This window comes from Copidosoma floridanum, unplaced genomic scaffold, assembly GCF_036245765.1.
Source record: "Copidosoma floridanum isolate Cflo_tuat_1 unplaced genomic scaffold, Cflo_Japanese_pri ptg000009l, whole genome shotgun sequence".
NCBI classification, from domain to species: Eukaryota; Metazoa; Arthropoda; class Insecta; order Hymenoptera; family Encyrtidae; genus Copidosoma; species Copidosoma floridanum.
Window position 1 is genome coordinate 370,143 of NW_028321886.1, and position 561,058 is coordinate 931,200.

General features: G+C 38.6%; 14 protein-coding genes across 20 annotated transcripts in view; 8 read left to right on the top strand and 6 right to left on the bottom strand.

Annotated features, from left to right (window-relative positions):
* LOC106643334 (Jumonji domain containing 7) overlaps window positions 1-1,066 on the bottom strand; it is a 1,423-nt gene extending 357 nt beyond the window's left edge. Inside the window, exons 1-3 of one of the 2 annotated variants that reach the window (XM_014358428.2) lie at window positions 930-1,066; window positions 333-824; window positions 1-173 (exon numbers count right to left, since the gene is read on the bottom strand). The exon at window positions 1-173 is cut by the window's left edge and continues 95 nt beyond it. In XM_014358428.2, the coding sequence (XP_014213914.2) occupies window positions 1-173; window positions 333-824; window positions 930-984 (720 nt within the window). In that variant the 5' untranslated portion in view covers window positions 985-1,066. Of the gene's footprint in view, window positions 174-332; window positions 825-914 lie in introns of both variants that reach the window. The other variant, XM_089589796.1, reaches the window with a different exon arrangement.
* Window positions 1,067-8,512: 7,446 nt separating this feature from the next.
* LOC106643348 (Dihydrouridine synthase 4) lies at window positions 8,513-10,224 on the top strand. Its single transcript, XM_014358443.2, has 3 exons — window positions 8,513-8,998; window positions 9,082-9,279; window positions 9,356-10,224. The coding sequence occupies exons 1-3, from the start codon at window positions 8,922-8,924 to the stop codon at window positions 10,116-10,118; spliced, it is 1,038 nt and encodes a 345-aa protein (XP_014213929.2). The 5' UTR covers window positions 8,513-8,921; the 3' UTR covers window positions 10,119-10,224.
* A 3,513-nt stretch (window positions 10,225-13,737) lies between these two features.
* On the bottom strand, window positions 13,738-361,864 carry stet (stem cell tumor). The gene is made up of 9 exons (XM_014358450.2): window positions 361,660-361,864; window positions 361,002-361,025; window positions 360,696-360,860; window positions 111,546-111,658; window positions 79,649-79,766; window positions 40,916-41,058; window positions 27,755-27,867; window positions 18,971-19,126; window positions 13,738-15,021 (listed from the first exon to the last, which is right to left on the bottom strand). Exons 1-9 carry the CDS (start codon window positions 361,828-361,830, stop codon window positions 14,714-14,716), a joined length of 1,311 nt encoding a protein of 436 aa, XP_014213936.1. The 5' UTR covers window positions 361,831-361,864; the 3' UTR covers window positions 13,738-14,713.
* LOC106643354 (hemolymph lipopolysaccharide-binding protein-like) lies at window positions 271,398-272,682 on the top strand. The gene is made up of 2 exons (XM_014358451.2): window positions 271,398-271,820; window positions 272,129-272,682. The coding sequence occupies exons 1-2, from the start codon at window positions 271,425-271,427 to the stop codon at window positions 272,396-272,398; spliced, it is 666 nt and encodes a 221-aa protein (XP_014213937.2). The 5' UTR covers window positions 271,398-271,424; the 3' UTR covers window positions 272,399-272,682.
* Window positions 361,865-371,945: 10,081 nt separating the features above from the next.
* LOC106643297 (soluble calcium-activated nucleotidase 1-like) lies at window positions 371,946-373,367 on the bottom strand. Its single transcript, XM_014358382.2, has 4 exons — window positions 372,820-373,367; window positions 372,531-372,734; window positions 372,300-372,457; window positions 371,946-372,199 (listed from the first exon to the last, which is right to left on the bottom strand). The coding sequence occupies exons 1-4, from the start codon at window positions 373,334-373,336 to the stop codon at window positions 371,987-371,989; spliced, it is 1,092 nt and encodes a 363-aa protein (XP_014213868.2). The 5' UTR covers window positions 373,337-373,367; the 3' UTR covers window positions 371,946-371,986.
* A 4,387-nt stretch (window positions 373,368-377,754) lies between these two features.
* Window positions 377,755-380,305, top strand: LOC106643337 (apyrase). 3 transcript variants are annotated; one of them, XM_089589424.1, is made up of 6 exons: window positions 377,755-377,821; window positions 377,891-377,960; window positions 378,344-379,104; window positions 379,190-379,393; window positions 379,467-379,624; window positions 379,725-380,305. In XM_089589424.1, exons 2-6 carry the CDS (start codon window positions 377,956-377,958, stop codon window positions 379,935-379,937), a joined length of 1,341 nt encoding a protein of 446 aa, XP_089445550.1. In that variant the 5' UTR covers window positions 377,755-377,821; window positions 377,891-377,955; the 3' UTR covers window positions 379,938-380,305. The 3 variants fall into 3 exon arrangements, with proteins under 3 accessions (XP_089445550.1, XP_014213918.2, XP_014213917.2); XM_014358432.2 differs by lacking the exon at window positions 377,755-377,821 and having other exon boundaries at window positions 377,832-377,960; window positions 378,029-379,104; XM_014358431.2 differs by lacking the exon at window positions 377,755-377,821 and having other exon boundaries at window positions 377,832-377,960.
* A 2,773-nt stretch (window positions 380,306-383,078) lies between these two features.
* On the top strand, window positions 383,079-394,070 carry LOC106643345 (tetratricopeptide repeat protein 39C). The gene is made up of 12 exons (XM_089589579.1): window positions 383,079-383,191; window positions 384,337-385,038; window positions 386,369-386,538; window positions 386,719-386,856; window positions 388,258-388,459; window positions 389,793-390,027; window positions 390,921-391,121; window positions 391,193-391,361; window positions 391,448-391,646; window positions 392,578-392,829; window positions 393,189-393,397; window positions 393,877-394,070. The coding sequence occupies exons 3-12, from the start codon at window positions 386,386-386,388 to the stop codon at window positions 393,991-393,993; spliced, it is 1,875 nt and encodes a 624-aa protein (XP_089445705.1). The 5' UTR covers window positions 383,079-383,191; window positions 384,337-385,038; window positions 386,369-386,385; the 3' UTR covers window positions 393,994-394,070.
* Window positions 394,071-400,798: 6,728 nt separating this feature from the next.
* Window positions 400,799-483,640, bottom strand: Ca-alpha1T (Ca[2+]-channel protein alpha[[1]] subunit T). The gene is made up of 37 exons (XM_089589419.1): window positions 483,164-483,640; window positions 450,733-450,844; window positions 447,173-447,306; window positions 445,764-445,861; window positions 444,423-444,594; window positions 442,052-442,090; window positions 432,330-432,433; window positions 431,539-431,714; window positions 431,058-431,150; window positions 430,581-430,759; window positions 430,096-430,250; window positions 429,647-429,936; window positions 428,267-428,479; window positions 426,114-426,237; window positions 424,688-425,010; window positions 424,006-424,157; window positions 423,720-423,923; window positions 414,507-414,663; window positions 413,025-413,180; window positions 412,547-412,681; window positions 411,754-412,044; window positions 411,529-411,680; window positions 410,955-411,101; window positions 410,382-410,568; window positions 408,402-408,754; window positions 408,056-408,248; window positions 407,422-407,571; window positions 406,563-406,943; window positions 405,794-405,986; window positions 405,264-405,525; window positions 405,042-405,172; window positions 404,812-404,961; window positions 404,452-404,744; window positions 403,350-403,677; window positions 403,006-403,092; window positions 401,548-402,064; window positions 400,799-401,459 (listed from the first exon to the last, which is right to left on the bottom strand). Exons 1-37 carry the CDS (start codon window positions 483,445-483,447, stop codon window positions 400,988-400,990), a joined length of 7,587 nt encoding a protein of 2,528 aa, XP_089445545.1. The 5' UTR covers window positions 483,448-483,640; the 3' UTR covers window positions 400,799-400,987.
* A 14,329-nt stretch (window positions 483,641-497,969) lies between these two features.
* LOC106643300 (spermatogenesis-associated protein 20) lies at window positions 497,970-502,474 on the bottom strand. 3 transcript variants are annotated; one of them, XM_089589724.1, is made up of 12 exons: window positions 502,335-502,474; window positions 501,514-501,676; window positions 501,009-501,372; window positions 500,796-500,939; window positions 500,615-500,704; window positions 500,304-500,540; window positions 500,049-500,228; window positions 499,773-499,982; window positions 499,469-499,661; window positions 499,018-499,392; window positions 498,735-498,934; window positions 497,970-498,657 (listed from the first exon to the last, which is right to left on the bottom strand). In XM_089589724.1, exons 2-12 carry the CDS (start codon window positions 501,621-501,623, stop codon window positions 498,376-498,378), a joined length of 2,385 nt encoding a protein of 794 aa, XP_089445850.1. In that variant the 5' UTR covers window positions 501,624-501,676; window positions 502,335-502,474; the 3' UTR covers window positions 497,970-498,375. The 3 variants fall into 3 exon arrangements, with proteins under 3 accessions (XP_089445850.1, XP_089445851.1, XP_089445849.1); XM_089589725.1 differs by lacking the exon at window positions 502,335-502,474 and adding an exon at window positions 501,948-502,286 and having other exon boundaries at window positions 501,009-501,369; XM_089589723.1 differs by lacking the exon at window positions 502,335-502,474 and adding an exon at window positions 501,948-502,286.
* Window positions 502,475-505,990: 3,516 nt separating this feature from the next.
* HSPC300 (hematopoietic stem/progenitor cell protein 300) lies at window positions 505,991-506,641 on the top strand. The gene is made up of 3 exons (XM_089589335.1): window positions 505,991-506,213; window positions 506,314-506,396; window positions 506,469-506,641. The coding sequence occupies exons 1-3, from the start codon at window positions 506,096-506,098 to the stop codon at window positions 506,493-506,495; spliced, it is 228 nt and encodes a 75-aa protein (XP_089445461.1). The 5' UTR covers window positions 505,991-506,095; the 3' UTR covers window positions 506,496-506,641.
* LOC106643318 (NADH dehydrogenase (ubiquinone) B14.7 subunit) lies at window positions 506,633-507,945 on the bottom strand. Of its 2 annotated transcripts, none has more exons than XM_014358403.2 (3): window positions 507,842-507,945; window positions 507,210-507,509; window positions 506,633-506,971 (listed from the first exon to the last, which is right to left on the bottom strand). In XM_014358403.2, the coding sequence occupies exons 2-3, from the start codon at window positions 507,499-507,501 to the stop codon at window positions 506,727-506,729; spliced, it is 537 nt and encodes a 178-aa protein (XP_014213889.2). In that variant the 5' UTR covers window positions 507,502-507,509; window positions 507,842-507,945; the 3' UTR covers window positions 506,633-506,726. The 2 variants fall into 2 exon arrangements, with proteins under 2 accessions (XP_014213889.2, XP_089445459.1); XM_089589333.1 differs by having other exon boundaries at window positions 507,770-507,856.
* Window positions 507,946-508,031: 86 nt separating this feature from the next.
* NdufV3 (NADH:ubiquinone oxidoreductase subunit V3) lies at window positions 508,032-508,946 on the top strand. The gene is made up of 3 exons (XM_014358404.2): window positions 508,032-508,190; window positions 508,338-508,470; window positions 508,652-508,946. The coding sequence occupies exons 1-3, from the start codon at window positions 508,155-508,157 to the stop codon at window positions 508,795-508,797; spliced, it is 315 nt and encodes a 104-aa protein (XP_014213890.2). The 5' UTR covers window positions 508,032-508,154; the 3' UTR covers window positions 508,798-508,946.
* A 775-nt stretch (window positions 508,947-509,721) lies between these two features.
* On the top strand, window positions 509,722-518,433 carry LOC106643317 (Farnesyl pyrophosphate synthase). The gene is made up of 7 exons (XM_089589400.1): window positions 509,722-510,195; window positions 515,718-515,880; window positions 516,426-516,566; window positions 516,644-516,847; window positions 516,990-517,154; window positions 517,698-517,910; window positions 517,973-518,433. Exons 1-7 carry the CDS (start codon window positions 510,080-510,082, stop codon window positions 518,171-518,173), a joined length of 1,203 nt encoding a protein of 400 aa, XP_089445526.1. The 5' UTR covers window positions 509,722-510,079; the 3' UTR covers window positions 518,174-518,433.
* Window positions 518,434-521,029: 2,596 nt separating this feature from the next.
* On the top strand, window positions 521,030-545,311 carry Ggamma30A (guanine nucleotide-binding protein subunit gamma-e). The gene is made up of 3 exons (XM_014358417.3): window positions 521,030-521,238; window positions 524,461-524,938; window positions 544,593-545,311. The coding sequence occupies exons 2-3, from the start codon at window positions 524,826-524,828 to the stop codon at window positions 544,696-544,698; spliced, it is 219 nt and encodes a 72-aa protein (XP_014213903.1). The 5' UTR covers window positions 521,030-521,238; window positions 524,461-524,825; the 3' UTR covers window positions 544,699-545,311.
* The last annotated feature ends 15,747 nt before the right edge of the window (window positions 545,312-561,058 follow it).

A 561,058-nucleotide genomic window follows, 5' to 3' on the forward strand; every position in this document is an offset into this window, starting at 1 on the left:
ATCTAAATCCGAGCTCGTCGGTTCTGTTATCCACTTTCCTTTTTCAATTTCTTTGTAATAAGCAGAAGGATACCCTTTGTATGGGATCCATGGCTGATCCGTTGGTGGGTGTAATGTAAACTCTTTTTCTCCAGAAATCACGCAATATATATTTTCATATGGATCCTTGTGCACTGTTGAAAAGTTGAGAATCAAACGGAATTACGTAGAGGATAGTGCTTACTACTTACTATTCAAGTAATCAAAGGGTCTAAAAAACATTGGTCAATCAACCACTGAGAAGTTTCAAAGATAACATATTTACTCATATTTTCATTGTGCGAGGAACTAACTTGAAGTTACAGCTCTTTGGTCACCCATCCAAAAGTTAACAGCATCTGGCTTTGTACCAAAAGCCTCGGATGCCCAGGACAAGTCACTCTCGACATCCTTCCAAAGTTCATGAAACTCTTCAAAATTGGAATCTTGTTTTTGTATGTAATAAATACTGTTATCGCATGGATTTTCTAATTTTTCCAAAAATGAGTTCATAGTCATGTAACGTTCTTCTGGCATTACAAAATATTCTTTGTCTCCAAAACCATTCAAGATCCTTTCCTTAGATACAGCATCTGCATAACCATTAGGTGTCACGGCCACGTTAACTACTTTGTTGCCTATCTTTTGTTTAAAGTATGATATACCCCACTTTTCTATGGCACTCCAGTGCTTTATTCCACCTTTTATCACAACTGGTATATTTTTTGATACGTAATTTTTGTAAAATTCTAAAGGTGATAAATTATTCTCTTGTATTTCGGCAACTTGGGTTGGCAAGTAGAGTTCTAAAATATTTAAAATATAATTTCCACTACGCTTTTTAATTTTTTAAACAAATAGGATCATTAATAAATAATAGTCAAATAACACTGTAGTTACTAAGTACAAACCCTGGGCTTCCTTAGAAAGAATTTGAAAAGCTTTTTCTAAATTGGATGCGCACATTTTTTCAAAGTTGTTGGATGAAAGACATTAATATACGAAATCGCTGTCTAAACAAGATTTTGACACAACTGCTTATGTGTAAATAGACTCGTTTACTTTTATATACGCATGCGCAAGTAACAAAAACAAACTAGCAGTGGATAAATAAAAGGTATAATCCTCATGTCAATACATAACATAACATAACACAACAGACCATAATATATATAAGTAGAACATCTATACTTTTAGAGATCAATTTTCGGGTAAAAGATACATTGCACACTTGCCGCAAATAGCACAGAAAATGTCAACTTATTATTTTCTATCTCCAAGATTAGTTGCGGCTGGTTTATAATCAACTAAATGGCTCTACCATAAGTGTTAGTAATAATTTTTTGGATTAGCGCCATCTAGCGTTGCGGATTTTTGAACCAAAAAGTGGCCCTAGAATTCTCAAGGAGAGCTTTAGCACTTAGAGACATTTAACCTATTATAAACCAGCCGCAACTCATCTTGTAGCTAGGAAATACAAAAATAATCATACATGTGTTTTTGGCGGCAAGTTACCAATCTATTTTCTACCAAATAATTGACCTCCTGTGTATTTATACTTTTGAAGATGAATTTTCGAGTAAAAGATAGATTGTTAACTTGCCGTTTAAAACACACGTATGATTATTTTTTCATTTTATAGCTACTTTATGAGTTGCGGCTGGTTTATAATAGGCTAAGTGTCTCTAAGCGCTAGAGCTCTCCTTGAGAATTCTAGGGCCACTTTTTAGTTAAAAAATTCGCAACGCTAGATGGCGCTGATCCAAAAAATTATTACTACTTATTACAGTAGTGTCATTTAATTGATTATAAACCAGCCGCAATTAATTTTGATTGTGTAAAATAAAAAGTTAACGCCACTTGTGCTGTTTGCGGCAAGTTTGCAATTTATCTTATATCTGAATGGTGACCTCCTATATATTTATAATTTTGGGTAAAAAATGTATTGCAAACTTGCCGCAAATAGCACAAATGGCGTTAACTTTTCATTTTACACAATCGAAATTAATTGCGGCTGGTTTATAATCAATTAAATGACACTACTGTAATAAGTAGTAATAATTTTTTGGATTAGCGCCATCTAGCGTTGCGAATTTTTTAACTAAAAAGTGGCCCTAGAATTCTCAAGGAGAGCTTTAGCGCTTAGAGACACTTAACCTATTATAAACCAGCCGCAACTCATAAAGTAGCTATAAAATGAAAAAATAATCATACGTGTGTTTTAGGCGGCAAGTTAACAATCTATTTTCTACCGAAAATTTATCTTTAAAAGTATAAATACACAGGAGGTCAATTATTTGGTAGAAAATAGATTGGTAACTTGCCGCCAAAAACACATGTATGATTATTTTTGTATTTCCTAGCTACAAGATGAGTTGCGGCTGGATTATAATAGGCTAAGTGTCTCTAAGCGCTAAAGCTCTCCTTGAGAATTTTAGGGCCACTTTTTAGTTCAAAAATTTGCAACGCTAGATGGCGCTGATTCAAAAAATTATCACTACTTATAGTAGAGCCATTTAGTTTATCATAAACCAGCCGCAACTAAACTTGGAGATAGAAAATAATAAGTTGACATTTTCTGTGCTATTTGCGGCAAGTGTGCAATGTATCTTTTACCCGAAAATTGTCACTACTACACATAACTACACGTACACTCGCAGTATCTTAATTCGAAAACCGCGAAATTCAAAAATGTTTCAAGAGTTTTCAATCTAATTAGAGAACCACTGTAACTTCGTCCGACTGTCGGTAGGGTAGATTGCGGATTATCATAGCAGTTTTTTTATAGGAATCTTTTGATTTTTAAAAGGTTGGCACGATACTTCCTCTTCAAATCAAAACACACATTTAACGTCAAGTGTCAATCAGGTTGAAAGTTAAGTAATAATTTGATGAGAATATATTATAACGCCCAGAGTATTGGAAAAAAAGTATTCGAAGAAAGTTGCAGAAAAAAACGAATGGAAAGTAATGCTCTGGATTCTTTTATTACATCATAATCAAGTTGACATGTGAAATTGAATAAGCAAGTAAATGTATATTATTTTGAAATATGATGATTATTTAACCATTGTAACTGCTTTGTTTATGTTTTCCTTTGTTTATAAATCATGAAAAGCAAGGTGAAATTGGAATTTAAAGCCTAAATTATTCAATCATCATTTTCAAAAGTGAAACTTAAGAGCACTTGTCACCTTTGTTTCATTTCAACCAAGTTTCACTTGCTCCTCGACAATTAAGTTTTTTTGAAACTTTTACCACGATACATTGTTATACTTTTGTTATTTACTTTTAGGTTATAAAAATATAATTTTTGTCTTTTTACTGTAACTGCCTCAACTTGGTCAATGAAAGCATCGCTGAAGATTCCTGCTATCGACTCCAATAAACGTTGTAACAGTTTCGAGTTTTCATAAGGTCCATGTAAATCATATACTTACAAAAAATTTTATGCAAGACTCAGTAGTGTATTATTTAACAGGTTTGATTCCAGTGAAAGTGGTGACTGACATAAGCTGTGATATTTGTGGTGGCGTTAAATCCTGGTATACTGCTGTATCACTCAAGAATCAAGAGTGTGCGTTCAGAGTCGACGGAGTGATCACCTGAAAATAGTCTTTTCAAAGTAGTAAATTTTCTGAATAAGTATTTAAAATCAATGATTTTGACGATTTCATCTTTTTAAAAGAGTAATTTTTTGATTATTCTCTTATTTACAATTTACAATTCAAAATTCATGCAATTGGTCTTTACCATACAAATCAAACTATTTTTATGAAAATCATAGTCAGTTGTACAATAATTCTTTTGGAATTAATACATGTATATTCCAAGTAATTCCTTACCCTTGTCATTTCATTCTACTTGGCTCAGAAAATCAGCTAAATACATAATAATTTGTTTGCTCATACTTTTCAAGTTCGACAGACAGCACTCATGCAATAAATTTACCACTTTTAAAGCAGGAAGTAGTTGTATGTACAATTTCACTAATTATAAATACTAAAATTCACTAAATCAATTTTTACTATTTTAAATACTATTTACTAATTTAAAATTTAAGAAAATTTACTATTTTAAAAAGAATTTTTTCAATTCTTCCCAAACTTATATTTATAAAATCACCAACTTTGATAGACTGTCGCTAAAATCAAACCGGAACCTGAATCTATAAGGCCGCATTCGCCGGGTCTCGTAACTCTTATATTCTATTTCACTATGTATAGTATTGAATTGAAAAATTTTTTTTTCTTTAATAAAATTGCTCATTTTATTCGTGTTATAAAAAATTGTTTTACACCATACTTTTTCTTTAATTTGTTTGACAAATTTTATTTTTTTTAATACTTATTTTAAAAAATAGCACAATTTTGATTGCCTGGCAATGTTATGTGCTAGGCCTTACTTAATATAGCTTTATAGAATTTAGTATTTAGTGTAACTTACTTGAACATCTATAACGGCTTGCAATCTATTATTCATAGAATTAGTCAATGCAAGGAAGTACTCTCTTCGAAGAGCCAAGTTTAACCAAGCATCTGTAATTCTGTCAGTTAACTGCTGATCATTGAGTGCACGTTGGGGGCGCCATTCTTTAACCATTGCAGACCACACATTTTCGATGCAATTCAAATCAGGCGACTTTGGTGGGTGAGGTAAGTCTAACAATGTTGGGGTGAGCAGCATACCACTCTCTGACGACAGCAGAAGTATGAACTGCGCTGTTGTCCTCTACGACATATATAAGTTCTTCATGAGGATACCGATTAAGTATTCCTGGCAATAGGTATCGTTCTAAAATGTTTACATAGCCCTCTCCATTCAATTTTCGATTTATTACCACCAAGTCACCAGGTCCATTACCTGAGATCCATGCCCACACAGCTTTGGTACGCCTGCCACTGTGATGGCATGGGATCACATTCTGAAAACTGTAACGTGAGTTTGGTACTCTCCAAACCCCAGTTCTCCTTATAAACATATATGTTAATGTAAAAGAGTAACTGAAATGTATTGGAATATAATTTTTCAAGATCTATTGAGTACTTATGTACATCAATTTAATCGACTACTGTAATTTCTTTAGAATATTAACTGTTTTACAGCCCAACGTCATAATCAGCATACTTTAATCATGGAGTGACGATATTTATACATAATTTTCGATATCAAAAGTTATAAAAAGTATTTTTTATTACAAAAATATTACCATCTTTTGAAGACGAGAACACCTTCTCATCAAGAAATATAGTTTTTTGCCATTCTTGGGCATTTCGATTTTGATCCATCATGGCATATTCCAGTCTCAACTCTCGATGCCTATGATTTAAATAAGTTTTAACTGCTGGCCTGCGATATCTCATGTTGCTTTTTTTTTTTAGTGATGTAAGAATTGTGCGTTCGTGAACGTCAAGTTGCATTCTAGCAGGTAGACTATTGACAGGCTGAAAAGGATCATCTTGAATTGTAGCAACAATTTGTTCGAGATCATCATCAGGAATCTTCCACGGGCGACGATTGTATTTCCGTAAATCTTCAGCCAAAACACCCGTTTCCTCCTCTTCTCGGAATCTGTTTCTCCATTTCCATACGCAAGGTTCCAGACATTCAAAATATTCACAAATCTGGATATTTGTTTGTCCTAATGCTATAAGAGCGCGCATTTGATTCAGATTTTCAACTGTAGGTCGAAACGGCATTTTGGGCTTAACGTTTTTAAATAATAAATCAATAAGAATTGCTGGTGACATCCATGCATGCATACATATATCGTAAGTGATGAGAAGAAAACTAAGTGTTACGTCTTTGTTTTAGGTAAGTATACCTAAGTAAACGCGAGGGAGGGGAAGGGGGTTGATTGTTTCTATATATAACAATCCTTCCCGCGTTTAATCCTAGTGTATCGTTTCTTATGTTTCGACATTTCTATCCAGATTCTATCAACATCTTGCAATTAAAAATGAATAGAAAGGAATTAGAAGTGGTGCATCAAGTCAGTTTGAAGCCCATGTTGTACAATCCTTCAGATTCCTTTGTATCGGTGTAATGAAACGAAAGCAGTCATCTGGATTGAGATTGAGCATGAGGTCAACCAAGTTTTGCCAGAAAACGATCAGAGTAAGACATCCATCAAATTTCAGACGCCTACCGTGAGCATCAACGACATTTTTTTTTTTTTACATTAAAAAATTATTTGTTTCAGTGAACCCACGTGACGCAAAAATTATTTATAACAGATTGCGCAACCAGTACAATAGGATCCAAAATAAAATACATCGTGGTGAGTGGTTCAGGGATGTTATTTCAAGAAGAAATGATGATATCCTGGCAAACCTTGATTTTTTGCGTTTCTTTACCAGACATCAACATGGATGGCCTAGCACTCCATGAGGTAAATAGCCGACGGGAAAAACATCTCCCTTCTAAGACACCCATTTACTCCAATAATTATGTAAACAGCAATGGCATAACAATTTTTTTTTTTTCAGATTGCAAAATTTTTTTCAGTGATATTACATTCCCAGGCAATCAAAATTGTGCTATTTTTTAAAATAAGTATAAAAAAAAAAAAAAATTGTCAAACAAATTAAAGGAGAAGTAGGGTGTAAAACAATTTTTTATAACACGAATAAAATGAGTAACTTTATTGAAGAAAAAAAAATTTTTTAATTCAATACTATACATAGTGAAATAGAATATAAGAGTTACGAGACCCGGGAAGGCGGCCTTATAGATTCAGGTTCCGGTTCGATTTTATCGACAGTCTATCAAAGTTGGTGATTTTATAAATATAAGTTTGGGAAGAATTAAAAAAATTCTTTTTAAAATAGTAAATTTTCTTAAATTTTAAATTAGTAAATAGTATTTACAATAGTAAAAATTGATTTAGTAAATTTTAGTATTTAAAATTAGTGAAATTGTACATATAACTACTTCCTGCTTTAAAAGTGGTAAATTTATTGCATGAGTGCTGTCTGTCGAACTTGAAAAGTATGAGCAAACAAATTATTATGTATTTAGCTGATTTTCTGAGCCAAGTAGAATGAAATAACAAGGGTAAGAAATTACTTGGAATATACATGTATTAATTCCAAAAGAATTATTGTACAACTGACTATGATTTTCATAAAAATAGTTTGATTTGTGTGGTAAAGACCAATTGCATGAATTTTGAATTGTAAATTGTAAATAAGAGAATAATCAAAAAATTACTCTTTTAAAAAGATGAAATCGTCAAAATCATTGATTTTAAATAATAATTCAGAAAATTTACTACTTTGAAAAGACTATTTTTAGGTGATCACTCCGTCGACTCTGAACGCACACTCTTGATTCTTGAGTGATACAGCAGTATACCAGGATTTAACGCCACCACAAATATCACAGCTTATGTCAGTCACCACTTTCACTGGAATCAAACCTGTTAAATAATACACTACTGAGTCTTGCATAAAATTTTTTGTAAGTATATGATTTACATGGACCTTATGAAAACTCGAAACTGTTACAACGTTTATTGGAGTCGATAGCAGGAATCATCAGCGATGCTTTCATTGACCAAGTTGAGGCAGTTACAGTAGAAAGACAAAAATTATATTTTTATAACCTAAAAGTAAATAACAAAAGTATAACAATGTATAGTGGTAAAAGTTTCAAAAAAACTTACTTGTCAAGGAGCAAGTGAAACTTGGTTGAAATGAAACAAAGGTGACAAGTGCTCTTAAGTTTCACTTTTGAAAATGATGATTGAATAATTTAGGCTTTAAATTCCAATTTCACCTTGCTTTTCATGATTTGTAAACAAAGGAAAACATAAACAAAGCAGTTACAATGGTTAAATAATCATCATATTTCAAAATAATATACATTTACTTGCTTATTCAATTTCACATGTCAACTTGATTATGATGTAATAAAAGAATCCAGAGCATTACTTTCCATTCGTTTTTTTCTGCAACTTTCTTCGAATACTTTTTTTCCAATACTCTGGGCGTTATAATATATTCTCATCAAATTATTACTTAACTTTCAACCTGACTGACACTTGACGTTAAATGTGTGTTTTGATTTGAAGAGGAAGTATCGTGCCAACCTTATAAAAATCAAAAGATTCCTATAAAAAAACTGCTATGATAGTCCGCAATCTACCCTACTGACAGTCGGACGAAGTTACAGTGGTTCTCTAATTAGATTGAAAACTCTTGAAACATTTTTGAATTTCGCGGTTTTCGAATTAAGGTACTGCGAGTGTACATCTTAGGCTGCGTATACATGGAGTCTTGAACTTTCAGGACCAGCCCATATGCCCGTGTGAGTGCGAGAAAGAGAGTAATATGTTCTTGCTTTTCACTCGCACTCACACGGGCTTATGGCTGGTCCTGAAAGTTCAAGACTCCATGTATACGCAGCCTTACACCGTGCTCTCTTTACCAGAATCCGTAATCTGACGATTTTCCGCAGAAATATTTTTTGCTGGCTCCGACCATGTGCGGAATACGATTGCAGAATAAGATTAGCTTATGAGCCACGGGAGGAGTGAGGGATACGGGAGGTTATTTCTCGTTGCTGAAAAGAAATCATATTGTGTACTTATTTGATTGAGCTTCTTAATTGTTAAGCAATTCTATTTGTATCACGACAGCCTTAACTCATCAGCCTATACGCATGACAGCGTTGGGGAAGATGCGGAACGCTGACAAAAACCACCCAATAACCCCGCAACCCACAACCACTGCGGAAAATGTAGTCTGCTAACTAATTAATGTGCGCGCGTGTTGACTGTCGACTCAATTTTTTAAATTAGAACCGCAGCTAATGGCTATAAATTTGTGTTTAAAAATTGTGTTATAAGTTGAGTGTTGGATCAATAACATTCATAACTCATTGCTTAGGTAATTATAGGTATGTCACGCGACATATTGGACATGTTGACGGAGCCACAGATGACCAAAGTGTGTGCTCCAATGGTGAGGTACAGCAAGTAAGCAAACAAATAATTTCTTGAATGAAAAATCCCTTGGCTATCGTTCATTTGTTTTGTATTAAATAAAAATTTTCTTACAGACTACCGTTTCGTACTTTGATGAGAAAGTACGACTGTGACCTCTGCTTCACCCCGATGATCCTTGCCGACGCGTTCGTTCAGTCGTCAAAGGCACGGGACAGCGAATTTTCAACGAGCAAAGACGACAGGCCGCTTGTCGTGCAGTTCGCTGCCAACGAGGTGGATGATTATGTTGGAGCTGCAGAACTCATTGCACCGTATGTATATTATTATGTACTCAACATTAAAAAACACGTTTTGGGCTTACCAAAAAATTGTTTCAACTTCCAACAGCTACGCCGATGGTGTTGATTTGAACTGTGGCTGTCCTCAACGATGGGCCATGAAAGATGGCTATGGGGCTGATTTATTGACCAAACCACAGCTTGTCAAAGACATGGTTTACCAAGTTCGAAATAGGATACCACAGCCCTTTACCGTTTCTGTAAAAATTCGTCTATTAAAAGATTTACAGAAAACGATAGATCTCTGCCGAATTGTGGAAAAAACTGGCGTGTCCTTTGTCACGGTTCATGCAAGGACTCCAGACATGAGGAATGAACCTATTGATTTGGAAAGTTTGAAACTTGTTAGGAGTTCTGTACAGTTACCAGTTATAGCTAATGGAAATGTTAGGAGTCTTAAGGATGCCGTGAATCTGTATAAAGACTCCAAATGCAATGGTGTTATGGTTGCCAGTGCACTGTTGGCAAATCCTGCCTTGTTTTCAGGGTTCGCGAGCACTCCTGTTGAGTGTGTACAAGACTGGCTTGATATAACATCAAGCATGGGTACCCCTTTTATGTGTATGCATCATCATTTAGTTTTTATGCTGGACAAAGTATTGACAAAACAAGAAAAACAAGTGTTTAATGTTCTCAAGACAAGGAGTGACGTTTATGGTTTTCTTGAAAAACGTTTTAACACTGTTCCCAAGGCATTTTGTGAAAAGTATAAGATGACTGACTGTAAATTTGAAGTTTTGCCAAAAAAAATTGTTAAAAAAACCAACGAACATGATGTATGCAATATAAGCTTGGAAAACCTTTTCATTTGACTTACCCAATGGTAAACATGTACATAGACTGTTTAATTTTTGTATAGTTATTTTTTTACTGAAGAAATATTGTTAGGTGGGTAAGTTAGGTGCCGAGATGTTGTTTGAACCGTCTAATTCTATGAATAAATAAACAAAATTTTATAATAATTAAATGAATTTATTTTGAATTAGGTGCAATGATACCAATGTGATGTTTAAAAGCTTTCTTGTCACTTTTCACTCATTTTTTTTTTTTTTTATATTACACAAACTCTCAAGCGATTTAAAGATACAATAAATACAAGTCTTTTCGACATTACCTTTTTTTGTTTTTATTTTTTTTTGTTTTTTTTTTTGTTTTTTTTTTTTTTTTTTGTCATTTATTACAATAACGAATTTATACTTGTTATATTCAAGAAAAAGTACATTCTCGCTGGCAGTACGGAGCTTTCCGATCAAAAAACTTTGTCTCAAGTTATCATATGAACGACATCAATTATAATAAATCGCTAAAAGGGAACGTACCGTTACTTAAATAGTGTATTTGGTAAATGCGACTCTTAACACGCACGCCATTCGTTTACTCTTTTTTTTTATTTTTATTATTTTTTTGTGTTCTCACCACTTTGTTCACAAATGGAAAACGCAAGGCAATTTGGCGCATTATTTTATTTAAGTGATCTGGAATCATATCTCACTTTTTGTTAATAAGAATAATGGAGTCATTTCTGTTTGGTGCATCGCTCGATTTTATTTTGCTCATCTGTTTCACAAAAAATCTCTGTTGCTCATACATTTTCGGAACAAGTTGTATCGGTTGTTTGACATTTTTTATTTCCTTAATTATGTTTTTTTTTTTTTTTTTTTTTTTTTTTTTTTTTTTTCTCACAAACTCATCACGCAAAATTTGACAACAAAGTATTCGCACCAGAGATAAACATACGCCATCCTATAACGCTTTATTTTCGCTTGAGAAATTTTTTACAAGTACAGTACTAAATTAATACTCGAGGAGATTTGAAAAAATACTGACATCTCGTTCGTTTATTCTTGATTTACAGTAAATTTGTAAGTTAAGTATGTATACTATGTATATATGTATATAAGCACTTGGCGTCTGTGCCAAAACGAAACAAATAGTATAGGCTTCCATTACTCTCCATTTCGAGAACCAATGTGACATCGAAGTACAAAGACTCTTTCCCCGCGTCCGCGCTCCTCTCTCCCATCAGCTGCCGCTGAATTTTCGTCCAGCGATACTCGAGCTTTCGTTTTGCAACTGTACACGCGAATTAAGCCTAGCGAGGAATTATCGTTGAGTTTAACACGATAAACTATGGAAACGTTTTTGTTTCGTCTTTTTCTTTTACTAGCTCCACTTCTTTGGCTTGTGGACTCGTGACTGACCGTAAATATATGTATATATATTATGCGTATTTATTTATTTATATATGTATACATCTATACATTTCTTTCTTTCTTTTTTTTCTTCGTTTAATTTGTTGGTTTTTCTCATATATTTTATATACTTAAATGGTAAGATAATCGCACCCATTAAAATCTTCTGTTGGACTTGAAAAAAAATATCGATAAAACTATCGACCAATTGAGACAAAAGTTGAACAAAATATCGATTCTACACATTAAACTTATTGACAATAATTTAGATTAAAACTTTCGTCGAAGATCCTAATGCATGCGATGCGCAGTAATCGATCACTCGCTCGTGTACACATTTATACGCTCTCGATCCGGAATTGTTTGTAAATATTTTCTGAGAAATATCCAAATTTTTTTTTTGTCTTTATATATTTTATAATTGTTCTCCTTACATGTCTATACATAAGCACTAGCGGAATACATTTATTTCGCAGCATGATTGTTCGAGTAGTGGATTTTTTTTTCTCCAAGTATTAAATAAATACATCTCACCAGGAACTGTTTGGACTCTCTTTTTCTTTTTTTTCAATTTTTTCTTTTTTTACTTTTTATTGATCCCTATAGATAATGCAAACACATTTTTGTGATTGAAACCAAACGACCAAACTAACAGTTAACGCAAACAGAAAAGTAAATAAATCATCAAACGCACTTTTCACATGACAGATATAAATATACAAACAATGTTTCACAGATCTTTCAACCAAGACGAGCTTTCGTATTGTTATTTTTTCTTCTCTTACTTCACTTATTCCTTAAACTTAAACATAAATAGTAGATAAACGTAATACAGAGTTTCAGCCTTAAAACAGACGTACTTACGATTTAATCATCAATTCAAGACTTTGACTGGGGTTTTCGGTCTATTTGTTTCATTGCCCCGTACTTATAATAGGTACAGACACATCACTCGCGCAAAAGAGAACGACGAAAGCAAAGCGAGATAGCGAGACCATTTTGTACAATATATTATATGCTTACTCCCTCTTGAAGTAACTTTGCGCGATTGGACAAAAACAACAGAGTGTATATACACAAGCAGTCGCTCGTCATTGCATTAGAGGAAAATCGCGCCCAAGTATACTTGCTTCTTCCCGTAACCGAGAAGCAGAGGGAATAATAATAATAATAATAATAGTATATCGCATTTAATTATTCACGCATAATTACGCCTCTTGATGTTACACCCACGTTAAGGCGCGACCTCCTCCTCGGCGGGGTATTATGCTGTACATGGTGGTGTTTTCTCAAAAAGGTACAGCGGAGGGAAAGAGGGAGACAGGGACAAGGACGCTTCCGTCTCTTTTGCTGCCCGCAGCGAGTGCCTTTCCGAGAGACCCACCCCTTGCAGGGTGCACTAATTGACTAGCATCGTTCATAAATGTGGGGGTACATTTATATGTGTGTACACGTCTCTCTCCGCATCGGTGTCCTCTCACATTCTTCGTTCCTTCTCCCCCCCCCCTCCTATCGCCCAATCACGCGTTTTCTTTTTTAATATCTTGTGCGTGGGTCGCTGTATCCCAGCTTTATTTTGTCTTCTCTTTTTTCCCTTTTTTTTTTTTGTTTTTTATCTACGAGTGCGTTCGAAAAAGCTCGGGCCTGATCGCGATTACTTTTTTCAAAGGCTCTTTCTTCTGAGAAAGGAAACAAAAAAATTGTGAAAAAATGTCATCGAGTATCGTATTGTCTTTTTTCAGAAGCCCGTAGAACAGTTGTATTCAAGAAAAGAAGAAGAAAAAAAATTGTCGCCCAAGAATGAACCTTTTAATTTGCCATGAATTAACGCCGATGCACGAAAAAGAAGAAAAAGAATAGCCACGGAGAAAAAGCGCAATTACAAACGACAACAAAGAGGTCGAGCTTTCAGCCGCGCCACAAGAGCGCCCGAGCTTTTTTCCGGAGCCCCTTCCCTTCAAAGCTTTCACTTGAATAAATACACACGGACACTGGGACAATCAAACGACACAACATAACTTAAGAACACAGTAGAGGTATTTTTTCTTGCCCTCGTACAATACAAAACAGAACAGAAAAAAACACACACACACACACACAACTCGCACGTTACAATGGAGTTAATTGTGTCCGGGTAGGGTGGCATATACATACAGGCTGTTCTGGAGGACGAGCAAAGAGCTACTGCTCCTGAAAAGTCGATTCTTTGTTTCGCGAAAAAAAAAAAAAAAAAAAAAAAAAAAAAAAAAAAAAAAAAACAATCTCGAGTCACGGTACGAGCATCGGCGAAATCAAATTTCTACCGTATACCTTGAAATGGACTCCAATTACTCGTCTTTGAGTATTTATGTGTTTCGTTTGTTTGCCATGTACAACGGGTGATGGGGAGGAACCGAAGCGAAATTCAACGGAGCGCGCTGATGGATATTTTTCGAGCGAAAAAACGCGTTTTTTGCTCGGCGCTTTGAAAAATCGCGCGACGGTCCCGACGAGGCAAGAAAAACCAAGAGCGACGATTAAGCTCAGATTAAATTTCACCTCGTCGTACCTTCTTTTGCACGTTAATGATAAGCGTTGAACAAAGCAAACGACGCGCCCTTCGCAGGGTTACACAAACGACCAAAACACAACTTACGCACACTCCAATCGGATCGCTCGCAACTGTACAATATTTACAACAGGGCCGTACAGAAAAATATGTTTTTATTTTCGGATCTATCGTATTTTTTTTTTCTTTTTTTTTTTTTTTTTCTTTTTAATTTTTCCCCCCTTTCACGCACGCAACCTTCTCCGGTACCAATAGTCAGTCTTGTGGGCTCGCCTGCCCTTCCTTCCCCCGGTCGAAGCCGCTGCATGGCCACGCTGCTCTTCTCGCATCCCCTTTGCACGTGACGCGCAGCAAGTATTTATACAATCGGACTCGAGCAAAAGGAAAATAAATAAACAATATTGCGCAGCAAGTGAAAAAGCTCCATGCCCATCGGAACGCGAATAATCTTTGGCATACGTGTGAAGAAACAAAAAGCTCGCGAGGGGGCGGAGCAGAGCGCGACACCCTAGGAACACTACCCGGCGGCTACAGCAACCCTCTCGTGGTCTCGCTGCCGCGTAACGGGGACATCAGCGCCGTCGTTGTCGACGTCTTGCCCCTCCGCGCGGCGAGTGCAGGCGTCAGCGAAGGAGAAGCAAAAGCGCGTGGCTCCGGCTTCGGTCTGTTACGTGGCCGCCCTCTGCAGGGCTTGGTGTCCGTAGGCAAAGGCCCCGGGGCCCTCGCGTCGCGGGTAGTCCGGGTGCATGAGGTTGTACATGATGGCGAATATCGTGCAGGCCGCGTAGACACCCAGGGCCACCCACCAGAGCAGCTGCTCGTGCAAGCGTTGCTCAAAGTTCTTGAGTACCAGCAGGCCGATCGTCAATCCGGCCAGTGCCCCCGTCAAGTGGGCCACGTACGAGACCGGCAGGCCCAGCTGCATGTGCTCCGCCGCGTACCTGTCGTAGATCGCAAAGCCAACGTCGAAGCTCGCTGAAAAACACAACGTTTATCATTCTTTTTTTTTTTTTTTTTTTTTTTTTTTATTATTATTTTTTTTTTCTTATTGTCATTGGAATATTATTGCAACTCCCCTCCCCCATATAAATATATACACAGGTGGTCTAATGAGAAGCAACTCCTTGAAAATTACAAGGTGCACAAAGAAACGCCGAGGGAAAGGTGACGGGGGGGGGGCAGAGAAAGTAGTATATATTTATCTTATACATCTGTAGGGCACAAAGAAACACACGTATACATAAATATGTGTGTAGGAAGATGCCTCAAGTTGGTGCAGTACACACGTGTATGTATGCAAAATAATATGTGGGACGTAATAATGACAAGGAGAGGGAGAGATACGACATTTCTGTATGAGTACAATAACATGGATATAGGTGAATGCTTGGATTTGCAAAGTGAGATTCACGAGGATATGAAAAGCAGCGAGTAGTTGTATACAGTTTTTGGTTGAAAGGAAAGAAATTTTTTTTTTTTTTTTTTTTTTTTTTTTTTTTCGTAGCGACGCGTTATTAATGAGATTTTGCGCGACGAAGAGGAAACAACCAAGTGCAGAAGTACAAATCTTATAGATACACTAATTAATCCATCAGAGTGCAATGGTTCTACCAGTCTAGAATATTTTTTAAGGTACAATTGTAATAGCTAGTAAGAAAAAAATGGCCCCTTCAGAGAAAATCACCCCTTAAAGTATAAATACAGTCGGTACAGATTTAAAAACACAAACATCGAATCTAGTTTCTTATACGAGTACCCATTGCAAACTAAATAAAAAAAAAGAAGAAGAAACAGTGAAACAAAGTGTATAAAGTAGTCGGTATATATAGTATAGCAGCGCCACGAGGTGTCGAAAAAGAGAAAACCGAAAAAAACCGAGGGACCTTTTGGTCGTCGGATAAGTTAGTGGAGGAGGTACGACTACTACTATCGCAATGTATACTATACGAACGCACGTAAGTACATATACGGGATACGAGGGAAAGAGAGTGAATCGCTCGGAAATAAATCAGGTGCGGAGAGAAAGGGTGTATTTTTAAAGCAAACGCGGAAAGATTCTTCTGCCACCCTTGACTTTTTTTTTTTTTTTTGTTTATTTTTCCTACTCACTCTCTCTCTCTGCTCGTCTCTGCTGCTGGCTTTTTATCCCGGCCTTCGATTGCAGCTGTTTTACAAATGGATCGAGGTGTCGGGGTACTGCTGCGCTGTTGTAAAAACGTTTCCTCCCTCCCTTCCGCTATCTTCTCTTTTAATTCGTCCTGCGAGTGACAGTTGTACAATTTTCTTTTTTCTCTCCCCCCCCTCCCCAATGGAAAACCATTCTCCGGTAAACGCGTGAAAGTGCGGAACCCGATACGGTGTAAGTGAATAAAAAAAAGTCACGAGGACTCGCAAGGACACAACGTTTTTAGCTTCAAAAGCTCCATAGGCCATTTTTTTGTCACCCTCAATTTGAATGGATATTTTATTAAACTGTTATTATTGTCCTTCCTATACGTGTGAAAGAGACACTTTGAAAGAAGGAGGTACGGACATTTTGTTCTTTTAGTAATTGGGATAATTAAAATCGCAACTTTTTTCAACAAAAAGTGCGTAAGTAGGTACACGATACTTGTTAGAACAGCATCCCCGAGCTGTAGGTTCGCAAACTTTGACTCGCAGTTGCGTCCGATCGTCAGCTGTACTGTTTTTCTCGGACTCAACGGAAAAGTTAATGAGCAACCCTTATGCATCTTCCTCTGCACAGCGAAGGGTGGCTCAAAGTTTCGCGCAAGTCAGTGCCAAGTGTTTCAGCCCCACAAAAGTTTTTTAATTATTCTCTCCAGCAAACGATTCCGCGAAACGGACACCGCTTTATATACACACATACCCGCAATGGGAAAATACGTTTTACACCGGTCTAGTGATGCTTTAAACTCGGGGAAGGGTGGGGCAGGGGGGCATTATTCCGCGAAAAATGTTCAAAAAAGCGAAAGAGGGTCACTTATTACCAAAGCGGGCGAGCAAACACGCGCGCGCTGGCCATCATTAACGGGGGATGGAAAATTGCGCGTCGGTGGACGTGGGCTTTGGGATAATTCAAGTAGAAACGCGCGTGATGAGCGATCGAAAAAATCGGAGTGGCTCATAAATATAGATTTATGTATAATTACGTTCTCATTCACGATGGCACGGTGCACGTGTCGAACGAGAGGGTCTTATTGATTTGGTTAGAGAATGTTAATGGCTCGACCTGGTTTGGCTCTTGTCTCTCTCTTTTTGTCAGCGCGGTAACGATGGTGTTTATTTTGCGCAGCTGCCAACCGCGAATAACGCACATCGACGAGTTTATCGTAACAATCTCACGGTCACGTAAAATCGGAAAAACTCGTAAATGGTTTAATTTTCGAGGAAAAGAAGAAAAAAAAAATTCCATTTCAGAGCAAAGAGATATAGAGGCGCGCGCACAAGAGCACCCGTAAAGTTAACTTCAAAGAGTTTCGCTTTGAAGCGTGCCCCTACAGCGCGTTGAAACATAAAAATAAAAAAAATAAAAAATGGAGTAAAAAAAATTATTCGAGCGCCGACTAGGAGTGTTGAATAATTAAAAAAAGGAGAAATGTTTAATAGAACCGTCAACGCGCGCGCGTTCTGAAAAACAAGAAAAAGTCCGCAGTTGGAAGGATTGAATGAAAAAAAGAAAGCACACGAGCGAGTGTTGAGTGGAAACGTTTCTTCGTTAAAGCCTCGACTCGATAAAAAATACGCATTTTCTTTCCGTTTTAAAACCGATGCCATCCATCCTTTTCTCACCGGCGCAGCGTCAGCAGAGAGCCAAAGTAAGCGCTCGATGCTCGCCAGTTGGAAGAATCGGAAAAGCGGCGCTTCTCCTTTATCTTTTAATTAAAAGTTTCGGGGGATGGAACAAAAAAAATATACATAGCCCGCGATAGCGCGCATCAAAAATCGAGGGAAAGATGATTGATATATATATATACGCGATCTTATTTTCGATGGGCAAAGTGTTTTTTCGTTTCCCCGAGCGACGAGTGCCTTTTTTTGTCAAAGACGCACCCTTTCGCGGAGGACATAGTTTTTTTCAAAAGCAAAGTTTCGAGGTTCAATTTCCCCGCGCTATTAATCAACGATGTGGGTGTGGGAAAAAACGAAATTATTTTTCGCTATATTTTCCGGGAGAGTTCAGGTGGAAACGCAATTCCTCTTTCTCTCTTTTTTTTCTAGCGGCCAGCGTAGGAAGTGCACCGTGCGAGCGTGAAAAATGTAAAAAGCCGCGCGAGCACGGTAACGGAGAGGTATATAAATATATGCAAGGATAGCTTTGACGATCACGTTATATGCGTGTTGAAAAGTTAACGTTTACGGGGACTCTCTTCTATGTATATGTGTGTAACGACTCGTGTTGAGTCAAACGAGTTTCATGGCTACTTATTGTAATTGTAGAAGAGGGGAAAAAGGTATTTTTGAGTATATAATTATGAAGTAAGTATGTACAATTAAATATTAAGCTTACAATTAATTAATTTTAATGACCCAAGGTCTCAACGCTTTCTGTACTAAAGATTTGGAATGGAGTAAAAGTACGACTGGTAGGTATGACGTGTTCTATGTAACACATAGCTCTAAGGATTTAGTATCTTTATTGTTGCACCGAAATCGTGTGTACAAATTGCTATGAATCATCGAACTATACGTATCTGATAGATTAATATATAAAAAAGTAAATGGAAAAAAACTTCCCGAGTTGAAAGATTCAAACGAAAACCACGTAAATCACAAAACCCCTTGAACTGCAGCTTCGAACCACTCGAAAGCAATCAGTAGCATCATTATCGGGGAACAGCACTCGAAGAAGCGCCGTATATATATGGCACACTCGCAGGGTAGAGGGGATACAGATATGTACAGATGCAGAGAGTAAACCAACCGATAATGAAGATGCCGATGAGCCTGACGATGCCAAACTCCATGTTGTTGTAGTTGAGCAGCACATTGGCAAGGTGGGCGGCCAAAAGGGCGTACACGCCGCCACTCGCGCCCACGAGGTACACATCCGTGTCGAAGACCGACGTGCCCAGGGAACCTGAAACAATAACAACCGAACGCGTTTCCTCGTTACTATGTGGTATCATCATTATTATTTTTATCATCATTATTAATTTATTGTACGTATATATAAGTATGCAATTATCGATACATTTTGTGCTTCATAAGTATTATGTTATGCGCTAATGAGGGGTGCTCTGTCGAGGCGGATTGGACGCTAAAGGGTTGCCAAGTTAGACCGAAGGGCGTAAAAAGAGGCAGTTTCATGGACGGGTTGATGGTATTGTTTGAATATACTGTATGATGGTGCGAAATTTTAAATTCCCATATATCGCTGTATTGTACGCTAAGGAAAAAGAGGCTATTACGTCGTTTAGGTAAAATTTCATTAAATTACATTTTTTTCAAGCAGTAAAAATTTAACCATTTGCGTATAGGTATAGGCGTAGTAAATTTTTGCCGATAAACACCGTAAGTATCTTTTCGCTCAGCCAACGGCGCATCAATGATTTACAAGGAAACTAGGTACTTAAATAACAGCCTCAAAGAGTTTCGAAACGCAATTAATCTCGCAATTAATTACCCTCTTCAATTAGATTAAATTATCAGGGCGGAAAACCCTGTTGCACTCTTTTTTTTTTTTTCATTTCATTTTTCGATCCTCCAAAGAGAAAGAAGCTCGTTAAAACCTTGTCCGCCTCGAGGCAAACGAATAAAGGGAACGAGCTCTCTCGCGGTCGCTCCGAATGCGTTTATACATGTGCGCGCAAAGCGCCCACGATGGACATCCTCCCTCTAGTTGCCCCCAAACAGAGAAGTAAGACACCGTACTCCTCTGACCGAGCGTTTAATTAAATGCACTTTTCCACGGACTAAGAAAAACTCGAGAAAAATTACGTTCAAATTGAAAAACAAAAGTCAAGAAAAGAGAGTTCTGGGCAAGAAGAAAAAAACGCGGCCACTCGAGAGGTTATTCGCATTAGGCGATAGAAAAAACAAGGGAGCACGGCAGCTGTACGCGCCCCCTCTCCCACCCCGTAGCTTATTAACGCTCGTGCATTTCTTCTCGCGAGGCCGCAGGGCATATTATTATTTTTTTTTTTTCATCATTCGCCAAGAGTGAACTGCTGCAGGAAAATTCGCTCGTTGTTTGTCGCGAGGATTGTTCGGTGTGGGTTTTACACGCTCAAGATTTTCCAAGTATTTTCCATCGCATGAAATGGAAAAACCACCCACCTGTTCAGAATTCAATTATAATGTATACATCTAATAGTTATGCGTATGTGTAGTCATGCGTTTACTAGAGCCATCCTCTATATCGATGAACGTACGATACACGCGAAGCACAAATTACCGATTGTCGCGATCATATCTCTTCCTCGCGCGGAAATGAAATGCACAAAGATGCAATTGAGCGGAGCGTGATGCACAGGTGAGAAAACCGAGCTCCGACAAAGATGTCCGTCATTATAGAGTCCTACGGACACTGACGGACCGTCGCTCACGCGGCCGGGCTCGGCTTACCGATCGCCGATCCGCACAGAGGCTTTGTACAATAATTATACATACGTACCGCACAATAACTATACATCCCTTTCGCTTCTTTTGCTATTCCCACGAAATGACAAGCGTCCCAAATAACAGACAGCGCAAGTACTTTGCACGAGGAGGAGGGGGGGGGGGGAGGAGTTGTCGCGCGCACCTCCGAGCTGGTGCGTTAGATAATTAATATACGGAGCATATAAGTGTATATCTCTCCTTTGCTGTTCCTCAGATTCTTATACGTATATATACACATTGGCATCGATTTCTCCGCTTCCGTCTCCTCTGTGTTGTTGGATCGTTGGGCTTTGGAGCCGATGACTCGCAGATAATACATAATAGGTAGTAGTGCAGGTGTGCTGGCCGAGGTGGTGTAATCTTAACATATATATAGCAAATGGTATGTCACGTCTTTTTCGATGATTGCTCATTTGCCTGATTGACATCGCAAACAAAGGTGATGGTCCCCCTTCCGTATTTTCGGCCCTTGCCTAGATTATATTACATGTTATATACCTATACCCGTGATACTTTAGCCCCGTGCAAAAGCACAAAACACACACATATGCTACACATAGCGCTGCAGATGAGTAATTGACTCGCCGGTCAATCGATACGCACTACCGGTAGTACTTGTACTTGTGATCGAGATGTATACTCTTCTTGCGATCCAGAGTGGAGCCGAATGGAAAAAAAAAATCGAGTGCTAACAATGGACGTTCACCTATTCTCCTGTAAAGATCGCAATCGCTAGCTGTGCCGATGAATTTAATCGGGTGTCATAGCCATACATATATACTCCGCAAAGCGGGCCTTCAATTACAAAAATAATCTCCGGCAAAAAACTCGAGAGAGAGAGAGAGAGAGAGAGAGAGAGAGAGAGAGAGAGAGACGGTGAATCCTCGGGGGGAGGAAGAGAGAAAAATCATCGAGGCTCGAGTGGGTAGGTATATTTCGAGCACTTGCGATATTCAAGAGCAGGGCCATGAGTGGCTCCATTTGTATTACATGCGTACGCGAACTTTGCCGTGGCTCCGAAGTAAGAGGCTTTATTACACTCGCCCGCTTCCTCCTCCTCCGCTGACGCGAGTTCCTTGCACGCGGGCTTACTCTAAATGTTTTCTTCGGCTCTGCACTTGTGCGTTTCTCCTCTCTTTTGACCCTCCTGGGGAGCTTGTTTTTTGCTTTTTTTCTCCCTCTCCAGCTGCATGACACCTTGTAGCTTATATACCCGATGCATCAACGCAGGGGCGAATTTTGCATATTAGATTCCCCGTTTTCCCGTCGCCTAGCCAGGCTGACGGTACCGAAATATATTTATTAGAGGGACAGCCCAACCACCGTAACATTTAAGATCCATGTTTCAATGAGCGTAAATAGTTGTATCTTTCCTTTGGTGACTCCGAGTGATCAGCAGCATTTGAAAATTGACGTTTGTTTTGCATACGTTGGATCTTCATATTCTCATTTGTCGAGTATAAGTGTACATTGTAAACATGGCATTATTATGCTGTCGAACAAACGAGTGAACAAAGGAGCACGAAACACGAGAGAGGCGCGGAAAAATAGAGAAAGCGAGAACACGACGAGAGGAAGCTCGCCTCGGAAACTCTCTCTCTCAAGCGATGAAAAAAAAAAAAAAAGGACAAAGAGGCTCTTCCCGAAACTCCGACGACAACTACGGCAATTTCGGGGGAGGAAGAGAGGAAAAAAATTATCCTTGTGCACTGTTATGGCAGTTGTCAATTGCGTGCTTACCGGCGAAAAAAAAGATACAGCGCCGCAATGGGTTTAGGTATACAAAGGTAGCAGCTTATACCGTTGCACTTGCAGACGCGGAAAATTCGACTGATGGAGCAACCATATACTTGTACTGACAATCTGTAATTTACCGTGATAGCATAAAGGAGGAAAAGGAGGCGCCGTTCGCGAAAGACACAATGAGATGTGAAAATCATGCCTCGCTCCTTATTCTTCGCTGCAAATTGAGCGTACAGTTATATAACAATACAGTCGCATACATTTCAATGGAAAGACGAGGAGGACGTACATTCATTTTGCATGGCTGACGGTAACGATTTGACATATAATGTCCTGGTTTTGCAGGTGATCTGCACTCAGCTTTCACGTGCAGTGATAATTGGATACATCCACCCAGTGCGAGGTGAATCAAATGACGAAACAATTTATTGGAAAGTGCATAGTATACACAGAGTTTAGAAAATAATATCCACGTCAATGTGAAAAAAAAACCCGTAATTTTTTCATCAAGAGAGAGAGAGAGAGAGAGAGAGAGTGTTATCTCTGGAATCTCTCGTAGTTGGTTGTTTAACGATCGTTAATGTGCAACAATTGCAGAAAAGCTTTTGCAATTGACGAGGGCACTTTGTATTATGTACAGAGTACAGAGCCGGAAAAAAAGAATCCATTCAACAACATCGCACGCGTTTGCGATTAAACGAGCCTTTTTTTCTGTTCAGAACATTTTTCGGCGATCGCCATATCCGTGGCTCTACAGCAGCTCCGACGGGCTTTTCATACACCTGCACGTATCATCAAAAAAAAAGCGCTGTTCATCACACGCGTCAGGGGTCCACGCGCGTATAAAGAATGGATTGGCTATCGGCTTTTCCACCCCCTCCCCCTCGCCATCCTGTCACGAAAAAGAGAAAACATTTATGTTTGCCGAAGCGATTCGCGGTTGTTGCTGAAGAATGAGTTCTCTCTTTGGGCAAGCGCGGGGAGCAAGTGACACATAAAAAAAAAAAAAAATAAAAAAAAAAAAAAAAATAGAAAAACTCCCCCTTTCAGCGCACGCGAGTTTGTAGATGTGCACGCGCGCGGAGCGTATGCGCGAACGGGAAAAGCGAGAGCTCTATTATTTTCCCCGACCACTCCGCCCTTTTTTCCCGTGACACGCTCTCTCTCTCTCTCTCTCTCTCTCTCTCGCTTTTGTTTCTATTTCACGGAAAACTCCCCGTTATTATATGCACCTCTCTCCCGTTCATGACAATGGTAGCAGTAGAATTTTTTTTTTTTTTCGTCTCGGGCTCTTGTGTTTCGTTACTTTCATTGTAATTAAATAGAGCGCACTTTTACCCGTAGAAAACGGCTTTGGGATTTCGTTGCTAAATACACGGGGATTTTTGCAATTTTCAGCGATTTAGTTCGGCCAGAGTTGGAATTTTTGTACGCCTAAGGAGTTTGTTCTCGAGGGGGTCCAGTGACAGTTTTTTTTTCATTGAATGTACCAATGAAAAAGGTATATTTTACTCATACAAAGATTCGTTGAAATAATAATTTGTTTCAGCTTGATCAATTGTACGTACGTGGGAAAAAAAAGAAAAAAAAAAAATTCACGGCGACGAATGTTGATAGAGCACTTGCCTTTTTTTTCCTGAAAGCTAGGTAGATTAAAAACACTATCCACATACCAACTAGTCATAGTGGCACGAATGAGCGCGAGCGTGTGATGTGTACACGTATATAGGATACGGCATATAAAAGGAGAGTAAAAGGCCGCTTCACTGCGGCGGAAGTGATCCGATGCGGTTGAATGCAGGATGCAAAACTCTTTTTATTGCACCTATACTTACGCGTTATACGTGAGTGGGTGTGTATGTAAAGGCGCGCGTGCAACACCGTTGCCAAAAAAAAAAGAAGAAAAAAAAATTCTCACACCCTTTTCATTTGATCTTTTGAGCGCGCCTGGATTTTTTTGTCACTCTTCACAATACCCTGAACGTGCTTGCGTTTGTTTAGTTTAAAAGAATCGCGGGACGAGCTGCGAGTATATTATTTTCGCGACTCGATTTCACTGGTGAAAGATAAATAATACGGTGGGCTTGCAAATTGGGTCGTGATCTAGAAAAAAAGAAGAAGAAAAAACTTTCAAGGTCGGGAGAAATTAAGATCAAGCCTATATACTTACTTCCCGTCGACTTGGTTTCGAAGAACAATGGACACAATAATTGTAATTGGACGAAGAATGGAAAGTAACTATACGCTCATCGCGGAGGAGAGATGGCGATAAATATCGGCTGTGCGAACGCGCAAGGAAAAAAAAAAATTGTGTAGTATGTGGCTCTTGGTTTTATATTGGTATCCAGGTGTTGTAATTCTTATCAATATTAATATTTTTCTTGTTCCGCCTTACACGGTCCCTGCGTCTACATCATACTCCGATTTCAATGTTTCAGCACTCGATTTGAAATACGATTGTTCCTTGGTAAGATAAATTTAGCAAAGTACAGTCAACACCTCTAGAGTAGGGATATTGAAAACCACAGGTACTTATCGCGTTAGTGAAACAAGACGTGAAGGTATCATTTTATCGTCTCTCTATTGATTCGCTAAACCAAATGATGGCTTTATGCAATCGCATTTGAATCCATGTAAACAGCAGCCCTCTGTAATAATCACACTTCTGCTCCTTTAGAATTCATTTGCACAGCCACTAGACTCCAGTGAACACCCATACCTACTTTTTACTCGCTTTTTACAATACCGACCCATGCTACCACCGGATCCCGCGTAGATATAGAGGTAAAACGCCATAAGGACTGGCTCAGTCAACGTTTTCCCGAGCCCGTGGCACGCACACAATATAAATATATTGTACCTATAGACTCATCAAGTACGCAGCGAGTTTATAAAAGGGTGCTCCACACTCTTCCTCCTCCTCCTCGACATTAGCACTTTCCCGCGCGCTGTGGGTTTATATGCATATACATGTATAAACGAACAGAGAAAAATCTATCCCATGCCTGCCCTAGACTCCATACCTACATACCACTCTCTTCCAGGCTTAATTACCCCGATGAGTGATAAGATAAAAGCGCACTGCGCTCAGTTGTACGTTTATGTATTTATGTACCTATGTAACCCATACGTATATACGTATATATATATATATATATCTTCGCCTATAGGAATGAAAGAGACGACGACGAAGAAGCAGCCAGCCACAGGTTCGGCGTGCATGCACGTATATATACGCGCGATAGGCTGGCATATGTATGTAACATATACGTACACTCGTATTGGTGCTGTTGGCGCGGCTTCGCGGGCGAGCACATTAAATTGAATGCGAGGCAGAGGAGAGAGAGAGAGATAGAAGAGCACCGGAAGCGCGTGTGAAAAAGACGAGGCACAACGTAGGTACACGTATGCATACCTAAATACGCGAGGGAAGCGCGTTAGGTGTGCGTGTACCTACATATACGTATAGGTATACGGCTGTGCGGCCACTGCAGGAATTATTTACGTTTAGCTGATGAGGGGGGAAGATTGTAAGTACTCAACTGCAGTGATCCCCGCTCATTTGATCCCCCACCCTTTCTTTTTTTTTTTTTTTTTTTTTTTTTCAATCTTCTTGCAATGGGTCGATTTAGATTTTGAGCTGTACATTTGTAGGTGTACGCTGTTGATGCAAGTGAAATAGAGCAGAGTACAGGTACTTATTTTGATTCGTATGAGGGGCCGAGAGGAAGAGAAAACACAGAAAAAAAATTGTACGCCAAGCAATTAGTCCCATCGCCAGTGATAGTATTAATATGTGCGCGGGTATACGCGTATACATCATCAAACGAGCAATAACCAGGAACATCCTTTCCCGACGTCCTACGATCGTTGACCCCACACCAAAACTTTGTACACACAACGGAGGCTCTCACATCAAACGAACAAAAGCTAATGTACAAAGGGGCTCGTTGCTGATGACAACTGTGCGGCACACATATAATATACCTCCCTCGCCAAAGTACGGGCACCATATACCTACGATCTAACGTGTAATTTTCGTATATTAAAAAAGGATAAAGGGAAATCCTCTGCTATACATGGATGTCTCCTCTTTCAGGAGCCAACGCCGCCCACTTTGTTCACGAAAAACGCGAAATTCACGAATTTCGCATACATACTTATACTTATGCACGCCACCAGATGTGACACAGCCGGAGAGAAGATTGTTATTACCTTTGCTTCCCTTCCGGTGTCACCCGCCGCGACTTACGAAGCACGTAGGTATACATACCGTCTTGTCCCCCCCCCCCTTTTTTTTTCTTCAGACCAATCAAGCGCGTGTCTTGTTTTTTTTTTTTTTTTTTGTTCACGTATGTACATCTTTAATATCGCAGTGGCCCATATGTTGGAAGAAACGCGGGATGACGCGAATTACGATTATTACACGCGAGGGCGGTACTGACTGGGGATCTGTTGGTAACGTAAGTCCTTCGCGGTTCGTTTTCGGTTCGCAATGGTGTCGAATGTACTTTATGCGCTGGTGCATCGTTTGTTCTTCCCGGTCGTGTATGAAAAGGGTACTTTGAGCAAAGTAAAAAAAACGGATATTAAGAATTTCTATTTGCTACCTGTTGGGTCCCACCAAGGAGCCAAGAAATACTTCCCACGCAATTTAAAAGTAATTAGGCATCAGCTTGATCTTGAATCTTCTTTTTTTTTTTTTTTCTAATAGATGCCTGAAAAACTTACTCGCGGGCAGCAAGAACATTTGAATTTTAAAAGCGTAAGGAAGTACTTTCAATTATGAAGGCATGAATATTTATGCGCAAAGTCCCACGATGGTTTTGTTTCGGGGCTTCGTAAGAGCCCGTGAGTACATTATCATAGCTTTTCTCGGCAACTTGAAGTGATATTTCTAAGTGTGCGAAGAAGGAGCAGTCGAAAGATACAAGAGTAGTGGAGAAATTTAAGATATTTAAAAAAATAATCGAATAAAAAGTGTTTCCCGCTACGAACCGACTTGGCGTTATGAACTACATATTTATAATCGCAGAGGGGAGGTTATTGGTAACATCACCAGCAATGTTTTAATAACAGAGAGTACCTTTGTAACAATAAAATACGAAATAGAGGAAACGAGAGAGAAAAAAACACCAACGAGTCGGAGACATTTAAAAATCCATCAAGCTGATTCCTATCGCGCTAATTATCATCTCGAGAAAAAAAGTAAGAAAAAACCGAGCTGTCCCGGCAACGTCTCCATCAGCATCGGCGCGCATCAACCATATGACAGCGGAAGCGAGACACGCTCAATTACGGCAACAGCCCAAAATTTTGCGTGCGAGTTCTCTCAAGCAAGGAAAACAAAAAAAAAACTCACCAGCCAAGACTCCGGCCATGTAGACCGCGGCGATCCTGAAGCTCCCGTGTACCATTTCGAGAGGCAGACCGACGACCACCTGTACGCCGAGGTTGAAGAGCAGGTGAAGCCATCTGTAAAACAGGTAGAAAAGTGAAATTAATTTTCATCGCAATACGTTTATACAATGAATACATTATTTCGTCAATTATCTCTTATTTGTCTCGGAAAACTTTACTGCTTTTAAATTTACAACTTTGATCGTTTGAATGACTCCAAAAAGCTATGCAAGTCTCGATCGTTGCGGCTGACAGTGAATGATCGGCTTTTGTCTAAAATGTCAACGAGGTATTTACGCTTATAGTGCTTGTTGTCTGCTTCCTTGTAGGCGAGTCGAGTGGAAATTGAGCCCCTGCATCGGTGAAAAGGACACTACTTATACGCAAGAAAGAAAAAAAGACGGTTTATACTTCAGGGAGCTCGGGGCACGAGAGCTTCGCCGATTTTTCGTGTGTGTACACACATACGTGTAGAGTTGCTCTTGTGCTTGTTCCGGGGATATATGTGAGGCTGTACTGTACTCGTGGCTCGACTTTCCCGATGCTTATTTCATTCGTTTCGGGGCGCGCTCGCGGCCCCCGGCTTTTTGACGATGCCGCCGGGGCTGAATTTTGCATTTTCACCGCTGCGGCGCTATCTCGTCCCGGCAATTTGTACGTATTGTATACTGCGAGGTCGCACTGCTGCGTCAAGGGGAGGGAGAGGAAGGCGGACGTAAAGTTGGGATATTATTGCATTTATGCTGTTTGAATTTTGCGGAAAGGAGTACTGCGAGCTACGTGAACCATTTTTTTATTTATTTTTTCGTGAAAGTTTAGTTGCGAGTTGAAATCGCTAGGGAGACGAGAGCGAGAGAGAGAGAGCCAGTCCCGTAATCGTCATTGTACATTTTGAAGATTCACACTCAAGACTCTGACGTGAAATTTTAAATTATCAAGCAATAGAAGAAAAAGAAAAAGAAGAGAGAAAAGAAATCATTCGATAGTGTACATAATAACATACCTAGTAGTGTTGCAAAGTTGAAAACAAACCCCCCCCCCCCAACTTTGTAACAGGGAGCAGCGTGCACGAGATGATGCATTGCTCACAAAGTAAGAGGGAAGAGAGCTAAAGCACACAAACATATAACACTCCACCTGAATTTTAAACAATAAGTACATATTAAAATTCGTTGTTTTTTTTTGTTAACACTTACGGTTGAGCCTTGAGGTACAGTCACCATGTGCATTGCAATAAGATAGAAGGGATATTGTTTTTGACTCATCCAAAGTGACTTTGCCTGCGAATGAGTTGAGCCAAATTTAAGCAAACACCAATAAGTACATACATTTCAGAGTAACGACCCGATTTTTCGGTCAACTGATGAACCATTTTGATAAACGAGCTCTTGTTTATTGTTCCAAGGAAAGAGGCTTTGGAAGGAAGAGGAGATGGGGAGGGGAAAAAAGTTTTGCTCAATTAATCTCCCCCCTTCCATCTGTATAAAATATATACACGTACATTATACCTGTGGCCGCCTACAACTTGCACGCGCCTCCCGCGATTTCGCGGCCGTCCGAAACAAAAGGCGCACAAGTAAGTATATATATAGCTACAGCGAGCTGCGAGAGTCCGAGAAAGCGAGTTTTTGGAAAAGCCTTATCTGTCGCGTGCCCCACCGACTCTCTTCTTTTGCGAGGTTATACGGGGTGCGGATATTGAGGTGGAAAAAATACACCGAGCTCCTTTGCGATACGTTATACGGTACGGAGGGGGCGTGCACTGCAGTCGCGGCCGCGTGAAATTTGAAGTTTTAACCTCGGGAGGGAAAGCCGAGAGCCGCTGGAAACTTTTTTCGCGCGCCCGCTGCCTTTGTTCTTCTTCTTTTTGTTTTCGTATATCTGCGCTTGCACTGCATGTCACGGACGCGTATGGAAAGTCCGATGGGATTTTTGGACTGAGTTCTTTAATTTTTTTTGTTTGTTTTTTTAGTTAATACGAGTGAATGTCAAATACAAAATACAATGCAAAATAACACAGCAGTTACCTTTATACCGTTCGAGCGAAATTCGATGCAACTTTTAATTGCGAAATTTTTGTTCACCATCGCATCGCGTTAATGTTGTTAACCATTAGCGAGTGTTTGTTGAAAAATTTCCCTTTGGTTAGCGCAATTTCGCGAATGTTTGGAAAGTTTGTAATTTTTATCTCACGAGGTATACGTAAAAACAAATATGAAGCAAGTACAATATGTAGTATAGGTATACAATGGAGGTGGCCCAGAAAATTACGGAGCACGAATTGAATTACACGAGGTAATTAACTCTCTCAGTTGTATTAGCTCGGCGACGGTTTATTTCCGGCAATGGCTAAGTTTACTGTTAGGTCGTTAGCGCGATAATCTGTTATTTTTGATGTACGGGCACCTTACAGAAAAATATGAAAAAATTATCATCAATAATCATCCCGTGGGCTTAAATGAAGAATTGAATCAAAAAACTTTGAAGACAAACCGCATATGGTTAATTTTGTTTTCAAATCACTGCTGCAGCTGTACCAATGAGCTATTTGCAATTGAAACAAAATAACCATCGTTTATAAATGCGTTTGAATAAAACGATGGGGAAATGTTTCTAGAAACAACGATGATAATTAAACTATGCAGTTCAACAATCATGGTGAATTGTCTTTATTAAAGTTTGAATTGCAATTTATACAGTTGCAGATAAAAAATTGTTTGAATCAACAGTGAAATTAACTCGTTGATTGGGGTACCAAAAAACTGAATAACTTGCGACCCTGGTACGTATATGCTGCAATCACACGCGAAGGGAGCAAAGACAAAAAACATAAACCAAAGTATATATTCGTCGCGAAATTCGCAGACTAACCAGAAAAGCATCCGACATTTTTCGGTTATATTTCTGTACCTTCGTTGGAGCAAAGTCTAAATTGCAAAGCGCTTTTTATTTTTCAAAAATAGCCAAACGAACGGACGGGCGTACGGGAACGTACAAAAGAGAGAGAGAGAGAGAGAGAGAGAGTAGGAGAAAAAAATGTTAAAAGCATTCGTCGAATCGCCTGGGGTGACGGGGAACTCTTTTCGGCAAACGCGTTTTCCAGAAGTGAAATAGATCAATCCGGGGCGGAGGTGCACGCGGGAAAACATGACTTTGGACGTCTCGACGAGCGAAAAAGTGAAACACCAAGCTGGAGGGGGAAAATAATGAAAAAAAAGCGCCAGGGAACAAAATGACAGGAAAAAAGAAAGGAGCAGGAGAGTCCGTCGCACCACCGATGCCGCTAAGCTGCAGCGCAATTTCCATTTATCACTGGCGCCAGGCTATAGCGAGAGAAAGAGTGAGGGGGGAGGGGTGGCTGTGACTCGATTCCTGACTTTGATTCCACAGTGCATGACGACAAGCGCGAATGGCTCGTTCGGATGACCGATGATGATGATGATTGCCGATAGGTACGTGTTTCTGAAAAATACAGCGAGCTCGTGCAAGTTATTGAAAGGAAGTGCGGAAAGCTTTTATGGTCGGGAACACTTTTGATGCGGGAAAATTACCGATAAATTACCGTTCCCAGCCATTTTAACCATCGCATTTCCAATAGCGGCATCAGATAAGTTTTTTCCAAATTTTCCACCGATCCTATTAAAAGCAAAGACACGATAAAAGATCGACCAAATGAATGACCTACCAACGCAATCAATAGCCATATCAAGGCAATCGCAAACAACTCGTCAAAAAAATGAGTGTCGGTGGGCAACATCGCATCAATTAAGCTCCTCTCTCGGCTGTAGGTATACACACTCCTGGCTGCTCCTGTTCCTTCATTAATTTAATTAAACTCGCGCCCCGGAGGCGAAAGCGCTCGAGCTAAGCAAGAGAGCAGAGAGAGAGAGAGAGCTGACGGTGTAAGTGGAGAAAAACGAGCCCACGGTGCGTGAGAGACCACCACCACCACCATCAACTAAGTAGGTGTGTATATATATATGCCTAGATGCAAATATCAGCGAGAGCACGAGTAAGTATATGTGTGTATATATACACGTGCAACGAGAGTCGTGTACAACAACCTGCGCGGGAGCTAATAAAGCTCGCCAGTTTGCCCTAGGAAACGGGTTATTAGCATCGCCTATCAATAAGCGTCACCCAACAGTGCACAGCAGCAGGTATATGTATGTGTATATATCTATACTTGCAGCAGTGCAACGGTGAAAGAGTACGGCAACACGGGCCATTAGACTCTTTTGCCATTGTTTCCGGCTGCAAAGCCATTGGATGTTATGGAGGATAGAGAGAGAAAGAGAGAGCGCGTGAGTTATATTCGCGTTTTCTCATTAAGCCGCCGCAATTACTTCGACCCTCTCCCCCGCCCCCTGCACGTATACGGTGTTCCGAGCGCAGGACGGACACGCGGCTTTTCGAGTTTGCCAACTTGGGGCGTTTTCACTTCTGTAATTGTTAACTTGTATACTTGTAAGTATACCGTCTACCGTGTGCACTGATGCCGTGCCCTTTCGATGCACTTGCTCAGCACTTGTAGGTGGCTTATAGGTGCTTAAACGGGTTTCTTTGGTGGTACAGTGATAAGCTGAAAATATTGGCGTTTTGTCGGCTGTTCGATAGTAATTTAAGTATGTTTTTGTGGGAAATTTTTTTTTTTGTAAATTCATAGATTTTAATTATATGTAATCTACGGACACCTTTGATTTCGTTGCAAGGGGTGCTTCTTACTGATAATAATAATACTGATTTATCGAATGTCAAAAAATGTACACTATATATTATTATGCTCGGAATTTTCACCACATAAATGTGTGACCTCAATTGAAATAAATAAATCATAAATAATGTAAATTCTGGTGTAAATCAAATGTGTCACCCAATGAGCTGATAGCAATAAGGGTATAAAAACATCGTAGTGACACAGTTTTGTTCGAAATCCCGAATGGACTTTTGTATCGCCATGTGTATATGGATGACCATGCTCTCCGCAATCATAAAACACGGGACGGTGATTCCAATAAAATGTCCCAACACCCCGAACCCGAGGGGAGGAGGGCTGGGTAAAATACTCTGTTGCAAAAAGGATAAGAAAAAAAAAAAAAAAAAAAAAAAAGCCCCAAAACCTAATCCGTATCAACTACATATTGCGCAACAAATGAATTTCCATCAGGCAGCTCGTACCGCGGTAGTATTAGTATAGGTACACACGCACGCATCCCTCGTACATCTCGATAAGCGAGAAAGAGCGAACGGAAAAAATCCCCCTAAACCCCGAGCTATAACCAACTCTATTACAACATAAATCTCGGAGCAGCCGTGTATAGCTTGCGCCCGAGAGCGAGGGCGCACGCACGGCCGAAATCATACTCTCTCTGTGTGGGTGTTTGTGTTGGTGTGCGGTAGGTACAAGACACACACACGGAGCCCCCATATCCAAAGAAGGGCGATTATATAGGACCGCGGAAAATAAGAGTCGCGTGGCCGGAGGAGGAAAAAATGCGGTTGGGGGTGGTGACTGCTGACTGAAAATTGCTTTCGTGCACCGACTCCTCCTCCTTCTCCTCCTCTGATATGGAAAAAAGTAGATCGCAGGAGGAGAGAAGGAGATTCCGATTTCCTCGGCGGTAGCATGGCATATAAGAAACGGCGATAAAGAGAATAGATAATGGAAAGTAGTGGTAGGGAAAGTGCACTGTGTAACTATGTATGTATGTACGTGTACACCGACCCACCCTCCGAGCGCGTGCTCCGTGAATTTCGTATGAGCACGGCTTAATACACTTCCCCCCACGTGTGTTTGCGTGTAATAAACGTGGATTGGAGTCTCCAATGATTGGGGGACAAAATATCGTACGAGAGCATCGGGTATGTATTATACGATCGAGGACAGCCGACGTCGATATTTTTGGGTCGACGGAGGGGAGATATGTTTGCGATTGAAAGAAAAAAAAAAAAAAAAAAAAAAAAGAGCTGCTAAAGCGCTTGTGTGATGTAGTTAGTGACCGCACGTGTGTGTACAGTGAGTGGACGGATTTTTCGTTGATTCGAGCGGGCACTTTGGTACTCGATCAAAAACGCATTTTACATAAATGCGACGAAGTGTCCATTAGCAGCTGCGCCAATCATTCAATTTGTGCCTGTTTGTTTATCTGTCTCCTATTTTTTTTTTTTTTTTTTTTTTTTTTTTTTAGAATTTGTCTTTTCGTTAACACGTTTGCTGTTTTGATTTTGCGACGCGTGGGTTTTTATTTGCTTTTTTTCGAGGGCATTGGGAGTGCTTTCGTAAGTGATTAAAAAAAAAAAAATCAGCTCAATTCACCGATGAGTTTGCATTTACGTTTTGCAAACAAAAAATTGCGTAGCGATGGTTGCATGAATTTATCCGTTAAAAAACGAGCTTTCGGATAGGTACTGGTGTGTATTTCTCGTCAGCAAAAGTTGAAATACGAAATAAAAGTAAAAAAAACTATGCAAACTAATGAAAAATGTCAAGTAAAATTGAAAAAAAAGCGTCACAATTTTTATGCTTATCGCAATGAATCACGTCTCCGTTTTACAAACAAAAATCACCGCTGGTCCTCCTGCAAGCGCACCATGTAGGTCCATAGTAAATCAATGCCCCTTGAATAATACACATTCAAGAGCTACCAAGAACCGGCCGGGTAACTAACGTACCCAACAACCACCCCCTAATTACTCGGTCCTCGAACATGTGTCCCTCCCCCAGTCGTTGTCGTATGCCTCGTAAACCCATACCATTTCCTCCCTCGTATCCCCTTATGTATTATTTCTTGCGCTGCTTTTTCAACTCCGCAAAATACCTAGTACGCTATTGGTTACCTATACAGTGCCGATTGGATCGATATCCCATCTACGTGCATGTACGTCGCTTTACAGACACACACCTCCGTGTCTGCGTTTACTATACAGCAATCATCGAAATGGAGAGCCCCGGTCCTTTGTCTCGGGCTCTTCTGCTCGCTCGGCTGAACCCTTTTTTTTTTTTTTTTTTTTTTTTTCACGCGAACAACGTAGCAGTGTCGAAGGCCACGGGTTTTCTTCTGTCCCGAAGAGCGGAAGGAGATCGACGGAAGCGCGGAAAGCTGTGCTGGAGAACCTCGTTTTCATTCGTAGGTATAAAGGTTTTTCATGAATTTCACCCACGTCTCTTGGACTTTGGAAACAAAAAAAAAAAAAAAAAAAGAAAAACTGCTCTAGGGTGGTAAGTGGGGGAAAAAAGGGCTACGGTATGCGCAGCAATAAAACCCGTTTTCTCGATTTATTCCGATTGTTTCGTCCTTTTCTGTGTCTGTATGGACGTACGTCTCCTGCGGGCGGCGCAAGTCTATACCACCCATTGTACAGACGCGCAACGAGTCTCCTATACCGCGAGCCTGTAATAAAGACAAATCGAAAATCGATGCCGCTTAATGTCCGTTCATTACTAGCTAAAATCTAACGAGAGAGAGAGAGAGACCCTTTCCCTACCCCCGTCCCGCTATCTCACTTTTTTTCAACCATTTTATACGTATAAAGAGGTTTTATACGCGGGTGGAAGAAAAAAAAGAGCTCGCGAAATATTACGCGTCACGGTATTGCGCTCCATTTTTTTTCTTCTTATTCTTTATTCCTTTCGATGCAGTAACTGGAAAACTTTTACCAGCTCGTGAATTAATCGTTTCGTCGGGCAGGGATATGATATTGTTTTTCCTTTTCGTCATTTTCACCGTAGCCTCTCGAAAGCTCCACATTGTAATTCAATCGAATTGATCTTTTCTTTTGGTAAAAAAAAAAAAAAAAAAAAAAACCAGCTTCACCTTCCTGACCAATGGTTGGGATTAAAAAAAAAAAAAAAAAAAAGCACCACTCTAATGGATCGCAAATAGAGAGAGCCCCCAGGAGTCGCGTATGGACCGCAAATCGGTACATCCCGGCTATGGAGCTTTCCACAAGCGCCAATTGCTAACGAATTGCGATTGTTTTTCAATCGAATGAGAGCTGCCCTGAATATTTTGCTCTTATGAGGCGACGTTTTGGTTTTCCGACGGTTTGATAACGAAAATTTCGTCGATGGAATAAATTACCTCGGCAATTTTTTGCGCCACGCAGTTTCTACCAAACTAGAGTAAACATTTTATGTTTTTACGCTCCGTGATAAAAACTATTTTTACTAGAATACACTTTACAAGTATATATGAGTAAAAAAAACCCCCAGAGGTAAACTAGGCACCAAAAGTAACAACAAACCTATCGAACAAAACACAAACACACCCACCTGAGCCCAGAATGCATAATCCGTATAATATGCAATAGCTGCGTCATTGGAGGGGGGTGGTGGAAAAATTGGACATCTCGCGCTTGGGCCATTCAATTTCCCTCCTCCACCTCCACGTCGGATTAAAAGCAATTTGTCAAGAAAAGCTCCTCCCGCGTCCCGAAAGCCGATCGCATTTTCATAATTGCGGAATATAAAGCAGGAATAAAGTAGAAGCAGTAGTTTCAGCCTCGGAGGAAAATGTAGATGAGGAAGGGCTCGATTTTTACGCGGTGGTCCTTTCCTTTTCGGCCGTCCTGTGCTCAACACTTGCGCGTATATATACCTGTATACATGGACGAGCGCATAATGGGCTCTTGCCAGGCGCGTGCATAATCGGCACCGCGTATCGGAAAAGCGTGCGCATAGCGTGTCATTATTCAAATCCAGGGGCCCAAGAGTTACCCAGGAAAGTCTACACGTACCTGAATACGGAGTTTTTTTTCCCAGCCTCTGATTTCTTTCGTCATACGGCAGGACTCTGTAACGCGTGCTTATATTCGGGCGGAGCAGGTGCCACGAATTTTAAAAGCTTGCATAATGCGCTTGTGCAAGCAAAAGTTTTTTTACAGTCGATTGTACGCGTGTGGGCGCCCTCATCGGTTCGTGCAATCGTTAGGGCATAAAACTGTGGAGGAAGCCCCGATGTATATGTATATACATGTACCCCCGCGAGTTTGGCTCCGTTCCTCCCGGGTGGATATAAATCTCCCGCTCAACACCTACAGGCTCTCTCCCTTCCGCGGTGGGTACGTTTTTTTCGGGGCTATAAATAAATTTAGATCCAAACTCCCCTCTCTCTCGTTCCTCTCGGGGAGGGATTACGCGCGGAAAATCGTCGCCGAAATCTACCGGCTCCGAAAGACGCGAAACTACGAGTATACTATATCTCGCCCTCTTTTACCCTGCCGCGGAGAGAGTCTTTGTCTCCGAGTTCTTTTCTCTTCGCGGCCGAATATCTCGCTCGAGCGGAAACTATACTCTCCTCTGTGCGATACCCACCGCCGTTCTTCCGTGTGTAAGTCGTGCCATTATCATCCCAGATTTTAGAGCTTGCGGGCCAAGGGAGTGGAAGAAGAAGGAGGAGGTGGTGTGATCGATGAGCTGTCGCGCGGCTCTTTTGAGCGTCCAATCAAAGTTTTTTCGGGGCTCCGATTAATCAAACCTGTTTGCCCCGTGTGGTGATGTATCGCGGAGTCTTTATCATTTTAAATTCATGAATTTTCTTTTTTTTTTTTTTTTTTTTGCTCGATACTACAATACGACGTGCCGGAAACGAGGGATGAAAAATTGTGCTTTCGGCGCGTCGTGAGATCGACTGCATACACAGTGTGTTTTCGGGGCGTCTTTGCTCACGGAATTGCAGAGTTACACGATGTAAAGACAAGTACTTGTATGGTTACGATGAGTTGGCGCATTACAGTACATATATATTGGGTATATACACTCGCGTGTAATTGTGCGTGTGCCGAGCAACAAAGTGTATAATATAATGGTAGCGGTACGACACACGCCTATTAATCGCAAAGCCTCGCGCCATCGATCATTAAAAACACATCACCTACAACGGCTTGAATAATACACAGGTAGCACATTACTCGCTGCGCGAGCCCTTTTGAATATTTCATCAATCGTTTTATCGTGTACAGTGTGGCGAATGGAAAAAAAAAAAAAAAAAAAAGTACTTTCCATCGATCGAGTATCCAATTTTGATGCGACATGGTTATTGTGCGCGTAAACGCGTTAAAAAATTGCCTAACTTGCCGTCCCGGTACCGCGGTGTGTAACTTCAAGTGCGCAATTTGTTACAGGTTCACCGATCGAAGAACGCCTCTCTTTTCGATCTCTTTGTAGACAAAGCAAACAAAAAAAAAAAAAAAAAGACCGCCAACATTGCTCAAAAATCTTCTTTTTCACTTTCCCACAACACGAGCCGTGACACACAGAGTCCCGAACGTGTGAAAAATCAGTAAAAAGCAACCGCGTCGTGTCTCGAGCCGGGACTCGCTTTTCAAAGGGAGAAATCATTACGCGCAAACAAAATCGCGAAAGCGCCTCATCCATTCAGTCGCGCGGACAAAGTACAGCCGCATTACAAGCTACACAGGTATTTATATAATGTGTACACAAAGGTAATAAGTGTACACGAAAAAGGAGAAGAGGAGGGGGAGAGGCCTACTCGGCTTTTCGCAGCATCACGCGTCAGTCAGTCGGCAGAGGAGCCATAGGGAGAATATAAATATATATATGTATCTCTCTCGTCCTTGGCGTGTTCCACACAAGTATATAATGGGCGCACAACAGTAGCACCGGCGGTGGCTCTCTCGCGTCGACTTCCGCTAATTAAAGCTATACGTGTACGTGTGAGAGAACGAGAGACGCTTACAGACCATACGGGCGATTGAAGCGCGTTAACCGCGCTCGCTTGTGTGTTTGTGTACATTTATGCGTATACTGTCTTTTCCCACGGAGAGTATATACCCGAAAACTAGCGTGTGACGCGGATTTCGTTGTATATCCTTCGCGTGGTTACATATTATAATATTATCATGCCGTATGCATGCACGGGGATGCTGGGAGTCTCTCTCTCTCTCTTTGGTCCTGTTATTGATACATTCTCCTTCCATTGTGCTCTCCGTGCGAAAGTTTGTTGACGAGCTTGTACACCGCCAAGATGCGTATATATGGATGGACCTCGGATGGACCTATCACTCTCTCTCTCTCTCTCGTTTTTTTTTTTTTTTTTTCAACGACAAGAAGAGGACATCAAAATTATTCAATGCTGGGATTTAAAAAGGTGCATATGTACCTACAAAACAATGAAATTGATTTATAGTCGTTCAGTTGATATGTGCCCACTTTTTTTATATAAAACAAACAGCAGAGGTTGGTAGTAGATATTGTTGCTGCAGTAGATTGACGAACGCCGGTAATATCGCCCACGTGTATTTAATATTTAACCTCTGTTTTCCTCGGCAATTCAATGAAAAGATAATCAGAAAAAAAATATATCGTAGCACGGGTTGTGGGGTTCGGGGGACACAGTCTTGAGGGGGTTGTATAAAATACTCACGCAAGCCAAACGGCAAGCCCTACATGTCACCGTCCCCCCTCTTAATTACTCTCCAAACGACATTCCAAATTCACACCCCAACGACGACGACGGCAATATCCTTGGTCTCGCGACTCTTACTACCATTTATACCCACGGTATACATATACATAAATATCCATAAGGTCACTCGTATAAGTATGCGTAACAAGGCGTATGACTACATATTATACCGTATACCAACACGCGCTCGTCGTGGGAAAATCTCGTTTTCTCTCTTACCGGGCGAACTTGCTCCTCCTCGTGTGTACACATACAATAAGTATAAGTGCACGTGTTGAGTTGCGTGGGTATATATTTGTACGAGTGGTGTGGTATGGGACACCGTATTACTTAGCTGTATGTGCCCACGACTCTAACAAACGCTAGCCTCCTCCTCAATCTGCATAAAATTATCGGCTCGCGAGCAACTCTTGGCGCTCCCGTGCGATTGTATACGCGACCCGTGCTCTCCCTCGTCCCTGTTAAATTTTTATCTAGGGTGACGAGTGCACACCTAGTTAACTCGGTGTTTTTTATTTATCGCTGGTCAAAGCAAGCACTGCTCACTGGAGACACAGTATATACCTACGGTTCACGCGAGCTGTTCATGGAGAGGAGGTCCTCCTTCTTCGTATGGAGCCATATCGATTGGTTGCTGTGGCTTTTTTTCTTTCAGCATCGCGTATAGCCACTGGCATTGGCTAATAAGCGGTCCCTCGTTGTAACACCTTGCTTAGAGATACGTGCAACCGTATTTTCGACTCTCTATGTACGCGCACCCATTGTACCTCGCATCATCCTCGCTTGCATGTACGTACACCCCTTGCACACAATATCCCGACGGCACGTTCTCATGAATAATTTAAGGCGCCCGTCGCGGAAAACTTATCCTTCCCTCCTTTTCTTCTTCCTTTTCCTCTCCAACCATTCCTTTTTTTGCACTCTCGCCCGCCATTTTCGCACGAGCGCGCGATTTTTCTTTCTCTCTCTTGGTTCTTTTTTTTTGTCCGCTCACGCGCAGCTCTTCCTTTTCGTCGCTCCTCGATAGGGAAATACGAACGGGAGAATGGGGAGTTTTAATTTCATTGGCCCCGGAAATATTCAATCGACCGCGCGGATCGAGGGATTTTTGTTTCCGCATCGCGTGTATAGCTGGTTCCATCGATGGGATATTCATTCCGCCCAAAGGAGAAATTACCTCCTCCGTCTTGGGCGCGAAATCAGTCTTTTGTATTTGGCATGAAAACGCTATCACTTTGATATATATCATGTGCATATTTTAAGGAGTTTTCTCGTATGTACATAAAAGTAAGGGTTTAAGGTTCGTCGCGTCTCGTGGATTGTGTTATCCCGTTAAATGCCTTTATACGTATTTAATAAAAAGGAGCCCGGAAAAACTCGCGGAACGGAGGTATTTCCAAGGTAAAACATGATGATTTTTCGTTGAAAAATATGTTTGCAATATCCGGAATGTTCTAAAGTTTATTATAATTTTTTCCACTCAAATTTCATACAAATACCCGCGGAATTTATATTTAACGTGGTACAGCATCATGCTGCACAGTGGGGGTACATAGATTTATATCCCTTGTTATTTTAAAAAGAAATTCTAAAAACTCGGCAGTAAAAAGCTTATTGTACATGCATTGTTTTAATAGTAGAGTCGAAACAACAACAACAAATTATTTGTTTATTCATACATGGTAGTGTGTACTCACCCGGCGTGAAGGAACATGTAAAAGGCGAACCTCCAGAGCTCGAGTCGTTTGTCCGGCCGGTAGATGAAAACACTGTCGATGGGTATCGGCCCCGAAGGGTTCACCTCACCCTTGGCCGCTGTGTAGTACGTGAAAGAGCCCAACTGCAACAGAACACCAAACACAGGAGCGCGTTTTATTTCTTCATTTGCAATGCTGATTACGAAATTTTCATCACGCTTCATTTTCATTTTCATTCGCGTTGTTGCTTGTGAAAGCGGGTGCCTTCAATTTTACAACACGTGCATCGCGCGTTGCGCGTTGTCGCCTTGGGGATTAATTTTGTTTATGTCGATGCGTGCATATGTATACCTACAATTTTTTTTTTCCATATATTTTTTGTGATGGGTAAAAAAGTAAAAAAAAAAGGCAAAAGCGAATGGCGACTTTTCAATTTTAAAATACGCCAAAGAGCCAAATATTACTCTGCTGTAAAAGTATATAGGTATGACGGCTACGTCCATAAATAAATACAACATGTGTACATTCATGTATTTTCGGCGCACAGTGACACCAAACAAAAAGTCGATACTTATATAGAAAAAAAAAAAAAAAAAATCCTACGTGCCGCTAACCGTAAGGAAAATTCTAGACCTCCGCACACAACCTGTTGATATGCCCCAGTGTTTCACGCGAGACCCAAGCGCTCGTTGCGACAACTATAAGCGAAGACTGCCCCTCCCTACCCCTCCATAAACATAATCATCGCGCCATAATATATACGCGTAGTCGCTGCGAGAGATGCAAGAGAGGGCCATAACCATAACGTGACAGAGGGAGGGGTAAGGGGTGTAAGGAGCGCGCTGCGCATGTAAATCAGCCACGGCAACATCGCACGTCGGCTCTATATACTTTTTCTATGATAAAGTGTATACACGGGGAGAGAAACTCTTGTTTGTTGGGAGTTTATTGGGCGGCTTTTTTTGCTCTCTGGGCGGATGTTTTTTTGGTTCGTAAATAGAGTTCTGTTTTTAAAAAAATTCCCTTTGATTTCTAAAAGTGGGGTCAAACGAGGAACCCGCGGCATGCGCGGTTGAAAGAGCTATTTGTCCGTCCCAAGTTTGAAAGCGTTTTCATCGGTAAAAACTGAGCGGGATTCCAGTGCGCATATCACCGAGAGAGCAAATTCCCGAAGCGATGGTGAAAATACGCGTAGACGCATCGGTCACGTTTATTAAGAGATTTTTGCTCTCTGCGCCCGAATATAGCTCGTTTGACGGTTCGCCCGAGAGGACGAGTTTTTCAACAATGAAGAGCAACTATTTTTGACTGCTCTCTCTTGCCTGCAGCTTTTGTTTTAGGTTCACGCACGAATTTTGCTCGATAAGCGTTTTTTTTTTTTTTTTTTTTTTTTTCAATTTCCGATGCGTCTATTTCGATTCTTCGTCAGACGCATTTTCGCCATTTTTTTCTTCTTCTTTTTTACTCTTATTGCTCGTATTTAGTCGGAGCTTTCAATTTAAGGCTTTGTGTATTAATTTTACTCGTGATTACATAAAACGTTTTTTTTTTTTTATTAAAATCAATGTAATATCAAAATATTTGTTGGCATTTTTGGGAACATAATTGGTAATTTTACGATATTATTTTGTTCATATGAGTTTACTACATTTGAGTTAAAATTTCGCGAATAATATTCAAATGTTCATCATTAAATTATCTCTCGATAAGGGTTTGCTCATGGTAATAACGAGGATTTCGCTGCGAATATACATAGTATCAAATCACAGCTAATTGCAAAAATAAACCCGAAATTTCCACTGCACTGCCACCCTCGAAATGTACATACATAACGATGGGGGGGGGAGACGGAATTTGAAGCGCACCCCCTTTGCTCGGCACGGAGTAATAAATTTTCACGTGAAAAAACTGCCAATGTTGCATACCATTACAATACCGAGGGCAATAATTTGTTCATGCATTTCCGATCGGCCCGAGCGCAAAGGCGGAAACATGCAGCTGCATAGGGGTGGCTCTGGAAAAGTAAGTACATTGTACCAACATACATTTGTATCGTTTCGTATCGATTACCAATTTTACTAACATCTCTCTCACGCTGAGCCAGCCGTCAAATTTAGCGGATAAAATTTTTAATGCATTCACTAACTGCCCCGCACGTCTCAGCCAGGGTTTTTAATTTTTCACACCCCCTACATTGGATACCGGAGGTGGCAATATATCCTCTTTCTCGAGCTGCTGCCGCCACTTTCCTCCTATGCAAATATAAACAAGTGAGCGATACCCTAAATGTAATCAGCCAAATTAATACGGCGCCAATGCGAAACTCGAGTTTCCACACACACACAAACTCTAGAAACGGAGAAACAGCTCATGACACTCTGGCAATTTGAAATTCAAATTCTATAAGAGGAGGTAGCCGAGGAGGGCGCCAATGTATTATTGTGTTGTACCATTGCACCCCTGAAAATTTCATTAGCTTACAAAGCGCGCACCGACACACATACGAAGACTCGCGTCTTCCTTACCAACATTGCGAGTCGTCGATACGAATTTGGATCGCGAAGCTTGAAAAAAAGGCTTTTATTCTCTCATCGACATCTTCTTTTTCCACCAGTACCCATGCTCGTGGGTGGGCAAGAAAGTATCCCTATCTCCTGTTTTTGGCTCTACCACTCAAATAGTGCGTAACAAGAGGATGCCTGTGTGTGCCTCCAGGGTCGCGAGGGTGTACGCGTTTCTTTCAACACATAGCGGGGAAACGTTTGGAGGAGACAATAACACTCAGATGGACTCTGTTTTTTCTCTTGGTCACTCACTCGTGCCCGTGTGGCATATTTGTTTATTGTGTCACGTTTCAGAGCAGCTAATTGATTCTGTCCCTCAAAAAAGCAACGCGATAGCGAAGTCGGATGAATCTACAATTCGTTTATTGGGAATTATATAACATTTTCCGATCCGCAAGCAGCAGTGACAGCCGATATCCTTTGTATACTGTTATTTTAGATCTTGGGTCGTTCATCCCCTCTTTTCTCCCTAGCTCTGATGAGGCGAGTAATATTTATACTCCCTTCGCTAGCTGCACTGAGACTCGCTGCAATCATCAATGTTGCCTGTACAGTTATTCTGTAGAGAGGCAGAAGAAGACGAGGGTGCGAGCAATAATCAGCACCACGGCAGGAGTGCACGTGGTGCCCATTTCCCTGATTGCGCGATTAGGGGCGGTGCTTTTAGATCGATTACGACTTATTCTGCTCCAAAACGGAGATGCGAGCGTGTGGTATTTCGCGCGAGTCGTGCCGTAGCTTATGAATAATCACTGAACTCGTGCTTATACGTATATACCTGTTTTTTTTTTCCCCAGACATTTCATTCGTTGGCTAGGCTAGTGAGACAGAGACGGGCTTTTTAATTTGCCTTTGGATACGTAACTCTGTGTGTTGGACATTTACGTGAAATTGTAATTGAAGCGCGAACATGGATGTACGTAGTTTTTGAAATTTGATATTGAACATGGATTTTCTGCTACCGGCGCAAAGTGAATTTGGTTATTACGCTTCTGGTACATTCGTTGGTATACGGGACATGTGTATGGGCATCGTGGGGTGAATTATTACATTTATGAAAAATAAGAGTTTTCTGGTGTTTATCCGAAAAAAGAACTCAAAAAAACTCCTTTGATCGTGGATTCAGCAAAGATAAAATTTCGCAATTTCGGGAATTTTGGTTCATTTAAAAACAACGTTTGCTCTACAGAGCCCGCGCGCCGGATTTTGCAAACAATGCGAAAGAATATTTTTTATTCGTAATGTATTTGCAGCGATCGTTCTATATACCATCCCATGCGGGAGGAATAAAACAAACAACTGAATGTTTAACAGAGTACCGATAAGTGAATGCTTTTTGCTTTGGTTTTTTTGTTTGTTTGAATATTTTTTTTTTTTTTTATTGAAAAATGGAGCAGCGCTACCAATATAAAATAAAAGGAAAACCTAAAGAACTTTTGGGCTCACGAAAAATTTTCAATTTGTTAAATTTATCTGAATACATCAGCAACGCGATAAAGTTACAATCACCATCACTTGCATTCAATACATCACTTCTTCTGGTTTCAAAAGAAAATTTTAACGGGTTTGTGAACCCTTTTACGGTGTGTTACTAAAAACCTTTATTGCACTGTCAAATCTAGAGTGCTCCTTTGATCCAGAAAGCACCAACAAACTCTACTAAAAACAACCGACACGTATACACCCATCACGCGCGTTTTAATAACGCGGTAAGGGTTGATTCAATTTTCCCGTTGCTATGTCGCGACGCGATGTCGCTTGATCTGCCGCGTTGTATACGAACTTTATTTTCGCTGCTTTGGTCGTAAATTTCATTAAAAATTACACCCCTCACACACTCACGTGAGCGAGGGTGGATTAATGAGCGCCTCCTGCGCTCTAAATTCAGAGGGTTCGTGCATGCGCTTGGGAATTGAAAATCACGTCGCGTGGACTACCGAGTATACGTTTAACGGCCCTTGGGATCGTAAAGGGCAATTTCGCATGTCGATCGTAAATAGGGGGTAAGAGCTACGCGCGACGACGGGCTTTTCAGGCGAGCAAATCGCCGTCAGCGCTAACCGTGACTGTAACGTTTTTTTTCCCCCGCTGTAGCTTTTTTCATGAACTACGAAGAAAAAAAGTTCTGAAATTGGAGGGGTTACTTTAAAAAAACGGGGCTGTGCAAATGAAAACAGCTACGAAGCAGATGAGCCGAGTTTCCCGTGGTAAAAAGTTGGGAAAATTTGTCGAGCTGCGCTTGGGCGATAAGTCGGAGATTTCATCCGGCGCCTGGAGAATGGAAAGAAGAGGCTGAGAGTTTGATGTAGATTTTTTCCTTGTATATTTTTTGCGGGAGAAAAATGTTTGTCGAGAAATTTCGCGGATGACGAGCCGAATAGAGAGCCTTCCTCGAGAAAATAATGAAGTGCACCGGCACGCCGGAAATTTTTGACGGGCGATGAAATCTTCACGAGTTACTTTAAAATCCGATCGGAAGAAATAATCCGTCGTGCTATAAAGTGTATAGGTATGTATAGCGAAACAGGACAGTTTTTCATCATAAATTCCCGTAAAACATCGACGATCCCAATTTGCAACTCGGGGAAAAAAATTTCGAGCCGAGCGCGAAAACCTGGCAGGTGTTTTTCTTTTTTGTTCTTTTCGTCCATCGCGCACTTTCTGCAAAATTACGCTTGAGCTTTGGATAAAAAGTGCACAAAATGAAAGATTTGGCCGTCAAACGTACCTACTTACAGCCCCATGTGTCACAGAAAGCGCAAGACTTCACAAGAAGTCGACAAGTCTACTGGGCCGGGCCAAGTAGTACGAGTCAGCCTTTGGTCAGACACCCCAGTGATCGTTCAGCCACCGAGAGCTTTTAAATCGTGGCTCCAACAAAAACATCCGTCCCGTTAATTCACGAAAGGTAATATTTTTCGAAACATCACCACAGGAAAATAAAAATCGAGATAGCAGCTCGGAATTATTTATCGGCCTCGTGTACAGCAGCGGGGACATTAACAAATGTATGGGCAATTTCGCAAACACACAGCGCAGGTGAAAACAAAAGATGGCAATAAAGTAAACGAACGAACGATTTTGACGCGACGAGGACAATGGGCTCTTGAGTTGTTATTATAAATTTGCATCGATCGCTACGCGCGAAATCGGTAGTCTCGATTTTCCCCGCAAATCGTAAATTACATCGGCAATAACGGCCGTTTTAATCGGACGCGCCGCTTCCTTCCGCGTTACTGTTGCTGCTGTATACCAAGAGAATTTCGGAGTTGGTGGGAGAGGACGGTCCAATGATACTATTCGATGCTGTTGCGAGCAAAGCTTCCGATGTTTGGTGCGAGCGCGACTCGCTTCATTTGCTGTAATATTCGGAATTATGAGCTCGAGCCTTGCCGAATCGGCTCATGTTTATCCCACTCTCTCCTCCCCCTTTGTTGAACGCCACTTTGAGATAGCTATATGTACCAAAGCAAAAATAAACAAAGATATCAATAGCTGGTTTTGTCGATGTAATTTTACAAAAAATGGGGAGTTTCAAATTGTAGGTGAATCGTAACCATCTGTTATTCTATTATAACCACAACTCGACGGGAACAACGAAAGGGACACGCGCGAGAGAAGTTTCTCGGTTAATCGGAATTCCATAAACGAGGAGGGTGGGGGCGGGGAGAGGGAACGCTGCACCTCCATAATTTCGCGATGCGTGCTCTCTTCTGTATGTATACATATATACACGTGTTTCCTGCACGTAAAGATACCGCACGTTCCGCGCTCGCGAGTTTGAAATTTCAGCAACTAAGCGACGACGTTGCACAACAGGATCCCCCTCCGATTTTACACATTCGCGCGCGCGCACACAGACAGACAGAGGCCACGTGTATATAGTCCAACAACAATGCAACGGGTAATTGAATTCGCCGACGACGTCAAAACGATTAACGATTCGCAGTTGAACGGGCACAGTAGCCGAAAGGGACCGGGTGGGTGTGGGCGGGAGAGCTTCAAAGTCAGCAGGTTAGCCGCAACTGGGCCAAACAGCGAGGGGCCCAGGAAACCGAGCTGGTGTGCCCCCCCCCCTCCCCTGTAAATTCGAGCTCGTAGTGTTGCTGTATGGGCTATCTTTGCCGCGAAGGTGCTTTCCACCCCAACTATTGCCTATTTTTATGTTTTGTTATTGTACGTAAGGTACGTATAATTTCGGATCTAGATCATCTGTATAGCTTACAAAATGGGCATATTTTTTAAACCCTGATCATTTTCTATTTCTTGTCAATATTTTTAAATTAAAAGAAAAAAGGGCTAATCTTGGCAGAAAGACAGTCGGTAGCTGTCAGCCCAACAGAGTTACCACAGCGCAGTTGCGGGATTATTGGAGCATTACGGTATACTTCCGGATCATCTTCGCTTCCGCGACGGAGAGAAACTTTAAACCACGGCGCATTCGACGCCTGGGCCACTTGAGATATACATTGTGCATTTAGCGAATCGCAAGTTCGGAACTGTTTGCTTGTTTGCACGTGCATAGGTATAAATACTTACGTCTGTTGTTTCTAGTCGTTACACGTCCCGTGAGAGGTATCCCTTGATATTGCAAAATGTTGCAAATAGTTCAAACGAGTGTATGGCCTTTTCTTTTTTTTTCCAAATCAAGTGCAAAGAGCCTTTCTTTCTCCCTCCGCGACTTGTTTCACCGCAGCGATGAGAAAAAAGAAAATCGAGTCGAGTGAAACTAGTCGATGCAATCGATTTATACGAAACAATACAAGTGCACGGAGCCAGAAGAGGCGAGCCGAATTGAATTTTTGGCAAACCCGTGCAGCTCCGTCCTTCGAGCTGCGCAACAACTACGGGGGAGGGGCGTAAGCGGGATTAGGAGTCGCGTGAAAAGGAAAATTCGTGGGTGGGAGTTTTTGCGTTCGTAAAGTTGGGAAAATATTGTTTGACAAACGATGCAGGGGCCACCGATTTTTTGGGACTACACTGTACGGGTTTTTCCCCGTTTGCTTCCAACACAATGTTGGTATATGGTTTATCGAGGCGTATACTCGTCCAATTTTTGGAAAAGCTAAAAAAGTGTCCACTCCAGTCTCGAAAATGCCACTGTCACGCGGAAAGAAAAGAGTAGTTCCCACGACTCCGAGGTTGGGTCCAAATGTACATTAATAGCGCGGCTCTCGCGAAAAAACGTACCAAAAAAACATTGAAAGTGTGGGGGTGGGGGATAAAAGCATCATCCCCTACCAAAGGGAAGGGAGGAAATAAAAAACATAGACGCGTCGCGAGCTATCACCAGGCCACCCTCTTGATCTACATGCAACACTGTGTTCATTTAGCGAGTGCGTGTGCTCGCTCGTACACATGCACGGACGAAAATCCAATAGTTCCCCCATCATCATCCGATGGATCGAAGCCCATACCGTGCAATATACACATTATGCATGGATGGCATCGTCAGCGAAACGTCGTGGCGGGTAATGCCGTAATTTATCTTCTACCGAGATGGAATCGGTGCGACTATTGCGAGTGGATGAGATCGTGTGTCATCCACTCGCATCCACCTCCTTCTCTCGGTACATCGATGGTCACGTGTATAGACTACTCGTATGGAGGTGGTGTAGCCGATGCAGACCTGAGAGTGAGTTTGCTGCGTCGAGGTGGAAAAGTGACGATTGGAGACTCAAATTTTCCTCTTTAGCTTCTGTGGATAACATTTTTTTTCCTTCCTCTTGCAGAGCTTCACGTTGGATTTTTGTACGCGTTGAACATACTCCTTAGGAAATTGGTTTTCTTATCGCGCTACTTTCGAAATTCAACGATGAGTCAGGCATTTTGGGTTTTTAATTTCACGGAGTGACTGAGTCACGAGTCATCAAACAACAAAATAATGACAAAAGCACAGTGTTAAAATACAAAAGATCAAGCAAACAATGAATTTGCCTTGGAAAAAAAAACAAAAAACATATGTGTTTCCAGGAACTGAGCGAATAGACGGAGATACCACCCAAGACTGTTTTTCATCACGCGTGCGGGTGTGCACTTTCGATAATGAAAATTGCAGTACGCAAAAATTCGGTACTCCCGTATCCTTTGTACTCGAGGAGAAGAGAAGTAATTTTTATAAAATGTACCGCGGCACTCCTCGCTGTCGCGCGTGGCTTAGGATATTGTACTTGAGGAGCTTTCCCGGAATTTATATTTATGTTTTCTTCGAATGAAAAATATAGGGTGTATATACACTTTTGGAATGATGAAGATGGGAGCAATTTATTAAAATTTGAGAATTTTTTTCATCCCACCCAACCAATACCCAAGAGCTGACATTTTCTTCACAAATAAAAGTATTTGCTTCGTTCACTTTTCCCGCCACACCTGTACGCAAGTACAGACACACAGACGGACATCCCAAGTAGCAAACGACCATAGAGTCACGGCTCTAAAAAACTTTGTTTTTTCACATCCATCCCAGTCCCTCGTATAATATATCTTGGCAAAATCGACAAAACTGTTGCCGTCGTTGGATGCCAGCCAACTTACGCGTGTATAGGCAAGTAAGCAAGTTTGGATTTGCCCATCACCATCGAGCCATTAGGGATCAGGCTTCGTCGGACACGCAATATCCTCCCCCAGCGCTAAAAGGACAGCACCAGTGATCTCGCGGGGGAGAAAAAGTGAATACATATATCATATTGTATCGCAGAGTTCGCGGAGCAAGCGCGAAGGGTCCCACGCACGCGATTACACACGCGCAGTGTTACATTAGACACGGGAGAGGGGCTGAGCCCAACTTGGGTCTATCGTCGCGGAAATCGCGCCCTCCAAGCACTTTATATACCTGTACACCATACCCCTTCGCTGTGCGTAAACTAACAAACTCGCACGTGCACGTGAGGGTGTAACGACCTGACCTCCGCTTATCGCGCGCACGCACGCGTTTCCGTGTTTAGCAACCTTCCCCCCCTCCACTGGGCTGTCTTCGCTTCCTTTTTCTCTCTCTGCTGCTACTTCTGCTGCTGTTGCTGCCGTGATGGTACAAAGGTGTGTAAGTGAAAATAATGTATATATACGTGTATTATTAGGTATACGTATAGCGTTGCCGTAGCTCATGACACATCAGGTATGGAGCGGTGCCGGTGGCGCGGCAGAGTTGATGTAGCACGCCGGGGCTGAAAATGACATTCGGGCACGCGAGCTTGTATGTGTACCGTTGTGCTTGCTCTGCTGCTGAGGCGGGCGGAGGGCGGGGGTGAAGGAGATCGATTAGATTTCATTACCTCGAGGATACGACCGGTAGCAAGGGGAATCGTTGCTGTTGTACAAAGCGCGGGCCGGTTTATTGTTTTTAATAGGCGGTGATATGAGCACTGCCCCGGAAACACTATACTTGTCCTGGCGATACCAAGGGCCAAGTTGTTTTTTTTCCTTCCCCCTCATTCTTCGTTTAATCGGTGGTGATTGCTGAGAATCGACAAACTAGAAACAGTATAAGATTTCCCCGCTTTAGTGCTAGGAAAATCGGCTGGATGAAAAAGAAACGTCGGACATCGGATATAATCCTGGGATTCGGGAAATCGGGATGAAATCGAGCCAGACTCGGGGCCCCGCACGGTGTGGACCGATGCACCTACAATTCGAGATCCAAATAGGAAAGAACGAAATTGGGAAAAAGGGGTAGTAGGTGCTTCTGCTCGTCCTTGCCCGCGATTTATTTACACCAGGCCAGGGATTTGCTTATTCCACTTGCCCCCCCCCTTCCCCGTTTCTCGTATTCCCCTATCGCGAAAATCCTAGAATTAGTCGTCAGAGAATGTGAGGGGGTGGGGGGAGTGAAAAAACTCGCCGTAGAAAGGGAGGAAATTGCATTCGTTCGATTGCGACTTTGAGCGCGTGAATACCGAAGCTCCCCGTGTACGTACTACCTTTTACCTACCTACGTGCCTACTGTACAGGCATGTATAAGTGAAAAGGCGAAAAAGAGACGTACGGCAAATACGATTCTCTCCCCTCGCCCTCCTCCCTCCTCTTACGTAATTCTGCAGAGGAACACGCGCGTGAAAATGCATTGAACCAGCCTACATAGAGATGCTGTAAGCAGATATCCCCGCTTCGATCGCTTTATTTGAAAATGCTCCGTAGCTGCCTTTTTCGCGTACAACTCGCTCGTTTTTTGGCTGCTTTTCGCTTCGATAGATCGAACACGGAGATTACTCGCATAAAGACTTGGTGCTCGAGATTAGATCTTTTTTTTTCTTTCTCTCTCTCTTTGCCTCTGCGAGTGCACGGGTAAATGGAGAAATCTTGTGTTTACATCCGATCGCGTTACCGAGCCCTCGAATTGGATATTTTAGAAGCCTCTGTCAGCTACGTCAGTTTGGATGGTTAAAATAAACAAAAAACAAAAAATACACAATTAGCCAACCAAAACTCCTTGATATAAAAAAAGCACCATCAGAGATACTGAAAGACGAGATAACACACCCGGGGGGGCTCTCAATTATGTAACATTATCGCAAAACGCTCGCAGAGGCGCCCTTTCAAGCTCATCCTGCGGCGTCTCGAGTGCGACCATTTCCTCCTCCTCGCGGTCTAATTAGCAGACGCTCGCACGGGCGATCTGGTTGAAACGTCGCTCGTTATCGCACCGCGCGCAAATGCATTTGTACCCCACGTGGTGGTGTATATTAACGGGCGCGTTTGCTCTGTCTCGCTCTCTTTCTCTACCTTGACGACGCACCAATATCGTTAGCCACGGAAGTACACGGGTGGTCCCTATCGTCCCGGGACTGCAGGTGTTGAGAGCTCGGCGATGGGGTTTTTTTTTTTTTACGGCTCTTGATTTCCTCCAGACGGATGTGTTTATGCGTAATGTCGAGCGTTGTTTTGTACAGGGAAACGTTGGTTTTTGAGACGAGGTAAATAAAAAAAAAAAAAAAAAAAAATCCTCTGTTTCTCATTTTGGGACAAAAATAATTAACTCGAGGAAACGGGAACACACACATACTCGCAGCTATTCTTCAACTTCCGATTTGAGCACCAAGAGTCCGCGGAGAGATAAGAAACTTTTGCAGCTCTAGTCCTCGGAATGATCGGGCGAATAAAGACAGTAGAACAGCTTTCCTCCTCCGCATTCATGTTGCGAACCATCTTGCACAACGCGTGCCCATTGCCCCATGGCTATCCACAAAATTTTTGCGATTTACCCTTCCAAATGTTATTCCCTTGGAAAGTGACGCGACAAAAAAGCTTCTCATCGAGGGGGAAAAAAAAATAAAAAAGAGTAAGTAGTTGTATTACATGCACGATGTGTTCATCGCAAGGAAACATATTCCACGGTCGCATAATATATATACATACATACTTGAGCTCGTGCTGTGCATAAAATTCAAACAGCTTGCGATGATCCTAGGAATAAATCGCCGCGAAGCTGCAACGCGTACATAATGCATCTACGTTACACGTCCGCGTCGTAAAAATGCGTCCTCGTTTGCTCTACACACATCTCGTAGATGCGCTGTGTCGTGATTTTTTTTTTTTCAAGGGACATTTGGGTTTTACTGCAGGAGTCGATTTTTACGGGGCGCAACACAGAAATCCAAACTACGAAAGCTTAACGAAATGCTACAACGAGCAAGCTTAAATCGATCCTCTGAGCTGCCGTACGTATAACGTGGGGAGACCGAAGAAAGAGCGGGCATTAATAATTAAATGGAAACGCGAAAAAGATACGCAGGTGTGGGCGGGAGGGAGGCGCGTTTTAATCAGCGCCACCGTTATTTTTACCAATGTTATCGCGAGAGGGGAGAGATTATCTTCGGGTCCGATTAGCTTGATTAAAACAAAGAGGAAGGGAGTGAAAAACACACCCTTGCTCGAGCGGAAGGAAGCAGCGCCGTCTGTTTGGACTATTTTGCTGCGATTGGTCCGACTGTGTTTTCTTTCGATTTAACTCGCAGTGGTTCTTTTTTAACTCTTTCGGGGGAGGAACAAGAGGAAGAGAGAAAAACGAAAGATAGACACTGTATATCGTGGTCAGGGTTGTCGCGAGCTCTGGAAAACCGATTGCGAGTAGGATAAGAGGAGAGAGAGAGAAAGAGAGGAATAAGCTGGAGCCGAAAAACGGAGCAGCTCCCCTTTTTCCCCGGCGCTGTGCTCAAGAGCCGATAATCGTTGTTCTTCCCGGGCGCCAAAAACGATTCTCCGCCCCCTCCCTCCTACACATACATGCACCCTTTTCGCCCACCTCTCGACTTTTCCTCGCTCCGAGTCCTATCTCTCCGTGCGCGGTGCGCTGGAATTCCGGAAGATTTTCAAAGGGCTGCGCGATCGAAAAAGAAAGAAAGGAAGAAAAAAACAGTGAGTCGTCGTCGCTTCGTATGCCAGTATATATGTATATACAGCCACCTGCTCCTTCCACCCCCTTTAACTTCCAAAACCCTACATCTTTCGGTGCTCCTGTGGAGTCTTCTTCCTCCCCTCCTCCCCAGTGACTATATTTTCAACCCGATCCGCGCGTCTTTTTTTCTTTTCCTTCATACCACCCACCCGTACGTGAACACGTCGACTTTTTTTCTCCTCCGCCCCCGACCCGCAATTTTACAGCGTGCCGCTGCTCTCTATTTTTTTTTTTTTTTTTTTCATCTCAACCCCCCGCCCCAGCGTTATGTAACAGTGTCTCTGTTTACCTGGGCACACGTGCGTGTGTGTGTACAAGCGCGCGACGTACGCCGTAAAAACGGGTTGCGCTGAAAAGGGCCCCACGCGTGTGTGGCCTCCGGATTATCCGGGCGCGAGATCAAGTTTACGAAGGTAGCGCTGCTCGCGTGTCGGCGACGACAAAAGACGAGCACCACTCGTATTTTCGTCTAATCTGCTTCCGGGAAATTTTTGCGCGTCCGAGGATTGATTGTCGTTGTCAGCTGGGGCCATACGGATTGTATAAGCGAATCGGTGATACCACGTGTACGGGGTGCGAAGCTCTAAAGCATTGGAAAAAAAAGATCACCGAGAGCTCGTCCTGAACGTCTCGACATTGAGCTTCGGAAAATCCTCGTGGAGATGTTTCGACGTGGGGGGAGATTAAATGGTGCAATTTCAGCAACTCCATCACGTACACCCGCCTCCGTTGTATCATCCGTTTTTATCTCGAGCCAGTTTGCTTTTCTGATTTTTCCGTAGGTATATATGTAACGCAGCGCTCGTTGTGTATATAATGAAAGAGCCGCTCCTCTGCCATTGCCACGTGGCGTGGCTCGTTATATTATACATCATCAGCTCTTTTAATATACATCCATCTTCGGGTTAATCTTTTTGTACACGTATAAGAAGAAGCTTAACCAAGTAATCCTTTTTGACAAAAGTAGATTATTCATTTCGAAAATGCATCGACTGGTGCACGTGACAACCTACTGGTGTCTCCTCAGTGATGCAAAAATAAAGAGCATCCATCCGCAATCTTGTGAAACGCAATGCCGAATAGCGCGAATATCAAAGGAGTGCAAAGAAGAAAACGAAACAACGGAAGGGCGGGCATTACGTAGACGAGGCAAAAAAAGGGATGCGACAAGAGCGGAAAGTGTGAAAAAAAAAAAAAAAAAAAAAATGGATCGAGGAGCATGTAAATGCGCAAACGAAAGAAAGAAAGGAGAGCGTCAAAAGTCGCGGGCGCATCAGTGTCGAGGAGGTTTTATCGTCGTCGTCGCGAGGCGATACGAGACAACAGCTAGCTGAAGAAGCTTGCCATTCCCTCCTGCCGATGCACGCAGAGAGATAGGCGTACAGTCGACATGGAGAGAGAGAGAGAAAAAAAGCCACTCACAGCCCCCTCCCTCCTTCTGCAGTACCGTACACTATCTGTCTGCGAAAAAGGAGTGACTGACGCTTGTATTTGTGCTTCGCAGACGCTTGGCGTCCTTTTTTTCTCTTCATCTCTACTTTCTTCATGCAACTGCACGTTTTCTTCCCACTCGAGATATACAGGTGCACTGAGAGCCTCTAGATTCATACACGTTGTTTCCGGATCCTTGGCGCTGGTGTCGATCATGGAAAAGTTGAACCAAGCGCCGCACCACCGATAATTTGCGCCCGGTTGTACCATCAAGCGTGAATGGCCAGATAAGGCGGGTCGGGTCGCCTCCCCTTTGTACTTCCCACCTCGTCGTTTTTGACTGTATAACAGTATATAAACGGTAAGGGTTGTTTGAGGCCTATGGGACGAGCGAGGATTTTTCGGAGTACGATTGATGTTTCAATGGACGGCTTCCCACTGTTTCACCTCGACGGAAGCTAACAACTTGCAAGCTCGAAACTTCCCTCGTCAAATCATACAAAAGTTGGACCAACTACTTGTACGCGAGAAAGAAAACACACAAACCCTCAATTGTCGACCACCACGTCATCCTACGAAATACCAAAAGCGACTACGATCCTCTTCTAATCTCTATTTCAGGCGCGTGTGTAAGTGCTAATGCCCAACCATTAGACGTTACGACCCCAAGGGACCCTCGAATCCCCTGGTTTCGGCCTTACACGTCTGTACTCACGATTAATGTGCCAAGCCTATAGTTGTCACGTGTAACTCTCGCTTCCTCGGTTCAAGGGGTTGCTTTTTATTTTTCAGGAGTCGACGACACCGTTCCCACTCGGTGGAGGGGGTTGGAGATTAAAAGCGCGGAAGCAAACGTCAAGCAGCCGTCGGCGCGTGTCGGGGGGTCGTTTGGCGTGTTATTATACATATATACACAGCGAACGAGGAAACGACGGGATCGTGTGATAAGTGCCTATGTTTTTTCAATCGTGTACGAAGGATCGGGGCAAATTTAATCCCCGGACGGAAGAAAGCTGTCGCGATTTTTATTTTTTTTATTTTTTTATTTACAAAAAGTCAGTTGAAAAATAGGCTCTGGTAATTACGTACAGGGACTTAAAAAAATGGGTGCTCGCGGCTGGTTAGCACCGGTGTGGGCAGTATAATCGGAAATTTCGCGAGTCGTCATTGCCCCGAAAAAGGCCTTTGATCTCTGCAATTATCGTTGCTCTTTGGGTCACGTGGGAAAGGCAACGGTGAAATTACTTTTTTTAACGAAACTCGCTCATTACGAAGGGTGGGGAAGGGCCACAAAAAATGGAGATGTGGATTTGATTTGATTGAGGTTGATTTTATTGGAAAAGCAATCGTTTCACAAATCAAATGTTCGGACCGGACTGTGTAAAACAACATTTATTCTCTCAATTTAGAACTTGCGTGAAATTGAATACTCCACGAATAGTAACAATGAAAATCAATCAAAAGTAAATGAAAACGTGTATAAAACAAGCGTGAGCGGCAGAGATTGGGGGTACTCGGTTTAAATCACGAGTCGATAGAGAAATTCGCAGGAAAGGTAAAATCAGAGCGGAACTTTCAACAAGTGATCCAATTTACATCGAGCGAATTTTCCATTTTCGCTCGAGCGCGGTTAGGAAAGGCACCTATTACCGTCTCGTTTCGCGTTAAAAGCGAATTTTCGTGTTACTTTACAGTATATACCAATACACCGTGAGTCTCTTCCGTTACCCCGAAATACGACCCAAAATGAGTTTATTTTATTTACCCCGTTGACAAAAAGTGGGTATGTATATAAATGTATCCCAAATAATTTTATCGGGGCACATCCAAAGTAGGGAAAAAAAAAATACAGAGGCATTTGATAACGACGTACGAACACACAAGCGCAAAAAAAAAAGGAAAGAGGAATTAAAGTTTATCGCGTCATCACGCGAGCGGTCGCAAATTTTATGTACCGCTGTCACGAAATGCCTTCTTTGTACATTCGTACGAGCGGAAAGCAGTTCGCGTTTAAGGGAGGGAGGAAAAAAAAACGAAACAGTTTCCTTGCCGTATCTTGGCTCTTTTTCTCTTTTTTACGAGCATCAGAGAGACATTTAACGTTGTTAGATGATTTGGTCGACATGGTACGGTTAAAAAAACGAGTAAACAGGTAGCAGATCGATGAATAAAAGCTCAAATGTGTGCGCGAGAACAAAGGCAGTAATTGATCAAAGACAGGTAGAAAAGGAGGAGGAGGAGGAGTGACACTTTCGATCTTCCAGGCGCGTGCACAATCAAGCGTGTCCTTCTGGTGCATCGGTCCCTTCAGTCGAAGCACAAGGAGAGAGAGGTAACTAACCAACCATACATATAGTGTGTAATCTTCCCGTGTTCGGTACACTGCCTTCTCTAGTCAAGTTGCGACGGCGGCAGAACCGAGCAACGATGCGGTGTGAGTTGAGTGGACTCGTCGTCGCTGGCTGCTCACCTCCGTTGTTGTGGTTTTATTGGAAAATCCATAGTGCAAATCTTTAATTATAACGTATACGAAAGACAAAAAATGAGTCCATTTGATCAACCGAACGTGCCGGTTTAAAGACAACCGAGGGTAGTGCTAACAGAGGAGGAAAGACAGGACTGGGGACCTCACCGATGTCCGGTACGGTGGAAACAGAAGCTCATGACCGTCCAAGGGAGAGTTTTCTTCGTTTTCCGGTCTTTCGTCCTTCGGTGGGACCGCCTTTGTCTCATTCGCTCCTCGGAACAGTTTTTCACGAAGAAGAACAGTATTCTACCGTAGCTACGAATCGATATACCTCATCATCCGGGGAAAAAAATGAAAAATCCCGATATCGGACGTCCGGCTGATTAAGAGAATAAAGTACTCGAGCTACTTTTCCAAAGCAGCTGCAAGGAAAGCCCAAAGGACACGAGCTTCAGCCGCGGAAAGTGGCGTCATCGGTATTTCTTCGGTTCGCTCTACGCGGGAAGGAGGGGGGGGGCAGCTTTAGGTGAGTGTTCGCGGGCGGTGCAGTAAATTTCAGCAAGCTCAAGAGATGAAGCGTAGGTAGCTCTGAGATAAGAGGAATGCAGGCAACAGAATAAGAAGACGAGGAAGAAGCCCAGACTACTGCCACCACCCTTGCCCATATATAAACTCAAACTGTAATGTAGTGGTGCAGCGTAGGAAAAAAGGGGGGAGGCGATAGCTGCCTCTGCGGTAGCGCCAGTCACTAAGGGATTACGAGAGCGGTTGCAGCGGAGTGCATCACATCGTGTGTGTGTGTATTTTACGTTTACCTCCGAGTTTACCTCTACCAGGAGAGGTAGATATAGGTATGAGTGTGTGCAGCAGAGGAAAAGGGAGATGAAGTATATAGTATACGTCATCGTGTGAAGTACGATTGGCGCCCTGTAAGTGCTCTGTCTCTCGTCTACGTCGACTTTTTTCCCCTGTTTGCGCTCGAGAGGATAAAGTATAGGAGTAGATATTCGCGATGGATTCTGTACGTCGGGAGCTGGTGAAAGTTGGAAAAAGAGCCATGTTTCCCCCCCCCCCGAATACTTTTTTTTATTAAATTAACCGAATAGACAATTTTTGCATCTAAATTGAAGTGGTATCGCGAAGCAATATCAATATTTTTCTCCTTCTTCTCTCGCTCATGTGCATTCCCATTTCGCAAGCAGCTAATGGAAGAACGAGCAATCGAGCTTCCAAGTGGACCCGATAATACAGGGACATGAGAGTTTACCCGTATGTGTCGGGTGTGTTTGCACGACGCGCATATGTACATCTGACGTAGTATACATAAATATAACACATCAGCAGTGGACACAGTGAATGAGTTTTTCATTAATAAACGCAACGAAGGGTGTACATGGGTAAGGTAGACGAGGTGAGAGAAGGGGAGAGGGCACGAAGGTGCAGATCAGGCAAACAGTAAGTAGAGAGATGGGCGTGTTTGCTCTCGCGAAAGGGCACTCCCGAGGCGCGTGTAAAACAACGTAAATACCTTTTGGAGCCACGAGCACGAGCCAAACGATCGCCAATGATTAACCGAGCCAAGAAGCAAAAGTGAGCGTAGTTAAACTCACCTCCCGTATATTGTATACACGGCCGATCTTCTTTACATACCGATCCGGGGGCGCACAAACTCGCGAGCCAACAACTTTTTACAGCCAAATGAACCGCGAAACTTTCGGCTCCCATCAGCTTCTGTAAAACCACCTTCCTCGATTCTTCTTCTCTCGCGATCCACGGACGTGGTAACTTTTTCATAGGGGCTAATTGTTATTTGAAAAAGCGGCCAACTCTTCTAATGCCGGTGGTTGCTCTGCAGCGAGCAGTTTATAATTAATGCCGGCTCCAATTGAAACTCCGGGGAAAAGGGCATTCAAACTCACCTGCTGTGTGTAAATACCTCGGTACATGTACACAAACCCGCGTATACGTATACCGTGAGATCGAAAAAGTTGGCGGGAGAGTTAAAGAATCACTTTGGGCATCCTCGCAGAACTTCACTTTTATCTGCTAGTGTGTGTGGTCGAACTGAAATACACAGGCCGGCTGGAGGATAAATGGGCCTCAAAGTTGCTCCGTGCAAGGGGAGGGAAAAAAACTGAGTGCGCTTCGCTGGAGAGGAAAGTTTTTTGGAAAACAAAGTCAGCTAACGGAGGGGTATTTTTGAGATCATTGCTATGTATATATACATATACTTCTTTTTGCCGCTCTTTGCCATAGGTCGGGTGTTTAAAGTTCGATAACAATTTTTTCAATTAAGTACAGAAGAAAATAAGGTCGGATTTGTCGCTGTAATGGCTGGAAAATGGAAAACTAGGAATTTTTTTTTTTTATTTCTCTTGTTAAACTCCGTACGGGCACTTGATTCTTTTTACGCTCCTCCAAATTCTCTCAGTGAATATAAACTTTGATTTGGTGCTCGAGTCTGATTTTTCACTTCAACCTAATGATAGGTTATTTTTATCCCCGACCGCGGGAAGGGAGAACAAACAGAAACTTTTCACATTAGATCTGGTAAAAAAAATATTTCCAAAAAATGTTACTTGATGGCCTCAATTTTTTCGTCGATGAGGAACGTTCTCCAAGCAGACTGTGATCAATAAAATGAAAAATCATATGGTGGGGGAAAAAAATCGGAAATCAATCGCTTGTTTTTCGTACAATGGGGCATGAGACTTTTCGAGACTAAAATGCAAAGTATAAGAGTTTTTAGTGTACCTACTTACGCTCACATAGCCCTTTGTTAAGTTTGAAAAACAGCGCTTACCTCAAACAAAGAAAAAGATAAAATACAATTTAATTATATGCACAGAGTATAATCGAGAGTATAATTGTCTAATTTTCAAGCCACATTGTATAACTTATTATTCATTCGTTTCCGTTGCGACTTATTTTACAAGGGTTAATAATAGCAAGGGTTGCTGGAAACGGTTGGTACGTCGTACGACAATTAATAATTCAAGCTCTTGTAAAATATGCACGCCAATTACTCTGTTCCCTTCGATCGATATCTCATTTTATTTTCATTTAGAGAGGGTCAGCCGAGCCGGACATTATGAAAAATAAAAAAAAAAAAAAAAAAAAAAACCTTGATCGTTGCGCACACCTTTTGCAACATATGATAGGTAAAAATATATTTTAAATTTCTATCTTCAACTATAGTGAAAATTTACGACGTCCGCGGCTGAAATAATAAAGTGCCAATACGGGCGCTAATCGAAAGTCATAAAAGATTACAATAACGCCGCGGAGGGTATTTTATATACGCGCCCCTCAAATTTCATATATACACAACAAAAGACAACGCACACAATAATGCATTAATCCCCCAATGGCGATTTGGTTTTTCAGATAAGCGCGACGATTTATTGAATAAACAGAGCGTTCGGTCGCGCTAATTATCTCCATGCGCCATTGGGGAAAAGTTTCGAGTGCCACGGAGCTCCGTGGGTGGCAACAGAAAGAGAAAAAAATAAATATTGCTGGATAATTAATGGCCTTCCATGGAAACATGTTGTGTTAAATTTTGTGCAAAACGCGTTTGCATCTGTTGTGTTCGACGATGAGCGAGTTCACGTTCTCCGTAGCTTGTTTGAGAATTTTTTCTATTTTGATGGATTGGATATGGTTTGTTTGAAATGTGTGTTAAACCGATTGCTGCTACTAGATATGCACTCTTCTCGATTAAAAAAATTAACAAAAAAAAAAAAAAAAAAAAAAAAAAAAAAAAAAACACAGTATCGCTCATCTACCCCCTGACTAACCAAGCTCAATAAAAAAGGAAAAAAACTACACCACCCAAAAAGCCGAAAAAGCAAATCACGGCGTCACGCGGTGCACTGTGGAGCGAAGCACCTTTAGACGCAGGTAAACAGAGACTCGTGGTTGTAAAGGGAGGGAGGGAGAGCAACTGCAGCTGCTGTTCCGGACGCGGAAAGGCAACTATAGTTCCGTTGGTGCAGCAGTGCGCTCGTGCATATATGTACAAAGCGCGGAAACGTATACAACAACAACAAAAGCACTACCTGTCGTTCGACTCGGAGCAAATAGCGGTGCTATTCGCGCGCAGCCGCTTTCGCCTCTTTTTGTCACTTTATACGAGCGCACACACGTGTGTGTAGATATTGTGGCGCCGTACAAAGGCACTGGGTGTCCTGGGTGCTCTCCTTTTTCTCCCCCTCCCGACGAGCTGTATATCGCGTTTTTTTCGTTATTGCCTCCCCGTCCTTTTTTTTTTCATCACAGCACAGCTCTGTTGGTGAAAAAAAAAAAAATTGAAAAAGTTTGATGCCCCGCGATACACGCAGGGATGAGCCCCTTGACAAGGGACATTTGTTACGAGGTACTTTTAATTTTTAAGCGTTTTGAGGCTCTCCGAGCTTGTGGGGCGATTAATCGGAGGATATTGCATATTGGGATGGGTACACATGTGTATCTACAGATGAGACGAGTTTGGAAAAAAGAAAACATTGTTTCACGTTTACAACGGATGGGAGTGCGAAAGTCTGTGGATGCGTAAAAGAGCTTTTTTTTCAATGAAAAAGAAAAAAAAAATGTTTACCTATACAAACTGACTACAGTATCATCGAAGACGACATTGGCACGACCAAACTCATCTCTTTACCCACACAAGCAACGATTTATTACAGTTTCTGGCAAACGAGGGAGAAAATTAAATACCATTAAACAATGTAGCGAATCGCAGAGGGAAAACAAACGATTGAAAATCCTCGTTTAAACGTACAGCTCGAAGCAGTGTTAAAACCCCCACACCAAGCGCGGGAAAAAGAATCCCGACCGACGCACCAAAACAGACCCAGGAAAGCCAATGTTTATGCACGCGTGCTCTCGTTACCCCCCTCCTTTCTCTCAACGCGTCGATTAGCCGTACGAAGAAAAAGAAAACAAAAAGTCGCAAGTATACACATAACCCACGAAGCGAAGGACATAGTACAGGGCGAAGGGGTGAAGCGCAAACGAGAGGCCCGGGCGCGAAGGGAGCCGCGTAGTGGAAAAACACTCGAGTGCTCTCTCTTCTCCCATTACGTGTATTATACATACTTCTATTCCCTACGGATGAGGGGCGTTAATTTTGGCGCCTCGACAGACGCGTACTTACACGCCCTTTTTTTTTTTTAGGCATACGTCCATATGAAGAGTTTTAGCTGCGAGACCCATACTACGTTTGAAATACTCTTCGGGACCCTAACATGTATACCGAGCCTCTCCAAATGAAAAAGTGTGCCGACTCTCGAGTAACCATTACCAAACATTTTTCGTAAACACCGATCCAAATGGAAATACAATATAAATATAATACACACGATAATTGATAAGGACGCGAGACTGTCGAGCGTACACGTTCATACGATTTTGCAACTTTCATCGGGATGCGGTGTACAAGAGTGCTATGATAAATATCGACGGTTCCGGGGCAGTATGTCGCGTGTCACGATTTTACAGGGTGAGAGGAATAAAGAAGGGGGAAAAAAAACTCTCGGGCTCACCGAAAGTATCGATAACAGCCGAGGTAATGCGTATAAAATCGAAGCACCCTCGGCCGTACCGCGATGATGGTAGTATCAGCGCGGGTGCTAAAAACTGTCAAGGGACGCCGTCGTCGCCGCCGCCGTGAAGAAGCGTTTCTCCTTGCGGTGGGGATTTTTTTTACGCTACACGATTATAGGTACGTACAAGAGCCCAGTGGGAACGGGAGAGGAGGAGGGACTACACGAGACAAGCTATTCAAAGGCGTTGATCGTGATTTTCGAGTACACCAACGATGATGCGCGTTATTGCGTGAAAAGGATAATATATGAATATATCGTCGACTCGCGAGCTCATCCCTAGAGTGGGGCATTGAGATCGCGGGGTGGTTAACGAAGTGTAGCGACGGGAGTTGACGTTAAACCACGAAAAAAACCCATCCATTTATTTTTCTCGGCTCCGACACGACACACGTATATACGTAAACACACGTCGCGTCGCAGCGAGTGGAATCAATCTGCGTGCCGGCTCTGAGTTCCATTAGCCATCGTCTGCACTCTCATCCTTCCAGGATCGAACGTTCCCTCCACTGTCGTCGTCCTCGTTCTTCGAGGAAATAAAACGAAAGGGGAGGCACACTCGAGTCGGTATTATGGAAGCAAATCGAGAACGAGGCGAGGAAGGAAGGAAGGAAGGAAGGAGGGAGGGAAGGGAAGGCACAAAGGAGAAGAAATCCCCTCGATAAACGGCGTCGAGGGCAAACAGGCACACGTACGTACACATACGCGCGGGCAAAGGGGCATCGATTTCACCACTCGTTCGCTGCAGCAGCGGTACAGATAGAGGGAAATGAGAGAGACGCGAGGAGGACGCCTATAATGACGTAGCGCGCGTAAACACCGAAGTTTAAAAAATTGCGCGCTCCTCTCTCTCTCTCTCTCTCGATTGAGTTGCTTCGACAATGAACGCCGCGGTCGACGTGACCGGGGAGAAATTGCCTCCGCAGCCGTAATGAGTCGCAATTATGAGAACAGGGGAGAAGGGCTGCTCCCTCGGCGTGCGGTAGGTAGCGCGTGCATAATCATACCGACGTTTCGATGTTTGATGCTATACGCGTGCGTGTGCCGGCTATGGCCGATGATACAGCTGATCCCGCGTTGCTTATGCAGATGATCAACCGACTGGAGTATTCGTGAGACTTTCCCTTTGTTTATTTTACATAAAGCCGAGGCTAAAAGGGAGAAAGCACCTTTTTTCTCCCTAATCATAGGTAAGCAGGAGAATTACCGAGGGAATTTCAATCATTTCATAGAGTCGCCGCAATCACTTTCACGCTTCGTCCGAGGCTTCGTCGATGTGTATATACATTAGTTATTTTCACACTCGGGAGTGATCCTCCAAGAACATACAAACACAGCCGGGGAACGCGAAATGGGAGTAAGGATGAGAACATTCGAGACGCGAATAGAGTGAAACGAGAACCTCGTGAGACACACGCACTGCAACGGGATCGGCGAGTCGAGGTTGCAAACTTACTCTCGGGGGTGATGGTGGTCGTAGTCGCGATTAGAACAGTTCGGCGGCAGCTGTCCCACCAAATGTCTAATGAAAGCCCGCGCGTGGACGCTCTAATTGAAATTGCGAGCCTTGTTGCTGCCTCCCACCAAGCCGCTCCAATCGCTTTTCCCCCTCCTCCCCCCAGCCCGAAAAGGCCTTTGTGCCCGTAAGGGGGTGCCGTTCGAGGGGTGATGCTGGATTTTGATTCTTTTCTCCTGCTCTTTTATCTTAGTTTTCTCGGAGCTTTTAAGTACATACCCTGGTGTGGGCTTTTTCTTTGCCACACAGGTGGAAATAAGTGATAATAGTGATGACACATATAATGTTTCTGATTCGCTACATCTGCGTGAAAGGTCATCATGTTAATGCTGTCGAATAATTACAATTCCAGGGACTACAGATTTCCTTACAAAGGAAAATTTTTATCGTGCAATCGCACGGAAGGAAACAAAAACAAAAAGGAAAACAAATGGCCACGAAAACTCACACGTGTGTCGTTCATAGCTATATAATACACGATTTATTCCCGACCTACTAGTATGTAGCGTTTGATCATGAACTTTCGTCTATTTTGACCTCGATTTTGACCTATTTTTGTTTTTTCTTCTGTTCTCTTAAATGTATTTGGTAAATATGTACGACTTGTGGTCGTCGGATCTAAAATGTATAGAGTCACGAATGCGGATATCAATCATATAGAGTGTGGAGGACAAAGTGAGTAGACACGATGCGCATGTTTACTCATAAACACCAGCAACGACGACAGCAGGGAATTTCCCTATGTGGATCGTTAAAACCTAAATATGGGGCAGAGAGAGAGAGAGGAAAAAGGTCTAACCATATCCCTATAGCCGTGCTACCGGGGAACGATGAATTATCGATCAGCAATCACCGCCAACGGCGCCAACAACCGGCGGTAGCGTCACTGCCAACGAAGGAAGGAAGGAAAATTAACGAAACCCCCCCTCAACCCACCGCACCGGCGCGCAACATATTATCAAGACGGATGGGATGTGGTTTTCTCGAGGATATTCGGAGGCCACGGGGTAAATGATGGCAATAATGATCGCGAGAGATTATCGAAATTGGAGCCCGGCCAGGGACACACGGTACCTATGTGTTATACTACGTGTATACACGAAGCCGAGAGAAAACGTATGTACTACCTATACCTTATTATTGGACGCCTTATTTCGGCACTCGATGATGGTGCATGCACCGATGGATGGAGCGCGAGCGTACACCCACACCTAGCCCTTTCAGTTAGCGCAAGGTGCTGTTATTACCCGCACTTACCTCGAGTGAAGTTACTCACCCCCTAATGCTCGTCGTAACGTACTTTGCACCACCTCTCGAATTGCCTTTCGCTAAACATATCGTGGGTCGCTGATGGTGGAGCAGCAGCAGTTTGGCGTAAATACGCGGCAATTTTCAGTTCTCACCGGTAGTTGGAAAAAAAAAAAAAAAAAAAATACCCACATGTGAGCTTGGAGAATGAGATTACAGCGTTATATGTCTGTCAGAGCGCGTGAGCAGGCACTCGGAGAATTTTTTCTCCCAACAGAATGTGTAATGCGTTCGCTGCTCCTCGAAAGAATTTGGTGTGTCGTCACCAAATATTGTACACTGTACATAGCGCGAGGGGGGCAAAAAAAAAAAAAAAAAAAGAAAAAAGAAAAATCGTTGAAAAAGCTAAAAGGTAAACGCACTCGAGGGAATTAAAAGGCGCATCACAATTTGTGCGAGCAAGAAGCAGAGCAATCCCGTGTACTTTAATACCCGTGAGAGAGAGAGAGAGAGAGAGAGAGTCAATCGAATCGATGTTTACTCAAGTGCACTGCAGCGCCTATTTATCATACAACACAAGAGACACAGGAGGGAAAAAAAAAAAAAAGAAAAGGGTCACGCATCACAAGGTAGCTCCGGCATCCACGTACACACACACACACACACACACACGTCGCCCATTAGTCGCGCACCTAAACATAGCGTCGAGCGAGTGCAGCGTTACAACTGGACTCCCCCTCCCCCCATTATTTCTCAGCCCCTTATTCTTTCACGTAACATATCACGCATCAGGTGTGTATTATGTCATTAACACGTGTACACGGGCACACCGCGTGGAGTGTATTACAGACTGAAAGCTGTCCCTCCGGGTGTAGGGCGTACGCGTTACGAGAGAGTTGATATACTTACACGTGGAGAGCTTCGCGCGATAAGTGTATGATATTAATGTATACATGCACGCGCGCTCCTTTTCTTTTTTAGAGGCCACTGACTCGTAGACCCCCCCCCTCTCTCTTACTCTTGGAATTTTCGTGCAACACGTCGCATTGTAACGGTTCACCCATTGTTCTTTTTCTCCCTCTCCTTCTGCCGTTGGTTTGAAATTTTGGTGCGCACGAGTATAGGTATACAGATATGTACTTGGAGCGTGGCATTATTGTCTCGTTTGCGCGTCTGTAGTATTTTCAGAGAAAAGGAACAAAAAAAAAAAAAAACGGAGGCAATCGTGGACAAGAGAGCGGGTACTTTGACTATTAATGGTTAAATTGTTTTGTAAAAACAAGCGACGACACTTTTACATAATCATACAGTTTTACCGAGGCAAAACAACAATAATCCATAAACCACCACGCCCCAATCAATCTTCGATAAGAAGAAGTCCTTGTGCGTATCGAGCGGAGGAGGATGTCCAGACAATAGACGACGCATCGGATCAATGCAAACTTTGTAAATATTTAAACTCCCTGAGCAGCCAGTGATAATGTATCCAACCCCGTGTCTACATATGTGTATATATATTTTACACCCGTTCATACCCGACTTCCCACGACAACACCTTGTACGCAACGACGAGCCGAGGGGGCGAGAGACAAAGGGGTCGAGGGCCTTGCCCGCGCCGTTGGAGCGTCGCTGTGGTAGTATAGGTACAAATATATACATACGCTATACCATACAAGTACTAACCCTCGGGCGGACGGGAGGGTAGAGAGGTAGGCCGTGAAACGACGTTGCAATGAACTAAAAGGGAGGAATACATGTACACATACAGGAGGGAAGGGTGAGGGTCGGTCGGTGTCCGGTGCGAGTCAAGTCGATGGGGGGGCTGCCCGCGCCGCTAGGTTGGCGGGGGCCGATGACACCCCTTAAATAGGTATACCAACGGCTGTATTTGCCGGAGGAGTGTAACATACAGCGCTGGGCTATGCATGAACCGGCACGCCAGGGAAGCCAACAAACGAGGGAGGAGAGAGGGTGGGGGGCATGGCTGTTACACGTACAAGGTGTGGGGGGTAGGGAAGGGGCTGGAAACGCGAAGCGCGCAATTAGAAGCTATGCTAATTATCGGACCTTGGGGTGAGAGGGGGGGAGGGGAGGAAAGGCGATAGATCGATCGACCGAGGGGTAGTTTTTAACGAACCGTGCCAGCAGAGAGGTGCGGGACTTTTTTCATTTTTTTGTTGGTGTGAAAAAAACTTAATTTTTTTCTACTTCATGTATTATGTTTGTAATATATACATACGGAGACCCACCTACCAAGTAGGTGGATGATCTTTGCCACTTTGGACTATCAAAACAGCGCCCTCGTGATACAAAAGCAAATGGACGGGTGCCTACACCTATATGTACACCTATACTGGTGAGGCTGCTTCTCGTTTCTACGTCGTGTCCCGAGTTCGCGTAATGGAAAAAGCGTATACTTACCCCCACAGGGTACCGGCATGACCTATGCTTTCGAGAAGCGCACTCGTGGGCGCATCAAAAAATATTTACGGTAAGAACACACGCGGGAGCCAGAGCCCATCGGTAGCTCTTCCTTTTTCGAGTCAGAGACTGCGGCAAGAGAAAGAGAGAGGGCAGGGGAGAATCGATGCATCTTCGCTTCTTTGCGTGCAATACCATATACCCCCTCGAACTTTGAGAGTTTTTTCCCAAGGATCAGGTTTTTTTTTTATTTTTTATTTTTTCTTATGTGATGCACATAACATACACACGTGGCTCTAGACATTTTTCGCGTGGACGGTTCATCGTGCGATTTGCATAGGAGAACCGCGCAAAGTGAATTGTGTGTACACATGTGGGGCAGGGAGGCGAGTGCAAGTGGAAAAGGGCTTATGAACTTGATAAACGTGGAATTGAAATGCGCGGACTCGATTTTTCGGGCCTCGATTCCTTTTACGACGACGGAGATGAGTTACAGCTACTCCTCCTCCTCTCGTCCTTTTTTTTACTCTCTTCGTATGCATGCCGAACCAATACCTACCGATTGCTTATGCATTCTCGAGCTCAAGGCTTTTGTGCTTCGGTTCACGGTAGATGCGTACACAAGTTTTACATTTTAAAAACTTTCTGCATGACAGTCTCTCAAAAAAAGAAAAACACATCAATCAAAGATGAATGTGACTTTCCATTTTTGTGTCTATTATAAATTAATACACTTGTCCGAATGGAATCCATCCGTAACATTCAAGTGCACTGTTACTATAAAAAGCTTGTTCTCTACAATCCAACCCAAGTACATGTATAAGCAATTAAATTCAGTGAGAATTTGTAATTTGTATAGTTGAACTCATAACAACACTTTACATGTACAAAGTCGCAATTTCGACTAAACATCCAGTTTTTGGTAAAAAAAAAGAAAAAAAGAATACTTCATATTATGTCCAAGATACTTATCCAATGTTTTGATTAATTTTGCGTCGCTAATTTATACGAATTTAAAAGTTCTTTTACTCAATTTGTATGTGACAGGCTAGAGGTAATGGATCAAGACTCAAACGCACGGTACGTAGAGCCCAAGTCCGTCACTCTCTGCACAGGACCAATTATTGATAGGTTAGAGAGTACAAATTACCAGATCTTACGGATTCTTAACGAAACGATGGCTGCTATGATGAAACTGTACCTCTTTAAATGGTTGTATGAATTGTAAAAAAATACAATACAATAAAATAAATAAATAATTGAATAAAAAACAAAAACAAGAATAAAAATGAAAAAAAAAAGAGAAAGAAGAAATATTTCTACGGCCTCATTACTCACTCTCGTTTCTTCAGCAGCGTATAAAACAACTTTATGGTTATGAGGTCGAAACATCGACGGTAAACAGTATCACGAGGCTCTCTCAAGTAAGAAGAGGTAAAAGGAAAAAAAAGAGCCATAGCTGGAGCCGGCCAGCGTGCACCGACTTGGTTTATTTTGATACGATAATAAAGAAGCGATAAGAGGATCAGCCGTGTCTTCGAGGAGGAAGGGAGGAGGAAGAAGCCACTCAGGGATTCATCGCGAAAGTTTATCCTCTTCGAGGGGTAGGAAAGAGGGAAAGTTCAGTTTCGACCCTCGAATGGTATTAAACGCGGAAATTATGTTCCGTAAGAACAGTTTGTTTTGTAATTTTTTTTTCTCCCTCTCTCTTTTCTCTCCATCGCTCCTCTTTGAGAAAAACCTTACTGTTAGCGAAACCTCCTTCACTCGAGGGCTTTGTGCGGTGGTGTTGGGAGAACAGTCAGGAGTACTCGGTATACAGATTCCTTAAACTGCAGATATAGTTTACGACGGAGCGAGTCTCATTGTCGGGCATCAATTTTTTGTTGTCAAAATAGCGAAAATCACGACTCCCACAGCAAGATACGCAAAAACTTTTCGAAGCTTGAAAATTTCATGCCAACGCAGTTGCCATACCCCGAGCAGCAGAGAACGGCAACGAAAGAGGGAAGCGAGAAGAAATAAAAGTACAGCCACACGAACTCCACTACGAGGTCTCCGGGAGTCAATAAAGAAAGTATAAGGAACAAAAAAAATCGAATAAATAAAACATAAAAAAACCCACAAAGAGCGATGTCTTGTAAAGCAATAGAAGGGAAAAACGAGCGATCGAAAGTATAAAAAAAAAAAAAAAAAAAAAAGTTGGAGGGAAAAAAGGACACACGTGAAGAACAACAACCACCCGATGTGTGCCGTGCGTGCTCGTCACGCACCGCGATTCTCGCGCGCGCATAGATAAGCGCCGGGGACTCCCCTACTTGTACTTTCTTTTCGCTCCTAATGCAGCCGGTGCGTGTTTTTACTATACATATATACATACCTATATGTGTCTGTAGATACGTATATGTTGACGCGCGCAACTGTCGCTCTCACTGCGGGGGTTACCTGCACCTTTTTTCCTTCATTTTTTTATTGTTCCTTCCCTTCACTCCTCTATAACTGTACGTGTAGGTACAAGTGTGTATGAATATGTACGTATGAGTATGCTTCTGTTGTTTTCGTTAGGCACGGCTGGTGCTCTGGTGTTTGTATGTTTACGCCCTTTGTCAGTCCATCGAGTAGGCTCTGCAAATTTTTCAAACACAATCTTTTTTTCTTCTTTTTTTTTCGCGTTTGCCAAACACACTCAAGCCCATACGATTCGAGAGCTCGTTAAACAATGAAAAACGCGTTTCCGTGACTGTAAATAACATTTCATCGCGGTATTTGGGGAAAAAGGTGGGGGGGGGCTCTTGCTACGGTGGATGCATAAAATTTTAAGCGCGCGACGGCGGTTCTCGAGCCACGAGTGCACAGCGGAGCTCGTTAAATAATGAAGGACGCGTTCCGGAAAAAAGGACGCGACTGACGGCGGTCAGTTTTAATCGAAAATTTAATAATTCCTCGTTCATTCTCGTCCCGTCGACGCGACCGCTGGACTGTATTTTACGATTTATTGCGCTCACCGATAGATCCGACGTGGTGCACTCTGTGTGCACTGAGTTTTAGGGGGGGGGGGTAGTAAAAATTAAAATTAAAATTGGGCGGAGAAAACCAAGCCCCGCGAGCGTTTGGCAAATCGAAGCGCATCATCGAGAAGGAGTATATGTAAAAGTGTGTGTTTCATACACGATTTTTTGCCTTTTGATACAAATAGACATGTGCCTGATACATTTATAAAAATTAAAAAAAACTGATTCACGCTCCCCCGCAATGAGCGTGTTTGAAAAATGAACGTGCAAGCGATCGAGTTGCTGATGGAGTGATTTCGAACAAAAATTAAGGTTTTGCTCGGAATCGTCCTTTGCCAAGCGTAGATAAAGTTTTTCCATCGGATATCAGTTACTGCAGATTCCCATTTATTGTTTCATTTCTTAAAAAAAAGATCACGTATCCCCCCTCTACGGAGTGGTTTTTCAATCACCCCTTATACCTTTTACTTGGCTCATTCACAATTCACGCGATCACGTTTCTCGCAAAATTCACTCGGTTTTCCGAAAGCCCATGAAAATTTAACGAGCGTCCCTTTCCCCGTCATAACACATACCCACACGAACTATCGACCATCACGAAAATCAGTCTCGAAATGGGATCCAAGCTTTAATAATAAACACGAATCTCCCCCATCTCAGCATCTCCTCGACCGTACAGCGACATAAGTATACACACCACTCGGTTCGTCAAAGAATCGAAAGAGAGACCCTCGGCTGTGAATGAGTCACGGTATAAGCTTTCCCCTCCTACGCCATCAGCGTCACCCATGACGTGCACCGCATCCCGATAATACAGTACACCGGGACCTTTGCAAACCATATAAATACACACACACACACACACACACGTACATATGATTGCGTATGACAATAATAACGCCGGCCCCCCACTTCCTTGGCGAAACCCACGCGTCTCGAATACGAAATGTCACATCACTTTGCGTCAATGCAGGGATGCCATACATTACGTCGACCTGTACCTATACATTGCGAGTATAGAGATATACACACTTGAAAACTTGACGTGCACCGGAGTGAAGGAAGAGCCGACGAATCTCCTTACGTCCAATATTCACGACTCGCAAGATCCGCTACTTCTTCGCGGGCTGGTAAATTAATTGGATTCTACCACGTAAGCACCTTGATGCACGACTAGATTTGAGGTCACACTTCTACTCTCGATTAGCGAAATTGAAGAGGTTCACAGCAGGGACCGTATATATACAGTAGTTTGTAAGCATTTTTCCCTGGACCATCATGGTAATCATCACCATCATCCGAGATCTTGGGATCGCAGCGACAAAGAGTGCTCTCCTGTCGAGCATCAACGGCAGCCCTCAATGCCCCGACTCAAGTACCAAGTACGGTGCGATGCTCGCAAATATTTGCCTCCCTCCCATCCGTCCTCGACGTTGTTTGCTGGATACTCACCGGCTGAACTTTGAACGGGACGCGTATTATACCACGGGTGTCTATTTTTTTCCTCCGAGACCAGAAGTATCGACCGTAAAGAGCGTATAGTACTTTTATACATTTTAGTCGGGCGTGAGTGGTCAGGGTGCCTGGTAGAAGCAAACAAAAGCAGTGGAACAACGAGTTCGGGCCGATCAGTCATACGCCTAAATACTTACGCCTTCGAAAATGGAAAGTATACCCTCGGGAAACAGAGAGTGTCTAAGGCCGGGCGTTCACACGCCACGGACGCCAGGGCGAGGTATAGGGGGGATCGCGTGCTGCACGTACAGGCGCTCGTAAACAACCTGACGAGCTGGAATGTACACCCTTTCAGCCGTACCTGTGTGCACCATATACAAAAAGGGGCAGGGGAAATCGTCTTGGCGCTCATCTCGAACTCTTCAGGAATCGGGGAGCAAGCTTTACTGTACCAGTGAGACGTCAAAAAGTTATACATCATTTTAATTCCAAGTGTAGGAAAAAAAAAAAAATAAAAAAAAAAAAAAACAATTAGAGCATGGCGTAAAATTAGGTAGCGCTTCCCTGTGACAATCTAAAAAAGTCGCAACAACAAACCAGCCCCGAGTTTCATCGAATGACGCGAACTTGACTGCGTCTGACCAAAGCTTGACCTCGACTACTTGTACGCGTTTCGGGTCTTTTTTTCTTTCTGTTGAAGGATAAGTTCCTTTTTCCTTTGGTAAACTGATTTTGAGCACATGAAAAAGCAACCAATGAATAATTAACCAACATTGTATCGAAAAAAATACACACTACATGCGTACACACCCAAGACGAAGAAGCAACGACTCGTAAAGTGGCTCCTCCGAGCGATCGGTATCGCTTAAACTCTCTTGGGTGTGCGCGCCACCCCCTTGGCTCCCGCAAACACACCGGCTCGACGCGTTCAAATATAATATACCGTGGGTACACCCACACCCTCACACACATACACATGCGGCCAAGAGCGAGTAGGTGGGTGGATATGGCGTTAGCGCGGATTACGGGTAATCCTCGTGCGAGAGAGGAAGAAGCTGCAGGCGACGTCGCTCTCGAGTACGTGTATGTGTAGCCATGTATATATATATATATGTGTGTGCGTGTGTGTGTGTGTGTGCGTGTGTGTGTGTATGTACGAACTCCATCTCCTTCTCCTCACGCTACCGGTCGCGCTTAATATCGTTTCTTGCGAGATCATAACGAGGTTAATTTAGACTCGGCGAGTGCGCGTTTATATGTATGCATATCTATATAGTCGAGATGATGCTGAGGGGTTGGGTGGTCATCAGAGGGAGAGTGAGAGATACTGTAAGTACAACGACCCCATACACGAGAGATGGTTCTTCTCCTTCGTGTTCGCTAATTTATAGTATATACAGTACCTTCTCTGCGTGTTTTTTGCGTGTATGATGTATTATTGAATTGAAGCACCCGAGGATTGTATATGTAAAGGCTCGGGGCACAGTTGTGGTGCGCGTATGTATTTTCTTGAGGATTTTGGCAGCTGGAGGAGATTTCCCGACAAAAGGATGCCACGGTGGCTCGAGCGAGATACCAATTCGTTCGCATAACTCAGTAGTGGCACTGAGGTAGTTGTTATTGTTAATTTTAACTGGATTTTATCCGACGCAAACGAAAGTGCAATCAAACGAGGCTTAGGCGAATAAAGCCGAGTGGTGTAAAAACGAAGAGGGAAACTTTTTTTCAAGAAAAACACGGTCGCCACAAAGGCACGTAACGTACAGTTGAGAAGGTCGAAAGACGTCGAGTGAAAAGGAAAAAAAAATTCCAAGAGCGAGATATGAAGGATACGCGAGAGAGAGAAAGAGGAGAAGGAGCCGGTACCCGTGTAATATCCGGTGGGTAACGACCAGGTTCTTCTCATCCCTTATCTCTGTCGTGTGGGTGTTGTATACTCTCCTTCTTATCTGGAACAGATCTTTCTCTCCCTGCCGCCGCGGTTTATCTAGGCAAGGGTTCAGGGGGGAGAGAGAGGGATTGCCGAAACAGCTAGGCGTCTGTCCTCCACGAGAGACACGAGAGAGAGAGAGAGGGGAGATAACGAAGCGACGCTACTCGGAGGAGGGTGTCGCGCGCGCTCCTGCGGAACTAATTTCCCGCGACCCTCTGTAATTCCGGCTTGTTTGCGTCGTTGTTGTGTTTTCGAACTACAGAAGCCAAAGCGCAATGTTTTTCTCCACAACCCCTTAATGATAAGGATCGCATGCGATGTGATTCAGAGCCCGGTGGGGGTGTATTTTTTGAAAAATCCGTCAGCAGAGCTTCGTTAGCGGCATCATCGAGAAGGGCCCCTCGATCGTGTTCATGCCGGGAGAGCGAGAGAGAGAGATGGTCTCGCTCTATTTACACGAGGGGGAAGACTCCCTTCGTAGCAAACAGGCGATAATTCACAGCCTCCCTCTTTCTCCTCCGTTGGACGCAGTAAGTTATTCCTTGGCCGAAAAAGAGCCGGGCAGGGAGTCCATGAAGATGGGCACGGACGGAGGAAGGGGATCGGGATTATCGATTCGCGAGAATAAGGGCGAACGGGAAGGAAAGACGCGCCGACGAGACACTCGAGTGATGGAAAGAGGGGGTCGAGTTTTTAAAAAAAATGCTCTTTGTCACCCCCCCCCTCCATTCTTTTGGCACCGGAAGCGCCTTTGTCGAATCATGTGTAAAAAGGAGCGCTACGCGGCGCTTTATGTATTTTTCTCCGAGGCACTGGGTACTATGAGAACTCTCTCTCTCTCTCTCTTACAGAAGCAACGGTACAGGAAGGGGCACGATAAGCTCGGGGAAAATTAATTATCGGGCCATAAAAATGACGTATACCTACACGCTGTGTATACCATACTACAGCCTACTTTTCGCGTTTAGCCAATATCACCGGGGGATCGCGTAAAGAGAGCCCTCCTCGAGCCTCTCGTACATGCAAGCTCGCATGCCCAGCTCTGCCCCCTGTGCCAACGCAAATTTGAATAAAAAGGGCGTAAATATTTCGGTAATGAAATAAATTGTTACTAATTAATTTCCCTTCGAGATTCATTGCTTTATAAGTACATGTACGAGAACACGAAGGGCGGAGGAGCGTAATCATACATAAAGGAGGGTTCAGAGTTGCCCTTTTTTCTTCCGTGAGGGGGCGATTTTCACGTGATACGCGGTAGTTTAGCGAGGGAAATTTATTTGAAACGAAAAAGTTCGTGGTTGTACGAAAAAAAAAAAAAAAAAAAAAAAAATTGCGGGTCAACAAACGATCATGTGTACATGTACCACGCATGCATCGAAAAAGTTGGGCACTTTTGGAATTTCTTTGTCGAGAGCCAAAAAGGGGGACGAAGGAAAAAAAAATCAAGCTGGAAAATAAATACCGATTTCATACCGATGCAGCTACGCACGACCACCTCGAGGGGAAAGATCACCGGGGATCCGACCTCCCCCTGACCATGCAGGCGCGACATTGTATATCTCTTTCTTCTTCTCTCGCGCCTCACTTGGTCTCTTCTCTTCGGAGTTTAAGTCCTCCTCCATCTCATCCTGTCTAGCTTATTCTGCTTTCGGTCCGTCCTCCTCTGTACTGCATGCGGGTGTCCATGTGGGGGCTGATAAAATTTGGGGACTCGCGATCGTACGGAAGATCTGCCGGGATGCACTAGCGAAGAGAGCACAAGTCAAGCTGATGCAAGCTTTGTCGAGCTGAATCGTTTCTTTTGTGTGTGTCTCTGAGACCTTGTCTGGAAACAAGGTCACAGGAGTTTCGATGTCACGGCGAAAAATGCGACGAACGAAAATTACGATGTATTTTTCCACGCAGTGACATACGTATGCACCTGTTAATTGCCCAAGCGCGTCGTGAAGCAAGAAAAATATAGTACTACTCTGCGCTGAAATTATCGTTTCTGCCATGCGTATATACACATACGGCGCAAACGAAAAAACCGATGCACCAGCGTGTCGCGCGCAATTAACCCCCACAGCCTTGTTGTATACGCTGCGGAACAACTTGCGAATTGCGAGCGTTTCTATATATACATATGGGCACTTGTCGCTCGTAAAGTCTCTCATCGGGAATAATAAACAGCGGAATTAATTGTCCGTACAATGTAAATCCTTCCCCAAACGAGTGCGCACGTATACGGACTTTTTCTCTCTTTTCCAATTAATCACCCAGGCTGATGATGATGATATTTTCCCCAAACGATACCTCTCCCTCATTACCGCCTCTGTTCCTGTATCTCTCAACTCCCCACTTACGCTGTGTTGTTTTATTATTATTATTTTATTTTATTTTTTTTAACTAAAAGCAACGTAGTGTACGTACGAAAATTTGCGAGCACGGGGGGACAAACTTTTATGCAAATTGCGTGGGGCCGTTTGAAGCTGGTCCCTGGAAATTACAGACGACGGTGCAGCAGGCATTATCATTTAGTCGTTCTCTCTACTCGCAATAAAAGCATGAAAGGGCTGGGTGTACGTATGTGCGCGTACATAAAGGTGCACTCGTCGAGAGATACCTGGTATACTATTTTCTTTGGCGTACGTGAGCTATTTTTTTTTTTTTTTTTTTTTTCTCCGAAGAATAAAGTTTGCAGCTTCTGCTGACGCTTTTCTTTATTATTTCTGGGTGAGGAGAAAGAGAGGTGTAACTGTTAATTTTTACGGCTGAAGCCGGGTAAACTTTGGTTGTCCTTTATGAGTTGCAGTTTCGGCAATTTTTTGGTGTTTTTTTTTTTCCTCCCATGCATGATGCAGGACAGTTTTTACAAAAAATGTAATTTTCAATTTTACCATACGGAAACGCACTTTGTGTAATTTTTAAACGCCCTCATCGTATTCAAAACGCGCGTCACGTTGTGTCAAAACAGAGCATTTTAATGTATTTGCATATGTGCTTTTTTCGGCACAAAATGGAGATGAGCTCAATATACAGTATGATGTTGGTGAGCTGCAGACGAGGATAAACTTTTTTTTTTCAAGGTACGAGCAATAAATTGTCATTAGAATATCGATACGATGACTTACGACCCAGCACGTCTATAGGTACGGTTTGAGGGGCGTATCAGTGAGGGTATGCGCGCGTGATTAGATTAGCCGATGATACAGGTGTATAGCGTACGCGCAGTGAAGTCATCATCGCCCGTTTATCTTGCATGTGAAAAGGAAAGGTTTAAAGGGTCCTCACGTAGCACACCATTTTCTTTCGTCCATCACCTAGGGAGGAAAAAAAAAAAACAAAATATCAACACCGAAAACAAAACCACGAGAGCACTGGAGCGTGATTTATCACTACCTCGTGCCCTTTAACTCTCTAGCTGATACAGGTATTTTTACCTCGATTTTTACTATAGCAGTACATTTGCATGGAAGCCACTGCTGCCACTACACGTTGTTCCGCAGTGCACCTTGACTTTTTTTCGCACCCCTATCAAGCTTATATACATGAACATATCGCACACATTTTCCCTCCCCACCCTCGTTTGCCAAACCACTGGTATGTGTTGTGCAACACCTCGAAGACGAATCGCGGGTAATCTTCGTTCGACCTTGCCGAAATCGAGCTGCCGTGAATTTATACGCGCACGCGCTCTTGAAAGGCTACGAATTTCGTGCTTTTTTCCCTTGCTCGTAAGGATCACTTTTCTGTTAAATATTCGATCACCGAAACATATGAAACGAATAAATAAATAAAATAAATAAATAAAGTAATAACAATTACTTACTTCTTACGTTAAGTGTCTCAAGAGTCGTACAATTTTCGCCGAGCAAACGCGCCCTACTAACCCAGTGCGGTGATGTAGCGGGGGGGAGGCGGCCCGCATGGCCCATCCGTCTCCCTCAGTCAGCCCGACAAAGCCACACACACACACACACACACACACACACACACACACACGGAGACACACGGCTCGGGAGCGCTTTAATGATGAAAATCGAGTTGCGGCAGCTTGTACGAGAATATGAGATGCCAAGGGAGAGAAGGCAAACGAAACGAGGGTGCCACGCGTCAACTCGTACAAACGCGCAGTTATATGCCCCAGAGAAGGGAAAGGGAGGCCGGGGGTCAAAGGCCTCCGTTATACCGTTATATATATCTATTAGTAGGTATACACATGGGCACAGGAGCAAATTGTGCGCTCGTCCCTCCCCCCCCCACATTCCCTTCTTGCGTTAATAGGTAATAACCGAGAGCGACGTTGGAAATTACAGTCCGTGAGTGCATGCGTTTAAGAAAGGAAGGAAGGAATGATCTCTCTCTCTCTCTCTCTCTCTCTCTCTCTCTCGTAGAATCAAGTATAAAGAATGCGCGCGAAAGAAAGGGTTTTCCTGTTTGGCCGTACAATGAGTTTTTGGCGGAGCTCTGTAATTTTCACACTCGACAGCGTTATACGTGTAATATGCAGTTAAGGTACTTGGAGAATTTCATTAGTTCATCGCTGGGTTGTACGAGTCGCTGCCGCCGGATTTCTATTTACTTAAAAGTTGACGAGGCATAGTTTGTGCATTTGATGGAACCGTGTGTACGTACCGTCACGTGAATACCCGTGTTGTGTTACGGACTTTGATGCCTGAAAGAAGAAAAAAGAAAAAGTTTCGTGTCCTTACCTCGACGAGAGTGATGAGGATGATGAAGAGGGGCGGCGGACAGCACGTGTAGTGATCGGCGTAGTACTTTCGATCGCGCTCCTCCGTCAGGAACTCGTCGCCTATCATCCGGACCATCCTGTTGACATAGTACAGATATTATTATCATCATTGGGATTTTTTTATTTATTTTTACATCAAAAAATAATTTATAATCCACCTGAATCGCAATTCCTCGAGTAGTTCGAGTTTACTAAGATTACTAGCTCACTGATGTATACAAACAACAAGGGCCACAAAAGTGAAAAAAAAAAAAAAAGGGAATAACGGTTTTTCCGTGCGGCGACGGTACCAAAGAAAATTGCATTCCGCTTGGTTGTCTCACTTCCGTATAATTTTGGAACAGAAAGTAGGTGAGCTCACATGAGGAAGAAGAGAGGACGATGCCACGTTTGCCTTCTCTTCCTCGTATACCTTACGTGTGCGCACACCACCGACACACACGACGTTTGCTTAGCTTTGTAAGAAAAGGGGATTATGCGATGGAGCCAGCTTTATTGGATATGAAACTTATTATTGCGCACAGCTTTTGACGCTGCCTGCGAGCGGAGCTAGTTTTTTTTCCCATGTCTACTGCCGCTACTACTCGCTACTACGAATACTCCCGCTCTCTCTCTCTCTCTTGCTCTCGAGTGAAATTATAAATTAATAAAGGAGCGCCACTTTGAGCGAATTTATTGCTCGTGCGAACGCGAGTCAACAACAACGGCGTTTGGTTGTTGTTTCGTGCGAGCTCATTTTTCCGAGGTGCCGGTTGTAGTGTGCTGGGGGTGCTTTTGAAGTTTGCATGTTGCATTTTCGAGCGATCCATGGTAATTTCATTGTAGCATGTTTGTGATGTAAACTTATTAAATTGGGTTTTCAAAAGATTTTGATAGAGCGAACTTTTTAACTGGATGAAAGATATATCCAGCAGAGATTTTTTATCAATTTTATTCCAAATTCTATGTTTTTTACTGGAATCAGAAGGTATTTTTGAAAAGTTGGGTTTTTTCAACGAATAGTGGTATAACGGGTGAGCTGTACTAACAAAACGTACGGAAAAAAAAAATTTCAAAAGATAAAAATCACGCAACGAAAATAATAATCCTATCCTTTGATGGGAGCGGTATTGGCACATCCTACCTGTAACGCACACGCGATACAAAAATAAACCAGTCATGGGAGCCGATCGAGGTGCTGCCCTGTGACACGAGGCTTTGACGATTCATCGAGTCGTTGACGCGCGCGTGTACAGCGGCGCTTGTAAAATGTTATCTCTTTTTCGATTTTCCCCTCAGCCACCCCGGCGAGTTTGCTTTTTTTAGTTACACGTCCACTATTTATTCGAGACGCTATCGTTAGGGCTTGAATTTTTTATGCCTCGGGTGAATTTCTTTCGCGAAGCATACGTTTATGACAACTTGAGCTAGCTAGGCTAGTCGTTGTCGTTTAATCGGGAAAGTTAGTACAGGTGAATGTATATTCTTAGCTTCCGGCTTGCGCGATTGTGAACTGTAATTTTACGAGCCCCAAATAGGTGTACGGACGAGTTGTTGATTGGATCAGTCGTTTTTTCGCGACAGCAAGAATAATGTACGTGCTTATTTTAGATTTTGATCTCTCATCGTCTGGGGTTAAATGAAAATAAGCCCTCTACAACGGTGTTTTCCCCGTGTTGACATCCAGAAAACAAAATTACGACACAGTAATTTTTTTTTCTTTCTCGGGGAGGGAAAAAAACAGTAGACGAAAGTTTTTTTGCTAAGAGGAAAGGAAAAAAAAAAAAAAAAGAATTAAACGCTGATGAAAATAAGGGCCAAATTGCCTTTGGACTTTTCCGATCGGGATGAATCGTGCCCAATTTCGGCGCGTACGTGTAGGCGGCCACGAGTATACTCGAAGACGAATAAGACCTCGAGACGCTGCCTCAATCTCCGCGTAATAGGGCATCGACGGAGGAGGAAAAAGAAGAAGTACGCGATCGATTTTACGTGGAAGCCGACTTTCTTTCGGTGGTAGGGGAAAGCCTAAATGACAGCGGTTGAAAGATTTGTGAAAAATTGCCTTTTTAAAACAAAACTACGAAGGAGGGTAAACAATAAAAGATTACAAAAAACAGATGTACGTAGAGGAAGAGAAAAGAAAAAAAGAACGGATAAAAACCCCTGGAAGCGAAAACTTGGCAACACTTGTGCGGGCGTGCTTAAAAGAATGCACCATGAATTTTCCATGGTACCTGGATTTCCGGGACTTGAAGGAAGGTGCACGCGCGCGGCGTACGTACACAGTAGGAGAAAAAGAGACACGTGCACTTTTCGCGAGATCGAATTTTGCGCCCTAGATGGAGGAAGGTGTTTTTTTTGTGTACGAGGCAAGGGAAGAAATGGGACACATTCAAGGGAAAGCCGGAGCCAAGGGAAAAAGACGCCGGGAGATGAATAAAAGGGGAAAAATAGAATCCACACCCTCCTCGGTGCTCCGGAGCGTGTCTCGACTTTGTATCGCTGGCTCCGGACACTAGTTCGCAAAGGGATGGTTTGTTGCTTGCGTGAGGGGTGAGATTCAAGGGTTGAAATCTAGTTAAAATTACTGGCGAGTGGGTCGAGAGTTTGAATAAAATTCGGGACGAAAAATATTCCAAAAAATTCCAGCAATTCATTGTCGCCCAATTCTGGCAGAAGAAAAGCTGTTGAAAACAAAAATGAAAATCTCATCCCCCGAGGCTCGTCTAGACGCGAAAATTTTTCATCAATTTCCAAACCAATGGTTTTTATTTACGAACTTCGGGGCGTGTGTGAACAAAAAAAGAAAGAAAAAACGTGGCCCGAGAAAACGATTCCCCGGAGCTCTATCACGCCCGACGGGCAGCTGAAATTCGGGACGATGCCGGGGTGGCTGCGAGGGGTGGCGCGCGGACCAAGGAAATTTAGATTAGAAATATTCGCGCACGAGCGAGTCCCCCGATTCCGGACACGTTTTTCGCGCACGAGCAAAGATCTTTCCTCGGTCTCTGCGTCATCGATACGCGGTCATTGTCCTTCCTCTGCTGTAAAAAATAAAACCAGATGGAGTGACAAAGGGTAAAAGATCCAAGGAGCTTTCTTTCATCCTCAGTGCCAAAGTGCGGAGCTGCCGTTTAGGTAGTAATAGAAAATAGTTTTTTTTTTTTTTTTTTTTTTTCACGTTTCTTCGGCTGTTAATTTTTATCGAAACAGGTGCACCCTGTTTACAGCGACGAATAAAAATCGGCATTATTTCCAATCCAGTTTCCAAAGACGTTTTTTTGATTTTAACGTCGATTAATAATAATTTAAGCTTTATTTCTGTAAACATCAATTAGCAAACAACTCCCACTGGCAGGTATGATACTGCTCGAAGCTCAATTTATAAGTAATTTACACCCAATTGCATTATAATGGGAAAATGTCAAAAAGTACTTTCAAGCGCACTCAACAGTCAGTCGTGAATTTCATGTATTTAGTAATTCGGATGTTGACGTGATCCTACTTGGCCAGTCAAATTCATTAAATTACGAAAACATTGCAAGTCCAGCCAACAAATAAAGCACTAGAGTATTTATGGCTCACACGGTACACACTCCGAAAAAATATAATGGTACATTTAAGACTTTGACTACCTCGCAACAAAAAAAGTAAAGTCACTCCTTATCCATTTCCGCGTAAGCGACAGCCCCTTGCCTCATTCCCGCACTGTACGACTCGTACGAAAGAGAAACGCATCGGAAAGGCCATAGTTTTTACGAAGGGTACGGAAGGGTACCTACGTACAGTGACTCTCACCCTATTTAGAGCCACTTACCGCAGTGGCAGCGACGGCGGAAATTGACTTCTGCTAGTCAGGGCACGTGCTCAGAGTACGACCACCGCGACAACCAACCGACCAGAGCTCGCATGACGCCGCGAGTATTTTGCCCATAAGCTCGTAACCCTCCCTCTTTCGTCGAAGGTTTTTCTTGTCCGCGCTCAAGAGAAAAGACAGGAGAGAGAGCTTTTTTGCTGCTCTCTCCGGCTGATACGCTTCAGTTTTCCTAATCCCATCGCGATGAGCGCGTAGCTAATGGTACGGAGTAACTTTTCGAGTCCTCTCCCCTCCAAGGGTGCAACTTCCGAGAGAGAGAGGGAGAGAGCCCGGCAATCGGGAATTGATGGATCGACGAGTTGCTGGAGCTTCCCCGGAAAACCAACTACGACTGTAAACTTGGTCGGAACTCAAAAGCGCAAACCTATATATTCAGACGCACACTCGCGAGCGTCCTCGGTGATTTATTATTTATTTTCCGATCCCGGAAGTCGCTGCCACCACCGTGGTATTTGTTCGGACGCGACTCGTCGTATTTACGCGGACGTGGATAACTTTGCGATAGTACTTCCCTCCCAACCCTTATTTTTTTCCCCTAAAGTGTATACAGCCCTAGGTTTTTTTCCCCCCGAGAGTAACGAACGATAAGCAACGACAGAGATGTCCCTGATTGACTGGACGCAGTGACACGTGAATCGATAAGCATCGGGCTTTCGGTGTGCACACTCGATGGGACGGAAAAATCGAGGCTCTTGGAAAGGGGAGCCACGAGTGCCGATGAAGCAGCTCACAAGACGGATATCCTCTGATGAACATCGTTCGATCGCGGAGCAATTAATATCATTTTCTCTTGGGTTGATAAATAAAAATCACTGTGTCTCTTGATAACTCGGTTCTCATTGCTGGGGGTGGAACTTTGACCCACCGATTATTTACACACCTCAAAGGCCTCAAGAACCCCTGACCGATGAAAACCTACTCGTATCGCACGGCCTGCAAATCACCCTCATCGACAACAAATCTCTCTCTCGTTTTTTTTTTTTTTTCTTTTTTCTTCCCTTCCTCGTAGCTGCACTGGCCGACTAGCGTAGTAAAACAACAACAGCAGCAGCAGAAACCGCGCGCGGTAATTCCTGCATTAGGCAAGCCATTAATCGCACGGCCCGGAAAGCTTGTTTCTTGTCCTCCTCGTGCGCCCCGTAATTCCGCCTTAAAAGGCCAACCGAGGCAATGAATTTGTCGAGCAGCAGCTGAGCCACCGATACCAACCGCGAGGATGGAGCCGGCACCCGCTGGGGGTTGACAAAAAAAACCACCCACCCACACACACACACACATGGCAGGGCTTTCCGTTTGCTCGTTAAATCGAGATAAGGGAAAAGTAAAGGCCGCGCGAGCGATACCCGGGACTCTAGCACCTGAGAGCCAGCGTCGTGCGGTAGTTTTACGTGGGTTACATAGGGACACGAAGAGAGTTTTCGTTCGGAGGTTACATGAAAGGGAGTTCGGGGAAAGGGGGGGGGGAATCGCCCTCGATTGAGTCTCTGTACGTCTATGGCTGCGGGTGCGAGCACTAATTGCGAGGAAAATCGATGAATGGCGTCTCTGTATCTTCCCTTTGCGATTTGACCCCGCTTTTTGCGAAAAGTCCCTGGGAAATACCCCGGGAAAGGTCGAGCTTTGCGGGGAAAAATGACGTGTGTAGTGTTTTATTTGGGAAAAAATGCGCGGAAAAGATTAGCGAAAAGAGAGAGCAAAATTTCGTGGTTTGATTTTGTGCGTTCATCAAAAATTCATGAAATCGGCTTGAGCACCGGGAGAAAAAAACAATTCCTTAGAACCAAAATAAATGTTTGCTAGACTAGAACCAAGTAAATATTCTTAAGAAACAAGATCTTTCTTATCACCTAGAGTAATTTCTTCTTATTGGGAATACATACACATTCTTTTTTTTTTTTTTTTTTTTTTTTTTTTTTTTTTTTTTTTTTTTTTTTTTTTTTTTTTTTTTTTTTTTTTTTTTTTTTAAGAAAATACAATCTTACTTCGAGAGACTGTGTACTTGGAATTATTGTAGGAAATGTTTTCTTGCTTCAAATTTTCTTTCAATTCGGAAAATCACGGAAGATCAGGAGATGGGCGTGACTTTTTAATCTTATTCGTGATGGGCATTTTGCAGAAAAACTATAGAAGCACACAAGTGATAGGTACGCTTTATATTACCGAGAGCAGAGTTCTTACGAATTTGGATCGTGTAAAACAATTTTCACATTTCAATCGAGCTCCAATCTTATTTTTTTCTCTGGTAAAAAAGTTACAAGGCACATTTCTGGAGCCATCACGTCTACGAGAAAAACGTAATAAACGCTACATGTCCTGTGACCCGGAGGAAACTGATAGGTATATTGGAAAAAATGTAAAATTCACGGGCGCGCGTAACGCATGTAAAAACCCATAAGACGACGCAAATTAAAAATTTGAATCAAAAAGCCATTATAAACTAAATTTAAAATCCTTCATCTCGTTCAAAGAATTTATTTATCCCAAGCCAGCACTCTACGTGAATATTAACATTCCACGTTTCGTCTTGCAACTAAGTAAGGAAACATCGCGGGGCCGGGGGGAGGGTTGTTATATTTTCTGAAATTTCGTCGACGACGATGACTAGTATGCGTGTATAATATATTATACGCTGGCTCGTCTCTCCGCTCTACGTATATAATAAAATAATGAAATTCTGGACGCCGTCGTAAACACTAGCGTCATTCCCCGTACGCCCCCCTTCTATTTAGAGTACATAAAGTGACGAGAAAGAGAGGGGGTGGTGGTAAAAAATTTCAATAAAAACTAAATTAAAAACTACACCGGCATTCATGTGTACGGTTGACGGGGGGGTTTCGCTAAATGCTCGATAATACCGTCGGAGCGTCAAAAGGCTTGTGAAAAATGTTTAAAAAATATCAATCAGAGGGAGAGGATCTGTCCTCGATTACATGGCCTAGTGCCCGAAGAAAAGTGAACGAGCCTGTATCCGCGAACTGCATTACGACTGAGCCCTCAAAGACGCGCGAGTTTCTACACGAGCAGAAAAGAAGAAGGAAAAATGGATGCAGCAGAGCACTCGGAGAAGAAAAGGTTCTCCGATCAAAGAAGATTTCTTATCTGCAGGTACGTTTTTCCTGCCCCCTCTCCCCTCCCTTTTGAGATATCGATACATCTGCAGAGCGTCCTCTTCTTGATCAATATTCAGAAATTGCGCGCCAAGGATGAGGAAAGAGGCTCGTCTTCTTCTTCTTCGATGAGAAATAACTTTGGCCCGCTGACTCTGTGCCCCGAGGGAGAGGCAAAAAGACTCGCCAAGTTTTCGCTTTGCACCAGCTCCGAAGCTGATTAAGATTCTGCTCCGAGGGCCGACAACTAGAGAGGGGAGAAAAAAAAAGGGGGAACCGAGAAAAGTTCGATTAAAAGTATACCACCGGATTAATTACGAACTTTGTGTGTACATTTGAATAGTCTTTTTACAATCGAAGAATATTTTTGAGGAGCGAAGAAGGAGTGGTTTATATCTTGCCGCTGACGGACTTTAACGAGAAACGAGATTAAACCAAATGAAAAAAAAAAAAAAAAAATTCCACCGGAAAATTAATCAGAGCAACGATTGATCGATTTTCATCTCTCAATTAAATGCAAGAATATCTCACGGGTTACCGGTCGAAGCGTCACAGAGAGACAAATACTTTGCAAAACTGCGGAGCGAGATAAAAGCCACTCGCCAAACGAGGCCTTATTAAAACCCACTCGTGCGTCTGCTTTCCCAAGACGAGCCACCTATAAAGATGGAAAAAAAAAGAAAAAAAAAAAGAAAAAAGAGAAATCCTCTCGCAAATCCAAGCCTGGCTTGTAAAACGCACTTGTGCAGGTATACGCCATATACGTGTATGAGTAAGTACAGAGAACAACAGCACCACTTTGCCCTCGGCCCTTAATAGCTGCTCGCCCGACTACACCTGCGTCTCGTTCTATCGCGCCGCCGCGTCCTATTATAATATGTATGCACGCACGTGTATATATGCATAAGCGCCTATTACACGCGTGTGTATACACTTGCGCGATAAACTCGGCTTCGCCTTTGCCCACCAGCAGCAGCTGCGCGCACACAAATACACACACACACACGCCCCTCTTGCTTGTAGTACAGATAGGTATATACTCATGTGCACTCGGTTGCTTGGCAAAGGCACTTGCTGTTGCACAGTGGACCTATTATTATATTACCCGAAACGCGGGCATGCTGGTGTCATTTTCTCCTTGCTTTTCCCTTGCTTATTGTGCACAAATATACTTACATCCACATTTGTGTCTAGAAATTTCGACTTGCACCGGGATGGCCTTTTCGTACGAGGATCGTTTAATTTTAATTTTATATTCCATTATACTAATACATGGATATAATGAAAAGAAAAAAAAAAAAAAAAAAAAAATGAATACATCATATACCGAGGAAACGAGATAAATGAGGGAAAATCGTAAAGAATGCAAAGCTACGGGATGATAATGACGATGTTGGCGGTATTGAAAGGCCATTTATTATACGTAGGTCAAGTGGATGGAGAAGAGTGCAATTTTCAAACAAGTTGTTATCCCTGTGCGTATTATAAATTGTACACTGATCAGATGATGGCGTGCTTCGATTATTCGAATTAATGTTAAAAGGTTGTTGTCAGATATACTCCGTTATTCAACAAAGCATAAAATTAATAATCAATTTACCGAAAAAAAAAGTTGTCAAGTAAAAATTTTTTTTCCTTGTAGATATAACTACTAGCCCATCGTCTTCGCGAACCCTTAAAGTTATCCAACACAGAGTAGCATCAGTGGGCAATTAGTATGGATTACCTATCACGGGAAGAGAAAGCCGAGGAGGCGGTCGAAGGTACGCACAGCAGCACGTACATATTATGGGCCGGGAAGGAAGGAAGGAAGGAAGGGGTGAGATGTGACGGTGGTCGCGTGGTTTACCGTGGGCCGTGCATCATCGACGGAAGGAGGGGGGGGGGCTGTGCGCGTCCACGAAGCCCTGCTGCTCCCTCCGCGTTACAACACATTCCCACACCTGCTGGCTGGGCTGATTTAGACGCTTAACCCTCTCACGTGCAAATTGATAGGTTTAATTCGCACCGATGCTACGGGGGGTGATGTATCCATTGCAATGGATCGAGATGGCACGAGTGATGCATGTGTTATTGCTTTTGTCCATCGACCGGGGGTTCATACTTTTTTTGTCGTTTGGGAAGCGTCAATTAGTCGAAGAAGAAGCAAGGAGGAGGGGAGGAGATGCGCGATAAAGATTGAGGGAGAATTTCACGGACGCACAATCGGAGTCCTGCGAATTTTCCCAGCAAGCAAAAACACGCGCCGTCGTTTTGTCTCTTGTAAAAACGAAAATTCCCAGCGTGTGCTCGATCGCTTTGTCCTCCTATATGTTTACCGTGAAAAAGAGCGCCAGCTTTGTGCATTTTCCGATCCGGAGATAATATATATATATATACTCATATGGACGAAAAAATGCGCGAGCCGCACGGGATGTTTGCGACATTTTACGCGTTGCACACGGGCAAGTTGGGGCAATTGATAATGGCCTACTGGTGTTTTGTCGAACATAGAGTTGATCGAGTGTCGCCGCAAGGGAAAAACAGTGACGGTAGAGCGATTGAAATGTCACAAGCAAATATCGGCATGGCAAAATCAAATGGGGAAATAACGATCCAGAAGCTGGCTCCGACGCAACCGACTTGGTTGAGCGTACGTGCATTATTATAAACGCCAAGGTGGGGCCTACTCGCTCGGCAAGTTTCGCGTTTAATTAGGCAAGCGCACAAACTACAGCGAATCGTGCTGAGCCCATGGTTTTCCCCCGTCTCGCGACAATTTTCCGCTCAATTAGCAAAACGTTTCCCATCGGTTCCCCACGAAGCTCCTTGTACGAGCGAACTCGAGACTTCGCTTTCCCTGAGATCTTTCTCCTTCACTTTTCTCGCGAGCGGCAGAAGCGATTGTCTCGGCGTTGGGAGCTGATTATCATAAGATAGAACCATCGCGCGAAGCGTCGAGTGAAAGGCAAAGGAGAACCACTTGGATTACCGGGGGAAGAGAGAGCCCTCGCACTTGGAGTATAATTCCCTATATACTCCCAAGCGACAAAAGCCGAAACGCCAATCCTCCTCCTCCTCCTCCCACACATGTATGCGTCGCGCGGCCGGAGCACGGGGTAAAGGTATACTACTATTCTACCCGCAAGCTCGATGCGCACAGCAGCCGGATTAATTAGCCGGGCGTACCATACGTAATTTCGCGGCCAGAGGAGGAAGTTCCGGCTAGTGGGACACGTCGTCACGCGAGAGATGAGGACGAAAGGGTGGGTGGAGAGACGGAGATGACCCTGGAGGTCGAGTCGCGCGCGTTTGTACATATATATATATTTACGGATATTGGATTATACGTCATTGGTATGTCGTCGTCGGCGCGGCCCTGCTGCTGACTAACGAGCCCGCTCTCTGTCTCCCTTCCCGGCCATCCTATTGCTGCTGCTGCGGCAAACCGTTCCAGGAATTGTCGATTGTTCTCTCCCTCTCATACGTACGACGAAGAGAGCGCACATTGCAGAGCAAAAGCATCCGCAGAGTCCCGGCGTTTTGATCCAAGCGTCGGAGCTTGCAATAGTAGAAGTGGTGCAGGCACATGCATGGAGCTGGAGGGCTCAAGATTTATTCCTCTAATCGACGAAAGTGCTGCTGGATTGCGGCGTGTTTATGAGTAAGTCGACGATGTACGGGAGGGAGGGTGATTCTTGTTCTTCTTGCTTGGTTGGGGGAAAGGGTTCGAATGTATGATCGATGATTGCGGGGAGGGAGATCGAGACGAAAATAACATTGTTTTTATCGAGGTTTTTATGTAGTTGTAGGAAAAGAAAAAGAAAAAAAAAAGAAAAAAAGATTGACGCTTGTATGACAATAGCTTGTCGTAAAGAAACCATCATCATCATCTTTCACGTACATATGAACGCTGTATGTTCAATAATTCAAGCCCAATACTCGCAGCAATAGCACTTGGAAACTCATAAGCCCGAAAATCGGCCGATCAATCGTCCAGTGGGATATAGGATGAAAAAAAAAAGAGCAGCAGCAGCTCAAATCTCGAAATTCTACGGGGTAGTGTAGGCTCGGCCGGCAGTATCTCACTCGCGAGACCCAATACTTCCTACAGCGGTGCTATTCGCCCACCCACCCCATGATACCTCGGTCGAGGTGTGCATACAGAGATCTACTCTATGTACACTCCGACACGCGAGAGAACCAATCGAGCGCGCGATATTAGCCGGTTCCGCGGAAATATACGTGTCCAGCAGCTCCACCCGGCGGTTGGTTAGCAGGAAATTCGTACAGCGAGTCTCGATTAAAGGCTAAGGGGGGGGGGAGGTCGAGGGAAAACGTCGAGTAATCCCAGGGGCAGCTTAGCGCTCGAGCGCGCGAGCGCGTGTGTGTACACGGGTCCAGCGAGCTGCTGCTCCGGTGTTAAACAACGCGATCGAAATCCTCTTTGAGAATTATCCCACGCTGGTGCTGCTACGGGCTTATAGATAGGTGTATGCATGTGTGTGTGTGTGTATGCTCGGGTTTTGGCAAATCTCAAGAACATTACCACGGGACGATACGGCGCTGGGGGTGTGTGGTAATGGCCTTTTAGAGAAAGCTAACGGTAATGGTTGTCGATATCCGTCATGGAATTATTGCGAGGGATGTCCGTGGTTATGGCGGCCGGATTGTGCATTGCTGCTACTGATGTGATCGATTTGTTCATTGAGAGGGGGTGTTTATTGCTTCGTAAAAATACAAATGAACAAAAAAAATGGCACTTCTCATAAAGGCAAAAAAAATGTTAATATTTTACACAAGTAAGTAACTATTACAAATACTATAGTCATATCCTAGCCAAGGAAAGAAGGCCCAATTTATTCTGTAAATGAACGTCAATTAAAGTTAAAGGGGTGTAGGGTTGAAATTCAGATCGACACTCACTCGGGAAATTAATAAATTCATTTATTCGAATTGCAGAGAGAGGGAGAGAGAGATTGAGAAAGTTACGACTCAAGATTTTGCGAGCACGAGTGCTCGGTTGACAGTTAATGTATGCGCGAAATCTAGGTTGAGGAGAAAGAGGTGCTCCCGCGAAAATTGCCGACTTATCAGCGCGACTGCAAATCAAATTGAGGGTCTTCCCAAATTTGATTTGTCGTTTGTTTGAATTATTATTATTACTCCGAGAGATATGCGCAGCTCTTCTTCTTCTTTGCATCGAAGTAGATTGGGAGGGACGGTACCTACAAGTGCTTGTTTTTCTTTATTGAACAGTTTTGCAGAATTTATATAATTGAAATTACGGGCATATTACCATATGTAAACAACAGTTATTGAAAGTATAAAAGTGAAAATATCAAGCCGGACAGCGCACGTGAGAGCGCGGACCCGCAAGCTTGAAACACCTAGACGTCTGACTACACATTGACCTATACTACTTGCTCGTGATTTTTCCCTATTCGGCGCATGTAACACGCATCGTACTTTTGTAAATTGCATCTCCTGACGAAAAATAAACGTAAACTTGATTGATGCACTACAAAATTATCTAAAGAATAAAAAAAAGGGAGGGGGATGCACCTGGCAAAGAAACCTAAACAATTCCCATCGACCAGCCGTACACGGTATACCTCGCAAACGAGTAACACGATACGCGACGCACATGCACCACCCGCCACTCCCTGCGAGAAGAGAATGCGAAGCCCTGCAAAAGAGCAGATCGAATACGCATGCACATACACGTATATGTACATATTCATAACGAGCTGGGTGCGAGAGACACCCTCCCTTGCACAACCGCACGAGCTATCTTCTGCGATCTTCCTTCGACTCTTTTTATCCGTACACGTCAAGATTATCAACGGACGCTCATTAACACCGAAGATTGTCAACTGCTGTTGTTTCTCCTATCTTACTTTTCGCACAGTTCGTTAAATACAATTCGTTTCTCCACGAGCTCGATGTATCACGTCAATTAACGGCAAGCTTTTGACACACCCTTTTTCCACCGGTGCAATGCACACTTGCCTTGTACGGCCTCTTCTGTCGCTCAGTCGAGCTCAAAGAGCAAACAACCCTTGTATGATACGCAACGCAAAAAATTACGCGATTTTTTTCCCGGGATTACAATATTATACGTCCGATTTGTTATTTACGAGCCGCCAAGCTAGTCTAGATTATACAGGTAACCCGCGCGCGCACCCCTCTCAATAAAACCCCATCACCACCACCACCACCAACACCACATATACAAAGTCATGCATAATACACGTGGCGCGTCCAAACGGAAGATCAAAGCTCGAAGCATCATCGATTCGCGCACGATGTTTCGCCAGCCGGCCGCGAATAATATTGCGCGAGAGAGCGCGTTTTCGTCCGCGGCAGAGCAAGCTAATCGAGGCCAATGGTTCGCTACCCTCGTTTCGGCTTAGGTATTAATCACACACGGCTTCTACTCTTCTCGTCCACCCACGCGTTTCGTGGTATTTAATTATCCATTTCCATTTCGCTCGCGTTTACGCCGCTCATGAGTTCGCAAGCTCCATACATACAAGCAAAAGCTTCGGGCTACGGGTGTGTATACTTTCAAAAGTCAATTTTTTTTTTTTTGATTGATGAATTATAGTTGCCGTGTGGCTCGCATCCGAATGTTTATAAAACATTACTCGTAAATCTGAGACATAGGTGTGTGTGTGTGTAGAGCAATTATAAACGAAAGCTCTCCCTCTCCAAGTGCGGGACAACGAGTCGTTAAACTTGCAATAGTATATAGGATAGCAGCAGTGCACCAACACCCCCACGAGGCGAGAAAAGAAAATATAATCTATACACCCGACGAATTCAGAGAACAGATGTAGAGCCTCTAGCAGCAGCAGGTGCGCGACAAAGCTCGACTTTCGGCACTGGCAACGATGCGAAGAGACGATGATTTGGTTGGATTTCGAGCTGAAAGCTCGAGTGCAGTACTTATTATACACGAATGCTGATGCATTATTATTTCGAGTTCTACTGCTTTTCTTATTTCTATAGCTATGTTGTATCGATGCACGCCGTCGTTATTGATTCAAATTGGTTAAAAGGTTAATCCTTCGATACTGGTAGGTTGGAAGGAACGTAAATTGGTATGCTGAAAATGTATGGATGTTGAAGGATTCGTTTTGACAAGTTATATTATATAGACATGCTAATCGAGAATTCAACTGTCGCGATATTGTGATACACGTGTGCACACGAAAATGCGAATCTACAATATAAATGTCGAAATGTGAAAGTTTATTGAACGTCGGAATTGTCTTTTACGTGTGCATGGGTAGGTAGATGGCAGCGTATATGTACAATTGGATACGAAATCGAAGATACAGTGAGACCTATGCATTTCTATCATGTATAGTGCTCGAGTGAATAATAATTTTTTTAACACCGAAATATTTACAGCTGATTCCAAGACCACTCAGCTTTTTTTTTATTTTAAATAAACGTGCATGAATTTAATTAAATTTTCCAACTAAAATACTGAAGTATTTTATACTGTACGCGAACGTATGTGTAAACGAAACGAAAGCGAGACGTGAGAGCAAGTGGAGCTTTAATAATAACGGTATCAAAAGCGCACCACTTCAAAACCCAAAGCACACACAGGCCCCCCACGGACGTTTACAAAGCTGAGCTACGTTCATCTGCAGCGTGGCAGCGTCCTTTTGTTTCTCAAATCATATCTTTATGAACTATTTCCACGATGGGAGGGTTAACGAGTGCACCGCACGAAAACCGGAAATGCCAACGTTACGGATAAATATTACTTTGCTTCACCAGCTTGGAAGCTGGTACTAAGATAATAATCTCGAAGATAGTAATAACATAATGTAAATGTGCGAGGTAGTAATATATATTTTATCGATATGCAATCGGCGTTATGGTAATCAGGGAAAATTTTTTAATATTTACGTTTCACCTATGAATCAGCAGTAAAACGAGATATCGACGAGTCTACACTTCAATAAACATGTTGAGTATCAAGGCATGTAATATACATACATGTGCACGTGACATTTTCACGATATTTTGATTTTCCGATACTCCCAGTGTATTGTCAATAAATATGGCCTATTGCACGTGAATACGTGCATATTATGTCAGAGTACAAACACTGCCCATACTTTTTACCTCGCTTTTTACGTAAAACCTAAGATCAACACCAACCAACAGACGTGCACACATATAGGCACGAAACGATGCTCCAACACACGCACAATCATGGGGATGAAAAAGAGCGCGGGTAAATATTCCAGCGTTTCATATTGAATTTTCGAATGCACAACAAGAAGTCCCGGTAAAGTCCGTCCGTCCGTTCCCCCCCTGGTCCTTCAATATATACACATGCGCCCACCCCCAGCACCAGCGCAGCGTATATGTATACCATTACGAGAAGGGGACGCCGCGACGTCCCGGCGCCGGTGGCTCTCACCCCTCCGCGGAATTATTGCCAAAGTTTTTCGAGAGTAGAGGGGGTAGGGGGTCGGTTTGTCCGTCGCGTGCCATCGTGCGTATGCACACACAGGCACGACGTATCCCTGCGAAAAACGTGGAAACGCCTCTGATTCCGTATCGGCTTTTTTTGCTCTTCGTCTTTTGGCGGAGGAAAAGAGGTCGACGAACCGGCCAGGACAGTGCATAGTTTCGATTCGCCTTTTCTCCCTTTTCTCCCCCGCCAACCTTTGTATTGGTTAATTGAGCGAACAATATGTGCGGCAGTATCGACGATACATGCCATGCATGTAAAAAACTGATTCGATGGAGATCACGAATTAAAACTCGAATCACTTTATTATTATGAAGCTTTAAAATAGTAAGCTCCTATTGTATAAAGTATTGTAAGATAAAAACTGTTACCTCATGGATTCGTATCCGACAAACATATACTTATGTACCTACCTAGATGTAGTGCCGTTTTTGTAAATTTAACTTTTATTCTCGTGGTCCCGCGTAATCGAAAATTAGTTTCAAAGTACAATATTTGGGGAAAAACTTTTTTGTACCAAACTTGAAACTCATAGTATTGCTTTCACCGGAACGAGGCCAAGAACCTCCATTCGATCGTCCATCGAGACAACTCAATCTTGCCGACGCAACCCAATCAAATTAAAACATCCCTGAAATATCGTAACTCGAGAACTCTTTGACGAGACAATTCATTCTTTGCTCGATTCTTTGTACCCATATAGACACGTACCCCAATGAGGGGGGAATTCCGAGCTGTATTGCCCATACGATATTGGGGGGGGGGCTCATGCTATTTAATCGAGATAACAACAAAAATCGCTTACCCGGGAAATCGAAGACGATGAGAAACGAGAAGAGAAAAAAAAATGAGTAGGGAGAGAAAAGAAGAACCACCCAACAACAAAAGCAGCAGCATGGAAAAGAGGAATGTCGAACATGCTCAAGTAGGCGGCAAACAAAGCTGTTTGTGCGCTATATATATTTAATAAACGAACGCTCGAATTTTTTATGTTGACAATCGGTGTATGATGTCAGAAAAATTTTCACGTTACAGCGTCTCGACAGCCTTTCAATTTGTAGATCAGCTTTGAATAGCTCTTCCTCTTCTCAGCAATGTAATACAACGGAATAAGAAAAGCTCGAGGAGAATCTGATGTCGCTTATGACAAAAAATGATAATTCCCAGGTATTGTTGTTGTTGTAGTTGTTCTTGTTAATAACCTCTCTAGGCTAAGTTGACGCGTGCAAAATAAAGTGCCTACCGAGATGTTGTTTACATTTTGGAGAGTAATGTTTAATTTTAAAGTGCCATATTTACTTGAATGCTGCTAGGTGCAGAGACAAACGTGTGTTGGTAGGTGTTCGCAGACTGCAGTACGGAACCACGGGTTTTTCAATCGATTTTGCAATGAAGCCAAGTCAGATAAGTTGTCTTTGTACTCCAAATTTTCGAAATGTATTGTTATTTAAAAGATATTTGGTCTTTGTGGATTTTTTTCGTTTTTTTTTAGGATCCACGGATGTAATGCCTGAGTGACACGTTTTATTCATCGGGACACACGATCTCACAGCTGCACCCCTACAATGATCCAATCTAATTACGAGATTATACATTTTTAAACCTCTTGCGTAAAATCTTCCAATTGGACAGTAATATTTCTACAAGTTTTAGTACACAAATTATTGTTAATGATTATCTGTCACTTCGTGTTGAAGACATCCTGCATGTATGTTGCAGTTTTCATGTTGATAATATATATTACACAATCATTCCTTGTAATACTAACGAAATTGAATAAATATTATTAGTTTGATTATAAATAATAGTGAATATTTCATGTTTTTATGTTACCTTGAATAATCTTAACAATATTCAGTAACAATTATTATAAAACTTGGGCCAAACTAAAAAAGGTTTCTTCTAAACTTGCGCCAAACTTTAGCGCTGGAAAAGCCAAAGTTTGGGAAAGTCTCATTGGCAAAGTTTGGCAAACTTCGGCCAAACGCAAACTTTGACAAAGTTCGGCCACACTTGAAAATTTTTACGTGGGGGGAGCGTTAAAGCGTCAAAGTGAATCCTTATCGTGGCGCTAAATCAAATTGCGATCTTAACGCGGAGGGAAGAAAGAAGGAGAGGGGGTGGGGGGAGCTGCTCCGCGGATCGAGTGTCGCGCGCGCGCGACGGCCTTTTTTTTACCTCCTCTTTCTTGCAGGCGATAAAGCGCCTCGGCCCTAAACTATTGGGCCCCGTCCTCCCTTTCCTTCCTTTATTTCTCTTTTAGTATCATACGCATCGGGTACGAGGATGCTTGTGCGTGTGACCTTTTCGATTGTCGTCGTTGTCAGAGAGGATATAAGACAGGGGAGACATCGATATGCCTCGTAAATTCCGCTTCGGAGTCGTATAGCGTGCCCGGTGATGCTGGGCTGTTTGTTGAAAATTATGGTGCCAGACGGGGAAGAGTAACGACTCGTAACGACTCGTGGTGGTGCTCGGCCTTCGAGAAATCGGATTTTCAATAATGGAGATTTTTGCGCGTTGGCTGGAGATGGTTGGTTGTTTTTGTCACCCTGGCATTGCATGCGTGAGAAATTACGAGGTCCAGAATAAACTAAGCTGACTGTTACTTTTGAACTTTTTAAATGTACGAAAATAAAAAAAATATGAAAAATGCTTGCAGAAATTAAAAACGATTCAAAATAGTTGAAATAAAATCCATGGGTTTTCTTACGTGTCGTGGAGGTTTGCGCCAATCGCAGGCTATTTTGCATACACTTCGGTCAAAAGTTAACAAGAGATTTTTTTTTTCATTTTGTGTCCGGGCTCGATGTGTTTGCTCAATGTACGACTCGCCAATAGGTATGTTTTTTTCCAATTTATTCCGTGAATGTTTGTGTACCTATGCTTCAATGAAAAATAATCGGAGATCAAACGCGCAAAGTTCATTTTGAGCAAAATCTGTTCAAGGTATTATCATTAAATTTTTCTAATTGGTCTCGTTTTGTCTGAACAGAGCTACAATTAATAAAAGTGGTAATTATTAAAAACTTCAGTGAAAAAGCTGAATTGAGAAAGAAATTTTAATGTCAAGTATAACAGATTGTCTAGACACAGTAAAAGGAATGAACTTCTAAATAAGCCTTGTTAAGTTGAAAAATAATGTCTAAAATAAATATAAGTTCCAAGCAGTTGACTCGGCAGTTGATGTGTAATTTTCCTAATGTTAATAATTTTTTTGCCTCAGTAAGAATCATTTAAATACTCTTAAGGCACGCAATGTTTCTATACGTTTCTGATCTGACTAATCTTAGCTTCTTAAATTAAAAAAAAAAAGTAAACAAATAAATAAATAAAAATGACCAATAATGGCTAAACAATTATTGTCTCGGTAACTTTGAAGAGTTACAGTGTCTTTCACGCTACATCATACAGTTACTAGTACGAACAAAATAAGAATAGTATCTATGGTGCGTACAAAGCTCAATTTAAATTTTTTGTACAATCACATCTCAGACAATTTTTTTTTTTTTTTAGTATCGTAAGTATGACTGTCGCGTGGATTGCATAACACACATTTGCGCCATTAAGGAATGCTCATATTTCACGTCGAGGATTATTATAGAATGAATTACGGCGCTGCGTTTGACAAATATTTTTATCGATGAACCATGTACCGCCGTTCGAACTAAGGTATGTGCTGGTATTATTTGTGTGTAGATGGCATTTCACTGGGCCATTTTACGACAACGGTATATATTTTTTCTTAGCCGTCGTTATTGCTTGTGTCGAACAGAAAAAAAAAGGATCTTTGTTATCTTTTTTAATCACTTTGCCGGTGATTGATTCTTTAGTTTCACGATGATGATGGACATAAACGAAACAAAGATTAATTGAAAATTTAATTTGGGACGGCCTCTTATCTTATGCGAAATATAACGGATTAACCTACGTATCTTTTTGTTACAAAGTACCAAACTTTAACGGGGTAATAAATTCAGAATTCATTATTGTCATCAAATTTCTATATTGGATAATTAACTTGTAATTCTTGTTATAATTTTATCTCGATAAAAAAAGGATATTTTTTCGTGAGATTTAAATAATTGGTAAAGACAGAGATCAACCGAGTCATCCGAAGAATTTTGGAAGCAATAAAAAAAAATCTGCAGCAGCGAACCGAATAAAAATAAAAATACAAAATTGAAATAAATCGATGCATATAAAAATCTGGAGAAGGGTCGTGGGCAGCCCCGATACGTCTTCTCTCGGATTTTGTATTATGACCTACGCACACACTGTCATCTCGAGAATCTCAGAAAAACGAGAAAAAGATGTACTGAAAAAAAGCTCGAAAAAAAGTATGACAAAAACGGTGAATCTAAAGCAATAATAATGTGATTCCTGTGATTTTAATGTGCGCGTTGTGCTATTAATCACTTAGGTAATTAATTATTCTTTTCTGATTTATCAGTGAAGGTATAATTTGTACGAAATCAGTAAAAATAGTATCAGTATCAGTGTAATTCGTAAAAAAGAGAACCATAGAAAAAAAAAGTACTAGCCTCGGTTTTTACAACAAAAGGATGAGTATTTTCTTCGTAGGACTGGTGTAAATATTTATAGCCATAAATTAGGAATAAATACAAACCCATGGACTCGATATAATATGCATTGAATTTCTAATGATTATACCGATTGTTTATTTGACCAAATGATACAATATTTTAAGCTACCCTCATATTTCAGAAAACAAACGGGAAAAATATAAAATTCCTCCTCCTACTCAGTTAATAAGGCAATAAACCGCACGTAAAAAAAAATCAGCCGGAGATTAAGCTCTTTCACAGTGATACCGTCATCGTCGGCAGCGGTTGTCTGTATTTGTAGAAAATATACGCGTTAGCGACGCGACACGCGAGTTGCGGGCTCCTTTTATTTTGACCTCCTCCTCCTGCTCTGCAGCTCATTTTCGAGATGCTCTTTTAATTGCCAGGCCGAGCCGTGAAATTTCCCCGGCGCCGCCGCTCGTTGATTATGTTTCGGACGTGATGGGCATATTATATAGCGACGGGACGAAGGTACGGCGGTGGCGGTGTGCAGCGCGTTTTTAATTTACTGGGCGTAAAGCGAGTAACGATTCGGTGGCGCTTCGCGATTTTAGGGAGACGCGCGGGAGCGTTGAAAATGCGGATGATGCGTTTTTATGGGGCAGGGAGGAGGGCTTTTCATTTGTCAACTTGAGTGTATATGTTAATCTCTTTCGCCGTTGCTGGGGATGATGATGCGTGTATTGAAAAAAAAAAATTTTAGATGTTTTTTTTTGTTTTTTTCTTTTACATCCTAGGGCTGATGTGATTATTTTGTCAGTGGTGTGAATGATAAAAACTCTTTCAATCAACGCGTATCGAAAATATTGAAAAATCAACTATATTGCGAAGTATATTAATGGAAATTTTAGTTTGGGAGGCAAGGTAGTATTTTTTTTATCAAAGCTTTCCAGTACTTTTTTTTCATTTTTTTTAAAATTATGTACCAAAACAAATATTTTGCTCGGTGAAAGCATCTATCTGTTTGAAATTGAATTTTCATGGCACAGCTACTATTTTTTTCGTGTTTGCTACGATCTACTTAGTTGCAAAATCGGAATCGCCTGAATCTATGACATTTTAAGAATTAAAAAAAAAAAAAAAAATACGACCTCGACCATTATCTTTGAAAGTGGCCAAAGATACGTAACTGCGAAGAAATATAAACACCATTGGGTCAACTAGCGAGCTGCGAGGCAGGAGCTGCAATTTAACAACTCGCGGAGGGTACTTACATGGTATACTTAGTAGTACCTACAATAACTACGGTGAAAAAGATAACGAGGAGAAAGAGAAGAGGCAAGAATATCTCTATCTCTCCCCCTCTAGACACACTTATAAATAGTTGTACACGTTACACACATTAAGCGTACGCTGTAACGTCAATTTTTATTATTATTATTATCATTTTTTCAATTTTATAGGATATTACGTTTTATTTGCGAGAGGTGCGAGTGTAAGAACACATATCACACATACATACAAAGTCGCGTGGCGTCCGCTGTCGCGGCACGAGGCGCCTGCGTGTAACAGCGTAAACAAAACTTTTATATAGCAAGCCGGACACTTGAGACACTTGAGATGTGACAATCTGAGTACAGATTCATACATTCAGAGAAAACTTATCGAATATAAAACAACAAAAATCTGAAGATACAAACATATGATTCAGTCGATGACTTTGTACTCATAGGCACACATACAACAATAAAAATGTCAAGGGCACTGCAAAAAATTTTTCTCTCCCCTCGAGAACAATATAAGACACTCTCTTTTTGACGGTAAGTATATATACATGTGTTTTAGTTTTAAAAATAAGCCTTATTAAGACCTTAAAGGCTTTTGTAGCTATACCTATAGCTATATATACATGTGTAGGATGGTTGCAGACACCCGCTGATAAAGAAAATTCGTCTGCAAGAAAACAACAACAAACAGAGAGAGAGAGAGAGAGAGAGAGAGAGAGAGAGAGAAAACAACCGATGGCCGCACATGTATACAGCTGATGTGATGGCGAGATCGATGACTTATAAATCGAGCAATGCAACACATTCTTAGCAATAACAAAAAAAAAAAAAAAAAGAAAAAAAAAAGAAAAACTTATGATAATAATAATTGTAGTATTTACATGACGGAGGTGTGCTGTGGCCTCGAGGGATCCAGCGAGCCGGCAGCATTAGCCGGCAGCGTCGTGGTGGTCATCACCCTGCCGTTGTTGGCATTGTTGTTGTTAGTCGCCGTCGCGACCGCGGCTCTCGCCTCCTTGATGAGCATCTTGCTCGCGCTCAGCGGCGACTTGACGCACATGATGAGCGATTTCTTCCTCATCTAATCTATCGTTTGTCACTCACTCTCTCACTCAATCTTTGGCCAACCACGACTGTCAACGGATATTGACGGTCTCGAGTACGGCATGCGCATATGCACTGTGTGTGTATACACGCGCGTAGAGAGACACTCGCGAATTATATTCGTGTCAACGTCACTCTCGCCAACACACGTGGGTGGCCTGTCCCCGCGGTGACTGCAAGTACATTATGTTACATTACTGTTTTGTTCGCAAGGTCCGCGCCTCCGTCAGCGCGGAGGCGGCGAACTTAAACGAAGACACGTCGGTTGCGAGAACATGATGATTTCCGTACTTATTTACACACACTTGTATTGTTTCAAGAGATTGAGCACAGGTTACTCACAAAAATTAAAATCACCACTAGAGGACAAGAGCCACACGATACAATGAAACACGGAGATTTCGCGCGAGAGACGATCCAGCTGGTGTTCAGAGACGTCGTCCTCTCGCAATCGCCGCGGGCTTACTGACCGACTGGCTGCTAACAATCGCACGCTACACCACGGCAGGCAGTCTTCTCCCCTCGGCCCGCTGCAATCGTCCGTCTCTTTCTACTCGGCGCAGTGTATGTGTGTGGTGTAGGTGTGTCGGTGCAGCGCGTGCGAGAGAGACGGCCGAGTGGGGTCGCGTGGGTGGTACGCACGAGGGCGCACACTGGGAGAGTGGGGGGTGGCGAGCGGCAGGGCCACGGGGATTGGTGGCTGCCAGGGGCAAGGCCGCGTGGGGGGCGCCTCGGGACCAATGGCCGCGGGAGCGAGCTCGCCGCGTGTAGTTTGAGAGAGAGGAGAATAGTCGAACCAGCTGATGATGGGAAGAGCGGAGAAGTTGCGGGAGATTATTGCGCCGCCGGACGCGGCACTGTGCGGGTCTGGGGAGACGATTTTTGTGGTTGGCTATTGTTTCGGGGTCGTCGGTGTGTCTCCAAATATCGATGTACCTATTAATGTATATTTGATTATTCTTTATTTTATTCATCATCATCATTATTATTATTATTATTATTGTTTTTTTTTCTCATTGTGTTGGCGTTTCTTTTGTGTGAGATCGATGAATTGTTTTTTCTCTTTGTTGCGGGGACAGTTTTATAAGTATATAATATATTTGTCGACGAAACGAGTGCCTTCGGTAATCGCTGATGGTCTCGGTGGTGACGAAAGTGCCTTTTTAATTTTGTGTTCTTACCGTCGAGGTTATTGTGTGCTTAGCTTTGAATTCTTTTTCTTTTCTTTTTTTTTTTTTTTTGTTTCTAACCTTTGTATTGTTGACTCTTTGACTCAGACGTCTTTCGTGCAGTTATACAAATAAAAATGAGTGTAAAATAAAGCTCGCGCTTAATTATTCATATAAATTTAAGTACACGCGAGACACGATAATAGTCAAGCTTTTTTTCTGTGTTTTCTATCGTTTTTTTTAAGTATTTTATTTGTTACTTGCCATTTTTCGTCGGGATTTATAGTCAAAGTTTGGTGATTCAAGCATTAGCTACAATTTTTCGTACTCAATATATTTTTTTTTTATCAACGGTATACGTTTCAAATTTATTGAGCACGTATTGTTACGAGTCATAACTTACGTAAAGCTGATATTGCATATTTACAAGTTGCTGGACGCGTTTCGTAATTTTTAGTTGATCGTTTGAGTGACTATAAATAATAATAACAATAATAATAATAATATATCCGATCTGCCCTTGTAACATCAGCTGATACATAATTTTAATCAAACTAATTTAAGCTACCTGCTCTTATTTTTATACAATATTGATTTATTCTAACACCTGGAAATCGTTACGAAATTTAAGTACGTATACTTCATTTAACTTTCACGATGGTACAATACATGGATGATTTATTAATGAGTAATGAAAAAATCAATAATTATAACGCATGAGCACTTGTGCATTGGCATGTACGAAAAAAATCAATAAATCGATCTTGTAAACTAACCTTGTTTATTATCATTATTAGAATTTTTTAAAACGTAACAATTGACTCCTTTATTTCTGCTATATGCTTTTATTGTTTGAAATATTCCAATGAACCTAAATAATTGTTTTTATGGTTTATTAAAATCGCAATATTTGCTCTCAAAACTTATAAAATGCCGTCACTGCTACAATTATGTATTGTGAATATAACAAATTTTTTTTTTTAACAAAAGGTTATTGATAAAAATGGTCTGATCAAATTTTTTCGATTGTAGGTAAAAGTATTTTTGTAAAAAAAAAAAAAAAAATAAAAAAAATAAAATTAAATTCAACACAAAATTTTTTTTCTTATCAAAGTGATATACTTTAATTGTAAACCCAAACAATAAAAGAATAACATCAATGGGAAGAAATCGAGATCAATAAAATGAGAAGTGGAGAAAAACGTATGATGGTGCCATTTTTATTTTCCATGGAAAAATAAATTTTATGGCACATAAAAATATTTGATGGCAAGTCGGATGCACGTATACAATCTCCCGGTTTTACGCACGGTACAAATAAAATTCATATGTACCTATATACACGAGTCCCTAAAATCCAATTCTCTACTTAACTAATGTCCTTACGTTTTCCTCTTCTCCCCCTCTTCCCAAGGGTAGAAAAGAGGGTAAATTTGTTAAAATCTCGGTGGTTCGTGTATACACATACAGCACTCGAATTGAAAAGGGGCCCCCACGGACGGTAGTGGACTCAAGAATTCCGGGGGTAGGTATATTATGCGTGTATAATCCATATGGGTACACAAGCGCAAGAAAAAGGAAAAAAAAGAAAGAGAGAAGGGGCGACAGAGGATCCCCGTCTCGCTACCGATCAATCGACGGGAAGTAGCTCGTGATTCATGCCTGGAATTCCATGAAATCGCATCCGGAAACGGATTCGTGCTCATACCTGTCGAGACGATCTTTTCTCTATTCTTCTTCCTCCACCTCGCTTATACACCACGATGAGCTGCGAGCTGTACACCTATACGTATACCGTGCACGCACCCACGCTGCACACAATACCTATGTATATACCCTTTTTGAAACCCACTATAGCGAAAAAAGCAAAGTTGAAAGAAGACGGAGAGGAAGAAGATGAAGAAGAAGTGGGGGAAGGGGATATAAGATATAAGGTCTGCGAGTAGCGCCCAGGTGCGGCTCTCGTCACTTCCTCTATACGAGAGATTACACGAAAAATTTCAACCGAGCAGCCCGTCTCTTCTCAATAAAAAAATTCAGATGGATCGAGGAAAATTGTTTATAAACAATGCGTCCTAATAAAAAAATGCTTGTCCCTTCGTATGGGGTGTTTGTGTAAATATTTTTTGGTACTTGTAGATGTCGATGATCAATTTGAGCGAGACAGGGATTTTGCTATTTAATCCATGTAATTTTAGGACTTTGAAATTTCATTAAAAATTTTTATGTTTATTTTATGATAAAATGAGTCGTGTAGAACATAAAAGTGTCAAAATTTTATTTTTAAAACGATTTAAATCAGTTAACAACAGTCCCATTATTAAAGGACAGAGAGATACTGCTCATGGAACTTAGTTGTTGATTGTTGTGGAATCACTTGTATATAACATATATAACATCGTCATCGTGGGCGAGCTATACACCACTGCCCCCCCATATACACAAATATACCTGTGCATAATACGTGTGTACATATATACGAGCATCTCACGCAATGCAGAGTCTGTCCTCTTCCTTGGTGGCGTCTATACGAGATGAAGCCAAACGAGAAAGAAAGCATCGCACACGTACAGCTAAGTAGACAGAGAGAGAGACCAACACAAACCACCAACTCCTGTGCTACAGGCTCTTACCTATATACTTTTGTGTCTCGCGCGAGCAGTTTCTTTTTTCTCATGCCCCACGGTGGCGTTTTCATTTTATACACGCACACCCACCCGCACACGCAGAGGCGCTTGTACATAAGGAATCGCAGAGAGAAAAAGCGGAATGTTTTCCGGCCCAGAAGGGTCCGCATCGGAAATTAGTCGACACCGAGTAGGCCTCGCATTGTCCGATCACGTACAACGCCGGGGACTCTCCGTCGTCGGATACAAGGGCTGCCGATGATATTTATGACTCTGCCCTCACTGCTGGTTTTTTTTTTTTTTTTTTTTTTTTTTTTTTTTTTTTTTGTGTTGTGTCCGGCTCGCGTGGACGCGCGTCCGCCTCGGGGCCATTTTCCCATTCTGCCCGCGCGAGAGATCGTTAGGGGACCGTTAAGGTTTCCTTCCGTCGCTGTTTTGTACGACTGTCTAATTTTTCGGGCGATTTATTGGCCATTGCGTCCCCTTTTCGGTACATTTATATACAATCTGACAAATTGCGATGCTGTGTGTTAATGTTACACGTGTATACAATCATATACCGAGTATCGGCAAAATTTATTGGTCTTTTTTTGGTAGTTACTAATACAATGTTTGAACTGAATTTTTGTTTTATCGAACAGCGGTATTTAAAAAAATTACTAGACATGCCTCAGTTTGACTTTTTGTTATTTACAATAGTGCCATGATCAATTTAAAGATACACGATATTTGGCATTACCATAGCGTACTCAAATACCTGGAAATAACACTGTTGTATTTAACCTGCAGATACTTATGTACTTTTGATGTTTCCTTTCATAACCTGTAATAAATTCAATTTCATTCATTTCAAACTAAACGTTAAACTTGTTATCGATATTTCATACATAAATATAATATTCAATGAATTTTTTTGGTTTGCCGTACTCAATAAAAAGTATAAGCGACAGTATCTCCGCGAGCTCGTCAAAGCCAACAATAATGGCTTCACGCTTGTCTCATCGAGCGAAGCAGTCTTGAGTTCGTAATTATTTTCTATAAAAAAAATGAAACGACTAATTTTACCATTTTTGTGCAGCAAGCGTTGAAACTTTCTCTGATTTTTATCCGAAAATGGCTCGAGGGCCATCTACTCTAATGACGAACTGTGTAATGCTCGTGTTTGCCGAAAATCTGGCGTAATTCAATGATGATCGGAAAAGGAGAGAAGGTAAACAGTGAGTACACGTACAGTACCGTGTATACCTCGGTTTGATGCAGTGAACTTTAGCTAATATTGATTTATCGTTAGAGCAACGGCCCACGTCTCGTCCTCGATTCGTAGAGTGTACGTTTGCTCCCTTCGATTTATTTTTTGTTGTCATGACTTATTAATACAATGCTGCATTAGGGGAATTTTAAGTGTAGGCACCTAATAGGGGTAGAAACGGTTTTCCCCGGATCCGACGACCTGTAATGAATTGTTAATCCCCAACGACTGTAATTTATTTATAGTGGCTGAAGAAAAACCCGTTCATGGATCCACTTAGCGGAGCCGAGTTGGAAATTGTGGTTTAGACCTGAAATAAAAAAAAAACCATTATCATCAATATTAATTACGTAAGTAAGAAATCCAGTGCACGTATACGAGTGTTGACACCATTTTCGTGTCATCTCTGCAATTCTAAAAAGAGATGTCGAAAAAGAGTTAAGGCAGCAAGTACAGCCGCACCAAAGCCCCAATCCCGCAGTCACTCTGCATATGGAAAAAGCGCCCGCCGGCTCGAGGAGTGTGACTAACGAGACGCCTGCACGCGCGTATGAGGGTACATATACATGAAAGTATGCTCATCTCCACGCACCTGCGCCGGCGGGAGCGGTAGATCTCTCGGGCTGGGGATGCATCTTATTATTTATACTTCGCTGCGGAGGAAACGAGCGTGGTTTTATGGACTAAGTACTTATGGGTACGTACAGCCGAGAGAAGAGGCGTTGCACTCTCTTTCACCGCGAGTATACATAATGCTAAAGAGGTATGGGCAGAAGTTACCTCTTCCAAGGTGTGAAGAGTCGTGGGACACTGCCGTTGGATTTGAGTGTATGATATATGGTAGATATACGTTGGTTGGACGGTAGGCACGTCGAGTCTCGATGTGGCCCATGAAATTAAATGAACAATAGAAAAATAGCTCGATCAATGCAAACGGTAGGTGGGTACTTTTTTTTTCTTTTTTTCAATTTTAAGTACCCGTGTAAAGTCACAGGACACGATCATGTAGGTTGCCCCGATGTACGTCCCAATCGTAAAACGTTAGCTATTTAATTGAGTAAAGTACAGAGTGAGGGGAAGCTGCCATATTTTCCCTTGGCAAAAGAGAGATATTAGAAAAGCCCGGGACCCGAAGTCATTCGGACAGGGGGTGCCGAGGATCTCGAAGCGCCTGACCTGGATCCGAAAAATTCCACTCCGAGTAAGAATTTTCGATCATTCCCTGCTTACAAGGGGACGCACGAAGGATTTTCAATACCACGCGATTCCTCCACACAGGAGAGAAAAGCTCGACGATGGCACGAGTTACAAGATACATCCATGCACACCTACACCGAGTACGCCTTGGCTGTATATGGCCGATGATTATGCTCGCAGTGGTTTCCGTTGGCTCGCAAGCTCTCCCGTATAAAGGGTAAGAGGACGAGAGTGATATTTTATTTGCAAAGCCGACCAGCCTTATACTCCTCTGCGGCTCTATCCCTCTCTCTCTCTCTCTCTCTTATCTTGTGTGCTCAGGAATTTTGAGGAACGACGATGGCTCGGGCAAAGGGAGGAAAAAGCCCGAGCACGGAGATGGGTATGGGAGTGCAGGGGTTGAAAAAGCTCGAGCGAGAGAGGACCGGAGTCGAGAGGACTGGTGTCGGAGGAATCTCCGGCTGGGATGAATTATTTATGAAGCGGTGGTTGGCTTTCTCTCTTTCTTTGCCTCCCCATTAAAGTAGTCGGGGTGTGAGCTCGTGCGAAGGGCGATGGTGGAGCTTATTGTTTTAAAATCACTTTTAGTTTCTCTCTCTCTCTCTCTCTCTCTGTGCGTGTGCTTACGTTGGGGTGGTTTTTTTTTACTATCGTCTCGGCAAACGAAGAGTATGTGTGTGTAAAAGTGCAACGAAATGTGTGTACACGCGCGTTTGGGGGAAAAAGGACACATTTTTCACGTCTAATAAATAATGCAGCCACGCAGCTCTGAATTGTAAAAACTTTATGTAAAATTTTTCTTGAGCTAGTGTTTTTTCAAAAATACGATGTACTTTGGCAGTCTTGAATAATGCAGCATATGTTGGTGCTGCTGCATGTTCCCCGACTTCTGTGTAATGTAGAATCGCAATGGAGGACACCACGATTTTTAATATAAAATTCCACTGTTTGTGGTTAAAAAAATACATGTACGTGATTTTTTATCATAAGGTTGTTTTTTCTAAATACTTGATTAGTAACTACAGTTTTTCATTCTCAGAGCACGCAATCACTAGAAAGCTACGCTCAATTTTTCGAGACTAGTGAACTAGACATTAACCATGAATCCGAGGAGCTGCGACTTGGAAGGAGGTATTGATAAAAAGTCTAACGTCTTTTTCAGACTTTTGCAGTATTTGAAGTCTTTCGGTTGACCTGCAAAGTCTTTCATAAACCTGAGATACTTTCAGAGCCTCCATGTGTATACGCACGACTTATAATTCGGTATATTATTCAATGACTTAGAGGGTGCCCAGCCCCTTACACGAGTCTTTCGAGAAGAGTACTTTCGTATCGTAGCTATAAAAAATCTCAATATTTAAATTTTGTAAATTAAAAACAACTTCAGAGTTAAAAAAAAAAAAAAAAAAAAAAAAAAAAAACATGCGAGTACATAAATCGTCCAACGTCAACTGTGTAAACTACACGGAAAAATGAGTACTAAAAAAAAAGAGAACCCAAACTGTGCAACCTTCTGAAAATAAACCATCAGCACGTATACCAAACAACATCAGGCAGCATCAGCAGGAGTAAAACCTGCAAGTCACACACAAGCCGGGCGCGCATACCTACACAGGCACACACACGTGCGCGTTCTCGTATGAATAATAATTTAATCGCTTACTCTCTGGCATTACATCGAATTCTTCAGCAGCGGCGAGCATATACGTACAGAAGGGAACACGTCTCCCCTCGATGGCAGGGCGATTATCTCGATTTTGCATTCCCATGGTCCGGTTCTCCCGATAACCACCGGACCGAGCGCCTCGTAAACTATCCAACGACACTGTCACCGGAACGAGTTTTCTCTTCCCTCGCCTCCTTCTGTCTATACTCTTTTGCACTTGGACTTGATTCGGAACAGAAGCGCGTGCGAGTGCTCTGTTGAGTCGAGAGAAAAGTATAGAGAGTGGTGGGTATGAATAAAAAAAAGAAGGGGCACCTCGTAAAGGAGACAATCCGAGGGTATAAGGGCACACGTACATACACGTGTGGTGCTTTTTCTTTTTTCTCCTTTTCGTGATGGGCTAAGTAGAGATGCACCGACCGCTCGCGTCATGATGATTTTTATGCACATCACTGCTGGTGTGAATTTTTGTGGAAAGAATTAAAAAAAAGAAAAAAAAAAATTATTTTTAAATTATTTGTATTGGTCGTTTACTAGACCTGTACTAATAAAAGTTAAAAAGTATTATTTCAACTTAAATGAGCTTAATATATGTATAAAAAAAGTAGCCGTAGAAGACTCTTGTCGTTATTCGATGGAATAGAGCATTAAATGTTTGAGGATTTATTTAGTCATGGTCGTGGTACACTTTTGTCTTGAACCACAGTATACGTGCAGGACGTAAGATTTTTCGCTCAACCGTCTGGACTATACCGGCTTGGGACATAGACAGTGATTTGAGATTTAATAAATTACATAATATTTTTTGTGACCTAAATAGGTATAACAAAAAAGCGCAAATTTTAATTCCCTTCAACAAACGCTAACCAGTAAAATATACATAATTAGGCGTACCTACCAATGGAAGATACGAGAAAGGTACTGTGGCATCAGCAGTAGCATCGAAAGCCAGTAAGTATCAGAGGGTGGCACTTATCGTTCCGTAAAATGGTAAAACCAACTCTCTCTCTCCTCTGTAGCATCGACTGAATTATACCCGATACGGCGCACAACAGCGTCGGCCCTCCCCCGCACCTACAATACAAGTTGGAAATAAAAGATCCCTCCCTTCCCTCTGATAGTCTTCTTTCGAGCGGCAAAATTAGTAATGTAATCCAGAACCTCTCATTCGGAAGGAGGATTATATCGGGAGGAAGGGTATGACTGTAGCTACGCGCCAGATATCTCGGATAGCATCGACGATTTTATTTCAGATTAGGTCTGTACTGTGCACTTGTACGAGCCTCTCTTGCTCTCGCTCTCGGAAAAAGATATGGTTTGGTCGGGAAAGGCTTTTCCTTCCCTCCCTCTGCACGTGTATGTACTTAGGTGAGGGAGCAGTTAAGGCGATGGCACGAGAAAGGCTCGTGGTTATTGCTACGAGTTTTTTTAATTTAAAATTGATTTTGATGTCGATACCGTGGCTCTTTGTGCGTGAGGCGGGAAACTGAGAATTTTTCAACTGATGGTTGCCATAAATATTATTTTTTTGTTTTTTATTCGTACGATGTGTGATTTGTTGTATGTATGGATTTTTATTACCTTTGAAAAAGAGGTGGCTCATGTATTAGGAGGTGAAAGTCGTTTTCCGAGCAAACTTCCCGGTCTCGATGATGAACCGCACATTTGAAGCTCCTTGAACGCTTTCCGCTCATCTGCAACACAAAAACACAAAATATCGCAACTGGTCATAATTTGAATGCAAATTTTATTTTTCTTTCCCATTGAGTGTAGTTTCATGTATGTGTATAAAACGAAAGTTAAGTTATACAACTAATAAATATTATAAGATGTTGGCTATAATATTTAAAAAATTTTACATTTTTTTTCCATACAAAGGTTTACTGCTGCTTTCTTGCCTTTGTAACGATGCAAAATAAAACTCTAAAAATATGTACTTAAGATGTCAAAAGTTTTATCTTGTTCCTCTGTATTTTTCGCTGTGAATTTCAAAGGAGCGTTTCCGTGGCTCAAATCTGAAAGGGCTACAAATTAAAATTAGTAAAAATGTTTACTAAAAATAAAAAAAATATAATTTTTCAAAGTACAGTAAACGCTGTTGCAAAAAAATAAAGGTATCACCTTCAAATTTTTTCACATATTATATTACTTATACGTACGGCCACATCATACTTAAAGTTTTTCTTATAATTATAAAATGAAGTGTAAACACGTGCTCTCCTAATTTATGCAATTCAATAAGATACTTTTTTTCAGAGAAAAAAAACGCATGTCAATCTATATTAAACATAAAAAATAAAAAAATAAAAAGGGAAATCAAGCATCAAAAAGACGCAATAAGCATTAATTAGCCGTTATCATCGAGATTCTGGGTGAGATATGAGTTTCTTTGGTAGCAATATTGTTCATGAGTTGGAGCTCTGGAAAGAGAGTGCGAGAAAGATTAGGAGAACGGCCGAGAAAGGGTAATTCCGTGCAACCACTCCATCGGCATAAGGAGCATCGAGATAGCTTGTAACACCCGAGCGAGAGAACTCCTTGCTGCTGCTGCTGTATATTTGTATACACGGTATCTATAGATGTACAGGTACTTACACCCGCATATACGAGCGAGCCCGAGGAGATATTTGGATTGAGGTTCCGCTAACGCGGTTAAGCAAATGCGCCCGCGGGCGCGCAAATTCCCTCTCTATACACTTATACCACCACCCCCTTCCAGAAATGGTGTATGTGAGAGAGAGAGAGGCTTTACGTGTACAGATACACGCAGGCCCGAGGATATTGTGGAAAGCAGCAGCGACAACGAAGCGAAGTTTCCACCGTATGTGCAACGCATCCTCCAGCGTATATATGACCACCTATAGGTTTGCTTACATCAGCCGATCTATACATTTAGGGCCCTCCAGCTGGGCTAAGTTTCTCGCGCGAGGGGTTGGCGCGCTTGCGGTTTTTCGAGGGAGGGAAGCCCCTTTCATCCCTACGTTCTCACCCTGTATCGACCTGTACCTTTTACGATACATGGTCACGATATCGAATGAACGACTTTTGGGTGTACTGTAACTGTAATGTGCACCACCTTTAAAATAATTATGACAAAGATTTCGATATACTTAATTGTATTTCAAGTACTGTGTGACAATGTACACTTTTTATCAAGAGGAGTACCAGATTCAAATAGTATGTTCACTTTAAACACATGTGTTCACGCTCAGAAAGAAATTAAAAAGAAAAATTGCAGTGTTTTAAACTCTTTACAAGCTGATATTATTCAGTTGCTCAGGTAATTTTAACTGTTTGCGCATTATTATTCTGAAAATTTTTCAGAAGACAATATCATTAGTCATAGTTTTACATCATTCATTGCTTAAGATGATTTAATCAGAAAAATGATTTAAATTTTACTTTTCGTTCAAAATTATTCATCTTCTAAAATTACCTCGGAATTGTTACATTATTATTATTATTATTGTTGTTGTTGTTGTTGTTGCAAAGAAAATTATATTTTCAGAGAACGCCCAATTTCCTTAAATTTAAAACTTCCGAGTGAAACAGACAAGCCGGAAAATAAAACCAAATAAGCTCGAAATACCGTATTAAATTCAACGATTCAAACGTAAGCTCCTTCTCTCTTTTGCTACAAAAGTAAATTCAGAATAAACATACTAAATCTCCTGGGTTACTACAGACTGGCTCGGTAATCTGACATTCGAACAAAACTATACCGGCAAGCCAAGTATACGATGGAAAAAAGTGATCCTCTGGAAAAAATCGACTCGATTGAAGCGTTGTATTGATTTCGCGTAATTGGATATTTGAAAAATAAACAAAGCTTCTGAGTGAATTGAGCAGATTTCATTATTGTTGATTGATGATTAGTGATTTACTGAATTATAAATAAGTACAATAGATGAGAAAATAAATATTTATAATTAGAAATATAATCGATTTGGTTTTACTGTTTGATTTTTATTTCATTGAGAAAGGAAGTTTTTTTATCAAGACTGGAATCATTTAATGGAAGCGAAATGTTGTTAATTTGCTGTATGAATGGGTTATAAAAAGTTTTACTGATTTCAGCATTCGCATAAAATGCTACAGTTTTAAATTATAAAAAAATTTATGTTTAAATATTATAAACATTTGAGTAAGTTAATTTTCCATGTCTTTCATATTAGAGAAAACATATATACTATGTTTTAAAATTTTAATATTACGAAAATAACAATGTCATGCAATCAAATGAAATCGTTAAAGTAATTTACGTCATAGTGAAATAACACTATTCTCTAATGTTTGACTTAAGTATTTTCCATGACATTTAGTTTTCCTTCTTTTGTCGATAACTTTTGGCAACCAATTTGTTCTTTGTAAAGGTATATTTTAAGAAATGTAATCGCAAAAAATATTTTTTAGATCGCTATCGTTATTAACAAAAATTCTAATGCTTTATGCGATAATCAGATTAGAAAAATATTGGTTCTATGAGGAAGCACGACGGAGTTACTTGTGTATGAGTGTGTGTATGTATGGATCACTAAATAAACCGGCATAATGACTCGGTAAGTACTGATTGCGCCTTCAAAAGTTGATTATAGTCTCACGATGTCAAGTATCCCTGATAGTGTAGTGGTAAGCACGTCCATCTCTAAGAATTGATATATTTATAATAAAATTAATAAGAAACCATATAAAAGAAGCCATAACGAACAAAAATGGCCTTATAAGCCATCTATACTACCCTAGTGAACTATACCATCAAAATGCGATAAGGACAGGCTTTGTCCTGCCTACTTCCTTCTTATACTTAGATTTAAAAAATTATGTAATAAATAAAGACTATATACCTATCTTATATCATACACATAGACATAACAACAATAAAAAAATACTGTATGACCCAAATAATATTAATAAAAGAGATTTAAGTTACTCAACGAACATCTCTAAAATAGATATAGATATTTTGAAAAACTTTAATTATCATAAGAATAAAACAAACTAACATAATAAGCCATTCTGTATAAAATGTACACCTTTCGGCGTGCAAAGGTAAAGATGGGCGTTTTTCTAATATTTTTTCTACGCCATGTAAATAATTATGTAAAACTCTGAATAAAAACTATTTTCCAAAAAAAAAGCACGCCCATCTGTATGATTGATCTAGTGTGTTGGGTAGCCGAGGTTTGATTTCTCGTCAGGGAGAAAATGGAATTATTGTGTTTTTTTTTTTTTTTGTTCATTATTTACTTATCTTGGTTTGAAGTAAAATAAATGAATAAATAGAAAACTAATTGAAAAAAAATCCGATCTGAAAAAATAAATACATTTACACAAAAAAATTGTTTCTCAGAAGGTATAGTGATACAATACAACCGATTTTATTTTTTTGAGAATTTCCATGGTTAAATCAGCTTGAAAAATCGGATGGGAAAACCACCTGTGCTCGAGAATGCACCAGCCTACACATAAAAGAGGAGAACCAGGAAAATCCGGAAAGCTCGCTCTTGGATTATTAGGATTCAGACTTAGCTGGAAGTCTGCTGTGCTTACCGCACTTGTTTTGTGACATTTTTTTGCTACAAACGTTTTTTTTTACTGGGTTCGAGGGTGAGCAAGAAGAGTACGACTGTAAGGGTTTATACGAAAAGTCGATTCCTTTTGAAAAAAGTGCGTATTCATATACGTCTCTTCATTTTTTCATTCTCGAAATCTTAGTTGGTTTTAGGATAAAATGTACATAAGTTTTAGTGTATACTTTTACTTTTTATTTTTCTTTACACATTTTGATAGTAAAGCACATTGTGTATTCTCTAAAAAATTTTTAATTTTAAATTGATGATAAAAAATACTAGCAGCAATCTTACATAAGAAATGTTTATTACTTACATTTTTCCATACAGTATACTTTGACACTGTATTGTGTTAATTATTTATAAATCCAACAAAATGCCTAACATCAAATATCCCTTGAAATTTTTATTGGTAACCCTACATGAAACTCCAGGTACTTTTGAATAACTCAAATCAGATAATTCATCATGCAATGAGATTTTTTTATTGAAAAATTGATTTTCTCCCAACAAACTAAGAACTTATACTTTTACGTCATCTTGGAAAATTCGTTTCATAATAATTGTAATTGAATGTTTTGTCAAAGTGACTAATCCCTCAAGTGGTTAAGATACTTTTCTATTAAAGTTATGGCTGTATCTATTACACATATTTATAGATCAGCCGCACCAGTTTGTTATTCAGGTTTAAAAACTCAAACGAAAATAATAACAATACTCGTCTTAACGCTAGTTATAAGCATTATAGATGACAGTGTATGTCAACGAGCGTTTATGTGCGTGTAGGAGGTATGGGTACTAGCAATATCGAAAGTGTTTGCTTTCGGTAGGTGGCAACTAAAATATGGACTCGGGCATAATTCAATCCTCACGGCCATTAGACGAAGCACACAGTGGCGTTGCAAGAGATCAGAGTGGACTTTAGAAGAGCATGCCCGAGTGCTCCTCTCCTCCTCCTCTTGACTTTTAGGCATACTCAAACATACGTTTATCCACTTTGATACCTATGGGCTTACATCATGTATATATATGTATACCACCATTCATACAGGTACGTATATATACAGTGCTGTTTTGATAGGTCGAGTAGGCAAATCAATCCCAATAGACACGTTTACCGTACAAGTTATATTTTGCGTTGATTGTCAAGAGCGTATTATCACACTGATAGCAAGGTTCCACGACATTGCAAAACAAGGTGGAAAACTCGGTAAGAGCACCTAAAGGCCATAAATACGATATGCGTTCGTCGACAACCCATCAGTAGATTTATTTTGACTCTACACGATACATCAAAATCAATGCTCAACAGCTCACAAGTTTTTCGGAGAGGCGAATAGCAAAGGAGGGGAGTTGTACATCGGCTTTCCTGTAATCGAATCAAGCACTAGCGCACCTTCCGTCCGTGATGCGGTGCTTACGAGTTGCCTCCGTGGTGTCCTTGCTGCGATAATGGACGCGCGACAAGTACGCGAGGAACAGACAAACTCGGAGGGATTACAAGCGCGAAGTAAACCGAAGCGGCCCTCCTCGGGAGCCTTTTCACGGCGCGAACATTGCCATGGAGTTCCGTCAGCGCTGCTGTTGCGCCTTAACGGCACGATAAAGAAGATTAAGACCGGGAAGTCGGGGGAGGTCGTTAAGCCAGGATGGGCCCGAGATCGTCGTCCCTTACGGCCGCTGTAATCGCTAAATGGCCGAGTATACGGGAGTGGGGTGATGGTGAGCGCGTGTGCTTTTCACTTTACTGACCTGCTACCGCGTCGGTAAGTAGTTTTTGTTCGCGATAGCCTCTCCTGTTCCACTGTATTTTGAGTTTAGGGGCATAAATACATGTACGTACGTATATGCATGAGGGAAAACTTAAATCTCCGTCATTGCGTATCGATCGTTATTTTTGGTGCAGTTTTCTTGTATAGTTTTTAATGCTTATAAATACATATACACGTATATTTATGTGGTGTATATATTATTATGGTGGGGGAGTATTCCTTGCGCTTTTTGGTTGTTTGATCGGCAAGGATCGCAATCGCTTTGCACTCCCATTTACTTTTACGTGAGATTAAGTATTATTTATATATATTAGAAGCTATGTTCGCAAAACAATGAATTAACCTGAAAAGATTATTAAATATTACGAAATAATTTTACCTCTGCTTGAAATAGTTGGTAACATCAACGGTATCATCAATGTATTTTTCCGAGCTAGGTTGTATAATTTATTATAGTTTTTTAAAAAATAGCTGACTTTAACTTCTTTGATTTTCTCTTTGTTATTACAAGATAGATAATGAAGTTAATATTTTGCTGACAATCATCCAGTATATTTTTAAACAATTGTAATATTACATGATTTTATTCAATATGTTTATGTATTTTATCAAACACTTGTTTCTCGAATTATCTTTTCCTTCTTTGAATCGATCGGTGACATTGAATCATTCGTTTGTTCCTGCAATTTTCTTTTATTTGGTTCTTTAAATGTCTTCGATGTTCCTTGTAGCTTATTTGAGAATGTACTACCTACACTGCCTGCATAAAGATTAATATTATTTTTTACAAAAATTCAGGTTTTCAAAGCTAAATGGTTTACAAGACTTTTTCTACTATTTAGAGTTAATTCTTGAGGTAACACTTCAATTTAACTGTAAAAAGACTTGATTTGAAAACAAATGTCGTAATGTATCGTTTACAAATTAGTAACATCTTGAGGTATCGTTAAATAGTTTGTCAGTTAATAATTTTGATTAAAAGAGATTAAGTCTTGACTTTATTTATGCGATAAATATCGAGTATTATAAACCGAACGTTATGTATTGTTAATATAAATAAAATCGTAGTAAGTACTCACGTTGTGGATCCAACACTTTATATTTAGAATGATTCATTGGTAACTATTATTTTACAAAATTACTTTGCTAGCAAATATCTAGAAAGACGTTAACTGCTCCGAAATATTATAACTACTGATAGCTGTGCCTCGGATCGTTAGTTCGCTTCTATGGATCATTATATTTTAATTGAATCGAATTGATTTCTAATATAGTAGTATGCAATACATGGATGTGTACGTTAATAATCACTACATTTACAAGAAATAGCTTTCTTTATTTCGAAAAAATAATTTCGAAATATAATCGAAGAAATGTAGCAAAAGTAAATACATATATTTGTACAATGGGTCCACATTTTCTAAAGATTAAATGATGATTATACAATGATGGATACATAAAATGTTGACTATATACTGTACTGAGGGAGAACAATTTTTTTTTATCTTGTTCTGTTTTTTCACCTAAAATTATTTAAGTATTTTATCCTTACATGTATCCTTTCATATTCCCATGATATGTATGATTTTCATACATATAAAAATTAAATTATGATAATTGTAAAAATGTATCAATCATGGTAATTATTTAACGATAGTGAAGCGTAAGAGCACAACAAAAACTATCATCCCTAGTAAGGTATATTGCTGAGTACTCTCTCGTTTAGGGTTATTGTATCTTTTTTTTTGTATCCCTCTATATATTTTTGCACACTCTCTACATTTTAATGAAAAAGCAATTTTTTTCATTCCATAAACTCTCTTGCTCGCAAAGACGTGCGTAAGTACAAAAATGTAACTTTTCACAAGGACATGCATATTTTCTGGGGAAGCATTATCGAAGATACTGTACACGATTCCTGCAGCCGTGGATCACGTACAAAAAGCACAAGCACTACGTGGCGCTCTACAGATGCTGTAAATCCAGATACAACTACGAGGAAGTAGAAGGAAAGAAAGAAAAATCGTACGCGCGACTTGTCCTCTTTAGTTCTCGTCGTCATTTCATTTAATTTCGAGTCTACCAGGGGCGCACCGTCGCTAAGTAATTAGAAGCCCTCTGCTACTTTGTGATAGTGAATGTACGTGTGTGTGTCTGTGTGCACGTATAGAGGAGCTGCCTGTGTATTTTGCTGTACCGATATAATGTAGGAGAGAGAGAGAGAAAGAGAAGAAGCAATGTGTAGCAAAGAGTAAAAAGCGGAGGTGAAAAGTGGCGAAACGGCGTCCAGAGGAAAGTTCACGTTTTAAAGTGAATTTGCTATTTCCTTAGCTATACCTGCTCCTGCTTCGGCTCTATGGTGGTGACAGAGTCGAGATTGGGACGGATTCTGTTAGGGTAATTAGTGTAGCGAAGTTTTCGATTCATGCAAGTTTTTCGCACCGGCGATTTCTCGCTCGCTCGCGCTACCGTTCCAGTTTTATCGAATTTGGGAGTGTACCCCGGGGGACGACGGTAATTAAGAGTGAATTTTTTTTTTTTACTGCTGCTGCTTCTGGAGAACTGGGTGTACAGTTGTCAATTAAATATATATTATTTTCTTGGGTCAAAAGGAAAGTTCCTGCTACTTGACTTGGTTGTTTTGTTCGTTAATTTCATCTATAATTTCTGTGAATGCTTGAGACAAATGAAGTGCCAGTCGAATTTTCACGGTTTGCATCGTCTCAGCGAGTGGGAGTTTCGTTGGTTTTATAAAATTTAAATTTTTTAAACTTTGCATGATTTTACTTATTAAGGTTTTATCAATTTTGTCTACGCCACGTATCAAGAGAATCAATATAGTGGTCTGATCGATAATTCTAGTGAAAATTACACATTTTTAAAGTTAAGATAAGAAATTGATTAGATAATATTATGATTAAACTAGATAATACATTGTAGTGACTTGGTAATACTTTTTTTACAATGTGGCAGATATATGTTTTATAATATTTTTTAAAAAACTTTTTTACGATACGACATACTATTTTTGGAATTGTTCAAAAGAGTATATATAGCAATTAATATTTTACTGCCACAAATTGAAATCATCATAATTTTTAAGTACAGAGAAAACCAAATATTATACAAATTAATCTTGACATCGTTTCATATTTTTTTCAAAAATCTTGGAATACATATAAAAATTTACATTAATATTTGAAAAAAACCAATTTTAACGAAATACTAAATAAAAAAAAGTTTTCTTTGATATTTTAAAAGTACGCCCTAGACTTCTTCTCTGCGCTGCTCTCATACTTCCTGTGAATATTCTTAATTATCTGATAATATTTTAAAGCCTCGATTTGCCAGCACAAACAATCCTGCGATGTGAAATACTGTTACATTTGTAAACATCAAGTATCCATTTATACATAGTTTTCACAACACCTTCGAATTTGCCAAAAAATTTTTTGGCAATGACGTGACTGACAATGATCATTCGAATTTCTTCAACTTTATTTATTTATTTCTAGAAGACGTCGTCGCAACTTGAACTTTTTCGTATGGGCAAGACGGTATAATTGTATACCACCACACCAGTTTGATTTGACGTTTCCGCTCGCACGTCCACGCTTCGTTAAAGCGGATCATGCGAGCCTACACACGAGCTTCCGCCTAACTTTCGTGCGCATCTCAATTTCTCTCCGATTTATACGTCAATACGCAGGCGTGTCGGTAAATATGCAATTAGCTGCTTTTTATCCAGACGGACGAGTGCCTTTTCATACTCTTTCTTCAGAGTCTTACGTGCTCCGATTGAGCTTGATACGCGCCACGTCAGCTTGAGTTGTTAATTAAAGATTTTGTCTCGAGAGAACTTACCATGATTTTTCACCTCACCTTCGCTGTTGTTTCGTAATTTATCAATTAAAATCGTAAAATTTCTCGCTACTGAACTGTTTTGGAGTCCTTTGATGCACGTTGGTTGGGGAATTTTCAGAAAGCCATATGTATCATTGATACGGTAAAATCTAAATTATTTTTAGTGCAGTTGTAATAACAACTATTTCAATGAATCTATTCCAATGATAATTTGATTTTGAAGTACTTGTGAGGCTCTTGTTAATAAATGGAAATATATAAAATGTACTGGTACTGTATCATTATAAATAGCAGCAAAAAAAAATTCTCCTCACAAAAAATGCATTAGATTTCTATAAAAAATGTATTTAAAAAACTACCCTTACCTAAGCCTACGTATTTATCTTTATAGACTAATAAACAATAAAACTCTATTCGTGACCAACAACATGTTACTTGGAAGTGAGACAGATGTCATTCCCACGATAAAAAAAAAAAAAAAAAATCATCTATTCAGCTCTCACGTTACGTCGACCGCATCCAGCAACAACAACAATGTAGACATACCTCGTGAACTAAAATCCCCTAATCGGACAGTTGGCTCGCCATTACCTTGCAAAAGTTGCACCAACGAGACTTGTGCGACAAAAAAAAATCCATAAATATTTCTACGTTCTCCCAATCGACTTTTTCCATCCAAATAAGCGACCGGCTAAACATATACGTAAAGGCAAATTTCGTCGTCCCGATGACGTAGAGCCGACAATGCGGTATTCGAGGCACGTGGCACTGTAAATTCTCAGAGACGTTCTCTTTTTCTTCGGCTGGGCCTCTTGTCCCGCGAATTTAATGAATAGCTAATCGGCATCGATCAAGCTCGGGGCGCCTCTTGGCCCAGACACTGCTGGGAAACCAGCCAAGACCGACAAAGAGTCCCTCTCTCTCTCACGCACTCACGTAAATATGTATGCAACGTAGGCTTGGCGCGTCCTGCTGACCGGATAATGGCAAGTCCCGCGCAGTCGGGAGTAATTACATGGGAGCTCGCATTTTGTCTTGCAGTACAGAGGGGAGAAGGAGACGCAGGAAGGATGGGGGGGGGGGCAGTGACGAGAGCGTACGGTATGTGCCAGTGTACGTGCACACTGATTTCACAAAAGTATCGTGATTACCGGGAAATTGAACTTTTTTCCTATGAAGGAATAATGACGTGAGTAAGTATACTACGGGCACCGATAGTTTTGGGTCCTCTTTATCCCCAGTTTTGCGAGTTGGATTCTCATATTTTACATTGAACTCCACTTTTTTCGCATAACAATTGTTGTAGTATTTCAAACTTTATTAATAAAAAATGCATCCGTTCGCGTGATTATTTTTTTGGATTAAATTAAGGAAATGTGTGCATTGATGTCAAACACGTAAGCAAATTACCAACTTATATTTTAAAAATCCTGGCCATCCCTCATCCATAGTCAAAATGAAGTCGTACTTTATATGTCAAGGACACTCGAGAAATGCGTGTGAATATTCAGATAACTTGCACGAAAGATACATTTTTTTCCATACTCAAGAAGAAGTCAACCATATTATCTTCCCAAAACGTCAGAAACGAGTTTTTAATCAACACATGAGCCGAAAAATATGTATTGCCGGATGTTCAGGTCGGGTGGTTGGGAAAAAAAAAAAAAAAAAAAAAAAAAAAATGAAATGAAATGAAACCAAAGGGCAAACAGGGATAAAAAGCTCGAGAGAGTGATATACGCGCTTGGGGTTAAAAGCACGTGGAGAAAAAGAGTCGCTCGCACATGCACAAACAAGTGTAATAAGAGAGCAGTGCGCGCACGGGGCGAGTGAATAAAAAGAGCTCGGGTTAACGGATGGATGAAAATTTAATTTCGACGATCCTCGAAACTCCGAAGGCTCGGCGGGGCCGCGCGATTTACGAGATTACCAAGCGCTCGCCCTCGGGAGGGAGGAGACGTAGGAGCGAGTAATAACGCCAGGAAATCCGGGCCCCCGCACTTTTTTACATTTGACTCCCTGAAGCTTGCATGACGCCTCCGCACGCGCGCTTTCTCTCCCCTTTCGAGCTTTCCTCTTTTGCAGCTCCGAGAGATATTTCAAGTGTCTAATATGCTTATGGGATTTCTGGCCACGGACAGCTGGCGAATTCGAGCCAATCGGATATGAAATTGTACTTTGGGAAGCATAATCCTGCCCTTTTTTGATAAATTCGCTTTGTAAAACTTGTAAGAGGGTATTAACATGCTTTTCCAATACCATTGTGTAAGCCGATTGTCTTCTTGAGTAAAGCTGAAAGACAATACAGTGAGAAAAAATTTTTTTCTTCTTTCTTTGTATAACATCAGCAAATGAGACACCAAAGCCTAAATGTGTATATTTATCGATATTTATTGTGAAACGATACTTTACTATACTGTTTGACATAGGCGTGCATCGAGCAAAACGTCGACGTCAAAGGGCACACCGTATCACAGCGAAATCGAATATCGACGAGCTAACGAGCATGATATACCACTTTGTCGACTCGAGCGCGCTGCACAGAGAGCTTCGCGTCTGGTATTTCACATAATATCTTTGCGATATGAGTCGGTGATAGCGTGCACGCCCATGCGTAAAGTATGTCACGCTTTGCATGAATGTATGCATGCGTTTCGAGAGGCTTTGATGATCCGAGAATTGAATCAAATGCGGTGGTGATGGCTGGCTTCCTCACACTTGCCTGCTGATTGATGATTTTTTTTTGTTTGAAGAGGTGCCGAGTGACCTACTAGGTACCGTGGTTTTGATTAACTCGATTTTTTAAAGGTGGATGGAGCGAAATAGATGGTATAGAGAGTATTTTTGCGTCTGTAGAACCAGAAGCTGCTATCAGTGACTCCCTAAATATTTAATAAGGTTTTTCAAACGAGCTGTTTCCTGCAAAAGCTGGCTTACAAATGTAATTGTGTCGTTTACAGGATGCAGGATGGCGTAACGAAACAAAATTACAAAAATCCTTTCTGTGCGCTTTGACGTTTAATTGGAAAGTACGAGAGCCAGTGTGAATGTATTTTCAACTACTTTTCTGTGTTGGCAACGTTTGTGAAATCCATTAGAGTATAGCTTAATTGACATAATCATTATAAACGCATCAAAGTTTCGTGCACTATAATTTTATAAATACAATATTTGAAAACTTCGTGAAGTATATAGACCATTTTGCAGTAACGCGAATGTAATTATTTTTTTCAAAATCTCTCATTTCAATTAATAGTTAGATTTCTCTATGAATACAAAAAAAAACCATTACTATGCATGTAACTACTATTTGTTTTTTAAAACTAAAAGCGATGAGCTCATGATAAAATTTAATTTGAAAACGAAAATGATAAAACCACAAACATATATATCACGCATACACGTAAATGTAACTAATCAAGTGCCATCGCTTAACTATAAGTTTGATTTTAGTGAACTCTAGACATATATCTCCGGTAGTGTAGCGGTAAGCACACCCACCTAAATCATTCAAGACTTTAACCGGGTAGCCGAGGTTCGACTCCTCGTCGGGGAAGATATACATTTTTTTTTTTTAATTAAAACAGCGTTTAAAATCGCTAATTGCGTTATTTAAGTATACCTAACTATACATCTAAAATTAATGATCATCCTATTTTTATTCAACAAATTCATTGAAAGAACGAGAGAAATGGGAAAAAAAAGAAAAAAAAATGGTCAAGTCTTCAGAATTACCAATTCCAACGAAATCAGCTCTCAATTTTCCCACAACGAACATCTCCAGCGAGCCTCATCTACTCCCAATAGCCAAATCAATAACCGCAAATTATCAATCGATCCGAGAGTGCAAACGGCACTTATTTTTCCTGAAAAATTATCAATTATTCGCGTTGGGTCAATGAAGATTCAGGGAAGCACAATCGGAGGCTAACGATTTCTCGGGAGCCTCATTAAAACCCAACGTCGAGGGAGGACCGTCGCGCAACAAACTCGCCGAGGCTAAGGCGCGAATAACGAAGTCTCCAATTGTCAGTCGGACCCTCGCTGTTCTCCGGCACCGAGGCGAAACGTGCCTCAGACACGGAAAATTAGTGGGCGTCACGGGGTCCTCTCCCTCATATACCTGCGTCCTCTCCCTTCCTCGTGACATCGCCAATCCATTTTCACCCGCAGAGAGGGAGGGAATCCAAAGGGCTTGAATGATAATCCAATGGCACTTTCGCGATTTCTATAGGGTGCATGGCTTCTTCTTTTTCCCCGTATGATTGACGAGTCTCGATTTTCAGTCAGCACTTCGTGGTGATGGGACAATTAATTACCAGTAGCCACGTGACTAGGGAGACTAAGGTAGCTAAGTACACCACGACACAATGACAAATAATATTAGTTCAAGGAGGGAAAGTTGGTTTACAATTTTTTTTCTTTTTCTTGGGTATTTTATTTTAGATCAGGTGTTGACGATCACTTTCTTTTCTTAGCAGAGTTAAAAATCAATCGTTTTTCCGCAAAGTTTGTTTGGTTCATTAGATTTTACTGAATTGTAACATTCTTTTTAGTCGAGGAAAAAATTAAATCGATAACGTAATCATGATATAACTTGAAAAAGATTTTTCCATTTCCATTCATTAGTACTATGAATGATTTTTGAAAATCCATACAGATGTGCGGGGGAATTTTTTTAATCAACGTCAATGCACGTCTCTATTTGATTAAGCCTCCTCTGATACAATCATTTTCTTTTAGAAAAATCTCTCTGATGAAACGCCATTGAAGAAAGAAAAAAAAGACCATTTTTTGCAAGGGGAAAATTAAATGAAAAACGACGACAACATCCAACTACTGACGCAAGCAAATGAAGTAAGGCAAGTAGAAAAAGTTTTGCAGTCAGGAAAAAAGAAAAAAAAATTAGTGCAAAAGCCCGAGGTATAGCGTGCATAAAAAAAGGAGCGAAAGAGAAAGATGGAGACAGGAAAACAAGTACAAAACAAGTACCTGATTTTTTTTTTTTTTTTGTACAGTAAGAAGATTGGGTGAGTATTCTACGATGCAGGAAAAAAAGGAGGAAAGGAAAGAAAGAAAATACGAAATAAATACAGAGGAGAGAGGGGAAAAGGAAAAAAAGTCGAGCGAATAAGAGACGGAGTAGAGCGCGCTTGCATTGATTGGACTATTCGCTTGGAGCGCTACCGTGGACTGATCCAGCTTGTTCGCCGCAGGAAATTAGTAATTTCAGAAGGGGAAGGGAGAAAAGGGGGTGAAAGTAGGAAGATATCGCGCAAAAAGCCAGATGTTGGCGAGGGAGGAGCGCCGATGTATATATGTATATGTGCGAGTGGCTGCCCCGGCGCGTTTCCGGAATTTCGATATTCACATTAGGATTTTTTCCATTTAATTTCACTCTTGACTCTCTTCTTCTTCTTCTTCTATTTTTCCTACTTTTCTACTCTCCGCATCTCTAAGCTAGTCCCCGCCGAGAAATGGAAACGTTGATTTAATTGGGGCAAACATTTAAATTGATTTTAATATTTAAGAATCTCTTGCCTCTTTGCCCGTCTACCTTCCAACTCCGCGGCGTTTTACTTAATTTCTCTGCAGGATAATGAAATTCTGATTTTATTCAGACGACGAGCTCAGCTTCAACCGATAGAAAGGCGTGCTGTGGGAATATTTTTTAAATACATTTTCGTCTCTAGCGGTCTTTTGTGGTCATTATACTTTCCCACCGTCTGTTCTTTAAATTACTTGAAGGAAAACGTCTATTGTTAGGCTGATATATTTAATTTGAAATATTTTGATCACCTGGGATGGATACTTCATACTTTTGATTGGCGAATGTTCTAGTGCAGTTTAAATTCAATTTCGCAAGAGAAAGTGCGGATGATATTCGCTTGATTGTAAAATGGTGAAAGTAAACGAGTGGCGCTCATATTAAAAGTTTCAAGAGCTCTTGTCCCGCCAAAGTACGTCAGGTGGAAAAGTTTGTCGAGGGGATTATTTCGATGACAACAAGTGGCTCCGTCATTGTTAAAAAGCCTCTTTGCTCTTGTACAAATATCAGTCATGAATTTCAAAATTTTACTTTAAGATGTGTGTTTTTCATTGTGGGTGTTTCGTAGCTTTTATTCAAGTCAAATGTTTTATTTATCACGATTTTTTTTTTAATTTCAGGTTTTTCATCCCCCGTAGAAGTATATTATGAAGTTTTTGTAAACGGCCCTATAAAATATTAGGTATGGAATTAAGTCTTAAAAAAAAATGATAAAATTTAAATAAAACCTTGCAATGGAATTTATGGTTGTGCTCGGCCGAGTGACTTATATAAACTGTTTTCAATTTAATTATTTCATTGAAACTATTTAACTATCGTGTACATGCATTATAGTATGAAGAGCAAAATCTAAATGAGGCAAATTTTTTTTTTTTTTTTAATTTGCTTGCGAGTTCCTTTACAAAGACTTTGTAATATATTTCCCTGTAATATACAAAGCACAATGATGAATCCATGTGACTCGTATACAAATTTTATATACATTACGCACAGTGGCTTACTTCTGCTTATTGCCTTATCATGACGAGGTTGTCAGTGAACCACAAGATATTCACAAACAATAAATAAGTATTTCTTACTAAATTTTTCAGTTTTTTAAATGTATCTTTTGTAATTCATATCAGCTTTTTAATAAAGCCATTCAGTATCAACTCACCATTATGTCTTTTTGAAACTTTTTGATAAAAATTATTATATTAGTTCAAAAAAACCAAATCTTCTTGAAAGGGCATGCTACTGAGGCACATTTTCGAGGTTTTACAACCCCATAGGAGTGATGAGCATTACAACGAAGCTCTCGGCAAACGCTGTAAAATTCAATGCATCGTTCGTTTCAATGAATGAATTTTATCCTTGCAGTTCGTCGTGGACTTGTCAAATCGGAAGTCACACAGGACCATAATATATTGACTGCAAAGTAAACTCGATAAACTATTTTTCAAATACCATTTTATTTTCACTGCCTAATCGAGTATAAAGGGGGCAAATGTCAGCTAACTTACGTTACAGCTCCTTGAAAGACCTGGCATCGTTCTTTTCCCTGACGCACGAATGACCACACCTCTGACCCCGGAAAACCCCCACACTTCAATGAACTATCGAAAAATCTCCGATTCGAACGGGAGAAAAAAAAAGCGAAGAGAGACGAAGCGAAGCGTAAAAGAAATAATGACTTCACAAAACAGTGCGCCGGCCGAATCCAATTTCGACCCCTACCTAAGTACCTGGTAGTAAGCGGGACCGGCGATGCGAATAAATTCACGCTGGCATGCCCGCGGAATCGACGGAGCAGGTGTTTCCCCTATATATACACTGACCCCCCCATGTCGAGTTATGAAGGCCTTCTCGATCTTATTAGCAGAGCTGCCGATTTCCGGGGCTACAGGGAAAACGACCAGCTCGAAGAGTACACACATTATGCGGACGGACGGATCCGCTGCCCTGTTTGGAACTTTGCCGCTCGGAGCCATCAAAGTCGCTGCTCCACACCGCCCTAACGAGATCTGAGCTCCACACGCTCGTCTCCCTCCCCACAGCACGTATAGAGTTGAAGACAGTTTTGGCTCAAGTACTTTTCTTTTTGAGGAACCCACCGCCACTCGGGGGTTGGAGCGACGACAGATCGATAATTGCCACGGGAAGGGAGAGATTACCGCGGAGACGCGTGATGGCTCTTTGGAATAACTTACGAGTCAACCTGATGTAGAGACGTGGAGGGGGCGATGACTTTTCCGGGGGACCAAATTTCGTACCCACCCACCCGGTCAGATTAATTGGACCGTGGATAAAGTTGCAATGTACTACAGGTCGCGCGTGTCTCGTCGCTCGGAAAGTTGGTGAGTGCTGAGATAATCATGGGTTGGGATTGGGAAAAAAGATTAGATGGGAGCGATAATCATTGGGCTCTGGTTGGAAAAAGCTCGATGTTTCTGCCAGAGTACTCTTGCCACTGTGGGGGGTGCGTCGATCCGAGATCGCTCGATCCTTGTAAAGAATTCTGAAAGTGTATTATCGCGTCAACTCGTGCACAGCAGCGACAAAACGGTACCATTGCAAGATACCCGGATATCATCCAACACGGTGGATTTATCGGTGACAAAAGTATCGGCGGACCGAAAAGGAAAGCCAAGCAAGGCGAAGATGCGAAAAGAGAAATATTGGAGAAGCAAAGCAGGGAGAAGGGGGTCTATTTGTACGCGTTAAGAGTTGACTATTCGGAAAAGCTCGATGGTGCAGCTTCTCCGTTCTTTTTTTGCGCGTAGAATGGAAAAAGTTGGTCTCTGCCTCGCCCGATGTATCCCTAATCCTATATATGCCGTGGAGAGCTCTCACTGCTAAATCTTAGACGCAGTTTACGGGTCTGCAGTTAGGGAAGAGGATTTTGCAGAGAAAATTGATTTGGGTTATAAAAATTGTAAGCACATACATGCGTGTAGAAATTTGTAGTACAACATCCGTCGACTTGCTTCTGCAAGTGTAAATACTCACCAATAGGTATTTTTATTTTTATGGAGTCGTGATATGTATTTTTTGTAATAAATACTGTACTTGTTTAATCTTGAATCCCAATGCAGATGCTTTGGGCAAAAATAAAGATATTATTCGATTGAAAAATACCCACACGCGCATCTACCCCAACTCGAATCCACAAGTGTGATTCGCTTGCAAAAAAGATAGCCCCAACAGCGAGACGGATGCAATTCTCAGTGACAGTGTTCGTGACATGCGGTACTCCTTGGGAACGTTTCTCCATGAATAATCAATTACAAGAGGTCCATTTTAAAATACAATGAAAAATTAATAGACACTCTAAGCACTCTGTTTTCTCGAAAATGAGGGGGACAAAAAAACACGATTACAGGTTGCTTGATATTCATGAGTTTCGGGCAAAAGAATTGAAAAACGAGAAATCTGTTTGCTCGAGCTTATTTGCGAAGTAAAAACGCGAAAAAAAAAAACCAGAGTAGAAAAAACGGAGCATTCGCTCTGAATTGAATTCTGCGCTGCACAAAGATAGCCTCTTCCGACTGACAGTGACGCCGTTCCTCCGCAGCATGCATTATTCCATGAGATCGACTTTTCTCCTATCCACGGATTTTTCTCTATTCTGCGCTCCCTAGTCTCTTCTATCCTTTTTTTTTTCTGATTTCCACTGCTTCACCAGCTTTCGAGGAGGTGGGCAATAAATTAAGCTCGGCCGGCAGGGACCACTGCCCACCGTGTCGTCGCAAACTTCCCACCGGATGCTCTTTCTTCCCCTTCCCCACGAACTTGCAGTTTATCTCGCTTCCTTCGGCCAGGGAACAGCTTTTCGGGCATCCTCTTCCGTTCTCGAGTTATGCCTACTTATAAACGTGGATTGTGCTCGCAAAGCTGATCCATTTTTTTTTATTTTCAAAAATTTTCTTGTACCCCCTGTTGGGGTTGTGGAGCTACTCTGATATTTTAATCCGCAGAGTTTTACCCTCGCCACGGCCATGCTCTGAATGGAAGATATAGTAAAAAGTGGGCAGCGACCAGCTTTTTTCCGCAGTCAGTTAGCTGGTTAAGTATCCCTTTGAAGGTTGGTTGTTGCAGAGAGGCTTGGCCTTATCAGTGGACAATGTTCAATTTTTTACAAGCTGTCAGTCGCATTGATAATAAATTAAAAACTAATAACCACCGATTTATCTTTACCGTATCCACCACTTACGAGTGTTTTATTCGTCATGGAAAATTGTAAAACTTGAATAATGAATATTTTTTTTGCTTTCATGTCTACACGAGAAAAATGTAAGTTATTCTGAATCCATGTAATACTCTTATTTTTTTTTCATTACCATGTCAAACCGAGCTTGAATTTGTGTAAGTTTTAATTTACCGACGAATTTTCCTACCATACATTTGTTTATGGTTTGTATTAGTTGAACTTTGATTTATATTTAAGTCAGAATTTCTATAACAACAGCTTATTTTATACGTACTATAATTCATATACTTTTACATAAAACTCATAGCAGGAATGTACAGTTTTATCATGAAAAAATAACGTTTTCTCAAGTACCAAGTATATATACATTTATTGCACCTTTAACGGTGAATTAAACCATGAACGGGCTATCTCACTTTTCACGTCGTTAATAATGAAAAGTACGAGCAAATCATTAAAATTTTACGCATCGACAGACTCTTGAAATTTCCAGCCTCACGGCCAAACGGGAAACTCTGCGTATAGATGTATGTACCTACACTCTAACCAGCAAAAAAAGCCCCAGCAAGTTTCATATCAGTGCAATAAATTAAAAATTCGCGCAAAGATAGGAAGAGCCATTAAGATATAAAATTTTTGGTAGTTCACGCCTGAAGACGAACGTCTCGTGCAAATCGTGGCTTTTTCATTATTTTCGCCAAGTTGCACGAGGCCTGTATATGTATACTTGCATGCTTGGAAAAAATGATAGAAAAAGTTTAAAATATAAACTATCGGGGAGATGAAATGAGACACGAAAAATTCATCGCACATTGAATCATCGAGTGACCTTTTAATTCGATCGTTACGATGAATCGAAAGAGCCGCGAAAACAAATAAATTACGAAACTCCCGCAAGCAAAGTTCTCGAAGCTTCTTCTTCTTCGACTTTAGAGAACGGAATATCGTTAATCCTTGAATAAGTATGCGGGAAGAATACCTAATCTTGGGTGAAATTGGAAAACGAGGGGCCTGGAAATTCTGGGTCATCGACATCACATCTCCAGTGTCTCCATCACCTAACGCGCGTACAACCATCTAGCAAAACCAAGTGACAATTCGTATATTTCTAAATTCATGGAAAATTTGTCGTTCATTCGTTGTTAACTTGTTAAGCAAAAACAAATTACAAATAGATATCAAGCCAGAAGCACATCTCACAGATCTCGACTTTGGAAGGGGCTAGAGAAAATCTACAATCGAGAAAATTTATTGCTTGTTTGTTACTCAAACCATACGCCATTTACTATTTTGTTTTTGATCAATGTATTTGGTGTTGCTGTTAGAAGACTTGAGTTTCATAAAAATATTTCGTAAATTTTAATTTATAACATAATGAAAACATTTTTCAAGTATAAAAAGAAAAGGTCAAGTCAAACCTTACGGTGAATGACGATACTTACTGATGAGATCGGAAAAATTACATAATATTCCAAGCATACAAAGGATCCCAATAGTAGACGTTTGATGTCAATCAATTGGTAGCTCATTTGTTTTCGATTTAATGATATAGTTTGTTTTATAAAAAAGTATTAACTATACACACATTACGTATAATCGATTCCTGTAAACACCAGCGAACTTTGAAAAACTTTTACGTACACACACAAAAAAAAGAAATAAAAAAAAAAAAAAAAAAAGGTGTACATCACTCCAAACCCCGCCGCCCCTGGAACAGTAAATTCGTCAACGAAGCGAAGTTCGCGCGAGAGCTGAACTGGGAAAATGAAAGCACTTGATCTACAACAACCACGCACGAGCTGATCCCCCCGTACGGGGAGCGGAGCGGCGAAAAATATCGCTGAAATGAAGTCCCGAGCGAGAGATAAACGATCGGGCTGCTCGCGTCCATCAAATTCGCATTTCAATGAAAAATACAAAAAAGGGCCACCGGCGCTGGATGATATACCAGGTTGACTCTTCGGCTCGTAGCAGTTATGGCTTCCTCCTCCCCAGAGATTCGCGTGAAAATAACTTTTGCAATTTCCATTGTCGTTGCATTTCTGTTTGTGCTTGCATTCGTATAGTATTTTACGAACCTCGCGTGCACGTGCTTTTTGAGAGACATCTATCGAAGGGCCAAACCAAGTACAACCGTCCAAAGTATCACTCGAGTCGAAGCCTTAACTGGCGGCCCTTTACGAACCCTTACGAGAGCATCTAAAACGAATCGATCGCGACTACAGCGTTATTTGGAGCAACTAGCCTGTTGTTCTACGAGAGGGGGCCCTCCCCATCGTCGGCAAAAGCAATTTGCCGAATTGACGCGTAAATAAAGTTACGTGGGCCATCGTATACCTACAGGGCGTTCTCTGTATCCCCCCGTTGTTATCCCACTCCTGGACACGTTGAGTGCGCTCAGCAAGTTATAGTCCGCACTCCCCTTTGGTCCAGGCGGTAGTAGCTGAGTAGCGCTGTACTTTGCCGTCGTACCTACGTACAGCCAATAACCCTCTCGTTGCTCTGGAATTATGTGTACGGGAGAGCCAAGAGTGGTTGTGTCTCTATATACATACTAGACGACTCGTGTCTTTGACCAGGGCGGGCGTTCAAACATGAGGCTGTCGCGACTCGGTTTGCCCAGGCGATGGTGTAGGTACTTTGCTATACGATCTAGAGATACGCAACAAACATCAAGCAGCTCTCCTTCCCATGTGTGGTGAACCAAGTACTCTCTCTTTCTCTGTGGGTATTCCGTGAGTATACATTGATGTTGGTGTTGGGTGCGGTCAGGTGGTGACTGCGCTTACTGTTTAACATGTACTTCGACTCTCGTGTCTTTTCACTTGCTTTTGCGGGGGTGTTTGCACGTGTACACGGCTGGTAGATACACATTTGGTAAGCAAGTTGATGTCTTGCCATTGACGTTAAGTTAAATGTTGGTACGAAAAATCTCATATTAAAATTTTCATGTGCTCAAAGTGAAGCTACTTAATATCCTATTTGATATCAGCTGATTACGTGATTTTTTTAGAGGAGGCAAAAGCAACGTTTTTCAAAGATTTTATTTTACGTAATTACCTCATTGAATAAAAAAAAAGTTTTCCAAAGTTACTGTGCTAAGCTAGTGTCGTTCTGTCGTTTGTTTAGGAGCTTGTAACTTTTTTTACCTGGGTTCTAGTGTTAGGTTTGAATAAACAATCAAATTAGATTATTAAATAAATTTTTTCAACAGTATTAATAGTTTAAATCAAACAAGTGGTAAATGATGTGGGTGTTGGTATTTAAAAATGTATTTTTTCGATTGAGAATTAATTTATCTAACAATTAAAAATTGTTCAACTTACATTTAAATATAACTGTAAATTGAAAGACGTTTTAAGTACATGGATATTTATTTAAAATTTTTTTGAAAAATCATGGAATAAAGGAAGTGTCAGTGGAGTTTATAAAGTTTTGTTCAGCTTTTTGAAAAACGGAGATCAGAAAAAACCATATATTATGAATGTTACTTGTAGTTAAGAAATATTGTTAAAATGTATAATTTTAGAAAAATGAAAATACAAAAGTTTTGGAAGTGAAAAAGTTTCATAAGCTTTAAATAACGATGCTCGAATCAATCAATTTTGCAACAAAGTATACATTTTTTCATAACAGTTCGATTATCAATAGAGGAAACTAAGTTTTTATTCAAAATCCGATCTCACCCTCCCCCCCAAAAAAAAAGAAAATAAAATTGTAAATTAACTTTCAAGTTCTCCATGGAATTTTCGCTACTTTCCTCGTAATCCCGAAGCCAGACGTTCCGGGTCACGGTCCGTGGATAAGAATGGGTGCATGGTCGGGCACCCCCGGCAGCATAGGAGAAGCAGAAGCAGGAGAAGAATAAGAAGAAAGGACTTGGGGTGCGTGCTATTTCTCTCTCGAGTCTCTGTCTCACTTCCATCCCCTCGGGGAAGAGCACAAGGGCGAAAGCCACCTGAGCCAAACGTCGGTTTGGTATATAGGAGAGAGAAGCACGCAGGCAGCCGCAGACCATTCCTCTGCTGGCTACCTACCAAATTAACTTTTACTACCGCCTTCCCAATTAATTTAGAGGCCTAATTGCACGTATAAATTACGAACGCGCCGCCGAGGTTGGAGTCCAGCGTGCAAAGGTCTCCCTGCACGTGGAGGCTTCTTCCTGAGCTTGCAGGGATGTACTTGTACTGTGAAAATGAAGAAAAAGATGCTGCTCACAGATTTTTGGGGTTCCAGGTTTTTAAATTTTTTAGTAAGAGTATGGTTGCTGCCAAGTGATTGCGTGTTGTATTGGTTCTAAGATACTAGCCCTTATTTAGGATGTAAGTATTAAGATTTTTTCGTGGTCATAAAACGGAAATAGTGTATTAAAGTAGTAAGTTTACAAAAAACAAAAAAATAAATAAACAAGTTTTATTTCTTCCCTCTTTTATTATTTGAGATATTGAGGACAATGTAACGTTATGATGTAGGAAATATCTACAGAAAAATCCTGTAGAGATGATTATGATTTTTATGCAATTTATTAAAACTTTTGTAGTTACTACCTAACTAAAGAAAATTTTTTTTCAAACCACAACTTGACAAACCTCATCAAAAATCGATAGTAGGTTTTTTCGTACCCAATAAAAATAAAAAAATTTAAAAAAACTTTGGAAAAGTAACTGATCATAACTTTCTTAATGTACTTTAAGAATTTAATATTTAGAAAAACAGTAAATGTGCTATAAAAACTTTATTTTACGTCATTAGATTAAAATTTTAATGTTTGAGGTACAATACTAGTTTGATATTTAGAAAATTCATAAAAAAATAATTTGAAAGGGTAGTTAAATAAATTTTTTTAATACTTATCAAAAATGATTAAATAAGAAGAGATAAAAGCAAATTAGAGAAAAATGTCGATTTTTTGTGGCCAGAGAGATAAAATAACAGTAAAATAACAGTCTACTTTATGGGTCAAAGTGAAAATTTTAAGCAAGGTCCAGTTTACTTGTTTTAAAAGACGACATTTAAATAAAAAAGATGTTATTCTGACTTTAATTTTAATACGAAATTTAATACTGACTATTAATTTTAATAAATTTAATACGAAATGAGAATGTAGTCAAATCGGTAGAAAAACAATCATCGTTATAAAACTAAAAGTCACGTTGTCTCAACTTCCTCTCGGACTTTCTTGTTACGCAAGATTAAAGAACAGGTTGATTACATAAAAATATTACGAGTGAATCGTAAACTGTTTTTTTCTCAATACTTATATTTTTATAAAAATAAATTAATACTTGAAAAACCTTTATTATTATCTCGTCTACAATAAAATCGTATTCCAGCATCGAGTACCTCAATAACCCGCGATAACAATAAAATTGCGAAAACAAAACGTGACAGAAAGTTTGCGTACAACGTGCATGTATCGAAACAAAAGAACGTCCGTAAAACGAGAAATTCTGCACGGTCTCCTCTCTAAAAGGGACCTAACGAGATATAATAATAAATCCTGAAAAAAAGCGAGTCTGGCGAGTAGCGCATTCTACGGAAGTTGCCGAGAGAGTTAACGAGTAGATTCCAGTCTTGTCTCATCGCGTCGCAATATTTCATCGCGCTTCCCTCATCCCCTCACCCTCGGCCTTTATACACGCGTATATATACGCGCGTGTACAGCCAAAAGGGAGTGTCGTCCTTGCGTGCAGAGACGCAAAAAGTCCCGCCGACTGTATTATATAGCATACGTATAGGACTCTTGCAGTGCGAGGACTCGCCTAGCTCCTCTCTCTCTCTCTCTCTCTCTTTCTCTCAAACGCGTTTTTCTCTCTCGTTCACGGCTATCTCCCAATCCCTCTTTCTTTTCTTTTTTTTTTTTTTTTTTTTCCACTTCGTTAATACGACGAAACCGACATTGCGCGTTCCCTTTCGCGCGCTACTCTTCATTAATCACCTGGCACTGTCGACGCTCAAGAGGGAGGCATTCGTGGGTGGAGCAAACTTGAATTCACAGGGGGCTTACTTCTTTTTTCCCCCCCTTTTTATTTTTCCACTGTCCGGAGAGGTAGGACAGGTTTTTCTTTACCTTGTCCCGATTGATTATTAGTTATTTAACCAACTTATACAACTTTTGCGACGCTAAAGAGACTTTTTTTTTCAATTAACTGTGGTTTTGTACTTTGAATTTCGTTATCATCAAATAATCTCACCTTTTTTTTTGTAGTAGGAAAATTGGAGTAGAGCGCAGAGAATCTTAATTGAAAATTCACTCAGCTGGTCTCGGTCGATGAGCCGTGTTATTTGAATTTCTTATTTTTTTCAATTCTGAATTGCCTTGGTCGCACCTGCGCTTTAGAGGAAAGCGTTTTTAACGTGCTCCAGTGAACCGGATAATGACTTGGAGTACAACCGTTTCAAAAATTTAAATAATCATCATGAACTATAAGTCACTACAACAAAAATTGGGGTTATTGCTTTTGACCTCACGTTTTTCTTTTCATTTTTTTTTTTTTTTTTCATTCATAACGTGCTTGCGTTAACCAGTTAGGAACTTTATTTTTTTTGAAATACTTAGTCTTTAACTTATAATTTCTCTCTAGAGTACAATTGTTTTACCGATTTCGAAATATTTCGAGATAATATTTATCTCCGTAAACTTAGTCGTGCATTATTTTTGCTCAAAAGTACCTTTTTTCCAAACTGCTCAGAACAATAATGCGATGGATCATTAGAGATAAATTTTATCATACAAAAAAAAAAAAATATAAAGTAAAACACTTAAAAAAAGTACTAATCCACATAAAAATATGTTTATTTCACTCATCCAATAAAAACTGGTGCTAAAGTTTAATTAACTTTCTTGATACTTTTTGCGCTTGATTTTTAAGTAGCACGAAAATTCCTATGGATTAAAGACTGAACAATTTACCAACAAACCGAAACTTTATCATCCACCCCCCGTGAAATAAAATTAAGATTCCCCCCAGCCCCGCAACGTTCCAAGTAGTGCACCGCAGTGATTCATAATAAACTGCCCAGCGCCTTGTTTATCTCTAGCCGAAATAAAGGAGCACGTGACCCGCATGATGGTTCCTGCGTCGATCCCCGAGCACTTTGGATCCCCCCTGGACCCGATACTCCCATCTAATTCGGCCACGGGCTTCTTTCCCCGGTCCCTCGCTGTAGGAGTTTCGCTTCGATCTCTCGATAGTTTTCAATAGGTCCAAGCCGAAAAGAGACGAGCTTGAAATAGGCAAGGAAGAAAAAGGGGGTGGATGTCGAGAACTCGGCCAAAGTCAACTGGGGCTCGCTCTACCGATGCCCTGGTTTGCAAGACACGTGCAGTAGAGTGAAAGAGAGAGAAATGGCCAGCCTCTGGTTGTGAGCATTGCACCTGTGAAATTCGCGTACATGCCAGCTGCTGCTGCTCTCTGGGTACTTTAATACGCGGCTAGTATTGCGTGCGAGGGTAAAAAGTCGATATTTCGATCGGGCATCGGTTGACCCTGTCCTCCGAAGTATTTTCTTTTTTTTTTTTTTCCGGATATGTAGATGTGTTTTTAGTGCCTTTTTTACTGTGTTGTTGGTGTTTTGGAATATTGTCAACTACATGTGTTTGTTTGATTTGTTCTTGCACTAATTTCGTCCACAAGATTCGTCATTTTGTTGAAATGAAATTCCCTTTTATTGATCAATGCTAGAGTGAGCTTTTGAATTTTTAGTCATAATATTAAAAATATATCCATAAAGTAAATCCTTTAAAGTGTTTTAATTTTAAAAATAATGATCGAGACAAAAATCTTATAGTTGAATAATATAGGGTGATAAAAAATATTAATATTTTGACAGACCTTTAATTTTATTCAATGTTTAATAATCTTTATTACCATGAACATTGAAAAGAATGAATCTGATCAAGTAACAATCTTATTAGCTGTGACTGAAAATAAACTTTATGCATCACGAAACAGTTACCATCAATTTTCACAGCATGAAGATGATTTTGAAAAATACGCAGTGATTGAACAATCGTATTTTTTTATTTTACAGCTGTTGATGATTTTGAAGCAAAAATGTTAATTATTCTTGTTATACTTGTGAGGCATGAAAATAGTGTTTTTTTTTTTTTTTTTAATAATATTAAGGTCAATAATACTGCTGTATTGTGTATGAAAAAATAAAAAAAACAAATAAAATAAAGGAAAACAAACAAAGAATTCATTACTTAATTAGTGGTTGCACATTTTCATCCAATGAAAACACTATAGCAGCTCCCACGTATAGGATAATCCTGCTCGTCAAAAGCCAGCCTGCAGCTCAGCATCAATTCTGCGTCCAATCCCTCGTGTCTCCGTCAAATCATCCGGGACATGTTTCCGGGAACCCCGTGCACTTGACTTTGGCAGACGCGTCTGATGATCCCTGTATTGCCTCTCCACACTCGTGTCCGCCATCCACAGATCCACGTGCATTGCACGCGCGAATAAACGACTGAGCTGGCATTTTGCGGTCAGCTGCCGTGTCTCCGTGGCATACGGTAGACAGACCGTCAGACGCTCCGTGTGTATTTATAGCGCCATATAGAGATGCTGATACGTACATGTACACGTTTATAGTTTGGACGGCGCCGCCAAGTGATGGACCCTCGACGTGTGCGTCTACTGCTTGCACCGCACCCCCAGCCGACAAAGTTGGCGCTTACCCAAATCTCCGGCAGCCTTGTCGGGCTACAGGGCCCTTTTTCTCTCTCTCTCTTTTTATCTCATCATTCTGGTAAGTGTGTACTGTGGATTGTTCCGCAAAAACACGTAATTTTCGGGAATAAATCAATTTTTATTTTTATTTTTGAGCGAATGTATCTTGCGTCGTCACAACGGCGTTCAGAAAAACGCTTTAAAAAAGCTCTAAGATCTCAGGTGTTTACGCTACGGGACCTTTTACTTGGCTTGTTTTCGCTGACTGGAACGTTTTTCAATGAACACATTTAAGACAAGTTGGTGCGAATATGTTTCATCTTGGCCCCCCTTCGATCTTTAAACCGAAGAAAGAACATGAAACCATGTTTCTACAGCATACACCAATCATGTAGTATACCACACGTATCTTGAAATCACCTATCTCATTTACGATACGCGGAATGACCCGTACACCCATTTTTTATACCTGCAAGCTGTCTTATACGAGCTTACAAGTAAAAGCACAACTTGCGATATCGTAGCTATGGTTGATTGTGCTGCTACCGTTGCATCTCTTCGTTTTTTTTTGTTTATATTCTTAAGAGTCCACGCAAGGCAAAAGTTTCTTTTCAAGCACATGTTCTCGTAAGCAGTGCACTTACCCCTTCTCTATCTCGACCACAATCCCCTTCGTTATATTATCTCCTCTCGAGATTCTTAAGTTTTTCTTTATATTTTCTACTAGCCCAGCTGGATAGGTTGTCTTGAGGTCTGTGATGTTAAAATCATTATTATAATGAACGCTTGATAAATCATAAACATGTGATTTTGAAAAAACGTGCATCGTATTTTTCGTCCAACGTATTTTACTCCAAAAGTCTGCTATTGACAAAAACAAGCGAATACTAGCCCCAGAGCGTTCATAAAAGCCTCTATGAAATTGAAAACCAAAGCCAGACGACTCTGACGCGAAAACAAAAAAGGCAAACCAACAAATCAAGGAGAGCAGCAACGAGAGGGTGCTAATAAATCCCGAAAAATTTCGTCCATGGGCACACGATTTCAAAAGCAAAAGCAAAAAAAAAAAAAAAAAAAAAAAAAAAACACGGCCATTAAAACGTAGCGGCGACGCGATGGGTAATTCGCGCTTTTCGCGCGTGCACGCAAACCCGCGTTTTTCCAGCCGCAGCAGCAGTGGTTTATCAAACAATTCCCAATTGGCTTGTCAAAAGTTCCGCCGAAAATGGCCTCGCGCTCTCTTCCTCCGCGGCCGGAGCGGGCTCTGATTTATGGGGCGCGAGAGCACGCGCCGATTTATTGCCCCGAACGGACAAAGGTCCCGTGCGGGTATATAGAGAGCCGCCGACGCCACTGTACGCATACATGCATACTTACACACCTACACGTGGCCCAAAAGGATATTTTAAACTCGCTGGTCATTAATACACATCCGTGCTGCTATACACGCGCGCCGTTTTGAGGGAGTGGGGGGAGAGCTTGCGCGACCATGGTGACCCCTCCTTCCGAGCATGGATTTTTTACATTTGAAACGCGATGGGAGATGATGTTATCGTTGGCCAGTACGTATCTACGTTTTGTCCTGATTATTGGGACGAGCGTGCAAGCCATTGTCGCGGCCTCAATGATGGTTAAAATTGGAAATATGCCGTGTCCCCATTTCGGTAGCTAACGAGAGGTTTCAATCGGATTAAAAAAAAAAAAAACGCAGGAAAAGCTTGTTATGTAAAAAAAATAGTCGACAAATTTTATTTTATTGACGAAACCACTTATACTCCACCATCAGTCGATAGATTTCCGGCGCTTACAATCTATTACACGATACCATTGTCAGAGCTTAAATACTTGGCATAACGTGGCGCAAGCTCGAGCTCAACTCGCAACGTCTAAAAGCTCCGCCCATCAGCGTCGCGTTTTCGAGAACTAGTTCAACAATCTCTACAAAATTCATTTCGGCCATGCACACAAACTCCAACGGCAGCCGCGGACCCTTCCAATTAAGCGTGCGTCCGCTTAGGTATGTTTCGCCCCGTGCACAGCAGGGACAGACGCGCTTGTGTACAAGTACCCATCACGTGCCCAGGAGGAACAGAGATGGAATCTCTGATGCGCGCATAAAGAGAGACGGTGAGGAGGAGAGGGAGGGAAGGGCGAGCTTGGGCGCTTAATACCCCGAGGCCCATAAACCTTAACGTCGAGCTTTTCCACTAACGGAGGCTCCCGCGCCCTCGTAAGTCGCAAGCTCGCGTAGGGGAGAGGGGAGGGGGAGCCGACGGGCTTTAATAACGATTATAAAATCAGTTACCGTGATTTACCGAGATTAAAGGCGGACCTCTTCCTCTCCTACACCTGTTCCTTGGCACGTTAGTTCTCGCGGCTCGTCCCACCCCTTTCCTTACCTGCACCTGCGGGTGTAACGAATGGTTCCCCAACACGACTCCCCTTCGACCCCCCCTTCGGCTCTGCAGTTTCTTCTCCAGGCGAGAAGGGCTAATTTATGTGCTCGCGCCCGAGAGTGGTACTTATACTTGGGTATACATGCGATATTATTGGTCGAGCCGAACAGCTGACGCTGTTGCTGCCTCTGGAAATTTGGTTCTGGAAGAGTCACTGGGCGCTCTGGGATGCACTTTTGGATATTTATCGTTGCTACGTTCCGAGGTGTGACCGTCCGAGAGTTTTTGCAGCTGAGAATCTTCCTTTGGGTTTGGCTCGCGAGCGTTTTCAGGGCAAGCCGAAGGATATTGTGGGCGTGTGAAAAAATTAAAATCTTCCACCTATTCGAAAAGCTGATGTTCGTCCTCACCGGACTAAAACTGATCGTCCCTGGGGTGATGGGTCTTCTTCATCAAAATGAGGCGAGAAGAGTAGATCTCGGAGCAGCCTTTTCCTGTGGGCGAGCGGTAGAGCGATGGCGTGGTCTGTAGATGCCAGAGCTCGAATTGCCTCGCCAATCACAGAGTCAGGTCCCCCATGAAATTTGAGAGGCCTGTCCTCGCTGGTGTACGCGTGTACTCCATGTGCCTCGGACGGGAGAGAACTGGGAAAAGCTCGCACGCCTAATCCTGATTTACTCTGATGGAATTCGGTCTCAATTTTCCCCTCCGCCTATCGGTACACGTATACCCACCGTTGTTTGTCGTCATTTTTATTTCTTTTCATTTTTTTTCCGTAGACAGGGTGACAATAATTGTCTGAAGCATCGCGCAGGAACGACCTCGCGGAATTCGATGTTCCGTTTTTTTCGATCAGTGTGGCGCTCAGGAGCCCGCGACAATGAAAAAAAAGTCAATCGTCCGGAAAATTGGGGCCAGAATGAGCGCTGCGTTGCGCCCATGAACAGAAACAGAGGGAGAAAAGGCACGCGCTTCGATTTGATTCGACTGTAAATCGGAGCTTTCATTACTCTGGGAGGAACGAAGGAAGGGGGTAATGAGAAAAAATAAATCGAATTAATGCTAATTTCGACATTTCTCTCTCGGCGTTGATCGCGTTTTTTTTTACAGTAGTGGAATCCGTTTGTGGCACTTGATGGGTTTGTAACGTTATATATGTGATGAAAAAGAAAAAAAATGTCATGTTCAATCGAGTGTTTGGTGACACATGGAACCGCTAGATGCTCAGCAAAAATTGTTACAAACCATAAAACAATGAGTAATAATGAGAAGCTTGCAAAGGACACGCTGGAGTAGTACGCTTGACGCTCCCTTCCAAAAATGTTGAGCCCCAGTTGATCGACAAGGCATTAGTGTGCTGATCGTAACGTTGGTAGCGAAGCTCGCACGTTTTTCTCGCAGCGTCGTATATAAAGCAAACTAGTCAACAAAAGCCACATACAGAGACTCTATAAAGTAGAGGAGGACCTTTTCTCGTGATGGACAAAAAACCAAATGGCCAAGTGTCACTCGTAAAAATCCATTATCCCTCACGGAGGGTGAGTCACGTGCGCGCGAGGTCCTGGGTATACCTGTGTATGGGCGAAAAGAAAAAATAGCTCTCTCTCACTCTGTGCCTCGTTTTTATGTACACACGTTCGGGCTTTGACGACGCAATTATTAGGGGATGGAAATTTATCGGGACGCATCGCGTGGGTCCATAAAATTCATTTACGAGCACTATTTGGACTGATCCCCGTTTCGCGTGGTACAGACTATGGCGGTGGCTCGCCGTCTACGTGCAGATTGAAACTAAACGATACTGGAACGGAATTGAATTTTGCAGCTTAGTCGTAAAACAAATAATTGATTTCGTTAGATCTCGTGGCTAGATAGAGTATGCTATCGTGACATCTTGAGTAGCATTGCTTGTTTCCTCACAAATCAATAAATGGCCAGCAGGTACTCAAGAGCCAATTTAAACAAGAAAGGGACAATGGGGTGTAGAGGGGTCGGTTACAGTAGCTTCGCGTGAACTTGATAGTTGGGAGAAAATGGAACTACGTCTATGGCACACTAATCTTAACGTGTAGATATGCTCATGAGAGTATGAATACTGCACCTTTGTCGCATTGTCTGAATCCTCGATTTCCATACATTAACATCAGTATAGTTACGGAGAGACAACGATAATGACAAACAGCGAAGATGGAATTGCCAAGGACGTCGTCACAAAACCGTCGTCGGTCCGTCACTTTATTGCTAATTATATTGATGCTGATCATACTGCGGACGGGTTGTGATAGTATGTACGGGAGAGGGAAATGGGAGCGAGAGATGAATTTCTGGAGATTACAGCAGCTAGTGCACGTGGGAATGAGGGATGGAGATGGGATTTTAAAGGATTTACATGCTATGGAATGGCAGAGTGCATTTTGCTTGCTTCAGAGTAAGGTGTCGATGTTGGCGATGGTAATGGTGATGTTGATGATGGTGTTTGGTATTACTATTAGTGTCATTAGAGATTTAAAAAAAATAAAATAAAAATAATTATGAAACAAGGGAAGCGCAGTTTTAAAGCAGGGGTTCAACAAAATCTTTTGATCTTATGTGAAAGTATTTAAAAAAATTGTCTCTTACGTCTGTAGCATACAATTAGTTTGATGAAAAGTTAGTAATTAGACTGGAGAACTTGAGATAAGATTAGAAAAATTAATCGTTAAAATATTAATATCCGACAGAGCTTTGTACCAAATAATTGGCAGTTTTTTTTTTAATAATAAAATATTCTTATAATAAATTTAGGAAATTGTTAGGAATTTGAGCTCGATTAGATATAAATTTTATGAGATGATTAAAAAAGATGTCTTCAAATTTACTCACACAACTGTATGATTCGGTACATGTATATAGTGGATACATCTTGGACTATCCTTGGGTAATTTTAATAATTTTTTACATACTCCCTACAGCTGATTCATCAATTGAGTTAGACTCCTTGCAATAGTAAAAATATATGCCACGCAGTCCGGCTTGATATGGATGATGTTACACCGGAATCTTTGAATTTGCAACTGCTGTGTGAAATTCCACGTGCTTAAAATACAATTCATCCGGAAGCAGGTAAAAAAAAAAAAAAAAAAAAAAATCATGACACGAAGCAGCGCGTTTTCTTTACCAAGCTCCTTTTGTGCTAATGCTCCACTTTCGTAGCCGTAGTCATCGTCTACCGTACTAGCTTTTTACGCGTGTATACGTACTAGTCATCTGCTTCGTCGAGAATTTGAATACAATGAGCCGGAAAGAAAGCAAAGGAACCAGAAAGAAAAAAGTTGCCGCTCACCAAAGGATTTGCATCATCGAGCTCTTGAAACTTATGAAAACGAGACCGCAAACCTCTACAATGTAAGTGTAGCTACAGTTTTTTTTCTTCTCGAAAAAAGAATAAGGTAAGGGAAGTCGAAAACCGTCAGCTGGAAATTTCTTTGCGGGTATAGCGGCACATTCCAGTCGCCCCGTCTGTTGTTTTCGCTCGTAACGGAGATTAAATTCATTTTGGGGGATGAGGAGGATATTTCATTGTTCGAAATTTCATTAAAATTTTTTTTTTTAGATCACATTCGTAGCACGAAAAAACTGGGACTGCCCGAGTGCGTTTCTGTCGGATTTTCTAACGACTTAACAATGCGTGTGTACATACTCCATAGAAATTTTTTGTAGAGCTTCGCGCGAGCGATGGGCAAGTTTCAAAAGTGCAAGCTTCTGTTCTCAAATTTTTGACAGGGCAGGTTTTATGAACAAATTTCTTTCTCACTCTTCGTTAGATACTGTTTTTTTATCTCGAACAAAAGTACTTTGGTTTCCTTTTGTTTTTTCATTGTCTGGAAACACTCAGGTGTCAGATTCACAAGTTACCCAAAAGCGAAAAAATCTCATCTCAAAACATCAGTATTTTATTCGAAAGAGACAGCTATGCGTTACTTCCGAAAAAATTCATCAATAAACCGTTCATCCGCGAAACATTGAACAAAACAATGCCTTCAAATAATAGCCACCATAACGGACAATTAAACGAATTTCGTTGATTCTCTACGACGGGGAGTTCTTTGATCTAAAATCCACTTCACCGAGACGAGTAGACATATACCGTTAAAAGTCTGCACCGTCGAAAATAACACACACTCTCGAGAGGGCACATATATGTATATGTATACACTCGGTGCACTCGATGCAGCACTTCTGTGTTGCAAAGGAAGCAGGGGGGGGAAGCGATTTACCGATCAACATTCGCTAATGCTCTTACAAGTGCAGCCCAACCATCGAGGACGAGTGGCGCAGTTAAGTTAATCGAGCGATCGAGAAATTTCGAGGTCCTCGAAAATTAATGACCTGCCTTTAGCCCCTGGCCTTGGCAGTTATCGGATCCAGCGATTCGCTGTGCAAACGAGTAGAGTGTGTTTGCTCGGTGCGGGGCTTTTCACGCTTGAAAATTCATCGGTGGAAAACACACCTATTGTTCGGCTGGGTATACTAATGGTTCGTGTAATGCTTATTACCTCACTTTGGTTTGGAGCGATGAACTTTGCAAAACGAATTATACACCTGCGATTGAAAACGAAAAAAGGATTGGTGTTGAATTTTGCTTAGTACTGCAAGTAGCAAAATTATACGAAATGTGTGTTCATAATTTTTGTTATACCTAATATGTTCTGGATATAAAATATGTCAAATTCAAAAAAAAAGGAAATTAAAAGAAATGTTAAATAAACAAGAAAGAGGTTGGATGTTTTTTCAATCTTTTCAAGTTTTTAATGTATTTTGTGCTAAACTTGGAAACATTTTTGCTTACCAGTACAAAAACAGAAAAAAAAAAATTATTCAATGTTTCAAAGTTGGACGGAAATAAAAAAAATATTTCTGGGACCGTTGCAAAATTACATTGAAAATCTTAAAAAGACTTGACAAGAGCGTACTGTGTCACTTGTTACCTAAATTTTTTTCACGTACCTGAAGGCACATTAAAGATTAAAACAACTGTCCCACAGATGTGACAGGAAAAAAAATCTCTATCCAACTTGTCCAACAATTTTACACAGCAATTTTAAAAAGTGTCTTGCATTCCTTCCAAGACCAGTTACACAATCGTCCCAAATTTATAAAACACACGAGGAAAAAAATCGTTCGACCGCAAAAAGCAATAAAATTACAACTAAAACGGCGTCCCGTCAAACAGCCAAGATCCAAGAGAAACAGAGAGGCCAAGGAATCAATCGGTACATCCATTTAGAAACAGATCAATGACAGTCCGAGTATAAAGTCCGATGGAAGTTTTTCTCTCTCGCGAGACATCGAGGCGAAAAGAGAGAAAGAAAAAAGCTTGTGGAGCTCCAGAGTTGGACAGTCTGCCAGAAGAGGAAGAAGAAGAAGAAGAAGAAGAAGAGGAGCAAAGACAGATAGACAGAGCGAGCGAGTGTTCGCGGGGGGTTTGGTGCACATCGTCCAGGAATAGCCGTAGCGTCTGCAAGCACACGTATACATAAATATACGGATGCAAGAGTGTCCCGAGATAATCCAAGGGCTCAGCTCTCGTGCTCTTGACTCGATTTTCTCCGTCTCGCCCTCTTTTAGCCTCGCCGGTCGCGTTGTGTATGTATTATATATGGCAGACAAATCATATTATACGGGGTACCCGGGAGGTTGTCAACCGAGAGATATCCCTCTGGCATGGGTCGTTCTTTTGAGGATGTGCTGTGCGCTCTGCTTGCCCAGGCTTATTTATTCAAAGTATATATGTGCTCTTTTTCGAAGAGACACTAGCTTACTCACTTGATTGGTGTGTTTGCATATACTGCGCCCGTCACAACATGTCTTTTAAGTAACTTTAGGTGAGTGATGTGGTGCTGATTCGTATACAAGTAGGAACAATGAGTTTGACAGTACATTACAACTTAAGCTCCATGATTGTATCTTAAGGACTCTTTTTTTTTTTTTTCTTTTTTTTTTTTTTTTTAATAAATCATGATTCGTGATGCTTATGCCAAACTTTGTAACTCAGTTAACAAAACTATGAGCTTGCAAGCCAATGCATAGTTTGATATTTGATTGTGACCCTGTAGAAAAAGTAAATCGTGCGACTTATCTATCAACTAAAATCTACTGTATAACTCTTAACTGACATGAAACAAAAAAAAAGTATAGATCATGAAGTCATCTATAAATTTTTGTCAAACCATCTAAAATTTTATTGCAGCTTGGAAAAAATTTGCTGCACTCCTCGTTTTCTTCCGTATATATACACTGTACATAAACCTCTGGGAGAATCGATCAGCCCGAAAATCGGTGCATCCCCCACTGATTTATAGCCCCTACTTTTAATCCCTAAAGTTAAAATTGAGTTTTCAAGTCGAGGCGAGCGAGCATCGGGACTCTGTATTAAAAAATCGATCTAGCCAGACGCCGTTTTTCGGGGACCATCTTCCGAAATTTCCTCTGCACTTGCACATGAGACCTCATATATACCCTTCGAGGTCCGCATATAAGATATCCTCGTCCTGCTGTACTACCCTACCAATATGTACCCTTTTTTTTTCTTTCTTTATTTCGCAAACACACGCGAAGGAGCCGTGGGACGTCACAGGGATCTATACACTTACCAAGCCCACCAGAGAGATACAGAGGAAAAGAAAACAGAGAGAAGGTGTGTATATATAGGTAGTGGAGAAGTAGCAGCTCACGCGACACTTTTGCGGCGGACACTTTCGTCTCGGCTATTTCCTGTCACATTTCCCACCGGAATAGAACCGATGCCTCCACATACGCCGACCGCATTTCTCTCGCAAACTGTGTACCTATATATATGCACACACCACAGCCAGTAGAATTCCCCCTCCACCGCTCACCCCCTCTCCGCAGTTCCTGGAACAGCATCATCAGCTGTTCGCTCTCATCTTCTTATTCTTCCTCGCGCTTATCTCTCTTTCTCTTGGCAAAAGTCGCGTGCCGGGATCGCGAGCGGTGGGGGGAGAGCACGTGTGCACGCGTGTGGCAGCTGGGCAAGAGATGCAAAACGAGAAAAAAAGCGAGAGAGGAGAAGCGCTAAGTGACGGAAAGCTGCTTGGTGTAACGCCGCCGCGCTGTCGTGTGTGTACGAGTAAGATGGTGTACGCAAACATCGAGCTTTTTTAAAGAGAGGAAGCGAATTAAAAAATACGGAGTGGGAATTCGCGGGCGTACCAGACGGATTTCGTGGTATAGAGACGCGGGCGCATTTGGATAATACTTACCCGGCTTGTTTGATGCGCCGCTCTGTTTGGCTTTTCCTCGTCTTTTTTCTTTCTCGAGAGGGATTTAGTTCGAGCAAAGTTTTTGAGCTTTCGCCGAGCTTTCATAAGCTGCGGTGTATATCGCAGTTTGAAAGTTGTCGCTGGTGATTTTTGAAAACAATTCAAGCAATGTTTGATCCAATCGCTGTTTTAATCTCACTTAAATCTGTGACAGTGTGATCATTAGAGAGACGATAATATTTGAGTATTGACGAATCGTGATTTCGTCTCTACACCAAATATTTGTATATTATTAGCGATTAAAAGTACTTTGGCACATCACTACGGATCTTTATCGACTCTTTGACTCCTTATGAGCCACGTAGCGATGAGTCATGGGGACTTATTTTGGGATAAATGATTTTTGTTTCAAGATTACAGAGGTGAATGACATAATGGCCAAAGCATACGATGAGCACCGTGACGAAGAAAAAAAAAGGACACGGAATGAATAAAATTGTGCTCGCTCGTGCACCAGAGTTGGAAACGAATTCACGCTCACGCGAAAACGACGGAAGAATATCTTTAGGCGGACGGGACGAGAGGGAGGAAAAAAAGTAACAGAAGAGTGGGTCGGGTCTGGCCCCATTTATCGGATGATTAATGGTCCGAACGTGTTCACCCACACTCGTGCGCGTACGCATGTATAATATACAAGCGCGCACGGCTTCTTTTGTCGGCGAGTGACGAAGTGCACTTAAAAAGATTACTAGTGATTTCTCGTCGATTTGTATACATGTACGCGAGTGCCCGTGGCTCCGTGCGTGTCTGTGGACGAAGCTCCCGTGGACGACGCGTTTCGCTTTCAGCTCTCGCGGAAAAAGGGGATGATCGGTGATTTTTTTTTTTCCTCTTCGGATTCGCCCCCTTCCTTTTTTTTGCGTGCCCTACCCACCATCCACGTGAACCAGCAATTATGCTCTGGGTCGTCGAGTCAACTATGGCAAATCATCGGGGTCTATATTTTAAAAGCTCTACAGAGGGAAGAAGAAAGTGGCGTTTTGTGCAGTACAGCTAATCGATCGGGTAACAGTGGTTTTTTTTTTTTTTTTTTTTTTTTTTCGAAGTGACAACGATTTAGCCACCTATTTTATTGGGATGCCAAGTGGTGAGCTTTTACTTTTTGAAAACGTAAGCCCGAGCTTTCAAGCATGGAACGGGAGGTTATAAAACTTGAATGCCTTGGGAGGGTGTAAATTTTAAAGCCACAGTATTTATAATACAATAAAATGTAAGTTACGACCGTAATTGAGGACAAACTTGTTACAAAATTAAAAATGTTTGCCTCAAACTTCCACCAGTCACAGTAAACTTGACAAGTTTTTTTTTTTCATCCTCTTCCTCGCAGTACAGAGTCAATATTGCGTTAATAAATTTTTACGCAAAGAAAGCCCAACTTTTTCAATTTCACCCAAGAGACATACCGCGAGGTCAAATAAACTATTTTCTCCCGGAAACGATAGCAGCGGTGGTAAGAGAAAATAAATTGCATCGACAGTAGGCGTTAAAAAGCACAAAAGCCGTACACCGAGCGTGGTGGCGAGCAAATATTTGGCGAAAATTCAATTAAGAAACTCGTCCCCCTCAGGGACCGATTGAGCCGATTCAGCTCTTTGCGTGCGCTTTTCGCGGATCAAACTTCTCGTCGCTCTCGCAGTCGAGCTTGAGTACACAATGGTATTAATTTCCGGCAGGAAAAAGGGGGGAGGGGTGGCCCGAGCCTCGAAAGGAATGAATTTTACCGGAGGCTGAAACTGAAAAGTGAGCGCTTAAGGCACTTGCTAACGCGGCGAAAACCTCAAAATCTGACAATTATCATCGTGTATACCCATTCCTTCGGTACCATTTCTCGACAAGAGCCAGCATTATGTGTTTTTTTATCTCAGTTATAATTGCCCATTTTACACGCAGCAGTAGTTCACCGGAAAGCTCGGGGGGCAGGACTTTTTCGACGGTACAGCGTGGAAAACTAATTTCCTCGCGAGTATTAAAACGTCGGTGCGTGAGAAAAGAAAAAGAGTGGCGCGGGGGATGAAGGAGTCAGCAAAACCTTGCTCACCGATCCGTTCCACTCTCCTACGGTGTTCCGGATATAATTTATACTCTTTCGTATTCAAGCCCTCGCTGCCCACTCGCTGCTCCTCTCCTCCTCTTCGTTTCGCGCGACGTGTACCTGCTCACACCCTAGGTGTGCGAATTTATGCCCGAGCATATCTTTACGGGGGAGTGGAAGGGCTTAGGTCGCTTTTGCTCGAAACTTCGTTCTCGCCTGGATTTCAAGCATTTTGCCGCGAGCTTTGTTGATGTCGCGAGGACGATCGGCTTTTGGGTGTCTTTTTGATTGTAGGATATTTTTTTTTTATTTCATGTGAAATGTGACAAAGAAACTAGGTTTCAGGGTGTCCAGAGTTGGTATTGGCGAAGAATTTTGAGTGATTTTTAATTGTCAGAGATAATTATAATCACATCGTTAAGGTAGTAGTCGAGCACTCTACAGTGCGTGCCATAATGCGCTGTAGAAGTGTGCGTATACTATATATATCGCTTCGACAATTATCTCGAAAAATGACAACGTTGTAGGAGCGAATTTCACTGAATTTATCAACTTTGCAAAGCTCGAACAACAAAACTATACCGCTGAGCCCTTTTAAATTGGAACCACAGTTGCTTTATAATATAAATTATATCATACTATTTTTTACGAAACATTGTAAGAAGCGTTTTAGAGATATAAGCAATTTCGTTCACAAATCGACCCCCAATCCGGCGCTTTCCTATACCTCCTGTGTTAAAAGTTCAACATTAAAACTTTAATATCTCCAAAACTATACCGCTAAGCCTCTTCAAATTTTGGCTCATGATAAATAATAGCAATCTTAAGGCACACAAAAAATTTTAGAAAAATCGTAAGAAAAGTGTTTTTGATCGACTACTACCTTCATGAAAAATGTAGTAGGGAGCATAAAACTTATAAAGATATGTTGTTTTGTACGTTTTTATTTTCATAAGACTCAAATTAAATTCACATGGAGGATTCTTTTGTTTTTTTTTTACCAAACCAAAATTTTCCATTGCGTTACAAAGCTTCACTCTGAATCCGTGAAATTATGCAAACTTACTGATGTGCTTCATAAAATACGCAAGATCCAGATCCTACACGGATTTATTTTTATTCGTTCCTGAGCCAGTCTTCATACGAGTCGTGGTGATCACTATGGTGTCTCAAAAGACTGCTGGGATCGAGAAAAGTTCTGTAGCACTTGTAGCAGCTGTAGTCATGCGGAAGGAGCTGGTGTTGAAAGAGATAGCTGTCAGAGGTAAAAATGTCCAGACAGTATTCGCACTGCAACATATGACGCTCTCGGATGTGGGCGTTGTATTCTTTGGACCGAATGAAAATGTGCGGGCACAACGCGCACCTGTGATGGAAGATTATGTGGTTCGCGAGATCAAAGCTTTGGCTGAAAGCTTGGGAACACACGATGCAGTGGTATACTCTTTGAAAGTACATGTTCCTGCCAATAGTGACGATGTTCCGTTTCTTATTGATATGATGTCGTTGCTGCGGTTCTTGTTGTTGTTAAAGGCTGTCGATGGTGTTTTGGCTTACAAACGATGGGACAATTTGTGCTTTTCTATTGTGGGCAAAAAGTATAAGACTTTATTTTAGGTTAGACTTTACAGTTGCAATAGATACATAGAGCTCGTATTAAAGACACTTTAGCGACAACTCGAACCGTCCTTAAATAACATGAGTCCTCAAGATTTAGCTTTAATTAAAATGCGACTACAAATTTCAGTCTAAATAATGTCCATGATAACTCATATTTGTGATTAAGCCAACTAATCCACTGTATCTTGTTCTCTACTTTTTATTACTAATTTACGCAACTTACTGTAGAGAAAATTTTAGTGTCGATGGTTTACATTTTAATAAAATATGAGTAGATATATTATCTCAAAACTATGACGATTTCGTCGAAGAAAATCATGATAGTACACTTTTTGTTTAAAAACGTTTCCAAAAATTCTATGTACTACTTTTCAAGATACTTTTACTTAAAGATTTGATCATCACACAGCACACTAGTAGTATTTTAAAATATGTTTCTACACTTACTTTGACTAGAAGTACAGTACTTTTGCTCACACGAAGTGTTCGAAGCCTCCTGGGCCACTAAAGTGTATATAGTTAGTCGAGTGTCACTAGATGAGTATGTGGAAAAGATGATTTTAAAATTCTACTGCTACTCTTCGTTAAAATTGGAAAAAAGTTGTGTAAGATGTGTGAAAAGCAACTGCTATCGCGTCGAAGTTTTATGAAGAAGCGCCGCATCGTCAAACAATAATATCATTTTAATGACTATTTTTCGTGAGTGTGCAGTTAAGCAATGCTGGAGTGATATGATAAACTTGTTAATAAACATAGACCAAACCTAAAATTCTGCACGAAAAAGTACTGGAAAAAAAAAAAAAAATCTTATGACACTGCAGTACAACTTTCGTTGCACGAAAAAAAAATCTCTCTTTAATATTTAAATTCAATAAAAAAAACCATCCTCTTAGGAAATAACGATGTTTATTAAAATACAAATGAAGTATATCTTGAATCCTTGAAAAGCACAAAAAACTAGAACGAGTATAAAATTATCGTTCCGCAAAAATAGCGATTAAAGCACGTAATTAAACGTAGCTATAAAAATACAAAATCTCGTGGACAAAAGGAGACAAAAAGATGAGCGCTGGAAAAGCGAAATTTTATCAAGCGTCGACAACGAGTCTCATCGTTCAAGTGAAAACTCGGAAAAAGCGTATTCTCCTCTTTTTCTTTCAGAAGCTTGTGCGCCTCTCGCGCTCATTCCCCGCCACACAATCAAAACGACGGTATTAAGCTTATAATATACCATCACCGTAATGTGTCTCTCCCTTTTAAAATATTGCCCTCGTAAAGCTTAAGCGGAAAGGTAGCAAAAAACGAAGGAAAAAAAACGTAGCGGTGGAAGTGGGATGGCTGATGGCTAGCGTAAAAACGTGCGAGGGAAAGATAAAAGGGAAAAGTCCTAGTTTAAATTAATGCGCGCCTCTCTATGTAGGCGCCAAGCTTGGCGAATGGACGCGTGCACAAAACGAAGCTTGCAAGCTCTGATACAAAAAGCTTCAAAAGCGTCGTTCACTTCAACGCGTGAGATAAATTTTAAGATACGTGATGATATTGCATTTCTCATACCAATTTGTATACGACAGCTTCCTTGTTTTATACTCGCTCCAACTTTGAGAAAGTTGGAGATCAAGTACATCCCAGATTCCCTATTTTCCCAGGCTTTTCACCTAACCGATGGCTTTCATCATTGGAAGTAAACTTTCTCGCGCGTCTCTGTTGCACAGAACTTAAAATTGACTGCCATTAAACGAAGCTCCAAAAGGATCTTTCGAGTCACACAATATGCAATAAAAATTAAAATACTCCCTGATCAAGTAATACGATTTCCTTGAAGAGTTTTAACGAAGGACGTGCCTTAATTAGCACTTAAATTTTATAGTCCCTTGGCGCAATCAAGAGTCTATAAGCAAAAAAATCGAGATTTTATCTCAAACTGAAGGAAAACGCTGATGATCATTACCGGAGATGCGCCCCGAGCTTTCCGTCCTACCTATACAGACAGAATAGCTCAAAGGCTGTGAACGGGGAAGGAACATAATGGACGACGAAGACGCAGCTCCTTTGCTAATTAATACACTCATGAAAGCTCAATGGAGCATTTGTCTGCAAGCAAAAACAATTGATGAAAATTACAACGGAGGAAGTAAGACCGCGGGGTCTGACATCGAGCTTTCCAAGGATACGTATGTACACATTCGGTAATTAAACATATTCTTCACGCATTATACTAAATGGTGGAAAGTTTCGCACGAGGATGGATTTCGCGAGTCGATGCGAGGCACTCTCAAAGTTTCCAAATTTTCGAGATCGGCGTATCATGAATTTCAAGCCAATCCAAACTCGTTATCGTAACGACGTAAGCTTACATCGGTCCGACACCTCCGGCAAAAACAGCACAAGCAGCGCTAATGGAGCATCGTTACAGCTTCCCCTGCCCCAATGGCTCTGGGCGCTGGCTGTACCCCCGTCCTCTGCGTCTCACCACTCGGCGATAAACACAATCAGCGCGACCCAATTCACTCTCGGGCCGAATCAGGGGAGAGCTGGGCCTGACTCGATACGTAAGGACCACAGCCTCCGGGCGTCTGTCTCCCCGTGACGCTTCGGAAAATGAGACTGCCAGCCACCCGTTCGTCACCGTAACCACCTATCTCCGATCGTTAGAGATGCAAGCGCTGCTCGGTTGCTCTGATTGTTTGGCCCTGTTGGAGGAGAAGGAGCTTTTTTTCAAGCACGTGGCTGGCCTCTGTTGCGGGAGATGGAATGAATTGTTAGGAAAGACGTTGGGGTGGATTTGATTATGACAATGAGGTGTGGTTTTCACTCGGTGGGTGGGAACGAAGTGGTTTATGAATTTCGTTAATGGGAGCTGTTGGGGTCATTGAGTGGTCACGTAAAGTGGCTTTTTATCTGGTGTGTGATTAAAAAAAAAAAAAACTTTTAAAAAAGCACCAACGAAATAAAAGCCTGAAAAGCGTATGTAATTTTGCCTTAAATTAGGCAGGAAAGGAGAAACAGAGCGAGGAAGTAAGTAGTCGAGAGTCACGTCCGGTGGGCAGTATCGTGCTTTTGCACTCGAATGTGGAAGTGCAAAATTTTCGCTCTTTTCGCCCTATTCTCTCTACCGAAGCTGGAAACGACTCTCGTTCGCGTTTAGATGGTACAAGACGGAGATGAGAGAGACAGAAGGAAAGAAAGAGGAAAAAAAGCAGCAGAGTAGTGGCGAAACAAGCTTGCAAGTCTCGTTGGAGCTTAAACGACTCGTACGTGCGTCGCTCCTCGCCACTGCTTGGGAACTTGTGCTGCTGTTTGGGGATGTACGAAAACCGAGGACTCCAAAAAGTTTTTCATCTTTGAGTTGTTGACTAGACTTGTTTTTCGTTCTTTTGGTTTTATTTGGGCATTTACATTGTCTCTTCTGTCTAATGATAAACATGATGCTGTGAGTTTGACTCTAGATGTGGGACAATTTTTTTAATTTCTCGTCCAATATTCGCAGTAAATTAGTTATGTGTATATTTAACTTGTAAAAATTTTTTTCTGAAATTCATAGTCCCCAGTTATTATTATTTTGTTAGAAAGTACTGATTAATTGATATTTACTAATTATTGTACTTGAGTACGTTGAATTTTTACACTACGATCATCGTTATTATACAGATTTAAAATGATCTCTCTTGTACAAGCTTACGATTAAAACGTATTATTTTTATACACAATGTATAAGTTGGAGCTTGCAATGTATAAATAACGAGTTTGCAATCAAATATCGTCAAATTCAATGTTTCCAACAATTTTTGTATAAACACGAAGTATGGATCTTTATTGGACGCATGCCTTTGAACACTTACATATTGCATGGCAAAAATTGGAGCTAGTAAGTATCAAATTTTTCTTTTGATCGGGCACATATTTCTGTATGGATGAAAAAAAATTGTACAATCAAGAGTCGATTCACCCATATACACTATAAACTCAAATTAAACGATTAATATTTGAAGACAGTATAAAAATATAACACAGGCTTTGTACATATATTTATGTGAACCGAGTGGTGCAAGTTGCAAGAAAAACATCAAATTATCCCGCACAATAAACGAAAGAAACTTTTTTATGAGCAGACTTTTATTGTACAGATACATATTAACGTAGCGTGAAAAAAAATCACTCGATCAGCGAATTGATAGCTACAAACGCGAGGCAGCGCAAATAAATCAGACACTCGCAAGCTTTGATTTTATAAAACCCCCTGGGTGACTCTCCAGTGAGGTGTAAAGTGCAGAGTAGCGCTGCGACCAATATCCAGAGGTTAATTAGCGTTCGCGCGTGCACGAATAAACAAATCATGAAATCAGCGTTGGAAAACTTTTTATGCACAATAGCACCGAGGGACCGGCTGATGATTGACGTCAGTGGCTTAGGGCATTACGTGAATTTTTCAAGAGCGAGTGCGTATTTTCCGCAAGATATTCTCGGGAGCTGTGTCGAGTACGTGTATGCTATAGTGACGGACGGCCCGTAAGCCGATGTAGCCTTGTCAGTTCTGGATTTCCCAGAGACAGTGCTGTGGCCTCCCACCACCACTCCCACGAAACTCTGATGGGCTTACTTTTTATGGCTCTTTTGGAACTTTATCCATCGAAAATTGCTTGTACACCCACAACAGGATAATAATGCACGTACCGTCGGTATTGAATTATTCAATATTTCGATTAATTTATTTTATATCAAACGGATTGACGTTTCTGTCAATCCAGCGGAGAATATTATTGTTTTGGAGCGAGTGGGGCGAACTGATAATTTGTATCTACGAGACACTCGGTCAAAACCGATCGGGGGTCACTTTGTAGTCTGTCAATTACGGTCGATTGAAAAATCAATTTCTTTTTTTAAATTAATCGTTTTTCTACAACTGCACGAATAAAATAAAATAAAGTTGTAAAAACAGGAACGAACTGCTGAATAAAAAAAAAAAAAAAAAAAAAAAAAAAAAAAAAAAAATTTAAACGAAGACAAGAATCACCATAAAAGCGGATCGATATCTTTTTCAATGCAAATACGGTGGAGGTAGTGGAGGGGGGTGGACGGCAAAGGAGTAGCGTGCTTGCGTATTCCCTTTGACTGAAATTTATATTCTCAGCAGTGGAAGGAGAAGGAGGAGCAGGCGGCACGGCAGCGAGAGGAATTAGATGAAAGAAAAGAGCGACGAGAGATAGAAAGAAGAGGGAGAAAAAAAGCGGGGGTGGGGGTTGAAATGCAGTATGCACAGCTGGAGCAGACGGGACGAAAGTAAAGGGTTATATAAGTGAATTATAAGGTGACGCCTGTGTAATCCACTATTGCAAAAACCTTGCAAAAGATCTCCTCCCTTTTCACTGTAGTCTCATTGAACTTGCCGTCACGCGTGTTTGCGCGCTTGTAACACCAGCTGCTCACTGCGTGTACACTCGACGGTGTTGGATACGTTATACATTAGTTATTGCTGTTTTTGGGTGCTTTTTGAGATTTTTTTTTTTTAGTTTTTGGGTTTTGTGAAAGTTGACGAAAAATGCGTGCCCATCTTTGCATTGTTTTTTATGTTTTCATCGAACCGTTATCTATAATCATCTAAATTTTAATTTGTTGCGAAACTGCGGTACAGTATGGTTACGAAACGGTCAATCAATCTACCATTATAGCAATCAGATTCAATTCCAACGTTTGCAGATATTACCGTATTGTTTCAGACGAGCATCAGGTGATCTTTTTTTTTTTTATCCATTCTCTTTACATGATTTGATTTATATATTAACTTTGACCAAGTCTAGCTTTTGTCATATCAAGTGTTTCTCACAAGGAATCATTTTTCTGCAGAATAATTAATTTCGAAAAATATCCGCTATATAATTGACAGTATCAGGTAACAATTAAAATCGTAGTCAATATCCATTCAACAAAACAACTGGTCGCATCTCAAACGAACGATCAACACTTTAAGCATGTAACTACGTATGCAGGTGTGCACTCGATCAAACCTCTCTGACGGTCATGATTCATGGAAAAATCAAAGGACGATTTGTAACGTTTAACTCACATTATCCTGAGGTTTAAAACACTATAAATTCTCTGTAAAAAAGTCACCGAGTGGGCAAAAAAAAAAAAAAATAAAAAAAAAAAAAAGAACGAATCTTCGAAAACAAAGTTTTACCTCGAAATATCAATCTCCCTACTCTGGCACAAGGTTCTCCCGCACGCGGGAAGCATTCGTAAAAATACTCAAAGCTCGAAACTCAAGATTCCCAAGCCGGCATCCCGAACGATTATTCGCAGCGCACGATGATCGAATGAAAAAAAAGCCTACTTATATAACACGCACGTATGACTACTTGGGACCGCCAAGCGCTTGCGACAGAAAACACCTCTCAAGGCCCTCGAATTCCAAAAGGAGAAAAGCATACGTCACAGATATCGGCTCTTCCCTGGCCCTGTCCCCGGACGTTCATCGGCGAGACTCGTGTCAGTGGCTACCGGACTTGCGCGGCCCCAGACGCTGAAAACAAAAGATACAGGTATCCAGGCAAGCCGTATAGGTATACACCTGCAGGGACAAGAGAAACGGACTTCCCTTCCCCTCAGGGCGCTCGAAAAACCCTTCGTTCGTCCCTCCACCCTCGCTGTCGAACTTTTTCTTCCTTCCGCTCCATCGGCCAGAAGCGTATCGTGCGCCGTAATGAATTTCGATTTCCGCGAGCCTCTATCTGCACGGTACATTGGGCTTTCGCGGCACGTACGGTGCGTGAACACTCACACACATGTACACACGGAAAGGGAGAGAAAGAGCATATACTACAGTGTATACGTGAGAGAGGAGGGGCAGAAAAAAAAAGTAAAGAGAATCTCTGGTACAAAGTCTAGCTCTCGGGCGTTTCAAGCGAGGCTGCCGCTGCTGATTCAGATTATCGGACGATCCGAATCGCTCGGAACGAAGAAAGGCAGAGAGAGAGAGAGAGAGAGAGAGAAAGAGAGGACTGTAGAGCTAATCTTTGCTTGTGCTTTTTTCCTCCTTCTTTTGTTTCTTCATGGCTAGCCAGTGGAGCTGCAATGTGTACCTACATTTTTGTACGGCTGGATTTAGAAGAGCGAGTACAATGCGGTTTGCATCGGTGATTTTCGGATCGCCTTGCTGTGTGCGTTTGTTGGGCGTGTACCTGCACGCTGATTACAAATTGACCGCCCGCTCTCTGCTGGGCTTGATGAATTTGGAGCTTGGGAGGGATCAAGGTGTTTGCTTGATTTATCGTTGCCTCGTTGGACGGCAAAGTAAATTGGGGTTTTTGCGGGTGTGGTATCGAAAAATGCATGATTCAAGCATACGACTGAAAATACCGATGTTTTGAAAGCTGTCCCTCATTAATTTTTTCCCTTTAAAACTGTCAAGGTTTTTCAAATGCTTGTTCTTCAATAAACACTTGGATTTTCATACAACCCCCTTGGACTTACGGGGTGAGTTGGGTATTTACGATTCTTTTTTTCTCGAGGGTAATCCTTTCAAAGTTGAGCGCAATAAAATAATAGTCAAATCGTCCTTTCCCTCCCGCAGTTATCGGAACTGTTGAAGAAGTAATGTTGAGGGTTATTATTAAATGGAGGGTGTCAATCTCATCAATAATTTACAATCAGCCGCGAAACGCCACTTATAATGACTGTAAGAGTGACGAAAAACATACCATTTTTCCGAACTTGAAAGCCGCAGAGGTTAAAAAGTGCCCCAGTCCAGCGACGTGGCATAAAAAGTCCGCAGCGGTTCTCGAAATTTATCGTCCGTCGAGGATCTTTTATTTCATACGCGACAGAAAGTCAATAGGGCGAAAAAGGTATAAGAATGAAGTCGAGGCTAGGTGGTTGGTGTAAGACGGCGCCAAGGGGTGGCGGAGGATGGGGGGAAGTCGTGGGAGTCTTGAAAAGGTAAGATAGTGTCAGAGACCTGAGGAATAGGAGAAAGAAAAATGATAGATAACAACTCGAGAAAAAAGAACATCAGTGCTAGGGGAAAAAAATGAGATGAAGAGGGAGGAAGGGGGATGATGGCGCAGTGATGCCAGCGAAAGGAGATAGAGAGAGGTTTTACAGGGGCTGGGATTTCTAGAAATATAAATGCGGCTATTTAATAAAGCGGACAAGTGCAGGGTCCGTGTACACGCGCGCGAAGGAAAGGAAAAAAGAGATCCTGCGTCTGTGGGATCTCAAAAGGCCGAGAGTCATGAATAAGAGAGGGCTATTTCCATTTTGCGTGAAGATTGCTTAAGTAAGATATATTCGCGACTCTCCGTGTGCGCATCTCCTTTCCTCTATTCTGCTACTCGTAGGGCGCATAAATTACTTTCGGGTGAAAAAATTAAAAAAAAAATGTTTTTTTTTCGAGCTAGCGGTGGGGATGGGATCGAGTTGTGGTATTCCCACGGTCGTGAGATCATTTAGTTGTTTTGAAATATCAAAAAAATTAAAGACATTTCTGGAATTCCATTTCTTTTTCTCTTTGATTTTTGTTAATTGCTCTGACAAAATATCAGTCTAATGACTTTTCTAATCTGACATTACGGTGGATAAAAATATTTTGAACTTCTATACATATATGTACTCATACTTATTTTCCATGGTACTTGATAAATAAACTGTAAAAAAATGTTTGGACACCCTATTTTTTGATTCTTTCGTATTCTCTAAATAAGTTAATTCGTCATCATTTGCTTGTAATAGCTTACAAAGTTCTACAAAATCTTATTAAAAATGTTGCATTTTAGGTGTTAAGAAAATAAAACTTAAGGCCTCATGTCTTGAGGATACTTTTAAAGATATAAACAAAAACGGGATAAAAACACCCAAAAATTCATATCATGGCACGACGTACTTTTCTTCAATTGTCTTTCAAATTTTTCTTTATTCCAAAGTTATAACATTTCCTTAGTAAACGAAATAATGAATCGAGCGTCGACAGGATATGATAAAAATCTAAGAGCCCAAGGAAATCTAATAATTTTTGTATCTTTTAAATATTACTACAGCTAACTATATACTTACAAAAGTATAATGTGACTTAAGAATATCCTTAACAATTAAACAAGTTAAACAAGTATACTAACTACGTGCTTATGCATGTAGATTGAGCCTTTATGTTACTATCTAATCATCGTGGTATAAAACAAGTCCTACAAATAGACAGATGCACTGAAGCTTAACTGATGACACAGGACTTATGGTTTGGAAAATACTATTGTACTAAAATCTTCATTCTACAATAAAGTACAGATAGATATAGTTGTCACACGGAAAGGTAAATTTGTTTATTTAGGTAAAGGTCGTTTTTTTATTGATACAAGAAATTTTTTTTTTTTTTTTTTTTAATTTCTTTAGTCATAACTCGTTGATTTTACAGGTTTGCATTATTCCCTTTAAACTTGTCAACGACGTGATTCCAAAAATTTATTCTCGTTTTTAAGACGTTGATGGACATGATAAAAATGTTATATATCAATGAACTTAGAGTAATGCCAAATGTTTTATTTATTTAAAAATTTAGACAACACAAAATTCAAATATTATACTTCAGTAACATTCCAGTTCAAATGTCTTCTCAAATCCTCGGACCATAGCTTCGTGAATAAATGAGTATATTGGTCGATCACTGTTTTTGTGTAAGAATCTACATTTTTTGCAAAATAATAGATTTTATTTTCAATATTGACTTTCTCGGTGTTATTTTTATTTTCAAAATTATTGTAGAGCTCATTAATTTTGAAGAATTTTTTCTCAAGGTCAAGCTTTGACACGGTTGCATCTTTATAAAGGGATTGCAATTCCACGTACTTTTCATGAGGTGAATATTGGTGCATTTTATTTGCTTCGCGATTTAGATGCGGTATTATTCCAGCAATTAAACCATCGCATTGCTTTTCAAAGTCACTTTTTTTTTTAGTAATAGATTCCATGGCCCATTTCAGGTTTGATTTTTCCTGTTAAATAAAATACCCTCGAATCAAAAAACTTTAGACAATAGTATACATATTGAAGAAGCAACTGATCAGAGCTTTATGATGATGCATTAAAGATATGAAAGCGTCCTATCCAAGAGGACGACTCGGAACTAGTGAATTTTTTTTTATACATAAGTAGAGCACGCTCTGTTAAACTAAAAAAAGTACAAAATATGTAAGAAAATTGTATCACTTGTAGATCAGGTTGCCCGTTTAGCTAGGACGCTCCCTTGTACGCGTACAATAAATAACTCACCTTGACCGTCAGAAAACTTTTTGTTTTTATTGGTAATTGGGTTGAAACAAGACTGATGCACAGAAGTAATAAGATCAGCGGTCTTGTAAACATGGCTGCAGCCATCGTAGAACTACTAAATGATGCGACAATGCAGGCTTCTTGTAGGACAAATTTGTTACAATCTACTCACAAATGAATAATACAATAAAAATATGTCCGAAAAACGAGGCATGCTTTATATCTAATCTATGCTGATATATGTCTAATGAGTATTGTAGGTACAATAAAACTGGGGCACTTATAATCTCTTATTTTGTACAAAGCTTAAGAATACTTTGAGTCCAATGTATCTGTTTGGTAAGTGTAAAATGTATCAATAGAATATATATTTTTTCAACTTTTTTTTTTTTTTTTTTTTTTTCAAAAATCACTGCTTTCACAGATTTTTATTATTGCCTGTTGACTTGTCAAACGTTGTAATTTCTATAATATTTATGATAAAACCAAAATATATTCCTTAACTCAAAACTTTGAAAAATTTTTCATTTATTTAAAAATTTATTGCTCTTCTTTACAAAAAAGTACGTACAACATTGTTTACAGCCAAGTCCCATTACAAATTAATGAACCAAAGTTCTCTTAGTCAGTGATTTTTTTCGTCAATTGTTTTGTCAAAGTATCTATCTAATAACTCAATTTGAAGAGCAAAATAAAAAATCTTAGCAGAGAAACTCGTGAAAACCGCAGTGGAGTTATTGTTATCTCCACTGTCTTTATCATACCAACGAGTGAGTAGATCGGTATGCTATAGGTGTATTAAAGAGCTTTCGGATAAGTAGAAATAAAGATTTGTCATCAGCCGAATTTATTCGAAGGTTTTCATCATTGAAGTGCCCCACTTTACGCTGTGCACATTCTTTTTCTCTAACTTCAATCAAAAAATGCAAGGCAGCGTGATTTCTCTGCTCCTAAGCTAAAATTGCGGTTGATAAAAATATATTGAAATTCTACAAATGTATATACACACGTTTATTTTTAAAATGTGTTGCACTTCACATCAGATTTGACGAATAAACTGTAAATAATTGTCTCTAAATAAGGTACTTGTTTTTATTACTTGTAAAAGTTTACAGAGTTTGGAAAAATTTGATTATAAATATCATATTAGGTGTCAGCAAATTGAGAAAATTATTCTCCCAAAATGTTCCACTTGAACTGTCTTTTCAAGTCCTCGGACCATAGCTTCGTGAATAAATGAGTATATTGGTCGATCACTGTTTTTGTGTAAGAATCTACATTTTTTGCAAAATGATGGATTTGATTTTCAATATTGACTTTCTCGGTGTTGTTTTTATTTTCAAAACTATTGTAGAGCTCATTAATTTTGAAGAATTTTTTCTCAAGGTCAAGCTTTGACACGGTTGCATCTTTATAAAGGGATTGCATTTCCACGTACTTTTCATGAGGTGAATATTGGTGCATTTTATTTGCTTCGCGATTTAGATGCGGTATTATTCCAGTAATTAAATAATTACTGTGTATTTCAAAGTCGCTTTTTTTTTTGGTAATATAGTCCATGGTCCACTTCAGATTCGCCTTTTCCTGTGAAATATATTATAAGATTGAGTTAGCAGAATATTGTGTTAACATAAGAAGAAACTAATCAGAATTCATTGACGAGGCTTTGTAAGTATGGAAGCGTCCCATCCAAATGGGCGATCTGGTGCTCATGACGTCTTTTTTGTTTGTAAAACGCGCTCTGCCGAATTTGCTCAAGAACAAGTCAAAGTAAATAAATACATCACCGTGAGGCGTTGCCACTCGTATGCATCCATAGATTGCGGGTGACCCATTCAGCTTAGACGCTCCCGTATAAATATGTATGCCATAAAAAACTCACCGGGTCCGTCAAAAAATTTTCTCTCCCTAATGGCGATTTGGTTAAAACTACACTAACGCACAGAAGTAATAAGATTAGCGGTCTTGTGAACATCTCTGCCATCTTAAGATCACTAAATGAAACGTACGCCAATAGAGGCTTCTTGCGGAACAAATTTTGAGTATTATAAGAAATCCAAATAGAAGCAACAGCCTTGGAAAAACCAGCTAAGCAAATATCACTGGATAAATATTGATTAAGCAGAGGTACGTATGCTGTATTAATGGACTATTAATGGAATATAGATTGAAAAATCCCATGCTCTTTTTCATACTAAAATGGATGTACAATTTATCATACTGAGATATCAATGAGTTCGTACTTGAGTAAGATACGTTTTTACCTATATGTATAATATGTTGAGTTAATAAAAAGTTTACAAAATCATTGATTCTTTCAGGTTTTCATTTTTACATTAAAGCTTGTCGATGATAGACTTGAATTTTTTTTTTTTTTTCCTTATTTTGTCCCATACTAAATACTTGGGAGGATTATTTTGAGTTTTCTCTTGACAATACAGAGTAGACCAAATAATTGTCTGCAAGAGATTCAAGAGTACTACGTGTTCGCTCGAAAGCAATGCAAAATTTTAATTTTACTCTTTACTCTAGCGTCTTTTATTATGACCATGTCAAACATAAACAGCAGTTTTTCAGTGTGAACTTCATCATTTAAACAAAAGTTTATTTAGCTTAAAAAAACGTGGCAAAAAGTTTGTGAAGATACTTGTAAGGCTCAAAGAAGCTCATCATCAGACTACTCCTGTGTATCACCAACAAACTGATTGAGAATAAAGAAGTCAAGAAGTAAGAAAATCGCTCCAATGATTAAAAAGCATGAGACACTTCTTTTTTTCTACTTCCAATATGTCTTTTTGCATTAATTTTTTCTTGGTCTCGTTAGAGTTTGGTAACGATATATGTAAAGCTATTTAATTTCAAACTGTTTAAAGAAATTTGACTAACTGCACGAATAGAAATTAAACGATGTCGAAATGTAGTCTAATTTATTTTCTATTGCACTATCTTAACATTCAAATTTTGTTTATGATAGTAAAAAAGTGTTAGAATGAAAATAGATCAAATGTGGTGTTTGATTAGTTTATGCTTAAATCATAAATGTATCGTTATTGTCATTTATAATTTTTTTTTTCATTCACATCAAAAATAATCGTATCTTTACCACTGATAGGAACAGCTACGACAAAACAAGGTCTACTATACTGGTGCATAAGCTTATTTCTTTAATTTGCATATGTATTATATTCAAGGACATTACCTACTTGCAACGTATTTTCTCTCGATTTTCTGTCTACATTAGTGCAAGCCCCTACTTATACTGACTACTAGTGTGCTCAACCGCGCAATTATGTCTCATTGTCTCTTCTTGCCACTGCGTCGAACTTTGCGTCTAAGAAACTTAACCGACATGACTGAACCAGCTAAGCGAGAGAGAGAGAGCTACAAACTGTATTTACACGAATTCATTTGCCTGATGAGGATGTGCAGCAATTTCGCATTTTTTTCCCCTTCCTCAGCTTCCGACTTACTTCGAAATTCTTTTGTTGCCGTTGCCTATTTTCTTTTTGCTCTGTAAAGTCCTTTAGTTAGCCTGCACCGGATGATAAAAAGTAATGGGCCACCCCGTTGGGGCTCATGATTATGCCTTTCTTAGCCTTTTGGGCTGGGGGAGAAGGAAAGCGCAATTTCGGAGGTAATTAGTCCGCTTCTCTCTTGTGCTGCACATCTGGGCGGGCTTTTCTTTCGTCCTCAGAGGCCACGAGAAGCTTACACGTGGTTCCAAATGGATTTGGACTTTTGTTCTGTTTGGTACCACTAGTGGGACAACGATCCAATAATTACCGAGGCTGACTAACGCAACAGAATTTTGATGCTTCAAAGACTAATGACTCTTGTTTATTTCATCAATGAAGCAAGATTCGCCCAAATGAATTTAATACGCGTAACACGCATTGATGGTTAATACACACTTGGTAGAAGATCGTTTACATGGTTAGCTGGTAAGAGAAGGCAAGATACTGCTATATAATGCATATACACAGCTCAGCTGTATGACGGGATATTAAGCTTCGAGGGATAGCAGGAGTTCGGGACTACGTGCGCGTGCATGCAGTTAATACATCTCTGGCTCCCCTCTGTCAACGGGGGATGGATCGAAAGCCTTCGGGGTGCCCAAGTGGCAGCGGAAACTTCACGCAAACTTCGTGGTACCCCCCCCACTCCAAACCCTCCCCACCTTAAGTTCTCATCGAAGTCGGCTTAATAGAGTTCGACTCTTGCGATGGAAACTGATAATTAGGATGCAGAAGCAACTGCGCTATTACCCTTGCGGCACTGCTGGAAGCAGCCTCTTCTTAGAATCTGCTTACCCATCCGGCAAACTTTTGGGGGACACTGTCAATGAGTGTGCATGTGTGCAAGTGTGAGCTATATACCATCAAATGAATCTAATACATGGGTAATATTGGCGGGCTTGCATGTAGAGTTTAAACATTGGATTAGCTCATTTAGAAGTTCCAACTTGTTGGGTTTAACAGGTGGTGTTTTATAATTAATCAGTTTCACGTTTGTTCTGTTACTTGCGATTATGAGATTTCATTAGATAATTCAGGCGTGTTGGATTCATCATTAGCAAGCCATGTTCATTATAATAGTTGGTCATGTCGTGTTATTCAAGTGTGCAAATAAGAAGGAAGAACATGTTATTGCAGGTATATGTGAAATTGATTGAGATTTAACAAATTTTTTAACTTAGCTCGATGAAAGGATATTTGTAAGCATATTTTAATTAATTTCAAGTCATGAACGATTTTTGATTGTCACCCTTTGACGATAAACACCAAAATTCCTTCAACTTGTAATGTTTCTTACATTTACTCAATTCTTCGAATTTTTATTTACGATATTTTGAAGCTTTGCCTAAATAGTTTTGTTGAATTTAACTTTACTGCTTGTTTCATCTGTGTTTTCTTTATCCACATTCTTGTAACTACTTTGCATGCCAAACTGTCAAATAAAAACAATTTGTACCCCTTCTTCGCGTAGTAGTGTATTGACGCATTCAAACATAAAATGCACATAAATTTTGTGTTACGCGCTACTCTGCAAAGTAGCTTGTGATTTAGTCAGCTGACAAGAGAGAATTGGTCGCACTCCTTGTTAATTTCATTGGCAATAAATCGTTCTACATTGTACTAAAAGTCAAGCCTGTGTCTTAACTTAATGAGCTTCTACGTTTTATGCCGAGGGTCATAAGGATAATCCGTCAGGGTAACCTTTTTCTCAATCACTGGCACGAGCTTCTCGAGTTTGCCTACGTCAACCGCAATATAGTTAACTACAGCTAATATTTAGAAATAATTTTATTCGCAATGTTCAATGTTGAGAATTTGGATTTTAAAGAAATTTAATAAGTTTGAAGAAACGAAAAAATGTTTTTGGGCTTTGAGCTTCAAGCTATTTAGTAGGTTACTCTTGAGAACGTCGTCTATTACATTAGACATTACTGTTAATTCCATGGAGAAAAGATCACGTGTCCTGACTTACAGTAAATTAAACCGTGAAATGTTTGCTTTGTAAAGTGTCACGAGTGAAATGTAATGATGCAAATAAAAGAACGCCGAGGTGGTTTCTTAGTCAGAGATAAGACCGGCGGGTGTGATACACACAAATCATTCTGAGAAAAAAGTAACGTTTCACGAGCTCGATCCCCTCGTTTTTTTTTTTTTTTTTTTTTTCCCATCCCAATTCAACTGAGTAGGAATGAAACAAACAGTCCCACGGAGGATTTCGTTACATTGTGACAAGAAAAATGTACAACAATAACAACGGGAGCACTGCATGACTAGTCATTAATTTTTGATTTCAAAATCTGTGCTATTTCTCGTAAGAATAGTTAGAAATAACGTTGTTAAAAAATTTTATAAAAAAAAAAACTTTTCGAGTGCAGAAAAATTTTTAAAAGGTACTTTTTTAAAGATAAAAACGATCTGAACGATTTGTTGATGAAACCAACAAACGAATTTGAAAAACGAACCAATCTAGATCTGATTAAAGCGACTCAAAGAATACTCTGAACACATACTCTTTTTTCAAGGTTGAACCTTCACAACTGAAGAATACATATATATCAAACATTGCAGGGAATAAACGATGCAAGAGATAAAAATTCCCGTGCTGTGCTTGAACACCAACACTTCATAAAAAAATCCACAACGAAACTTTAAACAATCTCAATGGACGTCCAAGGTATGGTGGACGCGAAAGTCAAAGCGAGGCCGTAGCAAACAAAAGTATATATTATACCAGAGAAAGGGAGGAGGCCCGAGGGCGGCAGCGGCCCGAAACTTTCGTCGTTATCCGCACAACTTTGCGAAGCCGTTGGACGCAAAATCTTAGTCGGCCCTCCCGCGAGAACTTTCGAAGATTCCTCGAGGAGCCGAGCGTGCAAAAGAACAGCAGGGCAAAGTCTCTGCTTAAGCAGACAAGGGGAGAACGCACTAGTCACACCCGCTCCTGCTACAGATAAGCCCACGAGGGAGATGGGTGTGCGCGCGAGAAAGTTACGTGCCGATCCACACGTGCAGTGTATACCTACAGGTGTTGTACGAGGATACCTTATAGTCGAGAAAGATGACACGTTGTCGAGGGCTCTGAGCAAAATTTGGAATTTTTTATTGTCCAGTTGGCGTGTGACGAGATAATTTGGTTTGATTTTAATATTGATGGAAGTTAAACTACTTTTCTTCTTATTTTTATTGTAGTCAGGGATTGTGGTCGATTGGTTTTGTCGTTGGTTAAGTGATCGAGTGACGATAATTATAAAAGCGAGCTTACTTCAAAATTGCAACTCATGGGTGGGTTGATTACCCATGATAAAAACATTACCATGAATTTATTTAAATTTTCTATGTGGGGCAAATTAGAGCAGATAGACGTCTAAAAATTGATCGTGTATTACCGGGGAGTCGTATTACAGAGCTCTCTCGAGTTCGATCGAATTGGCGGTATTAGGCAGTAATAATTGATAAATGGTTCGTTGTACTATGGAAGGTTAAGTGGATTTATTTAGGATGTAGAACGACAAGGCAATTCAATTAACTCCGTACACGGAATGCCAATCAATGGACGCAATCACGCAACATTAAATAACAACGAAGTAGGGGGGAAACGGGGCTTTTTAGTTGGGCATCATTTTAAACAACAGAGAGACAATCTAATTTTGTGGCTTCGAAAATAGTTGAAACGCCAACAATTTGAAAGCGTCTGACGCTCGTAAAGCCTGGCTTGGCAAAGTTTCGATGTTCCAGCCCGACAAACTTCAACCCCGTCATCTGCGCGGAACAGTGGCTCGTCCAGACATTCCCCAACTCTCCGGCTCCATATTACAATGACGAGGTGGTATAGGAATTTCATCCACCTCGATTGCCCATGACATTAGGATTCCTCAACATCTCCATGAATTTGTCCGCGTTTTCGGAGCCGTCGAATTCGAACTTTGGAAAACATTTGGTTCCTGCTTGCATCACCTACAACGTATACATGTGTTACAGCGCAGCGGAACATCTCCATAACTTCAGGGGAAGTTCACGTGTTACAGGAGCTACTATTAGCATTTATAGTGCAAAGTTGGCAGGGCGTTAAATCCACTCGGCCGTTTCTTCGTGGCTCTCCCTTCCTTTCCTCCTCCTGGCCGGCTCTAGCCGCCTTGTACTACTTGGTACGCGATTTCGCCTCTTCTTGCTGCTTTTGCGAGAAGCTGTGTAAGAACGGCCGTTTCGCCGTCTCGAGCACTGTCTGCAATCTTCTTCTCCTTCTTTCCCATACCTCTCTCTATTTCTTGCGCCCTCTCGGGTGATTACTCGAGCCATTTGGAAAATTTATTGGCTAAGCTTGCCGGACGATGCTTCTCTCACCTCTTTTTTCCCCCTTTTTCTTTCACACTCTTTTTTTCCCCTTAATTTTCACATGCTGCTTTTTAAACGCCCATTACGATTGCAATTATGGTTTTCTTGGTGCATCTTGAGGGACCGTAAGATTTTGGCTCTTCATCTGGATTGACGTAACTTTTGTTTTTATTGGTTTAATGAGGTTATAGTGGCTATAACTACTCGCAGCCCAATGATTTACAATATCTGATTGAAAAGTGAGTGGGTAGATTTTATTATATTTTGAGCAACACTATTCGGCTGAAAGGTGTCAGTATGGACAAACAGGTGCCAACATGAGTGACGGCTGCAAATGTAAGGTAAAATCGTGTGTTATCCTCAAGTTGTGTCCTTAAAACTGTGTTACATCAAATTGAATCGTAATTCATACTTTTGAACTCTTATACATGTGAATTTTAATTGAAATTTGGGATTCTACAATTCGTGCTTTTTGACTCTATTTATGCTCATAGATTAATATTCAAAATTTTTGACTAATCAATGCTCTCAAACCGTGGTTGTTGATTTAAATTTTGTACATGCCCTCTCTCTTTCCTTTTAAATTTTTTCTTTTTATTCATTTTTCAACTATCATTCAAATTTTGGACTCTTATTAATTTATTTTCCAGTCTCTTTTGTATTTATGGATTTCTACTAAAAAAATATTGTTAAAATAATGGGGAACATCTAACTACATTTTATACTTAAAAAAATATACTTTGATATTAGACCAGTATTGTACTTTATTTAAATATCCTACCTAGCTAAAGTACAAATTTTTATCGATTCTTCAAAGATCGATTCATTTCACACAAATATAAGCAAAGAATAACGATCAGTGTCACATTACCTATGTTGCATAACAAGGAGAAATTTGCAGTTATTCTATAAGTTACTTAATTTAAAATATATTTCATAAAATTATACGAGCCACAATAGCCTTAAAAAAATATCTTTTGTTGGGACAATGACAGAAAAGCGTGTTAGTAAATTCGTGGAAATTGGAAATTCGAGACCCCAGTGCTTGATTTTATGCGTGGAAACATTTTGATACAGCTCGCATTGTACCAATCCACCACTTATTCATTAATGCGAAATACGTGCTAAAAGCAGAGGGAAAGGAAAAAAATTTGAATAATGAGCGTGTCCACTGGCTCTTTTGTCTTGAGCGGGTGTGGCGAAAGAGTAAAAAAAAAAAAAAAAAGCACGCCAGTTTCCTAACGCACTACATGCTGATGTGTGCACCTCCTAATTTAAAAATAATGAACTTTTCGCGCACAGGCTGTAGCTAACAATGCAAAGTCTTTTTTTTTGTCTATCCATGGCGTAAGAATAGTTAGAAATAACTTTGCGAAAATCAGAAAAATTCACAGTCTTTTGAACTATTTGTAATCAAATGAGTAGAACATTATTATCGTCTGTTAAAAATATTTCATTTGTAATTTCCTTGATTTTTTACAGAATTTTTTCAAAAGTGCAGAATTTTGAATCACACACACACACACGAATTATATATATACCAAAAGCCATACAGCAAAGGTTCAATGGTGTCGAGTCGTCGTCTTTGTCACAAGAAGCCACCATCAGATACAGAAAGTGAGGGTGCAGAGAGAGAGAGAGAGAGAATGAGAGACAAAATTACGCGCACGCGGAAGTGAGACTGAGTGACGAGCCTCGAGGGAAATTCGGCCAAGTTTACCTAATGGAATTATAAAGAGCCGCCAGAGCGCTCTCTCTCAGTGTGGCTCGGGACCTGACACCCAGCACCTCTACCCTCTGTATTTCGTAAATTTGACGAAATTCCGTTTGAAATTGTAATTTATGAGCTCGTAGAGGTGTCGGCGGAGAAAAATGCTGTAATCTGCTCTCCCGGCCGTGTAGCCAAAAGTTTGGGGGCACAGAGCAAGTGCGGGCTATTTGTTTAAAAAGGTCGCGTCTGCTACAGTAGCTATTGTGTATAATGAAGGAGGGCTGGCGCTTTGCGAAATGAGGGGATGAATAAGGTGGGCTGTTCGTATACCTATACGTATGCTTAAAAAATTTACAGCCAGGGAGTGCTATCAACCACCACGATTTCGAGATAAATATTAATCAACGTTGCCTGCATTCCTGGCTTCCCTTTCAAATTACTTCTCGGTACTTGACGCGATTGTTAAATATTTTACGACATGGGTGGTAATAACGATGTATTTGTCGTTGTTCTGACACTCCCGTTCATCTCACTATTCCTCAACTCTACAGCTACAAGATTTTTAGATAATTTTATACATTTAGCAATTTTTTATCTTCTCTCTTTCAAGTTTCATTTTTTTTTTTTTTTTTTTTTTTTTCTCTAACAAATCAACATGCTAAACTAATTATGTTTTCGCTTCAGTAACAAAAAAATTTTGTCAATTAATCATCAGCATCAGGATACATGGAAATTAATATTTTTTCTCGTCATCGTTTCACCTAACTTTAAAACGATAATTACCTCAACAATTTTTGATTACGAGAAAAGGGATTAAAAATAAATTTCAATTATAAAAATGCCCATAAAAAACTACAACACCTGTAAGATTATTATGTCCATTGTGGGCAATATCAACTACAAAGTACTCTTTTTTTTGTGGCATTATTAAATTTTGTACATTTTTTTATCACCAAACAATTCATGCTGCTGTAAAATTTAATTATATACAACAAAGTAGCGCCACTTGTTTTCATTAAATAAATCATGACTGTTTTTGTAATTACTGTTCCTGTCAGATGTTGCGGAATAAGTTTGACAGAATTTGTCAAATAAAAAGAAATTCAATTTCAAACGATCGCGATGTCGTTCATTTAGTACAATCAAATTGTCATTTATAACGGAAAAAGACACATCTTGCACGATTTAATCCAATAAAATTATTATAAAGAGAATATTCGGGTGTTCATTGTTTAAAAATGTGTTGTATTGTTATGCGTTTGTATGTTTCAGAAATTTCTTTGATCAGGAGCCGTTTACATTTTAAAGATAAAAAAAAAAATCCACGCCTCTCATCAATTCAACGTCCACACACAAAAAAATTCAATTTATTGTCACTTTGTAAACAAAAAAAAAAAAAAAAAAAAAAAATCTCTCACGACTTCTCTATACATATCAAAGAGAAGTCGCAGAAGCCACGCCTCAAAAAATGCATTTCAATTCTCGTCGACGTCAGCTTATAGATTCCAGCCAAACGACTCGTATACGCCATGCAGAGAGCCGTCTTCTCCTTGTTGTGTGTATACACACATTTACATAATATTCCGCGAGCTGCTGGAGTAGGCGCATTTTTGCCGTATGTTATGCCGCCGTCACCAGTGTCACCACACATGCATTCAAAAAGGCGCACATACACACACCTATGCGAGATCTCTAGATGGTTGGCATTTGCCTTATTTATATGGACGTGTTGACGTCGTGTACGAGTTTTATATAGGGGCTGCATGTAAGAGAGGAGTCCCGTACGTCTTCGCTGCAGTCGTATGTACATCAGCTCGAAGATGTCAGCCGAGTGCCTGCATATTCCGCATAACAGGATCCGATCGCAAGTCTTTGGCCGTCTCCTCTCTTTGGATGCTGTTGCTCTCCATGTTCTGAGTTCTATTATCATTCAGGTAGATTATATAATAATCACAGAGCCCGTTTTTAACGTGGCATTTATGAAAGCTTTGATTCAATCGGCAGATTTTATAAATTTAAACACCAATCATGCTTTAACTAATTTGTTTTATATCTTGTAGTTTTTATTCGAGTGTCTTACTTTTTCCTTATTTTGTATTAAAACTCTTACAAGATCATTTAATATATTGATATTTTATAGATTTCTTCTTTTTAACACATCTCTCAATTTCTTCATACATCCGAACTACCGTTTTAGAGTACTATTTTATTCCTAATTTGTACAAGAAACTTCTGGCTTTATTAATATTGTACTTTTTTCACTTGGAATTTTTCGTATATATGCTAACTCTCTATCGTTTTCCTTTTATTCTGTGTATTTTTGAAAGATTTTTTTGTCATTTTATTGATGATCTAACTTTTTTATCCTTTCTGTAGTAACAATACCACTTCTCTACCGGTTTTATTTCCTTTTTCTGCGTAAAAATTTTCCTTTTCATTTGTAAACTTTTGCACCTAATTCTCTACTCATTCTCTCCGGCTTTTCTCTCATTTTATTACCAAAATTTGGAGATTTCATTTCACCTTTCTCTCTGTCAGTTAAAAAAACAATTTTTTTCTTCATATCTTTTCTCGTATCCTTTCAGCTTTCAAACCTTTTCTAAACTAATTTCATGTAATGTTAGTTCTTCGTTTTTCGTTAAACTTAACTTCAAACTGTGTTTCTTTTCTTGTTCTTTGACATTTTCCAGAGTTGTACGTTTCCACCTGAATTTTGAATACTTCTTTCTTACCAAATGCTTTCTTTCTTCAACATTTTATTGAGTACCCTTTTTCTTGTATCTCTATTTTTGTAATGTAAACAAGTGAAGGTAGAGATCTATCATAAATAAGGTCTCTCAGGATCAATACATTTATTATAATGTTATGTTACGCAGGTGGTCCACTGTATGTTAGAGTGTGTCTCTTTTCGAAGTAAAGGAAAACAATTTTTAATGATCAATTGTCTTTTGATTATTAGTTGGGGTATATCGATTTATCAAATAACAATCAAGTTTGAACAAGATTTTATTTTTTCGAATAGCTAAGTAATCCGACAGTTACGACTGTTCAGATTTCCCAGTAATTTTAATTTTATCGTTTATTATTTTCACATCTTCTTCGTGCTTCGTGAGGCATGAGCTTCCATTTACGCAATCGTCCCCAACCCTGGCTCGTTAGCATAAGAGTAATAAGATATCGATGAAAAAAAAAAAAAAAAAAAAAAAAAAAAAAAATTTAAAAGGGGACTTTTTTAACAAAGTAAAACGCGCACAGACGCGTCTTAGAATCAAGCGAGGGTTGAATAAAGACGATTTTCTTCGTCTCTTTGCTCGCATGCACCCACACTTGTACGTACTTACATTGCTTCTACACACACAAGCTATGCAGACCTTGAAAAAGCCGTCGAGTCTACTCCCATACATATGTCTTTTTCTCACTTGTATATTACATACCTTTTCTACTCTCTCGGCAGATTCACGGACGCAGGCGCTACTCACTTGTGGGTTCATTAAAGCTGGCTCGTGCAAGTATAAACTCGTCGACAAAGTCCTATGAATAGCCACGGCAGTGATAGTTACGTGGGGAACAATGAGGGAGAACCGACTGGGAGAAATAAAGAAGAAGGTGTAGAGAAGAGACCACAGATAGGAGTCGGGGGCTCCAAAAAAGGAGTACGTAAAGTCGTAGCCGGCGTGCGTGAGACCCTGTACATGTGGGCCATGAGGCGCAAGTGGTGATTAAAATACGTTTTGTTTCGATCGATTATTGATCGGCGATTGACTTGGAAATTTTTACGTGACAGGAAATGTGTATTGTCGCTTGATTTACTCGCTGGTCAAAGTTGTACAATTTCGTTACAAGTCCTCGAATGAAGGTCAATGATTTAATAAGCTATAGTAAGACTCATTGGTCATGCATACTCGAAAATAAATAAATAAACAAACGAGTAAATAAATAAATAAGTTACTTATTTTTGCAGACGACAGGTGGAAGAAAAAAGTGCTTGAAAACGTACCAAGCTTACATTCAAGTTTGTACGTTAGGTACTATGAACTCGATTGTGAATCTTAAATTTCAGTATTAATTCAATAACTGCAGAATTTATGTATTGATTTACAGGTACCTTTCACCTTATACAATTAATAATGTAGGTGGTGCATCCCCATGGTGCATCCCCATGGCCAATATTTAAAACACCTTTGTCACATCTTTGATGCTCATGTGAAGGCTCTGGAAACGTACAACTTATTTAAATATTAAAGTGTTACTTTTTTGTGTTTGTAATTATTTCAACATGTATAAGAAACACCATAGTTGTTATAACCATTGGAAAGCTTGGGGGATATTTTTTTTTTTTAAAATAAAGAGAAGAGACAAATTTGTAAATGATGAAAGGTACTCATCGTGATTTCTACGATTCATTGACAATTGAATTCCCCGTGGGTTATCCAAGTCATAGTTTTCCCTTGCAATCGAATCCCACGTATGATGAATAAAAAAGAATCACTAAAAAGTCACGTTAGCTCGAACGAAACAGCGCGATTGTCTCACAAGCCACGTCCACGCGCCAAAGCAATTAAAACGAGAAAAAAAAAGAAGGGGCGGGAGAGCGAGGCAGACGCAAAGCACCATCGATACAAATAAAGCCCGAGCTCAAAGAAAACCGCACCTGCTTATCTCGCGCGTCGCGTCACGTCGATACGCGCCCAGTAGTCACTATACCTACGCAATATATTGTAATACATGCCATACAATTACACACTCTCATAGACAGTAGGTACAGCGCAGAAGAGGCTATTTCTTCGAGGCCAGCGGGGGACTGATAATTCCGTCCAGTGCTACCTACGTACACATAATATGTAGTGGTCGAACAATCGGTTCGTTGGCAAAGATCGCACGTCCACCCCGTCGGACCGCATCCCCGATGATTGAGAGAGCGCGACGCGCGTGCAAACGTGCTTCACGGGCCAGATGGTGGTGGAAAAGCGACGGACGCGGATAAAACGCACCCACGGGCGCCGACGACTGGATATGTGTACCCCCCAATGAAGTTATATCACCCTTTCGTGCCTCCAACACTCGTGTAACGTTCCTGCTTTTACCAATCTTTTCGAGACTCCAAATCGCGCGCTTACAACATTCCCGATGGTATGTACATCATCAGCACCTGTTAACGATCGCTAAATCCTTGCCCAATGGAATGGCTCTCTTGTTTTCACTTTACATTCCAAACACGGGGTAACACCAGCTATCACAAACAGCTTAGGGTGCTTGTAGGTATACACCTTCTTGTATATAGCGCACAATGTAACCGAGCAACTAATTGCAAAGTGAAGTTCTCGAAATAATAGTACTAATGACGTGCTTGTTCCTTGAGCGCGAGTGTACTCATTGGAGTATCATTGGAGCCACACCCACGTCACCTATAGTGTCGCGAGTTGTACAGCTTAAAAAAGAGATGAAGTGTGCGCGTTGCAAACAATTCAAGCAGAGGGAGTTTGTGACTCGATCTGTTTGAGAATCGGTGGGTAGAGAGCGCGAAAATAGGGTGCAGTTAACGGATGGATGACGTTTGAATTTTTCTGCAAGGATAATGAAAATTCGCGCAAAGAATCCAAATACGTAAAATAGAACGAGTTCCAACTCGTTACTCGTACTCTGCTTGTTTGAACGACAAGACGCGTCATCCACGCAACAATAAATTTACCAAGCAAGAGTATACATTATGGAAACCACTATTTGTTATTAGACTACGCCTCTCCGATCCCACAATTCACTGGCACTGTATTGCACATTATATTCACTGTACTGAGCGCAAGAGTGGGCCAAACCTCAATTTCGACGCATTGCCTGATTTACGCCCATTCACGTGTTTCACCTGTTCCGCGAAAGAGCAAACTCCCTCTCTCTCCATATTTAACATTTTCCTTGGGATATACAGCGTAACATGGCTGTGGCCGTCATTCGTCAGCCATGCAGTGACTGCGTTTAATTGTGCAAAAGCCGATGGGGAGCTGACCAAATTTGGTATGAATTTTGATTACGCGTCTGGTTAATTTATCGCTCCGCGTAGTCGCTGTTTCGGTTACTAACGCGAGTGCCAGGGCATTACTTTCGCCTGGCGTTCCGAAATCCGCGGAAACGCATGATGGGCTAGCTGTAATTACATTTTTGACCCTTTTTTTTTTCAAATTATAAGGATGGGAGAATGGGAGTAGAATTAAGAGCACTTGTTTTTATCATTGTTTGCTGGTTTTAATGGCAACTGGCAGTCATTAAAATGCAATTCGTTACTTCGTAATTGCGAGCGAAGAAAAGATCTGGGGCTGCATAACATCTGTCGGACTAAGTATAATTTAAGTGATTAAAAATTTCCATTTCAAGAGTTTCTTCTCGTGCAATTACTGTATTTTTAAATCCTGTAAATATTATACATATAATCCTTTACAAAAGTCATTACAAGCTATTGCATTTGAAAGTTATTGTAAAAAAAAAGTTCCGCCATCGAGAGTGATTTGATGTTGCCAATAAAAAGATCTCAATGCATATAACAATTCGTATGAGTGAAGTCACGCAAAATCGTAAATAAATAGTCAAATGGGTGCCACTTCCAGTTCAAAGCAGCGAATCCAGTGAGATTTCGTATTCGTCATCCTGTACCACGCAGAGTTTGTCTTTGCCATTTTATTCAGTGCTGAGTGTACACTGGCGGGGTTTTGTTTTGCGGCTATTCAACGTATGCACGTCTGGGCCTTCTCTGTCTCTGTACTAAACATAAAAACGGAAAATCCAGAGCATAGAATCCCTCCGCAGCACACTTTCACGTGTGCACGTTGAAGCAAAGATGTATAATTTAATGAAAGTGCGTCCAATTATTCCAAGACCGCGAGCCACCCCCGCAGCAACAGCGGTAGCACCGAGTGTTTCTTCCCTCTAATACCTACGCACCAAAGCGGGAAAAAGAGCTAAATCGGCCGTTCTTGCTACCACCGCTGGATGCACTACTTATATGTATACAATATACCTACTCTGCATGTCCCGCATAAAACCAACCCAGAAGTAGCTCTGTGGTGCCGGTATTGCGTTACTGCCGCCCCACCCCCCTTTTGCTCTCACCCCCGCAGGAGTTACTGCAAATGGTATGTGCGCGTTCGTTCGTAAAACGACCCTGTGTTGGCCAGCCTGTTACGGGTTTCTCCATTTCGCTCGGCGCTTTTCTACCAAAAACACGACCTCCCGCGGGCACACACAACCCGGACTCCGTGTCGATGTACACCAGCTACGCGGGCTGTTTTACCTCGTATAATTTCACACGACCCACAAGTCGGTAGGTATGCATGCAGGAATTAGTCGTTCTGACCTTCCTCGTGCACTATTCTTCGGACGCTCTTTGGTCCTCTTTTCTCTACTTTGCTCCTCGCTTTGCTCGCACAGACCAATACAAAGCAGGGATGAGAGAGAGAGAGAGAGAGAGAGAGAAAGAAAAAGAGAAAAAGCTTGAACAGTATTACAAGAGTGGCTTCCGCTTTCTTTAAGCTCGCGGCTTGGCCTATTGTATACGGTCTTTCGAAAGTGCCTTCTTAGAGGAAAAAAAGGGCTGCGCCGCTTTTAACCCAAATTACCCCTTTTGGGACTAATTTTACTACGTGTGCTTACACATTTAATCTCTAACCGAGGAACGTACCATTGTTGCCAAACGTGCATTACTGTACTTGCGACCCTCTTTTATTTCTATAGCAATCTCACAGATGATTTTTTAAATCAGAGATCTCTGACATTTTTTACGGTACATTCTCCGGATATACAGGTACTTTACATAAACTGAGCTCTGCAGTATCCAACTATTGCTTATAATATTTACATCTCTTGGACATGTACTTTTTCCTTGTTACGTGTACTATTTGTTAAACATTTTTGCAAAATTTTCTTTTCTTATTTCTCAAATAGTGGTGCTCATAGGTTCTCTACTGCTGCCACACAGTGATTTTACGAGACGAGAATTAAAGTTCTCGTAAACATCGTAAAAAACGTGTAGGACGTTACATCGCGCTGTACAAATTATAAAAGCGCAGCAAGTATAATTTCCTTCCTCGCTCCGGCCTCAGACAAACAAAACACTGAAACGAAATGGCAGGAAGAAGAAAATTAACCTTTCCCCGACGGTAGCAGTCGTCCGCCGTCATTGCCAGTGTAGGTGTATAATTGTTTATTTCGTCTTAATAAACGCGGACGCTTGTACACAGCCGTCGACTCCGAAAAGCCTGCCATTTAATTAGAGCACGCGTACTCTGCCTCTTTGCGGGTGTATACATACAGACAAACGTAATGAGGATACACACGAGTCTTTGTCCGCTCCGCTAACTTTCTCCGTCTACGTGTACCTACTCATTGCCGACGCGTGCATCCTCATTTTTGTCACGTCCAGTGGGACATAATCGCGCTCAACGCGATAATACGTCGGGGCCAATTATCTCGTGGAGTTGCCGAGCCTCTCGTTTGGTCAGGGAATTAAAATGGCCCATCGCGTGTGTGCTGCCGTTGAACTTGATGATTTTCACACTGTAAAGATTAATCTGCAAAGGGGTACGGTGTGTTGTTGGCATTGGGCAAAGACCGATGAGTAGAAGCGAGACGAGACAAGTCATTGATGCCCCATTGCAAGGTGTCATGGAACAACGGAAGCTCTCGATGAACTTGGAATCAACATGAAAAAAAAAAAAAGAAAAAAGAAAAGTGTAACACCGAATATCAATACGTGTAGGCTTACGTGCGAGCAAGACCTGGATATGATAAAAGTTCCAAGTACAGAGGAAGAAGATACACCACCTTAAAAGCCGATAAAGATGTGCGACGCCAGTCATGGTTGTGGGTGTGCGTCCGTGTGGGCCCGACGATAGATCCAAGACAAACAACAAGCAGCTCTTAAGCCCCCTTGGCTCAACGAAGATTTAACTTATACAACAGACTCCGTACAGCCGTGGCAGTATGTAAGTCGCTGGAACACCTGCTGCCGACCGGCGCACCAGCCGATCAGCGGATTTACGGGAACTCGTGGCTTCCGACCCCTCCTCGTCTCTTTCTCTTTAGTTTCTCTCCCGTATATATGTATACCTTCCAATCTAATCGCCAACGAAGACTTATTCAGCGATCCCGCTTCGTCGGCGGTCATCCTCTTCGATCTCTATATAACCGCTCCTACCGTGTAATCGTTATTTATAAGCTCGGCTTCTCGTATGTACTACACTAACTTTCTCTTTTTGCCTCGTCGGGCTATCTCGTGTTTGGGAGGCCTTTTTTTCATTGTACGTACATCGTGTACACTCTATCGGTTGCAGATACAGCAAGATCACGACTAATGGCAGTTGAGTGAGTGAGTGTATCGTCGGAGAATGTGATGCTTTTTGGATGATTACGTATAAGAAAGGTGTAACGATGAAACTTTGATATGCATGAATTTTGTTAATCGTCAATTAAGTATTAACTTTGACTTACTTTGTTCAAGTTGATTTTGCAACTTAACTGCAAAACTACGCAAAGTCATGCTTTACAATAGAGTTCGTTCGTGGAATTGTATTGCTCATAGCCAACCGAGTTGTACGTGATGGGTACGAAAAATTATGATAACTTTTGGACAACACTTCAGTTCAATTATATAAAATTGCAGGCAAAATGGCCATTCAAATGCGTCAGAGGTACATACAGAACTTACGAGTGGTTACCGTCGGGGAAAATCATATTACGTATGATTTCACGAGTATAAAGACGTACTCGGAAGTCTCAATCAGATTCGTCACGCAGGATGTCACGAGATAAGAGATTCACCTCTTTTACCGAATCCAACGTCTTTTTTTTTCTTCTCAGAATTCTGTATAGCAGTCAATTAGACCAAAATCGTTAGGGTCCTCGTTCTCAAATCAAAGCTAATCTTGAAAGAACAGGAGGTACAAAGTAATAAAATAACAACGAGTTCGTACGCGTCGATGTACTTGTACCCGCAACAATTGTTTTTTTTCTTCTTCGTATTAATAACAGTCATTAGCCATCAAAAATCCAAGCACGTGAACGTTTTTACTCTATGCTCGAAACAATGGCCCTTCGCAATAAGCGCGCACACACACAGAGGAAGATAATACGCGAGCTGTACGGGGAAAGTTTGAGAAATAAAGAAAAGGGCCAGGAGTGAAACACGACGAAGCAAAGAAGACGAGAATCAAAACTCGCATCTTGGAGAATATAAGTGTAGAAGGAGAGGAGGAAGAAGAGAAAGGAGGGCCGAACACCCACGACCGACGGCAAGGACCGGTGAGTCATCGCAGCACGCGCCTTCTGATGCGAGTATTAAAAGTGTCTGGCCCGGCGACCATGGCGACGATGTGTGTATGTATACGTACACCTATACGATGTATGTATGGGCAGGCAAAAGTGTTGGCCATTTTTCATTGAGCTTCCATTCGGTCCAAACTTGTGCACTTTGCCGTGCATGTACGGTTGGTGGAAAATGAAAGAAAGGAAGAAAGTACGTGCTACGTAAGCCGGGCACGTTTTGGTAGCTCCTGCTGTTGTTGTTCTTCGGATGGAGGACGAGGACGAGGATCAGGAAGACAAAGACAGGAGAGGAGCTGATCGATGTTTGATGGGCCGACGAGTGATTTCAAATGTTCACTTTAGAATTAACCTTTGCTTAGAGAAACTTATCTATCAAATGACACTGTATATCGCTCGCTTATATATACATCAAAACAAAGACAATTACCTGTGGAAATTCGATGTTTGCCTTTTCCAATATTCGTTGCATATATTTATCTAACTTCATTAACAAAAAGAAAAATTATATTTTCCCTACATATTCTGAGCACCGTAATCAGATGGGAAAAAAGCTCTTGTCTTAGCTTGCGGTTGCACCAGACTGTCAGATGTGTCTTTTACGGTTCAAAGCTCTTAAAAACAAAACAAAATTTTGTAACTATTTCGCATGGTTTTGCATCTATCGGTTGTATAGAAAACTCTGTTCCATAAAAAATGAGAAGGATTTATCGTTCACCAATAACCTTACTTGGTGAATTTTCCCATTAACGGCCTGGAATTTCATGCACCTGCGCATTTTGAGCCATATAATATTTCTACTATACGGGACGAAAGGGTAGAAACTAAATTACAGCGCAGGTATACCGAGATATGCATGGTAATGGGCAAGAAGAGAACCATCTCTTGAGTTTCCAAGCTTGAAAGGAGATCCGAGGAAGAACGGCTCCATTTGAGAGATCGTTTCAACAGCTGATGACCACGTGGGGGCCCTTTGTATATCACCTATCTGGTGCGCGTGTTACTCTTGCTCAGTCATATTGTCATGTACCAAGGATAGTCCACACCTTGGATGTATTAGTTTCACAACCTCACGTTTGATGTAGAATTGTTTCAAAGCTATTGTTCACGAAGGGTGCGTGTAATAATATTGATGTACTCACGTACATCAGACAGAGCGTCTTTTATTTATTTTATTCTTTATATCCTCGATGTAGTTTAAAAAGAAAAAACTCCAATGTTTCTGACGATCACCGAATCTAGTATGAATTGACAAATAAATCAAAACAAAAGAAAAGAGAGCAACACGTGTAATTACACGGACAAAAGCTCTGTGTCAATATGGTCGAGCACCCCCGCAGAGCATATACCAATACCCAGAGGGCAAAACACATGCAAATTGGAGCATCGACACACAGCTGCACCTGCATAATGCTCATCAATGAAGCCGTAGCTTCCAGAGCCCGCATTACTTCTCAGCATTAGCACTGGGCAAACACGGATACGTCTACACATGTACACACTTACTCAAGCACCCTTTTAACATATTAGATTGACGCACTCCAGAGACGCAACGCGTACACACCTGAACAAAAGCAACCCCCAGCCAACAGCCTCCTCCTTGTATATATGCTCTCAAATATGCATGAAAGCCATTATTATTTCCCACAATTCGATCTCTGCACATATATATAGTGCACCTGAAAATCGGAACATGCATATTGATGAGTGTACACACAGACGGCGTGGCTGCGGTAGCCGTTGTATATGCGCGGCACGCATATGTACACAATATACGCATACGTCAATTAAACGTGGCGTCGTCGTCCACTCGAGCGAAACATATTCGATGATGCGATTATTTCGTCAATAGCGCTTGGCATCAATCAGCCGAGCGCAGAGTCCGATCAAATGAACGATCGCGGACCGATCTGCATGCACGTGTACGCGAGAGGGGTCAGGGGGGCGTCCGAGTGGCGCAGCGCCTCAATTTGCAGCCATTGAAAGATTGGCCTCGTTTTGCGATTTATGCCGGACGACGCGGCTCAGCCATTAGCGGTCAAGTTCAATTTAATGCTGCTGCTGCCACTGCACTGCTTCGTGTGTATACATGACAAAGAGTTGCCTCTGCTTGACAGATCGATCGGAACTGTTTGAAATGTCGCGCTGTTATCGTCACTCGAGAGGCTTACAGTCGTTGTCAGACGAGTGATTGAATATAGATTTGCTCGAATTTCATTTCACGTGGTTGTTTAAACGCATTTCAAAGCATAGTCATTTTATAGAAAAGCACGCGTGCGTTTTTAAATATAAGTAATGTGAATTAAGAATTACATAAATTTCCTGAAATATCATAAAAAAGGTGCAATAATACGTATAAACACATTTGTTAAGAAAAGGTGAGGAAATCAATGGTGAAATGCCAGTAACAGTGCGTGGTATAAACAAAGTGTCTCTCTGTTCCCCTGTCAGAAACCAAATAGTTAAAGGCTGAGTTCGCTCGCATATGCCACCTGCAAAATCCCAGTACGCATTTAATCTTGACGTAATTGGGTCATGCCGTATGCACACGTGCACGAGCATATTGTTCATGTATTATATGCGCAATAATATCACCTGAGACGGCTCGTGGGGCTGCCACGATTGTTGGAACAAATATCACAAAGCCATGGGTATACGGCATAGAGCGAATATGAATGCATGAATCCTATAATACGCGTTTAAACCTGCGTTCACACAAGTGCATGCGCGCGTGTATTTACCCGTAGTGTATATTTTCAGCAGTGGCCATACATGCGGAATCGCCGCGAATTGCGGGATGGAATTCGACATGCAAATGCAATGGAGCACCTGCAGCTCGGACTGTGTGCGCGTAAATATTTACGAAGCGAGAATCTGGTATGCCCGGGTCCGAAGCCGTTCTCCCGTGTACGTGGCGGAGAGGGGGTGATAAAGGAAACTGGATGCCGATTCCACCCCGAAATACGCGAAAAGGGGAGCACATGCAAGCATGTATAAGGCTCCTCCGTAACGGCAGCTCCATGTTTTCAATGATCGATTTGGAGTAGTTCTCGTGTGAAGCTTTTGCCTCGTGTTAACTGCGTAATGGGTGCACCGTTGCTGATACTTGCTCGCCAGGCTAAATTGAATTTCAATGCCGATAGTGGACTTGTAAATGGAGACTGGGCTATTTTTTTATCGGTGATAGATTGGTAGGAGCTGAAATTGTAGCTTTTCACATTGTACGTGTATAGGGGGCTGGGATACAATATGTTTTTTATCTTTGAAATACCTTATAGTTTGTGCGATGAGGCTCCTTGTTCGTTTATATAGTAATGATTCAAGCTTACCTGAAACAGAAAATGAAAAATCGATTGTTACTCAGTTTGTATATAAAATTTTATGGCATTTGTAACTATGCCACAAGGTTATGATGCTATAATAAGTATGTTTTATTAATTGAGGTTTTTTTTTTTTTCAATTTTACGAAAAATGAAAGTTTAAAAAAAAATACAAAGGATTCTAAATGATTAAAATATAACATTCCGTGTTGCGAATGAAGTAATGTTCTGATGAATTTTCAAAGCTTTAAAGTAAACTTTGCTATTCAGTAAAACTTCGTAATACATGAGAGTAAGTTGAAAGCTTTGTAAAATTTTTTTAGAGAGAAAAAAAAAAAAAAAAAAAAACTGGGTAATCCGTTGATTCAGGTTTTGAGAGGATTGGCATGTATAAGGAGGCCTTCACATTGAGCTTTTATCGCACAAAGTGCTATTTGAAATTTTCTACTGTTCTTTCGGTATTTATCTTTCATTTTGTTTTTTTTTAAATAGTTTCTATACAATCCTCACATTAGAAACGCTACCTAAAAACCCTTTTAGGATGTACACTGATTCTAATCACCATTTTTTTTTTCAAAGATGTAGCTGAATCGTTTCATTGAAGTTCTGACTATATTCAGTGATAGTAGGATATGCAATAATTTTTTTTTCTTCAAAATGCAACTGTAATGTCTTAAAAATTGTAGAATAAGAGGATGAAATCATGAAAGGTGTTTTAAAGCTGTAATCGTGCAAACTAAAATTGGTCCAATCGGGCCAACTCTTCTCGCTTCTTGACCATCATATCTCGATGACGCGAGTCTCGCATGAAAAAAAAAGTCATCAGCTAAAAAACACCCGCAGAGCAAAATGACGTCGGCAAGACGATCACGTATGTACACACACGCTTATTTACGTATGCACATCATGTGTGGGCGAAAAGGGAAATGAAAGGGGATGAGTCGAGAGGGGTGGAAAGCAGACAGATCTGAATACGATATGCATCTCGAGCTGAAAGAGCTTGACCGCAACTTGCGCCAAGTAGGTATGGAGACTCTCCTTTGGAGTATAAGCTCGAAGCGTTAAGCTTCTTTCTCCTTTGCATGAAAGTCCACTTGGTGGTGCGTACACATTAGGTTTTGTGCAAGTACTGGGGTACGAGCTTTTTTTTTTCCCTACGAGAGGTCGAGAGGTCGTCTTGGGGAGGAAAAAAGTTGGAACGCACCACTGAGCGTGATATGTGCGTGCAATGTATGCCCCTTTAACCTCGTCTTTTTCTTTCTCTGCTTTACCTCTATAAAGGCTCTACTTCATCTACCTTTGAGCAAATATTTTATAACATTTCCCCTTTTTTTTTTTTTCGAATAATTCCAACTTTTATCGAGATTTTTTTTTTTACTTTCATTTTAAATTAAAACGAGCCATGAGTCGTATAGTAACCCTAAAACAATGCATACATTTTATCTAGTTTCAAAGTGTCTTTAATTCCATTGCATACGTGATACAAATTCGTGACACTATTTTAGATGGATAAATAGATATAAATGGATTGATGGATGGATAAATAGATAAGTGGATATATTACTGTTTTATTCACCCAAAATAGTTTTAATTGCGAAAATAACTTGTTTAATTCTTTATAACGTTACAGTCAATTTCTTGGACTATAATTAAAATAAATAACACCTGCTGATGTATCATTACAACATACAGCTATTTCATGGATTAAACTGTTATGTATTATAAATTTTAGGTGACTCCAAAATTTATTCATGAGAAGTAATGGACTTGTTCCTCCTAATAGCCTATTACTTAACAGATAGGTGCTACAACCTGATACAAATTTAAGCTATCCTTTTCATTATTATACTACCAAACTTTCCCTAATCCATTATTGTATTATTGTATGGCCTCTTTATTCTTCTGATGTACAAGACTAATAGCAGTACGCAAAAATCAATGTGCGTACGCAGGAGCAGCCCAGGATCGTACGCATACAGCTACGTGGTAAGGGGGTTGGCGAAGAGAAAGGGGGAAAGGTTAGTTTAGGTGCAAAGGAGAAAGGCATGTCAAACAGCAATCAACGCTAGCAAATACGCGGCGTAAATATGAGGAGCAGCAAAGCTCTGTATACTCTCTATGTGGTGCGATGTATAGTATACACCTTAATTCGCATCACAGGGGTTTTATGTATATATACACGAGAGTGCAATACACCTACAGGATGCGTGTGCTTTTGTAGGACTAATCGACGAGGCACTACTTAATATTGCACCATAAATATGTTAGTTTGGCATGGAAAATATCTCGGTGTTTGGAGAAAAACGATAATCAATGAAATATGGGTGAAGTAGAGAAATATTGGACAAAACGACACGCGGGAGAGTTCACCGGAGAATCGTATGGTACACGCAACAACCATAGACAAAGCTCGTTCTTGGATTCATTCGTCAAAACGACGTTAATTTTGTCCTTTTACTTCCAGTCGAGCAGCGCGTATAACTCCCTATCCCTGCGACTCCAGCGATAAATCTTGATAATCCTGCACGGCGGCGACGACAAACGGGCAAACTGCGATAATCGCGAAAAATCACCGCGCTTCGCCAGTTTTGCTGGACTCGCGAAAATTTTTCCTCCCACCCCCCCTGCGTATAGCTTTTCACTGTTACCCCTCTCTTTAATTTCTTTTTTCCTTTTTTTTTTTTTTTTTTTTTTTTTTTCCTTTTAGCCTCGACGAGGGAGTGGACGCTCAACGTCTATACGCATACATGAGATGGAAAAAAAGCATAGTGCTGCACAGCAACACAACGATGAAGCCGAGGGGATTTATGGACGAGGGTATAAATTGGATTCGCGTCGTTCCGAGGCTCTCTTCCTCCCCGTCCGTGTGTAAATATACACATACCCCTGCACTAGCTGCTGCTCCTGCATTTACATACGCGCGCATATAAATCCGAAAGCGCTCCTCTGCTTCTGCCGCGTGACTGTCTCTTGCTTTTTACTCCGTCCACGCTACGTGTCCGGCGTCGTCCTTCGCCAACATATTTTTATCGAGCACGAGTCTTTGTCTCACCTCCCCCGCGTTTCAGAATCTCGATCACACACCTCGTGCCAAATTCACACAACATATACATCATTACGTGCCATCCCTCCCTCCCTTCCTTTGAAAAAATGAATAAAATTAGCGACCCAGTTTCTTTCGCTAATCACTCCACGACTCGTCAACCGCTCCAGCGTCGCCCGACTAACAAGCACTCAAGCCTCGTATAGTGTCACCCACACGCGAGACTACCCAGCAGTATCTGTGTCGTTATCTCCCGAGAGGTCCTCCTTCCCTCCGCCATCGAGCCGCACAGCCGATATCGCGTATGCAGACCACTGGACAATAACTCTCGTCGACGATCGTCGGTGGGTGCAGACTTTCCCGGTAACAAGTACGCGTTCGCGGGCCACAGGATGCATAGGTCCGATTTCGGAAACGCGACCCGAACATTGTAGCCGTATTCACTTGCACCTGATGTGTGATGTGCCTGATGGTCATAGAGGCTTTGCAGTAAGAAGGGCTGTCGTTCGGTTCATTTGCTTCGGTGCAAAGGTGATGCAGACGCAGCGACCCGGTACCTTGTACTTGGAGGATTTTGGCCCCTCCGTTACGATGGGAGCTGAGGGAGCTTCCGGGACGTTCTGACGGAGCTCGTGCGAGTTATATTGCTCGGCTTTTGGGCAGAGGACAACTATGGAGTTTCGAGATCCGCTTGATCGAGTTTTGCGACGTGTTGCCACTGTGGCGCGTGTTGATGTTGGAGTGAGTTTCGGAATGTACGTTGCTACAGGCGTGGGAATTGCTGGCTAAGACAGTCATTTTAGATGTATTTTGCTAATGAACTATATACATCCGTGTCTCTAATAAAGATAAATCAGTGTTGAAAGTGATGTAAAGACACATTGATAGAAATAACACATTTCTTACGAGGAATATAATGAGCATCCAATGCTTACTATCTTCATTACAACAAACAGATGTATCTGAAAAAAATCTTTCTAGTAAAAAATCTATAGAGATATCCTCAACAGATCTTACCATTTATGTTTATGTTAAAAATAGGTGTACGTTGCGAAAATTGCAATGATGTAATCACTCGATACTCAAATTTAATAAATTTGTGCAATGGATGATTCGGTGGTATGAGATACACTAGAGAGTCATACAAGAATACTCTTTATACGTATTTCATCATTTACGTAATAAAAAAAAAAAAAAAAAAAATAAAGGAGAAAAGAGCAAGAGAGCAATGGTTATTAAATAAATGATAAAACACCATTGCAATTTGTAATTTGTATATTGTGCAAGATATTGCAGTGTTTTGATTGATTAACTTTAAAAAACTATAGGAAAAATTTACTTTTAAATAAAGAAAGTAGTGGATTAATAATCAATTTCACCCAATACTGTATAAAGTCATCCGCCAATTTCATCAAATTTTATGAAATAGTTGAAATTTTACGAGTCCTGGGAATAAAAGCTTTGAATATTCCATGTCTTTCAAGCCCTCTTACATTGCCGTTTTCTCGTGCATACATATAGGTATATTCATGAAATTTTCAGAGTAGCACATAAGCTACAGCCACAGACCATCAAACTCACTGTCATAAAATCATAAGATATAAATGTATAAAATAGTAAAAGCCACAGAGAGAAAGGGAGCACATCTGTTTGCATGTTCGTGTGGACAAACACAAAAAGCTCGACATCGTCAAGCTAGACCGTGAAAGCTTCAGTTGTTATAGCAGCAGTTGCAAGTTGAAGCACTGAAAACTATGTGAATAGGAAAGCGAGAATCGCATGCGTGTCGCCTCGTTGGTGGTAATTATTCGTTTTACCGATTTGTTCCGTCATTCCGACGGGAGAGCTTTCACAGAGCTTGTGTAGCTCTCAAAAGTAAAAGAGAGAGGGAGAGATATAAACGAGGAGAAAGGCGAGGGAAAGGCTAATAAAATGATTTAGATCGTAGCCAGTTATTGCCGTGGTCAGTTTAATGTCACTGTAACTGTAACGATGCGAGTTTCGGATAAAGACTTTTACGCCACCACGAGTGCGCTCGAAAAGGATGTGTACGATTACGACGCTAATTTTCATTATTTTCCTGTTCTGGGAGTACATGACCACGCGCTTTGAGTTTTTTATTTGTTGCCTCTTTTGCTCTGTGAGTCGTAAATTGATTCGTTTAAGAGAAATTTTGTTCCCTACGAAATGAAAAGATATTTTTTTACGAGTGAACAGGGTATGGTTTTGGACGTGCAATGATTTCATACAGTAGTTAGAGGACAAAGTTATAGCTGGCGATAAGCAGGGTCAAGTTTTATCCACTTTAACGAAGATGTACCATTTATACAGGAGATCGGAATGATGTTTATAGGGTTTGGTTTTATTTGCTAGATGTGCACAAGAGTATGAAAAATATGAAAATAGTTTTTCCTAGATTATTAAAATTAAGATAACTCCCAGTAATTTTCTCGAATGAACATAACTTTTCTTAATGTATATACGTATAAGTAATGTAGTTAGCTGCAACTGCAGTTATTAGTGAAGATTATGCAAAAGTTCGAAGACGACACGCTCCTCGAAATAAGCTCTATAAAGTAATTACGTTTCGTTTGTTGCACGTCTTTTTCCGAGCTCGTGCAAGAAAAAACCGATTGTCCAATCAACAATCATCAATAGAAACAGCAAGTCTCGAAGCACTCCGTTCGGCAAGCCATCGTCATCGAGGATATTTCAGCCGTCAGTGGTATAGATGCCAAACCACGCTTGCCACTCTTACAATAACCCTGTACACGCCAGTACAAACAGCTCCAGCCAACATCCCCGTGCTCTGGTATTACTCTACTGTACACCCCAGCAGTACGGAGCCGGTGAACTTTCGCGTCAGCTCTGAACGCTCGCAAACCGCGAAAGTAGCTCTCGCGAGCGCGGACGGAGAAAGAGGGGCGAGCACGAGGGGGTTAACCAAAGACGACGGGGGCGCTTGCACAAGGCAGCCTGAATTCATAAATGGTGTGGCTTAAATTCGTTGAATATATTAACTACAGTGGATGTGTGGGTGTGTGTGTGTTTCAACCCCCGTGTAGATCCGACCGGGCGGGAAGAGAGAGAGAAGTTGCGCCGACTTTGCGCCGTACGTGCAACCGGGTACATCGCTGCTTTGGCATGTTAAAGGGGATTAATTAACACGCCACGGGGCTCCCTACGCGAGCGTGTATACGTAACTACGCCTACATGTACGGTGTGCGTGTGTGTATCTCTATGTCTGGAGATGTGTAGGCAAAGTTTTGTATGATTAGTACGTCCCCCCTTCTCTCTTACTCTCGATGAGTTGGATAAATACGTATACACGGGGGAGGGGGAAAGGAGGATATCGGTGGGAAGGATATTTGCCATGGATGCAGAATACCATTGTCTTCATAAACGCCATGCAGGCACTGGCACTGAGATTGTTGTTGTTCGTCGGTTTGTTTATCTGTTTCATGGAGTTTCGGAGGTCATACTCTGACGAACAGAAAGTGGTGGAGATTTATCCATCGATACCTTTGATTGGCATGGATTGTCATTATAACGTTTACGTTGACCTAAAGTTGAGGAAAAGATTTCAAATGCTAAGAGTTAAAAGCAAAATATATTACGAAATACTTGATTGATGAACAGCTTTATACGAGTACTTTGTTGGCAAATCATTAATCAAATTACAATCAATAATTGTAAATTTACAACTTGAGTCAACGTATATCTATGTCAACGCAACGGTACACGATAGATAATTAAGTACATGTATCAATTAGCATTAACCCACCAATACAGAGACGATGATGATCAATCCATCCATAATCAACACACATCGACTCCCCAAAGTGTATTTGCCTAATCCATAGGTGTTTACCCGTTACATACTCAAGCAAACACACCTGCTCGATATGGAGGTCAACGGCATCACTCACCCTCTCATTCCCTTGTATACACACCCAATCGACATATAGAGCACCTACCACATACTTCAGGTGTACTGTAATATCTTGCCAGCACGTAAAACGATCGGAAGGCTTTATTAGCTACTCCAGTGTCTCATCAATACTGCACGAAAAGGCAAGAACCCTCTAGCTTCTGTACTATCGGGCTGTTAACGTGCTGCAAGACCCATAAATGCATAGAGATGGTGGAGGAGAGAGCTTTATGTTCCTTGCTTTGCAAATGCGGATCGTGGCTGGTTGGGGGTTCCGTCGGCCAGCAGCGCCAGTACTAAACGGCATTTCGTAGACCGTAAAATTTCTCTCAGACTGGCCCACAAAGACGCTTGTCTCGGGACTTCTGATACGATTTAGCGCCCAATCAGTGGCGTGTTTTGGAATTTACAATTGTTTGGTTCGAGTGGTCGATAGTTAGGAGCGTTTACTTCGGTTCGGGGGCTTAGGAAGTTCAAGTGCTACTGTCTGACGTGACAATTTGTTACAATTAATGATAATGTGTCAAGGGCTCGTTAAATCCATTGACAAATGTAACAAAGATCCAGCCAATGAATAACGGAGGGTAAAGTTCGCAAGGTTGTTTATTTCGAAAATTTCGTTTCACCGCCCCGTCTTGGTTGTTTTCAAACAAGTTGAACTTGCAGCAAAACCCCTCGAAGCCCAAAACAAGTTATGCATCAGCGAACTTTGGCGGAAAACTCGGCAACCAATGCTGCGTAAATCTTGAGCGAGCAAAAATTATCTCTAAATAATTAACGGCCTCGCTACCGAGTACTTGGTGCACCCATGTGTTTGCGTCGCGTTGATACAGCCAGGGAATATATTAAAGTTGGGGTTCGAGATACACGTGAGACGGGTACTCCATCCCCTGTAAATCATTACGCTACCGTTGAGAGAAAACTCAAATAATCAAGGAAACTCCGGTATAGGCTCGTGAGTCAACGCTTAACTAGCAATCGAGTTTGTGTATACGTAAAGTTTTTCCGTTCATGTATATATATATATATATACATGGGCCACCGAAAAGGAAGTGGAAGTTATCGTCGACTACGTTGCTTAAGGTTTTTAGTTCCACGGATAGTCTTCTTCCACCCCTTACAACTTGGTCGCTTTAATTACAAGACGCTAGAGCCGTCTCCTTCGGAAGGCCATAAATTGCGAAAAGTTTTTTGGCTAGCCTTCCGGCTGATATACACCCAGTACTTCACAATGCGCTAATACCCCAACTTTCGTCTAAAAAGCCAAAAGGGGCGAGAGAGCGCCCGAAGGGCTGGACGCCTGCGCGCGAGAGAGTCTCGGATTAAGGGTCCGGGCAGGCAGCTGTTAAATGGATGTGCACGAGGGTAAACATCGAAACTGCCTCCGCACAAACCAACCAGGCCCCCTCCCCCTCGATTTTCCTCCTCTTGAGTTTCGTCTTGGTTCCGGAAAGCACTTGCCATTGTTGCCTACTCGAGTAATTCACCCGAAAGGGTTGACGGCCAAACCGTGCGCCCCTTACGCGCGGCCGACCGGACCAACCCTTAGCCAGCTTTTTGTTGGCTACGCGAGTGTGAACTGTTGGGGTTTCTGTTTGGGTTATCTGCTTTGATGATTGTACGCACGTTTGCACGTTGAGTCTTGCCTCACAGAGTGATGAAGCTGCGCGTCAGTTTTTTACCCAACACGAATAAATTGGGGAAAGTTGGCTACGTGCCAGTTTTGTTTATGAAGTTTATGCAGTGGCATTATTGATTCCGCATTGAAAAAAGTATGCCAAGGACTTTGTTGGTACGAATTTATTAAAGTATGTAGTTAATTAGAGGATGCCGAAGACAAAGGAATCGGAGGTAGAGCGCCGTGGAATAATAACAAAATAACTCTTTGTTGTTTATCTCGAGACAAAAAGGGATATGGAAATAATTCACGAGCATCGAGATTTCTGGTGGCTCGGTCAAGTGCTCCTTGTTGTTCTTTGACATTGCCGTATTGAGTAACCGGGTCGCTTCGATGCAGCGCTCATTTTTCTACGCTTCCCTTGGCATGTAAATGGATGCTTGTTAGGTTTCAGCTTGGTGTAATAAAGAAATTCTTGGAATATTTTCTAAAGATTTTTCATCCAGGTTGCTGAAGAGTAATGAGTGGTGATTTTTATTGTTTTTAAAAAGTTTCTTTGTATTAAAAATTAAAAAAAAACTACGGGTGATTTCGAATTTTTCGTTAAAATCAACTTACAAAGAATATTTTTTGATCCAATTACTTCTCTTTGAGGAAACAGAGGTTTAAATACTTGGCTTTTTATAATTATGAGGTTTAAAAGCATACGATGTTTGTTTAACGTAGTTGTTGGATTTCAGAATTCTTTAAAAATAATTAACTTAAAAACTTTTGTTCTCATATTAATGTGTTTTTGAAATTAACGTTACAAAATCTTGAAACATTGTGAGGTTTATAAAGTTTTTATAAACTGGCCACAGGTTTCATGCGAAAACGCCTGATGTTATGGAATGGAAATGGTCAGAGATTTAGTTTTTAGGATAAAATAGTACTTACCAGCAGCAAAAATTACAATAAAAAAAAAAAAATGCTACCCTAGAATTGTTTAGCACGATATACAGTCTCGTCAAAGTTGATGCATTTCCACTCAGCGAATGATAATCTTCCTCTATAGTTCTCTCCCGCTAGAAAAAAAAAAAAAAAAAAAAAAAAAAAAAAATGCATTTCATGTTCATATATGCAAGCGCGCTTGCAAGCTCCACGAGTACTGCAGCACCGATTAAAGAGAGCACATACCAGAGAAAGCGTACGCGCGCACATGTATAATTAATATGCCTGACGCATCTTCACCACTTACGAAGGACACGGTTAAAAACATTGCATGTCTGTCGTCGACACCCGAGAGAAAGAATAAGACGGAAGCACACCCACCTGTGCTTCTCTTTCATCAGCGTACTGTAGTTTTTTTCGCTTTTTTCTTTTCTTCTCTGTACCTGGTGAATAGAGGAGAAAAGAGATATAATGACGAGGACAGATAGAGACAACGTAAAAGTTTTTTCCTACGGGTGCGTGCATATATTCAGAAAACCGCAAAGACCAACAGCCTCGTTACTGCCTCTTTTTTCTTTTTCCCGTTTTTCGGCGTTTGTTTCGGTGTTTTTTTTTATTATTTTTTTTTAATTTTTTTTAATTGCTCTCTCTAGTTGGCGGAAATTTACCGTATGCATGGCAATTTTTTTCTCTCTCTTATCTGCTTCCATCTCTTTAAAATACATGCATTTGTTACATAAATCAGATTAATTGATTAGTCTAGCTCGCTGGCGCGGCAAATACCTAGTGTGTGCATATGTATTTATGCGTTTCAAAGCAAAGCAAGTGTCCGTTGTTAAAAATGTGAAAATCGTGTATCCCGCTCGTTAGTTGAGGTAAAAAAAAAAAAAAAAAAAAAAAAAACCAAGAGAGAAATATTCATGTTGAACTGAAAGTATGGCACGTGTCTTTGCCTATCTGCAATGCCGCAGCACTTTTTTTTTTTTTAATTCTGGGTTGTAAGTGTAAATTTTTTCCTGCCGTGCTCTAAAAACGTTTCGCGAACGGCCATTCATGAAAATAAACGCGAACGTATTTCAGCTCACGCTAGTTTTTAATTTCTTTTGACGTTTATTACGCTGCCGCGTTTTATTTTTTCCGTTTCCATTATACAGAGTAATTGCAATGTTTTACGAGATTGTTGAAAGGCCTTTTTTCCCCGCACGAATTTAAAAGGAGAATTATGCACGGGTGACATTTTTGAAACTCAGCACAAGCCACTCTCTGCACCGTTGACAACATTTTTCACGACACACCAATCGCGACATTTGTACTTTCGCTCACCCGAGCGATCGTATCGCCGTTCACGAGAAAGCAAACACCGATGGTATCTCCGATACGCTCGGTTAATTAACTCGAGCTTGTCTAGCCGAGACGTTTCAATAAACTGATAAGCTCCGCAATAATGGAACGGAGGAACAACAACGGCAGGCACCACTGACAGAATCGTTAGTCGAAACCGGTAATTACCTTCGACTAATTCTGCAGCGGAAGCGCCGTAGAGAGAGCCCGATCTAATTGACTCCAAAGCTGAAGTGGCGCATACACACGCATTGAGAAACAATAACTTCATCCTACTCTCGGATTTTCTCTTCTTTGGAGGATCTCATCCATCGTCTAATAATCAGTTCCGGAAGCACCTGCACTACGTTGAATTTACTCACGGACAACATTTCGAGTGGCAATCATACTTAGAGATCGCTCGTTAAAATCGGAGTCTTTGCTCGCGAGTATACGATATACCTATACTTTGCCATGCAAATACGTAAACATAGTCTGTGGCACATTGGTGGAATATTCACCTGGAAAGGCAGAAATGGAAGTAAGCGCCACAGGCGTGATTGGTGGTGCGCGCAGCTAGTTCAAGGTTGCTATTATTTATAACCCACCAACTGACGCGGGTGCGCGGGTTGTTTGGGGGTCATTAATTTTCGGCACTTGGTTTACAAATCCTTTGTGTAATCTGGCTAAAGTGGCCGGGAATTTATGCACGACAACAAAGTCCGTAAACTCTCGGTGTGGGTTATTTTAAAGCGAGGGTATACATTTTTCGCGTATTACACTGGCTACCGTGTTTTGGCTCGGGAAACAGCGAGAAAGTTTGTTAAACCCGTGGCGTTTGGGCCGAAATCTTTTTTAGCAAGCATTTCGTGGCAAACGACGCACACAAGCGAGGGGATCGGTGCAGTTGAAGCCGCGATCTGTCTCTCGTCGCGAATCGAGAATAACCGAGCTGGAGGCGCGATCGATCACAGAACGCCTCGAGGGAAGTGCATGCCTCCGGGAATACGGGCTGGGGATCATAATTTTTAAATGAAGCCACGGAAAAACGAGGGAGGCAGAGATGGAGACGATTCTTAAAACGAAAAAGACATTTTCATTTGTCATTGTGAAAAAAGGGGGGGAAAGAGCTCAGACGGGACTGAGTTGGTTGCACCCAGGGAGCTTGGATAGTGGCTTTTAAGCGATGATGAAACCGGTGTGCATCGTTGCACTGATGAAAAAAATCGAGAAGCTCGACGCATGGGTGATTGAAAGAGGCAAAAAGTTCGTTTATAGCGAATAGTTAGATGAATTAATCTTTCCAAGAAGTTGAATGGATATTCCATTGTATTTCAAAGCAAGTGAAAGTAATTGTGGAAAAATAGCCAAGGTATTTTTATCTGTCTTTTTTTTTATTTGGAAAAGCCAAGGTCTTCTTCGTTCTCTTTTGAGAAGAAAAACAAAACGAAAAAAAAGCTTTTGAAACCACGTTCTCGTGCGAGATTTTTGTAGCAGATCATAGTCGACCTAATTCTCTCACGACACATGCCAGCAGTAAAGAAGCTTCTCGGTGAAAGCACCTCCTGGCACAAGGCAAGTGGTCTAACTCTCTTTTTCCCTTGACGAGAACCCGAGCACGTGTTAGATAGAAAGCTCAAAAGTGCCCGGGAACTATGTTTAGATCACCACAGAGATTAACCACGCTGACCGCGTCAAATTTTGAATCGCAGAGATAAAAACCGCAGATAGCGCGCTAGCTTCCTCAAAGCACGACCCCTTTGAACCCTTTCTCCGGTCGTCCCTCTACGCGAAGTGATTTTTATCTCTTTTTTTTATTCTTGGAACGTGAGATCGCACAAATATTTACGCTGTGCACGAGCGAAATTCATAAAAATCGACCATCAGAGCTTTTTTGAGCTTGCGAGTGCTTGGCACACTTTCGATGAGTACACCAGGCATTTTGTTCCAAAAAGTGGAAGCTCCCACAAAAATATCAACTCTTATATAACGCTAGTGTCGAGCATCGAAAATCAAACTTTCACGAAATTCATGTAACAATTTAACTTCTAAGCTCTGTAAAACATTGTATCATAATTTTTGTTGCCAGCGTTTTAGCGCCGTCATGAAGCCTCAGCTCAATTAAAACGTTTGACTTTGTGACGGCTAGTTGCGGTTAAACGCGTCAAAAAAGAAAAATAAAAAAGGTGACGCGACGCACAATTAGCACGTCGTAAATTCCTCTTGCTCCTAAAAGTGGCGCACGTACACAAAGGGTCCACGTGGCCAGTAAAACGACGCCGAGAAAGCTCGCAGTGAAGAGCGTGTTTTTTGTAAAACCTCGTCAAACCCGTGCTTCAAACGTCGTGTGTATACGCATGTCGCGCGCGTGTTAACAAAGACCTAGCTGGTTCTGCTTTTTCTCTCGTTTCTTAAACAGTTTGACGCTAGTAAACAGCGGCCCCCCAGCATATTCGTTCGAGAGTTACGTTGTTTTTCCCCCATTTTTTTCATCTCGTATATCTCACATGGTTAGGCACGAAAAACAAAACTCGCTCTGGTAAACCAAACGTCTTTTCCGCTTCCGAATTCATTTGTAAAGTCGGGAGCTCTTTTTGCCCTCCCGAGCGTCTCAGCGAACTTTGAGAGCGGCTGTTGTGCCACGACTTGTGTTTTGGTATCGAGTTCAGCGGCAAGTATACATCATTGCAAGCTCGCACTTATCCACCGCCGAGTTGGACCCTGAGCGGATGGAGGGGGTTGGTTTGCTGTTTTTGTTGTTCGGAGGCACGGCTATTGTCAGTGCGGAGAAGAAAGCCGGGGGCAAGTGGAGGAGAAAGAGAAAGAAAAGTAAAAGAATCGGGCCAGGCGGTGTCTACCGTGAACGCGCTCTTGACGTTTCAAAAGCTCGAGCAAGAGTCTCCGGCTCGACCAAACTGTCGGGCGTGTGTGTGAGTATTTCTTTCTTGCATCCGGCTTTCGGCTCCCTGCCGAGGGCATAACGGATGTCTGAAAGCTTTCCTCGTGATTTCTTGGCTCCCTTTTGATTCATTGAGATTCTTCGTCGAAAATGTTTATCGCTTGGGGGCGGGCGTTCCTTCGAATGGCCAAGAGTTGGATATCAAATTTGAAAAACATCCGTGAAAACAATTGGAATTGGGATCCAGATTCAAAATTTTGCTTTGTTTGCAAACGGCTAAAACAGTGACAGATTACAAAAAGCCATAAACAAGTTGAGTGGCCTCTTTAAACTAAGCTCTTAAATCTAACAGTCTTCAAACATGAGCCCGTATAGCCCTGTAATTTAACGTTTACAAACGTTTGTATAAAAGTTTACAAACTAATTAGATTAAAAATTTTAGTGCAACGAGTCAAGAGTTTCTGGAAAAATGAGGTTTCAGTGATTGAACTGATTTTTAATCGTTTTTGGTAAAAATGAATTAAATTTTGCTTTGCCCCAGTGAGGCAAGTTATCAAATAAGTTTCTCTACTCATTGGAAAAGACCATCGTAATGTTGAACTCATAATTTTTCTCCGTAGTAAAACATGAGGTACTTTACACAGCAGTCGTACCTATGGGATTGCTAACTGGTAAAATACAGTGTCAAACTATAAAAAAAGGAAGAAAGAAAAAGAAAAAGAAAAAAAAATTTATCATCAGCCTTTAAAGATATTGATTAAAGCTGTTCAAAAAAAAAGGCAGAAAGAGTTTTCCTCAGTTCTTAAAGAGCGATGGGGACGACGCGTGCAATCAAGCGGGCTTGCAATAGTTGAATTTCTCGAGCGGATCTCCGTGTATCATTTCACTCTCCTGTACTTATACACATCTTTCGACCAACGCGTCATTCTTCTCTCTATATGTAATATTTCCCGAGCCCTCGACAAAGTGGCCGAACACAATGCAGGGGCACATACGCAAACGGCCAACCGGCCACCGCTGTCTCCGACACGTGAGAAAGTTAATTAAATCGCGAGAGGTATCCCCGATTTAATTAAGAGCCACCGCGACGCTCTGGCAGCCAACACGCACGGGTTACGAAATCACAGACGCTTCGATGCTCCAGCACGGCTCGGGTATGATAGACGTGTGCCAACGTGCACCCGCACGTGCCGAGTCGAGATGAGCCGGATCGCGGCTTGACTTGAGGGCTAATTGATCTGCTAAATATTTGTGTACGCACGTTGGAGTACCGTATGTTCTTTGATTTTTCCACTCGAAAGGACACGTTTGGAGGATACGATATCCTTGATTTACGATCCACCGGCTGACGGGCTTTCATTGGTGGTGCAGCGAGTGGAGTTGGTTTTCACTGACGTGATTTCGTGTGGCGTAAAAGCTAATAAGATCCCTCGAATAAAATTAACATACGTATATTTTTGACGACCAGTTTGAGGAAGTATTTTTGTCTTTTTAACGCCACATTGGTAAATACATCAAACGGCTTATCAAATTGTGTGATTTACCTTGTCATAGCACAACTGATTCATCACATAGTTTTTGATGATTGGGCTGTAACTAAGAGAAATTTTCTCAAGAGATGAAGTCTTCGTATACTCATATTACTGAGAAATACAACACTTTAACAATAATAAGTATTAAATATCAAAAACATAAATCGACAAGTAGAGAATCGAGATTAATAAGGATTTCTAAAAAAAAAAAAAAAAAGAAACTACTGATTAGATGCGGAATTTTACTTAGGAAAAATTCCAGTTTAAGTCACGAGTGAAATTTAATTGAAACGTTGATAAGATGACAAACTACCTTCTCTGAACTTGAAAAAAAAAATCACGTAAGCAGCTTGGAGTTAGACGCAAACTGAACAATATAACCTGCTTAGAGTTCAAAGCTCTGCTAGTCAAATTGCAATTGAATTTTCACTCGAGCGTTTTTCCAGAAAATCTTGGAAACTGATTCCTTGAAGAGATAACAGAAGCTAGACAGTGTATGCGCAGCAAAACTTTCCTCTCCCGTGCTTAGCGATAACGAGATACCTTCCCTCTGACTATTCTATAACTTTGCAAGCACAGTTCACCAAACACGCACGACAATAACTTTTGTACTCCGGCTGTACAACAGAAAAGAAGCAACCCCCTTTTCCACGCACACGTGTTCATTCCCCCTTTCAATGCACAGCTCAATGAATACAAGTGTATTTTCGGTCGACCGGAGTCTTGGTGGAAAAACTCGAGTTGCGCCTCGTTACGCGCAAGAAATACATGGGCGAATGGCACACTGGGTGAGTATGGCTTATTTTTAAAGAAAAGTTGGGAAAAGAACAGAAAAAGGAAACGCACGCAGGCGGCATCGTATGCTCAGTCGTTTCGCGCGTGCGAAGAAACTACCATTCGAGGGATACAATCCACCGGCGTCTTTTTACGGCTTTTTCCGGTGCGCGAGACAGTGCGTACACGGGGTGGAGTAATCCAGGCGCAAGCTTATTGGGGGTGTTCGCTTGTTTAACTCCACCCCCTGCCCAATTTCGCAGTTTTGCGTTTATTTAGCTTTTCCAGTCTCCCGAGTCCATTTGACTGCAGGTACTGCAGTCCCTGCTGTGTTCGTGCACTGTCGTGATTGACGATTTTTCCGTCAAAGCGCCATTCCATTAATTCAGCGTGGATACATCCCATTGTCTGTCTGCCAACTGGTTTTGGAGAAATTAAAAATACACAAGCATGGAACAGGAAAAATGAAGACCTAATAAATACGTCCAAGCGAGATATTATACGAACCGGGAACCAACACCCACGCGCGAGAGCCGAGATCAGAGGGCCCGTTAGTTCCTTATCGTCGGACTAGCTTAGTTCTAGCTGCTACTCTGATTTTTTTTCTTCATCAGGTAATTGAATGACCTTAATGTAAAAGGAAAGCCTTCATTTTCCTACTGAATGACAGGATGGATCGCTGTTGTGATGTTTACAAATCGGGACAGCCTCCGAGTAGTGGTAAGGCATAGGTTCGTGGGAAACGTTGTATTGACGAATATCGATTTGAGAAATGATAATGTAGATGAATCCTCACTGAATCAGTAAGCATAAAAGCTCGAAAATTCGATAACTCTTGGAGCCAAGGATAATTAATTCATTGGTCGTTAAATGAATGGCCATGTAGGTGTTTCAGATGTTGGATAACATTTTTACGTAGCATCTGAGATCGATGACCAAGAGGTAGCAATGACCTTTCGTACATCTATTGTTTCTCACTAAAATGGCATCACGATGTTGCCGTTCACTTCGTAAAACGAGACTCTGAATGTATTTTTTGTTGGGAGTTATTTTGAATTTTGTCTCTATGTATTGAATTTTTACGCGAGTGGGCGTAATCTACAGTTATCGATAAGAAAGTTTTTCACAACTTTTCAAAGTTTATGAAGAATATGTTGTTTCACTATTTTTTTTACTATTGTCAGGGGCGTCTTGAGGAATATACGTGTGATTTAAAAAATTCTTAACTTGTCCACTCTCTAATGTCAATCCATATCAAACGTCCATCAAAATTCACAACAATTATTCCTCAAACAAATAGAACTAGAACCACTCTGCTAAATCTTAAAACGTTAAAAACCTTGTTTTAAAATAACGAGGTAAAATTTCAATCAAAACTAAAACTGATTGTTTCTCTGTTTCAGGGTTATTTTTTTCTAAATGGCATGGAGCTTGCAGAGAGAAAAAGCTCCACTCCTGTACATGAAATGTATGTTGAATAAACGGTGATAATGAAACCATGGTTTTTGACTTTGGCTGAATAAGAGCCCAAGATATCATCTATTGTTGTCAAAGGCAACGACTGTTTTTACTATTTCTTAAAGGTAAATTTGACCGTATCGCTTGTAAATGCGAAAACTCGCTACCACGCTTCTTGAATTCCACTGGTATGCGAAATATTTTTTTCAACATGCACAATCATGTATCCGATTCTTGAAAAACAAAATACGGAGCAGATATATATATTTTTTTTAAATAACCAAAGTACAAAAAAAAAAAAAAATTGAAATAATCCATCTTGTAGAGCTACGGAAAAGCTGCACGATTCCCGGAAGCCTGTAAACCCTCGAGAAAGGCTTTAACAGACTGCATTATACACGCCAACTAAACACCGCTACAGCAGCGTCGGGCAATAATTTCGCACACCTACACACCATCGACAGTGTGCACCTATATATGCAGTTTAGCTTCATCGTTTGCCTACTTCCCCTACCGCGGGATAATTGGGTTTATTAAAATGTTACGCGTTCTAGTTCTCGCGTGCGTGCACGCGCCCGCCTACATTACTTGCTCAGACGCGCGTGGCCGACCGAGTGTGACGCGACGCGCATTTTCTTACTCAAGGCGCGTGTCGCCTTCTTTCGCAGGTGTATGCTTAGGCATGGAAACGTTTGTGTATTGATGTACATGGGAGTTGAGGGGGAGAAAGAAGATTCATCGGGTGTGGATGCGCTTCGGGCGTTGGCAGAGTAAGTTTGAAGCGCTATTGTGGGGAGAAGAGTAAAAAAAAATGTGCAAAGCAATGTTAAATTCTTCGGGCTTGTAAAGATGTTTTTGAAAAGAGAAATCGTACATGATGATGAGGTGATTTGACGTGCGACGTCTAATTGGGATGGAAACAGAAGAACAGAATGCTAGCTTTTTCATACTTTTTAATGCATAGAAATTAGATTACTTTCTACATTTATTGCGACTTCTAGTATAATTATATATTTAAAGTGAAAAAAAAAAAAAAAAAAAAAAAAAATGTGTGTACACTCGAAGCACGTACAAAGCACACGCGATTGAAAAGGTCACACACTTGATTTGAATTTGCTGCAGCAGATTACACGGCAGGGCTTTATAATAGCGAAGACCACAAAGAACAGTGGCATAAAGGTTTCTAGGACGGCAATCAATTGAGGTGCGCGAAAAGACATGAACTCGTCGCGTCAAACTGTGCACAAATAACTACTTTTATTCACATCGGGTGCACGAATATTGTCATCTGTCTGTGTCCTATATTGTACAAATACTTGAAATAGTTTTAAAAATTAGTAATATCTGTAGGAAAAAAATTGAATTGGTGAAATCAAATAAAATTATCTTGTAAATTGCATACTGCAAGAGATGCTTGGGACAAAATGTTGTAATCTAAAAAAAATTCATGAGCTTTTAATTTGAAAGAAAAAGAGATAACAGTTTACCAGGAAACTCCTGGATTCATAAAAATCTGCGATTGAAGGAGACATTTCTACACGCCAGCTTCAATAGAAGTAAATTACAGTGCATGCAGCGAGAGACGTACGACAAAAGAGTATACGGTACGGTGGGGCATACAAGTTGAAAAGTTTCTCCTTTCGACTTCTTCTCGTCGCGCATTACTTTCGCCCTGTAATACCTTATTGAAAGCAAGGAGTACACAAAGGAAGACAAATTGAGAAGCAACATAATAGAGCCAATACTGGCTTGGGAGGTGGACTGTGAAATAGAGGGAAATACAACATTGTACAGTGTCACGGCATGCAAATTGAAAGGAATTTGCGTACTTTGTTGTTGTTACAATCGGGTCGATGGATAAAACTTTTTTACATAAATGGATTAATTTTAATTCATTATAAATTATTATTTGTTGTCATTGTGGAGGACAAAAATTTATGTACTACGTACGCAAAGGTTACATATAATATTTGTGTTTTGATTTTTCGGACCTGGGGAGTAGTCGTAAACCAAATCCGTACTTTTTTTTGTTTTGTTATGGACTACCTGGCAAGCAGCTCCACCTCCAGTTTACAAATAATATTTTTAAATATTGACTACACGTCGTTGTGTAAGAAACGTATACATAATTTTACAACTTAGTTCACTGTCCAATAATTTATATGGAATCAAATAAATACAGTTTTCTTTGTTGACAAAATGAATCACATAATCGCTGCAACATACCATTACGTAAAAAAAAAAAAAAACAAACAATAACTTTTTTGATTGATGCTTTTTATACAATACACAACAATTTTTTTTTCGTTTATTGCACTTGAAACAAAACAAACACACCATGCCAAGTTTCTACAGTTGCAGCTGTTTCCGGTCACTAGCCAAACCACCAAGGCAAGGAAGTTGATATTTTAAATGCTGCATACACCGATAGTCCAAGTCCTTGACACCTGACGCTGTTAGAAAACTAAATAATCCGATGTCCAACGTTTTATGATCACGTACGGCTGGCATAATTGTTAAACTGTAAATTTCATTTCTGTACGGAAAGGTCGATTTTGCAACTAGTTATGTATTAATATTAAGTATTTCACAATAGAAATTTTGAACAGCTGATAACTTCTTTTCAAATCAAAGTGATTTATTCATATGGCGGTATAAGAATAAAAATTATTACTAAGGAGATTTTGGTCGATTCTAATGCGTATCGGCATTCAGATGGATCAATTTAGTAAAATTTGATTATTCATAGAAGTTATCATAAAAAAATATCCTAATAAAACTATTTAATTTAAATTTTTAGTACTAAGTAGTTTGCGATGTTCAAGTCGAGTTTTAATGATAAAAGATTCCACTGTCAAAAGTACAATCCGAGATTCTCATTTCTTGTACTCACCCACTGCGTATTGCACAACACTGTATACAAGAGTCGTAGAGGTGATGGTGGATCCAAACATCTTCACAGCCCATATAACACGCATGTTTACGACGCTATAGGAGTCCTCATCTTCCTCATTCGCAACGAGATTATTACACTGCTCGCAAAACCAAGTTCGCACGGTGGCAGATACTATTACCACGTATACATCTACCGCTACCAATCAAGACGTCGTATAAATGTCGTGATGGCAGGCTAGTTCTATATAATGTAAACCTACTTCTGCTGCATCGCATTCGTAACATCGTGGCTATGTGTGAGAGGAATAGGGTTTTCAGCTAATGCATTATGTGTACCTCTGTGTACATGAGGAGATCCACGAAAAATTAGTAATTCAAGGTGTAGTGAACAAATTGCTTGGCCGAAGGAAGGAAAACATTCACGAATACAATTTTTTTTTACCGTTCAAATTTTGCCGTGTGATGGAAAAATCATTGTGCAATAATTTTTGCCACATGTCCTTTAAAGATTTTAAGAATAAGTGTTACGTTTGGCTTATTTTGGAATACTTAATTGTTATTCTTAGCGTAAAATCGTGAGAAAAAATCTCGTAAACTGGTTTTCCCTGAAATTTTGAATTTTTTTTTCATGACGTTGAAACCCATGATTTTTCATGTATTTACACCTACGTGTTCACGGTACGTATATGCGTGGCGTCCGACTGTTAACCCCGTTATCGTGGCATTTTTACGAGACAGGCACTGGCGTGGGTGTTTTCTCCTTCTGCGGTGGCCTGGATCGAATCGGCACATCACACACGCATATACACATGCCTTAAAGGTTTTCTTGATGGAACGAGGCTGGATGGTTTTATACGCTGACGATAGCGGTCGAGGTGTATAAGAGAGATTTTTTTATATTTTGTGGCCTGCTGATAGATGATGGGATTTGCGGCCAGCGAATAGGATTTTTTATCGCTGGTTGTTCGGGGTGGGATTCTCGCTCTGAGTTGATGTGGATGTATTTTTTTGTGCTTTCTGATGTGTAGCCCTTAAAATCAGGAACATTACCATAAACCAAAATAACCATTGGGCATTGCCCTAGGACGTTGCATCACTTTTTTCAAATATTCCAGTTGATTAAGAATTAAAAAATCTGTTAGATGTTATTTGACGATATTACATAGATCGTACTAATTAGTAACTTAAGTTTACATTTGATATTACTTTTTTTATACTTCAAAAATAAGATGTACAGACAAAAGTTCAGTTATTCCAATGGGCTTTTCTATGTCACCATTTTTTGCTGACATTGTGGTTGATGATTTTGAAAGAGATCGCTAGTTAATTTTTAACAATAATTTAAACCGTATCTATATTTTTTATTATCGTTACGTTGATGACACAACTTTATTCGTTGTAAATAAATGTATTCCACTTGCTTTAAGTGTTTTTCATAATCATAATTCTAATTTTGAGTTTACACACAGAGTAGAGCTCAGTAATGGTATTAACTATACCTTGACAATACTTTTATTAGAAAAAATAGCAAAATAATTAAATAATGGTACACCATGAATTTACTTCATTGGGTTGACTTATTATGAAATCATACTAAATACTATCTCTTTATTTTACAAATAGCTTTTATATACAAATACAGAATATTTGGGGTTCTCTTTTTTTTTGTTGAATCAACTTTTGTTCATTATAATTATCTGAAAAGATCAATTCATTTCTGATAAACGATAAAAATAAACGAGAATTTTTCTTCGATAAAATTGAGAAGTTTTTCTTTGGCATCCAACCTAGCGTAAGTAAATATATAAAAACGCAAAGGGAGTGAAGGTATACGTGCACGCTCTCGTTCGTTTTTATTGTCGAGTCGTACCTATGTAAGTACCGGAAAAGACAACGAAGCTCATCGTAATTGCTCGAGTATAATGTTATTGCTGTTATTCGAAGGAGGAGGACGGCAGTGAGGTGATTTGCCTGTGCTCTGCAATGGGAAAACTTTTTTTTTTTATTTTCCCATTCGTGATGTTTACTCTCATTGTTGTACCGTCTGTATTTTCCTCGTGGGGTCCTCGCGAGGGTTATAATAATGAATCGTAAAGTTTCGAGCCAACGATATTATTCTATCCTCATTGCTCCATTGCCTGATTATTGGCCCTTAATATTCAGTTTTATGGACTTGCTTCTTTATGTAGGTACACCACATCACTTATTCGGAATGTAATATCTTGATAGCTTGTTTTGCTTAATTATAGATGCATAACATGCTCACGTGTACATCTACAAATGTACGTAGGGATCGTTGTGAAATTATCAGTAGAAATTTCAGTTTTTCTGCTAAAAACGTAATATTACGATTTTCAACATCAATAACCCACACGCCTATACTAAACGAACAGAGTCCTCCTTTCTTGGTTATTAATGCTTAGTGCTACCGACGAATTGCTCGTCAAGTTGATGTTAAATTTGACCTTGGGAAAGTAGCGAGTGTAGTATTAACGATCTCCATCACCCTCTTTGAAAAAAGACCAAAGCCAACCAGACCGATGATATTAGAATAGTCCTCGAGCAATGTAAAGTTTCGACAGAGGACAATTACTGTTAGAGGGAAAAAAGGCAAAGCAACACGATAAAAAAACTCAGGCTCGAGTGATTAACAACGATTCGCTTGTACGGACGGGCACAAAGACAACGGGGGGTCCTTCGGCAGCCAATGATAACGGCTCACTTTTCTTCGTCGTTCGAGCGCGTTATCCCAATGGTTTTTGTCTCTCGGTTGTTATTCTCGTCGTATCGTTTCTTAACTCCGGCGCGCAGCTAATGGCTTGGGAGATATCATTTTTTTTTCTTCTTCGCAAAACTCGTGGGTGGTAAGGTGTAGTAGCTATGGGTAGTTGTCGGCGTAGCCGGGAGCTATGGCTAGTCTGGGAAAGAGGGTGGGCTTTTGTCTCTCGAGCAAATCGAGTTATGTGTATCTGCTTGGCCAGGGATGCCCGCGGGCTGTTCGCGGAGATTCGCCAAGTCCCGGTGGTGTCTTATTGCTCTGTGCAGGGTTGTTATACTATGATGGCACAAAAGCTCTGGTACTCGATATTTATCTGCTGCTGCAAATGACGAACTTGCGTGATTTCATTCACAGAGTTACATTTCGTAGTGCGGGTGTTTTTTTTACAACAGTATAGTCGTGTGGAATGTTGGTGTGTTCTTAATAATAATATACCCTAAAGCCAAAAGTATTGCTCCCGTTAGAGATAACTTGGAAGCACTCGTCAACGATGTTAACGATCAGTACGACAGGTGGGACATGTTAATAAATTTGGGTAAGTACGAAACAATCTTACTAAGATTAGATTTTTTTTTAAATTTCATTAATGTTGTAAATGTAATATGTCTAAAGTATTGTAGATCGATCTCTTAAAGGGACCAAAAATAAAAATCAGAGGACTAGAAAGGCTCTTGGTTGGTTACAAGAAAATTATGAAACAGCGTTTATCATGTTCTGTAAATAGACTTACGAAAAAAATGGAAGTTAAACATTACATTATTACCAACAATTAACAATTTTTTTTAATTATTCCCTTACGAAAAACAAGTGAAGCTCGATAACAGATAAGCTTAAATGATGCGCATCTAAAAAATGTCTCGACAAATGGCATTGAGATACTTATAAATGGGGCGTTTTGTAAAGAAAAACACCCCCAGTCGCGTAAAAGTCAAGGTGTACCTTTATTTAAATATTCCTGCAGCAACCTAACCATCGAATGACACAGTCAACTACGAAGCAAAAAAGCAACAGTAAGTACAAGAAAAAAACCTCCTCTCATTGCTAATACCCATTCATCCGTTCACCTATATAGGTATGCCAGCGTGACCTCCTGGAAATTGCAGGCAAACGACACGCTTTGACGATTCGCGTGAGAATCGTCTTCGATCTCCTCCCACAGACTGATAAAGCGCAGTAACTATTCTTCTTCTTCTTCTTCTTCCTTTTGGCTTTGTACAGCTTCGAGAACTTATTTATTACGTCACAACAAAAATGACGACAACGACGCCTGCAGCGATTGTTGTGCCGCTTGTATAAGTAAATAAGTACGGCGATGAAGTCTCGATCATCATCCCCCGCGGCAGCATCAGCACCGAGAGAGAAAGAGACAAAAGGCCCAACAGCGGCACTAGAGAAAAGCTCGAGAGAGACCTTTCCTCCCGCCGTGGGCATTACCTCTTTCTCCATCTCCCGTAGCCCGCAATTTGCAGCGCTCAACTTTGTACGTTCTCTGTTCGTATATGCATACATACACGTGTACACATAGTTGGTGCGCGTATACATTATTACTTATGCACGTGCGGGGGTGGACCAGCCACCGAGGGCAAGTTGTGATTGAGCGCTGTTTGCGGCCAACTTTTAATGTAATCAAGCTGGCTGATGCCTTAAAATTTAATCACCCGTGTAAGCTGCACCGACTCTCTGGTGCCAAAGAGGGCCGGGAGACTTGTTTATACGCGTCCCGCTTACAACCAATGCACCACTGTTTCGTGAGCTTTTGCGCTATGGAGTTTGCCAGGGCGAGCTTTAACGCGGGACCAAAGTTTTCACGCGGGTCGCGAGAAAAGCGGGGTTGTTTTTCGATGGGTTACGAGTTGCAGAGGCGAGAAAACCATTTTCAGCACGTTCCTCGTAATCCTAAGCCAATACACAACTTTGTTCAGGTTTACTTTATCGAATGAGGCCACACGTTGAGAGAATGTGCCTGCGTCAAAAATCAATTTCTGTCGTTCGGATACGCCGGGCCATCATAGATCGCGCCCATCGCACAAGGTATTCTCGAGCGCAGGAGCAATCAAGAGGTAAGTATACAAGGAGGCACGGGGGGGGGGAAGAAATCATCGAGGGCCAATTGTTGTGGCGGAGGAGCTGCAGATACGTGGAGGAGAAAGAGGAAGAAGAAGAAGAAGTGGAAGCGAGGTAACGAAGGTAGTTTCTTAAAGGGGCTTCCACCGTCCAAACTTTTTAACACTTCCGAACAAGTTCGAGGTGGAGCAAAAGGATGGAGTCGAAAAAAGAGAGGAAAAGAAGCCTCGAGCGCGCCGGGTCTCCAGTACCAGCCCCGGCGGAGAGCTTCCACATTCCTATCTCGGTAAGTGACTCGGTAATAACCTTTTCAGCGGTGGTGAGAAATGATTGGCAATCAAACTTGCTTATAAGTCTAGTCGCGCACACACACACCTACGTTTTATACAACGTATAAAAGCTCCAGGTGTCGTGGAGTGCTTCTGTGCGTCCATGAGCCTCGAGGTAATGCTGGACGAAAAGCGTAGCAGCACCAAGAGTACAGGGAAAAAGTGCGGAGAAGGCCGAGTTGCTTTGATTGCCATCAAGCTCGAATGAGAAGTCCTTTTTTTCCCCCGTGCAAACGACGATATTTACGATTTATCTTTCACCGCGTGTACCGCACTTTTGTGCCTTTTTTTTCCTCACGTGCCTTTTCCCAAGATAAATGCTGTTACAGTGCTCCGGATATAATGCGATCCGATATTTTACGTACAGTACATATACGTATATGGAAACCAACGCGCGCGTACAATATTTCAAAAGCCCGCGATGTAGCCCGTTCTCGGTGTCTATGTACTCGTTCGCACGAATACACGCCGCTTTAATTGGAGTACTTCGTTTTGATAATTGAAGCGCGTACATTATTATCGCATTTCCATCCACGCTTGCTCGGGCTCGAAAATCTTTTCCAGGCACGACGAGATGAAATAACGAGCCGAGTTTCATTAAAAGCTCTCGGGTTATGTGTATGTGTATATGTATATATACCCCCGGCTTTCGAATGGCAGTAATATTTAAATTTGAAATGTATATTGCAGATGCTCTATCTCTTCGTGTACGAACATGCATGGATGTATGTAACACGTGGTGTGCGGCTTTTGAAATTCGAGTGCGTGGCTTGTTTATGAAAATTCGATCCGAGCGAGGCAGGCAGGTCTGTTTGAATGTAGATTATTTATCCCATTAGGATCTTACGTTCTAATGGTTAAAGGATGGAATGTACAGATTAGTTTGTGATGTGTACCTATACTTGTGGTTTGTTTTTGTCGAGAAATTCCGCTGGGGTGTTTTAATTTTTCTCTTTTGCGTGATGAAAAAAAAAAAAAAAAAAAAAAAGAAGAAAGGACCATCTCGAGATTCAAAAATTTTCTAGCAAATCTTGCCAAAAAGAGCTTTTTCCGCGTTCATCTCCACGTCAACCGAATCCAAACTGAAACAGTGTCTCCCGCGGTCTGCGAAACCAGGGGAAAGTACCGATAGAGAGAAAGATGTGCCACGAGGCCTCGAGCTTAGTGATAAGTCGCGTTTGCAATACAGGAGCGCACTGATGTAAAAAAAAAACGAATGAATAAGGGGGGCGGGGGGAGGAGACGAATCGACGACCTTGCCGTGGTTACGAGCGAGGTCGGCGCGCAGGTGATTATATGAGAACGCGGGGAGATCAGAAGGTGCCGCGGCGCGATGACCGAGCGCTTCTTTCCCGGGGCTCTGATGGGATTATCGGCGGCGTCGCGGGCGCTCTCACGAATAAATCTGCAACCACCTGTATTATATACTGTGTACCGTCTCCACGGTCTTTTCGTTTGTTTGGCGTGGATATCGCGGTAGCCTACATTGTACGAGGAGAGAAGAAAAAGGGGGCTGTATGTATCGTGGAGCTCTTAGCCGATGCATCGGATGACTAGAAGTAGTGCCGTTCCTCTGTCCTTGTGCAATTTGAAGTAAGTCTCTGAGTATGATGATGCTTTTGGAGTTTCTGTTGCCATATTTGACGCCTGGAAATGTTTCCAATATTCGTTACGTTAGATTTTTGTAAAGGGTCGATCTACAAGGCATCATTGAAAAATAAATTGTCACTTTGCGCAAAAACACACGGTCCTTGCATCCACCCACGCGAGAGCAATATTGCGCTCCTCGTAATTAAATTCCGTAGGCCGAGTTTCGCGGGGTGTCCTAGAAAAGGGGTTGGGACAGGCAGGACGGAGGAGAGAGGGTTATCCGTGCACACGTGGACATGTATACAGTCGCAGAAGAGTCGCAGAGCTGCAGCTATATGTGTATACCTATTGTGCATACAAACGTGTGTGCCTATTCAGAACAAGAGAGGGTACGGAGGAAGAGCTGGTGTACACGGTAACTATATGGTATGTAGTATGGTGCATGAGCTACTATTCTGATGCAAATTGCTGGGTCTCGCGCTAGTTACGGCACTACGTAAGTATAGGTATACTATACCCACTCTCTGCAGCAGCAGCTGTTTCTCTGATGTGTATGATATATGGAACGAGGATTTACTTATCGTTAATGAGCAAGCCTATGCACATCTGTCGTCAAAGTGATTTCTTTGCTTCGTTAGAAGTGGATTTTTTGATACTTTGATCAGTGGAGTTAACTCATGTATATATATACGGGATTTTGGATCTTATTTGCGTAATACTCTCTTTGGGTGAAAAACTCTATTTCGATTATATATTTGACTGTTTGGTTTTAATTTTTGTTTTGTATTTTTATGCAGCCGGATTTTTTTCATTTTTACTCGAATGAGAAATTTTTTCACATTCCAGATAATTTTCATTATTGACACATGAGTTACCTGATACCCCCACGTCAGAAACATCTGTGATTCACTACATGACTGACAGTTAATTATCGACGTACTCGAGTTACTTTTTCTATTCGTGTGATTACTATATTACCTGTCATTAAAAAATTTTAGAAAAATATTTTTGTCGTGGTTTTACACTAATATTCTAAGTAGAAAAAAACAACTTATGCACAAAAAAAAATAAAAATTTTCAATGATGTTTTAAATGACCTTCCAATGTCACCTTTGAGAACCTGTCACTTCTTACGTACACCCGCACCCAATATCATTACAAAGACAGCAGGAAACTAGACGGAAACTCGGTGACAACAAAAACCTCTCAACATTCGATCCGCGAAGAAGCCTTTGCACGGGGTATCATCTTACTGGATTCTATTTCCTGTCCACTTCCCCTCGTCTCCATTTTTGGGGCATCGATCCGATATGTATGCGTACCAATTGATACTTCAAAAAAGTGGAGATGATAAAATACACCGTGTACACGCAGTACACACACTCTAATACATAAGAACAACATTTTTTTTGTTTCAACTTCTATCCTTCAAGGTTATTGAGTGCCATTTTTTGATAATGAAACTCCATTGATTAGTCTCTTTTTGTTTAATATTGTATCTCATTAGTCTAAAAAAAGCTGATTCTTATAATTTCTCTTTAGTAAATTTTTAAAATACTTTTATGATATTTAATAATAAATTATATCTTATATAACATTGTATTGATATGATCAATTTGACTCAAGACATCAGAAGAAAAAACAAAATGACCAACAGTTTTACAATTTACGGTAAAATTAAATACAATAATGTAAAAGAAATACGTTAAAAATGAAGTTATCATTTCATAAGCAGATTTCTATACTCTTCACGTTCCAGTTATCGCAACATCAATCACGAATAAAAATCTACGCAAAACAAGTTAATTACGTCCGAAAGAACCGTGAGCTCGAGGCTTTTAAAAAGGAAAGGCAAAAGAAAGGTCTCGGTGAAATAATATAAAGCTCAGCTTCCAAAGTAGCTACAAAAAGAAGATTAAATCGCGTAATTAAATATCCGCGAGAACAGCGAGAAGAGGCAGAAGAAGATAAGGACAGAGGCAGAGAAGGCAAAATGTATAAGTGAGAGTGAGAGGGGCAGGTGAAATCCTGGAGTGAAAAACAGGTGCAGCCGAGATAGCGGCCCTTCTTTTATCCCTCTCGCAGCAACGCGATCTTTTGCTACTGAGGTTAATGATTCGCCTTTACGACTCTCTCTCCCTTCGTCTTTTGCTTTGCTCCGCTCGTTCGCTCGCTTATACCTCCTCTTTGCATTGCAATCTCATTCGCGTGAAACATATGGGAAAACGTGCTGATGCATGACGTCACAAGTGGTATATAGTGCTACCGTATTTCATCCTTTTTTCACGCACACGTGTTGGGAAGCAAAATCAAACAAGTTACGAGTACCAGTACTACTTGTAACGAGCTGTATTTTATTTTAATCCACCACTTGTGGCTGTTCCAATTGAATGTACGTTTGTGAGAATTCGCGCGGGGAAGATATCATCCGTCTGAAATCAATTATCGGGATTACTGTATAATTGCTTGGCCTTTAATAAAGTGCGTTTCTATAAATGTGTAACAAGATTGATTTTCAGCTATTATTACTTTGAACGACCAAACACCTTAACTCGGATCGTCTTGGGAGGATGAAAAAAATTGCAGTATCAGAGAAACAGCTAACTCAGATTTGGCATAAATTAACAGCTAATTCGTATATGTGTTAGGGAAACAGTCAAGTCAGATTAGGGTTGCAGAAGTGGCTGATTTAGAATAGGGTTGAAAAAAATCTAATTCAGGCTAAGTTTGTACTAATGGCTGATAGGTTCAAAAAGCCGGCTGATTCATGTTTTGAGTTGAAGAAACAAAAACAATGGCTGATTCAGATTTAATTTAAAGAAAATGTTGGGGTCAAACAAGAAGATAATTTAAATTGGCTGTTTTTTCAATCTTCATCCGAATCATCTGTTTTTTTTTTTTTTTTGCTTAGTCGTGGATTGGTATATAAAAAAAGTCCCCGATACAGAAACAATGTACGTTCGTTCATGTCGTGCGGGTCAAGAGTACAGTGTCGAGCCCGGGAGATTATTTTAAATCACATGCCCAATCAATTACTCGACTTTTTGCCGATAAAAGGGGATATGGGGATAGGGAGCAAAAACGAGGGCAGGAGCAGCTCGTCAAATTACAATAATCGACGAGCGGTGTACGCATGCCTCCTCGTGTTGCGTTAATCATAATGGCTTGGGAAAAAGGTGGCTCGTAAAAATTTAATTTGGGCGTGATTCGGCCGCCACGCAATTACGGCTCGTATTCCCTTCCTCTGAAAAAGGACCGCCACGAGGGCAACAACGCACACGGGAGCGACCAGATGCGCAAGGAGTATGGTACAACCAGGCAAAATAGAGGGACACGGGAGGAGAAGGAGGAGAGGAAGCATGCGATCGATCGCCTCAGAGATGATGTAAATTCGAGCGGACAAGTGGGATTAGTGCAAAAAAAGGCACGGTAGGCCTTAAGTAAGAAGTTAAGAGAGGACGAAAGAGGGGGCCCGGGGGGTGCGCTCGTGTGCAAGTATAAGTATATGCAGCACGGATAAGCTTGTATTATCGAGTGGTGGTGGCGCATCAATTTTTGGTGTCAAAGGCGGCATGGCTTAGGGATCCCGAAGGCCCCCAGCCGATATACTTACGAAGGGAAAAGAGAGAAAAAAAAACACAATATCAAATGGCCAGCGTAAAAATAAAAAGAGGCATCGACGCCGGGAACGCAGTGGAGACGAGAGTGGGGTAGACGCACACGTTTATATAGGCGTCGGTAGGGTATCCCTCGCTCAAAGAGGCAATTTCGTAATTATGGGAGGAGGCGGGGGAGAGCCGGGCGGAACGAGGGAGGAAGATGGTATCGCCAGTTTACATGTGCAAGTATACGGGTCATTTCACAAAAATCACGATATTTCATGAAGCCTGAACGGCGGATTGGATTATTTCGAGTCAGAGTTTTTTTAAAACGGTGTCAGCTAATTTTCCTCGAATACATTGTTGGGATCAAGTCGAAAACATATTTTTCACTTCCTCAACTAAAAATTTGAAGTGTTGGACGATTTGTTTCGTACTTCCGAACAATGAAAAAATTTCGATTGTGAAGCCTGAATTTGACACTTATGAGTTACAGGAGACATTTTTTTGTATAAAATCCATCATCAATTTCATATGAATTAACATGGGAGTTCAAAAAATGACGGCAGAGCCAAGCCAATAAGTTTCAAGATCTTATTTCATTCAAATTTCATTATAAGTATTGAAATGAGATATTTTTTGTGAAATTGCCCATATATGGCTATGCTCTCAGTACTCTCTTTAATCCCGTGAACTGCGAACGAAGAGCAGATAGACAGCGTACTCTTCATCCCCATAGCCGCTGGGTATAGGCGAGCTCGAAGAGCAGCTTTTGTGAGAATCCACCTGTTTCCTTCCTTGATCGATCTTATTGTTGTTACTCTTATTGTTTTTCTCGTAGCTTCAAACTCTTCGATTTCTTCTTTGCTCTCGTCATCACATCGTCGTTTGCTTACCACATAGCCGCGAGTCCATTTGGGGGATTTTTACGACCCGCACCGGAGCACCAGCCATTCGGAGGTTGTACGTGTACATACGATAAGCTACGCATGGGAGGAAGGGTGTGGAGTCGGGGCACCGATGACGGCAAAGACGCGGCTGCTGCCGGAGCGGCGCTGCTTTAGTCCCGGGGAGCTTTAGTGCCGATCCTAATGAGATAACGACATTACGACAGAATTTACGAGCGAGACGCTTTAATTAACTAATTACGATACCCCTTCCCCCCCCACTGACGTGCTTTCTCTTCTTTGGCTCGTCTGTTCGTTGCATTTTTTTTTATGCCACTGCGCTTGGAATGTCGGGGAAGTGATTTTTTCCCTTTTGCACCTCTCACGAAGCTTTGGAAGAAACTTTTTTTCAATCAGATGATCAACATCGTCCATTCAAGCTTCGCTTGGGATGCGTCTGATACAAATGTTGACCCCTGTACAGGTGTACAAAGTACCTGTGCTCGCAAATAAAGTATCCTTTCAACTATAAGCTAATTGCTGAAAAATAAAAAAAAGAGAAAAAAAATTGGGTGGGCTTGGGTCTACCACAGCCCTGTGGGTATACATGTCTGAAATTTATAAATCCCGCGGCGGTGTTGCCAGGATTTTCGTGGCTCTGCCCCAAGGGCTCCTCGCCGCGTGTGCACCATTAATAAACTAATGCAAGTGGTTTCGGCAGATCCACAGTGGTGATTCATTTTCAGCTCCCTTTTTCGCCGCGTCTGTTCCGCTCGAGCTTTCGTCAAACGACAGCCCGATTCAGTTGTTTCACACGAAAATTCCACGAGGGAGAATTTTAAATTATACACCGTGTTCACTTTGTACCTCTTACTTTTCTCTCTCTTTACTGTTGTTTCAATTAGCGAATTAATTTATGCCGGAGAGAGGAAAAAAGCTTGAAAGCTCTTTCGGCCAACTCCATGTACATTTTGTTGACTACGTCATCTTGCTAATTACGCGGCCTTGTTTATCGTAAAAATTTTCAATCTCGTGCTCAGCTAAATTATAATTAGGGTAATGGTGACAGAGAAAATTAAATTTTTAATACGCCTGACTGATGTATATAAAAAATGAATATCCTGGATATGTAATATGAATTTCATATCAAAAACTGAATCATTAAAGTGCAACCAGTCCCTCGAGGTAACTTTGCGAGGGGACAGGAGGAAAATTTACTTAACAAATTACCCTCCAGACTTTGTCCAGAAACAGCCTGGGATTTGGGATATACACGCTCGTCTAAAACTCCTCCAAGAGTGTCGGGCCACTCATTGTTCCTCATCGTCCGTGAGATTCGAAATAAAATTTACACGCACTCTCGCAAAAGTAGGTCAGACACGTGAGTTGGTAAGAACACTCGTATGTAACGGCTCGCGATTTACAGAGTTTAGGTGGGTACATCGAATATTAACGACCCCCCCCCCCCTCTTCCTCCTTCAAAAGTCTCGCGTGTATTGTACGCCAACGGCGGCTATGGTGATGTAACAACCGAACGGAGTGCTGCAATTTCGATCGCAAATGAATAAGCGAGACAGTGTACACCCGCGTACGGTTACGTGTTTTAGCTGAGGTGTACGATATACCAGGGCTGAGGACGAAACTTTGAGGATAGTGTATATACTCGGTAGCAAAGCTGTGACGAACAATATACTGTTCATATACTGCACTCACCACGAGGCTTCCTCATCCAGATCCTTAGATTGTAGTTAGGAAATTGGCTCCATACTTGATTAACCCTCATTTGATGGTAGAATCTATTTAAGATATTCTCGTGTTTGCTTTAGGAAAGCAAGACGATACCTACAGCTTTTAGGATTCACTATACGAATGAGTGAGTTTTCACTGAGTTTTTGCGACTAGCCTCACCAGAAAGTGGTTTGTATTGGAAATAAATGAACCGTTTGCTTGGAAGGGGGTGTTACCCCGAGGTGTCGAATATTTTCGATTGATCCTGCGGACCTGACCAAGCATCAGCAAGTCTTGATCCCAATAATTTAGCGATTAACTCGTTGTCTTCAGGCTGGTCAACATACTGTCATCTTCATAGAGTTACTCATTATTCAATAAGTTTGTAAAATGCCAAATGAAACGACGAATTTTTTTGGACAAAATTTCGACTTTATTTATCAATATAGTTTCCTTAAAGAGTGTTTACATTCTTCTTTGATGCTTTTTACACATTACAATTTGCCCAATCTTTAAAAATGTGCTTCAGTTTCAGCTACGTTGTTCAACTCAACCCAACACTGCGTAATACCACCAACCTCAACATAATGCGGTGCAAAAGTTGACTAACCGCATATACCTCGCGAGCAAGACCAACGGGTGTGAGTAAAATTACGCTGATGTATCTCTTGCTTTCTCGTCAAAGTGCAGAGATTAATTCAACCCATACTTACCAGCCCCCACTGTATAAGTACTGTACACGTGTACACATGAATGCATGCAATGAACTCCTACATACGCATTATCCGTAGCTATGAAACTAACGCCTTGGCTTGAGATAGCGAATAGCGAGCCAAGGAACTATCAAAGAAAACGGAAACGGAACGCAAAACGTGATATATATGCGTTCGTGTGCCAAGCTCTTGCATAGCATCATGCACGCATGTAGCACTCGTACACTCACCACCACCCGGTGCTTCATGCTTTCATAAACGCAACGTCGGGAGGGAGCTCGACCGTTACCGACGCTCATTATGCTTCGCTCGCCCTCATCTTGCCTGCAAGGACGAAAGATTATTGCCACGTTGTACATACATACATATGTGTGGTATTTCTATGACACGATTTCACACGAGCTGTGGCGTGGGGTGGATAAAAGAGACGTAGGTATACACATTTAAGCGTTCAAGGTGTTTTTTTTGTTGCATTTTTTGAGTCTCGCTTTTGATAGCCAGTGATACATAGCCCCCAGCTACAAGGTCTTCAACATCTGAGTATAATAGCCGTTTTCGTTTTCGAAAATCGAACGAGAGAAGAGCTGTAATGTTTTTTGAGGGCAAAATATTTCTTCTTCTCTTGAAAACTTCGTTTCCATCGAGTTTAAATTGTAAAGTATAACAATCTGTTTGGCAATTGTTGACGTTGACAATAGTTTCATGAAAAATCCAAAAGTCACCTCGTACACCTACCCGCACGTGTAACACGAAATCCAAGCACGAAGCGGACGTTTCAGCTCAAGCAGAGCTCAGACAGCGTGACATGGACGCACAATGTACATCACGGAGGCAGTAACCGGAGGCACGCAGGATAAGGCCATTCACGGCTGAGCTTCCCGAGAGAGCCGAGAGCTGTATAATGTTAAGGCTGGCCAGCCGGAGGCGCGAGACGCGCACGCGACCGCTACATCCTCCCCTCCCGCCTACATATAAGCGGCAGGTTAGATGGATGGCGCGTGTGTGTATAACTAGGCAGCGCCCACCGCCCGTCCGCGTGTGCCAGGACAGCGTGACTTGGTAATTATCCGGCTGCTGGGTGTCTGGCTCTCTTCTTCTCTCGAGTGTGGAGGTGGTGGTCTCGCACCGCGGCTCTCCACGTCTTCTCGACAATTCATCTCCTCCCCCACGTTGCGCTCCATACACCTATACGCGCTGCTTTCACATGATATGATATCATATTGCACGAAAGCGTGTACACCTTGTACGTACGTTGTATCGAAGTCTTGTCTTATATTCTGCACGCACGCCTATTATAAAACGAGATTGAATCGACGTGATGAATGGCTTCATAAAGTTGTATCGAGCTGATCTATTGTGTTTCAGCGCATACCGAAGTACAGAAGGATCCGTCCGGATAATCTTTCATTTGCTGGGAAATAAAGTTGCTGTTTGGGTATAAGAGAAAAGGGTCACGTTTCTTGAGGAACGAAGGAAAAATAAAACATTTCATCTATATATTATTCACTGCTGTGCATCGTTATTCGTATTTTTCACGCTTTCGTTAAAATTACACACTCGATGCAACAGCCCTGTCCCGCGAGGCGAAAGCTCTGTAGTTCACTTTTTGTCACAATTATATAAAATGTGCGTGAGAAAATTCACAGGAAAAAGCTCTTGCGCAACGACAACCAGCCAACAGCAGTCGTTCCGTTTTTAACTACTCGACACTATATACTGTACAAGTATTGTATTCAGTTCATCCCGCCAACACTGCATAATAACGAAACGAGAGCAGCATTGTGTTCGGCGTGGTACAGCATCGCAGTAGAACGTGATGTACCGATTACACTCGAGGATTCCCGGTATACAGAGAAAGACATTTCCAATTGTTTCCCTTGCTTTCTTCCTCTACTTCTTTCTTTTGCGTAATTACAGAGACCCACTGTTCCCCGTCGGTGTGCTCGCTTTCTTCCTCTGCAGTGGTGTACAGGTCTCAATTTCCTACTCTGTCAATGTGTACAGTGGGTATACATAACTACTGTCACGCGCACCGATTCTCAGTTACGCAAGGGGGGGAGGATGAGAAAAAGGCACAAGAGGACGAGTGCCTTAGTGCGGAACTACACTCCATTATCGGAAGCGCGTCAATGCGGCTCGCTGTCCCTCTTTTTTTTCCCTCCGGTTTCATCTCGTCGCTCATCTCTCACGATCGCTTGGCGAGAACATCTCGACCGTAGAATCGAAAATTATTGTACTTTATATACATAGTAGCAAAGGGAGGGAGGGAGAAAATCGCGAATTCTCACTACGTAACAAGTCTATTGTTCGGAGCTGAAGGGCAGAGCCGAGGAAGAGATCTCCGATGAACCTCGTGTCGAGTTAATATTACGTTTGGATCTTTTTATGATGTAAAAGTGAATAAGGCGTTAAAATTCCATGATTTATTTCACTTTTATGAACCAGATGATTTCTTGATGTTCTTTTGTTGTTTAGTTCGTTTTTTTTTTTTTTTTTTTTAACAATTCAGCATCGTAAGATTTCAGGATCTCTGGTAATTTTCGGTAAAAAATTAAGGTGTCATACCAACCAGCAAGTTGTACAACCTAGGCCTCCAAAATTCACGGACCAAACTCTCCAAGCACCAAAACACAGTGCACTGATACTCGCTTTAAGATCAGACTTGTCGGCTGTATTTGTACATAAATTTTAGGACAACAGAGCGAAGGTGCTTCCAAACCCTTTCAAGAAAATCTCAAAGGATCCTCTATACCTAAATCATATTCCATCGTTTCGGGTTACAAACAATAAAAGATTCTGTGAAGTCGACTAGACCTGAGTATTTAGCTGGAAAGTCATGCAGCAAGCTGTTGCCGTCAAGCTTGACACTTGTAATAATACCTATAATTACTTTATTATTCCATCGAGTTGCGAGACCCTTACTTCATACCGTAGGAAATTTTTACAACCACAGTATACGTTTTAGCATTGTTCTGCCATTAAGTTGAACAACACGATCTTTTTTATACACGATCATAATGACAATGATTGTTTTGATATTTTTTATTGACGCGGCAGCTTGAAAAACTGTTGAGCTGTACATTCCCTTGCAAGACAATGAGTAATTCGGGTCACCCAATGATTACCATCACTTTCAATGAGTATTTACGGCATAATCACCCCAAATTGTTTGATCCAACCGATTTAGGCACACGACTCGCAAAATTAAGGCCACCGTGTGTAGCGCGTGATTGAAAATTAATGATCACAGTGACACACAGAGGTAGTGTGACGCAATTGCCTTTTGTTCTTCCAACGAAACGTGGCGCAACGAGTTGACGAACGCAAAAAACAAAATTTGTACGTCGTGCGAAAATTCACGGAAGTCTCTATAGCTAGAGAAAAGGACGGAGATGGAGAGAGAGAGGATACAGCCCGTAATTTATCACGTATATAAATATAGGAGGTGCACCTTGAAGCTATAACGAGCTGGGAAAGTTGAGACGAGGTGCAAGCCGAGTAAATAAAAAAAAAAAAAAAGTCCAAACCCATAGCTGCGGGAAACGTCGATTGGGCGAAAAGGTGGTGCGAGGAGGGGGAGTGGGGTGCGAAATAAAAGGCACGCGCGCGTGAGTGAGAGATTTCTTCGGCCGATCGGCAACACTCGAAGGAGAAAATTGATAGGGCCGTTAGCGAGCCGCCGACGACGACGTAACGTAATACTTTGCGAGTTTTCTCAACTTTACGGGTCTTTTTTTTTTATTCCTCTCGCTGGGCTCCATGTGGCTGTATGGTAATGTGCGCTGGTGCGATTTTATAGAGAAGACTGAGCTCGAGCACACACGAGAGGGTAAAGGCGTGCAAATGTAAAGACTGAGAAAGAGAGAGAAAGATATAAGTATACTTCAAGAGCCCATGTAATCTTGCTGAGATTATCGTAAATTTTCTAGTCGACGACTCGAGAGCATCGAGGGGAACTTTACTTGAGTTTGATTGATGTGTCCGACGTGTGATTTGGTAACGTGTGTATTAGGTTGGAATAAAAATGGTTGGTGAGATCTTTTATGCTAGTACGGTAATTTTAACGACCGTAGGCTCGAAAATTTCTGATAGGCACGACCAAGTGGGTACAGCGAATGTTTTGCAACACACGATTTATAGTTTAAGAATTTATCGATTTTATGATGATAAGAGCAATGCCTTCGAAATCAGAAGAAATAAAATCGAGCTCATGAACAGCACGTTCTATCCAAAGTTAATCAAACAAGTGTATGGTAAGAAAATGGTACTAGGAACACTCAAGTGCTTACTCGAATATCCAATCTTTTTTTTTTCTTCTGATATAAAAATAAAAGAGAGTGGGAAAAAAATGAATAATCCGAGAGAACAGCCGAGGGCGCCATTTAAAATGAACAACGGGAAGGAATAAAAGAGCTTGAAAAAGTGTGGGAACTAGAAATGGATGAGAGAGCGAGAGAAAAGTGCAATGCAACATAGTATTTATTGCGCTCTTGCAAAGTGCTCGGGAGAGTGCTCTTCGAGTCCCGTGAGACGACGACGGTGAGGGACTTGTGTGATGGCACTCGAGCTTGAATAAAATTGCATTTATACGTGCAAAGCGCAAGTTACGGAAGTGACATTGATTTTTGCAAAAGTATTATACACGGCAATTTATTTAGATTCAAGTTTTTTTTTTTTCTTTCATTCATGCACAAATATTTCATACCCTCTTATTTAGATATAGTTTTTAGCAGAGAGCTAATATATTTATTGTTTTCTCGATTCGAATCTTAAATCTATTTTTTTCGAGTATGCAGGATAAACAAAAGTGTTAATTTGATACGGTATTATGATTTAGTATAACGTACTAGAATGTAACACATTCTTATGAATATAATGTAACATTATATACTCTGATTTGATTTTGTATAATCTCCAGAAACGACGAGTTTTTTTGTCAGGGAATTTATGTTTTTGTAATCACGATGGCCAAAGATAACGCAAAGAAAATTTACGGTGAAAAATCATTTGAGTCTTTAAAAATACGTTGTACTATTGCGTCCATAAAAGAGATCAATGTGCTATAAATCACCGAATCAGGATAAAAAATAAGATATAAAAAAATGTCATGAACTCAGCGACACGTATCAAAAGCGACGATCTCTTTAATTAGCGTGTCAGAAAAAAGAGAGAGTGCGCAACTCGAGAGAGAAAAAAAAAAAAAAACCGGAAGGGTCGTAATTAAAAGATAACCGCACGCGTTTGGCATCTATCTCAATTAGCCACCAGATCTTCGTGATTGATATCACCAAGGGATTCTTCTCGCTTTTTTTTTTGTCTTATATATCTCTATCATCTATACAACACGTCAGTTTCATGTGTGTAGATAGATTTGTATATTACACTTTCATCATAACACTGTAGCCAAAAAAATTTTTTCTGACCTTCATCGGGCTTATTGTGTGATCGGTAGATGTTGGTACATTAGTGATTTTTACTTTCCGTCACAAGTTGTTTCTAGATAATGCAACTCTAAGTATTAATAAAATCAGGCTAAATTGATCTTTTTGTGGACTTTTTACAGAGAACTGTGTTGTTTCTCTTCACTTAATATTCACTCTTTCTTTTGTTTTACCCGATACGTGTGTCAATCATTTTCTAGTCAAATAATAATAATTATAATAATAACTTTGGCTAATGTGTTATGTATTTAATAAAAAATTAAATACTCAGCGGTCGTAGCAGAATTAAAGGCTTTGCTTCAAAAAGTTGTTTTGTTTGTTTTGGATGCATTATTTTAAAACACCTTTTATTTATTAATAAACACATCGTATGTCATAATGGTATTTTTTATTTATTTGATGCACGGAAAAAGTACTATTGTTGTATAATATTTTTATGATACCAGAACTCGAAAACATTTTTTCAACGACCGTTTTTTTTGTTGAAAAAACGTAACGAAGGGACTCTTTGTCTGAAAAATCCATTAACACCTCTCTAAAGTAAAGCTTGCAGCTCAAAAATAAATATTTTTTTTTTCTTTTACAACCTCTTTGGAACTTAATATTCTCGGTCAGGAAATATCAGCACCTGCACTTTAAGTTTTAAGGGAAAAGTAACGGAAGGAAATAACTAGATGTAATTACTACTACTATGACGTTGTTTGTCAGTTCTTACAATTACGGGAGAAATATATTTTTTTTTTATTTTAAAACTAATTTGCATACTGTAGAAGACACGTATATTAAGAGTAATAAATTTTTTTTCCACTTCTTTAAAGATCATTTTCTCACCACCATTTTTTTTCCGCTAGTTTACTTAATTCACAGGTATTTGTACTTCTTAATGCAAATTTAAAGAACTGTACTTTAAAACAAAGTAAATTATGATTGTAGTAATCAATCTCATACTCAAAAATGTTAGATTTACCGTCCGAAATAAATGAAAAAGTAAACAAACAAGACTACAAAAATCATAAGGGTCAATCAGATAAAGAAAATATCGTTTTATTTGTGAAATTCATGGCAACTTTGGAAATTATTATGAAAACTAGCGAATCATTGGTCTGGAAATATTTCCATTTGCACAAAAATTATCAACATCTCAATCCACGAATGATAAATAGCAAGTTTTCTATATACTCAAAACGACGAGGGTGACAAATTTGACGAACAAGAAACGGGTATAGACATCGATTAGGGCAGATGGTAAAATTTGACGTCCATTACTAAATCAATGGGGCATAACTCGTAGCTGGGCAATAAAACATCTTATCCGTGGCACCGCAGACTGCACCGACGTAAACACACAAAAGCGCCTCCTTGGCGTTTAAAAGTTATTAACTCGCTCGCACCGCACGACCGTATATACGTGAAATTCTACGACTACGAGACGACGAGGACGACAAAGGCCCGTTCTCTCGTTGGCAACAAGTTATGTACATCCAATCTGCCCCTCGACTTGTGAACGACCAACGCCGGGCCCACCCACGCACTCACGCAATTCCACTATCTCGTACCCGCGAAACTCCGATCTGCCATTAAGAGAAGGAGGAGGCCTGCCCTGCACTCGTTCTCACGTGCGTGTATTATATACACCACGTGCCGTGTACAGTATATACAATCGTGCACACGTGTAGGTGCGTACCTACACACGTATGTACCCATTGCATGGGCGCCCAACAACAACAAAAACAACGCGAAAGCGACGGGGGCCGGCCGGCGCTTAGGCGAAACTCATTCTCATCCCTCGGCTATCTTGTAATACACAATGGGGGCTCGCTCGTTTTACGTATGCGTATACACGAGATATAAATCGCGAGTCGCGCGCGACTGCAGTTCTTGGGGGGGGGGGAGGTGGAAACGAGTTTGCCGGAGCGCCGGGCGTTTATTATCGTTGCTTCGGTGCTATCAGTATCCACGTGCGCGTGTACGCGTGCAGCCGAAATTATCTCGTGGTTAGATGGAGATTCATCGATAAGAAGCGCGCGCGGAGGAAACGCTTGTTCTTGTCGCCAAGGGCGCGTGGAAAAGTTGGGGTGACATGCAGCGGTTGGGGGGATAGGAACTTGGACTGGGAGCGATATCGGGTGCTGATGGAAATTTACAAACTAGCCCGGGTTTATAAGTTTTGAGATATGTTTTATGATTAGTATCGTCACGAAATATCGAGTATTTGTATTTAATTTAGATACTGACATTTTTGCTAATGCCATCTTATGAGGAAGATATGTCAAACATGTATTATGAATACAAGTTTGATAATGACCTTACGCTTTGCACAACTGTGTAGATTAAAAGCATATATACCATTGTTTTCATTTATGTAGTATATCAATGAATTAGGCAAGCACAAGACAAATTTATTTTGAGATTTATGGTCTTTAGACAGACAGACATACTTATTTAAATGTTTCTTTTTGAAAATTTTTCTTCAATCTCACCCTTTTTCGAGTGCTTCCGATGTCATGAGAACATTTTTTGCAATACCTGGGATTCCTGAATTTACAAAAAATATTTCGCACAAGCCTGTAATAAATAGACAATATCTTGATGTAAAATAACTTTTCACTACGAGATATATGATTTTTTCAGCTAAAATGTTTAGTGGATTGATTAAATATTCAGACGTAGAGAAATGTCGTGAGTAAGAAGCATCAAGCAGTTTTAAAGTATGTTTCTCAAATAATTTTTTAGTACTGTAACCCTTAAAAATAATACTGCTAAAAATAGTAATTTTTGTTCACAAATCGGTAACACTAATGATTCTTCAGTCGTCCCTACCTTGTCAAATTACGATGACCTTGGCTGAGAGTATAGTCCAGGGAGTTTAAAAAAAAAAAAAAAAAGGGAAAAGAAAAAAAAAACAAGTGCACCAGCTTTAGCAGCAGTATGTCAAAAGAGAAAAGCGAAAGAGGAAGCGAAAAAGGGGAGAGGGCGAGGAGAGGCAGCATTGCACACGCGTCACGGCCGCATGCCCTCGCGCAATTTTTCTCTCTCTCTTTCCCGCGGCTCGCTCGACAAAGCGAATCTGACGTTTGAATCAGTTTCCGGCGTCTCTCTCGACTCTATATAATATACATTACTCGCTCGCTCGTTTGTTTGTTCTTATACGTGCACCAAACACAATCAAGCTCGCTTGTACTGCACGTAACAGTTCGGATTTCTTTACTCCGGGTACACCAATTCCGAGGTATAGATAGGAGGTACAGGAAATAAGCTCCCACGAGATTTCATTTGCGGAGTCGTAATTTTTCCCAATAATCCATAAAAGGTGGAAGAAAGGGAGGAAAATCCCAGACGCCGGCTGTGCGTCTGTAGACATAAGGTACACGGACGATCGGTCGGTTATTAGAGCGTCCCTCTCGCAGACGCCAGTACTTACGTAGGAAAAAAAAAAGGCAAACGATACTTACCGTTTTCTCCACCATCTTTCCTTTCCTATATCCTTTGTACAGCTTCAAGTCTAATGTCATTATCCGTCATCCCCTGAATCCTTGCCATTTTTTTCACACACGGTTCATGACTGCAGTGCAAGCTCCTTTGTCAATACATCCATCTCTTTTTTTTTCTCTCTCAATTTAACGTAGTTTATGGTCTTCTTCTTGTACTCCATGCACACGGTCTTGTGATTCGGGGATTTTAATGTACTACACCACTCGTAAAGACAGATATATAGCCATGCCAGCCACGAAATTCCCCTCCAAACGAGTATGCGTGTATTACATTATACACATGTACTTACCTACGATTTCCCTTCATAAAACAAACACGAGGGGGGGGAAGTGTATACGAATAATAGAGCAGACCCACGATGTCGAAACGCTTCGTCGACTGCGCGATCTCAGTTTTGCTAGAATGTGTATGGGGGGAAGAAGAGTTGCACGAGGTTATATATTACACTGCTGTGGCAAGAGAAAAAAAAGCTCGCCAATGGCTTTCGGTTCTCGCCCCGTTTGGCTGCACATAGCGCTACTGCTGCTTTTATGCTTGGCACGGAAGAGACGGCCGATTTAACGATAAGAACTGTGATCAGGATACATACGATTGTGTTGAACGTAGAGGTCTGTTTTGGAATTAGTGGTTGGTTTTCTTTTTTTCACTTTCCTTAAGAACAAGTTCAATTTATATTTTATGGTGTGGATGATCAAAGTGCTCGTTGAATATATTAAGGCGTTTTTTGTTATTTTAAATCATTCGTTGGAGGATAACTTATACAATTCAATTGAATTTTCAATCCATTACTTTCAGCAGAAAGTACTGAGTTAACGTTAATTTTATTACAAGAGAATGGATGTTATTCCATGATATTTTAACATTTATTTTGATAAATCATATGACCGACACATGGCATTCAACTATTAATTTTTTCACGGTTTTCATATACACGGATGGCTTATTAAATTAGTAAAACATAGTAATAAAAGTGTTGCTACTTTGTCCAGTCTTGAAAACATGATCTAATATGTAAACGTAAAAAACGTAATAAATTTATTGTATTATGTGGTTTCAGAGAGTCTCAGTTACACACGTTTTTCAAAGATTTATATAATATCTCAAAATTAATCGTTGGGAATTTTTTTATGAGTATTAATTTTTAATTTTGAAAAAATTTAGTTAAAATGAGACATATCTTTGGTAAATGCCACGTTTAATTAGACGTACAGTGAAGAAATTAATGCTTATAAAATAAAGTTCCTGAAAATACCAATGAGCTGCAGTTCATACAAAGAAACAACGAGAAAAGTATTTTGAAAAAGATTTTAGATGATAAGGACTATCAGGGATGTAATGTATCAATTTCCCCGTGTAACTTAAAACGTTGTAGGTATTTGACATGCATAGCCAATTTGTAAGCTATTAGCATCAACCATAAAAATAAATACCATCAAAACGCAATAAAAGCCTGTACACTCGTATAGCCCCGATTCGCCCAAAGCTCGGCATAAAAGCCCATGAGTTACAGCGGGGAAAATTCCCTACTCGGTCCTAAAATCATAGCTCTCGAGACGGGAGCAGCCAACCTCTTCTCTCCCTCTCCATCCACCGGTTCGCGTCGAAGCCATAAAGCAACCAAACTGCGCTCGCAGTTGTACATAACGAACGGCCTAAGTAGCCCCACTCGCGTATAGCTTGGCTGAACACACAATTGCGGTAGCACCGCTTCAAGGTGTACCTCGAGAAACATATAACAGGGCACGTTAAAGACGGAAGGGATGATGTACACAAGAGAAGCAGCGATTTACCCTGCCACCCTGGAAATTTTGCCTTTTCATGTACACGTATACACACGTCTACCCTTACGATAAATAGATGGCTGAGAAAGAATAAAGAAGTCGAGTGGAAAGGAAAACGAGATCCCATAACTCGTAAGGGCGAAGGAGAGAGCTGCTGCCTCTTATCTTTTTCTTTTTTTTTTGCGCGGTTCTCCACGTACGTGTGGTCCGGCTTGTGCCCTCGTTCGGGCTCTTACAAGTGCAAATAACTTTTTCGGCAGAGAGGAATGGGTTAACAAGCTATACCTTAGAGAACGAAAGGCTATCAGTAAGGGCGGGCACAGCCTGAAGGACTTTGCTGAGGAAATTTGAATATTGCGCATTGCAGTCGGTTTTGGGTCTGGACTCTCTGCTCGTGCATGATGTATTCATAGTCTCGCTTTGAGATGGAGTTGTAAAATTTTGGTGTACTTTAGTCAAACACGTGTTGTTGCTTGTATAGTTGCTTATTATTTACGATAGGAATCTCTTCTTCTTCCGGCTTAAATGCTTGACTATTATCCAAAATAACATTTTAGTTTCCAAAACTACTTTTTTGCCGTTCATTTTTTGTTTCGACCTCTTAAATCTAAGATTTTGTTACTGAGAATGTATTTATTTCTCGGTGAATACGTTCAAACAAAACTTATTCGTTTCTTTTTTACATTATAATGCAAAAGTTTGCAGGGCAACATCGTAACGATAAAGGAGCGAAACTAAGAAGCAATAATTTCAAGAGAAATCCATTACGACTTTCTAGTGCTATACGTGTATCAACGATGCTCTGAAATTTCGTAGCAGCAGCAGCTGTTGCTTTATGCCGCTCCGCGTATAGCCATTATTGTACCAAGTTGAAAATCAGTTCAGTCCATTGTCCGGGTTTGCAAAGGTACCCGCTGCCGCTGTTTCAGCCCAAAAGCTCGGTGGAAAGTTTAATAATTTGTGCAGAACTTCTTTCGCTTTTGTCACTCGAACGAAGCTGGAGTATCCTGTCTAGTGCCCGGATAAACTTTCTTTTTCCGTCAAAACCCTGACGGTGAATTAATACAAAGTCTCAAACTCGTTAACACTTTCTTGTCATTTTCATTGGAATTGTTGCAACAAAGTCCTAATTGACGAAGAGCAAATCATGGAAAGAAACCAGTACCACGTGTTCGGACCATTACGGTAAAACCTGACCAAAGTAAAAAATAACAACGAAACAGAGAGTGAAAGAAAGTATAAAAAAAAAATCTCACTCTCGAGCAATCAGACCGAGATGATCAACACAATCTTACCTTCCTCGGGCTCCTCTCTGCTTTCTCAGCAGAAGCCAGCATTTGCCCCATCGTTTCGGAATGAAGTAATTAGCCCCCGATCTTAGCCTAGCAAAGCCGAAAGGGGGAGAATTTCTTTCTCCCGGCCGTTTCGTACCTTTAATTTGGCAATTAGGCCCAGCACTACCTATTGATTCCCGAGACGGGCGCGCGCCTTTTAACCTTTCGGACCCCCTCCTTCTCTTTCCTCCTTTTGCCATTATACCTGTGTAGGGTCGAATTAAATTTCAGGCTGGTTGTTTACGTGCGCATGCCTTCACTGATCGCTTCCTTTTTTAGCCTCTTTTCCTTACTCCTCTAATACCTGCCTACTATCCACTTGTTCAATTTAAATGGGAAATTCATGCGTACGGGGTATCTGTGGCTAAAATAATGAAAATTGTCTCTTAACGAGCTTGAGCCCTTGACTTGGAGAAAACAATTATTTCTCTTTTTGTTGTTCCTAGTTTGGATACGATTTTTTAAGGGTAATTTTTATACAAGGGAGTATATTGGATTTTCAGGGATCTACTCGTTTTATATCGATCGGCTCGACTTGATTAATCTGCAATTATTGACTTTATCATGCTCGGGTGTTATAGATAAGAATGTAAGGATCGATGGTATACTTTTGTGCATAGGGATTTTCAGAAGATAAATTAACAATTCAAGCACCATAGATTAATCTGTTTGGTGCTTTAATAAATAAATGGTTTGATAAACGTAATGTACATATTTATACGACAGACTCACAAAATCGTGTTTTCCCATCTTATTACGACACCCACAAAGAGTCAGACATGGTAATGAAGGTACACAGTGAAATATTGTAACTTTCAAGAATGAGGATCATTAATATTATGCAAATTATACCTACTTGTGTATTTTGTTGGAACCTATCCATGTATTTGCACAAATTTATAATAATATTCGAAACGACGACGAAACGTCAAATTTTTTTTTAAGTTGCAAAAAATTCACAAAGATTTCATTTCATTGCTGACAGGTAATTTTTTTAAAAAAGTCTGCCAGAGCTTGCCACAGGAGCCATTTTCGCTTCATGTAAACATTGACCTAGTTTTTTATTTCGTCTAACGAGTTACCAAAATCAAAAAGTAGTTGCGAGTGAGCGCTTCTTTATCTCGTGGATCAATAGCCTCATGATGACATGAGTCAACGGCCTTGAGTTTACCATGGGCTCAACCTCGTCCAAAACAAAGCGAAAGCTTGTATTATATTTGAGCTTTTCAAATTTTGGAACATCTCTTTTATATGTTATGCACACACATCAGTAATGTACGCAAAACAAGAGCTACTCGGAGCTTCGAGTGCATTCACGTCTTCAGCGCTTCGCAGCTCGCGAAAGGAAATAAGACCTCCACATATGTATACCTACTCGCCAATACCGTATCATACCATCGCCAACAAATCCACGTACCTATATATACAGCGAAAGAAGAAGGTAGAGAGAGAGAGAGAGAGAGAAAAGTAGCCAGACAGGCACACTCCTCGGGGCTGCAGCGAGTGACCCGTGGGAGCCACGCGCCAGCCTCGCGCCGTCTCCTCCTCCTCTCCGCCCACGGCCCTCCTTTCTCTTTCTCTCTTTCCTTTCTTCCTTTAACGTCTCTTCTATTTTTCTCCTCCACCCTTTTTTCCTCCGTTGCTTTTTCCCCTGTTCGTTACTCTCTTTCGTTTTACGTCCCAACGCCCAAGACCTTGGTGGTCCACGAGTAAGTGAGAAAAAAAAAGAGAGATAAAGGACAGCCTCGTCTGGCCTGGCCGGCTCAGTAATGCTACTTAGAACTCCCTCTCTTTCTCTTTGCTGCAAGAGAAGGAGCCCAAGGACCTGAAAGAGCAGCCGATTAGCGCATGTATGAGTGTACACATGCATCCACTGTGGTGCACGCACAAGGAGAGCTTATCAGCATTTGGGACGCGAAATTGAGTCATCGAAACGGCTAGTCCGATAACACCACCGTCCGATAATATTTAAGCCGGTATTACCCCAATGGATACATCGATAGGTTGTCCTTTAGATTGCGTTTTACGGCATCAACAATTTTTTTTTTTTTTTTTTTTTTTTTTTTTTTACTGATTGAGACATCTCGCATTTGAGATATTGTAATGCGCGGAATGGAAGAAACTCTATCACCTATAATTGGGAAATAGCACCCTGTGTAGGTCAAGCTAGCGCGTGAAATCTAGAGAGACTAGCAACATGCAGTCCAGCTGTCAGGCAAACGGAGGGAAGCGAAAAAAGCCACTGTGACCAAATCCAGTACCCGGGAGATATAGCATTGGCGTGTCGCGGAGCGAAATACGCGAGTTATCAAGAAGGTACATATATCGATGGCTCGAACAAATTGGATCGGTTTGTCTCTTGCGCTGTCTATTTTCGACTCGCAGGTGGATTTTTCAATCTTGGGCACCTCGCCTTTTTCGCATTGTCATACGGTAGCCGTCAAAGTATGGCGTACCCGCAGTACACACAGCGTGAGAAACGAGCGAACGCTAGCGACAACAATGCGAATCGGACGCTTGCCGGGATGCTTTTTTTTTCTTCCAGCACTCCCGAGGGACTGCCGCGCGGAGGAAAATCCACTGCACCCTATTTCAAGGCTGACTGCCCGGGCAAAGTGAAAAAGTTTCCGGGACGCCACGCGGCTTCTTCCTCGGCCCTGCCTTTCTTCTTCTTCTTCCTCTTCCCGTGACGCGTTTATTCCCATTACCCCGGACTATCTCTGCTTCCACGTGCCTTTAGCGCTACGTTGCGTGGGGATTTCGCGAATTCCTCGCTTTCTTCCTCCCTTTGTCTCCTATTTTTTTTTTTTTTTTCCTCTTGCCGTAGGCTGCATGTGTGAAATGTCGGCTTGGCTTGCGGAAGGGATGGATGACTGTTTTTTTTCTCTGTAAAAGCTCGGGGCACTTCGATCGTGTTTTTTGAGGAATGGCTTTGGGTGAGGTGCGAGAAAAAAAAAGGGGGAAAAACAGAATCAGGGATTTTTCCATTGTAGGGGATTTGAAAGCACGAGGTGCAAAGATAAATGATAGTCTGCGATGTGTCTTAAAAGATGAGGGAAGACTATTCTGGAGAAAATATTTTCTATTTTCGTTCTTCGTCGCCAGGTACCGAAAGATGTAAATTGCAATGTATACGTCTATTTTGGAAACAACTGATCTTTAGTTTAGGACCTTTCTTGCATCAGCAGAAAATAATTTACATTTCTCCCATATTATTGTATCAAGCTAAACGGACGACCACCATACATGTGGAAAAATCAGATCATCGCTTTCATTGTCCAAGAATGAGTGATAAAATTTGGGAATTGTTAACGGATACTGAAAAAAATACTGCTCGTCACACTGTAGTATATCACTCCATACGAATTTACGGCCTGAGCGTATCATCTCAAAAAAAGGAGGGTCCAGAGTCCCTTTCAATCAAGAATCTTTTATCCATCGGCATAAATATTCACAATTCGTGGTGAAAAAGTCTTTTCGCATGCGGCCCCCCAAGGTAACTACAGCATCGATCCAGAGTAGAGCAGAGCTCGAGGCGTTGGGTCGTTTAGGCGCACAAATAATCCTAAGACGCTGGGGCGCCGGCAGCAGTCGCCTTAATCCACAAAAGCGACCTCGAGCATGCTTTAAATCCAACTTTTTCGCCCTCCTCCTTCCCCCCGCCCACATTCGATAAACTATCGTCTCTTTAAGTGGTCTCTTCGAGGACCGTTTTATCCTAGCTCTCTGTGTAAGTGCGATTTTCACCCCAAGCTAAAGAGCCTCTTTTTTCCGTCTCAAAGGACCGCCCTTATGCAATCGACTGAGAATGATTGCTCGGCCCTCTTGCCTTTTTCTCTACCTCGCTCTTTTTATTCCACTGATGCTTTTTACCTGCTCATGCTTCAGTGTGGTGATACTGATAATCAGTCGTCGGGACATTTATTTTTCCGATTCCATAGAAAATGATGAAATGCAAGGACATTCGATCTGCATTCAGCCGAGACTGCCAACTTACATCAAAATACACCTAAACATAGGTACAGCATATGATAAGGAGTCTGCACCTTACGCCGTGGCTCTTGGTCGGAGAGAGCGTAACTGTAGGCAACATCACCCGAGGGCTAGAAATTCAATTTAGGGTTTCATTTGCGTCGAGTGACTGAATTACTCCTAGCCTAGCTGCTGCTAAGCCGATATTATTTCTCTGTTCACTTCTGCTTACCGACGAATTTTCGCCAACGAGGCAACGATACGTGTGTACTGCTCCGAGGGCTGTGTGATTGAATTTGGCGGATAATGAAAACGAAGTGTTGGTGGTACTGGCAGTAGTGGAATCAAGGTTAAATGATGAGGGAATAAATAATAAGCTTTCAAGTGTAATTTAGCACAAGACACGGAATGTCACAGAAATATAATGTTCAAAACAACACAAGTGAACATAATCCTAATTAGGTAAAGAAGAGTATTGATAAGTACAGTGAAAATCTACTTTGAAACATTTGAAAACTCATCTGCATAATATGGGACAATGCCAATGTTGTATTCTCGCAAAAGATTCCTTTGTTCAAAATTCAACTTCTCTCTTCATACAAGGATCCTCCTTCGAGTATAATTCCATCTCTGCAGGGACGATCCCCTTTTTTATCTCAGCCGGTTGCGAATGCAAAGTGCGCTTTATGCTCCCCGGATTCTCCCTATGCACTCTCGAAAAGAAGAAGAAGAAAAAAAAAAAAAAAAACCTGCAACACCACGCGAATCCTCTCATTCTAGGCTCGCAAGCGCGCGGTAAATAAAAGCCTTAAGTAGCCCCGGGGCCTGAATTTATAACCACCGGCGCATATACGCACATGAACGCGCGTGTCGTCCCTGCCCTTCCCCCAATCGCATTTACGTGAGCACAGGCAGTCCGAGCGAATTGACTTGTTGCGTCTTTTTACGGGTACCCTCTCTTATTTTGCATTTGATTTCACGCCGCGGCTCCGTCGTTGATTCACATTCATTTAAGCCGTGCGTTTGTTTTTTCCCCTTCGCCCAACCGCGCTCTTCTTGCTCCTCCATTTCCTTTTTTCTCTCTCTCATCTCGATTCCTCCCTTTTCGTTTTGTTACTGGTTGCCATACACTACTTGGCACGGAGGTCCAAGATTTCTTTTCGGGCGCGAGTGCATTTCTATGCAAATGTCGCGTACAAAGCTTAGGAGCTGAGCGAGTTTTTTTTTTTTTTTTGCTTACCCTCGGATCTTTTAATTGCTATTATTGCGAGACACCGGTCGGTGGCGCGGTCGATTTATCGGGCTCTTGGGTGAATTTAATCGAAAATTCGTCCACTCAATTTCGAATGACACTTGTGTTTCATCAATAGACATAGCTGGACGCATTTTGTTACAACTGCTAATTAATTTTTTTTGTGCAACTATTGGCTGTAAAATAGCAACTTTTGTTCTTGCTGCTCATCCAAGAACTGCCATGAATGCAAATACAGCCAATTTATAGTTCTGGAAAATTACTGTTGAACAACTTTGATGTCAAAACTTGATTAACAATTTTTGTCAACACTATGTACATTAATAAGCCAAATGGTATGTTTGTCATTTATAACTCATAGTACTCAATTAGTTGGGTGAAACAGCGAATTCAAAGTTAGTTACAGTTGAAATAAAAACAACAGTTTTAAGTTGTCATCGACGAGGAGCTGCACGCTTGATAAATTTTAAATCATTCAGTAAACATTCAAAGTTTCTTGTAAACTTTTAGAACATCACAAAGTCTTTTCGAAGCTTTTGTAGTCCTCGAAAGCCTTTGGGAGACTCAAAATTGATTGCAATCTATTGCAATACTTCAATATGCACTTTGTGACGTATATATGGTATTGAATAGACTCGTTAAAACCGTTCCTATAAGCCAAGCTTATCGTTCACTTGTCATCACCTCGGTCATCACGCAATGTTTTTCAAAAAACACTCTGCATCAAAATGTTTGCGAATCCCCCTATATTCCCAAGCTGGATTTTATTTTCACGTTCTCGTTTCAATCTAAAGGCATCGCCCACAGTTTATTAAAATAGTGGTTTTCTTTTTACGGCTAAAATAATCCGCACCGAAGCGTTTTCTACGCTTTTCCATAATTGCCTGCTTGAAGCAGAGGATTATTATTCAACGAAAGCCTGAAAAAAAAATCAGCGAAAATGAACGATCCGTCTCGCGGTCATTAGCTCGCGCAGTCAATTCGCTCGTTAAGCGGAAATGAAAAGAAAAAAAGACACCAGAGAATCCCTAAAAAAAAAAAAATAAAAAAATAAATAAAAGACAAGCCCTAGAATGTGTATATACAAGACTGGGCGATAAACTGAATTCCCCCGAGCTTGGTATCGATTTTCTTGCAATTTCAATTCCGCGCCTATATGCACGCCGAATGGATGCAGCGGGCAGAGGATGCAAAAGCACTGCAGCTAGTCGCTGAGTATAAGTAATAGAAATGTCACGGGCACGGCCCAGGCTATCCCGCTCGCTGCCTGTCCATCCGTCCGTCTCTTCTGCCTGACGTTTCTTTTTTTTTCTCTCTCTTTTTTTTTTCTTCATCGCATTGCGTTGTTAGGAATCGACTTTTCCAGTTGGCTGTCCACGCTGCTGGCTGGTCTACGAGTCCTATTTTTTTTTATTTCTCTTTACATTTTCCAGTGCGTTCCACCCTGACTTGCAACGGGGTGAGTGTTCTTGCTTGACTTTGATGTGTTGCCGGTTATTTGGTTACAGAGCTGGTACATGAACGGGGTCGATCGTACTGCAATACGCTACTTTAATTGATTCGACGATCCAGCCGTAGTGTTATTGGCATATTGGCCGTTTTTGTAGAACAAAAATTTAAGTTCAAGCATTTTGAGCGTTTGATACGTTGTTTATGAATATGTTGATCAAGCGATTTGTCGAGTTTGTTTGTTTCTAGAGAATCGGGGACTCCAGTGTTGAGGAGAACAAGAGAGCGTGCAGTGATCGGGATCTTGGGAAGTATCATTCCATAGAGGTGTTGTGCTACAAAGCAAATTTTTGGAAAGCAAAGTTAGTCATACGTGTCTTAATAGACGCTTCAAAGCTTGATTATTCTCTTTTGAACCAAAGCAATGGAAAATTTTCTGATTTCGGCAGCAAATAATATTTTTTAATTGTTTTTGTCAATAGTAATCTTATCACAATTAAATTCAATGTTGCAAGCTCTTTTTAAATGAAAAATCAATTTTTAACAGCTCACACAATCAATGGAAAAAACTTAGGAGAAAAAAAAAAAAAACAATTACGAACGTAAACGATGACCAAAGGACCACGAAAAGCTCATCCAGCACAACCATACAGTAGTACACGTAGGTGGGCGCGGTGTCCCCCCACGGGGGGATAGAACACGAGAAACCGAGAGACTGAGAGGCTCGTCTCTTCTATATATCTCGCCTCAACGGGGCCCACTGGGTGGTATCGCGTATCCGCGTATACTAGAGACACGCCGCGCGGCACTTTCGGTTCCGAATGAAGGTGTTATACGCGACCGCGGTTAGCGCTATAAAGCCTCCTCCGATTGAGCACCCAGATCGTGAGAAACGGAGAGTAAGACAAACACACACAAACACGCACTCGCGAGGGCTTCAAAGACCTTTGGTATGCAGTGAAGCGCGTGGGCGTTGACTGCCACGTATGCTCGTAAGATCGGGCGGTGGGCGAGCTCTCCTCGTCCTCCTTTCTCTAGGCTCTCTCGTTTTTCTTTTTACCGATTCTACGTCTTCGATTGATCTTTTTTATTTTTATTTTTTTTTTCGACGATGCTAGATTTTCGCCCCCTTCATTCGTTTGGACGTCTTGATTGCGTTCGGCTCCTGTTATCTGCTCTATACGTTCGCGCGTCCTCTCGTTACCTTCATTTTTCCGCAGTTGCTTCGTTTTCGCTCAACCGTTGTTTCTCGTTTGGAGATCGTAATTATCGATAAGATTTTTTCCCGGGAGTTTGCTTCCTTTTGACTTATGCTCCCTGGATCATTTGGGATTAGAATGAAAAGGAAAAAAAAATACTCAAAAGGAGTGAATTCTGTTAGGCTGAAAACTAAAAAGGAAAAAAAGACCGACTGGTACCGACCAAAGTGAGATGAATCACGTTCATTAATTTAATAGCCCGGAGAGATGAAATTTTTGTCACTGAACAGCAGATCCTGTTTCATCTATATCGATACGTCTGTCAAAAAAAAAAAAAAAAAAAAAAAAAAATAATAAAAATAAAAGTTCAAAGAAAAAACTAATAAACCAAAAAACATGCGACGGACGTCAACAATCAAACGAACTTCCACTCTGACACGCGCTCCGATGAAGCTTATCGAGTGTCATCAAAGTGCAACGCGTGACTGTCAATTATTGTTTGGTTTCCTATTCTCTTCTTTTGCAACAGCATCAATACCTGTTGACGGGATGCACACCAATAATTAATTGAATTTTCGACAGGGTTTTGCATTTATTTCTCGGTTTTCGAGCTTCACACGGGCTCTTGCACGGTTCCCACGAAATTTATGGCTGGCGCTTCTTGGGCCCGGCCACGGAGAGAGCAGAGGTGTTATTTCGTGTGGAACCTCTTCTACTGCTCCGCTCCTCGTTTCTCTCGATCGTTATTTCTTTCAAGAGGTTTGGGTACACATGTGTGGGTAGAACGCGACGACGAGATTCACGCAGCGGACGGGGAATTCCGAAACAGGCTTTTGGTGTTATATATTTACCTGTTTTATTTTCGTGTCGTTGTATCCCGTGCTTCTTGTTCTTTGATACGTAAATTGGACGGCGAGGGAGAAAGAGTATAGCCAATCCATACGGAGAACAATTTTGGATCGATTGTGTTTTTCTGGCACATAATTCAAATGGGCCCTTGTCTCTTTATCAACAAGAAACTCCCTAAAAAATTGATATTCTCAAAAATTGTATTTTTCATTAGAAAATCATCAGTAAATTCGACGGGGTAAACAAGATTATACCTACTTAGCCCAAAAGTCCTTCGAATGTGTCTCTTTAAGAATACAGAGGATACGATCAGAGGCTTGCGGAGCACCATGCACACGTATACACGAGTATACGCAGAAGATAACAAGATGGAGGAGCATCATCCTCCCTCCTTCGCTTCTTGCTATCGATACGGCGTTTCTCTCCTTTTATCATTATTGTTATGATTATTTGAGGAGTGTATACCTATGTTGGTTGAAAATCTCGGCTGTTTCTCGCGAGATAATCGAAACGAGCCGCGGGATTTTTCGCTTGTATGTACGATAAAAGCTGACGCGAGCTATTGAATAACGTTTTGTCGAGGCGATGACGTGACAATCGCACCCTGCTTCGGTTGCTTCTTATAACATTTTCAGTTGGAGCCACGCGACAAGCTCTGTTTTTTTTTTTTTCTTTTTTTTTTTTTTTATCCCAGGTACGTAGACGCACGCTATTTTTGTCGTTTGAGAAGATTTTTTTGTTTTGTTTTGTGAAACGCAGGATACAAATAAAGATTGGAGTTTTGATTTTCGGAACAATGGGACGACGACGACTATGACGAGTAATGCCGTTGAAACGAGTATCCAATAATGGATTCGCGCCCGTGAAACGGGAAGGGATATAGGTGTACCCGCGTCGTAAGAGTGATTGCGTCACGCAACAATCATAATGGCCTGTCCGCGCGTGCACGTACGTACACACGTGCGTGTATACACATTACATTTGCATGTTGATTGTTTTATAATTGGACTAAACATTGTAATTTGTCGCGGTGCACCGCACGCGCATGCGATTATGTCGTGATGGATAAAAATCTTAATCGAAAATGCAGATTATTGCGTCCAAAGTATTCATTATGACCTACGTACCCGTACATGATTACAAACATGATTTTTGACTTTTGAATAATTTGTGTAATTTGCGTAATATCCATGTATATCACACGTCATTATCTGGATTCACGTAATGCCAAGCGACAACGAAAAATCAGCGAATCACCACCTACTCCATTAAAAATATTACAAATAAATTTTTTTTTTCAGATGACACCTGCAGGTAATGACTGTGAAAAGCTTAGACTGTACTCAGGTTTCAAATTTGTACGAAATTAAGCTCACAAAAATAAAGCTTGTGGTAAAAATGAGCAGATCGTTATGGGTTAAATCATCTGGTCCGTCTCGACAAAACGGAACATGTGGTTCGACAGAGCGTCACCACCAGGTGAGATTAACACGCCCTACGCATAAACACTTTTCCCAGAGACCCCAAAAGCATCGCGGAAGGAAAGCCGCGTTTCAGAAGCTCCCCCGCTGTGGTGGACGTTTTGGCGGAGGAGCAAAAAAGAAGGAAAAAAAAAAAAAAAAAGGAGAGGGAACCAATTTCCCTTTGTGCCCTTAAAAGCGGTTTCAAAAAGGGATAACAGCTCTGGGACTTTGTACACCTTTCCTTTTCATTTCCTGTTTTCTTTTTTCCCTCTTGCTTGCACTGCCTGGTACATGGCGAGGGAGGAATTCGCGCAAGGGAAAAACGAGCGTGCGAGAGATGGGGAGTTATGAAAGGCATGGCGATAAAATGAATTTTGAGCAGGGCATTAGGCGGGCTGGCATATCCCTGAGGAACAGCGCGGGTAGCGTAAGCCAATCGCAATATTGGAAAACCGTAAATATACTCTCCAGACGAGCTTGCTCTGTGTGTGCTCAAAGTATGTATGTGCAGTGCTCTCGGTTGCATACACCCAAACATTTTCGGTATGGAGGTGCGTTCGAAAGAAATAGAAGAAAAAACGCGGAGACTCTAAGAAGAGTTATTTGGCGATTATTTTCTTTTTTAGCATATCTTATGTCTCAGTTAAATATTTATTAAAAAATAAGAATGAATTTAAAAAATGAAAAATTACGCATATTAGTGTACTTAGACTAGGTGGATTTTACGATTGAATTTACTATAAATTTCGTTTGTACCCTGCATTTGTAGAATCTGATGATTGTGAAAAGCTTTTTTTTTTTTTTAATAATTATGTTAGAAAAAAGTAGATCAAACAATATTAAGAATGTTGTTTACGCTTACCATGGGTACACGTTGAAAATCGATAGGGAAACATGCTTACCTGAAACATAAAAATGAAAACATCAGCTATATGACTCAATAAATGTGAAACCTCTCGAAATCAATCTATTTACCCTAAATATACTAATGTAAGGGTGTATTCGAGACTTTTTTTAAGTGTACGTATTATGTTTATCTCAAAAATGTGTTTAAAATTATTTATAAATTTTATAACTGACGGATTAAGTAACTGCAAGTTATAAAAACACAAGTTTAATAATAATGGTAGTATTTAATCGAGACCAAAGTCAAGATTTTCGATGCTTAGCTCAGAAACAGCATGTTCATAACTTGTGATTTCAACAAAATTCAATGGGTCCGACAAAGTACAAAACTATTTGAAATCATAAAAATCATTGAAATCTCCTTCGAAGATCCAAGTGCTTTCGCTCACCCCTACGACAAGTTAAGCTCAATTCAATGAAAGTCCCACTAGGCAAACTTTTTAATTCGTCGCTAGTTCGCAGAGAACTTCACTCGCTCCTCATCCCAAGATGAGAGTGCGTCTTCCCAAGCGCTTCCCCTTGGGTTTCCAGAAACCACATCGTCTCAGCCAGAAGCGATCCGCTCCGCTGCGCGAGCAAAGGCGAAGGTCGAGGTGAGAGACATCCCTCAGGAGCGCATCCTCTCGACGCCGTCTTGACAATGGCAATTACACGCGTAGAAACCGGGGGTCGCCATTCCCTACAGGGCCTCCTCGAAGCTGCTTGGCACTCGAGCGTGTCAATGCCACGGCAAAGCTGACGACTGACAGTACGCATCGGGAAACTGGATGTGCTACCTGGGGTGCAAGCTCCACGAGGCGTGTGTATTGTTTCGGTTGCGCGCAGAGAAAGAGTGGCAGTCTTGCGTGAATTGAGTTGACGCGCGAATGGGTTGGGGGACGTGCTGTAGTTTTGTTAGCAATTTCAAGAGAAACAGGGAGGCTGAGAGGGTGGAGTTGGAGGCGTCGAGAGATGTTAAGGTCTGACGGCAGGTTGATTCTTTATTGCTGTTCATCTACGCCACGTGAATTTCAATGCGATATTCACGACGTTGGTTTGGAACTCTGGTTTTGCTAGTCAAGAAGATAAGGGTAGCTTTGGCTTAAGCGAAACGGGCGGACTAGTATAGGGGTATCACCTCGATCGCTGTGCCTTACTAATTGGGGATAAGTAGAATGATGCACCAAGTGAACAGGGACGATTTTTTTCTTTACCTCCGTACATACATTGACAGGTTGGAAAAAGAAAGAGTTATATCCTACGTTTGCCAGGCAGAAACGGGGCTATCTTTGAAAATGTTGGTCTAAAAAAATTACAAAGATTTATATACGTTTCAACTTTTGAATAATGTATAGTATCATAAACATCCAAGCAAAGTTTAATTTTTACTATTCAAAATTAACATTTTCGATCAGTCTGGTCCAGTTTTCGGACGTCGGACTACCCCCAAATCATCGATATACGACAGTGCTGCCAAATTATATATACCGTAGTGTGGTTGAAAATTCGGCTTCCAACAAGTGTTGATCTAGGTGAAACCGCAATTAGAGCAAAAAGTATGACAAACAGTAACAGGAAACATCCACAGGAATTCCAAACGAAGAACTTGGAAGCAGCCCTGTATCGTGGGTACCTCCCCCTCGTAGGTTAGATGGTGTCATATCGGCTTAGAAAAGCGAGTGGGGACGTATACCACATGTATAGAGACCTCGGAGGATGACGTCTAGAAAGTGTGCAGTCAAACAAATTTGGGCAATGTCTTGATGTATGGTGATGCAGATGTTTCCATGCAAAACCAGTCGTTGAATTAACAAACATGTCAGCTATGAACACGTATAAATGACATACTATTTTTACGTGTACTTTATTTTCGTGGACTAGTTTGCATATAAAACGTGTTATTTACTTTTTTTACTCATTTCAATAAATACTGAAAATGTAAAAATCAATCAACAATTACAATAAAACAACAACAGTAATTGTGAATTTCAACGTAACGTATACATGTATTCTTGGGATAATGTGTGGTGAGCCCATACCCAAAAGCATTTATCAAAAGAAGAGGCGGTAAAACAACAATTAAGCTTCCAAAAAAAAAAAAAAAAAACAACTCTATTAATCTACCAAGAAACGAGTAAAAAGCAGAGATCACTGCTGTGGCGAGTGTACCCAAGTGGGGATCAGCAAAATTTCTTTCCCTGGCGATGCTGCCTCTGCTGGCTGTTCGGCTCGATCGCCCACCGGGGAATCGAGCGCAGAAGTAATGTAAGGAAAGGAAGAAGGGAGCTTGCAAGCGTGGCTAAAAGCGTAACGAGCAACCGGCAAAGACTTGAGAGCGGTTATGTATAGCAACGAGTTTATCCACCAGAGCAAAGAGGAGGGATCCGATCGTTCGATTATTCCCATTTAAAGGGGAAGGGGGGGGGGCTCCCATTCCCGAGTGGACGATTTTACCGAACACCATGGGTTCTCTTGATTGTAGCCCGAATCGCGCGGTGGTGGAGAGTCCGTGGATATATTGCTCCGGGAAATAGGGCTCCCTTCTCTCACATTCACCAAGTTTTTGAGCGAGAAGGCTTCCTCTCTGCTGTGCATATTTGTGGATTCTATGTGCTCCACTCGCCTTTGCGATCGCATTTTTCGCTTTTGTGCTTGGCTTTTTCTTTACTTCTCTTTTTACTACTTTGCGCTTTCAAGATTCTTTGTTCCTTCTTTCTCTCTTGAAACTCGGACTACTTACGGGATCGCTGTGCAGACAAGCAAGTTACGCTCGTTCGCATCTTTATTTTGGTCTTGGGCTGAAGAAATTTCTCAAGGACACGCGAAATTATGAAATTATCGATCAGGTCGAAGTGAATTCATGCTAGTGGATAGAAGGCCTTAAAATTAGATTGCTTCGTCCTTAGTCATTGCTTTTTACTTTGTTTGAAGAGTTTTGCGAAAACAAATTGTTGTACTAGTCAAGACCTGAAATTAAATCTCCCTCTATTACCACTATCAATACTCTTTTAACTCTTCAAAGAAATTTTTGTTACTCACTCCCTTGTTTTGCCCTACGAGAAATAAAACCAAGACTTTTCTGCTGGACTTATTGCTTCACCACTTTGTGTGCCTCGCTTTGTATTTCCAGATACATAGTAAAAACTGATGAAAAGCCGTCAAACAAAAAAAAAAAAAAATAAATAAATAGAAGAACAGTTTTGAAGTTTTATTCGTAGCTTGTTTATTGCGGTTACCGATCATTTCCCTAAGTATACGATTCCACGAATGGTCAATCGGCCGAAAATTTACCAATCCATTTTTATGAGATGCTCGTAAATTTTGTATGGAGAACTATTTGATTGGAGACTAAAAAATGGAAGAAGTAAAACCTACGGATACACAATGATACATAAAAAAAAAAAATTCATTTTGAAATAAGCATGACAAATGAAAATCTTGGAATGTAGACGTAAACAAAAATTTGAGGATCTTTGCACCTATTAACTGGTAGCTTCTTTCTAGTATCAAAATATAATTAGGATCTATGAAAGTATAAACAAGAGGTCTACATACTCAATATTGTTGATGTTTCAGTTACCTTGAAATTCAATCAGTTATGTATGTCATACTGTGGGTTGTCAAAGTATAAGTGGTCAATCATAAAAACTTAATCTCTTTCTCGATTTAATGACAAAACTGTGTTAAATAAATCAAGGGTATCAATCAAAATTTTTTTCTTCGATTTTTGCGGCTGTCACATTACAAAGACAATGGTAATTTTGAACACACTCACATGAATAAAAAAAAAAAAAAAATAATGTAAATTTATCGGCAAAAGAGAAGAGTTCAAAAAGAATCAGAAAAGGGTAAGCCTAAAATAAAAAAAGATTTACGACTTTAAAAAAAAAAAAAAAAGTGTTGTAATGTTGTGAAAGAGTCATGGTAGAAAGTGAGCTTCAGTGAAACGGAAACCTCGATTTGGTCAAATAACAATATCTCAACGTCAGATTAATCGGCAGCAGCAGCCAGATGTGACAGAATTTTTTCCTTCTCGATCGTTCAAGGTTTTCTTACCCAGCATGCATTCACGTCAACAGATTAGTGTATTTTGAATCGTTTTAGGTATTTGTCTTTGCGTGTATATTTACGTATATTGATACTTTTTTTGGAATCGATGCTAATAAATTTTTGAGAATGAATCTCTTAAAAGCTTGTATAAATATTTAAAAACAAACACAAAATCTGGTTCCAACACTTGAGTGAGTCACGTACAAGTTCATAGTCGACTTCTTTTCTATCAGAACCTTGCTGGTTCAACTGTATCGAGGACGTTGAAAAAACTTCAGTAAGTGAATTCTCCCTTTCCTTAACCATTGCCTACTTTACCACACAGTTCCATCTTGCACTGCTGCCATGGACGACAGCCCTACTTACCTCCCATTTAAATACTGGGCTATCAAGCATGAGCTTAAACCTGAACAGAACGTCACCGCCGACGTAACAAATTATCCATCAATTGTGTCACTGATAATAATTTTCTCTCAAAAGCTTTACAGATAAAACCTTAAGAGTGTTGACTTAGCACATGGTTGTGAATAGTTTAAGCCATTTTTGTAAGTGATAATGTATAAAAATGTAGCAATCATGGTAAAGACGAATAATTTAACAGTGAAGATAAATGAAATCAACTTAAAGAAGCAAATTATTGCTTACATTAATTTGGCATTTTTCTTGATGATAATCTGTAATAGAATATGAGTAGTAGAGTAAAATTACTTTGAAAGGGTTTTTTACCTATTAATCACTTTTTTTTTTTTTTATCATGCATAATGCACGCATATGTGCAATATTTTTTCATGCACATATATTGGGTGTACACCTGCATGAAAAGGTGTTGTACACCTGCGTGCATAATGTATTATAAAAATAAAAATAAGTAAGTCATAATCAGGTAATTTTATTTGAATTAATAGTTGTGCCTTGTACTTATAACAGGTGAGTGAAACTATTGTAGGTAAGAACTTTTTGAAGTACTCAAAAACAATTATACAAAAGAGTCACTATTTTAGAGGTATGAGTTGGTAGAATTATATCTTAGAAAACTCTCAAAAGGCACAAAATGATTGAATTTCACTAGTTTATAGGGCTGAAACAGGAATTTTTTATGTTCTATTTTTTTAGTGTGTCACATGGAATGTGCCATTTTTATTGACAATTTAGAAACAAAACGATTCATAAAACTTTACTGGTTGTAAAAATATTATTTTTATTTTGGAGTAACAACGTACATTGCAGGTAATGTAATGAGCACTATAAAATTTAAATGTACTATAACATATACTGTATGGTTAAAAATTGATGCAACTTTTGTAAAAGTAAGAACATGATAATTTGATTCATTCTTTCCTTTTTTTTACACAAAAACTCGATTGATTTACGTACGCCAATATTAAGAAATATTAAATATGTTAATTATTATTTACCATTATAATCTTTCCATTCTGTTCACCTTTTTTTAATTTAGGGTTGTGGTATATATATTTTAAATATTTATGTACTGTTTCATTTTTTGTTTCAACACTTGACTTGATGTGTGTACATTTTACATTTTAGAGGTATCTGACGAAAATTCAAACTATTCTTATCTATAGACTATTTTAAAGACAGCAAAACTTCTCTAAATTGCGCTAGTTATCGCCAAGTCTCACAACACAAGACAAATTACAGCAGTTGAAATAATTCCAAATTAAAAAATATTTTAAACATGTTCAGTAAAATATTTATATTAATTGTTATAAGCTCAGCTTTTGTACTGGTAAGTAATTTGAAAATACGTACTTCTATGTACAAATGCATCAAAAATGTGTTTGTTATTGAGTTACCATAGAATTTAATTTGTCATTTGTATTAAAAAAATAACTCATTTTTTTAGGACATTCATGCCACCCAGTGCAGAATACATAGGGTAACGTTTGTATTGTATAAAATGTACAATAAGCATTATTTGGATTTGAATGTTTAAAAATTGATGCAGTCTTTCATATAATGTATACCAAATAACTTTTACTTTTCTAAAATAATTGTTATGAATCTTTTTTTCAGCTTCATAAATTTGACTTTCAACCATCAGTCAAGGTAAGCTTGAGTGAATTCTGTTTTTAAAAATATAAGGCACTTCCAATACCTTTTATATAAACAGTTGTGTGTAAAGAAATCTTAAAATCTTAATAATGCCCGACAAATTATTATTAATTTATGGTTTTTTTTACCACACCTTGAACACTTAAATTTCTAAAGTTAAGTACTTTTAATTCATCAATGACCATTTTTTTAGGTACCCAAGATGAAAAGACAAATAATAAAACACATTTTTGGTGAATTCAATGAGGTCCTAAGGGCGTATTCTTCTTTTTGTCATGAGCGTTTTAGTATAAAAGGAGTTACACATTCCAATTTTATCCTGTGTGTGGTATGAGGCCTTTGATTATTATCGCTAAATAAATATTTTTGAGAAAATTTTCTATCACTACGGAAAAATATTTAATGATTATTTAAGATGTTATTTAATTTGGTTTACAGTGGCATCGCATCTTACGCGACGATCACCATGGCGAACTTCTTGACTGCAGAATAGATGAATTAAGACCGCTGATGAGATCGTACGAAGAAAAATGTCCTCAAAGCACCTGTACAAATGAGATGTGAATTTTATTCTTAAAATATCATATGTTCATAAACTGATTATCAATGTAATCTAGTTCTCTAAAGATTTCTATTCATAAGCAAAGTGTAACATAGGAGTTCCGTACTTATTTTCAATTGGTGTAAAACTTTGAATAATGAGTTATAAAAAGGTAGACAGCTTATAAACAAAGAACTATGTCTGAAAAATAGTATCTTTTTTGCTTAGTTCAAAGTATTAGCCGTGAATATCTAATAAATTATATATTGTTACAATTAAATCTTGAAATCATTTTATACGATCTAGTTCTGAAATTAACAAAATAATTAATAAATGAATAAATAAATAAATAAATATGTAATAATAATCAAGTTAGAAATAAAGTTAATACTTGAATAAGATTGAAAGACAAAGTATTTACTATTGTCTCGTAAGTCAAAAGTTGCTCATATAAACATCCTTAGAAAAAAGAACCATCTGGACTCGTTAAAGCTCGTTTGATTGTGCCAGGAACTTTAAAATTTTGTTAGAGGTAAACATTTTTAACGTAAAATTAAGATCTAACCGAAAATCAAAGGAACCACTATTTTAACATCTATAGTTCCAATGTTACTGAGGAAAGGTTTTTTTTTTATAGTACCGCCTAATTCTTTAACGTAAAAAAGGTTAGACTTGGTAACTGATTCAGTTACTATTAATTACATCGATAAAGTTTATACTTGGCAAGACTTTTCCAAGGAAAGAAAACTTGATAAAACTTGAACTCTTAACAAATATTGGTAGGATACTAAGTCACAAATCAAGAATCATACTCTTTTAACTTTAGGGCTAAAAATCGTTGGATTTGGAGGTTTATTCGATCTAAAATTGATTGTGCCTAATTTAAAGAAATATTTTGTACACATACGTATATCACTGTAATGCTTTTTCTCGATGGAGTATGCTCTTTATTGGCGTGTTAGCTAGTAGCAGCCTTAATACAACTGTAATATACTTGAAGATAATAGGCTATTCCTAAAACGCAAAAACGCACTCCTTTTAACTAGTCATTATATATAAATATTGTTAACATGATGCATGAAAATACTTGAAAATATTTCTTTATTCATCAAGGTTGTTTGTAACCTCCAACATGGTTACTAAAGTTTTCCTGTTTATTTCGTTAAGCATAGCTCTCATCGCGGTAAGTATTTAATTTTTTTGAGTTTAATTAAAATTTATTTTTTATTGAAGGTTAAGAACTAGGGTTATAAATGATTATCATGATCATGTTGTAACTTTCTATATTGGGAATTTCGTGCACGATTTCTTGTTTTCAAATGTATTTTTGTCTCTAGAATAAAAAGAAATTTTTTTTCGCAGTTTACTGATGCCAAAAGAAATATTATCAGGCGTCCATCTACTAATTCTAAACATGCTTTTGACAAAATAATTACAGATTTACAGGTAATATTTCTTTCCTTAATTATATTGTACATAATTTCTGTACACTTATTATTCTATAATCAACAATCATAGTTTTTGATAATAACGTTATGGATATTTTTTTTATGGATTTCAAGTTAATATATATAAATATATATAATCAGTTGTACTGTTTCATGTAACTGTGAACAGGATTAAACTTGATTAAAAAATTTTTTTAGGACAGTAATATGTCAAGTCTTCAACAACGGTAAGATTTATAAAATTTTGTTCCCAGTTAGATTTTTAAAATTAAAATTACTCAACCTTGTCTCTTTTGTACAAGTAATTTTTCTATTGATTAAAGCTTTAAAGGCTAAGAAGCAATCCAAAAGTATTTATTTTTGCATTTATTTGTAATTCTCAAAAGGATGACATGCCAATGAGAGAGCAGATAATTCAAAGAGCATTATCTAAGTATTTCAGTGAACTAAAAAAAGTTAATCTGTGGGAGCAATTGAGAAATATTTTAAAGCATCGTGCCAAAGAAAACTGTGGACAATATTTCAGCAGAAAGTCAACTGACAATGTTCGATTTATTGTGTGTGTGGTAAGACTTCTTTAATTATTATACACGACCGATAGGTTCTGCCTATGTTCAGTACATATCTGAGGGTTCATTGCCACTTAACTGAAATGTGAGAGTAAACAAATGTACGACTTGGGAGTTTTTTACTTTCGTTCATGATGTATATATGGCTTTACATGCCACAGTAGACAGAAAGTAAAAATTTCCTTTTACTTTCCGTATATTTAGATGTAGAAGTTACGGTTCTATTAATTACATAATGGAAAATACCCGTAAAAGCTATTTAGTATGATTATTTTTGTTCACAGTTTCAAAGGATTAGAAGAGATCATGGTGCATTGTTCATAAATAAAAGGAAATTAAAAAAGTGGCTGGGAAAACTTAATAAAGCTTATATTTATTCAAAGCGTATGTAAAATTTTTTTGAAAACTTTTAACATTTTAAAAAAAAACATGTAGTAAGTGACAAATAAAAAATTTTTTCCTGATAAGTTGCAAAAATTTATAAAAATAATCCTTTTTTTTGTAATTCGCATTTTTTTGATTTAAAGTTTATTTTATTCCTACCAAGGATTTGTTTGATTTCAAATTAAAATAAAAAATTTTTTTAGTGAACTATTTCTAAGTAATTTGATTTTTTACACATTAAATTTTGTTTGGAGCACACAAACGAACAGGAGGTTACGATTTATATTTATTTCTGATGTAAATTACAATACATACCAAAAAATTTACAAAATAGCAGTTTTAACAGATATTTTTAATAAAAGCGTCCTGAGAAGCCTTTTCCTTGCACAATTTTAAATATTAACTTTTTAAATCGCCTAGTTTGAATTATGTTGCCTTTTACAATCAAAATCAATTCTAGACTGATGAGAGATTAATATTAGTAATTTAAAATTTATTATCATGAATAAAGGAAAAAGGGCAAACATATTTTCATCAAAACTTGACCAAGTACTCAAACTGAACACTAGGAACGAGGTAAGGTAAAGGATGTATTCGTGGCACATGACTTAATTTATGGTACGTGAAACTAAATATATTTAAAAAAGAGTTGATTATTAATCTTTAAGAATTTACAAGAGAAAGCTTGTAATGTTTGTAAAGCTACAGAGCATGAAGGAAAACAATGATTTCTAGCATCCAAGTTTGAAGATTTGTATAAAAAAATGCAGAAAAAAGACACGATAAAAACACTTTTACTCATAATAGGTATTTTTTTTATCGAGCAACTCGGCACTCTCTCGAAAAAAAAATATTCCATAAAAACGCACGTATACACAAAGTCTCTCTCCCGCTCCACACTACTTGGATACGCGCACGCGCATCAATTCTTATCGGTCGCGGGATCTCGCGGCTCAGGTTTCCATAAGCGTACTTTTCTAGTTTCCTCATATAAAAAAGCCCCAGCTTCACTGAATCAATGTTTGGAGAGCGATACCACCGAGGTATGTGCCCGGTACCCACAAACACACATCGTGTATATAACTACGCGTGTGGCACCTCAACGATCCCGAAGCGTGAGAAAGTCCGTCAGCCGCGCCGAGAGCGCATGACTACTTTAAACAAGTGCCGAGCGCGGGATATCTGTTTTATTTCGTTATACCGCAAACGCGCCTCCGAGATAAAGGCTCGGCGCTGTGTTTGGCTTTTTGGCGAATCACCGCCGATCGACGCATTTGTCACTCGTGCTTTTTTTTCCTTTTTCTCGCTCTCAAAGAGCCATCCTTTTGTTTCCAAAGTGTAACAGGATCTGCTTTTAGAAAGCTACGTAATGCACGACACGCGTAATCCGCTTCTGAAACACACGTGCGTCCTCCCGATGACTACACGTATGGTGGGCGTTTACGATCGCGGAATCGAAACAATACGACACAAGAAGAAGAAGAACGAGGCCGTTGTCGAAAAAAAAAAAAAAAAAAAAAAAACCATTTACACGCACAAATACCTTAACTACGTGTGTACCGAGTCTGATTTTTTTTTATTTCTTTCGCGTCTTTTCATGTTTCACCGCGGCACTCGTCATCGTCGAGGCAAGCACGATAACGAAATCCCAAACGACGATTGTACACCTCGTGACTCTATGCGCACATTGGGACCATTACTGACGCATTCGCACATACAGACACGCGTGAGCCGCTCATTTGTGTTTCGGGACGGGCTTCTGGAATTCATAAGTTCAGGGAAAAAAGTTTCGTGTCCAGGTTTCTATCGAACAGCGTGATAACGAACGGAGCTTTGTTGTTATGCGGTGAGTAATGCGTCGGGAATTTGTAAGCGTTAAACATTGTCAAACTATCGTCATTTACCAAAAAAATGACCAATGTCGATGATGGTAATCACGAATCTCCCAAGCGGCATTGAAAAGATGGTAACCACAGGCAGGGACGACGAGAGAATTCGGTTAGTTGAACTCATCGCAGTTCATTAAACTCACCACGAGCCCTCTCGTACACCGTGGGGTCACAAATGAAAAGCAAGCCGTCCTCCTGGTAGCAGCTGTGCGCGCAAACCACCGTACATCCGAAAGGGAGTTTTGTGGGCTTGCTGGAGAGAGAAAGCTCAAGGGCGGATGGGATGGGCTTGACGGATTTCGCGGTTCGAGCGCCGGAATGCGCGTCCGAAGGGGTGGCGAGACCTTTGCGTGGCTGGCAAAAAGCAAACCCTGTGTAGGCTGCCCTCGGATTTTCGAGCGGCAGCTGCTGCCGAGCGCGTACACGGGGAGGAATCCGAAAGCCTCTTTGAGGTTTGGGAAGCTGTGCGAGGCGGAGTAGCCCTCTTGTAATTTAATTGGTCAAGGGGTTACGTATATGAGCTTGCAAGCTTGGCTGGGGGATACATTGTTTTTCATGTGGAGGATCAACGTGAATAAGGCGCAGGATGTAGTGTTTTTCATATTTTTTTTTTCTGTTCCAGGATTTTGTAGATTCTAGTAGCTCAGGGTCTTCGTAGTTGTCGTGGGTACATATGATATTTATTAACGCATATACGTAAAAAAGGACGGTGAACTCGATTAGTGAAAGACCGCGTGGGTTCACCCTCATCCCACATACCTGCAGTAGCTAAATTTACGTAAATTCGGGGTCACGCCACTGAAAGCACTGATGGTTCCACGTTTAGTTTCGGCTTGGCTTGCTCGTAAAAAAAGAAAAAATCTTGGGTTTTTGAATAGGCCGGCTAATACCGCAGCTTGTTTCCCCCGACGTTGAATGCAAAAACGCTTTCTTTCTTTCGTCGGTGGCAATCTCCTGCGCTGATAAAATCTTGGGCTTTTCACAAGCGCCCCCAACATATAGACTCAAGGAAGAAGTAGAAGAAGACGAGGTGGAGCCTTTCTGCAGGCATGCACGAGCACGTGTAAATGGCCTTTTTTATCTCTACTTTTTTCCTGACTGTGGAATGCATTGGTGAAAAATCATGATATGGTAAAAAAGTAGGTTGGACGTGGAGTCGTGATGCGGGTATACCAAAATAAAAGCAATGATTTCAACGATTTCGTTAGTACACATATCGGTGCATGCGACCTTCATGATTGGTGCTAAAGTCAGGCAACTGTCGTTCGATTTAATTGGTATGATGAAAAACTCGAAGAAAAAATTATTAGAAAGGTCAAATAAACTACCTCATCAAATACAAATCTAATTTAAAGAAAATATTAATAACACTGTAATAGAAAAATGTTATTATGTACATATATTTATATGCACAAAGTCAATTACACACGAAACACACTAGGATTTTATTTATGATTTTAAGATGAAAGCTATAGTTTCACGGGTTAGAAAATGGGTAATGATTACTATATTACTGCTGATTGATACTATTTAATAATCCTTCACAATTTTAATGAATTTCCCAGTAAAGTACTAACGCTGCACAACCGATTTATTATTATCGATCGAAAAAAAAAAAAAAAAATTATTTACACAGAAAAGTTTTAAATAATTAAAAAAAATAGATGCTGGAGTGCTTGAGAAAAATTCTTTAATAATTATGCCTAATTACATGATCCGTTTAATTGGAAGAACCAATAGTAGCAGCACATTAATTCGGTACACCCATATTTGAATCCAAAAGTGTTATTCCAAGCTACATCAGTAGTAGCACTAACGAAGGGCTGCATGCAATGCGTAAGAACTGCAGTAGGTATACGTGAGGAGTAACGACGACAAGCTGATGCCTATCACTGCGTGCCCACACACAAAAAAGAGAGAGAGAGAGAGAGAAAACGAAGGGAGTACTGCAGGTTAGGGAAAGGAGACCGGAAGTAATCGCTTTACCACGCGGCGCTTAATACCTATATCGGTGCACGCGAACGACCGCCGAGGACGCCCACGCGTCCATTGTCTCTTTTACTATCTCTCCCTCTTTTTCTGTCTTTAGGAGACACAAGCGACTAGAAAAAGCTCGTTCGCTTCCCATGTGTTTGTCTGTCGGATTGTCCATACCTATAGGTATATTATATACGCATGTGTACCTGTATAATGTGGATATGTGACGCTATTCTTATGTATAAGTATACTTATTATGAAAGGAATCCAAGTCTTTCTGCCACGACGTTACGCTTTTGTAGTGCAAGTCAACGTTGATGGTTCAGTGGACACATTTTGGATTTGATTAGTTTTGATGATTTTTTAGTCATTTTTGTTTGTTTTTACTTTATTCTTACTGGCTATCAATTACCAAAACTGTCGTGTTGAAATCGTTAAATTAATTGGACACCGAATCAAAGATTGGTATCAAATTCTCAAGTAAGACTGATTTATAGAGATTTCATGTATGTATTTATCAAGGTAAAAATCGTAGCCATCCATAACATAAATATTTAAATTATGACAAAAATTTTAAACCTCGAATTATGAGAATAGTACAAATATTTTGCGTTGGAGTAAAGTATTTAAAAATAAACTATCTCCATGTCAAATTACAAGGCTTACGTTATTTAAATTTGATTGATAAAGGTCTCAAACATTATGAATATACTTTCGAAAATTGAATGCTCGCATTAAGACCAAGTACGGAGAGAATTGGAAAAATGACGGTTTGCATGAGTATACCGAGAGGATTGAAACGACGTTTTTTCAAGTTTAAAAGCAAACTTAATACACGAGCCCGAGGGCACGGTAGCCCAACTCCACGATAAATTCAACCCAACAAATCATAATATCATCGTAAAAGCGACAAGCGCGCGCGTGCCAGCGGTAAATCGCATTATGCAGCGCGAAGTTTCTCACTTGTAAAAATATACACGAGCTTCTACCCAGCGTGCACTGGGCGAGGAAAATAAACTCCAGCCAAGGGGGAAAGAGAGCGAAATAAGCTGAAATGAGAGGAAAAAAAAAGAAAAAAATAAATTAAAAAAAAAGAAGGGAATAAACCCATTCTGAAATGTACTTTTACAAAGATCCCAGATAGGCGCGAATACTCCGACGTTGCAAAAATCCATTTCGCGAGCGAACGAGCGTTTGCTCCACCTGTGCCGGAATCACGTATACATACTCCTACAACGAGCGGAGCCCGAGAACCTATCTATGTGGCTCATCGCGACCAGCTAAATAAAATAGATGACCCAGCAATCGAAAGTATTTTCGCCTCTTGGCCTATCTTCTAATTCTTATACGAGGGAGTGCTGAGCAGCCGAAAAAAATTTGTCGAACAAAACAGCGTGACAAAGTTAAAAATCTAGTACGCTTTTGGATGCAGCAGTGTATCAGTTTATCCGTTGGATGTTTTAGTAATGCTCAATTTGCAAGTACAAGTCCATGTAAATAATTAATTACAATAAGATTCGATTCGTATTTCCAGTTGGATGGATCGTTCCGGAATTAAACAATCGTAAAAGATTAAATCACTTAAAAGAGATACGCTGGCCGACACAGTTTGGTCGACAAAACAAACAATCAATAGGTAAAAATATGTATTGTAACACACTAAAGACCACTTTAGTGTATACAAACTTTTCGAGTCAACAAGACTTTTAACAACTTAACTCTTTATCTGCAAATTCATAAATACGTCTTTTTCAGCTCTTCAGCGTTTTAATACTCATCTGAAATCTACAATAGTTCAAGGTTGACCAAATGATTATTAACACATCAAAATTTTTTCGAAAAACCCAACTTTGATGAAATACTTACATGAAAAAATAGTATACAAACTTTTTGTATTTGCAATACTTTGAATACTTAAAATATATTTGTACTTATTATTTGAGTTGTTTCATTTAGTTTATTGAAAAATAAAAGCCTGAAGGCTAACATATTCCGCATAAATAACCATATAGCGGTATCACTTTAATTTTTAAGACAAACTCACAACTTAAAATCAATACTGTTGAACTTGAAGTACATAATTATTGTTGTAATAAATATTACGCACGGCTCCGCCACCTTAATGTAAAAGCTTTCAGTTGTGAGAAAAAGGCTCGCTTGTGGTTCATGTGACATATAGTTACAGCTTGTTTCGAGTTCATTGGATTATTTCGTTTTAATGGCCTATAGTATCGTACCCATGAAAAAAAAAGATAAAAAAAAAAGAATGTAACCAAGAGACAAAATGCAACCACGCTCTCGTTGTAATTATTTCCCAACAATGGATAAAAGCGATTTCGACAGCCAAAATCCGATATCTGATTAAGATAAAAAAAAAAAAATCACAACAAGCGCAAATATTCTTCGGAATCTCCGAACCAAGCCAATGTATACATTTATACGTAGATCTGCGTACAAGAAACGGCATTCTCTTACATCTCTTACAAAACGAGTTTTCAAATTTGATAACATTGTCGGGCGGCGGCGGTGTGAGACACTCCTTCGACACGTAGTAAAACACAGCCGAGAAAGAGAGAGACGGACTCGCAAGCCTAGCCAGAAAATTATCAGGATCGCATAATAGACGAGCTACGAGGTCAAAAACCTTGAGCTCTCACGCCATCGACCACCAGCTTCTTTACCGATCCCGCAACTTTGCCACAGCAGTTATAAATCTTAGCCCACCAGTTGTGTGTCTCTCTTACTCTTTCTCGGCGCGTATGTGCTTGCCATGCAAATTCGCGTAACGATGAGACCATCGATTGAAAAACACCATCAACCAGATATGTTTTCTTCGGATGAAAAAAAAAAAAAAAAAAAAAAAAAAAAAAAATGTTCTATCGGTGGCAAGCGGATTTTTTTCGCTTCTTTCCTCACTCCTCATTCACCAGCTCTCCCTATAGTCGCAATCTCTCTGTCGAGAGGAGGCGTGCTGCTGCTCCCACGGAGAGTAAGCAGTTTGAAGCCGGTGGCGTGGCGGAGACGGTGAATCATATACGGTTCCGGTCCGACCCACGCGACCGACGTCCGACAGCAACCCACACGCGATCTCTTACGTATACACGTATACCTGGCCATACTGTCACTATACTCACCTTTTCAGCTGATCATGTGTTTTGCCGTTCGCTTGTCGAGAGAGCTGCTCGCGACAGACAACGATATGTAGGCAGCGGAAGTGCGTGAGAGGGATCTCACTCTGGGACGAAGCAAGTAAGGGAGAACAGGGGGTGGGATCTGTTGCTGCTGATTTCTGAAACACTAAGCGGATGAGACTGTTTTGTAGGTACTCGAAGAAGTGCCGTACTTTCATGTATGACGCGTCTTTTGGTGGTGTCTTCTGTTGATCTGAATTCGTGGCTTTTGGCAGCCTTGATTGTTGGGAGCGCTGGGTAAGGCTTAACAATGAGTTATTACAAACTCATCCATTAGCTTCTGCCAAAAATTAATTGTCTTTATTCAAACGTCTCCACTGCAATTGACATACATATCAAGACTATTAAAAAACAAATTTAAAAATGAATATCTCTTTTTTTGCCGAAGACCATACGAGAACGTTTGACGGAACTCTGTTCATACCGATTCCTAGTGACTCGATTTCTTTGTGCTTGTGACTCATAAGGTAAATACACTTATGGGTCTTTTATTTCTGTACAACTATTACGATAGCAAATATGCAATTTCTTTGTTCAAGTGGGGTCATTGATTTCTTAACTGAGAGAAAAGATAACGCTTCCACGTTTTTGCAATATAATCAATTAGGTGATTTCATCGATTAAACGTAGAAAGATAATTATTTGGCCAAACTTTCAAAAAAAAAGAAAAATAATAATTTTATAAAAAAAATTGAAGCTACAGAAGTTAGTACATCAACATAAGATATTTGTCCAATGTTAATTGAAACTACGGGTACCACAGAATCTCTATTAACGATTATCTCGCTTATCTTACGTCGATTCATGATATCAAAGAGTCCCACTATTTCCTCTCTTTTTTGTCTTCAAGTTCTCTTCCATCGCATACACAACGCTGCTAATAGCCGGAGGCTACGATTGCCGGAATAACAGTTTTCGAATGAGCATATACTACCAAGCTGGGCGAATTGTCGAGAAAAAGGGACCAAAGCACCACTAGATGGTAATTTTGATTCCACTCATAAGATGCAACGACTGCAAGAGGTTCGTGAGAGCTTATACCTCGCGATTGTTGATTTTTATAAAGTCAAAAGGTTGCTGAATGGGCCGTGCTGTTGCCAAGTGATTTTCAATTTTCTCATTGAGATCTACTGTAGGGTTCTGCAGCCTTTTTTTTCCTAATTGTCATGCAAAGCATTTGAAAAACGGCGATATTGCTCGGTTTTATTTGAAAATTTTTGTACAGGAGAAATCTTGGACCAGATCATTAATTTAACTCAGCTGATGGCTCATACTTCTAACTCAAGACAGAGCTATTCTTATACGAGCAAGCAAAGAGCTCCAATGCTCCAAAAGATCTAATTTTCCATCAATTGTACGGCTCTGATGAACATTTCATCCGCATCGGATACTTCTCGAGCAAAGTCTACGTCAGCTCTGGCATCTCCAGTCCGCTAAGTCAAGTAGCCTTGCGCGCACAGATATAGAATATGGAATAAAGAAAAAAGGCCGACGGAAACAATCGGAAAACGTTGGCAAGGAGGAAAAGCTCGAGGAGTGGCAGCTCGATTTCATCGGACTAAAATACCGCACCCAAGAGAGCGATGGCAAGGGGAGGGGGGCAAGAACTTTAACTGCGCGAGAAAATTAAGGAAGCGGCAGCCGCAAGGGTGCGATAAGAGCGCTCGAAAGGCGATAGCCGAAGAGGAGCAATTAATCGAGGACGCGCTGAAAAGTTGGCTAACGAGAAAATATTAGATTTTCCCTTCGAGGATGAGTTGGGCGATGATAACTGAGTTTTCCCCTCCTTCCGTCCTTTTCCTCTCCTCGTGCAAAGTTCGCTTTGCGGGTCCGTGGTAACCCAGTGGCATATGGTAGTCTCGATGGTAGTAGACCTACGTGGGCGACATTGGTGCTAGAAAAGTTGGAAATTGCAGCGATGAAGTCAACGAGGGGCCGGGGAGATCCTGTGGGGACTGGCACGTGATACCAGGCCAACCAGTTCTTGCCCTCCAACAGAGTATTTGCAGCTTGAATGAGACGAGTTCAAGTTTTTTCTTTTCTATTTTTTTTTTTTTTTTTTTCTTTTTTTTCAATGAAAAAGGTGGATAGATTACGTGTACGTACTGTAATAGTACACCACATGGATGGTAGTACTCGGCATGGAACTACTGAAGCAATTAACAAGCTGTGGTAAACTTGTTGTAACCATCCCACGATATTTCGAGTAGTTAGTCAGTAAATCTTTGTAGAAAACGATTCACGAGCAAAAAATCTAGTAAACTTCAATGCATCGAAACAGAAAATAGTTTAATCGTAGAGTTACTAAAAACAAATGTGCTACGAATTCTGATCAGATTTCCTTCGCACTCCTACACCTATCGCCATCCACGTTCGCGTGTATACGTGTATACAAATAAATTCAAATGTACACGTCTAAAGCTGTACTCGTAACTTCAAGTCGAATTTCGTTAGCAAACGTGAATGTGGAATTTTCGCATAGTAGTCCTAGATTCGGAGGCAGTAAAGCCTCGTTGGCGTTCGGGCCGGCAGCAACAGCGACAACAGCAACGCTCGCGATTCCGCCCACTACGCGCTGCAGGCGTGTCCTATGCGGAGATTGAGGTCTGCACGTGTCTATCGGTCGGTGCGTTGATTTGGGCATTTGGAGGGTCAGTCGTTCTCTTTTTTTTTTTTTTTTTTTTTTTTTTTTTGCGTGGTCGATACTGTGAGGCTGAATCGATCGGTATCGGGTGAATTTAATGATGTCAGTGTTGGAAACGCAGATCTCCTAGCTGATTGCGTGATCGATGGCTCAACTGGGAACTGCGTAGGCGGGCAATTTTTTTTTCACGAACGCTGTGGTCGAGCTCCACCCTTTTTTTTCGAAAGGCACCGTGTGCAGGATAAAGTGATGTACGTGGTCATCCTGTACATGAATGTGTTGCGGATGGATTGCACAGTGTTTGGTTTTTTTTTCGGAGGTTTTAAAGCAAAACTTTTGAAAAAACAGGCGTACGCTCCTTTAATGAGGATTTTCTTCAGTTTTGAAAGCCATAAGAGATTGTTGTAAATACCGTGTCTATTCTAAATGGTAATTTAAGGATCCATGTGTATTACATCTCGATATTTTGTAATCTAAAAGTAATGAAGAAGCAACGTGGATTTACGTGAAATGAGCATTAGGCACCAAGAGATGAAAAGAGAAAATTTCATGTTTTGATGTAGATAAGGACACCTAGGCTTCATCTCGAAGCTCATGTAATTTCTTTAACTCCGAAACACCCAGCTTATATCTTTAAAAGTCATCCCATGATTTAGCCCAGTGCCAACTCATTCCATACTTTATGTTAAAGTTGAGTTATCTTATCATTATGGCATACTGTCAATTCATTTTATACTACAGTTTAAAACCAAGTCATCCAATCCTTTAATGGTAGAGCCCGGTTGTGACGTTTTTCAGTACAGAGCCGAGTTATTTTTTTATTCCTCCCAGACAAAGATTTATGCTTGAATTGTAGTATATACATATGCTGCATGAAAATCGGTCTCAACAAAAAAAAAAAAAAAAAAAAAAAAAACCTCTGATCAACTCTACGAACAGAGACGCTAATAATACAGACGCTATAGTACTGCTACCAGTTTAAAATTAAACATGTAAAACAGAATTCTTGTAAAGATGAACGGGCAAGAAATATTATTGGTTTGAATGTACAATCCATGTAAATCAATCTTGAGGAATACAAAATCCACTTGCTAATTTATCTAAGAGGACGTATAGATTAACGTAAGAGCTACATCGTTGACTTATCTACTTTACCGGCACAAAAATGAAAAAAATTCAGTGGATATCATGTCGAAGCGAAAATGAGGAACACAACGTGGCACAGGATTTTCAAAAAGTTCTCCGAGAGTATAGAAAAAGATCTCGTAGCGAGCTACAAGAGTCATCAATTTCTATCTTTGGTGTTTTGTGTTGTTGTAGAGTAAAAGCTCGCCCGACTTTCGAGCGCTAACAAAATGAGAAAAAATTATTAAGACGCCGCCGAGAAAAATGAGAAAGTAATGGATCGAGGGAGATGGACCTTATTGAAACGGACGTAGATTCTTTTAGAAATTCTCCGTAGGATATACGAAAGTTGGAGGTCATTATTCTCTTTGCAATTTTTTTCGTAATAGCTATACTATCGAGAAAAAAAAAAAAATTCACATGTGAGATTTGCAATGTCTTGTAAAGGAGATAAAAATATTGTTTATAAATCGTAGGACTCAGACACGAATATAAACGAAATAGTTGCGTTAAAACTAATTTGGAAAGTGTAATACATACTCGTGATAGTGCACAAAGGTATGTAAGCATAACTCACGTTCCACTCATATCAGACGCAACTTACAGAAAAATCCGAGCTGGCCATCGCCACAGTGTGAAAAAAAATTAGTTTACGTAAATCCTCGTGACCTTAAACGTGCAGACGTCTGAACACTCGAAAAAACACGTACTAATTAGCGCGACCCGTTTAAAAACGACCGCAAGCTCGCTCAAACGAGTGTTTTTTAACACTCAGATCTAATCTGGTGAGCTTATAGGACTCGGATTCCGTACGCGCGTGTGCATGAGCCTTTTTGCTTCAAAAATACAATTTGGTGATGTCGAGGATTTGAAATTATTCAGCGAAAAGTACAAGAGCTCGGAAACTGTTTTTGCAAGCTCAAAGGAGCTTTTCAACACCTTCCACATCGACCGGTCGTTATAATCCATCCATCGCCCTCGTTAATGAGCACACAAGTGGGGCTCGATTTTATAATGGCCAGAGAGGACATTTTTGTCGAGCACACTCGTACATCACGCGTGAACGGACCAGCTCCATTCTCATACGAGGAGAGACGCGTAGCGGAATGTGCATAAATATTCCTAAAATACTACTCGGATGCTTGCCGTACACGTGAGAGCCTGGAAGCTTTTCTACGACTCGCAAAAAAGTAGGCAAAGTGTGTAGCACAGCAAAAAGAGAGAGAGAGAGAGAGAAAGCGACTCTCGAATAAATCCTCGAAATGTACATCCTCCGGTAAAATATTGGCCGTCCGCTTTTATCATAATCAAGAGCGATATGTATATTTATGACGACAGGGTAAAATATGTCGCCGGTAATAAATATTCCGTATCGTAGAAGCAGCTCTCCGTCGATTTCCTTCCAATAAACATATTCCGGCTCACGATTCACCTTTCTTTCTTTTTTTTCTTTTTTTTCCTCCCGAGCCACGTGTGCATGTAACATTCACGTGCAGTCGAGAAGGATCAGGAACAAAGTATACTCGATCCGCTGCTGCAGCAGAAAACTCTATTTGACGATAGCATTTCGAGCTTAGCTGGAGAGGGTATATATGTTTTTTCTCGATCCTTTAGAGAGGCATGCATTTTCCTCTCTAACTTGAATACGTTATGCCCGCGTTATGTATGTTATCTGTCGTCGTATCTTGGTAATCGCTTTAAAGCATGCCCAAAGGGCACAAAGATGATTCGATAAGCTCTTTGACAGACGGTAGGGTAGTTCTGGTATTAAATAAACATCGCGAAAAAGCACCCATGGGCCGCTTTGTTCAGCGGATTGTACGCGAGTTCTTTTCCCTATTTTCCGTGGGGAAAAAAAAAAAAAAAAAAAAAAAGAAACTAGAAAATTAGGGCAAAGCTCTTGGCCATTTATAAGCAGCGATGCAGGGATTACGTGGAAAGAAAAACGCGTAGGCGTGCCGAGGCCGCGGGTGGGTGGGCGCTGAAACGAGATTAAGCTGGTTGCGAGATTTATGCCGCGGAGGTGTTACACGTATATATATACCTATACCGCACGGAAGCCGGAAGATGGGAGACTGATGATGATGACGGCGGTGTTTACTGTCGTCCGAAGCGGGGAAAACAGGCAGCCCCTCGATGCGGGGTATCGCGGGCTCGGTGAGCTTTTCGAGTCTCTTTTTTCGTTGTACGGACCAAATCTCTAACCGTATAACCTAGTCGACAGTAAAAATGGTAAAAATTAAAGAGAATACCATTAATATGCGTCCATAGTAAGCTAAGAATTTCCACACACGATTTTTCAGTTTCATGTGTCACTAGTTACGCAGCTGTGAGCCGGTATCCTAGTTTGGCTCAGCCCGTGAGCTGTGAGATAAATCGGCATTCTTTCAAGGGATACCAATGAAAAATCGGCATTTTATTCATCGCTAGCTCCAACGAGTTTTCCCCGTAATTCCCCTGTCTATGGTACACCAGGAAAAAAAAGCAGGTTGCACACCTACAAGCGCCTATGGAAAAAAATGGCTCTCCGTACCGAACGACGGACACTCGTTGCCACACAACCTCCATCCACTGGTAACAACGATGCTCATTACGTAGTCGTGCAGGTGAAAAATGCACAGAAGGAAAATTATCGTGACCCTGTCGTTGTCTAGGAAAGCGGAAAATGAACACTCACTGCGTGGGGAAAGTATTGTTTTACCGTCGGAAGAACCTTTTGTTTGCATCAGTTTATGTGTATACGGGTGCAGCAGATAGGGCCATCAGCTCTAGAGTGCACGCGCCAGTGGACTGGGGAAAGTCGATCGATTGACTCCACGTATTTGCAAAGAGAGAGAAACAGCGCGGAATGCGAAGGGAAATTAAATTAAACCAGCCGAGGCAGGGCCCGCAGCCTGGCCAGCGGCCAGCTCGTTCCTCTCGCCGCAGTTGATTTCCAAGAGAGAGAGAGAGAGAGAGAGAGAGAAGGAAGGCAAATCGATGAGAGCACACTTCCGCTTGGCGGAGCTTTCCGGTACAGCTTGACGAGGGACGGTGCTCAATTGTTCTAACCGTCCGTCAAGCGTTTCATATGCCCTATAAACAATACAAGCCTACTTTTTCTCGTTGTTTTGGACTGATGGGATGTTCGTCGGCGTTCGATATATACGTCTGTCCTATTGGACATCGGTGCCTTTAATTTTGTATAACAAAGTGAAAAGAATGACTAACAAGAACAAGTTTTGAATTTGATAATGTGAAAGGGATTTGAATTTTTTAACTATTATTACATACATATTGATGAAGAAAATCAGCTTTGGCCATTAAAAACTATAATCACTCCTGCGTTAAACGAAAACTTTATAGTTTTTAGCGTTGCCCGTTTGAATTATTTCAGGATTTCAAACACGAGATTACAGTCCCTAACTGTACATCACCGTGTATTTACTAACTGGTACTTTTCCCACTTTGAGTGGCGACAAATTTACTTTCCCGGTAATGAAACGATAATTTTACAACGAGAGTGCTAATTGAAAGTGCTCGACCAGTGATATATGGGTTAGTCACTTGGCGTGGTTCAAATGGAAACAATACGTAGAGTAACGTCAAATGAAATTCCTTTTCAACCGATGCAATAAAAACGTATCCTTCCATTGGATGAACTGGAAACTTTGAAAATAATCACGTTAGTTAGATTTAAACGAACGAAACACTCATTAAAGTTACTGCTTCGAAAAGTTTTTCTTCCAAATTATTTTTCAACTTCCCTAATGAAAGAAAACAAAAAAAAAAAAACACCACTATCGAACTTTTTTTGGGTGGAGCAACAGGACAATCACCCCTGAGTCCAGGTTCGCGAAAAGAAAAATCCTGCCACTATATACTCGCTTCTCTTGTCTCAATATCTCTCTGGCACTCGTAAATACGTTATACGAGGTAAAATGTCTGTCCTGAAAGCTTTTCTTCCTCTCGTTCTCTTTTTCCTTCCACCCACTCCGTCTATTTTTTTTTCTTTTGCGTCGCGATGCTCCTCGTGATCTCGGACTGTCCAAATGGTCGGTAAACTTTCATGACTCGCAGTAGACGGTGCACTGTCGAAATGGAAAGAAAGAAAACAGGAGGAAAAGCAAAGAGAGACGCCACGGCTTTTCCTCCTCGATCTTCGCTGCTGTATAGCGTAGCAGTATAAGGACGGAAATGAAATCGCAGGGACATGTTTGCTGACGAGTGCAGCGGGAACGTGAGTATAAATATCGGGGACGCGAGTACACGTGTTTTGTTTCGCGTAAGGACATATTTTTGATCCAGATTTTTACTTTTTATACAAAAAAAAAAAAAAAATCTCGATATTGGATAACAGTGAAACGAGATAGCGGTGCATCATGAATAATAATTTTCATAACGTTGCATTATCCAGGCTGATGGAATTAATGAATCGAAGCGGTTGCGTCATTAAGACTGTATCGTCCGCCCGCACATAAATTTCCCCACTTTTTCTTCCACGCTTCACTAATTAGAAATCGATGATCGTTCGAAAGGCGATCCTAATGAGATGCGCCCGGGCTCTCATAAATCATGGCATTGTGTTGCAGAAGCGATGTTTTTTTTTTCGCAAAAATCCAAATGTTACCACACATCTTTCCTTATTTCGTCACTTTTGCCAAGAAATACCATTAAACCCATTTTTCTCACCTGTGATTGAAAAATTTCATCGCCTTGCCGGTAAAACCATGCCATATAGTCATGTTCTAACGGTGTCGATGCAAACTTTACACGTCGACGTAGCAACGATGGAGGGCTGATGCACTGAAAATTACGGGACATGGTGTATATGGGCAAGAGAGTTTGGTAAAGGGCTACTGTGTACGTGTTCGAGCTGATGACACGAGAGCGCGTATGGCTTAGGGTGTCGCATCGCTCGCTTAATCGAGATCTTGCTAATGCAGGTAGAAAGTGCGCGAGAGACAATAAGGGGCGTACGTGCACAGATAAATGGGCCGTTATAGATTGATAGGCTGATAGGGAGGTAGATGAAGGGTGAAACGATGCACGCGAGATGGGAGCGCGGAAGATTGGTGTCGAGATAATGTGATGGGAAATGGCGAGGGGTTTTTTTTCGTCTCTACTGTGTGTGATCGAGTTGCGGCTTCTGTGAGGGGATGACGAAAAATTGCTGAGTACCTTGAGAAGATATTTGATGGGAAGCACAATTTAAAAAGAACCAAGAGTCTCGTGGATCTTGTCTCACCGTGATGACGTGGTTAAGTAGTGATGATACAAGTCATTTAATAAATAATACCCCGATAGATCTTTAGTTATGACAGGTATACTAACGTTGTGTAAATACTAGGCACGAAAAACTAAAAGCATAAACCTTTGCTTCAAAGAAACAAGGAGAAAAAACTGTTGTGCAATAGTGAGCTTGTCGTTTTTTCGACCAATACAATCCCTTCGTAGAAGTCTTATTTCCTCCCAGGAGACGAATTAAAATCAACCAGACAAACATGATTTAAGTAAAATTTAAATTCAAATTGTAGTTGGTCCATTGCTAGATTAAATATCTAAGGGCCCCTAGTTCATGGCTACTGAACGGCTCACAAAGTGTAAACGTTAAGTTTATATACTGAGTATCTTGATTCCATTATCGTGTAACAGTGTCCATATTACACTTCGGTTGAGGGCCTTTGTTGCCCATATCAACATCACTGGTACCTTTGTCATCATAGTGGTAAATATAAATTATGTTCTCTACATCAAGTTTAACGACCAGTTGGATGACCAAGAGGCTAAGTACGACAAGCATCAAAAGGTTATTATTATACCTTCGTCATATAGTGCAGAGTGAGGCAAACGGTGTTGATTGTCACTTGAAAGTGCATCATGAGATGACATACTACGCTGAGAGAAGGGTCGTTTGGTCACACATGCTAAAATAATTATAGGATGCTCGCACTTTGTTTACAATAAACGTATAATAATTACATCACGTGCAGTAAAGTTGTTGTTATAAGTGCACCAACAGGAGCGATAAGTGTAGAAACGACTTTGGTCACAAATCGAGCCCCATTGACAAACTGTAAGCTCATAAATATATTATTATGTCATGTCACAGTAACATTCGAGCCGGGCTGTCGTTTTGTTGAACTCGATCAATTGACATCAATTAATTAACGAGCGTAGCATGCTCGCATGATAGTACAGCGTAAAAAGAGACGATAAAAGAGAAAACAGAGGAAAAAAAGAACAGCTCGCGACCGTCATATATAACGCATGTATGACAAGAGGCATTTTGCGAATCGTTTGTCCGTAGTAACGTCATGTTGCGCGAGAGTTTGCACGGAAAGCCAAAAAAAAGATGGCAAGCTTCCGGTGGTGACCGAAATGATTAGCTGTGCGCGACTTTGCGTCAGAGAGGCGGATGTTCGGGAAACGGGCGATACGCTTTCCTTCACTGTAGAGTATAACGAGAAGCCTGCAGCTTGTATATATGTATGTACGCTATAAATGAGAGGGAGGGTTTTTTCTTTTGATTTTCATCAGGCGATGATTTTTCGGTGTGACGATCGAACCCGTCCTACGATCTTTTTATCGGCTAATTTAGAGATACAAAAAGTATCTTGAGTTTAAACTTATACTTGAGAATTAAAGATACCACGTGATAAAAATATTAGCTACCAAATGTTTCACGAAAACAATGATGAGGAAGAAGAAGTTTGTGCTTACAGATTATGGAAAATACAAATCAAATTTTAAATCAAGCTAATTAAGTGAAGAATTTGAGAAATTAAAATTGTTTGGATAGAAAAATTTCACTTAAAATGTATAAATATAACGATTGTATAAATTAATAGAAAAGAGCTTACGAAATCAAGTGGGAAAGATCGAGAAAAATATTAAATTTCGTGAAACTCTCATTTTTACGAATAGGTGTTATTACTTATTACTTGTTTATGAAATCAAAGTAAAAATTATCAGTAGCCTTCGAGGTTGTGCCATATATTGAGTTAGCACATCATAGAAACGTAAGAGAGAATATATATATAGGTACAGTGAAAGCGGTACGATGAAGAATCCAAGTATAGTGTTTGCTATTCTCATGGTACCCGGCAGCCGGAAGTCCGGTCCCTCGCGCTTGTAGCTTTTGCGTGCGAGTATCAATGCTCGTACGTGAAACTATATTCGTGCCGATATTTATGTATATTGTGCTCGATCTGTTACAACCTTCCTATGTAAATCTAATGATCATTGAAGCGGTTGATGGCTCATTTTTTAAATGCATATCACTTACAAATTTCACTGTGCATTGATTCTTATGATGACATTGTAGACAAAGTTACTTATCGGATATTTATTGGTAGCATGATTTTCATTTTAAGCAGATTGAAAAATAATGTATTCTTACGCTTATTGAAGAGACGTGAAGTATACGCATGTAAACCCTTACCTGAAACAAATAATTAAAATTTGATTGTAATATTACGAAAGACAGATGATGGCAAAAATAATGTGTTTACTCATTGTATTTGCCAACTGCGATAAAATTTTTTAACTAAATTTTTGTTTGAAATAAATATTCATTCAAGTCACTTTTCATCATTGACATCACATGTCCAAATTTTAATGAGCATAAACAATAGTGGTAGAAAAACATCAGCAATAATTAATCGTTGCTGGATTATAATTGTTATTAACATTGAATGCTCATACTACAGTACACACAATGAAAACATGTAATGAAATCATGTGGAATTACGTAACTAGCAAATTTCATTAGCTCATCAAAGTGACGTAAATACAATGATTGTGGTAACATGATAACTGATTAGCTGATGGAGGTCAGTTAACAATGACAAGACGATTTCTCGTGTAATATAATGATGCTGCTCTAATGATACATTTTAGTTGAATACGAGTAACGCGTAGAAGATAACTTGTCGATAGTAATTGAAATTAAATATGGTTTTTAAGTATAGTGGTGCGGTTACAGATATGTGTCTTTTAGTGGTCATTTTTGTGATTACACCGACTCAAACTTTTTCTATGAGTGTAGGTCACAGTTCGGAGGCCAATGGATTGCAAAATGTGTTGACAGAGTTAGAAAAAATATCTTCTTCACTAAAAAGTATAGGGTCAATCAACGACAAGCTGATTTCGAATATACGAGATAACGCCACGAGGTATGGTTTCAAGAGCAGGAATCCCGAGGATTTCGCCAAACGTGGATACACTTGCATTAACGGCACCGGGTGGTACAAGCTTTACTTGAACAATGTCACTTGGAACGAAGCGAGAAAGTCTTGTCGTGGAGACGAAGCTCATCTCGCTATTATTAACTCGGAAAACGAAGCTGAGGTATAGTGTTTTCGTCGTTTCAAACAATTTTTTGCACCCCAATTAATTTAAAAAAGTGTGGTAAAATATATTTTTTTTTTTAAGAAATTTATACAAAATACATTTAGTTACTAATTAGTATAATTACATTGTTAAAAAGTGCAGAATCCTGCCAGTTAACGCACGATTATCAAGAAGCCCGCATGATTTATGGCAACATTTTTTTTTTTAATTTTTGATCCTACCCCAAATTAAACTGGATACCAAGCTCAATTATAAAAATTTTCTCCGTTTTTTTTTTTTTTTTTTTGGTTGTCTCTCCCTCGCAGGCGCTGAAAACGCTGCTGCTTGAAAATTATCAGTTTAGCGCTTACATCGGCATCCATAATCAATTTAAGGAAGATGAATGGGTAACTGTATTTGGCGATCCCCTCATTGAAACGGGCTATAATCGATGGAGCGTCGGACCGCCGAAAATTTTGCTGGCCAACTGCGCCGTACTGTTTGAGGACGGCAAATTGCTCGGGATTCCTTGCAACGCTGTGCGATCCTACTTTTGCGAGATTCCCGGAATACCGACCTGCTGGCATATTAATTAAAAGCCATATTTTATATCACGAGTAAGATTCTTGTGTAACAACTTGCTACGATTTTGTCAAATTTTCTAACATTTTTTTATACTTTTTCATACTTGTAACATTACTTGATACTTTTCCAAAAATAATTTATTGACGAATTTTCGGCCCACGAATGCATAAACAATAAGTAATTTTATCAGCAATTACTAAACTAATGTTTAAATAAACTATGGTTTGTTGTTGTTTCATATGTAAATAAGTATATTGATTGTGCACACTTAATAATATAATATATGAAAATTTCATTCAATTGTACTAAAATTATTTGTACACTAAAAATAGTATTTTTTGATGTGATTACACTTATTTTTATTTGTAAGAATAAGTATATCATTTCTGTAAACAGCTATCGTGTGCTTTAAAAATATGGGAAGTAAAAAATGTTACGTTGTGTAATAGTACCAATAGCAATCAAAATTACATTTAATCTATAAGCTTAATAAGTTAAGACATGATAAGTGATAATTTGTATATATAAATTGCAGACATTTACAATGTCCTAATATAAAGAAATTATGTTGTTAATAATTTATTTAGGCATCATTTTAATAATTTATATTGAAATTGTGAGATAAACAGTTACCTCACTTCTCTTTTTCTAAGCTCACATTGAAAAATGAAGATTGAACTTCCCAGTTGATAGAGCTATCAAGTGGTTAACATATCAATAATTTTTTCAAAAAAGTATTTGAATCCAATTTTTAAAAATAAATCACATTGACTGAAGGCAAATTATTACAACTATAATTGGTTGGTGCAGTGAAAGTAATATAGAGATTTTTTAGTAATATTTAAATAAACAATTTGAAAAAAGTCACAATGAACAACTCTTTGTTCACTTTTGTACTTTTGGCTGGAGTTCATTCGAACAACATCCAAATATCGATAGTCCAATTCCATCATACGAATGGCTCACGTCAATTATTCCAATTCGAACTATTTAATTATTAGGTGTTACTATGGCACACAGCAGCCCACACAGTCTCTTCCTCTGACTTAGTTCAAATGAAAGTTATGTATGCTTCAACGCTAACGTTAGTGCACTCAAGCACGGGTAAAGAGACAGAGACGGAAGGAGCAGCCCGAAGCTTTTGTCTTTCCGTATCGACGGGTCGCACACTTACGCTCCCTTTCCCTCCCTAGTGATATCATCCTGGACGAAGAGTAAAGTTTATTCACAAGAGCGGAAAGTACATACACACACGTACTTACACGCACATGTTCAACAATGCCTCGCGAGAGGAAGACAATCATTCGAAAGCCTCTCTTTCACGTGACACTACCCTACACGTATGTGTGTCCCAATGGGGTGAACGTGGGCATGTAAGGGACGCCTCGAGTTCTGCACAGCTGACAAATTCGACGACATGCAGAGACATAGAGAAAGTATGTACTATGTTATACGTGTGTGCGCGTTGCTTTTGATGATGAAAGCAGACGTGCGCACTTACTCTGCTTGGCTTGACACGCTCGGCAAGAGACTCTACGTATGAGAGTTGACGTTTCCGAGTGCACATAATGCCAGCTCATTCAGGAAGATGAGTGCGTTGGGGTTGTGCTTTTTTTGGACCCCATCCTGAGAGCGTTGTATTGTTTTAGTGATGTTCTTTTTATTCGAGTGGATTAATGTATTATTCCGTGGTAATACGTCAATTTATTTTAATAACAGCCGGTTGAGCGGAGGATACGCAATTTCACAATTGACTGTACAATTTTATTCCCGTTTTGTTAGTCTCAATACAAAATCTCAAGTCTATTAATCTCTGAAATCACAAACCTTGTGCATGTACCACTTTTTCATCACTCCATTCCAATTATGAGATAAAGTAAAATTTTTTTGAAGTAGCCTAGATTAAAAAATGTTTGTGATTTGAAAAAGTTTTTTAAACAAAATTTTTTTTTATCAAACTTGTCGTAAAAAGTTTATTTGCAGATGATATAATGAATGCACAGATAATCGTTGAATGACTTGAAGTCATCAAAACTCATAATAAATGCTTCTGGAGTATAAAAAGTTATTGAATGACTTGGCAAGTTTTTCAAAGTTATTAAATGACTTCAAAGGTATTTCAAACTCTTTTAATGATCTTAAGAGACTTCAAAAGTCATTTGATGACTTCTGAAATTGGACAAAGTATTCCCGAAAGACTTTGAAAGAAAATTCATGTGGGGCTGTGGAGAAAAAAGTGATTCAAACAATTTTGTTGGCTATATACGTATTGCATTATTGTTTGAGCCACTCAAGCTAAACATTGTACTGCTCTAACAACGCCAAAGTGTTGCTTGTAACTAATGTAACGACACCTTGTTAACGTATTTGTACACTCAGTAAAATAAAGTAAGGAGTGGCGCCTGACAGCTTTTGGAAGCTTCACAATACACACGTTCACTTGCATAACCCACGTACATTGCAAGCTTTCGCTCGGCGACGTCCTCCCAAATTTTGACACCACAAAGTTCCATTGCACGTTCCCTGCCTAATTGGCAATTAAGGTGCGAGGCGAGCACGTGTGTGGCTCTTTCACTTTGGGCGAGGTATGGGCAGGCATATGTGCAAACTTTACTTTCTGCATCTGTTCGTTCGGGCAAGTGTTAGAAGAGTTAAGAAAATAGAAACGAGGCAAGCGAAACTACTATGATTTACGTTGTTTGTACGACACGACGTCCTTATCTGATGATTTTATTTATACATCAGTCACCAAATGATGAGAAAATTATGAACAATTGCCATTTCTCGTATATTAAGTTTGCCGGTTACAAAGGTGCAACAAAGTATGTAATTGATGTAGCAAGTAGTGCATATCATCAAGACATTGACACCGTATGTATAAACATGTGTGTTTAAGATAGACCTCCTACATCATTAATCGTCCAGAACAAAGAAAAAAGGGCATCGAGTCGGTGACGCAGCAAAAATATCAAAACTGTAAATACTCGACTTTCCAACAGTTCTGCTGCCATTCTCGTGCTTCAACACCTTTTCGAACTAATCGTGCTCTAGGATTTTCTTAATACACTCATTGAATTTTCAAGGGAATCGCTTTGCTCACCATATGGCTTTCGTACGGAGTGTCTATTTTATAAAAATGATATTACAGTTTTTTTAAAACTCTTTACTGCTTCTACGTCACTTGAGCATACGAAATAGGCTGAAAAATATCTAATTTTTGTACATTTTTTTTTCCAAGAGAAAACTGAAAGGCAAGGTGTTTATCGGAATTTTACGCCACACCCGTTTTCGAAAATGACTCAACACTTTCATTCTGGAGCAGTATAATGCGGTACAGCATGTGATCTAGGACATTATTTACCCTGATATCCCGCATGTATACGTGATATGATATCTAATGTAAGATCAGATTACTTTGTAACACGAATCTTCTTAATTCTGATATGTTACCCTAATTTTTTATTTAAGGAACTTTTTTTTACTCGACGTATAATTTAATATACTTTGAAAAATTTTCACTTCACTTGGTAATGCTTTCAAAGTAAAAGCTAATAATTTTGCCGAAATTTATTAAAAATATGCAGTAAGATAAGGTGTGTTGCAATTAAGAAGTCAATACATGGCACTATACATGTGTAGTAGTATCAAATTTCTTACAGGAAGATTATTAATTTTTTTTGGTGGAATTTCTGTTATTTCTTCAAAATTTTTAACAATAAATAACAATCAAAAAAGCCCTCAGCCCATAGTCTCACAAAAAGCTTGACCACAGTATAAAATGAAATTGTGGAAAAAATTTCATAAAAACTTGCAGTAATAAGAAGACGAGTCGTGAATCCATCGAAACGGAAAGAACAGGATAATCGAAGTCAAGGAGAAAAGAAAGAATAGAGGCTCATCCCGCCGCAGGCAATTCTTTCGTTGCCACGAGGAAAAATGAAGGAGGTAAGGAGGAAGAGAAGATTGCCGGTAGTTAATTACTCAGCTGTTTTAATGCACATTCAAGGCGCGATGCGCCTCAGCTACACTTGATCGGGTGGCGAGAATTTAGTTTAAAAAAAAGAAGCAAAGGTTGGCAGTCAGGAATTTTCAACACACATTCGTGGGAAAAGACGATTGAAGGACGAAACATTGCTTTTCAGATGAGGAATAAATGAATACTAGAATAAAAAAAAAATATGTTGAGGTTGTTGGCTGGTGTTGTTGAATAACATGAAAAAAAAGAGTAAGTAATTGACAACAATTACAAATAATATTTGAGATCTAAAATAACTCGCCACTTTTTAGAAATTAGCATTTATATTAGAACTACGGAAAATTAGCCACGTAATAGCGATTATTTTATCAGCGAATCCAGAGTGACTTTGTTACGACGAATTTTATGCGCAAGGATCACTAAAAATGAAGATTCCATGAATAACACCCCATTGAGAGGGTCTCAGCCATTTGAAGAGGTAAAAAAACTGTGGGATTGCATCACACGTTATCTACTCTTTTCCCCCCATTTTTGTCCTTCTATCTATTTTTCTTTTTTGATGTACTTTGATGTATGATAAAATGTAAGAGCTATCATCATCACTTCTTTTGTACGTTATTGTTCTCCTTGACCATACACTATCGTCATCATCATTATGATCATGGAAATACCGCAACCTCGTTGGAATCTCGGTAGAGAAATTTGTAAGGGCATAATAATAATGATGGGGATGGTTGGTCAACTGTTGATGAAAACATTGAAAAAATTTATTTTAATTTCTAAAAAGAGTGTTAAGTGGCTTCCATTAGGTGATGCACTTAAAACGTCATGTAAAAGAACATATTACTATGGCAGCTCACTTCAATTTTGGTCCTACATAATACGGGGCTGTTCATAAAACGCAGCAAAGATAAATAATAATCCTTGTACAATGCATTAAAACGGGAGGAATAGTAACGCGTCGAAATGTGCAGACAGCAAGTAAGAAAAGATCATCCGTGGTGTAAATGATCCACTTTGCTATTTTATTTGTCTACACCAACAACCTACACATCTGCACCACGACCTTTCCCCGAGCTTGTTGCACATTACTCGTGTATTGTCTACTATGAAAGCCACTTAGGAAGCCCGAGCGCGCGTGCCTTCTGATGGAGTGCATCTTAAGTTTTGAAATTATAGGGCTTTTATTCTCAGAGCGAGAGAGCTAGCGCGTGCGGGGCTTTAAGGAGCAAGGGGTCAGACAAAAAGGGGGAAGAGGTAGTCCAAGGGAGCAGCATCCGAGACAATATGATGCAGTTCAGCCTTACTGCACGAATGAGCCTTATGCTGGCAGGCTCCTTTATTATACGTGTATCGGTGTCGCGTGCCAGTGTCTGCTTTCAACACCTGTAGGTGTACTACTTGTGGAATAGGGATTCTGTTCAGCTGATGTTGCTGCAGACATCGACAATATAGCCGGGGATGGTCAGCAGAATGACGTCGCTATTGCATCTTTACTTTGCTGTTATCCTTATCTGCTGCACCTACTGTACTCTCTAAAAGCTCATTGTTGTATATTTTTTTACCAGACTACTTCCGACTTATCCTTTTTTTTTTTTCCTCCACTTCTCGATTGTCTGTTTTGTCGAGGGCAATGTCCTTGAACCGGTTACTCCAGGCAATGGATATTCGAGCTTGTAAGAATCTGGTAATTTGTTTCTTTTGTAAAGGAAAGATATTTAGTCTACAATGATGAGATTTCAGTGGGTGTATGACTTGAAAATAAAATTTGGGAATCTACGTGAGTCTAACATGTACTCCGACTGCCATAGTTCTCTCAATTGTCATCTTACTTGATCTAGTCGTAACATTGAAACTCCAAACTATTTGATTTTTTACATGTGAAAACAATTGGAAAAAAAAGTACAGAAAGTCTGCAACGAGCGGTCCACACCCAAACCGCAGAGTTAGGGTAGTCTTCCTCCCAATTCGTTTCCACACTCTGCGGCTCCTCCGGGATTATACACATTTAACGCTGCGGAGAAGGTACGAGAGAAGGCACTCTACACTCTCTCTCTCTTTCACGATCTCTTTGGGATTTGCACTACAGCTCCATATTCGGCTACCCGAGAGCGAAGCGAACGAAAATTGCGAGCTAAGCCAACCGCTATACTTTGCCCCATGCGAATTCAAGTGCCCCATCGTCGACGACGGTGAAGTAAAGAAGTTAGAGAAGCAGTGGCAGAGTGGCTGCGGCTCAATAAAGAAGCCGGCGAATTTATCTGCAGAACTATAACGTGTGCAAGAGAGAGAGAGGGAGAGAGAGAGAGAGAGAGAGAAAGAGAAGGTTCAGCGAGCGCCGCAGGCTCCCATCTTCTCGTATACATGTGTATAGTGGAGATAAATTAGACCCAAACCCTCACCGAAAAAGGAGAGAGAGAGAGCCTAGCGGCGCTCACCACCTGTCGGGCCACGCGCCTACACCTGGACGTAAGAAAACGAAAGTTCCTCTCCTCCTACCGGCAGCATTGCCTTTACATATACATATATAACATGTATGCATGTATCCTATGCAAATATTTTACGCACGAGCAAGCCACCAAACGAGAGCGAAAGCGCGTTTTCATCTTCGTTTTTTTGTGGCAACGAACTCGTACGCGTGCGACCTGTGTCCTTTTAAACGACGCGACGACGTCTGTCGTTAAAAAAAAAAAAAAAAAAAAGAAAGAGCGAGCAACTGGAACCGCCTAATGAGGCTTCATCGATCTCCTGCAAAATGACCAGGGCCCTGGCTATACGGAGGCAGCAAAGCGACTGCTCGAACTGGCGTGGATTCATTAGTCCCGGCTAATGTCACGGGTCCATTTTTTTTTCCTACTTCTCTACTGTCTACGTGCTGGGAAATTTCAATGTGCCTAATAATGCGTACAGGTGCGTGCTATTAAACATAGAAAGCTTATCCTGATGAATTTTTTGCCATTTTCGTTTCAATGTGTATTAAGGGGGTGGCTTTTGATGGTCTACATGCATTTGTGTTTTTGTGCTGTAGGTATGGATATTCAATGGTAACAAGATTATACACTCGTTTGTTGAAACATTATGAAGATGATAAAGCCGTTCATGCTTGTGTTACACGCTCACGTCAGACACGAAAAGAAGGGCGATAACAATGGATGTTTGCGAAAAATTAATCAAGAAAGTGAAGTATAACAGAAAATGAGAAAGTTGACATTGAACAAGAGTATGGCGTACAATTAGACGGAATTGCCGTGTCATTTTTATAAACGAGTAAATTTAATGTCTTTTTTTGGATAAGATCTTTGTTATCGCGAGGTAAAATAATTACAGACCACGTACACAATGAAACAGGGACGACAATTACCTTTACGCGCACTCACAGGCTCTTCGATTGAATGTTATAAGTGATGAGAGACACGCCGTGCAAAGTAAAAAAAGTCTGTAAAAAAAGGACTTACAAACCCATGTGATATAAAGTCGTAGTCTTTTGGAGTCGTTCAATGACTTTTTCGACTCTCAAGGTCTTGAAATTACTTGAGGATTTTTATCGAGTCCTATGACGGATGCAACCCCACGATTAATTTATTGGTGGAAATCAATAATGAAACAATGGGGGAATATATAAGAACCAAGTCCACAAAAGTATAAGGACTACCCTCTAACCACTAAAAACATATGGACCCTGATGCAATCAGCGTCTTTGCTATGTAGGATTGTCTGTAATGCCAGAAGAAAAAGAATGTAATAGTTGTCATAATCATTATTTGCCATCAATGCCAACACAAGTCAACGACGTAGCGTAAACAGGCCTCGTGGAAGGCCGACGGCGCCAGGGGTCCATTATCCAATATACGTGCGTATGTACTAACATGTGGCGTGGCGCCTGCAACCACACAACACAATACCTCTCGAATTGCGCGCGATGGAATAATCGTCTCGTGGCGGCGCGTATCATCATCCCGCGCTTCCTATTCACGAATAAAATCAGCCAGATCGGCTGTAATCAGCTTCGGGGAAAGCCATGAATGCAGGCCAGCAATAACCATAATGACGACGACGTAGACAGCGAATCACCAGGATGAGAGATAATATGTGTAAAGTGGCTTGCTGAATCACGGATTACACGACGGATGTGCGTTATCATCCGGATATTTGATTTCGTTTCGGCGCAATCGACCTACTTTGCCTCCGTGGCAAGAGGTGTTTTATTCGAGGCTCATCGGGTGTTGTTCATCGCAAGTTGTCGAAAGACTGCGAGCGGTACTGATGAAAGCGTATACCTGTGTACTCAATGTTTGACAATAGGAAAGACGGGTAATAGAGCGTGCGTGTTTTGATTAATCATAAAATCGCTTCGACTGTGTAGCGTTTCAATTTATTAGAGTATAGGCTATATATATATATCATTACCACCAGAGTGGTATCGTGTACGGGCTCGAATAATCAATCAAAGTCGTTAGACGTGAAAATGAAGAAAAGTAGTCATTTTTCATTGAAATCAGTGATAGAAATCGATGTCTGTGTGTTTTCGTACAATTAGAGGCTGTTCAATTTTAATCACAGTAAGTAGGAGTTTTCATTTTTTTCATTTTAACGAATGTTGCGTAGAAATACAGATAAGTGCAAAAGCTCCATTCGCATTCGAAATAATGAACAAAGAGAGTCGGGAAAAATACGCATATGGGCATTATCAACCCGCATGCGTCGTAACTGTAATTCTTCCTCGCAATCTCTTAGCGCCACGCGCACCAGGAAACAGTGGAAAATGCAACGTCGTCGTATATTTTTTTAGCTCCCGTTCAGGCATTCTATTATTTTTTCACTATCTTTTTTTCCCAGCTCGAATAATGTGAAAGATTTGTTAATTTTTTTTTTTTTTTCAACATGAATATTTGTTTTTTGATGAAAAAAAATAACTAAAATCTCAAAATTACTAACGTTAATTGTGCATTTATGCAATTAATGAATAATACATTAAAATTTCATTTCACTGTAACTTTGGCTAAGTATTTTGTCAAATATTTAATTTTAGTCACTATTTTTTGTAACAGCATTGTAATTATTTCCGTAAAAGTAAGTACCTCGCATGTTTGTTTAGTATCCTGGTACGTCAAATTGCGAGATAAAATAGTTCAAATTTTTGAAAAATTGTGCAACAATGTACTTGTTTGAAGGAATGTATTATCAACAATAAGCCTCATATAAATTCCATCGAAAAGTCTGGCTGCACTCATCAACCGGAATTACTCTAATAATTATTATGACAGCGCAATCCATCCCGACCTACAAACCCACGGAAACTAGAAGTTTATGTGAATCCAAAAGCACCAAATCCGAAACAAACTTCTATACGTACGCACAGCCGCGTGCAGCAGCTAAATCAACAGAGCTGTACCATCGCGTGCAATATCAAAATGAAAAAGTACGAAAAGTAATCTCAAAGCTCAGAAAGGCATCAAAGGGAAATGCGTTTAATCACAGTTCAATTACATCATACGCTCCTGCAAAGGAGTCCGTCAGAGTCGGCTTGCAATTTACATTAATCCTGCGCAGGAGAACGTAAAATACGCCGCGAGAATTAACTCTGTGTGATGTTTGGTGGACCATCCTGTGTGTAACATATAATGTAATGTGTAATTAACGTATCGCGCGTGTCTTTTGTGATTTATACACTTTTGAAGCTGCAGTATAACCTACATGGGTGGACGGGCTGCGTGTAGATGTGTTTATGAGGGCGTCGCAATGTCGCGAAACTCGCTATTATTGCACGTGCATGTACAGCCTCTGGCATGGGAATAGATGTAAAAGAGAGACAGAGGATTCTCTGCGTTGACTGGCAGATTCATGGCGTGTTTCTTTTGAATAACAGGAGCTTGTTTTTTCGAGCTGTTTTGCAGTGAACTTCGTTGCTATACGGAAAATAATGTTCACACTTGCCGAGTTTACATTATCCCAAATTTAATATTTATTTTGTTGTTTTGAGAATTCAAGTATTATTTGATACGAACACTGTGATGGTAAAGACTATGTCTTTAGTTGTATTAATTATAAAAAGTACTAGCGTATACGCAACTCTGATTTATACGTCAGAAATTTAAAATATATAAGCTATTAATTAATAGACTTTTATGGCTCTACTTTTATTCAAGTACGAGATAAAGAGATATGAGACTCATGCAATTATACTCGTTATTGTGCTAGTCTATTTGAGATGCATACTAAAAACCGGTTCGTACCAGATCACGAGTCTGGTACTCCCAACATCAAATCGATCATGATATGCTTGCATGCAAACTGTGTATTTTTTTTTTAAATTAATGTGTGAAAATAATTTTGTTTCTAAAATACCTTATATAGGAGTTGAGTACAAAATTATATGACTGCAATGATAACATCATGTATTAATCGGTTAATCAGTTATTGAGATCAAATTGGGCTAGTGTCGAACTGGGGCTGACTAATTATCTCCTTATACTCATTAGTATTTAATTCTGGCTGGACTTTCCATGCACTATACAGTACCGCTGAAAACTTTTTTGAAAAATATTTAATGAAATTTAATCTAGTAATGATTCTTTGTTGATATTATACCATTTCACCCCTCAATAATTTGTTGTTCCTTTCGTCTCCTTTTGCTGTATATTTGTACTTTAAATTCTTACGTACATTTTAGTTTGCGTTAACAAATAATCGCGAAATATGTGCAAACTTGTAAAAACGGCAATTAATCGCTAAATAATGATCCAGAACCTTAAAATCAGACTGATTGAAAAATTAGATAGTTCCTCCCCCAAGCTCGGCCCCAATTTAACACTGATTAAAGACGAAGATAATAGCTCAGCCCCAGCTCGACAAATTTTCTCTCTTTTTCCGTCCTAATTCGATATTTTCCTCAAATCAGCGGTTAAATGCCCATACCCTCTCAGAGGCTCTGAGTCACAATTCAATCATCGAATGGATCAATGAAACAATGGCCACCAAAACCACCTGAAAGGTATTCAAATAGCCACTCAACGAAAATCAGATTCCTTCACCAAAAGCAAACAAAGGGAGAAAAAAACCTCGACCTATCTCCGATCTCTGCATCCACTTGCATGCTATCTCGACGACAGGATCTCCCAAATCAAATTGAAATCTACGCCCGAGCGATCGATCCTATCCTGTTTACCAACATAAAGACTCGCAGTCTCAAACAAAAGCAGCAGCAGCTCCACCCGAAAATGACTCCTTTACAGAAGGACGTTCGCACGCGTAGCTAGACTGGCGGAAGGAAGAAAAAAAAAAAAAAAAAAAAAAAAAAACAAAAAAAAAAGGAGCGACCTCAGCACCAAAATTGAGATCGTCACGCCAGACAAATCGCCCGACGACACTTTAGAATTCCAAAGAAGATCGGCGCGCGTGCGCAGCCCGACGTAAACGGCACGCGGGCGAAAGTAAGAAATCGTAGCCACTACCGTCATTCTCGGACTGTCCTCGCGCGATCTCATCTAGCTTCTTCATCCTTTCTCTCTCTCTCGTTCAAGTGGCTCTCTATCCCGCGTAAAAAAAATCAAGTTTAAAAAACTTAAAAAAAAGCTTTTTTGTTCATGTTCAGAAAAAGTTTTTTTTTAATTCTTTCTTGAGACAGAGCGAAACTTGGTCAGAACTTTAAACGCCAGTTTTAGAAAAGTTTCTCCAAACTTGGTAAAAAGTTTTTTTCTAAATTTAATAAATTAAATTAAAAAAAAAATAATAATAACAATTAAAATAAAATAAATTTAATTAATTTAATTAAAATAATCTAAAAAGAAAAAATGCAGATGATGTTGGAAGGAGTTAAAAAAAAAAAAAATAATTTCAAGCAACATGATAGGAAGAATTTAATAATTTGAGATGACTATCGCTTACGTTTTTGTTCTTTTTATGAGCTGCTTGTACGTAACGAATGTTTGTTGCTATTATTAGCATTAGGCACATAAGAATACGCGCAGTTAAATTCGTTGAATAGGGTATATGTAATTTACAATTCTTAAAGTTAAAATTCACATTTTGCACAATAATTATTGTTTACTGTATTAATAAAATGTATCACATACAATAAATATATTGTTTATTTCATAAGTTTGAGTATAAACTTTGAATAAAATTATAAATAAATTTTTTTAAACTTTTTTTTAAGTAACGTTATAGTATGAGCTTTAATATGTTCCATTTGAACTTTATAAAAAATTCGTTTAACTTTTTTTTAGATACATTTACTTATAATTTAGACAAAGTTAATTGACGAAAAGCCAAAAAGAATTTATTAAATTGAGTAAAAAACTTTTTACAAAGTACAGAGAAACTTTTTTTAAACTTGCGTTTAAAGTTCTGACCAAGTTTCGCTCTGTCTCAAGAAAAAACTTTTAAAAAACTTTATCTGAACAAGAACAAAAAACTTTTTTTTAATTTTTTAAACTTGATTTTTTTTACGCGGGATACCTGCGTGCCTCTTTCTTACCGTCCATCTCCTCCTTCCTTACATTTTTTTCATTTTCTTTTTACTCTTTCACTCAACTCCTCCTCCTCCGCACTACCACCACTGGGGTCGCATAAGATACAACTCTTTTTGATCCCGCTTTGTTTTTGCACTTTGTTATTTTCGCAGATTACCTTTTTTTTCCCCTTTCGTTTGCAGTTTCGGCTACTCCCTATACATCTCCCGTTTGTCTCACTTTTTATTTGCATTCCTCGCGCGTTTCTTATTAGCCGGTGCTCTTGTTGCATTTCATATTCCTCCGCTGCTGTTGCCTGCCGCTCCCATTTCTCTCTTTTTCGCTCGTCAGTCGTCCGCGCCAATTACTCGGGGATGCAGTTTAGAAAAATTTTAATTTATAGGCGCTGTAAATTAAAAATTAATGAGTTATAAACATGTCAATGGGGAATTAAAAACTTTGACTCGCTATTTAATTTCAGAGCTAATTTTCTTTTCATTTCTTCTTTTTTTTTTTTTTTTTTTTTTTTTATTAGCATAACGTTATATATATTAACGGTTACAACTAAATTTTTCGGATTCCTTCCCACGCCCGAAATCCGCACAAACAAATGAAATAATTGACCTTCATCGAGGCCGGTGAAATTTGTTCAATGGGCATTTTTTTTCCCAGACCACCTTCCCTTTTACCAGCCACCCACAGCAAACAATTTCCCGTCAGCAGTGCGTGAATCAATCTTATTTCTCACAATGACAGGGCAACCCCCCCTCCAATTCCACCTCAGCTACGATCGCGATACCCGTGCAGCCGCTCCGTCACCCTAAAACTCAATTTGCGCCCGAGACATCTCTCGGAGCGAAGACACAAATAGCTAGTTTGCATACACGAAGAAAAAGATGTAGGAGAGAGAGAAGGGAGAGGATAGTTAGAGATTCATCTTAATCGAGCTCGCGTCTTTCGCTGCTGTTTACGTACGGCACGTGTGTGATTACAATGGGAGCAGACGTCATCCCCCCCCCCTCCTCGCTATTAGTCCTAAGGTATTATAATTTGCGTACAGAGCGCGTATAACGTGTAACTACGTACCTACCAGCGCTTCGGCGCAAGCTCGTTCGTTAAGGAATCAATTTTCCTCTCTCGCCCGGCAGCGAGGCTCTTTGATCTCGTTGTACAAGCATAACATGCGTTTACAAGCTTCTTCGCTTTGTGCTTTCGATTAACACGCTCCTTCCCTCCCAGGCGAGGATTTACCAAGGCGTGCCGTAAATTGCGAAAATATAGCTTGTATTTAGGCTGTCTTTAATTCTATTGTGGCTGCTGTTGCCAGAGACTTACGTTGTAATTGAAACTCATGAGCATCTTGTTGTTCCTATAGTTGTCTGACAGTGTTACAATCGATATGTATACAGAAAGGTATCATGGTACATGCAAAAGTGCATGTATTATTTTGGTGCATTATTTTGAAAAAATGTTGTCAGCTCAAATGTGGTCAATGGTAGAAAAGTTAATAGGTCAGAAGAGAGTTCACATCCTCGTTGGATTTGAAACAGAGAGGGATGAGGGTTAACTTTGGCAAAGTAGTTGAGTGTAATTTTTAATTCAAAAAGAGCTTATCCGTGCACTGCATTAGCTCCTTCCAAAAAAAATATAGAGAAGGTCTGATGACTCAAACGAGCACATTTAAATGTTAAGCACGTAAAAAAAAAAAAAAAAAAAAAAAAATAACATCAATCGAAACTACCTCTCGAGCTTACGCGTTTTCTACCCCTTCACGGGACTGTAGCTACTTGGTCACATGTGCACCCCCCGCAATTTTTTCCTTTTGCATCAATATCTTTTTAATGCAGCAAAAGAGGGCTTGGAGTTGACATGCACGAGTAGACAGGCTCGCTTTATAATGTCAAGGCTGGGCCTAGCAAGTGGCGAAAACACAAAGCTATGTATGCGAAATACATAAGTAAGTACCGAAAGGATGAGAGAAAGATAGAGAACTGGTAAAGAGTCGCGGGTCGCGAGTCGCAAGGGCCGAAAAAGCTGTAACAGAGAGAGAGAGAGAGAGAGAGAGAGAGAGAATGAGAGGTGTGTTCTTAGGTGAGCGTTATAAATGAGCTCATCGCGGAGGAAGCAGGGGAGGGGGGTCGTGGTGGTAGAGGGTTGCCCCCACGACGACCACACCTATGCCACCAAAAAGACCAGACGCGACCACCGCGAAGTCGAAATCTCTCTCTTTCTTTCTCCCCCTTCTCGTCGATCTTTCTTTCTTACTCTCGGTCCTTGGACCTTTTTCGTTTTCTCCCTCGTCCTCTCATCTCTGGGTATTCTTGCGCACACGTATACTTACGCACCGTCTGACGCTGGTCCTCGCTAAAACGAAAATAATCTCAAGTGGATTGTGTGCACAGGGCCACACGTAGCGCTTTACTTGGACACGTGTATTATATATACGTACGTGACTGCTGGATGATGATCTTGTGCGTTTACCAGAGAGATTTACCGAGGCTGAACACCAAGACTGATCGGATTTTTTTTTTTTTTTTTTTTTCATCAGAAGGGTGGGATGAAATTTTTTTCTTCTTCTTTGTTCCCACGTAACACCTTAGGCTGTGCGGTACTTTAATCAAGAATAACACGGGTGCTTCTTAAAAGTGACATGTGTTTTTTTAACTCGATGTAAGTGCTTGTAAGTATATGAGAATTGGGGTGGGAGGAGGGCCAGGTATCGGATAATGTTCAGCCTGTATCAGTTGTCAGTTGCTTCGATGTGTTAATTATATTACGATATGGTTTACTAGTTGACTCAATCGTGGTGGTATTCGGTACTTAAATCATGTCGTACCAGAAAAATACAACTATATTGCGGACATGGCTATATCAGAACGCGACTGCAAAAGTCGCCCATCACCATCTGATTTTCTCCTGGAAACCAAAAAATTCTAGTTTTTTTCACCTGTATGGACATTTAATTGTTAGCGACAAAAAAAAATTCTTAGGATGCAACATTGGTATCAAGTTGCAGATTTTTTTTCATGGGACGGAATGTAGATCGTAGACTTGCTGAACTTTTTACATAAAAGGTGAAGTAAATAAGTGTAAACGTAAATAAGTCGTGTAAGGCATATTGGTCAAGCCCTATAGATATATCGTTAGTTCATATGGGTAAATACGGGTACATACTAATAATGCTGAGTCATTCTGAACAATGGGAAAGTATTTAGCGACTCAACATGCGTAACAGATATTGGATTGTGGCGTCTCAAAATCAATTTTTCTGGTAGAGCTGTTATTATGTTGCAAAGCCTATTATTGAGCTCAATACCCACGTCGAGGTATATACCTTTACTTACCATCCATAGCAAAAGTCCCTCTCTCTAACGCGGCTTAATTGACTCTCACATTATGCGACTGCGCTTGATCGCGCCACTGTAATACATAATCTTGTCCCCAGTGGTATACGCTCTAAGCTTACAGTTAACTGTTGGTGTAATGGTGTTTGCACGGTATTGCCACTTCCATGCCACAGTCACATTTTCAAACATCAGTCCTTCAATGGCATAACTATTTAATTCCAAAAAGTTATATTATGTTGTTTTTGCCTTCAAAGGTCATCGAAACGAGTTTTTAAAAATATCATGAACCACAGTTTTTTTGTGTACATATATAGATGATAAATCCCCAAAGTGGTAGGGGAGACCAGGGTAATCGTGGCAGTCTGGGTCTGCGTGGCATTTAAATAAAAAGAAAACTAATGATAATTTTCAGGTTTTTTTTTTTTTTGAACACCTATACTGATGTCCCTTGAATTCCCTTAAATATTTTTAGGCATTATAATAAGTATTTATTCATTTAAAAAAAAGTTTTATATTTGTAGTATTTACATTGATCGGATGATCATTTTCAACGGCTGTTTAAATATAGCCTATTACAGCAACATTTTTACAATTGGGCTTAATTGAAAGCTGGACTCGTTAGCTACAATTTCCTTTTTTTAATTTTTTTAGAAAATAAGTAACAACAAAATTATAACAAAAACAAGCAAGCGTGTCATATGGGGCACAGCGTAGCATCTGGCTGGGGCAGAGCGTAGCCTGGCCGCGGCAGTGCGAGCGCTGGCGCGAGCGTTACACAGCTGATTTTTAGGTTAAGTTTTTTGTAGAACAATGTAAACATTAGGTAGTTTACCTGTTAAGACTACAAAAAACACGCGAAGAAATTGACTGAAAGCTTTAAATATTAACAAAATAGTACAATTAAATGAACATCAGAGTGCGAATTCTACTATTTGCAATCGGAATAATATATCGATTCTAGACTGCCCAATCCTTTTTGCTACTGATTTTCCAGAGGAACAGAATTTATTTAATAATTTACTTTGATTTAATGCAGTGAATAACATATTCAAAAGCCAAAAAATTTTATTACAGAAATTTAATGTGTTCATGATTTAGTGTTATGAGTTCACTTACAATGTAAAGAAAGATTCGAAAATAAATAAATAAATTACCTAACTTTTTTTTCTATAGCACACACCTTTTAACTATTATGTATCCTTCACGCTACGAATGCCCCAGCCCGTACCACACCGTACCCCACCCCTGGGGCATAGTAGAGCTTTTTGAGAACGAGCAATTTTTTTTATTTTAAATTTTAAATGTTGCACAATAATTTTTTAACTTGTAGGCTAGGTCCACAAGTATCATACTTTTACAACACAATTTTTTAGCTACTTTAATCCTCATTCCTTTAAGAAATACAGCTCAATAAAGTTAGAGTGCTCTGCGTGCCCTGGTCTCCCCTAGATCACATCGAAGACGTCGATCGAGGAGTTGTTCCAAAGTTCCCGTAGTGCTCATGGAGCAATAGAATTAGCAACGTCATTGCTGGTAAGAAATAAATTAACTTGTTGACCAAAAAAAAAAAAAAAAAGAAAAAGAAAAAGAAAAAAAAACAGCAGAGCAAAAGAGAAAGAGCGAGATACGTTGCTTATAAGAAGGAAGGTAATCGTCGACTTGGTGGTCTTGCAGAGGCTGTGCTTCTTTTCCTCTCTTTCCCTCCATCCATCCATCCATCCATCCATTCATACAACAGCAGCACACCAAGAACTGCTTCTTCGTCCAAATTGCCACCGCGGGCCATTATATTCGCGTCGCCGACTCAATCCGTCTCTTTCACTTTCTTTCGTCGATGCGCCGATTTGTGTCCAGAGCAGTCGAGCCCGATAGAATGCAAAAGAAACAGAGTTAGCTTGGGCTGAGAGATATTGAATGATGATCCTCTTGGACAAATTGTACCTGCGGGGATCTACTGCGTGGGCACAACGTGTCGGCGAGGCGTCGGCGGCTCGTGTGATACAGAGGGTAGGAAAGAGTTGAAGAGAAGATGAGGGACGAGCTCTTGGCGCTTACTTTTTCGTCCTAATGGGGATACACCGACGCCTGTGTTGTGTACCAAGAGACCCGAAGCTGCTAATCCTTCGTTCAATCGATTTTGGATTAAGATTTTTTTTTTTTTTTTATACTATGTTTAGGGAAAATCACACCAACTATTTATTTGTTTACAAATGGATGGACTATTTCCTAAAAAAATGCCAACTTTATTGCAGACTCTACGTCTAAGTGTTTAATGAAATACCTAAATTTTTGTGTTACAACCAACTTTTTCTATTATGATTTTTTTTTTTCTTTTACCACTTAGACCTATACCTTGTTTCGAACACATATAATATATTGAAGTGTCAAAATAACTGGTTTAGGATATTTTGTTTCCTTACTTTCTCAAAACAATAAAACTATTTTCTTAATTAACAGTTATGAGTAACAAAAAAGTAATGAGACATATCTTCAACATTTCTAAAACAAAGAAAATTTCTACTTTTATAGACATTTGAAGAAATTATTTTTTGTTTTTTTTTTAGATAATGAAGTGTTGACTATGTCCAAGTACGTGTCAGAGTTAAACAATGAAAGTATCTTAACGTATAAGAAAAAATTTTTTCTTAACTAGTTTAGACAGTAATAAAACATATCCTTTGTCGAACCGATTGTGTATTTCCAGAATATTTTTCCATTATTAAACAGCAACTGGACACAATAAATTATCTTTGTTTTATTAATTTTCAAGCTAAAAAAAAAAAAAAATTGAAAAGCTCAACCGTGGGACTACGGTAGCAAAAAAAAAAAAAAAAATTGCTTCTCGATCGACCAGTAGAACTTATTTCCATGCAACAAAAGCGCGGCACGAATCGCATCACAGGTCAATTCGAAAAGGCAATTTTTCAATTCAATCATCTGCCACAAGCAACGCCTTATTTCTTTCTCGTACAATACTCGTGGGGTGTCCCACAGCGGCGGCGCAGAAGTCAACAGAAGTCCATCGGCCTAATGAGCGACGCAGGTGGTGGTGCAACCGAGGGGGAGCGACCAGCCGACGCCTGTCTGGTCCTCTTTCTATCTCTTTCTCTCTCTCTCTCTCTCTCTCTCTCTTTCTTCGCACCTTCGCCTCGCCTATTTTACCCGAAGCAAGAAAAAAAAAAAAAAAAAAAAAAAAAAAAAAAAAAAAAAAAAAAAGGAATGAGCAACTGATGGTGCACCAGTCGGCAGCAACCAAGCACCCCGTGGCGCGCGCACGCAGGCAGGAGGGCAGGATAATCTCCCAATTGGCCCGGCGTATATGGTTCCCGAGGCTTCATCTCGATCAGATTCCTCGGGCGCGATTAGTCGTCGTACATATAGGTATACGTGCATGCCCAGGCCACCAGGGATTTCTTTCCTCTCTTCTGTTCATTCCGCCGATATCGTACGCTTCTAAGTGGACTCTCTTTTCCTGTGTGTATGTTTTCGTCGTTTGCTAGAAGATCGGATTAGGTATAGCGCCGTGTGGAATTTTTTCGAACGTATGTACGTCTTTTTTGTGTTTGGAAACGGTGCGGGGAAAAGGATTCCGATGCTCACGACTATACGAGACCCACACAGTCTTTTCTAGCGAGTATTGTTGTAGTAATTTAGTCTCAAATGGATTCAGTCGATACTCTTAGTTTTTGATTCTATATATTGTAAAGACTAAAGACAAGCTACGGACCATAAACTTGTCAAGTGAGAAAAAAAGCTCGGCTCTTTGCCTGTGTCAACGAATAAGTAACTGTATATACTTTGATGTCAATAATCACATGAATTGATTTCTCTTTTAATCCCAATCACCGTAAGGACTTTTAAACCACGTAAACTACACCACAAACTTTATTTATGCATGATTACGTACAGAATATATTAAAATAAAGGCTTAAGAGCGTAAACTTCGGCCATTCAAGTTGGGTAAAGATGGGCTTGACGATTTCGTTTTGAAATTACAATCTTAGGACACTTTACGACGAAAATTACACTACTGTCGTGGGCACAGATAAAATGAATGATAACAAGAATATCTGCTCTGAAATGATTTGGATCGTGAAAAAAAAAAAAAAAACCTAATAGCTCTGATAGTATTAGATCTCTAGATCCGTAGGAAAAACAATAAAAAAAGGTCCTACAGAGTTTACGTGAGAGGAATCGCGCGCTAGTTTTGCCATTCAGGGCTTGGAAAAGTATAAAATTCCAAAGGACCAGATAAGAGCTTGTGCACTGCTTACAGGTGAATTGAAAAAAAAAAAAAAAGAAGAAAAAATCATCAAACGTAAGTAAAAGGAAATGGAAAAAAATAGACGCACGCTCCGTAACGGAAATAAAAAGAAAAAAAAAATAATATACATGGACGGGAGAAGAAAAAGGGCGAGCCAGCGAGCGAGTCGCATAATTCAGTAAGTCATAACCGTAACCACGGCGTTAAGACAGCGTAACGAATTTGCAACCTTTATGGGAAAGCGAAAAAAAAAAAAAAAAAAAAAAAACGGGGGACACCAAAAAAGGAACGAATATCAGCGAAAATTTATGCCGCGAATCGGTAATTTATTCTTTGGATCTAGAAAGACACGGATAATATGTAACCATAAACTCACTGAGATTATGAGACAGCGCGAGGCAATTAATTCAACGCTCACTGTAAATATTTGCCGTATAACGCTGCAATTATATGACGGCGGACTCGAAAGAAGTTTTCGCAAAAAGGATGATGAAAAACAAAAAAAAGTGCAAGAAACCGTTTCACTGCTCGTTCGAAAGTATTCCAGGTATGCGAATCGACTGATTTCAAAGTTGGGCGTAATCGAAAATAATCAAAGAACACGATTACACTTAACATTCCCCGCTTATTGGTTATCGACGATATCTATACAACTACATCCGATGGAATACTTTGACAAAATTTATTACACCACAGGCCACGATAAGAGTTTCTCACAAAATATGAAACATGTATAGGTACCGTACTTTTCGTCCACGCGGACACCGTATCGATAAATCCAACGACATTGATTCAATTTAGTAGTTTGCGCCAAAAAAATGAAGTATACGAAAAATTTTCGAGCATCTTGTAGAAGCACGAGCCTCGTAGCTTTGGAGGAGAATAAACGCGCTTCGGCAGCAGATAGACCTAAAAGCTTAACTTTAAATTGAATTCGCGGAATGCCTCCTCGAAACCGAATTAAGCCGCGAAAACTCGGGGGGAACCGGCTCCCGACGATTCAGTGCGCGTCCCTCGACTTTCAAATTGAAAAGTCAATCCTCGCGTACACGCATTACACACGTACATACATATATATGAACACGTGTAGTGGCGTGCACAACGCATCTTCCTCTTCTGCTCCTGCATCTGCCCCTCTAATCAAATCACCAGAGCGAGATAGGAAATCCGCGTACGAGCGGAATTCCAATCTCGGCGATAATGAAAATTCTGGCCGCATATCGGGGCAAGAAGAAGAGGCATATATTTAGCGGGCCAGATGCTGGCGCCCGTCTCTGTGTATATATCCAGGTGAGAGAGGAAGATGCGCTGGTGTACCCATGACGTGCGGGGCCTATACCCTATTGACGACGAAGCGCGTATATATACGTGCATTCGGGCAGCCGAGCGACCACCGGCGCGCCGCTGCTGCACCTCCTTGATGTTTCTCTCGCTTCTTTTTTTTTTTTTTTTTTTGGCTGCGTGGCCGTTTTCTCTCTGCCTCTTCTTTGGGTGCATATGCATTTAAAGTGTGAGGCTGGCTCGCGGCTCGACAAGTGTGCATGCGATTGCCTGTATACGCTTATTGGCAGGGTCCCTTGAGTGTTTGATTTTTATTTAACCTGTTGTTGTGTGTTTTTTTTTTTTTTTTTTTTTTCTTTTTTTTCGAGGGTGAACTTTTTTTTTAAGTTTGTGCACGTCTCGATGAGCTGGAGAAAGGAGATCCATCGTCAGGACAGTCCGAGTGGAGTTGATGAGGAGTGTCCTGTAGTTTCCAGCTGATTGATCCAAAAGTAGATTAATCAACTCGTGACTTACAAATCGAGGGAGTCAAGCTTTATTTTAACCATACATTTATTGACAGTATTAATAGCAATCGCAATTTTTCACATAAAAGTGGCTCACGATTAATACTATCCTCCGAGGTGAGAGAAAATGTGAGAACACTTCTTATGAAATTGTATTTTAAAATTTATTTTTGTCAAAACTGATTACACTTATCCAATATTTTTGCTTTTAGTAGAATGGTACAAAATATTTCATTATTTTCCTTTCGTAGTGACTTTATCTAATTTAAGAGACTATGAAAACATTGGTAATTTTTAAGGGATACGTGGAAAAGGACTTGAAAAATACATATGTGAAAATCGACGTTGACTAGGAATCCGTAAATGCAGCTCTGAACAAAAAAAGACTTTAAAAAAATACTTCCCAGACTTGAATTATTGATACCCTACCTGACTGGAAAGTTTACTGAGCCCCCGTTGCAAGCAATAATAGTGATATTTTGGATTTTAGTTTAACTAATTAAGGCCAATTCAAAGGACCTATGGGTGCTTGGTTGAGATGTTACTTATACAGATATCCAAGCCATTATCACTGCATACCTGTTTGAAAAATTGTGTTTTACAAAGTAGCGAAAAACATATGTTAGTTGGAATCAAATTTTCTAATGGAAGGAGTTTAAGAATTTACCACATGAAAAATTTCAACTATAGAAATCTTTTACAAAAACTTGAAATAAAAATCCCAGGGGTATACCTACGTGGGATTCAAAAAGGCAGCCAAGTCAACAGCAGCAATTGTAGAGACAAGCGTCGTCGCGTCGTCGTAAAGTCGGCCCATCGCGATGCTCGTCGCAGTTTTGGCTTTTATTCGCCCGAGCGATTTTGCCATTCCTCGCCTTGGATACGCAAGAGAGGAGACACATGGGTGACGGAACGGAAAAACGCTACACATTCGCGAGCGGAAAACGAGAAAGCCGGGAATGACGGCCTGAAAATTTATGCATGTGCAGGCACAGAGCAGCTGGAATTCCATCGTTATGTGTGAGCGAGGGGAAAAAAAATACGATACAGAGATGATACAGGCGAGAAAGATTTTCGTGGAGGCACCAGCATGCCTTGCATTTTTTTTTGTTTATTTTCCAGGAGAGCGAGTATGGAAGGGTGAGCGTAAGACAGTGAACAAGTCGCACGAATCTGTGATTTTTCATATTCCGAGGAGTACTGAGGCAGACGCACTCGAAATGTTGTCCTCCCCGGTATGCTCGATGGAAGTGTGAGCTTTTATTTTCTGCTCTACTGGTATTCAGATTTATGGGTGCGAAATTCTTCGCTCGATGTATCAAAATAAAAGAGGGTTTCAAAGATTATGTTACTTCTGTGGTATTGGAGTGACGTATTTTTTTGAAAAAGTGCTAAAACATCTGATTTATACTACACTGTCTGTTGCTTCATTGTTTACTAACCTGTGCCTCTCTTTTCAATTTGCAAAGATCAAGATTTAAAATTGGAATCTCCGAATAACATACTCTTAAACCTTCGGCAAGAGTAACAGTTATACCAAAAACTATGGCAAAAATAAGCACACACTTAATCGGTAACCTTGAATCGGTTGAGCCTCAGAAGGAATTTCACAAGCCACGTAGGCTACGTGTGGACATTTTTAACCAACAGCAGCGGCAGCAGCATTTCAAGCGCATAAACATCTCAAAGTGATATATCGTGGCAATTAATTCAGTTATTCGCATATTAAGCGTTTATCTTCATTTCGCAGGAGGGAAAAATCGCTGCAGATAAAAAAAGTAAAACGAATCAAAGAAAATCCATCCAATCACGAGGAAAAACGCAATCTTCGAAATTAAAATAATCCTCGCGCCTCTGCTCTTTCCCGTACAACGCGTGTACACATGCTCGATACGCGTGGTACCGATCTCCCGGGCATATCCTTCTTTATTTATCGAACGTCAAGATGAAATACGCACTCGACCGAAAAATGTACTCGGCCTCTTCCTCGGCTATCTCGCAATAATTTAATTGCAAAAAAGACGGCAAAGTTGAGCTCTTGATAAAATCGCACGCGACGCACGCGCGTATGTGGTACAGTTACGAGATTCCATGCGTGCGTATAATATATATGTATATATATATACGTGTAAAAAGACTCGACGACGACGCTGCAGTTTTTGCTAGACCTTTTTCAAGGTGCGCGCTGGACTCGAGATACGCTGCAGTTATACCCGATGGTGATAAGTGCACTTTAAGGATGAATCACTACGAGCCACTTGTCGATACGACTTTTTTTTTTAAAGATTACAGGGGATACGCGTTCATGTATTATCGGTACGTACTTTGTACATCGGTAATTTGAGATTTTTATGGTGTATCTCCGAGTAAGACGATTCAATTAATTTCGTAAACAGCAGCAAACCAATTGGTACAAAAACTGGTACAACTAAGGTACTTCATATTATCAACTCCAGCAAGTCAACATTAGATTAGGTACTGTATTCTACAAGCATTAAAAATATAGGTTCAACAAAATGAAAATAAAACTCGATATCGATTCCTTCGAAGTCTTGAGACAGCGGATTTTTTATACCACTGAGACAATCGTCCACAGCAACTGAAGAGTCCTCCTACATAGGATGGCTCGCTCGATTACAACATGTTTGGGACAAGATCTTAGACACGCAGCGATGGAAAAAAAAAAAGGAAAACATCAGCATTGGGGTTCTTATCTCGGCTGGGGGCACTTGCCACGGCAACAGACTCGAAGATGCTGTTACTATCGTATGGCTGTTGGCCGTGTACGCGTATCGATACACGTGTACATTATCCAAGAATTGAGCACGAGAATGAGATAAGACTGGCCTGTAACAGGTCTGCTACTATACGGGCAATGCAAAGTCTTTCTCTCTGGCTAGCCATAATATTCGTACGTATGTGCATATGACCATATGCGCTGGAATGAGAGGAGAGGCCTACCGTACGTAGGAATACCTCTTTGTTGTACTTGAGTGTACTTATGTATGCTTTTTCGCTTCTCGTGACCGCCGCGGGCGAACCGGCTTGTCGCGTGCCCCGACGTGTCGGCTATTACGCGCGTCTGTGCTCCAGACGCGGTTGTTGATTCTCCTCGTATTACATCCTCTTCTTGCGTGTCTTTTTAATCGCACGTTCCTGTATTTTGCTGCGCATCTACCTTTCGTATTTCGAACCATCTGTGCGATTCATTGGCGTTACAGAGAGAGAGAGAGAGAGAGAGAGAGAGAGAGAGAGAGTGATACTGTTTCAGGGGGGTGTTTAAATAATTTCGCCGTGAGCTTTATTTTAAACGCGTACGTCTGAACATTTGAAAAGAAAAGCGTTTTGTTGGCTTTTTTTTGTCGATCGAAGTGCCCACCTAGTCGGGTCCCACAACTTGTTGCGAGTACTCAAGGGCAGTCAGAGTTTAATGTTCCGTGTTTCTTTACAAAAAAAAGTGTTTCACTAACTGTAATTCAGATGTCTGTGATCTGTGATTCGGTAAGTCCTTAAACTCATTGGCATCACAACAATTTGCACAAGTTTTCAATTTCAACGCTAACAATGATTTTGAAGCGTTGTTCGTCACTTTAAATTACCCTGCAATTCGATTTCTTGGACCAAAGATTCGTTCACTGGAACCGTGATGGTCAACAAATCAAGCAACGTCAAAACCGAACCTCTAGCCCACCGCAACGATTCATCGGCCGCCCCTTCCGTCTCATCACTTCTGTCCAGTCCTTTAGAAAATCCACAACTACGGACACTCGTGCACCGAGCAATAGCATTCCCTCCTCTGCATCCTGCACATATCGCCACCAGAATATGCAGCATCAGGCAGCGTAAGCGCGCTCCCAAATCATCCCCCAACTACAACAAGCATCACGAGCCATCGGTCCGCCCGGCCGCCGTCCTACTCTTTCTGCACCCGGAGGAGGGGGACGCGTTAATGCTGGTAATTCGAGCAGCTCCTCTCTCTCTCTCCTTCACGCTGCTCCGCTTTCGTCGTCCTGCACATGTTGCGCGCATCGGACGCGCTTTGTCGATGACTCGGGAGAAAGAGAGAGAGAGAGATGCTGCTGCTGATGTTTGTGGGCAGCCTGTTTTGCGGCAGCCAAGCAATTGCTCGGCGCGTCCGTGTGTGCAGATGATGTACAGCGAGCAAGCAGCTGAAGGACCGATGAATTTTGAGAGCTTCGGGCGCAGAGACGAGGCGTGACGACACGGCTGCCTGGGTATAATTTTGCCGAGGGGCACTATTGCCCTGCATACGTGCACTTTTTTTCGAGGATGAAGTTTTTGATGCTGCGCCTGGGAAAGAGGGATTTCGAAGAACTCGAAGGTTTCGCGTAATCACGAGGTTGTTCTTTTATCATGGAATTTTTCGGGCGCTTCGATAAATTTTGTGGCTACCGTGCATTCATCGCGATGGAATCGGTACAAAGTGTTGAACTCAGCATACCATAAAATAATCATTGATAAAAAAATACCATAGGGAACTACAAAAGTACTTTGGTACAATCAAGACGATTTTGTAACTAGTTCAAGTGGAGTAAAAAAACTTCAAAGTCATCAGTAGTTAGTACAAAAGTTTCATTTGGAACGCAAATACTTCCTGGGGTCAAGATTGACACGATGAGAGCATGGGATTCCGGACCTGATTGACAGACAGATGGAGTTTCTAAAATTCTCCCAGTGTCTTGAGCATTCCTTCAAGGTAATACAACCTTACTTCACTTCGTTGACATCACAACACTACATTCACATCTACATATACCTCGATGAAAATTTCGAAATCGTTTCGGGGCCTTACGAGACTTTATGAGAATTTTAAGGATTCTTAAATCAATTAAAGGTCTTTTACCTTCTTAGACATCTTTCAACTGATAAGTAACTACAAATGATTGAAAAGTATTTGGACTATTTTAAAAGATTCCAAGGCTTTTGCAGGGCATTAAAAGACATACGAAACCTCCCCATTTACCACAAATCACTTCGGCCGAATATCCCAAAGACCAAAGTCGAATTTCGTCACCGCATACCGCAAGATCGATCGAAAAAGTGTACCATCGGCGAGAGAGGCCATAAAGCACATACCGATACGTGCAAGCGCGCTCGTGGTCGCTCATGCAAATCGCCCGTAATACACAAAACACGTACGTATAGGTACAAGGTTCGGCAAGCCATTTGTACAAGCCCATCAGCGACGCCGGCGATCGCCGATGCGGCAGCTTGCATGTACACCTCTCCTCCGTGATGCGGTAGTCAGTCCGTCATTATCCGCACGATCGCAGCGAGCGCTTGTACTACTGATGATGCACGCGTATCATATCTCCGGGGACGGACGAGGGTCGTCCTTTCGAGCCTCGCCGTACCTGTGGGAATGTATCGTGTACACGTGGACACGTGCGCGATCGAAGGCCATCGCTGGGCTGCAGTTTCGCGGGCTCGAGCTGGGAGCCGATATTATACGCGAGAGCTGCATCTGAGGGGCTCTCGGATGCCATTGTTGCACCAGTTCGATTGAGCGGACAAACGTGCCTGGTTTTGGCGATAAAGTGCCGTTACTACGAATCATCTATGATGATGATCAGATTGTGCTTTTATTTTATACCTCAACTGTTTGCGCCAGACTCGTTTGACGGTATTAATCCACCTAAGAGTTAACTGGTTTTTAGAATTTTATTATTTATCAAAAATACTACTCCATTAAATTCACTCACTGAGGCGTTCGATCAGATACCAATAATGAAGTGGCTACTCGAAGGGAAGCATTTACTTCGGAACCGATAAAAGGTTAAAGTATATATGTATAAGGTATACAGACGAGCACTTGGTACCCGGTGCCAGACAACAGCTGGAGGCATATACCTGCTACGGTAATGCAGTGTTGGGAAGAGTGAGAGTATAACGGGCCGTGATTGTCTCTGGAATGTGGTCGTCGTCCTACATAAGTGGGTATACATGTAAAACTGGCGAACGAGACCGGCTACCCACGTGGGAGGGACGAGCTTTTTTGAAAATCTATGGATCTTGGTCGAATGTTTCATGCTTCGGTACACTGTTAGATTAGGTAACAAATACAAGTCGTACGTATGACTATTTGACATAAAATAGGTATACTTTTTTGTGAATTGAAAAAATGTTTAAAAGCTGATTAAAATTTGAGGATCATCGGATAACGAATTCAAGTTCTATTAGAAATTTAATATCGTAAGACTATTTCGGTTAATTTTTGTCTGATTAAATTAGTCAAAAACAATTTTGCTGACTGATTTTTTGATTTTTCTTGTTTATCTTCGCCAATCATAACGGACTTACCGTCAAGTTTCAAACTGTTAAACTAAAATCTGTTTATAGCTTACATGATTTTCTATAAAGTGATGTACTTTGACTGAAAGTGGTGTGGTGTGAAAAAATATTGAAACGATTTCATTAAAATACATTTTCTATTCACTCGTCAGAATTTTAAACATTTTAGTTTCAAAAAAGATGGGGCAATTGTAAACTTTAAACACACAACTGTAAATGTATTATTTAAAATTACGCATTAAAAAGAGATCCGTCTTTCATTGTAAGTAACGGCAAAATTTTGTTTTCTCCGTAACAAGTCGTTAATCGAATCAACTGAGAGGAACCAGCAACAAAAGCCAGGCACTGGAAACTTTGCTTGCAGTTGGCAAAAACAAACGAAAGCTGGTATCAAGGCAAACACAAAGGCAGAGCGAAAAGGGCCGCGTAAACAACAAGGCGATCCCCCGAAATCCGCGTAATTTATTCAAAAGCGGGGAAAAAAAAGGGTCCAACAAATAGACGAGTCGGAGATTCCGCAGTAGAACACGCCGCTTGGTTGGGATGATAAAAGCCAAGCTGCGGAGTAGGAAAGCTCAAGAGCAAACGATCCCTATCTGCTCGTGTCTCCTTCGTTTGCTATAACTGGTAACACTAAACCCAGTACAAAGCAATGGGGTGAGTTTTCATTAGCCGTGCTGGTGTTGGCGGCGCCGTTGAAGATGAGAGAAAGGAAGAAAAGAGCCTCGTCTCGAGAACGATAAAATCGAAAAGGAGTGCAACACCGAAATTACTGTGTACGCGGTGCAAAATGTGAAGCTGGAAGTTAGTACCTTCTCGGTTGGATGAGATCGTTTTTTTTCTCTTTCCGAAAAGTTAGGCAGTTATACGTGGAAAAACGTGGCTAAAAGTTCAGCAGAATGTTTTCTTATAATGATTTTCACTCGTGGATTTTTTTGAGTTATGATGGAAACTTTATCAATCAATATTTATTTAAAAAGTTTTATGAAGCCACGTGAATTTTTGAAGAAATAAATTGCTTGTACAAACAATGCTATTACGTATTTGAGCTATGGATTCTATACTGTCTATAATTAGTAGTCCATTTGAGTGGTTTTTAAAAAACTACGTGACCTCATCTAAAACGTTTTCTCCATGAAAAGTAGATTTCGATTCAATAAACTGAGGATTATACCCAATGTTATACTGTGTGAGGATAAATGGCTCTCACAAAATACCTTTTTGTTTACATAAATAAACCACATCTTCAGATAGAATTTATTAAATAATATAGCTTATGTCGTTCAAAAATTAAATGATTTTGAAATGTTTTGTCTATGATAGCCAATTATAAGTATTAGTAGTTTGTATCAATTAAAAAATTGCTTGTCTGTGTAAAGTTTTACAGTTTTGCTGCTATAAGGGTATACGCGTAGTTGCACTGGCAGCTTTGATTAAGTTATTACACTTGCCTTGACTATGTAGAATAAAGCAGTTTTTTTTTTGTTGTTTTCTTAGGTTTGGATACGTAGCTATATTTAAATTAGGATAGCAGTACACATAGTCATTTAAAAAAAAACTGTTGATCCTTATTGGAAGAAGTACAGAAAACCTGAAAATTTTTTATTTGTGCACGATTTTGCAGTTTGTTTCGTTACAAATTCAGCATAAGTATGGTCTGGAAAAGTAATAAATAAAAAAAAATAAAAAAGATTTGATTCGTTTACCAATTTCATTGTACTAGTATCACAGTTTTTTTTTTTTTGCAGTAAGCAAATTTTACAGACATGTAGTAAGAGGCGAATGTATATGTTTTAAAACTGTTTTGTTTTTTAAAAATAAATATTTTTAGCACAGCTTTACCATAGGATTTGAAAAAGTTTGTGCCAATCAATCGCCAGCAGTAAAAATTAGAAACTTCTAAGGTTTATCAATTTTGTGAAATAAACAACAAAAACAAAGACTGTAAAATTTATTTTCGTTTTAATCTCGTCTCAATACAAATTAAAAGTATCCTGAAAAGCATCCCTCTTAAATATTCAACTCTGAATAACTAGTAGCACAGAGAAGCGTCTCATCGTGCGGTAAGACCAATAGTTCTCAGAGACACACAGTTTTTCAAGTGCTTAAAGAAAATTATCATTAGGTGTGAATATTTTCTTTGGCCAGAGATCGAGCCAAAGTACACAAGGGATAAAAGAAAAGAAAAATAGAGCGAAAAAAAGCAAGTGTAAAAGAAAAAGGAAAGGAACAAGGGACGCAACCAAGAGATCAGAACGGCGCTAAGCTATCCATGTTAACCGCGAAAAGGAGAAAAGGAGAAGCCAACAGAGTCGGAGGACGAGGAGGTGGTGGTAGTGCCGAGGGAGCGCAAATGGTGGAAGAAATTATTCATGAGAAGAAGGTGCTGGTCTTGAGGGTGCTGATGGCGACTGGATGGTACAAGATTCGGTCCAGAGAGAACAAGCAGTCTAGCACCGAAAAAAAAAAAAAAAAAAAAAAAAGAGCACAGAGTAAGAGAGAGAGAGAGAGAGAGAGAAAGATATGGATCGGTCGCTAATGTTTGCCACGGTCGTGGTCGGCGGCGTCGTACCTTCCTTTTTTTTATTTCACGCTGCAGGTCACGTACCGTGCACGCACTATCGCGCACACCCGTACCCATGGAACCCGAACGCTACAAAAGCTCACCGGCTCGTACACTTTGCATTTACCGTTCGCAGGTCTATATTTGTGCGGAGACCGGCTGCAATATTCATAAACGGTCGCTTCTTCTCTTCTACCCAACCCCCATAGATACAGCCCATTACTATCTCCGGCGTTGGGCCCCGCTCGTTACTTCTGGGAAAAGTTCCTCCTCAAGACTCTGAGGGTGTTGGTATATATGCACGAGACCTGGTCCTTCCTCCGTTGCACGAAACGTACGTATATTACACCGGCGTGTATCTCTCGACGCGATCTTATCAAGCCTTATATGTACAGTGCTGCCTGCGTACATGTATATAGGGGATAGATACGGCATGTACGACACCACCATCCTCCTCCCCTTTTCGTTTATCTTATTTTTTTCCGTTTCCCCGCTTACGTTTCCTATCGGCCTTTTATTTTGCATTTAAGTTGTTCTTTGTTACACACCATGGGCGGATCCCCGGGGCTTGTTGACACGTTTAAACGCGGTTATGAGCGAACCATCGCTAGGAACGTTTACACGTAGGGTGTCATTCAATTTGTATTTTATTTTTCAACAGTGTTGAAAAATTGTCCTACATGGCCATTGTCATTGCGATTGATAAGTTGATAATTTCTTATTTACAAGTAACAAAAGTACTTGTAGTCTGATTGAATCTTACCGAAAGTAATTCCAAAGTTTAACTGATAAATCAATGAATGATTAATGTTTCATGGTGCCCGAACTCTTAAAAATTTTCGTAAAACGTAAATTACAGCCGTGGCAAAGTAAAAATGCAATAAGACCTGTGTCCTCAGACAAATGTTTGGTGACAGAAGCAGTGACGTATTATCAAAACGTAGAAGGATAATTGTGCGACTTAAAAATGAAAAAAAAATAAAATGGAATATAAAACAAAGGTGAAAATCATACACCGTAAGCGCACCTATACCCCTCAGCTCCAACCCCAAATCTGGCTCAAGATCGACCAATTGTATACGTGTAGCAAGCAAGCGCGGGCGACGAGCGAAAAGCCACGCTTATCTCATTCGCCGTCAGTCTGAGAAGCCAAAGCAGCCACAGATGGGCCCCGAAAGAAAGAGAAAGTCATTTAAAATGGGCCACACGATTTACGCCCGCGCTCACACGCCAATCTACAATGCGTATCTAACCCGAGATGATGCTACATTAGCATGTGTGCTCTTGTATACATGCGTATGTTGTTTTCTGTGTTATTGCGCCAACGAGAAGGACCCAGCACGTAAGTTTAAACACTATATTCGGAGAAGTTTAGATGTTGGCTGTCTCCTCTTTTTTTTAATCGCCATCTCGGTGTCTCCTCTTTTTTTCCCCCGCGTCTTTGTTTTTAGCTGCGCTGGGAAAGGGCGCGGAGAGAACAGCCCTAATTACACGCCGCCAAACACAAGACACCACCTCCCCCGCTTTGGAGAGAAGGTGAGAGACACCGGGCATGCATCTCGTACGTCCCGGAGGAGACTTTTCGTGCGAGGTTTTGTAGGGGTGTCTTCGTGTTTCCATTTGTTTCGCTCCCTTCGGGGAAAGTTGATAGGATCGTCGACCCACATTGGGCCGGACATCTTGTTCGAGGGATCGCGCGTTCGAACGGATAGGAAATGCTGGTGATGAAATATGTATCGGGTCGAGTTGGCGTCGACGCGGGCTGAATAGAAATCACCGAAAGTTCAATTTGAGTGCTGTGGAAACCTTGTGATTGTTTTTTCTTATATCACGAGATTGTGTTCCTTTGCATGTTAATGAGGTGATGGCTATGTTTGAACATTTTTTTTGTTCAACCCTTGATTATTTGATAAAGGGATGCGAAATGATTACCCTCAATGAATCGGTACACGTACTCTGCGAGGTATTATTATATATTTGCAATAGTTAACATTGCAGTCAACTTTGTCCAAAATTCAAAAAGGTAAATCTAGGACAACAGAAGCTCGCAAGTGAAGGAGATACTCATATTCTGTAGGCTGTATCTCATAAGATGATCTATGATGCAGGTATTACGGTGGAAGAAAAGGAAACGTATCGCCAAGACGAAATTGAAGAGGACAGCTTACGCTGATGCTTTCGACATGTAAGTATGTCGGGTAATGTTCCTCCACCCTCTGTGTACCGTATAATGTACCTTGAGGAATATCTAATGCCCCTTTTCTCCGCATATATATACCGTCGTATTACAATAACATATGCACCACACGGGAAAAATAGTGCGCATTGTAATAAAAAATGGGACGAGTAGTCATATTTTTCTGTGATCCCACGTAATCCGTCAGCTTGGAAGTACATTTCGCATTTTCTCTTTTACTTTTCCTCTCTTACTTTGCTTTTCACGATGCAATCTTATTTGAATGCAATTTGAAAATAGTGGAATTTTCTTACATTTAAGTATTTGTTTGGAATACTACAACGTTTTAGAGAATTTTTGATAAATAGCCATCGTAAAAGACTTTAAAAACATTTTATCAGTGCAGTGTTTCATAAACTTCAGGTCGGAAAATTTCCTGACTTGCAAGTGTATATTTTTACACACACAAGAAGGTTGTAACATACACACGTGTGCTCCCATGCCGTGAAGATGTAAAATGTATATAGCCGTGTCGGCGCCCCACAACACGTGAGAAAACGTTCGCAACACGCCCCCAAATTATTAGCTATACCTACGTATTCAAATAATCGCTGGCTCACACTTGCACCACGCAGTCACACACGGGGCAGCGTGGGCGGGTCACGGGGCTTAACGGATCCTTTTCCCCTCTCTCTATCTCATGCATTATCTTTTATTGCCTTTTTTTCCATTTGATTATTGCTCTTCGTATGAGTTCGTAGATACCTATACGGTTTGCTTCTACGATCGAGACTACATTATAATAACTCTGTTGGCTGGAGAGTAAATTGCGAGTCAGAGCTGTTTGTGCAGACACAAAAGACATAGAAGAAAGTATTAGCAAACGGATGATTTTTTTTTTTTTTTTTATTGCAATTTTTTTCTCGCTCCAAGTAAAAATTAACTACAGTCGCTTACCCACGATGTTTTTTTGGCTCAAAAATAATTGTACGAATGGATCTCGAAAAAAAAGAGCCTACTGTTTTCTCAGTAAAAAATGGTTTTATCAAGTACAAAAACAGACTTGTAATGAAAAGAGATTTTGGATGCAACTCTTAGTCTTTACCTATAGTTATGAGGGCTGCACTTACGAATCATTATTAATTGAAAATTCTTTCATCGTAGACGTTTACAACAATGAATTTTTTACTTTATCGACTTTGCTTTGGTTTAAAAAAATGCAACGAGTACGAAAACTAGGTTGAATGAAAAAAATGGCTCGTTTGACGGTACACAGAAAGTTATGAGTTTTCCCCTCCAGAGAGAGAGAGAGAGAGAGAGAGAGAGAGAGAGGATGGAAAATTTTGTATTTCTGCGGGCCGTGGAGTACCCTGAAAATCATCACTCGAGTAATTAAACGAGTTATCAAATTTTCGATGGTCTTGGGAAAAGGTCGAGCAGAGACACAGGGAGTAAACACCCGCGGGGGGCGCCAATGGGATTTTCGCGTACAACAGCAGGAGGACACGCACAAGTTTGCCGCTGACCGCATGCAGAGCGCGAACTCGGACCAGCGTAGGTAACGGAGGCGAGCTACAGTGGCTAAGCTTTTAATGAGATACTCCACGTGCGCCCTTCTCTCTCTCTTTCTCGCTTCTCTCCGCACCTTGTTTACTCTCGTTGGCAGAGCCACAGGCTGACACTCGACAGTGGTCTCGGGGATGCTCGGCCCGAGATGCACGCGAGAGCGCACTGTACTGCCGATTGGTTCGCAGGGTGTTAATGTTTTTTGTAAGTTTATTTCGTTCAAAAAAAAAAAAAAAAAAAACAAAAAAAAGGTAAAGTTACGAGGAGGAGAGAAAAAAAAAGATAAACATGGTGCAGGAAAGCAAGGATATACCTGGAGGAAACGCGTTTTGTTTTTCCGTCGAGTAATCATCCATAAACAGGAAAACAGCGTTCATCCCATTAGGTACAAATTGCTTATTTATCTATTCCCCGCACCTTTTCCAGGGTGGAGGTGGATGAGAAGAAAGTTATGAAATTATGTACGCTCGTAAACATGATCCAGCGAAAAAACGAGGAAAAAAAAAAAAAACGAGCGAGAGGAAACACAGAGCATCGTAGAAGAAGAACACACGGGAGAAAAGAGGGTGGAGAGGGGGAGGAGGCACGCGTTGCCCAAAGCCGTAAAGCCGAGGCAATGACTCGAGCTCTCGCACGCCCCTCGCATTATACGCGCCACGAGAGGCAAGACTGGAGCCCGGCTAAGTGCAGCTACACGGCTCTCGACCAAGTGTGCGTGCATCTGATGAGGGCGCGAACTTTCCGGCACGTGTCCTCCATCCCCGGCACCACCTAGTTCCCCGCGAGGCACATGTATACACCTAACGTGTAGCTGCTATCGAGATAAATAAGTTTGGTGGTTTCAACTGTGCTCTATTAGGCGGGTCTCTCACCTTAATGTGACGGGCGCTCACCCGATGTTGTTCCAAGGGGAAGAAAAGTACGGTATTTTTCACTTTTTCGAAAGATACCCTGTCGAAATTTCACTTTTTAAAAATGACGGCGGTAGAGAAGCCAAACACGGGAGAGTATATATCAATTTACGTGACGCGTTCGACGTGATTGATAGCGAGGGGTGTCGCCGAGGGGAGTTTTCATCCTCAAATTAATAGGGTGTGATTTTTAACTCACTCGTTGCCGACGCCTTCTCCACGAACTGCCCAGGGATGTCTGCTCCCGGGGAAATCGACGTTGTTAGGGAAATTATTTTTCGAGCGGCCCTCGCACTCTGTCCTAATCTTTTATTAGTCGGGCCACATTACTCTCGATATGCTCTTATTTTGAAAATAGTTAAAAAATCTAAAAGATCAGTCGTTAATTAAATTACACTCGCAAAACCTGTACGTAATTATTTTCAATTTGTTTTGATAATTTTTCCGAAACATGACACATTATCCAAATATAACGACAAAGTCGATATTTCCAAAAAGTACCTATTAAAAATATCTTACTATTACAGTTAGACGTTGACGTCAACGGGGAAACAAAATAATGAGAAAAAAAAGGATCCAACAGGCCAATCGTCGACTGCACCGGGTGTCCGTCTGGCTTGGCCTGCAATAAAGAGATCGAACGTGAAGAATAGGAAAAGACGGCATGGGTACACATGGCGGTCAGAGCCAGCGGTTCCGAAATTTCACGCGATCGACTGGCCGGTAAATTAAAAACTAATCGTTTTTCCAGCACGTCCCGCTGGGTGGCTCGTGCGTGCTGTATACTTGACTATCGAACAAAAAAGTGTTCGCCCTAACACTAAGGTATACAATACACGTCGAGGAGAATCGAGAAAGGAACGAAGGAGAAGGATGGAAACGGCGTAGGTATATACAAATATATCGATTATCAAGAGTATTAGAAGAGCCGCTCGAGGTAGGCGCCTCGCTTGCTTTTTCGGACGTCCACGTCGATTGCCCGTATTCACCCTCTTTCTTCGATCTTATACTTTTTACCTTTTTTTTTTTTTTTTTTACTTTCAATTTTTTCACTCGAGAGTAGGTATTGCAGCAGTCGTAGGGCTTCTCTCGTTTTTGCTGCGTCAAGTCGTCGTGTACAATTCTTTTATTGATCGTGGTAGAGCGTGCGGCTGGAGGCTTGGTGTGCTAAATTATTATTATTTCTTTTTTTCCTTGGTCTATTCTTTTCGAAAGAAATCGTTACCTAGGGGATCAAATACAACGTGCTGAATGAAACATTACGTTTTGCGTGACGAATTCGAGCGATGGAGAAAAGAGACGTAGGTACTATCGGAGGGTACGAAAGCTTTTGTTGGTCTTTCGTTGGATTGACGTCTTAATTACAGGGAATTCGTGCTGATCTCATTGAGTGCGAGATTTTTAGTATTTTAGGGATTAAAAAAAGTAATAATAATAATAACAACGACTAGCTGTCAAAGAACGTACAATATTTGCATTTGATTATTTATTAATCGTCATGCACGAGTTTCCAATTTTTTACTGCATTTTTATTCTAAACATGGCTCATACGAGTAAATTCTATAAGTTACGTGCTTTAAAGTCTATTATATTCTTGGTAATTTTAGTGATGTATTATTTATTAGTTGTCCACGATGTATACATTATTACTATAAAGGGGTCAGGTATAGCAGAATGAACTCGGTCACTTCTTAGTCAAGTACTCTGATCTATAGCGACCCGTTGTGTCTATTAATACCTTATTTCTTTACCCTCAAGTCCCATTTTTTATTTAAATAATTAATTTTTCCCTTTCAAATATAACAGCCTCTTATTATATCTGGATTGTCACCTCATGGTTTTAGAACTTCCCTTTTACTCTTTGCCTCTTATTATCTTTTACTCCACTTTCAATATGGAACTTTAGTTTTTCAGATTTTTCACTGTCATACTATTTATTGTTGACTTTGCACATAAATCATGTCAATTATAATCGTTGAATCATCAAATAAAGTACTTGATTATAATAGTCCAATTGAACAAACATCGCATTCGCAAAATTGCATGAAACAAGTTGACAAGTTCCAAACATCAGCCACTACTCCCTTGAAAACACGAACGCATCGCCCACCAAACAGCCCGCTGCAACGCAACGCAATTAACCTTCCAAATGCACTCGGGCACAATACAATCCTGCAAAAGTCAAAGCTTGCACGCCACATAGCGTGTGACGTTAGCTTAATCGATGACACTGTGATGCTCCTGGCTCGCCTATACCAGCACATCTTTCCAACTCTGCGTATTTCCACTCGGAAATTTATTGCCCCGTCCGATCCGCATTTAACATGCATCCCCTACGATTTCGTACGCGGAGCTCTGATGTATCGGTATAATTATACGTGCCCCAACCAATGAGACGAAGCTTTTGTATGTACGAGTGTGTATATATGTATATTTACTCCATATGTTGCAAGATGAGTACATACATCTGTACGGTTCTCAGGAGTTGACCAATTACGTGAATGTGCATGTATATGTCGATGATTGGAATGTATTATAATAAAACTGTTAAAGCTATTATTACTGTTGTGGGTGCATTCATTTTACATTAAAATATTAATTATCACATCAGGTGAGTGCAATTGTTGTACTAGTAAGCAGACAGCGTAAGGGCTGTAGCTTACGCAGCGGAGGAGCCATTCATGAGAAGCTAACGCATGTTGTCTATAATTAATTTTGGTACACTCGTGTTTCCGTTGACTTGAGCTTCCACCACCGCAGTACTCAATTAGAAGCCATGTAACCGAATCTTGCATCCACCTGAGATGCAAATAGCAAGTAAAGCTGTAATTCCATTAATTTAGATCTATCGTGAACGCATATCTTTAATTTTTTTTGTTGCTGTGCAATGAAACGATAACGTAAAGTTGAAACACGTTAATCACTTGAAATCCTAAGCCATTCAAGATTATCGTACCCAAAAATTTCCTTCGACTGTCCCACAACTACATTGGTTTCAATCGTTGTACGTAATGGTAACGCATTCTAATTTCAAAAACAACTAAACTATGGAGGGTCAAATAAAAAATCCTGTCTTTTGAAATTTCAAAAATCCAAACCTCACGCACTGACATGCGGACGGTGGGAGTGGAGGACAGGGGTCCAACATCGGTCGCAGATGCAAGCTCGACGAGAGCAAAAAAAAAAACAAAACAGCTGTCCGAGTTGGGCGCGCATACCCTCGCAGCAAAGTCGTCCTTCACGGTCTCCCCTTTCGCTCTTGTATACATACAAATATCCGCAATCACTGTAAAAACAGGAAGAAAAGACCGTTCGGTGCTCGATTCCTGCTCTCTGCACGTCGAGCATCGGCAGAAAAGACAAGGAACAGAAGGGGATGCAGCGAAGAGGAAAAGCACGCACTCACCTGAAACGGGAAGAAAGGGAGAAAAAATAATTGTGTCAATATACACGCAGGCGTGCTTCTTTTTATCGCAACGTACAGGTATTGTGAGATACCTTTGGTCATCGGCTGAAAATTTTCCCAGAGGGGGAACCCAAGATGTCACGTGTACACAAGATTGTACGTACACGCCCGGAGCGCTTAGGCAACCGGAAGATTACGGATCCCGACGTATCGGCGATCGGGGAGCCATGTGGAATGAAAAATAAGTCGGTACTGCCGTACACGTAAGCCCCTCGAGTGGAAATTCTTTCTCGATAGACCGGCGATCCTTTTGTTTTATTCGTACCGTGGGTACTACGCTTTATCTTACATCTTCAACGGGGCACTAAAATTGGAGAAAAACCAACAAACAAGCACGCATTCGTACTCGACAGCCTTGAAAACCTTGTTTTCTTTTCTTCGCACGAAAAAACATCGGAATATAGTATATATAGGCTGTCCAAAATTCACCCAAACCGTATATACGTACATTTCACGTAATCACGTAAAAGTCCCATAAAAATTAGATCATCCCCCAAATTTCGTTTCAGCGACACTCCAAAATAACAACAGCAACGAAATAAAATAAAAATAACCACCCAAGTCAAGAAAACACCCTGCCCTTCCTTCGTTAATAGTCCTTTCCCCGTCGCCTTTACGCAGAAACATTAAAAGTCACCCAGACTTTTTTCCTTCCCTATACATACATGACGAAAAAGAGAGATGCCGCCTGCACATACCACGTATACATAGCAGAGGCGTCAAGGAGGGCGAAAGAGCGTTGGCGGTTCGTTGGAGCTCCCTGCCCGCCGACAGGAGCGCCAATGTCAACCTCTCGGGCTGCCGGCTCGTTAATTACCGCCGGCGCGGCTGCTGATGCTCCCCGTGTATATATATATATATATATATATATATATATATATATATATATCCCCGTTCAGACCCTCCCTGAAACTTTATCTCTCGTTTTCAGGCCTGGCGCTCGCGATGACGGTGACGGAGTAACAGGAGAAAGGGGACGGGTGGTATAGGTTAAGCAAGGGTCTAGGTGCACGGGTCCAACCAGTTAAGCCATGGAAAGATGCCCGGCTGATAATTACATAATTAATTACCAAGGGGAGGGAGTCGTTCTCGAAACACGTGCGTGTATGTGCATGGGGTAGGGAGTCAATCTGTTAAGATCAACCAGCTGAGATGTAATCCGGGGAGTCTCTTATTCTTTTTCTTCCCTGATGCTTGGATGGCTCGGGATCTCTGAAAAATATAGTTTTTCACTTGTCTCCAAGCTGCCCCCCGGTACAGCTCCGTAAAGACAACGTCATTATATTAAGGACTAAGGACAAAGTTTTTTTAGTAGATGATCGGTGGGGGTTTTTTTTGCGACCCTATGATTGACATTGCTATCACAAAGCTTACGGGAAACGACAATTAAAACTGAAGAATAGAAGTTCGTCACAGCAGAGGGGACAAAACCATCGGTATAGGGTGACTCGAGTGCGCGTTTCTGCGTTACACAGGATTTTCGGGAGTCCCCATTGTTTGCCAACTACGTGAACGAACATCGGAGAGCACTCGCGAACGAGTGTATACTTATACGTTCAACGCGCCGGTGTCGCGTATCGTATACCCCGGAAAGCTCTCCTTTCCCTGCCGTTAATTATTATAATTGATAACGCGTGTACGGTGTCAACGCCACTAGACACACCCTGAGTCTTCGGTGTCGAATTACACGCATATACGCGCCCGGCGGTGGCACGCTGTACGTAATCGTATTTGCCGCATAATGTGCTCAAACACCTCGTCGTTCTTCGATTCTTCGCAAAGAGTGCGAGGGATATCTGTACAATGGTAATGGTATTGCGCGTGCCATTTATAAAATAAACTTGGCTATCCCCGACGATGACGGCCCTTCGAGAGCCCTTGGCAGTGCCCGGTACTGCCACCTGTGGACGGATCCTGGTTCTCTCGCTGCCCCCTTGCATTGTCCGACTTTTTTGCGGGGTGTTTTTGCCGCAGGATCAGTGGCCGCATATGTGTCTTCCAACGTACAACAGAGGAGGGGGTAAAAAGAAAAAAAAACGAGGAGAAGGAACACACGATATGGCTCTGTCCGCTTTTTTTTTTTTTTTTTTTTTGCTTTCCGTTCGATGCTAATTACCGGGCTTGAGTTATGGAAATTATACGGTTCGATGAGTGGATGGCTCCTTTTTTTCCTCTCTCTCTCTCTCTCTTCTGGACGGGGCATTGTTGAAGTCGGGCGTGTGCTGCGCTCGTGCGCCTTCATATGGATATATCCATGTGCCGGGCACACAAGGGACGATGCGGTTCTTATTATCGATGGATCGAGAACATACTGCGAGGAAACTAATGATTATGCTCATCCTCCTATATTGATTCGTGTAATTTTTTACCGTTCAACGAATTGAAACTCAGGGTATGTTCATCTATTGCCTTTTTTCTGTACATTTGCGAATAGGTATGAGGTAAAAAAAAAATAAAAAAAAAAATTCATTTCAAGTCCCTACGACAAAGCGCGTAGCTTCACCCCGAGTTCTGTTCACACCTGCCCCCAAAACTTTCACTCCAACGACGGGGCAGCAACGACCGGCAAAACTATAGTATATAGAGAAGAAACCTTTAATCGACTTTCCCATTTGCTGTAAGGCACAACATCAGAGGGGGTAGGGGCGAACTTTTCTACTTTCTCCCCCTTGGTAATTCGATCTACAATGACCTAATTTGCGATAGACATCGGAGAGCCTCCAGAACCGTCCACAGGAGCTCCCCCTCTGTTCGAAAAGCGCGTAATGTTTGATGCTCGAACAAAAAAAAAACCCCGACCTCTGCTGGCGCTGAAAAAAAAAAAATTGTACACGCACACGAAAACAAACATCCGATTCTCATCCGAAAATGAGGTCGTCCACCGAAGCGCCAAAAATCTCGATATCGGAATCCAACATCTTTGCTTTGGCTCCCATTCTTCGCTCCATTAGCCCCGAAAGCGACTAACCGCCTTTATGCACCAAGATCATATTGCGAATGGGCCGCGACAACAATGTCCGTGCGTGCGGTGTGCGTTTGTGCTGGACCTGCACCTGGAGGAAGTGCATAAGCGGGAAAATAACCACGGGGGGGGAGGGTAACGGGGGCAGGTCCGAGTCGGGAACATCGAAGGGGAAGATGGATGCCCCTATGTGGTCACCTCTCGGCCCTGTCCTCTCCCTTACGCGCTTTGGGGGCATTTTCACGATTTCATTACGTAGTATTTTATCGATCCGTCACTTTTTACGATGAAACATGTTCCGTATACGTCGTAGCATTAAAACTCATAAATCGTGCAGAATGATATCCTTTGAGATTCTCATATGCTCGGAGCGTAGTACCTTAGATCGACGATCAACTTGAATGTCTCGCACTCGTTGGGGCGCACGCCAACGAATCAACAATTCCGTGTATATACCCATGCACAAAAACAACAAAAGCCGCGCGTGCCTCCTCTCCCTCCCTGTGCAATCAAGATATCCGAGGAGAATAAAGAATAAAGCCAAGACAAATGGAACGCATGAAAAGGCATGTAGAAGAAAAAAAAAATAATAATAATAAAACAATGCAGCTGGGGGTACAAAAGACGAGGAGCTCCAAAAGTTTTACAAGCAGCAGCAGGTTTACGTCACCCGGACATGTTGGTATACGCCCGACGTCGTCGTGGCCCAAGACGAAACGGAAGGAGCGCCGAATCGACGAAAATAACGAGAGAGCCCGGCCCGGCATTGTCCTTTAATTATTATTTTCGGGCGCGCGCTCGCGGTCTCCACGAACAATGCACCCTCTCCGCGTTCGTTTGTCCCATTTGGAGGGCCAAGGGTGAGTTCGTTCGGAAGTAGGTCGGACATCGCGTATGTACGCGCGCTCACAAAAGATTATTGTCGCCAGAGAGTGTTCCGGCTGACTCTGCGGGCTCGAGTGAGTTTTTGCGCGCTCCTTCGGCCGGAATTGCGGTGAAATTCATTTGTAAGGCTGCTTTGTTTTCTAGGGTGCTAAATTTCGTCACTTCGAAGAAGATGTGTGTAAGAGTAGGTTTGGAATGTACTATACGTTGGAAAGGCGTAATAAACCGCAAGAAAAAAAATTTAATTTATCAAGTAAATCGTAAAGATTAATTTATTTTCCCAACTCATCTGCCTGTGTTCATAATGAAAAGTTTTACATATAGAACGCAAGATTTAAAAGTTGTTGAGATTAAATTTATTGTTCGTAGTAATTGTATTCAATTTAAATTTCTATATTCATTTTACAAAGGTAATAGAGGAGTAGGTGATGTCACCTTTGACAAATGGCAAATTTTTTTTTTTTATAATCTGTCATACAATAATCAGGGCAAGGGGGTTGCAAAAAAAAAGGTGATTTGCCATTTTGCATTGGATATATTATTGGATTTAGATTGACGTCATACGTCATACAGCTTCATGTATCGGGAATGTTTATCGGGAAGTGAACAAACAGACATACAGGAGACCAAGGTAAATAAGAGCTTGTAAAAAAAGTTACAAACCAAAGAATAAAGCTTAGTAAATTTGTTCGCAAGCTATTTTTCTTCAATACATTAACGAGACAGGACATATCCCTTTATCTGGCACACGACGACCCTCCGACTCAAAACAACCACAAAACATAGTGCCTTGACGAAGACGACGACTAAATGAAAGAAAGAAAAAAAAATGTGTAACTACACTAGGGGTTCTAGCTCAAGAACGTCCCTCTGACATGTACATCGTGTCCACGACGTAAGACCCCCAGCTGCTTCCTGCCCCTCCTCCGTACTCCCTCAGAAGCGGCAGCCAACTTTTCTTCCACCGTTCAGCAAAGATAAAGAAAAAAAAACCCCAACGATCGACTGCTCGTTCGTTCGCAACCTTGTATTGTGCGCACACACGCGTTCATCCATCACTCGGTTTCTGACTGTGATTATTCACTACGACGCTTAGATGGTATTGTCTGTAATGACCGTGGATAACCATACACGAAGAACGCCGCATCTTTTTTTTCACCAAACGCTTTCACGCTTTTATCAATTTTTTCGGCAGTAAAAAATTCTTTGATGTTGGTGCTACACCCTAGATCATTAGTGACATGTGCTGAAAGACATAATAAAAAATAAAACGCAACATATATGTATACGTGTAACCGACGACTACAATATTTATCACATATCTGCAGTGGATCTATGATGGATGAGTTTTAAAAAAGAAATCTTTTGTGTATTTCAAACATTAGAACGCGTGCGATACGCGCAATCTGACACTAATGAAATCGATGAAGTATGAAAAAGCCTCGTAGCGTACAAGAGGCCCTTTTGAAATTTGGAAAGGGATGCACGGGTGGGAGATAAAAAAAAAAAAAAAAAAAAAAAAAAGAATAAAAAAGAAATCAATAACATGAACGTACACATCATTGCCCGACCATACGAGGGATATTCGCCTCCATAAGTGTGCGATTTTATCTCTTCTCCGTTAGATTGCTGGCAGGACCAAACAGAAACTCCATACGAGGGCCTTATCCCCGGTTAAGGGAGAACAGGCAAAAGTTCGTAATACGCAACGAGATGAGAGGGAAGGAAGGAAGGCGGAAGGAGAAGGAAGTGGAGGGCACGTGTCTCTTGTAGGTATACGCGTGTGTGCCGGCTAACCAGTGAAATAAGAGACCGGAAGCATATGTGGAAGCCGCATTGTTTGTGCGGGTGCTTTATTCGCTTCTCTCCCTCTTTCGCTCTCTGCACTCTCTTCTCTTCTCTTTTCACTTATCTCTCTCTTTCTTTTTTTTTTTTTTTTTTGCTTCGAGTACGGTTTTTTTTTCACGTCAGTTGCAAGACACTGAAACTGTGTTTGAACCTTAAGGTATTGATAATTTTTAAACAAACCATAGTTTAATCTCATTAGAGTTATTGATTTATTAGATTATTTAACTATATGTTAGTGTCTTTTATTCAACAGCATATTTTAAATCCAAATTAGTGAGAAAAAACTTGTTCACTGACAAGTTGCTAATTTGTCTGAGCTATTTGCTACGAACCAATCATTTAAATAACCATATCATTGCCAGGATATGTACTAACATATTGTTCGTAAGTAAATGGTATCAGGACAATGATACTTGTTTGATTTGACGTAAACGAATATTCTAATCAGAATGTTACTGAATTTTCTGTAATAAGTTTGCATCATTCTGAGAAAAATAATGTTGAATAAATTAACCATTACTTCAAGGAAATATGAATCACTATCGATTGACGGGAGGGAGGGGTCAGAAGTCATCAAGTTTTGTTTTACCATTTTTTTAATGGTTATTATTCCTTTTGTATTGATGACTACAAATAATAATTTCCTGCTGTCCATAAAATTTGATGAAAAAACTATATTTAATTTGAATACACAGTTAGTGTATATACTGTAGGTGTACATTAATGGAAAATGTGTTTAAGGTACTCGGAAGCTCATACCGGCAAAATCTTGTAAATGATAATGTTCATGGAATAATTCCTCTTTATATCAGTGCGCAGCTAGCTCACAGGTCCCCTGTAGGTAACAATAAGCTCGCTTCCCCCTTCATCTAGTACATAACACGTGCACGCATCCTACAAGAGCTGGAGCTGTCTCCTCCGATGCTACTATGCATCAATCAAGACAACAGTATAATTATAGTCGTGGTGATGAGGGAAGAGCAAAGAGGTAGGGGTTGAAGTAGTGTTAAGAACCTAATAATTAAATCAATGATTATAGTATGGATAAAGACGCAAAGATGCCAGTAAAGTGAGTCAGATCTCAAATTTTTCAAGATTTGTTTAAAGCATATTAAGAGTATCAGTTACTTCTATACAAAAAGAAACTTGGGACAAATGGACGAAATATCATACAAATATTTGTGATGACTTTTATGTTCATACTTATGAGCTGCATATGAGTGGCTCTGTAAATATAGTGTACAATAGTCACATGTAAAGTGAAATTCAAATACCTACAAAGTAGATTTAGGATGATGCATAACCTCGAGGTCATCATTGGTTGCCCTGTATCTACGGCGTAGGAGAAGGTCATAACTTTTTTAATGTACATTTTTATCTACTTTTCATCCCCTATTTACGATGTTAACTTATTTTATTTTGTTTCCTTGCATATCCACGGGTTCATACTTATACCGTATCACTTTATACTGCACAAGATACGAAATAAATAATTATCACGTGTCTTAGAATAGAAATCATCATTACACCAGTGACGCAATTAAATTTTAGCTCTGGCTTCATTTATTACAATAAACATAAGTCATCGTTCAGGACCTTTTTTTATTTTTAAAATAAGTTTTTCATTTATGAAAACAAAGTAAATTGAAACAAAACACTTTTCCAAAATTAGTAAATTGAGCTCTTCTCGAAAGAACAAGCCACTCGTAAAAAGCCACCTTGAATGTAATAAAAAGCAAATACCAATGCAGATGTTCGATACACGGAGTATACAATGGATCTGGATCAAATATTTACTCTTCCATACGAGAGCAGGCACTTCACGTCACTTGCAAGATGCTTTCAAAATCCATGTCGAACATACTAAAGCTATCGTTAAGCTGCTTAAATTTTTAAAATAATTGATTTGTTTTTTTTTTTTAGTATGTTCATTAAACTTTTCAGGTCTTACTTCAAAAACACCGACATTCTCTGAAAAGTCGAGAAAACCCCACAACAAACTAACCAGACTAAAGTGACGAAGATTAAAATAAATCACCTAATGACGAGGAAATCGACCGTCTAAGACGATAAAAAAAATCGTCCCTCCATCAATCAATTAATAACCCTAGCCCTTCTACTCGTCGACCCTTCGGAGTAAGCCTCCACCAGTTTTCCTTCAAAGATTTGAGACAACAAGAGAGGGATGGAGAACAGTGTCGTGATTCCTGCACACCCTTACACGCACAGCCGCCTTCTAAAAGCAGCCAGAAAGAAAAAAAAAAAAAAAAAAAAAAAAAAAAGAAAAAAAAACAAATGAGAAGGGCACAAATAGAAAAAAGGGATATAATAAGCACGCGTGCGACCGTGCACCCGACCTCCCAAAAGGCACATCCCTTCAGCCCCCGAGCTCCTTTCTCCATTTATATATACAAGAACAGTGAAAAATATCCACCCCCACGAGAGCGAAAGCAATAGCGGGGAGGAGAGGGGGACCCTCGTCATCAGAAAAAGGTGACTGCGTGCACGCGCGCGCGTAACCCTCTGCTCTCGACAAAACCTCGGAAAAGCGCAGGCAGACACGGAGACGATTTCATGGATATAATGCACGAGAAAGAGAGAGAGAGAGAGAGAGAGAGGGTCGCCTGCATCACCGGTAGCTAGACTTCCTGCGGCGCGCCTTTAGAATGGAAAGCCTTGTCTCTCCGGCAACTACACCGGGAGAACAGCTGGGCCGAGGCAGATTGCGCACACCCCCTTACTCTCTCTCTCTCTCTCTTTAATACGCATATTTCTTTTTCGAACTCCCTGGGTAAACCAATGCACTTTGTATGTGTGTGCATGCACCCTTTGGGCGCGCGCTTGGTTTCTGGTTTTCTTCAGCTGCAGGATGCGCAATATCAACGGGCTCGAGGAAACGTAAGTATACTTATCGGGCAAGCATCTTGCTGTCATGAAAGTCTAATGTTTTTCCGAAATTTGTAAGGGTCCCAACGAGTGTTTGAGGGTGCTGAGGTGTAAAGCGTTTGATTTGTGGTAATGATCGCGGAGTTTATTAATTTTATCCTTTTAGTGGAGAACTAGACGCTTTATATCTACAAATAAGGCAAAGTTTTCCTGTTTTCATTTGAATTAAAAAAAAAAAAAATAATCGTCTCTCATTTTAAATAAAAGTGTTTTTTTTCCCTACCATCATCAAGCTTCCTCTGTTTCACAGCCACATGGTGATGCTCTAACTGAGCAGAAAAATGAAATGTTTTCACGGTAAGTCAATCGCTTGTTGTTCCAGTCATCCACTTTTTCGTTGTTGCCAGGCATTTTATCATCGGCGCCAAGGACACGAAGAGGACATTTTTAATAAAATAAATAAACTGAAAAAGATAATAAATAATACTAGAGATTATATATAAACGTGATGCAAAAAAAGGCTTTGAGTTTTCAATGTCATCCATTCCCCCCCAACCCCCAATAAACGTATCAGCGTCGGCTCTGATATCCCATTACCGACTTTGGAGGACCGAAATCTAGGCTACCAAATCACCTGGCTCGCGTTCCTCTCTTTTTCTTTATCTTTCTCTCTTTTGGATCGCTACACCACCGGGTGTCTCTATAGTATATACGTGTAGCTGTTGGGTCATGTGTATAAGAAAGAGGAGGAGGAAAAGGAAAGCGTAATCATATATATATATAGGATCTAAAGAAATAGGAGGGGCGGGTATGCACGTCACGTGCGTGTGCCTCCGTGAAAAGTGACACCCCCTTTTTGTTTCTTTTGCGTACACCGGAAGTTCTACCGATTACCGATGATGTATACCACTGGCTGGTAATACTCTTGGGCCTTTCGAGACTTGTACCATGGTTTTTTACCCCATCACTTGATTGCTTCTGATTTGACGCGCTTTCGTTTCTTATAGTATACAAAATGTATAGGGTTAGATGAATCTTTATTCTTTAGATCTCATTCTCGTCACTTGTGTAATGACGTAGTTGTTATACTTAATAGGAACGCGCAAGGTGGTGTTGTTACTGTTGAATAATGAATGCTTAACTCATTATCAACAAGTGCATAGTGTGTGAATGGTATTTCAAGGTAATGGCTTGTTCGTTTCTCATGTTTCAAACTCATCGTCATTTATTTCCGATATAAAAGATTTAAGATCTTTGTTTTTTTTTTATTGAAACGTAATGGTTATTAAAACGAATACACTAACGAGATGAATAATGAGACATCTTTCAAATTTTTTTACTTAGAAATCGATTGTAAGCTTGGTTTGAGATTTAAAGTTTTCAATCCATTCACATGGTTTACATTCGTTGTGGCTCGTTGTTATCTAGACGTTACAATTGTATCTTGGTGACATTGTAAGATTATGCACGATGCAGTCCATGCTTGAGATTATCAGATGTAGATTGGTAGCAAACGATACACAGTTACGTACTTACAGTTTCTCTTATAATTTTGTCGTTACCGTGGATTGAACGGTAAATTTGAAATTCGCATGAGTAATCGAAATTTTTCTGACTGATTAAAGTTGCGAGGTCGAGGAGGAAGAAAGATGGAGGGAGAAAACCACTCGACCACCAACTGTTGATGCTGATACGAGAGGAGGCTCAACCGTCCGGAAATTCATAAAGGAGATTGATCTCCGTGCACTGGCTGGCCCTCAACCCCCAAACACTGCACAGGAAACCGGAACCCTCGGCCTTCCCTATTTTTTCTCTCCATCTCTATCACTTTGTTCTTACGGGCGTACACACAGGCATACATTAAAATAATACGAGAGTGAGTTGGTACGCGTTTTGTGGCAAGATCATTACTTTTACGAGTATTATTATGGCTAATGGTATGTTTAGGGTTATCAATAACGGAAACTCAGGTAAAAGATTAGGCACTTTGAAAAAAACTGTGTGTATCATTTTTTTTATACGTTCTATTTGATCGATAATGAGGTATTTTGTGAATAATCGTTTATACGTCAAATTGTTAGACGATTCATACAATTGAAAAAAAAAATTAAGGGACCAACCACTAATTAAATTGATTTTTCAATATTTTTTCATGTAGTATTGATGCATGATGCATCAACAAACTTACTTAAATTCTACATAAATCGTATCCCAAATCATTAGGAAACAACATAGTCGGTAACAAAAATTGGGAGCAGTATTCATCTTAAATTATAGGATTTATTTCTTGGTTAGATGGACAACTGTCGTAAAACTTGACGATACTCGCTAGAAATGTTTTCTGATAAAACGAAATTTAGTTAACTACTAGTAAATTTAAGCCATGCTTACTTATCTGTTGCAACTTTTGTCAATGTATTTTTATACACTGACCTAATAAATTCTAAATCTTTTAATAAATTGTTAATAAAAAATACTAGGAGGAATTACAGACTTCTTTTTTTTTTATTGCGTCAGGAGACAATTTTGCTGAAACGTTCTTTCCACGAGTGTTTGTAACAATTTATGACAATCTTATTACAACTCGTGACCTTAATGTTAATGTGTTGGTCTATCAGATTCATTAAATCGTGTCTACTTTTCTTGTTGTTTTTTTTCTCCCTGGCTCTTAGATCTTACGTATGAATGCACATTCGGGTCAGATTATGATTCATTTTTTTTCCATGCTCAATTGAGTTTTCTACGATACACATTGAATTGCTACCCTTAGTACGAACCATTGTTGTTTTCAAAGGTACATTACTACGAGGATAAAATAAAAATTTCACCAAAACTAAATATAAAATGTAACAGCTTACTTGTAGCTTTTACTGCGCTCATGTATAAATATATTTTTAAAAGGTCCTATCCCGTTTTTCACTTGACCTTTCAATATAACTTTTAAATTAACTCGATGGCTTTTGTATGTAATATTTAATTGAAACTTTGGTTTTTTAACGTGAGTGTGGGTACTCCACTTTATCGGCCATTCTCGAAAAACGGGCTGTTTTCGATCTCCCTACATTTTCGAGGGTAAAATATTCACAGCCACCGCATGAATAAAACAAGAAAAAACTTTGCACCCCCGCTAAAATATACAAAACATTCTATTTGGGAAATGTTGCCTCTCTCATTACAGCCAACACCTTCATGCGAGCGGCTGCCCCGAAAAAACTTTGTTTCACATTTGAAAGCGTACCCCGAGGGGCTGAGATACCAATGGCGTCGTAAAAGGAGGAAAAAAAAGAGGGTGCCCCAAGAGAGGAGAACAATAGTCACGACCCCTCGCGATCGGGTGGAAATTCCTCGAAGACGAGCTGACAACTTTTTTAAGTACCAGTCGCGCAAGGGTAGAAAAGGAAAAGGAGGGACCATCTGGTCCTGAGAGTCGAATAAAAATAATAGTTTACTCTCATCGATAATTTTGATACGTTGGCGTCCACCGCATACAAAAGTTTCGCGGCCTGTTTCTGTATTTGTGTCATGCTGAGCCGAAAGAAAATGGGGTGAGCGCGTGAAAATTGCTTTACAAGTATTCATGAAGAGAGAAAAAGAAGGGGGAAATGAAAGTTAGCGATTGAAATAGTCTTGCTTCCGGTTTTTGAAATCGTACGATGTACATCATGATTCATCAACTAAAGCAAGCTTGTCGCTGTGTTTTTGTTGATTTAGTGCAGTTTGGGATCGCAATAAATACTATATTTTAGTTCATACGTTGCACATGCGATTACATAAGCTTGTAATTCAGAGATTTAACTATGAATTATGAAATTGACTTGAATTTATTGATTATCGTAAAAAATGTCGAAGAAAAACATCGAAAACCAAACCCACAAAAACATAGCAAAAGACGCGTTTCAGTTATACCCCTTTCTCGCTCAACGCACACGAGACCAAGGCTGCGGATGTCATTCAGCTGGAATCGACGTACCATAAAACCTGACCCATCCACACGTGTGCTCCCGCGAAAAGAGATAATAGCGCCGATCTCGAAACGAGCTGCTCTGCCCTCGTATCGATTCCCGATACCGAAACGCCGGCCGTGAGATTCGAGAGCTGCCTTAATTAGCCCCCGCCGGCCAACCATCAGGCAGAGTACCACAGACAGTCCGTGAAGGGGAGCAGAAAAAAAGAGACGTATGAAAAAGCTGATGGAAAAAAAGGACTCGTTACCTCAAACCGAACGAACAATTAGCGAGCAAGTCTCTATTGACGTGCACGTGCCAGCGACTGGCGCTATTCTGCTGAAATTCCTCACTGACGGAAAATTCTCGAAGCACCAGCATGACGTGTATATATATAAATATATATCTTTGTGTGTGTGTGTACGCATTCGCTGACCAGGCAATACAAGGTATTGTACGTTGACTAGACACGCAGTGGGCCAAAAGTACCAATATGTCCCATTTTTTTTCTCCTCTTTGATTCCTTTTTATACACCCCATTGTGGGCACTTTCCACCACCGCGAGTTCGCCTGTTTCGTACGTATATACGTACAGAGATGATTTCGCGGGTTTCCCTCTTCGGACAGAATAAAAGTACAAAAAGCATTTGCACCGAGTCGGCGAAAAATTAGACGAGCCAGGGGGTGGTGGGAGAGGGTCATTTTTACAGCTTTTCGGCTCGATAACGGTATCTCGTGTGCCACCTATACGAGAGCTCGAAATCGCCATTTCCCGCAGAGCGGCCATTCTGTCTTCGAGGGGTCTCATAAGAGCTCCAATAAAAAGACCAGCCGCGTCGGGGCTTGATCGCCCCTCTTTGTCTCTCGCTCGCTTGCTCGAGTGTTTTTCGAAATATCGGTCAACGGCTCTCATGGCTCTTTCGTCGGACGGTGGTTTATTGGAAATACTTTGCTGGATCCGAGGAAAAATATAATCGCTGCTCTATTTCATGACGCGTGGGCCATCTTACACCGCAAATATTGGATAAAAGCTTCTTTGGGGGGGATAGGTATTGAAATTTCAGTTTTGAAAAGTTAATTATCGCCTGTGTGGAGGGTTCCCGGAAAATTAATCGCGAAGCGCTCGATACGTGGGCTAGATTTTCATCAAAAGCTTCTCTGTAATTGGGAAAGTTACTATTACTCAGGATATCACGAAGGATAATTATCGGTAAAGCGAATAAAATAATGAAGCCGGAGGTCGATAGTATTATCTGGCTACGATGGATCACCAGATAAATTTTCTGGATTGTATGCATATTGTCAGTCAGTGCATGTAAACATTATTTTGAATATGAAACGCTATAATGAAGATTGTTTATCATGCATATACGTTTGTCATATTTTTGGTAGATTACTTTGCAAAAACAAGGATTGCATGCAATTTTTGTTGTTGTATCTAACTGGAACACCGAGTTCGGGGTACAATTTATTTTTTATTGAGTAGCTATACGTTGTTATACAATTGGCTGAAATGACTCAAGTAAACCGTCCAAATGAAAAGCGTGTTTTTCCTACTTTTATCACCAGTGCCATATCGTTTTTCGCGCAGTGCGTAAGTAATACAGCATTTGGATTCACGGTTCCACAGGAGGAACGGCTGTGTTGATTCAATGGTATTTCATCCGAGAAGGAGAGAGAAAGTGCCACGTAACCGTGAACTTTGATCGGTGTCGAAATTTTCGGGACTGAAAGGAAAGGGGACAGGCAAAAAAAGAAAATACACAATAGAAGTCAAGCGCGTAAGCAAGCGCTCGCTCGTATGAACGAGAATCTATACGGGGAGAGCCAAAAACGGGAAGGAAAATAAAAGCGAAAGGGCTGTGAGAGAAAAGAATCGAATTCCGGTACTCACGGAGCCCACACCGCTGCCACTGGTTGGATCAAAGAGCGACGAATGGACCGGGGGGTATAAGTAGACGCAGGGGGTTACCCGAAAAACTCGATCCACCACCGCCACTCGAAGCACGTAGATTGGGTACATTGAAATGGCACTCGCAGCTGTTTACCGCCACCTTTTTCCCTTTCGGCATGAATATGAGCGCACGCGTGCGGAGTACATTATACGTAAATACACCCCCACACCCTACACAAAGGGATTTCCGCGCACCCCGGCCAATTTCCTTCCCCCTTTTAGGGACGGCAGGCACACTGGTGAACGTGCGTGAAAGAAAGAAGTGTAGCACGGTGCACGAGGAGATGCAAAAGAGGTGCAGCGCAGTTGGTGCACGCGCCAGCCACCAGCTGATTTTTCTTTTTTTCATTCCTCGAGTCCTTTCGTCGCTCCGTAGTTTGTGTGTATAGCTGTACCTGGACTGAAACGGTGTGTGTGTGTGAGCCCTGGGGCTATTTTTATAAGGCGACCGCTCGAAGTTTGTCCTGCGAGCCTTTCGCCGGCGCTTTCCCCTTTGATTTTTCTCTCCCCTTTTTTTTCGTCCACCCGCTTTTCTCGTGCAGGGCAGTTGCAGCAGCACCAAGCGAGAAGACTAATCTCGCTTTCTGTGAAAAGGCTGCTGAACTGCGCGTGGAAAAGTACGGGCCTTCTGAGCGGATTACTTTTTTCGAGCAAGATTGCTTGTTTATGGCCAGTGTTGAGATTCTTAGCTTTTTTTGGCCTTTTTTTTTACGCGGAAACGTTTTTGGCGCCCGAAAAATTTTTTTTGTTCACAATCTTTGTGAAATTTTTTGTTATTAGATGCAAAAAAAATTTATCAACTAAAAAATTTGCCAGTTCATATAGGTTCTACTGTATTAATCCTTGTTTGTTGTTTCGATGCTACTTCAAAAATAATTCGGAGGTGCAAGCTGCGCATGATTCATGGTGTCAATACCTCGTTAGTTAAGGAAAAAAAAAAAAAAAAAAGAATTTAGGTAAATCTTTATTATATTTAATTATTTACAGTTGGTGCTAAAGATCAAGAAATTGTTTCGTTTACTCAAAAAACATCAAACATGAAAATAAAAATCTTTGTACTGTAACAGGTAGTTTAATCTGTGTTTTTTCCATTTTTCTACCATTAAAAGTTGCCAATCGCTACATTAAGCTGCTTAAACTATTCTATATGAACATTAACTTTCCTTTCCCATAATTTTTCAAATAAGTTGTACAGGAGTTAGTTTAATTTATGTTTAATCCGGGAAAATTTATCTTCACCTAAGCCCCTATATTTAATCTCTAAAGTATTAATGCACTCGGGAAATTGAAAAATAAGTGGTACAACTGAGAAATAATGGGCACACAATTGTTTGTCGTGAGATTTATTCATTCACAAGTTACTTTCAGCAAAAAAAGTTTGAGCTATGCAGTGGCTAAGCGTTTAACCTCCAAAAATAAAATATCAACCGTAAATAATCATTTTTCTCCACTGATTTTTATTAAAGACAAAGTACCTTCAATTTAGATCAAGAACCTTCAACCAATGAGGTAAGATTTAAATGTCACTGTTGAAGATGCTTGAGATTAAATATGTTAGGCTCAGCGAACAATACAAAGTTCCATTATGAGCAGCTCTGATCCCATCAGGCTATGTCAACTACTCGGCAATACTATGTTTGCGTAATATTTAGACTTTTGAGGATAAAACGAAAGAAAAACTGATCCAGAAAATCTTCTTGCACCAAACCAGGAAAAAAATGGCCCATGGACAACAAACGAGACCTCAAATGCCATTAAGTAACGAAACAAATGCACCGCATTAAATTACCCGCAGACAGGAGTTTAAAGAGGGAGGGCCAAACATAGTAACAAAAACGAAGCCTCAAACGCACAGCTTTGACGACACGACCCCAAATACATCGTTGCACATCCTCCCGCCCCATCGATACTTGCACGAGGGACACGCGCCAACTCGTATACACGGACACACCCCAAAACTAGACGCAACGAGCAGATAAATTTAAAAAAAAATGACCCATCCAGAGGAGAGAGAGGACCACCTCTCCTCTCCTGTCTGCAAGTTCAAAAATGGCCCGGGAAGGAAGAAGCGCTCGCTGTAAAAACACAGCCCCCACGAAGTACATCTTAAAAAGCCCCTAAACGTCTTGGCAGTGCAAGTGCAAAGGGAGTCTGCATGGTGAAAAGCGCACGGCGTCCAGTTCGAAGACGCCGAAATAGGATACTCCCGCCTCCTCGACGCGTAAATCAACACAGGGCCCATTTGTCGGTCTCCCGATGGCCCTCCCCCTTCTCTGCAGCGTGCTTTTCATCCGTCCTTGCTTACATGCGCGCATATATATGCATGTACAATGTATGATCGAGTGAGACGCGAACACGGAGCGCCCCCCGACTCGTCCATGCACCAAAGTGTATCCATTATACCGTGATGCATGCAGCAGATGCCCCTTTGAAAGCGAGCGACTGGCACGTGACCGGAAAGGGACCGACCGACACGCGCGTTATATACCCATATAGCCAGCCTCTCTCGGTCCACTCGGCAATGAGCTCGGCTGCCCTCCGTACATCGTGTAAGCGGCGTTACTACGCAGATGTCCGCAGATCCTTTGTGCACGACCTCGCCAAGGAGCCTCCAGTTCCGCGACCAACCTCCCGCGCATCCGTTCGCGAGTGTCGGTGTATTGCTGTGTACCGGGTGAACCACGTGTTAAGCCCCAGCTGGTTTGGCATGGCGTATTAAAGCTCACGCGCCTCATCGAGCCTCCTCTCGCTCGTGCATAACATCCGACGCGCGTGCGGATGCTCATCACGGTTTTTTTTTTTTTTTTTTCTTTCTTTTATATTTTACCTTGGCTCTCGCTCCTATACTTCCCTCGTTTCTTTCGACGCGTACGCGTATAAGCCACGTGTGCGCGCTGTCGACGTGGAGGCAATAAATTCCGTCCGCCTCGCAGGATCTTGGGGGAGATACTTGAGTAATTAGCCGCGCACAGGGTTGTGTAGCGAAAAAGGTCGGTAAACGTATTGGCGATAGGTTTTTGAGGTCAAACGAGGGAGGAGATGGGTAGATCGATGTGTTGGATGGGACCTCTATGGGTACCTACAATCCGTTTCCATTACTTTGTTTGGCCATTTGTTCGGTGGAAAAGAGAAACGCTGTCGATACTCACGTTGCCAGCTGGAGCTTTAGTTTAGACTTCGAGGCGAACGGAAGTTGTGTGTTCTTGGCCAAATGATGCGTAATATTATGCGTCTCTCTGGTGTTTTTTTTTTTTTTTGCCGTGAATTTAATAGTACGGGGATGAACATTTTAGGTACACGTGCAACCGCGAATCACGGAAGTGTTGGGACCACTATTAATAATTACGATGAAGCATCTCTATGGAAAGTTTAATTAAGTAGTTTGGTAATGACACTGATTTCTAAAACTTTTTGTATGTTTTATTAAAAATACATGATGCAAGAACAATCACTAAAAATCTCATACCCTTTAGGGGTGATTACCTGCAGAAGGTGCGAAACTTTGCATTTGTGTGTCACAAATAGTAACAATAGATGCGATCATAGTGAGTAACCGTGTCAGGCAATGATGGATTTGTAATGGTTGATGGATATGAAATAAAAAATGGTGATGGTTAGCAACGTTATCACAATTTGTGAAATGTAACGATAAGCGACGAGAAGCGTCTTGGGCAATGAATCACAAAAAAGACCAGAAAATTTAAACAGTTGTCACTAGCGTTGGGAAGTCTCTTCTTAACATTACAAATGGCCTTTGGCCAGTGCATTAGCAAGCGTATTGCCCAAAGGGCGTCGACGCGTCGCCGCAGCTCAGGGTAGAGCTTACACCCATACACGCACACCATACGCTGCTCTCGAATCCGGCGATCGTATAAAAGTTTCCCGGTGATCATGTACCTCCTCCTGCCGTAGGAAGCCGCTTGTTTAAAGATTCATGCTCGAAGCGGCTTTGAGCAGTCGCTAATGCGTTTCTTGGAAAAGCGATACCACACCGATGTCGTCTCTCCACCACTGCCGAGTACACACCACCGCTATCCTGTTTCTTGCTCGCTTCCTTCGGGCTGTAGATGCGTTTACATTTTCCAAAAGAAACCGGAAACATATACGTACTTTTGATGCTTTTGTTTTCCTTTTTAAGTTTGATGGTGTGTACCAAACACGTCAATCGGCGATTTGCATACGTTTATGTGACACATGAAGCGAACTTTCTTTACTTTGATAAAAAATCATGCCTTCCCCGTGACCTACATTTCAGCTACTTTTTTCCATGTACATACTTTGAGACGTGTCGTTTTCCTCAAAGCAAACAATCACTCATGTGTCACTTTACCTTTTATGACACCAAGGAAACTCGTGTACCCTCGAGTCGGGGGAGAAGATGAAAAAATAAGGGAAGACAAACAAACGAGCATTCTCATTAAAAATCCGAGGCACGAAAATTAACTCTCGGGGAGGGGAAAACAACAACTCAAAGCACAAGCACGAAGAAAAGGAGATAAAAAAAAGGTGGCCGTGAATCACTCCGTGAAACTCAAGTTTACTCGAGACAAGTGCCCCTACATGCGTGTATGAAAAAAAAGGAAGCTCGACTCGAGACGCGTGCGCTTGTGCTTCTTCCATACGGAAGGACCTGCGCCCTTTAAAAAAAAAAAAGTACCGCTGACGTTTTTTTCCCCCTCCTTTCTTCCTTCTTTTTCAAACGCGCGTCTAATATTCACGTCCCGTGTTGCGTCCTTCCGCATGAATTCCAAATTACGTACACGCGCCACGGTTTCGTTGACGCACTCGTACACGTGTTCTTTTTTTTATGACAGGTGCCGTCTAGTCAAAGAAGCTGAGAACGGGATGATGGTTTTATTCACTGCGCGTCATGCGCCCCATTACTTTCACCTGTACCAGCTTGCACTTGCAAAGTTATTGAACATCGCAAAGTATAGCTAACGCTCAAATCAATTACTGCTGCATTCGAGTTGTTTCTCTAAATGAACGCAGTTTATGGACTATTGAGGAAAAAATATTATTGTCAATCCGAAGGAAATATAAGATTAAACTTAAACTCCTATACTAAAGCAACACCGAAGTGAAACACCGTAATGTTGTCAATTATTTGATGACTCTATATTTACCATCATGCGAATGGCTCATTTATTCGTCAGTGTATTTTTAAATTCTTGTGGAAATGAATATTCATATTATTTAAATACAATAAGGGTTTGAAATACAAATGTCAGTTCACCAGTCACTAACATTTGATAATTACGCTAAAACCAATTTCCGAGCTTTTTGTGGATATAGAAATTAAGTTAAGTTTACTTGACAAACGTAATCGGGATTCTCAAATCACACAAAAATGCAGATCAAACAAAATTGAGTTTACGTGCATTTGGTGCTCGTATCGATTCAATAAGATTCGGCTGCCTTCCATCCATTTAACGCTGATGAAATTAGGATGTAGCTAAATCAGTTTAACAAGGTTTAAAATTACCCGAGGGTATGAAATAAAAAAGTTTGTTAATCGTGAAAAAAAGTATGAAATTCATTTATTAAGACTTAGAAGTCAATTATGTAATATAGTAGCGGAGATATTAGTTATACAAGTTATTATTCTTTTTTTAAATACTCTCTTTTAAAAACTAACATTTTTCAACTGTTAATAACATTTAATATTCTTGTAAGTAACATAACAGTATAATCCGCGCTTATTGTTATAATTATCAAGATTACAAAAAGATTGTTATCTTAAAAGTTCCGGATCTAAGTGTATGCAGGGTATTGCACAATCTCTGATTTTTTAAATTTACAAGCCAAACTTCTCGATTTCACTTTACGGATCTCGTTAAGGTACGAGAGCCCCTTAAGCCCCGGTGTGACATAAAACTCATTCCACCGGTAATTTTCTACCTAATCCCACAACTGCCATGGATCTGTTTACCAGCCAATTAACCGTAAACACTGCCATACCCCACTGTATATATAGAATTTTAACTCCAATCAGCCACTGCGAGAAAGAAAAGCCCGATTGGTTAAGCCTCTAGATGCGGTATCGAGTATCAGTCGCACCAAACGAAGGAGCAACCTGTTACTGTTGTCTCAGCCAGGTGTGATCCTCCTATTTTTTCCCCCAGTAGCCCAGATATTTTTGCACGGCATCATTATCCATACCCCCACTGTTACATGCAGTTACATGATGAGAGCCCCTCCACCCCAAATCCCTGCTGCGACGCGCAAGATGATATATACGCCAGGCGCAACACGAAATCCCCGTCATCGTCTCATAGGCACGTTTGCGCTTTCTTTTCCTCTTATCGTCTCGGCGTTGGTGTATTATACATATATACATGTATCGGTTCGACCGCCAGCTAACACCAAGACCGGCAACGTGTTCCCACGGATCTGCAACAAAGTATATATATATACATTCACGGGTGGTATATAGTGTACCTCTGTACATTGCCACCATGAACGGCCTTGACTGCCTTCAACCTCCACTGCTGTAGGAAGTGTAGCGCGGTGTAAAAGAGAACTGCCGGGGATACCGAGAGAGACGCATGCAGGGACACCCAACCAAGTGCCAAGGAGGCCGTCCCGCATTTATGGCCGATTCGTGATCCGGAATAAGTTGGCGCAATTTTCGTTAGCGGTCTGTCGTCCCCTTTTTATGAGCTGGAACCCCCGAAAGCTGCCCACATCAAGGGGGTGGGAGAGAACGACAGAGCCAGTTTGTCGCTGCCTGTGTCCACCGCCTGCGTTTGTATTATAAAATACGAACACATCTCCGCAACCTTCTTCCCGGGACTTTTAAGTCTTGGGACCTCTTTTCTTCGGTTCGTTTTTTTTTTCGGAATGTGGTGGACGAGCTCCTTCCTGATCCCTTAAACGGATTAAGGGTGTAAAGAACGTTCGAGCGAGTGTACACTAGAGTACAAAAAAGCGGCTATTGCAGTGTAAACAATCATATTATGATAATCACGATTAAAGGTGAAACTTGCAATACCCATGGGCCTAAGATCTCGGGCGAAGGGAACATAAACACCGTTGAATAAACAAGCGTTTGTGTGTATCGTGCACTAGTTGGAAGTCAACATATTGTTTATCCAAAGAAATTTACAACGTTCCACCCGTACATGGGAAAAAGCTCAAGCTGATGAAGTCATGTTTTCGAACATCAATGATACGCATTTTACGTCACTCGCCGAATAAAAATGACGTACACTTGACATTCACAAGGTATGTCGGTAGAAAAAATGTTACTTTCCACCAGGCACCTGTATCCACCAGAGATTGGAAGTGCGTCAATTCTCGATCACCGTAAGCTCCGTCATCACCGACGAATGCAGAATTCACGCCTTGCTTGCATCATTCCCGAAAACCTCCATACACCTAGTATCCGCCCCGTCATTAGTAGTGCACCGATGGTATACACGCCGAGCTTAGCGTAGCCCGACAAAAGCCCAAAAGTCAAAAGCAATTCATTGCCTCGACACGGAGACAATAAAACCGAGGCCACCAGCCGTTGCGAATATTCTTGCGTTTGTCAATGCAGAGGAGGGAAAAAAGCGTTCGCAGCGGGAACATGGCACCCTCGCCCGTCCCACAATGGAGAGGCGTTTTCCCACGGCTCCTGCGGACAACGGGGGGGATAAACAAAGAAGCTAGGGCCCTTCTAACATCGTATACTAGGTAAACCCAGACGCGAGCGAAAAATTCCAGAAGCTCAAACTCGACCCCCGCAGCATACGCACTCGCACCTCTTATCGTTCCATTTGGTACGTGAGTCGTGAAAAAAAAAGGAGAAGGCGTACGCACGAGTAATCGAGTTACGAGACTCGTCTGTGAAGAATTTTTAGGGCTGCGAGGGTGGCGGAAGCGCGAAGCTGCGAAAATAATGACGCGCTTCGGGGATACGGGGCAGGGTGGACGAGAGCGGAGAGGTGAAAGTACGCTTGGAGGAGTTGTACGTGAGTGGGAATCCAAACTTCGTGTCGGATGATAAGTAAGGGAGAAAAAAAAAGGGAAGGTATGCAGTCGAAAGCTACGAGTGAGTGTTAAAAATGGGTGGATTTTATTTAAAAGGAGCGGCAGAAGAATCGAGGGGCCTGCGTGCTCGTCGGTCCGCGATCAGGGATCAACTTCGGTTCTTGGTTTAAATTAGTCCGAGAAGAATTGCGAGGTCGGATCTGAGCGAGCTTTGGTGCACGCAGAGGCGAAATCGACCAATTGACGTCTGGGGAATGGTTAAGTGGATATCGCTCGTAGATTCTCTCCTCTTCCATCTGCTGTTAAGTAAATGTCCCGAGGAATCAAGGAAGGACCAACGCTACCAAGGCTTTTATTCTTATACCCGTACCCACTCTTCTTATCGACTACCAATGACGGAAGAAGGGAAATCAGTTGGATTTTACATTCAAGCAAGATCACGTTGCTCTTTTTTCTCTTGTCGTACGTATGTATAATTTCAAGCGATGGGGAGGGAGAAAAACATTGGACAAGACTGTTCGTGACTCGGGATAATTGAATCTCGTACGGAGGATTTGTGTAAAATGGGGCAAAGAAACACTACGAAAAAAGATTTAAAACACGTCTATTGAAGAATACCCAAGGAGCCTTGTATTCCCGGAATCAGAAAAAAAACCGAGTCTTTTAGGTTGTATTTCGAAGTTATTCAAAGACGTCAAATATGTCACAAGTCTTCTGATCGCGAGAATTCAAGACAAAAGATATTGGAAACTGTTGACAGAATTCAAAATTGTTCAAAGTAGGTAATCGATAAATCGTCCGAAATTCTTAAATAATTCCAGAGACAGGAAATACTTACAATTCTATGTAATTTAAAAACAAGAACATCAGGACGCACACCACACTTTAATTCCAACAGGAATCAAATATACTACTATTTAGTACAGAGTCAGAGCAAACGACAAAGCCGGCGTCATTTCCCGGGAAACAAATGATGTCATAACTTTTTTTTCATTCCAACCCCCCTGCACCGTCGTGCATTCCAACGATTCGATTCGCCTGTCCACGTACACAGACACGACAACTACACGCGCGTAACAGCAGCAGACAGAAAAATGATCCTACTCACATCCGACACTTACTCATAAAAGACAATATCTGCCGCACTTAAAGCTTATACGAGTGACAAAGCGACCCGCCTTGCGTCCCGGCGAAACATGCCCTGCGATATTTCGTACATTCAAGTTTTATTAGACGGGCCACAAGATCGATCGAGGATGTAACCATTGGCAATTTGTTCGCAAATATGAGTCAAGAAGCTTTTATATATTTATCCTAATCGTCAAGGAAGCAACTCTGTCTCCGGAAGAAAGGACCGACAGAGCGAATATGAACTGTATACCGCTTCCCCGCGTGTCGACCACCACTTTCTCCGCGAACGAATAGCCTCGGAGCATGATTGGAATTGACGAGGGACTGGACGGCAAACGGAGAAACGTCCACGTACGAGACTCCAACATCACCGGAAGACGAAGGAAGGGACTCTCGCTATACTTTCCCTTGAGCCCGACGACGGAGATATCCACGAACCAGGGAAACAGAGAGACCCAAGGACCGTAGGCGTGCGTTGGAACTTCCTTTGTATACGACCAAGCGCCGCTCGAAATCATGTCGGGTAATAACCTTCCCCCGCCCCTCGTTATACCTACACCCTTTCGAGTAATTGTTACAGTTGTTTGCTCAGCGCGTTGGATAACCAGCGAAAATGACGCACCGACAGATGGCCAGCGCCGATAACGACGCCGAGCGAAAATGGTCCTCCGATAAACGGCTCGGGGGGCCCCTTTACCCGGAATCCGATTCAATTTAAAAGACGATTCGACAGTTGTTGTAATTGGGCCTCGTTGGACCATCCCGATTGGTTACTGTTTTGCGAAAGGGAGCTCAGGACAGGCGGCGACGCGATCGATACACTCGCGCCCTTTGTCCCGCGCTCCTGGGGTGAATTACATTTTGATTCTTCCATGCTCGTTTTGACTGCCATTGTGCACATTATATACATGTACAAGCAGAGCAATAAAAGTCAGAATGATCGATTTTGTACGGAGGGTGGGGATGAATGTAAGGGTAGCACTATTGTACCACATGAATCAAAAATACTGCCAACTACGTGCATTCACGACGAGCACATTTTGGGAAACTGTGCAAGGTCCACCCTGGAAGATGTTCCAAGCCCAAAGATATCTTGCACAAAGAAGAAAAAAAAAAGGAAATGCAGCTTTTTGGCATCCTCGGGGGTCGCATGCACGATTCATCTTCCGTGGATGTTCCAATGAGCTAGTACATGAAACATCCTTACATGTTTAGGTATCCTAGGTAACCTGGGACCTAAGGAAAAATGGACACGGACACAAAAATAGAGCCACCTCCTTTTCTCCGACTCGAATCTGCCGAAAACAGACGAGACAACTATGAATGAAAATGCCTCGGTGGTAGTGCGACACAGTGACGAAGGTGACGCAAACCAGCTTCTCTCGGCTCGATATCCTTTTTTCGGATCGCGCGAGCTCGAGCGGGGGGTCCAGCGTCGAGATGCTTTTTTCCGGACCTGAGCTACACGTACACGAGCGTCGTAGGAGGCCGCGAATGACGACGCGGGAGACGAATCTCTGCAGGTACGGACGAGCCGGCGGCGATCCCGTTTGATTTTTGTATCCGGCATCAGCGGGATGTCCCCGATGTGTGGGTACATGGATGTGCAACGCCGTCGTCGTCGGCTCCTTTTCTCGCACCGGATCTTGTATTTTTTTTTTTCCTGTCTTTATTGTCATTATTATTTTTCTCTCCCGACTTTTCCGTATAAATCGCGCTGTCGCGAAGACGGAAGGTTTTTTCCTTCTTTCGGTGGAATACATTATGCATAGACACGCGCGCGCTTTACCGAGAAATTTTTCACCGCGTTGGTTTATCGTGTAGGCAGGCGGTTTTGTCATTGGGTGTATATTATACGTACAAAGTACGTGAACACTCAATGGTTCCGTGGGCGTTTGGAATAAATTATTTTTACAGACGGCAGGCGGCATTTTTTATGGAAACTGTACAGTTTTTGTATTTTTATGGGCTGAATCGATCGTATGATGCTACGTGGTAATAATTTTATTAACTGGACGGTTCTTCATCACGACTCGAGGCTCATTTTTCAAGGAATGTAAATAGTAAGCAACCCAAAACAATAAAAGTTCTCCGTTTCAGAACATGATAACTCTAAATCTGGCAGTCCCACGGATCCATTCATTTGACCATAAGGCCCCAACTGAGTATACAAAAATGGCCACTTCTGTTTGTCCAATTTAAACTTAGTCTCAGGTATCTAAATCCAACGGATACAACATAAGCAATGATGGAAAAGGGAAAAAAAAAAAATTACTTTGTGTCCCCACGTAAGTAGGAAAACGCCCACGCGAAGAAGGAGATGCCCAGCAGTACCGACTTGTTTGTCGATTTGTCGTATTACATTTGCTCCGGGTCATGAAATCGGTTTACCAGAGCGAAAGCAAAAAAGGGAGCTAACGCGCCCCCGCATCCCATAAAGGATGATCAGAGGCAGTTATTACCCTGAATGAGAGGACCGTGGCGTTTTAGCAAGGAAAAAAAGGGAAAAAGATTTTATCTCCTTTTTTTCTCTTCGCCCATTGACGCAATAGCAGCAGTTCTCGCTCCGATGGCTCTATCCGTGCCTTCTGTCCGGCGGAGCTTCCCAAGCTCGCCTTTCTTTCCCTTTCTGAGGGCACTTCACCTTTTTTTCGCTCGAAAGCGCACGCGTGTATCTTCCTCTTTGCATTCGTGCCGTGAGAGAGTGTGCATCGTCACAATATTATATCGTCGTGCAGTGTACTTTAAACATGCCCGGACAAGATTTTCTTTTGTGCAGCTTCCACACGTGAGTTTTGAAGTTTGCGGGGGTTTTATTTTGACAAAAAGGGCAGGTACGTTCGAGGAAGGTTTCCATAATTGTCTTAGGAATTCTTACTGTTGCTCTTAAGTTAAATCCTGTCTTTAGGATTATGTGGGCGATATCAATTCTTCTCTTTGGAAAGTTTATTTCAGTTACATTGCCCACTTGTGTGTGAGATTACTTTTTTATGAAAAGGAAATGAAGACATGAGTTTCGGGGATGATTTTTGCACCCCGTAAACAAGGAATAATAGTATCTCGTACTCAAAGTACACTGGTATAATTAAAAAAGAGCTTCGGTAGATGACGGAGTTCTTTGGTGAGGCTCAAACAAAATTTTATATGACATATACAAGACGAAACAAACTGTATATATATTTACAATCTCTAAACTCTCAATAGAGGACTTTTGGGTTATTCAAATCATTATAATGAATCCTAAATCAGAGTCAAAATTCATTGAACCAACAATCAATTATTTGTCTTCCTTAAAATCAATTCCAAACAAAGATTTAAAAAAAAACTTCCCTAGTAATAGTAATGTCTCATTTATACGAAAAAGCCCCAAATTCCTTTCCAATTTTTCAAAGGCCTCCCCGACGACCTGAAATCACGTCCTCTGCCATTCACGTGATTCAGGCGCGTAGCTCAACCCAATGGTGACAAAAAGTCAAAAAAAGAAGACTAACGACGTGACCCACTCCCCTCCCCTCTAAGATTCTCACAAAACGTTGCAAAACGTTTGAAAAAGCTCGCTGACCTGCATTCCAAAGAAACCTTCCAAACAACGCACAAGGGTGTGTGCACGTACGGGTGTACAACAACGCCCCACCGCAAACAAAGTCGCGGCCTCGTCGTTGAAAGAGGCCCCAAAGAGATTCGAAGCTCCGACTGCACGTGTACATATACGAAACGGTATAAATCCACACGGGCCTGGGGCTATTTGCAAACAGTCGGTTTGACGTGCCAGCATGTGTTGAACGATACTTCAAGGTTTATATACATGTATGTATGAGGGGCATTTTGTGTGTTCGGGTGGTGTATCGGCGATGGTAACCCGCATAAAGGCTCAATCGCGGTGGGTGGACCGATGCTTTGGTATACAGGACAGTGATGGGCTCGGGTATAAACAAGCGAGGATTGCGGGATCGAGACAGTACCGAGGGAGGCAGATGTGATTGATTAGCTGCGAAAACTTCGCCAACCTTCTGCCCCCTTGTCGCGTCAGTAACCGAGTAAATAAACTTTCGTGAGCTCGTACGTAGGTATGTGGTTCTGCGATGCTGTTTGAAGCAGAAACAGTGCAAATAGATAGGCTTTTTAGGGGGAAAATGTGTAATCGAAGCGTGATTTGGGTGGCTAATGTTGTGGAGTAAAGATTTACGATAGAGCTGTTTCATTACAGTAAATTAAGCTAAATCTCTCTGTGCCTGTAAATGTGTGCAAAGCACAGATATAACATTTTTATATTATTTTAATAAAATACTTAACAATAACGAATAACATAGGTTTTTAAAAACGATGCATTGTAATTATTCATGGTCAATAGCAAAAGACAGGACTTCACGTCCTCGATAACTATCAAAAAAATTATTTTTAAATCAGCAAAAAGTTACACTATACGTGAAGTTAGTGAAAGCTAGAAATGGGGATCAAATAATCACGCAGATAATCACTGTTTCAATTTTTCACAGTCTTGTACGAAAAACAATTACTCCTACTCCATTTAATTATTACGTTTACACAACGGACGAACGGACATTTCCAGTTTCAATCGACAATAATCAAGCAATTGTATTCGGTACAATTAAAAAATTCTGAAAAATATTAAACTTATACTGAACTAGAAGCAAAATTAAAAATCAATACTTCCTCATTAATTATCAACATAACACGACATAACACACCTCAGTTTTCGAAAAAATAATTGCAGTGAATTATACCCCTAATAAATTTATAAAACACATTACTCGATAAATTTCATTTTGTAATTGCAGGGCCCGCATATATAATAATATCAAGTAACAGCCCGCCACCCGCCACCATTCCCTCCCACCCTCTCTCTTTACGGCTCGTGAAGGCATTGCAAATATTTCGAGAGGAGGCGCACTCGGCGGCAGCAGCGCATCTCTGCAAAATTAGTGATTCTCTCTCTCTCTCTCTCCTTTTCTCCAGGTGCAGACGCACCTGCTGGCACATATGGAGAACGCATTTACTCGAGGTTACGTTTTATTTATGTAGTAGGAGGCGAACTGCTGTTGCTAATAACCGCTATACATGTGCATATGCACTTCGTCTTTTTGACTTTTTAGATCCCACCAGAGAATCAAATTATTAGGAAATTAATAAGCTGCAACGGTAACAACTGCTCGACATCATGTTTAATGTGCTATCATTAATTATTTGTGTAAATTATGGCTCTCGAAAACATATGAGAGTATAGGGGACAAGCATTTTTTTTTTCAACGTTGGTTGACAATTGTAGAAAAAAATAGGTAGTACGTGTTATGCAAAAATGTCATGTAAAAAAGTAACAAACACTGTCAGTTTCATGTTGAAACATTTGAAAAATTTAAATTTTGCTGTTACTTTTGAGGAAATTTTTGTTATCTTATGATTACGAGTAGTTTTGTTGATTAACTTTTAACATTCCAATCTAGAATTGGACAAGGAGAGATTAAACGAAATACGTTCACTTACATCCTAACGATTTTCTAAAAAGGAAAAAAAAACTAGTTAACAAATAATTAATATACAGCTTACCTTCACTTTTTTCAGCGTAATGACACAGTGTCGTCAAAATTCTCCTCTATGTTAACAAAAAAGTGAACATTGTTGACAATTTTTTACAAACATCACCCTACTAATGAATATCACCTGTTTACCGTCCAACAACCTGGCGAATCCCATACCAATAAGTAAAAGTTTGCATGACCAACACTCACAAATAAACAGTGAGCATTAAACAAACAAAAAGTACACTGGACGGCAAAATCTAAAAAAAAAAAAAAAAATCTCGGTAGGTATATCAATCTATTTAACAACAAAACACAACAATATAAGTAGCGGTGCGAAAAACCGATAACATAGCACGAACATGCGCGCGCTCGCTATCTATCACCTGTAGCTTTTTCGCGACGCCGAGTGTTTGTGTTTCTACCGCAGCCCGAATGGGGGCACCAGCTAACGAGTATTCGATAGAGAGGCCGGTGTTGGCGCGCGTTTTCAAATTCAAACACACGCTCAAGCTCAGGCTAAGGGTGCCTGTACATGGGCGTCTTAATGTCTTAAGACTGTAAGCCAAACCTATGGCGGGTGATTCAATTCAAACTGACGTTAACTGAATATTGATATAATTTGTTTTAAACAAGATAATAGGCATCCTGTTCATAACAAAACTATGTTACGTGATTGCATTATGATATTGGAAAGATATTTAGCCACCAAAACTAAAAAAAATTTTGTTAACGCTGAGTCGTTCAAAAGAGAGGTTATGTTGACAAAATTATTGTATTAACATGAATTGTAGAAACTTTTCAATTGATGCCTTAAAAACGTTCTAACGTTATAATGTAATCAGGTTACATAGTTTTATGATGAATAAAGTGTCTATTTCCTTGTTTAAAACAAATTATATCGGTATTCAGTTAACATCAGTTTGAATGAATCACCCGCCATAGGTGTGGCTTGCAGTCTTAAGACATTAAGACGCCCATGTACAGGCACCCTAAGCCAAGCCAGCAGGTGGCAGCCAGCGCTCCCAAAAGTGGCTACCGAACTTGGGGGGAAATTCAAATTGGCTATATGGAGCAAGACGCAAAACCTCAGATAACTCGACAACATTCCATACACCATAACTTGATCAATTAATCCTAAGCTATTTAACCCAATAACCCAACGCTCCCATACGCAGTATCACGAGCATCAATAATTAATAAAATAAATTAAACAATAACGCAAGCGCCAATCCCCACACAACCCGGGGCGCTTACTGGTCACTTTAATTATTAAGAAAATTAATAAAGTAGAGCAAGCGCCAATCCCCACACAACCCGGGGCGCTTTCTGGTCACTTTAATTATTAATAAAATAAGTAACATAACACAAGCCTTAATCCCCACACAACCCGGGGCGCCTACTGGTCGCTTTAATTATTAATAAAATAACACAAGCGCCAATCCCCACACAACCCGGGACGCCTACTGGTCGCTTTAATTATTAATAAAATAACACAAGCGCCAATCCCCACACAACCCGGGGCCCTTACTGGTCACTTTAATTATTAAGAAAATTAATAAAGTAGAGCAAGCGCCAATCCCCACACAACCCGGGGCGCTTTCTGGTCACTTTAATTATTGATAAAATAAGTAACATAACACAAGCCTTAATCCCCACACAACCCGGGGCGCCTACTGGTCGCTTTAATTATTAATAAAATAACACAAGCGCCAATCCCCACACAACCCGGGGCCCTTACTGGTCACTTTAATTATTAAGAAAATTAATAAAGTAGAGCAAGCGCCAATCCCCACACAACCCGGGGCGCTTTCTGATCATTTTGTTAATTAATATAATAAATAAAATAACACAAGCCCCGATCCACACACAACCCATGGCGCCTACTGGTCGCTTTAATTATTAATAAAATAACACCCTCGCCAATCCTCACACAACCAGGGCGCTTTCTGATCATTTTGTTAATTAATATAATAAATAAAATAACACAAGCCCCGATCCACACACAACCCATGGCGCCTACTGGTCACTTTAATTATTAATAAAATAGCACAAGTACAAATCCCCACACAACCCGGGGCACTTTCTGGTCACTTTGTTAATTGATGTAATTAATAAAATAACATAAGCGCCAATCCCCACACAACCCGGGGCGCTTACTGGTTGTGTGGGGATTGGCGATTGCTCTACTTTATCAACTTTGTTAATAATTAAAGTGACCAGTAAGCGCCCCGGGTTGCATGGGGATTGGTGCTTGTGTTATTTTATTTATCACATCAATTAACAAAGTGATCAGAAAGCGCCCCGGATTGTGTGGGGATTAAGGCTTGTGTTATGTTACTTATTTTATTCATAATTAAAGTGACCAGCAAGCGCCCATGGTTTTATGGGGATTGGCGCTTACTCTACTTTGATAATTTTGTTAATAATTAAAGTGACTAGTAAGTGCCCCGGGTCGTGTGGGGATTGGCGCTTGCTCTACTTTATTAATTTTCTTAATAATTAAAGTGACCAGTAGGCGCCATGGGTTGTGTGTGGATCGGGGCTTGTGTTATTTTACTTATTATATTAATTAACAAAATGATCAGAAAGCGCCCCGGGTTGTGTGGGGATTGGCGCTTGCGTTATTGTTTAATTTATTTTATTAATTATTAATGCTCGTGATACTGCGTATGGGCGCGTTGGGTTATTGGGTTAAATAGCTTAGGATTAATTGATCAAGTTATGGTGTTCGGAATGTTGTCGAGTTATCTGAGGTTTTGCGTCTTGCTCCATATAGCCAATTTGAATTTCCCCCCAAGTTCGGTAGCCACTTTTGGGAGCGCTGGTGGCAGCATCATGTGGTGTACAACAGCGTTGTATGCGTGTACACGTATGGATGAACCCTACATGTCTTGTCGAGAGCTGCGGAACTTGCGACTGATAAGGGTGCTGCGTTACATTGCCGTCCTCCAGCTGATGCTAAGCTCCGAATGTATGGTAAGTCGAGCTTTGCGGGTAACTCAACGGGCACGGTGGGTTTGACTGCTTTCGTTTTTAAAGCTCTTTCGTGCAGAATACACTCGTTTGTATACCACATGCGAACTGTATTGTATTGATTGATAGCAATTCCCACATAAAACATCTTTTGAGTATACCTATTGATTAATAACCAGTTTTAATCAATAGCATGTTTTACAGCAGATTCAAGGTGCTTTTGTCAAAGTGTGCGGGCGTGTTTGGCAGTAAAAAAATTAATTGTTTATTATTCGGTCACTGACAATAGACATTTGGAATGGAAATTATTGAATTAATTTGAGTCTGAGTGAATTGTAAAAAAATATTTGTTGAGAATTTTTTTATGATTGAAAATAAATGTCAGTATAAAAGCTCTCGAAAAAATTTTGTCTATTAAAGAAAAACTTCATATTTTTTAAAACGTAAAGTGTTTGAAAAATGTACCTGATGTCCGTCACTAATACACGTACACGCATGCATTTGTTGACAGCTTAATAAATTTGTAAGATTATTTGTATAGTTCCAGATATTGTAATATTTTTCGTACATTATACAGAGTTTATTCACGAGTCATCGAGAAGCTGTGCACTCAGAAAGTCTCGATAAAAAGTCCAAAGTCTTTTCGAGGCTTTTACAGTCTTTAAAAGACTTTGAATGCCTCTTACATTTTTGTAAATAACTTTAAGAGTACGTAGCCCCCTATCAATATTAACATATGATAATGATAAACATTGATTATCTTTAATCAGCATTTGCAAATAAAATCAATGAGGCAGGGTATCTGATGATATAGTTAAAACTTCACGAGTGTAAATAAGGTGTAATGGCAGATTAAGTAAAATATGCACGTATGCATTATTAGAGCATAATAATTTTTATGCTTCACTGCATTCTCAGAAAGATAAAATATGACACATTCAAATATTTTTTGATAAAACTGAAAATAATACTTTGAAACGCTATATTTGCAAGTACAGAGTTTTTTATGGAAATATTATAAATGTAATTATTAATTAAATGTTCAACTAAAGTTCTAAAAGTAGATAATTTATGCGTATGCTGAATGTATCGATATCGTCTCTATGTAAAAACGTCTTCTAAATAAAACATTTTTTTTTTTCAACAAAACTAGAAAAGAAATTGTTCATTTTTTTGGTATCTCAAAAATTGTAAAGCCATTGATGCCTAAAAAAAAAGAAAGAGAATCTTTCTACAGGTTGATTAGGCTATAAACACTAGCAACACTAGCTTGCACTTGTTGAAGTCTCAGTGGAAGCAAGTTGACATACAGTAAGAAAAGTTAAACTTTTGTTATCTGTTATTCTGTAGGTAGAGAGTTTGCAAAGTATTCGATTTGGGAAATTGCATAAATGCTCAATCTTGAGCACAATTTCGCCTATCATTGCATGAATGAGAACACTTAAGTTACTTTTGTATAATTTCACAATCGTTTCTATTAACAATATTTGAATACATGTTACATGTAATAAAAAATAAAAAATAATATCATAAATAACTCTTCTTCTTTTATAATCAATAAAAGTGAAATTTCACATTAAATAGCATTTTAGTATTTATTGATATGCACAATGTGTTGATAGAGATGATTTGAATATTAGAAGTATGAGTTAATACATATTTATAAGTGTCGCACTTGAAAACTATAATTATTAATGTATTTTTTAAATATTTTGTTACAGGAAAGTATGTGAAATACATTTTGATGTAGTTTCACAAACGTTTGCTGACCGTAAACCTTATATGATAAAAATCAAAAGATCTAAGAATCATATATCTTCATGTACCTTGAGAAAAACAAATTTTTAATAACTCTTGCAGACCATGTACTGTTCGTCGCAGTCATCAGCATAAGCTTTCTCGAAAAATTCTCTAAAGGCAGATACGGAAGTATAAATAGCAGGATCACGGGACTCGTCACAATCAATGGGAGCAGCTGCTAGTATTCCTACGAGAAATTTATCCTTTATCACCAATGGAGCTGCACTATCACCCTAAAAATTTTTTTGGATTATTTATATGATTATTATTAAATCAAGGATTCTGTATAACTTTTGGTTATCAATACACACTCGACAGACTCCAGCAGGCATTCTGCTAGGTTCTAATAAATTTTGGTTGGTTTGTGCACATATATGGTAGTGTTGGGTAGACAAAGTTGGATTGGCCGTGCAATATTTTTTCAACAAAATAGTGACCACGGCTACATTTAAATTAAACGTCTGAGATCCAGACAATAATAAGTTATCCTGACTGTCCCAGTAAGGCTTAAAATGAAGAGAGTCCACACCGTATCCTGTTACATATGCTAGTCTCCCCGTGAGATCTCGATACTTTGGGATGTTTGGTACCAAATGAAGCATTTTTAAATTGTTATTGGTTCCTGTGATAAGGTTTTGTTTGAGCTGGAAAACGAAGAAGTTATGTAGGCTGATGTTGAGTTGGATCCCGAGGCGAGATAAAAAATATCAAATTGGGTCCCACACATCAAATTTTGGTGTCGAGTTTGATCCCAACTATTGACCTCTGGCTGGTAACTTTCTAATTTAGCTACAGAATAGTAGATCATTAAATAAAAACAACTTTTCCATCACACGTTAGATTCATATGATACATTCAATCAGAAGAAACACATTCGTAAATACCCCAATGGCCAGTGTATACGCATTTTACCGTAATACCAATCTTTTAAGCCTTGATAAAATGTGACGGAAAATATATGTGTTTGATTGATGGTATAGTGTTGTACAGCTAAATAAAAAACGGATAGCTCAAGTACTAAAAAGCTAACTAGCCAGAGGTCATTAGTCGAGACCCGATTTGACATCGAGATTTAATTATCAGGTCGCAACTTTACCATAGGATTAAGTTACAAAATTGTTTGATACCCAACTCATCCCCTCTGCTTGGATGAAGGTTAGATGATGGTAGACTTAATTACACTAATGAATCACTTTTACGTGTAAAGCAAAAAATACGTACTTTCAAAATGGCCAAGTCAGCTTTCGGAGGAAAAGAATGGGTCATTTGAAATTCTTTGGGTATGTAAACCTTGTCAACGAAAACGTCAACTCTCGAAGGAGGTGTTGACAGCATATTCGTAGTTCCAGCTGTGACTACAATCCTCCCATTTATAAGACTCCCATTTCCATGCACCATACAGTGTGCTGCAGTTACGACAAATGCAGGACCAATAATGGCTCCTTCGCAATCGGTTACTGGAGTACTTATGTGTACATGATAAGTGAAGTATCCAGGTGGAGATATAAAGCCACCGATAATTTTTTCAATTTTTAACGTGTGTCCTAAGAGTATTAGATAACAATTTAGATATACTTTTGTACATATACGTGATTTAAATAAAAGTATCTTTAGTATGATATAAATATAAAATCACTTACTTACCGATTTGAGTGTAAAAAAGAAAAAGAATAATTGCAAGTATCATAGAATTTGCACGAGTCATTGTGAAATATTTTTCAAGTATCATCGATACACGAGTAGCAGCGTAAAAACTATACCCAAGATTTACGACTTCTTTTATATAGTGTGGAAATGTATTCTTTAACAGTAAGTATGCTAAGTTAATGAACCCCTAATCAGAGCTTGGATTGTAAATTTTATATTTTTGGAATAATTAAAGATAAAGATGCTTTAGTAACTAATTTATTCGTAAATAAGTTTGTACATTTCACCTGTACGTGTAAATTAAATTTTCTCGTTTTGAATCCCTAAAAATAATTTTAAATAAACCTGATCCATTAGTGGTGTTTTTATTTCAAGCTGATTAAACACTTATAACTCTTATAAGATTTATTTATTCTACTTTTAGTTTTTTTTTCCTTTTGAAGTTTTATTGCGTCCTTAGTAGGAAAAATATGATTCACACCTGATTCAACTAGGACAAGCTTAAGGGGTTTCTTGGGCCCAGTTCATGCCCTGGTAAACACGTGCCACCATGTACGAAATATACTATTTTTCATCATGATTTTCAAGCATCACAAGCGAAAAATAATACAATTGTTTCCAAATTTCTACTACTTTAAGAACTTGAAGCGTGTTTTGAAATAACTATCAATATATATATTTTTTTTAAGTGTTTCTTAACAGGATTTTTGTCGTTAGTGACAAGAAAAAATAAACTCGAAAATACGTTCTTCTCATGATTCCCTGGGAAAAACGAAGAAAGAAGTAGAAAATCAAAACATTTTATTGGAAGAAAAAAAATGACGTTTGTATCCGAAAGTGCATCACAGAACACGTTTTTCTTATCAAACGTAGATATTGATTAATGAATTGCTTCCATAAAACACCCGAGAAACACGAGCTCCGCCAGCGACATTCCGAAAATCCCGTGATACATTCATCCACTGTACCTTCTATACTCTTTCTACCATTTACGCACACCTACATTCTCACACGAGACACTGGAGCAGCGCCAAAGGTATGCGAGTAGCTTGTCCCTCTTCCCTTTTCTTATCTCAAATGTTTCGAGATTGGGCATGTTTTGTTTCTATTGCACCTAATTAGATGCCTTTTAAAAAGCTCAGGATGGAGATACACGTTAACGAATCGACACAGCGTTTGCTCGTTTGCAGCAGAGAAAAAAAAAGAGAAGGGTGGCAGAAGACGAAATCGATGAAAACAACACGAGGGCTTGAGATATCGTGAGATGACTAAAGGAATGAGGTGAAAAATAAGATAAGAAATTAATAAGCCAGCCATGTAAGGTGTGCGGATCGGATGAGGGGTCGGTTCATTGTACTTTGTTTGGACTACATTTACACTTTGCACAAGTGCTCGTTTTTTCAGCCTTGAGAATATTTTTGTTCATCCGATAAGGACAACTATCTCTCGATTATAACGTTTTGGTAGTAACCATTGATCTGAAAAGTTTAAATAATTAATGAAATCAGCCTTTCTCTTAAATTGCTTAAGAGTTTCTCCCACACCTGTAGAAAATCATTTCCAGTTCCAAAGTGCTATGAGTCACCGTCCTTTGACGTGATTATCGACAGAAAAAAAAGAACACCTGTGAGTACTACGGGCTCTACGAATCTTCTGGACAGGTATACCTGTCGCACGCTCGGAAAAGGTCGTAAGGGGGAGCGGGAGGTCCTTATCTTGAACGCTTTCAACTTTTTACCTGATCTACACCTTGGCGTGAGAGCTACTATGATAAGATAAGAAAGCCTGGGAGGTAATCAAGGAATTTTCGTTTGACACTAGGAATTTTATCTTTGGCCTTCTCCTTCGTTGACTTTTTTTCGTCACTGCGTAGTTTTAGAAGATTATTCCGAGGTACCGTTGCTCGAGGGATCATGATTGGGCGAAGGTCTGTTCACTCTTACGTAAGGAGTCCAAATGATTTTAATTTTTCAAAATTTTTTTATTTCAAAAAATTTTATAATAATTTCATTGTCTAATCTACGATAATTATTAACTTCTAGCATGTGTTTTTATTACCTTGCACTGATTTGAGCTCGTTTCATACAATAAAAATCTTAATATTGAAGTAACTGTATTTGAAACAAATTTCAATTTTATATCCTGCTTTTAAAAAAGAATATAACGTATAAAAAGACTCTATTGAATAGTATTGTGGTTATTCTTTACCATAGTTGGAATTAGTAAAGAAAAACCACACCATACATTGAAAATCGAAATACTTGAAAAAATTGAATGAATGACGCAATGCGTGTACTTAACATTTTTCATACCTCCCTTGTCGCCAGCCTAAGCCTCCATGTAATCACATATAAGTACAGTGATTTTCCACTCGAAGCTTCGGGATCTTTTTCCCAAGCAATCGAGCCTACCCGAGATTCATTTGGAGCCACCAAGCGAGGTTGTCTCTCCAAACAATCCGGACGATACTTAAAAGTATCATGAGGTGGAAAGGGGGGGAGGGAAGCGAGAGGCAGAGCTCCCTTAACATCGTTAACTTTTGCTTGGCAGAGAGAGAGAGAGAGAGAGAGTTTGAAGTCCTTCACGGAGAGGGTGTCCGGCTCGTATGGATCGATCGGAGCCCGATAAGAGGATATTCAAGAATGCTTTTAGCCGGAATATGGTCGCGTGTCTCCCGCCCCTTGCCGCTCCCGCGCATCACCTCTAATAGACGGACCGTGTTCTCTCCCCGCGTGCTCCCTTTCTCTCACTCTTACTTTCTCGGTCCGCGTATCTCGTTATGTAGCCGAAAATACCGATGTTAAACGCGAGGACCGATTCGGCTTATGTAGATTACACGTGGCTCACGGTATAATTTCGTTCCTCGCTCGCTCTTTTTTTCTTGCGGGCGCGTGTTTATCTGCTGGTGGATGCATAATTAATCTTGATAGCCTGATGAATTCTCGGTATTGCTTTTTTAATTGACCTGGCGGGGTTGGAGTCTCGCGTGTGCTTGACAATTTTTAGACATACCGAGGGCCAGACGCGTTGATAGTTTGACGGAATTTCGATAATTAAGTGATTATGCGGTTCTTCTTTTTTTTTTTCCATTTATTCATGTCACGGTACGTGTACGATTGGATAACGCGTGATATGGAAAAAGGATTTATGTTCAGGTATTTGTGTTTGGTAGCAAACGTGAACGGCTTTGTGGATAGTGTTATCGATATCACGAATTTTATCATCCAGAAATAAGGTGGATTAGCAATGTCAAAAAACGTTTCGTGAAATGGTGAAAAAATGAGAGATACGAATTTTTTTTACGTTAATAGTCGACTATCCTTGTTACGTAATTTATTGAATTGGGGAAAAAAAATAATAAAATGAAAAAAAACTTTTGAAATACAAGCTAGAAAAATTATTTAAAAAATTTTCCTTTACCAGCACAGATTTTTAAACACACACAGATTGTCTTGCAACTCAGTTTTTGTGATTTTTTGTTAGCCATGAATTTGCTTGTAATATTTTCATGAAGAAAATAGGGAGCATGCAATGAATGAAGACTGTAGAAAAAAATTATAGTTCAAAATAGTCTCATATTGAAATTAGGAAAACGTTACTTGGCTTATTAAAAACTTGCCATGAAATTTTGCCTTTTGATAACCTCATAATAGATTTCATGAAGATAATAATAATCCATTATGTTGCACGTACTAACATATTCAATTGGAAATGGCGCTATAGAGGTTATTGTATCTACTAGTACAAGAGATGGGAGCATTGAAACAATTGGCTGAAAAATGTTTATCGAACAGACAACAGTAAATATACCGATAGTCAAGAAAGAAAATTATAATCGAAATTAAAAACATTAAACACATCATTAGTTTTCTTTTTTTGAAAGCACGATATGAAATATTATCTCTCTTTAATACACAGCATAGCTACAAAGAACACATCTCCGTCGAATCACAAATCCTTGTCTCATTTTTTTTTATCCTTAGGAAGTTGGCCGCATGTTCCAGGAAAAAGAGAATACATGAAGCCTTAAGTGATAGCAATATACTTGTTTTTATCTGTATAAATAATCTCTACTCAAATGTTAACAAGCTACGGTCAAAATCGAAATCAATGTCACGCTGATAGAAAACGATTTATCGGAAGCTTTTGTCGATGTCCGCTCGCCCGTGGGAACTTTTAGCCGAAATATTTTGTAGTCGATGCTTTTTTTTGCCTTTAGAGAAATCTTTGTAATAGGTAAGATATTACATATTGTAATAATATTCTATAATTATATTTGCTTTACTTCACAATAGACGCTCATTACTCACTCAATAATGCCTGTTTTTATGTGTATGGAAGTGTGTATTTATTCAAGTGTATTCGTGAGTATGTAAAGTGTGTATTAGTATGTATAAAAATAACAAGACAGTTATTAAAAATTTTAATTTATATAGAAGAATACCACAACCACCTGTCATCACACAATAACTCGAATAATACAGCCATGTTAATTATGTTGAAGAGAGTAGTCAATTGTTCTCAAAAATATACTTCAAAAAAAAAAAAAAAAAAACCATAACTGCTTGAATCAATACATCAACATGGAATTTTCTACAAATTATCAATTTTATGAATCGAGTCTATTCCAAATAAAATTTTAATATTCTCAACTCGATTAACCGAAAGTACCACCAGATATAACAAATTTATTATGAAAAAAAGAAAAAAACGAATAAGAAATTGTCAAAGCAAAAGTATACGAGTGCTTCCATATGTATACATAGCAGCTAAGTGGGGTGTCAAAGGGTCCTGAGAACTGAAATAAAACGCCATTAAATTCACGAGCATTTCTCTCTTGGTATAGGAATCCAAGGGCGCAGTGCATGTCGTACATTCGAAAGATCGACCACACCTCTGACTTGTTATAGTCGTCGTCGTCCTCTTCTGGGTGGACGACGTATTATTCCCTGGCGCCACTGTCATCGCCACCTCGACGTGTAGGTGCCTGCAGAGGACAGCTTGAGAAGAAAATTTAATGGGAGCCTGGTACTTATTTGAAATCAGATTTGTCGCTGATAAAGAGAAGAGGAGAGGATCAGAGTGGCTGGGAACACGGAGGTGAAAGTACTAATGATGTTAATATGTGTGGATATGCAGTGGGGAGATTTTTTTAATTAAATCAAGAAATGAAATTGCATTTGAGCAGAAATAAAAAGGTATCTAAACTTTTCCAATATTGATTAAAATTTATTCCTAAAACATGTAGTTGCTTGATTTTTTTTAGTGTGTATTATAATAAAGTTAATGAAAATGCAGTCTTGAATTTTTTTTTTTTTTTTTTTTTTTTTTTTTTTTTTTTTTTTTTTTTTTTTTTTTTTTTTTTTTTTAGTGAAATACAAAAGAAATGGACGTGCTTTTTTTAACATGATGCTTTTTAAGGGAAAAATCTAAAAAATCAAAATGTGTATTTTATTTTTACTTGACGAGATAAAGAAAGATCATTTTATATGCGACTTTATCTAATTGGTTAAAATAATATTTTCAAATAAAATAGTTGTTTTTCGATGTTACGCTGACAGCTAAAGCTTACCGAAGTATTACTTATAAATGTTTATAATTATGTAATTTATTCATGAATTTGAATAAGTTACTACTTTAGTGAGAATATGGGGAAAAATAAAACAGAAGAGCTGTATTATTATGCATAAGAAGACAAAAAAATGGTATTTAATTATTTTTAAATACACCCCACCACTAGAAAAAGTTACAAAAAAATGTAGTAGTTTTATGTATTCTTTCACTCTACAAAATGAAAAGATATTAAATTATTTATATCTCATCGTTTTTTTGTTCAAAATGTGTTTGGGGGTTTAAATAGTTGTTTTAAAGTTATGTAAGACTCCAAAAATCAAACATTTTTCAACACTATCATCTGTTGCATATGCATTTATTTTTGAACCGATTTTGATAAACTTCCGACTACAATAAAAATGCTCGAATAAATACTTACATGCAAAAAGAAAAAAAAAATTGTATCACTTCATAAATTTTGAAGTTAATAACAATTTTTTTAACGCATAATATAAAATTTTAAACGAGTTACAATAAGATTAAACAAATGAATAGGACAGAAAAATTGTACGATATTAGCACAACCGTCTGTCACCAAAAGCTCATCAAATTATTTTTCAATTTGATTAATTCTTACTAAGCACGTCCAATGTAAAATTGGTCTAATGTACTTAATAGAATTAAAAGGAAAAGTATACAAACACACGTAGCTATTTGTCTATGAACTTCAGTGCTGGTAAAATTCCTCATTTACAGGTGTGTTCTGAGAAAACAGTTTTTATTTCTGGTAAAATGACGATTTTTCGTTGATCTCGTTATACACGCGAGCGACCTTATAGTCTCATGTAGAAATGCATCTAATCTATGAACCCATTAACCCACGAGTAAAACACAAAAGAGGTTCTCGTGCATGAAAACTATGTAGTACGCAGACACGTGGCTCCGAAGGTCGTAGCCCTCGTAAACATTCAGGCGTCCTCGGCCTTTAATGTTCGTCTACGTCGTGACAATACTGACCCCTTATATAAGGTGATTAACAGCAACGGTTTTCCCCATTTTAGTAGCTAAGATTTAAAATACTCAATGCTTTATTGACGTAGGACCTGCCCAAATAATAATGACGCCCACACAACAATAAACTGGTAACAAGAGATGTGTAGTTTGGCTATTAATTTTTTATAACCGATTGGTGATGCCTACTTGGAAAGTATCAAGATCGAGTTTCATTTTGTTGTTGTTTTTTTTTTCTTCGACAAGCAAAATTTGTAACAATTGCCTATCAAACTCGTAAAAGAATTTAAAATAAAAAGAATAGTCCTAATAAGTTAATGTACCTATATAAGGACGAAATCGAAGTTATACTCATGTGAAACCTCATCAACGCTGCAACGGAGGGGGGGGGGGGTAACGAAGAACCGGGTTCAAACGAGGAGCATCAATCACCCGCGCAATGAAGAGCAGCAGAAGCATCGCTGCATCGCCTTGAGATAATTAAAAGCTGCAGCGGCGAACGAGTTGTAGTTTTAGGAGTGGTAGTATGGTAGGCGACAACGTGTACACACATCCCCGTACGAGTGGAGTAAAAGAGTAGCCAACAAAGTCGGCGAGAAGAAACAAAATCTGCGCGTGTTATAATCTCATTTTCGAGCATTAGCTATACGTAATAAATACACATGCACGAAAACGACGACCACGAGTTTCCGGCTGGTTTGTCGAAAATTGGCTGATCGGCCCTTATGTGTGTGTCCCTCTCGCTACCAATGCGCACTTGTAATTAAAGAGCAACGAAATTGTCCGGCACCACATCTCGTGGTGTATGTGTATATATAGGTATATATGGTCTTGGGATAAGGGAAGTGGAACAACAATGAAAAGAAGCCGCCGACGGAGACCACCAAGAGAGGGAGAGAAATAAGGAGACCCACAACCAGGTTCTTTTTAAGACTGGTTTTTTTTTACGGAGGTAGAAAAAAATCTTTTCTCTCTCCGTCTTTCTCGTCCTTTGGATACCTTTTTTGTTTGCTCTAAAAGCGAAGCTCCGTCGAGCATTGCAATTTATTAATTAGGATTTATGCTCGACAGAAATTTGGATTAGTTTTTGTTCCCTTTTTTAATAACGATTTTCATTTTGCTATACTTATCACTACTTGATTAAGCAGGAGCATTTGAGATTATGTCTGACGCTTAATTTAAAGGGTTCAATCACTTGAATGTAAAAAAATTGCAACGAAGCACGCAGAGGTTTACAAGATAATAAGGAAAAAAAATGTTCACCCTCAATCAAGTCTACCTGCACAGAAAGTTCCGTAATTACACGCCCAATCGAGAATATACCATAAACAGTAATTCAAGAGCTCAGTTTAAAAAGACCCAACAACTGAAGCCAAGGTACATCGACCTCCCTACGTTTGCATAATTCATTACCAATCGGCTTTCCATCTCCTATCCGTCTACTACCACTCCCCTCTGATTTCTTCAACTTGACGGTACCTTTGGTCCAACAAAATATTTTGGTTACATCTATTTGCTACACAGTCACGGTAATCAGCATAACTTTCATGATAACTGGGTATGGTGGGGGACATTTACCTGAGAGATCAATACTTGGTGAAGAGATACAGTAATTTTACAGTTACAGGTACTAGAAGTCACATCGGTAAATATAATGTTTTTCGCAATTCATTTGATGTTTTCCTTTTTTTGCCGTAAATAATAAATTCTCGTATTTTCAAATGCTTAAACATTACCGTTTCTTTCACGGTAAAAGTTACTGCAGTATATCTAAGTAATGTACGGAAATGAAACTAACTTTCACTCGATCAATTATTGATTGTTTGTAGTCATATTTCATAAATAAGAAAAAAAAAAACAAAAAAAAAAAAACAATTACGCGAGAAGAGTAAGAAATCGCAGCGACATCCAGAATTTGTGGCAAGCTTGTTGTACGTACGAATCAATCAACGAGATCCAAAAAAAAATGAGGGGGTGGAGAACCCTTCGGCACGCACCAAAAGACAAATACACGCGGTCGTACAGCCCAGACCTCATGCGTATATAATACTTACGTCTAAATCCCAAAAACAAACCTATAATCATCTTAAGGCACGCACACACGTGAAACTCGATCGAGACAAATCATCACAAAGGAAGCGCGCATTAGGCCCCCACACCGAATACAGTTGTCTCAGCTCGGAAATGAGAGAGTAGCCCCAAGATTTCAGCACTCGGGACCGTAACCAACAGAGTTGGTTCAGCGGCTAGGAGTCGCAAATTAAAGACCAGAGGGGAAATCGATTGGCCAACACACGCCGTGCGAAACGAAGATTCTCACGGGAAAATCAAAAGTCTTGTTTGCCGCCACCGCGGCACCCACGCGAATTTCGAAATCGAGACGACTTTTGGCAGCCTTCAGCCCCCCCCCTCTTCCATTGCAATTGCTTTTTTTTGTTTGATCCGAGTGGTAGGGCCCTTTCTTCGGCTATATATACATTGTATGGGTACCACGTTGGGGCGGGAGAATCGGACCTCCCACTAGGCGCCAAATTAACGGCAAATTAGTGACGCGTCGATTTTTCGCCTCCCGCCTTTCGCTTCAATATATTCCTTCACCTCCTCTTGTTTCTCTGTATCCCTTGCACTCTCACGAACAATGGCCATCCACATTGTGATTGGAGATTTTCTCTTTTCTTTTTAGCGTGTCTGCCAGGGCCAACACTCACATACAGCAAATCTTTCCTTTTTTTCTCATGTATTTATAGACTCACTGTTGTACGACTGGTCGATCGATATTACGTATTATGCCGGCGCTCCAGTAACCCGAACTACCTGGTGGTGGCACCTTGTTCGAGGAAGTTGTTAAGTCAAGAGTTATTTACCGACAGCTCATAAAGGTATCACACTTTCGGAAGTGGCTAGACGAAGAAGAAGATAATCAGGTCAAATGAGATCCAGATATATATGTGTCAGCAAGTATTGCATGGCATTTGGCATGATCGGCTTATGGAATGATGGCACTTGGGCGTGCCGATCTTTTGGAGTATCTTTATTGGTCCCGATGAGTCTTAAAAACGTGATTTACGATTTTTTTATTAGCTTCGTAATCCATTAGTGATTCATGCAAATTCTTTCTTTTGTTTTAAATTATTTTTATAAGGCATGGGGCTACAGTTTTATCCATTCGACTATTCTTCCTGATTTCATGCAACAAAAATTCCTTTCGATAAAATGGAAATTGTAAATAAACGATGAATAATGACAGTGAAAAATCGAGCAGTGCACAAAGAAAAAATTTTACAATTGCAAAGAAAAACTCCGGAGAAACGTTTCCCTGAGAGGGTAACAAGAGCGCGTCGAATTCTCAGATCTACGAGGAAGCTTGAGCTAAAGGATTTCCACCCAAATCGGCGCTCGAAATCTCTCGGTGCTCATGGAAAAGGAGATAATAGCCTCAACGTGTTAATCCAGCGGCGGCAGCGGCAGTTTTCTGCGGTTGATCCGAGAAATCCAAGGCTCTCTTCGGAGCTGCCGGGGAAAAAGAAACTTGGCACACAGGTATACTCCGTTCTCCAAGCAGCAAGACGAAGGAAAAAGAAGGTAAAAGTTGAGCCTTGTAAGCTTCTATCCAAACTAGCTTGTGCATCGTGCCTGTGACCGAGGGTTTGTCGCGCGAGTGATTTTCTCTCTTTTTTTTGCGCTCCAACCAGCGTACCTTGTTTTTCTTGGCCAAAAAGATCCCTTAGCTGATGGTTATCCTTTCTGAGGGAGTTGCTGCTGCTGTGGACGGGTTTTCCGGGCTGTTCGCTGGAAAATTAGCCTAATAATCCGATCTGGCGCGACGCGAAAATCGGCCTTCTCGTTTTTCACTGTGTGCGCAGAAAGGGTGTGTTTGAAAGGGGATTTGGGAAACGGCGATGTTTCTCAGATCGTTGGCATCAAAGAAAAAGACTTGGTTATTTTTGTAATTTGAGCAAACTTCTTTCCAAGCAAATATTATTTTTAGTATTCGTGTCAAGTGTTGTCGAGTATCGAAGAAAAAATGAATGAAAAAAAAAATTCAAGCTAAAAAAATATTTATTTTTAACGATTCTACAAGTCAAACGAGATATCGTTGTTATTTTTACTCGTGATAGTTTTACTAAACGCAGATGGTTTATGTTTCGAAGCATATTGCACGTAAATACCAAATCTTTTTTTTTATCAGTGATTTAAGTAGATGTTATGACATTACTCGTACGATCATTAATTACTCAATTTATAAATCATGAACTAATGAAAACAACAGGCTGTATAAAATACAAGTTTTTTTACGAATGAAATGGAAATTCATTGAACAATATGCATTTTTTTGAGGACTAAGAATATTGGTACAATATGCACCACAATGATAATAAATCAACGCTACAAACAAGTGATGAGAAGAAATAACGCAATGGTGCCTGAAAAATACACGCACCGCCATGACCAATGTCCGGTTGCTGCGCAATCAAGCACCTCGCTGCTCAGAAAGTTTGGAAGAGAGAAAAAAAAAAAAAAAAAAAAGGTGCGAGCACAAGAAAGTGAGAGGGATAAAAAAAACGAAAGAAAAGAATTATATAAGCCATCAGTGGAGACCACCTTGTTTGCACTCGTAAATCAACGAATCGTTCTCCACTCGGTCGCGTGCATCAGAAGCAAAAGATAGCGCAACCGCGCGAGCCGAAAAGCTTGACCACCAGCAGCAGCAGCTCTCTCTGTCTTTCTCCGCGGTAGGTGTGGGTACGTGTGTGTAAAGGGGGGGACAATATTTCCTGGAATCGCTCGGCGTATACACGTACACCGTAAGATCAGGGGGCATTAGTCGAAGGAGCTCTTTTTCGGCGTGCCGACGTGTAAATTTGCGCGCGAGAGCGTAATGATAATGTGGCTCTGTTGGACGAGAGTCGAGTTGAGACTGTGTATATATATGGGGGGGGGGGTGGGTTGTGAGTCCAGATGACGAAGGAGGGAGATTGACGAGGAGCGCGGGAACGGCAGCTTGTTTATTAGAGGCTGTTTGCTTTTGGAAGCCCAATACCAGATGGGACCTCGTAAATGATTTTTGTGCTTCCTTTTTGTTTGGGGCTCACTATAATTATTTTCCTTTTTTTTTTCCTTCTGTTTTTTAATTTTTAGCGAAAGATATTGTGAAGTGTACTCACTCACTGATGATCTCAAGGATACATTTGTAAATCATGCATTGCTTAAGGTCACGTTTAATCTTGCACTATAATTCACTGGCTAAAATATAAAAAAGTTTTTTTGTTACTGTTTGCCAAGAGAAATCACTTAATTTTATTAATTTTTTACTACTTGTTGTTGAGCATCAAGTCGATGTTTTCGTTTTTATGCATACATTTTTATAGATGTTTATTTATCAATGTAATGATTAAATCTTTTGTTCAATCAGTGTAAACTAGAACAAAAAAAATAGTCAATTAGTTCATGACCTGTTAAATGATTACAGAATTCATTGAAAGAAAAAAAAAACTATTGATTATCCATCACATCTTCAATTCTTATGTTGAAAGTTGTAACAGCTATTACTTTTATAGTTACAAAATTAGCTTTAATAGTAACTTTAACATATAATTGTATGAATTTTTTTTCCATAACTTTTAAGCAATTTTTCCAACTATTCCTTACGGTATTAAAAATCGAAATATATCGTATTACTTATAACTTGAACGAATTTCAATTTTATGTTTAAAAATTGAACTAATTCACAATTTACATTTTATTAACGTTTATTTTACCATACATTGTGTTGTTTCTAACTGGAAAAATTATAAAAATGTGAATTATTATTTTTTAAATTTCAAAAAGATGGCAATAACAAATTATAATGTAATATTCAATAAGTAAGTGATTGAATTCAAAATAAAATAATTATTGTACAACGTTGAATACATAATACTCAAAAAGATTCGTATTGTATTCAAGGCTACCAGTGTTTTCGAGTAATCAAAGAAAAAAATAAAATTTATAAACAAACTAACATACTTTCACACCTAATAAAATAAAATTTGTAATGTTTTATTAACAATATATTGTGACTAATTAACTAAACGTTAGTCGATAAGTAAGTAGAGTAAGAAACAGAAAATCATCAAAGAAGAATATTGTATTGTTAGCAAGCAATAATCAAAATTAGTGGGATGGTTTGAAACCAGCCTAGAAAAAAATGAAAAATCGAGGATTTGTAAGAAAAAAGATCCGAAAATGTTACTCAAATTGGTTGAACCAAGCAAAGTTGTGTCACTCAAATCGTTCGAGAAAAAATAAAAGATGATTATTCCACTTGAATTGAGCGATTCATTCTAAAGCATTTTTTCCTAAGCCAAGTCGGACGTGTTACGACGAGCGGACCGCAAAAATCCAAAACTGAAATGGGTTGCGATGATCGTGTACGAAAATCCATAGTCGCAATTGTTGGGCCCAACAAAAAGCTGTTGGGATAATTTTCCGCCACTCAAATATCGGCTCAGTGCTTTAACAATTTGGTTGACGAGAAAAATCTTCCACTGCTACTATGGCAGCCAGGAAGAAAGGAACTGTGGTAAAAAGGAAACACAAGGAGTTTCAAAACTCTAATAGGTCGGAATGCGAGAGCGGACAAAGAGGACGCCGATGGGACTTTTTCCCCAGCACCCTTTCCCCTCTTTTTCTTTCTTCTTTCTTTTTTTTCTTTTTCCGTACGAATGTATATGGGTTCGGATTCGAGATCGGCAATTCGTTTTTTTGTAGATTATTATCTGTCGAGATTTCACGAACCAGAAGAGTGTGCACGCTCGCCTTGACAAATTCCTCACTCTCTTAGCGTGTTGGGCCATTATTCCCTCCTCCAACAAATAGGCATGAGCACGATTGATGCATGATCGAGTACTGAGAAGAAGTGTAATAAGTATATAAACCCTGCGGCTTTGCTGGATTTATGCTCTATTTTTTAATAATATTTTTTTCCCCCATTTGCGGACTCACAGGCTGGCCCGATCTAGTGTATTCTTATATCTTTAATTCAGCGTGAAAGTAATTGATATCAGGTACTGCTGATAAGGTTTGCCGTGCACTTTTATCTAATTTATAATAACTATAGCACGTATACTTACTCTCTGGAGTCTTTTATCACTGAATCTTTATAATTTAATTTTAATAAAACTTAATTTATAAGTCCAGTAATAAAAAAAAAGAAAGAAAAAAAAAAATTATAATTATAATCTACACGTACGGTTGGTTTCAGACGCGGGAGTACATATGGTTGCATCTCTCACAGGCGTAAAATTAAGTTTACGAGCATGTGATGATCCGTTTTAATGTGAGCTTATTAACATGCTACTTTTTGACTAAGAAAAATCATGAAAACACAAAAGACTTACCACATTAACGAAGTCCTGAAACGTAATGGCTTCGGCACGTGATTCCTTGACCCTCATGTATAAAATATCCCTCTTGTTCAGTGGAATCTCCTTTTGCCAGTCTTGACTTTTGAGCGCCGTTAGAAAATCTTCCACTGGAATTTCGCCAAAACCCTCGGGATCGTACTGCAAAGTAGATAGTCATGATAATGCTCATCTTTCTTTTGCTTAATTACTACGATTAACGCCAATAAAACAATCCAAAATTTTTTATTTTTCATAATTTTTTAATCTCACAAAAAAAATGTTTGTATCTTGATGGCTTACCTTGTCGAACAGTAGTCTCCATTTCTGAAACGAAGAAAACAACATTGTACTTTGGATTTATTACAGTATGTCAGAATGAAACTACAAGGACTTCCATTGATAAAACATTTAATAATTTATTCTTGAAGATAAGTCGAAATAATTATTACGTCTAATTATGTATTAGTATTGATACATACGTTCCTACAATGTAAACCTATTTTACAAAAATTTTGAATAACTTTCATTGAATAAAGTGGATATTAAAATTATGTAAAATTAGCAATTTAAAAATTTATTTTACAAAAAATCTTTTAATTTGACAAAGTTTTCCATCTTCGTTTATTTATCGAAATATACGAGAATAAAACTTATCTGATTACACCTCCGACAGTTCTGTAATCAGAATCCACATCTGTTATTTATAGCCATTGAAAAACTTTGCATTCAATTCATACCAACTGACCCAGTTGAACGAAACAGGAAAACATTTTATCGCCCGTCTACCAGCCAGGAATCAATAATTCCATTTCATGCTTTAAATCCACGTTTTTGTATAAAAAACTAACTTCCCGACTCTGGTGGGATTTTACGTGACACATTTTCAACGGAGACAGAAAAAAAAGGAGTGATGTAAAGACGAGCCAAAAAAAAGGGAAAAAATGAATGAAACACTCACGTCGTTGAGGAGCTCGCGCCGATACTCGGACTCATCGATGTCAGAGCCGAGATCCGTGTGATCGGTAACGTAGCCATCGCAGTGACCGCTGTTGGCCTCGCTGTTGGCATACTCCTGTTGCTCTATGGTGCCGGTGATCGTCGGTATCGATGCAACGCTTGCCAACAGCATTATTGCGGCTCAAGGCACATCTTTCTCTTCTTTCATCAACTGTAGCCTGGCCCTCTCTCCTTTCGTCAGTCACCAGTTCTAGACTCTCATTGTCCGACTTTTGACTGGTTCTGTAAATGCATTGACAAATAGTTAGACGTGTTGCTAGTAGAGGCACGGCCATCAAGCTTAACTTTATTGTAGCCCAAACAGCTTAACATCAATCTTCATCCTGATAAACCATCCCAATCCCGATTCCCCAGTTATTTTCTAATTCACGTTAAGACAATGAAAAATGCCACTAATCTGACCAAAATGTCAATGTACGAAAATTAGTCCCTGAAACATGAGAAATAAGTTTCAAGCATGGAGCCACTTACTCCAGGAAAGCACTCGCCCAAGCGGAAAAGGTGTATATTAATCACCCCCGCCCCCCAAGCTGAGCTCACGTGCTAATATTCACGAGGAAGCAAAGAAAAAGAGGAAGAGGGAGGGAGAGTAATAACTAGGGGTTGAGAGAAGGTAGAGCTGGCGGCCAACATTGCATAATCTTACCGTCGACGGCCTCAAGCGTAAGTACACCGGCTAGCCTATGGCACGTGCTGTGAAGTTACGGCTGCGATATCGACCAAGAGCCATGCATCAACCGAAGGAGGGACGCTTGAACGCATGCAACGAGGGTCATAGGGAAAACTCTAGGCCCTATACAAGCAAGAAATGACCGTAGACTCTGCAAGAAGAAGGAGAAGCCTCGAGGGAGTCATGACTAGAGAGGCAAAGACGAGTTGGATGTATAGAAGAAAGTATGCCCTTGAAAAGAAGCGGTGGCACATCGTGTTGGCTCGAGTCTCTTGGCGCAACCTTGTGTACTTGTCTCTATATCTTTTCTCTTGATCGTCTGGGTTGTGGTCTCGTCTTTGCATCGTAAGGGAGCTTGTCGATTTGTCAGTCCCCATGTATCGATAGCTTTTATTTATTTTTTTTTTTTTACCTTTCTATACATCTGCATTTTTAATATCCCCCCCCCCAATTTTCAGTTTTTTTTTTTTAACAACATGACTCAGAAAAAGTGTTGCTGGTTATTTAAATCGTATTATATTCTCAAGTTTTGAAGTGTACATTTTTTTATTTGAGGTGGATATCTTTGCTAGAATTAATAACTCCAATACATTGTTCATGCCTAAAAACTGAATTAAATAAAAAAGTCATGCCTTAATTTACTATAAATAATGAATGACAGAGTGGTATTCTTTAATCTTAAAAATACACTAGAAAAACAGGTTTCAATGTGCTTTTGATGGTGTGGTGCAATATTTTATATACATACATAAAAATAAATTTTGGTATGTTATACTCTTGATTAACAAGTTGTTTATCTAATGAATTAACTACCATCAATATTTTTCACGTTAAACTCGATAAAAAAAAAGTTGTTCTGGATAACCAATTCAATTTATTTATATTTATGAGAAATCATTCATTTTTATCCAAAACAATATTTAAAAAAAAATCTAAACCTTCTTTTATTTCTCTGAAAGTACTTTTTTCTAGTTTCGGATTCAGTTGCAGTATGAAATTTTCTAAAATATATCTATTTCAGAGAGTATTTCAGTTAGATAGTATCACTGAAAAATCTTTAAATAAATTTTATGTACGTAATTCTATCACAAAAATATATGTAAGGCATTTATTAACATTTGTTAAGAAAAGTAATATTACAAAAAATTTACTTCTGAAGCCTTTTTGTCGTTTCTTATGAACCGTTGAGAAAAACGTACATCGATTAAACAGATAACATTAAAATGGAATAGAAAAATTTTTTTAAATTTTTTAGCATTAAACATGCCGATAATAAAAATCTATGACACTTGAGTCTTAAATCTCTAAACATCAATTATAATTTTATCGGTCACCAATTTATTACACAGCAATAATCAATAATTCGAACGCATCTGCTCATACAATATCCTCTTTTTTCATCCTTACCCCTTTCTTTTTTCTTCTAAGAAATTAAATCAGATACAAACAAAGCCCCCTCCCAGTGGACACATGCATGTACTCAACACACCCCTAAACTTCAGCCTCTCGCATAAAATACACCCGCACGGTGCATAATTGGAGCGCAGGACATGTCTTTTTTTTACCAGCATCGTGCCAGGAGGAAAAAGAATATCCTCCCTCTTCACCGTAATTGTTTTTCATTAAGGGGATCCTCTTACGCGTACCTAAGGTTGGCTATGAAAAAGTAGATAAGACGCAAGAAAGGAGAGAAAGAAGGGGTCGCGTGCAGAGGGACCGAAGAAAGCCGCAGGTTTCTGCACACATATATATGTGTATGTCCACGCCACACGAACAAGCAGACACACGTATGCACACACGCGAAGAGGTGAAGTCGTTTCCATGGGGATGACGCCGCTTAAAAAGGGAGAGAAACTCTACCATTCTTCAACCCCTGCAGCATATACGCTGCACGTATACAAACCTATTGCCTTCCTTTCTGTCCAATGTTGGTTATAAACATTGCGTGTGGATGTAAAGCAGCCAGGCTAGATCGACCCTTACACATACCTTCCGTTTCTCAACTTGACTCGTGTATTTTCTACGAACGAGTGTGCCCCATAGCATCGCTAGGTTACCGTAGCTAAAGTCACCGGCACGTGCTCTCTGTAAGCGTATCGGTATATATGTAAAGGCGCAGCAGGTGCTCGTGACTTTGTTGATATGATATCATAGGCGCAAGGTAATAACGTCGCTCGTGTGAGCACGAGATGCTTTTCAGGGTCGACGACCCGTACTTTCTTTCTTTCCTTCTCTTTCTCTCTCTCTTTGCTTCTTCATTCTTCATGTGCGCGATTATGCAATCTCCCTTTTTGCCGTGGGAGCGAGTGAGCAAGCGCTCTTTTTGTTTCGCCAAACTCGAGTTGTCAACGTGCTTTCTTTCTTCGGGACTTTTACGAGGAAAGTTGAGAGAACGCGGAGTACATAGATGTGCACGATGTTTGCACGAGGAATGAGTATAGTCTGCTACTGGATTCGCTCCAGGGGGTGTGTTATAAGACATGGATGTTGACGCTGTATCATTACGCGGACGAGTGGAATTGACGTTGGCAGCAGAGTTCTAAGTACGGAAAAGCTGAGCTTGCAAGCTCTTTTTTCATCGGATTTCAAATTTCATTAGATTTTATCGCATTTTAATTCAAAAATATAAACTCGTTATTTTTCAATAAATTACAAAAATGTCCATTATAGTAAAAAAAATTTTTTTTTTTAAAGTTTAGATGCTGTATAGTCATTCTCCATTCATAGAGATTTGGGTAAGGATGCATGTTTAATTTTTTTGCTTATTACTACTTACAATAGTACACTACCTTCTTGACAATACTTTTTCAGTAAAAATTATGTATTTTGTGTATAAAGAGAGTAAATTTTTTTTTTCAAGTCCCAAAATATCTACTTAAAAACAGTGATCAAGTATTTTACAAAAATTTCATGATAATCTTTATTTTTTAGCAATACGTCACACTTTTTAATGAGAAAAAATTTTTTTCAGTTTATTAAATTAAAATAAATTTAAAAAAATTCCAAACAAAAAAAGTACATTACAGTTCAGAAAAAAAAAATTTTATTCCGAAATATTTAAAATTATAAAATAATGGCACCCAAGTTAGCTCCATACATAAAAGCCAATACTTTGACCAAACATTTCGAGCGATCGTGTAAATCAACAAACCTCACAGCTAAGCTCATACCGTAAGTGAAACAGTTCACAGTCAAAGAAACTTCATTAAAATTTTCCGAATGATAAAGTCTCATGTAGAGCGAGAAAATATAAGAGTAAGAGTATAAAACTTGAGGTCGGCTATGCGGATTAGCTGCGCGATGATATCGATCACAGACTTGGAGAGAGGCTATTAACGCTGCAAAGGAGGAGGAAGAGAACTGCCACTGCCAGCGCTCGAATTTCAATTGGAAAGAGGGTAAGGGGGTTGGTAGCTCGATACCCTAGAGCACAGCTGAGAAGCTGGCGCTCACGAGGATGAAGGGGGAGAATGTTGACTAATACATGTGTACCACGTGGGTACTTTAGACGAGCGTAAATACTCCTTTTTCAATGAAAAAGAAGGAATATAAACGGAGGGAGGAAGAAAGAGAGTGAATGAAACACGTATACGTGTTCTGTACTTGCTGAATGGACTGGAAGAGATACGGTCGTTATCGTCAATGCAATGTCCATGTATTAATTTATAAAATCCCATTTTGTTGGCCTTGATTGCCGCGCGGTTATTGACCGAGTGAGCTTTCGTTTGCAAAAAAGTCGATATTCCTACTCTGATTTGGTAGACTATTCTTAAATTATACAAGAAATGCTTTTTTATGTAAACAACGTAGTTTAGTAAATAAACGATATTTATGTTCTAACAAATTTTTTTTTTTTTTTTTTCAAACGCTAATAACGGCTGAAGTAGTTTATATAAATTTAAAAACTGAAAATCTACTCCTAGACGTGGAAACGTGATAAAAAAAATTCATGAAATTAAACGTATGCCGATTGCTGATGGACAAATGAGTTATTTGTTAAAAGGTGATTTATTAAGTATTGCGCACATATCCTACAAATAGTCAGAAATATTTCTAAACGTTGTTTAATTCAATTGTTATTACTCTACACATAATATTTTCAAGATGTTTCAAGAGGTTACTCTCGAAGCAAGAGTCTCATCATTAGTTAACTTAAAATACATATCAAGTTTTATCAAGAATAAAACTTCATTAAGAATTTGAGAGCAGCTTCCACAAAGTTTTTAAGCTTTCTGAAGAATTTTTTTTCTTAGAACAGTAGAGCTAACTAGATTGTATAAAATGAATACGTTATAGAAAGTAAAAAAAAATGTGTGGTATCTAAAAGAAATGTCTATTCTAAGAAGATTGTAATCTAAGAATCTAAGAAAAAATCTAAGAAAAAATCTAAGAAATTTGTAATGACAAATCACCTATTTATATCAAGGATGGTTAGCCAAAATATTTATACTACTCTCTTATGAAAAAACAAGCTTATCCATACATGTAAAAATCTACTGATTTGGGTATCAATGACTGCAAATTAATCTAAAATTCTATGAATAAACAACCATTAAAATTTCAGCACTAGATTTTCAGGCACGTGAGCGGATTTTGGTGCCAGATAAGACTGCCCGTAAATAAAACCCCAAAGCAATCAAGATGAAGTCCAGACCGCACGAGCTGATAAACTCACCTCCTGCACACTTTTCCTTCCATTTGACGTGTAGCTAAGAGTTGCACCTATAGTTTGCACGCCTGGAACCCATTCAAACTCTAGCCTTGCTCGCCTCGAAAAAATAGGACTAAGTACAGAACGAAGGCAGTTGCACGCCTGCACGGCCAAAAAAAAGGACCAAGCTCCTGCACAGCGCATGTGCGGGTGGAAAGTACGGCCTCGATTCGCAATATCAAACCGCACTATAGCGTTCGATATACGGTAGGCTGGCGTTTTACCGCAGTCACGCGTCGCGTGTCCATATTGTGCGCTAGTCTGGGCAGTTTATATACGGGTAGAAGGGATACACATGCAGAGCAATATATACGCAAGGGCTGAACTGTAGTCTTTGTTTTGTACAACGGTATAGTACAGGGGCCAGTGCGGATGAAGATTCGACGCAAGTTTGGCTCAAGTATTTAAAAAACTACATACCATCGTTATGTATGACATACGATGAGGAAAGAGTTGGTACGAGTGAGCTTACATTCTTGTTCATTGGAGATCGTAATTTTTTTCTTCCTATCATATATGAGCTTCGTGATTTATATATATTAACGATTTCAATAGTAGTAAAGGATTGATCTTGGAATGAGTCTTTGATTGTTCAGAAATTATAATTTTTCACTGCAGAATTTTTATCATTCCTGTTACTAGTTGAAAGTACTTATTTATTTTGTTGTACTTTCAAAGGACTATTCTTTTTAATTTTTACTCCAAGTGATGAAAGGTGAAAGTAGGAACGATGAAAGAATATTGATTATCGAAGGTATATGTCACGTAAAGTTCTTATCGGCTCATCGCAATTGGGTATAAATGAAAATCGATGGACGGGAGATTGCCTGTTCCAATGGTTAAAGTTTCATCAACGAAATTAAAATACATGAAACTAAAATCTAACGCTGATTAATGTATCATATTATTGGAAAGAATATGTATTCTGTAATAGTAATTGCATCACGATATAAAAAAAACGATGTACAGCGTGAATCGAAACTAATTTTGTATTTAAATAAGACAAGCGTTTCAAACTGGCGTAACGTAATTTAATGTTCATGTCAGGTTAAAAATAAATCTTACATATAAGCGGTAATGACAACCCAGCCATTATTATATTATACTAGAGTGTAAGGTACACAAGAGAATCTGATAAATTCTCCACGAAGCACAAATAACGGACATAAGAGCCAATTTGATTGATCGTTGCTCCACTAATGACGAGATTGCCCTTGGTTATGTTATTCCAGGAAATAATTTAACACTGGAAAATATCGACGGACACATGTCTCTAGTGAATTCATATCTAAACCGAGTAAATTTTTAACCACCCGGGGCACATTTTATTTCACAGAATTGCGTTCATTTATTCACGTCCGACTGCAAATTGACCTGTATCACTGAAAACTCCGTTTCGAACAAATCATCGCACGTACAGCCTATCGCAACAGAACGGAAAAACTGTAAACAAACTCATATATTTCCCAATCCAATCCAAACTCAATCCTTTGATTAGACATGACAGTTAGGATATTGAACCCTTACATAAATACCAATTGCAAAGCTCAATTCTATCAAAATAACGTAGTCTATGCGCATCGACACGACCACGTCGCAATCGCGAACCGAAAATCCTCCCCTCTTCATACACCCATTGCCGCCCTTTATCTTCCACCCATACAGCCACCCACATGCAAACACTCACAGATGAAAACGTACCGGTAGCTCAACAGCGGCGATAGCACGATACGAAGAGGGGGGCGTGCGCGCACGTGCAGACGACTCCGATGTTGGTGCTACCGACCACGCGGACGACGCAAAACAGCCGTGCTTCGATAGTCCTTTCTCTCCTTCGGCGAAGCTGGTCCTATATACTGCGATGTATGCGCCAATGGTACGTGTATTGTGTGCCGATGTATGGCTTGACTTCGTCGCGTAGGTATGGATATTTATTGCACAGGAAAGTCAGGAGTGTAGCGTATCTCGTTATTGCACTTTGGAACTTTTTAGATGATCAAGACTTCACCCAAAGAGTTGATCTATTTTGATCACAGAGTGTCTTTTTGTACTTATAATAAATAATCTATTATTGCTCAACATCAGCAGGTTATCGAGATGACTGGTTCATTCAACTTGTACTGCTCGATTAGGATACGCCATCCGCACGCTCTCTTGGTTTAGCGTACCTATTGATTTTCAGTCGAGCTTTTAAGCACTCTGTATTGAAAAAAGTTTTTTATCCTTTGAATACATTAAATGGACGTGTTTTGTGGAGGGGATATGCGTAATACTTGTGCTTGTAGGCTTGTGATCATATTATTTTGTATTGATCAACTACTATCAACGGTAATTTTGCATTTGGTGCAAGAACAATAGCATGTGTTATCATATATTCCGTGGAATTTTCATACATTATTGTTAATTTCTCTTCTGAAGACTTGTTTTACTTTTTGGACGAAATGTTGTGCGAATAACACTTTAAAATTCAAAAAAAAAAAACGTCAGCTTAGCGCAACTGTATTGATACCGAATCACACTGCTGGAGAATGGTAACACTAAAACACTCAACAAAGATCACTGTAATACACTAAAATCATAGAAAACGAATAGTGCCATATACAGCAATTACGATATTGATGTACGTTTTCTTTCATTAACAGTAAACCAATTTCAGCTCATTTTTTCAAACAATGGAAAATGTACAAAAACTAAAATACAACTAGTCGACACTCGCGAGCTAAGTGAGTGTACTAGCGCGAGCTAATAAAGAGCCGGGAGCAAAGACGCTCCGTAGCCAAAACGCGAGCACGTGGAGCAATTGTATACGAAAAAGAGAAAATAAAGGAAAAGGTTGGACGGAAAATGCGCGCGCCAGTAGAAAAGGGGGGCAGCAGTGTCAGCTTGCCCTGCACATGCACGGTAACGCGCGTGAGTGTCACGCGACTGACTGCGGGAGTACAGCTGTTGTATACGGCTTTTCTCCGGCCGGCGCGCCGGTCAACCTCCCCTTAGCTGTCCGCCTGCCACCCCCTCTGCATCCCGCTGTTCTTCTCGCTCCCTCGTGCTCCCCCGAATTACGTGGGAGATTCCACCCTTGTACCCTTCGAAGCACCCCGGGCTCTCTCGATATTGCGCGAAATACTGAGCACGCGGGAGAAATACCCGCGAGAGTTTTTTGGAGATGTATTGCTGCTGCTGTTAACGGTGGTGGTGCTGTAGTGGATGGAGCGTGGGGGTACTAGGGGCTTACTGGAATGGTTTTTGGGGATAGGTTTAGTTTTAGACAAAGCGAGGGTGAGTGGGGTGAGCGAGGAGTTTTCCTGGTCACAAATGCACAAGAGTTTTTTTGGAGGGCGTTGGGTGGAATAATATTTTTTTACGGAGCGATACTTACTTTACAGAGGCTTCTCTACTTCTGGCTAAGGGTTGTATGCGATTTACGTTTTGTACTGGTCCATAGGCTACAAAGAGATCGTTTGAAAATTTAGGTACGTATCCCTACTTTTTCCATATACCTATTAAGCATTGGTCTCTTCACCACGTTGTCAGATAAGAATTTCAACATTTATACTGAGGTGCTGTTCTAGTTTTTTACGTTAAAATTTGGTAATAAAACTTTTTAGATAGAAAACTGCTTATAACTTTTTTATGCCCATCAAAAATTTATCAGATGATTAGGTACACGCGCAAATTTGTGGAAAATATTTATTTTTTAAATGGCAGACAGAAAGTTGGACAAGGATTGCGACATTCTACATTAGTGCTCAAAAAACGGTACATTTATTATTATTATTTTTTTTCAACTTATTGTAGATGAGTCAAGTAATTAGAAATTCAATTAAATTCAAGCAAATAACCTTCTTATTCGTCTTCAAAATAAAATTTGTGGCATTTGTGAAATTCCATACGAATTCTGTAACGAACAAAAAAATGATGAAAAAATTCACTGGGTAATATTGAATTTTTCATTTATACTTTCATGATATTATACTGATAAAAGTATGGCTGACTAAGAATTCCAAATCTTACTAATTGTGGTAAATAAACAAAAAGAATGACAAAAGTCCATTGATTTCTCAATAACTTCTTTTACTAAAACTATTTTCAACAACGTATAAGCCTATTACATGTTTTAGTAAGTAACAAAAAACAGTAAAGTTTATTTAGTTTCCTTACGTAAAACATATTATACGTAATTCAGTTACAAAAACAGCGTTTTTGTCGCCTCTTATTGTTAATTATTTTTATCGCTTTTGCGTAGTTAATTATTTACTTGAACATTGTTATTTCATTCTTCTTCAGATAATGAACGATTAGAGATCTGCACAGGTACTCAATGTTACCAGTGGTTGGGATAGATTTTTCGGACATTGACCTTACTAGACTCTGTCACTGCTAATTTTACTGCTCAATATACTAATATCAATAATCAAACTAATAGAAAAAAAATAAATGAATATACATTTATGTGAAGATAAGGGGCATTTATTCGATGTATGTTACATTAATTATCTCGTATAAAAACAGCAGAGTTCACGACTAGAACGTCAAACTCATTGCAAAAAGCAGAAAATCTAAGCATTATACGCTCGTCATTAAGTTAGGTGATGGCAGCCCTTTTTCTACTTACGACAGCGGTAGTATTACAAGTTTGATGAGAATTGCAACTCGTATTTATGTACATTCAAGACTCATCACTATACTTTGAAATTCGGAATAGCAAGACTTGACTCTGAATTTAAATCCTCATTCGTAAAAATGTTGAGTAAAATCTTGAAATATGATTAAATGCATAGAAAAAAATTTATTCATTAACTTATAACCTTACATAGCCTGTATATACAGTAATATTCTGCCACACTATAACCGTGTCTACATGCAGTACTGTCTCTTTACTACATTGCATCATATAAATTCTAAGCCTTCAAACTTTTCGTCTGCCACATGGAGATCAGGCATAATTATCTGTCCATCAATATTGAAGGCTGTTATGTAGGTAGCAGTTTTATTTAGATATTCTTCAGTCTTCAGAGCGACAATTATCGAGTCATTTGAATCAGGGAGGAACTTGAAACTTGAAAATCCTCTGATTGGCACTAATGAGCCCACATACACTACCTACAAAAATCAACAGTCATATAAAATATTAAGTGGTAACACAATAAATTATATTACGTTTGGAAATAACTTTGTAATTATTTGTTGAAAAAATCCTGACCTTAATATTTACAAATTTCTCATCAGCTATTAGCAATACATTGCAAGCCATAGTTTCGTCTATTTTTTCATCATATTTCTCTTTTGAACACCTTCTTGGTAGGAAAAACCATTTTTTATGGACATCACTCCAGGCTCCCGACTCATGAATCATGTAGCCTTAAAGAAAATAAACAAATTAGTATGTACAAACGGATGTAAGCATTAAAATTTTCTGATGTGGCAGTATTACCTGGATATTCAATACCTATGGCTTCTCGTAAGTGTTTGAAGTTTGATTTCCAATTTCTAGAATAAACTTCACCATTAGGTGATATAACTTTAACCCACATAGGATCGTTGTGTACAAACTCTCCAGTGGAAGTAGTCCATTCTTTGCCCATACTACCAACATACAGTAGCTCGTCTTTCACAGTAGCCCACTCAGATTTAAAACCTACGCAAAAAATACGGCTCACGTTAATAAAAACAAGAGAAATAAAATTAAACAAGACTAACGTACCGTTTAATTAAGTACAAACCTTTTTTACTCCTTCCATTGCCATCCATGAGTATGACCCAAGGATAAACATTGTCCCCTTCGAAAAAATATGTTATTCCAGACCTGTCGTCAAAAGTTAATAATCTTCCATCAAAAGTCACTAGTTCAGACAACTCCATCCCCCTACCCTTTACGTTCAGGTCCGAAGTAAGCGCCACGACGTTCTTCTCCCATGCAAGAGATAAATTATTTTCAGAAGAGATCCACGTTAAATTGCCTTTCATAAGATTACTTTGCCATAAATATTGCTGGCTGGTATTTTTAGAGTTAGTGTCCCGATCACTGATAATTGCGATTTTATAAGAGATTCCGTTTATCTGTTTGCTTGAAGAAGTCAGTGGGTAAGTCTTGTTGTACTGGCAGGGCAGTGATAGATCATCTCTGGGTAAATAGATTAGGCTCTTGAAAAACGGGTAGCTGAAGTACCCTATACATATAAGCACGGGAAAGATCAGGAAAACCAGAAAGTAGATGAAGACGTGCATTTTCTTGTTCATAGCTAAACGATGTGATGCTCTTGCCGCAGGTGGTATAACTTGACTGAAACGCAGAGATAATAATTAATGGAAGTTAATTTTTTCCTTAAGTTTTTTTAAAAGCTGCTCAATTTCTTTTGGCTTTGCACATACTGCTATGTTAGAGATGTATCTGTAGTTGAGATAGTTGCAATTACGTAAATGGGTTTATAAGGACCGAAACGAATTAGTGTATATGATTCTTTCTATATATCATAATTTTTTAAAGTCTCCTGTTTTTAAAGTGGTATTTTCTGTTTGTGTCTAAAGATAGTGTGCTGGTAATATTATTATAGTATACGTAATTGTTACCACTTCACAAGGTTATAGATTACAAAAGTATATAAACCAAAAAACTTCGACAATATTCATATAGGTGTAGCAAAATTATTAACATCAATATATGATAAATACAATAGTAGGCTTTGGCAAAAAATTAATAATCAAAGAGTAGAGGTACGAGACAGTGACTTAGAGAAATATAATTTTAGTTATAAGAAAATGAATGCAAAATTAAAAAGTCTGAAAACCACAGCTCATGAGCCAGAAATATGGGTTGGAAACACATAAACAAAAATATTGATATATTTATAAGGAGAAGAAGACTCGATAAAATACCCGGCTTATGGGTGATTAAAAATAAAATTAACTAAATAACGTTTGAAAATAATTAATATAAAATATCAAAAAAGATAATAACTCAGTTAAAAAGACACAGAAGATTAGAAGCACTTACTGTGCGGATACTCTTCGTTTGAACCTAAGCATGAAGTTTGATATAAAGTTAAAATAAAAGTCTTGGTAATTAATTTTTTATGATACATATCAGTACTTTATCACCAAAGTATTTATTCACTTACACAGGTGGGCAGATTTTTATTGTGAGAAAAGTTTAAATTCTGAATTAAACACACTGTGTGTCTTCAGTATTCAAGTTTATAAAAATGGAAATATCTTGTTCTGAGTATCGTTTGTTGATAATGAATAACTTACAAAAAGTAAGATTTTTAAAATATTGTGTATGTACAGATAAACTGAATCCATTATCGTTATGTCTGACTTAAAAGTTTCACCTTTCATAATTAGTCATTTTTAACAAATTGTACTCGAAAAGAAATTATTTTAGTTTTAAGTGTCGTATTAAATGTCGTTCAAGTTGTTATTTGAAGAGTATAATTTGTGTTTAATTTGGAATTTTTACTTTTCTTGAAAAAGACAATTATACTTACTCCTTTTATTTTCACTACCAAACAAAATTAATTATGCGTTAGGCTACATCAACAGCTATTAGTACAAAAATAAATTTAAATAACTTGTAATTAGGTAAAATAATTTTTCTAATGTGAAATCCACACAAAACTTTTAAAATGTTGTACAGACCGCTCACACCTTCGTAAAATTAATTAATACAATTTAAAATAGGTAAAATAATTGAAGAATACTGTGCATCTTTGATAGCGTTGTTAAAAGAATATGAACCTTGATGTTGACTCGCCATTGATTATAAAGTTTTGTTGTTATTATCAGTAATGTAGCAGTAACGTATCTTAAATATACTTAGCAAGTAACTACGTCCCAGGCATGTTTGTTTGCATGTAGTTACATATGTACGTTTTATGCATAAAAGTTTTTTGATAAGCTATAAGTAATTAGTTATTAAAAAATATTTTAATATTTGTAACTACTGATTTTTTAAGATGTCAATGTTAGCACTGACATACAGAAGTATATAAGATGATATTTCTCTATGTATTAGATTAAAACCCTTAAGTTGTTATTGTAAGTAACTATAAGATTTTTTAATATTTATAAAACAACCTTTGTTGCAACTCATCGTGTTTTATAATCATTACAGACAATCTCAAAAAATATCGAAAAAGAACAGACACACAACGTAATATATATTGTAAAAAATTATTTTACGACGATGATGAATTGATACATTGAGTACTTAAAAGTCAATGGCATCATAAATTTAGAAAAAGTATGTTCTTTTAACATTACTAAAAATCGAATGTAATTTTGCAGTAAAAATTAACAAATAACAACCTACCTTCTTATTTCTGAATTACTGATTATTGCTTTAAACTATGGCAATTATATCCAAGCACCGTTTACGTCAAAAATTTCTACAATGAAGCTCACACTACTAGAACTTAACAACAAAAGTACTGAAACGACTTAAAATACTATCTATTTATATAATCCATAGTTAAGAAATACGATTAAGAAAATAAGAATAGGTATCTAAAAATCTAAAGGTGAGTTCAAAAGTACCATAACGTAATATATCTTTTGCTTATAACTATATCTTGACGATGATATTGGGACTGCTGTCTAAATATTAGTCTATTGGCAGTGGCTTTCAAAATCTTTACTACACACTAATAACTATAGAGAGGTAATGTAAAACCACACGGGAGGCCCAAATTATAGTGAGAATAATGTCACATTACTCAACAAGTCTAGAATTTGGGAGCAACCTAGTCAAAGATGCCGCGCCATCTGGTGCTTGGGAGATTTTTAATTTTTTTGCATATCAAGCTCTCTGTTGAATTTGCTTGAGATATATTGAATGTAGCAAAAAGCTGTAATGAAAATCCACAAATTTTCACACTGTGAGCGACTCTTTTTGATGGTGTTATTGATTTTTACTTAAAATCCTTATTTTACATTAAAATGGAAATTGAAATAAAGTTGTGTATCATAAGAGTACTTTTTTTACTATTACATAAGTCAAAAATTATAAACTGTCATGGAATCAGAATTTAATCTTTTGTTTTTTAAATTCGATTTTATTTAACTATTTTAGTCTTGAATAAAAATTTTGAGAAATCGTAAAAATGTAGCATTTTCAACTAATATTATTGAAACTAATTACTTTAAGAAAAAGTAAGCTTAACACAGAACTCAATTTTTTTTATAAAATAAAAATTCAGGTAGAAACTAATGATAACCTTTAAAAAAAAAGGAGCTTTGCATCCATGAGCTGATGTATATTTTAAATGATTTTTAGTTACTTTTCCTATAGTGCTACACGCCCCAGATAAAGACTAACAATTACATTTATCGAAAATTTTTATTTCAACAAAGTGTTTAGAAGACGGAAAGGTTTACAAAAATTCTACAGTTTATTTGAAAATATTAAAGTAAGTAAATAATTGTGTTCGATAAGTTTCGACAACTGTCTAAAAGTTAATAAAAAAAAATATTTCACAAGTTTTTGTAGTTTTACTCATGTTAATTTGTGATTTTTCATGTTTGCACACTAAATTAGGCCCTGATGAGTCTATTATAGTACAGCAAATATATTAAACACTGTATACTATATTTTAAATAAAGTATGTCACTTTAAAATTGCTAACTTTTGTATTGTTATCATCATATCACCAACATAAGTGAGTAAGATTTTGACATTCAAAGGTATCTATAAGACTAAATTTTGTACATGGTTTAGAAAAGGGTTCGAATTTCGATCTATTCTTTAATATTTCAAATAGATGTGATGTGAGTGATATTTTATTTTCTTTCAAACGTTGGCATGTTGAAGTTATTGATTTGTGAAATTATTTAATACATGTAAGCAGCTTAATTTTTATAAATTATTTTTGCTCAAGTATCTACGAATCTCTTTAACTTATTCAAAAAATGAGAAAGTTAGTTTCATTTGAACGGTAATCTGTTTATTATGGGTCGAAAAATCTCAGATATAAAAATGAAAGCCAATACCAAAGGTCAATTGATGAATAATTGAAGAAGGGGGTAGATACTGAGACAAATAAATAAATTTGGACAAGTGGGCAGAGAAATAATGTAGAAGCACGTACTAGAAAAGTGATTTAAAGGGACGTGTTGGGCGGTATTAATGGGGAAATAGTGATGCAAAGATGAAGATAAAGTATAATGGACGTGGACACAGAGTCATACAATGAAAAATAAATGTAGGAATTGTGATTGCACTTCACTAATTACCAGTAATATATTATTTGCAAATATATATTAGAATAGTGTCTATAGAACTGGTTCATTACAACGTTTTAAGATAGGATTCCTCTACTATAGTAACGATTGATTTAAATCAAAATTCTCTAATATACATCACTTTACAACATATGTAATAATATTTTTTTATGTTTAATAAGTTTTATACGGCCATGGGATGTCTCACATGCAAGACCGTACTTTTCATATATTGCCGCTGTCTACCCTTGCTCAAAAGTGAGTAACTGAGGCATCTTCTATACCGACTGTGCGCCATACACGTGCATGTATATCATGTGATCTACGCTCATGAAGGAATAATCATTATCAATCGAGTATCAGCTGCTGCGGTGGCGGCGTGGGTGGCAGAAAACGGTGTGTGTGTGGACACAGTAAAAATACAGCAGTGCGGACTTGCGGAGTGCCCAGCAGGTAGCATCAGATATAACAGATATAACAGACTAAAGTTTTTATCGTAAAACGCGTGTAGGTATACATAAAAATATACAGAAAATTTTACAACATCACCTGCAGCAGCTCTTTCATTTATTCCAGTGAATGTCAGCAGTTGCCGATCGTCATCTCCTCGAGCAAAGCAAGCTTGTTGTCACAAATATATTATGAGGTTAGTTCATTGATCGTATGATTAGTTATTTAAAAAAAAAAAACGACATCGTTATCTCAATACTGAAGCATTGCTGTTGCTGCTGCTTACGTGGAATGTATTCCCCGACGCACAAAATAAGTTTGTCTACGCAATAATGACGCTGCTGTCACCCAAGCGATCGCCCACTCCTTCAACGAGATCGTCAACCTTAAGGCACCCGAGCATCTTATACACCATCGTTAGTCAAATCTGCCATTATCGACGTGAACCACACTAACTTCTGTAAACAACAGCAGCAGCAACCAGATCAGACAAGACAGTACCCCAGCACAGCAGCTGCTGCAGATATAGCTCCAAGAGCTATTTATAATGATGCCACATCATTGGCGTTGATTTTGCAGAAGGTATAGCCGGCAAAATCACCAACATCGTCGTCGTGGCTCCGACCGGCAGCAGCGCGACGTTAGCCAAGACAAGCAGCAGCTCAACTCGTGCGTCGATACGGATAACAACGATGAGATGACAACGTCCCAGTCAACGAGCCGCCTGCTGCACGAGTACCACAACAGCAGGCGCAGTAGAATGCTGGGGCGCGACTGGCGCCAGGCTCTTCGCACGCCGCACATTTACAGGGTCGGCAACAGTACTCTGCGTATCCAGAGCCACTTTCTTGTCTTCTTGCTCTTCCTCGTGATCGCGTGCTTCGTATACTACGGCTATCCGTTGCTGAAGAGCCTCATCTGCGTGCCCCCGGAACACATGCTGCAACCCCGCCAGTATTACAATTACAACAAGACTTACCCACTGACTCCTGCGAGTAAACAATTCACGGGTGTTTCTTACAAAATTGCGATCGTCAGTGATCGGGACACCAACTCCAAAAGTGCTAGTCAGAGAAATTTGTGGCAAAGTAATCTGATTAGGGGCAATCTTATGTGGATGTCTTCCAGGAATTTTATCTCCGTTACGTGGGATAAGGCCGTCGTGGCACTGACCTCGGATCTAAATATGAAGGGCAGAGGAATGGAGTTGTCTGAACTAGTGACTTTTGACGGAAGACTATTAACTTTTGACGACAGGTCTGGAGTGACGTTTTTTTTAGAAGGGGACAATGTTTATCCTTGGGTCATACTCATGGATGGCAATGGAAAGAGTAAAAAAGGTTTGTATTTAATTAAACGGTACGTTAGTCTTGTTTAATTTTATTTCTCTTGTTTTTATTAACGTGAGCCGTATTTTTTGCGTAGGTTTTAAATCTGAGTGGGCTACTGTGAAAGACGAACTACTGTATGTTGGTAGTATGGGCAAAGAATGGACTACTTCCACTGGAGAGTTTGTACACAACGATCCTATGTGGGTCAAAGTTATATCACCTAATGGTGAAGTTTATTCTAGAAATTGGAAATCAAACTTCAAACACTTACGAGAAGCCATAGGTATTGAATATCCAGGTAATACTGCCACATCAGAAAATTTTAATGCTTACATCCGTTTGTACATACTAATTTGTTTATTTTCTTTAAGGCTACATGATTCATGAGTCGGGAGCCTGGAGTGATGTCCATAAAAAATGGTTTTTCCTACCAAGAAGGTGTTCAAAAGAGAAATATGATGAAAAAATAGACGAAACTATGGCTTGCAATGTATTGCTAATAGCTGATGAGAAATTTGTAAATATTAAGGTCAGGATTTTTTCAACAAATAATTACAAAGTTATTTCCAAACGTAATATAATTTATTGTGTTACCACTTAATATTTTATATGACTGTTGATTTTTGTAGGTAGTGTATGTGGGCTCATTAGTGCCAATCAGAGGATTTTCAAGTTTCAAGTTCCTCCCTGATTCAAATGACTCGATAATTGTCGCTCTGAAGACTGAAGAATATCTAAATAAAACTGCTACCTACATAACAGCCTTCAATATTGATGGACAGATAATTATGCCTGATCTCCATGTGGCAGACGAAAAGTTTGAAGGCTTAGAATTTGTATGATAATTTTAATTGAAAGAACCTAGTGATATTTATAATTTTATTAAAAGTGTAAATAACTGTACAAATGATACTAGTGATTTTAATGGTACATTACGTCACTAGGGCACAAAGTACAAACATGAACGTTCGAAGGGCGCGGTTACTGTAAGTTGGTGCCCAATTCGCGTATGTTTTTTTTTTTCTTACCCAGGGCGCAAAGTGCAATTTTGCACCCATGGGCACATTTTGGGACGAGTAAATCACTTTGGGCTCTAGGGCAGAAAAGTACTTTGGATCCAAAGGATGCAATAAACTTTTCTTCCCGTGGGCTCAAAGTGATTACAAGGGCGCAAAGCGTGACCCGAGGGCGTCAAACGGCAGTTGCACTTAGTGCCCATGATAAGAAAAAAATTTTTTTTTTACCTTGGGCACAAAGAGCAACTGCCGCTTCGCGCCCTCGGGCCACGCTTTGCAACCTTGTAGTCACTTTGAACCCATGGGAAGAAAAGTTTTTTGCGCCCCCTGGGATGCAAAATAGCTCCGGAGATGATGGCATTTATCGGACGAAAACTACTAATTTTTAACGCCTTGTTGAACGTGATCAGCATGTAGTTAAAATCAATAAAATTTCATTTTGGAATAATTAATTTTTTTAATTTTTACCATTTTTTAAGTAACCGAAAAATCATAATTGATTTCTAAATTATTTAGTCCAGTGATGAATGTTATTAGGTTCTTGTGGATTGTTGCGTAGTTGATTGTTACAAGATAACTATAATAATATGTTATTTATTAAATCAACTCAAGCTGTCCTTGAGTGTCTAATTTTGTACTGTTACTTTTTGTTAATAATGAAATACTTTGTGTAATTTCATCTATTTCGATTATTAAAAATTCCATTTACATTAAAATTTTGTATCAATTTTATTAAAATACCTTGTCCATGATTGTAGCTAATAAAAATTTTATTTGTGTAAGCATTCTGTTACTTAAGATGGAAATAGTTTTAAGTAAAACATTAAATTATCAAACAGTTTATCAATTTCAGAGACGACTGTCCCACAGAGCTGTCTTATAATAACTTCCTCTTAAGTCAAGAAACATTAATATTAATAAAAATTATTGCATAGTGTTATAAAAATATTTTGCATCGAAGAGAATTGAAAAAAAATTATGAAACTAATATAAAAAAAATTTGCCTTATGAAAAAAAATTTTGAATTGTGTTACTATTTGCTTTACTTCAATTTTTTTTTCTACTTTTTCGTAATGCAGAAATGAAAATTTTTGTAATAATATGTTGATTATATTATTTTAATAGCTTAACATATAGAAGTTATGTTTTCAATTCGTCATAGTTTTTACAGTAACTTCAACAAATTTATTGGATTTTAAACACAAAAACACGTATCAAAATTTTATAGTGAACAATATTCTTAATTTTTTTGTTAGATCATGACACAAGACTTTTTTTACTGTTTTTATTTAAATTACTTTATCGAAAGAGTTTCTGCTATGTGTCATGACTTTTTAGTTTTGGTATGAACTTTCCAGTGCGTATTACTTTTCTTAACGAACGGAACTTTACATATATCAAATAAAGTTTACGACGAAAAAGAATAAAAAATAACACAGATCAATTTTTATTAGTTATTACGTACTTTGTGCTTCAAATTTTTTTAAACCGATGACTTACAGATATGTTTACTAAATCGATATGTAAATTGATTACATTCGAAACAGTTGGACCAACCAAAACAATAAAGAATAAAAATTACTGGCTATTAGAAATGAAAAAACTTTCTTGAATTTTAATACAGAGCATTTTTGTAATGTATTATTTCTAATACCAAGTGAATTTTATTTAAAAGTATCAATGCTTCATCAAGTTATCATTTTTTCATTTGAAGTGTAAAAATAAATGGAGTCATTTTTAGAGACTGGGCCGAAAATGGTAGTTTTCCTACGAGTTTGAAAAGTCTCTGTTTGCGAACCGAGAGGTTTGCGGCCCGAGCCGAAGGCAAGGTATATTTTCTCAACTCGCGTTGATGATTGACATGTTGTTAAAAGACAAATAAATGAAGCTATAATCCAGATTTGCCAGGATAAAAGTAAAGTCACAAGTAATAATGTAACAAAGTTTCAAATTAAAAAAATTGGCGAGAGTGTTTACTTGTTTTCTAAAAAAAAAATCATGTGGATTTTATATTGAGTCATAACAGTTATGAATTTCCCATAAATATTCTATAAAAATTCCTCGTCATTTCCAAGGAATATTCCAATATTCCACAGGGTCATTGTACGAGCAATTTATCAAACCTTTGAAATGACGAGCAATGCTGCTGACATCTCATTTTTCAAGATAGTGCTCTTATAACATCAATATTAGAGCACCCAACCTCCAACAATGACTTCAAAGATCGCCACTTTTTTTTACCGATTTTTTGAGGTACACATGCACGTACAGCGTATCAAGAACATTAGTAAAGTGTTGTTCGTCACGATCGCGTGAACCCATTACATAAAAGAGACACGTGAGCGGATGCAAGTAGAGAAATATATTGACGTCCCTTCTCTAATTTTAAACCAATTTTCTGCATTAAGAAAGCGTATCGTCATTGCCGTTGCCATTTTCGATCGACGTACACTCCTATCAGAAAAAAAATGAGAAAAAACAAAAGCCCCACCCCCTAGACATTCATGCACCCATTCATTGGAGCCTTTCCCTTTTACTACTGTTCTCTCGCTGGATTCAATACCGGAAACCAATTCCCTAAAATAGATCGGTATGATGAGCCCTCGAAAGAAACTAGAACGGAAAATCAGTCGTGTATAACGGTGATTCCGGGACTGGCACCCAGTATCAACTGGACTGCATAATACAAAAACAAAAGAGTGCGGAAAACGAGGGAGGCTGGCACACGTGTTAAAAGTTGTAAAAGTGGGGGGTGTCACCGGTAAAGTGCATTGTCGACAGAAAGGGTGACAGGGGGTGCTCTGGTGATCTCAGGGTCACGACGGTTATTTTCAGGCTAAAATCAATAAAAGCCGTTCAAGGAGCACAACACGCGCGCGCACGCTCGTAGTATACGAGTGTGTATTTCATTGTAGCACACAGCATTGCGACGTCCAAGGGGTTAGTCAGTCGACCTCGTGCTGAGCAGGGTGCATGAGGTGTTTTACTATTTGTGTTGTCTTTTTTTTGCAATTTATTTTTTGGGGTGTGTGGGTGTATAAATATTTTATGTAAATAGGATTAGAAGACAGTAATTTTTTGTAAGTTTTTAAGCTTTGTCTTTTAAGATTTTTTCAAGTAGAAAATAGGGGAATGATAAACAGAGAGATTTTTTTATTATTGTTATTTTTATTTTTCGTAAAACTTGTGTAAAAAGTGTTTATGTACTAGATTGATATTTTTTAGCTTGTACAGGTAAAGGTGCATATTCTGTTTTTTTTATATTAAATCGAGGACGATGAGGTTGAGCATTTTTTGTATCTTACCACAAATTTTTTTATTGTAAATACAATTTTTTTATGCTACGTATGATACAAAGCTTTTGACAAATTTTTCAATTAATTAATTTTTCCCGTGAGTTACAAACTTTTCGTAAAATCCTCTAAAATAAAACTTTGTGCTGACAAATATAGATAAGTCTTGTTATGATTTAATGGAGACAAAAACTGTCTAGAGATAAAACTTTGATCCTTCATGAATAAAAAAATATTCAGACAATAATTGAAAAAAATTTTCTGTGTAGAAACTTTAGTTTAAATTTTTATTATGTTAAAATGCATATTTCGTAAACTTAGTATTTTCTTCTAAGAAAACATTCTTTCCAATAGGCGAGTCATAAAAATGTGCAAATAAATAATTTTTTTTTATTATTAAACATGAGGTCCAAATTTTTTTACACTATCAATAGGATTATACCAATGAATTTTTATGACTTCAGTATTATTGAGTGCAAAAAATGCAAAAATTGATTAATCGAATGTATACATCTTCCTTATTGCATGTGTGACCAATGACTGTAAAAATTTCCTATTAAAACCTTTACATGAAAATTCTGACTATAAAAAAAAAAAAAAAAAAAAAAAAAAAAAGTGTATTATGAATCATATTTACAAATAAAATTGAACATTTTATTCTTCATACAAAATAGAAGAAAAATTGTTTTCTTGTAGTTATTCACATAGTATTATCTCTACCAACAATTTTCAAGAACGTGAATTTATTGTAGACCATTTAATATTAATTTTCAATATTTTATAAAAATATTGCACATTTTAATAATTTACACAAAATTCGTACGATTGCACGCTGTTGAAAAAAAAAAAAAAAAAAAAAAAAGAGCAAAATATTCACTGTAGTGCAAACATTGTACATAGAGAAAAATCTTGTTTATTTTTCTGTGTTTCAGAACATCTAAAAAGAGTAGGTACGTCAGCGTGTAAAGAGCAAGAAGAAAAGTAAAGAAAGAGTTGAACACACGCGAGTTGGACATGTAAAAGGAACAGTAGAAGTGGTAACATAAGAAGCGAAAAAATAAAGCGCCGCTGACTGGTACAATGAAAAAAGACGTAAACAACTCCAGGTGACAGATAGAAGCACTGCATTCATGAAACTTGCATTGCAGCAGAAACGGATCTCTAATTACCATCTCTCGGCTACTACTACTTGTTGTTACATGCCGGTCTTGTAATTCACAGCTTCACTGTAAAGATAAGAGAGTTCACGCGAAATACTAGACTAGGAAGAAATGGAAGAAGAAAAAAAAAGAGATAAGGCTCTGTCTCGCTACACAACGTGTCTCTGAGGTTGAAAGAACAAAAAAAGTTGTACTACTCGTGGACGCGTGTTTATTGTACACATAAATCAGTCCCTCAGCACAGTGAATTTCGTGCAACTGTTGTACACTAGAAGATGATAACGACTAGCGTGGCGGCAACTCTCAGTAAAAATGGGATTGGTAGTCACAGTGTGCGCACTTCTTGGCTCCAGCAGCAGCAGTTTTGTCGGTGCTGGAGCTTTGTTGTCTTCACAGTCGCGCCGGAGTCCCGGCTTAAGATGAGAGCCGCCGCGGCGGCGGTGGGCAGATAGTAGAGTTTCGACTCTCGTGTGCGTAAGTAATCTTATATTGCACATGATTATACTTAGCATGCGTAATCTTTTTTTTAATTTTTTTTTTGCTGTTTCTTCGTGTTCATTTTTAAAAGTGTTTTCATGACTTTGTTAAGTAGAAATGTCAAGAGTATTTCGTGCACGTGTCGAATGCCGGAAGAAATGAGGTGCTCTTATTGAGTACTTTTTTAAGACTTGTGCTTCAGAGTTTTTTTTTCTTTTAGAATAATTTGTGTGAATTATTATGTATGCTATGTATCGTAATTTTTGGAGACTCAAAGTTTTTCCTTTTAGTTTGCTTTAATTATAAATTGTACAAGATTTTAAAAGTTAAAAAAAAAAAAAAAAATGAAATTTGTTTTGTAAGGAAAATGTGAATATACTTTTTATATAAATTTTATTGTATAACGTAGGAGATTCTATAAAAAAAAAAAAATAAATGTCAATTACAAAATGAATTTTTATTATAATACTTTTGTCAATGATTAAGAAAAAGATTTTTAGTGGAATCCGAATAGTTTCTATCCTAATATAAAGTGCAAATTCACATCTAAACTTTTTTATTTTTTTGTTTTTTGGCTAATATCCAGGTATGCATTGGTCGATTTCTCTGTAAAAGAAGTGCAGTAACAGTATTTTATTTATATGCACGATTTTTTATTCATTACAGTAGATTTTTTAAGTGAATGATTTTACTACATTATGTTTTAAAAATAAACTATTCTATACTATCATTGTAGATTATTATATAATTAATTAGGTACTTATTCTATAAAAATAGTTTAGTCATAAAACCAATGAAAATAGAAAAGTTCTACATAAAAAGGAAATTTATAGAAGAAAAAAATATATTTAAACAAGCAGAATAACAAATTTAAAGTTTATAAATACAAGTATGGTGTGAGCTGGATTGCCCATGTTCGGAATTCTGACTTTTGTTGTTATAAATGCAAAATATTCCAATAATCCACTGAAAATTATGTATTTTTTTTTTTTTAGATGCTGAAAATATCACATTTGTTTTCAAAATTTATCAGCATGACTAGAAAAAAAAAAAAAAAAAAGAAAGAAAGAAATATACATCACCAATGACAGTGACGATCGATCACATGCACACATACATTGACACTGAATAAAAGACCATTCGATGCTAGTTTCGCGTCTCGATAACCAAGTTTTAATGAGATAACTTGAATTTGTACAAACTTCCCATCGCATCAGCTCCCCCACACCTCAGAAATGATGAGAAAAACTGATTTTTCTTTAACATGCTTTCCCTTTCCACTTAATTAATCCGTGGCTCACACAAACAACGCTTGTGCAACAAAAAGAAATCGAGAGAAGGGAAATGGCTTCATCAAAACCGGAAGCTGACTGGTCTGTAGCAAGGAAAGGAATTTCACTGCTGTTGAACAATAAAACTGAGGAAGCCGAGGCCCTATTCACCCAGCATCCACGCAGCTTCCATATCAAGGCCGGCCAGGGCTTTGTTTTGTTCATGGTAAAAGTGTTTTGTTTTTTTTTTTGGTTACACTTTTTTTAATCGTTAATGTGGACTCGTGATCATATATACATGTATTAAATAGAAATCAAGTTAATTCCAAACAAATAAAAAAATGTACAAACAGCAAATACGAAAGCTATGATATTTTGTACTGAATTTAAATGTATCCACTTATAGAACGCGCTCATGACTTTTGAAGATGACAAGCTGCAGCAAGCGGTGCAACTCCTGCGGGATATGGAAAGGGAATGTACAGACGATATAGGCTGGATCAAGTCTATGAAGACTAGGGTCTTCGGAGATGATACTTCTAATGTGAGTACTGTATTATGCATATTTTAGGAATTTTCTAATTGCTCACTTTCCTATTGTTCGAGTATTATCATATATTAAAGATTGTGTTCTATAGTTTTTGACCCACGATCGCTACTCTCACTTGGTTCTAAAAAATTTTTTTGAAGGTTGAAGATGTTTTCCCTGCAGTATACAAATAATTTGTGACACTAAAACTATGCCAATGTTACTATTTGATAAAAACAAATCTTAATTATTTATTGCTCTGTATTTGTGTAGAATAAAAAAAAATTCATACATATATTTTATTAAGTTTTTTCTCAATAATTATTCCGTATAAACTTTACCTAAATTTAGTATTGTTGACTTATAATATTTTGAAAATATATAAAAAAAAAAACACGATGTAAAATTTTTTTACAGGAGTTAAATGCATAAATAATTTTTCTTTTCATTAACATACGTAATATTTTATATTTTAAAAATAATTGGAAGAATCAAACTTTTTACCAACATTTAACAAAACAAAAAAATAAATGAACCAATAAACATAGGAATCAACATATATAAGTAGGGTAAAAAAAGAAAAAGAAAAAAGACAAAAAACGAAAAATAAATGAGTAAGCTATCCAACAGTTAAATAAATGATAAATAATTAAAAAAAAAAAAAATGTTCAAAGAGAATTAAATTTTCAACAAGCTTGGATAAAATTTTTTTTACATTTTTACCGACATTTTGGTCATCATAACAGTATAAAAATATTATTTTACTCTACTACAGCTAAGTCGATAGATTGAATGATATGATCGTACGAAACTTAAGTAAATTTGGTACTGTTATAATTAATGGAAAGAAGATAGCAACGCTCATATATAGTAAGTCGAAGTGGATTATACTTAAACGGATAACATTGTTTCTACCAAAAATTTCTTTATTAATTTAATTCAATTTTTTTTATCATCATTAATAAAATTTAGGAAAAAAAAAAATTGCACCAAGAACAATGAGTCACATCAGGCTAAATTTAAATTTATATTTTGTGACGAATCGTATTAGACAGTCGAAACAAAAAGAAAAGTAACGCGACCAGCAGAGCTGTCCACATTGCGCAATCGGTACGCTTCACTTGTTTCATAAACATACATTTTCTTATCTGTACTATAACTCACCACACTTGAATTGGTGATCATGGGCCGACCGGTTCGTGCAAACAATTTCGTATGCATACAGAGCCAGGCCTTAGACTTGCATCTATCGATCGTATATCCTCATACACATAGTACAACGTTCGGCCTACTCTGTAATCCATCCGTGTACACAATGTATTTGAGTACATGTCTATGAATAATTTTTCTCAAAACAATGTAAATGTCCAAATACCTACGTGTAAGTACGTATGCAACTATACAACATATTTACAGAGTGAGTACGTGAAAAAATTGGAGCGTCAAGTGGTGCTGGCGGACTCGCAGGTATGCGCGGCGTTGCTAACGCTCTTGCAACAAGAAATCACAGGCTACGTAAGGGGTGGCTGGATGCTCAGAAAAGCCTGGAGGGTCTACCAGCACACCTACAATCAGATACTGCAACTTTACAGACGCACCTTCGGTAGCGCGCCCTCTGGTACTCGTATACTTGTAAATCTATAGTTATTTTCTCATTTTTTTGGGGTTCCTTTTATTTTTTGCTCTTTTGAATAAACACTATTTTTATGTGCATTTTTATTATTGGTTTTTTTTTTTTTTTATTGACTCACATTGTTTCAAATTTTTGCTTTAGTTTGATTCAAGTGATGCGAATGATTATGAATGTTCCCGTCTGCAGTTTTTTTTACAACTTCGAGAGAAATCAGAATTAAGTAATGTTTAATTTTAATTTTATTAACTTTTTACTGACAGCATAACTTTTATCGGTGCCATTTCAAAAAATCAGGAACATTCATCACCCAAGATTCTAGTTAACTGGATTACGATCAGGTCACAAAATTTTGTTTTTAATAAACGTTGTGCTCCGTATCTAGTAATAACTTTAAAAAAGTATTGGAACGTCTTTGACAGAGTAAAGAATATTAACTATGTGTATATATTTAACTTAGTCTAAAACTATTTTTTTTTATACACATAATATTAAAATCTACTGGAATATTGATACTGATCAATGAAAAATTTCAACTTTATTAAAAAAATTTAAGACTTGAAAACCAAATTTTTTTTCAACGGAATTTTAGTTGTATATACTCAGGACAATAAAAAGTCTAGAATTTTTTATTAAATATTTTTTTAGAAAATGTATGTTATGTGGGAGAAAATTTTTTGCATTGACGATGAATTGAAAAAATAAATAATGTTGATAAGATTTTAAATATTGCCTCCAATAGGAAGCTATCACTAAGTATGTTTCATCAAAATTAAATTATCAGTTCCCAGTAAAAGGTTACTAATAGTACAAAAGACTTTACGCTCATTTTATATTCATTCATGATTTAAAAAAAAGTTTTTGTATACATCTTGAAGGTGATACTACGTCAATAAATCGCCACAAGGTTTTCTTACAATTTTTTAATAAAGATATTTACTTTTAAGTAAAAAAGATTTTAATTTATTAATAAATTGATAAAAGTAGCTTTTGCTTTTCTGAAAACTGAATTTTCTTGCACATATTTTCTTAACATTCTTACAAGATTCTCAAAGCTTCCTATGTAAACGCATGGCTTTCACATTCTTTCTCAGTCCAAATAAACTGGAAAAAAAATTATTTAATAAATGTCCATGTAATAGTAAAGTATAGAGAATGTGTCCATATTTTTACGACTAATTCCGTAAATAATCTAAAGCTTTTTTTTTACTTTCCTAACTTTTCATACAGTTTTAAGGAGTCTTTAATCACCAAATTTCTCCGGTCTACACCTGAATAGTAAACGCGAAAAAAAAGTAAAATCTCAATTTTCCACCTGCAGGTTTTACATCGATTTGCAGTACACCAAGTGGCAACGGTAATGGGCCGACTTCTCTACTCCAAAGTCCAACGAGTCCAACGAGCCCAACCTCCAGCTGGTCAATACCCTCGTGGAACGGCTCTTCGGTCGGTTCGGCCCCCTTGCCTTCAACATCGTCCTCCTCACCGTCAGGTCTGCGCAGCTCTCTATCAATGCTCTTCTCGCTCGCCGGAATCACGACCGAGCAGCAGACACCGTAATTTTTTCTTCTTAACAAACAAACAAACAACAAACACCCCTTCTCTTGTTCAGCGCCAGACAACAGTACAACAATTACATAATACTCTCATAGCAGTGCTATGCTACTTTTTGATGATTTTTTTTGATAATGTTATTTTCTCACACACACTTGCTTCGTGGGCTTTGGCGTGCGCTTTTCTCGTTTTTTGTTTGCTAAATAGCCCGTGTTGACTATTATATCTTTACGCAAACGTTATTTAAGTTGGGTTTATGTGATTTCTTGTGGTTGGAAAAACTTTTTATAGACACTGTTGCTATTTTATACTGTATTTCAAAATTGTAAGATAAAACTCATATTTCTGAAAATCAATATTCTATAAAAAGTTATTTATTTATTTCTTTTTCTTTTTTTTTCTTTTTTTTCAACAACCATTTAACACGTTAGAATTGTATATTTTATTACTGAAAATAGATACATTTTTCAACATAAAATTTTATTTTTTAATACAATGCTGCATATTTTTTCACTAAAAAAAGTTTTGTAATATACCAAATTCATTATTGTCAGCGCGATCAGGGTACAAAATTATCCTGATGTAACAAGGTAGTTTTAACTGCATATTGTTTTTGCTTTGAGATAAACGCATAAGCTTGTGGCTCAGCTTTGGTAATAAAAAAGAGTGAAGTTGGTTAATAATTTTTAAGTCGTTCAAACTTAATTTTGCTAATATATAAAAACACGTGCTTGATGGGCAGTATTTGCCCTTGAGATAAAAAAAATTAATTCCATACACGTATTTTTATTTCACAACAAAAGTGACTCTTTTTTATGGTTATCGCTAGTATGATGATAATGTAATCGTAACACGTACAAAAAATTAACACTTTCTTTTCGCCCAACTTCTACAGTTTTGTTGAACCATCCGAGGTGAGAAGACTCATGTCAGCCATAAGTTTTGGGTACGGAATTTTTCAGCTGTGCGTCAGTTTATTGCCGCCCTCGTTGTTAAAAGTCATACACTTTTTCGGCTTCGAAGGCGACAGGCAAGCCGGCCTTACGGCCCTCATGTACTCGAGGCTCAGCGAGGATATGCGCGCACCTCTCGCCACGTAAGTCAGCTCCCACCAAACTGTTTATTACAAAAACAATACATGCAAGATTTTATCAATTTCATCGCCAGATTAACGCTTCTCTGGTATCACACGATCGTACGTCCATTTTTCGCCCTCGATGGCTCGAATGTGAAAGCTGGCGTGGAAGCGGCTAAGGAACTGATTCGGGAAAGCAAGCCAGAATTTGAATACTCAGCGTTGTTTTTATTTTTCACGGGTAGAATCGAAAGGTTACAGGTACTTATCGTCGGAAAAAATTTTATTGTCCCAATTACCTGTAATTCAATATGAAAATCTTAATACACCTAACATCTCCGTCGCAGTCTAATATAAACGGAGCCCTGAACGCCTACCAGAGAGCTGTCGACCTGTCAGCCCAGCGTGAAGTAAAGCTGCTTTGTTTGCACGAAGTTGCCTGGTGCCATTTAATTCGACTTGATTACGAAGACGCCCATATTTCACTCGCCCAGTTACAGGAAGAGTCTCGTTGGTCCAAGAGCTTTTACGCGTATCTTGCCGCTGGTATGTACAAAATTTTTTGCACATGAGAAACACGTATGGGTCATAAGTCGCCCTCATGCCTTTAACGATTTAACGAGCACTAGCGTTTGGTTGGTTCTATTAGCACGTGCTATGCGTTTACATGTATACGATTTAAGCTTCGCTTTACTTCTATCTGCCGTGAACTACCTTTTTTGATTGCTGTGTCAATGTTTGGAGAGAACGAGACTCGCGTTACGAGCGAGAGATTGTGTGCTAATTTCTTTTTCGTTCATCGAATTTCAATAGCAGATGCTAAAATTTTTAACAGCAGTAAAGATGTTGATGTGAATTTTCAACCAGTTTGGAATAAAAATTTTTTTGGCACCGTATATTATTTTTTTAAATAAATGTTGTGAATTATTATTTCGATGATCATGAATTGAAGAACTATGAATTGGAACCTATTATTTATGTAAGAAAAATTCTCAAGTTAATTTAGGATCATCAAAATTGAGTTTTACATTTGTTATTAACTAAATTTTCATAAAAATTGCGTGCCTAAACTGATTCGTAGAGGAGAATTGAAAACCAACCAATTTTATAAATAGTTTAATTTCGTAATGAAGACAATGTGTAACAAGTACCATAGTAAGATAATTGGTACATTTTATTTTATTTGTGATTTTATTTAACAGATAATAAATACAAAAATACCGTTAGTAAATATTACTAATCTACAATTAGCAATTACTAAACGAATGTAGAACAATTAAGTGCGTAGTCTTAATAAGTACATTTGATTATTAGAAATATAGATAAACTACTAAAGAGTTAATTCTACCAAAAAATAATTTATTTCACATAAATTTTATTCGAAATTAGTAACTTTTTTTCTTAGTACCAAAACATTCACACTCTCCAACGTATTGGTCAAATTCATCACTTATGTAATCTGGTATGGTATCCGCAGTTTGTTCAGGTGCCAAAGGAGACCTTGAAAACTTGCTACTGATCTATAGGAAACTCGTGCTCTGCGTCGCAGGAGTGGCTCGAGAGACGCAACTTGGCCTTTTCATCTCGAGACGAACCCCAAAACTGATAGACCAGGACGTCGGAAGAGCCTACCCAGTTTCGTATTATAAGCTGCTGGTTTACGAGCTGCTTTATTTGTGGAACGCCTTACCCTCATGTTGCATTGATGCGTTACGCAGTATTTTGATGGGTTAGTAACTTCGATGATAGATTTTTTTTTTTTAATGTGATTAAATGAAAAAAAATTTTTTATGTAACTTAATTGGTAGAGAAGAGTTTTCTTGGTCGGATACTCAAGTAGCATGAGGCTTAAGTCTGTATTATGTTTATCACTTATTAAAAAACAGATTTATTACAGAACGAACAAAAACAATTTTGGTTTGTGTTGCTCACGATTAAAAAAATTTTTTTTGTCTAATATCCAACAGTTTCAATAGTGGAAGCACAATATTTCATACAGTATTGAAAAGATTTTTTCATTTGATGATGCGCGAAAAACTACGCAAAAATGTAAAACCAGAAATGAAAAACCGTATTCGTACATTTCAGAGTGCAAAAATAGTCATACTGAGGAACCAATGGACGGCTTATCAGATTTGATCGAAGGTTCCGCTTATGCCTATCTTGGAGACCGAGAAGCGGCCACGAGGAGCTATCGTAACTGCTTGAGGCGTCGACTACCTGCAAAAGATTCCATAGACCAGCATATCAGTGCCTTCGCACTGTACGAGCTCGGCAGTATCCTTTGCATGGAAAGCGTAAGTTAAATAATTAATTCTGGCTAATTTGAGTCAATGAATGATATTTCTATGTTTTATTATTCAAAAAGCCTACCACACTACTCAAAGAGAAAAATTTTCTTGACATTTCATATGCTCATTTTTTCTTTTTTTTCTCTTTGAAAAAGGAAGTATTGTATCTATTCTAGTGTTATTTTGTGGCTTTTAATTTAAACGCAACGATACATAAATAACAATAAAATTTTTACATACATAACAAAAACGTATGAAAAATGACATATTACATTGGAAAAATTCAAAAACTACGTATTATGTTATATCATTGTAGTTTTAATTCAAAAGGCATAAGCAGCATGACAATAATCTTTCAAAGTAGAGAAAAAAATATAAAAATCCGCCGAAAATCATGATATTGGTCTTAACCAATGTCACAACGATCAAAAAGGATTCAGTCACGTAAGATTGTACCACTCCATTTAAAATTTCAATACTTTCAGAGTACCGTGGAAGAAGGCAGATGCATTCTTCACAGAATTCATACAGAGTACAAAGATTATGACTTCGAGAGTCGCCTAAGTGTCCGAATCCACGCTGCGTTGAAAAAAGTATCGTAAACCAACAGACCAGAGTGTAACTACAGTGTGAACAATGTTTTTTCAGCGCATTATACAATACGTAATTATAAATATATATATATTTGGAAAGGCAAGTTTTCAAATATAGTATACATAGATATTATGCATATAATCGTGACCCATGATCGTAATCATACCGTGATATTAGCTCAGTGCTTACTGCTTATTTCGAACAAGAAACCAGAGTTGAGCTCCAGAAATTGCATCATGGCAAAAAAATTCATATTGTACAAGTGCTTAAGATAATAATAATAATATAGCTATTTAATGCAACAACCAAAGGATCAAAATAAAAACAGTAATCATGAAGATTTATCGTGCATGGTCAAGGAGGTTGCTGAAATTGACAATATCAGCAATGAATGTCTTTCTGTGTAATCCGTCTCGAACTACCAAATCACGATTGTATCTACGCATGTATATAATTATACTCGAAAGTCAGATCTCGTTAGATCTCAGTGTATTTAATCAAGTGTATGCGTGTAACCAATCACGTATTTATAAAAATACTCTTACAGCTAAAAATAAATACTGTTTATAAAATTTTTAAACAACACATGTAACAAGCTTTCACAATCATTTCATTCCTCGAAAAATTTATTTTATTTAATCTTTCATGCAGTCATGAAATGAACGTAGAAAAGATTGAAGTTTTCTCTTTCTCTCTCTCTCTCTCTTTTGAGACATGACAATTGTCTTTATCCTAACTGGCGCAAATCTTTTGCCGCATGGTTTGCCTCTAGAAGAAATTTGTCCACCATTCTCAGTGAGGCTGACCATGCCCCTACCCTTGATGGCCAACTGCTCCAGATCAGCGATACAGTTAAGCTGCTTGGTGTCACTCTTGACTCTACCCTTTCTTGGGGCCCTTTTGCAGCGGAAACCTCTCGAAAGAGTTATGCTGCCCTCGCTCGTCTTCGGAGATGCCGCGACGCCTTGCCCCGTTCAATTCGCCTGAATATAGTGAATGCCCTCGTGTTCCCCTATTTTGATTTCTGTTCCGGCATTGCATTGGACCTATCAGGTGTTTTGGTTACTAAGTTGTCTCGTTGCAGAAATGCTGCTTTAAGATTTGTCACCGATGTTGGTCGTTCCGAACACATCACCCCTGTATACAGAGCACTTCGTATACTGCCTTTTACTGAGCGACGAGTGTACCTCTCGTTGTGCCTCTTGGTCTCGATCTTGCGGAATGGTCTACCTGAGTACATTGCTAATCAACTCCAGTTTAAGCCTCTTGGAGATTGTGGCTCCCTTCGTCGCTCCCAATTTGATTTGGTGATCCCATATGCTAGCACCTCTTACTACCAAAATTCGTTCCGCGTAGCTGGTCCGCGACTATGGAATACTCTTCCGCATGATCTACGCCGACGCTATGATCGGCCCTGTTTCAGGGTGCTCCTTTACAGTTACTTTGTTGATAAGACGTTTGATCGCCTTTAGTTTGCAAGTGTTCTGCTCATAGCACATTACTATTTACTAAATTGTTATGTTTTTATATTTGATTTTTTTTTTTTTTTTTTTTTTTTTTTTTGTTTCCTTCTCTCATATATATATATATGTATATATTTTCTTTTTGAATATATATGTGTATGCATGCGTATGCATGGTTATGTGCATATGTATGTGTATATATTTATATTTTCTTTCCTTATAGTTTATTTCTTTATTTTTGTTATACCTTTTTTTTTTTTATTATGATTTATTAATGCGAATTTTGTTAGGCTGATGCCATTGTATTAGCTCAGTCATTTTGTTTCTTTTTATTATATATACACTATGCCTCGGCGTTGTAGGACCTTGAGTCCATTGTCGATGAAATAAATTCAACTCAACTCAACTCAACTCTCTCTCTCTCTCTTTCTGTTGGCATCCGTACGCATATGACTATAGTATAGTAAAGACTAAAAAGGAAAAACAGATATTTTGAGGAAAAGGAGCCTGTATTGTTGAAGGAATTTGGGTAAAGTCTTTCACCAATTTCTCACATACATCAAACAAATATCATAAATCTACACAAATAGCACTCACAATCAGTACATTTATACAGACATGCACTATGTAGATAAAATTAAGCCACAAATATTAAAGTTTTATTAAAAGAAATCACCTGTGTTAAAATACAATAGTTTTATTTTAAAAGGACGGGTTTAAAGAAAGATAAATTTTATTTTCAACGTAATTATCACTCAATATATTTTTCTTTGTACAGCTCTTACATTCTATTAATTATATTTCTATGTTTCATTTATTAAACCTACATAGCTCAGCGTATCTTCTTCGTTCACGAAACTTCGAAAACTTTTGTTTTCACAAGCGTTTGAAACGAATTATTTTCAGTCCCATTCGTTCATTTTAATTGCACTAAACATTTTTTTTAATTTTTTTATTCATGTTGTATTACATTTATACTGCAAATACTCACCCTAATCCAATAAAACTATATCTCAACTGTACTGATACTATTTTTTTGTGTTATTTGTTTTTTTTTGCTTTGCTAAATGTATATACGTCAAATAATGCGGTAATTGCGAGATCGAGGCTGTTTTCCAGCAAAACTTTTTTTTTAATTTACGCTTATTTATTTACTTATTTTTTTCCAATTCATTACTGTCATGATTTTTCTTGATTTCTCTGTGTCTTTGTAACTTTCAACAGTCAGATCCTCGTTTGTTATTTTAATACAACATCCTTTATAACATTTTAACTGCTTTACTTATCAAGAATGCAAAATTTCATTCGTTAATTATTAATCTTTTATTACTCTAGTTTGCTTTGCTTTTTCTGTAAACACAACACAATTTATAATTTATACTTAATGCGACGGTTTTCTAATTATTTTTACATGGTATATTTCGTAAGTCCTCTCAATATCACATTTTGGTTATATTGAGGGGACTTATGAAGCACACTGAAGAAGATTCTGCGAATCAACAATTACTATTATATTTTTAGCGTCGCGATTTTTCATTTATTTTATTCAGGCAAGTATACATATTTATAAACTATTTTTAATTACAGTTATAATTAATTTTTATTCATCAACTTTATTTTTATTTTATTTTTTTTTTTTGTTTCTGAAAGATCTCAAATGTCATTTACTCTGCTGAAACTACAAAAAATCATAAGTACACGAGTAAACGTCAGAAGAAATAGAAACAGAGAGGCAAATTGTGGCTGAAGAGGCACGTTTCGCGATACAAATGTTGTAAATTTTTTTGTTTTTCATTTTATGTACCAAAAACTGCCAACTCCTGTAATACGATTCGGTCGGACTGCACAGTAAAGATTGTTCCGGCAGATTGTATTTAGTTGCACAGACTATAGATAATTCGGAGATCAGACGTCTAACGCTATCGAGCGATCAAGATTCGTATGTGGTACCAAGCATGACGTGATATTCCTTATTCACGTTTTTTTAATATCCATGTGGTTAAAGCAAGATTTTTTACTTTTAAAATTCATTCTAAGTATAGGCACGCGATAGTGTACACCAAGCAAATGCAATTTTGGTAATTTATTGATTCGAAATTTGTGGCTAATTGAAATTCCGATAACAGTTGCAGAATTGGCAATCATGCCTCTCTATTTAGAAGCACCGATACGAAGATGATACGAAGTATTTAATTGTTATGATTAATTTAACTCTTTTTACTTAAAATTAACAGACTTTGTGACTTTTCGTGCTCATTTAAATTTGTTTTAATTTATAATTACAGAACAGTTTCACTTGCTACACATGATTATTAGTTAATTGTAACTTTGAGGTCATAACGTTTTCTTATCGTTCTAAAAAATTATGTACGAATAAAAATCTATTTACACAATATTTACATCTTTTTTTACAAAAATCAATACATGACAAATTTCATTTGAAATATACAGATCATACAAAGTTTTAAAACGAAGCAGTATATCAATTTTCCTGTACTATCTTAACAGATCACATGCTTTACATTAGTAAATAATTGAAAAAATATTTTTTACTAATACAAAAATTGTTCGTACATACTCATTCATATGTTTAGCTCACTCTTAAATAAAAACTTTTTCTGTAGTTGAATAATTAGAAACTGATAGACTTTTATTGCATTCCATTTCGTAGTAATGTTCTATTATTAGTGCACAGATACAATAATAAGTAAAGCTATACATCTTGTATACACAGAGGGTTCAGAAGAATTGAATTGCTTGTGCTTATCTGTAAAGTAAACAACATTGTTGCTAAACGTCTTACTATGTATTGAGCTCTGACAGAATAGCAAACATAAAAAAGAATGTATCGTAAAATTTTTTTTAAGTCAATTTAATATAAAAAGAATATTTTTATGGCAAAAAGTATGAATAATCATTAAACTATAAACAAATATTAAATCTTTCAACATCAATTAGCCATAACACTTATTTTTAAGTTCCAATTGATAGCACCACTAGTGAGCAAAGGTTAGTTGACATTTGTGAAGGCAAAGAGTATTTTTTTTTATTCATACTTCATAGTTGTCAAAAATTATACTATACATAGTATCAAAATAAATCACAAGTGTATAGAATAGAATATTGTACAGTTATTTACAAAGACGTTTTATATTAACGTTAAATCGCTTTTTTTCGTAAATTATTATTTGTTATTTAAATTTTGTTTGTTAACAATTTACGCTACATCTCCTACAGTTTTCGTACTTTAATATTTAACACATGTTTGTTATTCACTCTAGTCTCAAATTTTCGATTTTTTTTATTATTATTAGAAAACATACGCTATAGTTAAAATATATCACAGATGTTAATAAAAAATTTTCTATGAAATTATTATACGAAAAGATCTTAAATCAGTTTCTATTTGTCTTATAAAACTGTTAGATTAAAATAAAAGAATTAAGTAGGTGTGGTTTTCTTTGACATTAAAAATTTATAATATAATTTTCTACATTGTCAAAGTCTCGGAAGTATTTTTCCTGTGGTGAAAAGTTTTATAAAATTTCAGAAAAATTTTCTTAAAAGTTTTTGTAGAAAAAGTGACAGTAAAATTTACGAATGACGAATCTGCTGAGCTTACTTATAGCTAAATGTAACATGGCTATCATAGACTAAGATTACTACATACTTTACATTTTTCGGTCTATTGACAATTGTAAGTTATGGTATAAGAAATTTTATTGCTTTCAAAAAGAAAGAAAAAAGTTTCCAAAGATTATGAGATTGTCCCGCATTGAGTTATAGAAGTGGTAGAGAAGTACCATTTTTTCTAAATTGGAAAATCAATCCCGAGACTCCGAGCGCTTACAGATATTTAAAATTATAAGGTAGTGATAGATGAGTTCTTCTCGAGAAGAGATTAATTTTTATTGTTTGTAAACTATCACGTTTATAAGTGTGTAGTTTCCATGTGCAGTTTTTTGTTTTTGATCGTAGTATGCCACGGAGAAAAACTTTCTGAAATGGTTTTGTTGGTTTGTTATTGTTTTAATAATTATTATAAGTTTAGGATTTGATTCCTACCTTTTTACAGTAAGCTAAAAGTTTCATAGATTGGTTTTTCATTATTTTCATCACTATCAATACTGCATGATTAACTCAAATGAAATTTTGGTCATTTTTGTACAGAAAATTGTCAAAAATTCATGGGTTTGGGAGTCTTGGAGATAAAATTATGAAATTTTTGTAAATTGGAATTGCTTTTAAGTAACAACAAGTTTGTTTTAATTGAATAAATGAAGACAGATTCACTTGTATTGAATCAATATTAGCACCAAAAGTTTTATCAGCGCAAAAACGGTTGAGATCATTAGTTTTTCACATTTGTATAAATTTTTCTTTTACAAATTAACGAAAAGATGCATAGTGGCGTTTTGTATTAAAACATTTTTTCTGTAGTCATACGCTTTAGATAAAATTGCCCTGATCTAAGTATCTCCCTTGTCAGAAAACTTTTTTTCTGTGTTAATTGTTTTAGTTTAAAAATCTTTTTCATTCATTTATCACGTGCATCTCTTCCATATCTTTCCAGAGTAATAATTTTATTTGAAGATTGTCGTAAGTGTAGTAATGTAGTTTCGAGTTAACAAAGAGCAACAAGAATGGAATTTTGTCCAAAACATATAAATATATATCCATATGATTTTACTTTATTTAATGATTCACTGACAAAACAAATTATTTTTAATAGCAATATTGTGCTTTCAGTGAAAAAATTAGTCTATAATTCGAAATAAGATGATAACAAAAATCATAGCAACCATATCACAAAATATTTCAACATCATAATATAGTATTATAATGTCTGTCATCAAATTTAACAATCTTTCACTATATTACATTCCATGGTATGTACAAGACCCAATCTACGAATTCTTTAAGCGAGTGACTTTTCTGCATGACCTACCTTTGTTTACTCTATTTTTTTTTTTTTTTTTTTTTTTGTTAACCAAGAAAGTTTTTGAAGGCGAAATCCAATGTCCCTATTAATAACTATATTGTCAGGCATTCCAGTCTTCCCAAGAGTTCACGGCTGAGACAGTAATAGTACATTCTTCATAATTAGGAAATAATTTTGTTTAGAAACATCCAATTAGATTTTGAACTGGGCAGGGATCTCGGCTACGGAGACAGCATATCCTTTCTGCAGCTTCACAATTCACCTCGAACTTTGATATTAACTTTGTGTAGGCTCAAACACTCATGAAGGAAGCTTCACTTTCAATAAATCCTATCAGAAAAAAACTTAAATGCTTTTTTTTATCGTAATGTTCAGTTAAAGATTAAAATTTCTGACACCTATAAAAAAAAAATCTCTGAATCTCGGTGCATCCAGATGTTCTAAGTTGTATAAGCACCATCGGATAAAATTCACCCTTTACTACTTCCGTGAAACCCTAAAAAAAAGAAAGATGCAGAACTCTCGGACGAAACGAAGTCCAGAACACTGCAGCAAGATGGCTAATAACTAATCAACAAACAGTCCGCCAACGAATCTCTACGCAACAGCGTCATCAGGGCCAGGTGGGCTCTTTTTCCTGCGTTTCCCCACACCACTATCAACCACTACGACGGCTTCTGGCTTGCTACTCCTCCTTTCAGTTTGGGTCTCCCGTTCAGCACAAGTGCTCGGCTCCTCCGACTCGTCCACGAAGATTCGCAGCTCCACGCTGCTCTGGCCCACGCCCACGCTCACATACTGCCGTTCATCGTCCATCTCTTGGTTGACTATTGCTACTGCTTCACTACTGCCACTCTCGATATCTCCCTCGTCTTTGACGTACAAGTTGTGACCAAATATCTCGGGCTTGAGCGTGGACGGCCGTCGCTCGTTAATAATTGACTGGACATCGAGATCTTCGTGGCTGGTGGGCTCCGCGACCACAACGATACTCGGCGTTTTCTCCTCCTTCAACCGATTGTGCGTTGCTCCACCAGAGTAGCTCGAGACGCTCGGTGATCTGGAGCCACTAAAATATCAGATATTTATATTATACGGTGAGCCTTTGATGGACGGATGAATGCAAGACTCGGGGAATACTAGAGCACGCGTGGTACCTAAGAGTGACGGAGTTATCGGGACGCAGCTCGAGCGTGGGTATCCTTGCCTTGATCAAGCTCACGTCCGCGACAGGGCAGAGGTAATTGCTCTGCTTGAAGCTGGTGTCCCCGACATTCGAGGTCATCGAGTTGCAGGACGGCCTCCTCTGGACGAGCATCGACTCAATGGACGAGGGCCTCGAGGACAGTGGGGCGACCGTCAGAAAGGACCTGTTTGCCTCGGGGACGCTCGGACGTGCCAAGTGTTTGGTGCTGCCGTACACGTTGGACGCCGAGGAGGACGAGACGGAGCCACGCTGGGGTATGATGCGTGGGACGCTCAGGTTGCTCGTCGGCTTACGTATAAGCTCGGCCACCTCGAAGTGCATCGGTGGTGTCGAGAACATACCCCCGTGGCGGCGCTGCGAGTGGAAGGTTTGCCGGCGCTTCATCTTAAATTTGGAGGGCTTGGCGCTGGCGCGCTGCTGCTGATAGATCGAGCGTCGGCTGTCGTCCATCGTTGATACAGACGCATCTGTTTGGGAAGTCAGAGGTGAATGTTAGATTTTTGGGGTTGCGAGTTGGGACTTTCGATACACACATTATATTGTTCAGTGACAGGAGACAAATATATATATGTACGTGGGTTGTAACGTTGACATGTGTACTATAAGCTGTTTACTAATGAAATCTGTAATTTTCAGGTAATTTACTTGATTGTTACCAACACTGTACTGATTAAAAGTTGGGTATTAGTAAAAAAAAACATCCATGACAGAGTGAGTGAAGTGTGCCTTTCTGTAAAGCAACCATGTGGTAACTTTTACATAGAGTCGTGTATCTTTTCATAATCAAAATAGTTGTTACAAGAGCACAAATTCAGGGATCTGATTGTTGTACTAACGTTCAATACTATAAACATTAAAGGTTTCGGATTTTTTGATAAAGGGTTTTAAACAAGGTGTTGAAACAACATTATGGATTCATTAGTTACGTCATGGGACAGAGGAATGTTTAGTTTACATAAATATATTCATATCGTTATTTTATTGAGATGGGTGACAATTTAATGCCAAAGACTTATTTCAATTCATAAAAAGGTATTAATAAATGCATATAAAAGAGGTAGGTTAATGTTAAAGGATTACAATTGTTTTTTTATTATTGTTGTCATACGTGCATTGTTTAAGGCAAAGGTGTTTCGTATTGAATGTGTAAAGACATCACAAATAGAGTTACAAAAATGTCTCACACTTCAGTATTAGCAACTTTTATGATTGATCATAAGTAAGCTTTCGATGTATTTAATAATTAATCAATTTATAATTGATACAGTAATGTTTCAAAGCAAGGTGAGAAATATTTTTGTAACATTTTTGTTATGTCTGAAAAAAAAATAAAAAGTTAAGTAATAGTGACAAAAAGAGCAGCAGAAAACAAGCAGATCCCAAGCATATTTCCCTTAATGATTTTTACCTTCAATAAGATCGGATAAAGATAGCAATTTTAAGAAATGAAAATCAATCATCGAAGTCGTAAAACCATGCGCTGTTAAAATTAAGTCTGCAAAAGAAGTATTTGAGTATATTCCTGTATGAGAAAAAAGAATAATGTAATAAGAGCGTGGCTTTGATAAAAAATAAGAGCATTAGATATGTGATTGCAAAAATTCATTAGCGAACTTTAAAAAGTAACCAAAAAAATTGACCTCATATATTATGAAGATTAAAACAATAATATATTTAGTCCAGGACAGTAGTAACGTTAGTAATTTTATGTCAAAAGCAACACATGTATAGTTCTCTGCAAAAATGGAATACCGTCGGTGGTCTTTTCCCTCTCGGCAGGTGGATTGTACGTGAAATTCGAGGGCAGCGAACGGACCTTGGACAAGCCGGGCCTAGCCCCGTTGAACTCATCGCTTGCCACAAGCTCAGTGTCTAGCTCGTCGTCAGCCTCCTGTACCTCCTGCAACTCGATTTTCCTCAGCTTTTCGTCGAGAGCCTCCCTCTCCTTCCTTCTGGCGGCCTCTATGAACACCTCTTCTTCATCCTCTTCCTCGTCCTCCTCTTGGACTTCTAGCAGCTCCTCCTGTTCAGCTGCGAATTCGCGCTCGAGCTGTGTTTCCATGTCAAGCTCATCTTCCATCTTTAATAATTTGGTCAGATAGTTTTACAAGACGCGTGAGATACGGGTTATCCTAATCTCACGGAGAGCTCTCTACCCGAGGAGAGATATTTTTTTTTTCTCGTCATTGTTGACAATCTTTTTTACCAACATGATTTTTTGGTCTGGATTAATCATTTGTCTTAAGAATTTTAAAAGCTTCTAATGCATAAGCAAATTTTTTAAAGACTTTTTGAATGCTGGTTAGAAACAGAGCAAATAGATTGATTTAACCTACGATTTTTCATTGAAAGATTCCGAATTTTTCCCAATGCAAACATTTCATTAAGAAGGATTACTCTGTTATAAAAACTATAGTGAAATTTTTTTTCTGTATGAGGAAAAAATAACGTCCAATAATCTATTGACCATAAAATTAAAGTTATCGCGATATTCAATGACATTGCTCTTTTCTATCCAATATTTAAAAATTGCTCTAGCAACGAATAATTAAAGTTTATAATCATATGGAACATTCAGCTTTAATTTTCTTTAAAAAGCGACATGCCGTGCAGTATATATATGATTAAATATATTCGAATGAAGGGGTATTGATATAATTATAATGTAATAATGTCATTCGTGGATACGGCTATGTCACACGAACACGATGCAAATCTTGGTATCTTATTTAAAAGTTGCAGACTCGTGATTCAAAAGTTCTGACGAAAATCCGTTTGAGAAAGAGAAAAATAGCAGGAATAGCAAAGTAGTAAGCCAAATAAATAAATTCAAGAGAAGCTACGTTATGTTCACCTGTTTGTGGCTTTCCTCGAGATGTTTCATCAGCACAGCGACCACGACATTGACGAGCACGAATTGCGCCATCAGGACGAAGATGACGAAGAATATCGGTGCTATGATGCTGCTGACACAGCAGTTCTTTACACAGTCGGCGGCGTCGTCGCAGTTGTCGCGCAGCGTGTCCTTCATTATTCCGTTCCAGTTGTCGCCAGTCGCGACGCGAAATAGCGTCAGGAAGGCCATGCCGAAGTTACTGAAGTGCGCGTGCTCGCCGAGACCCTGGCAGGGTATCTCGTCGCTGCATTCTATTAATGGACGTTTCATTGGTACCAAAAGAATAATAGCTTTTTTTTTATATGTATCAGTATTTACCCAGTCGTCCGAAAAGCTCGACTCCGAGTGCGGCGAATATGAAGAACAGTAAAAAGAAGAGCAGACCTAGATTGCCCACTTGAGGAAGCGCTTGCATTACAGTATCCAGCAACGCACGAATGCCCTTTGCCATTTTTAACAACTTTAATACTGAAAAGTGGAGGGTTATTTTTAAGTTTTGAGTGAATTATTGCGTTGATTAAAATGGGGTGAATGAAAAAGAAACTGACCTCTTGCTATCCTCAGTACTCTCATAACACGGATGATTGTCGGATTAATGGGAATGATCTTCGACTCGACCTCTTCCAAACCAATACCCACGACCGAAAGGATGACTATTCCAACATCTAACTGATTCCACCTACGTAGCGAGCGATAAAACGACATAGTTAAGCATTAGTGTCCGCGATACGCGTGTATGGACTATGGATATGTAATAATATTTTACTGACTTGTCCTTTAGATAGAGATGGAGTCCGAGCGCTAAGAGCTTCATGAAAGACTCGAGGATGAAGACGGCCGTGAAAAAGTAATTGAATATTTTGAGAGCGTAGGTCAGGGCCTTGGGCATCATGTAAAACTCCAAGGCCATCGTTACGACGTTCAAGCCGATTACGGCGGCTATCGCCAGGTCGAAGTACTTTGACGTCACGACGTTGTGGATGAAGAGACGCGTTTTCGAATAATTTGCGTAATAAGGTGGTTCGTGCATTTCTGCAATTTTAAGGACATATTTGTGAATCTTTTCATGGTGGCAACAAAAATTGGTGAATTATTTGATGATGTAATTGATAGGGAGAGAGGAATGATAAAATAAGGCTTAACAGTGACAAACAAAACTTCGAATGAAGAATGCATTTAAGCATTCAATCATTTCGAGGGTTTAAGTATTTTTGATAAATAACTTTTTCTCTATATTAAATAATAATTGAATCCCCCTTATTACGAGGCTCGAATGATAAAAGTATCAGAGTTAATTTACTTCTCCTCTTTTTCTCCATCTGCAGGGCACGTTTGGCAGCTCGTCTGACTCGCTCTTCCTTCTCCTGTTCCTCCCGGCACCTGTGAAAATTTTCCACGACTACGCCGACAAACATGTTCAGTACGAAAAACCCGACTAGCAGGATGAAGGCAATAAAGTAGAGCAGTCTCCATTCGGAATAATTTTCGATGGGCTGAAAAAGAAACGAAAACGGCCCAGCCGGGACAACCGCTCGTGTCAGTTCACATAAAATGCAAAGATATTCAAATTAGTTTTGATTCTCAGAGGCTTGCATTTGAATTGAAAACTCGCTGATTATCAAAGTCACCAGTGGATAAAGTATACAGTTAATATCAGTCTTTTTTGATTTATTATACATTTAGTAAGTTTTAAGTAGTTCAAACCCGATATAGTCAGACGCGAATAATGTAACTGAATTAAGTTATATTCTAAAATTTTATTCTTACTTTGCATATGTAATAATGACAAATTGTTGTTTATTAATGAATGATTTAATAACTCTGACAGAAATATTCTTTTCATTATAAAAAAATCATAGTTGAGTTTTTAAGAATAAAAATTATTTATTTAATCACAATTTTTCTCGAAACCAAGATATTTCGAAGAATTATAGTAATCTGCAAAAAAACAGGCAAATTGTCTTTACGTCTATGCTGATAGAGTTTAATAGTGAATAAAAGTCAACTCTCGTGGAAACGGTCTATAAGTTAAGTATCGAGGTAAGCAAAGTCAAAGACTGAAAATATACCTGTTGATCAACGCCAACGGCATCGAGGCCCGTGTACATAATATTGACCCAACCGTCCCGCGATGAGAGCACGAAAAGCGACATCAGTGCTTTACCCAGATCATCGAAGTTGTACTTTCGGTTCAGCCAAACATTGCGCTTGTCTGCGAGGCAATCAGTTTTGTTGCGCACGTTCTTGATTTCCGGGCCCTCGCAATAATAAAACGCGCCCTTGAACAGCTGCACGCCTAGTATGCCGAATATGATGAAGAAAGTGCAGCAAATAAGGACTATGTTGCCGATGGGTCGCAGAGATGAGAGCAACGTCTGGACGACGAGCTTCAGGCCGGGAGCTCGGTTTATTACGCGCAGAGGTCGCAGAGATCTCAGGAGTCGAAAGACCTGATTTTTTTTTAATGTTAGATAAATGTTTCATATTTTATTCATCAAAAACAAAATTTAGAAGAAATATGAGCGTATGTTTAATGATATTCTATCTTTTTCTTCCTTCATCAGATTCAATTTTTTTTTTTTTTTTTAATTAATTCATTTATTCTATTTTAATTTTCACTTAGCACCAGAGTTAAATTTTTTTTAAAGTTAATGCGTAGCAGTTTTATGAAAATTGTATATTAAATTTTCATTTGTATCATCTCACGTTTTAAATTATAGCTTAGTGAACTTCTGTGATTACTTACTGGAAATGAAATAATTGAAAAGAATTGTAGATAAGCAATTCATCACGGATTCTTTGACAAAGAAAAAGAGAAAAACTATTCTGAGTGTAATAATAAATTAAACTAAGGCTTTTAAAAGCTCCAAATAACTGCGATAATGGAAGAACTTTACGCGATAAGTGATTGAATAGACTTGCGCTTACCCTTAATATTCCGAATATCCTCGGACTGCTTGAAGATAGTACGGACATACCAAGATCGATTATAGAAATTACCACCAGCGAGCCATCCATTATGTTCCAGCCTGACGTAAAGTAAGCGTTCGTGCCATAAAACATTCCAGTTGCAACGACCTATAAATGGAGCGAATCATTAGCCTCGCATAAGCGGACAAAAGGGGGTGGCTGAGCAAAAAAAAAGTTGACGCTTCAATGGTCCACTTAAACAACATTTTTATCGCAATTATCTTTGAAAAAAATGAGTGGTCTTCGTTCGATAATTAAAAAAAAGCTGTTGAATTTTTTAATGTTTCTTTTATCGATCGATTTTCACTTAGATGCATTCTAGCTGTACATCATAATAGCTGCTCCGATTAGCCGGCAGTTATAGTAAAATTTTATTTTCGAAGCACGTAATTTTCGACTTTATTATTTTTAATCATGTGAAATTATATATTCGCAATAAAAGATAATGGTTGCGTTAATAATTAACGCTTATCAATTACCAGTGATTCTGTTAAATTAATTTCTATCGTCTGCATAAGTTGTAAATTTATAATTATATTCTAAATAATATCACTAGGTAAAAATTAATAATACTCATGATAACAATAATTACCTTAACAAACATTTCCACAGCAAAAACTACGGTGAAAACGTAATTGGCGGTACCGAGAAAAATTCTCTCTATACTGTCAGGTGGAATGTTTGGTCGTTCCATTGCTAATGTTATGCAATTTAAGCCGATGAACAGCAGGACCACATTGTCAAACCACTTCTGATCAACAAACCACTGGCAGAATATGCGAAATCTGCTCGAAAATCAATTTTACATGTATCTAACGTCAATTTAAATAATTAAATGGTAATCAATCATTATAGTCAATAAATTTTAAACGATTTTTTTCCTAACAAATTTCGTATCACTAACAATAATACAAAAATTTAACCTAAAAAGTACTAACTTATTATTCTGGGGGAACAAGTAGAGTGAGTAATCATCACGTTCTTTGAGGCAGCCTTTGGGCTCAAAGAACATAAAAATTTTCTTGATGCGCTCGATACTGCCAGCGCTTTCGTGACCGTTGGACGGCGGAGTCTGGTCACCAGCGATGCCAGGGTGCAGATTCGGTTCAGTCTCTTCCTCGGGTAGACGCTTGATGCGAGGCAGAGGTCCAGTGTCAAGGTTTAAATTATTGATGGTACGAGGAGTAGATGTCGGTGGAGGCGCTTCGTCCAAGGGGAGGATTTTGCGAGGGGACAGGCCCTCGTATCCTCGCAATGAGTTCCGTCGCGACAAGTCGTCCGTCCAGCGCATCTTTTGAAATAATACGTGAATACGGAGGTTTTTATTTTTAAGAAGAAAGGAAATTTCGGTCAAGATTTTAGTAGCTATGCGTAACAGTGGATAATAGAGTATATCTAGTAATCTGAATAAAAATATTTAATTTGCATTATTCTTTTCTTTTCTTGTTAAGTAGTTAAAACAATTACAATAAACTTATTTGAGTTAATGTAGTTGAACATAGGTAAAGTCATGTAATTATTCTGTATGTATTTCATAAATTTTGGTATTGAAATTCACTAATTTTAGAAAAATTAGTGTTAATACATTATTGGTATATTTGGTCAAATAAGTAGTTCGAGTCCATGTATGATCAGACATGGAAACAAACCATTGTAAATAATTAATTTATTTTGTAAATAAGGACTCTATTGGACATCCATGTTTCCTGTAAAATAACGTAAGTCGAGGTCATCAATAGCATTAAAAAAATGACAGATAAAAATAATGTTCTTTGCAAACATAAATAATAAAATTTATTCATTCTTTTTAGAATACATTAGTTATTATTCATAGCACAATTAATATCTCAGAAAATTGATCAAGTAGAATAAGTAGAATAAGTAAGTCAACATAATATCAGCCACATGTGATGGTATGTTTTAAAGGTATTTGTTCTGTTTAACTATAGCTGCTTGAATTTCTTCATCTTTAAAGTAAAAGGTGAATATAAATAAGTAGTTTTTATCGTTTTCTCACATTCGCGAATCAAATTATTGTTGTAAAATATGAAATTTCATATGCTTAGTGAAGACCAAAAAAAAGCACAAGTGCACTGAATTTCTTAATTTTCATTCAAGTTAATTTAAGATTTTAAGAAATAAGTAGTATAAGTCAACATATAGTCAGACTGCCCGTTCTTGAAAAATGACAGAGTTATGTGCTATCTTAACGAGTGTATACTTATATTGTGGTACTCTGCTCTACTACATATTATTTTCTGAGAAAAGTAAGTAGTTTAGGTAAAAATATCGTCAGACACTACGTAATAAATATAAGGTATACTTTTGAAAGCAACTAATGGGGGATAGTTAGTTGATATTAAATTTACTCATTTAGCAAAGAAATTGATTACACCTCATCACACTTTGAGAGTTAAAATATAACACATTTTGTAAAAACATGCACTGATGTTTAATGTCAGATTATTAAAATAACTATGAAGAGTTGATTCAGAGAAGAAGTATTTTGAATCAATAAATCAACATTGTGACGTAGCACATTGAAAACTTCAAATATCATTTATCTATGACAACCAATTCATTTTAAAATAATGAGTTAAGATGACAGTGTGTTTTGTAAAGTTGGCGGGTTAAATCAATATAACGTTGGCGATACTTTATGGACGAGACTTGACGGAGATAATAAATATGTACTGTTTCTGTCCACATACCCTAACTTACTTTTTTGAAAATTATATAATCAAAGTTAACGCAAAGGATCAACTCAGTAAAATAAGTAGATGAAGTCAATATATCATCAGACAATACGTTAAAAACATGAAGTGACAAATTTTATGGCAACTTACTGACATGAAAGTTTGTCATGTTTTTATAAATAAACAAAAGTAATTAAAAAAAAATCTCAGAGTTCAACTTACCTGGTTTGGAGTAGGTGTGTACCTATGGATAGAGGATCTTCGACTTCTGATGGAGTTATTGGGACTAAGGCTACAATTATTTGTTGTAATGGCAGTTGTACGATTATTCGGTGCATCGCGTTGAGTATCGTTCCTTATGGAACCGTGAAGATACCCTCCATTATAATTTGTGTAATCCCCACAACTCCTGCAAAAGTTAACTAGTTTATTGCAATTATTAAATCTTTTCTTCGTTTGATAACCCCTCTAGTTGACAATTTCCATAATATCAAGTTTTAAGAAATCCAATGAATTTATTTAAATTCATTTATGGAAAAATAACTTTTTTCTGAAAATATCACCCTTTGCACTGAGCTTACGAATAAGCTTTAAGTTTTACATGCATTAACGATACACAGCGATCGATTTTTCCAGGCGAGATAAAACTGGCCTCGAGCGTTTCGATGTCAACTTACAATTCCCCTCCAGACGATAGCGGAAGCGATAAATGTCGATCTAGGCTAATTTGAAATACAAAAAAAGTAAAAAAAAAAGGGGGGGGAGAAAGAAAGGATCGTTTGAAAAAAAACTCACAAGGATTTGTGGCCAACGTTGCTTCGCCCATTATTAAGGACCATGGCTCCCTGCCCCGGTGGCTCTTCGTCCCACTGGGACCATCTTTTCCGTCTCAAAGAAGGCCTTGACAGGCGCCAAGAATAACCCCGTCGAATTCTCGGTGGACTGCGTGAAACAGACAACAACAAGGACCCCACTTTCAATGATTGTTTCAAGGATAATTAATGGTAGATCTCTTTGACTGAGCTTATAAAAATATTTTACAATGATTAAACATATTAATGGTATTGTTTCCAAATTTTTGATTTCTTAAAAAAATTATTTTTATAGAATCTCAACAACATTATAATAAATGACACTAGATTTTTTCGCACATTATTTTTTTTATGAATTTTAATATTTTACGAATAAATTTTTATTTTTTTCTCCAACGATCCCACTGCTACTAATTATTTGAGTATTATTTTTAACCAATTTTTATTGAAGAATGAAAACATCTAATGTTGTCAGAGCTCAAGAAAAAGAAGAATTATATGGACAATGCAAGTCAAATAAAAAAATTTTCTATGATTTTTAAAGCACACATTTATACCTAGAACTAGAAGGTTCCCTTGATGAGTTGGTATTGACACCTGTATTGACGAGACTGATACGCCTCGAAGAGTGACTGATTAAATTGTTCGTAGTATTTCTGCTGTTGTTGTCCGGTGGCTTCAAGAAACCTGAGTAAACACTGCACTGGCTCTGCATTTTTAAAATTAAATTGGTTTGATATAAAATAAAAACTTTTGGCCAAAAATGAAGAGTAAAAGCTTACAGACGATCGATCGATTGACTCGATCGATAGAGTTGTGGGAAAAATCGCCCGAAAATTGAGATCCCGGTAACCAGTGTCGAGAGTCGTGTTTGGCGAGTCCTGAGGCGTGGCTGCCGTGTGAGTGATTATCGGTGGTTGGGGTCCTGCCATCATTTTGCTCTCTTTTTGGATATTGCACTTCGGCTCGTCGTGGAGGCCGCGCTTCCAAGCCTCTCTGTTTTGTTTCTCACGGCTATAATTGTCTTTGTATTTGCGCAGATCCTCGCAACTCTGCCAGGAGTTCTTTTGATCCTTAAAAGTATTTATGTTGAGGATTTCACAATACACGGTCATGAGCGTTTACTATATTGATGGGGTCAACCCAACGCGTGGAAACAAAACAATTTGCAACTTTATTTACTAAAAGACAGTCTTATAGAAAACAAAGGAAGCACGCGTCTAGCATAAAGTGACATTGAACATGACTCTCGGACTGTCACTCAATATGATTAATTTATTTGTTATTGCATTTCACTTTTATCCAACTTTTAAATCTTGTTTACGCTACACGACGTTTTATTCGATAATATGAAAACTTCATAACTGATGTTATTTCACGTATATTCCAGCTTTGTGCACTCATAAATATTAACGATTTATGACGTGTAACCAGGACTTCAGAATAAATGTAAAAAAAAGCCTATTTAATAATCTTTTAACTGTATAAAATTATCAGTAACATAAAAAAAAGTGTACTATTAACGTAAATTCAGAAAAAAGCCTTAGATACGGCACATCCTATATTTTTTCTTACCTGTGTGTAGGTATCACTGTCGGAAATGGAGTGAGACCGTGGCGATCTCATGGATCCCTCATCACTGCCAAGGCCAGCCTCTTTTACCGCGAGCCTGGCCAACTCCCTTTGCTCTCGCTCGCGCCTTTCATTCCTCTAGAATCACATGAAAACAGCTTTCACTAAAGTAGAGCTACATTTTCATTGATGTTCCCAGGGAAATCGTGTTATTTCATTAAAAGCTTTATTTTCATGTAAAAACGAAATGTGTTTGAAGAAAAAAGATTTTTAATTTCAATGATGGTACATTCTTTTAGTGCTTTCTCATGACCGCATGTACATAAAATTATCATCAGATAATTACCAAACTATGATTACTTTATCCAAAGTATGTAATAAATATTTTTTATACTTTTGTAAAAGCTTTAAACTAATTATGATTTTTAGTGCCGATACTTAATAAGTTTGATAAAATAGAAAATAAATATAGTGGCCTTACCTCAGAGGAAAAACCCTCAACCAGAATAGCGACGAGTAAATTGAAAAGTACGTAGTTACCAAACGTCATTAAGGCAACAAAATATAGAGCTGCCCAATGAGTCGTTTTTTGCATTCCATTGAACAAAACGACGTTCCAGTCCTCTTGCGTGAGAATCTGGTAACCGAAGAGCGGCAAGGAGTCGATAAAGACAGAAAAAAAGTAACGCAAGAGTTAAAATGGCTTTTTACTGGCTCCTAAAGCTCGATTTATCTTTTTTTTTTTCTTTGAAGCTTTTTTCAGATTAGCCCACTTCTTTTTCCTTTGAACAGACATTCAAGTAAAAATTCTTATTAACAATTATAAAAGATAAATCCAGCTTGAACTATATTTGCATCATCGTCGGAGAAATTTGAGATTGATAGAAACAGAAGTTCTTGGATAATTGCACTTTAAATTATTTATTGTAAGATGTAATTATGTAATCTTAAGAACTACGATTCGAGCGAAGAAAAAGATTATTGTGATTTTAAGAAAACTGTATAATAATAGCAATAATAAAAAAAGCAATAAAACATAAGCACGATTAAAATAGCGTTTATTTACAAAGCAGACTTCAATCTTTGTATATGTAGAAAAAACTGGAATTAAAAACTTTCGTACCATTCAAATCGTAAAATAGCGAATATATGTACAAATGTATTGCTGTGAGAGAGACTTTATACACATGTAAATGTCGAACTATCTCATTGTGATGATAAAGAGATAATAATAATAAAATAAAAAACAGTACAGAAACGTAGTCGTGTTTGAGGAATACCACCTATGGAAAAGGGTAATTTGTTTTCATAAGTATACGTAAGTTTCAGCTCTACGATAAAACAGGGAAAAGCGCGATGTCGTTTATGTACAATTATTGTCATACATGGAAAACTAATACACAAAAATTTAGCTCTGCTTTACATAAAGCACTGTACAATTTTGGCCCGCACGTGTTTTTAAAATGTATATATATACACACGAGTGTCGGTTCACAGGTTTTTGTAGCCTATAAAATCACGCCTGGTGCTTTCGTTGTGCTACAAAATAAACATTATTATTTCAAACTTCATTTACGATAAATTTTTATTTCATTCAAAAAAATAACCACCATAATATACGTAACGTGCTATAAATATTTATCAACAATATCATACTGACCCCGTAACGTACACGCACATGCTCAACGAAACCACCAGGTTTCATTTGTCAAGGCGTACACAAATAGACAAAAAAAATTTCCACTAACTAGGCAGTAGCATAAAGTGTGTGAGATAGGTAGTGTGAGGTAATAGTAGTGGTAGTGGTAATATTATACAGAGGAACTGACTGATTCTGCTATGTACCGTGTGCAAGTGGATGGATGTAAAGACAAGTGATCGAGTGGGCTGAGTGAGAGAGAGAGAGAGAGAGAGAGAAAGAGAGAGAACAAATAGAAAGAGAGTCAAAAGGGATCAGTGATACCTGAAAGACTGTAACAAGTGCCCAGACGATGTCGTTGAAATGTTTGCGATCACAGCGACACAACGGGTGGCGCGAGACAACCTCGGCACAGGTGCAGGGCCGACTCCGGTCTGCCCACATGCAAAACTTACCCCCGAACAGGTACATCCCTAGGATGCTGCAACCGAGATACACAATCCCCCAAGGCCTAAAGTACACAACTATTTTCTTTCGCAGAAGCAGAGGAGGAGTAGTAGTGGTAACAGTTGTAAGTAGTAAAATAGTCAATGAAAGAAGAAAAGTGTCATGGCCGATGAGTCAATCTTTTTGCTCTTGTTTTTTTTTTTGCCTTCAATGAGTTTCAGAACTTGCTCACGAATTTTAATTAGTTAAATCAAGTAGATGGCCCTCTAGGCCAAAATTAAGCATTATTTTAAAAACTCTATTAGTAAAGTTGATACTTAAACAAATCTATGTAATTCAAAAGAGAAGTGTATGATTAATTCAAAAAGTATTTGGTTCAACTTTGGCATTCCTTATTATTAGTAATAGTAGCTATTAATAATCACAAAGATTACTCTATTGATTCCATAATTTTTTTTTTACGTTATGCTGAGTTCCCGTATGAGTTTTTAAAAATATAAGACACGTTGATAGATACATGAAATTGATATTACAAAGACAAAAATTGTTTAACAAATATTTGTTCAAACGATTGCCCGTAACTTATTACGTGCTATAATTTTTTTATTTCAATTTTGCCTATTGAAAGTATTAATTCAGGCGTAAAATAAGTTTTGGTAAATTAAAACCAAGTCTCAATGAACAAAATTTTTATGTTTAAATCGTTAAGACAATTCAGAGAAAAAAACAAATTGGTTATATGCATCACCTATGTATGTATATTTTTTTAAACACATAAATGAGTTTGGTAAAACATTAAGCTAATTTTGTTTACAACTTATCCTCATATAAAGCTATTTTCATGTAGGGATCTTTCAATTAATTACTAGACGGCAATTATTTTGATTATATAATGCATGCTATTACTGCAATCTTGTTCCAGCCCTATTATAAATTCATACGTAGTTGAATATAATCAATATTATTCAGTTTCAATCTCGAAAGGCCACGCGTGCGTCTATGGCAATCAAATCAATAGTGTACAATTATATAAGACTGATAATTAAAATTTAATAAATAGAGAAAACTACAATACAGTTCACATCAATTTATTTATTGAAATATGTGACATTATGATTATAATACAATATTATACTGTCTTTAGAAAAAGTTTAGATAGTTTTGTTTATTCAATGAGTTGAAGTAAAAAGCGTGAAATAAAATGTACATTTGCAAGGCTTAAATAAATATTTTTTTTAAAACCTTGCACCGCTCATGAATGTAAGTGAATTCAATGTCACACGTATAGTATTGATTATAACATGGATGCACGAGTCTCGTAATCAAACTGTAAAATACAGTCTCAATTTTAATCGTTTGACGGAAATTTGTTGCAGTTCTGGAGATTTATTGTGCTTATTTTTATCAGATCGCACAAAAGCGTATAAAAAGAATTGGATAAAGTGTCTCTTTTACACACTACGAGAATGACTGCAATACAGTTAAGGCCGTAGAAAAATGCTAATGTGGCCTTGCCTTACAAAAGTTTACCAAACTTTTCCAAGTAATCCGGAGCACAAAACAAACGCATACATCAATTTGGGCGGAAATTCGTGAGCTAGTTTAGCAAGTGAAACTGAAGGGAAAAAAACGTCTTTTGAAGTGAGAGCAAAATATGGTTGGTCGAGTTTGTTTGTGAAGTTTAAAATGTATCACAAGTAAAAGTTTTAGACGATTGTGTATTTGGTAAAAGCGAAAAACACAATTATTCAATTGCATGTGTAATAACATACATTATTTACATTTGATACATGTATGTAACATAATTCTTTTGAATTATTCTGCTTGTTTGCCTGTTTTTCTGATGATTTATTTGCTGTAATTATTGTATTTATTAATTGTAAGTTAGCAAAATACACTACAACTATGTATATAAGCATAGTAAAATAAGCCGAATACAATACGGTAAACCTTAAATTGCAGAATGTTAAACTGTAACTATCAAGCTAATACGAAAAGTCAACTAAAAATTCCTTGGAACATGAGGTGTGTAAGCAAATATAATGTAATAGATTTTTTTTTAAACTTTAATAGTTTATGGATTTTGCTTCTCTGCCATAAAGTTATTTCTAATTGTTATAACTTCTTTTTATATTTTCAAAACAGAAATTTAGATAAAACTGATTCACGATCTTGCAAAAATTTAAAATATTTTTTCAATTAATACATGAAAGCTTGCTTTCATAATCATAATTTAAAAAACTTTTGAGACATTAATTCACAATACTTAAAAAGAGAAAATGTCATTCAAATTAAATTTTTGTCAGTATAAGTCTATTTAAAAGAAGAAAAAATTATTATAATTTACTTTTTTTTAATTAGTAAGGCACTTTTAAGTAATAATTGTCCTAAACAAAATTAAAAAATTATCACAGGCGAGAAAAATTCTTGTTTAAATGTATAACATTTGTATGAAATTATGGAAAAAGACTTATTTTCTGTTTTCCACTGTATGAAGTAAAAAGTAAGTATATCTACAACGTTTTCTTCTCATACATGTATTTCATAACTAAAATTAAATGATACATGTAGTGTGGGGTGAGTATTTACTGCCTTTTTTATCGGAAACATTGCCGTCAGAGTGCAAGGATGCTTTTCAATATTGTTTAAAACTTTATCTTCTTTAACCTTTCCACTATAGTATTAAAAACATACAGCTTTTATCCAACAAAACGTCCTTTTTTCGTAACACTCCGATCAAACAAGTTTAACTTATGTGAATGTTTCGTATAAAAAACTATAGCTATTCAACTCAAGTGTAGAATCTCTAGCTACCACCTACACGGAAAAAACATTTAATCTTAAATTTGTAACATGTGGTACTGTGACTATCATTCGTATGGATTGGCTGTATAACAAATGCGCTAGGCTCTTGGATTAATTATTTTAAGGATATCATTGAATGATTGTTTTTTTAAAGAATAGACAAGGGGTTGTAGAGGAGGGAGTCACTATACAGAGTTTAAATGGTAAATTATATTATTTTAACGTGATTTTTGGGTATGACTACTGTACAAGAATACCTTACATTTTCACTAGAGCAAAAAATATAACACCTCACACTTTTAGTATTTTTGCTGCATAACAAATTTTATAATTTACATTTTAATATACTTTTTTTTTATAATATACTTTTATAATTTACTTTTGTTAACACGTGTACGTAAACCTGTATCTGAAATATCCTAAAAATTTTACATTGGGTGGTGCTTAGTAATTTTTTTGTTCTATTTTTATGCTTCATAATTGCGAATATCCATTAAAAGCAAAAATTGTACCAATAGTAACAGTTTACGCTATCAAAGTAGTGAAATTTTGACTAAACATTCAATAGGAATGCAAACTATTAACTTCATAAATGTTACAATAATCCTTTTGACTCTAGTGAAGAATGTAGCAGACCAGCTTTATTTAAAAGAAATGCAATTTTTTAAATATTTCGTTTATTTGTCATCGTCTTTTTCTTCTTACCCTCATAACCACTGTAAATTTATTTTCCTTACTGTATACTATACATGAAAAATTTTTACGTGGTTGGTGATAGGTGAAAATTCTTGTACTTATATAATATTGAAGTGAAAATTTAAAGACTATTAAACGTGAAAGTAGCAATCAAAGACCATATACAGAACCACGTAATATTTTTTTAAATTTTAATCTAACCATAACCATTTAAGATAAATTTTTATTTATCTTTTAGGTTTCAACAGTGTAATAAAAATAATATTTCGACTACGTTAGAAATATAAAAAGTATCATCTATTACACAAATACATCAGAACTGATTCAAATGATAAAGCACTAAATTTATCACCTATAATAGAACGTTCATAGTTCATCATAAATTAAAAATATCTAAAAGTATAACTATGTACAACTGCTTATTGTTAATTATTTAAGTGATCAATTTAATGTTCCAGCATTTGGAGCAACCCACACATTTGAGTATACATAAACATGCAAAGCGTCCAAGTATTGCATTGTGTGTTACATACATATATATATGACCAAAACGACTGTGGAGGAGCTACGAATTAAGATCAAAGATTGGGATGGAGGAAAGTAAGTCGTGTGTACTGTGCTATCCTCTGTCACAGGGCTACAGTTTTCGTGTATCCTGAATTATTCAAGAAGCAATCTTGCAGTAGAATTTCTAGGAGAAAGCCCCCTGTTATGAATTACGAGACTAAAACTTCTTATTACTTGAAGCAGAGAAAACTTTATTTGTTTAACTAAGTATAATAATAAGTTTCCAGCGACATTCAACTTTGAAACGAGGAAAGAAACAAATGATTAAATTATGACACATTAAACGAATTTCAGTTTTTAAGTTAAATCAGTTTTCATTTTCACGTTGCACGATATCTCTACGTTGTACAAAATTTTTGGAATTATACTTTATGGAATCGATCAAGTGCGAGCTCGTAAAAAAAGCATATCGTGTGCTCTGTAATTTTACGTTTACAGGTGTATGTGTTAATCGGTCGACTGAAACATCGCACCGTGTAAAAGAATATGATACGATCCAGCAACGGTTTTTGGAGTGACATACATGAGCGACACAGACAAAGAATGAGAGTAATTGACCCCATCCCCACCCCACGCTCCAAAAACATAGACAAAAGATGGATGCTCTGCTATGCTTGTTGTTCTCATTATTGTCGTCAGTCAAAATGTGGAAAGAAAGAGGAGGCACAAGCTGAATGTTTTGATTATCTGTTGTGTTTTTTGTTTGTATTTTTCTGTTTAAATTATGGACAATTCATAAGAGACAAAAACACATATTCACATAAAAAAAAAAAACACATAGTAGTATACGAAACGTTAACGTTTGCACAGATGAATGCGAGGCGTTGGCCGGTAAGCGGCGAAAACAATCGTTCCGCAGAAAAGCTCACGCAACGCTTGCTGAAAAATCTATTATCATTTTTTTAGTCTTCATTAAAGCGTTAAGTGACAGTTTTTCTTCGGTACAGCGTTTTTTACGTATCCACACTAAATTGCAACATTAAAGTTCAACTACAACGCACACAAAAAATATATAGCAATTTCGTTCGAAAGAATTAATGACAAATAAGCAAATGCGAAGCACACGCTCGAGTAAGCTTGCGTTGGCAGAAAACATGCTTGATTTTTTATGCGTTTCCACAAACACGTTAAGGACGATTGAATTACTATTTACTTGGATAAAAAAGTCAAATAAAAAATAGGAAGTACAAATAAATACGTATAGTATAATCTTAAATATATGTCACTTAGGAAACAAACCAAAGGAATGTAGGATTTAATAGCTTTGCGTCACTATAATTGTATTGTTTGACGTGGCGTTTTAATTATGTAAATGCAGTTATTGTATTACTTTGCACACAAGTAAATTAAAATAAAAGCGAGGATTAAAAAGGTAAAATAATTAATTCCTATTAATTTTCTCTCTTTTTTCTCTCTCGTTTTTTTTAGTGATTTATTTTTTCAAGCAACAAAAATATCGTCAACCAATAAGGACATGTCAATAGACATAACATAGGCAAACACGAATATTAAGCTCTGAAAAATAAGAGTACAAGAGTCTTGTATAAACGGTTTATTTTAATTTTAAAATATCACGATAAAAGAACAATTTAATTTGTTAGCGATTCTTAGCTAATAATAATTTAATTTCTTGGAAAATGACAGGTAATAGACATTATGTCATGAAGTATGTTGTACATCATGTTGGAAATTTTTTTTTCTAAAAAATTATATTAAAACAGTACAAGAGAGAATCGAAAATTGAAAGGATCGTTTATAAATTCCAAATTATGCAAATTCATCTTTTTCTTTGAACGAAAAAAAAAAAAATTAAAACCACAAAACTAGAATACTTTTTCCTCAAAGTAAGCAAGTACTTTGATTTTGAATTTTTCTGATAAAAATGAGCCTTTAAATGTACCTGAAACACCGTCACTATGGCCCAGAGCAACGAGTCAAAGTTTTTTCTATCACACTCGACGTCAGAGCCACCAATCGCAGTTTCACAGAATTTGCAACCGAACAGGTTCATCCCGAGTATACTACAACACAACGAAACGTGCGATGTATTTCTTCATTCATTGGGGGTGTCCTTTTTTCGACTAAAATTAGTATAGTTAGAATGATAATTCATTGATCAAGCTGTTTTTTTCTGTTTAATCTTTTCAAAGACATAGTACTGTCTGACGCAGTACGCTTTGGTCTGTCGTTAAAATTTTTCGTAAAACACCGGTATAATTTTATGAAAGGCACTTATTCGACGTTTTCAAATTTTCTATTTGTATTGTACTTCTAAAAATAATCATACGTAACCGCTTAAAGATTTTTTTGTAAGTTTGGATACTCCGTTTAGTCTTTCCATAATGACAGCTCGTGTAGCGAATGAACTTTATTCTATTGAACTTCGAAAAGAAGAAACCCCAGAAATATTTATTGTAAATAGAGACAATAATCAATCCCAAACGATATAAAAACTCTGATATAAACGTTGATAAAAAAAAAGTTCGATCAGTAAAGATCGACAACGATCATACAGCTAACTAAATAATCGCAAGCTCTACCAACAAGTAAATATATTCGATAGAACGTAAAAAGATAAATAAGAGTCACAGATTTTTTACTGAATAAACTAATCAAACTTAGTACAAAATAAGAGTAAAGCTAATTTTAAAAGTTATAAAAAAAAATGTTTCATCATACAAAAAAGTTATAGCCAGGTTAGGGATGAAAGTTCCCTTCAATGGTTCCACAGTGATAAACTTTATTCTATACATATGAACCCGACTGTAGCATTTTTAATCCAAAAATTATGTCTATTGTTATGTTTAGTACAAATTGTATCACGGACTTATGCATATAATGCTTGCAAGTTAAAATATATAAATAATCTGAAAAAATATGAAAACAAAAAGTAATTTCATCAGTAACTTTAAATATCACGAACACTTGCAAGCTCTTTGATATTGCTGACTGCGCCGAAGCATCATAATAAGCAATGCAAGGTGGTCTTGATCTTCTCAAGCAAAAATCTCTTACTTAAGTTTTTAAAAAATAGCATTCTTTTATTTATTTTTTTTTTCTCATCTTCTACTTAAATGAAGAAGATCAAATTTTCAATTTCAAACTATATCAAAGTTTGCAAGCTTATGAACCTTTTATACAGAAAACTTCTCATCTCACTTTCATAGAAGATTCAACAAATGGCCCAGCTGGATAAAATGGGTGAAGTATCCCTTTCTCAATTTTTACGGCCCAAGTATTCTCTCATAGAGTTATGACAAAAGTAATAAATCTTAAAATTTTTCAATTTTTCCAGTTACTTGATTGTCTGAAAACCAGTATTTAAATTTCTTGCAGGAAATTAAAATAGTCTACCAAAAATTTAAAAAAAAGTTACTAGTTCTTAAAAATATACTATATTGCTAAGAGTATTTGATATCTTTTGAGAATCCACTGCATAAAAGTTTGTTAAAGTTAAATAGTTGTTTTACACAACGACAGCGCAAATGTCAGGTCTCTCCTTGAAAGAAGATATAAAAGAGCAAAAGCTCAAAAAGCACCTGCCACATATTAACTTCGAGCTCTTCTTGATATTTTTATTATCATATTAATATTAATGAATGTTGATAAATAATAACAAATATATTTCAGGTTTTCTGGATTCTACTACACTTATGTCTTACAAAAATTGACTTAAGTAAGAAGAAATTTCTTTAACGCTTGGTTATTGTATACAAGATGTTTATCAACCCTCTGCAAGAATTTTGAAAATCGATTTGTAATAGCTTAAACATCTTTAAAACAAAAAATTTACGTGTCTTAGTTATACCCTATAAGATAGAACTCAGGCAGTAATAATTAAGGTAGGAACAGCTTTACTTATCTTATCTGTTTGGGCTCTTTTGAATAATTTATCGCTCAGTAAAAAAAATTGATAAAAATATAATCAATAATTTAGAAGATTTATTAAAATAATTTTAAATCTTACCTCAAAAATAATATGTTTTTAAACTTAAGTACAACAATTAATGGACAGAGATAGAATATACTCGTAGTGATGTACGAATAATAGTATAATAAATCACTAAATATATAATAGATAATGTATGTAAGTAGCCCTACACGATCATAGATTTGTCACCAGACACTTGTAATATTGAAAGCATCATGCAGACACGTATAAATATCTAGTTTAAATAGTAATGTAGTATAGTATACATAATTGTATCATGTATAGTTAATGCCTCAAGCTAAAACAAAATAGGGGAGCAAATGCAAAAGCATATTTATACTCGCAACCTGCATGTACTCCATTGTTCGTCATTATCCTGAACGTGCCAACGCCATCATCATAGTAATTATGCCAATCGACGTACACCGGCATCGTCGTCCTAATCATTACGTATGTAATCGATTTTTCAATCCAATTCTTTTTTCATTTATATTGACTTCGTGAAATTGCCCTCTTATTTTATACATAAATTTTTCCAATCCTCATCCAAAATCAGGGATTCTACTTTTTTTGGATCCTATAACATTTTTGTAAATGATAAATTTTCGCAACGACAGTTAACTCTTCCGACAACTGGAGAAAACTTCGAGTCCACGGTTTATACATTACGAATCCAACAAATGTTAAATCTCCATCTAACTTTTTTCGGTCGAGGTTTTGCGAGCTTTCAAGTCTCGCCTCCGCTTGCCTTTGTAAAAGCTTCCCTCCCAAGTTCATATCCGAACGCAAAAGGCTACGGCTTTGTGTTGGAAATAAAAGGCATTATTTCAAAGACTGCGCCACTCCCCAGCCCCTATTGTTTTCTATTTCACAAGTGGCTTTCATTATTCAGTCGAGTATTGTTTTACCTAAAACTCGATGCTACGAACGAAATCCTCCGTTAAACTATAACTCTATAACGTCGACGAAATTCAATCCTCGATACATCATAGTGTTCATGATCCAAACAAATAAGATTAGAACAGCAAGTATAAAGATTACAGCATAAAGAGAAAAAGAGATGGGAGAGAGAGAGTAGAGTTTGGTCTTACCTGAATATGAAGATAAAGAGCACTAAAAGAGAAAAAAAAACAGCCACGTTGTCCATCGTGCGGAGCATAACAAAGAGTTGCCTTCTGAGGTTCGGCATGAAGCGGACGAGCTTGAGTATCCTCAGTAGCCGGAATGTCCTGAGTACGCTAAGACCCGAGCTGCCGCTCCGGTCCTCCGCTACGGACTGGCAGAGTTCTACAATACTGGGGAGGTAAAATAGAATACTTAGTACTGGAAAAATAATTTTTGTACGCGTAAACTATGCGGACATGTACACTCGCGAACCTTAGGATAACAACGACGCCATCGAAGACGTTGAAGCCGTTGCTTATGTAGGAGAAGGGTCCCTCAGCTACGATCTTCAGTAACATTTCAACGGCAAACACGGCAGAAAATACTATATTGCTTATCTCGACTATGACTGTCAGCTCCTCTGGCTAATACAATACAGTGGTAGAAAAAAAAATCAATGATGTTCTCTACGACAGCTTCTGTAATACTTGTTAGTATACGAATTTTCTTTAAATTTATAGACGATTAATTATTTTGCTTCACTTTGTTTTGTGGATCCAATGTACATTTTTTGAAAGAGAAAAATTTGAAAAGTTACATTTGCATGATCAACCCAATCATTACATAGAGTTTATGTTTGAAACTGCAAGAGTTTATTCCCACACTGCTTCAAAGTTAAAGTCTTGATAATTGGAAGTTAAATTAATACGTAGTTTGATCTAAAGCAAACGGAATTTAAGATTTATGCGTTTACTTTAACAAAAATTTTTTGTAACAATTTAACCATGCCATTGGCACTATTTTCCTGTTTGCTGAGTTTAATTTTATCTGCTAACAAATTACGAGACGATGTTAATGTATCAACAAAAAAAGCAAATTGCAGAAAGAGCCCCCTCCAAAACGTACTTAAAAATCTAAAGAAAACCAAAGTGAACTACAGCAGTACATCGCCCACCTGATTATGATACTCGATGCCCATACTGAGTGTGTTGATGAGAATGGCCACGAGTATGCCCTGCTGGAAGTACTTGTGATTGACAAGCACCTTCGTCCATCGGCGCAAGCAGCGAGCGGTGCAAATGATACCGTTGAAGCAGGCCTTGATCGCTCGATGAGCCTGCGTCCGGCGCCACTTTGCGAGCCCCTTGACGTTGTCTTCGGGCCACTGCTGTTCAGCTTGCATGTCGCAACAACACGAGCAGACCTCCATCTCGGCCGGGTTGGTGGACATCCACTGTGCTCGGTGATCTTCTAGCGTTATGTGGCGCTCGGTTATGCCTATATTTTTGGTTTCGAATCGGACAGAAAGTTTTTCTAAGGTTTTTTAAATCGATATTTTTTTCTGAGTTTGTGTGAGCGGTCTGTGTACCTAAATATTTAAAAACCCTCTTTCCTCTGGGAACATGATGGAATAATAATATTTCATCCATAAACACATATTGAAAATTTAGTAGTCAACTATATAGTACTTTTTAATTTACATGTGAATATAATTTCTAAAAGATTTCATTTGTCACCAACTAGAAAATCATCTGGCCTTTGAATTTAAAAATTAAATAATGTTATTTCAACATCCTATGAACAGAAAACTTATTAAAAGTGCTACGTTTTTTAGTACAAGCACACTTTAATTTATTTTGAATTCAAGTATAATAAAATATGTTTAATAAATGACTCGACCCTTGTACGTGTAAGATTAAGTAGTACAGCCAGGGTTTTGCCAGGCTCACATCAGACCTATGCACTAAGACGTTATTTAAGCATTCATTAACACTCGTGAGAAATGAATCATCATTCAAAACTTTTTGTCTTGTTTAAAACCATACTGTATAGATATCCTACTCCCAATTTAGTGAAATAAGTAGTATAGCCAGAGTTTGGTCAGACACGCCCTAAAACATTTTTAAAGCCTCCAGAAATCGTTAAACTCTTAGAAAAATTTAAACATCTTATAAAATATATCGTGTTTCACTTAAAATAATATCAACAGTTATGAATCATCAGTTTAAGTCAGTTTAAGATTCAATGTTAACATGGATTAATTTACTTATATATTAGATGGCCATTAAGAAACAAATAAAAGAACTTGAGCCAAATAAATAAAAGCACTTTGCACGCTCACCCCCTTCTCTTCAAAAAAAAGTGCCGTAGGGACAAAAAAGCTCTTTTCGAAGCCAAGTAGTAGCGCTACAAAAAACGTTATTGGAAAATCGAGTACGAAGTGTTTTACTTTTCCCCACGCACGACTGCTGACGTGTTATCGCCGATAATGAGCTTCGAGTGCGATTAATAGTTTAGTCGAGAGAGCACATACATACGTAATATACTCACATGGACCATTAGAGGCAGGGATAAAAGAGAGAGAGAGAGAAAGAGCTTACCTTTCGTGAGCGAGTTCAAAAAGGTGTCGAGGGCCAATTGGCCGGTGGGCAGGGCAGCGCTGAGAGCACCACTTAGAGCGAGAAGTTCTTGGCACGTCATAGCCTCGCCGCAGTTGAGCTCGGTCTGCAAGTGCAAACAAGGGGTAAAGGGGGAAAGAAAGAGACAGGTTAAGGGTTATCGGATTGAGGAAAGAGAGCGAGGAACAGGACGTGGATTTACATAGTTAAATCTTGCTGCTTATCACTTCGAAGGTCAAATAGATTTTTCTTTGTACGTATAAGTTTTTGGGTGTTCGTTCAGGTGGTTCTGTTGGAGTAATTGTAATTGCAAATAGAAAAGAGAGAGAGAAAGAAAGAAAAATTTGTAAGAACAGTTTGTTTGTCTGAGAATTAGTAAGCCTTCTATTGCTGTATTAGCATTGAGAGGAGTTTACTCTGGTACATAATTGAGTGCACTTTAAAGCCCCTCGCTTTGATTATGAGCTTCTACGGGCTGGTAATGTATAGAGCACAGAATGATATAAATGGGTCTCTCTTAGGTAATTGATTTTCTTGGAGAGTATGCTGCACTCGTCTAGTCTACTATAATCTGTTATAGTCAAGTGATTTGATGGTTTACGTACTTTACGGCAGCTTTTGTATTTTTATAGACTATATAAAAAAAAGAATAATATGGATCAGACAAATAAGAGATTCTTTATTGACAAAAGATCCATAGTTAAGTTTTCCATTATTAGTTTAACAGTTAGTCAATTACACATTTGTTTATCATAAAAAAATAAAATTCCTCTCTACATAACATCAGAGTCACAAACTTTTCGAACTTTAAATTTATTTATGATGTGTATGAATGTTGTTATTGAAATAGTGTTATGGTATTGAATTATGAGAACGGTGCATTTTTAACAGGCATTTAAATTCACAACAATGAGATACAGACGCTCCACTCAAATTTTTGTGTACACATATTTATATATTTATACAAGTAAGTGAAATACCAGTAAGATAGTATCTTAAAAGCTCCGTTTTAGGAGCTTGGAAAAAAATTGTAATTTTTTACCCTCACATTTCTAGTAAAAGAATTTATTTTAATCAAGCTTATTTTTAAAACTTAGGATATAGCTGAGTCAAGAAATAACACATCATCCATGGATTCTAAGAAGAACAAGAATCACTTCGTAATTATAAAAATGTAAAAATGTAAATTAATCATGAAAAATGCAAAATGATTTATTTAAATAATGAAAATGTACCAGTCGAAAATATTGTAATTAATTTTGAAGTTGATGTTTTGATTTTTGTTTTATTATATATGAGAAAATAATAAAATAAAAGCATATCATTTAAAAAAACAATTTAAAATTGTAATATAATTTTAAAAACTTAAGACTTTTTACGCAGTCACACGAAAATTTAAATGGACCGTCTGGAAAATATTTCATCCTGCACTGAATACTTGTAGGTTATAAATTAACATAAAAAATACAACATAAAAAAAACTGAAACTAATAGGTGCAAAAAATTAAAATAGAAAATAAGAATTCTAAATGTAGTGTTGAAGAACGTTAAAATTTTTTTCATTTTTATTGTCAACTGGCACAGTTTATTTGGTACAGTGCAGGTCTAATAACAAGACGTAATTTGATTTGAAATTTAAAAATCAACCCAAATTAGTATTCGTGACATAAATATTCGTATTAAATAAAATTACTTAAACTAGAAAGAATAATAATGACAAAAACTTGTTTTCAAGCATAATATTTAGGTTTAAAACTCTTTTTTTCTCTTTTTATCAAATTTTGGTCCTAAACTTTAGTAGTTGTCTAAATTTTGATTAATTGAAAATACATTGACAAATTTCCAGAATCTAAGTGATTAATTGCGTTGATTTATACTAACAAGTATTATCCCCGACCATCTCAAAAATAGAAAAAATAAATAAACAAATAAAAAAGTAAAAGTGCTTATGCCAAAAGCAAATGTACATGTTAACAAATACACACAAAGAGTATTATTTTGATGTAAAAAAAAAAAAATTGGCATTTGAATACACCTAAAAAATATGAAGGACAGATAAAGAACAAAACAAGAAAAAAATACACGTCGAAAGGGTTAAAAAAATAATTTTTATTGGATCGGTCTAATAGACATACTTGAACATTATTAGGCTGGGGCGTTGACCATATATTGCCATCACCGGTCTGAGTCATTTTCTCACTGGAGCAAACGTTTCGCTCGCCTGCCATCCCGATCGAGCCGGGCAATGTATTAACGCTACTCCCATGAAGAAGCACGACATCGCTGAACATGACGCTACTGCGGCGCCGATGGTGCACGCTCGGCGGGCTCAAAAGCGCGTTGTGCGTCTGTGGCACAATAAAAGCATTTGGCTTTGTTTTTCTGTCGGAGTTGTGGTCATTTTTATCGTTTTTTTTTTTTTTTTATCGCGTATTATTTTTTTTCGTTTAATTATTAATTCGTTCTTTGAAATAATTAAAGACAATAAGGAAAAGAAACAAAACTAAAAAGAAGTTCATGATGATACAAACAATAGTGGATGGTATTTACTAAAAATATGTATATGTTTCTATGAATGTGAAAAAGTTTTTTTCGTTGACAAAACTGAACATCAAGCCAGATTTGATTTGAATGGGATAGTTTAAAAATCATTGCATTTTCGGGATGTAAAGTAACTATTAAAGTCATCACGAAAATTTGAGTAGATCGTGTAAACGATATAGAAGTATTACTTAATTCAGAAGAAAATCTATGTATAAAAATGATGTCTAATCAGGAATCTCTACAATTTTTATAAAATGTTTTATCCATTTTCTAAGTGGATAACTACTAACCAAGTGTAAATACATGCTCGAAAGATAGTCTACGTAAATTTTTTAATCTACGATATAATCGTTTATTATCAACCAACCACACAATTTCCCAAAAAAAAAAAATTTACGTGGTTGCACATTATAGAAATCTTGATCTTGGAAATAATATCTTATTAATTTTATGTTAAATTCCATCATTTGTGTTATAAGTCATGACCAATACATTAGACACCAAAACCAAAAAATATTGTAATACACATGGTATCGTAAATTATCGATCAATTAATTGTAATTTGATACTAAATTATAACATCCCATTATATAAGATTAAAAAAAAAATTCGAGCATGATAAGAACAATATTTCAAATACCAAATGAGTTTATTTGAAGCCATGTTAAAAATGCGTATTAAACTTTTATGTATGTGAATATGAAATAATATTTTAATCTTTACATCCCTGAAACTAAATCCTCCCAACCATTAATTACATAATACCACTATAACTCGATACGTGATGCGAAATACAAGTATAGTTTTCAATTTAATCAAACGGGCATTAAACAAGTATTTACAATTTTTGAGCTTACAAAAAACATGGATCTTTAATATATTGGTTCTGCCAAGACAGTTGCTCAGACAACCTAAAGAGGTTCTAAAAAAAAAAATAATAATAATAACAATAGTAATAATAATAAACATACCCCTGTGGCTGTAATGTTGTTCTCACTGCCTGCCAAGGCATTGTGATGCACTTTGGAGCGCTGCGACAGCTCGGTCTCCGATACCTCGGGGCTGGCGTGCGGAGCTACCGCTAGTGATGGTGGTGCTGCTACGATGCTGCCACTACCCCCGCCTATAGCACTTGTTCTGGCAATGTCAGTGGTATGATTGCCATTGCTTCCATTGTTACTCATGGTCATGTGCTCGCCTTCCAGAGCAACAAGTAAACGTGGACACCTGCTGTGATGCAGTTTGCCGTCGGAACTGCGGACTGATCACATACATCGGGCACATAGGTGGTGTTAGAAACTTTAAATTTTTTTTCGTAATGGTTGACTATTTGTATATTATATATTCTATAAGGAGGCTTTTTTTGTATAACAAACAATTCGACAGAGTACATTCGGAAATTTTTCAAAGTTTCACTAACCTGGCAACCTTAAAGATCGTACGACGTTGGTTCGCATTTGATTGTGTGGATCCTTTAATAAATTTTGCTCTCGCTTCTGCTGCCTACTGTACAAAAACAGCCTCCATTTCTTCATGAGTCTTCGTTTTCCTCTTCTCCACAGGTGTGCTATGTATCTAAAAATTTACATTAAATAGCCAAGTTGGATAACTATTATTTCTGAAACTATCAAATAAGTGAGATGTGTTTTTCACTTTATAATGTATCTGTACTTCAAAATTTATGTTGAATGACCTGGTATTCATTTTTTTTCTAATTTTTCAGATATTTATGATATATTTAATATTGTGAGTTAGTAAATTACAGTTTCAGTGGTTAAAAAGTACTCTTACTACATAAAATTTAATCCAAATAATATGTCTCGTATCGATTAAATCATAAATATACTCTGGCACATATGCATGTCAAATCAATTGACAATCACTAAAAACAAAATAACCACTCACTTGATCATCTCGGCGTAACACGTAGTTGGCTCAGACGTGTTAGTCGACGAGGCGAGTGTGCTGGTGGAGTGAAATCGAGCCCGCTCCAATCGCATTCTCTCCATTTCGCGCTTCTTCGTCTCCGAAAATTGAGTCGCTATTACAACTAAGCAGAGGTTGATCATGAAAAAGGAACCGATCTGAAAAAAGGAAAAATTGCTAGTTTTTTGCTTCGATTTGCTTTTGTACATCCTAAACAGCCTTTGTAGTCATGTTTGCAAGTGCATTTGGTGATAGAAAGGTACCTATAGATATTCTTTTGGAAAAATTTTCGAATTACATGAAAAACAAAAATAGTGGCATCTTTAATGCTTGTTGTTTACATTAGATGAAATTATGCGTAATTCCTTATAAGGCTTTATTCGTCATGATTTCTTGAACTTTCAAAACTGCCAGATATATCTACAAAAACAACACAAAAGTAAGTCTTTAACTTACGACGATCAGAAGGACAAAATAAATCCAGTCCCAGAACGAGTGGGCGTCTTGCACGTAATACATTATATCTGTCCAACCCTCCAGACTTATCACCTGTCCAAGACAAACAAAAAAAACACAAGCTTGTATTAGTGTCCAAACATATGTGTGTTTGCGTAGCTTTACACGAGTACAGGAGAAAAAAAAAGCAAGGCTTTGAGAGTAAAAGCTAGGAAGAAAGAAGCCAAAGGCTGCTGCCACGCGAATAAGTCAAGAGCAGAGAGTCGCTGCAAAAAGAGGCGGAAATAATTGTTCTTAACCTTGGTCGTGTGTCAAGCGAGAGTAAAGGTGGGGTAGCCGGAGGAGAGGGAAAGCTGCAGACTTTAAAAGAGACTCCAAGAACTGGCTGATTTCAAGGGGATAAAAATAAAAGAAGGGAAGAAAAACACGGGTCAAGAAAGCAAGGAAGAGTTTGTGTATTTTCACACTTGCAGGTACTTACGAGAAATATGGCCACCCAAGCGAGGCCGATGTTGTCGAAAGATATCGTCCCCTGAAACGGGTTGTTGCCATGTCCCCTGCACTCCGAGTAATAGTAGTTCCAGTTGACGCACGTGTCGTTCGTGATAAACGTCGTGTTACTGTACGGCAGTGCTGTGTGATTGCACTCTGTGTTACCTAATTGATGAAGACAGGATCACGTTTATTAATTAATTTCAAGCATTACTCAAACATGGTTTTTTTTGCAAAGCTTATGAATGTCATGATATTCTTGACTAATATAAGCATACTTTAGATGTCACAGAATATTATTCATCTAGATTTATTAGTAATTTTTGTTTGTATTTAAAAACTAGTAGGTTAAGTAAGCATGTCTTTGCCAAATAATTACAGGATGTTTCAAAAATTTTTTTAAAAACTATATTAAAAGATTAAGCTTACGGAGATAAACCAAAGACGATAAATAATATTGTGGTTATGCTATAAGGCTTTACATTAAAGACATTCATTGATTTTTAATGTATTCTTTGAAAATTATGCATTTGATCACAAATTTAATAACAAGTTTGTTTAATTGTTTTAAAAAGGCTAATAGGTATAGTGTATTTTTTCAAATATTTTTCAGCTGTCTGTATATATTAGATGGTATAAAGTAAATATTTTACTTGAAGACCAAAAATGAACAAGTTACTATATAATCACTAAAAAAAAATCTTAGTAGGTTTAAATTGTACTTGCTCGTGTATGCATTAATGCTTAGCTGAATACTAAAGCGTTTTGCTATATACTTGCCGATCTTGAGTGGTGGCAAATTGCTGCAACTGTGCATACCATTGCCGTCCGGCTTCGAGCATATATAATCCTGACCCTGGTACTCAAAGTACTTTTCCAGATCACTGCAAGCGCAAAAATCAATGGGTATTAATGTGACGTGGCCTGCACCAAGGCCTCGTTCTTTTTTTATTCCTTTCTCTACCTTTTTTTTTTTTTTTTTTTTTTTTTGTGAACAGTCAAAAGTCATTATTTGTGAATGTGACTCAGAACAACAACACACGGCACTTTTTGCACATATGTACATTTATATATATATATGACGAACAGAAAACCATATAATGCACTTGATATATATTTATATTGATATTTATATATTGACATGCTTCACGACAAGTGCGTCAACGTAAAGATGATAATAATGATGATGATGGAAAAAACGATGCAGAATCGTATACACACAACAGATGATTGTAAAATTTAATAATTAAACATATTTTATCTGGTTTTTATGTTTTTACACCGTAAAAGCATAATGAGGATATAGTATACTTTCTTTGTAAAGAAAAAATTCATTTTGTCGATCAAATGTATTTTGAACCAATAGTTGTTTTGGTAAATTTCAGAAAACAAAAAGATAAAATTAAAGTTACTAAATTGAGACTTGACCTACTGTCTGGTAAAATTTTCAGCAAATACTTTTTTGCTTATCTGAATAATTGTTGGTGCTACTGCTTCACTAGAGTGTTGGTCAAAGTAAAAAGTGCAACTACTCATAAATCGTCTATTTTTAACGCAAAACAAACTTTAAACTTCATATGACGGCAGTCAAAGTGGCATTTGCTGCATGCATTCATGTACATGTACTGACAGAATGTACTAGTTTAGATTGATGTTGACAATCTTTAATCAGATGGTGTATTAAGCCTCAAAATAGTACCTTTTTATTTGAGTTTTGTAACATTCGCTGCAGTAACGTTGATGTTACCAAAAAGAAATTTTTCCATAAGAGAAATCTCTGTTTAAAGGGTTTGTAATTGCATTCCCTCAAGGCAGAAAAATTTCTTATTTAGTATTGCCAAGAATCCATTAATACTTACACAGTAAAAATTGTTCAATGGATCCGTCACTGTTTTAATTTTAAATTAAAAAATTCAACTGACTATATGTGTGTAAGCGATACTTATTGCACAAGGTGCGTGTAACAGTTTATGCGTGCGAAATAAAATGCAACATCTAAAAAAATGAACACTCCCGATTTTGTCACTGTCGAGCTTACGTCAACTCCTAATTTGGTTGTATTCTTTAAATATTTGCGCTTTTTTGACTCAATCGCTAACGTACAAATTATAAATTGATCTTTTGCCATTTTCCAAACATCTATTTGTCCATGTAACTTAATACTAATTGCTCTAAAAGGTGTAAGGTTGTAATATTTTTTCTTTACAACTATGATGTTGGTAACATGTGAGAATACATTAGGAATTAAGAGACGAAATATAATCATCGCGTTTTACTTCATCAATCATATGCTGTTCCACTCAGTCTAGCTAGCGTATGGTATATCCATTTTAAGTCTTTATAAGAGTTAATTCTGGTTCGGATCCGATGATAGCTTAATTATCATGGATTAGAGCTTTTTGTATTTGATTACTATGTATGAAATACTGTATGGAATACAACAATAAGCTGTAGATGTAGTAGTAGAAAATCTGAATCACACCGATTTGTTCAGAAACTCAAACAAATTTGTTTTTAATGTTAACATAAAAACTTTTATACGGTTAATAAAATTTATTCAATAGCAAAACACAAAAAAAAAAAAATTTTTTATTCTGTCACGTTTAATAAGTTTATCAATTGATTGATCGTTAATTGAACTTCCTATTCCTATTTCCTGAAAAATTATGTAATTTTTAGAAATATCTGTCAATTCCGATCAAAGCTTCGAAATAAAATAAAAAAAGTTATAATACCAGAAACCATGTATTTTCCATTGTTCATCCCAATACAATTTCTTTAAAAAACCAAAAATACTACCATCACACTGTGAAATTCCGTGTACATAATCTATATTCAAAACCCTTCAATGAACTTCACGATTTCTCACCCACCCAGTCAATTTTCCGGCTCAACTATTATCGAACGAAACATCGTAAATCCCCGCCCTACCTCCCTCTCTTTTTCACGCCTGTCTCGCACGTCTCACCTCCAAGGTATGCACGAAGGTGATTCCTCAGGAGCACATAATAACACACACCTTCGCACGTAATATAATCTCTTTCTCCCTTTTTTTATTCCCTCAGACTCTCGAGGGATATTAATCCTCTAGCTGCTCTACAGCACAACTGCACATCTATCTACGTACAACGTGCACAATGCTCTGCATCTACAAGTGTTTTACATACTCGCATTTACGCGCACTTGGTATACTTACTTAATCGCACACGTAGCCGCGTAAGAGCGCTAGCTACCGCTCGTCTCTCGTTTCTCGCACACAAAGGATTACAGGAAGACATGCGCTCACTAGTTCGTGCATTCGAGATGAGAGACGACTCTCTCTCGCTCTCTCTCTCTCTCTCTCGGATGAAGCGTATGGGTATGCAAATGCTCTCTTTTGCACGTCTTTGAAGTCGAGAAAGAGACAATTTATGCTGTGATCTGGCATGCATAACCCATACGTACACAGCCTGCAAGTCCAGGCGCTATCTGGAGCGATCAGGCGTTAACATTCGGTGTTCTTTTATTTTTCTATCTCGGCAAATTAAAAATCAAAAAGTGCAAATACCAATACAATTCAAGAGCCACAATCGTTTCTCTCACAAAACTATTAACCATTTTATTTATAAGGGTATGAAAGATACATTCATATGTGCTATTGAAAAAATCCACCCATCTTTTTCAAAAGCACACTTCTCAGTTTCTGACAACTTGTACTATCTATGGCTAGAAAAAAAGTGTATTATCAAACACCAATGGCTCCCAGTTGCAGCGTACTTGGAAGTCAGTGCTCTATTCCATTACGTGTATAACTCGTGAAAAGTCAAACGAAAAATCGAGTGCTCCCATGCTCTTTCACATAGTGTCGCATGACCAATTTGCATATTTGTCAACGGATATCACACGCCATAGTGCTGGTCTTCCGCAGTGGGCTAGCGACAGTGAGTGAAATCCATTGGATACACCTACATCGTGCGGTTGAAAATCAGTGTAGTGGCTTGCATCCTAAATATACGTATACACATCTAGATCATGACGCACTTGACTGTCGCGTGAATTTGCAAACTTCCCGACCGCATCCACTTTCGACCTCAACTACAGGGTGTCTATTGTTTGTGCACGATAGTGAGGTAGTGACATTGTACGGGTGTAAATTGCGGTGCAGCTGAAATTTGCGCAATAATTTCGGACTAGTAGTAGAATATGGCGTCGAGGCTGAGCCACGTTGTGAAATTTGATGTTTTTTTTTCACACAGAACTCTTGAGATTTAATAATTCAAAGAAAAGCCCTTTCATTTTGCTCATAATTAAAAACGATTAATATTACAAGAGCTCTACGTAAAAATCGAGAATTAACAAAGGTACTTACTACCCTTTTTTTTTGTATCGCTCGCTATAATGAAAAAAGACTCAAATAGACACAAAAAATTTTTTTCTGAGATGACACGTAGCGCACAATCTGGTTTCGTTTATAAAATGTACAATACAATAGTCTTGCTTTGAAGTATCAAAAAGAAATACAAACTGCCCAATCATGCACAGCTTTAATTTCGTTGAAATTTCGTTACCAGCCAAAGTTGAAATATCATTTGCGTTCTTGTTGAAAGTGTCTGACGCAAAAGCGATATCTACTACTGAAAAGCGAACGATACGTTGTTCAGCTTCGATGTGTCTGCACATTCATTTTGTAAATAATTTTTTTTCTCTTTCTCTCTTTTATTCTGTTTACCTTCCCTCGCAATGTGCGCATCCACCGTTTCCAGTGATTAGCATTCAAAAGTCCGGAAAAAGTACGGATCACGCGTGAAAAAACGTAAATAAATGTCAAAAGTCATTGACAAAAGTAAATTAATCTGATCGGACGTGCCTCCACTGCGTGTAAGCTTTAATTTATTTTGTTTTTTTAATCCTTACCCGTCACCACTACTTTGGCTTCTATTTTTTTTTTCGTGGCCCCGCGATCGTACCGGTATTTCAGTGACGTGACTATACATGCATTAGTGACTATGTAAAATACAATTGTTATGCGGATGGAAAATTATTTGAAACCAAGCCACTTTTCTAGAAATTGAATAATAAAAAAAGAAAAAAATCTATGTGACACTTTAACTTTGAACATAGTTATTGTTTTTTACCAAAAAAATTCTTTATGAAAAAATTTCTTGTTAAGCCATGAAGTTTTAATTAAAAAATGACAAATTTGAAAATGTGTAACGAAAAGTACAGAAGAACGTTTATTGAATAAGGTCTGTTAAGCTGTAAATTAATTTTCAGATTCACTAAAATAATAAAGTTATAACTTAAGATTATAATCCCCACGAAACACAAGTTCTTGCAGAAAAAATGTCTGGTAAACCACAATGCAGTGTATGGCAATATCAAAAAGATAAAAGAAATGGGTCACGTCAACTGTACAAAATGGTAACAATTTTTATTACCAAGGCGGAGTTATGAATACAAAAAAGGTTCAGAACAAAACCACTGAATGATAAAATTGTATTTTCCCCTTTTTCTAGCAGTTCGAGCTTCTTCACTATCATTCTCCAATCGAATAGAAATTTTTTCAAAAGATCTCTACGTACAAGTACACAATCCACTATATTCCTTCCCTTCTATTTTTTATCCTCCCTAGATACCCTCACTCCGAAGGAGATATTGAAAATCCTGCACACGCGAATCCACCATAAGCCAGCGACGACGGCTGCCGGAGATATTAACCACAACATATACACACCGCGAGATTCCATGCATGACAAATCAACAGCAGCAGTGCAGGCAGATGAAAAGTTATTTCGCGCGTCTGATTCCACGGCTCTAATCCCCCGATTATCACTCACCCGAGCCACGGACACGTGGCTACGTGTGCTAGTACTATTACTATTATTGCTCGAGTATCATCCACGCATGATTTGCATATTCCAATAAAAGTGGCCCTGGTATCGCGTCCCACGACAATTTACCAGCCTGCTGCCAATGCTGTGAGTTTTTTTTCCTTTTTTTTTATTTTCGTCCCGTGGCGCATTGAAATATCGAGTTTCCTTCTGTTTGGTTTCCATGGACGCCTGTTATTTTTTCATTTTTTGGTGATTCGCTCGATGCTTGTATTAACTCTATAAGTCTGTGTGTGCTTACTTTCTACCCATTAGAAATACAATACTTGTACGTAGTTGTGTTGTAAAAATGTTTTTTCTGCTGTAACGTAAACGTGATTAAAATAATGAAAAAAAGGAAGGTCACGGTAATAAATGCTATAGATGTAGTAAAAATAATGGAATTTATCTCCCAAACGAAGAGAGTAAACACCAGATGGCTCAATCTCTTTTTATTCATGATATTCTGATAAAAAACAGTACCCTCTCCCAGTTTTGATGTTGCATTAGTCCATGTACGCGTAGTAAAATTTATCGACTTAATTTATCATGACAGGACATGCGCATTGAGTCACACTTTTTTGTAAATACGATTACTCGACCGTCTGCACGTCTACGTTAAATGACAAGTGATCACAATGAGTGAATAAGATAAACTAACATAGAACGATGATTCAAACTTTACAGAACAAATATGAAATGCCGATTTTAGTTGGACAGAACAAAGTTAGAGAAGAAAAGTAACACTATTTAGATTATTTATGAACAGTTGCACAATATAAGTCTAAGATACACTTTGGCATGAATATTAAGTCATAAAATATACATATAGATTTACATGGTAAACACTACATTTATATTACATCGAGAGACTCATGCACTGAAAGTGAAACACTAGTAAAAATAGATTATATAGTTTTCAAGTAATATTCAATAAAAATGGTGGTTTTTACACGTAGTATCTCCAAATTGGGTTGAATTTCGAAAGCATTGTAAGAGAAAGTTTTGAGCATTGCTTTTCTTCTTCATTTTTTTCAAATGTAAAGCAAATAGGAATTATAATAATAGATAAAAAAACATCGATAAAAACAACGAATGAACGAAAAAAATTCAAGCCGACGAAATCACCGGCTGGTAACGGATGAAAAGCAAAAGAGAAAAAAAAAACGAGAAAAAAAGTGATCCCAACACAATAACGTGATGAGAAAGATGGACGAAAAAAAGAGAATGTGCGAGGAGGAAGGGGAAAACAAATGATACTCGGAGCGATTTCCATCGACAAATTTGCCTCAGGTTGTTCGCAAATGCGAAATTGGCCCGGACGGTCGCATTGACGGCTAGTGTGGAGCAGAGGCACGTGTACTATACATTTGCGAGAACACAGATTTGCGCTAGTGAGGGAAAAGCGAGTGGAGTAGAGAGAAAGAGAGATAGATAGAACGTGTATCCACATCAGACGACGTATATTGTACACACGTATACGTAGAAAAATAAAAAGATACTTTGTGTATGTGTGCTGGCATGCTCTATGTATGCAATAGCAGTGTTGGGCTGTTTTTCAAGAAACCCACTTGGATAAGAGTTTCTTGGAAAGCGTCCAGTGGTAAAACAAAGGCCAAAGCCCCCATTGACCGCGTATCGTGTCTCTCGATCGTCAATTATTTCTCTCTTCGCACACTTGCGAGATCTTGTCTACCTCTTACATGATGGAGAGGGTGTGGTGCCACATCATTTGCTTTACTTTTACGGACTGACAAGGGAAAAAAGTCGCGAAGACACCACGACAGGCAAGAGAATCGATTTATGTGTGTAAGTAGTACGAGTCAACGTGTGGTCAGACCAAGCGTAATATACGCCGTTCAACGATGGGTGTGCTTGTGATTTATAAATTTTTTGCATAATGCAGAATAACAGGGAGAGGGGCTTATTGTATATTCACGGGATAATTTATTTTTAGTCAAAAACGACAAGTAAAAAATTTTTAATTTATTTTTATTTCATTTCTCAAAGATTACCCGGAGCTAAATGGTTGTTACAAAATAATTTGAGTATTTTTCTCATTAGTAAGCAATTGATAGGAAATATAGGAAATACTATTTTTCTTGTCAGCTATATAAGGGGAAAAAAGTTCATTTGAGTTATACAACAAGATTAGTGACATTTTATAGACGGAAATTCGATCAATACCGGAGATGGAGATGTATAATGTGATTGGGTGTCGGTAAGTAGGGAGAAATTGATGGGAAAATCTGTTTTAAAATATTATTAGATCCGATGACCAACGCAATAGTGAATTACTTAATAGTGAGCAGAAATTAGATTTATGTACTCTTAATTACTTGTATTTTACTTTCCATAGAATATAAAAGATGGTAAGAATATTAGGTAACTTGAAAGCAATGAGTTGCAGACAAATAAGTGAAAGAGACAAAAATTTTGCTTGGAGATTAATACAAAAGGCGATACTATATTGCATACAAAAAAGTATGAACAAGCGCCAAAAGTTATATAATCAAGAAGCAAATTGAATGCTCATATCTACAGTTTTCTGTGAACTTCAAGTACTGACTCTACTGAATAGTTTTAGGAGGAAGGGAAAATCGATTTCTTAAGCGATACGTTTCTATTGCTGATAGAAAGATGATTTTGATTAATTTGGTAGTAGATTGAGAATACTGAAGAGTATGTACATACATTGATTTGGGTTAATTTTACACTGTTACATACGTAACTATATTTTATGTTTAATGAGTCACTGCCCAAGAAACCTTAGAAATACTAAACTAAGCTCAGAAAAGTCTCTTTCGGTGTATTTTTATGCTCTGAAAATGGATACAGTGAATCTTTTTCTTATACAGCTGGATGTGACGAAATAATAGTAATAATTAAATTCACAATCATTAAGCTCTCATAGGAAACAAGCCAACAATTTTCTTACAAGAAACTCGGTGTTATCATTCGTCAAAAATAATTGACGAATGCAGCAAAGCAAAGCTGAAAAAATGATGTAAGAAGCATTCCAGATCGCAACTATTTCATTGTTCTAGAGAATATGATTGTAAGATATAACTTTAGATTGAAAACAGAGACATGATTAGTAAATGGAAATTTTGAGAAAATCATAAAAACAAAACAAAAGATGGATTCTTATAAACTTTAAACAGTTATCCAACACGCAATCAATAATGAATGGATTAAAATAATTTTTCACCGCTTTTTTAAGGAACCATCAAACGAATCGACTGATTTCTTTGTGCGTCGAAGAAACTTCAAAGTTTCTAGTCAAGTATCTCGAAAGCTCTTATACCTGCATTTCAATAAATTAATGTAACAGTTTTTCTCCAAACTGTGCTATGATACGGCAACTTTTTGGCACTCGTACAGTAGAAGTTTGATGTATCGATTGGTACAGTACTATTTTGACTTTCTTTGTAGAATGAATGTATAAATGATGTTTTTGCACGTATGTATTGTATGATAACAATCGCAAAACATAAAGATCATCGAAGAAACAATAGACTACATCGATTAAGAGTCAAAGAGCACACCCACACGCAACATCAGCTATGGATGACAAATTCAAAGCTGACCCAGCGACCCCGAAAAACTTCTACCACGCGCACGCGTATGTACATGGTGCACCAACACCACCACTGTTCTCTTCCGGATGATTTCTTATATTGTACGTAAAAATACACGCACAATGCCATTCTTACTCAGATATAAGGTGAAACAACAGCGTATCTCGCGAGGTATCTTCGTGCGTGTGCCACGTGGTTTGGTACATGTCGTAATACGACACACGTGTACAAAAGCTCGTACAGCTAAGAAGGGAGGGGACTTTTACGTGCGTCACATCGATCGGGTACGTGAAATTCATTAATTTTCATCCAAGGTACCGTGCTTCTGTGGTGCGCATTATGTGGGGTAAGAAAAAAAGCTTTTCTGTTTTCTCTTTTCTTAGATACTTGGTGGCTCAATATTATCGCGGTGCGTTGGGAAAATGATAAATAATTACTCGAAATTTCCGTCTGGCCTGAAAGCTTCGAATAACTTTTAAAATTTAACTGGTTTACGAAAAATTGTCTCTCTCCCTTTAGTGTTGAAAATTTAACTCGGTTGCGCACCGTGAGCATATTTATGAGCAATTCCATCGAAAAAGTTGGATGAAAAAAGCTATTATTTTTAACGAGATGAGCGAAAAATGTCATAAATACAAAAATTTGTTTAACGCATTTTTTTTGCATTTTATGGAATTTACTTGATAAAATTTTTGTTTTGTTTCAGGGGACTTTTAACGAATGATTTTAGTAGCATAGCTTATACTCTCTCCGATGAATGTTTCAGTAAAATATACAAACACGATTCCAAAGACGACTTTTTAGACAATGACTCACTTCGACAATAAGCAACGTAGATACAATATACATTATACTCCCAACACTGCGCACTAACGTGTAACAATAAGTGTACAGAAGTTTGTGTGAAAAAAACGTGTAGTACACAAAAACAATATAAACTAACGTTTACGTGTAAGTGTGGGAAAAAATATATATATATTTATATATATTTGGTGTGTATACAAATATAGAGATGCACATATGCATATTATATACGATCGGTATACAAAACCGGGTTTCTAGAGTAGCTTACTAAATGCGCGCTCGAACGGAGTACTCGTCCGAGAGTAACCTGCAACAGCGAAACAACAGCCGGTTACTGACGACCCTCCATATTCTCCTCCTCTTTTGATTCCATGATATGTAATATGCATGTATTGCTTACAGCTAATGATGTTAGTCTTAATATTAATCCACTCAAAGGTCAACACGATTCAACTCGGCCAATACACACGTGTCGATCTTCACGTTTACCGGAAGCGCTCGCTCGCTCGCCTCGCGCGATGTGATCGTAAATTACCCTCCTAAGGACTCCATCCATGTGTGCCAATAAATTATTCACGCTGGTAGTTGTTCTCGTCCGACAACTGTTCTAACGTACAGAATAAAAATAATGCACACACGTGTGCGTTGCTATCGAACATTAGCATCTGCTATTCAGGGGGAGAATTGAGAATTCCGTTTCCTCATAATATCAATTATGCTTGAGTCAAACGAATTGAGTCGTTCACTGTAGCGTTGACGGAAGATGGACAGAAATTTGAAGGGGTGTGTACACACCTAATGTTTGTCGACTTGAGTGTATATATGCACACGAGGTTTGTTAGATTTGTTGAGCAATTAGTCGGTATTAAGCGCGGTTTCCCACAACTACGGAAAATAATAAAATCAGGTGATTTCGAAAATTGTTGGAAATGACTGAAGGGGTATCCTGGTAAATACGACCGTAATGGTTCATTCGCAGAAGGTGGGTGGAAATTTAGTAATTGGTTTACGAGTGACGGCCCCCTACCTCCGTAGCAAATGAAAAACCCGGAGGGTATCGCCCTCGTGGTTCCAACGAAAAACAAGTTAGTCTGATGAATAACTCAATCAACCCGTTATGTTTTACTCTGCTTGTGTAAGAGACGGACCGCACCTGTAGATAGCACACCCCGGCTGCTCAATTATTAGCACGTGTCCGCAAACGGCGTCCAATTGCGTACACCGTACACTGTTTCTCGCTGTTCCACCCTACTCTTGCGCGGTCCACGTCCGTAATTACTGTATGCGGGGAGTACAAGAGAGAACAAGGCGATTCCTCCTTGATCACCGTAATCCGTTCGAGAGCCACAGACTCTCGAGTCGGGTACACGAGGGGGAGGATCGGTAGTGCTTTTATCTCATTATTGCATGCCCTTGTACTTCAGGAATGTCAACTTTTTTTCTTTTTTTTTACTAACACAGACTATAATGGGTTAGAGGTATTGTTTTTATTTCCTGTGGTATGTCTACAGTCGTCTCTGTTGGTCATTCAATACCAAGGTGACGATTTGATGTTTGCTGTATATACATTGAATTGCTAGGCCCGAAAAATATACCAGACACTTCAAAGAGCCACCCCTTAATCTCGTTGATGGGCAATTATCGCGCTCGTCTACCAAAGCCCTGCACGCACGCGCTTCCCCTGGCTTTGGCGCTTTCATCAAATTACTTGCGGAGGAGATATGTTTCTGATCGATTGCTCTTCGTTAGCTCTGTACGCTCAATTGGGAGATTTTTGTTAGCACCGATGGTGTCAGATGTTTTGTGTCTTTCGCGCCTACCCTGAAATGGTTAGTAAAGTCTCATCAATGAAAGAGGTTGTTTGTGTGAAAGTAATTTATTTTTTTTTATTTAATATAATTTAATAGTTCATAATCTTGCAGTATAATCATAGTGTATAATCAAATAAACTTTTGTAATATTAACAAATCCCGAATGAATCATGCATATCCATTAAACCCACTATGACTCAATTAAAACTGTCAAAGTATAAGATTGACCGAACAAGTATAGTATATCAAAATAAAATGTGGAGCTCCCAATTATCGTGGAATGCGTAATCCACGATTATAATTAAGGCCGTTGTAAATAATGTAGAAAAAACGCCCGACCGTCGCCAACCTTGACCCTGACTCGTTCTACTTTTTTTTGCTTCGATTGTAGATTACGTGTACACATATCACTCACGTGGCTTATGAAAATTTCTCTCATTTATATTTTCCAAGTACTAATTAGAAATGAAAAACTTTTTTCATGAAACATTTCCTTCACAAGAATATTTCATTAAAAGCGCCAAATTCAGGGGACGAAGTAACGAAACGCAAGTTCACTCGTAAAATCCAACACAGCGTCAGACTTAAAAAAAAAAAAAAATAGAAAGCGGAACTCGTGAAAACCCCAGAAAAATTGTTATGATTCTTGTGTGGAAATAATCTCCAATCGATTGGCTGCGATACACGAGCACACAGTACACACGCATCCCAAATACTTGGGTGCACTGTATCAGCTCAATAATATCCACCACCGCATAATGTTCGACAACAATCCATTTACACATCATGAATAAGGAAAAATGGCAAAAAAATCCATGGACAACTTACTCGGGATACTTGACGCTGGGCAGAGCCTTGAGGAAACAGCGCTGCCGGAGTATGCCCTCCCAGAGCTGCACGCCGACGATCCCGAATATGAAGAACACGAAGAAGCAGAGCAGCAGGACGTTGCCCAGCATCGGCAGCGTGTCGAGCAGCAACATCACCAAGATCCTCATGCCTGAACATTTTATCACGGATTACAAAATACATCTATGTGTTGTGTGTATAAAAATAAAGTGTAGGAAGCATTTCTGCCATCATAAGGGGAGGTAATGGGGGTAACAATAAGAAAACAAGCAACGGGTAATTGCGCAGGCTCGCTACGCATACATGTCTCTTAAAGGTGTGAGTGCGTGCACATACACATACACTACCCAAGAGAATTGTACCCGAAGGATGGATGCATTAGTTTGTTTGGGTCTCTATAGAATGTCGTGTTGTATGGCGCGTGGAAAACCCACCGATGATAAAATAAACGATAACGAACCTCCTTGCGCTTGATACAAATATTGTCCTGGTATACAGTGTTTTTATTTATTTATTTTTTTTTTTTTTCAAGCTCAACGAGACGGAGTCAGGAACTTTGAGCTCAAGCATTGGAGCACGTCATTAGGGATGAAAACGGTACTTCTCATTTGGACTGAGAACGAAGCTACTTTGGATCGAACGGATAGAGCATTTGAGTATATTTATATTTTTACTTGTGAAACGATTCTAATGAAATACGAACTAACAAATATCATTCAAAAGTCTCCGTTTCACTCCAACTACCAAAGATAAATTGAAAACGAGGTAATATTTGAATTGTTTAGAAATGTTTCAATTTTTAGTATTTCATGAGTTACCAAATAATGTACCAGAAAAAAAAATATACGTATATATAAAAATTATCAAACTATAACGGGTGGCATGAATTGTAAAAATTCAAAATACCAGTAGACGCTCGTTCTGCCCATGACAGGGTGGACAATCATTCCACGACCGTGAGCATCGACCCCACCCTTCTGCGTACAATTCGCAAACCGTCCGACGGCTAGAATATCGTGAAACCGGAGCGTGAACCTTTTACCTTCACCTCCCCGGCTATCGATCTCCTTTTTGCAATATTACAATACAAACGAAGCTGGAGAAATGAAATTCCAAGAGCACCTTGTTTAGTTTTCCGCGTTTTTAACGAGCCAAACTACACACGGCTCCATATGAAAGGGTGGAAAAGTCGAGAATGTGTACGGGAAAGATTGGAGAAAAAAAAGATCGAGGGTACGAGCGTACAGCGGTGTAAAAATTAATGATTGTGCGGGCTGTGCGTGTTCGTGGGTGGTGTAAAAATCAATGGCTGATACTCACTCGGTATTCTGTTGATCGCTCGCAGCGGCCTCAGCACCCTTATCGTGCGTATCGCCGATAAATTCATGTTCTCGACGATCAGACAGTACTCTAAGGCTCTGCGAATAATCAGACGGATTACATTTGGGTGTGCACGTGAGGAGATGATTAAAATTGAAATTGTTTCTGGACACGTCAACCCGTAATCACTAGAAAGGGAGCACTGATAAGTTGTGTTATGGAACTGTGGGACTCTCCGTATTTTTAGACATTTGGGAGTATGTCCGGGTCTCGAGGAATTACGGGTTTTTTTTTCTACTTTATTCGTTCAGCTTACGCTAGTTCATTTTGTTGATGTTATTATTTAATTAAATACTTTTACTATTTTTGTTTTGTGTATATACTAGACACTTTTAAAGTGACTAGACGTGTCAGGACTACTTGGAGCATTAACGCTTAATCTTTTTTTATGGCCAATATTTTGATAAATTTTTTTTTTTTTATCTCCATATAACTGCTCCAATATTTTAGTGCATTCGCATGTATAAAAAAGCACTTTCATATTTATAACAGAGACTTAATCTTATTCATTATTCGACAAAAAATTTTCTTTCAGCATACGGTTGTCATAAACCCTAATTTTTTACATTTTGAGAATATACAAAAAAAAACATATTTCCTCTTATTTAAAACATGTGCCACAACACTTAAATCATTATTATTAATAAAATTAACAAATATACTCAAATTGAAACATATTGATGTAGAAATTAACATTGCCAGTTATATATTTTATTAATTGTGCGTTTAAATAAAGAGTGATTTAATAAATATGTTAGTACCATCTCTTTCACGTTAGGATTTTACTTTTTTGTATAAATCAATATTAACCTTTTGTTCGTATCCATTGTGTGGATCTTTATGTATGAAAAATTCAAGAAAAGTATAATAAAAGCAAAAAATCGTCGCAAGAACCGTCACGAATATCTCTATGGATGAGCGGAAGCTCTCGGGATTCAATATGCCGCTCTCCGGTGGAGATCCACACATTTGAAAAGCAGCCCTTCATTCTTGGCATTATTGCCAACGAGCAAATATCATCCTTCCTCCGTTGAAAAAAGAGAATACGAGAAATCCAGAAATAAGTGAGTGACGCTGGCAAATTTATTTTCCTCTCGGATATTTTATTGACGCAAATATTTGGCTAAGTTTTCTCTTATTTTTTTATCCATTTTTAGAGTTTATCAACAATGAAAATATCTTTGTGTTTTTTTTTTTTGTTTTTTTTTTTACATTTACACACGAGTAAGAGCAGTGTTGACAACAGCTTCGTAATAAAAAGGATCAAGAAACTATTACTCAATTAGATCAAGACAAAATTGAGATAGATACAAACACACATAAAGAATTGATGACCAAATGGTACTTACCCTGCTATAACTATGAAGAAGTCTAATCTATTCCAGGAATCAGCGAGGTAGGTGCCTTTACCGTATACACCCATCGCCATCATTTTGATCGTCATTTCGACCGAAAAAAATACAAATATCATGTCGTCGAACATCTGGAAACAGAAATAAATTTCCTATTTTACTTTTGAATCTTCATAACAACCACCTGCTTTATCTACTCGTAGCTAAAAATATGACAAAATAGTCTTTGAACCAGGAAAGTTCGGTAAAATAAATTAAATGAAGTAAAGTTCTCAGCAACACAGCCACACACCTAAAAATATTTATAATCCAAAAGTCAGACTTTGTCCAATAGATAAATGCTTATGGGTCACTGAAACTATATCCAAGGTTTCATAATCTTTAATAACTCTATAAAATCCCAAGGGTCCTGTGAAGTGTACATAATCCTATAACTAGAGCTAAACATATACGATAACCCATCAATTATAATTTGTAGGTTTGTATGGTTATTCAAACTTTTCCATAATCCAAAAACCAATAAACCTTATCCCCGGTAATCTCATAGTTACATATTCTAACAACCGCTTATCTATAGTTAACGTACTCAACCAGCCCTTGTACGATTTTTCTCTAAAGTACTGCAAAACTTATACGGTAAAATCCTTACAACCCCGTAATCCTTTATACCAATATCGATTGAAATTCTTTTTTGATGGATCATTAATTATTAAGAATTAATTTTCTAAAGAGCTATAGATTGAACGGTGCAACAATTAAATTGTTATACCGTTATGACTTTGATCATTTTTATTAATGAAATTGTGTGTTTGTTCAATATTACATCTATATTTGATACTATATTCAAAAATAAATGAAGTATTGATCTGTATAAAAAATCACCGCCACAAGGCCATTTGCAAAAATGAATACAGCCCCAAGCTTTCAAAATTTACAACCCAAAACGAACTTTATGGGGGTTCCATCGTAAAAGAAAGGCTCACATGCATAATACGCTCTTTTGAACCTCACAAAGTCCGAAGGATACGACGAATAATAAGATAGAAAAACACACATGAAATTCAAGCATACCAACCAGTGACATAAAACTGGTGGCGCGAGACTCGTTGCCGAAGAAAAAACTCGTCTAAAACATACACACGCACGCAACATAAAACCAGGTGCCAACGAAAGTCTATTCATAAACGCGTGGTCCATAAACTTTACCGCCGTTTATACATGTGTGCACTGGAGGCACGGCTTCTTCCTTCTGTACCAGTATGTCTTAACGACGAAAGACCGACAAAAATAATCCCCATCGTAAAAGGAGATCTGAATCGATTCTCTCCCACCCACTCGTGTGTTGCAGAGAATCCCTCGTTTTTTTCTAAAAAGCTCGAGCTCGTCCCTCCTACCTTCACCCCCTCGCCACGCTTTGTGGTACTCCACCTGCGTGCAGTTGGTAATTAAAAAAGAAAAAGTCCCTCCCAATCCAGCGATCGCTTTCTGCTTCTTTGGCTTCTTTCAGAACTCATTTTTTTTTTCTTCTTTTAATTATGCGCCCTTTTGAGATGCGATAATCTAAACTTGTCGAGCTGCCGAGTAGAACGCTCTACTCTTTAGTCGAACGCTCTACTCTTTGAGCGATTAATTAGAAACTATGCGTACTGTAACGAGGTCCTTCGGTGATTGTATTGATATTGATCTTTGCTTCCGAATTAAGTTTTTATTTAATTTTATATCTTTTGGGAAGTTTGGATTAAATAATCATACGTTTTTAAAAAATAACCGAGTGATGAAAATATTATATGAAAAATAATAAACTAATAGAAAATTTAAAATAATTTTCTCAATGGCTTGCTTAGTTTTATTATAAGGTAGTACTAATGAATGTTAAAAGCGAATTCAAGTATTAAACCAATATTTGTTTATTTATGAAATAATTTACCTATTAACTGATTCTCTGATGTAAAAATAATGAAAGTTCCCACGTAATAATTTAGTTTTAAAAGCAAATAACACGCTTTCATGCAGTTGAAGTATGATCTTGCAAACAGAAAATAAATTTTTAAAATGACTTTGAAAATCGTGAAAATCAACTAAAAATTCTGTTTTATCGAGACAAAGGAAGCTGGAGGCGTGGAAATTTTAGGGTGAACTTCTGCTCTCAAGCGCTAATTATAGACCCTTATTAGGGTCATGGAGAAAAACAATGTGTACTTTGCCCCCCTCCACTCAGCACGGAAAGTCCTCGCTCGTGTCTGATGGGCGTTGGTGCTTCGTTGGTATCCGAGAATCGTACGTAAATGCGGTTGATAATAGAAAAACGTATTTTTTTTTTTTTTTTTTTCATGAAGCATTTGAAGTATTAAAATGTCGAATAAATTTTTTTTAGGTAATTTCGTTATCGTCAGCTAATTTTGTTTTAATGAGTAATTACATTCTGTGACTATAAATAATTTATTAGGAACGCATAAAGCTGGAGGAAAACAAATTTTATCTTCGCGTGATGAGCTGACCCTGGACACTCGAAGTAGCAGAGTAAATAGATTAAACTCGTAATAAAGTCATTTTTCAATCAGTGTATGCAGAACCAGCCAAAACAAATCCATCTCGGCAATTTTACAAGCCAGCTAGCGTATATCCCTGAAAACTTTAGGAAATTCACTCCAAGAGAGATTTCATTCTTCCTCTTTTAGCTCATCTCCTTGTTGCTGATGCTTCCTCGTGATGTACAATTGTGTAGGGAAGGGTAAAAGTCGATCTAAAGTTCGCGATGACAAGCGAGCCTTGCGAGTGATTCGTACGTAGAAGAAAGAGAGCAGCCAAAATGTACTGAACTAAATAACTCATTTTACGTAATTGAAACAGCCTCGTAAGTGATGAAAGTACGCACGAGTTTGTGTTATTTATTACTTCATTTTTTGGCAAATGTCATAGTAACTGGAGTTATGATTCCCAAAACGGTATACTATACGATTTACAGTACTACGAATTTTTAAATTGTTTTTAAATATTCTATACAAAAGAGATATTTTAGATATTTTTGAAAGATGGATATTTAAAAAATTTTAAAGACTCTTAAAACAATTGTAGAAGTATGAAAATAACGGCTCTTTAAAATTCTTAAAGAATAAAACTATTCCAAATATTTTCAACAGCAGTTTTTTTAAACATTTTTATAAGTGCAGAAAAATTCTAAAACATGTCACTTTCTAAAGATGCATATTTTTACACGATCTTATCAAAATCTCAATTTATTCTATACAAAATTTATGTTACGCAATATAGTCATTCATAAATTTTTTTGCAAATAATTTATGTCTATCATGTATCAGCCACATTTTTCAACTTTCTTGTGATATTTCGATTATTTGCAAGTAATAATTTTTTGCATACCTATAATTTACTTATATAATTACATTGGTATTGGTGAACTTTCATAACATTACTTTGAAACTCCCTTATTAAATAACAATATTACAGACTTAAAAAATTTGACCTTTTTACATTTTGTAGATAATAACATAGTAGATAGATAATAACAGACACAGCGTTGTATAATATTTATACATTACCTGTAGTATCTTACAACGATTCGTAACACATTGGTCGTCGACGCAAGGCTGGTACATGCCCAGCGTGATGCAGTTTAGGAGTATCACCATCATGCTGATCCTCTCGAACCACGTGCGCCAACAAAATAATACTCTGAGTTAAGGAAAACGAAAGATAGTCTGGGAATCAATAAAAAAAAAAGGTATATCATCTATTCATGACAAAAAATTCTTGCAGATAGTAATAATTATGTCCCATTTACCAAGTAACGAGGAGATACACACAGCTCGACATACAGCGTCATCCATAAAGTCTAACAATAAAGAAAAAGAAGAAAAAAAAAAAAAAAAAAAAACATTGAAGTGACGCGCGAAAGATCGATCGCCGTTATTGTTAAAGCCAGCCACTCAGTAGCGGCTATGGCAAGGTAGTAACGTAAGTGCTTATCTACAGCAATCAATATTTAGATAGTTACCAAGTGACACTGACCCAGATAGTGAATTTTGCATTACGCAGACGTTGCGTTGTTTCACGCGTTGCTACACCTCCAATCATTTATCATTCATACAAAATTTTTTTTTTTCAGTTGCACATTTTGTCCTTCCTTACCTCCCACATCGAGTCAAGAATATAATATACTACTGCCTTTTGCACATGCATGTAGATTATTGAATTACACTGGATAGTCCAAAAACTCCATGCATGCCAGAAACTTTAATGTACCTAATATACTTCGTGAGTGCTGGTTTGCATGGCTGGACGAATGGACTAGGTATATAATGTTTGCCTGTCGTATCCGTAAGTGTAATTACATGATCAGCGTGAAGTTTGGTAATCAAAGTTCAGAAGAGAATTTCGCTGAACTCGTCGGAAAGTTTCTGATTAGTGTCGTAACTAGCTGGCTAATTTATTGAATCGATTGATCATCATGATTAGTTTTGTATAAAACTATGACAATATTATTTGTCACTTTTTTCGAAGCCAGAACAATTACAGGAAGTTGTCAGTGGAAGTACAGCATGAAAATTAGAGAAACAAAAGCTTCGCCGCTTCCATTTTAGGTATACCATAGGTGAATTATACATACAGAATTGTAATATTTACTTGAAAGTATGAATTATGTATAGTGCTATTGAACGATCGATGGAAATACATATGAATGCATCGAAATCTAAAATTTAAAGTATTCTAGTTTTTTGCATGAAGGTAATTTTTTTTTTATTTTTTTTTTTTTTTTATGAAAAAATATAAAATTCCTTTCACACAGTTAAAACTGATCGAACAAATGTGTATCGAAAGAATGATGGCGCATAAATTTTGTACCAAAGCATCACATCCAGAACTTTATCAAATAAGAGGGAGGAAAATACAAACGCACGACGAAATAAAATTTCATTTTACTTCACACATCCATCGCGTGACTCGAGCACGATGTACGAAAGATGAAAATAATTTCCTCTGCAAGCAAAAGATTCAAATGGAATTCATTCTTGAAAACCCAAAAAGTGTGGAGATGCTAGGATTCGAGTGAAAACCTCTGAGTCAAAAAAGCACAAGCATCAGCTCTACCGTCGACGGTACTCAGTACTATTAATCAATTTAACCTTGCTAACGTTGAGTTGGACGTTGCACCGAAATTATGAGTAATCACCATTGATCTTTTAAAGCTGAGCTGAAGGAAAAAATTAATATGCTACAAATTTTTTACGTAGTTTGCTATCAAAATGACTTTTCTTACTGATGTACGATAGTAAAATCATATGTTCCATACTATATGTAAGTCGTAGACGTACTATCAACTTTATTCAGCTGTCACAAACAGAAATCAAAATACGCCCTAAAAAGTTGCTAGTTTTGAAGTGTGTGGCCTGTACCAAATACGTTAAGAAAAGATGTAGACAAACTACTAAATATTAATGTAATAATATTAAAAATATAATACTTCAAATCAATTTTAAAATATAAAAGTTGTGAAACGTATGAACTTGGATTGATGACATGTTTAATCATACTACCATTGCAGTTGCAACAACAATTTTAAAAATTAGGAGAAAAGGAATGGAAAATAAAGAAGTGACAAAAATTTCATAAAAATTTGGAAACACATAAATTAAAATTGATTTATGGAGAAGAATAACTTTCTGATTATTTGGTATAGAGCATGTGATAGATATAACAGAATTTTTCGATTTGAACATGGATAAAAGAATTGGAAAGAGCACGATCAGATTTTTTAAGATGACTCATTAAACAAGATACGGATATATCTGATGTGCGAGGATACTGAAATTAAGAAATTAAAGATAGATGGTCCGAGAAGAGTTTGCAAGTTTGTTCAAAAAAATGATAAATTCGAAGAAAGCAGGCTGCTAAAAATATACTGGAAAGACAAACGAGGATGTAAAGTAGAGATGTATATGTATTACATAGTGGGCTGTAAATAAGTACAAAGCGTAGAGGGTTAACTCTAGAGCATAAAAAGTTTTAAAAAAGTATATAGGTGACATAATCACAAGTTTGTGGCGGTATATAGGCAAAATAGATTATAAATATTAGAACAAGTTGGAAAGAAACTTTGTTGATATGTAAGATTATAAATGCTACGATACATAAATAACAATGAAAATAATGCCAATAATGTTGTTAAGAATATTTTATGCGATTAATAACAGTTATCAATGATTACCGAATAAAATGAATAACCAACTGTTAAAATAAACGGACTGTAAAAAACTAAAGGTTGTACGCTGTATAAATGCCTGGCCAACGCTCACACCCTCATAAAAATTGTAAACCTCCATCCCCCTGTCAACAGCTATTCTCTTACCTTTGAATACTTGCAATCGTCCGAATGAGATTTAAGCAATTCATTGATTGACCTTTAAGTCGATAGATCTAAATTCCAACTCCAAACGGTGCTTCGTCCATCACCTTTGCCCTCAACACGAAGTTAAACGACAAACTCCCAAAAGCCTCCCCCTATGGGCCAAAAAAAAGCTCACTGCTGTTAAAAATACCCCACCGAGCCCAAAAAACTACCCTCCAAATGTGGCTCCTCGCACACGCATGTACGGCACCAAGAGTCAAGTTACGGCTAAAAGCCATTACACACGCGCGCGCGCATCCACTCTTGCGATACGCTAACGGCGCAGCTACCCGAGCGGAAGCCGTTACCCCAGCAAAGAAGGAAGCCGGGGAGTACGAGAGTCCCGTAACGCGTGTTTGTGTTCACGCTCGCTTTACTTTCTCTGTACCCTCTATACGTGCGCATAGCAAAGCGTGTGTGTTTTTCCGGCACTTGTACAGTCCGGTGACCCGTACGCAGTTTGGAACAATACGGTACGCTTGGGAGAACGAGGAGAAGCACATGCAGAGTCCTTTTCCTATTCACCCTCGCAAGATGCCAATGTAAGGCTCTCGATGGTTTTGCGGATACTTCGGTAACACGTTAAGCTCGAGCCTTTTTCGGACGAACAGGTGATACAGCAATTTTTATGTTACATGCTCATGATGGATTTCCTTTTGTTCATTCAGCTTTTTCCTTTTGTGAATTTTGTTTGTTTTTATGATTTCGGGCACCTTTTGGATACAAACTTTCGAGAAAAAATATAGCTTTTTCATCCCTTCCACTATTGCTGTTGAATCTACAGTTCTTTGTTTACAGATGGAAGAAAACCTGGTCTGCACGAATCATTTTTTAGATTTTTCGAAATGATTCATTGTGACTTGCAGTTTTTGAGAACATGTAAGTTTTGTTACCGCCTGCATCACTAATGATTCTTGCCGAAAAACGATTAATCAAACAGCACCAAACACTCGATTTTACTAAACTACCACTACAACTGAACTGAATACTAAATAGTAAATCCTTCTATCTGTACCACGGCACAGTTCTTCGGTCAAACACACATCTGATCTCAAGAGGAATAACCCTATGTAATTGACGCTGTTGTTTCAGTTGTCCAAATAGACACTTCCTCACCTGTTTGAGTAAACATCAGCAGTAATGTTTTCAGCGTAAACATGAAATCGCGAGTTGGAGGTACCCATTGTCGTTCTGGTAGCCAAAACGGTCATGATTCTTGCTTATCTGTTGGTAATTATCGCTCTTTCCTTTTTTTTTGGGTTTTAAAACGGAATTAAAACTTGCTTGTTGGAAAAATGGCCAAATGGAAATTGGATGATTTTTTGTATTTGTAGAGGGATCGTAAAAAATCAACCCACGTTGTTACTTTATGCACCGAGGAAACTCAATAAATTTCATCCATTTCCTGTTTGAAAGAATTTACATTTTGCAAGCTGATATGCGGTGTATCGAATTTTTTCGCCACTGACGTAGTCTACAAAACTCGGGAGTAATTTTGTTTTTCATCTACGCACGTGCAAGCCTCATTTGTACGGCGTTTTTTGTTTTGGAAGTAAACCAATTAAAATTTTAAATTATTTCGAAAGCTCGTACTGACAGGTGCCCTTTTACTGCTCGTTAGTATTACTGGAGTGGCAGGAGGTGGTATAATATTCAACTAATTTTGAGATGAACTAAAATGTAGTTTTAATTAATTTATATTTTTTGTTTTCATTTTTCAAATCACACAATGTACTTTACAGCATACAAAAGAACTTGGTTATCCTTTAATTAAAAACTTGAGTATACGAATCTTACGGTTAAAATTGATGCAGTAAATCGAAAGTTTTCAAAAATCCATCGACTCCCACTTCTTTAAAACGATCAGCAAGTCTGAAACTTTTATTTTTCGTTTACTTAGAAAAACATAATTGGGAAATAATGACGCCGGATACCGTTCGACACGACAACTTTTAATTAAATTAAAAAGTCCCTCCTGCTTCAAAAAGATCCCTATCAAGAAACGCTTACATCTTACGTGAAACTTTCGGGAAGACACGTTCTATTAAAAAACTTTTCACAGCATCCGGGGCAGAAATAAGGAGGGACTATCGTCGTCGTAATATCACTTTTTGGCGGAAATCCGCTACACCAAATCCCCGAGCTTTCCATGCAGTAAAAACTTTCTCTCCATGAAAGTAGATTCTTTGCTTGGCAATAGCCCAGAATAAGCGAACCCTTCACATATCTTGGAATTGAAAATTATGTTACTTTGTACGTATTATTCGTGCAATCCTTTTTGCTGCAAATGGAACTGAGGTTGAGTTTCTGCATTTGATTACATAAAAAAAACTTTTAAATCTCGCTGCCATGAATAAATAAAAATAATTTTCGATGACAAAAATCACCTAGCAACTACGATGTTCATTTTGTCAAAAGCAAATGAATGAAGCAGCCCACTTGAAACGACAAATTAGCAAAAATCCAAGGTACAACAAGAAAAAAAAAAAAAAAAAAAAAAAAAAAAAAAAAAAAAGATCCATCAAAGTCTCTTAGCTCTTCATCTCCACCTAGCACCTCATTTTTTACCATCCCTCGTGCTCTTTGTTCGCCTGATAGAGTTTCCGAGAGCAGCCTATTCATGTATAAAAAAGCTAGAGATCAGACAAAAAATCATCGAGGACAGTGCACGGTTTTTCTCCCTCTTGACACAAAAATCACCGCCCCTGTAATATTTCACCCGCCGTCGCTCGCACGCGTCCCCCTGACTTACTTTCCGATACGCATTATTTGCGCATCCCTTATCTCAACTTTTTCCTAACATCCACTCCGATGCCAGAAACCATGTCTGACCAAACTCGACTATTACTACTTGCCTACAGTTTTTGCGCATACTTTTCCTTTTGAATAATCGTCTCGGAGGATTTTCATTTTCTTCCATCTTTTTCAATTTCTCGTGCTGTCACGCGTACTTGGTCTTTATATACGTTACATAGGCGGACTAAAGTTCAAGCAGCGGAAGGACGAAATACGTCAACCGTAAACAACACTCGTGCAGTTTTGGAGAAAAAAAAATGGCTTTCAATGTAGAAATTTTTTAAAACAGATCAAGACCTTGACTATTTTGTTGAACTATCCTGACGTCTCGATAATAAACCCTGTGACCTGCAACTCGTGATATACTCCAAGTACGCCAAGGGATTCAGCGTATAGGCCTCAGCTTACCAACAGCAGAAGTAGTAGTAGCAGCAGCAGGTCGTTCAAGACCAGCCGAGGCTCCAAAGCAGCAGGGCCGAATCGATCCAGCCCGCACGAGAATTGCGGAGTCGAAAGCAGAGAGATGCGGGTCACGCTCCCTCCCTCTATCTCTCTGTGCCAGGTATACGTGTGCATGTGTACAGAGGGTGAAGAAAAGGGCCGCGGTAGCATGTCGTGTGTGCGTCAGGAGGGGGAGAAAAGAAAATAGACGGGGAGGGGGAAGTAAACAGACAGACATGGGGACAGACGCATGTGGAGATAGGAAACAGGGGGTTGGGGTAAAAAAACAAATTCACGTGGCTGGATGTGAGTATGCGGGAGTCGAGGCTTTTCTGTCACTTTCGAGGGATTGTTCTTGTGCCATAGTGGCGCTTTTTGTGTTGGCATTTGTGTGTCTTTTTTTTTTTTTTTTTTTTTTTCTTTTTCTTTTTAATAACAGTCTCGTAAAGAATGATGGACTGGAAAAGTGTTAGGGACGAGTTGGAATTCAGCGTCGAGCCTCGTGTATCATCGACAATCATGATTGAAGAAAAAAATTTGAAATTCAAATAGGGGTGTACATCATGAAGGCAGATATAGGTGGAATTTTTATTGAGTTTTTGTAAAATCAATTTGCTGTTGTGATGGAAATGGTAATTGAAATTGCACGTGCTGATAAATATCAATGTACGGTCTACCGTGTGTAAAACATACGTAGGTAACAGTATTCCTGTGTCATCGTACATCAATACTGGCATATTACACAAGTTTTATGGAATTATAAAATTTACCACAGAAATGTAAATAATTATTTAATAGACAACTGAATCAGTTACGAATTAAAGCAACCAGCTTAGCAAAACGAAGTGATATTGCAGAGGAAAAATTAACGTAGAAAATGATACAGGTTATAAAACAAATGCTGGCAAGCGTAATCTACAGCTTTTTTGTGCTTATTGTTAAATAAATGGTTCCACTTTGGTAGAGTTGGTAAATAATTGCTAATGAGTAGATTAATTTCGTTTATGAAAAGAGAAATTCCAATTACCGATATTACTTAAGGACAACGTCGTGCAACCGATTTAAATTTCATGCCCGCCTTAACCGATAAACTTCAATACACCTACCGATACGTGTACGCGACTCATGATTGTGCACACACGTTGTAATCCACAGGAGCACGTGACGTCGAGCTTGCGATGATTTAATTCAAGATAAGCACCGCACCATCTGTCACGAGCACCCAAGATAAATGTATCTCTTGTTTACGCAGGTCAGATTAAATTAGAATCAGCCCAATGACTGTATAATTATACGCGCGATAGTCGAAAATACGTCCAAGAGTTGGATCGGGACGATGGACTGTTTTTGGAGTCGTGGAACAAGAAAATCACTTTTTCGCCCCAATGGTTGGCAGAGGGAAACAAGAGGCGGTTCATTAGAGAAACAACTTGTCAAACACCAAAGTACCAGAGCTGGCGTCGATTGAGGGGTAAATTAGTTACAGCAGATATATTGCAGAGAAAGATGAGAAAACGGGGGGCAGGCACGTTGAATATAGATAAATTTGATACTGCCGTGTATCAGAGCTTTAAAAATTAATCAAATCCAAAAGGTTGGAGATAGAGAGACGGGCGTCAAGGATAAAAAATTTAAAATAAGATTAAAGAGAAGTTGCGCTTTTTACAGACGGAAGCCCTAAGACGATCAATAAGTAGCCAGTACAGATAAGGGCTAGCCCTTCTTGCATTGCTCGGGCAATTGCGAAACTTTTTGTGTGGCTTTAATACCTTCCTACGAGGGAATCTCTCGATTTTCGATATCAAAGAAAAAGGGAAAAAAATGACTCACGTCACGCCCATTACATTCGAGACACGCGATCGAGTCCTCGTTGATTTTGTCCTAGTTCACGCAACGTCCTTTGGGTACATCCTTTGCAATGTGTTACGCGTACAGCCTCCTTTGTTCCATAAGCTTGAAGGATTACGTTTCTTATACCTACAATTTCGAACAAAGATATTTCTGTAGTTTTTCATGGTACAACGCTCAGTTGTACGAGGGTGGAGATTTTCAGAGGAGAAAAGATGAAACAGGATAGGCTGGAGATTTGGGGATCAGGGATTGAGATTTTCTCCGTGACGGTCTGTATGATGTACGTATAATAATGATGAGTGCGGGGTTTCAAGTTTTCGATGGTTGCACGTGGGGTGTAAGGCTGCAAACAGCGTGTACAATGACGAATAGGGTGTTTTGCGATACATCTACGTGATGAGAGAATGAATTGTGTATGAACAAGTGACCAGTTGATCGTTATGATATGCTCAGGTGGTTAAAAAAAAAAAATTATCATCATGAAAGCTGTGTAGAAAGTTAAATTACATCAATTATGGAGCATTAGTCTTATGTAAATACACCTGGTCATCGAAAAATTGTTAAAACCTCAACATTATTTACCCTTCATCAACGTGTCCAACTAATTATTGAAAATCGAGTTCTCACTGTATGTATTTCTCATTGTAACAATCGCCAAATTAAATTAAGCCCTACCAACTATAGAATTTTTAATAAAGTCCATTAGTCCGCCACTGAATGTTCGCTCGACAATCAAGAATGTTCTAAGAAATTTAAACAGTTATTTTTCTTCCATTTCATTCTAAAACAGCAAATAATACGTACCTGTTTGTTCGTTCGCGCTTGATATCACGGCTTTATAAGTTTGTACCCTGACATTGGGTTTCAGTAGTGTAAACAGTGATTACGTCAAACGAGCGAGCTTTATTAGAGGAATGTGCTTTGAATCGTTTTTTATCGAGTACTTCATTGTGGTTTTAAATTATCCTTTGTTGCTGAATAAGTAATTATTTAATAAAATTTAAAAAGTAGGTACATGTTGTGTACACTGAGTAAAAATCAAACCTTTTTTTTTTAAAGTACAACTTTCAAATAGATCTGCGTTATAATACGTAAATGAATACACTTAAAAGCACTCATGCTTTACTTTTGTGCACTCATCAATAAAAAAAAAAAAGAAAAATAAACACACAAATCTACGGGTACATCTAGAATTTGTCAGGGATACTCGTGTTTGATGTAGAGTAAATATTGCAGTGTAAATAAGTTATTCAGCATTTTTTTCCAAGACCTCGACAATTTTTTAAAGTCCCTGTCCCAACGCGCGCGAGAAAAAATAGCTGCAATCAATATAACGACGGAAAAGTGATGGTACGCTATAAACATCGCCAGCACGCAAGCTTGCAAACAATGCTCCAATGCGCCGTGATAACTCCAAAACAAATGTGTTTGCTTTAAATTTGCGATGGGTAAGAATAAAAAAGACGATTATTTTTTTTCATCACATCTCGACTGCAGGAAAGTGGGCGACGACAAAAGCGTCGTCTGTGGTTTATGCAAGTGAGACACAATATGGGTAGTAAAACGCCCAGGCGGTCCTGTGACAAAGATTTTACAGGCAGGTTCGGTCCGAGACATGCTTTACGAGTTCGAAGAAAAGACCCTCCTTCTGTGCTTTTACGAGGAGATAAAGCATAATCGCGATCTTATCTCAAGGAAAAAAGCCGTCTTTTCGAAGGTACCCGGAGCTGATGTGATCTTTAGATAGGCAAGGTCTTTGTTGTTTTAACGATAATGACCGGCCTTTTGAATAATCATTTGAGATATTAAGGATGCTTGCCACCGATAGAGACGTAATTTTGAATTAATTGTAAATAATGTTGCTCTTTCGTATGTTTGCTTAGCTTTTAAAATACAATAATAATACAAGTGCATATGATACCTTTAAAATATAGTTTTGAGTACCTATACATATTTTTAAAAAAATAGATAAAAATAATCAGTTTTTAAGTACCAATACCGTCTGGTACTCTTTAATTCAAGCGTTTCGTGAAATTTTCGGTGCAAAAAAAAATGAGACAACAAAAAAGGTCAAGTGGAGAACCATCTAATTGTAAAGCATAGCTATAACTTATAAAAAAAGCCAAAAAAAGAATAAAAACTCGTAAATCTCTCTTTTCCATCGGCAAGACAAGGCAGCATCGCTAGGCACCAGGATCGATAGGCACTGGTATCATAGACGATTTCTGGCAAGCTGGGATGAGGTGAAGGCTTGAGAGGCACTTTCTATATTCGGGTCGGCGCTGGTAGTCGAGAACCGATTGGCGAGTGTCGGCTCTCTGTGCGCAGCCCGTAAATATTTTATTTCCGCTCTAGCACCGACGCGTCTAATCATGTGATGTGTGTGTGTGTGTACGTTTGTAGTAATGCAACGAGTGGGCGGTTGCATCGGTGTTTCAAGGCCGATTGGGATTAACGCGGTTGACTTGGATATCTGGATTACTTTCCTTTTAAAAGATTTATTGCCCACTTTACAAGATTTATTCTGCAATTGAACTATAATTTGACGAGTTATATGATTAATTTTAATATTTATTAATAACCATGAAAAAACTTTGTACCTCTTGCTAAAAGAATGCGTTAGTAAAAAAAAATTTTTTTTTTATTGAAAAAACAGATAATTATTTTATTTCGCATTTTTATTGTCAGCTTGACGATTGTTGCTGTTTTTTCGTACCTCATAGATTTTTATAACAGATCGTGGCATAAACTTTGAAGTATATCCATGACTACGAGACCCGTACTTTCCAAACTGAGATAAGCCAGAAGGTACAGATGAGGTTTAAAAAAACGTCTTTAATAACAAGCGAGCGTGCATAAATGAATCATTTTGTTGAATACGAGTTTGGGTTACGTGTCAGTGAAATGTATTTTTCCTAGACTCCACCAACAACATAAACAAGCTAATCAAATACTTGAAATAGATCGTGTGAAGTTTTTATGCATCCTCTGGTGTACGTGTCAAAATTTTTTAAGAAAAATTTTAGAACTCAATTTAATTATGAAATGCAATAAAGATTTAATGCTTTCCAAGTTGGATAAGCGTGTGTTATAATCTTATTGCCCAATGAATTTTTATTCATTCGTCAATAAATCATCACACGGACTCGATTAATTATTTTCACATTTCATACAGTTTCCATACACGACGTATTATTGACAATATCTTGACTCGTCATGAAAACGTCTCACAGTTAATACTTAGATACAAATACACTAAATGATAATAATAATAATAATAATAATAATAATAATAATAATAATAATAATAATAATAATAATAATAAAAAATCAGTTTTATAGGATGAATAAAAATTTTTTTACACAACGATAATGCTACTGCTGTATACCTACTCATACAACTAATAATACTGACGGATAACCCAAGGTAGTATAAACTTTAGAACTTCTACATTCGAGCGTAGCGGTAGGAAAACTTTCCTTTCCACGGTATGTACTTACTATATTGAAACCTACTAATCATGCTCGATCGATCGAGGTCGAACGAAGTATATTTTTAGATGATGTGCAGAGCAAACGTAAGCATAAACATTTTTGTTAATTACACGTCGATCTGGATGTACTCTATCGATCGGTGCCGACTTTTTTGCGATAAAAAGTGTATTTATCGTGTAATACGAGAAAAAATATAAAGTTTTAAACTCGTACAGTAGGGGCCACAATGTTTACTAGTAATAAAATATTGCAAGACTCAATCGAACTTTCGTGATTCCTACAAGATGTGATTTACCAACTAATAATTATTTGGAAACATACATTATATTTTGTAATGTATATTTATTTATCAAACTTACTCGACGTCCAATCGAATTTTATTATATTTTAAAAGCTGAGCTTGAGACACTTCTTAAATCCTTATCGACGTAAATCTATTCTTACGTAGGATCAGGCAAAAAAAAAAAAAAAAGAAAAGAAAAGAAAACAAAGATGTACAAGAGCACGGTCGCACACGAGTGAAATCGTTGACTGGAAGAGGCGCCTCTTCGACTCTGCTCTCGATCGGCAAGTGTATGTGCTGTTCTCGTCTTTTTCCAAGTTTAAAAAAACAGTCGGCGGCTCCGATTCAGAAGCAGCTGATTGCTTGGCTCTTTTGTGGAGGAAAAAAAAAACACAGCAGTGGCTCTAAAGAACAGAAGAAAAGGACAGGTATAAAAGCCTTTGATAGGAGAGTTAGGTGCGAGAAAAGACTCTCATCGCTTGATGCTCTGCTTGGAGGCTTTTGGTACAGTTAAGCGATGAATAATTGATTGTGTTCCGTTTCGAGCCACTCTGTATTGTATATTTTTTTCTCTCTCTTTCTGGACACTTGACTTTTGACGTAGTTCATGGATTTGCTGTGCACATCGAGACAACTAGCGTAATACTAAAGTCATGTAGCACCGTTCCGTTGATGTTACAAGATAAAAACATTTCGCTTTGTTATAAAAAATATACGAAGGGATTTTCGTGTGCGTGTCCTTCATACAGTCAAAACAAAGTTGAGCAGAGCGACCTTTTAGTACTGCATTGAGCTGTATAAGGTACGTTACTCTATTTGTAACAATAATAAGATGGAAAGACATCACGTCCATGAGTCATAATAAAAATATTTTCTCTAATTTTATGTATGTGTGTATCAAGGAATGCTACGTTCACATCGTGAATAGATGCCACTGGAATGCTAGTTTTCTTTACGCGCTCAGCGTATACATAATTATGCATTTTTTTTTCATGTTCCATTGCATTTATTTTGTTCCAATGTGATTTAATTTAATGAACTCAATGTAATAGCAAATTTATCTGTACATGGTGCACTTCACATGGAGTTACGTGGAAATATACTTAAAATTTTTCCAACATAGTGTTTTAGTAATGGCATACAAACTTTTTTACGTTAGATCCCAACAGCTGTGAGACACGAGATTGTGTCATGTGCTAACGAAGAGATAATGGCTTCGAAAAATTTTACGCGTGCGTACACCTATATTTTATAAAACCAATATCGATGGGAACAAATCGTAGTTTAGTACCAAGTTATCGTTATTTATATAAGTGTAGGATATCAATAGTTTTGTAAGTAATATTAAATTAATAAAAAAAAAAAAAAAGTATTTCGAGAATTGTTAATGACATTAAGTAATATTTCAAAAGCCAAATAGATTATTATTTACTCAGAGAAAAGAAAGAAAGGGACGTCTAGTCGATGGCAGGTGATCATATACATCAAAGAAAGGCAAAGCCAGGGAAAGATTGCTAATTGAAACCAAAGGGACAGTTGACCAAAAAAAAGTCAACAGACAATCCCTGGCTCTCCTTGTGACGTTGACTTTGGTATAAACAAGATAGCACAAAAGCCCTGCGAGAATCAAAACAACAACGCAACTGGAGGAAGTGACCATACTGCACACTGAAGGCTTTAATTTTCGTTGGCCTGATTGAGTGCTCTTCATCGTCATATGTAGCTCCCCCCATAAAGTACGTCCCAGGGGGAAGGGCTGGAAAGAGATTAGGTGCCACGTACGTGTGTGTTGGGGTAGGTTGAGATCGATTTCTCGAGTGATTTCCAGAACGATTAATTGACAATCAACAGTCCGGCAAATTGTCTTGATCGACTCGTAACTTCCGCTTCCTCCTTCCCCTGGACATTCTCTCTAAACAGGAGCGCAGGCACATTCAGCAGATTTCGCAGTGCTCGTCTTTCATTCGATTATCGGCCTAACTAGTGCTGGCCTCGATTCCACTACTGTTTTCCTCTTTTCGATTGCGTTTTGGGCACGTGTGTGCAGCTGACTTTTATCCCCCTGGAGCTTCTGTATGTCGATTTAAATTCGGACAGTGTTGGTTTTTTGACCCACAGCTGGTGAAAAAGGACTTTTCCACACTTGAAGATCTTGGATAAAGCTTGGATTTTTTTACTAAGTTATAAGTACATAATATTAGAGTATTTCAGAGCAGGGACAAAACAAGCAAACATAGAAAAATAATGTTGCAGCCATCAAAACTGTGCGACCACTGAGCAAAAGAATATTGGATTTTAAAAATTTTTCTTCAAAACTCACCATCTTAAAAGATTTATTGACAAAAAGATCATCTGAAAGTATTATCAAAAAATGCACTATGTAAAGTATATTATCCATACTATGTTCTTGCACATTATTCAATATAGTTTTTTTTTAATATTGTTAAGTTATATTATTTTTAAATTATATAAACAAATTATTTCTCTGATCTATCGTTAAAGGATATAATTAAACGTACAACTAGAAATAAAATCACGGACTGACCGCAAAGGGAATTGGATGATTGCACAGTTTCAATCAATAAAGCTGCAAAAAAGTTTAGGCGTAACCTGATTTCTATAACTTGGTTTTCAGAAAAACGGTTGTGTAGTTAGGGTGAATAAAACAAAACAAACTAATAAAATACCATAAATTTATTGAAACTTTCGAGGTCAGCCGACCAGTATGGCTCCTACAAGTAGCATAATAACGGATCATGTTACCGCTTACAGTAGTGTTCTTGTGAATATTATGAGTAATCATTATTTTGGGAGCTCACCCTACGAGCCCTTTACTTATGTTTAACACATTTTTACTTAATAATGTGCTATTATATTACGTTGTTCTACATTAAATATGTGTTCTGGCATATGACGCGTGCTCGTTATATTTTTTTCCTGTATAAAAACGGCTATTTTGTTAATATAAATTATATGAAAACATATGGGAGCAACGTTGACGTAATTAAAATTTATTATTATTTAAATTGCCTTGAAAAAACGTTTTTATTTCCTTTTAAAAATGGTTGACCTCCCAAATCAAGATAAACGCATAAAATGTATTCATGAATTATTTCCAAACCAGAGATGTACATTCTGATTACTGAATACATAATCTGACTTAACTAAATGTAGAATCGTTCATTTCGATCATCAAAACTTTTTCTTTTCCCCGTCTTATACGTTCAATCTTCCGACAACTTATGACAGATGCCTGAATTTCGTGAGGCTAGTGACAAATTACGGGCAGTGACAAATCTCTTATAAAATTTTTTTAAATTTATTCGTAAACTTTTCTAGCCAAGCACGTTAATATTTACCTTTTTTTGCTTCGTCATGAATTTAAGTTTATGTGAACTTATTTATGAACTTACAATTCTCGTGGGAATGATTAATACAAAAGCATTTATAATATAGTATTTTTTATAATAACAAGGAAATGGCACCCTCGATTTTTTTTCTTCATGTGGGCGTTAAAAATGCTTTTAAATAATTAAATTTTTTTCCGTAGGTCTCTAAACCTATTTATTATAGATTTTTTCTCCACAACTAGAACTTTGCTGTGACGCTTTTGAATGAAGTTACAAAAATAAAACTGTTACATAATTTCAGCATATGAAGATTGTTGCAGTGTACACTTTACAATTTCATATTGTATTGAAACATGTCTTTAGTTGACTTATTTAGTGACATTGTTTCTGTAAAAACAGGATTAAAAATTTTAGTGAAACGAAACAATTAAAAGAAACGTTAAACTCTACACAAAATTGCTGACGTATGCAACAGTATAAACTTGCACCCACAAACGAAATTCCAAGATCCCATTGAAAAAACTTTATTGCCAAAGTCGGCTGAATATCTACAACAAATTACCAGGGAAAATAAGAGCAATCGGCCCGAAAACTAGAAACGCTAGGCCTCGAGCCAATTTCCTGAGTAAGCAAACAGACCGCTACCACCTGTCACCGGACAACCCATTTTTTATCGAGAGAAGAGAGAAAAAAAAATACCTCAACGATCTACAAAAACCGAGGCCTGAAATATTTCAATCGAGTAAGACAACTCTTATGACGTTGTATCAGCCAATTTGAGCGGTGGTAAAACATCTACAGTGCCATTAATCACAATCCCCTCGGGGTGATAAAAATTTCCTCTAAATTCTCACGTTTTTTCGATATTTGTATGTACACGAGCAACGTAAGCTTTATATCTTGCTTGCGGGTAACAGAGTAGTGAATTATTTAATACACTGATAACGCTTATTCATAACGAGTAATGCTAGAAGATAAAAAAGTCATTGTGATTTGAAATAAACACAGCCTAATGACAATAAAAAATGGGAAGTTATCAATGTTTAATTTGCCAAGGAATTTTTGGCCGAAAAGACGATTTGGCACGGCACATGTTCGTCCAAAATCCTTCACCCTCTCCAATTACCTCAAAATACACATGCGTATCCACTCGTATGCCAAGCGGGGTTTCTTCTATCTGGTGATCTCAAACGACACATGTGCAGCCACACAGGTGAGCGGCCCTATCGGTGCCATATTTGCCAAGGAACTTTTGGCCGCAACAGTGATTTAGCACGGCACATGTTCCTCCATACGGGACAAAGCCCCCACCGTTGCTCACAGTGTCAAAAAGAGTTCGCCAGCGCCAGTAAACTGAAAACACACATGTTTTTTCACACTGGGGAGAAACCCTTCCGTTGTGACATATGCTCGAAGAGATTCAACCAAAAATGTAATTTCTCGATGCACATGCACACTCACGTGGATGTGCCATCTCCATGTCATCGATGCGTAGTGAGCCGAAAAGGGTTTACATCTCATGAGAATTTAATAAGATAAATGAAATTAGTAGCCATTTTAGTACTCCATGTCATTGCTGCTTAGTGTGCCAAAGAGAATTGACATCACATGGAAATTTAATGAGACAAATGAAATAAGTAGCCATTTTAGTACTCCATGTAGTTGCTGCTTAGTGTGCCAAAAAGAGTTTATATCTCATGGGAACGTCATGCGGCACATGAAGCAAATAGCCGTTTCAGTCCTTGAAAAGATGCTAAGGGTGAAGTCGGCATCACAAACTCAGTAAACGGACTTTAATGTACCCTTGTGCAGTGCCGATTATCTACACTTTTCATAATCGTAGTTTTCATAAGTATAAAAAGTGTTTCAAGTTATCAAAACTCCATGAACTGAAAAAATAGGAACATAAGTAGTAGATACTCACTCTAAACTTCAGGGTAACTTTAAAAATTTATGATCTTAAACGGCACATGTGTAGCCACACAGGTGAGCGGCCCTATCGGTGCCATATTTGCCAAGGAACTTTTGGCCGCAACAGTGATTTAGCACGGCACATGTTCCTCCATACGGGACAAAGCCCCCACCGTTGCTCACAGTGTCAAAAAGAGTTCGCCAGCGCCAGTAAACTGAAAACACACATGTTTTTTCACACTGGGGAGAAACCCTTCCGTTGTGACATATGCTCGAAGAGATTTAACCAAAAATGTAATCTCTCGATGCACATGCTCACCCACAGCAGCGAGAGGCCATTCCAGTGTTCCGTGTGCTCGAAACGTTTTTGCCAGAAAAGTAACCTCGTGACGCACATGCGCACCCATGAGGATGTGCCATCTACGTGTCATCGCTGCGTAGTGTGCCAAAAAGAGTTTATATCTCATGGGAACGTCATGCGGCACATGAAGCAAATAGCCGTTTCAGTCCTTGAAAAGATGCTAAGGGCGAAGTCGGCATCACAACCGCAGTAAACGGACTTTAATGGACCCTTGTGCAGTGCAGATTATCTACACTGTTTGTAATCGTAGTTTTCATAGGTATAATAGTGTTTTAAATAATCAAAACTCTTCAGACTGATAAAATAGGAACATAAGAAGTGGACATTCACTCTAACAGGTAACTTAAAGAATTGGTGTTCTCAAACGGCACATGTGTCATATTTGCCAAGGAACTTTTGGCCGCAACCGCGATTTAGCACAACACATGTTCCTCCATACAGCCTCCATTGTTGCTCACGTATTCTGGGCGACAACTCATCGGCCGTAACTTAAGCGTCGGAAGCCACGCACTGTGGTGCACGTGTAAAACATCTGCGTATCTTCTAGGTGGCGTGAAATCATCCGCAACATCCTCCTCAGAGAGAGAGATCACAGCTTTGACGATAAGGTGGGCGCACTGGACAACGGGAGCACATCATCTGGGTAGCCCTCAAACGACTGCAAGCTCCTCGAGATCAGGATCCATGGCATCGGCAGCAGGTCAGTCACGCTGATCAGCTGGAGATGGACAACTAATGATAATTTCTTATAAGTTACTAGACATCATTTACACAACATTTTTAAAATACGTATCCAACTACCGAATCTACATAAACAAAAGAAAGTGAAATCGGTTTGAAGCTTTGTTTTTTTAGCTTAATATCAATAGTGTGTTTAGGACTAGGAACTTACAACGTATTCTCAAAGATCATTAAGTGTTAAGAGTATATTTTATGATTCTAACGAGTTCAAAGTATTTAATAATAAATTTTTACAAGAAAAGCAGAAGATTCTTGAAACATGGTCATTTTTAAGTTGGTCTTCATTTTGTTTTCCGCTTAAATCTCACCTTAGATCAGGACACAAAAACTAGTATTCTTATTAAACTTGTAGATTTTACTCCAACATTTTATTATAAAACACGTTTATCGAAATGCAAAATTTGTCGTGATTGTACAACTATTTACTAAAGCTTTAAGATAATAGATTAGAAAATCTCGAGTACACCCATAGCAAGACTTTTTGTACTTGATTAGAGAACCACTCATTGTTGTAAAATGATGGCATCGTTTGTTTTTCAATTTTTTGACATTAAATGTATTGGATAAAACACAAAGTTTGTAACCACACAAATTACAGTGAGAAACGTACCTTCGAGACATTAAGCGTTTATTTCGTCAGTCGATGTATTTGTTTGTTGCCCAAGAATATAGTTTGCTGTGCATCACAGCACCATAGGTATTCCCCCTTTTCGACGTATTCGGTAAAGCAACTAACTTTGAACGTTTTTTTGTCTCAACAGCAAAACAAGTGCATTCAAAAAGTAAGAAGCAATTATCCTAGAATGTCAGAACCATCGTCGTCTCACTCTACAAAAAAAACCACAATAGTATGAGCAGCCATCGCAAACAGCATTTGCGCTCCACTGGTGAGTCATCCTCATTCTCCTATCGCTGCTCTACGTGCCAAAAGATTTTTAGCTCACCCAACAACCTTTCGAGGCACAAACTTACTCACACGATATTTAATTTTTATACAATTTTTGATACACTCATTTTTTAATTCTTTGTCAAATGTTTTTCTTTATTTTCACTTTAATAGCTCTGATGAAAATTTGTATAAAGACCAAGAATTTTGTACAAGTATAGTGTGAAAGAAATTTCTGTGTCACATAGAAAAAAGTATGTTTAACAATACACGCATGAGTTAGTTATATGACGAGCTGTCACTGATTAATAAACAAATTTTGTTTTAGAGTGCAACAAAGTCAAATCTATGTGATTTAAAGTTTGAAAATTAAAAATAAATTATTAAATTATAGAAAAATTATTTAATAAATTACTTGAAGGAATTTGTAAGGGACAAGATTTAACTGGTTGTTGTTAAAGTGTCCAGAAAGAAAAAACAAAAACTGTAAGGTTTGTACTGTTAGTTGATGATTAAATGTTAATTCTTTACAAGTTGTGGTTGAAATGTAAGCATGTTTTTTTTTTCAAATTGTTAAGCGTATCAAATAAAATTTATTCCAAAATGTAACCTCCTGTTTCTTCATGATTTTCAGAACCTCTAATATTAGGGCACTAATATCAGATGTTTAAAAATTTTAGGCAGAAGAATCCTTGTACGTACAACATTTTGGTCGCATTACCTCACCTCAATGAAATACACATGGATTCACGTTCATTTCTAGTATGTACGCGAGCTATACGATGGATTGCTAGAATTTCATAAAGTTCGTTACGAGGGTACGCTAAAAAAAGGAAGATATTAATAATCTACTGTTTAATTTTCTTATCGATGAAATAAAAAAAAAATTCATTCAAAACATCAAAGTTGTACCAAAATGTAGAATCGTATCGATCATTCCAAGACTTTTATCGGTTAGTTATATTAAAACAATGCCTCATTAATAATGAGTTAAAGGTAAGAAGTCTTCAATTATTATCACGAGATAACATTTAATTAATCTAGACAAACGGATCACGACCGTATCATGTACTGTTATTTTAAAAAATTTTAATGTTTTTCGAAAATCTGTAGTTGAAAACGTCCTTGTCAATATGTACTGTGGTGAATTTTTCATATCCAACACTGTATTCTGCTTGTGTGTCACCTCATACGCCTGCCTACCTTATCTTACTATGCGAGCGTCCGCTCAACGTTTAGTAAATATGCCAAAGTCTGATAGTTATCTCGCTTGTAGTTATCGATTGTTTATCTCCGAAAGTAAGTATTAAAAATACATCCAACCGCACCATTTTAGCAAACATGTCAACATTTAATATTAAAAAGATACGTATGCTTAAGTCAAGTCTCGGGGAAACTCGGTGCTGCAGAGAGTCAAGAGTGACGATACCTTTTATGCTTGGAAAGATAGTCCCTTCTGCTATACAATGAATATTCACGAGCCGCTCAAACTAACTGGGTATACATGACACTCGAGCTGTAGAGGTGGTGGGTACAGCTGTGGGAGGGTAGACCCTTCTCTGGCCTAGATAGTACTTGAAACTAAAATTGATTAATATTGAAGGCGCCTTAAGTATACGTCCCGTGCGTTGTGGAAGAGGAACATTGAAGGGGCCGAAGATCTATTGCTGGTAGCGAAAAGAAGTTTTTGTGTGGGGTTGTTATTTTTTTATCGTATGGTATTTTTTTTTTTTTTTTTCTTCTTCTTTACAGAATTCTTTAATCGTTGCACTCAAAAATATTGAAGTCTTACATCTCTTTTCTATTTAACTTTTTTTTCGAAGTTTTTTGTAGTCAGTCCCCTCCAACAATGACTTACTTTTTATTGCGTGTCTTTGTAAGAAATAATGTTGTATTCGCATTTGAAATAAATTATTTGACTTAGTAAACTCTTTATGACTTACAAAATAAAATGTACGGGTCAAATATTCTAGTATAAGATGAAATCTTTAAATAAGTAGAAATGTACAGAAGTTATAAACAGTAACAAAAATATATAATAACTATGGTTTGATTTGTAAATAATGTTAATAAAAAGTTATAAAATGAACTATTCAATTATCATCCAAAACGTAAATATTTAGTAGTTGAGTCAATTTATTGCAAATATTATCTTATTTTAGCATGTACGAAATGACATGCATAAAACAAGTAGTCTAAAACATTAATTTTTTGCCGAAAAAAGGAGTTTAAAAAATGCTGAAAATATAGTATACGATTAAACAACAAAAATCATGTAAAGAAATGATAGTGTTAAAAGCTACAATTAAATTTTTGTATTTTTTACATTGGCCCAACTACCAGTCAAAAAAAACTCTGGCGAGATAGCTATCAGACTTTGGCATATCTACTAAACGTTGAGCGGACGCTCGCATAGTAAGATAAGGTAGGCAGGCGTATGAGGTGACACACAAGCAGAATACAGAGTTGGATATAAAAAATTCACCACAGTACATATTGACATGGACGTTTTCAACTACAGATTTTCGAAAAACATTAAAATTTTTTAAAATAACAGTACATAATACGGTCGTGATCCATTTGTCTAGATCAATTAAATGTTATCTCGTGATAATAATTAACGACTTCTTACCTTTAACTCATTATTAATGAGGCATCGTTCTAATATAACTAACCGATAAAAGTCTTGGAATGTTCGATGCGATTCCACGTTTTGGCATAACATTGATGTTTTAAATGAAATTTTTTATTTTTATTTCATTGATAAAAAAATTAAAAATTAAACAGTAGATTATTAATATCTTCCTTTTTTTAGCGTACCCTCGTAACGAACTTTATGAAATTCTAGCAATCCATCGTATAGCTCGCGTACATACTAGAAATGAACGTGAATCCATGTGTATTTCATTGAGGTGAGGTAATGCGACCAAAATGTTGTACGTACAAGGATTCTTCTGCCTAAAATTTTTAAACATCTGATATTAGTGCCCTAATATTAGAGGTTCTGAAAATCATGAAGAAACAGGAGGTTACATTTTGGAATAAATTTTATTTGATACGCTTAACAATTTGAAAAAAAAAACATGCTTACATTTCAACCACAACTTGTAAAGAATTAACATTTAATCATCAACTAACAGTACAAACCTTACAGTTTTTATTTTTTCTTTCTGGACACTTTAACAACAACCAGTTAAATCTTGTCCCTTACAAATTCCTTCAAGTAATTTATTAAATAATTTTTCTAATTTAATAATTTATTTTTAATTTTTCAAACTTTACATCACATAGATTTGACTTTGTTGCACTCTAAAACAAAATTTGTTTATTAATCAGTGACAGCTCGTCGTATAACTAACTCATGCATGTATTGTTAAACATACTTTTTTCTATGTGACACAGCAATTTCTGTCACACTATACTTGTACAAAATTCTTGGGCTTTATACAAATTTTCATCAGAGCTATTAAAGTGAAAATAAAGAAAAACATTTGACAAAGAATTAAAAAATGAGTGTATCAAAAATTGTATAAAAATTAAATATTGCGACTACGTGAAGATTTTTTTTTAATTTACCCATTAGAGCGCGTGTCCAGTACATATACTCCATTTTTCTCAGCCCATCGAGTTTCGGAAGCTTGAAACACTTTTTATAATTATTAAAACTATGATCACAAATAGTAAACACCATCTGCACTGCACAAGCGTCCATTAAAGTCCGTTTACAGCGGTTGTGATGTCGACTTCGCCCTTAGCATCTCTTCAAGGACTGAAACGGCTATTTGCTTCATGTGCCGCATGACGTTCCCATGAGATATAAACTCTTTTTGGCACACTACGCAGCGATGACACGTAGATGGCACATCCTCATGGGTGCGCATGTGCGTCACGAGGTTACTTTTCTGGCAAAAACGTTTCGAGCACACGGAACACTGGAATGGCCTCTCGCTGCTGTGGGTGAGCATGTGCATCGAGAGATTACATTTTTGGTTGAATCTCTTCGAGCATATGTCACAACGGAAGGGTTTCTCCCCAGTGTGAAAAAACATGTGTGTTTTCAGTTTACTGGCGCTGGCGAACTCTTTTTGACACTGTGAGCAACGGTGGGGGCTTTGTCCCGTATGGAGGAACATGTGCCGTGCTAAATCACTGTTGCGGCCAAAAGTTCCTTGGCAAATATGGCACCGATAGGGCCGCTCACCTGTGTGGCTGCACATGTGTCGTTTGAGATCACCAGATAGAAGAAACCCCGCTTGGCATACGGAACAGCGGTGGGGCCGCTCTCCCGAGTGGATACGCATGTGTATTTTGAGGTAATTGGAGAGGGTGAAGGATTTTTGACACACCGAGCAGCGGTACGGCCTCTCAATCGTGTGAGTACGTTTGTGCCTCGAAAGATTGTTGGGTGAGCTAAAAATCTTTTGGCACGTAGAGCAGCGATAGGAGGATGAGGATGACTCACCAGTGGAGTGCAAATGCTGTTTGCGATGGCTGCTCATACTATTGTGATTTTTTTTTGTAGAGTGAGACGACGATGGTTCTGACATTCTAGGATAATTGCTTCTTACTTTTTGAATGCACTTGTTTTGCTGTTGAGACAAAAAAACGTTCAAAGTTAGTTGCTTTACCAAATACGTTGAAAAGGGAGAATACCTATGGTGCTGTGGTGCACAGCAAACTATATTCTTGGGCAACAAAAAAATACTTAATACAGGTATTTATATACATGATTTAGCTGCAAAAAAGAAATGTCATTTGCATTTTAACAATACCTAATGTAAAATCAATCAAGTCAAACAATTGTATGTATATCATGCTAACTACTGAAAAATACACTCATTCCTTTTCCGCTGAAGAAGCTTTCAGCCGGTTTCACTTTCGTTTTCTTCGGATTACGTAGCATTCGGCAGTTGAAAAGTTATTTAATAAATGTCGTGTACACGATGTCTGGTAACTTGTAAGAAATTGTCTGCAGTATAGTTACTCGCGAAAAGTAAAAAAGTCAATGGCGTTAACCTTTTTCTCTGTGTTTTACTTTACTTCGAGAAATATGTGGCACACGTGCGCATGAGATTTTTAAGCCTAAAATAAACGCTTAATGTTTGGAAGGTACGTTTCTCACTGTAATTTGTGTGGTTACAAACTTTGTGTTTTGTCCAATACATTCAATGTCAAAAAATTGAAAAATAAAAGATGCCATCATTTCACAACAATGAGTGGTTCTCGAGTTAAGTACAAAAAGTCTTGCTATGGGTGTACTCGAGATTTTTTAATCTATTATCTTAAAGCTTTAGTAAATAGTTGTACAACCACGGCAAATTTTGCATGTCGATAAACGTGTTTTATAATAAAATGTTGGAGTAAAATTTACAAGTTTAATAAGAATACTAGTTTTTGTGTCCTGATCTAAGGTGAGATTTAAGCGGAAAACAAAATGAAGACCAACTTAAAAATGACCATGTTTCAATAATCTTCTGCTTTTCTTGTAAAAATTTATTATTAAATACTTTGAACTCGTTAGAATCATAAAATATACTCTTAACTCTTAATGATCTTTGAGAATACATTGTAAGTTCCTAGTCCCAAGCACACTATTGGTACTAAGCTAAAAAACGAAGATTTTTTGTAAGCTTAATGATCAAGTCTTTAAACAATACACAGTAAAAAATTTAACCATCATTGTTAAAAACATATTCCTAAAAAAATACTGGACAGTGTACCTTACATTACTCCTACACCTTTCTCAATCGTATTTTTTTCGATGCATTTAAATAACAAGGCTTTAATTATTATTGTTAGTGTTATTTTTTTTTAACTTTTGAAAGTAACCGATAAGTCACTTACACTGTCCAAATTGATCATTTATATTAAACGAGATGATGAGGTTAAAGCTGCTCATGATAATTTCGTTATATAACGACGAAAAACAAATGTGTATAACCAATGATGTGTGTAATGAATCGAAAAAAATACTAAACCAAATTGCCGTGATTAATTACAGTATTTTATTTGAATTGCAAAATAAAAACTCACGATTCTGGCTCTTCCAAGTACTTTTCTGATTTAGTGCCTTGAATGGTTTGTTAAACAATGCGTCTTGGTTAGTCAACGAACAAGAAATAACTGTTCTAGTAGAGCCTTGTACATCGAGTGATCGAACGAGAATTTTGAGCTAATAGAGTGATAATGGATGTGAGCCGTGTGCATGAAATCACTCGGCGTTAGTAGCATCAAGTACGTCAACGTCGACTTATCAAAATTCTTTTTTTATTGAATAGCCTACCTGCAAACAAAGAGAAATGCTCGGACAAAGAAAAGAAATCTAAGTAAAATGCAATACCACTCAAAGTCTATTAGTTAATCATTTTTTAATGACCTGATAATGTTTGAAGAATAGATTTTTCTTAATCCAAGACTTTTTCTAATGAAGTAAAAAAAAAGTGCTTGCAAGATAAACTTTTTTCCTTCTTTCAATCTTTTTTTTTTTTTTTTAAATTATTTCAATGATATTATATAAAACGATATGTGTATAAAATCTCAGCCAACTAAAAGCATTTGATCATCAATCACGTCATGTTGGCCCGACCACCAACCAAAAAGCTTGAAACTAATGAGACCCTACAGCATACCAGACTCCGGTTTAATTTAAAGTAATAAATTACATCAACGTTGCATAAATAAATGTACTTGGGAAAACCACATCACCGATTTGATAGGATATCGTCACAAGTGTCTTGTGCAAAAATAAATCAGAATAACTTAATTAGGATTCAAAAAATCGATTTGATCTAAAGTCATCGACCCATTCGCCAACGTATTTCATCGATGCATATCAAAGCTGTCGCTCCTCGCTGTCAGCGCACGAAAGGCTAAATTTTTTTACCCTATACACAATAAGCTTGATTTGCGTGACGCAAATGTTGATTTTTCGAGAAGCAATTATGGATCGTATGCTTCGCTACGTGAATCATCCCAGTGTACAAATTGCACCCACGGGGGATAATAATTATGGCCTTTGCCAACCACCTGGCCTGGATAAATTTTTCACCCGCTTGTCGAGGCGATCATCGCTTTTCAAGTAACAATTAATTGATGCTCTCTACGTGATTCATCGTGATTGAAATTTTAACGATCGGCTTGACGTCAGGACTTGAAACATCATGCCCATACGAGGTGAACATTTGTACGCCGTAGAATGTAAAGTATCGTCTTCAGCCTTTGTGATTTAATTTTACCGATAATTTGCAAATGGCTGTACCACGGATCTGTGCAGATACGCAGGTAGTAATTTTCAATGATGTCAATGATGTTTTCAAAAAATTTCAAATACTTTTTTTTTTTTTTTTAATCGTCCTGTCTAATGTATGTTTAATAATAATATTCATCGTATACTTCGTCAACTGTATGTATGAGACAAGTTTATGGATACATCCTTCCAAGAGCTGCTACTTATGTTTAGAAAATCCTCGAGAAATCCGAGCAACAAATTTAATGAGCATGTTCACCAAACCTAAAAATTTGACCAATTTCTACGAAACATGTGATAATATCACTTGCACGTGTTTTTCTTTTCTTTCATTCGAACAAGACTCAACATCCTCTCGTAGATTTTGTCCTGATTAATGTTTGTATTACTGACACACTTTTTCGTATTTATTACGTGCCTAGATCTTATCTCTCCAATTTTGACAGCTCGGCATGGTTACATTTTTTTTTCAGTCATTTCCTTTTCCAGTGGGACAAAAATACTGCTACGTTACTCTTGCCCTCACGCAACGTCGGATTTGACCGTTGCCCACTTACTAGGACCTGGAAATTTTAAATACCTCCACACACGCAGGACTTGGAAAATAAAATATCCAAGGACACCTTTGTGGGTAAGGTAAACAAAATCTTTCAATAAAAAAATTTATGTTAAATGCCACTCGAAACCCAGTATTCGGTACTCAGTCAAGAGCATCTGTCTCCGTACCTTTTTCGATCTGAAAAGTGGAACACCATCCCTATTTTTGACCTTTTCATCATCAGCAGAATCGATATGGATGCTGAAACGGGAAAAATCGAGGTTCCCCGAAACAACACCGCGGAAATTTCCGACGCCCCGGAGACAATCGCGGGGGCGCTGGAAAATCCGAGCTATAGTCCCCCCTTTCTTTTTTTCCCCCCCTCGTTGTCGTAAAGCCACGTTAATCTGCGCTCGTAAATTTTTACGCGCGCGACTGGCTTAAGCAGAGCGATAAAATAAACTCTGCTCTCGGCTCGCTCGCGTTGCGTATGACCCACCGGTGCATGTGGATCCATTATATGCATAGGCACATGCGCGCAGCGCATCGACAGGCTTTTCCTGGCGTTAAAAGCGTACGAACACGCGTATGGGCTGCGTATAAATCGCATTCCTCCGTTTACTGCAGTAGCGGCTGGCCACTTGACCAAACTTCGAATTGCGTGTGGGTGTATGTTTATCCAAACGATTCGAAGGCCAGTGCAGATGACTGGTTGGGCTCGGGCATGTGTGCTCTTCCGTGGCTGTAAGACATGTGTTTAGAATAAACGAGTGTCGGCCTCTGATGCTTCAAGATCACGGTTGCGCATTACGCGTTATTGGAATAGGATGTGGTCAACATTTAAGAGGCAGTTCGTGCAGTCGAGCAGATGAAAGATGCCTAATTAATTTTTCTCGAGAATATTTGAAAATGAAAAAAAAAAAGAAAAAAATCAACAACCGGGAGATAAAAAAGTTGGTCGTTAAATTGACCCTTTGACGCCTAACTTCTGTACGGGGTGAGAAGGTAAAATGTCTTTCAGCGTATCAGAAAGCATCGGGAGGTTGGTGTGACAATCACTTTATAACGTCAACATAATCGGAGAAGCTGTAGCAGCTGAATTCTCATGCTTTGAAAAATCGTTACAATAACAATTTCATACCTCTTTGCATTAAAATAAAACATTATGTTACAAGTGTTGCTTTCGGTAACTGGTTGTGGATCATATTTCTCTTTTGTTTTGAAACATCATAATCCCACATGAATTATCATTTCGTAATTTTGTTATTTGTGCCATAATCATAAGGGTGTATGGAAAATTTTGAGGATCCAAGCCATACCGTTTTTGTAAAATAATAAAGTGACAGTAAAATGACACGAGTACCGACCATCAACGTTAAAGTAAAATAGACAGACAGTGGTATTTTTAGAGATTTTGCTAATATATTATGTGGGTACACTACACAACTAGACTTTTTGTTCCCTTATTTTTTATAAAATTTATCCAAACTTGTGGTATGCATATTAAGAGGGTTGGAATGGAAGTTGTGTATTTTAAAGCGTGAATAAAAACCACTTGACTAAAGATATGGACTCGCTTAAAAAATAGTCGTAAAATAAGATATAGTCCTTTCACGTGATTACTTCATTCATTCTTTTAGAGTACCCCACAAATGCAGCCGTAAGACACCGGATAACAGTTAAAGATCGAGGCGTCAGAATTCAACAAGAAAAATAAATACCAGAAAATGCACACGTACTCAACACGTTCCATCAACACACGTGCCCACGTGAGCGGTACCCTCTCCACCTTTCACGAGACAAATCGGCGTAAAAAAATTTCCCAGTGCTCTCCCATCCTCCCTACCTGCTTTTTCACTCGGAACCAAACTTTTTTTTTTCCCCCACTCACTCGATTTCGCGCCACCCCAGCTGCATCGTAAACTTCACGGCAAGCCGAAAGAGCGGCATGACAAGGATTTGCTCTCGATTCCTCCCTCCCGTTGCCACCAGAGATCACATCCGAAAACTCAGGCCTGGCCGTATTGTGCCTCGGGAAAAATCCGCGGGAGCTGCAGTGGCTCTCGTTTTGACCCAGAAAACTTTCAACCCTCCCGTCCCCAGCCCGTATAAAGAGAGAGAGAGAAAAGAGCCCAGGGGGTTGATGCGCCCCCTCCCCTCCGAATATGTACCAGCCGTGCCATGTACGTGGTTAGTTGATGAGCCATTATTCGCCAACGCGCTCCCGGTATAATCACCACGCTTATTTTACGGCGATTTCGCGATGGGATGAAAGCTGGACTCTTGTACGCGCTATTCCATGATAAAGCTGATCTTCGAACTACAACGTGAGTGCCATCAAATGATTACAATACTCGTTATCGGGTTAAAAAAAATGTAGGCAAGAATAAAAGTTTACTCGACTGATCATCGTTTGATTGGCTTTCGCTTTGCCACCCACAAATAGAGAGTGCGGGTGTGGACAGAAAAAACGCAGCAGCAGCGCGAAAATTAAAGCGAAGGGTGCAATCGAAGTTTTTATATAATTTCAGTTGCTCTCCTGCTCCCGCGGCTCGGCTCTGTGTGCACAACGCGCGCCGAGAGGAAAAACTTGTCCAATTATTTCTCGCGTTACTTGCGCGTTGGGCGTTCCGAAGAAAAAACAAGGACGACTTCGTTAAACCAAAGTTCCTTTAATTTATACCATCTATGATTCGGGGCACTGCTGTTATTTCATGCTGTTCACGTCACAAAGCCAATTTTAGTTCGATTTCGTTCGTATTACAATGAATAATTTACCTGCTAATCTTATTTTGACCGACATTTTGGCTATTTGAAATTCAACTGTTGACGCGGGGTAATGCAAAGTTACGCACTTTAAGAGCATTAGCTCGTAATTTAATGCATCGTATTTTTGAAAAACTTGTTTGAACAACAAAATGTCCGTACCCTTTTCCCAAAAATCTCGATTAAAAGTTTAAAATATTTTTTCACCCCAGTTAACGTTACACGTGATAAAATAAAAGAAAAATGGCAACCATACCTCGACAATTTTTTCATGATGGAACTTGAATAAAGACACGATCATTACTACACCTATACACGTACCCAGCGCATCGCGTGTCCACGAGTTAAAGCCTCGTGCATTAATGAAGAGCCATACTCAACAACTGTTCCTCTCTAATTCGCACGTGAACTTTATTTTCCACTGCAATCGTCACTCGAGACTGAGAAATCAATTTTTCCAAGGTAAAAAATAAAAACGATTCTCACGCGAGTTGTATATAAAAAAAAAAAAAAAAAAAAAAAAAAAAACCTACCCTCTCAACTGACACCTCCAATTAACGTACACGTGGCAGAGGACCGCAAATCCCACGCACGACCTCTTCCCACTTCCGTCGTCTGTGGGAGCTTGCAAGAGCCCCCGAGAGCGAACAATAAGGAGCGGAGGCCCTGACTCAGTTTCAACTTTCGAGTTATCCTTGTTGAAGAGACGCGGAGAGGAGTCGAGGGCTCGGCTTGAAAATCAGCGGCCCAGCGCCTCTTCTTCCCCCTTTTTCCACCCGCCACGGTCTTTTCTTCAAGAGAGCTTTGCTTTTCTTTTTTCCTCTCCTGCTTCGCGTCGAAAAGCTTGGCGCCCAATATGCAGCAATTTTTCCATCTTGCAGAAAGCTGCTTGACCGTACGTTCATACTGAACATGTAGCCTATGTGCATACACCGTTGGCTCAAGCCGATATGAGCCAGCCAAAGGCAGATGTGATTATTTACATATTGAAGCTTTGTTTGCAGCTATACTTTGTGGAGGGAAAAGTTGCTGCAATTCCGTGGAACTTTGGGAAATTATTTTACACCTTGGTTTTGCGTGTATTAACGACCGATTCGCAAAAGGCCAGGAACAAATGGAAAAGCACCGGAGGACGTGAGGGGAAGAAAGGGAGAAAAAAAAAAATGAAAAATTAATCCATAAAGGGAAGAGCACGATTATTCCAAGAGTCCGCAAATGTAGATGATGGACGATTAAAGCGAGTAACTACCGTAAGGCTATAAGTATATACATAAGAAGAAGGTGCTGCGCAACGCGACCTACTTTTAGAACTGGAATATGACATATACCGAACGATTGCCGGCGCCAGCTATGCTCCCGAGTATATATAACCGTAGTTCGATGTGTGTTTGAGCTTTAAAGCAAAAAAGCTCTTTTCTCCCTAATTACTTATTGATGGATCGAGTGGAGCTTATGTGGCTAAAACCCAGTCGAGTTTATTGTTGAGCGATAACTAAAATATTCACCAGAAAAAGTCTACCAAAAACTGCATGACAAGAGAATTGAGTGGATGAAATTTCTCGCGGGTCTGTATTATGATGCACGTAGCCACTTCGAGCGCCAGAAAGTTGAAAAGGTGCATCGAGCGGGAGCTTAAAAGCTTTTCTCCCCGAAAATCTTGGAGGCCGGGAGCAGAGAGGCGGATAAGGAAAATCAATCGCCGGCTCTGTACGTTTATGAACCTGCTTCGCGGGTGTATTTATACGTACTATTCTCGCGTCCGGACTCTCATTTTTTTTTTTTTTTCGTTCCTCGTTCTTGTATCACGATGGAGGCACGAGCGTGTGTGGGAAAAAAAACCCCGAGTCATCTCGCTCTCGCGCTGGGGTGCACGTTACCGTGGAGGAGATGAAATTTTCGTGCAGCCAATTTCCTTTTTGATACAAGGTTTGAAGATTGCTTCGTTGGTGGGGAAAAAAAATTTTATCGCGAAGAGGGTGGAAATTGGCTTGGGTGGTAGTGTATCAGGAATGGAGTTTTTTTTCCTCTCTCGATGTACCAAGGGGTAAAAAATTGTTTCTCCACTCGTGCACACGGGATTTGCTTCACTTCGTATGTGTGACCGAGAAAATTACTCTGACAATGTTACGTCTGATCTGCTAAAGTTTTCGGGAATAATATAATCTTTACGAGAATATACGTGTGTGGTTACCACTGTAGAGGAATTGGATTAAAATATTCAAGCTCACGATCTTTGTTTCAATCGCCTATTAAAAATATTTGTCTTGTGAGACGCGCCTTTTTTCATATGAATTATGTTTCATCGCCATCCCTTTGGCTGTGAATTTTTATGATTAACCAATGACTTTTATGTTTATGATTGAAATGATAAAAATTTTTATCGATCTTGAAAAACATCATCCCTTTAAAAACAAACATCCGCTCCCCCCAAGTACTAAAAAAAAGCTTGTACACTTGGTTCTTTTCCGTGCAATTCATATAATTTTTGGTTTCATTTTTTTACTTGAAACCAAACCAAAAAAGCTAAATTTTTATACTTCTTTCTTGTTTCTTGTCCAAAGGTCTTCGCAAACGCAATCATACGTTTCCCAAGCCCATACACCTCCTCCAATATAACTGCTGATAAAAAACAATACGAAGCCCCACAGCTGCCATTTTTTTAGTAGGCTATTTGTCGGTGTTTCTACTATCATTTAAAATAGCGAGCATTAAACGTTTCACTGTATCTAAAACACGTATACCCAAAAATTTGAGTTTCACATACACGCGAATCGATACCGGTAAAATAATCCGTACACCAAAGAAAGTTCCAAGTATAACGAACCGGATCAATGAGGTGTAGGTTCAAGAGGACATCGATGTAAAAACTTGAAAAGCAATATACATGTATATATATAAAGTATAAAAGCAAAAAGGATATGGATTAGTGATGAGCACGAGGCACCAGTTGCGCGGCCAAGTTCCTTGCTCGAAGTAGCGCAGGGCAACGGGCACGAAGCCCGGGTATGGCAGCCCGTCGTCCTCCTCGTCCCCGTCGTCCTCGTCGTCCTCGTCGTCCTCCTCGCCATCAGCGCCCTCGTCATCCTCGAGTTCGCTGAGCTCGTTGACGTCGCTGTCCGAGCCCAACTCGTGCTGCATCACCTGGACACTCGTGCGAGTCGCCGAGCGGTAGCGGTAGCCGTGCGGGTAGTAGTGCAGCGACATGGTAAACTCTCGCTTCTTTTTTTTTTTTTTTTTCTCGATTTACACTCCGAAGGATCGAATTTACTCGGGATCGGCTGCAAACATCGCGATGGAAGGACCGAGCTTTTACACCCCCGAGGATCGACTACACAACTCAAGCCTCCAAAGCCCGCTGACCTCCGCTGCGAGCTCGGCTCGCGTTTCGCGCTCTGGCATTACAGTGTCGATCGGGCGACAAATGCATCCACGGATACCTGCAACTGCACGCACACGCGAAAACGGGGCCGTTGCACTGCTTACACAAAAAGAGGGTGAGAGCAGTCCCTCGTCTTTTGGTTTTCCTTGGCTGGATTATGGTTTCCCCCCGAATCGCACTCTGAGCACTCGCGGGTCCAACAGTGGGGCGAGATGGGTCGGAATGGATGCAATAAGACGTACAACATTCAGGTGGTAGAGGATCCTGATGTGTGTACAAGAAACGCGTGCCACGAGGTCAGCCGACGACGGAGCCCGGCGCAGCGTCGACCGGTGACTGACTGACTGACTGACCGACCGACCAGAGCGAGGGAGGACGCGTGTGGGTGAGCGGGTGCCCCCGACGTATTTTCCACAGGGCAGATAGGGTAGAGATAGAGGACGGAAACGCGCGTGGGGCGAGACGCATGCGCTTGGCTCCCGATCTTTGCTCTCCGTATCCATACGGCTAATTGCGCGGCTCGGCTTGGCTCTTCTCCTTTATGCCTTGGTGTCCATGCACGTGCTTCCGTGTCTTTTTTTTTTTTTTTTTTTTTTAACCATCCCACCCGCACCTCGTTCTTTAAATACGACTCTGTGTGTGTGTGTGGATGTACGGAGGTATACTTGCAGTGTGTGCATGCAGGGTAACGAGCGAGAGTTTTACGGGGGGCGTGCATGCACGGAGACTCGCGAGAAAGTAGGAGAGAGGAAGCAGAGGAGATGGATATTATTTTTGGTTTTAGAGCGCTAAAAGGAGACGTGATGGCGATGAGCTTTAGTCGGGGGAACCCGAGCGATCGACGGGAGACCTCGTTACTGAATGCAGCTGAGGGGCAATTGTGTTTTGTCCTTCTCAGACTGAACTTGTACATGGGTAATCTGTGATGTTCACGTGGCGCCTGTTGAGGTAAAATTTAGCTGCTAGTTTCGTCTTTAAAATAGAACGTTGTGGTTTCCATAAAAACTGGTGTTTCTCTTCAACTTTGTAAATTTACGTTTCACAAAAAATTTGTGGGCTTGAATTTATTGTCTCACAATCATGTTTTATGATTGTTTACGACAAAAAAATTTTAGTTTCAGAACAAATTGATTAATTCACATGATTAAAATCGGAATACTTGATAAAAAAAATTGTTGATGTTGTACATTGTTTTGTATTATTGCTGAACTCGCAGAAATTCAAAATACTACGTGATAACCAAAGGTAATTGGGTCACACCATGAGCCTTTGTTTTGTATATATCAGATAGTAAAAATCTTTGCAGCCAATAAGGTGTTCTCCATACTTGCAGTAACGAGGTAAAACATAAGATGGGAGTACAATTCACCAAGTCACGTCCAATATACAAAAATAGTTATAAAAAAATAAAGAACATTGTAAATCTTATAAATGATAGAAGAAACAGTAGAAGTAACAACAAAAGACGCATAATATACCTTCAACGTACCAACATGTTATTTATAATGTTAACTACAATTATTTTACATTTTCTACACCCGTATATGTCTGCCCCGATACCAAGTGACAGTTTATCCATACATGTCGTATACGTAATTATGAAATAATGAAGGACACAATTTACAGTAACAAGCAATTACAAGAATGACATTTTGTTTTTATGACGCACCACTCATGCGTTTTACCTACAAAACCTAAAATGTAACTCACCATGTCTTATTAATGTAATTTTAGTTCTCTTTGAAACACTTTTACGAGTAGTCAGCTGTGGGATCTCAAGTATTTCAGACTATCACTGGAAGAATACAGTAATATACGGTGAAAAGTTAATATTTTCCAACTTTCCTAAAAAAAAGAAACATTGTGATTATTTGAAAAGAGGTACTACATTTTATTAAAACATTTTTTACTTTAAAACTTAAAATATGTTTCTTTGACTAAGTAGCCTTATTTTTTACAGCTAAAAACTTTTAATCTCGCGATGCTCACAGAAACGATATCAAAAAATGACACAACAAAATTTAATTTTTCACTTATTAAATTATTTTACTTATACAATAGAATGCTTGGGACCGTAACAATGGATTTTAAAGAGAATCCATTAAAAAACAATACTTTTAAACGTTGGATATTTAGTCATTCCTATATTGGTTTAACATATAATGTGGTTTTACTTACGATATTAATATTCTTACAATATTTTTTTCTAAGAGATTATCAAGAAGTGTTGAGTATTAAAGAATCGTACAGTAAAATTTACACAGAGATATATTATACTCTACTTTTTATAGGAGTAAATTTTATCCTACTTAACAATATCAAACAAAAAAAATTTATATTAATGTTCACTAAAATTAACAGGGTAAAAGAACTAGTTGGAGGATTAGGAGAAAATAGTGAAAATGAAAAATGGGTACTAAAAGCTAGTAAAAGGGTTTCTTTTATTATGTGTAAGTACTTGTTATTCATAAGTATTGTAATTTATTTCTCCATTTATAACAAAGACATAAGGTTGCCGATATTCTTATTTATTAGAGTAGTTCATATTGTCATAATAGATGTAGTTGTATTGCAGTATGTTTTTTTTACCATCCTAATTCAAGGATTATTTAAAATTATTGATTCCCATGTAAAAAACGAGTTTGAAAAATCCATTTGCATGGAAAGTACTGATTTTTTTTATTACGCCAATATACGAAAAAAAATGCTTAAAGTAACAGAGTTGCGATCAATTAATATGTTTTTAATGAAAATTTCTCAAAATACCTCTTATTTTTACTCTGTATCAATATTTTTCTGCATCTCAGTGTATTTTGCATCCTTTTTGAGTTATGGTCATTATATCATAGAAGCAGTTTTTGATGATCACAGTATTCTAACACTTCGATCGTTTACGTTTTGTATATGTTTCTTTGACACCTTACTCATGGTCAGACTTTTAACCAAATCTGCAAGCCTAGCTACTAAACAGGTAATGCATTTTAAGTTTATAATTTTTATGTTTAATTTTAAAATCTTAAAAACTCTAATAAATTTTACAGAGTAAGAAGATCAATTTTACGTTGATGAAATGCCTATTGAAAAATAATAATGAAAAGTGCAAGGATATAATATGTCAGGTAAAAACTTGAAGATGAAAATTATGACTCATTTAGAAAATTAATTGAGACATACAACACATATTTCTAGCTTTTCTTGTTTGCACATCAATCTGGGAGTACGGACATTAAATTTCAAGCTTTATCCGTCTTCCCGATAAACGAATCATTACTTGTATCAGTTGGTATTATTAGTAACTATAATTAAATCCATAAATCGAAACTAATTGCATTAGGCAAGCAAAGTATTGATGATAAGACTAATTAAAATTGCATCACAATTATTTTTCAGATAATAACTGCAATTGCGTCATATTTGATTATCTTATACGGATTCGAGCATCCTCGTAAATACAGCCCTCCGACAATAATCAGCACATGAGTATGAACTATACGTAATTGAAAATTGGGGGTCCTCAAATATTTCTTTATCCAACCAAGTAATGATATTATTATCAATGTTGTTATTATGTACATTTTTAATTTTGTCTAATAAAGATAAACTATTAAATAAAAAAAAAAATAAAAAATGTTTGCATTAAATTAATATTAGTTGTCAATTTATCGTTATGTTTTTAAGTTGTACTTATATGTAATCAACCAACAAAAAAATTTATTGTTTGCGTACTAACTACCTAGCTCGGCATGTTTGATCTATTATTCCCTCGTATTCTGGGGAAATATTTTATCAATACTTTTTTTATTATAAATTGTTTCCTAGAATGCTTTTACAGTGGTGTACTAAAAATTATTTTGAAATTTTTTAAAATCATTTAAGAACTTTTCATGTTTGTGCATGATATTTCAGATTAAAGTGTCGGAGAAAAATTGATTATTTCGTAATTACACGTTCCAGTGAGATGATTAATACAAATTACTCATTTATACAAAAGCAACTTTTTTTTCTTCAAGTTGAACCACTTTTTTCTCATATTTTTTCGTTTTGTTTGTTTATCAGGCTGAATATGGAACAAAGAATAACACGTCTACTTCACTAGTCGACACCTAGAAAAACATTTATTTCTCATTAATGAATTTTCGCACGAATAAAAAGAAAACAATTAGGCACTTATACATTGAAAAAGTAGTCACTTGTACAGGTCTTACCAGAACCATACCCCATCTACTTACTTGGATGCTTTAAGTGTTAGTTATACAGTGTGTTGTAGTAGAGCTATCTTTATTTTCTTCCAACGTTTTATAAGAAACTTAATGCAACTCCAGTCTATTGGCCAACATGCATGATACAATTTATCTTGAAACTCATCCAATATCATAGATAACGTTTACCAGGCGTATTTTACACGAGAAATTCTCACGCGTATCGACGTTTTACCGTGCATAATTACGTAGGTGCAACTATTTTTGCTCTACTCTTACATCTCACCTATTGAAAAACTTTGAATGAATATATACACTTTGGCCCTGTAAAATAACGCATTCCTATCCAAATATGCGGTGGATTTGAAATATTTTGAAATGTGACATGACTTATCGGATCGCATAATTGTCGTGTTGTATTTGTCTTCGTGCCAAGTTTTCAGTTTTGAAACGATCGCGGCAAGCGTGAAATTCATGTCGTACTAATCGGTGGTTATAGTGTTTTCGTAAACAAAAACTGTAACATAACATCTGGAGTAGTTCGATGGGCGGAGTAAAAATTTCTAGCGATCGAAAAAATGTCAGCTGGCTACATAGCATTTTAAATAACGTAAACATATTTAAAGCAACAGCCGTGATGAGCTGATGGCTAATACTTTTATACCAACGGAATTTATACAACTGTTTTTTTCCATATTTCGTTCGATAAATTTTTTTGTAATTTAACTTTTAATTGAAATAATTCCAATGAGAACAAAAATTTTTAAATTTGCATGCACTGTACACAAAGTTATTTGGCTTGTGCACGTGCATAAAAGTGCATAGATTTACAGTGTTCCTACAACATGTAGCAATTAAAACTAGCAGCAACTTAAATCTACTTATTCCAGCTGTCGAGAGGTAGAAAAAAAAAAGAATAATCCTTCATACCACAGCTCTGCGAGTTCCGTTTCTCATTTATTTCCTCGTTTGCGGTCTGCAGTTGTAATTAAAAAGTCGCAATTTTTCATGTTACTCTATTTTATTTTACGTCGCAGTAGATCAACCCGTATTTGGTCAGACAAGCTGTAAATCATGATGTGCAATACTGATACAAAAATGTAAGTTTAAATTTATCGTGGCTTTCGTTATAAATATCTTATAAAAAACGATATTCCGATAATGAGTGATCTATTACCGAGTTCTATCTATGTATGACACAGGGTGGAGGTTTGGGAGAAAAAACTTTTTTCCGATAAAACTGTATTTTTTCATTTCAATATCTTATAAATACATGAATTCGTGTTCTAACTATAGGAGGCTGAACTAATCTGATTTTCGTACTTAATAGTTCGTTCAATACGGGTAGTAAAATAATTGCGTGGCATTTACATACTAATAGCTGAGTAAATGTAGCTACCACCAGTCAACATGAAATCGAGCAACTACCTCGGATATGCAATAACAGATGATCTGTTTTGTACCAAAATAATTTTTAAACGTTAGAATAACGTTATCTCAGAGGCAAACTAAGGTAAACAAGCCAGGCGCGTTCGGGCGTAAAATTTCATACACGCAAGATACCAGTCATTTCAGCCATCCAAACGGATATTATAGAGCAGTTCACAGGAGGTGTGGTGGTGGGATATTTATTTCCGACCGACTTTAGAATAGAATTTACGATTAGCGCAGAGTGGGAAGCAGAAAACCGCTATCTCCACATCGATTACAACCGCTGCTAACACATGCGCACATATAAACCTACATCTTTTCTGCTGTCATGCAGCGCCTTTTCTAACCCAACCATTCGCTCTCTTTTTGTTTTGTTTCTTGATGCTTTCTGCGTAAAAAAAAAAAAAAAGACGACGTCATCCCGTGCTCTTTTCCGTCTAGTACATTATCTCTGTTTTTTCTCCTTTGTGTCTTTGCACGATTATTTTCTACGCCTCGGACGTGCGTCCGATTTTTTTTCTTTCGACTTACAGACACGTGTGATATTCCAACTCGGTCTCCTTTGCTGTCAACCGGCTGGTCGCGCATTGTTGTTTTTTGTTTGCGCATTTTCTTCGAAACTTTCTCTGCGTGTAACTTTGACAAAAACGGGATTGGTTTTTTTGTTGTTCTCTTTTTGCCCTACTGCGTTAGAAAAAGCAATTAATCTAGAAAGATGTTCATTGTACTTTCTCGTAAAGAAAAATAATGTTTGTGTCAGTGGTGGTAAGTGGTGAGTAGTGCGCATACTGTAAAGAAGAAAGTATTACAAAATGTCTGAAGGGCGTTTAATATACCAATACTGTATATCCAAGGTTTGTTTTTATCCCCCTTTGTGATCTAGTAAAAAGCTACAGCGTAGCATAATGAAAGTAAAAAAAAAGAGACACCCACCCCCATTTAGTGTACAATTAACAGAAATAAAAAGGAATGACAAGACTGATGTGTTATTTTTTAACTTATCATTTTTACCTTTTATCTACGAAAGCTAAATGTAATTGTAGTTTTATCTGCTTAATAAAGAATTTTATAAAATCAATTTTAAAATCAATAAATATTTGTTATTTTTTTAATTTACTTTCCACTGTTAGTCGGCTTTTGTACTTTAAATAGACTAGACTTTCATTGCTAAAAAAAATTGTTATTTTCTAGTTTACCTCTATTCGTTACAAACAATATTTTTATTGATTATAAAATATTGTATTACTGTACGTGTAAGTATAAAAAAAAAAAAATTAATTTTCTTTAACTAAAAAACCTAACTTTTTTCAGCTGAAACTTTTCACTTGCACAATGCTTGCTGAATCAATGTCAAAAAATGACACGAAAAAATTTAATTTTTTACTCATTAAGTCATATTACTTATACAATAGAATGCTTGGATCTACAACAGTGAATTTCAACGAGATTTCATTGAAAAATAATATTTTTAATCGTTGGATATTTACTTATTCTTATGCTGGTATAGCCTATAATGTGTTTTTATTAATATTTTTGGCCGTTGCTCAATATTTTTTTCTACAAAACTATGCAGAAGTTTACAGTTCTGATAAGTTAACCACTAAAGTTTACTTAGAAATATACTATACCATACTTTTTATAACAGTTAATTTAATACTGATTCATACCATTTTTCAACAAAAAAAAGTCATTCAAATTTTTACAAAACTTAATTCAGTAAAAGAATCAATAGGAGAATTAGACAAGAGTTCGAACAATAAAAATTGGATGTTAAGAGAAAAAAATCTTATTTCGTTTATCTATTTGAAGTATATTTTCATTGTGGCTTTCATAGTTTATTATTTCTTTTATGATCAAGATTTAAAACACCCCATCATTTTATTACTCAGAGAAATTCATGTTAACGTAATAGATGCAATTGTTTTGCAATACGTTTTTTTCGCAACTCTAATTAAAGTATTATTTAAATCATTAGGTCTCATTTGAAAATCCATTTTGAAAAATCTATAGGCGTGGAAAGTATTGATTTGTTATGTTATACGAAAGTACAAGAAAATTTTTTTATTATGTATAAATTGCGGAGGGTTAATATGTCATTAATTACAATTTCTCAAACTACATCTGATTTTTACTCACTATTAATATTCCTATGCATCTCAGTTATTTTACGTCTCTTTTGCGTTATAGTCGTTTTATAATTGACATTATTATGTTTCAAAATCTTAGTAGTCAAGTACCTAGATTGTTATTAAATTTGTTATCGATTTTTGACACCCTGCTTATGGTAACACTGTTAACCAAGTGTACAAGCTCAACAATTAAACAGGTAATGTATAAATTAATTTTAATTACTTTTTTTTAATGTCTAAGTCTTATAAAGCTCAATTGAAATAGACAGAGTAAAAGTATCAGCTTTACATTGATGAAATGCTTATTAAAAAATAACAACGTAAAAAATCAGGATATAATATATCAAGTAAGATAAAATAAGTAACAATTAAGATAAAAATTATTTGGATTGATTCAACAATAATCAAAGTATACAATATTTTGTTCTAGCTTCTATTGTTTTCCCATCAATCTGGAAGTACAGATATTAGATTTCAAGCTTTATCTGTCTTTCCAATCAACGAATCTTTTCTCGTATTGGTTAGTATTTTTCTTAAAGCTTCTATAATTACATTACTTGTAAAACTAAAACTAATTACAGAAGGCAAGAAAATTATTTTTGATGGAATTACTTGTTATATCGTTGCATTTTATTTTACAGATGATAACTGCAATTGCGTTGTATGTGGTTATAATGTACCAATTTGAGCATCCTCAGTTTCAAAGCCATGTTACTCACAACTACGTAGTAGTCAATTTGTAATTTAGAGTATATTAATGCTAGCCTGTTCATAAAAAAAAATTACTTTAGAATTTCATGTAGTATATTACTATATTTTTGATAATATTAAAATTAAATATTATACACTTTACGTACTGAATCAATTTTCAATGTTTGCTGTACTTTAGCCGATATTACAGTTAAGTCAATTATCCTTGAATGCCCAATGCAATACAAATATAGATACAAGGTTTTGAAGTATTCATTTTTAAATTTAATAAATGACCATACTGTATTCAAATGATACATATTAAAAACTATGAAAATTCGTTTTGCTCATAAACTAAAAGATGGAAAATAATTTTTCATCGTATGTCTGATTCGTTCAGTGGGTATCACCATACAACTTTTTCGTTAGAACACACAAGATTGGTCATACGTACGATGAAGAATCATTTACTACTTCTTCATTTATAACCAAACACGTTATTTATATTATTCTTTTAACTTTTATTATTTTTCACTTTTAAATTATAATGTTGATCTATTCAGCTAAAGAATTCACAGTATATATTTGACTTCTAATTCGAGAGTTCATTTTCTACAAAATTAAGTAGAGACAGGCAAGTATGATAAGACAAGCCATCAACAGTATGAGACCTTGAACAAATTTAGTTTGAAAAAAATTAAACAAAGCTATTAGTTAAAAGACGTTTTAAATAGGTAATAGAAAAATTAATTAAATTTATAATGTTTCCTAACAGATAATGGAGGGAGCACAAAAAATAAGTCAAATTCTTGCCAAGATGATATAAGTACATTTACAAATATTTATTAAAGAAATATGTTATACATCTTGTATACAACTGCTACTAATTTTTTTATCTATCTTTGATATTTTTAAACCAGTAAATAATAAAGTATTGTGAAAAACTTTTTTTTTAATTAAAATTTTAGCCTACATATAGCCTAAAAGCTGCTCTGCTTTTATTTCAAACATTTTCCATATTTTATTGAAAATATTTTAACTTAAATCATAATTTTGTTTACTTCAAAAAAACCTTAGCATACAAGATATAATAGATTAATAAAAACGACAAAATTAATTAATAACATCTTGCGCTACACTTTCGGTAGGCAAATGACAAGTTTTTTTTATTTTTTGGGAAAATAAATATCTATAGTTTAAAGGTACAATAAATTTATCCCAATACGTGAAAAAATATAAATGCAAATTTTTATATTTTAAAATTTATTGGTCCACTTAAATTTTACAAGTAAAAAATAAACATAATCATAGCACACAAAAAACCTACTACCATTTGAAATTAAAATGTGCTGAAATATTTTACATTTTTTTAAATATTACTAGAAGATACTTTTCTACTGTGCTGAACTAGATCCAATCGGTTGTTTTTTGGTTAAGCAGATCAATATACCTTAAGCTGTCTGATTTCAAACCACACTCTGTTTTTAACTCATGTGCTTTAACTGGAGTGCTCGAATTGGTATATTATAACCAAATACGACACGATTACACTTAACATCTGAAAAACACAAAGAAGTAAAATTTGAATTCATTGAACGAAATAAAACAGCACTTGGCTTTGACTTTACAGTGTAATTTTAGAAACGTGAGAAGAAATACTGACCGATACGAGGAAAGATTCTTTCAACGGAAATACGGTTAAAGCTTGAAATTTAACATCTGTGCTTCCGCATTGATGAGAAAACAACAATTGCTAAAAATAAATGTTTTGTATTTCGATTATTCTTGATTATTTAAAAATTATTATTATCAAATTCTTACTTGATATATTATATTTTTGTACTTAATATCGTTGTTTTGCAATAAGCATTTGATCAATGTGGCGTTGATTCTTTTACTCTGTAATTTTTTAAAGATTTTTAGTATTACAAACAGAAGTTGATAATGAAGTAACGCATTACCTGTTTCATTGTTAAGCTTGCAGACTTGGTCAATAATGTAACCATAAGTAGGGTGTCAAAGAAAGATTGATAATATTGTAACAATTCAAACGTCAAACTAGTATTATTTTCAACAAACACAATGTTCATTATGTGATAACCATTACGCAAAAGGGATGCGAAATATACTGAGATGCATAGGAATATTGATAGAGAGTAAAAATGAGACGTAGTTTGGGAAATTTCAATTAATGACATATTAATCCTCCGTAACTTTGAGATGGTCAAAAATTTTTCTTGTACATTGGTATAGCCAAAAAAATCAACACTTTCGACGCTGATAGATTTTTCAAAGCCATTTTTTAAATGGGACTCAATAATTTTAAACAGCACTTTAATCAGTATTGTAAAAAAAATATATTGTAACACTACTGCATCTGTTGTGATATTGTGAAATACTTGTACTAAAAATAATTTCGTATACCTAATATCTTCCTTATACAAAAAGTAATAAACTGCTGTAAGCATGAAAATAAAGTATTTCAAACAAATCAAAGAGACTTGTTTTATTTCTCTGAATAACGATTTTTTGTTGCTTGAATTTTTTTCCAATTTTCCAATTAACTCTTTAACTGTGTTAAGTTTTGTAAAAATTTTAATAAATTTTTTTTGTTTAAATATGTTTTGAGCCAAAATAAAATCGACTGCCACAAAAAGTAGTAAAAAATATATGACTGCGTAAATTTTGTTAGAACTTTCTTTTCTATGCAACTTTTGGTAACTTTCTAAGTAATAATACTGCCCAATAATCAAAAGTGTTAATAAAAGTATATTATAGACCGTACCAACATACGAATAACTAAACGACCAGCGTTTAAAAATATTGTTTCTCAATGAAATCTCGTTGAAATTCATTGTTGTTGATCCAAGTATTCTATTGTAAAAATAAAATAGTTTCGTTAATGAAACATCAAATTTTTTCGAACTATTTTTTGACATCGATTCAGCGAGCATCGTGTAAACGTGAGGTTTTAGCTGAAAAAAATAAACTCCTCAGTTAAAGAAAAAAAAATGATAAATTTTGAATACTTACATTTTCTTTTTTTTAAGTAAAAAGTAGTTTTGATCACCTTCCAAGTTTCCAAATAATGAGAATGTTTATTGTAAAAAACGTTGATGGGCTGGGTATAACATGAATTCGTCGATGTAAGTTGTGCTCCACCGATGACGGTTTGACCTTTGTTGCGTCCTAAAAGAGACTGACTGTAAAGGAGTGTTTCAAAATGGTGAGGAACATTCGTTGATTCCCTATACCTAATTACTTTATTTTAATAAACAAATGTTTATCGATTTATCAGTCAATCATGCTTATAACAGTATTTGTGCCAATAACAGTATACGATGAAGTACCTCAAGGTTCGTGAACAGAACGCCGTATAAATGCTGAGTCACAAAAAAATACCAGCCTTATAATTACTTGTTACTTCTGTTAATTGTATCCTAAATTATTAAACTTAGGTGTGCTGTGCTGCATGCTTTTATTGGAGCATATTAAAAAACTGTAAAAAATAATGTGAGAAAGAAGGATTTGTACTAATATCTCTGATGTCATTTTTTTAAAACTTTCTCACAATATTTTTCAATAAATAACTGAACGTTAGTTGTAACAAATAAACTATTTAAAAATATGAACATTAGCTACATCGGTCTGATATTTTTATAATTTTGAAATTTTTAACAGAAGTACCATCAATTATATAAACCAGTATGATAATGGTTACCTCAAATAAATAAATTATCTATTATAAATGTAAGATTGCAATTATCATTATAAAACATAATTTACTTGTATTTTAAACGTGCATTTTTGATATTTTTCTTATAAGTGTTATTTATACAGTTTATGGTATTTTTTAATTAATTTTTTTATTTCACTTCACGTAACATACTACTCAGTAAAACAACTTTTTATTTTTATCTCAATTTCCTTGAAAGCGTGTACCCCCAATGAGTTGAATAATTTTTTAGCATGACTAGCAGTAATTAATTCAGTTGTTCACTATTACTTGTTTATGTTTGAAAAACTTTGGCTTTCTTGTAAATTTTTACGTGATACTAAAACAAAAATTTCAATTAATAATAATAAATTGATGTAAATTTTTTTTTAAATGTGCTATCTTACTTATTTATTTTCAGGTAATTATCCTAGAAGAGATGCCACAAATGACGAAAACTACTATTATTAATTTCATGCACATGGATAGGGTAATAAATAAACTTACTGTTAGGTCAACTGTTTAGTTATTACATGATGAAGAAATTCAATAAAAATTGGAAAAACAAGACTTTCCCAAAGGAGTGTTCAATTACTGGTACTTTAATCTCACGTTAATATTGAAAACACAGTCAACGACGAAATAGCCGTTTACGAATATAAACGTAAAATATTACAATCGATAAGGTTTTTACAAATGAAATCAACAAATGTCCTCGACAATCATCGACTTGACAATATTGTAGTATGAGAAATATTGTACACGTGGTCTGAAACTGGTTCTTGGACTTTTTTTCTATCGCCCCTTGACTCACCTCTCACCCCTTACCGTCCAGCTAAAAAAGCTGTCATATTTATACATTATTATGAAACACGAAAACACTCCGTCTATTCATTCTCCAGCCCAAGAATGCAGTGGATCGAATGTTTCGAGGGCCCAGAAAAATGTTTCTGTAATTTTTCACCTGTCAGAATTCAATCCCCATACTCTGGGACACTGCTGTATATAAGAGACGGAGGAGTAGGCCTGTCATAGATCAAGCATTTTTTCATTATAGTGTGACTTGATTATAAGACGTGCCACAAAAGCTCCCAAAAATATGTACTAAAAACAGAACGACCGCATGGTATTCCTTGGAAAGTCCTTTTCATTGTTTCCAAAAGCCAAAAAAACCTCGCATATACGCGATGTATAAATATACCTAAACGAGGGTTTTCTTTTTATGGAATAAGCTACGTGACTTCTCTTGTTACACACCGTAGCGGCTTCCGATTTTTTTTTTTTTTTTTTTTTTTTTTTTGTTCTTTTTTTTAGAATGAATGATGTCGAAATTGGAGCCGAGCTTGCAAGAATTTCAGGGAAAAAAAAGCTTGGTATGTCTTTCGTAAACTAAATATAGCTTCGAGTGACAGCCGATGTTTTCAACACTTTCATTTGAAATGTTCAAAGTGGTAATGCTATCGATACATGTACATTTGCCTTTCAGTCCGTATGAGAAGGTTCCCTTATATTTTTTCTTTCCTGACAATAAGGACTAAATACGTTTGATTTCACTTTACTTGACTTTTTCGTTCACGGATAAAGGAAATACGGAAATTTTTACTGTAAAATTACGTAAAAAAAAGAAAACAGTGCTGACTTATTACAGTAACTGATTGGTACAGAGACTCCGGTACAGATTTAAAAAGGAAATCATGTCATCTTCATCGTAAAGTTCGATGCATAGTTTTTACGTTTAGTCCTTAACCGAAGGGGGGGGGGGTAACCACTCTGTGACCCAGTACATTTTTTGTTCTGTATATATTTTTAGTAGTTCAAATATGTTGCATTTAAATTTCATGATCCTTGTTAAGTACACGCTTTACCATTAAAAATTGCAGCGTGTCGGAATTATAATCTACAATACTACTTAGTAAATAACCCACAGTATTCAGAGGGCGAAAAAAGTCTCAATTTTGCGTTCTAGTTGCGTACGTAATATACTACTTTCCACTCAGTCCATTGAGTTACCTTGCTTGCATCGATTCATGTACGTTTCAAATAATAAAAATTTGGTGCTGAAAGATATTGTTATCAAATAAATTCATGTTGAAGGGATGTAAATGGCAGAATACAGCATAGAGGTTACTTTAAAATTCTACATTTATTGTTCCATTATAAAAAACAATGTTAAAAATGAGTACATCTGATACGGTATGTAGTGTGGAAAAAATTCAACTGTCCTACAAGTATCTTCACGCTAAGGATAAAAGTCACATATATTTTGTTACCAGCACAATCGTAAAGAAATAAAATAAAATTATTTGTAAAATTTAATTTCAGTGTTGTAAAAATACACATACACCAAAATTTATTGTTTATAATTGCGTGAAAAAAAAAAATTTTTTTTTTTTCATGAAAATATCTAGGAGAATAAATTTCAATTAATTTTGCCTTCCATTTCACTCACAGCCACAAAGCATTGTATATTTTCTAATCAGTCATGATTTTAGTTTTATAATACACTGAAACTCTAGCGTATAATATATAAGAATGAAAAAAAAATTACTCCATCAAATTTTATTTTACCACATCAAGTGTACAACCACGTTAGCTTTGACTCAATGCATCGAGTCTCCGCTTGTCGAGCTGCAACAGCAACTGATCAGGCTCTGAAACTGGTAGTGAGCACACGTGGTGATGACAGACGTAGGCTGTCGCTCGATCGTTCAATTGCTTCATCTTGCCCATGACGCTGTTCTTGCGGTACAGTATGTTGTCCGATTGTTCGTCGTCGGCGAGTATTATCACACGTCCTGGTATAAGTTGCTCTTGTACTACTCGCAATAGCTTTTTCGTATCATCTGCCTCCTTTTTGCCAACTATGTAAATCTGAAACGCAAATATTATTTCAGAATATTTTGTACTACTCTTTGGCCACATGAAAAAAAGCTGTGATCAACTTCTACCTGAGTAATAGAATCATGTAGATGTATAAAGGCGGCTGCCAGCTCTGGACACGCTACGGGGAGTTTCATCAACATGCCTTGCATGAAACTCAATAAATTGCTAGCCTTCTCTGCAAGCTCTGGACGATCCAAGTACGAGGCTAAACTGATGAGATTTCCACACGCCGTTGAGTTTCCCGACGGCTCTGCACCATCTTGATCTAATTGGAAAGTATTTTTTTAAAAGGTAAAAAATATCGGAAATTTAGCTTTATTGCGCTAAGCCAATGATTAACTTTCTTACCATCCTTCAGCCGTAAAATGACTGAGTTATTGTCCTCGGTCGCGTAGTAGCCACCACCTGTGCTGTCCCAGAATAGGCTGTCTTGAATATCCTGCAATTGTTCAGCAAACTCAAGCCAGTGAGGGTCAAAACTGACATTGTACAAGTCGAGGAGGCCACGTATCACGAAAGCATAGTCCACTTGGAAGCCGTGAATCGGCGTGTTGGTCTGTGAAATTTGATTGTTGTCACCGCGATAACAGCTTCGCAACAGCACTTGCTTCTCTTGATCAAAGAGGTAGCGTTCGATAAACTTGGCAGTGCTCGTGGCGTATTCAACGTACTGAGAATTGTCCAGGGCTGAGGCTGCGTGTGACAATCCGCTTATCATGAGACCTGAAGAAAAATACGAGCAGTGAGCTAATTGAGTGATCGAAACTTTTTTTAACTTCAGCACTATGAATTGATCTACCATTCCAGGCAGTAACCATTTTGTCATCCAGGTGAGGTCTTGGTCTCTTTTTTCGCTCTTTGTATAATATATTCAAAGATTTTTGCAGTAGAGATTTTACAACTTCGGAACTCAGGTTGAAGTGCTCGGCAGTTTTGTCTACGCTTCCAAACACTATCAAAACGTTTTTTCCCGTTAATTCACCGTGAGGATCCTTAAAAAAAAAAAAAAAAAAAAAAAAAAAAAAAAAAAAAAAAAAAAAATTAGTAAATAATAAATTAAACATTACAAAGCACTGAACTTCAGTATCTTACGTCATACAAACCTGATGTCTGCCGACATTTCCTTCTGGCTGGACATTGAAATGATAGCAAAATACATCGCAAAGAGTTAAACCTTCAGCATTTATTGTTTCGTTGTTCAGCAAGGACTCGATTTCTCCGTGCTCCCAAACATAAAAGGCCCCTTCTTGCTTCTCCTTTGCCTCGTGTGTTGGAAGTGAATCTGCATCCTCTGCACTATAGAATCCTCCCTCCTGCAATGATTACATATTAATGTTTTCATAATCAGTGCTTCGATAGTTGTTGGCGATTGTCCTTACAGGGTGTCGCAAGTCTCGAACGACGTAAGTGACAATATCATTGGTTATTTCTGCAAAGAATGGTTTTTTCGTTGCCAAGTAAGCTTCTGAATATGATCTAAGGAGTTGTCCCTGATCATACAACATTTTCTCAAAATGTGGAACGTGCCATTTTTCGTCTACAGAGTACCTGGCAAATCCCTGTTTACGTTGACAAGAAAATTTTAAAAGAAAATATAATAAATAAGAAATGGTTGAAGAAAGAATATTAATAACCTGTCCAACATGATCGTGAATCCCACCATTTGCCATTTTCGTCAAAGTATGTATAGACATTTTTAAACACTCTTTTCCAAGTACCGATTCTGGATTTCTTGCATACATTGAGAACAACAAATTAAAATTAACTGGCTGAGGAAACTTAGGAGAGCTTGAAAATCCTCCAAAATTTGGTTCGAATCCATGCATTAATTGTTTGACACAGGTGTTGACACAATCGAATGTTACTCTATCCTTTAAAGTAATTTTCAATAATTTAATAATTTTTTTATAATTATTATTATTTTACTAAAAATACGAGCATATACTTCGTTTTGAGGTTTGGAAACTACTGCAGTTTTGAGCGCTTTCATGATTTGAGAGCTAGATACTATAAACTCTTTCTTATTTTCAGACCACTGTAAAGTACGTTTATTTCATTTACAGTTAGATACATCTTGAGGTGACTTGAATTGGCTTAAAATGTTTATGAATGAATGAAAAAATCACCTTTGAAGCAAGACTTTTTAATATTCTCATGAAACCTGGCTGTCCATATTTATCATCTGGTGGAAAATACGTTCCTCCTGTGATTGGAATCAAATCTGGTGTCAAGAAGACACTCATGGGCCAACCACCACGTCCTGAAATTGACTACCATAGACAACTATTAAAAAAGAAACAACCTTATTGTCTTTGATTATTCATGAAAATTTTTCTTACTTGTACAAACGTCATGTACACTCTGTCAATGTCGGGCCTTTCTTCTCTATCCACTTTAATATTTACAAAGTATTTGTTCATGACTTTGGCTATTTCCGGATTTTCAAATGATTCTTTTTCCATCACATGGCACCAATGGCATGTGGAATAGCCCACTGACAGAAATATGATTTTGTCCTCTTTCTTTGCCTTTTCCAAGGCCTCGTCGCCCCATGGGTACCAATCAACAGGATTAGTTGCATGTTGAAGAAGGTAAGGAGATTTTTCAAAAGCTAATTTATTCTGTCCACTGCTTTCAACACTGGTAGAGGTTGAAGCCATTTTTTTGCTCAATCGAGTCAATATTTGTGAAGCTGACTTGCTACTTGATAAATTATTGATAATTCATAAAATACAATGGAATTCATAAATTTATATTTTCATAAAATGTGTTTAGGATACTCTATCAAGAAAAAAAATGTAAATCTCATTTGGTGAGACATCAATATCAAAAAGTCCGACTTACTTAATATTGCATTCAAAGGAAGCTATGCTTTTTCCCCTATTGTTAACACATTGTTTAGATATGTCAAATGCTAATCGTATAGTTTGAGCATAACATCGTCCCAAAATCATAACATCCACTGGATTTCGAACAGGTTTTGTAAAGTGAATAAAACAGCAGTTATCTGTAACAATAATTTTGAAACCATTTTGACAAATTTATTTGCATGAATACCACAAAAGAAAATTATTTCTATAGACATTTGGAGCTTTTTTAAGGCTAAAAAGATACACACTAGATAACAACTAGATAATAAGCAAAACAACAAATACAATTCAAACTTTTGAATCGATGTACATTATTATTGTAAGAACCAAGAATAATGAAAATATGTGAATTATAAAAAATATTAATCCTACAATAATCATCTATCATGAGATAAAACCTTTACGTACAAATGAACGAGCGCACCTATGGTTACGCAAACTGATTAACTCTGGGTTCCTCCATTCAATTATTGTTAATTAATTTGCCTCCCTCTCGCCACATTTTTTAAAACAGCTGTTTTTTGCTTGGCCTATTTGTTTATCTCTTACACACTTAACTCAACTAACATAACCAACAAACACTCGAACGAGAAAATTGTCTTATCAACAACCCATCTTTACTGTTTTTATCATGATACATTTAGCTAATTAATAAAAACAATTCTCAATTGAGAATATGACGCACCGGCTACTATGCGAAGCGATTTATCCATTCATCATAAGTATCAATTCAACTTTTCAGTTCAACATTGAATATTTTTCGCATATTCTTAAAATACATTTACGTTTACTTACACGTTTCTCTATTTCGGATGACGAAGAAAAGCACGACTCAGAGCTTGCCCCTTAAAATGGAATAAAGTAATCTGAGTTGAGCTTTTCTTCGTCCGCTGACAAACATTGGCTATATTCGACGGCCCGGACACCCTACGGACTTTTTTTGCTTCGGGTATGATCGGACTTCATCGGTGGCCTTTGCTCTTGCATGTCAAAGCAAAAGAACGCCTGTAGGGTGTGCGGATATGGTCGATTTTGTGGAGGTCAATTTTCGGGCAAAAAAATAATTGAACAGTTGCCACAAACAGTACAAACAATGTCAACTTTTTATTTTCTATCTACACGATCAGTTGCGGCTGGTTTATAATTGATAAAATGGCTCTACTGTAATAAGTAGAGTAATAATTTTTTGGATCAGCGCCATCTAGCGTTGCGGATTTTTGAACCAAAAAGTGGCCCTAGAATTCTCAAGGAGAGCTTTAGCGCTTAGAGACATTTAGCTTATTATAAACCAGCCGCAACTTATCCTGTAGCTATAAAATGAAAAAATAATCATACGTATGTTTTTGGCGGCAAGTCACTAATTTATTTTCTATCAAATAATTGACCTCCTGTAAATTTATACTTTTGAAGATAAATTTTCGAGTAAAAAATAGATTGTTAGCTTGCCGCCAAAAACACATGTATGATTATTTTTGTATTTTATAGCTACAAGATGAGTTGCGGCTGGTTTATAATTATTAAAGTGACTTTGCTGTAAATAGCAATAGTTATTTGGATCAGCGCCATCTAGCGGTCTTTATTTTTTGGCCAAAAGTGGCTCCTAAAATTCTCAATCAGAGCATTCAGGATTAGAGCCATTTAGTCAATTATAAACCAGCCGCAACTCATGATGAAGCTATAGAATAAAAAAATAACAATACATGTGTTTTAGGCGGCAAGTTAACAATCTATTTTCTACCAAAAAATCGACCTCCTATGTGTTTGTACTTTTGAAAATAAATTTTCAAGCATAAGATGGATTGTTAACTTGCCGCCAAAAATACATGTATCGTTATTTTTTCATTTTATAGCTTCATCACGAGTTGCGGCTGGTTTATAATTGACTAAATGGCTCTAATCCTGAATGCTCTGATTGAGAATTTTAGGAGCCACTTTTGGCCAAAAAATAAAGACCGCTAGATGGCACTGATCCAAAATAATTAATGCTACTTACAGTAAAGTCACTTTATTAGTTATAAACCAGCCGCAAATAATCTTGTTAATAGATAATAGATAGTTGACATTTTTGATGCTACTTGCGGCAAGTTTACAATATGTCTTTTACCTGTAAATGGACCCTGAAACGTATAAATATTCCACTTATCTTATACAGCTCATAAAATCTACCATATTTACAAAATTAAAATACTTTAGACCTTTTATCATTAACTCGCGGAAGCACAAATTAATCAGGCCATTAAAGAGACAACCGAAGAAAAAAGGCCTGAAAAAGAAGCACAGTCACACGAAAAGTCTCATATAAATGGAGCATTGGATCTCACTTGATCAGAGAAGGTTGGGTTCTTTGTTTACTTATAACACTTAAAGTTTACATCTCTGTAATAAATGTATTTTTCAATTAGTGAGATCCGATGCTCCATTCCTAGGAGACTCTTCGTGTGGCTGCTTCTTTTTAAGACCTTTTTTCTTCAGTTGTCTCTTTTCGACTGATTAATTTACGTGTATATTTGATCGTGATTTACAATTTCTGTAACACAAATTTTGCTATGTACATATTATATAAGTTAACTGTTTATTGAAAATCTAAAGTTGAAGGGTTGTTCATTCATTAGTTAATGGTAAAAGGTCAAGAGTATTGTAATTTTGTAAATATTGTCGATTTTATGAGCCATATAAGAGAAGTAGAATATTCATGGTTTTGGAGGTCGATTTTTAGGTAAAAGATAAATTGTAAAGTAATTTAAATTGAGTGAGATCCAATGCTCCATTTTTAGGAGACTCTTCCTGTGTACCTGAACTTCTTTTTTAAACTTTTTTTCTTTAGTTGTCTCTTTTGGACTTATTACTTTACGTATCTATTTAATCATTGTTCAAGATTTCTGTAACACAAATCTTGGTATGTACATATTATATAAGTTAGCTGTTTATTTAAACTAGAAAGTTCAAGGGCTGTGCTTCCGCGAGTTAATGATAAAAGGTCAAGAGTATTGTAATTTTGTAAATATGGTAGATTTTATGAGCTGTATAAGATAAGTGGAATATTTATACGTTTCAGGGTCCATTTACAGGTAAAAGACATATTGTAAACTTGCCGCAAGTAGCATAAAAAATGTCAACTATCTATTATCTATTAACAAAATTATTTGCGGCTGGTTTATAATTATTTAAGTGACTTTGCTGTAAATAGCAATAGTTATTGGATCAGCGCCATCTAGCGGTCTTTATTTTTTGGCCAAAAGTGGCTCCTAAAATTCTCAATCAGAGCATTCAGGATTAGAGCGATTTAGTCAATTATAAACCAGCCGCAACTCGTGTTGAAGCTATAAAATGAAAAAATAACGATACATGTGTTTTTGGCGGCAAGTTAACAATCCATCTTATGCTTAAAAATTTATTTTCAAAAGTACAAACACATAGGAGGTCAATTTTTTGGTAGAAAATAGATTGTTAACTTGCCGCCTAAAACACATGTATTGTTATTTTTTTATTCTATAGCTTCATCATGAGTTGCGGCTGGTTTATAATTGACTAAATGGCTCTAATCCTGAATGCTCTGATTGAGAATTTTAGGAGCCACTTTTGACCAAAAAATAAAGACCGCTAGATGGCGCTGATCCAAAAAACTATTGCTATTTACAGCAAAGTCACTTTGATAATTATAAACCAGCCGCAACTAATTTTATAGATAGATAATAAAAAGTTGACGTGGTTTGTTCTGTTTGCGGCAAGTTTACAATCTATTTTTTACTCAAAAGTCGACCTCTAAAAATAGAGATATTCATATGGTTTAATAAAATCGACCATATGGCATTACTTAGTAGTAATTACTTTAATTAATTACTACACATAACTTCACGTACATCTTACAAGTCAACTCTACCTTGAATTAAACTGGCGCTTTAGCTATATATATATATGTTCCGTAATCTGCAGTTAAACTGCAGTTAAAACAGCAGACGATGTGAAAGTCGTGAAAAAAGTGAAGATTTCATCGCTGTTGACTGTCGTCTGCTATTTTTACTGGCCAGATTACGGAACAGAGCGCCAGTTAATTCAAGGTAGTTGACTTACCGACCTGATGGTAGCGTAGAGCGCAACCTTCAATTACTTGCTGGTGACAGTGGTGACGATTGCGGAAAACACCCGTGGCCGGCATGCGCGCCCTACAAAGCATCCTCATACCGACTGGTCTACTGGTAGGCAAAAAAAATTTGGTGTGTGGGCCGTCGAATATCAATGTTTGTCGGTGGCCGAAGAAAAGCTCAACTCAGATTTCTCCATCTAATTTCAAAAGTCAAAATCTGAGATGTGCTTTTCCTCGTCATACGAAATTGAAAAACGTCAGTAGGGTTTCTGAGCCATGAGAAAAATCGCACACTAGATGGCGTTGATTGAAATATATACAAGCGAAGACTACCTTGGGCCTTGGGCCAGTGTGTGTGCAACTGTGCAGTGTGCATGTAAAATTATAGTCTTCTGCTTGTGCGATATTCATATGTAGAACAGAGAAAAAACAAAAAAAAAACTTTAATTTATTTAATAAATACAAGATTATTATGTCGAATCACAGAGAAGCCATCCAGAAGCAGATCCAACAGGATTGGGCGAATCGTGAGTACATTGAGGTCATAACCGGCAGTATTAAAAAGATTACGGATTTTCTCAATTCCTTTGGTGAGTTTTCTCAAAAGTGTCAAAAAAAATGGGTTAGGTTGACATTGTTATCGGAGTCATTGTTGTTGATCGTATACCTTTATTTTTATTGTGCCTCAAGACATGTCGTGCAGATCTCGTCTGGCTGTTTTGAATGAAAAACTAACGACGCTGGAGCGCAAGATTGAATATTTGGAGGCTTGTGTAAGTATTTGCTTACATATTATTTTTCAGGTAAAGTTGTTGGTCAATATTGATTTTCAAACTTTCTTTTAGGTGACAAAAGGTGAAACGTTAACATGAGACGCGGACTGACTTAATTTAGGATTATTTTGGAAGAAAAATATTTTATAACCCATATAATCATCTGCACTGTGTATATATAGTAATATAAGCTTGGTATTTTAAAGGTAAAGCTATTAAGTAAAATAAAAAGATGATCGATTTAATCTAACGTGTTTATTTAATTTCTTCAATGAAACCGATACACTAATCAAGTAGCTTATGAAATTTAGAAACAAGCAACAAGAGAATTCAGAAGTTTGTCCAGTAATCCTCCTTATTGTGCTTGAACCTGGGAGGAGAGAGCCACGTTCTGCCTGGAAGATTTCTAAACTCGAGCATCCATCTCTGGTCATGTTTAAGTTCTAATACTTTTTGCCTGCCATAATGCTCAATGTCTTTTTTGATAAACGCAGCAACTGTGGCCAAAAGAGTAAGTCCTACAGACAGCTTAGGGTCTTTGCACCAGCAATGAAATACATAACCAGCTGACCATGCTAAAAAATCATTTCAAAAGCATAAGGTACATCTATTACTAAATATTTTTAGTAATACCCAAATAAAATTGTTGTTTAAGAAGTTGAGAAAATACATGTTAGTCTGTAACAATACATACTTGGTGTATTAGGATTGGTATAGGTCTTACTTTAGTGTAAAAGAAAAAAAATACAAAGGAATTATGTGTGTAAAATTGGTTAATAAAATGTGTGAAAAGTAAATGGTTGAATATCTTACTTCCAGCAACGTAGTTTATGTGGTCGTCCACACCTCTGACTTTATTCATTACATAGGTAACAGAAGAGAATGTCACGCACATTCCAGTCATAGGTACCACCCAGAATCCAGCAGTGTTGAAAAACTGTGATGCATTTTGACATTTCGATATAAGAACGGCATCAAAGAGACCCGCCATAGCACCAGATGTGAAGCCCCATTTGCCGAATCCCACAATCTTGCCAAGGGGATCCTGTCCTTCTGGTGCATTGTAGTACTGGTAATTTTCCAGTAAGTTCAGTAAAACACCCATGGCTCCTTCTGAAATTTATCAAACAAGTATTACAAGAGTAGTTGTGCAAAGTTTGGAGGTTAATTACGAATGACGATTCGTTCACAATCAAAAAATCTGCGTAAAAATTTCGAATCAACAGAAAAACAAGCTTGAGAGAAAACCAAAGTATTAAAAACGAATGACGGTATTTCAAATTGTATCTGCCCAGTTTTCCAGAAACTTTGTTTACAATCACGCACAAACACAAATGGGTACTCGATAAAATTGAAAAGCACCAATCACCCACAAATCAAACCACACAATCTGCTTTAATCAAAGTCCAAATTTAAGGATACTTTTTCCTTTTTGTAACGATTACCTCTTCACAATAAAAAGCGAATTATCGAAAAAATAAGCAGAGCTCCGAGAGCTGCTGCAGCCGACGTCCTCCGACGAAGACGACGACAATCAGCTGTGAGAGCGTGTTATGTAATCTTGGCCAATGAACTTTGGCCTTTGGACGGCTCATCCAATCACGATGGTTCTGATGGTCATTCACAGTTGACAGGAGCTGTAGTGTGCAAAGTGTTGTCGTCTGCTGGTTAGTGTCTGCAGCTATTACAAGAAATTTTTTGCAAACAATAGTGTTGCTGATCTGATTTCCCTTCGGGGAATTATTTGTACATACGAAAATGCTCCGAACTCTTGGTGCGCGACTTGTCCCAAAGGTAATTATTACGTTTAAAATCGTGTTGTTCTTTTATGCTTCTCTGTGTTCACTCACAAACTTGATTAACCTCTACATGTATACCTATACTTACTTTGTTGTGTTTGAGAGGTGACCATCGTTGTTTAATTTATTATTTTGTTTGCAGAGAACAATTATTGTGTTCAACAAAGGCTATACCTCAGACAAGTCTGGCAAAAATAGTTCGTCTCAGACAAACCAGCAGTGTATTCCTAATGTGCCAGGATTGAGTGGTGCTGTTGTTGATGTCCCAGATTATCGTGAGTATCAACAATTATGACAATAACATTTTTTTCTACAAACATGTATATTTATCGTTTGGTTGCATTGACTTGGAAGATATGAATCTGAAAGGTCGATGAATAACTTTGATTTTAATGTTTTTTCTTTTTTTAGAGAAATAAATCATTACAAACAAACTTTTTCACGTTTATGTTGCAGCTGTTGGTTTTCGTGGAGCTAAAAAAGACGCGGAATACAAAAATCCAGAGTACTTCTGTTATCATGTTGATTCCTTTGCTGACGCCTTTATAGAGATGGAAAAATACAGACTACCAGCTCCATCAAACAAGGCAGGGAAAAAGTAAATTTCATTAGCTGTAATTGATCAATTTTAATTTTTTTCTCTTTGGAACTACTATACATGCTTTTTGAGTAGATTATGCCGGTTCCATCAGTCATAAAATCTATGTAAATTTTGAAATAGCAAAAAAAATAAACGTATTTAAATATTTAAGTTTTTCTTTTAACAAGTGGTTATTTTTATTTACATTTATTCACATGTATACTTTACGCTATAATAAAAAAAAATTCCTGATGTGTCTTGATAATTTTTCAATTTTATTTTCAGCATAATAAACATTTTTCAGATTTCTAAAAAAATTGTATTACTTTACTCCGATATATATTAACTAAAAAACTGACAATTGCTAAGAAAAGTTTTGCTTCGTGTCGCATGGAATGAGTTATGATTTATAAAAACTGACGCAATGAATTAAAAAAATTTCCATTAAATCTTATTTAAAACATTTCAAAAGTATTTATGTAAATGTAAAAATTTCAACGCGTAAAAAAATCACAGGCTTTTTTTTCCAAATGTGCTCCGAAATGTTTCATACATCAACATAAAAATTACATTTATAAAATTTACAAAAAAAAATCCAATTTTAAAAACACTTGCACACCCAAGCTACACTCGGGCTCAATCGAATTAATTACGTATCAATCATTAGAATCGCTCGGAGCCATTCCACCTCCCGATTCTAATTAAAATAATCCCCCGAATCTTTAACCAGGATAATTTTGTTGCAAAGTTGACAAAGAAGCCTTATCTACCTCGTAAACCTCTGTTTGTTCATAAAATTGTAATAACCGTTGGTAGGTGCCGATGCAAAGTCCACACCTCTTTTTAAAAAACATCACCGAGTTGATTTATTAAGCTTTCGGCGTTCCCGGCGCTCGGTAACAGCGTCGGTGGCAGCGATCGACTGCCTCAGTAGATTTCCAGACGCTCGTCCGTCCTGGCCGCTCCTCTTCTCCCAACTATTGTCTTCTTATTTTCTTTTTCTTTTTTTCCCCCTTTACCACTTCGGCTCTGAAAATAAAATTTATCGCTCTCCTCGCGCCGTACTCGCGAGCTTTTGAAAAAAAAAAATAATAATAAACGATCGGTTCTTAATAATAATAATAAAAAAATCGTTGTGAGAGCAGCAGCGAGGTTATATATTGTACAAAGGCGTTGTGTTGCTTACGTGCCGTACGATACGCGGGCAAGGGAGTCATCCGCAGATTACAGAAAGAGAGAGTATAGAGAAGGGAAGAAAGAAGCGTGGATGAGAAATATATCGGAGAAGCGGTAATTTGCTAGCCATGGCCTCGCGAAGGATCATCAGGAGCAGCTTTGCCGTGGCGCGTGGACTCCTGGAGAAGCAGGCGGTTAGAAGTGATGGTGTTGTTGCCCAGTCTGCGTATGCCAAACAGCTCCGGTGAGATATATCGTTGGTTTTGCCTTTGTCACCCACAACTTGCTTTCGTATTTTTATGTACCCTCGTGCAATACTTATATCTCTTTTTATTTTTTATCATTTTTTTTTTTTTCATCTACCTCGAGTATATAAAAAACCATTTTAAGACCCCACGCTTGGACCTATAGGCGCTGCTGCTGTTTTCGTATTTGCGCACTATGCGTACGGTTTTTTTTTCTGTTTACATTGCTCCGTTTTTCACACTTTTCGGAGTAGTGTGCTTTTCTTCATCAAAAACTGGCAAGAGATCACTGCAATTGTGTAAAAAATAATAACTATGGTCTTGGGTTTGGATGGAACGTCAAAAGAGAAGTTAATCTTCCGAAATAAAGACGGCATGAGGAACAAAAACAATGCATCGTAAAGCCGTTTTTTTTTTTTTTTTTTTTTTTTTTCATTCACACGCGCTATAATTGTCGCTTCTGTTCGTCGTAAACAAACATTACGTGATTTTCAACACGGTAAAAGAAAAAAAAAAAAAAAAAAAAAAAACCCAGAAAACACGAGTGATTTGATTAATTTATTGCATGCAAGACTATTTTCCAGCTGCCATTCAAATACTGTTTACATCACCTATAACTACTCATCATACGCGTGAAATCGTCAGCCTTTACGTAATATTTTTTTGTTTTCATCGAGGCACGACATTCTGTATACTCAATCTATCAATTTGGAGATCAATTTGATTGACCGACTTTTTTAATCTCAGTTATCAGTTGTGCTTCAATTAAAATCTTGTTAATACGTCGAGTTAATGAACAATCATTTAAATAATGTCAATACGTTTATTGTACTACCTCTATTTCATTAAGAGGAGATTAGTTGGTTTTTTTATCATTATCGAGGAAGCTTTTTAATAAGCATAAAATTGCTTTTTAAGATTACCTACATTCCTTTTAAACTTTGAATAAAAAACGTGACCCTACACGTGATACAGAAATTATGGTCATTTTTATCGTGAAACTACCTGTAAAAGTTAATGTGAGCACCACTTTGGGTACCGTAATTTAACCCCTTTGCAGAGTAATTTTTACTTATCTATGTTAGGTACTTTAATTAATAATGACTCTTACTTTTTTCTCCGTGAGTAGATTAAAATCTAAAAGCAAAAATATGCCTTGTTGTGTCGAAACGAGAATCGCAGTGGAAGAAAAAAATTGCAGACTGTTGAAAAACGCATTTGACAATTTTTTTTCACCGCACACAATTGAGGGTAACGAGGGCTTGCTCACGGTGCATAACTGAACAAAAAACGGTGCAATGTTCGGGTGTGCGCGTCCGTGCACCAACAATGAATTAAAATATAATACACTTGTGGTCATATTAGTATGTGTACCCGCTGGAACGTCATCTGCTGAAGTATACCAAGTGTTTGTTTGATGATCAACAAGTGTGAGAAAATTACTTTGGTATCTGCAATCGTTCGCATTATGCGGGTGGGAATTTTGATTTACTTGACTGTTAAGGGATGCAAAAATACTGTGCATGTTACTAATATGATCGGTGCCTGTAACGGTACGTTTTTCTTGACACATGAAAGGAAAATAAATCTAAAAGATTTTTTATGAAATAAATGATCTAATTGGAATTTAAAAAAATATATTTTACTAATTATTTATTTTGTATCTAAATCTATTTTTTTTTTATTTTACTTTTCAATATTCGCTTGGTGATCAATGAGTAATAGATTGCATTTTATATACGAGATACTTCTTAATACACGAAATTTAAACTTTCTCCTTCATATACCAATTCAATCGTAAAAAGTTTACATTTATATAATATGAATTATATATGTACCAGTAAACTTTCCTTTTCTTGCTTTTAAGGTACTTCCTGATATTTGTACGATGTAAAAGCGTTCGCTTAAAACTCGCCACTGGACTTTTACAGACTTGTATACGAATACTTTTTAAAATTTTTTTTTTATTACTTCTTACAAGACAATTAAAAAATTTTTTCCAGCGGTAACCATTCATTGCAATTTTAAAGACGAACAAGCTTTTTTGGCAGAGTCAAAATACTTTTATTTCAAATACTTGACGCAATAAAATAAAAAATCCCAAATATATATTGTAATTTTCCGCTAAAGAAAGTTACTGCCTTGAGAATAAAATTTTTTCAGCAAAAAGACTTCGCTTTGTTAAAGAGAAAATAATTTTTTTTTTTTTTAAGTGTTTAAAAATTCATTAAATAATTACACTCAAGCATGAACTTTTAAATAAAACGTATCAAGTAAATATTTTCAAACCGTACGAAAATATGGGATGAGTAATCTCATGATAATTTATACATTTAAATGCCCCATGAATATTCCATAATTTGTAAAAAATACACTTATTTGTCCAAGAAAACTTGACTCATTGAATTATAAAAAAGTTCTATTAATAAAATCATAAATGCCAGTCCAATAGCAAGTTTCTTTTTTCGCATAATCATCGCGGAATAAATTCAATCTTCCGGTGTGCACATGTATATATAGATGGCTCAAGTGCTCAGCTGACGTACGTACATACATGCATTTACGTGGCTGTATATATATATATAGAAACGCTTATCTGGAATATAATTGACCGAGTATACTTACAGAATAAGTACGATCTACAAAAGCATTAGAGCTCGTCCGATGTGCATCGCGAGCAGCTTATCCTACCATCGTGCGATTAACGGAGGGCTATAAAAAAAAATATGTCAAAATATTTGTGGGCTCAAGACCATTTGCTATACACATAATATTTATATTATTTTAGCTTTGGAAATTAACTGATTTTGATTGTCGAGAAAGATTGTACTGTAAAGTTGCACGTGATTTTTATTTATATCTTTGTTTGTGATCTTTTTAATCCGTTGTTTTTTTTCATCAATCACGTTTTGTTATAATTTTTTCTTATTATTATCACATTTTATTCAAAATTATCTTTAAAGTTGAATTAACAAAATTTGTTTTTACACGAAAACAATTCGTTTTGTATTAAACTATGCAACAGGTATTTAATATCATAAATTATTCAGTCATAACTAACAAAGGTAAATAAAATTGAATTACTGCCTCCTTAGACTAAATTTTTTCTGGCCAATACTTCTTGAAATTGCAAACATTTTTGTCACAAATATCATGCACTGCACACAATTTCCGCTAACAATCGAACGTTTATCAGCATAATTGAAGCGGCAATTGTGACGTATTTCTTGCAAGCATACGACTGCGTTTTGTTTGCAAGTTTCTGTACAGTCTTCTCTCACTATATTTTTTCAATCATCACTTCCTCGTAAGTGGATCTGCGGAAAAGCAATGATTGATTGATAGGTACCAAGTTGATTAACGTTAGTTTTTCGACCAACATTTGCTATCTCTCGCGTATTATTAGACTTTCGATGAGATAAAAATTATTTTTTCAGGATTTTTCCTTTAAACTTGTTTAAAAATATTTACTTAACAGCTAATGTTAACGATTTCATTGTTCAGAAATTTAATGTGTTGTTTCGTTGTCTTTCAAAACGTGAAGTTAAAATACTTTCCTTATAATGAGATAGGTATGTAAAATACTTTTGTGTACTCAGCCGTTGATATCAATTTTAAAAAATTTTAAAACGCCACCAAGTCCATTATTTGACTTGCAATAAAAAATTACTCACTTATCGAAAATTTTTTTAATTTGTAATAAATTGTTTACACTTGGACTCTGGAACATTTTTTATCATGATAAATAGTTTTTTCATGTCAAACCAAAAACAAGTTTTTCTTGCAGAATGGTTTGAGAACTTCAACATCCATTAAATATTTAACTTGCAAAATAAATTTAAATAAACATAAGCTTCACTTTCTGGTCTCAATTCTCCTGTCCATTTTTTGATAAACATCAGCATTACTTTGACAACTCAAATGTAAAAAGGAGTAGAAAACGAATAAGAATTCGATCTGTTTTGTTGGAGCAAAATAGAGTTACATGTTGCATGTCATTTTTTCATTGTTATTTTAATAATCAAACTGCCGTATTTAAAGTCACGTTGGCGTGCGTGGACGTTCAGTTAATCTCTCTAGTCCCAGTAACACCATACATTTCTTTTTTTTTTCAATTTACTGGAACTATTATGTTGCAGCTGTAATTTAATACGTGAATGTCAAACAATGATATTTATATTTCTGAAAATATTGCATATCATACCACAGTACAGTAAGTTCTGTTGTGAATAAATTGTTTGCTATTTTGTTTTCAAGTTCTTTAATTTTAAATATACATGTGATTATTTTTTGAGCAGTGCAACAATTACCTTGTTTTTCATGTTGTAATCGAAATTAAAGTTAAAAAATTTTTTTAAAAAGTAACAATATTGTCTACGTATGGTTGTATAACAGTAATAAATTAACTTTACAATTCATTAAAGCATCAAACATCAAACATTTGTTTAAATCGATATAATTTAAAGCACACAATAAAGCAACCGACTTAAAAATAATCCAATCAAAAGCATCAAAGATAAACAAAAAAACTCAACAAATAGAATTTACATCCAAGCAGGAAAAATAATTTCAAAAAGATATTCCTTGTCAAGAAACATCGATTTCTCTCTAACTGTGCAAGTAGATATGCGACGCGAGCTCACATATAGGTGTATACTTGATGTTTTGCCTCTGGTTATGACGCGTAAGTGCATTATTTTACTTCCATGGCGCCGTGTCAAATGTAAAAATCTTTTCTCGCTTTTTCTGACTTTCGTGCTCATCCCTTCTCTCAAAGAAATCCTAGTGTACAATAATGGCTTTCTACATGTCCCGTTCATTAATACAGCACGTCACTTTTCCAAACAACAACAGCATATCGTTTATGAAAAATTTCATGGCTTGTATGAAATTTATGATTAATGTATACAACAGGCACTATAAGACGATTTTTGCCTTTTCAAAATAATCTGCACCATTTTAGAAACAAATGTGTGGGACACTTTTAAATTTATTTTTTTATGATTCAAGATTTTGTTCTTAAAAGTCATTCGAAAAAGTTAGTCAGCGTCAAGTAATAAATTTTTTGTCATTTTGAAATAATTTACATCATTGAGAGCATTAGAACGACACTAAAAATAATATATAGCATAAATAAGTTGTGTTTCTATGAAAACTACAATTTTTGTATTTAATATTTTGTTATGAATCGCTGATTTCTTTCTGCAGTGATTAAAAAACTGTTTCCCAACATATTTTCTAACTTTTCGAACTAAAGTGAATTTCCACTACATTTTACGGTAAATTTTTTTTTTTAAACCTACGGCTTTTATATTTAACAATTGTAGAAACTAGAGTATCAATGGACCCGAAGGTATTGTATAGAAAGCAAAGTTCAACCGAATTTTTTATTGCAAATGATATTAATACTTAAGATTTGGTTTTTACAAGGAGTTACACTTTTTACTCAAAAATATCAGGTACTTGATAAACAGTTTCTGTCGAGCCACTGAAAAATGTGCGACCATTGTTTGTTGAGTAGAACAAGCACGCGTAACGTGTACTCAATGGCGCAGACCAGCGGTGTGGTGACGACGAGGGACGAAAGCCGAGAAATGATGGCCATCTGGCCGGATGTCGTCAGGGATCTTACCGATGCTGGACGACACCTCGACGTGCCTGACGCTACCAAGTGGCTAGCCAAAGTACGTCGATTGAAGCTTCTGTTTTCCTTTTTTTTTCATACCTCAATCTTACGACGTTGCCGTAGTTTTTTCACGCGTTTTCACATACCTTGTACAAATATGACAAAAACTTGAAACGATTTCAGACCCGAAGAATTAATTGCAAAATTATTTCACTTTTTTCGTGAGTCAGTGATTCACTAATTAAAAACTTGGAATCGTAAACTAACACAAGTGAAAATTATTGTGCCTCTAATGATATGAGTTTTATCAATTCGATTACTTATGAATTAGTTATGATTGTATTTGTTTTAGTTTAAATGTTGCAAGCTTTTTGCTAATCAATGTGTAGGTACGTGCGTACCTTGCTTATCTTTGATTTTGCATCATTTTGTAGTTCATCACACTCTCTATTACCAGCAGATAAAAAAATATAGTAATTTCTTAATTACTACTTTTCCTCAAGGATAATGTAATTAAAAATTAAAGATACAAAAAACCTTTGCTGGTCACTACAGCACAAAATAAAAACAAAACATTATTTAACACCACCGTCGATCGTACAGGTACTGCAATACAACGTGCCAAGTGGTAAGAAGAACCGAGGCCTGTCGCTGGTTTACGCGTACAGGAAACTCGCCCCCCTGGACCAACTTACGGACGAAAATATCCGGCTATCACGAATACTCGGCTGGTCCGTTGAAATGGTGAGTTTCTAAATCGTTGCTCGTATGACAGTCCATGAAAACGACATCGTGAAAATCCAACTTTCGATTCTGCTCAGCTCCAAGCCCACTTCCTGGTGATGGACGACTTAATGGACAATTCGCAGACACGTAGAGGCCAGCCGTGCTGGTATCGCCAGAACGACTTGGGTGCCGCTGCCATAAACGATGGCATCCTGCTTGAGCACGCGGCTTACCAGCTGCTCCGCATCCACTTCAGTGACAAACCCTGTTATCTCGACCTCGTCGAGTCTCTCCAGCAGGTGCGTTGTTTAGTGTTACTAAGTGCAAAATCCAGCGTATTTGAAAGATGATGCTTAAAACGTGTATGAGGTATTATTACTTCAGTGCACAAAGTGGTTGAAAAGTTGACGATTCAAAACTTTTTTTAAATATTTATTTCAGAATGCTATGAAAACGTCGTTTGGTCAGGCGCTGGATCTGCTGGCCACGAACTTTGGCAAAAAACCTAACTTGAATCTATTCACCATGGACAAGTACAATTCGATCGTCAAGTACAAAACGGCCTTCTACTCGTTTGTCCTGCCAGTCCAGCTTGCCATGTATTTTGTGAGTATTTTCGAATCGTTTCATTTAATTAAAAAATATGTATTCTTCTATTTCATTTATTTTCTCATAAAGTGATATGAGACTTTTTACAAGCTCTAAAAAATAAACAACAAATACAGAAATTCAATAAAATTGTTTGATTTTTTTTTCTTGTTTAAAAAAACTGAGTTGTTTGTATAGAAAAACTGAAAAAGTATAGTGTTGTCAAGATTTCATTATTTAACGTAAATTACAAAGATCGATGCCATTTATATAATTTAATGTCTGAATTAAAAAAAAAAAAAAAAAAAAAAAAAACTGTTTGATAATAATTTAAAACCAATAACTAACATAATTAGCTTAGTTAGTTTTAAAAAAGAATAAATTTTAAAACAGTATTTTTGAAAAAATTATGTAAATAATACAAATTGTTTGAAAATTTTTTTTTTTTAATTTTATTGAGACACAAATATTTTAATTTTTCGAAACAGATAAAATTTCAAAGTAGCAATGTTCTAAATAATTGGAGAAGAGTTTTTATTTTTTATTTACGATTGCAAACAGGCTGGCATCAAGGATCCGGAGATGCACAGGCAAGCGAAAACGATTCTGCTGGAGATGGGACATTTTTTTCAAGTCCAGGACGACTACCTTGACTGTTTCGGGGATCCAGAGGTCACTGGCAAACACGGGACTGACATTCAGGAAGGCAAATGCTCGTGGCTCGTCGTAGTAGCCCTTCAGCGTGCCTCACCCGAACAGAGGAGGGTTTTAGAGGTTCGTTGTATTGGTTCTTTGTAATTTTTTGTATCAACTAACGTTTTTATTACGTTTATTAGGAATGCTACGGCGTTAATGATCTGGAAAAAGTAGCCAAAGTAAAGCGTTTGTACACGGAGTTGGGACTACCGCTGACATTCTCGATTTACGAGGAGGAAACGTACAATCTGTTGAACACTCACATCCAACAGATTTCTCGAGGTCTTCCCCACGACTTGTTCTTCAAATTTATTGAAAAAATATATCGCAGAGACTCTTAAAAGCAATAACTACAAATTAAAAAAAAATTTGTTTACTTATGAATCAATGAAAAGTTGAGATATGTATCTATGTTAACAATATTATATGTACAGCTGTTTAATTTTTGGACCGTGATTCATTGTAAATTATAGAATTTTATATTTTGTATTTCTATGTATACATAAACATTGAACTAATATTTAAGTTTCAAGTCAATTAGGCTGTAACATACATAATTTGATTGTTTTTTTACTATTTGCATCGTTACGAATCCTGTAAAATGCAATTGTTATAATAATATTTGGTATTAAAAAAAATATATATATAAATTACATAAAAAAAATATTGTTATTATTTGTTGAATGATAACACGGGTATTTTATTTTGATTGGGTAACCGCTAACAAGTGGATCTGATTTTTAATTTATTATTTTCTGTTTTGTATGGCTTGATAAACATTTTTTCAGTAGAAAAGTATGTTTAGAAAGTAATGCAAAACTTACGCTAATAGTACGAAAATTATAATAAAAAGTTATCCCCATTTTTGAGAGAATGGGTTGTCTCGGTTGAAAAACAATAACACGCATGTATACGTAATTCATAAGAAGAATCGCTTTTCTGCAAGCAGCCATTCCTTGGCAAGAGTATAAAAAACAGCCCAGGTAGGGTACGGCGATCAGTTTTGGTAAGATTGCAGCTGCTTTTTTTACCATCATTCGCTTTTATGTTTGGAAGGCTAACACCGAGACCTGATTTTTAAATTTAAATTAACGTTATATTCGATGATTTATTATTTTTAATTTTTTAATATCATTTTAAGAGTCAACAGGCAATCAGCACTTTATAATTGTGTGTTTTACAAAGTAGAACCATAATTATTATTAACTAACGGTATCTGCAACTGCTTAATAAATGTTGAACAAAAATGAATTTTATTTTGAGTCGTAATTTATTTGCCATTGATTTATTGACGTTGAGTAAATATTTATGGTTTTATTAGTACCACATTTTGTCAATTCAAATATTTTCATGATTCAACTTGTAGTACACAATCATTTGACATTTAACAAATTTTGACAAAAAAAATATACACTGCCACTGGAAAAAATTTTTTTAAAGCAAATCATAAATACCGAAACATTTGTTTAAATCTCAAGACTTAAAGATGTGTATCCTTTTTGAGAAAAAAGAGTGGAACGAATTGTTTACTATTCTACATGTATACTTATCAGAATAAAAATCATAATAATTTATATACAAATTAGTAATAAAGTTAAAATTATATAAGCCACGGTATAATTCGAATAACAAGTGATAAACAAAAATTTGATAGATAATACATTAATTGTAATTCATTTTTAGCTTACCACTGGGGATCGGCTACAGGGTTTTCCAATTTACCAGAGAATAATAAGCTTATTTTCTGCTCGAGCATAATTGGCAGATTAAGATTTCTAACGTAAAGTGCGCGATGAGGCAAATATCTAAAAAATAAGTGAAGTATACACAAACTTAGAACAGGCATGTGACAAATTATTTTATTTGCTTAAATAATACATTTTTATAAAAAAGCTAAAAATTTTTAAGCTGAATTTATAGTCGAACTACACAGCAGAAAGATACACAAGTGTCGTGGCTGATGTTGATACAAATTCTATAAATAAAAGTATTAGAATTTTTATATTTCCAAATGATAGTCACATTTCTTTCAAACGTCACATGGTCTAAGTTATAAGTCCCATTCATTTACCGAGATAAGACAAACATAAATTTTTTGAATGGATCATACACGACTAGATGATGTATTATGCCTTATTTTACGGTAAAATCTTTTATATGCAAGAAAATACATTTTAATGTTACAGCATAAGATATTCTGGAAAATTTTAACAGTGAATATACATCAAGAAACAACATACTATGATTAATAGTTTTTTATACTGTCAATGTTAAACGAAGATTAATGTAATTGACCGGATATTTGTCTAGTGAACAGTGCATACTAGAAAAGAGTGATTCTCTTTTTAAACACGATGTTACCTACTTGCTGGTACATTAATTTCGACATAATAATTTGGCGAAAGCACACGTAGATATATGTACATAATACTGTCGTCCATAAGCTCTATTTAAATAATTGCTTTACCTCATATATTTTTTATACTTAGAATGCAATTCGTACGAACTGTTGTAAATTACATATAAACTAATGGATTGAAATCATTATAAAGGAGCCATATATTGAGTTACATCTACTGCAAAAAAATATATACATCAGAAAGATGCCTTACTGTATAAAATAATTTCGAAATATGATTATTTTGGTACCCTGTGAGACAATATTTATGTAATAAAGATACATTGCGAACAATCTATTTATTCAGAAAAAGTTATAGTATATCTCCACTTGATGCAATTATTAAATTGATCGCAGCGTCCAACGTCCAAGTAGGACTATACTCTTGGATCAATATTTGTGTCATAATTGAGTCGAGCTACATGTATTAGTTTCAAGCAACAAAAGAAGTCTCAAATAATAAATGGCGAACGGATGAACGCAGTGGGAAAAAAAAATCCTTCACTCACAGAGACAACCAAACCGATGCCGTAGAAATCTCGCTCGGCCGATCTAGTTTCTGAGCCCGCGTGCGCCGCAATTTTTTTCAAAAGCAATGGATGACAATGTCTATGGTCACATCGACAGCTCTAAAGAGTCCACCTCACCTCCGTCTTTCTCTCTCTCTCTTTCTCACCCCCTGTCCCTCTCTTTTGCGCTTAATTAGATTTAGAGGCATTGCGGGGTTTCCATAAACGAATCGCGAAACCTTCCAAGAGCCAAGTTTCCTCAGAGTTACTTTGACCTACGAGAGGGTAAGTTGTGTGCCAAGCCAGCCAGTGTTGTACTTGAGCCGAAAGTTAGCAAGCCAACCGTCACTTCACAAGGATACGGATCTCATAAGCTGAAAAGTCTCGAAAGCTTTACTTGAGCAACAAAAAAAAAAGAAGTTTAAAGGAGTAGCGAAGGAGCCCATCGCGATCGCGCGCCAGTCCGGGACTTTTTCCGGGGTAGCGCCGTCGAGACAAGGTAACTACGAAAGATTTGTTAGTTGGTGCTTTTTTTAACGGTTTTTTAAAAAATTTTACAGACGGCACATTGAATTTTTTTTTTTTTTTTACAAATTTAATTGGGGTTCTTAGTCGCGGTGAATCATTGAATAACATTTTATCAAGGCGATGACGTTTCTCCGGCTAATGTGAACTAATTAGAGCAGGTCTCCGTTGGATTATGCGAGTTACACTTAAGATTGATTATTTCATTATAGAATCGATGTTTAATTATAAACCACTGCTTACGAAGTATATGACCTCGATAGACGTATAATGTATCCATGGCAAGATATGTACACATACACTCTACCGTTCACTGTACAGCTTGCATTGCTTCTTTGACGTGTATTTCTAATCAATTGAAAACTTTCTAAAACTGATTTGTTAGTTGGGCAAAATTCGATTGTAATAAATTATAAAAATTCATCTCATATAGGATGATTAACATAAATTTGGGGATCTATTTTTGATGAGAACAAGGATGGACTTACTAAAGTGGATTTCCACATAATTTTATTACCATTATTTTCAGATGAGTGTTTCAACTCACAATAATTTTTTTCAATACACGTATTGATACTTACGTATGCATACATCGATCCATGATTAGAAAGTAATGCAGTTTTAACTGTGTATTTACATAACGCGTCAATGAAGCACATTTTCATCAGTATCCCTCTTCGTTACATGACGTACGAGTATTACATTCGTAGTCCAATATTTTTTATCATAAATGTTTACGTGTGTAAAAATTGTTTTTTAATAAACCAAATACACACACCATCGAGTACCACAAATGCAGTCTAGAACTAGATATTTCTCCTACCCTGTCAGGTTTAACACGAGTGAGCTTGCAAGATAAAACGCTGACTAGTTCTCTGCTATCCATTTGTAAAGGATTGCAATAAATGAGAACAAAATGCAGACAGAAAATCCCATTTTCAAAGTTGATTTATTAATATTGCGACCTCAAGATGTCCTTGGAGTTTGCTTTTAAGCATCTTCTTACTTACATATATCTCCTTTCGATATCATTGCCAATCGAATGTGCGCAACGATCTATTACAGCTAACGCGAAGAGATACACCTAAGCGCCTGGTTTCGTCAAGTGCCTCGAGTTAGGGAAATTTATGTTAAGTAGCGTAAAAATACGCGGGGTGGAATTAATGCAGAGCTGCGCTTTGAACTTTGTGTACACGTCAGACTCCCCCCCTTTTTATTTCATTCTCAGGTAACAGGGCGCATGTTTGGCTGGACGCACTTCAAAGTACACGGTTGACTTTGATCTTGACAAGTACGTCTGGCACCCTCGTATAGCGGGCATAAATAACTTCACGTGGGGAAAAATTTGCGGTATTAACATTTTTAAGATGTCTTAATAATTACGTTTTTAAGTAACTTGTAGAGGGCTAGATTACATCATGTCACTGCGAGTTTCCCTAAAATTTGTTATTTAACCTCGTAAAACTAAAAAAATTTGCACATGAAAATCCATAATCGCAATAAATCCAACCATCACTTTAAGAATTTTGCCACAAAACTCCGTAATTTAGCCTCAACAAACCGTAGAAACTTGATAAACGAGACTTTTCAGATAACCAGCTTAATTTTCCAAGTATTTAATTTTCAGAAGCCCTAAAAAACACACTGCAAAGTCAAAAATTTTAGCTCACGAACACAGCAAAAACATAGTTACTTGGTATAAAATTACGATATTCGTAGCCCTTCAACTTCAACCCTTTTACCCAATGGGCCCTTCTCCAACTTTCTTCAAGCGATCAAAAAAAGGCCTCTAGCTACGATAAATTTGATTTGTACGCTCAAAATCTTATTTTACCTACATTTTTAACTCAATAACTTTCTAAATTTAGGCTTATCAATCCAAAAACTTCAAAATTCAAAGTCAAAAGCTCCCATACAAAGAGAAGCTATCAAACTCTGAGGAGGGGGCAACGATATTTAAAATTAAAGTTTGGCGCTTTGGGGTTGAAAAGTTTAGATTAAGGAAATTCAAGGGTAGGTCAAGTGGATTATTTATAAAGCTTATTATTAAGTTTTGAGATTCGTTTGAGATTAGAAGCTATTGGGTTAAAGGCTTAGGTATGAGGTCTGTACAGGGTTAAGGAGCTTAGGCTGCAGGGATTTTGAATTTTATTTATAAGTAAAATCCTTTTACTATAGGTTATACGCTGTATTTACAAATTTTGTGATACTATTTGGGTTACATTGAAACTCTGTTGGATAAAAATTTCAGGTTTTCATTGCAATGTTCTAGTTTAAGGTGGCTATTTTTTCGAGTATTGATAATAAGATGGAATTCGTAATTGAGAACACAAATTACCTACTTTGGAAGACCTTGATGTTGCTTATGATACGTGAAAAAATAAAAGTTTGTGGTCATGTACCATTATCGTGCAGCAATTCTTTGCATTTTTCAAAGATTAGGTAAGTGATTATCGTATAGATTAGGTAATTAAAAAAAAAAAAAAAAGGTCAGTCAGATATCTTGGAAATTAAAGTGTTGGCAGATGTTCGTGCACAAAAAATTTTCCATTACGCAAAAGAAAGATAGACAAAGCAGAAAGGCACCACAGTTGCAAGTTCGAAAACAGCGCTTATAAGTACGACCCCAACACTAGGTGCACCGGCAAAAGCGGCAAAACGCAAGAAAGCCCGCAAGCTCACCCGTCTATACACACTCGCGCCCCCTACCTACTAATAATCCCTATAACTCGTGAGCTTGCAAGCACATTCTCTGCACAAACGTACACCCATATTATCAATCACTTTGCAAACTTTGATCAGCACAAATCAACACTTTGACCAAAGCTCTCTGGAATATGAGGGGCCCATCCCTCGTATTCTACAGCCATATAGCTCACAAAAATCGGCATAAATAATAGTGTGGTCGCATTCCGCGTATTACATGTGCCATAAGTATATGTTGATGAGTGTTTCGCGTATACCGGTCCGCCTATACTTTGTAACAATTGCAATACACGCGACCTACAAAGGCGGTCGGTAGAGCAGGTCGCAAGCTCGCTCGTGCAACAACCATGCATATATACACCACACCCCTCCCCCGTGCACCAACTATATCGTGGTAGCTAAACCATAGAATTTTCGAAGCGCGAAGCAGCCCGTGTGTAGCGTGATGGGATGTATGTACTTTGAAAGATATTGATTTTGTTTGTCACAGAAGCAACGAGCAAATCGGAAGGAAGGGAGTATATAATATATACACTCGCACGGCAGGAGCGCTTGCGCCACGCGAGACCGACGGACCGGCGGCCGAGGCGGCTCCATAGAGCGGTACGCGCGCGCACAACCACCCACGAAAGCCGGAGGCGCGCACACCCACCCACACACACACACAGAGAGAGAGACGAGCGGAGCGTTCGGCGAGCGGGTACACGTGTGTGAGACAAGTCATCGTACACACACGCATAGGACAGGAGAGACGAGCACACACGGGTGGTTGTTGCCTGTGTGCCCGACCAGGGGAGAAAGCGAGGGAGCGAGACAAAGAGAGAGCCGGACGCTCAGGGGGGTGCGGCTGTAACCATGGATCCCAGTGTACTCGCCAACATGGACAAGGACGCACTGAGGAGGCAGATCGAGAACATGAAGTACCAGGCCAACATGGAGCGATGGCCACTGTCAAAGAGCATCGCGGCGTGAGTTTTTCCTATTGCTTCTTCTTCTTCATCATCATCATCATCATCATCGTGCTCCACCTCACATATTGTTAACCACCTCCTTGTTCGTTCATACCACCCCGACGGGTAGGGTTCCATCCTCTGTTCCTCGGCCCGTTCGCTACGTCCGGAGCTTGCACCCACCCCGTGCTCCCTTGGGAGATAGCTTGGCCGCTGTTACCCGTCCGAGCGAAGGGTCGCACCTACCACAACCACCCGTTTTCTGCACCGCTCGACAACCACCCCGGGCTATAGCCAGTGCCACTGCTCCAGACTCCATGTTTCTTTTTTTTTTTTCCCGTCCCTCGTATATCCTGGTGGAGCCGCACCCCCGCGACTATTCCTTATCCCCTCGTTGATTACCCATTCCCCCGTGAATCCCTCGTCGCATGCTCAACACCCTCCTTATACACTTCCCTCTCTCTCTCTCTCTCTCTCTTTCCTTCTCCGATGACGTAGGCGCGCGCAAGGATATATCGGCCTCGAAAACGGGGGCGACAACTGACACATGTTGACGAAGCCGCTCGATAACGCGGCACCCCTCCCCCCCCTACCCCGCACCTTGCCTCTATTATACGCGATGAAGAGCCAGAAGTAGCCGGCCGCCCCCTGTATTCACGATGGCCCGGATTTACAGCGGCTCCAAAGTTACGGAGGTTCGCTGTTGTACGCACGGGGGACGTGTGCCTGATGTGTGGCTCTTACCGGGTCTGACGCCATACTCGTAGTACTACTGGATTTTGGTGCGTGTGTGCGCTATCTCTATATGTATGCAGCAATTTTGTGGCTGTGCTTCCGAAAGATGTGTCGAATGAAGGATCCAGAGCTTCGAAGATGCTTTGACTAGGGGTCGGTGGGGTTGATTGGACGTATATACATATACGGGCGGGTGGTAGGCGATGCGGGGATTTTGGTATCTCTTCTCGAGTTGGTTTGTTGATTCGCGAGCTTTTGGGTATTCGTTTCCCCGGTTGAGTAGCTTGGGGCTTGGGAATGAGTTGGTGTTTTTTTTTTTTTTTTTTTTTTTTTTTTTTTTTTTTTTCTTTCATTCCAAGGAGTGGATGATTTGTTAAAGTGAGATCAAGGAGTTCATGACAGAGGGATGTTGTGGCCGGGCGGGGATTTTCCATGAGTGAACCGAGATGCTGATGGGTGAGTGTGAAAAGATTCGAGGGTTGTTTGTTGATTTGAGGACAATTTTGAAATGTCGTTTATTGTTGTCGATGTCATTCTGGTATGATTTATTAGCCACTGGAGTGAAGTGTATAGCCGACATGTGTCGCGTTTGGGATATTGAATGATTGAATTTGTGAGTTTCTTAAAAATGTTGTTTTCATTGGACAATAGTAACGACAGCAATGTGATTCAAGCTCGTCCAAAGGTATATTTGTTTCACGAGATGCATGCACGTAAATACGTAGAGCATTGTAATCGTGAAAAGCTTTTCCTCGCAATCGTATTCGTATTATTATTTCTACTATATGAGGAACTCCACCGTTTGCTGTTCGTTGATGACGTAGGTGTAACATTTGTACAACTTTGACGTAGGGAACACTTTTACCAGAAATTCGTGCAAAGACTAAAATAAAATCGCATTCAGAATTTTCAAAGCAATTTTCATAGCAACAGCATCACCACACTGTTCGTGCTTTGGCTTATCGCAATTCCTACATATACGTACCAGCGGCAATTCGAGTAAATTACGTATAATTTCCCCTTCCCCCCCTCTCTCTCTCTCTCTCCCTCTGACGTGCACACAACGCCCGCTGATATAACTCCGAAAGGCCAATTGATCCGCGTGTGTATGAATACATCATATACGTATTCATGTATCTGCAAGTGTAAAGCTCTGTTATCACGAAAAGACGAACGTGTTGCGTGCGAGTATATTTTACGTATATAACGTTTTCATGTTTGCAGTGTGGATTATGTACACGAGGAACGAAACAATTCTTATCTCGCGTATTACGCGCCGGGACCTCGTTTTTTTTTTTTTTTGAAGCACACGTGTGTGGGTGTGGGTGATGGTGTGCGTGAAGTCGGGTGCTCGCGTGTGCGCACCGAGCGAGTGAATAACATTCAAATTCCACCCGCACATCTGCAGGCACCACCAATATACAAGTTGATTACAACAATGCCAAGGCAGTGGCTGTAGGAAAAATTCTTGGTACCGATTTTTGTCTTCATTCTATTACTTACGCTGGTTCAAAGGGTATACAAATTTATAGTTAAAAGTGCCCAATAAAAAGTCAATCAGCTCATTTTATTTGGACACAATACAGGTATCACAATGCCCACGCAAGCGCATTGAACCGACCTATCCTTCCTACCCCCTTGGCCCGCCAACCCTTCGCTCCCTCCTGCCCCGTTGGCAAATTATGCAAACGCTTTGAATTTCAAAATTGCACCTGTGCTAGCGATGCGGAAAAGTTAGCCCGTGTACCGTACACACCTGCATGCACGGAGAATACAAGGAGAGAGAAAAAAAAAGTTGTATGCACGCATGTACGTGCTCTAGTATCGCGTGTATATATTTTACTATACGCCACAGAGTCATGGTGCTGGTCTCCTTTTATTTCTTCCTTCGTATCCTCCTGTGCCTTTATTTGCATGTGTATATTATATAATATTCATCTCGCCAGTGGAGCACGTGGCGCAGCTCTGGAGCTGTAGCATGTAGCGTATATCTGTGTCTTCGTGTTCTTTACAACGTCGGGCAACAGTGGCTTTGTCGATTTACTCCGAAGCTACATTTTTTTTTTAAATTAATTATTCTGTTAAGATCTGTTTCATCAAACTGTGCAGGAAACAAAGTTGGACCCGCAATTTCTCGATTTTTTTTCCGATTGAATTTGATTGCAAGTTTGGTTCCGGCATTTGCATGGATATCAAAATGGTGACGCGTGTTTTGTTTCATTTTTTTTGCAATCCAAAATCCTTTAACTTATTTTTTTTTTATTTAATAAAACCTCGTTCAATTAGTGGGGATGAAAGAAGTGATGTGGACGAATCAGTTCTGGGACTTTAGTCGAAATTTAATTTTCGATCGAAATCAATTAAAGTTATTAAAAACTTGTATGTGTAATCAAATGTTCAACAAAAAGCATAATTAAAAATATATAATATATACTATTTACCGTTTTGTTTGGTAATTTTTTTATTTTTTTACACAAATACAACGCAAACGGGGCACGGTTTAAGTTTGGAACTATTGTATTAAAAAGAAAAATTAAAAATAATGTTAAGTTCGAATCATTTAATCTTTACTTAATTTTTTTTTTTTTCGCAAGCACTTTTATCGCGTGAAAGTATCGACAGCAGATAGCAGAGGTATAAAGTCATCGAACCTCAAACACATGGTATAGACACGTACAACACTTGAGATTCCATCGAGGAAAGTTGCCCAAGTGGCCCACACTGGTTAATCGGGGGAGAAAGGAGTTTGAAAAAATGCACATACGCATATCTATAGATTTGCAGGATCTAAACAAAACTCCCAGAACGAGTTACTGCTTGGAAATTCATACATTATTATTTTAATTATTTTTCGTGCATTTTTAATACGTGTTGATGAAAAAAAAGCGCTTTTTTAACATCATACAGTACGAACACCCAGATATTAGCCAAAAATAAAAAAGTGAAATGTATGATGTAAAAAAGTGTATGATTACGACTGAATGACTTATTTGACCCTCATATAATGTGAGCCAAAATTATTGAAAAATGTGATAAAATCAGAGGGTACGCTCTTACGCGTTTTTTGTTTGTTTTGTTGATAACGTATCGTCACGATTTTAATCAAATTTATTTCGTTGATTAGATTTAAAAAAGTTACGTGGAATTAAATTTGTATATTTGCCAAAGCCACTTGTGCATTTTATGACTCGAAGTTCGTTGCTCTGGCTAATATGTTGAAGGATAAACTGAATGCTGGAATACTAATGGATTGCAATAAAATTCGTACGATTATTGTTACACAAAACTACGTCCAATTACGTGAACAAGTACAGGAAATTTCTCAGATAAATTAGAACAAAATAGTCTGTCAAAACAGTAAAAGTTAGAACTTACATACAAAATTGTATTAATGAATGCCAAGTTTTATTGATGAAGAAAGAAAGACAAAGCATAAATACCGATACTTATAAATATGGAGACGAACAATCAGGGATAAAAAACTGAGCAGCAGAGCATTGTATACAAGGTTTTATTTACAATTTTTTCTTGGTTCTGACATCATCAATCAACTTCTCGAACGGTAAAGCTCAATACTTTATTATTCGACCAAAAATGACAGTGAGCCAAAGGGAATCAAAAACCAAATCTCATCCAAACCTCCATCAACTGTCTGTAAATAACCAGCGAAAATTTTCCGGCGATTCCTCCTTACCACACCCCCAAGCAGGTCTATTGCAAAAGCCCCAACCTCCGTGCAATCGCAGCCGCATTCAAATCCTGTTTCTCTTCCAAAATAAGTACGTCCCGAATCCAAGCGGATTACCCAATCTTCCAGAGAAGAGTAACAATCTGCAAAAGCCACAAATAAACAATCCGCGGGTAATCGACTGTCCTTGTCGGGCTACCGCAGAGCCCGCACATGTACCGGTAGTCGTTGCCCATAAAGTATTGCAACGTCCCCCGTAACTATAAACATCCACGCAACAATTGTATGTGGCATACCGTACCCGCGACTCTTCTATTTAAACTTTGCGCATCCTTGCCAATTCCATTTAAACGTGTGATACACTTGCACGTGGACGTGCATGCATGAAAAAACCTGTACATGGGATAAAATATATACGTGGAAAAAATAAAGAAAAAGAGAGAGACAGCATAGGAGGTATAACCCGCATAATCGTTCGGTGTACGCGTGTATATAGATGTATTGTGCGTCGCGCTCTCGATCTGGTTTTTTGCACCTGCGAAAGTTCGCCGATCCCTGTGGGAGCAGTAAGTAGCTCTTGCACATGTCACACTCTCTCGCTCACTCTCGCTCTCTCTTTTGCTGTTTCTTTTTTTTTTTTTTTTTTTTTCGCGTGCTCGTAATAATGTAAGACGAGGAGTAAGGAAAAAAACAAAAAAAAATCGGCAATTCGGCAATCGGCGCGATGACCTAATGCGGTTATGTCGTCGCTGTCGTTTGGATTGACTGCGTCGTTCTGTATGTGTCAGGAACCAAATGGATATATATGGGTGAGCCTGTATTAATTTTTTTTCATCACCAATTTTTGCACACAAGAATGGATCCATTAGGTTTTAACTATTCAAACACATGGGGTTGAAAATCATTTTAACATCTAGTATATTTGATTTTTAAAAAGAGTAGTTATTAAAAAATCCTCAATTTTTCTGAATAACATTATAAATATCATACCCCATATACAAATAATAATTTTACTGACGCAAAATGTGTTTGTTTGTTAATCATCATTTTGTGTGATTTTCTTCAATTCATTTAATTTTTGTTAAACACAAATGGGATAGCTAATGTTTTATATGCTTATTTCAACTCCTTTAAGTTGATGAAAATTTTGTTGTCTGTTGTGACCTATTATATTTAGATTTTTATTATTCTTTTTCAGAAAAAATTGGTTAATTTTCGTTGAATCTCTATTTTAATATTTTCTACACCTTAGAACATATTTAATGAACAAAAATTTTTTTTTTTATGACTAATTATTTTTCGCTCGAACAACAATTTTTAAAACATTTTGTTTGTAGTTTTTACCACTATGGAATTTTTGTAATTTTTTTATCACGATTTTTTTTTTTCTTTAAGTATTTTATAAAAATTCAGTAAATTCTTAATAAATTTGAATATGTATATTATGATTTCAACCACATTAAAAATTAAATACACACCCTTCATCCATCGATGTTTTCCACATTTAAATGTAGTACGGAATCTTCCATATATAATCCACAATTACTTCCAAAAACAAGAGTTCCATCGGAGCTTTTATGTAATACGCGAAAGCGCGCCGCCTTTCTTATTTTCTATACTTATCACCCCTCTCCCTCGATATTTGTGTTTGATCGGGAGTCTCTTTCTGTTTTTCGTCGTCACGATAAATTATTGTTATTACTTTTTACATAATCCGAGGCGGTCGTACACCGCCTTTTGGACATTTCGGTTACATCAATCGTCCCATCGTTTATTGTGCCGTCTTTGGCATTTATTAAGTGTACGTCATAATAAGGGACTATACATGTAAGATGTGATCTTTATTAGATGTGTGATAAATTTAATAAAAAACTTAAAAGATTACGAATGTACAAATGTTTCGAAATCATTTGAGAGAAAAAAAAGGTACATTACGTGAAGTATAGATTAAAAACTGGACAATTTTGTTTGGTTGATGTGTTGAACAAGGATCTAGTTTTAATAAGAAAATTATTTAAAACAAAAGAAAAAGTTTAATTAATCTTTAGCTTGTAGTTAATAAATTTCGTGGTTTTTTGTTCATATGTTGATATTATTTTGTTAATAAGGCTACGATTTTTGTCTTAAAGAAAACGTTATTGATTGAGTTAGTTTAATGAATCACATATTGTTAAAACATAAATTTTTTCCTCTTCCAACCAAGCCAAGATCTCTATGTACTTCCAAATAAATTGTTGAATTCAGTATTTTATTTAATTTTTAGTAATCATCAACAATTTATTACTAGTTATTGTGTTTAATCGAAATATCATAACCAACAGTAAATTAAAAATTGTTACAGAAAGAAAAAAATAGAGTTGTATTTGACGACTTAGCATGTCTTTATAAAGTAATTTACGTAAAATTATCATATAAATTTCATACTTTCAATTACATGATGATCACGTAACATCGAATAACTAACATTGTGTACACGAAAATTAAGATCCACTAATGATCCATCGTGTACAACACTATTACATTAAAACAGAGCTTAGTAAAACAGTACAGGCTGTCACAGACGTTTCAATATAAGTCAAACTCACCAAACAGCGTTGTATCAACTTTCTTTTGGAGATAAAAAAAATACATCTTCTTATCATATGATCCAACTTAAAGCGATCGATTAGCATATCGTACGAGCACTATACATTGACGTTATAGAAAATCGCTCCAATGTAAAACACCAATTTTAACGATCGTCCATATGAACTAACGCCCACCGCCGTGTGTAAACAAAAAGTGCCACGCCCCTTGCGTAATATACCAAAAAAAAAAAAAAAAAAAAGTCACGCACGTAACCTTGGGCTAAAAAAACTGACGGGGTCTCAACTCGATATCTAATTTATATTCCACTTTCGATCGCACCGGATGTACAAAAACCACGCGCACCGTCGCTAAATGTACTTACACTCTGCAGCGAGCGTGTGACATTATCGCAAAAAAAAAAAGAAAAAAAAAAAAATACACAGCACAATTCTCAATATCGCATCACACACGCGGGCAGAGAGAGAGAGAGATCTACGCTGCTTGTGGGATATACCCCTTACGACCCGTACGGTTCGTATTCCAGTCGCGATTTCCTAGGTACAACGTCTGCGCGCGCGTTACGCGCTTTGAAATTCTCTGTGTGCAATCCGTTGCGTAACTCTTTCTCTCTCTCTCTCTACTATATACGCTATTTGTACGGACGCAAGAGTAAAAATATAATGATATTATCAATCAAACTATATATTTCAAAGCATACGGGGTTTTGGTCCCTGCGTCATCGGAGGTCCCTGGTTCCCACGACGGAATAATCTGCATCCACAATTTTCGTCAAAAGCCTATGCGCTCGGCTAGCAATCACGAAACTCTGCGGTAGAAGAGAGGACGTCGGATTATTTCCTAGTGCGCGAGAGGAAAAAATGAAATTTCACACGGTACACGCAACAACCAACCACCGCCAGGAAAATTTCGCATGTTCTCAGGTGTTTATCTATACCGCGGAGGAGATAAGCGAGTCAGTTACTTGAGATTATCTGCCAACATCGTCGGGTCCAGATGGCTTCGAGGGTTGTATTGTCGAAATTGACCGAAAACTTTCGCCCGCGAAATGTATCGCGTGTGTCGCGAGAGAGGGTAGAGTGAAAGGTGGCGTCTATCAGGAAAGACTGTATAATATAATACCGTGAATAGTCTCTATACTTGTGCTTGTACATGTACGGGCAGTGGGAGTAGGGTTTTTTAGTCCGATTCCTCGTGACCGCCTTCCTCGAACAATGGTACTCTATTTTTGTAGTTTTTATTGTACACCACACTTCACGCTTGTAACACTATTTCTTGTATACGTGTATATAATTATACGCTACTTGCGGAAATCATGTGCTGGACCGTAGAGTAGAGTATTTTGTTTGCACGTATGGGTGACCCGGTGGTGCCTATCACACCTTTTTTTTTCCACACGAGAGTTTGAAACAGAGCCCAGCTTTTTATGGGTGTAGGAGTCTATTTGAAGTATATTTGAAAGAGTTTTCTTTTTGATTGTATTATTATTTACAAAGGACACCACGTTTGTACAACCTATAAAGTCGACTCTGCACTGAAAGGTTAAATATTTTAGTTTTGGGATGGTTTCACGCTGTTGTTTTTCAAATTTAACGAAAGTGCAGAGGCCTGCTAGCAGCCAAGCTTTTTCGCGAGGAATGAGCACAGGTTGTCATGTATAACAAAGTTACTTCCTGCGTGGAAAATGTACCCGATGGATCAACGAACTGGGCTGTCCTATTCCCATGGCGCTTCTCGTATTGATTATTCCCCGCGCATAACCACACACACGCGGAATAGTGGAAACAATCCAAGAATTCGAATGGACGTCCGTTCGCGCATTTAAATAACTCGCGTTGGAGCTATTTTTGAAAATGTTGCATCGGTTGGCAGTCCAGTTGGGTGCATCCTGGCGGTCAATGTGGTTCGTTGATTAAAAATCGTAGCGATGATCCAAATAAAGCCTTGCAAGGGTGATTGGATTTCGCGAGTGATCGTGTTTATTTGCATGAACAACTTACGTGCATTGCATCGTGTGTCCATCGGCTTCATGATATAAAATTCAACGTTAACCACTCCATGCTTGATGATTGAGTTCTTGTTTGCTTATCATACTTTTATGTGGGAGTCAACAATTAAAATTCGGCTTTTGAAACTCGCTTGTGAAGGTTTCAATTACAAGTATAATATATTTCACTGTATAAATAATGACTAGTACCATTTAATGCCCGGCGGATTATTTTCCATTAGATCTGATTAGATACAATTTCACACTATTCCTGTGTCACCCGAAAGATCGCTATCTAATAGAAAATTCAGACTATATGAATCTGTAAACCACCAGTATTTTCAGTGCACATATGCGATAAAGTGAAAACTTACTACTCTCACAAATCAGAAATCCCTCAAGGGTATAAGGAACGCAAAAAAAAAAATCATGAATTGTCAATTGTAATCTTGAACGATCAAATTTTAATTTCCTAAGTCGAACGGAAAATAAAAATTGAAATTAAAAATTAAATAACTGCAATCTATATAATCTGCTATCTTCGGCCGTACACAAGCAATAAACGTCCATCATCACGTGCGTTTCAATGAAAAGTGCCCGGAAAGGTATCAGTGAGGCCTAGAACCACAGGTCTAACAAAAGAAAAAACCATCATTAGATCACGTAATGAAAAAATCTTTGCAGTGTATAGTTGCACAAGCATCGGCAGAGGCTCGTTTTACCTTCTACACATTCGAGACGGTACATCTGGCATGTATACACCGTAACGCGGAGTTGTTCCTCACGACTCTTCCTCAACTCCTTTGTATATACATTAAAGGAAAAATCCCGGCTATACAAGGCTCTATCTGTCGTATAACAACGAACGAGAGTCTCAGGGGCGCCAAAATACACAATGTAAACGTAGTTCGATTCTCGCGTGACTCACTGCCTCTCCATTAATTACTTATGTTATATAATATCTACAGTTGTGTTGTTGACGCTCAGTTCCTCTTCACTGCGAGCAAATCATTTGCAGTTGTGAGCGTATACTCGATTACCACTATACTGCGACGTTGAACCGTGAGGGATTATTTATTCCTCGATGCTCTCTAATTATTTTTTGGGTAGCTTTTATTCTTCTTTGTTTACCATCTTGAAATACTGCAGATCAATTATTGAATGTGACGAATGGTGATAGTATAGCGATCAACCTTGATGATTCTATTTCTTGGGAGGGACGTTACTATTGGATATCCGTGTATCCCTATTAACAACCCCTATATTGTATTTCGTGGATGCGTGTGTATTAGCTCTATCTCACCGACTACATATTTTTTTAACAAAAATTTGTACAGAGAATACTATTTGAAACGTTTTTGTTGCTATAAATGATTTTGACTCGTACAATGTTACTAAAAAAAAAAAAAAAAAATTGTGCCATTCTAACAAGCTGATGTCACTGGATATTTTTCAAAATTTTTTAAAGATATTTGTGTTAGAGACAAATTTCTATCTTGTTATTTGCACACAAATTAATTGAAAGATAGATGTTGAGTACCAGTCAAAGTTCCTTCGAGTATCGACGTAATTTTACACGTCCAAACAAAATTAATACAAATCAGACGATAGGCACCCCCCGGCCCAGGCAAAAAGTACAAGTCGGACACCATCCTGTTTTCCCCCATCTCCTCTGGGCACTTGAAAAACTCTTACAAAACGTCGCCCTCTCTCCTCCTCCTCCCTTTCCGTCTCCCTCCGGCTATATTTTTTTTTCTCACAGGCGCCTCTCTTTTTCTCTATTTCCAACATCACAGCAGCAACAGTAACAAGTACACCCGAGCTCTTACGCCGAGTACAAACATCCGCCCGTGTCCCTACAAGGCAGTCCAGTAGAACCATGCTATATATCCAGCAACTTGTAAACGTATACATGTGTATACAGTAGACGAAAAGCTGCTATTGCCACTTACGGCGAGAGTCCATGGTATGCCCGCGTGTATAGCTGTAAAGTGCCCGTCTGAATTTCGGCCACTTCTACCGGTGATCGCTCCCGCGAGCTCTCGTCTGTTTCGCAATCCGTGATCCGTGGCTCGTGAGCACCTTTTGGCACCGCCACAAAGCAAGAATTAATCCTACTACACGGCTCACTTTAACTGCACCGGGTAATTTGTATACATTAAACTATAGTGGTTCTTTTTTTTTTTTTTTCTGTAAAACGAAGGATGGGCGTGTTAATTCCTATTTGAAAAATTGTAGTACCACGTTGTGCGAGGACATTTCATTAAGGAAGTTTGTTTGGTCACGAGAGACAAAAAAGAATATTAATTAATTGGAGTCGGCCGTGCAGTGTGAAGTGGTTCGTTTAAAGAACAAACATAACATTGTGTACTGGCTTGTAACATGTTTGGAAAATATTTTACGGCTAATGGCTGTATTTTTACGATTCCTAAAAAATACATGTATTTTCTGGCTTCGATCGTGGATTTTGACAATAAAAAAAAAAAAAATTTGAATGTTAATCAATAAAAATCGCACGAGCGACCAAACTCCCAAATATATTTCGACAAACACGTGCATCCACTAGTTTTCGTATACGTCACCTAAAAACAGTGCCCCCCTACGGCCCTCAAAATCCAAACACAGCCTCGTCGCCCGTATAATCCAAAAACGAGCCGTAGCAGTTCGTTAAAGTTATGATTCTTCGTATCTGAAAAACGGAATCTTGGTCGGGAGCGCAGACCTCGCCGCTTGCCATCTACTATCCATAACAAAGATTTACATGTCACGTATAACACACGAGGAGGAAGAGCCGGGGGCCTATTAAAAATAGAAACAAAGAAGAAGAAAAAAAAGCCAGCATCAAACGGTGCTCGCGAGCGTTCGTTTCACCGGGGGTTTCACTCCACTTCCACAGCGGACGTAGAGCTACTCCTGTACATGGATTTTATTTTTTTAATTTTTTTTTTTTTTTTTTGTAATCCCAGGGTGTAGGTACATGCAATACACGAGCATCGATCCCTCTTTCCTAGCGACCTATATGCAACAGCGTGAGGACGCATGGTACATCGTCGAGAGAAGAAAGTCTCCCTCTGTTTCTCTCTCGAGGGTATATATAAATATGAAAGCGGAGAGCCGCGCGCTAAGCTATTATCACGTAAGCTCGCGTGTGTGTACCATTACAATGCTATTACGTATCCGATAAACCATCGTGCCTTCGATGCGCGACGGCGTTGTTCTTGCACCGCCAGTTTTACTGTTCATACTCTCGAGTACTCTAATACACGGATAATGTACACGAATCGCAGGGAATCGCCGTTGCATATCCATGTGATTTATAAACGCGGTAATACACATATATTATACACCCATGCTGGGAACTGCGCTCATTAAAGCGTAAAATCATCTAGTGACGCGCCGGTGTGTAAAACATACAGGTACACTTTTTCTTCTCCCGAAGACTGGTAACATGATTATTGAGTGCACGCGTTTGCGGCATGTGTGGCTCGCCAAGTCTATAAGGGGGGGGGGGGAAAAACTGCATTCCCGGCGGCGTGATCTAGGTGATTTTCCGACTTTTGTATCACATGGTTATTAAGTACCCTCGGAGAGCCGTGGCACGCGTGACTCACGACAACCGTGACAAACTTATGTCGTTGCCGCTTATGGGTGCGTTTTGTGATAGCTACATATATATGATGTTACAGTATTTTTTGTGTCCACGCAGTCTGATAAAGACGCAAATAAGCTAAGGTATACATTTTATTAAAAATCGTTGGAACGTTTATTTGCCAGGCTGCAAAAATTGTCAAATACGGAGGTATTCTGTCATGAGTCTGTGTATCGGGAATTGAAAATCCAATGATCCGCAAATACATGACCTGCACCACTTATACTGCCATTAACGATTAGTGTCAAAAGCTTTGCACGAGAAAGCACAAATTACCCTATTGGCTGGCTAATAGCCAAGAGTCCCGAAAATCCTACAACGATGGAATAATATATGCACACTTCAGTGCAACAGCGTTGGGCGGATAAAAGCACGACCACCGGGAGTTCTTAGAGTGGTACACCCACATGCATAATCATAGACACGAGTGGCATGATCGACAGACTAGCAGGTGGATTTATGTGTCACGGAACTCAAGTCTTCAAACTAAGCATTATGTCGCGGGCCTTTCTCGCTTCACAATTTTTTTCAGTCATTTGAAAAAATCCTTTAGCTACAGAATTGAAAAACAATAATTTAATTTTTTTTTTTACAACACTACGATGACGCGTGCCTTTTTCTGCGTCACATTCAATAGTGGAATATTTCCTTTAACTAAGCTATCTTTAGTTCAATTAGGATCTTTTTTTACCAATTTTTTTGTTTAACTTACACTTGAGAATTTTCACATAATATCAATTTGTAACAGCTATAATCGGCTTAGAATTGTATTGTAATAGATTTTTTTTTTTTCTATCTTATGTTTATCTATTTGTTTAGCTGAGGGCCAGGCATGGTACAGCCACAAGGCCTCAGTACAGTTAAATACAATCCATAATAAGATCCCCGTAAAGAATGACAGAACAATAATTATTCCAACAACTTATCCACTCGCGCGTTACATTTACCGCTAGTAAACGACCCCAAAACGCGCAGCACCTCATATTATTCCAATCGATCCGCGCGATAAGCGAGACAAGCGTGTTTCAACACAAACACCAAAGTAGAACAGCAGCATCGCCTCTCACGCATCTTCGATCATCCAGACAATGCCTCGTACGGTTATTTAGAAAAAAAAAAAAAAAAAAAAAAAAAAGATCTCAATCCACAACTACCGTACAGGAACAAAGTCCGAAAGCTTCCTTCGCGAGTGCGCGACTTGCCTTGAACGCAAATCCGCAAGCGGCGCGGCGATTCCCTTTCACCCGGCTTGTAAGTGGCGTATTGTGCCGTGCACACACTGGCCGAGTTACATTCATGTGTGTTACCTCGTAGGTGAGTTATCATAAATACAAGGCAAGATAACGCCGATGTATTTAAAACTATAAGGATGGACGAATTTTTCCTTGTGTCGTTGGGGGCTGCGATGGGTTATGGACGTTGTGGGCAGAGTCGTGTGAAAATCCTGGCACAAATCTCAATATTGTGCAGGTAGCTTGAACTTTCGTGGAACAACGCAACAATCTCTTGTCGGCAATTTGTCATTCGAGCAGGAAGAGCACAAATTGTCTCTTAATTTGTGGGTCCAAAAGCTAATTCCAAACAAAGCTGAAGCTGCATTGTGGAAATTGTTCAAACATTTCCGTTCAACATCAACAGTCAGTGGACCTACGTAAGTTTTAAATAAGGCAAAAAATGAAATAATGTAAACACATTTCGTGTACCTACGTCTCGTTGTTTTAATAAATTGCGAAATCCTGTAACTGATTAAAATTACGCCACAAAATGTATGATAAAAACAAAATGAGATCTGCATTACGAATACAGAGGAAAAATCAAACGTATGCGTAAATAAATTGCATCAAACTAAAAATTAAATCGTTCGAATATATTTGTACGTAATTAAGAGATTATACATTTATACTCGAATAAGTGTATTCCTTCTTTCATGAAAAATCAACGATACGGCAATTACCGAGATCCATTTTTTATCCGTAAATATTGTACACACTCGAGAGCGTATTTCAAGAGTGAAGTCTCGCAAATGCAATGTATCATACACACGAGAGTTGCAAAAGTTCACTTTGATTTCTTAATTTATCTCTGCCTCTCTAAACAGCACGTATAACTATTTGATTTATGAGCGTTGCGACATTATGAATTATTTGTGGTAAAAAATGTTTGAAAGGCATGTATAGATAAAATCATCATAGATCTGAAAATGCCAGTAAATTAATTAGACAATAATTTTAGAACATAATCATCCTAAAAATGAAACCTGCGTAGTGGGTAACCAAGCAAATCACCTGTCGATTGTCCTATGCGTCTGTTAACTAACGAGGGATGAACGATACCATCGCTATGAGATAGCAGAGGGGCTGAGTGTGCAACTCGAGCATGCACCGAAATGCATCGGAGGGAACGACGTGCAAGAGATAAGGGAACGAGCGCTACCGATGCGATGCATGTTTTGGTGATGTGCTCGCGTGAAGTAGTACGGTTGACACATCCAGAGCTCGTTCAAAGCTCACGAGCCTCTTGTCTGACTCTGTAATAGCAGATTCTACTACTTCTGCGGGGGAATCGTGACGGAAAAACGAGGCGCGATTTCGAAAAGAGTATTAGGTATGTACACAACGTACCGAGGTACGCGGACTCTGTGCCGCAATTCTAGCTCTCGAGTAGAGATCATCTCGGCGGTGCTGGTACGGGGCGCGTGTCGTGCTCGTGTGTGCGGGATGTATGAGCGGTTCCGTGAAAAATATTCCGGATACGAGTACAGGGCGGATTTTTTCATTTTTTTTTTTTTTTTAAACGCCTACACTTTTGAGAAAAAGATTTTTGTCTCTTGTTGGCACTTGTTGAAAGTGGTAATGTTCATAATTAATAATCGCAAATCATATAGTAAATGACAAACTTTCAAGTTTTCTCAGAGTTTTCACCTAAGCATGCGATAAATTGAATTTTGGAATATAAATGTTTTTTTTTTTATATTTTTGGGATGAAAGTGGGAAAAAATGAAGTGAAAATTTTTAAATAATATTACCGAATATTTTTCTCGAAAGAAAAAAACCTTTGGGTTTGACGAAAAAGTATCAAGAGGAATTTCTTTCATTTTGACCTAAAAAATCTGAAAAATATCCCGATGTCTGGAAAAAGATTGAAAATAAATAAAGTTAACAAGCTTATAAAGACAAAATAAAAAGTCAAGAGTAGGATTGTTTTAATATTTCTCCAAGAAAAAAATCCAAGTCCTACATTTTTTCCTTTGGAATATTTTGTTTTAATTTTTTTTTTGTTACTCCGGAGACAAATTTTTTTCACGGAATTACCCATACATGCATTTTGTGCCACTGCTCTTAACAGACGCGTACTAGCACATGCAGGCGTTCTTGTTCCCTCCTGATGCACTCCACGACACGTCGTTGTCTCTCTGTTTTTGCAACATGTCCGCACCACGAAGCGCTGCGCTGGTGTTGCGGACAGCTTTTTTTTTTTTTTTTTTTTTTTTTTTTAACCAATTTGTGCGAAACGTCCTAAGCCGAAATCAAATACCAAGTGTAATTCTCATCTCGTTGGTACTCGGAGTAGCTCGCAGAGTAGCTCACGCACGTGCGTAAAAAGTGAGGCAATGTACTTCACACTACTCTGAGCCAAATTTGGGATTTCATGGGGGAAAATATATTTTTTTCCAGCAGCTTTTTTTATCCTTCAAGAGAAATCACACGCAAGGGAAATCCAAGCTCTTTTTTTATTGTTGTAGAAAATGCCACTTGGGATGGCTTGAAAAGACTATGGCTCCAGATATGATTGTGCGAAAATGGTATCGTTCATTCATAAGTTGTATCTTGGTTTATTTAATTCTGACCGCAATAGTTATTTTATCGATCATTGCTTGAGTCACAAATGAAATTCAACTCGGATGTAGATTTGGTAAAAATATTTTTCGACTTGCACACTCTCCAATTCACAACGTGAAATTGTTATTAACAACCATTTATTGCGTGATAGAAGGACAGCGACTGATAAATCATTCCAAACACAATAGCCATCCTGTGGAAGTAAAACTAAATTAACCTTATCATGGTAAAAAAAGGCCTGGATTAATCGAGCTTATGAAATTTAATTTGCCATTTTTTTTCTCTCCGACAATAACCGCAACACTGCACCGAACTGATGGATGCAAACGATTTCTCCTTTGTACGATTAAATTACCGGTTCCCATCAACGAGCAATTTGCCATAGAAGCGACATTTTTACAGTAAAAATTAAGGAGAAAAAGTCCTCTCACCTCCCAGAATGAAATCTCACTAATTACCCATAGACGGTGGTTGCATGAATGGAACAAAAGTTCATTACAAAGCGTACACACGCCGCACACGCGCGCACACAATGCGAGAGGACACACGCTCCGTTGGCTCAAGAGTGGCATTGGGAGAGAAACTTAGGCTCCTCCCATTAGAATCGCGCCAACCTTGACAAAGGGAACACGCGAACAAGAAATATGACACGTTCCAAGCTCGATCATCCATTTCAATTTGCATCAGAGTAGGTACGCTTGAACTTACTTTTTTAAACTCTCCAGTCTAATATTTTTAATTACTGGCAATAAGCAATGATAAGCATTGAGAAGCTGCAAGAGCCCACCATCGCGAGTAATAAATTTTAACTGTGATAGGTCTACTTATACCTACTCCACGTATCCTCGGAACATGTTAATGTGTACCCTGTTGCTTCGGTATACCTCCTTCCAACACTTTGCGCGTATATAGACTTACAAGTGCTTATCGGTAGTATGGGCAGGTACACCGGCAATGTCTTTACTGCGGTGGGCCATGGCACGAAACGAGGTCAATTAGTCACACGCGCCGATGCCCACATTCACCTATTTAGTATAACTGTACACCGCCGTTCACTGCCCGCGCCTATATACCTACATGTTCTCTTCCCCTTTTTCGAAAATGTATATCCCATCCCGGAGGCGCGAAAAATCGGCATCTCGGAACGTGAGTCTGACCCTGTAACACGATCCAATGCATCGCGGTGTATACCACGCATTACGGTACTTGTCCGCTAGAAAGTAGAACGTAGAAAGAGCCGCCTGCAGTTCCTATGGACCACGAGCGTCTGTAGGCAAAGAGGCGCAGCCGAAAGCACGTGGTTTGGTTATTTATCGTACTTTTTGTTCTCTTGTAGTAACGCAGATGATGAATTGCAAACAGAAAGGGAGTGGAGGTGAAAACTTATACTGTACCAATATAGTATGCACCTATGTGCAGTTCCGTTGTTTTTTTTTTTTTCCTTTTTTTTTTTTTTTTTTAGATGGAAATTTTTTTGAAGCCTTAAATGTGTTCTCGTGGCAAAAGAGACCGCGGTGCGGAGTACTTTCACTGTTTTTTGTGCGAATGAAGAGTGACCGTGCAAGGCTAAAAATAAACGTTTTATGTGACGTGTGTGAGGTTTATATTATATTTATATGGAGCGGAGGTGAGCGTTTTCTCTCTCTGATGTCGAAATTGGAGCACCTGCGCCTATGGTGTTTGCTTTGAAGTCTAGGGAAGGGCTCGTGTACTTGTTGCAAAAATCCACACGTAGATATTGCTCTTGTCTCTACTGAGTAATAAAATCGTGGGTTGAGATCATCTCTGTTGGAACGAAATTAAAAAATTTCGTATCATTGACACTTTTTTTTTTTTTTTTTTTTCACACGCATTATTTGGTGTAGCCTTCTTTGAAAGAAGTTTCGAGAGCTGCAGGAGAAGGAGATTTGAAAGTTGATTTAGGGATATACTTACAAACTGGAAGTAAGAAAGCATCTCGTGCGTCGTTATTTTTCGACTGATGCATAGAAAACAGGAAACCCTGTAATTTTTTGATTGTAGAAAACACTAATTGGGTTTACCTTTCAGCCTACATTCGTCACAAGAAACGAGTATTTTTACTTTCGAGATTTACAGCTTGTGGGAAAAAAATATCCACTCTTCGTGTGTACATCTTCGCGACAGGATTTAAAACAAAAATCTAATTCCTTCAACACAAATATCTGATACGGTGTATTGTTTTCTGCAGTTCCGTTCCTATTGACAACTGATATTTTCGTCCTAACTTTGTCAAAGATTCTTCATCAATTCAATCAACTTGTCTGTCTTTTGCTTGCACATCTTTGTTTTTAAGTTTCTCTTTCATGAAACCTGAATCATTTATTTAATGCATTTATTCTTTTTCTCTTTGACATGTATATAAATTTTTTTATGCCTCTACAACAAAAAAACACGTAGCTTAATATGTTTGCTGATTTTTTTTACTAATTTTGCCTATTCCCCTTATTCTTTCTTCTTTTTCCTGTTATTAATTTTCTGACTTTATTTTAACAATATTTTCATTTCTGTTTTTATCTCTCTGTTGCTATGACTCTTCGTTCTGCAGCTACATTTGTGTGAATTTTTTGTATGATGGTTTTTGTTTGTAATCATCCTTCGTATGGATTATAATATCTTATTATCATTATTCATTAAAAATATATCTTCTTTTGTCATTTTCTAAGTCCTTATTATTTTTTTATCTGTATTTGTAAAAGTGATTGTACAACTATATCTTTGATATAGTCCTGTTGGTGACATTTGTTTTTAAAATTGTGTCCCTACCTGTACATTGATATTTCTAGTTGAAAAATCCGTGCGTACATCTGTGTGTTTTACTTTCATTGTATATATTTCCTATATCCTTTTTTTTTAATTCACGCTTTAAAAACACGTTAAAAATTTTTTTAACGAATTACGGGGTGTAGGGGTATCATGAAAAATAGTGGGGTCTGTAGAGATAATGAACGGGTGTGAGAGGTCACGTGAATAATGGAAAATAATTTTTCCTTATTTTTCGGACATGATGCAAAGACGTCTTCAGGAGATGTAGGAGGAATAAGTACTTACGATGACCTTCCTCTCCTCATTTCTCCACCATTCACAGAAAAATTCATAAATAACTTTGTGTACACAATATCCTGGCGATAACAAGACAATCTTTCAAACATTTTTCTTTTTGTTTTCAGAATGCGCGAGTACGTTGAGGAAAACGAGAAGCAGGACCCACTGATCCATGCGCCCGACAAGAAAAACAACCCCTGGGCCGAAAAGGGCAAGTGCATAATCATGTAATGCGCCCGAAAAGCCCGAGAGCAGCAGCAGCAGCAGAAGTACTTCTATTACAGTCATCGAGACCAACAGGAGCCGCGCGGGAGAAAATGCAACGAGAGGGCAAAGAAAAAGTACGGCGGAGGAGCAAGGGAGAGGAAAAAGGGGGGTCGAAGCAGCGGGAAATAATTGACGAACGCGTGTGCTCATGGAACTGAGGGAGAAAGGGAGCCAATGTTGAAAAATCGAAGAAGGAAAAAACGCATGCAAACGAAATGTCCGCTGATGCAAAGGCGAACGCGCGAGCAAGTGAGAGTATAAAAGGGGCGAAAAAAATCACCGAGTGTGTCGCAAAGCGAACTTAAAAAACTCTCTGACTTTTATTAAATTTGATATTAAAATAAAAATAAAAAAATTAAAAAAAAAAAAAAAAGATACGAAACGCATTCGTGGAGAATCAAAATAAATAAAATAATCGTGCGCCAAAGGATACGTGAATGATGTGACGATGGACGTCTTTCGGAGTCACGTTGAGTCGCAGCCACCACAGCCACCGACACTATAGCGTCATTTTCACGATGGACAAAAGCGACGTTCAAAGTGTGTATCAAAACTGAAATCGTTTTCATTTTTTTTTTTTTTTCAAGTTACTTGATACGATATCGTTGTGTAAAAGGAGACCTAAAAAATTTTATTGAATAAATAAATACAAACTGCGGGTATCACGTTAATATACATATTATATATGAATACAGCTCAGAAATATGAGAAAAAAGAACATTAAAAGTTGTAAGACTTAAAAAATAAAAGAAAAATACTAGTGAAAATTGAGCGAATTTAAATACTAACGCTGAAAAAATTCGTCACTAGAGCTGAATTGAAATTAATCGCGTGAAAATCTGGATTCGGGGGTAGTGCGTGTTAGGTGGCATACAAAACGCCGATAATGAGGTAGCCGAATGAATAACTGAAGTGAAAAAAAAAAAAAAAAAACTATTCAAAGTATACAGAAAAGCAAGCAAAACACAGACGTGTAACGTTTGAACCGAGGAACCAAAGAATCGACTATCATTTTTTGCAATTTTTTATCTATCATAATGTTGTTCTCTTTATCTCTTTCTATCGACTTGTCAGGTGAATCTCGTTTTTCGCGTTATTGTTTCGGCACGGAAATATTAGAGGCAGGGCGCGTCCACGACGTGTAAAAACATTAAAAAAGAAAAAAATACCCAAAAAATGAAACAAAAAATATACAAAATAAAATGAAACAAATCGATTTAAGGACCAAAGTATAAAAAAAAAAAAAAAAAAAAAAAAAACTATATAAAGCGAAGTGCCAAAAGTATGACGAATCGGACGACGACGTGTGTACGAAGGGCCTTTCGTTTCTTCCTCGACGCTGACGGAACGCAAAAAAACAAAGATAGAAGGAAAAAACGTAGAAAAGATTGAAAGTCCAAAGATCGGGAAAAAAAACAGGGGATAGTCGATATTTCACGGGTTAACGTGCGACTTTTTAAGTAAATGCAAAATAGAAAAAGAAAAAAAAAATCCAAGGGAGAGTGACCGCTTCCAAATATTCTTTTCACCGTCAATTGACACTGTTACCGTGCAAGCAGAAGAAATAAAGTTTTCAGCGGTTACGTCTAAAGTCGTGCGTTGACGATTTTATGTTTCTCTCAAAGTTTTTCGAATAAAGCTCTTTGAGTTGACATGTTTTGTTGGGGAAGGAGGGAAATCAGAATCATAAACTCGAAAATAGCAGTGGAGCCAGCTAGAAGCAAGTAATTTTATTAAATTTTATTATATGGACTTTAAAGGACTTTTAAGGACTTAAAAGGACTTTTATTAGGGAGCCAACGTAGAAAAAAAAAAAAAAAAAAATAAAGAGAGAGAAGACGATAGCGAAAAAAAGGCTATTATTATTTAACACGTGATATCGATCTGCAGAAGCCTTTGAACGAACTTTTTCTTCCAAAGTGTCAGCGGCGCAGCAGCAGTATGAAGAAATCGACGCTGAAAAGTAAGAGTTCCGAGACTGTACAAGCTGCCGCTATGCTGATACGAGGTTTTTTTTTTTTTTTTTTTTTTTCGTTTGTAGGTTGAGCGTTTTAAATGATAAGCGACGCTTACCTATATACTTATCGCTAGAACAAATTTGTTTCTCTATTAATTGTTTTTGATCCGTCGCATTATGCCAATGATTTGTACGTTCATTATAATATTTAAATTACCTTGCAAGCAAAAACAATAAAGAAGGGTTTTTCTATTGTTTATAAGTTGCTACTACTTATAAAAAATTATATTATAAATATTAAATTAAGTATACCATTGTATTCGACATAAAGTTGCACTGACAAAAAAAACCAAACAAAAGGAGCAAAAAAATAAATAAATAAATAAATAACTAAAAATAAAAAATAAAAAAGTCGTATAAAACGGTGAATAAGAAAAAAAAGTAATAATTCATATACGACGATTTTCTCACGATTATCCAGATTTACACTCGTATCACGCTATAAGTTGTTAAGTCGTACTTACTAAAATAAAAAATAAGTTATAATGCGAGCGATTTCTTACGAAATAAAAAAGAGAACAAAAAATAATACATAATGTCGAATGTCGTATGTCGAAAAAAAAAAAAAAAAAAAAAAAGATATTAAATATTAAAAAAAGTGAGTGTGTATTTCTTTTTCTACTTCTTCCGTCGTGCATATACAAGTATACAGATATACATACACGTATGCATATAAATATATATACACTATTAAAAGTGAACAAAGAGAGAAGAAAGTAAGCCATACCTATGTACGCGCCCTCGAAAAAGGTTTCGCGCGTAAAATAGAGCGCATCCCATCCGCGGCAACGTTAGTAAAAAAAAAAAGAAATATTGAAAAAAAAACAAAAAAATAAAAACGTAAAATGTAAGCAAAAAAGAAATGGTAAAATGATGAAAGGTGACGTTGTTCATTACTACTATTTTTATTTTCATTGCTATTATCAAGATTATCATTATTATTAACACTATAAATCCATAGGATGACAAAAAAAGTCTGTAACATCGACTATAATGAATGCATACCGTGTATAACTTGGGCTTATACTGTTTCTTACCGTATCGAAATAAAATGCAAAAAGTGCACAGCCCACACTCACGACATAAATATACTTAATGACAGACACCGCGTCCATCTCATATTGTGTCTAGCGGATGCTGTGATCTTCACTCTTGACAGCCATTATGTTAATAATGACGATAACTACAGCGTGTACAGCAGCAGTAACGACAGTATAGCATAACAATAGTGAGTGTGATGTGAAATCTGCGATGTATCAAAAACAAAAAAATAAATAAACAAACAAGAAACAAAGAGTGTCGCCTTTTTCCAAACAGTAGGTAATTAAAAAAAAACATAATTTACTTAACCAAAAGGTCATCAAGTGGATGTGTGTATTCGTCTTTTGACAACTATTCAAAAGTCAAACTGCGACTTTATATCTGCTTTCTATAATTTTTTCTGTGTTTCTAATTTATTTGATTCATCAGTTTATACACACTATTTAATGTACCATATATATATATTTATGTATACATTAATTTTACGTTTGTTGTCTTCGATCGTTATCAGTATATTGTCAACTGAAAAAAAAAAATTTTGTTCTTGATAACATAGATTTATAAGTGTCGAAAATTTTTTTTCCTAGATAGTAGATGTAAAATTATTAGAATGCTTTGCAAGAGAATGAAAACAAATTTGTATGTACGTATAAATTCGAATTAAAAATTACAATTGGTTTTTTGACATATTCTGATGGTTTGTAATGTCTACTCTCATCCCATGCTTATAGTTATACTTGTATTTTTTTTAGCATTATACGTTTATTTTGATTCAGTAAGTTTTTAGAAAATGTAATTGCGCAAGTTCCAGATTCATAACTTTATTATGCCAAGTAACACAAAAAAATATTAAAATCATTTACGTAAATGCGTTATGTTAAATCAGGTTACTTAATTTGCTACGATCTGTTTCTTCTAGTGGTTTGCATTTATATGATTAGATTAGTGTGTCTTGAAGTTGATATGAATACTGTTGATATTGGATATGATATTTGTTCCCTTATGATAAAACGTCAAGTTCCGATATAAAAACGAAGATACCTACCATTATTTAAATTTAATTTAATAATAATATTGTTAGATAATCAAAATCCTTATTCAAGTACGCAAGTAATTTTTTTCTAAGCAGATAAATATAATATAACTCGTTTTAAAAAATTATGTTCCAGTTTTAAAAATTTTAAACGAATGTAAAACATAAAATTTACTAACAGTAAAAATCGCAGAAAAGCCAAAACAAGAGCTATGTAGGGTTATAACATTTTAGTTTGAAATACACATATTTTATATATATACATAAAAAAACACCAATACTTTCGTAAAAATTATTTTGAAAAAAAACATTACAAAAACATAAGAATAATCGTAGCTTCGAAAAAAAAATTACCAATAAGTATCGTGAAGTATGAATCGATAAGATGTATGAAAAAAGTACGTGGCTGAGCCGCTATCATTATTAGACTTTGAAGACTCTTGTTTTTATAATCCTTCAATTAAATAAAGATGGAATCCTAATCAGATTTTTTTCTATAAACAAAATTAGTCATAAAAATATGATTACTTCGTTTCAATGGTGTTTACCCTGTGTTCGATTTGCAAACGTAAGTATAAGTATTCTTAAATACAAAAAAAAAATATTTATTTTTTCTTCAATATTCTTTTAGTTTAGTTGTTCCTGATAATTAATAAAATATTGTTGTTGGTGGTAAAATTATTGTTATTAAAAGTTATTGGTATGGTTAACAGATATCGAAATATTCGTCTAAATTAATGTTAATGAAAGAAAAATTTTTATGCTGTATGCATAGAAAATATGATTTAGTTTTATTCCATCGTCATTTAAAAAACGAAAACCGTTTATTTACCGTTTAAAGCACCCTATACATTATACCATCTCACGTATTCGCTTTGACCTGTCAGATCGGCTCCATGCGTTCACAACTAGATCTTCGACCTCGTTTTCCCCAAAAATACGCTCATTATACGCCAAACAAGTACCCCCACTGTTGCCCCGATAAAAGCCAGCGTAAGAAAAACAAACTCTGCCCCCCCAAAAAAAAAATCTTTCCAAAAACAAAAACCCCCAATGACAAGTCACCGGTAACTCTTGAGCAACGCTCGCCGGCCGCACTCCAACCGATCGAGCGGCGTTTCACTCGTGCGTTCCCATTTTACCTCGGGCCCCAATTGGCCACACTTACGTACACACACGAACGAAATCCGAGTCCCCCCCAAGAAACGCTCTTTTTCTCTCCCTCACAACACCAGCCATGCACACGTACAAGCACCCACTTCTACTCCACCACCGGTAATACATGGTCAAAACGAAAGGCCGCTTAATTATCGCTCGCGACTTAATAACATCGGCCGCAAAGTGGGGAGACAAAAGACAGATACTTGCAGGGCTGATGGGCGCGCTGCAAACCAGCCACTCTGAATTTGAGGAACTAAGTATTATACCCCTGGTACAACATACCCATATTATGCGTTGAACAGCTGTCAACAGTGCTAGACGAGAAAATAAATAATAATGTACCGTATAAGTAAGTGTGATACGCGGGCGCGCGCGCACAGACGGTTTCTATGGGGGTCCCCTTCTCTCTCGCCTATACGTACTTGCCGACAACACCTCTCTCGCCTCCGTGGGGCCCGAGAAAGAGACGGATAAAAAAAGGCCTCACTGAGCCCACTCGCTTGGGCTCTGACGGTTAGTTGCAGCCCCACGAGCGAACAGATTCAACCGATCGCGCGGACGGTACCGATCATGCGTGCCGGCTAAGGATATATTTATTATACACCCAGTTTCATATATATACACACGCGTTGATCAAACGAGCAAAAACCTAGTTGAAGAGTTTTTAGTGAAAATCGGTAAAAAAAAAATTTTTTTTCTTTTCCACCGTCTGGTGTGAGGATCTGCTACTGTTTTAATTGTTGTTGCTGTTGTTCAAACTAATCGGAACCAAGAGATCGGAAGGACCTATCCGCTGTGCAGTGTTCATTTTTTTTTTTTTTTTTTTTTTTTTTTTTAAGAGGGTCGCATAAAATCGTTCCCTCCTCTAAACTCTGCTCGGTTCGGTGATTCAAGAAAAGCTTGATTTCTTACTCGCGGGCTTTTCCGAAGATTTTCCAGCGCCATGAGGGTGAAAGCGGTAAGTCTTGTGGTACCTTTGAATGCATGCATGTGAGAGTATCGTATGGATTGACTCGCGACTTCTTTCGTTGGGAAGAAAGTTTGTGAGAAATCGGTCGTATGGAAATTCGTTTACGACTCTAATTCACAAAGTTTCGGGGAGAATCGTGAGCTCGTCCAGGTTTTCTCTTTCTACAAAAGTTTCGAAATGCAAGGTTTTTATGAAATTCACAAAGACGCAACGCAGTTTGATTATCCACGCGCCGATATCGCCGGCAGTTCCAATAAATCGGGCGTTGAGAAACCTCTCGATTTATGTGCCTCTGGAGCAACCGGTGTAGTTGGGTTTTACAATTTTCTACTCTCTGCTCATCTTTGCTTAAAAGGCACCAACTAAATTCGGAATCAAAGCGCAATATCGATGAGTATTCACTTGGGCATGAAAGTTTTAGAGAAACAATGAACGAAACCCAACTCCGTATCCAATACACCGATTCAATGAAACAAAAAAAAAAGCTAGCTTAAAAACGCATGGAAACAGAAGCGAAAATCAAGGGCATCGACAAAAGGGATCAACAACCGATCTCGCGCGATGACGGTGGGCAATCACCGCCACAACTCATAAGTATACGAGAAGATCGTTGACTCGCGGCGGTTGTGCGCACTCCGTCGCTGTTTCTTAAAAATCCTTCTCTCTCTTTTTTTTTTTTTTTTCTGCCATTCAGCACACGCGTCGGAAGTTTTGAAACGCCACCGCGCGCGAAACGACGGACTTGCGAAAGGCAGCTCGTACGAACCACGTACACCCATGTAGTCTTGCTACGCGCGCGTGTACACACCCAAGGATGGTCGATCGCGCAGCTTCGAAAAGTGTAGCCCGACGTCTTGGTCTTAGCGCACCTCCAAGAGTGTATGCTAAAGCGTACGTGTGTCCAGACACCATTTTTCTCCCTGCATGTGGATTTACCAAGGATAAGATGATGCGGATAATCATGAGTGTCTTAGCTGTTAAAACTGTCCCAAGCGCCTCGCTTGCTCGATCGATTTTGCGATTCCCTTACCCTCGAACCGATCGGTTCCAATCGGGTGTATGAAATTTCAAAAGACTCGAAAAGCTGGTGCTTCTTCTTTTCGAGGAGCAGATCAGTAGTGCATAATAATGCCAGATAATTTTACTGACTTCTAGAATGAGCAAGAAAAAAAATCACTGACTGAAAATCGGCAAATCGGCATGAGTTTTTGCACTCCTTCTAAAAAAGGAAGTGTGAGAGACTCAACCAGATTCGAATAGGAAGTCAATGCAGATCCTCCATTACCTCTGCGTTGGAAAATATAACTAGCACGCATGTCCCACTACCGATCTCTCCAAAGAAAACCGGCAGAAGAACAATTTGGGACCCAGATTAACGAGAAATCGGAAAAATTTCCGATTGGGTATCTCTCTGTGGTCCGAATAGGTAACCATGTTATGTAAACAAAGAATTACCTATGGCTCCTTGTCCGTACGATAGTTGAAGTGGTCGTGGAGTCCCGTGCTTGAGAAACTCGAGAAAACCCGCTCGTTCCGAAGGACCGGTCGAGAGCTCACGCGTTCGGTAGCCTTTGATCGACTAGTTGGGCTACTGAGATACCAAAACACGTGTTCCCTTGCTTATTTTAGATACTGCACCTTTAAATTAAATAGATATTTGTACATTTATACTTGGTCGTCCACTATGGACAATTTTGTAAATTAACTGGTTAAATATTTAAATAGTAGATTTTTTTTGCCAAAGTATGGGACCATGTCTTTCAACGTGACTGTTTTCGCTTATTTCGTCTTTTTTTCGGATGCTTAATGCTTGTAAAAGAAAAATTTACTCTGTCAATACTTGAACATATCATGCACTTGCTTTGGATGAAGAATCTTTGCCATGACATTTGGCTATTTATTATGTTGTGAGAGATCGGTATAGATGCGTAAATACTTTGGCAAGTATACCATAAAAAAGTATACTGTACTTTGTTTCCCAGGTGATGTTTTCAGGACTTTCACGTGAATTAATATGTCAGGTAATGAGAAAAAAAAGCACTTGAAACGATTTTTTAACCGATCTTGAATGCCAAGCGAGAAAATAACGGCTCGTTTTTCATGCCAGAATTACCCTATCAACCAACCTCGCGAGCGATTTCCTAACGCAAATTCGTGCGAAAAGCAGACTGGAAAATATGTTGTTTCACGAGTCAAAAACGAGGGAGAATCACAGAGGATCGGAGGGAAAAAAGGTACCGAATTTGCGAAACGCCCCTTCATCCGGTGGTGTACAAGTACGGAACACACAGTGCATTGTCTTTTTTTTTTTCTCTACACTGCAACTGTGTCGCAGGCGTAATTGGCGCTTGTATACTATTACCCAGACGGGCGTATAGCTCACGCAAGAGAGGCGATAACCGCATGTTGGATATGCAATAGTTCCTTTCTTTTGTGCGAGGAACGGTCAGAAGTCGATAGGGAAAAACGAGTGTGTCTGTCGAGAGTGAAAAAAGAAACGGGAGAGAAAGGACAATCAAAGAGATGGATGGGCGTATCGGGGCTTGTCGTCGAGAGCAGGTGCGTACGGCCTTTTTTTTTTTTTTTTTTTTTTTTTTGTTGGGCTCAGCGTGCTCGTGCGGGAACTTTATCCAATTAGTACGTTTTTGAAGTGTCATTAATACAGTAAAATATATAATAAATAGATTGCGTTGATAAATGGGTGTAAACACGAGTGTGGTTTGCTTTGTTTTCATTATAGGTTGTTGTGAATGGGTTTGTCGAGTGACCCCGATTATGTGGTCCACTACTCTAGTTTTTAAGCGATTGGGTGATCTAGAAATCACTAGCATCAAATACTTTGTATCACGTGAGAACATATAGGAGGTAAACAGTAAAACATTATACAGCGATAGTTCTATTTTCAAACGGTATTTTTTTGCTCTACAAAACATCGGCATTGATAATAATTTTCGACTGAAACCCAAAATAAGTATATAATATGATTCACCCAGTTACATTTTAAAAACTTGAGTCATGGTTTTTAGAAAGTCGAGTTGTCAAGGAGTCGTCAGTTTCGGTGAAAAATAATAAATGGTGTGCCACAAATGACACTCGCGGGCGATCATCATGAGCAATCAGTCAATTAAAATGTTTAATTCGATTTGGTCCGCTATAAAAGTAATATACTCGTCAAGGTGAACACGGGCCAATTTTGCCAACACCAATCCTCCAGACCGTAATGCTCCCGCGGCCATTAGCAGTAGTTTTATACGAAATTAGAAATCACGAACCACGTGAAAATCCGTTGAAAAATAATTACATTCCCACCAGGACTGAGTACACGTATCATTTAATTTCTTTGGGTGAAAGTAACGCACCACTTTAAAACGAAAATAAACACTCTAGTGGATAATTTAATTTTTGTTTTTCCCCTTGATCGACAGAATAACATTATTGAACCTTCCACAAATATATTCATCCCCGATTAATTCACACGATCGTATCACGTAAACATTCGTCGTATACGAATTATGAATCAAAAGGTCGTTCTAAGGCTTATTTATTTCTCTATATATTCCAGGGTTAATGGCGAGTGATTGATTTCGGTGATTTACGTCTTCCCTCTCCTTATAGATACTTTAGATAAACGTTTATTTTAATTTCGAATAAAGGATGAATGATACCCCCCTATGAAGGAGAACCATCGAATGAAGGAGAAAAAAAATTATTTGCTAACGTTACGTTATGATAAATCTGTGCGCTGTCCGATTATTTGCATATGTATCGGAAGAACTAGTTTTATTGCACGTTTATTTTTGGGAATAACCAAAAGTAAAAATAATCCAAATCTTCAAACGTTTACAGAGTAATAATAAAATATACCATTGGAATGTGCGTTTTAGTTGGTCTTTGGAGTTGAAGCTATTTAGATCTAATGTGAGGTTCTCCATCACTGATTCGCGGAGTTAAGTAGCTGATGTAAGATCAACACATTTTGGACAAATTGAGTTGAAGAATTCCGAGAAATTATTTACTCTTACGTGCGAGGGGCTCAGGTCATCATTTTTAATGATGTAATAGTGTTTCCATTAGTTTCTTTATGAATATTTATTCACTTTTTAAGTTTATTTTTGCCGTTTTAAATAATTCCTTCTTACGTTCGAAAATAAAATTTCTTAAAAAATATGATATAAAGAAAAAATAGTTGCGATTTTTGTTAGTAAAATGTTAGTAAAATGTGATGACATTTAAGAAATTATTGCACCTCATTGATAATAAAAAAGTTATAATTTCCATTTTGTATCATCCCGATCGGTTTTGTTTGTTTTTTTTTTCGACGAAAAACTTAACTAAAAAAACTATAGTTCTTTTGAAAAATTGTAACTCGAACAATATTCATGACTCAAACAATTTGATACAGTTTTTACCAAATGTTTGTTACAGTTAAATATTAGTTTCAGTTTTAATTACTAGTAATTACATATTTGTTCAACCTTCAACTAATAATAATAATAATAATAATAATAATAATAATAATAATAATAATAATAATAATAATAATAATAATAATAGTAAAAAAAAAGAATTAAAGACAGCTGTGTGTCAATAACTTGGGAGCGATTTTTTTCTGATTTAATAACTAAATGAACTTATTTAAAATGATTTAAATCTTGATTTTGAAATAATTAAGAATATAAAATTATAAAAAAATATTTGGATCACTTAACATGTTATTTTACAAAATTGTAAAATACAGAAAATTATTTTGAAATAAATGCATGGTTTATTAGAAGTACTTGAGTATAAGTAAAAAAATTAACAAAATTTACCAAAAAAAATTAGAACCGCTATGAACGTAAACAACATAATTAACACGAGGAATAGCATCACAAGCTGGTATATGAGTCTAAGGCTTCGCAAGATAAACACTCGACGACAAGGAGAGATCCTCATTAGTATTTCATCGTTCCATCAGTTCAACACGCTTCTGTATGATCGCGTTCACCAACCGATTTGTCATTAGAGAGTATACAAGACGTATAAAAGTAGCCGGTCTCGCACTTAATTGAAAGTTTCACATTCCAACTACGATTCCTACTTGGGAAGCGAGAAAAAGTCAAAGCGCCAGACAGACGGAGGTGCGTACGATACTTGGCTGCAATGGTTACCAAAGGACCAATCTACAAAAAAGGCAACAGACATACACTAATCGCCAGACTTTGGTGACAAAAAAAAAGGGATTTTGTTTTTTCTGCCTTTTACGAGGAGGAGGAACGCCAAGCTAGTAAGCGTCAACTTCCGGTGATGAGAGTTTATAGTACGTAGTGGGCACAGTACGCGAGCGGCGTTAATAAAAACACACCCAGTAAACGTGTCCTGCCTGCGCTATGAATCAAACGCCCAATTTTAAATTTATTCATGAGAACGTAGAAATATGGCTCTCAACAAAACGAGCGCTCTTGTGGCCGATAGTTATCTGATTTTTTTTGGGAATAAAGAGCGTGGCGTATCTGTCTTTCCTCCTGCGAGCGGGATTGACAAGTATCGTGAGCACCGTGTTTTTTTACTTCTTTCCGAAAACATATTTTTTACCTTTTTTTAAATATATATATACTTGGTGAGGTACGTGATTGCGTAGACCGGTACGGGGGGCTTTTTCGGGGTTTGAGGCGCAGTTTGTCGGGAGGAACTATTTTTTTACGTCACTGTAGGTGAGGACATTTTAATGTGAGGTTTTTAGAAAGATTAATCACCCGATTAGGAATTGATGACTAGAATTTATTATGAAGCTACAACTGATGAAAAAAAAAAAAAAAAAAAAAAACCACTTACAGTGATTGCAGGATAGGTACTGATCTTCAAGTGATTAAAAATAATTAAAAAAGGCGTTACGTAACATGATGCCAATGATATCTGTAACTTTACGTGTCAAGTGACTATACTTTCAAATACTTGGCCATGTCGTTGGTGTATGCACATAATTTCTCTTCGACAACGCAGCGAACTCGTGTTCTTCTATCTCCCTTCTCTTTTTGTCGGTGCCGATTCTTATTCCATACGGCCCCAACTGAAGTTGGCGCAGCGTTACTTCTGTGCCAGATTATTCCTTCTGCAATATGGAAATTCTCGTGCCAACAATCCGATGATGCAACCACCAACACACAATTTTAAATATTCATATACACCTTCGTAAAACGTCACACAAAAGATCGGCGTGTGACTCGTCTCCAGAGCCAAGATCACGAGGCGTGCAAGTGACGCGTACGGAAAAGAAAAGTAACGAACGGGTTCTCGGCTTCCTTACATGTGCCTAAAAGCGAGTCAATGGCCTCCTATAAACCGATTTCGTTTAACCCACCGACCTACCTTTTTACCGAGAAAATTTCGTGCCTGGAATTCGTGAATACAGTGGATCCGAAAAAAAGTGTGGAAGCACATACCCACACGCGACCTATAGAAATCGCTCGAATCGGCATTAGCTCTGGTTTTTCCGACCGCTTGAGTCATAAATGTGAGGACACACGTTATACTAGTGGGGTTTGTTTGGCAAAAATATGTATATGACCAGTGGTTAAATCAAACGATATCCTTGAAATGGCTGAATTAGTTTTTCACTGGTTGCCGATCGCACTTTTCTCGCGCGCATGCCAGCAAGTCTTGAGAAAGTTTTAAGTTTCTTGGAAGTCGAATAGGAGAAATCGGTATTGTTTGATTACCGATTGATTTTCATACGACAAGTTTTTCAAAGATACAGGTTTTCTACATAAATTTATTTTTGTAGAATATTACCGAGTTCCATTTTACTTTCGATGGAAAACCCCAGACACTTCATCTTCATGTACATTAAAGACCACTCTTACTTTCAAAAATATTTAAAAATTAGTAAAGCGTTTTAATTAACCTCCTGTGTCATACTTTTTTTTTGTTTTTTTTTGTTTCCCAAAGCAGAAACTTTGAGAACCTCGTTACGATGTGAAATCTGCCGATTTACAAAGATCGCTGTGCCAAAAGTCCGCGCATGATGTAACCCAAGATTTTTTTTTTTTTTTTAACATTAAAGCAAAAAAAAGACACAATAATGTAAGTAGTTGACAACAGGTTGAAAGGTTAATTAGAGGTTGTTAGTGCGAGATCGGCACCAAAATCGGCAGATCATTGGTGCGATTTATTGGTCTCGTCGTGAAAAAAAACGAGTTTCTGAGCGTGGAGACTATCTTTTGGACGAAAGTGTGTCCACGGGCAAAAAGTTCCCCCAGCGAAAGGGCCCGTGCAGGCCTTTTTTAGAGAAAGGATTGTCGAAGAAAGTAAAATTGAAGGCCACTGGCTCTCATTATTCGACGGACGTGTGGATGGTTCGGATTCAGTCAACTCCAAGATTGATATTTTATCTTGGTAAAAAAGCATATTGTCGGCACTCATATAGTGTTCAGCTTATCTGGTAATTCTTTTGAAGCTTAGGGTCATTTATGGAAGATTCCTCTAAAATCATTAAAAATCATCGAATACCTCAAGTTATTAAAAGTAGTCAAATAACTTCAAAAGCTTCTCACACTCTTTTAATAACCTTGAAAATTTTTTTAATCTTTCAATATCACTTGAAACTTTTTTTCTTGTCTTTTAGAAATGACACAAGACTTTCATGCTCAAGGTTTTTGAAATACTTTGAGGGCTTTTGAAGTCATCAACTGACAACGAATGAATTTCATAGCACTATGGCTTTTGAAACGTTAAAGAGCACAAATACGAGCTTTTGAAATCTTTGAGGAGTACGAATGGCTTTTAAAGACTTCCAAAGGCTTGTGTTTTTCCTCAAGTTCTCCGTAAGTGCTCACCGAAAGCCCATCCGTACCTACGATAAAAATCCAAAGACACGCTCATCACCATCACGTGAGAGTTCAAAGGTAGTTTTCATGATGGTTTTTCCGACAGTACGGGTCCCCCCCTCCATCGCTAAAACCCCGTGCCAGTCGATACAAACCGTCGACGTTCCCATAGAAAGTGATTTATATAAAGCCCCTCGTGAAAGTTGAAACCCCGAGACGTCGAGTCCTCATCCGACAATGATGCTCCAAGGAAGCGTAAGCATGATGCACCGATTCCCCGGCGCGAAACATACTCCACGAGTGTACATGGTAGGGTATATTATACAAGTACCTTCGCACTCTAATGAGCCTCGCTGTGCGCTCGCGCCAGAGCACTTGTCGTCGTCGCCTATACCGTACAGTGGATTTCAATGTCAGCCTCGGCTGGTATAGCATGTAGGCGCGTGCAGTAAAAAAATTCGATGCGCCACGCGGAAGATCGTCACCGGTGTTGTTACGGGCGAGCGAACGGATTAGAAAGTTCGCGCGACGGGGGAGCTTTTTTCCCTAGCCTCTGCTTTTTTATTTTGCGTGGTGAACGTTACCACTGTGACGTAGGAGGATATTGTTTGAGCGCGCGTGCACACAACAAAGGAGTCCCCGGCGAGGGTTCGTTCAACTCTTTGCCTGGAAGATAATCGGCGGGATATGCTGGTGATCGGTCTTTGTTTACGTGGCTTCCATCATTTGACGTTTCGTAATTTGTATTTTTGCGTTTCTGGCGATTTTTTTTTTTTTTTTTTTTTTTCTCTTCACTTAGATGACTCCTTTCGTCGAATCGCTTAATTAAACGATGCAAAGATAGGTGCCCGGCTGATTAATGAACGTGGCAGAATGTGGAAGACTCGGTTCTTCGCAGTTGGTACGTTACATAAATATGCCTGCGAATATTATGTAAGAGAATTATGTGTAGTGTCTCGTAGGGAAGTAGACTGATTTGGGCTTTGGTTGAGAATGTATGTGATTGATTGCATTCTTTTAAAGTTATACATGTGTCGTTTCGATTGATAAGTCGAATGTTAGAGGGAAAAAAGTCGATTGATTGTATTTTTAGGGCAAGTCGGGTGTAATACTTTTGTGTTCAAAAGCTTAACTTGCACAGGGACAGTTTCGAGCGGCCCCATCGCTGCTCCAGGTATCAAAAAAGGCGTCAGTACTCTCATTAGGTTTGGTTTCATCAGACTCGACGATTTAGACTGGGATATCTGAATTACCCACCTTTTTTACGTATAGTCTTTGCAAGAAAATCTTCAAAAAAGGAGACAACTTAGCTGCTCGCTCTAAAAAATGAGCCAATTTTAAATCATCATGAAAAAAATTAAAATTTCTTTGGGGTACAATTATAACACGCAAAGACGATGTTACTTGAACGATCAGCCGACGATCGAGTCAAAAGTGAATGGTCAAACTTTAATTAGAGTTTTGCCTCAAGTGCTGAAAATTCGGAAAACAACTTACAGTAGATACAAGTTAAATAAACGAAATTAAACGCGATGCATGTACGTTGATTATTTGCTTGCTGTGAATTTCTGCACCCACGTATTAACGTTGACTTTGCACTCTCATCCAATCTACATGATAATGAGCTACCCAAGTTACGTGAACTTACGCTCATCAAACATCTATATCCAACGCGTTTTTTTTTTTTTTTTTTTTTTTTTTCGGCAACTCAAATAATCCAACAAGGCATTAAAATAAATTAGCAAACATAATAACACTCTCGACTGCTGCAGGGAAACGCACGCGTTAATATTTTCACGAATCTGTAAATAAGCAAATAACCGCACAAAATTATATTCTCTCGCGCCGTGAAGTACACGGTATAATAGCAACACGGCTGTCTTCCCCCATCAGCGTGTACGAGAAAAAAAAAAAAAAAAAAAAAAAATCAGTCGCTCACGACAAGCGTCGGGAGGTCAAAATCGTTTAGACCCTATGCAGCGCAATTTCCCTTTTCGTGTCAAACACCGTGTTATTCGTATACCCACCGCACAGTAATGAACGTAGAACCTTACGCAAACGGACAATAGAAGTACGCGCGAGTTTCAATGCTCGTGGAAATTTCACTGCATACGCGAGACACGCTTGCCTATTATATCAAGAAGAACGAGAGAAAAGTCGTCTGCGCTTCGTTGTACAAAAAGGCCTTGTATTATTTACGTACGGCTTGTCATCGTATATACACTGTGGCGCAAAGCTACGGTGTACACGGCCATAGTACGTGCAAATATGATTTTCGGGATTCAATGAGGTATAAC

Bases quoted from the DNA above. Each gene is read 5' to 3' on its own strand.
- LOC106643348 (XM_014358443.2), top strand. From the start codon at position 8,922: ATGTCACGCGACATATTGGACATGTTGACGGAGCCACAGATGACCAAA. The intron at 8,999-9,081 runs GTAAGCAAACAA...ATTTTCTTACAG, and splicing joins CCAATGGTGAGGTACAGCAA to ACTACCGTTTCGTACTTTGA. The intron at 9,280-9,355 runs GTATGTATATTA...AACTTCCAACAG, and splicing joins GCTGCAGAACTCATTGCACC to CTACGCCGATGGTGTTGATT.
- LOC106643354 (XM_014358451.2), top strand. From the start codon at position 271,425: ATGGTTTTTAAGTATAGTGGTGCGGTTACAGATATGTGTCTTTTAGTG. The intron at 271,821-272,128 runs GTATAGTGTTTT...TCTCCCTCGCAG, and splicing joins ACTCGGAAAACGAAGCTGAG to GCGCTGAAAACGCTGCTGCT.
- stet (XM_014358450.2), bottom strand. From the start codon at position 361,830: ATGCTGTTGGCAAGCGTTGCATCGATACCGACGATCACCGGCACCATA. The intron at 19,127-27,754 runs GTGAGTTTTTTT...TTATTGTTTCAG, and splicing joins CATGGCCGGAGTCTTGGCTG to GTTCCCTGGGCACGTCGGTC. The intron at 15,022-18,970 runs GTTGGTTTACTC...TGTGTTTTTCAG, and splicing joins CATCGGCATCTTCATTATCG to CGAGCTTCGACGTTGGCTTT.
- LOC106643297 (XM_014358382.2), bottom strand. From the start codon at position 373,336: ATGAACAAGAAAATGCACGTCTTCATCTACTTTCTGGTTTTCCTGATC. The intron at 372,735-372,819 runs GTTTGTACTTAA...TTTTTTGCGTAG, and splicing joins CAATGGAAGGAGTAAAAAAG to GTTTTAAATCTGAGTGGGCT. The intron at 372,200-372,299 runs GTCAGGATTTTT...TGATTTTTGTAG, and splicing joins AGAAATTTGTAAATATTAAG to GTAGTGTATGTGGGCTCATT.
- LOC106643337 (XM_089589424.1), top strand. The intron at 379,105-379,189 runs GTTTGTATTTAA...TTTTTTGCGTAG, and splicing joins CAATGGAAAGAGTAAAAAAG to GTTTTAAATCTGAGTGGGCT. The intron at 379,394-379,466 runs GTAATACTGCCA...ATTTTCTTTAAG, and splicing joins CATAGGTATTGAATATCCAG to GCTACATGATTCATGAGTCG.
- LOC106643345 (XM_089589579.1), top strand. From the start codon at position 386,386: ATGGCTTCATCAAAACCGGAAGCTGACTGGTCTGTAGCAAGGAAAGGA. The intron at 386,857-388,257 runs GTGAGTACTGTA...ACATATTTACAG, and splicing joins TCGGAGATGATACTTCTAAT to AGTGAGTACGTGAAAAAATT. The intron at 391,122-391,192 runs GTAAGTCAGCTC...TTTCATCGCCAG, and splicing joins ATGCGCGCACCTCTCGCCAC to ATTAACGCTTCTCTGGTATC.
- Ca-alpha1T (XM_089589419.1), bottom strand. From the start codon at position 483,447: ATGTCGCTGCACTACTACCCGCACGGCTACCGCTACCGCTCGGCGACT. The intron at 424,158-424,687 runs GTGGGCGATGTA...GTATTGTATTAG, and splicing joins GCATCGAGTATCATAATCAG to CCAGAGGAGCTGACAGTCAT. The intron at 406,944-407,421 runs GTAAGCGCAAGT...AAAAAAAATCAG, and splicing joins GGATATTCGGAATATTAAGG to GTCTTTCGACTCCTGAGATC.
- LOC106643300 (XM_089589724.1), bottom strand. From the start codon at position 501,623: ATGATTTTGGGACGATGTTATGCTCAAACTATACGATTAGCATTTGAC. The intron at 500,541-500,614 runs GTATATGCTCGT...ATTACTTTAAAG, and splicing joins TTTCCAAACCTCAAAACGAA to GATAGAGTAACATTCGATTG. The intron at 499,983-500,048 runs GTAAGGACAATC...TAATCATTGCAG, and splicing joins TTCGAGACTTGCGACACCCT to GAGGGAGGATTCTATAGTGC.
- HSPC300 (XM_089589335.1), top strand. From the start codon at position 506,096: ATGTCGAATCACAGAGAAGCCATCCAGAAGCAGATCCAACAGGATTGG. The intron at 506,214-506,313 runs GTGAGTTTTCTC...TTGTGCCTCAAG, and splicing joins GGATTTTCTCAATTCCTTTG to ACATGTCGTGCAGATCTCGT. The intron at 506,397-506,468 runs GTAAGTATTTGC...ACTTTCTTTTAG, and splicing joins TTGAATATTTGGAGGCTTGT to GTGACAAAAGGTGAAACGTT.
- LOC106643318 (XM_014358403.2), bottom strand. From the start codon at position 507,501: ATGGGTGTTTTACTGAACTTACTGGAAAATTACCAGTACTACAATGCA. The intron at 506,972-507,209 runs GTAAGATATTCA...ATGATTTTTTAG, and splicing joins CATAAACTACGTTGCTGGAA to CATGGTCAGCTGGTTATGTA.
- NdufV3 (XM_014358404.2), top strand. From the start codon at position 508,155: ATGCTCCGAACTCTTGGTGCGCGACTTGTCCCAAAG. The intron at 508,191-508,337 runs GTAATTATTACG...TTTTGTTTGCAG, and splicing joins GTGCGCGACTTGTCCCAAAG to AGAACAATTATTGTGTTCAA. The intron at 508,471-508,651 runs GTGAGTATCAAC...TTTATGTTGCAG, and splicing joins TGTTGATGTCCCAGATTATC to CTGTTGGTTTTCGTGGAGCT.
- LOC106643317 (XM_089589400.1), top strand. From the start codon at position 510,080: ATGGCCTCGCGAAGGATCATCAGGAGCAGCTTTGCCGTGGCGCGTGGA. The intron at 515,881-516,425 runs GTACGTCGATTG...TCGATCGTACAG, and splicing joins CTACCAAGTGGCTAGCCAAA to GTACTGCAATACAACGTGCC. The intron at 517,155-517,697 runs GTGAGTATTTTC...GATTGCAAACAG, and splicing joins TCCAGCTTGCCATGTATTTT to GCTGGCATCAAGGATCCGGA.
- Ggamma30A (XM_014358417.3), top strand. From the start codon at position 524,826: ATGGATCCCAGTGTACTCGCCAACATGGACAAGGACGCACTGAGGAGG. The intron at 524,939-544,592 runs GTGAGTTTTTCC...TTTTGTTTTCAG, and splicing joins CTGTCAAAGAGCATCGCGGC to AATGCGCGAGTACGTTGAGG.